The 576,716-nt window shown below is 44.3% G+C and overlaps 1 protein-coding gene across 1 annotated transcript; it reads right to left on the reverse strand.

Moving 5' to 3' along the window:
• Nucleotides 1-71,439: 71,439 nt before the first annotated feature.
• CDH26 (cadherin 26) lies at nt 71,440-451,401 on the reverse strand. Its single transcript, XM_085619786.1, has 18 exons — nt 450,854-451,401; nt 237,921-238,043; nt 229,150-229,308; nt 226,402-226,549; nt 224,089-224,255; nt 222,863-222,991; nt 204,808-204,993; nt 185,592-185,863; nt 171,518-171,660; nt 168,065-168,298; nt 153,256-153,477; nt 151,540-151,667; nt 147,581-147,649; nt 146,806-146,874; nt 111,794-111,859; nt 107,388-107,447; nt 105,421-105,504; nt 71,440-72,533 (listed from the first exon to the last, which is right to left on the reverse strand). The coding sequence occupies exons 1-18, from the start codon at nt 450,890-450,892 to the stop codon at nt 72,345-72,347; spliced, it is 2,487 nt and encodes an 828-aa protein (XP_085475912.1). The 5' UTR covers nt 450,893-451,401; the 3' UTR covers nt 71,440-72,344.
• Between the last annotated feature and the right edge of the window lie 125,315 nt (nt 451,402-576,716).

The following is a 576,716-nucleotide window of genomic DNA, read 5'->3' on the forward strand; positions in this document are numbered from 1 at the left end:
CAGGCCACAAAACAACCACATAAGTCACACACCACACATGGCCTGGACATACCTGACTCCCATGCCCTGGTCACCACGAGGGGGTGGGGGCGTGTCCTGATAAGCCAGCGACCGCCACAACGGAAGTCCATCACCACGCGAACCGGCAACACAACCAGACAGGTACGTCCCGTACCCACGCCTGAAGAGCGTGGGTACGAGTCGTACCACGCCCACACACACGTCACCCCAACAATGGCGGGACGGATCGCACCCACGTAGCAAAGGCCTGGGTACGGGCCGCACAAGCATCACATAGCGTGGGGACGTATATGTACGGACCCTACCCCCACCCCGTATGCAAGGAGCGTACCCCCCACCCCAACAGTGAAAGTACGACCCGTACCCCCACCCGCGTATGCATGGAGCGTACCCCCACCCCAACAGTGTAAGTACGACCCGTACCCTCACCCGCATATGCAAGGAGCGTACCCCCCACCCCAACAGTGTAAGTACGACCCGTACCCCCACCCGCGTATGCATGGAGCGTACCCCCCACCCCAACAGTGTAAGTACGACCCGTACCCCCACCCGCGTATGCATGGAGCGTACCCCCCATGCCAACAGTGTAAGTACGACCCGTACCCCCACCCGCGTATGCATGGAGCGTACCCCCCATGCCAACAGTGTAAGTACGACTCGAACCCTCACCCGCGGACGTACGGACCGTACCCCCACCCCCACCAGTGTAAGTACGACTCCTACCCCCACCCGCGGACTCACGGACCGTACCCCCACCCCAACAGTGTAAGTACGACCCGTACCCTCACCCGCGTATGCAAGGAGCGTACCCCACACCCCAACAGTGTAAGTACGACCCGTACCCTCACCCGCGTATGCAAGGAGCGTACCCCCCACCCCAACAGTGTAAGTACGACCCGTACCCCCACCCGCGTATGCATGGAGCGTACCCCCCACCCCAACAGTGTAAGTACGACCCGTACCCCCACCCGCGTATGCATGGAGCGTACCCCCCATGCCAACAGTGTAAGTACGACCCGTACCCTCACCCGCGTATGCATGGAGCGTACCCCCACCACACCAGTGTAAGTACGACCCGTACCCTCACCCACGTATGCAAGGAGCGTACCCCCCACCCCAACAGTGTAAGTACGACCCGTACCCTCACCCGCGTATGCAAGGAGCGTACCCCCCACCCCAACAGTGTAAGTACGACCCGTACCCTCACCCGCGTATGCAAGGAGCGTACCCCACACCCCAACAGTGTAAGTACGACCCGTACCCTCACCCGCGTATGCATGGAGCGTACCCCCACCACACCAGTGTAAGTAGACTTGTACCCTCACCTCGAATGCATGGAGCGTACCCCCACCGTGTATGTTCCAAGCGTACATATCCTGAAATAGGAGGTATGTGTGCAGAGTCCACCCAGCAGTGCCCTGAGACAGGAGGGGTGGGTGTGGAGTCCTCCCAGCAGTGCCCTGAGACAGGAGGGGTGTGTGCCTATCACTCCCAGCAGTGCCCAGAGACAGGAGGGGTGTGTGCAGAGTCCTCCCAGCAGTGCCCAGAGACAGGAGGGGTGGGTGCCTATGACTCCCAGCAGTGCCCTGAGCCAGGAGGGGTGTGTGCAGAGTCCTCCCAGCAGTGCCCTGAGACAGGAGGGGTGGGTGTGGAGTCCTCCCAGCAGTGCCCTGAGACAGGAGGGGTGTGTGCCTATCACTCCCAGCAGTGCCCAGAGACAGGAGGGGTGTGTGCAGAGTCCTCCCAGCAGTGCCCAGAGACAGGAGGGGTGGGTGTGGAGTTCTCCCAGCAGTGCCCTGAGACAGGAGGGGTGTAACACATGTGTGTGAGGCCAGAATTATCCACATGCATACTGCCTACAAGGGAACATGTCCCCATGAACTCATGTCAACAGACTCCACACACAAGTACAGTGATCACCAAGGATGCCACGATTGTTGCAGGTGGAGACATGGCCCTGCATGCATGGCCAAAGTAGAAGGGCTCCGTCACACACACAGCTCATGTAGACACAGCTCTGCGCTAAACATTGGGAACACCCTGCAGGGAAGAAAGCTGGGTACACAGAGGAAGGAATACACCCTGGGACAAGTGCACCATGCAGTAACTGCTTACATGAACAAAGAAAGTTAGCCAACACCTTGTGATGGCACACAGATCCCAGGGTCCCACCAATGAGCAGCACACTACTACATATCCCACACACCCAAACCCTTAAACACCACCCAAAACCATGTAGCAGCCCCACCAACACCAATACCAGCATAGCAGTAGTGTGATAATGAAAACAAAATTAAGCTTTATTCAGCATGAGCACAATGTCCGTGGATCGCAGGCAGTTCAATATTCACAAAGCCCATAGGGCAGTCAATGATTCCCAGCTGGATGGGGACACAGTGGGATGCGTGTCCCCTACCTTGCCTGCACAGTCAAATGGCATCGTCTTCCACACTGGTGAGGGCATCAGGGGGGGGGGGAGCAACAGGCACCGCAGGGACATCAGGGCAAAGGGGCGGCGTTGTGGGTGCAGGGATGGAGGACTCCACCACAGGGGGTGGGTCAGTGCCAAAGGCGGAGGCCAGGATGGCACTACACACCTTTGCAAGGTCCTCCAGGGAGTCCCCTGCACCCGAAGGGACCTCAGGCCCCAAGGAGGGGGGGGGGGTCAGAGGGATGGGTCGCAGCGCCACCGGGGGAGGGTGGAGACAGGGGGGGAGACTCAACCACCCTGACCGAGGACTTCCTTGACCGCTTGCGTGGTGGTGTAACTGTGGGGCTCAGGGACAGAGCGGCCATGAAGGAGTCCTTGGGGGAGATGTGGCCAGGAGAGCTGAGGGGAGGGGATTTGGAGGGAGTGGACTGGGTGGAATGCGGACTCCCACTATGGCTGCGTGTCACACGTTTGCCCCCCGACCCAGTGGGTGTGCCTACCTCACCCTGTGTGTGCGTGTCAGGAGGAGTGCGGTGGACCTTCCCTGCTGGTGTGGTGCCCGTGTCTGTTGATGTGGGTGCATGCCGACGTCTGGGTGTACGTGGAACAGGCATGGGAGTGGGAAGTGTGGATGGGGCAGGGGTAGGTGGGGGGAGGTCGCGCTGCAGGAGACCCACTGCTGCAGTCAGTGTGGAGTCTATGGACCTCAGCAAGTTGCGTTGGTCAGCCTGCGATGAATGAATGCCCTCCAAGAATGCCTCGATGTTGGTGAGGGTTTTGCCGTGGGCATGGAGGACATTAAGGATCGCAGCCTGACCAACCTGCAGTTGCCGCTGGATGTCCACAGACTCTGCATTGGCGGCAGCAGTGGAGACAGGGGCAGGGGGTGTGGTGCCTGGCAGGAAGGAGACATGCTGTGACCGGGCACGCTGGGAAGGGACACGAGCAAGTGGGAGGCGGCTGATGGGAACTGAGGGGGCGGTGCGAGGTGTTGTTCCGCTGTCAGCTGCTGGTGCAGCCACCGCCCACTCGGAGACCTCCTCCTCGGACCTGTCAGCTTCGTATTCTGACGTGCCAGTCGACAGGTCCTCGGCCGCACTATCCTCCACCTCTGTCCCACTCGATGTGCCAGCCCCGATGTCACGGCTGGCACTGGTGCTCAGTCCCTCCGCCTTGCCTGTGTCCATGTCTCCCTCTGTGTCCCCCGACGATGCTGTGGGCAGGGTGGAGAGACAGAAATTAATCAGACAGCTGTACACATCAGTCACATGAGTCCAATCTACATAGGTAACATTGCATAGCCTGAAAAGGAAGATCCCTGACATCTACTAAACAAGGTACCGATGTAGGGCATGAAACACACAGTTGGTTGAGCCACCATGCCACTGAAACACCATGGAGAGCATGAGACAATAGCTCAAGACAGGAAACGTAGTCTGACATAGCACCCAGGCCCTGGGGACAATCCAGCACTGCATCTGCACCACACAGCGTCGGTGAAAATACCGATGACCAGGGACCATATCCACGAACTTGAGACACATGCTGCATAGGTAATGCTGGAAACATGCCCAACATGACTCGGTCACTGCACCTTGCGTGTGTGTCCAGACAAACATCACACACTGCCCAGACCCAGCAAGTAGAATTCAGGATTTTACATATAGGCATTGCCCGCCCCAACCAACCCCTACACGAGGCAAATTGTTGAGACACAGGTGGCACCAACATCTCATAGTCTGGGTGATAAACACAGGGGCAGGCAAAATGCAAGATTGGACGCCAAACAGCCAAGGTGCACCTGTACAAATAATGAGGTACCAGTGCCCATCCTCAGATGAGTATAACAAGACACACAGGCACTGCCAACTGTGAGTATGAAGAAGGACAATCAGGTCAGGCTGCACAGTGGACACCTGTACAAAATAGCACGTCTATATACATGGTGCCAGGGGACAATGGCACAGAGCACAACCTACGCTGTAGACACTGAGAGTGTCCACGTTTATGATGACACACACCACTGAGGAAAAGGTGCTCCAGGGGACAGTAGTGGGCACGCAACCACATGCTACTGAATGGTAATGACTGCAACACACGCCACCATCCCTGCACTATGCGTATCGCACACTCATGCACATCATGTCACAGGCCACTACATAGGACGTGCGCGCTGTAAGGCATGACACATGAGAGACCAACTCCCATGTCTGGAGTCAGCATCAGTGCCAACTGACATGGAACCCACATGCAGTGCACTTGACAGTGCACAGCCAAGGTCCAAAAAGCTGTTACACACCACCCCCACACATGATGCTACAGGCATTGTTCTCGTGGACAAAGCACCAGCCTACATTACCTTGTGAAGGAGTGACCACACACAGACCAGGGAACACATTGCAAGGAGGGGAAGGGTGGCAGGGGCGCAGCGCTATACTGGGGCAAACAGGATCTGCACAGCACCTTTAAACCCTGCCAGTGAATTAATGCTACCGTGCCCTTACAAATGCCGGTGACACACAACAAACGCACATGTACCTACCCCCTTCCGGCTGCTGCATCGCCTGTAAGCGCCTCTCCAGGTCTGGAAAGACCACCGGCAGCACACGCCTGTGGAGGTGGCTCAGACGGCGGCGGCCGCGGTTCTTGTGGCTCTCAGGTGAGTCCCCCAGCAGGAGCCGTGCAATCCTCCGCGTCCAGCACCGGATATCCTGCCAGCGTTTCCTCACCTGGGGCAGGCTCCGCCTCCGACCATCCACACCCCTCACGGCACTGACGGCGGTCAGCCAGATCTGCTCCTTGGCAGTGGCGCCTACCTGTGAGGAAGAACAAGTGACACCACATCAATACACCATCCACATGTCACAGAGAGACATATGAGAACAAATTAGCTGTTTACAACAAGGCATGTCATGCAGCCAACGCATTGCACCTTTGTCATAGGGACATCATCCCCTGGTGAGGGAAAAAGCTGTACGTGCCATAGTGGGTACACAGGTGGAATGATGGCAATGTCACAATCAGTGATCAAGGCTCACACTGTGCATCACACCCACCCCTCCTGTCTCAGGGCACTGCTGGGAGTGATAGGCACCCACCCCTCCTGTCTCAGGGCACTGCTGGGAGTGATAGGCACACACCCCTCCTGTCTCAGGGCACTGCTGGGAGGACTCCACACCCACCCCTCCTGTCTCAGGGCACTGCTGGGAGGACTCCACACCCACCCCTCCTGTCTCAGGGCACTGCTGGGAGTGATAGGCACCCACCCCTCCTGTCTCAGGGCACTGCTGGGAGTGATAGGCACACACCCCTCCTGTCTCAGGGCACTGCTGGGAGGACTCCACACCCACCCCTCCTGTCTCAGGGCACTGCTGGGAGACATCAGGCTTCCCCCCCCTGGGACCCCCCCTACAGTACATGGCATGTGTGTCACACCAGGACACAATGCCAGAAGTCACAGTCACAACATAGGGACAGTCTGTGCCAGTGGCCTATGCACTCACCTGATACCCTGGTCGCCCATACAGCATGGAGTACTGTGGGAGGATCACATCCAGCAGAGCCATGTTCTCCTCCAGGGTGAATGGCTGTGTCCTCTCCACAGCCCTTGACATGGTTCCAGGGAATCAGTAGCAGCAGCTGGGTCGACGAATGCAAAGATGTGCAGGCAAGTACTCCCTCATGGGACCTGGCTGCCTTATATCTGCCTTTCTGCCCTGTCTCATGCACAGGAGTACAGAGTGATTGGTCACTCACATTTGCATCCTATGTTTCCACCAATCCCTTCAAACCTAGAAGTCTGTGGGTTCTCTATCGGTTTCATTCTCCTGCATGATGTCAGACCCACAAACACATTGCAACAATGTAGAAGAATTCCAACTGACTTCTGCTGTGCACCTTCCAGAACAATTTCGGAATTTGAACTTGGTCTCCATGACAACCAGCATGCATGTAGGCCTCAATACTTGTCCCCTATGTAATTTGGAGCATCACACACAGGTACGGTGCGTTTTGGGGCCCTAGGGCACCCCAAATGCGTGGCAACGGCCCGTACACGCATGCCTACGTTCACTATCAGTATGGGTGTCCTCGCGTATGCGTATTCGTAGTGGTACGGCCCGTACACACGCATGTACGCTCACTATCACTACGAGTACGCATACGCGTGCAGACCCATAGTGATAGTGAGCGTAGATGCGTGTGTACGGTCCGTACCACTACGAGTACGCATACGCGTGCAGACCCATAGTGATAGTGAGCGTAGATGCGTGTGTACGGTCCGTACCACTACGAGTACGCATACGCGTGCAGACCCATAGTGATAGTGAGCGTAGATGCGTGTGTACGGTCCGTACCACTACGAGTACGCATTCGCGTGCAGACCCATAGTGATAGTGAGCGTAGATGCGTGTGTACGGTCCGTACCACTACGAGTACGCATACGCGTGCAGACCCATAGTGATAGTGAGCGTAGATGCGTGTGTACGGTCCGTACCACTACGAGTACGCATACGCGTGCAGACCCATAGTGATAGTGAGCGCAGATGCGTGTGTACGGTCCGTACCACTACGAGTACGCATACGCGTGCAGACCCATAGTGATAGTGAGCGCAGATGCGTGTGTATGGCCCGTACCACTACGAGTACGCATACGCGTGCAGACCCATAGTGATAGTGAGCGTAGATGCGTGTGTACGGCCCGTACCACTACGAGTACGCATACGCGAGGACACACATTGTGACAGGGCCGTACACACGCATCTACGCTCACTATCACTATGGGTCTGCTCGCGTATGCGTACTCGTAGTGGTACGGACCGTACAAATGCCTGTACGCTCGCCATCACGATGGGTACACATACGGCAGCACTCCCACAGTGATTTGGGAACGTACACAGGCCCTCTTAGCAGCAGTACGGCGGTTTTTACACATCACAGTGGTGATAGGCGACACACAGGTAGGAATAGGGCGGACATACTTGTCCATGGATGGACATACTTGTCCATGGATGGACATACTTGTCCAGGAATGGACATCAAGGCATCGTCTGTGCATTACTACATGTGTGGGGCACAGGTGTGACAGGCTGTGATGTGGAACATGACTCCTGAGTGGAGAAGGCACCAGATGTATGATGAGATGTGTATAGGTGTACTGTGTGACGGTGCAATGTGTGCCAGCCATGCCCTTGACTCCTTTGACATGTGTGCATGTCGGACTGCACACTTGGGGTAAGCGTCACTGGCATGGCACGTACACCAACACACGGAAGTGTCCCATGATGCCCGGTACAGGGGTTATGACACCTGACTTGTCACTACCCACAGTGCACAATGTATCTATGTCATTTATGTGTGGGGGATTTACATCAGGTTGATGTTGTAGCACCCTCATAAGCTGCAGCCGTAGCAGCAACCAACATGTGTCTGTGTGTAGATTGTCATTGCACACTGTTCCGCACACCATGCCACATGTGGTATCGGATGTGAGGTGCACATGTATGCATGGGACACGAAGTAGCGTGACAAGGCCATGTCTGCATCCTCACAAGGAATGTGTGGTGAGTCATGACATGTGCACCTTCATGGCAAGGTGTGTGGGCTGTCCTAGTGTAATGTCATGTGACCTGTGGCTCCAGTGTTCCGCGACCAGTCTCTGCTATCGGCATCCTACTTCTGCTGATGTGTGGGTGTATGTCACTCCTGTCTTGCGTCTGGCTGTTCACTTGCACTGGGACACAGCTATTCCCATGGCGTGGCATGGGGAGGTTCTCAATCTCCGTGTGTAGCTGGGTCTTGGAAGGAGTGCCACCTTGCATCCATACGTGTGCTGGCCATGTAGCACATACCTGACTCCCTATGTAGCATGTGTGTATTGCCAGATTAACATGTGCTCAGTAGACATGAGTTGTTGTCGTGGTGCACTCACTCTTCCTTGTCACTTCCAAATTACTGCAGAGCGCCGCCTCTTGCTCGAATAATTCCAGACTTGGCTGCCATGCAGGAGAATGACAGCATCCGGCTCTACCGCTTCACCCAACCGTTGATTCTGGAGTTGACGGCGAGACTGGCACCACACCTGCAACCGCTGCACAGGTATCCTACGGCACTGACACCCCAGCTGAAGGTAATGGCTGCCCTACATTTTCTTGCCACGGGTACCTTTCAAAATACCATAGCTCATGTTGGTGGCATGTCCCAGAGCATGTTCAGCGGTGTGCTGCATGATTTCTTGGAGGCCATGTTGATTCACCTGGATGACTTCATCAAGTTCCCAACCCCTGAACAGATGACTGAGGTCAAGCGTCGATTCTATGCCCTGGGAGGGATGCCCCATGTCATTGGGTCCATAGATGGGACACATGTAGCTTTGGTACCACCACACGCACGGGAGGTGGCGTACCGCAATCGGAAGCACTACCACTCCATCAATGCCCTTGTGGTGTGTCTCTCCAACATGGTGATTTCACATGTCTGTGCTCGTTTTCCAGGATCAGCACACGATGCCTACATCATGAGGCGTAGCGGGATGCCTGATATGATGATGCAGCTGCGCAACGAACGGGCATGTGTTGCAGGTGGGTACAGTCTGTCTGTCTTCTATTCTGTATCGCCTACCAGCACGACCGCTTCACCACTTCTAACGATGACCATGTGCTTCCCATGTAGGGGACGCTGGCTATCCCAACATGCCATGGCTGATCACACCTCTCCGCAACCCCATCACGCCGGCACAGCTCCGCTACAACACCGCCCATGGCCGGACAAGGCGAGTGATAGAGAGGACGTTTGGCATGCTGAAGAGCCGATTCCGGTGCCTCCACAAGACCGGCGGCGCACTCCCTTATGCCCCGGCAAAGGTCTGCAAGATCTTCATGGTCTGCTGCATGCTGCACAACATGGCAGTTGAAAGAGCTGTGCCACTCATCCTGAATCAACATGACGAGGACCATCCACCCGTGGAGGACGAAGGGCTTGGCAATGGGGCTAGTGATGTGGAGGATGTGGAGCCGCAAGAGGACATCCGGACTCGGCTCATACGCGACTTCTTTGCTTAGTGGTGAGTACCAGTGTCTGAGTGTGCACGCATTGGTCCCCCTGTGGCATGCGTTGTGATGTGTGTCTCCACCTGCATGTATGGCACGTGACTCAGAGGTGTGTGTGGGTGTGTCACTGGAGTGATGGTGCCAGTGATGGTAGTATTTCCCCAGTCATTATAAAGACCTAGCATGTTGTCATCCATACATGTGTCGAGTAAATGCACATGCAAGTGGCTGTGCATTTTTGTGGCTGACTTCTTGTGTGTCTCTCTTCCCCAGGTACCTGCACATGCCGTCTGCTGGTTGCATTGTTGTGGCACTGCTATTCATCATGGACATGACATCGTGGGCTGACTCAGCGTTACAGGCACGGACACGTTTGGAAGTCTCCATGGGGTAAGGGATGCATCTGGGGTGTATTGGGTGTGGCAGTTGTTCACGATGTATGCACACTGCCCCTGTCGATGTGTTGTTCCTCTGCAGCCATGTCGCATCCCCATGGGACACGACATGCAGCTGTGTACACCTGAATAGATGGTCTGCCTGGATGACAGGCATCAGTGATGGGATAGGGGATTGTGATGATGGCATCAATGTGTGTGACACTGCCCTCGGCCACATACGGTTAGCATTGGCTGGACATGGTGTGGGACTTCGACATCAGCGGATCTATGGTGTATGGCAGGCTCTCCGTGTGCAGCTGTGGGTATTTAGCTGTTAGCCGACGCTTGTGTGCCACTTCCATGGCAAACACGCATGTGTGCTGCAGAAGGGGGGTGCCAGTGTTGGACCCACATGTTACTCCACATGATGTGTTCATGTGTACTTCGAGTGGCCTCTGCAATCCCGAATACATGTCTAATAAAGGTGTCCCTATGCCTCCAAGGTGCCTCTTCTCAGTCAATGCTGGTGTGTTGCCACGGTGCATCCTGCATGTCTGGCATGGTATTCCCTGATTGTGGCTATGTGTCAATGTGTCGAGTTGCAAGATGCAAGCTGTGTGTGTGGGCTGAGACTGTGTATTGGGCATGATGTCCATGACTGTGTTGGTATTGTGACATGTGCCATCCCCATGCATCCAACGTTGGCCAGGCCCCCATTCTCGGCATCCACCGGACTCCGGCTTGCAGGACATGGTTCTGCCACCTGTGTACACATGCCTGGGTGCCCCCCAGGACACTGGACTGGATCCCTGACCACTGCGCATGACAGTTGCTGTACTCAATGTGTGTGTCAGCACGGTTGTTCGGCAACCCCCTCAGCTGGTTGGGCCCATCACGGGTGTGTATGGTGCTCCATGTCTGTCTTGCCTAATACACTGTGACCCATGTGTCCTGTGCCAGACTCAGGCCCCAGGGTGTGGATGGTTGAAGACAAAAGATGACTCAGGCATGTTTTGACTTTACAAGACACATGTTAGTTAATAATGGTACCAGCAGGCATCTACTCATCATAGTGTGATTTATTAGTGGGGGGGGGGGGGGCAAAGTAAGGGTCTTTCCGGGATGTTTGAATCCAAAGTTCAGTAGGGGAGTTGGGGTCCTTGCCATTTGAAATCCTCAGAGTCCATGCCACAGTCTTTGTCAACATTGGTCAGCCAGTGACCAGCAGGGCCATGTGGCAGAGAATGTCTCTTGATGCTGTGATGCTGTTGCTCCAGTGGGCCAGGTGCCAGGCCAGGTGTCCTGGGAGATGGTGATGTAGCAGCCACCCTCACGGTCCTTTCCGTGGACGACCCGGCCTCCTGCGGGGAACCTCACCAGCAGGCCGTGACGACGTCTGGGATGCTCCGTCGGATGTTTCCTCCTCCTCCTTCTGATCCCTCCCTGTGGGTGGTGATGTTCTCCGCCTTCTGGCACAGGGAGGGTCGGCCATGGTGTCGGCCATCCGACGGAGTGTAGCGTGAATCCCCTGGAATGCCGTCACTTGCTCAGCCTGTCTGTCCTCCATCCTCCGTTGGTGTACCAGTAGACAGGCAATTAGCTCCGCATGTTGCTGGGCCTGCTGGGCCTTGATCCCCTCGAGGACGGACACAACCTGGGCCATGCCCGTGGTGTCCTGCCGGTATGAGTCCAGGATGTTACGGACATGGGAAAATACCGGATCCCCAGCCAACTGGTCAGGCTCGCGCCTCCGCCGTCCTCCACTCCCACCACCCCTGCCCACTTGCACCTGGCCTGCACTTGTGGGCACATGGGGTCTCCGGGACCCCTGAGGGGTGGCATTGGCGTTGTCGCCTGCCTCCTCCTGGGTGCCCGGGACACCGTGTCCCTCCTGGCGAGCCTGGCTGCATTGTGGTGTTGGGGCAGGGATCCTGGGTGTCTCCTGGGATGTGGCAGGAGTGGGGGTGGTGGTTGGCACAGTTGTACCTGACGCAGGTGCTGCAGGTGGTTGGACACCAGAGGGGCCAGGTTGGTCGGGGTCGTCCGCAGAGTGGTGAGAGTGGTCGCTGCCGGTGGGATCGGGCTCCTGCAGATCCAGGTCCTGTGAGTGTTCCCCCCCAGTGTTGGGGGGTGCACCACGACGTTGACCTGTGTGTGAGAGAGACAATGTTAATTTTTGTCCATGCAACATCCATGTTTCATCATTTTCAAAGTTGGCACATTTCCTCTTGGAATTAGGATTGGTCTTGCATTCCACTCACAGTGCACTTGTGCATGGGTGTGTCCCTTGGGCACCACTTTGGCCCCTTTAACTATGTGTGGCACAGTCTTACTTGCTGCGTCAAGTGTGACTGCAGTCAGCAGTGGAGTGGGCAGGTGTGGCGAGCCATGCACTGTACATGTGCACATGGAGTGGATCCACACACTTATATGATCCAGGTAGCTGTCCTTGTGCTCGTGAACAGGTTGTGACATGGCCATGTGTTTTGCCATGGTGAAGAGGGGGGCTTGTGGCACTGGCCACCCTTGTCTACATGCACGCAGTCTACCTGCTGACGAGCAGACATTCACACACGCAACACGGCTGATTGGCTCTCCCTGTGTCTCGCTCCCTCTGTGTCCCCCTCTCCCTCCCTCTCTGTCCCCCTCTCCCTCCATCTCTGTCCCCCTCTCCCTCCATCTCTGTCCCCCTATCCCTCCCTCTCAGTCATCCTCTCCCTCCCTCCGTGTGTCAGCCTCCTCCCTCTGTCCGTCTCCCTCCCTCTCTGTCCCCCTCTCCCTCCATCTCTGTCCCCCTCTCCCTCCATCTCTGTCCCCCTCTCCCTCCCTCTCTGTCCCCCTCTCCCTCCCTCCGTGTGTCAGCCTCCTACCTCTGTCCGTCTCCCTCCCTCTCTGTCCCCCTCTCCCTCCATCTCTGTCCCCCTCTCCCTCCATCTCTGTCCCCCTCTCCCTCCCTCTCTGTCCCCCTCTCCCTCCCTCTCAGTCCCCCTCTCCCTCCCTCCGTGTGTCAGCCTCCTCCCTCTGTCCGTCTCCCTCCCTCTCTGTCCCCCTCTCCCTCCCTCCGTGTGTCACCCTCTGTCACCTCGGCCCAGCTTCCTGGGCACACACTGTTAGCAGATCTTTGAGTGGCCCTTGGATTGTTGATGTGAGTTTGTTTCTGATCTCCAGGCACCCATTGGGTGTAGTGTCTGTGTCTGTGCGCTGCTGCTGTGGTGGTGTGTGCTGCCACTCTTTCACAATGTTGGCTGTTCATTAGCTGCTGTCATGTGCAAAACAGTGCCTTCACCCCCATGTGTTGATGCAAGGCGTCCGCCATTTGCTGGCAAGCCATTCCTGTGTTGGGACACACTGTTTGTCTGGCTGTGACCTAGGCCATATGGGTAGAGTGAATTGTTGTCTGCTTCTGAGTTGCACTATGTGCTTTTTTGGGCCCAGCCTCCCGCCATCCGGGTCACCGTGTCATGTGTTGTTGTCTTCTGTGGCCTGTGACTTGACATTGTCCAGCTGGGTGCATGGGGCATGGTGGCAGCAGTGGCATGTGCGTCCTCATGGAGTGTGGTTGAGTCATGCGATGGCTTGTGGTGGTTGCGTGCCTGTTGGTGATTTTGGTTGTGGGTGCCGTTCCCCCCTTGTGAGGTGCGTTGTTTGTGTACTCACCCGGGTCTCGGAGTCCTTCTAATCCTTCGACTGCCTCCACCGGCAGTATGGCCATCACCCTCTCCTCCCAGGGATGGTACTGTACGGGTCTGCGGGAGGGCCCTCCTCCGGTGGCGTTGGCCTGGTCGTGTTCATCCTGCCTCTTGGCTCGGACCCTCCTCCGCAGATCGTACCACCTGTTCTGGCATTCCTGCTTGGTCCGTCTGGTGTCCGCAACAGTATTCACAGCATCGACGATGGTCTGCCACATGGCAGTTTTTGCTGCCAGGCTGGTGCTTCTGACCAATGTTCCAAAGATCTGTGGCTCGACTCTGAGGATTTGATCAACAAGGACCTCCAATTCTCGGTTACTGAACTTTGGATTCTTGGTGGTGGGCATGGTGAGGGGTGTGGGTGGGGATGGTGGGGGGGGGTGTGTGGATGTTGGGGGGTGTGTGGATGGTTGTGTGTGTGTGTGTGTGTGAATGTGATGAGGGGGTGTTTGTGAGGGTGGTTGTGTGAAGGTGTGCAAGTGTAAGATGTGGTGTAGCTTGTAGTGTGGTTCTGTGGTGTCTGGCAGCAGTGAGTCTGTTGCAAAGGCTCATGGTTTGTGTGTGTGGGCCCTTTTTATTGGTCCATTGGTGGGTGTGGCTGTGTTTGAATCTTGGGTGGGTTGGTTATAAGGAGTGGTGGTGTATTTGGCCTCTGTTTGTTTTTGGCAGTTGCAGGTCAGTGAATGTGTTGTTTTAGTGGTTGTTGGACATGTTTAGTGGCTTTGTGCCATTCAAATGGTGTATTCTTGTGTTTTTTTGTTTTGTCCTGGTTGTGTACGTGCGTTTTGAGCGTGTGTACGGTGTGTACATGGGCCATTTGGTTGTACGGTGCTGTCCTTGTGTGTGGGTTGGTACGACTCGTACATGCGGTGGTGATGTTGGGGCCTGGGGTGCGCTCCGTACTTAGGAGGTTGTGTTGGGGGTAGGACCGGAACGTACTGGGGTGGGGGTACGACTGGAACGTACTGGGGTGTACATTGACGGTGGTACGACACGTACTGGGGTGGATGTACGACTGGAACGTACTGGGGTGTAAATTGACGGTGGTACGACACGTACTGGGGTGGGGGTAGGACTGGAACGTACTGGGGTGTACATTGACGATGGTACGACACGTACTGGGGTGGGGGTAGGACTGGAACGTACTGGGGTGTACATTGACGGTGGTGCGACACGTACTGGGGTGGGGGTACGACTGGAACGTACTGGTGTGTACATTGACGGTGGTACGACACGTACTGGGGTGGGGGTACACGGGGGTACGACACGTACTGGGGTGGGGGTACGACTGGAACGTACTGGGGTGTACATAGACGGTGGGACGACACGTACTGGGGTGGGGGTAGGACTGGAATGTACTGGGGTGTACATTGACGATGGTACGACACGTACTGGGGTGGGGGTAGGACTGGAACGTACTGGGGTGTACATAGACGGTGGTACGACACGTACTGGGGTGGGGGTAGGACTGGAACGTACTGGGGTGTACATTGACGATGGTACGACACGTACTGGGGTGGGGGTAGGACTGGAAAGTACTGGGGTGTACATAGACGGTGGTACGACACGTACTGGGGTGGGGGTAGGTCTGGAACGTACTGGGGTGTACATTGACGGTGGTACGACACGTACTGGGGTGGGGGTACGACTGGAACGTACTGGGGTGTACATTGACGGTGGTACGACACGTACTGGGGTGGGGGTACACGGGGGTACGACACGTACTGGGGTGGGGGTACGACTGGAACGTACTGGGGTGTACATAGACGGTGGTACGACACGTACTGGGGTGGGGGTAGGACTGGAACGTACTGGGGTGTACATTGACGGTGGTACGACACGTACTGGGGTGGGGGTAGGACTGGAACGTACTGGGGTGTACATAGACGGTGGTACGACACGTACTGGGGTGGGGGTAGGACTGGAACGTACTGGGGTGTACATTGACGATGGTACGACACGTACTGGGGTGGGGGTAGGTCTGGAACGTACTGGGGTGTACATTGACGGTGGTACGACACGTACTGGGGTGGGGGTACGACTGGAACGTACTGGGGTGTACATTGACGGTGGTACGACACGTACTGGGGTGGGGGTACACGGGGGTACGACACGTACTGGGGTGGGGGTACGACTGGAACGTACTGGGGTGTACATAGACGGTGGGTCGACACGTACTGGGGTGGGGGTAGGACTGGAACGTACTGGGGTGTACATTGACGATGGTACGACACGTACTGGGGTGGGGGTAGGACTGGAACGTACTGGGGTGTACATAGATGGTGGTACGACACGTACTGGGGTGGGGGTAGGACTGGAACGTACTGGGGTGTACATTGACGGTGGTACGACACGTACTGGGGTGGGGGTAGGACTGGAACGTACTGGGGTGTACATAGACGGTGGTACGACACGTACTGGGGTGGGGGTAGGACTGGAACGTACTGGGGTGTACATTGACGATGGTACGACACGTACTGGGGTGGGGGTAGGTCTGGAACGTACTGGGGTGTACATTGACGGTGGTACGACACGTACTGGGGTTGGGGTACGACTGGAACGTACTGGGGTGTACATTGACGGTGGTACGACACGTACTGGGGTGGGGGTACACGGGGGTACGACACGTACTGGGGTGGGGGTACGACTGGAACATACTGGGGTGTACATAGACGGTGGGATGACACGTACTGGGGTGTGGGTACACGGGGGTATGACACATACAGGTGTGGGGGTAGGACTCGGACGTACTGGGGTGTACCTAGACGGGTGGGGGTGTACATACACGGGGGGTACGTGTCGGACGTACGGGGGCTGGGGGGAGTGTTGGGCGCGTATGCGGGCACATGTCTCCATGGTTGCTGTAGGAGTTCGGTGCGGACGGTGTTCTTTCCATACGGTTGTGAGTTCGGACGCACGGGATGGATCGTGATTCCTCGGTCGGACTTGACTTTTCACGTTTGTACGGTAAATCGTCCGAGGACGTATCGGACACATTTTCTGACCCGAGGACGTGTGGGGAAATATTCCCAATGCGGTTCGTATGGACTTTTTACCATGCGAATCGTGATTGCCAGTTCGTACGGCACTTGTACAATTCGTAGGGTAAAAAGACCAGATACGACTCGCACGGGGGAATTTTTTACCGGATCGTGATCGGCACCAGTCTTTTAAATAATCACTTATAGAAACACATACTTATTCATACAGGCACTCTTCCAATCTCTCACTCGCACATATACTTACTTATATACACCAATAGTCATATATACTAGTTTAAAAAATATGTAGTTACTCATAAAGACACTATTGAGACAGTCATTCACTCACTAACACACCCATACACACACTCATCCACCCATACGGTCCTACACACATGCTGTCTTCAACACATACAAACAGTGAGTCACTCATTCATGCACCTATGCACTACATAATAACCCCCACCGAACCATGAAGACACTCAGACACTCATACTGATACTCAAAAAACCAACTAATAACCTATATAGACACTCATGTAGCTACTCACCAACCCATGCAGCCACTTATATACAAAGTGAGAGACTGATACAGGTATTTACACATTTAAACATTACTCACTTAGCCATGTATTCATAAAGATACACTTAATCAGTCAGTTACACAATCAATTTTTAAAAAACAAATCATCAATTTAGACACTTATATACTCATTTATTCTTCCATCGACCTTGAGATATACATATATTAAACATATTTAATTTTCAGAAAAACACACATTCACTGGATGATGTCATCAGTGATGTCATTTGAGATGTCATGAGTGATGTCACTGACCATGTCATGAGTGATGTAATATGTGACGTCATCAGTAGTGCATTGCGGGCGCGCGAGTTATAGTTAGCTGAACTAACTATAACGGGGGAATTTCAATGGTTTTTTACGAGTGAAATGTCCAGCTAACTATAACATGTGTGAAACCTTTGGTTTTTTCATTGAATTTCTAAGGTTTTTTAAATGCTAATTCCTAACTATAACGTGTGTGAAACCCATGGTTTTTTCAGTGAATATATATATATATATATCACCAAAACAACTCAATTTACCGGGGACCCCCGATCCTGCAGGGCGGGCTCTGACGCCAGGAATGGAGATCCTGGTAACTTGAAACTGCCACCTCACACAAATGGCCCAACACCGACTTCTTGACAGGCAGACTTTATTCGTCAAAATGCGGAGGAAAAGCAAACACACTGATATACCTTACGCGTTTCAGCCAACAGCCTTGATCACAGGTGAGTGTGTTTAAAATTGTAGTCCAAGTGGTCATGTGGCTTGCTGAATTAACCACAAGCCCCAGAATGCAGTGTTCTTTCTGAGTTCATTGCGACATGGCACATTCATTAATTTTGCTGAATAGCGTTTTCTAGCAATGTCCCAATGTTCAAAATTCATTATATATATATATATAAAAATCATATATGTATATATATTAAACTCCAACTCCAGTTTCTAAGGTTCAGAAACAGACACCGACACAGGGGCTGGATGAGAGATAAGTTTCCTCGTTTATTACAATGTACGGCTGCTACGCGTTTCGGCACTTCCTGCCTTGCTCACACAAAAATCTATTTATATATATTTGTATATATGTGTATAAGCAGGGAACTGTGGTAGTTCCCAAGTCTTGGTGGAAAGCAACTCCTGTATAGAGCACCCTATGACACCAGTGACACTCTGAATCTGATCACCTCAAATGTCTGTTTGTGGCCAACCCCCGTAAAGGCAGCCAATCCCACACTGCACAGGGCAGGTGGTTCATCATAGGGCCTGCCCTGAGGTCAGGCCCTGCGGCCAATCCCCCCACCCCCCTTGCATGCAGCCAACTCCATGCTGCATACGGCTTTTGGCTGAATCGATTTACACAAAATTTAGTAGAAAGCTAGATCATGGTCCAAAAAAAGTTCTTTTTGTGATTTGGGGTTAATCCGTACAGTCATTGTTGAGCAATTAATGCTGAAAAAAATTGTATATCTAGGGGGGGGGGAGCCTCCGTGGATCCAGCAGATCTCCTGCTGAGATCTGATTGGCTGACACAACATCAACCAGTAAGTGATGGCAGCCATTTTAGGAAACACAAAAAATCATATCGGGGGCTGGGTAGAGGTACCCTGCCCTCCCAGGGCTGGTAGTGTGGTCTAAGAGGAACTACCCCTGCCGCCAGCTAGGATAACAAAGCATTTCCCAAACCACGCCCGTGGGCAGGGAAATGCATTGAATAGTTCCCACCCCACAGGAGCAAAACAAAACTGCCCCTGAGAGGCTGGAGCAATGCCAGCCCCTGCTGCACACACAATAGTTGCAAGCAGGGGAGTCAGTGGGGGTGCGGGATGCCCAGGGCCTCCCCTTGCAACCTCCAATGAGGAACACGCTGTGGGGTGCCACAGGTGAGTAATAAATAAGCAGCCACAGATGCTCATTTATTATTCACTCCTCCTTCCAGGAACGCCCCATATTACCCCAGGAGGGCAATATACATATATTTTGTTTTTAGTGATGGCCCTAAAAGGGGCAGGGACAGCACTAATTTATGCTGTGGGAAGGCTGCAGGGAGTTTTGCAGCCCCCCAGCAACACTTGAAAGAAAACTGTACGTGTCAAGGGTCATTAAAACCATGTACACAGGAGAGCTTACTATATTTTCTGATAAAGCAATCTGGAGCTTTTGCTCAACAGCTGGTACTGCAGTGCTGCCTAGGGATAGGTACATGTATGCATTTTACATGACCAGTAGCTGTGTAATATAAAATACAAGATCCCTATGTGGTTATATCTATGATTAAATTTCTGGGATATAAAATGTTAAATGATAAGCATTTAAACATGTATGTTTTAATTAGTTTTTTTAAAAGAAAAAATGATATATCTCTGACTATTTTCTCCCCACATTTTCACCCCCAAAATATAATAATAAAAACTATGTAAAAAGAAAGAGTCACAGACAGGTAGTTTAATAAAGCATTATTAAATAATTTGTTAAGTAATCAATAATAATGGACATTGCATTGTGTGCATTATTGATATGTACATTTTATTAACATTATTGGTAATTTTTGAAGAAAGATGATAGATCTGCTTTATATATAGGGTGTTGGGGGTATTGGCAGGAGTCAAACCCCTGGCTGTGCACACGGGGGTAGACTTTACGGATGGTAATAAAATATTACCTTACGTTAAAAACAAAAAAAATAAATTCACTAAAAAAACAAAGGTTAATGTGACATTACAGTTAGGTAAGACAATAGTATCTTACTTTGTATTTAAAAAAATAAACCTCAGAAATTCACTGAAAAAAACAAAGGAAAAGTAAAGTTATAGTTATGTGAAATGTTTAGTAACAACATAACATTTTAAACTATAAAACGACACAAGATCACCAATGAACTACCAATTACCCCACACATTACATCCTCTAACAACTTCTATCACATAATTGATAATATCACTGCAATAATTGCAATTATATTATTGATGAGAAAACTGTGGCAGGGGCGTGAGTTGTATTTACCTTGGGGCATGAGGTATTGTTACTTGAGATAACTTTAACTAAAATTAGTGAATTTCTGTTGCTTTTAGAGTTAAAGGGGGAAAGTTCAGTGCCAAAGTAATGTTTTAAACTAAAAAAAAACACTGAAATTCACCAGTTATAGTTATCTCTGGAAACTAAAACTCATGCCCTAATGTAACTATAACTCATGCACCCCCATTTTTGTCACAGTTTCTGTTCTACTTGGGTACAAAGTCTAATGTTTTCTGGTTCAAAGTTACTAGTTCAGAGAGTCACTCTGCCCTTGTTTCTCCTGTCCCTTTGTTTATGTTGTCCCACTGGTATTCCCTGAGTTTCTGTTTCCTGACCAATGTAATTTCATCTGTGACCCCTGGCTTACGCTTCTGACCCCTGGCCAAAGAAGTGGCAAAATGAGTGCCAAAAACACTGGGGTAGCTGCGCATTTCTTATTTTAGCCCATTTTTTCTTTATACCAATGGTGAATGATATTCTGTTATTCACTGTTAGTGAAATTTAAAAAAAAGCAAACTTAACAGGAACTTTTGTGGCAGCTGTGGTAAGCATAAATGCTTTTAAATGTATGTTGTGTTTGTGCTTGCGGGTGAGACTGTATTTATGCGAGAGACAGTGTGTGTATGTGTGAACATGTATCTGTATCTGTAAACATGTGTGTGAGTGAAAGTGCCAACTTATGAGTGGGATTGTGTTAGGCCGAGGCCCAGATTTACTATTCTTTTACGCAAGGCAATGCTGCACTAAACATGATGTGCTGCCTTGCATCAAAGGGAAAGATAAACAATGCACCATATGTCCTAAGATATGGTGCATTGTTTCTCTTCCTGTGCACTGGTGCACTTTTGTCAGCCACACACCAACGCACACACCATTGCACCATAGTGCACGGCTATGTGCATTCTCTGAAAATTTAGGTTTAGTAATTGAAAGAATCCCTTCCAGTGCTAAATCTATGATTTAAGGCTTTTCCCACTATGTATGTGTGCTGTACAATGCAGCAAACGTGCAAATTTGAGATACCGGGAATAACGAAAACATTTCTTCTCATAATGCCGGCCTCGAGGAGTCGTAAGATTTTGCCACAAAATCCTCTCGAACAATGTTTGCAGATAGGGATTTGCTTCAAATCCCATGGGTGGCTGCATGAGGGTGCCCATGCACTTTCCATGCACTAACCATGGAACGCCCACTTGATGCAAAATAACGCAAAACTGTGTATTGCACAATCTCGCGTTCCTTTGGAATACTATCCAACAGAAATTATGATTTGTGTTGGATAGTAAGTCCTAACACAACAGTGACACAAACATGGTGCAAGGCATTATTCCTGGGCATGAGTGTCAATAATTATGAGTAAGATTAACAGCGAAGGCAAGTAAGTGAGTGAGAATGAATGCAAATGAGTGTAAAGGGGTGTAAGAGAGCATGAGTGTGGTGTCAGGGTCCTGTGATATGTCTTCCTGGAAAAAATCATGGTCAAGAGGCATATGATGTCACTTCCTGTGGTGTCATTAAGGACAAAGGGTATGTGATATCACTTTTGCTACCGATGGCATTTTAATGAATCGACACCCATGCTTTAGGCAGGCAGGCGAATAGATCAGACAGATGGACTGATAATCTGGCAGACAGGTATGCACCTATCTAAGGGTTCATCAGTTAAGAACGGTGGAGCACTGCAGTCTGTAACTACTGAAGGATAGCTGTTGTGTCTACAGCAGGTCAGAGAAGGTCTGATCTTCTAGACTAGGAAGGGATAGCTTTGCTATTTGTACTGAGAGAAATATTAGCTACCTAGGCAAAGACCAGAGATGTTTTATGGCCCGGGAAAAGAGGACAATTGCCCACGGCCCCCACTTACCCCGGCCCGCTTGGAAAACTGAGGTTTCTCAAAGGGAGAACTCACTTGTGTATAATTTGGTAACTTCAACTTTAAAGTATTATTCAGCATTGGTGGCCATCATAAGGCTTGAGTTAGCAAAAAATAAGTAATAAAATGCAAAGTTGTCAAAACTGAGGCCCCCAAAATATTTCTTGTCCGGGCCCCCAAAATCCTTAAGTTGCCATTGGCAAAGACATTGAGCTGACTGTCTGAGACAAGTGTGTAGAAACTCTGCTCTCTGAGACAAGAGAGAGGTGGTAGTTGCAGGAAAGCATAGTTCTTTTGAATAATGAGTGTTGATCGCATGAGTGTTCCTGCAGGAAGTGCTGGTCGCAAAAACACGAGTGTGTATTTAAGATCTGTTCTTTTCTTCAGGATTGCGGTAGGATGTCAAACCTCGCGTTGCCATTCAATGAGCGCACTCACGTCACTGGGGTTTGCAGGTTAAATTAGAGCCTCGCTCCGAGGTATGCACAAAGCAATGTGGCTCGACCGGTGGAGAAAGTGGCTGAATGGTCGCTCTTTGTCCCACATGAGCCACCGTACTACGAAACACGTGTAACAGGTGAACTTGAGGAACACGTAATTTGATCATTAGGTATGCGGCTCAACATGCCACAAATACCTTGGCCCTGGTGCAATTACATTTAATGGACCTGTCAATTACTTTATGTAATTTTTTTAAGCTATGATGATGAAATAAGGTATGTTCTTTATGTTGCGAATAAACGTCCTTTGCGGAGCAGGTGCCCGGAAACAAATATTTTTGTAGGATGTTCATTTTTAGGTCTCGCCTAGCAGCGCTCATGCGTTGCTCTGCGAGACGTATTGTAAGGATGCTTCAAAAAGCTCACCACATGCTCGTGCTTGTGTGGCCTATTGCTTGCGTTTACCCGCACGGGCGCCATATGTTTTGAATTATCGTGCCCAGACACGGGCGCGATAATTCAAAACATAACGCCTGGTGCTCGCGCACGGGCTTGTTTTAATTAGCAGCTGGTAGCACGGAGGATGCCATGTGTTCCGGATCAGGTTTCAGCTTTCACTTTCACGTCTTACGCGCGCACCACTCGTTTAGTTACAGTACTTGTTTCCATTTTGTGGGTGCTAACCTCGCAGCCTGTTTTTTGTGAAAGGGTATGTACATCTGCAACATCTAGGGCACCTGGAAGCCTTACAAATGGGTTCAAATGCAAGTCATGCCCTGAGGTGGCTTTGCAAATATGGCGCCAGATTTCACAGCATCCTTTTTTTTTGTTTGAATATCTTTTATTGGTACATTTTCCTCTATAATTTCCTGTTACAGCATGTCTATTGTCAGGCATCGGCAAGCTTCACTTTCCATATAACATTACTTGGTCTCTAACTCTGTAAAGAGCCGTCAGCGTATATATCTTTCACATAGACTTGTCGCCACCTTTAACCATTGTTTATGGATACTTGTCCAACTGCCAATTATCCTGGGCGTTAACTGCCCGCACATTCTATTATCTCCAATCGAATACAGGGTTGGGAATGTTCAGTTTGTCCATTACCAGCGATATTCTTGGGTGCATCAAAATTCCGGTCATCTGAACAATTTTTTTTTCTCCCCAATACTTAACAATAAAACAAAAACAAAAAAGAGATGTCAGTGTGCTAAGGGAGTACGCCTTCAGCGCCTATTACGTTCGCCATCTGTGAGCGGCCATGTCTTTATTGGTGTGTCGTTAATGAACATGTGGAGCCCCTACTATTGCTGTGGCGGGTGTGTAGCCGTCTGCTAACACTTACCATGTCTAAGGAATGCAAGGTTTCAATTGCTCCTGTCAGTCTGGGCGGGATAACCCGCAGCCGTGACTCCTATTCTACTATCTGGCGCCGGATCATGTGTTAGGCACTGTCTGTTGTGCGGGCAGCGGCTGCTGTTAGGTATCGGGGCATACTAGCTGCTTAAGCATATCATCCCAAATCTGTGCAATGGGATGCTTTCTCAACCCTGCCGTCTCCTCTCTGTGTAGGGGGGTGCTCTCCGCCTGTGCCCACACTTCTAAGGACTTCTTCCAGTGTGAGATCTCTGGCGGGTCCTTGTGTTTCCATCGCTTGGTTATTAGGCGCTTCGCCGTTATGAGTCCCAGATCTCTAAATCGGAAGCTTGCTCTGTGCTTTTTGTTTCTTGTATAGAACCCCAGGATGCAGACCTCCCAGTTATCCTGCACTTCAGTGTTTGTGCACGTATTGAGCGTTGCCAATACCATTCGCCAGTAAGTGTGAAGCTTGGGGCAGGACCATAGCATGTGTAACAAATTAGCTCCTAGTAGGCGGCATCGCGGGCATTCGGAAGTATTTATATTAAAATATTTATTGATTTTATCTGGTGAGAGGCATGCCCTGTGTAAGATATACGTCTGTATTAGCTTGAATCTAGAGTTATGTGGAACATGTGTGGCGCTAGCTAATACCCGCTCCCAGTCTTTGTCCGCCCATGGGCGACCTCTGTCTTCCGTCCAGGCGGCTTGGAGTCTTTGTAGCGGTCTCCGCACATGACTGAGAAGAGCCTGCACCAGCCAGTGTATTATATGCGACCCCTCACCCATCACATGTAGATACTGTAGCAATTGATGCGTTGGTGGTTCGCACGTGATATCACCCCACGCTGGAGTAAACGTCCGTGTGATAGCCGTGTATGTGAGGAATTGGCCTCTTGATAGTCCAGTGTCCGCTACTAGCGCCTCAAATGTCAGCATGGCACCTTCCTCATATAGATCACCAAGCGTCTCCACTTCCACCTCCAGCCAAGGCATTAATGTGATGTCAGTGACGTAATCCCTGCCTCTGGGCGTTCCTATAAGTGGTAATGCTGGTGCATATGGGAGTGCGCCCTTTGTGAGGTGGAGGCTCCTCTTGTAGCATCTATGTGCCAGCTCGATATGTATTTGTGGTGGCCGGGAAAGTTTTGCCAGTGGGTGAAACAGTCCACAGATCTGACTCTGTGTCCAGATCGCCGTCCCCGTATCCGCTAGGTTTTTTCCACTTAGCCATTTCGCAACCCATTGTAATTGTGCAGCCACATAGTAGAGTTCTAGATTTGGCACAGCCAACCCTCCATTCTCCAGAGGTGCATATAGTTTCTGTAACGCAATTCGGGGGCGCCCTGTGTTCCAGATCAGGCCCCGGATTAACCCTTCCAATTCTCTAAATATCTTTACCGGGACATAGACGGGTAGATTCGCAAAATGGTACAGGAGCCTAGGCAGTACAATCATTTTTGTCAGGGTGACGCGGCTCATCACATTGAGTGGCAGCGTCCTCCAGAATTGCATCTGTGCTCCTATAGTGGAAATGGCTCTAACTAGATTGCCCTCCAGCACGTCCCTTGGGATTCGGTATATATTTATACCCAGGTATCTGAACGTAGTTGGATACCATTTCAGTACAGCCCCGTTAATTAATATATCTGCCTCTGCCACATTTTCACTGAAAGAATAAGCACCCGACTTGGCCCAGTTTACCCGGAGACCCGATACTGCCTCAAACTTGCAGAACAGTGCTGAAAGTGCCGGCGGCACAACATGCAGGTCTCTTATATATAATAATAAATCATCAGCATATAGGGACACCGTGTGCAAGCCGTCGCTCAAAGGGATGCCCCTGCCATCACCACCCTCTCGAAGGAGAGCCGCCAAAGGCTCCATAGCCAGGGAGAAGAGCAGCGGAGACAAGGGACACCCCTGCCTAGTGCCTCGTCTCACCCTTATCTCATCCGACAGTAACTTGCCCGTGCGAACTCTCACTGTGGGGCGTTGGTACAATAACTGTACCAACTGCAGATATTCATCACCCAGTTCAAACTTGCGCAGGACCGCCGCCAGATAAGGCCACTCCAGCGAGTCAAATGCCTTTTCCAGGTCTAATACCAGGCATCCGCCAGATTTCACAGCATCCTTGTATGGAAAAAGATACATTTCCAAGTGCAGGCAGCTCGAAAAAATTCATCCTCCTGGCACGGTTAGTTGTCTGTTTTTCCTTTCAGCTAAATACGCTTATTTTAACATATCATATTTGGCTGTCATATTTTGAAATGTGTTCAGTAGCCATTGACATAATATACGCACATGTACGGTTTTATTCAGCTGTGTGCTTTGAAAGCCTGGTTACAATAGTTTTTCCTTTGGAAGGAAACGCAGCTGAGCAGAAAGACACAATTTTTCAAGCAAGGAACATCTGGCCAGAAGGAAACTTTGACCTGCCTACTCTGCTGCTCAGAGTTCGCGTCCCCCTTCATTTGAATGAGCCCTGAATTGTATTTTTCAGAAGCAAATGCGTCCTTTATATATTTTTGACAGCAAATGAATGTACATAAGAAGGTTGAATTATGTAGAATTCTGTCCCCCAGTCACTTGAAAATAGCCTTTTAGAATGACCTTAAATGTAGCTAAACTGATCGGCGCTGGCCTAGCCAAAACTGAGCCCGGGCAGATTAGTTGAGGGTGGACTGACGTGTTTTACCTGAGGCTGGGCCGGCGCAAGCCTCCTGCCAGAAAGCTCTGGGGATATATCAGGTAAAAGGAATTCTGTAATTTAAGCAGTGCTTTAAATGGGGAAAAAAGTGCAGGTACGCATTAAAATGAGCTAGAGGTGGGGTGAGTGGGCGGGGCTAGGGGCGGGGATAAGAGCAAGACATGATGATACTTAACGACTTCTATTATAGTTGCAGCACACACCAAAACACATGATAAAATGTGTTTATATAAACAAAGCAGGTTAACTCATTACACAAAATGAAAGAGAAATGCGATAATATGTTAACATTTCCTTTTTTTTGCAATAGTTGCACCTTGTTAATGCCATACTGTTAGTTGCTGTTGTCTGGCACAATACTATATATTTTTGAGCACATGAGTAGGAAGAAACTGAAAATACCCCCACTTCGAACCAAAGCTCTTATGGCACAAAGCAAATGAAGCAAATCATCATGACCCTCCCCAGAAGATATCTCTTGTCTCTTCCATCGATCTATCCATTCATCCTTTCATCCTACCATTTACCTGCTGATGTCCCCCATTTAACCTTTACATTCTATTGTCTCTTCAGTCTTTCATCCATCATTCAGTTTAACCCTTTCACCCCTTTATACCATCCACCCTTTCATCCATCCTCCCTTTCATTCATCCATCCAATCTTTTACTTATCCACCCATCATCCGCCCTTTTATACAATTATCCACCCTCTTTCACCCATCCATCTATTCATTCACTCATCCATCCAGACATCCACTCATCCATCTATACATCCATCCTTGCTCACTCACTCACCCACCGACCCTCCCTACTACATTATTTTTGAACCTTTGTCGCCGAGCAGTTATGTACACACAAAGTGCCACCCATTTTCTTTAAAATATCTCCTGAGAGTGTCTTGATTCTCTCTCTCTCTCACTTTTTTCTCACAAAAACCAGGCATACAAATGCAGGCAAACACACAAACATAAGCAGACACACAAAAGACTCTGGTATGTTAAAAGCCATGTTATAGTCTTCACCATGGCTTTTTTAATTGCCACTGCCTGGGGACTGCAATGATTCCTGTGTTTGCGCAAATGCAGAGGATAGTCTGAATGTGGTTGACAGCACAGAGCCTGAATGGACCCCATAGCTGCCAAGTTTTCAGATTGCTATGTGTGACATTTTCATATTTTCATTGCATTTATGAGTGACATTTCAACGACTATGAGTGACACTTTCTCGCTAGCAAAATTAAGCAATGAAGACGAAGGAATCATATAAATATCAGAAATGACACCCATTTGAGTATAGCTGCTAATGTTTCAGATTACTTATGTGTGACATGTTCATAGATTCAGTGGATTTACGAGAGTCAGGCAACAACTAGATGTGTAACACTTGGAGTGGCACTTTCTTGCGACCAGAATCATGGAATGAAGTCAATGGAAATAGACAAATATCAGAAATCACACTCATTTGAGCAACAAGGAAGTCAAACTCTGCAGCAGGTGCTTTTGAAGCTATTACTTAATTTCTAAAAAAATCAGCACCCTCCACCCCAACCTCAGCTTCAGGTGCGGCCAAACCACATGAAACAAAGAGATCTCTGTGACAAAAATAGCAACTCACTGAGCTATCCACATACAATACGATACAATACAATATGCTTTTTTGAAGGAGGCATATTAACCCTCTACGCTACTTAATGGTGAGAGTGAAATCTGTCAGTACAGAAAACTCTGACCTCTCTCCAGCGGGAACAATAATCACAAGACTTATCTCTGACTTAGTAAGTCTAACTGTGCTGGGAAAAGAAAGGCTGCTGCTTCGTAGTGTCACTGTCAAGCAGGGATGTTAAACACTTTGAACTACTAATAAATCATCAAAACTGCTAGTTTAGACCAAACGTAGCGCATTTTCAGCTCAGACAGACAACTCTAGTGTGCCCATTTGCAAGGCCCTATGCCGTGCTGGAGCCCCCTAATCATTTTCGTAACACACATTTTAAATGTCAGCAGCAGGAGATTATTAAATTAATATCTGATTGACCCGAATCTCTTTATAGCTGTCAGAACGATCCACCGAGAAGAGCTGCTGGCGCGCTAGCCTGTCTCTTCTTCAAAGAGTCAGGAAGGGAGGTGCCTCAGTGCAGGAAGCAGTTAGATAAGCATTCCAGGGGCCTCTTCGATCACATTGTCTGGGCATTAACCCTCTGATCGAGAGAAAGTATGGAAAGTGTGAGAATCCGCTGCCCTTGCCCCTGATAACATTTCTGTGTTTAAAATATTACCCTGCAATGACTTTTCACTACCTGAAGTGCTGCGCCTTGAAAATCACACGCGCACACAAGCAGGTAAAATGAATCTCGGCCATGCTCTGTCAAGCACAGCGTGATAGTGAGCACCGGAGATTATTCAAACGAGCCCTGCTGAATAGCTCAGCTGGAGCTCAGATCGGGGCTACAGAAGCGGCCCCTTGCCTGCCGGAGACACGTCCCACTCCTGCTCACCAGCACAGCTAATGAGCCTACCTTTTCATGAGTACCAGTACTCTCTAGGGCAGTAGAGAAGTGCCGGTACTCAGAGCGATACATTTAAGAAGTGCCGGTACTCAGTACCGGTGAGTACAGGCCCATTTAAAGCACTGAATTTAAGGGATGAACTGCGAGGAAATTACTTATGCCAGATCGGACAGATGAATTAGGATTGATGTGAGGCGTTAGGACAATTACAAAGATAAGTCCTTTGGACTGCGGTTCAGTAGCAGAGGGCTTTTTAAAGTGATGCTGCTGAGCGGCGAGCATTATGGAACGTGACAAGCGCGACATTAATGTTTGACCCGCCCTCGTAGCTGCCTGCCAATCAGCTTCCAGCAGACGTGAAACCTGCTAGCCGCAGAATCTCGCGCCCGCTGGCCAGCAGTAGGCACATGCAACAAAGACATTGATGTGCACGGTACATCATGGGTTCTAAAAGGTCTTTAGGGGAGGTGATTTGGTTTTAGCTACTCATCCATTGTTGCAAACCGCCCAACATTCTCCAGCCAAAAAGAGTTAAGAGTCTTTCTAGTTTTAAAAACACTAATGAGCATAATGATGACATCACGGAAGTCATGCTGTGCAACCTTTTGCTCAGTGATGACATTCCAGGAAGGCGCATACATTGATGTGACCTGGGACAGACAAAAGGCCCAGGATGCTTCTGACCCAGAAGGCAAAGGACATGAATAAAATATCATGAAATAACAGAGTGACCTTTCTGGACTGTGGGCAGTTCCATCCTCGCAGACGCATCTCTTGTACACCATACAGAGAACCACCCTCCCCTGTATTTGAGGTTAGTCATAGCACTGGTCAGCTAGTACTGCACTTGCTACAGGCTCAACGTAGGGTTGACCTGCGATTTTGAGTCTCATAATCACAATGTAACTCATTCTATTGCTTTGGTCTTACCCACATCTCTCTTGCACTTCCATATTTCAGTATATATTTTGCTGGTGTATATCAATTAATGATAGGTTTGTTTGTTTCTCTAACATTGCTTTGTGTATTGAAATGCACCATTATATATTAAACCCCATTGTTTATGTAGCACCCGACACAAGCTGAATTGCATCTAGGCATTGGGATAACAGGTCTTATTATTTGGAAATATCCTCCGCTCCAATCTCACAAGATTTATGCAGTACATGCATCACGCAGAGATAGAAACTGCAACATTCTGCAGCAACAACTCTCGCAAAGTAAATATACCACCACCAGCCTAGATAACAAGCATTGGCATAGCCAATAGGTCTCGCCTTTGGGACCTTATAAGTGTTTAGCCATGCAACACTTGATGTTGTTGCACCAAGGATATTGTGCTGAATAACTAAACACTTATAAGGTCCCAAAGGTGAGACCTATTGGCTATGCCAAAGCTTGTTACAAAGAGTTTCGCGTTTAGTTAAACAGGATCAGCGAAGATTGAGAGCAAAAATATTTCCTCTGAGTAACGACAGTATTGTTCGTTGTGTCTATTCAGATAAAGTTGATGAGAAGATATACTCTACTTATTTTTATGTTGACAAACATTAACCTCGTCTGAGTTTGACTCTGTGTTTTGATGTACAAAGTGCTATCGGGTTTTGAACAGCAAGTGCAGGAGAGCTTGCACTTGCAATAATAGAAACCCCACCAAACAACTGACATGAGAGGCACAAGGTTATTTAGAGGTCATACTTGCCAGACCAGCAGTACAGCCAAGGCAGGACCTGGTTACCAGGGCTCAGACACTTTGGGACAGTAATACAGCACCAGGTAAATACTGTACCACAGGGTGCTGTAATTATAAGTTGTGGTCCAGTGCTTAATTTGAGCTGGTTGTTTCTGGTGCTCGGCACTGGCACATAATTGTCAACACCCGCACTTATGACAGTCTGCCACATTTGCCTAATTTAGAAATGAGCACAACAACAGTTGTTTATTCATTCAATGTACATTTTAGAATGACTACTAACTGTCGCCCAAGCCATTCTTACAGCTTTTGGGACTTGGAATAGTCTGAACTGTCACACTTCTAGCAGTGTGTTGGTAAGTAATTGTATTGGTATTGTTGCTGCCAGTGCTGCCAGGGGCAATGGGTGTTGCAAGCTGCAATGGCCTCCTGACTATGGGCTCGGCACTTAGTTTTCTACAAATAATTAAGGGTCAGATTGGCAGGGCGGGCAATCAGCCGGTGCCTGAGGGGCCTTTGGCAGAGGCCAGCTTGTGGGCCGATTTTTTATTCTGTGGATCAAGCAACTCTATATAACTGGGCTGATTTTTACAAGCTTTTTCCAACTACAGGTGAGAGGCAGTCTGAGCAGGCCACACATTAGGGCCATTAATTATTGTTTGCAGAATGACAATAGGGTGTCAGGCGGATGCACATAATGTGGTGAACCTCCTTCCACCCCGGCCTGAGAAGTTGTCAGTGAGCCTTTGAGAGAGGTGTGTCTTTTGACCAGTGCAATTAACAAGTCGTGGGTGTGAAGAGGAAGCTTTGTTCCCCACAGCAGGTCACAATGACCAGACAGACAAGCCTCAGGTGCCTGCTGCCAATTTCTCGGATTGAGGTTAGGAGTTTAATTTAAATACTGTGCAATGGTACGAGAGAAAAAAACAAGAAACACAAACGTTTTAAACAACTGCGGCATGATTACTATTAAACATTTCTAAACGTCACCCCACTTCTGCTAGTATTAGGTCACTACATTGGCTCCCGATTCAGCAGCCAGTGCAATTTAAGGCCATTTGTCTGGCTCATAAGGCACTATATAGAGGTGGGGCTGTGGATATGCAGAAATTGGTGGTATGGTCTGCACCTACGAGAAATCTTAGATCCTCAGATGTGGGTCTTGTACAAGTTCCCAAAGTCCACAGAGCAAGATGGGGAGGTAGGGCCTTAATCCGCTGTGCAGCCAAACTATGGAATAAGATACCAGTGGCTATGAGGTTGCAGTCAAACAGGCAGTTTTTTTAGGAAAGTCTTCAAAACCTGGCTGTTTCCCACTAACTAGGTGCAAGATCAAGCAGAGCAGCTCCCTATCACACATTCACTAGGGCCAAGATGCAGTGGCAATCGAACGCTTTACAAATATATTTTAGCTTATCTTTATCTTATCTTGTAGCAGGGAATCAAGGAGAAAGGATACCAATCTGCCCATTCGTTGGGGCATATTTGCAAGATACTGATGCAGCGCAGCACTGCAAGCCATCTTGCTCTACCGAGCTGCGTCATTAGGAAGTTGCAGGGATGCGTCATATCTGCAACAATACAACTCATCCCTGTTGTCTCCTCTGCGGTGGTGCCCAATAGGCTGACTAGTTTTCCGGGGCGGGTGATTGGAGGCGCGAGGGAGATGCACGAGACCCCATCGCCAGTCACACAGCACGCTGCACTTCCTGGTTAGGAGGCAGTCACGCGCCACTGAGTTGAGCACGTGAGCAGCAGAGGAGGCGGCGGAGCGGAGCAGCGGGGAACCAAAAAACACCGAGAAACGCTGAAACGCTGGCAGGTGGACATACGAATGGCACTCTTGATACTTATTTCGTCAAAGCCGGGGCACTCCTGATTGACGAAATCACTGTCCTGGAAAGGCGTATATCCCAGGAAATAGAATGGGTAAGAAGATCTTCAATGGGCGCTATATCGCAAGCTAGAACCCCAGAAAAAAGACTTCAACGACTTCAGCGACTAGAGTCTGACCAAGGGGAAGACGGGGACAATGGGGACAATGGGTCGGACACTTTGCAGGACACAGTTAACCTCATGCTAAACAATATGGATACGGAAGCCAGAAGCCCTGTTCTGCCTTATCAGACATCCCTAAACCAGATTATGATACAGCCCACCACAGCCTCAATCATTATTGATACTGATACTGATACAACAAATGCTAGAGGCATTTCTTTAAAGCATGATAATAGGACTGGTGCTATACCCAAAAGGAAAAGAGGCACTCAAAATTTAGGGTGCCGCAAGGCAAAGGTCGCAAAAGTTGCAAAATCTAATGCCACTGTGAGAGGTAGCACCCTGGGTAAAGGTAAATCTGTACAGATACCATCCGACTTAACCACTCCCATATCTGCAGTGAACCAACCAACAAGAAAACCAGAGCAGTTGAACCCTAGTCCCAGGCTAATTACAAATGCTGACTGTACCATAGACAATACTGGCACTCTTCTCAAGTCACTCCTTAGTCCCCTAGAAGTACGCTTGACTAAGATAGAAGCCAGGCTCCTGTCCATAGAAAAATCTATATCAGGACTAGCTGATAGCTTTAAAGCTGCCAATAGGGCAGATAGGGGCAGGGTCGAGCCCAAGATTAAGATGGGCATTCCAGCCCTCCTGACGAAGGATCCCAATCCAGCCCCTAGCATCTCACAAACACAGCCACCTTTCATCACTTCTGTAACTCCCCAGTCCCCTGCAGGCGCAGGTACCACCACTCTGACTTACCCCGTGACCGAGACTACATTCACCCAAAGAGTTCCCGCCAACTTAAAGAAACCTAGCCCAATGAATCTCCCCCCGGAGGCGAGCCCATTTATAGTCATCTTAGTGGGTGTCCCGGAGTTAAAACAAGGTACTAAGGAATCTGCAGCTTCCCTTAAGAATAAGGTGGTGAATTGGCTCACCCTACATAGACCTCTCCCTGGGGGCATAGGGAGTGAGGTACTCATGGTAAGAAGAGTCCCATGGGTCGGTCACACAAGCAAATTAGTTAAAGGGGATTGTATCCTGGTCAACTTTAGGGAACCTAGAAATGTTTCCCACATATGTGGATGGCCACATCATGACCAGGAGACATCTATCCAATCCTTACCACTATCCTTTTTTTACCCACCCATGACCTATGTACGAGAAGAGGTGGGCTGGGATTCAATTCCCATGAGAAGGGGAGGTTGGGGGGGAAGGGAGAAAGGGGACTCCTTCTATTATAGAGACCCGCACCCTACTTATCTTACAACTTTTAATAGGTTTAGTTGCCTAGACATGGTTGACTGACGCCGTCTCACCAGGCGGGCTCCACAAACGACTAGGGGCTGCTCAGGTGGGAAAGATCATGCCCCCTAGAAATTGCACCAACCAACCCCCAAGGACTGAGCCCTGTGTCGACCAAAACCTCAATAAGGAACATCAATTCAACAAAGGCGGCTCATGTGGTAAAATACACCAAAATATAATCACAGCGGTTAGTGTACTTACTAATGAGATCTCTTCAATGTACACTCGCATCCCTCAGCCAATCTAGGGAAAACAGATCAAAACGAACCAACATTGGTCACTGCAGCCGATACTGAAACCACTCCAACTCCCATTGCCCATCCTAGATCACCCCCACTAAAGAGATTATCCTAGAACTTGGCGGGCTTGGGAAATAAGATGGACTGCGAGCACTAGAGTTCATTTGTAGACTCCAAAGATGTTTGGTTGTTCCAAGAAACCTGGGCGAGAGAGGAGTACTCTCGCCCGAGTTTCGCGGTGTTTTCCATTCCTGCTAGATGGGGGGGAATGGGTCGTCCATCTGGAGGGTTAGCAACCTGGGTGGCTACCCATCTGGGCTGTGAGGCCACTCCCCTGCCAACAGCTTCAGGGGATATCCAGTGTGTCGTGCTGGAGTGGCCGAATGCCAAAAAACTGGCTGTGGTAAATGTCTATTCCAGGCCGGTAAACATTACCCGGGAATCAACTACCATCGACGACCTTTACACCTTTCTCAGCGAAATTGCCCAGGGTATACCCTATGTTGTAGGAGGTGACCTGAATTCCCACTTTGAGCCTCTCACGGGACTACTGGAGGGGCCAGTATTGGAGGAGGAAGGTCTATGGCTAGTACCGCCTACGATGGCCCCTGCGCCCAGAGCCTGGACACCTTTGGCTGTACAGATTACTGCATTGACCCTCAAACACGGTCTCAGGGCATGCAATGGACATACGAAGTCCGATATCCCTGCTATCTGTACATTCAACAAAGCGGGACGGGAGTCTAGATTGGATTATATCTTGGTTCAATTGTCTTTGTGGTCCCGTGTCATAGACTTTAGGGTGATTCCCAGAGAGGAGAGTGACCACAATGCACTTGAACTAGAATATCTCCTCCCGGGTATAGTTGTAAATGGGACCGGAGAAGAGGGGTCTGCCACAGGGATGGTTCTTGCAAACAATAGACGGAGAGTAAGGTGGGAAAAACTAGCTGCCAATCCAGAAAAACTCGCAGAGTTGTACGCCCGGGTTATTCCCTCACTAGAGAAGGTGAGCACACTACTGGACCAATCCAGCGCCCATGGAACTCATGAACAACTGGGATCAGTACATGAGGACCTTATTAAGTCCACGACCGACGTTCTCTTTTCTATTGAAAAGATAGGAGCCAGTAGGGCGAAATGCCCTAGCTGGTATAACGCTGCATGCCGAAAGGCTAAATCAGACTTGCTGACTTCGATAAAGGAGGGTAAAAACAGATTGGTGATTCAGGCTTGTAGAAGGGAACATAAGAGGCTGATTATCCATGCTAAGATTGACTGGGACTATGAAAAATGGGAGAATCTCACCACCAGCTTAGCTGCCAGGGACTCTCGTAAATTCTGGAGAGTAGTAAATACAGGGTCCGAGGAGCTCGCTTCGGCTATTGAGCCCAATATTTCAGCCAAAATCTGGCAGGATCACTTTCAGTCCCTCTATTAGGATTTAGATAGAGTCCCATCACAAGCATCGCCTAAAATCCATAGGCAACACGAGGGGGACCCCTTCACGGAGGGGGAGGTACGTGCCGCCATTCACGGGCTGGCAGCAGGTAAAGCGCCTGGCTTGGATGGGCTCCCAGGAGACCTATTTAAACAAGAGCCAGATGTGTGGGCCCCATATTTGCTGGTGATTTTTAACGCAGTCTTGAGGGGCATGGAGGTGCCCTGTACTTGGCTGGGCGCAGAGATTGTCCCTATATATAAGAAGGGATCGCCTCTGCTCCCAGCCAACTACAGGCCCATCAGCCTCATTGATGTTTCACAGAAACTATTTGGGAGGCTGATATTAGACCGTCTTCAAACTTGGATGGAAGAATCTTCCATCTGAGCCCCTTCCAGGCGGGATTCAGGAGGAGAGTTTCAACAACGGACCAGATCTTCCGTTTGAACCTCTTGTTCTGGAAAACTGCAATAATCGAGGGTGGAAGCTTATACACGGTCTTTGTAGACTTATGTGCCGCCTTCGATCTGGTACCAAGAGCCAGATTATGGTCAGTGTTGGCGGACTTGGGCATCCCTGCAGACATTTTGAATATCCTGATAAGGTTACATCAAAATAACTTTGCGCTGGTTAGGTGTGGCAGGAATGGGACCCTTTCAGAAAGATTCCCCGTTGACAGGGGGGTGAGGCAGGGCTGTGTGCTTGCACCTACCCTCTTCTGCCTCTTTGTCAACGGGGTAATCGCCCACTTGGTTAAAATGGGGGACATTGACACTCCAAAGCTTGGCGGCAGTAGGGTGCCTGCCATTATGTTTGCGGACGACACCCTGCTGCTGTCAAAATCCCCAATGGGAATACAACGCGTTCTGGATGGTTTCTCGTTATTCTGTGCAGAGCGGGGGTTGGAGATCAATGCCCTGAAAACAAAATACATGATTCCTAACCCCCCGCCATCAACACGTCCCAGCCGCACTATAGGCACAATGAGACTAGAGAGGGTTTTCCCATTTGAGTATCTAGGGGTGACTATCAACCAAAATATGACCTGGGATACACATCGGACAAAGGCCAATATTAAACTGGTACAGCTAACGGGTGGTATTTGCAGGTTGCCAAACAGGTCGACCTACAAACCCATTGGCCCAGCCCTCCAAATTTACAGCATGCAGGCCAGGGGTGCAGTTACCTATGGGGGGGAAATGTGGGGACATTTACCGGCCCAAAATCTCAACACCACTGAAAACAAATTCATCAGACAGCTGGTGGCTTTACCTCCAACTACCCCGCTTCTCCCTTTGAGACTAGACATCGGTCTCAGATCAATTGAAGAAGAACTAGGTTTAAAGCCACTAAATTTCTGGCTACGAATTTGGAGCACACCGGACCTCTCGAGCTACAGGATGGAGTTACAGGAGATCTTACTCTTACCAAAGATAACAAACATTCCCTGGTTAAAATATATCAAACGAATGTGCGAGAGCTTAGGAAGGCCGGAATTATGGTTAGATCCTGTAAATTCTTGCAGAAATGTACCAGGTAAAGTTTTATCAAAAGAATATTATGATTTTAAACTAACCTCCCTATTAGGAAGCACAAAGTTGGGTTCCTTAACCAATTCTTTTATCCAATTTAAAGATTCATATCACCTGGAACTTGTGCTGGACCGAATCAGCCCTGTTATGACTAGAAAACTATTCTTACAGTGGAGATATGGCACTCTCCCCCTCAGGTCATTCACCAGTACGTGGTCCCAGCCCTCGTCTACCGAGCAATGCCCTGTATGTTTAGATCGCCTGGAAAGCGAAATCCATGTGATATTCTTTTGTACTGCTTATAGAAAATCTAGAAAATATTGGCTTGTTCCCCTGCTTAAAAACCTAGGGTTCAGACAGTGTTACACAGCCTATAGAGTACTAAAGACCGATGTATCACCTCCAACTGTGTTTGCGGTAGCCACATTTTTAACAGCGATGTGACACACTCGTTCCCGTTACATGAACTAGGTCGCAGTTTTGCCTTAAAGTTTTACTATTTATCGTACTGGTGATTTTTAACTGAATTGTACTTTTACTTGATTTTAATAGACAAACTGCCAATGTAATGCATCGCAATTCATGTTCTACGGCTTTTAATAATCTTACTGTTATGCATATCTTTTATGATCTTATTGATCGAAATAAAGATTTTTGAATGATAAAATAGGCTGACTAGTGCCAATGTAGGCACCCTTGCACCATGGTGCAAGGGTGCCTACATTGCAGAGGTGATTGTTTTTGTGCAGGAAGGTACACCTTCCTGCACAAGCAAAAAATAATTGGTTAAGTTTTCCTCATTCTATGTGTGCTGCAGAATGAGGAAAGAACGATGAGAAATAAAGGTATTTCTCCATGGTGAGCCACTTTTACGCATCCCCTAGGGAGGCGTTAGAATCTAACGCAGTCCCAGGTTTACGAAACTTTGTAAATCTAGAAATGCGTCAGAATCAATGGGCGTTGTTTGGGAACACCCACAGCAACACCTATGGAATGCCCCTTTCACACAGAGTGAAAGGGGGCCATATTTACAAGGCTATGAAAAGCCACGCAGGGTGACTTTGCATGGCCTTTTAAATATGGGCCAGCACACTGCACAACCGGAGCGTCTTAGCATAGGGAAAACTAAAGAAGGTCATATTGTTCACTTTCAGGTAATTTCAATAGGATTGCATGCCAGTAGCATTATTGTTATAAGCAACAGGAGAAAGATTTTCATAAAAAACATCTCCATCAAGCGCCCCTAAGCATAGGAACCCATTGGATTACCTGAACCTTTGCTAACGGGGATCAAACCTGATGATAAAGCATGCCACATAGTAGGTGAGGGTTTTGCATCCCTAAAAATAGGAATAATTTTATAACCTCAAAGGAGAAACATGTAATTTTTGGGAACATCATACTTTTGTTTTTGAGTATTCACAAACATTTCCAGAAGTATGCCTGGAGAACTGTCACAGGTGCAGGTTTCCAGGTGTACACAGGCGTAGGAGTGAGACTGGAGTAAGATGGGAGTGAGACGATCGAAGGATCGAAGGAGCAGACGTTGCCTCTGCACCACCTGTGCCGCCCTCCTGCCCCTGTTGCATGGGATCCTAGTGGGGTCCTAGTGCTTTTGTGCCGCTTGTTGCCGCTCTTGTTGCAGACTCTGCTGCAGCCATTATTGCAGCGCTTCACTCCCGAGATAGGGCAAGGTGAAGTGAGGCGACGCAGCCTCCTTTTTTAGGTCTCGCCTGAGCTAGCGCATGCGCTCCCTGCGAGACATTTAGTATCGGGGTTTTCAAAGTGCTTCCAGACGCTTTTGCTGGCCTTAAGCTTGCGGTAACCGCACGTTCATGCACGCAGCCGCCATCTGCCTCCCTTCCAACGTGATCACTTTCACTTTGAAACTTTTTTTAAATCTTCGGCGCGCCATGCACGCTTTCAGTTTCCGAGCTTGTGCTTGTTTTTATCTTTTTGGGACCGGTTGGGGTTTCGCCTCTCATCAGCCATGCTAGCTTGAATCCAGTGACACTGTGAGCAAGGGAACCACGTCTCGCCTTTTGAACCTTATAAGTGTTTAGCCATGCAACAGTTGATGTTGTTGCACCAAGGATATTGTGCTGCATAACTAAATACTTATAGGGTCCCAAAAGTGAGACCTATTGGCTATGCCAATGCTTGTTCACTTCAAGCCTCCCGCCCGCAGTTTCAGTACCAGTTCTCGCTGCTCTGACATCAGTCAGAAGGCCATGAATGTGAACATGGGGCAGAGCAAACGAGTGAGGTGAGTGCGGCCGCCGATAGCTGGCGGCCGTGGAGTGAGTGCCCCAGGCGAACCTCAGAGGCAGCCCGACTAGGCTCGGGTGCAGCCTGCGGTTCCTGCCGGGTGGGCCCCTTCGCCTTCGGTTCAGCATTAGGATCAGCACCAGGCACAACACCAGGCTCGGTTCAGCACCCAGACAAGGACATCAAGGAAAACTGATGCAGCAGGGACCACAACTTTTCCCACAGGAACTCCCAGGATTCCTAGGACTGGGAAACCAACAACCAGCTTACCCTGCAAAGGAACCTAGGAGCCAGGAGGTAAGAGGATTCTCTGCTTATCAATATTGCTCATCAAGTACTGTTTTCTCCTGCCCCAGGGCCCTCCCCCGCCCTCCCCAAGTTGCTTGCCATTCATCGGGGTTTTAGCCTTATCACACACACTGTGCCATATACAGTGGAGCATAGTGGAGCAACACTCATCTAGCCCCAAGATCAGCCCCAGATCGGCTACAAGTAGCAGGAACAGAGATCCTGTAGTAGCTATAGTGGAGTGGCCGGCTGGGGGAATGGAGAAACTGAATGAGAATTCTGTGGGGGATATTTGTGCTCATTGGAGGATACCATGGCCACAAGAAGGTCTAACCAAGGGGTACCACTGCCAGCGGGAAGAGCCCGTAAAAAGTGCTCACTGAGCCCACAAACTTAGGTCACGAGTCACACCATTTAGGTCTATATTTCCATTGTTTGCCTATCTCCAACAGTCTGATAACCACAGGAACAGCAGGATCATTACTTAAATACAATAGACATGCGTTCTTGTAAAGAAAGACCACCTTTTCCCCCTGTAAGGAGAAAAAGGAAACTTCAAGCGTCATCAACATAAAAAAAAGTTACAACAAAAAGTATAAGGGGGAAACCAACCTATAATCTCAGCAATTACTCATATGTTTGAAAAATCAATTAAAATACTTCACAAATTTGACTCCATTAAAGAACAAATCGGAGCTATGTTAACGCTACAAACTGAAATTGAAACCCATAGCCTACAAACTCCGATCAAATCAGAAAATAAAATGCAAGAGACGTGTCAGTGACAACTCATGGGAGTCTCAGACTACCATGTTATGGAGGAAGACCAGGAAATCAAATGGGGGCATATAACTGACTTTGAGACGTTAATATTAGATTTAACACCCCTACTGCTACAAGAATATCCAGACTCACCTGAAAGACCTAAAAGTCAACCGCAAATATTACTGTCATTTGGGGCGCCACTCCCTCTGGAAATAACGGTAGGAATAAAAAGTGTAAAATTGTAATGGATTCTGTGCCCTGTTCCACTCAAATAAATCAGACAAACCAAGATCCACCAGTGTCAGGCGGCCAGAAAGCCCAATGTAATACATTAAGTGGAACCATACATTTTCCCAAATTAAAATCTGAGACTAGGCTGAATATGGAAAACAGTTTACGGCACTACAAGATCTTTAAAGAGGTAAACGATCATCAAGAACTCAAGATCAAAACCCTAATAACATCTGAAAACATGCAGCTTTGGAGCACACGGTCGAAGATGAGAAATGAAGAATATTTAAATTCCTCATTTGTGACCAAAAATACATCACAGTGTAACTCTGAGTGCTATCAAAGACAAAACTCGCTGAACATTGGATTACCAGATACAGGAGCCATATTGGACATATTCTACAGAACCTCTCATTTAACATTAGAAGCCCTAACATATCAATCTAATAAAACGGATGTACAAATTGATCTTCTCAATATCATGGCAAATTCTGTGGCAGGTATAGACCAGAAATTGGCCACCTTAAACAACCTGGTACCACGAGCACAAACCCATGCAACAGCTCCATACTTACATTGCTTGTGTGCTCCACTAAATAATAAATTGGCCACAATGCCGGATGTTCTAAGTACTATAATTGATGATTTAAAAATTAGTTTACAAACCTTAGGGACTGACAAAATACACAGGAAGGAACAAACAGGGGAAATAGGAACAAGTAAAATAAACCTACTAAATAGCTCTGAACCATTGGACTTACAGGCGGAAAAACTGGAAAAGAAAATCGTAATAACAGACAAACGGCTTGACCAGCAAGAAAAGGAGGACTTTGAACCAGAAACACATGTGTCTAGAGATTAACAGCACTAACCTGCACCAACTTTGGTGAAACACTCTGCAAAATTTCAAGTAAGCATTTAAATTGAACTGCATGTACCAGGGTGCAAAGGGGCGAGCTGTGCTGGGAGGTAGCAGTGTGCTCCCATCCCCCTTCTGTTTCAAAAAGGCTCCCTTGAGCCACTGGGCTGATGAGCTCATGGGAGGCACCTGTGCGCCAGGGAGAGGTACAGAGACCTGAGAGTATTGTGGCAGCTTTCTCAGCAAACCCCAGAAGAATTTCGTTTTATCTCTACTGAAGAAGGATGAAATCCAGAAACACGTGTCTAGAGATTAACAGCACTAACCTGCACCAACTTTGGTGAGACACTCTGCAAAATTTCAAGTAAGCATTTAAATTGAACTGCATGTACCAGGGTGCAAAGGGGCGAGCTGTGCTGGGAGGTAGCAGTGTGCTCCCATCCCCCTTCTGACTTTGAAACAGTGGAAGCAGGTTTGAGGCTCGGTGACAGCTCAACATCTTGTGAATTTGCCAAAATCTCTGGTGACTAAAAAATGGATGTCCTTGGATAATGTAACTGGTGCTCATGTAAAGTGCTCCAATACCTTTGAGATGAGTTCACGCTATATAAAACAGCAGAAAAAGGACATAGGATCTCTCATAACCAAAATGACACAGGGTCACACATAAAGGACGCAGAATATACCCACCATATCATGTCAAAGGATAAATGAGCAAAGAAAGAAGATGCAACCAAAATAACTGCATTAAAATTTGCACTTCGGCTTCCCTTTACTATGAAAAGGCATCACTTAATTGCCTTCTACGCAATGCAGATAAGCAGCAAAATACAAGATTTAAATATGGGCCCTCATCACAATCGAGAACCTCTTATTCCTTACAGAAGCCTGGCTTAACAAAACCTAACAAGCAGTAGTAATAGACATGCTGGTTCACCATCGCTACTGTATCATTTGCCTGGACAAGATTGAGAAAATTGGAGGTGAAATAGAAATCATTCAGATAAATTCGATCAAATGTATTCAACCAAAAGTAACAATTTTCATACTTCATTAAAGCCTCTCAATAGAAACTCAAACACAACTCTGACACAATCCATCTAACTCTTTCGTAGAACAATTAACCAAACTGATACCAAGAGACTCTTAGCCTCAACAGACCGCAACGTCCTCTGACACTTTAATTTGCACTGCTGTGCATTCAATGACTTAAACATCTCCCAGCTGTAACTTTCTTACTCAATAACAACAACTCCCAACTCTCCGTCTTGTGCAACACTAGACCTTGTGGTTACAAACAAAGATCAAATCAAATTTGAAGCACTAGTTTCAGTAGACTGGTCCTACCACTCCCTAATTCTGTTCTCTCTCTCTTCCTCCAAAATAGGTCAAATATTTCTGAAATGTCACCCAAGTAGACCTACACTCAAAAATATCTAAATCCTGGTCTACCATTTCCTCCTATTTAAGGATAGAAATTGAACTTACCTCATTAGCTCTCCACCTTGGTTAACGACTTCTGAGCTCACCCAAAAATCCAGTGCCACCTGGTCTGAATTTAAAGAAATTTCACAAGCTGATCCTTGGAAAACCATGTCCAAGTGGAACAAACTGAATAGTTCTTCTCGCTTCCCTGACCTCATCACCCCATCATAGAAAACTTGAGCTCAACATTTTAACCTTTCTCGACAAAACTATTAATGAATCTCTATCTTACAATATTGTACCAGATGTTCTAAAAATTGGTCAGAAAACCCCATTCTGAAAACAACAAGGATCTGACCCAGAAAAACTAAACAACAGCAACCCAGTTTGAAACTCCCCTATCTGTCTAAAGTACTAGAAAGCTGTGTGGAATCCCACATAAAACAACATTCACAACAGCGATCTACTGACAAATCTCAATCGGGATTCAGATTTGATTGCAGTACTGAAACTGCTATGTTACACATTATCGATGATGCTTTCCTCATGTTAGACAAAGGGGAATCATGGCTGCTCATTCTCATTGACCTCCCTGCAACTTTTGATAGGCCAAACGCCCCACTCCTCTCAAAATCGTAGAAACCAGAATTGTGCTGAAAGGGACTGTGCTCAATGCATAAAAATTCTCAACTCCTCGTCTAGCAACATGCCACTCCATCAAGGGGTCTGGCAAGGGTTTATCCTCTCTCTCACCTTTTACAACCTTTACCTAGAGCCCCAGACTGCCCTGCTTAAGTACTCCAACATCTCATACCGCTTCTATGCAGACAACACCCAACAATACCTAAAAGTCTCTTCACTCATGGACATAGGCTCCTTGCTCTGAAAACCAGTGAAAATATATTATTTGATCACCTCAGACTGAATACACTTAAGACGGAATTCCTTCTGATATTATCCCCAGCAGTTCTAAGCCAGTACAGCCGTGGCTAAAAGCCATCAACATCCTCAGCTGCCAACCCTCTATAGTGACCTGCACAAAGTTACTTGGGTTTTACCTTGACAAAAACCTGTACCTCCAAACTCACATAAGCAACTTAGCCAAAGAAGCGCAACTTTAATTCAAACTACTATGATTTCCTTCCACCTGAGAACTTCAAATTGATGGTTCTATCTCTTGTCCTCTCAAGATAAGACTATGGAAATACACTACAAACAATAATACCTTAACATCATCTTGCTTCCCATACACTCCGCTACTAGACTAGTTTAAGGATCAAGAAAATACAATCACATCACTAAACTGGCTACTGATCGAAGCTAGAAGTGATACTGGCTTGTTTATTCCTAACGCTCTCCACATAAAGTCCTCGATCTATCTGGCTGAGAACCTAATCTGCTCAGGAGGTCAAGTCCTGCTCAGGAGCTCTGATAACCTAGTACTTGAAATTCCTCACTGCCAAAGAAAAAGAACCCTCAAGCAAGCCTTCTTGGGCTGTGCTCCAAGGCTGTGAAACAACATCCACCATCAATCGGATCCAATTTTCCTCTTGAAGTCTTGAAAAGGGAGATGAAACTCTACACTACCAATAATATTCTCCTCCATGGCCCAGTTATCTTCTCCTAATAGCGCATACTCATGGATGCTCCATATTAAGAGGCAATGGAACACTCTCTTTATTAATTATTACCCAACACATGAGCAGGTCTAAGTAGGACTGTGCTCCTACTCTACTTTCCAATGATCAAGTGGGACTCTACTGGCCTGTTTCTATGGACATTAAGTCAACGTGCCTCTGCAATGACTGAGGCTTACCAATCTCATTGTCACACACTGAACCCAGTGCGACTCACACCTGACACTATTGCTCCATATCCTGAACTAAATCGTACATCAGTGTTCCTATTTGCCTACACTATAATTTATAGAAGTAGTTTGCCTGTTATGTGTATTCTAGACTATAATCATATATGACTTGCAGACTCAGCCAAACTAATGCACATTGTACATTGGTTGGTGCTGAGTATGCTTTTATGTATCTAACAAAATTATGTTGTGTAAAGTGTACTTCAGAAAGTGCTGTGGCACCCCTTGGAGGGGCGGAGGGGGGGGGGGTGGGGTGAGTCAGCTTTATATAAAACTCTGAATTAATAACTAAAGTAAATAACTAAACAAAAGTGTTGGTCTCTAGAAGGGCCAGATTTACTATTCCCACTTCAACATAAACAACAGAAGGTAAAGTGTTGGACTTTGAATGATTCAGATTCACTGGTCTCACTCCAATGTCAGTAAAAGGAGGGAAAGTATTCAACTTTGGAGGGGTCAGATTTTCTATTCCCACGCCAACCCGACCAACATTACGGAAAGTGTTGGACTTTGGAGCGGTCCTATTTACTATTCTTACTCCAATGGAAGCAACAGAGGGGAATGTGTTGGATATTGGAAAGCTTAAATTTACAATTCCCACTCTAATTAAAAACAGATATATGTATACCTAAAAATTAACATAAAATACATGTTACCAAATTTATAAAAGTATGTTTTACATTACAGAAGTTGTTTTTAAAAAAATTACAAACTAGAATTAATATGTTAACTTTTAAAAATACAAGAAATTACAAATAAGTCAAAACACAAAATATATATATTTAAAATACTTCCCAACCTACAACCACAAAAACAAAATTAAATAATACCTGGGAAAAAGATAACAACACATACATTTGACAAATACAAATACAAAATAATTCATTTATGTAAAACATATTACAAAAAATAATATACAAAATATTAAAACCAATTTAATGATTTACAAAATCATTAATCTAAATACCCAATGAAAAATTACCATTAAATACCATTTTATTTAAAATCATTTTCAAATAACTGACAAAAATTAAATAATGTACATTTTATTAATCAAATCAACATATTGACAATAAAACATGTTTATAGGAATTTAGCAAAATTCCCCAACTTATTCCCATGCAAATCCAACTCTCTGCCAATAAATAAATTATAAGAAAATAAGAAAAATATTTATATACAACTATATTAACTTAATGATGTAAAGTACCTAAAAAACAATATTCATATGGTACACAATATTTTTGATATCACAATGTCATTTATATTCCACGATATACTTGATTCAATATTATGGTGGAACACATCCCTAAGATTACAGGTAGTATTTTTTTTAGCATTATTGCTGCGCTGCTGACACCGATGTAGGGGTACAGAGTTGCAGCATAGTGCAGCTTGCAGCTTGCTTCAATGTGCCAATCAACTTTACATTGTGTCACTGGTAAACCAGATGGGGAAAGTATTTTGTCGGGTGCATGGAGTAAAGGCGCAATATTGTGGCTACTTTTGTGTATTGCAACCAATTATGCAGCAGACATGTTGGTTTTACCAATGTTTCTTTCATTTTTAGGCCTCGTCTAGACAGCCCATGCGCTGTCCCTTTGAGACATGTTGTTTACAATTAGTTGGCTTTCAGCCCGCCGATAGCTTACCATTTGTTTGTTTCAACATCGCTCTCGTATCCTTTGTCCCTGTTTGTCATGACATGGTGGTATCATTCCTCTTCTTGTGACTGGCCCTCCTCCAGAGCATGGACCAAGTACTTGTGTTCATCCAGTGCCCATTTTAGGAGCTATTTTTTTATTTGTCTTTAAGCACTCCATATTAGTGCTTGTGTTTCCAATCACTTCTTTTCCCTCCCACCCATCCCCATCCCTGTTGCTTCTTTTCTCTTTAGAGCCCGGTAGCAATCAGTTTACTGCAGAGAGGATGTGGTGTAACAGGCAGAGGTGCCGACTTTGAAGCTGGGGAACTATTGAGTCTTGGCGTCGGCTTGACATCCTGTGATCCTGGGCAAACCACTTAATCTCTTGCCTACAAAAAAAATGAATGTGTCCTTGTGTATTATAACTGTATTTTTAACTTGTGCTTGTGTAAGCGGGCCAATAACTTAAAGTTGAGTTTGTGATATTCTAATAAAATGTAAGTCGAAGGGTTCAAATCCTGTGGAACACATACTGCTACTCATCCTTCCAGAGTTAACAAAATGAACACTGCATCTTCCTGAGGATGGTAAAATAAGTGCCACATCTGTGTTTAAAAGCAATGAATGTAGGCTTTCTTTGTTACTAATGGGTAGCACAATGTCAACAGTGCATTATTGGGCTAGGGACGTGAATAATCGGATCAGAGACAATCTAGCCTGGAAAGGAGACCATGCAGCAGATATATCTGCCTAGATGAAAAACTGCTGCAGAGACCGTTGGAATCTGGAATGCACTGCTGGGACATTTGTGTATTTAGGCTGCAAATGTTTCTGTGTCCCAATGCCTGCCCTCTGTCCCGGAAACAGCAATAGACACGCCATGTGGAGGTGGGGAGAGGTGACTGCAGCTGAACAGCGACCATATGGCTTCTGCCATGGTCCCCAGGGCAAGACAGAAATGGACCACCTGGTTGATGTTCGAATCATGAAATGCAGCAAAAAAGCTGTTCAACGGGCCCCTTAATCCTCAGTGGCCCAGTACCATTGCATCTGCTGTATCAATGGAAGTTGTGCCCCAGTGTGGCAACTCTAATTTTTCTGGATACTTGGTTATGAATTAGATTACAGAGGTCTAGTGGAATAAAAAATGAACTTGATGCTGGTTAGTTAAAATGTAATTAAAAAAAGACATTACACAAACCATTTTCAATGCCAGACCTCAGTCTATAGGGATTTCTAGCACAGTGTACGTGACTGAACTGTGAAGCTGACCTTAAATGCAGGATATATGGCATAACGGCCAGAGCTGCTGACTTTGGAGCTGGAGAACGAGGTTTGAGTCTTGGCAACAAAGCAACATCATATGATTCTGGCCAAATCACTTTTTCTCCCCATGAATGTCTCCTTGTGTGATGTAATTGATGCTCAGGTAAGTTCCTGCTATGTAAAACTGCAAAACAAACAGTTACATTATACAAGGACATATTTATTTTTAGGTCTCAGCTAGACGGTGCATACACTGACTTGTTTGCTGTGCTGGGATGAGAGGCAGTGTGCTCCCCCGCCCTTGTGTTTAAAAGGCTCCCTTGAGCCAACGAGCTTATGAGCTCAACTGGGATGCACCTGTGTGCCTGTGGAGTGGTACTGTGACCTGTGAAGACTTGGGCAGTATTTCAGCAACCACAGATGACTTTCCTGTGCTCTCTACTACTTTTGCTTTCTACTGATTTAGGGCTAAACTAAGAAACACATTTCTAGAGATAACAGCACTACCTCCACCAACTTTGGTGAAAAACGACAGCAACTTTGATGTAAGTGTATTGCATTTACCAGAATGCAATGGGGTGAACTGAGCTGGGATGACAGGCAGTGTGTTCCCTCCGCCCTTGTGTTAAAAGGCTTCCTAAAAATGGGTACCTGGACTCCCCACCTCCCCCCACTGGCTCAAATTAAGCATTGCATACTGCACTTTTCGTAGAGAGGCCACAATTCTTTACTAAATACAATTCCAAACTTGGAATATGGATTAAACTGTTACATATTAGACTACGCATACACATGTAGGACTGAGCATATGTTCCGGTGACGTCTTGTAATCTTGTTACATTTCATGACCCCAATTGCTTAAGGCATTCAGCATTTGCTATGGAATCCTTCTTTCCTAAACTACTACTTTTTTTTAGAATATGTTGCATACCAAGGTGTGCCATCTGTGTGCCTGGTTAATGTGTTAACACAACAATTGATGGACAGAATGCAGAACAATGTCATACGTTCACCCCAGTACAGAGATCTGGGCCTAAATCCATCGTTTTTTTGCTCACCATGCCATTCCTGTGCCCCATGGGAAGAGTCCAGCCCGAACTGCCAAGCCAGGTCCTCCCTGGACTGGAAACAAGCATCCTAGGACCGGTTTCGGGCTTTCAGCCCTCGTCAGCCAGGATAGCTTGATTCCAGTGGCAGGGAGAGCAAGGGACTCACGTCTGAGCATACCCTTCCCACTCGGGGTGACAAATGCAAAAACAACAATTGATGGACAGAATGCAGAACAATGTCATACATTCACCCCAGTACAGAGATCTGGGCCTAAATCCATCGTTTTTTTGCTCACCATGCCATTCCAGTTTGAACCCAGCCATATGCAAATCAGTCTTGACCCTGTGCCCCATGGGAACAGTCCAGCCCGAACTGCCAAGCCAGGTCCTCCCTGGATTGGAAACAAGCATCCTAGGACCGGTTTCGGGCTTTCAGCCCTCGTCAGCCAGGATAGCTTGATTCCAGTGGCATGGAGAGCAAGGGACTCACGTCTGAGCATACCCTTCCCACTCGGGGTGACAAATGCAAAAACAACAATTGATGGACAGAATGCAGAACAATGTCATACATTCACCCCAGTACAGAGATCTGGGCCTAAATCCATCGTTTTTTTGCTCACCATGCCATTCCAGTTTGAACCCAGCCATATGCAAATCAGTCTTGACCCTGTGCCCCATGGGAACAGTCCAGCCCGAACTGCCAAGCCAGGTCCTCCCTGGACTGGAAACAAGCATCCTAGGACCGGTTTCGGGCTTTCAGCCCTCGTCAGCCAGGATAGCTTGATTCCAGTGGCATGGAGAGCAAGGGACTCACGTCTGAGCATACCCTTCCCACTCGGGGTGACAAATGCAAAAACAACAATTGATGGACAGAATGCAGAACAATGTCATACATTCACCCCAGTACAGAGATCTGGGCCTAAATCCATCGTTTTTTTGCTCACCATGCCATTCCAGTTTTGAACCCAGCCATATGCAAATCAGTCTTGACCCTGTGCCCCATGGGAACAGTCCAGCCCAAACTGCCAAGCCAGGTCCTCCCTGGACTGGAAACAAGCATCCTAGGACCGGTTTCGGGCTTTCAGCCCTCGTCAGCCAGGATAGCTTGATTCCAGTGGCATGGAGAGCAAGGGACTCACGTCTGAGCATACCCTTCCCACTCGGGGTGACAAATGCAAAAACAACAATTGATGGACAGAATGCAGAACAATGTCATACATTCACCCCAGTACAGAGATCTGGGCCTAAATCCATCGTTTTTTTGCTCACCATGCCATTCCAGTTTGAACCCAGCCATATGCAAATCAGTCTTGACCCTGTGCCCCATGGGAACAGTCCAGCCCGAACTGCCAAGCCAGGTCCTCCCTGGACTGGAAACAAGCATCTAGGACCGGTTTCGGGCTTTCAGCCCTCGTCAGCCAGGATAGCTTGATTCCAGTGGCATGGAGAGCAAGGGACTCACGTCTGAGCATACCCTTCCCACTCAGGGTGACAAATGCAAAAACAACAATTGATGGACAGAATGCAGAACAATGTCATACATTCACCCCAGTACAGAGATCTGAGCCTAAATCCATCGTTTTTTTGCTCACCATGCCATTCCAGTTTGAACCCAGCCATATGCAAATCAGTCTTGACCCTGTGCCCCATGGGAACAGTCCAGCCCGAACTGCCAAGCCAGGTCCTCCCTGGACTGGAAACAAGCATCCTAGGACCGGTTTCGGGCTTTCAGCCCTCGTCAGCCAGGATAGCTTGATTCCAGTGGCATGGAGAGCAAGGGACTGACGTCTGAGCATACCCTTCCCACTCGGGGTGACAAATGCAAAAACAACAATTGATGGACAGAATGCAGAACAATGTCATACATTCACCCCAGTACAGAGATCTGGGCCTAAATCCATCGTTTTTTTACTCACCATGCCATTCCAGTTTGAACCCTGCCATATGCAAATCAGCCTTGACCCTGTGCCCCATGGGAACAGTCCAGCCCGAACTGCCAAGCCAGGTCCAGACGTGGGACCCGTGCTCACTACGCCACTGGAGTCAAGCTATCCTGACTGATGACGGCTGATAGCCAGAAACCGGTCCTAGGATGCTTGATTCCGGTCCAGGGAAGACATCGCTTGGCAGTTCGGGCTGGACTGTTCCCATGAGGCACAGGGTCAAGACTGATTTGCATATGGCCATGTCTGAACTGGGGTGGTGTAGTGGGCAAAAGAACGATGGATTTAACCCAGATCTCTTGACTGGGGGAGAATGTATGCATTGTCAGCATTCCGTCCATCATTTGTTTGTTATAACACTTTTCGCCCTAAGTGGGATGGGTATTCCCAGACGTGGGACCCGTGCTCACTACGCCACTGGAGTCAAGCTATCCTGGCTGATGACGGCTGATAGCCAGAAACCGGTCCTAGGATGCTTGATTCCGGTCCAGGGAAGACATGGCTTGGCAGTTCGGGCTGGACTGTTCCCATGAGGCACAGGGTCAAGACTGATTTGCATATGGCCATGTCTGAACTGGGGTGGTGTAGTGGTCAAAAGAACGATGGATTTAACCCAGATCTCTTGACTGGGGGAGAATGTATGCATTGTCAGCATTCCGTCCATCATTTGTTTGTTGTAATGGTTAATGTGTTGGCAAATTCCTGCACAGTATGGCTGATAGAAGGTTTGCAATATAGCCTAGTAGCCCGCTGTACCAGGCATTAAAGGCTCACTCCAGCGTTAAAGGCCCGAGCCGAAGGTCATCAGAAAATCAGAGCACTCCATTGTTTTCACTGGAGCTCCCAACCTTCCAGTGTTCTAATAACATGTAGAAGCCTGAACACTAACAACGTCCAACCTATGGAGGGCTGCTGTGAGGTGTACTGGAGGTGATGTAGCCTCACTCCTGTAATTACGGGTAATGCCGGAATCTTCCCTGACCGGAACATCAAAGATAATCTCTGTTAGGAACTTGTAAAAGGTGCACCCAAGCTCATGGACCACAGCAATGATGTAAACCCTCACTCTCTGTGACCAGTGGTTTTACTCGAAAGTGAAAGGCTGGTGGCATTGCGTTTATCATCCGTAATACTTGTTAATGCTGTCTTAATGTGTCAGCAATCAGGCCAGATATTTATTGTCTTTAGCATTCTCTTTCGTAATTCCTTTACAGTACCAACGGGTGGGGCAGGCAGTGCTTAATTTGTGCTGGTGTTTTCCATTGCTCGGCACCAGCGCTTATTTCTCGACACTGACACTTATTTCTGACATTCCATCCCATGGTGGCGCTATGTGCCCAAATGTGAGCAGAGCACATCCACAGATTGTTTAGAAATTCAATATACAGATAAATAAAAACTACAATATCTCATCCAGGCCTTTCCTACAGTTTTAGTAAAATTGAATAATCCAAATCGTCACATTTAAATGAGTATTTTGATTATTAGGTAATGGGTAATGGTGGCACTTGCATTTTGTCAGCACTAGCAGATTGCACAAGCTACAATGGTGTTGCGTGAAATACCTTGGGCGCAGGCACTTATATTTACAAATTAAGCACTTAGGGCAGGGTAATTATGGTTCCTGAATCCAGACGAAATATACGAGCCTTTGTACATTGGAGTATGTGTGTTCAGCAGAAAAAGAAGAGAGCTTCTGTCTGTTTAAATCATTAGACACCTAGAACCAGTTGCAAAATGTACCTGGGAAATGGTCTTCTTTGCAGCTAACGTGCTCCAAAAATGCTAATGGAACAAAAGGGATCCAGTAGATTCTATTTGCAACTGGTGCAATGGAATTTGTAGGAGAAAATTAAACAGTCCTCTGGGATTACCACTGAGTCCAGTTCTGTTTATCTGTATGACTCTACAGTATGTGTCTATTGACTCGTAGAATAATGCGCATTATGTAGCAACTCGTCATTGACTATTACAACAATGAAAATAAAGTGCAGACCAGACACAAAATGATCTAAAATTGAATTTACCCCTCAAAATGATAGCTAGGTGTTGAATCTTGTTCATTGTCTCGGAGACCCATATTTACAAAACCCTTGCATTGCCATGGCGTCATGCATGGCAGCACAAGGCAAACAAGGGCTTCAGTGAGATTTACTAAGCCACCAAAGCCACCTTGCGTGCCTTTGTAAATGTGGGGCAATGCAAAATAGTGTAAATTGCTGCCTTGCATTGCTCAGCGCTGGGAAGGCATTCCATGGGTGGAGCGTGGGTGTTCCCATCCACCCATCCATGGATTTTGAAGCATTCCCAGATTGACTGAATGCAACAATATTGTATGCTATCCCAGGTAAGGCGTAAGGAGGAGAAATATCTTTACTTCTTCGCGTTGCTTCCTCTTTCTATGTGTGCTACACTTTGCAGTACACATAGAAAGAGAAACAAGCATTTGCAATGCAATAGGTCTCGCATTAGGAAAGTTTGAGCTATTGGTATTGTAAATGCCAAATTTTGTATTTATGTGTTGGTTTTGAAAGTAGCTAAATTAATAGCTTTGTCATTTACAATTCCAATAGTTGTAACTTTCGCAAATGTGACACTTATAGCATTTGTAAGGCAATATGTGTTGTATTTACGTGACTTAGATGTATTGATATTACAAATAACAATGGCTTTTATTTTTTTAAAATAATTAATACTTAAATAAAAGTTATTGTAATTTATAATGGCAATGGCTTAAACTTTTGTAAATAACTTTTGTGAAGATTATGTTTAGTGTATTTTATTGTGACGAAAATCCAAGAACAGAAGTGAAATATTAACATCTTTTTGTGACATTTGTAATAAAGTTTGAAACATTGAGAGAACATATTTGAACCAGTTGTTGTTGAATGGTTGCACAGATTGATGCTGTGGTGGCGCTGAGTGATGTTGTGGTGGCGACGAGTGATGCTGTTGTAGCGCATAGTGATGTTGTTGTGCCCTGAGTGATGCTGTGGTGGTGCTGAGTGATGCTGTGGTGATGCGAGGGAGGGTGATAGATAGATAGAGGGAGGGCGATAGATAGATAGAGGGAGGGCGATAGAGGGAGGGCGATAGATAGATAGAGGGAGGGTGATAGATAGATAGAGGGAGGGCGATAGAGGGAGGGCGATAGATAGATAGAGGGAGGGTGATAGATAGAGGGAGGGTGATAGAGCGAGGGAGGGCGATAGAGTGAGGGCGATAGATCGATAGAGGGAGGGCGATAGATAGAGGGAGGGCGATAGATAGATAGAGGGAGGGTGATAGAGTGAGGGAGGGCGATAGACAGAGTGAGGGAGGGCGATAGACAGAGTGAGGGAGGGCGATAGATAGATAGAGTGAGGGAGGGCGATAGATAGATAGATAGATAGATAGATAGATAGATAGATAGATAGATAGATAGATAGATAGATAGATAGATAGATAGATAGATAGATAGATAGATAGATAGATAGATAGATAGAGTGAGGGCGATAGATAGAGGGCGATAGATAGCTAGAGGGCGATAGATAGATAGAGTGAGGGTGATAGATAGATAGATCGATAGATATATAGATAGATAGAGTGAGGTTGATATCTAGATAGAGAGATAGAGTGAGTGCGATAGATAGATAGATAGAGTGAGTGTGATAGATAGATAGATAGATAGATAGATAGATAGATAGATAGATAGATAGATAGATAGATAGATAGATAGATAGATAGATAGATAGATAGATAGATAGATAGATAGATAGATAGATAGAGTGAGGGCGATAGATAGAGGGCGATAGATAGCTAGAGGGCGATAGATAGATAGAGTGAGGGTGATAGATAGATAGATCGATAGATATATAGATAGATAGAGTGAGGTTGATATCTAGATAGAGAGATAGAGTGAGTGCGATAGATAGATAGATAGAGTGAGTGTGATAGATAGATAGATAGATAGATAGATAGATAGATAGATAGATAGATAGATAGATAGATAGATAGATAGATAGATAGATAGATAGATAGATAGATAGATAGATAGATAGATTAGATAGATAGATAAGATAGATAAGATAGATAGATAAGATAGATAGAGTGAGTCTGATAGCTAGATAGATAGATGGAGTGATAGATAGATAGATAGAGAGTGAGGGCGATAGATAGATCGAGTGAGGGCAATAGATAGATAGATAGAGTGAGGGCAATAGATAGATAGATCGAGTGAGTACGATAGATAGATAGTGTGAGGGCGATAGATAGATAGATAGATTTTGTGTGATAGATAGATAAGTATTTAGAGTGAAGGTGATAGATAGATAGCTAGAGGGCGATCGATAGATAGATAGAGTGCGATAGATAGATAGCTAGAGGGCGATAGATAGATAGAGTGTTGGAGATAGATAGATGGATAGATAGATAGATAGATAGATAGATAGATAGATAGATAGATAGATAGATAGATAGATAGATAGATAGATAGATAGATAGATAGATAGATAGATAGATAGATTGTGGGAGATAGATAGATAGATAGATAGATAGATAGATAGATAGATAGATAGATAGATAGATAGATAGATAGATAGATAGATAGATAGATAGATAGATAGGTAGATAGATAGATAGATAGATAGATGTGTGGTCTGTGTGAGAGGGGGCAGTGTTTGTGGTCTGTGTGAGAGGGGGGCAGTGTGAACTTTGTTCATTTGTTAACTAAAGTTATACAATAATTCTAATTTAAGCACAAAACACCTAGCACCAATAGACATTAACCAACGAAAAAAACCTAAAATCTACTGATGCGTTTTAGAAAGTGTGTGTGGTCTGTGTGCGAGGGGCCAGTCTATGTGAGGGACCAGTTGCAGGTGACTTGCGAGGGCAGACCTCAAGACACAGAGAGGCGCAACAGAACAAAAGTGCTGTTAGTCGAGAGAGTGATCTTCATCAGAATGTAAGCAGGAAAGCAAAGAATGAAAGTCATACAAAAGCATACGCGTTTGGGTGCGTAAAGTAAAATAATGAAACACACATTCAAAAGTAAATAAATATAAGAGATGAATGCAAAGCACAGAGGCAGGAAGTCAAGTAGTAATTCACACAGAGCCGAGATTCCGGAAAAGTTGCGAGAAAGAGAAGGTGGGGCGGAACTACACGGAAGGGGAGAGATGCGTGGGTGGAGATAGGCCTGTGAGAACGCGCTGCGGAGACCAAAGAAAAGGTTTGCGACCATATGGAGAGTGAGGGAGTTTGCAGCCTGGTGATTTGAATGCGTGTGGCAACAGAGGGAGAGCGCGGCGCTCGCGCGCCACAACATTTTCAGACCACAACGTCCACTTGAACTTTGTTCATTTGTTAAATAAAGTTAAACAATAATTCTAATTTAAGCACAAAACACCTAGCACCGATAGACATTAACCGACGAAAAAACCCAAAAATCTACTGATGTGGTTTAGAAACGTTTTTGTTTTTGTTAAAATTTAGAAAAGGCACCTACTGACATCGTACGAACTAGGGGGCAGTGTGTAAGAGGGCAGTGTGTGAGGGGGAATTGTATGAGGGCACAGTGCGAGTGTGTAAGGGTGCAGGCTGTGTGTGTGTGGGGTGTAAGGGTGCAGTGTGTGTGACCTAAAGTACTGTGAGTGGGTAATGTGTGAGAGCAGTGTATGTGGGGGCAGTGTGTCAAGGGGTCAGTGTGTGAGGAGGAGTCAGTGTGTGTGGTTTGTGTGAGAGGGGGCAGTGTGTGTAGTCTGTGTGAGAGGGGGCAGTGTGTGTAGTCAGTGTGAGGGGGTAGTGTGTGTAGTCTGTGTGAGGGGGGTAGTGTGTGTAGTCTGTGTGAGGGGGGTAAGTGTGTGTGGTCTGTGTGGGGGGTAAGTGTGAGTGGTCTGTGTGGAGGGGTAAGTGTGAGTGGTATGTGTGAGGGGGGCAGTGTTTGTGGTCTGTGTGAGAGGGGGGTAGTGTGTGTGGTCTGTGTGAGGGGGCATTGTGTGTGGTCTGTGTGAGAGGGGGCAGTGTTGGTTAGTGACTTGTCAGTAAACAGTATTTCTATTTTCTTTAAAGGCTGTATTAGTATTGAAAAGAAATACACAATCTGACAGTGGCTCACGTATATGACTGCAATGCCTTGGAAGTAAACTGTATTCTTATTTATTTGAGGGTGAGGGGGTGCAGAGTGTGAGGGGGCTAATGTGTGTAGGGCAGTGTGTGAGTTGGCATTTTGTGGGGTCTAATGTGTGTAGGGTAGTGTGTGAGGTGGCAGTTTGGAGGGGTCTAATGTGTGTAGGGCAGTGTGTGAGGTAGCATTTTGTGTGGTCTAATGTGTGTAGGGCAGTGTGTGAGGTAGCATTTTGTGTGGTCTAATGTGTGTAGGGCATTGTGTGAGGCAGAACAGAATAAAAGGATAAAAGTGCTGTTTTTAGAGAGAGTGACTTTTTGTTTGTTTTGCATGAGAATGTAAGCAGGAAACTCAGACAAAAGCATACGTGTTTGGATGCGTAAAGCAGAACACAAAGGCTGGAAACTATTGAAGACAAGGGCAGACAGCAAAACACAGAGAGGCGAGACAGGATAAAAGTGCTGTTTGTGGAGAGAGTGGGTTTTTTTTCCGCATAAGAATGTAAGAAGGAAAGGAAACAATGAACATGTTTGGGTGCGTAAAGTGAAATAAAAAAAAAACATGCAAAGTAAAAAAATATAATAGACGCATACAAAACTCACAGGCACGAGGTCAAGTAGTTAGTCGCACAAAGCCGAAAATCTGAAAAAGATGCGAGAAAGAAAAGGCGGAGGGGAACTACATGGAAGAGGAGAGACGCGTGGGCGGTTAAAACAAAAAAAAACATTCAAAGTAAATAAATATAATAGACGCATGCAAAACTCATAGGCACGAGGTCAAGTAGTCAGTCACACAAAGCCCCAAAAAAAAAAATGCGAGAAAGAGAAGGCGGGACAGAACTACACAGAAGGGGAGAGACGCGTGGGCGGAGAGGAGCCTGTGAGAACGCGCGGCGGAGATCAAAGAAAAGGAGTGCGACCATATGGAGAGTGAGGGGGTGTGCAGCCTGGTGAGCTGAATGCGTGTGGCAACAGAGGGAGAGCGCGGCGCGCGCGCACGAAGTGTCTGGTAGAAAATGGAAGCTGTAAAGAATGCGCGTGGTTGTGGCAGTTGTTGACAATGCGCGTGATTGTGTTCACATGAACTGTACGCGATCCGCAGGTAGGTAGACTTTTCGGACTGCTTACTATAATCTCGCCTATCCTTCCCTGCGGGATAGAATAGGCGAGACCTAAAAATGTAAGGGGCACATGCAGAGGTATTTATATAGCGCAAATCCAGCTGCACAGTGAATGATGGAGCACTGTACATGAATTGGGGCTTTACACATTTGCATTTCTCAATGTGTTTAACCACAGAAAGCGGTGCCAATTTTGTCAGAGCAAGTTTTGGTTTGGGGATCTTCACTGGGGAGTAAAAAATCAGAGCACGGCTGGAACTAGTGGTGATAAATAGCATGGTAAAACCCACATCACAGCTGACTTTTCTGAAATTTTCTGGCTAATGTTTGAGCCAAAATGTCACTTGGCCTCTGCGTAGGATGACCATATATCCAGAACAGCCTTGTTTTTTCATAATCGGCCCTGAAAAATGTCAATAAATTTAGCAAACCTCCCCGGTTATTACAGAAGGTTGATTGAACACAAAGGGAGGCACCTTTTCATGTGCTCCAGTTCTCGATTTAAACCACCTTATCAGAAAGCAACGTCATTAACTCACATGATACTGTGTGCAAAAGTGAAATTTATTTATGGTTAGTGCCTCATTGTCTACGTTTCTATGCGGGTGAGCATGGCCAATTAAAATCATTATGAACCCCTGGGCCGATACAAACTTGTAGCCTATGTTCATGAATTAACTCATTTTTTTGTTTTCGAAATCTGGTCACCAGTGCTTTAAACTGACAGGTACTGGCCAGTACTTGTTTAATCTGAAAGGACTTCGCACAGCTACTTAGAAACCTTTACTGGGAGAGTAACAGCACTTCTCAGGAGTAAACAGGCATTGTAAATAGGAGTACCTGCACGTTTATATTTCCGTTTAACGCACTGATGGTCACCCAACCTCTGCCTAATTGACTAACCCAGCGGAAGTGGCGAAAGACAGCCCGGCTGGAAGCCTCGTGAGGGTTTAGCTGGTACATTATTTATGTGGCGTGCCTTATGCCCTCAGTGTTGTGCAGTCTGTAAAAATAGTCCACGATGCAGACCGCAGGATATCCAGCTAAAACGCTCTGAAATCACAGCAATCGAAAACAAACGTGCCGCCTGCTGTGGCACGTGGCCAGAAATACTATTTGACTTACCATGCAGCAGAGAAGGAAATAACAAGCGGACGCGAAAGTGAAAGTGATCGCAATCGCGATCAAACTTCAAAGCGGCCGCGAAAGTGAAAGAAAACGAATGCTTTCAGGCTGCCAAATGGTGCGCGCGCCCGGAGCACATGCACTGTAGTTGGCGGCCTGAAATGCACTCGTTTCCACTTCCAAAAGCGCTTACTATAAGTCTCGCCAGAGCAGCGCTAAAGCGCTGTCTCAGGCGAGACCTAAAAAGCCTCACAGGATTGTAACGCAGGACCCCTTGCACTCTGGTGTACGGGTGCCTGCTTTGGAACTAGGCTTCATTGGGTGCACCAGCGCAGAGGGAGTGGAGGGATGTGTTATATCTTAGTAGATATGGCACATTCCTGCCCTCTCCTTTGAGGTAGCTCTGCAAGTTGTATTGCTGCGTTGCATCGAATCTGTGTAAATCTGTCCCTTGGAGGTTTGAGAGGTACGGCTGCAAAAGAGAAAATGTGATTCACCTCAGTCTTTGAGGAAGAATACCGACGGGGCAGCAGTGACACCTAGTGGTCGATCATGGTGTGTTGTAGATCAAGGTTCTGATGAAGGAGGCTGTTTGCCTTATGGTACCATTTTCTGCAAACCTCAAGGGAGGTGAAAGGAAACGCAACACAATGGACAGGAGGGGGTCACTGCCAGCAAAAAGGCCCAATTGCTCCCTGACAGGGGAACACACCACCCTTACAAATGTGTGTATCAGAGAAATATAGAAGCATTTAACTAATCATGAGCCTGGAAGAACTGATACAGAAACTGAACGACAGGAATAGCAGGAAGGCAAGTTCAGTATCGGACTGGGACATAAAATAGGCCTGGGCACACAAAACACAGTGGTCCCATACACAAATGTGGACAAATTAAAAAAAAAAAGTAGTCATCATCATCTGGTAAATTGTGGCAGCTCTTTTAGATGCTCTTCGAGGGAGGCAGAACCACAGGTTCGTAGTTGCTGCTGGCATAGCTTGGAATACTTGAAAATTACATCAGGGAAATTCATTTTATGCCGCCTTGATCAAAAACATAACAACACATCCCTGCTCTTCCCCTCACACATTATGCTATTGGTCTGTTGACTGTGCTTTCAAAGAGGCGCTGTCATGAAGATAGAGCTTGAAATATTAGACACAAGACAATAGAAGCAAAACGCAGAAATCTGTACTTGTCAAGTTCATATCAGCTAAATGAAGAAAACCACAGTACAAACCTGCTATGCCTCAGCAACAGGCATTTCCATGCCAGCCCAGCAAAATAGAAACGAGTTGTTAACAAACTAGGGGGCATGTGTACAAAGGGATATTGTCACCAGAACGTCACTTTTAGCGAGGTTCTGGTGGCGATATCCCCTTCGCCTTATTTACAAAGTGACATGAAGCCACTTAAGGTGGCTTAACACCGCCTGGTAATAAGGCCCCTTTTCACCGTTCACTTAGCGTGTAAGGGGCGTGCAATGAGTGTTGCTGTGAGCGTTTCGCTGCAACACCCATTGCTTATTGACGCTGCTGTATATTTACAAGGATGGGGCAGCGCCAAAAACTAAGATGAGGGAATACCGTGTCTTAGACTGGCAACACGAGGAGAAATTATTAATTTCTACTTGTTTTTGCTCTTTCCATGTGAAAGACATAGAAAGAGCAAATCGCCTGTAAAGATTGTTTATGTGCAGTAAGGTGTCCCTTCATGCACATGAACATTTGGCCCTGCAGCGCATGCACTCTTGTAAAATGGCGCAAGGGTGTCTGCGCTGGCGCTAGGCAGCTTTATTAGCGCCAGCGCTAGGGGAAACAGAGGGGCGCGCCGTATTTTTGTCAAAGCACAGCGTTAGCAATTTTGGCATAACACTGCGCTCCGACATTTTGTGGTAAAGATCGTCCATTTTCCAAAGTGACCTGTGCATAGCGATGCGTCTGCTAGAGCATAGCCTGTGTCAGACTGGTGGCAGGCCCCTTTGGGAGATGATGGAAAAACTGCATTGTTTATTATCATAATATCACACACCCATCTCCGGCCAGCAATCAGCACCAGCTGGTGGAGAAAGAGCACGCTGACAACAGCCGCTTTGGCGGGCCAGCTCATGGACCAAAGGAACCAATCAGCAGCTGCAGCCTGGCATTCTGGTGGCGCTGGAGCAGCTGAATGGATGAGCCTGCTGTCCACTAAGAAAACCCAAAGCGAGCACAAGCGTTCTGCAGAGATAGCCACACCGTGAAGGAAGGGGCGGGAGGCTGTCATGCACGACAGAGTGTTTTGGTGGAAGTGGGGATTTTTAAATGTAAGTGCTCCTCCTCACTCGGCACCCATAGTTCTTTATCATTGATAACCCTGTGTCTTTGTCCCTGTACAAAGGAGCTTTGTGTCACCCCCCAAGGAGGTGGACACATCTGCGACCACCGGTGTGCCTATGCTTGGAAAATAAACCTCCCCTCTGCCCAAACCCTTTGTTAGATAGACAAAAAATGACAGATGAGGAGAAACTTGAGACTCTCCTATAATGGGACCCCCATGGCACAACTTGTCAATGAACCCCATATACCTGGAATCATGTCTCTGACTGTAAGATGGAAGAACGCAAAAATGAAATCTGGGCAGATGTGTTATATCACGAAAAACAAATCCACATATAAACACAGTACTTGCAGGCAAGTGAATATAGCTAGCTTTTGACATGGCAATAGGTCTGAAGTTCATCTGCTACACCATGCACTCTCCAGAGCACACAACTCATCCTTCTCTCCAAGGGCAGAGCTTTTAAGCAGGGGCAGCTCCTCCGCCATGGCAGAAGAGAGTCGCCCCACTGCTGGAACCAGCAGATGCATATTAAATAAAATGTCAATAAAGCAGTTAATAAAACTGCTTTATTATCATTTTATTTTACTCTGCAGCCAAACCGCAGCTGAATCTTGAGGGCGGGGCCAGCAGGAGGAGTGATGGGCTCAAGGCACTGCCAGTGCGCTTATCGGTTTGGCAGGCTATCCACAGCCGGCCAAACCGGCATGCGCAGTAGGATATCTCCAGGCTGTTGCTTGGAGATATGAGCAGGGCTCAGGAGCACAGGTTCCCACTCCCTGCTGGAGCGTGGAACCAGACAGCTCCGTCCAATCCCTATGCTTCTCTCATGCTGGGTAATTCCAGCATGAGAGTAGCATCTTGATTGGTGCAGGGGACTCTGGGAGCCTGTGTGAACATTGTCGGAGCAGAAGAGATGGAGAGGCAGCAGATGTCAGACTGCAGGTAAGTTTTGTTTTCTTTATATTTTCTCCTACGCTGCCCTACTGATTTCCCCTCCTAGCTGCCGCCACTGCCTTTCACAGGTGGTGTACTGGGAATATGAGAGAGACAGCCAAGGAAGCGCATCTGCCAGTTCTGGTGACTGGATCTTCAGCTCAACCAAGAGTGCACGAAAAGAACAAAACGTGTGAGAGGACATGTAGATCTGAAGGTGAGACTGAGCTACTCAGGACAAGTGCAAGTAAGTGCCTTGTGCAGCATGAAACCTGCCTTTAAAAAAGGTCTGTTTTTCACTGGTAAGCAGGGGAGGAATTCTAATTGGGTTTAATCAGAAGCATGCTGAGCTAAATTGAGTAACAGATGTGACGGATGCATTTAACATAATCTGAAAACAACAGATAAGATATTTACATAGGCTGAGCAAGAGTGCATTTCCAAAATTTCTAAAACACAAACATGATGAGATAGCTGCCTGGATCACCAACCTTCTCCCTTTAACTGAGAGGTAAGGAGGAATTTTCCTTAAACTCTTCAAACGGGATTAACACGAACCCGAGATCTTGTTGACCTGCTGGCAGACAGGGCCGGACTGGCCGTAGCGGGCACCGGGCAATCCCCCGGTGCGCCGCATGGGTGGGGGCCGGTTTTGGGACCCTGGGGGCCGTTTTTGTTACAGGGCCGTTTTTGCAGCACACGGCCCTGGCAAAGAGCTCGGCAGCCTCCCGGCTGAGCACTTAGCCAGGGCCGATTTTGGTTCCCGGTCCGGCCCTGCTGGCAGAAGGTACGATTAGCTTTTTTTTTATCATAGTGCCAGGGGCTGGGAGTGGCCAAGAGCCAGTGACTACCAAATTAGGGTGATTCTGTAACCAAGCTCCTCAATTTTATCAGTATTTAAATTCAAAAGGATATTAGGAATCAAAATTGCCACTAAAGCATGATTTTCTCAAAGTTGAAGGGGAAAGTTACTATCACTTTTCTGTGTCAGGAATTAAATATCAGTAGCAAAAAATTTTTCAAAAAAATTAAAGCAAGCAAAGAGGTTATATAAATTTAAATACCTCCACAATGTGAAGACTTAGATAATAAGATTAAAAAATATCTAGAAAGAACACCGATAACTAAACTGAACGCTGATACACACGACACACTGGAAACCCCTCCAGGCTGGGAGGAGATCGCAGCTGCACTGGCCAGCCTCCCCGATGGCAAAGCTTCAGGGACAGACAATCTACCAGTTGAATTCTATAAAATCTTCTCAGAACAAATAAAAGATCTTTTTACGAAAGTAGTTAGTTCTATTTTCGACGGGATTCCTTCGCCGAATTCCTGGTCATCAGCTAAAATTGTGATATTCCCTAAGAAGGATAAATCACCCCTGGAGATGACGTCATATCGACCCATAACATTAATTAATTCTGATTCTAAGAAAATTTCTAAAGTTATTGCCACTAGAATATCTTTAAACATCGAATCATTAGTATCCAGGTGGAAGCATGGATTTATTCCAAAAAAGGGCATCACCGAGCATGTCCGACGGACTATCACCTTATTTGATGCCGCAGAGGTGACAGGGGACCCGATCTCGCTAATTCTCTTAGATGCAGAAAAAGCGTTCGAACGGGTCTACTGGCAATTTCTCTGGGTTATCATGCGGCGGTCCGGTTTTGGAGTAAGAATGATTCAAGCCCTGCAACAGAACCCAACAGCTAAAATATTAATTAATGGTCAGCTGACAGAACAAATTAAGATAACGAGGAACGAGGCAGGGGTGCCCCTGTTCGCCCCTACTCTTCGCCCTCTATATAGACCCTCTGATAAGAAGAATAGAAGCTAATCCCTCGATTCCGCCCGTGATTAGGTTTGGTGTTGACACAAAGATCATGGCCTACGCCGATGATATAGCCATAGTAACCCCTGAACCTGATCTGGTCATCAGGGCTTTAGAGCAAGAAACTCAGGAATTTGGACTGATCTCTGGCTATGCTTTAAATAGAACAAAAACGCAGATTGTCGTTAATAAAAAAGTAGCCTGGGTTGATAACAGAATTACTGATAAAGCAAAATACTTAGGAGTTAACATTGTCTCAGATTTAGATACTCTGGTCACAGAAAATCTGACACCACTGGCTACCGACATGAGGAAATCACTTAGGAAAATTGATAACTTACATCTAACTATCGTGGGAAGATGTAATATCTTAAAAATGACGTATTTTCCCAAACTGCTCTACTTTTTTCATACAATTCCGCTGGCTTTTAATAGTCGTATGCTCTTAGTCTTTCAACACATTTTTACTCAGTTTATTTGGGCATATACACAGCCAAGAAGGGCTTTTAGCTTTCTTACTCCACCTAGGGAGAGGGGAGGCTGGGCTCTTCCTAATCTAAAACTTTATTATTGGGCTGCTTCTTTACAACATTGTAGCAAATTGATGTATGAGAATCACACTTTAAGCCCGTCAGGCCTGCCCTCTCCTTGTTTCTGACTTATAGGGGATAACGTAAGGGGATGTCTGTGGCACATTTGGAATTCAGCTACTATAAGGGAGTTAGATTTAAGACGATGATCAATGCTTACCAGGTCTTTAGTAATATTCGTAAAACATTTGGAATTGCCAAACTTAATTTCTATACTCCCATTAGAAACAATTATAATCTGCCACTTATATTTAAAAATATATATTTACGACAATGGCATCTGGCTGGCATTTGTAAATTAGGAGACTTCTATGGCGCTGGTCATATTCGGTCATTTGAAGACTTGAAAATTAGCTATAATCTGAATAACAACCAGATATTTCAGTATAATGCCATCATGAAATATTTAGTCAATAAAACTGGAGGATCTGCGGGGCTTGTAGCCATTGGCCTTATAGATAAATTGCTCGGCTCTAATCTACCAAGGATAGGAGATGTTTGCTGTATAATGAACAAATTACGACCAGACGATTTAAGTAAAATAGATGCTAAATGGCAGACAAAATTAAATACTCCACCTAATGCCTTTTGTACCGCCTTGGGCCTAGCACAAACATATTTGTTATCTCCTAAATTGCAAGCGCAATTCTATAAGACAGGATATTTTATGTATATAACCCCTAGTAGAGTTGCCAAATGGACAACCGGCCCCGGAACTACCTGCCCTCGTTGCTCAGAATATAGTGTAGATTCTGTTCACATGTTCGCTATATGCCCAAAATTGGAGATGCTACTGAAAGACGTACAATTGTTTCTAAGTAGAGTTTTCTTGTTAGATATTCAGCTTGTACCAGCTACTATTATGTTAGGGCTGTATAATCAACTTGATCTCAAAGAAGGGGGCGCACTACTGTTTGTTGCAATGACCATCTTACGAATTTGTATTGCTATGCCCTGGAAAGATCTGAACCCTCCATCTTTCGGCCAATGGCAAGCCAGATTGTTTGCTACTTATAGGCTTGAGACAGCAATCTATGCTAAGAAGGGAAGAAGGGCAAGAAAAAAAGGCCTGATGGTATGGGGCCCTCTGACCAGACGGTTCGACACCCAGAATATTTAATTTATATAAGGATTGTTCTTCTTCTTTGACTTTTCACTCCTTTCTCTCTCTCCCCTCTGCCCCCTGTTTTCTCCCTTGTTTTCCCCCTTTAACTCTCCGCACCTCTCTTTTAGATAAGATAACTAATTTTTTTCTTCTCTTTCCTTTTTCCCTTCTCTGTGGCCTATGCATAGATAATGTTGAATCTCGCATTCACACTGTATGATTATGCTTCAAGTGTGTAAACATTATGTGTCCTCTTTATTTAATGTTTTTTTCTTCTTCTCTTTCTGGACCCGGGGTGGGGGGAGGGGGGGTTGCTGTTAAAAGATGAATTAATTGATTTGTGATGTGTTGGAAATGTAAAAAATAAAAAAAATCAAACAAAAGGTATCTAAATTGCCATTAAAGCAAGATTTTCTCAAAGTTGAAGGGGAAAGTTACTATCACTTTTCTGTGTCAGGAATTAAATATCACTAGCAAAAACAAATAAAAAAAATTCAAAGCAAGCAAAGAGGTTATATAAATTTAAATACCTCCACAATGTGCACCATAATTCTTAATTAATTAATGCTCATTGCTTTTATTTTCAAAAATTAAAAGCATTTTAATTCACGCATAACAAAATACTAAACATAAAATTACAAATATACAAATTGAAATACAGACGTTTCTAGCACCGTCTGAGTTAGAAATCTATTTAAGAAAGTCGTTATTGTAAGTAATGTAAAGCCCCACCCTCAAATCTTTCACAATGCAAAATTAGAGGTCTACTGCCATTGTCACCACATATAATAATCAATAAAGCAGGCCTGTTGGCTTTAACTGAAAATACATAAGTATGGCCATGTGGTCTCTGCCTAGAAAGACCCATTCAGCGTTCTCGCAAGATATAAAGCATGCGTTGTTGTGGGCCTTAAATCTCTATCTTCAGATACCAAACATGTTCTGGTTCCACACCAAGAAAACGAGCATATGCATTAAACCTTATTGCATTTGTCAGACAGATCACCCTGTATTTGTCAGATAGTTAAAAATATAAAGCCCCAGAGGTTACTGTTTGACAAGGAGTTTACAATGGAAACATCCCTTTCAGTTGTTTTTTGTCAGAGAGTTCACAATGCAAACCCCTTCCAATTGGATTTGAAAAATCCATTTTGCACACAGTAATTACTATGTACCAATTGCATCAGTGTGAGTCTTTCTCCTTTGGTGTCCTTGAGCCTCTGTACCTCGATCTCTCAAACTGGGGATCAAGTATCCTGTTTAGGACCTTAATCTCAAGTTAATGAGGCAAAGCGGCGAGAGAGGTGTGGTGCAGCGGCCAGATCGGCTGACTCCTGAGCGCGGGGCTCACGGTTTGATCCCCGGCAGAAGCTCAGCTCAGCATCATTTAACTCTGGCCAATAGTTCACTTAATCTCCCCAACGGCCCCTAGCGCCTGGATACCCTTAGGGGTGATAAGTCGCCCTTAAAAAAAAATCCTTTTGGAGTTGCAAATGGAAATTCCTCCTAAATGGGCAAGGTGCAAATCACATACTTCAAACAAATATCACAAGTGGCAACTAACCTGCTACATCTATCTAGTCTGCTCCCATTATCTGTGTGGTACAAGTGACAATGTACCCACAAACAGACTCTACCCCTATCAACTATCAATGCACCTACAAGGGTCTATTGCAAGAAGTAAAGCGTTTCACAATCAGCAAAGTTAGGCCTCCAGGCTTTGTCAGGTCACTAATAATGAAAAATTAGAGTCTTACAGACTTTGACATTACATTTAAAAATAAACAAATTAGCTTGAAGGGCCTTAACATGAATGTAAACATAGCCATGTAGTTTCTGCCTCGAGAGATCCATCAAATGTTTGAGGTAGCTTCAAAGTATACATTGACACGAACATAAATTCTCCTTCCCAAACCACCTGGCATATATTTCTGCCAGACCTAAACATGGACCATTGTAGTAAACACTTTACTATTGTGTTTGTCGCATAGATCTAAATGTGAACCTCATCCTGTGGTGTTTATCATGGCATTTACAATGTAAAATACCTTCCTATTATATTTAACACAGGGGTGTAATGTAAAGCCCATGCCATTGGTTTTGTCATTGGCATTACAATATATATCCCCTTCCTATTGCATTGTCATAGACTGTATAATGTAAACCCCTTTTCTATTTATTTAAGGAATCTGATTCAGGAGGTCCCAGGCAGTAAGAAGTTGCTCGTCCTAGTTAGGTTAAATGGGGTCGTTCACCTCTAGTACTCTGGGGTAGAGCAGCCAAATTCTGAGTCAGAGAGGTGCTCTTGGCTAGAAACTCAGAGCATAGCAATGTACAACATTAGAACTCAGTAGTACCTCAACGAACAGTGCATAAGGACCAGTGCCAGGTGTATAAGTGGAAAAAAGCAATATCATGATTCTGTCCAACCCACAATTAGAAGAGAAAGATACATGACTTCTCCTAATGGGGTTGTCTTGTTTTCTCCCTTAAAGATCCACAGATTACATCAGATTTAAATCAGAAATTCTGGACATTTTCCGCAAATTCATATTCAAAATATATTTCTATAATTCAGATTCATAAGTATAAAAGATGAAACCCCCATATCGGCTGACATTCCCTGCTTGTGAGGTTCTGTTTTTTGGCAGGTCTTCTGGCTAGCGAATGTACTATGGCTAAGACCCTCCCATCTGTCAATCCATGGTACATCATTTGCGTCTACAGAATTGTAATGGATCCACACCGGATCCAACATGGTGGATACATCAATGGCTGAGACTGTCACACTTTTTGATACTGCCTCTAATTGTTGTCAATCAAGCAACCCAGATCAAAGCCTGTGATTCGAAGGACCTGTTTGTGGTCTACTCAAAGCTACCTGTTTCTTGGTGTGAGCCACGCTGGGATCCCTCTCCTCAGGATAACAAGTTTCCAAATGTAATAAACCCATTTGAGGAATGCATTTGCCATAAAATATAATTCTTCTTCTTTATACACATCTCCTGTAAGGGGATAACATGGTGTAACATTTCTGAAAAATGTCCTGGCCAATTTGGAATATCTTTAGATTACAGAGAAATATACAAAAATAAGTTGTGCGCAGGTCATACATTCTAAATGTTTTGAGAACCCTCCTGTAGGCGTGTATTATATTTGTTCATATTAGGCAATGTGTACATGGATTAACGAAGAATGTTTGAGAGACAAAATAAACTGTGAGTCACACAGGATGTAGTGATAAATAGTGCAGCAGATACAGTAGCACCAGTGCCCAGTGGAGTGAAAGACCCATTGCACCCCAACTATGGCAAACTTTCATTGCCCAGCAGTGGGGAAAGATCTAATTTCTTGTTTGCAATGGCACCCATGGCATTCTTACCAGCCACTGAAATGTGTATAGAATCATTGCACACCTGAGAGGACAATGAGTGACAGATTACGCGTAAAAGAATGATGTATTACAAGTATAATTAATGTGGTTTATATTATATCATGCCCCCCAGAATATTAAACACACAGGCAAACATTATTAAAAGAAATGTAATAAAAAGAAATCAGAAATCTACCTACGCAAACTTACTCCTACAATTTGGAGTGAACATCAGCATTTATGATGGGTGTCTAATATAAGACCAGGGATTTGTTGCACATTTTCAGCATAATGACTAAGGGGCATATTTACAAGGGCTTTTTATCTCCGCTTTTTTGTCTTTTAAAGCCAAAAAAGCGGAGATAAAACTATCGCCCCATTAACAAGAGGGTGCTAACATGCATTAGCGCATGTTAGCACCCTTTTACTCAACGCCTCCCTTTGCATCTCTAATGAGATGCAAAGTGGGCGTCACTGGGCAGGACAACCTTGTAAATATCGCTGATGTTCACATCGCGATATTTACAAGGCTGCCCCAGCATTATAGCACACGTTAGTTTTTGGAGAAAAACGCTGTTTTCTCCAAAAACTAACGTCTGCTAAAAAGCAGACTTGCCTATGCCTAACATTGGGGTGGATTATGCTGACACGACCCTGTGGGTTGTATCAGCAAGGTTATCGCAGTTTTGCAGGGAACATCGCTGGAAAACCAGCGATTTCCCCACTATCTCTGGAATTTGTAGCGCCCTGGAGTAAAGCGTTGTCAATAATGCATTACCAGGGCGAGAAATTCCAGAGATAGACGGTGATAAATAACAAAGCGCTAAGCGCGCTTTGCTTTTATTTATCGCCGTCATTGTAGATATGCACCTAAGTATGTAAATTGGTTCAGTTGGATTGATTGCATTTAAATTTGTGCTATTCAAGAAAGTCTGATATTGACTTTGCCCTCATATGCATACATTGGAACTACCTAAATTAGGTCATATTTTACCACATTAAGGGCATGTTAAATCCATGGACTAATTTATCTGAAGTATGATTTTTTTTAATTCCAAGGTAACCATCTTTGTGGTGTTAATTAGGGGATTGAATTGAGTAAGAATTCTAGTTGGTTTCTGCAAATGTATCTTTCACAGTCTGTAGAAGGAGACATGTGTAACACATTCAGCCAGGCATCTTTTAAAGCAATAACCACTGATCCCTTCTCCCTAATGGAAACCCCTGAACTACTGGTCACCAGGGAAGGGCCAGCTCAATGGGGCAGCTCTGGCCTTACACCCTTAAAACAATTTTGGGGAAGTATTGTTTGTGGAGTATAGGACCAAGAATCCCATATGCACTTGTCCTAATACCCTTGTGAATTGTGAGGCAGAGATGTGGGGAATTTGGGCTATCACAACAAAATGACCAATGTGATTTCAGCTGTAATTCTCTGGAAATACTAATGCTGAATGGTTGGATTGTAGTGGAATGGATGAGCAACCTTTAAAGTGTCGCAACATCACTGCGGGCTGAGTATGTTCCACTGATCAAAATTGTCATTCTCAACACACCATGTCCAAAAGAGTAATTTTGTCATGAAGTGTTTGAAATCCCTGACATAGGCATTGTTAGGATGGGTTGACATATTCCCTCGATTGGATTTAGGTATAATTTGCTAAAGAGTTCCCCAAAATGTTGACATCAGAAACAAGTGCAGTCCCCACTTCTAAGAAAATAGCAGCCTCAGAGAAGGAATTCAATCACTAAGATGGCAGCAACAATTGGTGCAGGGCGTAGAGCAGACAGGATGTGGCTGAAGAAGGCAGCAGCAGCTCCAGAAGAGACAGTCTGTGTCTTTTCAACTTTCCCCAGGGTATGGTTTGGACGTGAAAAAACAGCATATTCAAAGGTTTTCAGAAGACTCATGTCATCTATTTTTAATGGCAAAGGCTGGTCACAACTGAACATTGAATTTCTTATACAAAATAATGTAAAAAGGTGCAAAATATATTCACATTGTATAGTAGGTTTCTGACAGTGAAATCATGTGCATGAAAGCACCATAAACGCAAAAAGTGCAATACATCAATGCTGAACATTTCCAAGTTCCAGAAAAATGTGTTTATTACAAAATGTCATTGCGCAGAGAGAAAAACAATACAAAGCATAATGTACGTGCTTCCAATGTATAAACATACCTTTTATGTGAAGCATTTTTTAACATTTTATAAACAAGACCTGTACCAAAAAGTCATAATTCTGTTCACAGAGCGGTGGCCCAAATGGTGCGTGCAAAAAAAATCACAGTTGGCGTCAAGTCCAGAAATGTCCAGGTAGAAGATGTAACATGAGTGTCCTTCCCGGTACCTAAGCTTCAAACTTCTTTGAAAAAGAATCCCATTGCCTTCAAAGGAAGATGTCCTTTATAGAATTACACCTCATGCCAATACATGGAATAGAAACAATAGGCCACAAAATTGAGGCAATATTGATGTTGCTTTTCTTGATAACAGGAGAGAACCACCTTAATTCAAAGTGCAAAGAATAAAATGCAATTCAGGGGGTTTCCTAAACCTTAAAAGTATGCAGTGTGATTAAAATAAATAAGCCCTTCTTCCCAGAGAGACAGAAAGGACTTGGCATATAGCACCATTAGTCATCACAGAACCACATGATTATTCCCATGTATGGAATGAATGCTCAGCTAAATTGCTGGACTACCCTAGTACTTGACAGCCATTCATACCATCAATAAACAACCAATCTGCATAATGTATCACCTGAGAGTGCCATCCCTGCAAAACATATTTACACAAGAGCTTGCTTGGCTCGATACCAGGAACCGGCTTTTTGCATAGTGTTACATACAACAGTCTAAACACGTAAGCATGCTTGACAGCACATGTTTAAGTTGACTCGCTAAATAGCTCTTGTTCTGTTTTTCTGTTATGTGCACATTGAATGTACAAACTAGAGCACAGCTGTCCCATGGGTGATGCAGGAGACTGTGCTCACTTCCAACAGATATCCCCAAGAGCAGCAAACTTGGGCCCTAAGTGATCCAAGAAGTTACTGTCCATGTCATCCGGAAATGTGAATGAGTCGACAGATTCAATTCTTTCCAGTTCTCCTTCATAGGCATAAATGCGAGGCTTGTAGGCGATCAGATCGTCTTCGTAGTCTCGTAGTCCATATAGCCTCTGGTGAGAGAAAGCAAAATGGAGGTCACATAAATGCAATCAATGAAAGTCAGACCAAACCTCGCAGTATCAGGACTGGAGCTCAAGCCGAATGATGCACAATTAGATACCTTCACCAATATTTGATGGTCCTCAGGGAAAAGAAAGGGCTCAAAACATTTATATATTACTCTAGAAGCTTCAAATATTTGCTTATCTGAAAGAAGTTCCATGAAAAAACACTAACTGTATTCACTTTCAAGTAAAAAGAAATATGTAAGTATGTATGGCTTCCTTCAAATACCTTTGTCAGTGTAGCCAATAGGCACAGAGTGAGTGAAGCCCAAAGTTAGATACAATTAGGTGATAGATGCTGCATTTTGTATTATGTATTGTATTATGTGTGTAATAATGTATGGAAACGTCTCAAAATAAATTATTTTGATGATCATGATGTTAAAAGGATGACTCTAGCAACAGGGGCAGAAGAAATCACTTGCGATCTTTCTGTGATTAAAAACAATATCATATGAAATGGAGGAGACTGGCCATGAGCCTGTATTACTATACATTCAACTGGTACCTTAGAATCTGTGGGAAGCTGAAGGGCGCAGTTTTCACATTACCTTGTGTGCATAGAAGCCTGCAGTGCGGAGAAGCAATCAGCATTTGCTCCGGTTAACTAACCTTAGGATGCTGATGGGGTTCTCAGTGGTTATGAATGCAATTACACCATGTGTGCTGGAACTCAGCAAATGTTCTTTCATTGAACAAGCACAAACAAAAGGACACTTTATGAAATGTAACCCACTAGTCTAAGTCTACTGGAGTATATAGCATTGCTTCTCAAGATACCATAATTTACCTAATTGTTTTGCTATTCTAGAACCTATTATTATTTTAGCTCAAATATTCCAAGGAGCCAGACTGAAGTTCAAACATATTCTCCTGCAGCTCAGTATTCTTGAAATACTCCATGTTTGTCCATCAATAATAACTACGTTGTCTGTTTCCTAAACCTAAAACACTTTTTGCCAATCCATTGGATAAGTAGAAGGTAGAATTCAGTTACAAATGTGTTAATTATTCAAATTAGTCATGTGATATCATATGTCACATAACACCATTGTAATAATTTGTTTTTTGTGATTTAAGACAGCCAATAATTTTAGATAAGGGTGGCTGCACCCTAATGTTGGTGATACTGTTTTTATACAGGAAAACAGCCCAAAAAAGTCTTAAGAATACATCTTTTGCAGTATAGGTGTTCCACTAACAAAATATGTCATTAATGATTACCAATATGTACCCTTATTCCTCAATGGATCCTTTCTAAAGGCCCTGGTATATCAAGCACACAATAAGGACACTAATCTAGAGATAGGCATCAACAAGGTTGATCTCAAGTAGTTTGCCATAGGAAGCTGGCAGATGATCACATTAAGCCAACCAAGAAGAATTTATTGTTCAGTAAATAAAAAATTACAATGTAACACCTTTTGCACATTTCATACATAATATCACACATTAAAAACTTTATAAAAGCACAACTTCAAAAATAAAGGGTTATTCCCATATTTAAAACAATTAATTTGTCATTTATAACCACCTAAAAACATTCTGCCAAAGTGCATTTGAGAGAGACTTATTCCACCTACTATATCCGCTATACTTAGAGTACCCTATTCCCTCTATTAATTATTAATCACACTACACACTTTGAGTAATCCCTTCCAGAGTGGGGGACCAAAACAATTACTATGGTATGGCCTGCTGGGTGTCTCTTTTTTTGTGGGGGGGGGGGGCGGAATTAGATAAAGTGGGTTTCCATCGTATAAGGCTTTAAAGTGCAGTGTGCCTTTTGTAAAATCATCTAAAACATTTACGGATACTAAGCCCTTATTTTTTCACATTGTTCAAGGTGCTCACATAATAATGAGCCAGCACAGCTCTTGCTATGATTATCTCTCCTTACTGGGGGTTTCTTCCTAAATTGATAAAGTAGTCTGAAACAAAAACCCTTTACTGTGCACATTTAGCAGTATTAACCCACTACAATATCAACAACCTTTAAGAATCTTCTAGTAAATCATAAATCTTCTCCCCGAAGACCAGCTATCACTGCTTGACGGCGTGTACGAATAGCATGTCGATTGAAATCATGTCTTCTACGTTCAACTGTTAAAGCTGGGCAGCTACAAACTATGTGACAAATGTCTTCTCTGTTATAATTGCAGAGGCAACATGACATTGTATTGCTCAATCTTTTCCATGCTGGAAGGTTATTGAAAGTTGCAAAGCAGGAGTCTTAAGAGCTTTAACTTTGCATTTTGACCGGTCAGACCCCCCCAGATAATTCTGGGGTTTTAGTTGGCTATATGTAGCAATTACCATCCACACGTGGGATCTTTATGCTAGCACCGCTCTATCCAACAGTAATGACACATTAAGCCTATCAAACAATGTTGCAAATGCCGAGGTACCACTTACAATGATATGTCACCACTATTAGAAGCCATAGGCACAGGTACCTCCTAAAATGTAAGACTGCAAAACTGTTGAAATGCACAGACTAAAGGCTATGTCACCTTAAAATACAATGAGCTCATCATCCCTGTCTCCAAACAAATAGAGTGTTCTACATTTAGGGGTATTTCAGGAGTCAGAACCAAGGCACTGTTTTAGCTCCGTTCATTATACAGTGAGTGGCAAAAAAGCACCCAATAATTCACAAAGGGGCACATGCATCAACCATTTTTGCGAGCGCAAACGGTGCGATTCGCAAAAATCGGCCATTTGCACCCGCAAAAAGAGCATTTGCGTTGCATGAAGGGTCAAGGCACTCGCAATTTGAGAATTCGCAATTAATTGCGAGTTCACAAATTGCGATTGCATTTAAGGAATCGCGAATTGAGATTCCTTAAATGCAATGCATTAAAGTAAAATAATTAGCGATTTCGCTGATAGGGGGCGCAAATTACCATGAAGTTGAACTTCATGGTAATTTGCAAAAACTTTAAAAAATGCACAAAACTGCATTTTTCAAAGTGGTAGGTTACACACACACATGTCCTTTGGACATGTGTGTGCGCAACATTTGTACACAGATCGATTTCAGGGGTGCAGCAGGTTGTCGTTTTGCACCCTTGAAATTGCATTCTCAATTTGTGATTCTCTAATTGAGAATCGCAAATTGAGAACTTCCTCAGGCCCATAGGAATGAGTGGGGAGGTATTCCTTAATTGCGACTCGCAATTTGCGACTCGCAATTAAGAAATATTTAGAAATCGCTATTTTGTAAGCGATTTCTACATGCATAGGCTTTTGCAATTCCTTATTAGCGAATCCTTATTTTTTGCTAATAAGGAATCGCAAATGGCATTTTTGATGCATGTGCTAGTAAATGATTCCAACCGATCCATCAACCCAGAATACCAATGGCTACCCCATAAATTTGAAACACACTTTACAAGATTGGCTGGCATGCACACCCCCCCCCCCCCCCAAAGACAACACCAATTGATGTCCCCAGATTTGTGCTTTCTTCATCTGTAATATGGCTACTCACTGTGCTAACAGCAGGAGATCAATATATTCTATGCTCATGTGGGAGAAGCAGATTTTGCACAGTAAGCATAGAAAGGGAGAAGTCTATGTGAGTGCTCATTCACTAGGCACATGTTCATGTCTACAATTTGCTCATAGAAAGATGGGCTATCTTTGCTTACATTTCGCATAATTATGCCAAAGAAAATTACATGAACTTTGCACAGCACTAAAGTTAACACAATCCTGGGTGACAATTCAAGCACGAAGTGTATTCCCTCAACAGTCCTGTGTAAGAAAGCGGGCAGATACTGTGGCCTCTGAATCACATAAAAATTGTAGAGTTGGGACAGCGCAAGATGGCAAATGCTATTCACTAGCTTTTCTCACACCCTTGGAAGCCTAATGATAATAATGATCCTAAATCCCTAATACAACACTGCACTTTAGAGTGAGTGTTGCCATCACGTTAGAGTGGGTGTTGCCGTGATATCGGCATAGCAGGCCTCCGGAAGAACAAGTACTTGGATAGACAATGATGGATGCTCTGCCATGAGGAGCATCTTGAAATGACAGCCTTGATAGAACTCTCCATATCTCCAACTTGTGGGAACCTGCAGGCACTCAGGTGCAGAGCACACTTTGTTCCTGCGGCGGTCTTACCTTTTCTTGTTTGGTGAAACTGCGTTTTGAGAAGGCTACACGTATAGATTAGCTGGCCCTCCTAGGGTCCCCCTCCTTCCCCTCCTTGTTGGCGGACCTTGGTCCTGCCTGAGTGGACCCTGTAAAGAAGACAGCCCCCATGGCCTGATGAGGCAACGTCAAATCCAGCTGGTGTCAGATTACTAGTGTCGCTCTAAATTGGGAGGTAAGGTGGGTCTAGTTAATAGATTTTGCCACTCATAGCTGCACCCACCCCATAGGGAGGGAGAAACATGGGGTGCACCTGGGCTCTACAATGGAGAAATACAAGACTCTTCCCAAGTAGTCCACGGTCAACAAGTTTGCCTAGCTCCTCTCGCAGGATGGAGGCACGCAACCGAATCAGGATCTAAACCCGACAATCACTATCAGCTCAGCAACTGCTCTAGCACCAAGGTCATACTGCAGGTGATCCATTCCTCCAGATGAACCTTAGAAACAAAAATTAGGGAAGTGGGGGCTGATGTAGTACTTCTATTTCAAGGCATTCCCAACACAATTGACCATGTTGCTGAGGCGGGAAATCGCAGAATGACCCTGGGAGACACTGTGGGTGAGCTCCAACAGACAGTCCAGAAGTTCCAGACTTCCACTGTGAAGTGGCGGCCAGGATTGAAGATGCGGAGGGCCACTCTTACTGGAATGGCCTGCGCTTTTGAGGATTCCCATATGGGTGTTGATGGACCCAATCCAGAGAAGATTCTGGTGTCCTGAATTCATGATTTCCTAATTGAGCAAGGACACCATTCACTCATGCAGCGGCTGCTGCCTGGGGCTCTCCTCTGATCCACTATAGTCCGTTTTTCAAACTATCAAGGTAGAGTTATCATCGTTTGGACAGTGGGAGGACTGGGCAAAGTCAAGTATGAAAAATGCAAGATCTTTGTCTTCCCAGACTATGCGTGGTTAGTGCATACCCTGAGGAAATCCTTTGAACAGGTGAAGCAAAAAATGAGGGCAATGGACTCCAAATACATGCAGCTCTGCTCTGGCAAATTGAAAGTTCTGTTTCAAGGGAAGGCCATGATTTCTGAACATCCTAATCAAGCTTGGGCTTGGGTGTAGGAACGCTTCCTACTTGGACAAGAGGAGACTTGGACGGACGCTACAGAGCAGATCACAGAATGCAAATGGATGAGTGGTAGCCCTATAAAATGCCAGCGCTCCTGCCGGGGCCCTCGAAGTCAAGTATTTGAACCAAGCCCAGAGCCATGTAGCATCACCTGTGAAGCGATGAAGTTAATTCATCTGAAACAAGTGATGCGGGGCGATTCTCTTCTGTCTCAGATTCGAGAGCAGTTCCCTTTAAAGACCCATAGGAATGGGTGGAGTTACAATGCTTATGAAGCAGGCCACTTACCGCCTCAGAGTTGTTTTATAGTAGTTAGTTTATTCCGTGGGGTATTTGTTGAAGGTTGGGTGACGGATACTTTCAGGTGGAAAGTGTAAGGTAGAGGGTTGCTGAGTGGGCTACAGTTTTCCATGAGCATGAGCAGAATCCCTGCAACATGGCACACCTAACGTTTGGTCTTATGATTGAGACGCCTTAGTAGTGCTTATATTAGTCCACAATACCCTCACTCTTGTTTCCGGTTGACAGGAGTGACGGTTTAAACCTACCTAAATAGTTAATATATAGGTTCTCTCAAGCTTGACAATTAAAAAGGTTTAATTTTATATTATACCCTTTTTGTGCTACAGTTTATATATATTGTTTTTCTTCTGTGTGTCCTTATGGCTGAAGTGGCGATTGCAGCGCATAGTCGCGCACCTCTCCGGCGTCATTTGACGCAGTTCGGGGTGCCTGACGATGGTATGTCTATTATCTTTGTAGTGAGTGGCGATGTATCGCATCCCTATGAGCTATTTTGCTCTTCGGTTACTTTGCCGGAGGTGAATGCGGATGATAATACGTTTCACTCATACACTCCTATGGCAGTCCCGGCTAATTACACGCCATATAGGACGCAGGTAATTCCAATTTCTGCTTGGCAGCATCGTATTTGGTTCAATGGCGCCCTCCCCCACATGCTTACACCGGTTCGTTTGGGCCCCTTGTCCATTCCAGGGGCCACTTGGCCAGTCTTGGCAAGGTTTACACCACGTCCACGTTATTTGCAAGCCCTGGTGGATGAGTTACGTCAACTCCATACTGCCCTAATTACATTGCATAGGGCTTTAGTGCAATACGTTTCACGCAATGCCCAGGTGGGGGCACCTGGGGTTGCGGCGCAACCAGCTGGCCCAGCCGGGATTACTATTAGTCTCGTAACGGTTAATTCGATAATGGGCTAGCGCCCCCCAAATAAGGACAACATTCCTTATTGGCTTGCTGAGAAATTTGACCAGCTGGAAGCATTTTTTTCCGAATTCTACTCCTGTGGAAGAACACAGGATTCTCACCATTAGTTTGCAGAAAGACTTTGTCCCAGAGGTAGCTGATTGTGATTAATGGGGTAAAGTGTTTGCAGCAGTCTACTCGAAGTGCTTTGGCACCCCGTCTATGGCTGTACTGCCCTCCGTGATCAAACTTGTTCAGGATCAACACGGTCCGGATGCGGCGGTCAAGTTAGGAATGAGGCTTGTCGGCAGTTACCAAGGATTATTGTGGAGGCTTATAAGACCATTGGCCGCAATAGTTTAGGGGTTAAGCCTTTTGTTCAGACAACAACTACGCAACCGCAAACTAAGACAGGGACATCTTCTAAAGACGACCGTCCAGCTTTTCCTAAACAAAATTGGAACGCTAAAAAACAGGGGAAGCAGCAACAGAAACAGGGGTCTCATCCTGACTACTGAACGCACATATGATTTGCACGATCGCACTAGTATTAGGTCTCCTGATAGATTTCAGGTTCCTGAACAACGTTCTCCTCGTTCTTCACAGGAAACATCGGTCTCACAGTCCGGTGGAGGAGAAAGTGGCAAGGGTCGGGGTGCCCAACAAGGACGTGAGCAGCCCCGCCAGACTGATGGTAAAGGCAAGCAGGACGATTTTGCATGCCAACGACCCCCGTTTCAAAAGAAGAAAGTTGCTGCACTAACAGCGAGGTATGCCACAGATAGTGAGAACACAGCTTCGGAAAACCTGACATGGGCACTAACGCTGCTAGACAGCGCAGCGGAGTTTACAGTAGTGCGACAAGCACTGCGTCCATATCTGAAGGCGACAGCAACTGACACATTCATTACTGTAGAAACTGCTGATACTAGAGTGGCTCCTTCTGACAGACTATATGACATAGTCCTTTTAATTGAAGGTGACATACAACGTACCATAAAAGGGATTTTTGGGAAAATCTGACCTCTACAAAAGACATTCTGTTAGCAGAGGCAGAATGGCCCCCGGCTTTCGTTTTGGCCGCTCCTAGAGGGGAGGAGGTAATCCTCCCATCTTTTGTACACACTGTGCTGAAGGATCAGGCTCAGAACTTTACAGAATTTTGGACGTACTTACATTCCTGATTATGCCCAGCATATCAAGCTGCTATATGCCTTGGTACAACCTACTTTTTCCAAATCGAGCTGGCTGCCAGAACATTCAGCTATCCTGCAATCTTTGCAGGCTGATCTTCTTGCTTCGAAATACTTACTGACGTGTGATAACCACACTAACCTGGTAATAAGAATTGTGCCTGGCGCAGTGGGTTTCACGTACTTAACGTTCAATGAGGGCGACACAGTCCCCATTGCTTACAAATCTCACTTGTACACATCAGCTGAAATACGTTTTTCCACTGTCGAAAAAGTTTTGACTGCAGTGCAGATGGCGATTCTGAAGGAGAGAGCGCTGTCGCAAGGGAAACACATTTTGGTTGTCACACCATATCCTGCCCTAGAGGCAGTAATGAAAGCCAGTGTACCTAATTCTAAAGCTTTGCATCCACGTTGGATACAATGGGCCACTTCTTTGACATCGCCGGATGTCACTTACATCTTTGATGCCTCATTGCAGACTCAGGAGTACTTGCAGTATGAATTTGTTCATCCAGCTCCTCTGTCCTTGCGCCCGCTTGAGGATTACCATTGTGTCATTTACACTGATGGCTCAGCGCAACCGGCGACAGAATCTAAGCATGCTTATTCAGCGGCCTGCGCAATAGTGGCTGGTACTTTTGTTAATGGTGAATTCAAATCTAATGTTGTGCGCACGCAGACATTGGGTGATTCTACCGCCCAGTTGGCAGAGCTACGTGCTCTGGTGCTTACCCTGGAGTTTGCTGATCCTCGAGTTACTACTCTTATAGTGAGTGACTCTTTTTACTGGGTTCAGTCTTTCAACGACAATTTATTCTTTTGGTCTCAAAATTAATATCGTGATTCCAAAGGTAGCACAATCAAGCATAAAATGCTTTGGGTTCGAGTCGCAGACCTTAAACAACGTCTGCCGCTCGTGAATGTAATTCATACTCTTGGGCCCCAGCGAGTGGGTGTCCACGCTGTCGGGAACACCTTAGCTGACGAAGCAGCGAAAACAGCACTGGCAACATATCTAGTAGCAGCAGTTACAAGATCCAAAAGTAAGATTGATGATGACATCTTGGCAGCTATTGCTGCAACAGAGAACGGAAGTGATTACCCTAGAGGTTTCCCTTCTAAATACTCTTATCATTTAAGTCCTGATAAAGTTCCCTATGTGAGAATTAACAACGTTGGTGACAGATTGATTCCCAACGTGGATTGCAGACTTTCCTTGATAACAGCAGCTCACGAAGGTATGGCTTCTGCCCATGCCGGCGTTTCGGCAACTGTTTCTCTCTTACAACAACGTTACTGGTGGCACGGATTGTATAAACAGACTCGAGCTTATGTTCTTAATTGTGACATCTGCCAGCAGATAAAACTTTCATCTGCTGCGCGCCCACCTCAAACTCAGTTGTACATATCTAATAAACCACTTGGGTGTGTTTATTTGGATCACTGCAGTCCTTTCTCCTCTGATACTGCGTATAAGTACATCTTAGTTGCAGTGGATTCGTGCACACGTTTTCTTTGGGTCTGGCAACAACAGAGTGCTGATGCTCGAACTGTCATCAGGGATTTGCATGTCTTTGTGGGAATTTTTGCATGTGGTACCCTTCATTCTGACCAAGGTCCTGCGTTCACCTCTAAGGTGTACAAAGAAGCCATGAGATCTTTGGGGGTCCAAGTCAAATTTTCGTCTCCATACCGGCCTGAGGACAATAGTGTTGTGGAGCGAATTAACCGTGACTTAAAGCAATCCCCGACAGCTAGGGTTTTAGGTACTGGCAGGAACTGGTTGGCCATCTGTATAGCGTTCAACGTGCACTTAATAATCTCCCTAGAAGGTCTCTGGGTGGACGGACCCCATACGAAATGCTCTTTGGCATAATGATGTTTGTCCCGGACCTTGATGGTCTAGACATGGCAGCGTCAGCCGCACCCTTTGAGGTAGATGATCACTGTGCTGTATTACAGAATCTACAAGAGACCAGAGACAGTCTTGCAAAGGAACACTTGCCCTCCACAACAGATGCTGCGCTTCAGATTCCGGTAGTTGGCTGGCTACCTCAAGTTGGTGACCTGGTCTGTGAGAAGGTGGAGAACAAGGAGTTCGGCCCCTCTTATCGTGCTCCAGTACCACTGCTTGGCGTGCAGGGTACAAGAACAGTTATTTTACCTCCACTTCCTGGTCGCAAGTATAACAGGTACATCTCCATTGACAATGTCAAACTACAACGAGTGGCCGATTCTTCTTAGTATGACTCCAGCAGTCTCTTGTCCAGCAATGCTGAGAAATTCTGTTTTGGCTCCAGCAACTACCAACAGGCCTGATATTGCCATCGAGATGCATACAGTTACTAATCCTTTATTGCATACACCGGCTGGTGGTCCGTCTGAAGATACTGAGTATACTTATCCCACAGATGTGTCGTTACCTGGTTTACATTCAAGTGCAGTTGATCAGTCTCGTTTTTCATTTGACACTAACTCTATAACTTCCAATGCCCCATCGAAAATTTCTATTTTTGCTGCTTGGTTTAAAATACATTTTTTAATTCCCCCTTGGACTTACATTTGGCTGGAGCTCATAACTATTTTTTTGTTTATCTCCATTGGAATTGTGGTTGTATTTTTTCGTCTAGTAAATAGACACTATCTCACTGAAAGATCTACAATTAGATTAATTGATGGAACTTTGGCCCCCCACTCCTCATCGCACATCATGAAAAGGGACCAGACTTTTGTGAATATTACTGCCTGGCCTGTGTTGGATGGGGTTGTATGGGATGCTGTCAAATTCATGGTCCCACAGAGGTGATTAATGTCCCCAATGTACTTTGTGTTTCTATGGGGGATGTTGTTAAACAAAACATCCGCTCTCATGATTGGGATGTCCAGGCCGTAGAGGCTCTTTTTTCTGATTTGAAATATTATGCTGCTTTTGATGCTGAAGATTTGTATTTAGACACAGCTAATTATGGGGAGTTGTTTTGCTACCAACACTATGGCAATCATTTCCTGCATAAAGCGAATACATTCAGAAACTTTGTCAATTATACGCAATGGAAACATTGGCCAGCCGACATTGAAGGCAGCTCCAAAACTCTAGTGAACAAATTCACTTATTTTACTGGTTTCAGTGTATCTGAACCTGAAGCCTTTTATTTTAAAGTGGCTGCTGAGTCAGCTTCCAAAGCTAGACTGACCCACACTAAATTATTGTATTCCAAGTCCTTTATGGATGAATTGGCTATAGGGGGCTATGAGCTGTGGAAAGATACCATTGATCTTAAATCTGTTTGGGGTTCGAAAGCGAGGCAGGTACAAGGTACAGAAGCTCTGCATCGTGCTTGCCTTATCCCAAACCACATTTTGTTTTTGAATTCTACCATTTTTCAAACCACCTGTTTTGGATTGGCTACTTCTAAAAAGATGAATTCCCCCTCTATTCCTTATCTGGGTGCTTATCCAAAATGGAATAATCACACAGATCTGTCCCTTGATGCGTTGCAGTCATTCATGACTAATACATCCTACAACATTTCCAACCTAGACCCTGAAGGGTGGTTAATATGGCAGAAGAGCTCAGACTCCTGTCAACATTGTTTTCTGGGTCTATACCCTGGCTATACACAGGTTAGAGAGGATCCCCGATTTGAATCTTCCCATTCTGTTACTACCTATTATGTCAGGAGGTTATGTCAGAACTGGCTGCAACATTCCACCTTGGCATCTGTTAAACTTCATTTATCAAAATTAAATGACAAAGTAGATTTGAATGATTTTGTTAAAGGTCCTGTGGGTGGCAGGTCCAAAAGATGGGTGTATGCTGTTTATAACGAAGTTTGGAAATTATCTCAAATTGAAGCTGCTTCCAGATTAAGAGCTATTGATCAAGCAAATTTGGAAAAAGTGCTAGCTGTCATCGATAATAGCATTAACACCCTTTCTTCCAGAATTTACACATTAGATAATATTGTTTCATCTGTTGTGTATATTGTACAGGATGATATGTCTGTTTTATACCATGGTCAAAATCAATTGCGTTCTATAATGCAGTTTGCATGGACTTTGCAAACATTGAAGGCTGGGAAAGTTCCCTGGGACTACATGAATACATCATCTTTATTCCTGCCGTTTAATCTGACTGCAAAACAACAGTTCATGTCCATGAAAGATGCAACATACTTATTATTGCATATTGAAAAGTTGGAACCTTTACCTTTCTCTGTGGCCGAATCAAACTCAGCTGTGTGGCTTATCCACGGTTTAATCCCCTTGCCGTTTCCATTGTTTGAGTTCAGTTCATGTATGAAACATTATGCCCTAGGCAGATATGAACCACTGGGTACCGCTTTACTGCATGAAGTTTGGTCACTCCCATTTACATACAGGTGCATGAGAGAGGGTAACAAAGTTTATTTGAAAGGAGAGGAATGCACTTCCACACCTGATCCCTCAGTAGTCTGTAGGAACATCCAATTGCATGGCGCCTGCAACGTTCAGGCACCAAATTTAGCTTGCATTCTGTAGGGAAATCCTGTGCCAGCAATTACACCGACTTTTACATTATTGGCTAACGGTAGCTATTTACTTTTAAATAATTAGGCATGCTGCGGGATGCTAGTGGGGATTTCTTACATTGAAACTGTCTCACAATGCGTAGTCTGCTGTAAAAATGTCCTTTTCCCACCCCCGCATGGGAGACTAGATGTATCCATCTGGCCTTCCATCCCAACCTTGAAAGCAAAGTTCAACAAGATGAGCAGAATAAGGGCTCTATTGTCTCAGAAAGAAGTCGCTCTGACTTACTCCCGTGAAACATCCGTCCTTCACGTGGCAAACACCCACACCGAGGTGCATGCGCTTTTAAATACTGATCTTCCCCTTCATTTCAGTGCTCTGATTCATACTATATTCAATGCCTCGTCAACAGCTGGCTTGGTGCATTTTTTCAAAGTTGTGGGCTCTGGCCTCGTGACCTCCTTACAAACAATATTTGGTGTGATACCGGCATTTTTTCATTCTATTTTTTCCAGCGTCTTCGGCGGGCTACCATTGATTCTCGCCCTCACTGCTGGTGTGTTCCTGTTGGTCTGCTTGCTGCGCAATGGCAGCACGATATGTATCACATGACAGCCTGCCCCGGCTGCTTCAACTGCGTAACCGGATGCTTCAATTCTATGGAACATTACCACTGGCCACTTTAAGCGTAACCTATGGATTATCCTTCCGGTTATCTTACTTTACTTGCATGCAACCTGTTTTCCATTGCCTAGATTGTCCATTCGAATGGGCTCTGGATTTGTGCCTGTCGAACACGGCATCTCCTGCCACGGATTATGATCGACTAATGGGTCCCTTAGTGGTTCATGAGTTGGACTGTTCTGGCATCGGGATTATGGCCTGTGGAGCGGCACATGGAGTCCTAGGGAATTGGGATATATATGCGGCAGCATTTGACTTCTTGGCGAGAAGTTATCTTGAAGAACACACAAGTTGTCCTCTGATTGTGCTAAAGGCTCCAGTTATCGAAGACCATGTATGTTCATTTACTTTACTTGACTGGATGGCGGAATCTTTTACAGAACATTATAATGACTTCCTCTTGGAGGCAGTTGCTACTTATTGTGCCTACACGTTGATGGATTAACTTGAAGTTGTCCTTCTTCTGCAGGTCCAAACCCAGATTTTTTAATTTTTTCTTTTTACTCCACATTCGGCTCTGTCACGCCTCAGCGAGATGTTTTACTATTTTGCTTTTTCGAACACGTTTTCAAACTATCACTACCAATTATATGGACTGGCAATACGTGAACTTGGTTCTGTCTCAATCGAACTTGATCTCTGCGTTCCTACTTTGCTTACCTATTTTGTTCGTGGTCTGATCAAGGGAGGGTGTAGTGGAGACGGATTTGCATGTACACACATTGCTATGTTAGCATACGCGCCTTAGATGTAAAACGCCATCTTGCCACTTTACTGCTTTTGCACACGACACTGCAGGTAGCTGTTATTACAAGAGAAACTGCTTGCTTGCTTTTTCTTCACATGAGAACGGTCTGTTGTTCACATCCCTAGACGTGCACCGCGACCTTAGTCTGAACACTGTGTGCAGAAGCCGTCAAGGTCAAATAACAATGTATGCTTTTGAATTCAGGTTGATCGGCCCACGCTCTAGCCATAACACGCACACAGCTGCAAACTTCTGAAACTCGGGTGCCTTTAATATTGCATTTGCATGCATGATTCAGACACTTGGATAAAAACCTTTTCCAGACACAGAGCAGAGCTGAGCCTGTGATGTGATTCACCTAAGCTGATATTTACGGTATGGGGTTCCCCATTCAAGCCTAGAGACCTTCTATTAGTTTGCTAAAACTAGTTTACTAGTGAAGGGAGGGTGGTTGTTTTCCACTATCATTTGTAATATGATTTCTTCCTTCATTTTCTATGGTATTGTAACAATGCTGATAGTGTTGTTTGTCTACTTATGTTAGCCACCTTTGGGCACGTAGTTAAAAGTAAACATTTTGAACTTTACCGTGTCTCTGATTACTCTTGTTGTGGACTGATATGAGAATAATTACGAAAAGGTGTTTCTGATTCACACCATTCCTGAGAGTACTCTAAGTCGCTTGTTCTGGGTTGTCTAATCATCGGTAGCTTCGTGATGATACGGAGAACGAATGAGACACTGATGCTAGTCGGATAGGGGTTCTGGGTACTGAGGTGAGTTTTTGGTACACCGAAATTCACTGAGGTCCTGATTTCCGGCGCATAGTTCTGTGCATGAGCAGAATCCCTGCAACATTACATGCTTTCTTATGGCACACAGAAGCACTACGCTATTAACACACTTACACCAAGCTCAGCGCAATTAGGACGAATATCATCACAGATACCCAAATTAAGGTGCTGACATGGAATGTCAATGGTCTCCTAGATAGGAGTTAGAGGGGGCAATGGTATGTTAAAAGACTCGTGTCTAAAATCTTTTTTCTTTACAGGAAACTCACTGCTGGGCACCAAGTACAGATTCTAGAGGATACGGGGTTACACCAGAGTTTCAATAGAGAGTTGAGAAGGGTTAGCAACAGTTATTCATAGGTCCCTCCTACTGGTAATTACAGAGTCTTACACTGACAGGGCCCGCTTTGTGCTGTTGGCAGCTTTGTAGAAGGGGGGCCAATGGGTTTTGGGCAAAGTCTACTCACCACCTACATTAAAAAGCAGCACGTTGTAGGAGCTATCTACTGAGCTGCTCCAGGTTCCATGGGGTATGCTGATTTTACAAGCCGACTTTGAACCTTTACTTGACAGATCCTTGGACATCGCATTGGCAGCTCTGACTGTGGAACTCAGGTGCTGGATAGATGTGTCACCTCTTTGGGCTTTAGACAATGGGTAGTGCATTTGGCACCCTGACAAACTGAGTTTTACACATTTCTCACCTCTCACAAATGTAGCTCCACAATTGACTATTTAATCATGCCATGAAGCTGCTTACCACTGGTGCTTGCATCCTTCCAATAGGCCTCTCCCACAATGCACTGCTTGAGAAGTTCCTTAAAGGCTCAAATCGAGGCATTGGGGCCATGTGTCATTTAAACGCAAGGTGGCTTAAAGAGGAATCCCTAGGGGGGCGTGGCTACGGCGCCGAGGGAAATGGCCGCCGCATTCGGGAGCTCCGCCGAGATGTAGTGCGACGGAAAGGCTCCAGGCATCATTTCGCGCCACATGAACTTCGGAGCTGCGATTTCCTTTGTTGGAATGCTTGTTGCCTACTATGTATTGTTTTGACTGCTTGGGGTGAGCGTTTTTCCTCATTTTTTCCGCTTCTTTCTTCAAACGCAGTCCGCGAGTTAAATGCGGCCGCCATTTTGAATACTAACGTCCTCCGTGCCTCACGCTGACTGAGCCCTGGCTGCTGACAGAGTTTCTCTCACTGTATCCCCCAATTTTACAAGTATGTTTTGCCGGAATACCAAGTTTGAACCTGAATACAGCTATATTTAACAGCGGTATTTTTCTCTTTTCACTATACAGACGTTTGGACTGCTGTTTTTAGTATATGTCTAACATGTCTTACTAGACAAGGAATTTCTTTTCATTCTCACTATGCAATCGCACCTTGGACTATTTCCTTTATGTTTTGGAGGAGATAAATAATTCCATTTTCTGAGGAGGCGAAACTAGGATACTTTGAGGAGGTGAACAATAATATAATTTTTGAAGAGCCGAATAATACTACTTTCCCTGACTGCCCTTTTTTGAGCTGTGAGTTTTGTTTCTACATACTTTATTTCGCCTTTTATTCTCCTCAAAATGGCAATGTCTCGCAATCCTCATAATGGTATTCCCCAAAATAACACTAATGCTGGGTCACTGGAAGACATTAATCCATTCAGTGTTTTGCAAGATAATGGAGAAGAAGCAACAATGGATACTACCAAAATGAAAGGTTCTTCCTCTCACAATTCGCAGTCAAATAAAGCAAACTCCAAAATTCCTTCCATGCCTGCCTTAGTTCTGGGTAAAAGAGTGAAAGCAAACCCACCTTCGCCCACTAATTCCTCTTCATCTATTTCTATGGAATTATTGCTTGATGAAATTCGTTCTCTTCAGAGCTTGGCTTCACACCGAACAAAAAGTGGATGACTTAGAAAGAAGAGTTACTTCAGTTCAGGTAGTCACTGACCAAGTTCCCAGCCTTCATAAAGTAATACAGAATCTGAAACTACAAGTTGAGAATTTGGAAAATCGCAACAGGCGTAATAATCTACGCATTTACGGATTGGCGGAGGGCCTCGAAGGATCTAATACTATAACCTTTTTTCAATCTTTTTTGCCCACGCTCCTTGGTCTTTCAACTTCTCCAACCTTGAACATTCAGCGAGCCCACCGTCTTGGCCAAATTTCCCGCCAGGCTACCACCTCTTCCTCTTCAATAAAACCCAGAGGAGTAATCTTGTACTTTTTAGAATATACAGATCTGCTCAAAGTTCTCCAAGCGGCTAAGCAGAAAGGAAAGATAGTATGGAATGGCTCAAACCTCTTTTTCGCGCAGGACTATGCCAAGTCTACTGCAGATCGTCGTAAGAAGTTCCTGGAGATGAGACCTGCGCTTCGATCCCTGAACGCCCGTTATGGTTTATTCCATCCATGCCGCTTCAAGGTGACTTATAATAATAAAACAACAACTTACGAGGATCCTTCACTTCTTCAACAATTTCTATCCTCTTGCAGAGTTGATTCTTTGGACATTCCTCAATCTTAATTAACGATTTTGTGGCATAAATTTTGTTGGTTATTGTTTTATGTTTTCTCCACATCCCAGCTGTTTGTTGTCTTTCGTTACGATTTGTGACATGTTAACCTTTTTCCTTCTCGGTTTGCTTTTTTCAGATGCATCTTTGTGGTTCTTTGATTATATCCTCTTCATTTGTGCCTGCGGATTGCCTCCCCCGCCTGCGTCTTTGTGGAGTCTCCTGTCCGGTGTGCTATCTCCCTCATGTGGTTCCACCCGTCCCACTCTCAATGTTTTTGTGTGGTATGTCTTTTTGACTTTGTACTTCAATGTCAATGTTTTGTTTTATATTATTTATCTGTACTGTACTTTGTTTTTTCCTCCTTTTATCTTTTCCTATCCCTTTCTACTATTTTTCCTTTCTTTCCTCTATTTTTAATAGCATCTTCCTCAGATTTGTTTCTCTTTCTTTCTTAATCTCACTTCTCTTTTTCATTTCCTCTTCAAGTCTTTTTTCTCTTTTGAACAACAAATCTAATATTTCAATAGTTATTACAATAATTGTGCATCTTCATTTTAATGAGATACTTTTAGAGTTGTAACTTGGAATGCTAAAGGAGTTAACAATCCCATAAAAAGACAGCGTGTGTTAACCCACTTAGCTAGATTGAATGTTGATATTGCTTTCATTCAAGAAACTCACCTATCGGATGTTGAAGCAGCTAAATTGAAAAGATGTTGGGTAGGAAAGGTTTTTTCTTCCCCAGCCCTAGGGAAGAAGAATGGAGTTTCTATTTTATGTCATAAAAAATATCAGTAATCAGTAGTTCATCAGGAAAGTGATTTAGAGGGGCGCTGGATAATTGTTAAATTGCTTATTGATCAAGTACCCTTGGTTCTCTTTAATGTTTATGGACCTGTTAATATAGATAATATGTTCTGGATTCAGTTATCCGATAAACTTCTCCTGTTTGATGAAGATTATGTTATTTTTGGAGGTGACTGTAACCAAGTACTTGACCCGATATTGGATAGGCATTCTTCTGTAAAATTTACACACACTAGGATGCATTGACAATTTACTTCTGCCATTCGCCGTAAAGCTCTAGTTGACATTTGGAGACTTTGCAATCCAGATACCCGGGAATACAGTTTCTACTCTCCCCCTCACCACTCCCAATAACGAATAGACTATCTTTTCTTAAGCAAACCCCTGTCTCAGCTTGTCTTCCATGCCGAGATTGGTTCCATTTTGATATCAGACCATGCTCCTGTTTTTGTAGATTTTGAGCTAATACCCTTTTCTGCTCATGCTGGTAGGAGGCGTTTTAATAACACATTATTAATGGACCCCAATTTTACAAGCCAATTCACCTCCTTTGCAGTCGAATTTTTCACTCTTAACTCCACCCCAACTTCTTCTCCAGTAATGATTTGAGATTCTTTTAAAGCTGCAGCCAGAGGTTTTATTATAAGTTTTGTATACTCAGTTACTCACCAAGATTAAACACCTTGAATATTGTTACTACAATTCCAATTCTGAAGCTTCATTAAAGAATCTTATAGATGCTAAATTCTCTTTTAATAAATTATCTACTGAAGCTGCCTCTTCTTATCTTTTAAAAAGCAGTGCTCGTCATTATGGAGGCCAAAATAAAATGGGGAAACTGTTGGCAAATTATTAAAAAATTTGTCGCGGCCAGACTAAAATAGAATTTATACGTAACAATGTAGGTGTCTCCCTATTTAAAGATAATGATATTCTGAATGAGTTTGTTTCTTTTTACAAAAATCTTTATACGCCGGAGCAGCAACCCACTTCAACAGCACTTTCCTCCTTCTTTCAATCGATAAAATCTCCCCATCTAACGACACTGACTTTACCTCATTAGAATCTGACATCTCTTTGTCGGAAATCACACATGCAGTCTCGTTACTGAAAAGGGGGAAAGCACCTGGTCCTGACGACTTTACTATTGAATTTTATGCCCATTTTGCATCTCTGCTACTCCCTCAACTCTTGTTACTTTATAAATCTTTTATTAATGACAATTGCTCCTCAGGAACTTTCTAGGAAGCCATGATCTGTTTAATTCCTAAAGAAAACAAAGACCCTTCATCTTGCAAATATTACCGTCCAATTTCCCTAGTTAATTAGGATTACAAGATTTTCGCTAAAATTCTTGCTCTTCGTATTGATCCCATTTTACCTACTCTTATAGGCCCAGAACAGTCAGGTTTTGTTAAAGGCTGTTTGTCCTCAGATAACTCCAGAGTCATTTTTAACATCTTAAGTAAGGCCTCCTCCCTTGATTATCCCATGGCCGCGATAGCGCTAGATGCTGAGAAGGCATTTGATAGGATCGGTTGGGATTTTATGTTTCAAGCACTAAAATGGATTGGTCTCCCTACAAAACTATTTTCTCTTATTTCTTTACTTTATTCTGGTCCTAAGGCCTCTATTTTTGTTAATGGGAAAACTTCTGAGTATTTTTCTCTTTTTAGAGGAGTTCGTCAAGGTTGCCCTTTGTCCCCGCTTTTGTTTATAATTGCATTGAAACCCTTTTTAACATAAATTAGGCTTGATGATAAAATTGCTGGTTTTAAACTTGACAATACTCAGGTTAAAATGTCTGTTTATGCGGATGACATTCTTTTATACTGTTTAAATCCCTCTACTTCCCTTCCAGCCTTTTTATCCCAAGTTGACACTTTTTCTCAAGTGTCCGGATACCGACTTAATTCAGACAAATGTGACGTTCTCCCCTTGAATATTTTCTGTTTGAAACAGGATTTTATCTCTACTGGTTTTTCATGGCAGACTTCTAACATAAAGTATTTAGGTTTGCATTTCACTCCTAATATCCCAGACACCTTGAAGGTAAATTTCGATAATATTATCAAAACTTTATCTGAATCTATAGATCGATGGCACCCACTTTTCCTTTCCTGGTGGGGACGCCTAGACTCTATCAAAATGATGCTTTCTCTGTTAATTCTTTACCTTTTGTCTATGATCCCAGTGCATATTCCAGGGTTCTACTTAAAAAAAAATTGACTCTCTATTAAACAAATTCCTCTGGAAGAACAAATCTCCTCGAATAGCGCTCAGTGCTCTCAAAGCTGACAAAAATTCTGGCGGTCTCAAATTTCCCGATTTTAGATCCTACCACTATGCTTTTTCTCTGCGACAATCCTCTCGCTGGATTTCTCTGGATCAAGGTGTTCATTCTCCTCTATGGTTGACCATAGAAAAACATTTTATAGCTCCTTTCCAATTTAATGAATCTCTTACTTTTCCTAATAATATTCCCTCTTTTCATTCTCAAGTTATCTCCCACACTCGTAAAATACTAACCCCCCTTCTTCCGTCCTCTTATCCCTCTTTTTCCTCGTTAGCCCAACAACCCATTTGGCATAATCACTTATTACGAATCAAAGGCCGTACCTTTTACTGGAAAACTTGGAGACTCAAAAGCCTACTTTGGATTTCACAATTAGTACTTAATAATATCCCATTATCCTTTTTCGACATTCAATCAAAATTTTCTTTACCCTCTTCCTGTAAATCTCAATATGACCTACTTCTTCCTTCCCTCTCACAGTATCTTCTATCCTTACCCCCAAATCCTGCTATTCCCACTAGATGCTCCACTATCTTCCCTTTGTTATCTATTAATACATCTGACTCTTCTCTATATAAAAATTTATTTTTCTCTTCTGATAGAGCCAAGGGAAAGGCTGAATTGGCTTGGGAAAAAGATCTTGCAGAGTGTTGGACTATACCCCTTTGGGATAAATTATGGTTAAAAATTCATAAGACATCAAGAGCAGCCAATACTTCTGAAACTCTCTATTTTCTTAACAAACACTTCTTATTCACACCAGCGAAGTTAGCCTCTGTTTCTGCTGACTCTTCCCCAATCTGCTGGTCATGCACATGTACCTCAGCAGACTTAAAACATATGATTTATGATTGCCCCTCCCTCTCCCGTTTTTGGATTCTAGTTGGGTCTCAAATTAATAAAATGTGTAAGTCCCAGGTTTCTTTTTCTCCTTCTAATAGCTTTTTAGGCTCCCTTTCACCATCCTGGCCTCTCCCCTCCTCCGGCCCCTCATTAATTGACTTATTATTAGCAATAGCCCATCATTTAATCACCTCCAATTGAAAGCAAGCCAACAAAGTTACCTTTATTGCATGGTGGAATGCTGTTTGTTTTCACCATAGACTTGATACGAGCAATGTTACTCCCATATCACTATCTATTCAAAGAGATCTTTTATGGCTCCCTTTATCAGCTTATTTAACCGATATTGCTTCCTCCTCCGCTACTATTATTAACACTCCGGATGATGTCAGAAAACCTCCCTAAGTACTTGTTGTCTTTACTAGCTAATTTTTACATACTAAGTTGGTATTACTCCTTTTTTCATTATCTGTATTTTTTGCAGTTTAGGATTGTATTGTACTTATTAACATTTTTGTGTATAAATTGAGATTAAGGATTTTTGATATCACTTTTTATTCTTATTGTTTTCAAATAATATTATACTGTTCCCCCCCGTCCCTTTCTCCCTTTATTCCCTTTCCCAATTATTAGTAATAGGTCTTCGTGTGTTTCTACATTAATAGTTTCATTGATTGTGATTCTCTCGTTAATATTATCTTTTCCATTGTTTGTTTCAATTTTTTCGTTCATAAACTTTAAACAAAAAAAAAAAAAGAGGAATCCCTACTGGATGTTGTAATCAGAGACTACTTTGAGGAAAATTCACCTTCAGTGATGTCCCCAGTGAGCCTTTAGAAAGCCATTTAGATGTGGTCTGTGGTGGGACATTTTCCATGGTGAACAGGAAAGAAAAAGACATGCAACAGGAAATTGTTGCTTTCCAGGTGTACATTTGTTTTTTAATTTGATGATCTTCAATGTGCCACTATCTCTACTATCCCTACACTCCACAAACATCCAGAGTTTTGTGCCTCTTACAGGTCAAACTCTCTCTTCTGAATATGGAAATCAAGCTCTTAGCTAAAGTTTTAGCCACAAGGCTGGCCAGGGTCATTAAAACATTGATCCATGAGGACCTTTATACTTTATTTTCATTTGTTGCTGATGCATATTTTTGTTTTTTTAGGTGTTCCATGTGAGTGCACGTGTGTATGTACATACATATTTGTGTATATTTATCCACGTATCCACATATTAAAAACTGAGAAAACTAAGCTTAAAGCTCTGGAAAGACATTGGAGGAGGAACTACTCACCTGACTCTAAACTCAAATATAAAAAAGCTTTAAAAGAGTATCAAGCCCACTGTAAATCTGCTCGGGCCGATGATATATCTTCCACTATTTCTAACAGACAGAATTGTTCACATACCTTATTTTCGACGGTCAAAAAATTAGCTGGTTCTGACACACAGCCCACACCTCCTGAACCACAATGTGACAATCTTGGCAACTTTTTTGTTAATAAAGTGGAACAAATACATTTGTCACTTTGCAAAACCCAATTAACGGTCCCTGCTCCACTGACCTCTGTCAGTGAACTTACTTGCATGGTCGAACTGATCATTAAGTTAGAATCCCGGAAAGATCTTAGGCAGTATTAAATCAGGTTGTCCTTGTGATCTCTTTCCTGTCTCAATACTACAGCAGCTTGAATTAACTTCAATGCTATTAATCATAGAGCTACTCAATGCCTCCTTACAAGAGGCGATGATTCCATCTGCCTGGAAGCACGCCATGGTCCTCCCCCTCTTGAAGAAGGTTAATGCCGATTCTGCCCGGCTATCAAATTTTAGGCCGATTTCTTTGCTCCCTATTTACTCTAAAATTCTGGAAAAGCACATAAACTTACAACTAACTCAGCGTTTTGAATCTTCCAACTACTTGCATCCCTCTCAGTCCGGCTTTAGAGCCAGTTATTCAACCGAGACAACTCTTCTTGGAGTTACAGAAATGGTACGACAACGTCTGGACTCTAGGGACACGGTGGCTTTTATATTGCTCGATTTGAGCGCCACGTTTGACACGGTATCTCATACCGTGTTAATCAAATCCCTGCAGTCCCTTGGCATTTCTGGCCCGGCACTTGGTTGGCTTTCATCCTTGCTCACCAGGCGGACATTTCAAGTTTTTTCATCTAAGGCTACATCTAAAACCTGTTTTTCTCTGCATGGGGTACCCCAGGGCTCCATTCTAAGCCCCCTTCTGTTTAATGCATACATTAAACCTCTGGCTGTGATTGCAGAAGAGGCTGGGCTGGCCCTCTTCCCTTATGCAGGCGATACCCAAATTATCTTCTCCCTTTCAACTGAAAAGTTGCCCGGACCATGTGCTCTTCAGGCCGGTTTGTGTAATATTACATCTTGGATGCAAGCTAATCCACTCAAACTTAACGACGAAAAGACCGAGGTCCTGATTTAGGGTAAAAATAAACATCTCTGGGGCCCCCAGCTCTGGCCTACCGAAATGGGCACCCTACCACAGCCCACCCATCAAGTCCGCAATTTGGGATTTATTATCGATGACAAATTATCGATGAAACAGCAGGTGGTGAAGGTGGCAGCCACTTGCTTTACGATCTTGAAATGGTTAATAAAAATCATCTGGAGGCTCCCCAGTCATACCCAAAAAAACCGTAGTCCAGGCACTTGTGACCTCTAGACTGGACTACGGGAAAATCCTCTATCTGGGGGCTAATAAGGATGTAATACAGAATCTTCAGGTGGTTCAAAATTCAGCCGCAAGATTGCTTTGCCAGATCCCTAAAACATCTTCCACCTCTAATGCTGTGAGAGATCTGCATTGGCTTAGGGTTGAAAACCGTACCAATTTAAAAGCCTTGGTATATATGTTTAAGATCAAGGTCGGTACTGCTCCTCAATAGCTGCATAATCTGGTTCATCCCTATCTACCCCCTTGCTTGTTACGCTCTACAACCCAGGGAAAATTCTCGGTTCCCAGAGTTAGACTCACGAGGATGGGAGGCTGCTCGTTTGCTTACTTGGGTCGTTCCGTATGGAACTCTCTTCCCATAGAGCTTCGCAGTGAAACAATATATGCAAACTTTCGTAAACTTTTAAAAACTTGGTTGTTTAATAAATAATTTTCACTTTCTGTTCCTTTCTGTTCCTTCAGGCCAGCGCTGGAAAACCCTTGTTGGGTAGCTGTGCACCTTATAAAACCAATATAACATAACATAGCAAAATGGTTTTATGTCTGGTAAGCGTACTTGTCATTTTAATGTAGGTTGCATGTGGCACTATCCAGGGTCGTTGATCTACAAAGCACAGAAGCACTATTATTAATAGATTATGAGTAGGATTTCAATACTGTCCACTGACCCTTCCTGTTCCAAGTACTGCGCAGGATGAACATTGGTCTGAAATTCATAGCTTTTGTGCAGGCCCTGTTGGATGGTCCTAGAGCACGTGCAAGGGTTAATGTGGTACATTCCTCCCTCTTAACTATCGAACACAGAACATATCAGGCTTTCTCTCTCTCCTCTCCTCTTTTCCTTGCTGGTGGAACAGCTGGCAGAGTGGATTAGGAGAGATGTGAATACATGTGGGTTCCTACGGGCAGATGATCAAGAAGACAGAGTGGGGCATTAGGCTGATGACATGCTTTGGTTTCAGTATCCCCATGCTTCAGTTCTCTGCCATGCCTGACACAATTGTTAGAGATCTATAGTGACATATCTGGCTTAATGGTTAACTGGGGAAAATCAATGTATGTACATCTGGCCAGCAAGCCAGCCACACCAACTCTGAGGGCCCAGTTCCGGATAGCAAAAGTACAGTTCTTATATCTGGGCATACATATAACCTGTGACCAACAAGCAGCTTGGGACATAAATATTGTTCTCACAACAACTAGAAGTCGGGGCTCCACTACCGCTTAGGCAATTTATGAAATCGTCTTCCCATATACCTCTGCCACTAGAACATTACCATTATTACTCCCTCCAACTTTCCTTCAATACCTGGTTTCAAAGTTCCTCTCAGCAGGTAAAGTTCCCATGGTGTCATACCCTAAATGTGCCAGCCCGGTGGATGAAGGGGCCTTGGGGGCCCTGGACCCCCACCTTTGGTGACAAGCATGATTCCTCTTGGAGGCTTGAATTGGTTTCCTTTGAGAAACAAGGGGCTCTAAACCTACTATATGGAGGGAAGCCTCTGGCCTCGCTCCCACAGTACACAAAACTACCCTTTCTTGTGCTGACGGGCAGATCTAGCCCATGTTAAAAGACTTGACAAGCTCATGGCACAAACCCCTCTATGGGCAGGTATGAGATTAAAGCCTGTGACACAACTGGAGAGCGTCTGTGCATGGGAATCATCTGATAGATACAGCTCATTCCTGCCCTTTTCTTTTGCCGTAGGACAGGGCAGCAGCAAGGCCTGCTGAGCTACCCTACGGCAAAACCTCATAAATGAGGCCCATAGAGTATAAACCAGGGTATGGACCACAGCAGTTATGCTGAGAGGTAAATCTACAAGTGCAGGGGATGCGCCAGGTAATACTAGAAAATATGAGGCCCAGGGTCTTTCTGAATTTTAGGCACCGGTAACTGATGTATTTGTGCTACTCTTGTGCAGATTATGTCGATTTTAATTTGAGTGCATTCATATGTATCTAAGGAGTATCGCTCATTTGCTGTAACTGGTGTGTGATTGTTCAGGTTAGGACTTGCTTTGTATTAATTAATACAAACACAGATGTGTACATAAAGAAATTGTTGAGTTGCTGCCAGATTATTTCAACTCTGCCCTTACCTTGTTACTGTATGCCTTTGTCTGCCTTTCAGAGATTGGATCGGAACACGTTCAAGACCATAAATCTCTGTATCCATTAGTAGCTTTGATGTGTATGTACATCTATTAAACAACAGACCTTTGCATGCAGCACCAGCCAGCAGAGCAAGAGAAAACAATAGCTCTGTTGTTACTGATTATATCAGATCCATCTATATGCCTCTGCGTGTTTAAAATATGTACTTCATGTATCTGCTTAGAATTAAAGTGACAGAGTTGGAAGAAACAAAAGAGGTGCTGGATACAAAATTTGTGACATACTCAGTGACATGAAAGGCTAGCAGAAGGCCATAATGTTGTGGGCAGCTGTGCTGCACAAGATAGTGGTCTTCTAATGCCTTCAGAAAGGGTGGAAAGAGGCAGGCATAATTTGAATGAATTCCTACAGATATTTAGAGGCAGTTGATACCGCAGGGGCTAGGCCTGGAGGAGGGTGGAACCGGAGAACACCAAAGGATCATTGCCACTAAGGACGAGTTTTTGTAGGGGATGCACTGAGATGCCTCATCAGGGGACTGAGGTCTGTAGTCTGTGGGGCGTGACCCCCCAGGGAAGCCGTGGAGTCCTGGGAAGGGGGGGCACATTCCCAGCCTCTCTTCTTCTTGAAATCAAAAACGTTTCCTTTTGTTTTGGGAAAAGACGACCGTCCTGGGATGACGGCTTCATTAATTGCTTCTCCTGTGCTGTGAAAAGCCTTCGTGCCAGGGTGCCTGCTTGCATGAATAAAATCAAAATGTGCTCTATCAGTTAATCTGCAAGTTTAAAGGGTGCTAAGGAGCTTGTTGTGGCTTAAATTGATGGAATCACTCCAAAGTTTGTGATGACAAAGACTTCTTTTTTTGTGGCAGTGCAAAGAGTTAACAACTGGGCTGTTAAGTTTGTGCTTTTAATCACAATTGCATTTACACAGCCCTTAGTACCCCTAAGTAGCTGTTGAAGGGATTGTAAAAAGAAATTGCAATACATATGGTCTGGTATTACTAAAATCTACATTTTGGAAGCACTACTTTGTCATAAAACTATGTGCACATTTTGTATCTGTATTCACAGTGTTTTCTGTCACATGCTGTGTCCTCGTAGCACTAAAACTACACGGTCACTATTTTTCACTGCACCAAACAAGATTTAATTCGGTGGCTCTCTGGTTACACATAGACCTCTGCAGTGCATTAACTAATAGAGGTTTCATAATGTACTACAGTGCATTTCCCACTGAGTATCAACTTTTTATTTATTTATTATTTAAGCTGCCCATTAATTTCTATGTAGCTACCTAATGGTGAAAAACCTAAACAAAGTGAAGAATATTTAGGGGCTTATTTATGAGAGGCTTGCACCGCCAGAGCATCACTTTTTTAACGCTCGTGCGGTGCAAGTGTCTCAATCATACCTACGAGGCGGCGCAAAGTCACCCTGCATGGCTTTTCATGGGCTCATCGATATGGAGTAAGACAAAGCAGCGCAAGGTGCTACCCCACTTTACTCTGCTTCAAGGAGGCGTTCAATGGGTGTTGCGAGCAGGTTCCCATGCATCACCCATGGAGCATCACCCATGGATCCTGATGCTGCCCTAGATTTACCAAATCATATAAAGCTGGGGCAGCGCCAAAACCTTACACCTCCCCAGCGGAACGAGGATGTTTTCATTTCTCCTCATTTTTCCCTCTTTCAATATGTGTTGCATTCTGCAGCTCACACAGAAAGAGGAAAACGCTTCTCTGAATTGTTTTAGAGAAGGAAGTTGCCCATTGCTCTACAAAAACAATCCTGCCTAAGCTAGTGCTAGGCAGCAATCTGTGCACCATCGCAAAAGGATAGGACAGGAATGCACCGTATCCCATAAATACGGTGCATTCCTGCCCTTTCACATTTCCGGAGGCCGGCACAGCAAGAAGACTTGTGGCGCTGCCCTACGCCAATTCCTCATAAAGGAGGCCCTTTGTTTTTAACTACACCTATGACCACTCCCCCACACTCACTGACCTTTGGTTTACTAAACACTGTTTAATATTATTTCCCCAACGTAAAAATGGTTTTCTGTGGGAATTGGCGGTGTTATGGTTGTTGATATTTGTCGATGAAGAGGAGTACCAGGTTCTAGAAATGTTTCTCAAGAGGGGGTCCTTGCGCCTAAAAATGTTTGACAAGGGGTCCTGACATCAAAAAGTTTGAAGAACTCTGCTCTACCAGCTGCACATTGCAGACAGTGGCATAACAAAACTTGAGGGAGACCCCCTTCAAAGTACATGGAGGGCCCCCCATCCCCCCATGCTTCGGATTCAGTCAGGCGCTCTCTTCATCTTTTTTAAAACATTCAAGAAGTTACAGGTCTATTAACAAAGCTCTTTTGCAATTTTGCACCCCCCACCACAAAACTGCATGAGGCATAGAATGTTTTGTGGATATCTATGCATAGGAAACATATTGGGGGGGAAAAGATGCATTTCCCGCTGTTAAATGCATGAGCAGGAAACTTGCAAGTTTTGCCAATTACATTTGAATTTTCATGGACTATAATTGTTCTTAAATTATTTTACCCTCCATATTGCCATAGTGAGTTTTTAAAAATTTGCGAGTTTCACATAATCAAAACTAAAATTCACAAAGAAAGGGGGAGACTCAATGAGCAGTGCCATTCAACAAAGGTGGGTAGACAAGGCCCTAGAATAATGGAAAAGCTGAATGGAAAACTGAACAGTGAAATGTATGAAAAAAACATTTAGTGGAAAATATTCTCACAAATTCTCAGAAATTTGAGAGCACAAAGCTGCCGTTTTGTAAATAATAATGGACACCATTTTCCAAAGATTGCAAGTTTCGATGACACAGCGAGTTTAAAAAAGACAAAAAATATAAGGAATCATTTTAACCAAAACTGAAGGACAAAGAGAGAGAGGGTGGATGAAGAATGGTATAGGAATATCATTGTGGGATGGGGACGGAAAAATAAATAAACACTTGCATGCAGTACCCGCTTCAAATAAATAGGAATTGGTGAGCTCAAGAGTTTCAAGAAATGTGAGAAATTAAAAAAATAAAAATATTAATAAATCATCAGGCCTGTGGCTGCTTGCAGGGCTTTTTGGCAAGCACATATGGTGAGGCACAGTACCAGTCCAAAGGCTGTTCTTCCAATCTCTTACATGCATGACCAAAGTAAATTTCACCAGGAGCTGATACACAAGGGTTAGTCCTGTGTCCAACCATTAGTGTGTCATTTAAAAAAAAAGAAAGATATTGACTGAAAAAAACACCTTTTAGATAATGTAAACAACTATGAAAGTCATATAAAACTCCACAGTTAAATTGAAGTTATGGTTCCACATCCGAACCTAAAAATCCCTAAAATCCACAAGTTCTGGTCCTCTACACAAACCATGTCTCTGGTCCACCACAAGTCCCATTTCAGTCCTGGATGGTGGGTAAGAACTACAGCATTTCTACACTGTCTCTTAGAGATACGTTCTGCCCTGAGTGCAAGTGGGGAAATTAGGGACCATTTCCTGCAGTCTGATGTTCTACCCCTTTTTGTGGAATACCCAGCTAAAGGGAGCATGTATCAGAGAAGATAAACCTGCCTCATCTAATTTGGGCAAACTCAGGAAACTTTGCATGACTGCACTGAATACAAAATTCCCTGATTTGTCTTAGATTTCACTCACCTGTTTTTTTTTTTTTTTTTTATCTTTTTCAGTGTTTTATATAGTGCGAACTTGACCCGAAGGTATCTGGTATCAGAGCGCTTTACATAGCACCAGTTGCGTTACATGAGGACACATTAATTTTTGATAGGCACGGGGAGATTAAGTGATTTGCCCAGAATCACAGGATGTTCAGCGCCAATGCCGAGACTCGAACCTGGTTCCCCAGATTCGAGGTCGACCGCCCTAGCCATTAGGCCAACTCCTCTCCCCTCTGTTGAAATAGTATGCTGTTCTGTAAGTCTTCGCTATGTACACCATTAGCATAAGCTTATTGGGTTTCCATGGATATTCGTAGCCTGTAAGCACGTCTGTACTAGCTTGTGCCAGGCACCGATAAGGACACAACAAAATAATTATTCTAAATCTGGATTTTAACCAAGATATTGGAGCAGCGAACCGCACCTGTTTATGTCAAATATGAAACTTTACCCCGCACGCTTTTACAACGCGTGCCATTACCCTGCATTTTTTACTCTGCAAAATCTTTTACAACGCAGGGCTTTACAATGCAATCCATTACAAGGCATTGTCCATTGCAACGCAATTTACAATTCTAACTCCACCGGGGCTTTGTAATAGGGAATGCATTGTAATTATTTGTAGTGTGAAGCCCTGCACTGTAAAAGATTTTGCGGAGTTAAAAATGGGGTGTAACGGCATGCATTGTAACGCAGTCGTTGTAAAGGATGTTTACCGTTTTTGTCATCCCATGCAGTCATCTTTTTTCACATTATGCAATGAATCCGAATTGATGAAGAGATTACCACAGGGTGCTGCATTTCAAGCTTTATTTGCAGTGCTTAATTTGTGGAAAAAAAAAAAAAGATAAGTGCCAGGGCACTCATCATCTCAACTGAATAATTAGATAGAAGGCGATTTTATGCAAAGTCTAGCACTGATCCACCTTTGTTGACTAATGTTGGATCCTCTTGACCTAATCAAAAATGGTGGTAGTGCGCCTCGTTATCTCCCATCTTGTGCATCTATTGTGAGGAGAGCAGCAGTTCGGTAACCTGCAAGAGGTATATGCTTGTCAAAGGAAACAGACGTATTTGGAGAAATTGCCACCTATTGACCACACTGTGCCCAGCAGCCTTTCTTTGATCATATTAATCATACAGCACCTCTATGATTTGGCTGAATCAACCGTTCCTATGAAAACAACATGAAAACGTAATGCTCATGTACTGACTATAGTAGCTTAACACCTACTAACAAACTTATTTCTGATGTTTGCCACAATTATAAATCTAAACAGTATATTTGATAAGGTCAATCCTAGAATCTTAGGTGCTAAATTGACCACGTGGTAGGCCGTGCTCACTTTGAAAACAGTCATTGGTCGCTTTAGGTCATCCATTGAGCTACGGTCCATCTGGATTTTTCTTCTGGGATGGTGAGTTGCAGACATCACGTTGAGCAAGGATGCGCCATATTGCCGTTGTTATTTAATCTCTACTCCTCTGATGTTTCCAAACAAGTGGAATCTAAACTAGCATGCACTTGCTAGTTGGTGTGGGTGTGTAGTTCCACTGTTGTCTTCCACTGGTGACACACTGCTATCTGACCACACTCTAGTTGGTCCTCAGCATGCTTTCGGAGATTGTTGCATTAATGTACAGCAAACCATCTCGTTTTGACGCACAGTAAAACTATATGCAATCCCAAGAGGTACTGGACTCTCAATAAAAAGCACATTGAAGAGGCCTTTGTGTGGATCTAAGAATCTGGATTGTTTCTACGTGGTGCTGACGTCTGACAAAAATGTTGAAACTAATATGGAAAAAATATTTCCAGCGGCTACCAAAAGAGCTCCAGTATGGATGATCGATGTGGGATAGTTGGAAGCAGATGCTCTGGTTTGATAAAGTCTGCCGCAATTGAAGTTTTCTGTCAATTCCTCTGTTCCTTTGACAGTCATTTCTGTATTGTTGTTGAATGAAAGCTTAGAAGAAGAGTAGGGTTTTGCAAGTATAATTGGAGAAATTAATTTCCTTTTGCATGTCTACATGATGAAATGTTATGAATGGTACATGGTGCATGCTTTTCCTTCATTAAAACTGAATTAAAATATTTGAATGTGAGAAAAAAGGAAAAGACAGGTAAGGTGTCTATCACATTGTGGAAATATCGGCCAAATGCTGATAGGGGTGTTGAGGCAAAACACAACGTGCGTTTCAAGATCATTGTGGAAAGTTTGCCAACCAAGGCATTGTGTAAATATTGAAAGTCCTGACAAGAACACTTTTGTTTTGCTAAATCTAACATAACCATGAACAACTTGGTTGTTTCAAGGCCTACAACCTTTACATGGAATTTGTTGAAATTGGCACACAAATCTAAATTGTACTCCCATGAAAGAAGCTAGAAATGTTTGCAGACCTAGTGCCATTGCGGCCAGAAGGACCGTGTCATCAGCATAGATTTAATGCAGGAGTCAGGCACCTTCCCACAAGAGGCATGTCCTATCCTCTCGCGGATGCAGTGCTTTCCAGATGGTTATCTACAAGAATGCACCATTATCGTACTTCTGATCTACTTTAAAGGACTCTGAACAGTCGCCCCCAGGGTCGTACCTGACAGAAGCGGAAGATCCAAATGGAGGGCACCTAAAAAGTTAAGAATACTAGACTCAGCACGCACAGAGACCACAATGCTTCACGGTTTATCTCTATTGACCCTTTCAAAGGCTGAGCTGAGGTCTATGAATGTTATATGGAGGGACTCACGCTTGGCCACTCTATACTTATTGATGATCAAATAAAGCTTTAAACATTGATCAATTATTCCTAGACCTGGTTTAAAACTGTACTGAAGATCAGAGATTATCCAGTTCACTGTCCCTGTTTAAGACTGTTGGCCCAATAATGGTAGTGGCTGAATCAATTAAAGTAATTGGCCTGCATCAGCATTGGTCATCTTTGTTACCTTCCTTGACAACAGGCACAATTATGGCCTGAGACCAAGACTTAGGGATACCAGGCTTAGCTGCGGCCTTGATGGTGAAGGTGAGTAGAGGAGCCCAAAGCGCTACATCAGATTTATACAAATCCACTGGGACCCCACCAGGGCCTGGGGCTTTCTTTATGGGGGTCGCAGTAATCGTGTTTCTGACTTTCCCCAACATTACCTGAAGAACATTTGCTCCTGATAGCTTAGAGCGATTCATATGAAGTACACCTTTAATTTGGGAACAAGGCACTCCGGTATGCCACTGAGTTTATTTTGTAAACAATGTGCAAGCGTAAGTTGTTCATTTGTCTAATAGTGTACAGTGGAATGATCTACGATATAAAACAGCAATAATAGCTAGGTAGCCAAACATTTGCAGCCTTATAGCACAACTACTTTGGCCACATGTATGAAGTTCCACATATTTGTACTTGAACAACGGCCACAACGCCGCCAAGAAAACTTACGTTAGTCACCATTTCTCCCACTTGTTCAACGAAAGCGTCCTTGGGTGCAATTTGGTTCTGGAGTCTAGTCCCATATCTTCCATTCTACATATGAAAAACATGTCATAGAACATGTGTTAGATAATGATGCAGCAGCAATATATAAAACATGCATGTACCAGAGATAATAACAGATGTTTTCAGAAACCCTACTCAAGTGTGTGTGTAGGTAAAGAGCAATGGACACATCATGTCTCCCCAGTAGAATCTGCTCAGTATCTAGGACTATGGCTGGGTGTTATGTCTTGTCCATTGTACATCCTTGTGTAATAGTAAGAAAGAGTGGGTATAGGTTTGAGGAGGTGCCTGGCTGCTATCACATGGGGAGGATGATATATGGATGTGCTTCCTATCATCTGCTCACACTATCTGCCCTGAGACTGCCTATGTGACATTTATTTTTTACAGTAGAAAGTTAACAGAAGAAAAAATAGCTCCAACGAGAGCAGCACAGCTCAAACTGACGTGCATGCTGCAGTGCACCACTATCACAACAGAGCACCCCCTAGCACATCATGCTCTGCATGCATGTATTTATGCATGACACCATGTGTTTTTCTTAGCAGAGTCAAAAACGGATCAGAATGAGTGAGTGTCCATATGTTGCACACGTTACTTGAGGGTGTAATCTAGACAATGATCTTGGCATGAAGCACCTTCCAAAGCATCATTTACAAGATGTTTATGGGGTGGCAGAGAGAGGAAGATGCACAGAATTAAGGTAGGATGCCCCACTCTTTTTCGTTACACAACGATGGAGGAATCTAGTAAACCGTAGGACCTGGTATAAGTGATTACAAAACAAAATGCTCCCAACTGGAATTTCCTCGAGCCTTGAAAGCAAACCACATAACCCTTTTACTGGACTGGAGAGCTCAGTGACCGGATGTATGACGTTACAACGCGTGCTGTTACAACGCATGCTGTTACAACGAAACTGTTACAACGCAAGTGGATTTACAACGCATGCCATTACAACACAAGTCTTTACATCGACTTGCGCTAGATGGCGTGCTAACATTAGAAAAGTGTAATTTACTATTCCAACTCCAGTCCACTTAACAGTAGGGAAGGTGTTGGGATAGTAACACTATTTGTAATGTTAGCACGCCATCTAGCGCAAGTCGATGTAAAGACTTGCGTTGTAATGGCATGCGTTGTAAATTCACTTGCGTTGTAACAGTTTCGTTGTAATGGTAGTGCGTTGTAAAAGTTGCGTTGTAAAGGTTGTTCCCCTCAGTGACCATGAGGAGATGGGGACCTATGATGCAAAGTGGACAGGTTAGCTCATATTTGGTGACTATAGATATGGAGGGGTCTTGGGCAGCAGCAATGCAGACTGTAATACTTTGCATGGTGTAGGGTACCAGTGAGTGATACATAGGATTGAGAGATAGGGTCTCTTTTCTTGTGGCCACAAGCCAGCCTTACTTCAGCTTTTTGAGTCAGATGGAGGTGCTGATTGAGGAAGACCCACAATAAGTGTTCCTGCAGTTTGACCCTATGTGGTGCATACATTACTTAACCCACGTAACTGAAGCAAGTTTCTATTAGTCAAGGATTGCATTTACTTCCATTGTCCACCCCGTATACTTAAACTGATGTCATATGTAGTCATGCTATCATTTGTTCTCTAATAGCAGAGCTTACATGAATGGAGTGCTATCTGGAGCTTCCATAACACAAGGTGACACAGAAGCCTTATGGCCACAGCACTAGGTGGTGCCAACCAATTGGAAAAGGCCTGCACATGTGTCCCTTTTGCTAGAAGGGCTTGGAGCTGTCCTATGTTAGGATGCTTTTTTGCAGGGGCCACTGAACATGTTTGCCTTTTTGTGCCCAATGCAAACATACAGTGTTAATCTTCCTACAGGGGTGCTCAATTTTGGTCCATGTAGTTCACATAACCCTGAGGGAAAACAACTTACACTTATTTCATACCAGTTCTCCTTTTGTGGTTGTCTTGGTGATGGCATTCCTGTTGAACTCTGTAAAAAACGTTTTTAGTTATTGGTTTTGTGAAATAAGAACAGGAAACTACAGGTGATCTCTTTACAGTCTAGGCAACCCCAATCCAGCAATTACATTGGTATCCTCAGACAAAACATTCACTGGTCACACTTTGAGGATTTGTAAGAGCTTCCCATAGGAACTAGAACTGGTACCTGCCCTCTTCTCCTTCAAGGTGACTTAAAGGCCCAACTACGTCTCAACGATCCATATGAACATAAATCACATATCATATCCTTACTGAGGGGTGTCACTGCACACAGAAGAACCCACTCAACTTCTGCCCCTCAATCCTTCCAAGTAAAAACCCTCGACCCTTTTGCATCACTCTCATCTACCGATGTACTCGGTCCCTCCCCACGCCGATCAACATCTCATACTGAACACCCGTATATTTCACAAAATGATCTGTTTACTAGTAGTATGGACTGATGTTGGGGTTTACACGAATGCACACGCTTTCTTCAAGTCGTTGTATCAAAATTGTGATAGAAAACGACAAAACTCATCTGACATGAATGCTGCAATATAAAAAGTGTACACATGGTGGCAGCAGAGTACAATGAGTGTGATGTGAGAAAGCAGGAAATTCCGGCGCCCTTTCACTGCAGATGTAATCGAAAATGAATGGCAATCTGTCCCTCCGCGATGTGCCAGCCCTGGACTGCACGGACTCGCGTGGCAATAGACAGCTAAAAACACTAACAATAGAAAAATAAATAGCATACTTTTAACTCAGCAGGAGTCTTAAGTAAAGTCTTAGTAAAGATGATAAATGCTGGTCTTGCAATGATTTTCAAACACTTTCTTGTTCTCATTGGGCAACCACACAGACAAGGTCAGAATCTTTTTTTTTATGAAAATACCTGTGGGGGTTCACCAAAATATAACCATGGGCGTGGCTGAGTCAGTGAGAATCGGGGGTGTGGATCTCAAATGTCCCAACTAAAAGAACAGCGGGCTGCACAGTGGCGGCTGGTGAAATTTGAAAGTGGTAAGGCATAAAACAATTGTGGTAGTTCACTGTGGCGAGCGAGCAAGCCTGAACCACCAACAGGGGGTTTGGGAGGGGAGGGGAGGGGGGGTTATTTTCCCTCCGAAACAATTTTGAAAAATGAGTGGGCAAATGGTGCATTTTCAAACGAATTTTTGAAAGCAGGAAGGTGTCAACCACTCTGAGGTCTGATGACAAGGCACCAGAGCCAGACAGCAGGCAAAGCACTGCAGACAGTACGTGTCCTTTACCAAACCAACTTAAACAGGCAGCTCGTGCATGATGTCACCCACTCTGCGGCACAATACTGCATCACTGCTAGAGAGAGTCGGCAATTTGGTTTTCAGCGGGGGTCTATGGCATATCCCAGCTATTACATGTATCCCTATTTACACACATTGATTGATTCATACCGCCCTACTGTATCCCATTACCTCTGTGCCTAACTACACCTCACAACTGATCCTTTTTTCCATACCTGTGCCTGGTGCCATTTTCTTCTCTTTTTTCAATCACAAAAGCAATCAATTTCTCTACATTCCCACAATAATCCGTATTAAAACTAAATTATCAGTTACAAAATGACACGCTTTCATAATTATTACATAATCACAATTCATATAAGCACAAACTTGTTACAGTTCATCACATTTTTGTATAAACCACTTTAACTCTCTTATTACAAGGAAAGAAGGATAATTATAAGATTGCTTCTTGTCAAGCACTGGTCTGTACACCATTGTTGAGTTACGTGTGGGAACTTGAATAATAATTTGTTATCATGCAATACATTTACGCTTTTTTTGTCATTTAATGGTATTATGTGCAAAAAGCAACAAAAAGTACCGAAAAAATGTTGTTCATAAAAAACGCAATAAATAAGAAATATATATTTTTCTATCTATAAACCTTGTTTGGTGCCTCTATTTTACTGTGCTGTCCTTTCAGCTCCACTTTAGTGTTGTTTTGATCCAGGGACCTACAGGCACATGCATCAAGAAAAGCTTTTGCGAGTCCTTAATTGTGAATTTTAAGGAATCGCAATTAAGGACTCGCAAAAGCCTATGCATGTAGGAATCGCTATTAAAATAGCGATTCCTTAACATTCATTAATTGCGACTCACAAATTGCGAGTCGCAATTAATGAATGGCTTCCCATTCATTCCTACGGGCCTCCAGGCCCATAGGAATGCATTGGAGGTTGCGGGAGCAATGTGCGAGTACCAGTAGGTACTCGCAAATTGCTCCCGCAATTTCTAGGGTGTAAGGGTGTCTAAATGACACCCAATTGCACCCATGTATTTGAACTCTGCACACATGTTGCATACACACATGCTCTAAGGGCATGTGTGTGCGCAACATGAAACTTAGAAGAATGCAAATAAGTGCATTTTTCTAAGTTTTAGCAAATTACCATGAAGTCTAGCTTCATGGTAATTTGCTCCCGCTAATAGCGAAATCGCTATTTTTTAAACTGTAATGCATTGCATTTAAGGAATCTCAATTAGGGATTCCTTAAATGCAATCGCTATTTAAGGAATCGCTATTTTGAGATTCCTTAAATAGCGATTTTTGCATTTGGGATGATGCATCCCAAATGCAAAAATACCGGTCGCAAAGGGGCAGATTCTGAGAATCTGCCCGTTTGCGACTGGTTTTTAGGTTGATGCATATGCCCCCTAGACTCTAGGCCCACTTACATATCTATTGGGCGGTTGTTTCTCTTGATTCTTATTGTCTGTACACCATTGTTTTCATGAATATTAAGCGTCCTTACTGATAGAGAAAAGACAGGCCGATCTCAGCTGTTTTTTTTTTTTACTACAAGTCAGGTTTGTTTTGGCAACAGCACAGGCATTACCAAGATATTCAACATCAAAAGTACAGCGCTTAGAAAGAGAAGCCCCTAATAATTATGGCACTGTCAAGCTGTAATCTTTTAGGTACGAGCGACATGTACAGGATTTTTCCTAATCTCGACATCAAGAAATTCTCACTTTTTGAAAAGGCGGAGGTGGTAGCAAATTACTTAGGAAAAAGGTAAACGTAACTCAAATGTATGGGGAAAACAAAGGAAATTCACTTCTCTTTCCATCCACATTTCAACTGCGAGGCGAAAATCAATTTGGAAAGAAACGCACATCCCGCTTACATGCAGAATACCCTAAACGGCGGGACACTGAACTACCAGACAGACCTGACAGAGTTGGACTGAACACAAAAAATGTCTCTCAGGTTATTGTCTTCCTCGCCCTTGTGCGCGCTCGAGGCAGCTGCATAACTCGAAGTATGCAGCGTTAGTACACGTTTCTCTCAACTCAGAGCACAACGGGAAAGATTTTCTGTTGGGACTTGCGAGAGCCTTTCTAGCAAAACAAGAAGCTCTATCGTGTGAGTGTGTGTGCAATATAATGGAGAGCACGGGGGCGATACAGGGTTAAATAAAATCACGGATGTAAAATCGAGCAACATACTCTTCCGTGCCATTATAACCACGCTGATCCCTGATCCCTGATGACACCACTCCTCTTTAGACCACACTCCCACCCTAGGCTACACTTTCTCCTGGGTCCACATATATTCTGCCTTGACTACATCATTGGGAGAAAGTCATCCTTTTTGTCCTGATCACACCCATTTCTTGACTGATATCAATGGTAACTGACTCTGATTGCGCCAGTGGCCATGTTAACCAGGTCCAGGGCCATTACTCAGGGCGAAGCTGTGGTCTGTAGTGGTCAAGAGTAAAGTTGTGGTCTGCATTAGGGTGCACGTGGGGTCTAAGGTGGGGGCGTGGTCTACAAGGGAAGAACTTTACCAGTGCTGATAAGTAATCTAGTGAAATAGACTGGCTTGGCTGTTAAGGCATCAATTGCCCAAGGATTTAATTTCTCGAATATTGACACACTCTAAGATTGTGAAGAATTCACTATATCCACAAACCGGATATGCTGCAAATTCATCATTCAGAGTGTGCTATATTATTCAGACTTTCAAGAAGAGGCCACTTAAAGCTGATCTTAGAGGCTGGAAATGGTGATACAGGGTACTCTTCCTCTCAAATAGTTCAGGGCTGGAATGGACATATAGGATAGTTGAAACAAACCTTTGTAGGCTGGTGGACAGAGACATTCTTTTATAATTGCATAGACCTATAGCACTTAGCCGATTCTGCCCACAGATTTCCTTATAGGCACCCGCATGCTATCCATTGCTAAACGTTGGGAGAACTCTGCATGCTGAAGTTTCCTTGTTGTGTTGGACAATGCCTTCTAGGTTGCACATCCCCAAAGCATAGCCTGGTGATGACAGAAGCAATGCAATACGTACCCTTGCTGTCCATTTATCTGACTTTGATTGACGTGATGTCCCAAGTGATGACATTCCAACAGCAGCCTTAAAAACACAAGAAAACACTTTGTTATCTTCATGAATGTTTACAAATGTGCAAGTATAGACACACAGGCAGGGAAGTTATATGCATAAATAGCCATATGTCAATATATAAAAGTGTTTAATTTATAATGAAATTAGTAAAGGAGGCTCCTAGTTTTTTTCTTAGGAGCCCACTGGTGGCACTACTGATTGCAGGGGTTGCTAAATACCAAGGCTGCCTAGTCTTGATTCCACCACTTGCTTCTTTCTTCTACAAGCCTACACTTCCTCTGTTCTTTATCGCCATTTTAGTTGTTAATGTTTAACCTATTTTCTCCCTATAACTGAATTTCCCGTCCTATCTGTCTTATTTCTCCAGTTTCAGCCTTTCTGTCTCTGGCTTTGTGTCCTGATGACAAATAAGTCCAGGGCCTAAAAAACATAAGTGCCGGAGCCCACCACCGGCAACAAAACTAGTTACTTACCTTTAAGTTAGTTTTGCAGTCTAGACTCCTCTGGATTCACATACTGTGCATATTCTGCCATCTAGTGGTTAGAGTCAGAAAGTGCTTTTGCTTTTTTCTCTTCTGGTGGGTGGTTGTGAAACCCGATCCTCCTGGTCAGGCTACAACCCCCTTTGTGTGTACGCAAGCTGATAGATAGATAGATAGATAGATAGATAGATAGATAGATAGATAGATAGATAGATAGATAGATAGATAGATAGATAGATAGATAGATAGATAGATAGATAGATAGATAGATAGATAGATAGATAGATAGATAGATAGATAGATAGATAGATAGATAGATAGATAGATAGATAGATAGATAGATAGATAGATATAATCACCTTTTAAAAGTCAACAACTGTCCCTGCACTCTCAGCTTGATAGACACATAAAACAATAATATTCAACAAGCAGACACGATCACAAGGCAAGAACGGGAAAACATAATCTCTCTCTCTCTCTCTCTCTCTCTCTCTCTCTCTATCTATATATATATATATATATATTCACTGAAAAAACCATAGGTTTCACACACGTTATAGTTAGGAATTAGCATTTAAAAAACCTTGCAAATTCACTGAAAAAGCCATAGGTTTCACACATGTTATAGTTAGCTGGAGATTTCACTCGTAAAAAACCATTGAAATTCCCCTGTTATAGTTAGTTCAGCTAACTATAACTCGCGCGACCGCAATCCACTGCTGATGACGTCACATATTACATCACTCATGACATGGTCAGTGACATCACTCATGACATCACTGATGACATCTCAAATGACAAGTCATGTGATTACGAAACAACACTTTTCATTGGTTCATAGTAGTTTCAGTTCCAGAATCTTCCAACACCACACCCACTCCCCTCATTATTTCTTCTGATTCCCTGGGAGAAGGAGCTGAGCAGCTTTTCCAGTGCTCCAGTACTTGAAAATGGCAGAGCAGCATTCATCTTCTGGGAGTGAGGAGGAGAGCTTCGTGCCACCAAGACAGAGGAAACAAAAAGATTCATTTATTTGGAAATATTTTACTTTTCCAGAGGGCCGGAAGAATGTGAATGCTCCTAAAGTCACCTGCACTATTTGTGGAGTGGTCTTATCAAGAGGAGATCCTAAAAAAAAATACTCTTTTAGTATCTACTCTATGTTAAGGCACTTTAGTGGAGTACATCCTGTGGCTTATGCTCGGGAGTGTACTCGAGCTGCAAGAGACAACCCTCCAGCAGCTCAGCCAGCAGCTCAGCCGAGCACTTCATCTGCGGCCGCAGCTTCACCTTCTTCTCAACCTCTGGATATCCACCCTCTGTTCCAGAGGGTTCATATACGGTGCAATATGTGCAATGCTGTTCTCTCTTATGGTGACACCAGCATTAACCTGATAGAGACCAAGATACAGCAGCACACATGCCCCACCCCATAATTTTTTTTTTTTTGTTCCTCTGTTCCTCAATTAACACAACGGCTCATTTTAGAGCCAACCAACATCTAAACACTTTCCCTTTTTTTTTAAATTCTATTTTTTTTAATGATTTTTTTCTGCCGTGCGCGCACCGTGCGCGCACCGTGCGCTCACCCCGCGATTTTTTGAAGTCAGGAACTCTCTATCCTGCCCCCTTTTCACGTTCTCCACCTTTCTTTTTCCCTGTCACACACACAACACACAAAATGGCGGCCGACACTTCCTGATTTCGACCGATTCGAATGTTGACATGTAACCACAAATCAGAATGACGCTCGCGCACGTTATGGTGCGCGCACCGTGCGCGCACGGTGCGTGGCTATAGATATTTATGTACTTTTAACTGCAATTTTCTCAGGAACTACTGAACAGATTGACACCATATATGCAAAAGGCACATGCCTGACCTGAAGACTACCTCTTTGCCAAATTTCAACTAATTCTGTTCAGCCATTCGGGCTGTACCTTCGACTAAAGGTCCTATGAGAAAATGCATAGGGAAAACGCGTTTTGGGACCCCCCTTTTTTCTCAGCCCCCGCTTGACGAATCACCCCGAGACTTTCAGGGTAGGAGCTGAGCGGAGCGCCCCATTAGTTTTGAAAATTTCACGAGGATTCGTCAACCGGCGCCAAAGTTATTCAAAATAGAATTTTGAGATTTCCTATGGAAACTCGGTCCTAACTATAACTATCTACTGGCGACGGCCAGTAGATAATATATATATATATATATATATATATATATATATATATATATATATATATATATATATATATATATATATATATATATATATATTATCTACTGGCGGTCGCCAGTAGATAGTTATAGTTAGGACCCTGTTTCCATAGGAAATCCGCAACATTCTATTTTGAATAACTTTGGCGCCGGTCGACGAATCCTCGCGAAATTTTCAAAATAGGTGGGGCGTTGAGCTTCGCTCCTACCCTGAACGTCTCGGGGGGATTCGTCAAGCGGGGGCTGAGATAAAAGGGGGGTCCCAAAACGCGTTTTTCCCATGCATTTTTCCATAGGACCTTTAGACAGAGCTACAGCCCGAACGGCTGAACAGAATTTAATGAAATTTGGCAGAGAGGTAGTCCTCAGGTCAAGGAAGTGCCTTTTGTAGGTTTGGTGTAAATCTGTTAAGTAGATTCTGAGAAAATAGCCTTTAAATCAATATATATATCTGAGCCAGCTTACGGTGCGCTCACGGTGCGCTTACCGTACGCGTACGGTGACGTGCTCGAGCGCGATTCTGATTGGCCGTTAGATCTTAGTAAACATTCGAATCGGTCGAAACCAGGAAGCGGCGGCCGCCATTTTCTCTCTCGCACTCTGACAGGGGGTTGAAAAACAAAGTGCAAAAACATGTAAAGGGGCTGTTTAGACAGCTCCCAAGCACCTAGCCATGTCGAGGGAGTCCCCAACGATCCCCCAAGTGAAAAAAGGCCATTTTAATTTTTTCGAAAATTTCACCGATTACGCTTACCATACGCGTACGGTAATAAATAATAATAAAAAAAATTATATATCCACATTCTCCCCACCCCGTGTGCAAATGGTGGCAGAAGGGCACCATTTGAGCATGGCTTATTACAGCAAAACAAAACATATATTTTACCTGTCACAACGATGCTCATCATATGTCCTCCATGTGCGCACGGTGCGCGAAGCGCATCGTGCGTTCATGGCCCATCTAGCGTAACGTGGTGCGCGCACGGAACGAACTGCGTTAAGTGGGCGCGCACGCCACAAATGGCGTAAAGTAACTTAGCATTTAAAAAAACGTACAAATTCACTGAAAAAACCATAGGTTTCACACACGTTATAGTTAGGAATTAGCATTTAAAAAACCTTGCAAATTCACTGAAAAAACCATAGGTTTCACACATGTTATAGTTAGCTGGACATTTTACTGATAAAAAACCAATGAAATTCCCCCGTTATAGTTACTGTAGGCAACTATAACTCACGCGACCGTAATCCTCTGCTGATGACATATGTGTCTTTATGAAAAAAAAATATTTGTAATATATGTATAGCTAAAATTTAATGGAAGAAGACATGGGCAAATAAGTGTCTAAATACAGTATTAGCATCAGCAGAGGATTACGGTCGCGTGAGTTATAGTTGCCTACAGTAACTCTTTGGGCCAAGAGTTTGTAAAAATAAAATAATAGAAATATATTCGAAGATCACAAGCTATCAGTGATTATCCTCTTCGTGACGTCACACCCATGACTGCGTCCCTTTATGATCCCACTCTCTTTATATGAGGGACATTAAAAAAACAACGTTCTGCCCCAGATGGGTGAGACCATGTGAACTATATTTGACCCTTCCTGGGGTTCACGTCCAATACCATAGGTACCACTACTTATTCACCACATTGTCAATGTGCCACCCCGTCCATAAAGAGGCCCCTCAACACACCCATCTCCTGAATTAAGTTTAATTTATTGTGTTTGTGCTCAGTAAATGCCTCCAGGGCAGCTGCCTTAACCAGCAGAGATGTGCCTCACAAATGGTGACTCCGGGGCACCACAAAGATGGAAGATTTCAGCAGCGGTGGAACATAAGCATCATGTGACGAAAAACAGGAAGGAAAATTGTTCCCTAGCTATTTTCGGACAATAAAATAGTTCCCTAATTGGGGTGTTACAGGACATTTAGGGCACACAGGCTCGGCTGTCACTGCACCCTGCATTCTGGGAGATTAACATATATATATCGTGATCAAGGTCTTGAGGCAAGACCGAAACGCGTTGATTTTCTTTGGATTTGTTGCAATTACCTATGGGCTAAATTGAAATAAAAGGACATTATTCAATTTTTGCGTAGTGCGACCCTATTTTCTCCCTTCTGAGAGAGTTGGATATATATATATATATATATATATATATATATATATATATATATATATATATATATATATATTATCTACTGGCGGTCGCCAGTAGATAGTTATAGTTAGGACCCTGTTTCCATAGGAAATCCGCAACATTCTATTTTGAATAACTTTGGCGCCAGTCGACGAATCCTCGCGAACTTTTCAAAATAGGTGGGGCGTTGAGCTCCGCTCCTACCCTGAAAGTGTCGGGGGGATTCGTCAAGCGGGGGCTGAGATAAAAGGGGGGTCCCAAAACGCGTTTTTCCCATGCATTTTTCCATAGGACCTTTAGACAGAGCTACAGCCCGAACGGCTGAACAGAATTTAATGAAATTAGGCAGAGAGGTAGTCCTCATGTCAAGGAAGTGCCTTTTGTAGGTTTGGTGTAAATCTGTTCAGTAGATTCTGAGAAAATAGCCTTTAAATCAATATATATATCTGAGCCAGCTCACGGTGCGCATACGGTGCGCTTACCGTACGCGTACGGTGACGTGCGAGAGCGCGATTCTGATTGGCCGTTAGATCTTAGTAAACATTCGAATTGGTCGAAACCAGGAAGCGGCGGCCGCCATTTTCTCTCTCGCACTCTGACAGGGGGTTGAAAAACAAAGTGCAAAAACATGTAAAGGGGCTGTTTAGACAGCTCCCAAGCACCTAGCCATGTCGAGGGAGTCCCCAACGATCCCCCAAGTGAAAAAAGGCCATTTTAATTTTTTCGAAAATTTCACCGATTACGCTTACCGTACGCGTACGGTAATAAATAATAATAATAAAAAAAAAAAATCCACATTCTCCCCACCCCGTGTGCAAATGGTGCCAGAAGGGCACCATTTGTGCATGTCTTATTACAGCAAAACAAAACATATATTTTACCTGTCACAACGATGCTCATCATATGTCCTCCATGTGCGCACGGTGCGCGAAGCGCATCGTGCGTTCATGGCCCATCTAGCGTAACGTGGGCACGCGGTGCGCGAAGCGCACCGTGCGCGCACGGAACGAACTGCGTTAAGTGGGCGCGCACGCCACAAATGGCGTAAAGTAACTTAGCATTTAAAAAACCGTACAAATTCACTGAAAAAACCATAGGTTTCACACACGTTATAGTTAGGAATTAGCATTTAAAAAACCTTGCAAATTCACTGAAAAAACCATAGGTTTCACACATGTTATAGTTAGCTGGACATTTTACTGATAAAAAACCAATGAAATTCCCCCGTTATAGTTACTGTAGGCAACTATAACTCACGCGACCGTAATCCTCTGCTGATGACATATGTGTCTTTATGAAAAAAAAATATTTGTAATATATGTATAGCTAAAATTTAATGGAAGAAGACATGGGCAAATAAGTGTCTAAATACAGTATTAGCATCAGCAGAGGATTACGGTCGCGTGAGTTATAGTTGCCTACAGTAACTATAACGGGGGAATTTCATTGGTTTTTTATCAGTAAAATGTCCAGCTAACTATAACATGTGTGAAACCTATGGTTTTTTCAGTGAATATATATATATATATATATATATATATATATTCAGTGAAAAAACCATAGGTTTCACACATGTTATAGTTAGCTGGACATTTTACTCGTAAAAAACCAATGAAATTGCCCCGTTATAGTTAGTTCAGCTAACTATAACTCGCGCGCCCGCAATGCACTGCTGATGACGTCACATATTACATCACTCATGACATGGTCAGTGACATCACTCATGACATCACTGATGACATCTCAAATGACATCACTGATGACATCACTGATGACATCATCCTTGTGATAGATTGGCAGACCTCCTCTTCCCCTAATAATCTTTGATACAAACTTTCAAAAATACAGACTGGAATTTTCACAAAAATGGACATACCAATACCAGTTACAACAGCCTCTTCAGTAATTCTAAGATCCACATACACATCCACTCATTCACCAACAGTCCAATACAGTCACTCATACATGTACTCACTTATCATATGTACTCATACACCTATACATCCTGTTACACAATGCCACTCATCCATAGAGCTACTCACACACATAGTCACTCATGCTGATAAAGAATCAAACATCCATTTACTTGCATATACAGTTATACACACACCACCACACTTACTTCTACAGAAACTTACACATACTTAGTCTTTTAAACAATCACTTATAGAAATACATACTTATTCATACAGGAACTCTTTCAATCTCTCACTCTCACATATACTCACATATATAAACCAATAGTCACATATACTAGTTTTAAACATATGTAGTTACTCATAAAGACACTATTGAGACAGTCATTCACTCACTAACACACCCATACACACACTCATCCACCCATACAGTCCTGCACACATGCTGTCTTCAACACATACTAACAGTGAGTCACTCATTCATGCACCTATGCACTACGTAATACCCCCCACCGAACCATGCAGACACTCAGACTGATACTCAAAAAACCAACTAATAACCTATATAGACACCCATGTAGCTACTCACCAACCCATGCAGCCACTTATACACAAAGTGAGAGACTGATACAGATATTTACATATTTAAACATTACTCACTAAGCCATGTATTCACTATGATACACTTAATCAGTCAGTTACACAATCAATTTTTCAAAAACAAATCATCCATTTAGACACTTATATACCCATTTATTCTTCCATCGACCTTGAGATATACATGTATAAAACATATTTAATTTTCAGAAAAACACACATTCACTGGATGATGTCATCAGTGATGTCATCAGTGATGTCATTTGAGATGTCATCAGTGATGTCATGAGTGATGTCACTGACCATGTCATGAGTGATGTAATATGTGACGTCATCAGCAGTGCATTGCGGGCGCACGAGTTATAGTTAGCTGAACTAACTATAACGGGGCAATTTCATTGGTTTTTTACGAGTAAAATGTCCAGCTAACTATAACATGTGTGAAACCTATAGTTTTTTCACTGAATTTCTAAGGTTTTTTAAATGCTAATTCCTAACTATAACGTGTGTGAAACCCATGGTTTTTTCAGTGAATTTGCAAGGTTTTTTAAATGCTAATTTTTTTTTTATTCTTCTATTTTTTCTAACATATTTTTAATTTAATTATCTTACCTTTTATAAAGACTATGATTACATTTTTAAAATTCTTTAATATGTTTTTTTAATATATTTTTTAAAATAAACATGTAAAATTTATTTGCAGTACTTTTTTTTAAAAAATAAAAAATTTTTAGTACGCGTACCGTAAGCTCACGGTAAGCGTACGGTTTACGCAACGTCCGTAATCTATCTACGCTGCTTAGTTACGCACTTTGCGCAGCCGCACGTACTGCGTGTGGGACGCGTGCGCGCTTACGCCACACGCGCACGTTACGCGGAAGTGTCGGGTAGTGACTGTTATGCGCATGCGCGCAAGCGCGTGTCTTTTTTACGCGCATGCGTACTTTTTGCCGTAAGCGTACCGTAAGCGTACCGTAAGCGTACGGTAGGTCATGTGATCATGAAACACAACTTTTGATTGGTTGAAACTACTTTCAGTTCTAGAACTCTCCTACACCACACCCATTCGCCTCATTTCTGCTTGTGATCCCTTGGGAGAAGGAGCTGGTTTGTCTTTGGGATACGATGGCAGAACAGCAGAGCCCTTCTGAGAGTGAGGCTAGCACCAGCAGCACTGTCTTGAGGCAGAGAGCGAGGAAACAAAAGCCCTCTTATGTTTGGGATTATTTTACTTTTCCTGAAGGCCAGCAAAAGGTGAATGCACCCTTAGTTACTTGCAGGCTGTGTAAGCGTGTACTTTCTAGAGGTAATCCTGACAGGAAGTATTCCTTTGGGAATCACACCATGAAGAGACACCTCCTGGATGTACACGGAAGGACACATGGTCATCTTTTTGGAGGTAACTCTTCAGAAAGACGAGCCAGTACATCCACAGCAGCTCAGCCTGGACCATCATCTGCAGGGCTGACTCCTTCCTCTGCAGGTCAGGTGAGCCCTTCATCTGTGGGGGGAGAATCTCCTTTTGCTGGCCCTCTGGAAATGAACCCTCGATTTCGGAAGGTTGATATTCGATGCACATTTTGTAAAGATCTAATTTGCCATAGGGAAACCAGTGTTTCCCTAGTGAACAACAAAATAGATCAGCACATTTGTCGCTTTGAATAATTTTCCCATGCTTCCTTTCCTCTGTCCCTGCATGAACACAACGGTTCTTTTAAGAGCCAACCTTATCTTTCATCTTTTTTTTACATATATTTTTAAAAACTTTTTTTTATTTTTTTTTACCGTACGCGTACGGTGCGCGTACTTTTATTTTTATTTTTTTTAAAAAACACTAAAAATCATTTATCACATTACAAGGTCCTTGAGAGACTACTGTCACATTATGAAACCACTTTTCAGATTTTGTAAAAAGCCCATGTCCAGACTGCTACACTACAGCAAGGGCAACCAGCCTTAGTGATGCTGAATGTATTTGCATTACAGACTGAAACCTGAAAACCCCACTCGCTTGTAAATACTGTGCATGATTATACATGGCAAGCACATGGGTGTGTGCTAAGAGTCTGCTTCTTCCCCCAAAAATTCGCTCCCCCTTTCCATCTAATGCAACTGTGAAATCACCAGAGCAATATGCAATAAATCTCTGCCTATAATTCCTCTCTGCACACAGAGTCATGTTTTCACATTAGTCCCAAAACGAAATTTCTTTGCCAATTTGAAAGCACACTTACTGCTCTTTTTTTTTCGGGGCAAGTGAAAATCACTTTTACAGACTGACACAGTGCTTCCCCCTTTTTTTCAAATGTAATCACACATTTCTATTGGTTGAAAACCAACCCTTTCCCAAAAGTACCCTTCCCCCTTCTTGACTTCTGCCTAGTACCCTTCCCCCAACTTGACTTCTGCCTGCTACCATAGCAACAGCTCATGGAACACTGCTGTGTGCAGTTAGGTCAGAAGTTTGCCAAACAATGTTTCAATTCCACAGAGCAAGAGTGCTTGACTTTTCAAACCTAACAGCAAATCCATAGTACTGTTCTTTGGTTACACATTTTTCTGTACCAATACAAAACATGCTTCTATCAATTGACACATACAGCCTAGTTTTTATTCTAGAATGGTATGAAACAGCCAATCAGTTCTTTTTGTTTTGAAAAAAATATGTATGCCTCCATTTCCAAACTGTCTTTCTTTTCATATTGCCATTCTACTGAAAGACACCTCCTGAGTGCATCCAGTTCTCCTTTGAAGATGTTCACAGTGTGGATTGTAGGGCACAGCTATGTCTTCTGGAGTGAAAAGTTTGCAGAGAAAACAGGTATGGTGAGAGACCTTGCTTTGCCAAATGTAGACATTAAATGGATTGGTCAGAGAGGGTTAAAGTGGCACCAATTGATGCCATTGGTGAAATCCTTCATTCAAATCCAACACCCTGACCTCATAATAGTGCACTGTGGTGGCAATGACCTAGGCACTTTGACTGGGGTAGGTCTGGAAATGCTTATGAAGGACACCTTTGCACAACTGTTTACACTTTTCCCTAAAACTGCCTTTGTGTTTTCCAACATATGCCAAAGGCAAAAATGGAACTGGTCCAATCATTTCTGTCCGCAGATTGACAAAGCAAGAAAGCACGTCAACAAATCTGTTTCTGCTTTCCTCCGTGACTATGGTATGGGTGCCATTTACCACAACAACTTGCGTTATGACATGCAAGACATTTATAGAGGAGATGGTGTGCACTTCAATGATGAAGGGAACAGAGTCTTCCTCTTGAACCTTAGACTCTGCATCGGTACTTACTTGTAGGTACCACTAAAAAAATGACTTCATAAACACAACAGCTCTTTTTAGAGCTCCCTAATTTCTAAACTCTTAAATCTGCTTTTCATTTATTTATTTTTATTTTTTTTACCGTACGCTTACCGTAAGCTTACCGTACGCGTACCCCGTGATTTTTTTTTAAATCAATTAATGTTTTTTTTGTACTTTTCTGTCCTTCTTTGACCCCCTTACAAATGTTAGGGGGTCTGTAACTCTCCTCATTGCCCCCTTTCCTTGTTTTCACTCTTTTTTTTCAGAGTGAAATACAGAAAATGGCAGCCGCCGCTTCCTGGTTTCGGCCGATTCGAATGTTTACTAAGATCTAAGAGCCAATCAGAATCGCGCTCGCGCACGCCACCGTACGCTTACCGTAAGCGTACGGTAAGCGTACCGTAAGCGGGCTCAGATATATATATTGATTTAAAGGCTATTTTCTCAGAATCTACTGAACAGATTTACACCAAACCTACAAAAGGCACTTCCTTGACATAGGGACTACCTCTCTGCCAAATTTTGAGTAATTCTGTTCAGCCGTTCGGGCTGTAGCTCGTTCTAAAGGTCCTATGGAAAAATGCATGGGAAAAACGCGTTTTGGGACCCCCCTTTTATCTCAGCCCCCGCTTTACGGATCCCCCCGAGACTTTCAGGGTAGGAGCGGAGCGTAGCGCCACACCTATTTTGAGAAATTCACGAGGATTCATCGACCGGCGCCAAAGTTATTCAAAATAGAATGTTGAGGTTTTCCTATGGAAACGTGGTCCTAACTATAACTACCTACTGGCAACTGCCAGTAGGTAATATATATATATATATATATATATATATATATATATATATATATATATATATATATATATATATATATATATATATATATATATATATATATATATATATATATATATATTTTTTTTTTTTTTTATCAAGCCATACTTGTTGTGCGTTTTATATACATTGCCATATATTTTTTTTGGATCAGTATGAAAAGCATAGTAACGTATGTGTTATGCCTTTTTACAAATTTGTTATTTATTCATTTGTTTATGAGCTATGTAGGTAGCTCGATGTGACATTTTTCAAAAAAGTCACCTGCTTTTTTAGTAGGACAGATGTAGCACATTTGCTATTGTTTAGTTCTTATATATTACGTATGTACGATTGTAAGAGGAGACATATAGCCTTTTTGATATTTTTTAGTCCTTATAAAGTACTTATGTAATGTAGGGCAGATTAACAAGAAACTGACGCATCTGGATAGATGCGTCAGTTTGCCTGCGCCTGAGTTAAAAACCCTTGCGTCACCATAGATGCGCCATATCTACAATAAAGCACACTATGGCGCAAGGATTGACAGATGCGTCAGAAATTCTGATGCATCTGTTGACGGAAAAGTCATGCATTGCTGGAGTCGTGTCGCAAGCACGACGCAACTCCAGCAATGCGTGTTGCGGCCTATTCCCAATACAATGCGCCACTCCTTATGCCTGCTTCAAGCAGACGTAAGGTTTTGACGCAGTGGCGTCCTAAAAGTCACGCAGTGAAATCTTGTAGATTTCACTGAATCACTTTTATGAGGCTATCCTGCGTGGGAACGCCCACCCTGCATACTTTATACCTGACGCAGGTATAATGTCACGCAGGGCTTTACAACGTGACGCATCTCCCTAGATGCGTCACGTTGTAAATATGCGGCATTTCTTACACAGCCATTGCATCGCAAAAGTGACGCAACGGCAGCACAAAAGTGTCGCAAGGGGCTTGTAAATCTGACCCTATGTCTATTTAAGGACTACGTCCTGAGTCTCTTCTCTTTTTTCTTTTTTTCTTTATTGTAAATATGTTAATCATTGTTAATTTTTACTCCTTCACAGGGGAGAGTTGGGAGGGTCGTATGTGAATCTTTAAGAGTCTAGGCTGCAAAACTATTCTTACAGGTAAATATATAGTTTCGTATTGCAGCATACACGCCTTTTAGATTCACATACTGTGCATCGATTGTGTAGCGGAAATTTAGCAAATGTGGAGGAGGGAGTGAAGTGTAATTCATCTCCACAGGATAATAAAAAACAAAAATTGTGTTGTGTACCAATTGTTCTTTTTGAGAGAATATATGTTCTCCATTAGTCTGTACATAGTAGGTATCTATATAGCTCTACTTTCAGGAAAGTATACACATATATTCACACCCACATACATATTTGCATTTGCGAGTGTGCTAAATATTTATAGACGTGATATGGAAAACATTTTCTTTTACGGTTGTCGGCTAGCGGTTACTCGGATGTATATTGAAATAGTTATATTTTGTAGGCCATTCATCTTTATGCAGACTAAAGTGTGATTTGGTTCTTTTATTTTGTGAGCGCTATTTTAATTTGGTCTTTACCAACCACTAGCTCTTTCTTGTATATGCTACAAATTGTTTGTATGTTTTGTGATGCAATGGGCTTTTATGCCTTGAGTACATATGGCGTAAGGGATTTTGGGGTGCGTGGTTGCTTTATGTGTGTATGTATCCCTTGTTTGATTCCTGCTTTTGGTAGCGACACAAAACGCTATGCGAATGCTGCTGACGTGTTGAAGTCAGCTCTTACCTTTCCCTGTTTATGGTATTGCCAGAAAGTGGACGGTAGCATATGATTATGTGATTTGTCCATGTCTTTATGGGCAAATTGAGACTTTACTTTGTTATATGTACAGTGCATTTGTCTAGTAAGGCAGTGTTGACTGATTTTATGGAACTTTAGTACATATAAACATACATATAACTATACAAAAAAAATAATATATATATTATATATATATATACATACATACATACATATATACATATATACATATACAGGTATAGACATACATGTGTAAATTTTCTTATCGAAAGTACTCAACCCACTTTGTATACCGTATATGTTGACATGTATAGGCATGTACATATGTATGTGTGCTATGGGTGTTTACATTAGTGTATGCTTGCATTGGGGGTTACCTCCGTTTTATTCCTTCTGTGGGTTTGGAGGTATTTTAGTGGTAGGAGGATTGACTTGGGCTGTGGTTGATGGATGTGCTCTTTCTGTATCCCTAGGACATCACAGTCCCCTGGGTTTTTGGATCTGGGTTACGGCCTTTAATCTGTACTGTGCACAGTAGCCTTTTGCCAAACTGTTTGCGAATGGGCTCCCATTTTTCAGTAGGCTAATTCTTGCTTTTAGTGGTAGTGAGCACCCCTGTGATAAAGTGCAAAAGAGGGATACAGTAGCATTTGAGCATGATCTGTGTAGACTTTATGCTCCCTTTATTACTTAGTAAGGAGGCTTGCAAGGTGCACCCTGTAATGTTTTCATTCTGTCTTTATGCAGGTTAATAGCTGGTGTTACAGAAAAACAACCTGGTAAAGAGCTGTATTTTTCTTGCATTGTCAGGAATACATTCTGTTGAGTAGGAGGCCCTGCCTGGTGGACCAGATGTGGGGTGTGGGCCTTATATCTTTGTTCCAGTTCACTTTGCCTTGCTATATAGTATGTATGTGCATGTTTTAAGGTGTTGCTTATCATTATTATTTTTTCCGTGTATACATGCTTTATGTGATGGATGGGTATTATCCTTTCACTTTATGTGGCAAATTTAAAAGTCACGGTCAACCAAGCTGCCGGCCATATAAGATACCTTTGGAAGTCACGGTCAACTCCCCTTGAAGAAATGCCGGCTCCCTTATGGTGTACAGAAAGGTCACGGTCAACCGCAGTTGCCGGCCTTATGTGATAGATTTGGAAGTTGCGATCAACTCCCCTTGAAGAGTTGCCGGCTCCGTTATGGTATCAAGATCTCTGTGGTAGGAGCTGACTCTCACCTTTTGAGGTCGCCACACCCCATAATGTGTATGAGATCAGTTTTTTCGGTGAAGCTGTCTCAAAGATTTTTTTTTGGGGGGTGGGTTATTACTGGTTGGGGGAGCTATGCTCAACTATGTGGTCGAGATTAGTCCCTTGTGACTGAAGCTGACTTGCCCTTTGTTGTTGTGGCAAACACCTTATTGTATTATAAGTACAAGCTGTTTTGGTGAAAAAGATGCTGTGTAGCGTCTGAAGATATGTATGTCAGGGATTGTAAGTCTTCCTGTGTGAGATTTATTTCCTTATCAGAAGTTGACCGGGTATGTGTAAAATCGTGAATAGTGTTTTTCAAGTGAAGGCCCCTTTTGTTTGAAAAAAGGGTGCAAAATGTCGCCTGGTGCAAACAGGGTTGTGAAACATATTAGTGGTGAATGGGGGAAGGAGTTGGTATGCGTTCTACATCTTGTGTGACTGCTTTATAAAGAGACAATCTATGTGCTCTTTTGAAAAAACACGGTGATTGGCTCCTGCATTTAAAACAGGCGTAATGCGGTGTATGTAACTGGTATATGTGTGTATATATATAAGGACCATGAGTATTTCAACAGGGATCTCGTTAGATTCCTAAGATTAAGCATGGAAGAAGAGAGAGAAAGGAGAGAGGCAGCGCAGACTCTCTTCGCAAGGGTGCCTGGCATAGGACGTTCCTTACCAATGGTGACACCGACTGAAAAAACAGTCATGGACACGTTGAGAAGATTTGAAAAATTACACAAACAGGAGATATCTAAATGGTGGGAAGCCACGTCGCTTCAAGATTACATTGACAAGGGAATGGTACCTTATATAACTCCATCCTATGAGTCACCGGACCCACAGATGTTAAAAGACTGGTCAGCCAATTCCGCAAGCAGTTCCTGAAACATGCTGGAAATTTTGGTGAAATATGCCTGGTCTGATAGGGAGAACATTAAGAAAGAAATTGACCAGATCAGAGACAGTCTCAATACACATGTAGAACAAGAGTTAATCATGAAATGTCTAGAGGAAATGAAAAAAACGTCTAAAATCAATGGAAGATATCATCAAAAGAAGAAAACAACGAAAACTACACAGACTGTGGTGACTACAAGTCAGGTAGGATCCTGACTCACAGTAAAAAATACGATCACTTGTATGATACTAATAGCAAACAGACAAAGACGAACTTGGGAGAATTACGAGAACAACAGGATGATGAAGCAGCCAGTACAAGTGATACAAACACTGATGTATCAGAAATTACAAGATCATCAGAGAGCTCACAGTCAGGAGGGGATAATACCACACGTCCCAAAACGACTTTTTTAGACGAATATCGGCTCATGAAAAATAGCCGACAGACAACGAGGTCAACATCCTGAACAAATCTGAGAGAGGATTCCCCTATACCGAGGGAAAGAGGGAGAGAAAGAGGAAGGGGTACCAGAGGAAGCGGCAGAAGAGGAATAGACAAAGGAAACAAGAAAGAGAACGCTGCGGAGTATATGCGAAAAAGACAGACACGCTCCAAGAAGAACTATTGATGGAAGATGAAATGGTAAATCAAACAATTGTCAATTTGAAAACTTTAACTTTGAGCAATACAGATAAACAATCTTTATGCCTGGGACTCTCTTTCTGTCTAGCAGTTCCAATGAACTACGTGGACAGTAAGATTGATGTCTTCAAGTTCTGTAGAAAATTAATACTGAAGAAGTGGCATAAATTGAAACCAGTGAAAAGTAGAGAATATCAACATTTGGAATGTCCTACCTATGAAGAAGATCTAACAATTGGTGATATTGATGCCATAGTCACTCTCCATGAACTCAGAATAATCCAGATGGAACATTAATGAGCGTAGATTCCCTTCTCATTCTAGATGAGATGGAGATAAGACATGATAGAGCAGCATGTAGTAAATTTAAGGCTAAATCTACTTTCCTGCCAAAAATGAACCATGACAACATTGACACTTTTCAAGAACTTGTTGGCAATGATTTACTAAAGTTTAGACAAAAAAAAAAAGTTGGTTCAAAACAATTAGAAAGTTTAAACATAACCACACAAATGCCCACAGAATAGCTATGAATGAATTAGCTGCAGATGAGAATATAGTGGTGAGACTCGCTGATAAAGGGGGAAATATTGTTATTTTAACAAAAGAAATGTATATAGCTGAGGCTATATGCCAACTAAATGACAACACCACCTATACACATTCAACTCAAATAAAATATAGCAACAGCATTACAAACATTTGGGAAAAATTGAATGAATGGAAAGACAAAGGGCTGATAGAATGGGAAGAGTTTTGTTTCCTTAAAAAAGATTACCCAATTCTTCCTGTTATGTACCTACTTCCCAAAATACATCGGGAAGACCCATAATCTCTTCAAGAGGTGGTGTTCTTGAAAATATCTCACAATACGTTGATCATTTCTTGAGAGATTTTGTTTCCACCTTACCTTCATATGTAAGAGATACTAAGGACTTCCTTAGCAAAATTGACAGTTTTGAATGGAAGGATGACTATATACTATTGACCCTAGACGTCAATTCACTATACATGGTGATAGACCATGAACAGGGAATACAGGCATGTGCACGTTTTTTAAAACGTAGGAACATCAGATTTCTGGGAAACACAAACATGATTCTGGACATGATCAGGTTTTGCCTTTGCAATAATTTTTTCATGTTCAATGACGACATGTACAAACAAACACATGGGACCGCGATGAGTACATGCTTGGCGCCCAGTTTTGCCAATTTGTTCCTGGGAGCGTGGGAAGAGGACAGCAGAATCGATATTCACTTTCACAATGCCTTTACCAAGGTCAAGTTTACCAAGGTCAAGTTGTGTCTAAGGTATATTGATGAAACTTTTGTCATTTGGCAGGGAGAAGAAGGTGATCTACGTAACTTCATCGACGCCTTAAACAAAAATGAGAGAAACCTCACATTAACTAGCACAATCAGCAGAAGGGAGGTAGAATACTTGGACACAAGGGTACAAGTAGTGGATAACAAAATCCAGACTATTTTGTATCGTAAAAGTACAGCAGGCAATACTTTGCTACATGCTCTGAGCAGCCACCCAGATAACTTGAAATGGAGTATACCATAGAGGGAGCTGCTCAGAGCTAAAAGGAATTGCAGCACTACAAATGATTATCAGAATGAAGAGAAAGTGATGATCAAAAGATTTGAAAAAAGAGGGTACCCATCCTGGGTCCTAAAAAGAGCAATCAAAAAAGTTATAAACACTGACAGAGGCAAGATGTTGGGAGATACTTCAAAGATGCCCACTGCTAATGATGAAGAATTAAATGAAACACGGATGATTCTCACATATAATGGTAACTCCAATCAAATATGGAAGGCCATCACACAAAATTGGAATATATTGAAAAGTGATCCTGTAATAGGAGAGGGTTTGCCAGATAGACCAAGCATAACCTACAGGACAGGACGCAATCTAAGAGACCTCCTTATACACAGTGATGTGACAGCAAATGTTAACAACAGGGGCATTGACCTTCAGGGTTTCTTCCCATGCGGCCATTGTAAGGCCTGTGGCAATAGCTGGATGGTCAAAGAATTTTGGAATACCAGCACTAACACCATGGTTAGCTTAAAGCAGTTTTTAACATGTAACAGCACATTCGTCATCTATGTGCTGGAATGCCCATGTAAGTTAAGATACGTGGGCAGCACAATACATATGTCGAAAAAACGTATTATGGAATATATGAGGGCAATTACGAATTTAGACAAACAATATCCCATTGCCCGTCATTTTGAAAGATACCATTTTTCAGATTGTACCAAACTCTCCTACTATGTTATAGAACAGGTTTTACCAACAAAAGAGGGGGAAATCGTGTTTTGAGACTTAGACAACGAGAATCTAGATATATTATTGGTATGTGCACTAGATTCCCCAACGGACATAATCTTGATGAGGAAACGGCAATCCACCTGCAATTACATTAATTGCTATATTCTGTTTCTTAACTGCATGATTGTAGAATACCTTTTGTAACATCTGGTTTCTTTTTATTGTTAAGTTACATCCAACAACTTATACTTTTTATATTTCTCTCTCATAGGAGGAAAGGAAGGGATCATGTCTCAAGACAGTGGCAACGGGATCCCTACCCTTTTCTTCGTACATCTTCCAGCTATATTCCAAGATGCAGATAAGATTTTTTCCCTTTGATTTCATCATTTTTTTCATTTTTTTCACTTTGGTTGTTGTATATGTAGGAGCATTTAGGATGATACACAGGGGGTGAGCAACACATTAAAGCTAGTTAAGAGGTCTCTTCCACAATTTGAAGATTATGTCCCAAGTTTTAAAGTTACAGTAACTTTTATTTCATGGAGCCATACTGTGTCTTACCAGGTACTATGTATCAGGCACCTCAGATAGATATCCCACTATCAGGGAATTCTATTTACATTCACATATACTTTGATTGGTATCTCCAGGTTGGGTACATGAAAAACCTTCCCATTATTTGTGTTTGAGTGAAACCAAATCACGCACACGATAGCAGTGTTATTGGTAGGATTAACTACCCATACCAGGATACTTTGCGGGCAAAAACGAAATACACAATAACCATTGGGGTTAGATTTGATACATTTTGTTTACGCTCGCATTTATCTTTTATTAACAAATACATACATTAATGTAAGTCTGTTTTGATGCAGTTTCCCACAAGGGGTTACAAAGTTATGCACAGTTCCGCAAATACAACGCGATGATACAGACTGTTAACTGATGTGAATTTATTTATGTGTTAACATGTAATGGACCAACGCCAGGAGCCGCATGTGATGAACTATGATCAATATTATGTGATTATCAGACGCAGTACCATACTACAAAATGGCGCCCAAGAAAATGAACATTCAATTATAATACGATGTGTTAGTCCTTCTACACTGTTTATGGCAAAAACACAGAAGAGTATGTAATGCTTTATTGTTTGCAGTATCGCTGTGTGAACAAGCCCATTTCTGGGTGAAACGCGTCACGGCGGGTTTATGATGTGAATAAACCCCCTTTTGTTGTTATACTCCTGTGGCATCCTGGTGTGTGTTCGGTCCGAGTGCGCGACTGGAACTCCGTTTCTGTTGGATATATATATATATATATAGGTGCTGGTTTTAGCGAGACGCCCTCTCGTTCTGGAGTATCGTGGAACACCTGCAACCCTTGGTTGAAGTATTGTCTACACCGCGATACCCCCCCCGACGCTGCATATTTCCACACGGAGGTTATTGGCACAAGGGGAGAGAGGAGGCAAATCATTTGCCTGATAAGGAAGACTGTAACTGACTTGCACCCCCCAAGGAACTGCGAAGGAGTGGGGGCCACCATCCAAACTGGTTTGGGGCATCACTTGTTGCCTGAGAGGCCCTATCACTGTATGGGCACTCATGGAGGACTTCAATTCCCAGTCTGCAGTGGCCTGGTGGGTGGAGCACGAGATGTCCTGCAGCCTCGGAGGTGGAGGAGGGGCAAGTAAGCACCTGACTGGGAGTGGCCGCAATAACCGCTAAAATACCAGCAGACCCCCAGGACATTGTTTAAACTTTTGAAACGGGCACTGAGGAAGCTATTACAAGCTAAACGCGTCTGCCTAGCGTTTCATGGGTTGTTGTACACAGAGCGCTGGTAATTATTAAAGTCAGTTGCAGTTTATTCCGGAGCTGTCTCGCGCTTTTGTCCTTACCTGGGGAAAGACTGGTTGATATATATCTTACTTAATTATGTTTTTCCGCCCTAAATATATGTATACATATACGTATATCTCTACATAAATCATTATACCTACCTATATGTAATATGCACATATCTGTATATAAATATATCAAATTACCCCTTGATATTTTTGCTTTATTGTTCGTTCCTGTTTGGAGAAGCATCCAAATATTTGATCTGTGATAGCGACATATTTCTTTGTTGGGTGTAGAATTAATATAAACTCATATGTTTTATTACCCCATCTTTTCAGGGGTAGTTTTGAAAGGGATATGCACATGGCCATATGTACTTGTGTACACATAAGCCTAGCTCATGTATTTATGGGTGTGAGATAAAACCGCATTTGTCTTTGACCCAGTGTACCTGGGTGTTAGGTGTTTTCTCGGTATGTAAAGGTTAATATACCAAAGTAACATACCATTGCAACTTTAGAATTTGTAGTGGCTCACTAGGTAATGCTGCAATTGTGCACATATGTGTACTTTCTAGTATGAGGTTCTATTACCACACTGCATGTTGCAAATTCTATGCAGCAAAATATATATATATTTTTTGAGAAGTAGCCATAGTAACTGGTAAATGTTGGAATAGTACCTGTATTAGTGTGTTGTTTAGGGTCATACGTTCTTTCACTGTGCGTGCTATATGTTAATTAGCACAAGTTGATTATAAAGTTTTCTGGTCCATTTAAAAACAAGTCGATTGTGTGCATATATTATTAGTTGTTTTATGAAACTTTTATTGCATATGCAAAAAAATTGTCAGGCAATAATTTTACTTTGTGGCTGCTGTAAATGTTGCACTCACACCTGTGTTAGTGCGTGTTTGAGGCACAAGCATTGGCTAGTTGTGAACTGTTGCTCTCTAAAAGTTAAATGCTTTGCCGTGAATTGTGTTATTGAGCGGCTGTAGAAAATGCGAAATGTTGCAATTTTCACCCTTGTTAGTGTGATTTTTAGGCAAATGGTTTATGTTATTGTGGGTGCTATATGTTATCTATCATAGCCTTTGGAATTAGGAACGAACAACATATGTTTGTTGCTGGAACATTACTCCTGTGTTCCTGCCTGTGTTTAGAGGGTAGCTAAGCAATGCGCTTCCTGGAGATAAGCACAAGATTGATAGGGTCTTTGAGTTTGACATGTAAGTCATTTTATGATCATTAGAGTCCCTTGTGTCTGCTCTGAATTGGAGTGGGCGCGGGTTTTATGAACTTTACATCCGTTTTGCTCAGAAAAACTTTGAGCTGCATCTTGTGCTGCGTTAGAAGTGTTGTGCCCAGACATTTAGGGCCATATGTAGGTAAGTTTTATTTACCGATTCATAAATACTGAATTTTACCGATTCGGTATTTATGAATCGGTAAGTTATATGTAGGTAAACATTCGGTTATTATTACCGAATCGGTAATAATCGGTATTCGTGAATCGGATTTTACCGATTCTGTAAATACCGAAGTGGTATTTACCGAATCGGTAAATACCGAAGTGGTTTTTACCGATTCGGTAAATACCGAATCGGTATTTACCGAATCGGAAATTCAAATACACATGACTTGATGAATCAGCCAATCCTGTGCAAGCCAAAGCCCACCCAACCAGGAAGTGGCCACACCCAGGCAGGTGCACACAATCAACAGACTCTGGAGAGGCTGGGAGTGCAGAGCAGAGCAAGGGAGCCAGTGCCTGATTGTGAGCCTCCAACTGACAATGTCCAGCCAGGAGACAGAGAGAGATGGAGGGGAAAGGAGGAGGAAACAAAAATTTAGCCCTAAGGAACTGCAGGTACTAGTGGAGGAGGTGGTCAAGCTGCACCAGAAGCTGTTTGGAAAGCAGTCCCTGCAAGTGCCTGAGTCGGAGAAGAGGAATATCTGGCTGGGAATCCAGGCGCAGGAGAATGCAATCGGAGTGACCCCCAGGGACATAGACGTGCTGAAAAAGCGGTGGTATGACCTACGCATCGTCACCAAGAGGAAGATGGGGGAACTGCAGAAGAGGCCAGCCGGACAGGAGGGGGAAGGAACAGGGCACCTGCCCTTACAGAACTGGAGGAGCTGGTGGAGTCCACAATAGAGCCCGAGAGTGCCGTGGGGATTGGGGATGCCGACAGCTCTGCCAGAGCCGCCACCAAACAAGGTAAGACGCATGCACAGCAATGTGGCCCCCCCTACCCCTATCCCAACTCCCCAAGTGGGCAATGAGTATCCCACTCCAGTCCATGGGTTAGTGCATACTAGCAATGCATTATGGGAGATGTAGTCCGGGAAATCCCAACCATGAACTGAATAGCACAGAACAACAAGGCATGTTACACACATTAGCAAAAAGCAGGCAGAGGACAATGTGAGAGTGTTTCAGAAATGTATTGTGATGCTAGCAATGCAGGGCTTCAGGTACACAGAGCTTATGTTGCATTTCTGTCCACAGACGATACATTGCGCAGGACTGCACATGAGACGGGAGAGAGGGCACACCGGAAAGACAGCTCAGGGAAGGCCACCACCAGTTCTGGCCAGAGATCAGCACCACATGCAGCATCACCACCACAGCCAGCATCACCACCACAGCCAGCATCACCACCACAGCCAGCATCGCCACTCATGCTGGAGTCACTGGCATCATCACCGCCTGCATTGCTCAGGTCGAGGAGGCGTGCTGCTTCCAGGTTGCAAGTGTCGGAGTCCTCATCCGAAGACTGCAGGGGGCTGGAACCATCCACTGTGCCCCTGGATGGCAGCCATGCCAGTGTGCCCTCCGCCTCTGAGGGAGCACACACAGGTGCCAGACATTGCCGCAGGGCTCGGGTGCAGAGTCCACCACCACAGGGTGAGAGCCATGGAGTGTTCTCGGGCTGGAGGACACCATGGTAAAGATACAGCGCCTACAGGCAAGGGCAATGATGTCAGTGCAGCGGCAAATGCGGGGACTCCAAGATACATTTGTAAATATGGACAGGGGCATCAGCGCTATGGCTGAGGGGATGAGTGAGATGGCTGCGGGCATGCAGGACATGTCCCAGTCCGTCATGCTGCTGTGCAGTAAGTTTGATGCAGACAGAGCTGCACGGCGCCGGGAACGGCAGAGAAGAGACAATCATACACGGGCAGTCAACCGGCTGGCAACTGCCACCTCGCTGCTCTGCAGGCGCTCTGTGGCAATGCAGGAGGGCCTGACGCACTGCAGCAATGACGTCTCAAGGAGGATGGTGAGGGTCACCAGTTCACTGGAAGTGCTACTGACAAGCCAGTCGGCCACAACTGGTGCTGGGGATGCTGTGGACAGCGTAGAAACCAGCAGCAGGAGCAGCAATCCCCCCCTGTCCCAGATACACGGAGGAGCAGCAGGCGGCATGGGGCTGCCACTAGCGAGGAAGCACAATCAATGGCATCCCGCACTGTAGTGCGTGGGCGCAGACACTAATGCTGCCCAGTATAGCATGAGACATTTGGGTGAAGTAACCCTTGATTTGCAACTGGTAATTGCACTATATTGAGAGCACAGGTTTTTCTTTGTGTTGTGGCGTAGTGCCGCATAATTAAACTACGTCATGCCATCCAACTACTGGCTGTGTCCCCTTATTACTCAGAAATAGTTGCATGTGATCTCTGCCCGTCTCTCTCTCCCATCTGTTGCTGTTGCCACTCCAGCTGCGTTGGCCTCTGGCTGTGCAGACTCATCATCATTGTCCTCATAATCAGTTAGCTCCACCTCTGTACCTCTCTTCGTGGCAAGGTTGTGCAGCATTGCACAAGTGGCAATGATTTTGCAGCAGGTGATGGGTGAGTACTGGCGTGCGCCTCCGCTTTTGTGGAGGCAGCGGAACCTGCTTTTCAATAGTCCAAACGTGCGCTCCACCACATTGCGTGTTGATTTGTGTGCCACATTATATCGTCTTTCACTCAGGGTTGATGGGTGTAGGTAGGGAGTGAGGATGAATGACCGCACGGCATATGCACTATCGCCTAGGTGAGTAAGAGAGTAGCATTAGTCACATGCCTCAATACACAATCATTTGCAATCAGTATTAGGGAGCGTCACAGTGTATTACCTAGCAGGTATCCTTCTCCGAATTCTTCGGCAACCAGGCGTGTGTAGATCCCACTGTTCTGGAAGATGTAGGAGTCGTGAGTGCTCCCAGGAAACTTAGCCACGATATCAGTGATTATGTTGCCTGCATCGCAGATTACCTGCACATTTATGGAGTGGGTGGACTTTCTGTTCCTGTAGATGTGCTCAGTGGCTGCTGGTGGGCAGATTGGAATGTGTGTGCCATCAATACAGCCTATGACATGCGGGAACTGTGCCATCTGGTAAAAGTCTGTCTTGGTTTTCTGCAGTTCAGCCTGTGTGTTTGGGAAGCTGATGTAGTGTTGCATTCTCTGCATCATGGCATCCAGGAACTTCCTGAAGAAACGGGACAGGCAACTCTGGGATACCCCGCCTACCGCAGCTATCACCCCCTGGTAACTGCCAGATGCAAGTAGATGTAGGCTACAGAGAACCTGCACATGTGGTGGTATGGCATGCGCCCTTCTTGTTGGCTGGTCCAGGAGTGGGTGCAGGTCCCTTATCAGGTCCATGATGGTTTGTGGGTGTAGCCTGTCCCTTTCATGTATCTCAGCCTCAGTCTGTTGGAAGAGTGTGATGCGCTGTCTGTAGATTTGTTCCTCCCGTCTCCAAATCCTCAGACCTGCTGCCTGTAGACGTAGGCGCCTTGCAATCACTTACAGAGCAGCCATGGTGTCCACGCTGTTGCATTTTGGGATTGCTTATATGCACTGTTGCTGATTACCACCTGCTTTCAATCTGTGTTAATTACCGACTCTTAAATACCGAATTTCATGGATTTCTTAAATACCGAATTTACCTACATCTCTTTTCTCGTTTTACCACTTCATATTTACCGATTCGGAAAATATGTATTCGGTTAATATGAATCGGTAATTTAGAATTCGGTAAATATGAATCGGTATTTACCGATTCATATTTACCGAAACCTTCTTTTTGGCCTCATACATCTCAATTGACTAAATACCGGTCGGTAACGGGATATTTACCGAATTTCGGCCGTTACCGACCGGTATTTAGCTACCTACATATGGCCCTTAATGTCTGCGAAGAACAAAGGGGCTTTTTCTGCAGCCAGCCATAACATTATTTGATGGCTTAGTGAATGTTTTGTATGTTGATATGGGAAACATTTGGGAAGTAACCCTACCGTGTAGGTCTGAATATTGTTTAAAAGATCTGTAAAACCCCCTCTTAAGTAAAGAAAAAAAAAAGGTTTTCTTTGTTTAGCTTAAACCCTTGTAAGCATAGCGCGCATATCTGAGCCCTCAGCAGTGTTAGAAATGAAAAAGAAGTCTTGGGAATAACTTGTTCCTTAGAAGCGTGGTGTGCCGTGCTGCATGGAAGAGGCACTGTTGTGCATTTCCACTTTAGTACTAAAAACTATGGGGCATATCAACAACAACCGGCGATAATTATCGCTGAGCGCACTTAGCGCTCGGATAATTATCGCCGGCTAGCACCGATTTTTATCGCTGAGATAGCGTGCTATTAGCAACGCTTATCTCATCAGCGATAAAAATCCTAGCGCAAACTGGCTAACGCGAGATTATCGCTGGAAACCCAGCGATAATCTCACGTTAGCTAGTTGATAGGGACTCACAAACTTAGCCATGATATCCACCTTCCATAGGATATCATGGCTAAGTCAGTCCTGAAGCAGGCGTAAGGAAAGTAGCGATAACAGAGGTTATCGCTACTTTTCCTGACGCTATGCTTCATAGCGTTAGGCTTGCTGATAGGATAAATGTCGCTTAGCGACATTTCTCCTTTCATGCCAGGTCAGGAACGCCCACTTTGCATCTCATTAGAGATGCAAAGCTGGGCGTTAGGAATCCTGACGCTAAAGCAAGGTTTCACGCGTTAGCGTGACCTTGCTGATTAGGCGATACAATTATCGCCGCTTTTCGGCCGAAAACGGTCGCAAAAGTGGCGATAAGTTTTTTATCGCCTGCTTGTTGATATGCCCCTTAGAAAGTAGGTTTCAAACAATTTAAAAGACACATACGAAGTGTGTATACAGCACATTGACACATTGCCGTAAGTGCAGCATGGTAGACGTGTTAGAATTTTCCAATTTGTAATTAAAGTACGGGTGTGCTGCATTATTTAAAGTTTTTTTGCAAGTACGTGGAGCAATTCACCCGTTCTTTTGCACATATATTATATATGAAAGAACAAATGATTACCTTGTTTCCGGATGAACCATCAGCTCCCTGCAGAAACACCCCCCAAATACCTGGAGACTGTATTCTGCCAGCGATATATGTATCATGAGGAAGAAAGTGAGCAGCGCCATACACGCTGCTTTGCTCAAAGATTTCCCACTCACGCAACCCTCCCTGGTACAACCTCTCTTCGGATTTTCTTGTGGGCTTATTTTCTTGAATTCGTCTGCTGCTGTAGTTTCTCAGATGTCGTCAGACAATTGGGGTTGTAGCTTGACCAGGAGGATCAGGTTTCACAACCACCCACCAGAAGAAAACCAAGCATTTACAATGCAATGGTCTCGGCAATATTATAGGTAGAGCTATTGGTATTGCTCATTATTTTTTTATTATTTTTGTATCCCTAAATAAATGGCATTGTCATTTCTATTGGCATTAGCTTTTTTTTTGCATATGTGATACCTATTGCATTAGCAGAGAGAGAGTGAGGTAGTGAGATAGAGAGAGAGTGAGGTATTGAAATAGAGAGTGAGGTAGTGAGAGAGAGTGAGGTAGTGAGATAGAGAGTGAGGTAGATAGAGAGTGAGGTAGTGAGGGAGAGGGATGTTGTGAGGTAGTGATATATAAGCATAGAGTGATGTTGTGATGTAGTGAGATAGAGAGAGAGGTAGTGAAAGAGAGAGTGAAAGTGAGTTAGTGAGATAGAAAGAGTGAGGTAGTGAGATAGAGAGTGATCGAGGTAGTGAGTGAGAGAGAGTGAAGTTGTGAGGTTGTGAGCTAGAGAGTGAGGTAGTGATGTTTTGAGAGAGAGAAGTTGTGAGATAGTGAGGTAGTGAGATAGATAGTTACTGAGGGGCATTAGTACCACCGGGTAGAATCATTTGCTTCTGGAACACTATGTACAGTATTTCATTGTGCCCGAATCATGTAAAATAAAGTTACTATTTTAAAAAGAATACGCATTGGCTAGATATTGAATTATTAACCGGTATTGGTTGTTTATGGTGACCTTGTTCTCCAACCTCACACCACCTCCCAGACTAAGCTTGCAACTGCTCGGCTTCACTAACCTGAGGGCCAAGTGCTAAAGGGCTCAGTTTGGGATCCCGCAGTAAGAAGCCGCCCCAGGACACTAGTACTAAAAGGCTCTCAAACTCTCATTGAAACAACCCTAGCTCACTAACCTTGACGACGTTGGGACTCCAGAACCAGGCCCATAGAAGACAAGTGTTTAACAGGGCAGAGAGAGACGACTGGGATGGGCTCATTTAATGGCTTCTGCTCAAGGTCTACGGACATCCCGGGGCAGGTACCTGCCCGTGCACTGCACACAGGGCAGTTTACTAACTACAGATCAACAACTAAAAGACACCCCGGTGCAAGTACCTGCCCGTGCACCGCACACAGGGCAAACTGGGGTGACAGTGGTCAACATCTGGGGACACCCCGGTGCAGGTACCTGCCCGTGCACTGCACACAAGTGGGGTGTCAGGGGGGGATCATTCACTGGTGGCAGGGATCATTCACTGGCGGCAGGGATCATTCACTGGCGGCAGGTCAACACCTACAGACACCCCAGTACAGGTACCTGCCCGTGCACTGCACACAGGGTAGTTAAGGAGTAGTTTACTGGCTACAGGTCAACACCTGCGAACACCCCGGTTCAGGTACCCGCCCGTGCACTGCACACAGTTCTCCGCCGCCCTGTCTCCCTCATCCTCCATCTCTCTGCAGGCCCCTCATGCTCTCTCGACTTTCATGGTTGGCTAAAAACAAAACCGATCGTGACGTTTGTACCTCTGGAATGCAAACAGTTCATCATTCTACACAATGGCGTGCAGTGGACAGGAGAGGGCTGGGGATTCCACGTGGTGTCTAGGCGGTTCCGAGCAGCAGGACGCCTGCCCACAGCCCTGCTCCTGCGTCGCCCGCTACACCGTGACGGCTCTCTGAAATCTGAGCCCTTGCGAGACATACGGACCCCAAATGTATCCTGCACGGGGCGGTGGATAGCACGGACTTTGGTTACCACCGCCCCGTCATTTGTATTGGTGAGCCCGTATCTGGATCATCTCCTGAACACGGTGAGCCCACCTGCTATAATTCCCATTACGCAGATATAGACCGGTCCCGGGGGCCTACCGCTGGTCAGTTCAGCACCCTCTAGGCATCACTCTGTCGCGGCAACACTCAGCTTAGCGAGGCACTTCCCATTGGGCACCCCAGCACCACCATCTCTGCAGCGCCTGGTCCGGAGCGTGGCGCCTGGCTTCTGTGATACTGGCTCGCCGTTACCATGAACTCTGCTGCCCCACGACAGACTGCTACCTGAGGATTGCTATTAGACGGGATTGGGGAATATCTTCAAGGCATTAGAGTAGGCGCCGCTGCTGGTTCTCGCGCCCTCCCACACTAGCGGCGTGGTCTGCGGCATACCTACAACATTGCCCTCGCCCTGCTCGGCCCCGTGCCAAACCGCCGCCTTTCTCCGAGGCGAAGCAGAAATGCCTCGGAGAAACGCAGCGGCGGTTTCAGATTCGGGGGCGTGTTTCTTTTTCTCTCCTCTTGCCATTGGCAGGAGGAGAGAAAAACACACCTAAAAAAGGGCGTGGCTAAAAAGTGGAAAGAAGAGCACGAAACACGCCCCCGAATCTGAAAAAGACGGAGCCTATTTGGAGGGACGGCTCTCTCCTCCAATGGCTGGCCTCCGTTCAGGAAGCCAGCCAATGGAGGAGAGGCAAAAAGAGAGGCGGGCTAAGGAGCCGCTCTCAGAAACATTAAATCTCCGACTTCCGGTTCTGCCTTCGGCAGACCGGATAGTCCTCGACCTAAAAAGCAAAAGCACTTTCTGACTCCAACCACAAGATGGCGGAATATGCACAGTATGTGAATCGAGAAGACATCTATGATGCAAAACCACAGATACAAATTAAGCACAGGATGGATAAAGAAAGATCGACTTCTGAAGACAAGAGAGTCTTAATTTGTTAAACAAAAAGTCCACAATCATCATACTGGTGGCCAATAATAAGACCTGTTAAACAATATACAATACGCCATGAGCAGTACCCATAATGATAAAACATTAGTGAGAGAAGAGGAGTGGTGACATGATGGAGGAGGGCGAGAACCGATGCCTCCTGAACCTCATGGTGAACTGCACATTGGACCATAACAAGTCACCACTGATGCATCACTGTCTGGCATATGTGTAACTTGTGTACTCGTATGTTTAGTTTAGCATAAATCATTTAAATATACTAATTATAATTAAAAAACAATTTAAATAACATCAATGGTAAGATATTCATGGCTAATATATCTTTTTCTAATAATCCCTAAAAACTGCACTCACTGCACACAGACCTACATACAATCACACCACTGCATGTAAGGTTAACAAACAATTTGACCTCAAGACGCTCTTTCAAAGCACATGGTGAATGTAGATGTGTAACTATGCCAGGCGTGCATCAAATGTTAGCATCATTGTAGTTATTAATGTTTATGGTATTCACATATATTTCCCAGCTACACATGCGTGGAATATGGTTGCCAGCGAACAAGTGCATATTAATTTGCTATTCTTTTACCTTATTGTCTTCTATTTTCCAATCCCTGCTGAAATTGTCTGCAGATGTTTTAATTTTGGCTGAAAAACTGCATGGTAGCACCCCTCAAAACATCTTGTCTAAAAAAGTTATAATGATTGCTGGATTTTCTCAAATCTGTACAATTTACAGCAGGATCATTTGGAGATAGGTGACAGTAAGTGCTCAGATTAACTCCAGGCAGTGCATAGCGTGATCTTTGTGATAACACTCAAAGCCACTACTTTACGAGTGCCTTTGAAATTTTGATTCAGGGGATGCAAATCTTTTCCCTCAAACTGAAATTATAATTTGTTTGCGAACATGAACTTTCATAAACGTCCCCATGCTTGTTTGTCTAGGGAGAACTTTCTGGAAGGGAGGAAAAACACAGGTGAAAACCATGCAGAAATCAGTTCACTAACACTGATTCACAAAGTTGTTTCTAAGTGAAAAATCGTGATGGCCGAGTAATCCTGCAGATCACACTTACTGTACCCGAAGGTCTTGGTGGTTCCAGATGCGGAATTAACACTGCAGTGTTCCTGCACCTCTGGCAATGATTGAATGTGTGGACAGTAACCACATTCAATTTGTATTATTCCCACTAAACACCTGACATTCACCTGGTGAAATCTACTCTGGGAACCCCAGTGGCATGTGTGAAGTGCACATTTGTAATTATTATTATTATACATTTTATAAGGTGCCCAGCTACCCAGAGGTTTCCCAGCGCCATCGGACACAAGCAGAGAAGAAAAGGAGACTATTGATTGAATAACCATGTTTTTAGGCCTTTGCGAAATTTCGTGTAGATGGTTTCATTCCGAAGTGACGTAGGGAGTGAATTCCACAAAGACGGACCGAGACAGGAGAAAGACCGGCCTCCCATGCGCAACAGTCTGGTCCTAGGAACTGAAAATTTGGACTGAGTAGAAGAGCGGAGGAGGCGAGGAGGGAGGTAGGGAGGAACTAATGCGATAAGGTACTGTGGTGCCATGCCAGATTTGATTTTAATCATATAGCTCAGGGCCTTGAATTTAACGCAGTTCTCCACCCTAAGCCGTGAAGGTCGTGGAGCGAGCTTGAAATGGAGATCCTTCTGGGAACCTGGCAGAGTAACCTGGCCGCCGAATTCTGCACTACCTGCAGTTTGTGAATCACCTCTTTATTGGCACCTAAATACAGGACGTTGCCATAGTCTAGTCTGGAAGTAATAAGAGCCTGGACTACTGTTTTTTGCGTGGGACCAGGTAACATCCAAAGGATTTTCTTGAGCCATTTTAGGATGGTGAAGCAGGTTGAGGTGACCTTGACTGTTTGCTGTCTCATTGAAAGCTGCTCGTCAATGATTACGCCTAAATTACGGACCTGTTGCACAGGTTGGGGAAGAGCACCCATTTGAGGAGGCCAATGCTGGGGGCCCCAGAGATCTTTATTTTTCCCAAAAATGTGTACTTCCGTTTTACCACTGTTAAGTTTTAGCAGGTTGACATGCATCAAACCTGCTATGTTTTGAAGTCCTACCTGGAGAGAGAATGGTTTGGATGCCTCTTTGGAGGAAAGGGAGAATATTAGCTGGGTGTCATCGGCGTAAGAGAAAATAGACAGCCCAGCATCTTCGGCAATTGTAGCCAAAGGTCTGACATAGATATTGAACAATAATGGCCTGAGAATAGAGCCCTGTGGTACTCCATGAGGAGAGGCATGGGACTTAAAGCTGGCTGACGGGGAAAAGACCTGGAAGGTACGGTCAGTCAGAAAGTCAGTGAGCCATTTGAGTGCTGCCTGACAACGCCCAGAGATTGTAGAGCTTTTAGTAGGGTGGTATGTGACACAGTGTCGAAGGCGGTACTCAAATCAAGCAGTAGGAGTGCCACCTTTTCACCCATATCAAGGCGATGTCGCAAAGTTTCTGTAACTCCCGAAAGAGTGGTTTCCGTAGAGAGCCCAGCTCTAAAGCCAGACTGCGATGCATGTAAAACTTTTTGGGAGTCAACAAAATGCGTCAATTGCTGATTAATATGTTTTTCGAGTATTTTAGAAAAGGCTGTAAGTAAAGAGATCGGGCGGAAATTAGAAAGTTCCGTCGGATCAGCATTAGCTTTTTTCAGAAGTGGTAGGACCATGGCATGTTTCCATTAAGATGGAACAGCTGCTTCCTGCAAAGATGCATTGAGCAACTCCATGATAAGCTTTAGTTTACAGTTCACAGTCTGGGTATGCTTTAGACTTTGGCAGATGCGTTACTCCATCTCAAATGTGACAGCTATCTTGTCTGCCGTATTACAAGTCCCACAGGATATAATGAAATTGTAATACGGCGGATGGGGGTAACCCATCCACCAAAATCTAAATCAGGCCCGATTTCTCTATGCCTTTTGTGAATTGCATGTGATGTTTGCATGCAGGAATTAAGGCTTTTTCCTAGGCAGTTGCTTTACATGTGCCTGCAAATGGTTTCTGAGTCTGTCTTTTATATCAATGTGAGAAATTCCACTAGCGCTATCTGAGGGGCTTCCAACAGCACTTGTCCCCTTGCTTCCCACTGCATGAATGGTTTATGAAATGGTCTTCATGATGTGCTTAGGATTCTACTATTTCCTGTTCACAAGGGCCCTGAGAGGGTAGGAATAATAATGCTAGACTGTCCAACCGGAAACCAAACAGACCACCGTGGGGATGGGGGAAGAGTACGGCTGGTATGCCTCTAGCTCACCCCCAATCAGGATACGACTGGCTTATATGCAAACAGGTAGTGCCCGAGGGGCTGGTCTGCCCGAGGGGCTGGTCTGATAAGTCAGGGTGTGGGCCGTTTTGTTGGCTGTTTGTGTGCCTTTTTTATGGTCAGGTGGGCCAATTTTTACTGTTGATTTCCTTGATATTGTCACAAACACTGCCTGTAGCAAACACCACACATGTATGCAGCCTCCCATACCTTCCAAAACAGCTATACAATGTGTCATTGCAAGTTCAAAACTGCCCTATTTGCAAATGTGGGACATTTTTTAGCTCTCTGATTTGCTACTAGGGGCCACTTTTATTATGGTACCTGGGTCTATATTCTGTCGTAGTCCGACTCTTCCCCAATCCATTAGTTAACGCCTTCCTCTCTTCAGTGTATGCAGTGAAGCCTTTGCTGCATAACTATTATATCCCAATACACTAGTAAAATGGTGCAACATTAGTTGTTGTGGTGAGGAGGACAGCACAAGCACGTGCACATCCTGCTGCTCAATTTAAAATGTTGGTTGTGGTTAAATGGGGCAGCTTAGCTGCTTCTACCCAGTATGGCTGCCCATGAGAAGAAGAAGCAGACGTAGGGCTTGATTACAAATGGTCCATACATTTTAAATCCCTCTGCAAAGCACATGGTTCACAATTGTAATTGGTGGGATGCTTATCTCACCTTGTAATTAATTGTGGAATAACGTGTACACCATCTATCAACTTTCGGCAGGTTAAACCTAACAGAAGTTAGGAGAGGAAAAGGTACGATATTTGCCGGGACATGTAGCTTTTGATGTGGTAAGCACAGCAATCCCCTTCCTGGTGACCAAAAAGTCAGAATATATGCAATTTATTACACTTGTTAAATTCCAAAACCAGCACAACCACACCGCAGACCCTCTGGTCTTCAGCAGCAGCTTCTGGCAATGGACAGCCTTAGCAAAGTGGTTGGCTTGAAGCGGAACAAACCACCTTTACAATCCTGCACCTTCCAATGTAGCACACTAAAACCATTCTTCATGCTCTTACAGTTTAGTTGAATAAACCCACCCAGTAAAGGTATTGTTTGTCAGCATGGCCATAGGTTCCCAGTTTGGTCCTGGGCTCAACTGTCATACCACATACCAGTGGTGACAGAGCTTCACAATGATGCTTTACATTTAAGGTAAACATGGCAATTCCAATATTCTGAACAGGAACTCCACCTGTCCTCACAGTAGTCTCAGTATACTTGAAGTCACCCAAAAAGAGATTCAGATTGTAATACTTGGAAGTTGAGGTTTGGGCCACTAAGAATTCACTATGTCTTTCACTGACCCCTTAATGGTCCCACACAACCTGGACAGAGTGTCTTTCCACAGTGGTGAGGGTGGTGGGACATTGTTTCTTCTCATCTCTAAAATTATTTCTTGAAGCTCTCATCCTCCACTACTCTCTACTACCCAGGTTCCTTTGCGGCTTCAAGGTTATGCTTATAAGACCAGTGGCAGGGCGAGGGTTCCATGGTCCCTAGTGCAAGCAAGGAAAAAGGCCTCTTTGACTGCTGTTTTGGTAGTGAATTACTACAATAATCAGGGTTCAATGGCCCTTCAGGCCTCTGTAGCCTGGTACACCTGCACCATCAATAGCTGCGCTACTGTACAACACTTATTTAGGAATCTTTGGTGTTTCCATCCTTTGTATCTGACTACTCCTTCTATGTTCATTCTCACGATACTGACTCTGCCCACCAAGTCAAACAATCTACTCAAAGCAAAGACCATAATAACATAACATGTTTGATTGACTGTTTCACTCTCTGGGTGCCTATCCCCTCTTATAGTCCTACTAAGACAACACTAAAGTATTGCACGTTGGAAATTCATTAATATATTTTGGAACAAAAAAAAATAAGGCTTCTACAAAACTTTGGGGAGACTATGAATATGTCCTGACTATAAGATCTGAATAAAATGTACAAGGAGTAAGTAAAAAGTAAAACTCAACAAGATAAGGGCCATTACAACAGCCTCTTTCTACCCTCCAAGAAGTGTGACGAGGAACAAACATGTTATTGAATATCTCACGATCTACCGGAAACATACCTGTGCCGTCCACATCTCCTTCTTCTCTAGACCCTTTATACCAGACATGGGTGAGGCTCCAACAGCATTCTTCAATACAAAAAAGAGTAAAGAGGCTCAGAGTCCTTCAAGCAGCAAAGAGAATAGATACACTGACCATGGAATGGAAGTCCCAAGGAGACGAGTACAGAAACAAGAACAAGGCAAGTTTTCAATACAATGACTCAAAGAGAGACAAGTGTGTGGGACCATGCATGTGTATGTGTGAAATATAAAGAGGATTGTCTCTCCTATAGTAGGGCATGGAGAGTTAACAGCACGTAGAATGTTCTTGCAGGTATGCAACTATCTGGATAAGTGCATTAGGAAGGCTAAACCATCTATAATTATGAGTAAGGAATAATAAGGAAGGGTATGGCTCTTCAGATGATGCCTAAATGCATGGGAGTTTCTAAACAGTATACATTTGAATGAACTGAAAGTTTCCATATTAGAGTGCATAATAGTGAGAAGCTGAAAGAAGAGATCTGTGGGGAAGTGTCACATTCTTGGGGGAAGGGAACAAAGATGTTCCTTCAGGAGGAACCTAGCCATTGATGGACCCTTCCTGGAGAGTGGGCCAGATGTTTGGCGAGCCAAGGGTGAGGCAGCCTGGCATAGGATCATGCTTCAATGTCAAATACAAATATTAAAAGTCAGAGAACTGAACACTACTCCTCAGTCAAAAAAATGGAGTTGCCCAGGTTGAATTTCATTACATTGATAAAAAGTAACGGATAGCGACAAAGTAACATACCCTATTTTTGATATATATATCTGGATCACTTCCCACTTTGGCAGCAGAAGAGAGCACACTTGGACTTGCCTGAATCAAAAGAAAATGTATAATTCCAAAATTACAAATTAACAATCATGATAAATAGGAATGTAGCGATCTAGCAAACATCCCATCAGGAACTGACCACACTAGATAACTCTATGAATATTATAGAATATCAGTATTGCATTACATTTTACCATCCAACCCGCCAATGCTAAGTGCTGTTTAGAGGAGCATCTCTGTTCAACAGATGGAATGCATGGTCACTTCAGCTAAAACAGCAAGCTAAGCATTCTAGTGTAGGGCAGCAGTTGTTCCACAACCCATGTTTGATCACAACTGCAAACTAGAAGCTCAGTTCACAAAGGAAAGACCACATGCAGAGTTCTGCGTACATGTAAATTTCTGCCAATGCCAAAATCTCCTCCCGGGAGGCATTGGCCAATCCTTGTCTCAAGTTTCTATCTAGTATTAAGATTTTTGAGTTTCCACCCATTCATATGGGAGGATAGAGACTCTTATGGCAGAAATTAGGACAGTAAAACTACAACTAGTAACTTGATGGATTTCTGTCATATGGATGTTTGGGAGGTGTCCTGCCCTGACAGCTAAGATTGCAGATCTCTGCCACTGTGGTAAAGATTTCCAAATGCAAGGGAATAGGGAAACACCTTACACACAAATCTCACAGTTCCTGCAAACATTTACCAATCAATCATTTAAATAAAGCCCACATCATAGATACTGTCTTCTTCCCTTTAGACCATTTAACACCAAATGCAAATTCAACTTTGCAACCATCACCACTCAAGAGGAAGGGGAACTTCTTTGAAGAGCAGACGTACCCGGTGTTCCCTTTGTGGTTGCTCAGTACAAAGAACTACACAGTCTGCTTCCACCGACTCTCAGTGAAGTGGAGAAGGCAGTCTTGTGGCAGAAGTTGACAGACTCAATGCATTAGGGGTGAAACAACTCTTAGTAAAATTTAAATTAAGCCGGCATAATTTGCATAATTTTCTTTAGAAACTCCTGCACTACGCTTGTTATGTGAAATTCCCCAAATTATTGTCATTTGCATTACAAAGTGGCTGGTGTTTTGCAGTGCTTTTGTGTTTTGCATTATTTTGTTAGTGTGAATGCTTTCTCAAATCAAAATTGATGCGAGGACCTATTTTGTACTAAAATATAGCGTAAAATTACAGATTTGCATATGATATAATCACTCTTAATTTTGCCAAACTTTTGCATAGTTTGGTGAACGCAAATTATGCAAACTTCACCAAACTGAAGGGTGAAGGCATGCACCATGAAGAATCCCAAGAAAAATGAAGATAGGAGGAGGGTCAACTAGAAGTTCTGCAGGACACAGGTGGCAAATGCTATTTCTGAACCTGGAATCCATCTCTATCTCACCCCTTTCAAGGAGCCTGTCTGCTTCACCATATATCCTGACTTGCTATATGGATTGCCTATTTCAGGGAACCCCCAGCATAAGGCCAGGTAATAACTCAACACCCCTCTCTCACAACCATTTCTTCTAACAATTCATTCCTCTATGTCCTTCAACCACCCTTCACAGATAGGCAGACATCACACGTATGTTCCTCGCATACAGCCTGTAACCCTCCCCCTTTCTAGAAAGTAAAGTGCTAAAATTGTTCCCGATGCACTCTACCTTTCTGGCATACAGTACTCATACCAAGTAGCTTCTTAGCAACAGCTGGAGAAGGAGCCATTCCCACTGCAGCCGGGTGAAAAGCCTCTGCGCTCAGCTGGTGACATATCTCAATACCTGTCTTAAGCATCATGATTAACTTGCCTTAGAGATGGCGAAGGTGTCTCCAAAAACCCTCTGGAATGATCCAGGGATCAGACTGGAGCTTTATTTCAACATTTGTAGGTGTGGCCTACAGTGTGGTGTAAGGGGTTTGAGCGTCTTCTCCTCCTCTACAATCACATCAAGGATCACATCAGATGAGAAGCGGTATCTAGCAACAACTGCTTCCCTGGACATGCCAAAGATGTTGATCCTCTGCCTCTAAATCCTTCTCTCCTCATAAAATAATTGTTCTTCAGAATGAAGGGAAAGGCAAGAAAGGTATTCACCAGCAGGGTGAAATGTATTTTGTCTGTGTTGCTTCCTTATCTGAGCACGCTCTGTGTGATTAGGTGATGCTGTAGTGAGATTCACAAGTTGATGGGTGTGGTGGCATCCTCACTGCTCATGCCCTCCCCCGTTTACAGTGGCAGGTGTGTTGCATTTGTTTGAAGCCTTATTTGAATATGTCTTTTATATTGTTTATGACTAAGTTTAATGTTGTTTTTCATTTTCCAAATGTTCATTCAACATAAGAATAATAATAATACATTACGTTTGTTCCATTTATTTTTCCCCATGTGGTGATGGTGGTATTCCTTGCCTCTGTTGATTTCTATGACAGCGTGTTACAGTACCAGAGATTTTGATTATGTGGTGTGATTGACAACTCAAAGGTTTGGCTGAAGTAGTTTTGAGCCTATTGTGTCAGAGTTACTAGTATTGTAGAATTAGGTGCAATTTTGTGAATAGCAATTATTTTACTCTTTCCTGGGTGTTTTAGAATTTGCATGTGCCATCTAAAATTGTCCTTAAATTCTCCTTAACCCTAACCATTTGAGTTTTCCAACCACTCCCCCTTGGTCTTTCCACATGTACTAAAAAAATATATCTTTCTGTGTGGAGATTTCTACACTTGTGGTAGAGAACTCCACACATAACAGATATGATAGGCAAGGGTAGAGATCTCAATCTGGATATTTGCAAATAGGATTTGTGAGTACCACAGGAGTACTTCTCCATGTACTCAAAAAACTTTCCAAAGTAGGCTCCTAGATATTAGCCACGGTCCAAAATTAGTTACAAAAAAGATATTGCATAATACTAGACATAATTGGTTCTTTAATCAGTGAATGTAGGCCCTAGCATTCTTTCTATTTTCGTAGTGCTTTTTTAGAAATGTTATAAAAACATTTAAAATAAATCACCAAGAATGCTTGAGTTAAAACAATATCAATATTTACCATATCATTGCTTTTATATGGCTATTGAAGTTGAGTTACTCTCTGCCTTTTATTCAAATATGCAGAGAATTAAGTGTGCCACTCTTTTTATAAACAAAGACAAAAAAGGGTTTTATGCTTTTATGCACAAAATAATTGACGAGTCTCCTTGTTGCAATATTCAGTAAATCAACCTTGGAAGGGAACTGACTTTACAGGGTATTTTCTAAAACCCAAGACCCAGAGACAGTAAGGTTCTTGCTTGCCATGTTGCTGCTCGGTGATTTTGAATACAGGCCTATCATCCATCGTTGTCTTAACAGAATTTCAAGAATTCTTTCACAAGCTCTCATGGTGTAGATGGGCATCCTTCAGGGCCTGCAACACTGCATGGCTACCTTATCACTAGATCGTTGGTGATGGAGGATAAGGTTTCAGTGATTCGGGAAGGAAATTTACTGTATGTGCAAACAGTAGCAGACAGCTGATACCACTGACAATCATTTGCACTTTGTATTAGGGTTTCTAAGGTAGACATTTAACAAGCATATACTCTCTGTTTATGCAAGCTATGATTTAAATACCAATTAGTGTTGCCCTGTATTCAACTCCCTGGTCATAGATTTGTCATTAACTCAAATGTGATATCCAAGATTGACCATGAGACTAGAATTACAGCAAGTCACAAAATACAACTTGGTGGAATGGGACCAAGCATTTTTCATTCTCACATTACAATGAAGAGACCACACTTGTTCAAAACAAATCAGTGTAAAAAAATGAACTGCACCTAGGAGTCAAAATCTGAAAGCAGCTGAAACCTGGGCTATTATCATCACTTCGTCCAACCTAGTCCCTGATCCAATCCTTGACCCATCGCTTGCACGCCCCAGTACCTGTGTCAAGGAGCTGCCACCTTCCTCGTTGTATTTGATTAACGTCTGGTTCCCGTCATCGAAAGGTGGCAATCCACCACTCTTCTTGGAGGAGCCACAGAGAAGGCATGTCAGAAGAAGGAAGGCCACTACAGTGAGAGAGAAGAGGGCCAGATATATGAGAAGATGATGACCTGTCCAACCACTGCATTCTCCTGCGCCAAGAGACGCTTTCTTGATATAATTTCATGGAGCGGAATGAGGTATTGTGATGGAAGCAATCGATCTTTCATGAATTTAGCCAACTAACAGAATCTCTAGCTACTAAATGCTAATGTAGGGCACATTTAAAGTTAATCAAGTTTTTCTACTGTAGGATCAAGGTTTCAAATCGTTGGGTGTCATACATTTTCTACATAGCAACACCATGTATAAACATATCAATATTTGGGTTGTGCATACACAATCTATCAAATATTGCAGAAAGTTATTGACCGATAATAAAACATTACCATCTTTTACATTATCTCTGGGATACGCAGACATTTGAGGGGGCAATTTATAGCTATCTTTTTCAACAATGATTTCAGGGCTTTAACTGAGTTCCATAAACTTTTTTTTTATGTATTTTGGTGTTTATTATTATTTTTGTTCCTCTTTAAGTTTTGAATATAGGTTATTTAACTTAATGATTGACTTAAATCTCAAAATGACCTGACCTGTTTCTGTAAAATTCATGCGCAATAATTCTGGTCATCTCATTAGTTATCATTCAAATAAATCTCTTTTTCAAGATGTGTAAATGAACTAAATGTTTTTTTCTTTATAAAAAGTACTTTGTTGCCTTAATATTCTTACTCAGCTTTTTAGCACTCTTTATATGATTACCAGGTAGGACTTCTTTTATGCTAAGTTCAGGGATCACCCCTTAGACTGTGAAATTTCAGGGTGATCTCACGCCAACAATGTTTGATAAAAGTGCTAATAAATGAAGAATTATGCCCTTTGACCATGAGCATCTTTCACAGGCAGGTAGGAGTAGCAATTACTACCTAAATGTTGATGCCTCTGGGCAGTAAGGAACTCTTTGCAACCCCTCTGATATTTAAAAAAAAAGAATTGTTTCCTTAGTTCTTGTTAGATTTAGTAGATAGATATTTTGCATATTCTCTTGTTATTAATAAGCAGCTGTGTTGAGTATTAGCAAAGATAGTTTTAAAAAATCACGCAGGGCCATCACGGAAAAAATATTTAAAGTATTTTAATTTTGAAGGTGTATACTATTAAATAATAATGTAATGGCAATATATTTTTATACATTACCAGATATTATCAGCTACACAACATATGTACTTTTTAGGTAGAAACCCCACTGCACTAGACTAAACCTTTTATGTTGTTAAGCCGAGATGGGGTGTCAACCAAAGACAAGCTTGGGATAAAGATGGGTGTTAGTTTGTTTGCTTTACCTTAAATAGCAGGTCTTAGCCCAGAGGTTGTAATAAACAGCATCCCAACCTGAATGGAACACTGCAAAATGTGTGTACCTCCACATATAAATTCATGATCTAATCCTCAATCTGTATGAAACTTGTCAGGTGGACATCCTACTTTGAAGAACACTGACTTGACTCTGCTGCTATACTGATGTTTAATAAATCAAGCCCTCAACTAGAATGAGCTATGCTATGCCACGTGCTAAATAGGAAGAACTTACACATCTCAATCACCACTTACATAGAAAGAGCATCAGAGCAGCCAGCATTACAGCAATGCTGCCACCACCCAGGAAGTGAGCTGCAGGTTCCATCTTCTCACATATGCGACCATCCGGGCAGGAGCATATTCGAATAACCAGATTCTGTGTCGCCGAATGTCCTTGGCGGTCATAAATGTTCAGGCCAACTGTGTGATTTCCCTTGGGCAAATTTTTCAGAATTCGAAGTTCAGCTGAACCATCTGCGGGGCAGATAGAATGCTTTAGTTATAGTCCCAAGAACTCTCGAATGGAAGGCGTGCATTGCTCTGAAATTATCCCTTCACACTATTTCATACAACTATGAGAACCCAATATGTATAGCAGTTTAACGAGGGCCTTATGGCATGTGTTAGATGAGCTGCCATTCTCTGGATGGCCTAATCAACTATTCATCATAGAAGATACCCCCCTTGCACCCAAACATAAGTGCGTGATAATCATAACGATGCAACAAGGTGTATACAACACAAATCACATGCAATAAAAGATATCAGAAAGTGCAGTCATAGTATAAACTAATATGTACATATCCAAAAGTAATACGACTCACACAGGAGTCCCACTGCATTAGATATCACTATTTTGTGAATCTCATTTTCTCATAACCAGCTGAACAGATTTACCCCAAATGACAAAAAGCACACTTTTTGAGTAAAGATCTTGGTGTAATTCTGTTCAATTTTTTTTCTGTATCATTGTATGTTTTGGGACCCCCTTCTTCTCAGCCCCACTTAATGGCTTACCTTGAAACTTTCCAGGAAACACCTGAAATGGATGAACTTTTTTTTCTTTCGTCTTTTGACATTTTGTCAAATGGCGCTAAGGTTATTAACAAAACCAAAAAATGCTCTTCCAAAGAAAAATCTGATCTACTTATATCGACAAAGTGAAGACCGCAGTTGCGCAATATATACATATCTTCTGCCAGAACTGCTGCATTTCTGATGGAAGCACTACCCAGCTAACCAAGTCGGTTGTCAATGATATATTGAGGGGGAAGTCATACCGACTGTAACCTGCTGGGACGTGCCTAAAATGGAATTAGCGGCAGTGGCGAGGGACAGGAACACTGTTTAGCATGCACCTTTCTGATAACCATCCTACAAAGGACAGCATGCAAGAGCAATAACAGACAATTTCGTTTTTCTCGCTATATGAGCAATAATGCAGTAAATGTTAATCTGTGAATCAAAGATCTTTTTAAGTAACTGAGAAACCATTTGTCCACTGTGGGATCCATAACAACTGTATATGTTGCAAGATGGCAGCCAATGACTGTGGGAGTAGGACAATGAATAAATACAGTCCTCGGTCGATGGCTATGTTTCATTCTCCAAACGAACAGTTTAAAATCAACACGCTATCGGTGGTGCAGCCTAGCAGAGCACTGAGGAAGGCAACATGCCGAAATGCATTTGCTCACTATGCTAAATAAAACCAACAGTGTCCCGTGAGTGCTGCTGCATTGAAGCCTTCATATAAATATATATATATATTTATAAATATTCTATATTTTGTGTGATACTGTGGGACAAAAGATACACACTCAAACACATAACAACACAGGCAAGCATTACAAGCACCTAGAAGCATATACACTTCCTCACTTCCTCAAGGGCAATCTTTACTTTACAACCTGGGAACTGCAAACAAACTCACCAACAAACTGCTTTCATTATGCAGGTAAGGAAAATACTGCTGATCCATGGTTCACCGTGGCATTATATAGTTATGTACTGCCACATATAACTGGTATGGCCCACAATAATGCCAACACCATAATACACAGCAGGGAGCAACACATTGTAACTTATACCTATTCATTTTCATATAATACATATCTGATATGAGGGTTCTTCCTCAGCAGCGCCGTACAGTCAAAAAAACAAACATCACCAAATGAACATGTACAGAATAACTAAAGAGATCTGACACACATTACTGGACAACTTAGGAGGATTTTAATATAGTCCATTCACTGCGTGTTGCAAATATCTATAAAAACTGACCATTTATTTACATCTGACAAAGACACTCAGACATGGGGTGATAATAAAAATACCCATCTTTACAGATTTTTACACTTCTCTCTCCCTCCAACCATGCCAGCTCAGGATCACAACTATACATACAATTTCAGATTTAACAATATAGTGAGGTAAACAGCTAAGCAGACTATATCATATGAAAGACCACAAATGGACCTGCAGAGCTGTTCAAAGCTGACAGAAAACTGAGAACCATAAAACTCTCCATCTGTCCCTTACCCTTCATCATCCAACACACTGATACGTGCTGCATTCCATAACATAATAACCGCATCTCGGAGGTCATCATGCCCTACACGAAAACGCTAGCTGCTTAGCAGCAAAACATAAATAACATCCTTCCAACCACATACCCTAAAAGGTGTAGCATGTTAATCATCTAGTCAAGCGCTTCAGAGCCCTAAATAGGTGTAGTAAGCATTTTATGAATGCTACAATACAATATAATAGAGTCTGCAAGGGGTCACGTCATTTTGTGTTACACCACTGCAGGAGGCCACTCACAGTGGTTTCAGATGTCTATATATAAATTCAGATCTAGTTAAATGGCACCTGGTGGATTTTTTGCATTGTAGGGCTCCCACTTGAGTTTGTCACCGGCTTTGTGCCCCCCATATCAGTTGTTATGGATTCCTTTCCTCGATTTGTGTACCTAAATTCCTTCAGCGACTCACCCTTTCTACCTATTTCCTCTGTTATGAAGATTGCGAATGCTTGGACCACATGGTCTGGCAGCATCTACAATGCCGGTCCCTCAAGGTTTCTAGGGTGTTTCCAGACACATAGAGGGCACAGCATATTTCAGCCTTTTGAAGGAATTGACAAGTCAAATTGCAAACCTGTATAGCATTTATGTTGCTTTCATGGTTTAGTCAGGTTATTAGTTTATGATAATGATGTCATGCAACTTGTTATTTTAAGTAATACCAGATACCCGTACATTAACCACGTCCACATCCATTACATATAGAACTGTTGTGAAGTTCTACCTGTGAACGAAGACTGCAGATCTGCTGGGTCTTACCTACCTTCTGTACCACATACACTACTTTCCCCACACAGGACTTAGAGTTGCACATTATGTTTCAAATTCTTGGAATGTATGTTCAAGCAGACGGTGGGATTCAATTTCAAATTCATTCTGCCTCATTCTTTAGTGGGTTGGGCATTCTGAATAGGATCCTGAGTTATTACCATTGTAGCAGTAGAGTGATATGCAACTTCTCGTCCAAGTGTAATTCACACATTCACCTACACACTTTTTCTCCTATTGTATAGCCAAATTTATCACTGAAAATTGACCCCTTGGTAATAAATTCTGATGCTGCTTTTAGTGTATGGAAAAGCAAAAAATACCATATATGGCCATGAAGCCCTCAAATTCAGAGTAGAAAAGCAGAAGTCTGTGTGGGACCAATGGGCTGTTATTATGGAGCAGCCATCATGTAAATTTAAAGGAAGAGGTAGAGCAATGTATTTTTTTAGGATCCCAAAGGGGCTGCCCTCATCATTGTTTCTAATCCAAAACAGACATGATCAAGATAGACTAAAGGGAGATGTAGCAGAAATTGAAGTTTATTTGTAGGGGTGCATCATAATCACACATGTAGAGCACACCCACATATAATCCTTTGATGTATTAACAGGAAATTTAGAATTTCAAAATGTAATAACATGAATTGTGATGTGTTTAGGCCATTGAATAGTAACATGGAGAATTATTGTAGAAAGTAAATGTGACTAGCAGCAACATCAACATGAAGAGTTCTTGTTGTGTAACTGACAATCATTCATTTATTGAATGTGTTTATTAATTTGTTGTCTACATGTAGGTAAATGCATTAATCGAATGTGCCTTATTTTCCTATGCAATTTCATAAAGCTCACATGCCATTTTCTTATGTTAGCTGAATTTTGTAGGCCTGAAACGCTTTTTTCCTGGAAGCTTACGGTTTTAAATTAATAGTTGAATTTCATGTGTGGTGTGCAACCTGTTCTTTGTCACGTATTGTGTTACAGGCGAAAGAAGTGTTCCTGTTAGCTAGAATACTGTCTTTGTTTTATCAGTCAGGCAAGGTGAGAAAAAGTTACATGGTATGGTCTGAATCGATAAACGAAGGCCATTGTCCTCCGCACTGGAGAAGGCTTCGGAACCAAGGACAAACGTGGTGAGAAGAAGAATACTGATGTCCCATGGAAACCTACCTTTATAACAGTACCCAGAGCGGATGGCGTGACCTGCAAAGGATCTTGGGAAAGTGCTCTTCAGTATTTTGTTGTTGGGAGTAGGAGAAGCGCCCACTTCTGTGTCTGCCTTTGGAGAGAGAGCACTCTAGAACATGCTCTGTCTCAATAGCGTTATGCTATCTGACCCATCGATGGTGGAGAGACTTTTTAGGAAGACTCTACATGCTGACACCTTTCATTTCTTTACCCTGAAGATGCTTAAGTAGGGAGGTCAATTCAGGGTTGGTCTAGAGATAGATTTATGCTTTATATTCATCAACCCTTGATGCAGGGAAACTTGGACTCATGTTTCCTGATCCTCTGTACTCAGCTTCTTGAATTCATTTTTTGTGTATGTTGCACCATTTAAACTGGATGCGCAGGTTTGGCTTTATGCTGATTCCAATATATTTCTACACTCTCATCTTGAGGTGTCTTTATGTCCAGTTATTTTTGGTTTGTAATAAATTAACTAACCTTACATAGTTATCTGTGGTTATTATGTGTTGAGAGAAGCTCCTGTAGAATTCATTGGCAATAATTAATGACTTTCTCCCCTCTACGCTTACATGCTGCTAAAAAGAACCATCGGATTGTGATTCAAGATTAGGTCCAGAACTTATGGGCCCGGCTCTTTCAGTTGGTAGCAGAGTAGGATGGTTTGCACATGAAGTGAGAGGAGTATCCAGAACTAGTCTAGAAAGGTGAGACTGAGAACCCGAAAGTCCCAAAATAGATTCCAGTGACCGAGAACAGAAGGCGACGGAATCCGGCAGAGCCTGACGGAGTTTGATGGTGCAGCGAGATCAGCGGCGAATGGAGGAGTGAGTATAAATAGAGTGTATTTTGTGTGTTAGATTGCGGGAATTAATTGATTGTGTGATGTCTTGCACGGTTTGTGTGAGAGTCGAGTGAATGAGTTGGCCTAACAGCTAGGGCGGTCGACCTCAAAGCTGGGGAACTGGGTTAGAGTCTCAGCAGGGATGCGTAACATCCTGTAATTCTGGACAAATCACTTAATCTCTCTGTGCCTAACAAAAATGAATGTGTTCTCATGTAACGCAAGCGGTGCTCGTGTAAAGTACTCTGATACCCGATACTTTTAGGTCAGGTTTGCGCTATATAAAACTCTGTTTAAATATAAAAAAAATTGTAAAGTTGTTTTGGGCCAGACGTGGTCCAAGGGTTGAGATTTAAGTTTCAGGTTCTAAAGTGACCTAAGATCCCAGGACATTTATGGGTGCAGAAGACACCGAGATTGATTGTGATTGTCTGACCAAACAATTGAGGGATTGTCGTGAGACGTCATTAACAGTTCCACCTAAGACAGGGAACTTTGTGTGAATGGGACACATGGGAATAGTTTAGTGGACCTTGTGTACAGAGTTGAGCTATACCGATTCAGGTGGCCAGCGCAGGGTGAGGGTCACAGTGCGTGAATGTCCTTGAATGATTGAATTCTATCGATCTTTAGATGGCAGACAATTACAGTGTTTAAAATGATTGTGTGAGTTGATGCATACAGAGAAAGTGTGAAGTAGTGTGAGCTGCTGTGAGGAGCAAAGGTGACGTCAGAGTCTGCCATGCTGCGACAGGTCGGTTGGTGTAACACTGCGCTGGGATTGGTTGGTAGTTATTGGGAAATCGTGGTTGGAAAAAATGTGTTCCATCGTCAAACTTTGAACAACTTGCAATTGAATCATGCAATGTTTCAGGGTGTTGTAGGATCTTTTTAGGGGTGGCCAAGGGGTTGCTACTCGACTGGGAAAAGAGGTGCCACCCAAGGATACTCCAGTTCATTACATGGCGACAAAGGTTAGGGTCCACGCTATAATTTGGCTTCAAAATTGGCATAAAATCACTGAAAAGAGAGTGAATTATCTATTCAGCGTTTTAATTTCGGTTGGATATGTTGCACCAATTGAGAGGAGTGATGTTTGTGCTGTGACCTTTGCCTGGACCAACACAGTTTGAGGCATTAGATGCATGGATACATGCAGCAGATGTTAAGAAGAGGGAGATATATCAAGGAAAGATGAGGAAAGCTTTGAGGAAATGTCAAGAAGAGCAATGGACAAATTAAGAGCTGGAGAGTGGATACCATTGTGGGAGAAAGGTTGTACCCAATGCTGGTAGGAGAGGGAGATTCTCAGAATCAGAATAGAAGGGAAAATGGAAACAATGGTAGTGACAGAGATGACTGCTTGTTGGATGGGTTGTTATCTGAGTGCCCTCCACCTTATAATCCAAAGTCAGGTGGCGGGGCAGGATTCAGGAAGTGCAGAAGTCATAGGAAGTGCCCCAACTCAAGTGGGTCCTAGTACCAGAGTTGTGGGAAGGATATCAGCAGGAGTAGGGGGGACAGGAGTGTCTACCTTGGGAGGTATTGAACAGAACAGAGTCACTGCTGCTTCATGGTTGCTGGAAGCTCTTACAGTGCTGGTCCTTATTGGTCCTTTTGTTCCTGTGTATGACGCAAGCTCAGTTGGAAATCTTAGTCAATAGTCTGTACAGGTCGAAAGAACTGGACTGGAGAGAACAAGGAGAACAAATGGGAATGGTCCATCCTTATTGCCTTTGGAATCTAATACTCTTTACCGGCTACCACCGATCCTTCATGAGTACGTATTTGCTCCAGTACTATACGGTCTATACACATGGCAACCACTAGTTCAAGCTCACGGATGTGGGAAACTCAAGTGAAACTCCAGTGAGAGGACCAGTTGGCACAGTCTCGGAAGCAAGTGCAAGTCAGGGAGCCGTTGGAAATCAATATGTTCTAGATGTTGCTGACTTAGAGACTTGGTTGAGAGATCACAATACCAGCAAGGAAGATCAGAGTGGTACATCGAGTCAGGAAACCATCAAGGCTGCATTAAAGGCAAAATTATTGGATGTGGTGAAGTTGAAGGCTGAGGTAGACAAGATCATCAGTGGGAATTTACTTTTGAAAAGAATCAAGACCTATGAGCCAGATGACCTGTTTGTAGCGAAGGATGTCACCTGAAAGGTGAGAAGGGCGCATGAGAAGTTGTCAGATTTAGCTCAGAGGTAACGGAGTAGACTTGTCTCGAACGGAAATGTTACAGGGAAATCATAGGCTTAACTACAGTGACCAGGAGCTAGAGGAAAAGAGAGTGACAGGATCGAAAACACATATCCGAGAGCTGGTGGTAGGAATATAGGCTTGGAGCATGCTGGATAAGTGGGAGGAAAGGTGGTCAAAGAAGAGAGCAAAAAAGGTGACACCTCCTCCAATAGGGGGAACACAGGAAGTGGAGGCATATCCACTATGGGAGGTGCCTAGTGGAGTGTATGTGCATGTTTCGTGGAGTAGGGGTGACCTTGCTGCATTTACGAATGACTTCCCTAGATTGAGGGAGAAACCTGCTGAATGGTACAAGCAAAAATCGAAAATGTTGTGGATTGATTTGAACACCTTGTTTGAAATTGTGGTTCCTAGTGATCCATGGGCGGTAAAGTCTGTTCCGCTCGAGGAATTTGGGTAATTTTGCGTTCCGCGGAGAACGCGGAATTGCCAAAAATTCCACGATCCGCGGCTTCGTTGAATTTTTTGCTTGTTCGCGCTTTCAAAATGCTTGTTTGCAAGATATTTCCCCCTGAGCACGCAAACAGTGTTTGCGAACAGGAAAAAAGCATCGCGAACGGGCAAAACAAGCATTTCCGCGTGTTCGCGGAACTCTGTATGCTCACGGAGATTTTTTACCGTTTCGCTGAGTTTTTCGTAGCGCGACTACGCAAATTCCGCCCACCCCTAGTCTGCATGCAAAATAAATTGCTATTGAGTGGCCTGCTGCTGAATCATAGAGGGATCCTGTAACTCATGGTCCTTTACGCTTGGTTATTAAGAAGTATGAACAGGTGATCACATGGTTGCAGTCCAAAATAGCCCTTCCAGACATCGAATTGGTTAAGATAGATCGAAAGACCCAGGAGTCTAAAGAGTCAGTAAATGCTTATTAAGAGAGAGGCTCTTGCAAGCCTTTAAGAAGTAGTGCAGGTTAAACACTCCATCCCAAAGACATGGGCAAAATTGACTAAAAATTTGTGACAGGACTGAGGCTGGAAATCAGCCCCATGATCCAGCAACATTTGATCTGCTGGTAAAATTAGTTAGTGGACGAAATCCTAAGGCATGCCAGGTATTGCAGTGATGAGGTGGATTCCAAACATAAGAGGCTAAAAGAAAAGTTGATATTGGTCCAAATGCGAAATGCACAGAAGGGAGAGCAAGCACAGACAACCAGAGGAACAGTAGTTCGCAACCAAGTGAATGTCTCAGGAGGTGTCCAAGTTACATCAGTTGCAGGACAGATGGGATAGGAAAGAGGAAGAGGTGTCCCTATAGACCCGAAAACAGGAATCAATGTTACTACGCTGAAAAACAATGCTGCCTGTAATTTTTGTCACAAAAAGATCAGGCATTGGAAGAAAGAGTGCCACTTACATCTGGTGAATCAGTTGCAGGAGGGAGAACTTGTGCAAGTGACAGATGTGGTAAATCATTTACCAACAGTGACTAGGTCAAGATATTTTAATGCGGGGGGAATCAGAACCAGTTAGTGCAAGTGCCACAACCTCCACGAATCTCACAGGGCAATCCAGCGCACCATCAGATGCCCTTCATGGAAGCACTGGATGAATTTGATCAGGACCCATCCTTATGACGGTGCCTGAGGGGGGAGGAAGACTGTACACTTGGTCTTAGAGGTAGACCAGAATTGACCCTATGTGGAGGAAGATGTAGATGGTCATCCCATTACGTTCCTGATTGATACTGGTGCTACCCATTCTACTATGAGATCTACAGTAGTCCCAAACCTAAGCCTCTTGGAATAATCAATCCAAGTTGTAGAAATTGCTAACAAAAGAATGACAAACCCTTTGACAGAAGAGGTACAAGTGAAAATCGGAACCTTTCAGTATCACCACCAGTTTGTGGTGTGTGATTCGAGTCCAGTCTGTTTACGAAGGCGTGACCTCTTGCGCAAATTGAATTGTACCATCTATTGCACACCAAAGGGAATTGAATTGCAGACTAATGATGAGGACCTTTCCTTCAAATTGGCAAATCAGAATTGCTACATCACCATGTTTACTTAACTGACAGTGGAAAACATGCTGCTGGACTTAAGAGACACTGTCTCTCTGGTGGTATGGGACTTCACAGGAGAAGAAATAGGACATATTAGAGTGGTCTAGCCAGTCCGCATACAGATTAAGCCTAATGCAGAATTCCCGAGAACACCTCAGTACAACCTGACCTCTGAATCGGCGGCAAAGATTATACCCACAATTGAGTCCATGATTGCGCAGGGCATTCTGACGAAGATCATAGGAAGTCTGTACAATTTGCCTATCATGGGATTGCAAAAACCGAGCAAAAAATATTGCATTGTTAATGACCTTAGAAAGCTGAGTAACATTGTGAATCCATGTTGTGCTGTGGTTCCGAATCCCTCCATGATCCTATTCCAGATTCCTTGTGAAGCTGTTTGGTTCACAGTGATTGACCTCTGTCAGGAATTTTTCTCCATTCCATTGCACGAGGAAAGCTAATTTTTATTTGCTTTCCTTCTCGAGAATTGTGTTTTTTATCATGGTGTTGATTCCCTCAAGGGTAGAATGAAAGTGCATCCATCTTCAATCACGTCTTGAAGAAGAACCTTGAGAGCTTGATTTTGTCCGGAAACTCAGTGCTAGTTCAGTACATCGATGACCTCCTCATTGCATCTGAAACACAGGAGGCTTGTAGGGATGATACTATCGTCTTAAGATGTCACCATAGCGAGTGAAGGCGATCATTAAAATGAATCCTCCTACTACCCAAAAAGAAGTCAAGATGTTTTTGGGAATGGTTGACTACTACCAACAATGGATCCAGAATTTCTCCTTGATGGCAAAGCCTTTGCAGATGTTGACCTACAAGGATGTGAGCGATCCTGTACCTTGGGATAACAACTGTTTGCTTGCCTTCTTGGAGCTGAGAGAATGTCTTTGTTGTGCTCCAGCTTCAGGAATGCCTGATTACAATAATGCGTTTTTGCTGCTCTGCCATGAAAGGGAAGGTTGTGATCTTTTTGTACTCACCCAGACACATGGAGTTGCCCGTAGACCAGTGACCAAATTCTCAGCTACATTATATCCTGTAGCTTCAGCGTTGCCAGGATATCTCACGTCCGTTCCTGCAAAAGGTGTCAGTATTGAACGATGCGAGAGCATTGTGATGGGTAAACCACTTACTGTGTACATACCACACTCAGTTGGGCTCCTATTGACGCGGACCAAAGACAAGATATAAACAGGTGCTGCACGCTGCAGAGAATGTGACTGAAGTGCTGTTCTGTGTTAAATCCTGCTTCCTTGTTACCTGTTGCAAATGCTGATGGGGAAGATTGTGAAGACCATGACTGTCTGGATGTTACTGATCTTTGCACCAAGTCGAGACCTGACATTGTCGATGAACCATTGCCAGATCCAGAGCAAGTCCTTTTTGTAGATGCTTCATGTCTAAGAGAAAATGAAGGTCATTTGAGAGCAGCTTTTGCTGTTTGTACCATCTCTGGAGTCGTAGCAGCTGCTTGTATACAGGGTGTACACTCAGCGCAAGTAGCCGAGATCATTGCTTTGACCCATGCATACCTTGTCTCTGAGCGGATCAGAGTCACCATCTATACCAATAGCCAGTACGATTTTGGTGTAGTTCATGTCTTCGGACAGCTATGGCTGCAGAGAGGGTTCCTAATGTCATCAGGCTCTCCCATTAAGAATGAGGAATATGTGAGACAATTGTTGGAAGCATTCCAGTTAGCAAAGGAAGTGGAGGTCGTTAAATGCGCTGCTCATGGAAAGGGAGATGACTTTGTCACGTCGGGAAACTGATATGCGGATGAAGTTGCTCGCTTTTGTGCTACTCATGCATGCATTTTCAATGGGGAATATGTTGGCAAGAGTGCAGAGAAGACTGAACTCAACATGATGTTAGCTGCCGCAGAAACATTGGATGAAGTTAAACGTTTGCAAATGAAAGCAACAGCTCAGGAACAAGTGGGTTGGATCAGAGAAGGTTGTGAGAAGGGAGAAAGTGGCATATGGGTTTCAAATGATAGTAGGGCAGTGTTACGGGAATGTCTGTGGAATATAATGGCAAGGCAGCTCACAGAGGAAGGGATGCAATGGTGAGATTGTTCAGACAGACTTGGTTCAATCTGAGGTTCTAGCGGAAGCAGTGTGTCATTGGTGTGTTACGTGCTAACAGATGAATGCTGGAAAGAAAACTGTTGTTGCTCAGAGCCACATTGGATGTTCAGGGGGTCTTTTTAATTGGATCTAATTGGATTTTGTTGATATGCCTGTGTGTAATGGGTTGAGAGCCATCTTGACTGCATCTTGGTCATTGTGTGAATCTTTTCTCAGTGGGTGGAAGCCCATCCAACTAGAAGGTGTGACAGTCTCACAGTAGACAAGTTATTGTTGAGGGATTCTTATACATCATTTCGGATTTCCAACTACATTGGAATCGGATAGAGGAACTCACATCCACAGTGAGATCATGAAGCTGTTGTGTACCGCCTTGTGTGCGGATCAGAGACTGCATTGTAGTTACAGGCCAGAGGCATCAAGCATTGAGGAGTAAATTATTGGGACTTTAAAGGCGAGGCTGGCAAAAGCGTGTGCTTCGATGTCTCTGAAATGGCCCAATGTGTTGCCCTTGGTTCTAATGAGCTTGCACAGCATTCCAGACAGGAGAACTGGGTTGATGCCACATGAAATTCTGATGGGCAGGGCGATGCGATTACCTGCAGTGCCAGCGACCGCTTTGATAAACATCACAGATGACTTGATCCTTGACTACTGTAAAGGACTGGCTGATGTGGTTCGTTCTGTGTCTCATCAGGTTGAAGCGATGACTGCACTAACATCTATAGACCTTTGTCACGATCTGAGCCCTGGAGACTGAGTGCTTGTACGAAAGCATGTAAGGAAGAACTGTCTTGACTCTCGGTGGCGTGAACCATATTAGGTGGTTCTGGTGACCAAAACTGCTGTGTCTGGAAGAGTGCCGAACTGGGTCAACGCTTCCCATACCAAAGAGTCACAGGTCCCTTCGATGAAACAACTCCTCTCTCAGACGTAATTCCTGCCCTGAATGAGAGGTCACAGGAGAGGCCAAGCCAAGCTGTTGGGGTTCCTGAGGAGGCTGGTTACCCACCAGATCAAGTTGAAAGTGGTCAAGCTGCCCAAGTCCCAGGTATAAACTCTGAGGGAAACTGTAACATTGTAAGTGGTATAGAGTCTGACTCAGCAGAAGAGACTGGTGTGGAGATTAGTCGTGTGCAGTCAAGAAAGAAAAATGCCACAGATGAAACGTGGCCTGTGAGACAGAAGAGAAGGAACCCAAGACTTGCATCTGAAAGAGATCTTGCACCAATAAGTGAATCTTCTGGATCTTACCTGAGTGAGTCTGAGCAAGCCACTAGAAGTGTAAGGAGGTCCAGGAGATCAAGAGTGCTGGGCCAGAGATATTACTCTCCCAAGTGGACTTATCTAATTACCAATGCCGGGGAGAGCGAGGTCCGAGATTTTGATAATGACTGTCGAGATCCTGCTGAGAGTTTCTGGAGTAGAGGCTAAAGCAATTCTGTCATTGTCTGTGCATTATCCATCGAGTTTGAGTGGTTTAATTACTCTAATTCTAGAAGAGGTCGAATTTCTGAGCTTCGGAGCTCAACCGCCTCCTCAGGGGATTGCAGCATTCAGAGCAGAACTGTTACAGTGAGTCATTGAGGAGATTGGCTCTGACCTCATAAGGAATGTTAATTGAACTTTTAAACTGTAAATAAAAAAATTGCTTTAAAAAAGATAACCTAGGCCCGAGTGGAGGTAAAATTAAAAAGGAACTTTTCATTTGGAAGAAGAAAGAGGGCTAAGGAAGTCTTCCAAGCTGTGGAAATATTGTGTTAAAGACTGTTATAAGAATTTCTAGGATCCAAAAAGAAGTTCGTCAAAAACTTTGTCGCCAGTGCATAAGAGGTGGATATGTTGGTATGATATTTGTTATGTGGCAGTGGTGTTTCAAAATATAGATCATGTGGAGGATTTAGAGAGTTTGGTAGGAAAATCGGACCATAGAGAAAAACGTGGATTGAGCACTGGTGAAATTGTGGGAGACATTTTTGGAGCGATTATACCTAGTTTGGGAGAAGTGTTAAATGACATCAAGATTAGAAGGTTGTCTACCATTGTGGATAAGTTGTCGGTTAACACAGCTCAGTCATTGTTGCTCGTAGCTGGAGAAATGGTTCCGATAAGGGGGATGGTGATGCAAAACCGTATTGATTTAGATGTGTTACTGGCAAAAGAGGGTGGAGTATTGTATTGTATTGTAATTTATATTTATAGAGCGCGAGTCTGTCGGATGCTGAAGGTCCAACAGTGTTTTTTTTACATTCCTGATAAAAGTAAAGATCTGAGGGGGGATATGCAATTTTCCTATGTTTTTGTAGGCCTGAAACGCATTTTTCCTGGAAGCTCTCGCTTTAGAATTGACAGTTGAATTTCACGTGTGCTGTGGAATTTGTTCTTTCTCATGTATTGTGTTGCAGGTGAAAGAAGTGTTCCTTTTATCTAGAAACCTGTCTTTGTTTTATTAGTCAGGCAAGGAGAGAAAAAGTTTCATTGTACGGTCTGAATCGATAAACGAAGGATGGTGTCCTTCGCACAGGAGAAGGATTGGGAATCAAGGACAAATGTTGTCCAATGCAAACCTACCTTTAGGACAGTACCCCAAGAGGATGGCAGGACCTACAAAGGATCTTGGGAAAGTGCTCTTCAATATAGTGTTGTTGGGAGTAGGGAAAGCGCCCACTTCTGTGTCTGCCTTTGGAGAGAGAGCACTCTAGAACAAGGTCTGTCTCAATAGCGTTATACTATCTGATGCATCGATGGTGGAGAGACTTCTCAGGAAGACTCCACATGCTGACACCTTTTAGTTCTTTTTCCTGAAGATGCTAAAGTAGGGATGTCGTTTTAGCATTAGTGTAGGGATAGATTATCATCAACCCTCAATGCAGGGAAACTTGGACTCATGCTTACTGGTCTTCTGTACTCTGCTTCTTGACTTGCTTGTTTTGTATATCTTGCACCATTTAAACTGGATGCACAGGTTTGGCTTCATGCTGATTCCGATGTATTTCTACACTCTCATCTTGAGGTGTCTTTATGTCCAGTTATTTTTGGCTTTGTAATAAAGTAACTAACCTTATGTAGTTGTCTGTGGTTATTATCTGTTGAGAGAAGCTCCTGTAGAATTATTTGGCAATAATTAACAACTTTCTCCCCTCTACGCTTACATGCTACTAAAAAGAACCATCAGATTGTGATTCAAGATGAGGTCCAGAATTTATAGGCCCGGCGCATTCAAGAGTAACATGAGTATGGGTAACACCTGCTCAGTGATCTTGGAATGAATGATGCTCATTCTGTAACTTACCATTTGTGTTTCCTAATCTCCACGTATCCTTTGCATTTCTGGTCTCATCCGACATTTCAAAAGTAAAGGGACCTGCGAAAGGATCCTCGTCATTGTCAGCGGCGTGGATCATCAGTTCAGGGTTCTTCAACTGATCACATACTTCCATGTAAGGGGATAGCAGGTAAGGGGTGTTATCATTGATGTCAGCCACGTGGAGCAGAATTGTTCCAGTCCCCGTCTGAGGGGGCTCTCCTAATCCCAAAATAAAGTTTTTTATTAAGTTTTATTCGCAGCATCAAGAAGTCAGTAGAGGATACCAATGATAAGCAAGAAACATCCATTCAAGTTAAAATACCAACCAGTTGCTCTACCAGAGAGTAAATATATCATAACATGAACTGTATTCAAACAACCTCAAATTATTATAATTAGCATACAGCAAACTACTCAATATCACACGTCACCTACACCTGAGGAAATCTCTGTGTTTTGTGTGTCCTGTAGAGCCCTTTCCCAAATCACTGCAATGCACACCTTACTATTAAGATGTTTAGCATTTCACCACGGGTGTACAATCTGCAGAGGTGCAATCAAAATGGCATGCAACAGAAATACAAAATGATTATTCTGTTTGCAGTTTAAAAGAAACTTTGTCATGTGTTTGTCAATATTAATTCTTTTTTCTAGGGTGCCGTATATTTCTTGAAAAAAACATAGGCCCTAATTATGATGGAGGTCAGTCGAATCGCCGACTGCCATTGTAACAGGCAGGTGACCGTTTGGCAATGAGTTGGCAGTCCTTCCCAGACTATTATGATCAGACCGCCGTGCAGGTGGTCGGAAAGTGCTTTTTTCTACTGCATCTTGTGCTGCGGCCCAGGAGAAGGGCCACAGCACAAGCCGCAGTTGAAAAAAGCACTTTGTGCACATCTATCCACCACATGGTGCCCGGCACACAGTGCATGGATGTACCGGGGCACCACATGTGTCTCCAGGGCCACTTAGCAGTGGCCCACAGGAGCTCTGCTTGGGGCCCCCAAAATCTGTTTTCATCTGCCTTTACATGGCATTGGGACTGCCCTGAAAAGGCAGTCAGAAAGGGACATTCTAATCCCTATGGTGGTTCTTGCGCAGGCAATGCCTCCTTTGTAGGGATAGATCCGACCACCGTCCAACGGGATCTTGGATCCTGTCAGAAGTGGTGGCCTTTCCACCTAACCTATGTGGTTTGACTAGCTGCATCAAAATGCGGAAGTCAGAGTGATGCCCAGGATGTCGGGTGCACCGCCATGGACAGTCTATCAGAGGCAGTCTGCCTGACATCATAATTAGGGCCTTAGTCTCAAAATAGCCAAAGTATTGGGCAAGATGCAAGCATATGATGTTGCTTGGCCTCATCCCGTTTTTTTGAATGCCTCTCCATTATAAAAGTTTTGTTGGAGTTACATAGAAATCAAAGGGAAGATGATGATGTTGAAGAAAATATTAGCCAAAGCACTGGTGTCCAAGGATCCAATGACTGAATCAACAAGCATAGACATATCAAAAACACGAGATAGCCATCTTGACCATTTTGAACCCATTGGTGTAGCTCATCCTTTTCCCATCCATCCTCTATTATACTCCAGGTTTCTGGAAAAGGTATCATAACCATCTGTTATGTTTGGGTAGGCCGTCCTCCTTACAACTAAGAAAATGTCCAGACCTCTGCCCCATCTTTATGAAAATAATCTTGTCATTGCAAATATGTAAATAATATTGTTGTAATATACAAACATTTTTTTGCAGATCAAGAACAGATATACAATCCCTATGCTTATACAGCAGTCTATAAACTGTAGTTTGAATTTAGACCACTGTGAATCCTTATTAACATGGTAGATTTCTGTGAGTGACTTATTATTCCATGGTAATAGCTTCATGTAACCTTGGTAGTCTGAGGTGCACATATCACACCACATTCAGCACAGGTCAAGCAATTCCTTTAATTCCGCAATCTTTGCACAGGAAAAAGGGATGGGTTGATTTCCGTTCTAAAGCTTCGATTGTTGGCACAGTGGTAATGTCTCGAAGCAGACTAGCATAACACTGGAGCTTTTGGAGCACCCGTCACCCCTGTTCTAGTTAGTAGAACAGAGGGACTTTCCTGAGTTTCTTATACCTCCATGTTAAAAAAAAAAAAAGAATTGTGTTGACCTATTAAAAGACGGCTGCTGGACATTACTTGGAAGGGAGCAGAACAAATATATATTAATATACTTGACAGCACCAGCTTGACTAGATTGGTTCACCTTAGGGAGGATTCAGATACTACTATTTAACAAAATAAAGATGCATTCTTGTAGAACCACCTAATAACTCTGCACTTTAACTTGGAGAATCCCTTGATTTTTAAGCAGATTGACAAAGTTTGCAGAATAACGTCTGGGATTACAGTACTACACTACCAAACTATATATTAATGGAATTGTCTAATAGAAATCCGAAGGACTCAACAAGAAGGTCAAATCAAGAGAGGGGTAAAGTTCTGCATGGTTAACAAAGGTTTTTGACCAGTGGTTTGTGGCTGTGCTTTATAATTGTTTAGGCCATTTAAGGGGCATTCTGTCTGAACTGGATACTTCCATTTTATATATCAGTTCATGTATAGCTTTTTTTTCTTTACATTTTTAAATATTTTTATAGTGAAACAAATGGAACACTAATACAATCTTTGTTATTATATGACATAGCATAGCAGGAAGCAGTAATAATAATACATTCTAAATCATTACGAGTCCTTACATAAAATAGATTAAAATATGTGTCCTTTCTGCGAATGGACGGCGACAGCATAGTCTGTGTTATAGCGTGGCATCGCTAGAAACAGTAATTGTGATGCATTCCAAATTGTTCCAGGCCCTAACGTGGAATAAACATTGAGTCTCTGCGCATGCATAGCTTCTATGCAAATATTTAAAAATACAAATTATCTTGGACAGTAAAAACTTTTAATATGAGGACACAAAAGCTAGTTATCAGTGATAAATCGAATTAACCACAATTCAAATTAAAAGAAAGCTTTTTTAAAGATCTTGTTATGATGTCATTAAATCCTTGATTGCATTTGGAATCTGCATCATACAGACTAGACTAATGTGGTCAGGCATTTATAACATCTTTTATAGTTAAATTGCTGCTTTACATATATCTTTAAAAAACTTCAGTTAGAACTATTGATCACAGTTCAAAGCTTTAAAGAACGTTCTGGGCTATTGGCAAGTCATATGATTAATGATCAATAATGCATATTGCTTTTCAAAGTCCATTGTGTATATTAATTGGATATAAAAGTTCTCAGAAGTGACTGATAGGTGTCCCACTAGCTTACCAGAACTCACACATGATAGTGAAACAGCCTCACATACTTAAAAATTTGTGTTTCTGTCCTTTGTGAAGAAAGCCCTGATCTGTATCCATTTTGTTACTCACCGTCATCAACAGCATGAATAAGGATAGAGTAGACAGAGTTGTTTAAAAATGGTGATTCTCGATCAAGTTCCTTTACAGATGTGACAACACCGGTGTTTTCATCCACAGTGACCCAGCCCTCAGGATCATAGGCCACTTTGTACCTTGTAAAATGAGAGAAAAACATTATGTTTTGCTTCTATACAACGATCAGATAACCAAAAATCAAACTTTTCCAAAAATTGGTGCTCAAAATATCAGGTGATGGTTCAAGAGGGGACAACACCGTATGAAGGTAGTTGCTAGTGCGTGTTGTTCCTTCAAATCAACGCAGTAATTATTGTTACGCTGCAGATTAAGTTGCTGTCTTTTCAGATACACTGTTATGGTTACAAGTTCGGGCACTCAAGCCTGCATTCACCACTCCCCACAAGGATCATAGAGTCACTCAAAAAACAAACTAAACTTCCACAGGAGTCCTGAGCCAGGCCACTATTTCTAAAACCAAAATGACCACACTGCTTTAGGCGTATAACCACTTTCAATGGCAAAACATTCTCAGTACCCTGATCAGGGCTGGACTGGGAACGCAAATCGGCCCTGGAGTCGGGCTGGCCACGCGCGGGGGAAGGGGGGTTAGGTGGTGGACGGGGCATGGAAAACAAAAAAGGCCCCCCAGCGGTCCAAAACCGCCCCCGTCCTGGCGACCCACCAGGGAAACGTCCAGTCCAGCCCTGACCCTGATCCAGAGTCAGCCTGATTGTCATAAAAATATAGAAACCTGCACCCACGGATTAATAGCCTGGAATGAGTAATTGTACAAAGTGTACAATCGCACACTGAGAAATAGCTCCTATAACTGCGTATGTGCATATTTTCACTGTCTTTTTTCTCCAGAGAATAAATAGCTTTTCTACCTTCAGATACTGTTTCCCTTGTTAGCTTCGAGAATAGAAGTGGGTCTAAAAAAAGTAAGTGCTAACCTACACATATATATATCTGTGAGGTTTTTTCAAGTGTTCTGCGTATTCCCACTCTCTCTCTCCTAGCCCATGGCTTTAAATTTACAGATACGAAAATCCTTGTGTTGTAAACGTTTGTGAATTGAAAAAGTGATTTTCAACTCATAAAGAAGGCTATTTGCGTGTAAGCTAAATGTAAATGTGCAAATAACATTGTGAATCAAGTCCACTGAATTAGCCACACGATGATCCCGAAATCCAAAATGACAAGACCACCAATTTAAGGAAACTAGATCTTTTAAAAATATTACCCTCGAAACCTTAGCGGAAATTTTAATTCATCACCCTATTCTGGCGGAAAGCCTCCTTGAGGATGCAGTATCCACTTTAGAGAATTGGCTCCACACATGGACACTCCACCTTGCTCCTCCCAAAGTGCACAGGGACACGCGGAATAGTCCCTCGGCCCCCTGGTTCTCGGAGGAACTAAGGCAGAGTAAAAAAGCCTGTAAATGCCTTGAGCGCTCTTGGAGGAAAAATTATCACCCCCAGAGTAAGCTCATTTATAAGCAGGCTCTTAAAACCCACTTCTTGAAGGCCCGTAATGAGAAGAAAAGGTTTTTAGGAAATAAAATTGAGTCCGCAAAAAACTGCAGCAAGGCTCTTTTTAAAGTAGTGAAAGATTTTGTTTCCCCCATTGTTACTCAGAGCCCCTTCACTCCTACTGCTGAATGGACTGTAAATATTGCCACATTCTTTTACAACAAGATTAAGTCCATTCAGGATTCCTTTGCTGTATCGCCACAGTCAAATTTAGAGAATGTTTCGGTCTTCTCAGGCGGTTCCCTGACGGATATATTAGAAGAATTTCCTCCGATATCCCTGGATGCTTCCCTAACCATTATGAGAGCATTAAAATCTGGTTTGCCTTCTGACCCATGCCCCGCCAAAATATTAGCATCTGTTGCCGAAGTTGTGAACCCGGCTGCTAATCACGTGCTGAATTTGGCACTGAGCACCGGCACTGTCCCTGCGAGATGGAAAATGGGCAAGATACTCCCTCTTCTAAAAAAGCCCACGGCCGATCCAGCAGTCACTAATAATTACAGGCCTATCACACTGCTTCCTTTCTTTGCTAAAACTTTGGAAAAATATGTGAATGCAGTAATTACTAACCATCTAGAAACCACTAATGCTCTTCATGCAAGCCAATCCGGCTTTAGAGCAAACCATAGTACTGAGACAGCTTTGCTTGAAATTTCTGAAAGCATTAAGAACACTCTCGATAGAGGAGGCAAAGCAGTTCTTATACTGCTTGATCTCTCGGCCGCTTTCGATACCGTGCCCCACGACCGCCTCCTTCAGAGATTGAGGGAGTGTGGCCTACGGGGCAAGGTTTTCAACTGGTTCTCCTCTTTTCCTCAATGAGCGTCAACAATCTGTTTGGTCTCCTCCTTTTTCGGCTGATATTCCACAATTAAATGTGGGAGTACCCCAGGGCTCTGTGTTGAACCCAACTCTTTTTAATGTATATATGGTCCCATTGGCCTCTCACGCTGAAAAATTTGGAGCCAAGATTATAACATATGCTGACGACTCTCAAATTCTGTTTACTTATGGGAAGGATGAACCTTTCAATGAACTCTTAATTAGTGAATGTCTGTCCAACATTTTTGGATGGTTTCATTTGAACCAGCTGTCCTGTAAGACCGAAATTATCTTTTTTGGACACACTCCAGGGGACGAGTGGAAAAATTGGTGGCCACTGGACCAGCCTTCTCCACCCAGCCCCGTGACTACAGTGAAAAATCTTGGAGTCTTATTGGACTCAGATCTTTCTATGAAGTCACAGGTGAAATCTGTGACGGGCACAGGTTTTAGGCTTCTAAAAATGATGAGGAACTTTCTTTCCCTCCTGCCTCTGTCACATAGACAGACTGTAGTTCAGGCTCTTATTATTTCTAGATTGGACTACGCTAATGTTCTCTATCTGGGCATCCCGAAATTTCTCGTGAACCGTCTGCAATTGGTTCAGAATGCTGCGGCCAGGGCTGTTGTGAGGGTCGGTCCTAGGACCCATTTGGCCAGCCTCTTCAAAACACTACATTGGCTCAAAATACAAAACAGAATCGATTTCAAGGCACTGGTCCTTGCTTTTAAAGTGCTTCACGATATAGGGGCCTCTTATTTTAAAGAGAGAATTACCCCCTACTGCCCGGGGAGGACGTTAAGATCTTCTACTCTTCATCTGCTTGTGGTGCCAAAATTCTTTCTAACCAGGAAGGGAGGTCGCTTCTTCCAGGTGATCGTTAGCAAGTTATGGAACTCCCTCCCTCTGGCCCTCAGAAGCGATTCAGAACTCCTTAGCTTTAGACAGCATCTTAAGACCTGGCTGTTCCCCCTATAGACTTCAATTTGTCGCTACGATAGGACAGAGAGACGTGTGTGAGCTCCTGGTGTCTGGCAGGTACTTTTAGCGCCGGGACACTCTTTTTGAGTAGCCGAGCGCTCTATAAATCCCCTTTAACATGACATAACAAGCCACACTGCTAAGGCTACAACTAAAATGTATATGGCAGCAATACCAGTCACACAGTGACTTCTAATACTACAACTATCAAATCTCCCAAAACTGGATAGTCGCTTCTAAACCCAACCTGCCACTTGTAGTAACCTCTAGAGCCCAAAGCCAACACACTTACATCACACAGGATTTGGAAAACTTCAAACTGTCAATACAATCTGAACCACAAAGTGAACTCTACATTTAAAACAACAATACCCTGAGCCATTTAGTTACTTAGCTACCTAGGCCTACTACAGCACCAACTACCAAAACTACTAAAGCATCATAAACCAGAGTTACTCCTAAACCCAAAACTTCCAAATCTCCCTGAGCCAGACAGTGACTTCTAAATCAAAATTACTAAATCATTCTTAGACATACAATGACTTCTAAATGCAAAACCAGAAAGACCACAGTAAACTTGGTGCACAGTGAGCAAGGAACCCGAACGTAGCACAGTACCTTCAAACATACATCCTCTTATTATCCCAAAAATACAACACCTACCAAAACAGAGAATACTTAAACCCAAATCCAACACAGCACTTTGACCAATGAAGTGACCTGTAATTCCAAACATACCAAAACACCCATAGGTAAACAGTGGTATACAATGCAGTACTAGTACATCACCCTAAGAATCAAAGGTAAATCCATTTAAAAAATGGTTAGAGAACCATGAACCATGCAGTCACTTTTAAAACCAAACTACAGATACCTCTAACAAAACCCCTTCCAAAGTCAACGCTACCACACCTGCCCACAGACATCGACTCCTAATGACATAACAATAACCTCACCCTACAACAAGCAGCCATTTCAGAATACAAAGTTATGCTGCACTCTGAAATCCCCATTTTATTTGTGTTTTCCCTCCTAAAGTCCATGATTTCAAGAACCTCATACGACTTCCTCACTAAGGCCCTCATTATAATGTTGGGTGGAACACCCGACATCCAGGTCATCGGTCCGACCGCCGCATTACAATGCAGGCGGTCAGAGAGATCATGTCGGGGGAAAGACCGCTGCCTCCAACAGGATCAAAGATCCCGCCAGATTCCTAACCCTACTATGGAGGCAGTGCCTGAGTAGGCACTGCCGTAGGAATTAGGGTATCCCTTACCGACTGCCTGTTCATGATGGTCAGACAGAAAGGGACTTTGGGGGCCCCAAGCAGGGTCCCTGTCCCCCATGGGTCATTGCTAAGTGGCCTTGGAGGGCACCTGTGGTATCCCTCCACACATCCATGCACCGTGTGCCAGGCAACACATGGTGCCTGGCACACGGTGCATGATGTGCACAAAGTGCCTTTTTCTAGCACGGCTTGTGCTGCAGCCTTTTTCTTGGGTTTCAGCACAAGCTGCACTAGAAAAATGCATCTTACAACCGCCTGCATGGCAGTCATATCCTAATATAATGGGAGGGACTGCCGACTCACTCTCGGATGGTTCCTGCCCGAAACAATAGTTATCGGCTGTCTGACCGAGTGTCATTATAATGAGGCCCTATGTTTTAATTGAACCATTTTCAGTTGTTTTAGTGTAGGTCGTTTTTTTTCCTGACTGTCTAAACTTGCATAGTTTAAAACAATCCACTTCACCCTTGTTTTCCTTAAATATTTTGTATTGCCACCCAATGTTCTACCTTTATTCTGTTTTCTTTACAACTGTATTTTTTGTCAGAATAAGATTGAATATTATGCCACTATTCCTTAATCCTGTGAGTTATTTCTTGTGGCATAGGTTTTTCGCTTCTATACTTTTTGTTACGTTCATTCCACATTTGTATTCAAATTGGGGATACAGTGGGAGATGTGTGTCATCCTCTCAGCAACTTAAATGTTGTTACACTATATTTTGCAGTAAGGTGCTCCCATGTCAAGGCTCTTAAAACAACTTCTAGATCAGTCCTACTAGCAAATGTCCACTGATTAAATATTTTTATTGTGAGATTAATTCTCTCTGAAAGGCCACTGGCTTGTTAGTGGTTCAAGGATGTGTAAATACACTATATGCCTGATGCCCTCATAAACTCACTTGTCTCAGCTCATGTCATTTAAGGTCAAGCAAATGGCTTATACATTTTGTTTTCACTCTAGGTACTGTGTGTCATACTGATGTTCATTTATTGAACAGTTCATATTGCAACTCCTTGACAAAATGTGTTTAAATGGTATGTTACTAGTACGTAGAATAAAGGAAATTCCCCAAATTAACTGCCTACATTTATCTACTGCAAAACTGCGTCACCTTTTCTATAAGTCTGTAACTGTGCTCCATTGATCATAGTATACAAGAGGTAAAGGAAATAGTGTTTTATTTGAGCCTTCTACCATTTTGAAAATGGCACCAAAGAGATAAGTATAGGCATTCACAGTTATGAAGCATTTCAGTTCTGCATTAAAATTCTCTAGTTCTTAACGTTTTGAAAACACGTTTTGCATTTCCTTGTTCCATGCATACTTACAAAATGTTAAATCTGTTTTCGCATGTATGTTAAGTTGGTGAAATTGGGAATGCACTTTGTGTAATATCCACATGAACCCAGGAATCAATACAGTTGTTCATTGTTTCCTGGGCTTGGTGCTGTATTGATAGCTTCCACTAGGCTGGGTCTGGGCAACAGTCCTTAATTTGTAATGATGTGTACCAAATACTACTTTACATGGTTTTTACCTAAAGACAACTTTTTCCTTTTGTAATCTCACTTCTTTGTTTTTTACTATGTCACTGCCCTTATCTTGAGTTTAACATCTTATTTTTATACAGAAAAATGGTTTCCTTTTGCCTTTCATGAAAATAATTTAATTAGGAGATCAAATCTTATCATGAAAAGGAAACCCTTTTCCTGCCTAAAAAGAAGATGTGATAGTCATGATAAAACCAATGCTGTAGAAAAAAAAATAACAGCAATGCTTATGAAGTCAAAGCCCCTTTAGCAGTGATTAATGCCTTGAGATCTCATGGTTGTTTTTGTAATACAATTTCGTGACCTGCGCTTTTTTGAAACATGTAGTGTGTCGATGGGTTCATTAATCTTGAATAAGGAATGACAGTCCACCAAATGATTTGTTCAAGGACCAGAGATCAGTACACAAATGTACCTGCCCCTCTCCTTTCTGGCCACTACTTATGACCTACACATTCATGTATGCTATCCTCAATCGCCATTACAATAAGTCACATTGATAATATTTCCACCATCAACAAACTTACTAATGTCTCTCTAACCACAGGCGTAATCCCCCATAAATTCAAACAAGCCACCCAGGAACACTATCCTGAAAACAACAAATGCTGATAGAGAAACTTTATCCAATTACTGTCCCATTTGGCCCTATCATGCATCAGAGTTTAAAGATCAGTTGTCTTTCAGCACATCTGGAGACTATCAACCTATAAAGTGTACGCCAAGTGGGTTTTAATCCTAAGTGAAAAGCAGAAACAACACTACAAAATGTTCGAGAAAATCATCTGGCGGCGGCCTCTCGTGACAAATTTCATACAGAAGCTCTGATTTTTTGGAAACCTTTGATATCATTGATCCCAGGGTGATGTTTTGGTAACCTTTGATACCATTGATCACAATGTGTTTGGTTAATCATCCAGTCACACATGCTAGAATTAGTGGGAAAGCAGCTTCTTGGTTCACTTCCTTTATGAACCATTAAATTTAGCAAGTCACATTAGACACCTAACTATCCAAAATCTTAGCTATTGACTGTGAGGACTGGCAGGGATCGTTTCTCTTAGATATCTTTTTTAACATCTTTATGGCTACACTAGTCTGCTTCTTGGAAACAAATATTTTCTTACCTGTCGGTGTAGTTTTGCAGCTTGAAGAACTTTTCTGGATTCACTATGCTGTGCATTATTCTGCCATCTAGTGGTTGGGTCCGGCATTGTTGTCTTTTTTTTGTTTTGTTTTTTGCTGTTGGTGGGCGTCAATGACGTAGTACCATTTGGTGTCTCTCTGTGATGTTGACGGACTTCCTCCGGAAGCCACACCTTTGGTAGCCATCTTCAGATTCTTTTTTCTCTGCGTTTTGTCTCTACATGTCCTCCTAATGCTTCTCTTTCTTGGCGGTGGAGGGTGGATTCTCTAGTGAATCCAGAAAAGTTCTTCAAGCTGCAAAACTACACCGACAGGTAAGAAACTATTCGTTTTGCAGCGTGAATCTTTTCTGGATTCACTAAGCTGTGCATAGACTTTGTAGCGGTTTGCTAGTCTCGTGGTGGCTGGGTGGAAGATGAACCTTGGTTTGTAAATAGATGCTGTAAGACTTTTTGTCCTACTTGTGCTTCCTTATTCATTTGGATGTCCACACAGTAATGTTTTGTGAAAATGTGTACTGAAGACCATGTTGCAGCCATGCAAATGTCTTGGACTGGAGTGTTAGCCAGTAAAGCAATTGTTGCTCCTTTCTTTCTTGTCGAATGCACCGAGGCGCTTCTTGTAACGTTTGTCCTGCCTGCCTGTGGCACAGTTGTATGGTTTGTGCTATCCATCTTGCGATTGTGTTTTTGGTTACTGGTCTCCCCAGAAAACTGTTTGCGAGGGATACAAATAGCTGCTTTGTTCTCCTGTTTTCTTTAGTTCTTTCCACATAATACCTGACTGCTCTTCTTGCGTCAAGTGTGTGTAAAGCCCTTTCTGCTTTGTCTTTTGAAAGAAACTTGGTATTTGTATACTTTGATTTATGTGGAGTTTTGATACCACCGTTGGCATAAATTGTGGGTCTGTTCTCATGACAATCCTTTTACTATGTATTTGAAAACAGGGCTCTTACAGAGTTAGTGCCGGCAGTTCGCTAACTCTACATAGCGATGATATTGCCACTAGAAATGCTGTCTTTATTGTAAGTATTTGCAGCGTTGCTTTGTGCAGTGGTTCGAAAGGTGGTTTCATTAATTGCGCTAGAACAATGTTTAGATTCCATGTTGGTGGTGGTACCCTTTTTGGTGGTGCAATTCTCTTTGCCCCTTCCAGGAAGCGTTTGACCACATGTGAGGTGAAGAAACTCTTTCCAGTTTCCCCTTTTGTGTCCGCGACAATTGCTGCTAAATGTACCTTTATTAATGTAAAGCATAAATTACTTTGTAGTAAATGAGTGAGATATTTGAGCACCGTTCTTTCTCTTGTGATATTTTTTGACAGTCTTTCTTTAAGACACCATTGTGTGTATCGTTTCCAGTTAGCTGTATAACATTTTCTTGTTGTTGGTTTTCTTGCTTCTCTTAGAACAGCCAGTGTGCTTTCTGGTAGTTTTAGGTGTGTGAATTCTAAGTATTCAAGAGCCATGCTGCTAGGCCTAAGCTCTCTGGCTCTGGTGTGAAGTACTCTCCCATTTTGCATTGTTAGCAAATCTTTTCTTTTTGGAAATTTGTGCATTGTCCCTCGTGAAATTTCCATTAGTTCCGAGAACGTTGTCTGTCTGGCCCATTGTGGTGCTATGAGAATCATTGTCATCTTGCTGATTCTGCACTTGCTGATCACCTTGTTGAGCAGTGGTATTGGGGGAAAAGCGTATGCAAATGTCCCTGACCAGTCTATCCATAGTGCATTCCATAGGGACCAGCTGCAGGGTCGTCTGGATGCGAAAGTTTAGCATTTTGCATTGTGAGGTGTTGCAAATAGGTGTACCTGTGGGGTTCCCCACTTGTTGAAAATCTTCTGGACTTCTGTTTGGTTCAGTTCCCACTCGTGGGATGCTGCTGTTTGTCTGCTCCGTCTGTCCGCTTCCAAATTGTCCTTCCCTGGTAGGTGTATTGCTAACAGATCTATCTTGTTTGGGATCACCCATCTCCACATCTGCTGTGCTAGATTCGAGAGTGCGACAGAGTGTGTCCCTCCTTGTTTGTTTATGTAGTACATAGTTGTGGTGTTGTCTGTTTGTATCAACACCTTGTCCCCGTATAGCTCCTTCTGAAAGGCTTTTAAGGCTAAGAGCACTGTTTTCAGTTCCAAGATGTTGATGTGTTTCACCGCATTCAGTGGTGTCCACAATCCCCGTATCTTTAGATTGCCCATGTGTGCTCCTCATCCTATTAGGGACGCATCTGTTGTTATGGTCACTGTTGGTGTTGGAGGTGTGAAAGGTCTCTCCTGTGCTATGTTTTTTTTGTTCCACCATGCCATCTCCTGATGAACTTTGTTTGTGACAACCACTAGATCCTCCCAACTCCCTGTTGCTTGTGACCATTGTGTTTGGAGCCATTCCTGAAATGGTCTCATGTGTAGACGGATGTTGGGAACTAAGCGAATGCAGGACGCCATCATTCCTAGTAGTCTGCCCACTGTCCTCGCTGTCAGACGATGCCCCTTCTGGTATAGGTGAGTCTCCTTCATCAGAGTTGTTATTCTCTTGTCATTGGGGAATGCTTTCCCTAACACAGTGTTAATTTCCGCACCCAAGAACAACTTCTTTTGTCTTGGCTCTATTGATGATTTTTCCTTGTGCATGGAGAACCCGAGTTGAACTAGAGTCTCCATCACTTGTTGTATATGTTGTTTGCATAGGCTGCATGAGCTCGCTCTTACCAGCCAGTCGTCTAAGTAAGGGTAAATATGAATCCCTTTTCTTCTCAGATGTGCTGCGACTGCTGCTAGGCACTTTGTGAAGACCCTTGGTACTGATTTCAGACCGAAAGCTAGCACCTTGAATTGGAAGTGTTGGTTGTTTACGACAAAGCTTAGGAAACATTTGTGTTTTCTGTTTATTGGGATGTGTAAGTAAGCATCTTGTAAGTCTATTGTTGCCAGGTAATCTCCCCTTTGCAACTGAGGTAACACTTCTTGTAGTGTAGTCATTTTGAATCTTTGCATTTTGACAAATTTGTTTAGAAACCTTAGGTCTAATATTTGCCGTAATGATCCATCCACTTTTTGAACTAGGGAGTAGGTTGAGTACACTCTGTTGTTCCTTTCTTTGTGTGGTACGCGCTCTATTGTGTGTTTTCTCTGAAGCTCTTTCACCTCTTTGAGTAGGTGAGATAGTTCTTCTTTTGAATGTGTCCTTTGTGTTGGTCGTTTGTGCAGGGGTTGTTTTGTTAGCTCTATACAGTACCCATACTGTATTATGTTTAGGATCCATTTGTCTGTGGTTATTTCTTTCCATTTTTGTTGAAAAAATGCTAGTCTGCCTCCTACTGGAGTGGTATGTTGGAGGAACTGTATGTTTGTCTTTTTGTTCGTTTGTACTGTCACTGCTGGTTTTTGTGAGAGTACCTCTTTGTGGGTGCAGTCACTTATTAGATGTTTGTTGTCCACCCCTTTGTGGCTGACCTCTGCCATGGGGACGCCCTCGAAAGGATCCTCTCCCTTGAAATTTCCAGCCTTGTTGCTGTCCCTGTTCTGTGCCCTGCTTCCCTGCCTGGTATGTTTGCTGATAACCTTGGTGTGAGGTAGTAGGTTGTTGTGTACCTCTCCCCGCTGGCCTTCTCATCGATGTGCCTCTGCTCATGCCTCTGAATTGCAGGGCTCCCATGAACCTTGCTGTTTCATTGTTCTTTTTCAGTTGATTTAGTTTGTCATCAACCACCGCACCAAACAATTGTTCGCCATTTAATGGAGAATGTATTATGTTGCTCGGTACTTCTGGCTTGAAGCCTGATATTCTGAGCCATGCGTTTCTTTTCTCTGTGATGCCAATAGCCATCTGTCTGCTAGATGTTTCGGCCGCATCAAGGGCTGACTTTAAACAAGTATTAGCAATGTTTTTGCCCTCTTCCACCAGGTGGCTTGACCTTTTCTGGAATTGTTTCGGTAGGGTTTGTAACAGTTCCCCTACCTCCTCCCAGTGTTGAGCAAGGCATTTGAGTTTGCAATGCGCCAGTGATTTGCCGCAGCTCTCTCCATTTTTCTTCCCACAAAGTCCATCCTCTTACTCTCTTTGTCTGGGGTACATTGACTCTTTTTCTTGCTGTTGAGGCAATGATAGAGTCCGCTGGCACTGATCCCCTAATGTATAAAGGTTCCTTTGAGGAATGTTTATACTTTTTTTCAGCTCTTAGTGTTATGGCCTTGCAAACAGCAGGCTCCTTGAATGCCTCTTTTCCCTGGTCTAGAACACTAGGCAGCATTGGTAGAAATTGGTTCCTAGCTTGTGTAGGCATTAGTGTTTCCAATAAAAAACAGGATTGAGGTTTTTCTTCCTCTAGCTGTACTCCGTAAGTCTCTGCAGCCTTTTAATGACCTGATACTACATGCCAATGTCATCACGGTGTGATGGTCTCGAAGGAACGACTCTACAGACTCTTCGGGCGACTCTGCGTCGAGGTCTTGCCATTGGAGCTCTTGAGTCTCCGAGTTTGACGATTCTGCGTATGCCTGTTCATCTTGATCTATGTCTTCCCCGAAGAAGTAGGAACTTTCCTCTTCGTCGTCGATTATTTTGTGTGTTCTAGGTAGTATAGGATCTTCGGCAACCCCTTGGGTTTCGGGTTCTGTTGATCTCGGTGCTATCTTGTATTGCCTCAAACTTTCGTTGAAGTCTTTTAAGCGTTAGAGAATATTTGCCATTTCGGCTTTGAGCCTTCTCCTTTTCTTTTCAATCTGGGCTTCGTGTGTTTCAGCGCCGAGATTGTCCGCTTTTCGACTGCCGACGCCGAGGCGATTGTCGAGGTTTGCTTCGGTCTCTCTTTCTTCTATGCCGAGGCATCCTTTTCCAGACCGTCTTTCAACGTCTTGGATTTCTCGAGAGCCTTTGCCGCTCCGGAGTCCTTTTCGAAGGATCCTACGGTCTGCTTTTGCCTGGATGCAACTACGGTCGCCGAATGCTTCGACGCCGAGTGTCCCTTTTGTGATCTAGAGTCTGATTTTCGAGACTTCTGGTTTTTTCGAGGTCGACGACCCTCTTACCTCCTTCGAATTTTTCTTCTCAACTTCTACGACCAAAACTTCGGTGTCACCTTCGCATTCTGGTCCTTCGGCGACATTGTCTTCTTCCTCGCTGGAGAGGCCCAGGTCTCACAGTGATGGTGGTGGTCCTTGGCCTTGCATATTGTAGTTTACGTGTTGCTGTCTTTCCTTTATCCTCAACATCTTCGGGGTGAAGGCGGAGCAGGCGTTACAGTTGTCGCTTTGATGATCCAGCGGCAGGCACAGGTTACAGACTGGGTGCTGATCCTTCTGTGCGTATTTGTGGGGGCAGTTCTTGCAGAACTTGAATGGCGTCTTGTCCATTACCACGCCCAGGGAGACCCCTGCATGCACATTCTCCGGTCGACAAAGTTGTAGTTTTTCCTGCTTTTGTCGAACTGCGGTCGCTGTCGAGTTACCGGTGACAATGTAAGGCCCCGGTGTTCAGTTTCCTGATGATTTCTCTTCGTTTTTTCCACGATTTTTGTCTCCAACTCGGGAGCTTTTCCGTATCGATCCAGACCCAACGGCGGAAAAAAGAATCTGAAGATGGCTACCACAAGTGGGGCTTCGGGAGGAAGTCGGACGACATCACAGAGAGACACCAAATGGTACTACGTCATCGACGCCCACCAACAGCAACAAAAAAAAAAAAGAGAAAAAAGACTACAATTCCGGACCCATCCACTTGATGGCGGAATAATGCACAGCATAGTGAATCCAGAAAAGATTCACGCTGTAAAACCTGCCTTTTGATCACACACGTGTGAATGACGCACTAATCAATGTCAAAAGACATTTCTTGGCCAGAATGATGAATATCAAGCTTAGATCTTCCAGCAAAACCCACCTTCTTGAAGCTCTGGTGTATCCTTTGAAAATGTTCTCACAATCTAACTAGTGAGATATAAACAATTTGAGAAAAAAACACCCCACCAGCAAGGATCTCTGCTGTGGAACAGTCTCATTCCACACTTGATGCTAGAACATTTATTTCTGAGAGACTGCTTCCATTCGGCCGCATGATCACCTCCTCTGAAGCGGCAAGTACTTTTGCCAGCCATATGCCTAAGATTATCCATATTCCTTGCAGTTTTACAGCACATGGCATGCTTCAATCATGAGTAATAGTCAAAGTGCTTTCAATTGTGTATATTTGAGGATGGTTGAAATTGCCCTTGAGCATTGCATCCTTCTTACTTTCATCAAGACAATCTCCAGCCCCACAAGAGGCCTCTGTTAGCATTGGTTTTCCCAGGCTGGGTGCTCAGTGATCTGCCTGAGATCTAATTTGACGATGAGGTGAGAGTTGTAAGGCAGTCAATCATTCAGTGCCTAGAACTGGGGTGGAGCAAAGACTATATTGTGGCACTTGGAGAAAAGGTAATTCTAATTTCCTTTCAGGTTTACAGCTAGATAATGTTTATTCATCTCAGTTTCATTTGGTTGTTTCCTAGATCTGTCGAGAAAAACCAATACATTTGTTCTCAAGTGCCCCATCACTTTTAGAGACTCTGATTGGTTGATATCAATTATGTGGAACACTTCTGTTGTCTTCATGTACTATTGGGATCCCAAATAAGGTGGCCATCTAAGGATAAAAAATTATGCACAAAAATACAGGCTACCTGTAAATGTCGCAGACAGCAGCTGCTCTGCATTCCCCCATCACTGCTCCTGCTGTGAAGCCAAAAGCAGCAGCACTTACCTTATCTTATTGGGCACCACATCAGGATCGGTGGCGTTGCATCGCGCCAGGACAGTACCAGGCTTAAGGCCCTCTTTTTCTCTGATGATATGTTTGCCTGGGTTGAAGTGGGGTGCATCATTAGCATCCAGAATGTTGACATTCATTGATATGGTGCTCGCTGGGCTTGAGTCTGGTCGTCCCGTTGTGCCTTTTTCACATGATGTAAAAGGTTCTTCATTTTCCACAGAAATTTGAAGTTTCTTCTGTGCGATTCCCTCAAAATCCAAAGGCTGCAAAGAAAAAACATCAATCAGTAGTGGGGTCATTGGTCTACCTTAGTGGCAACAAAACTTGCAACATCACATTCAAAATATAGAGAGGCAGGGGTCTAATCACAAACTGCATTTTGTAGAACATTTGGTAATAGTACAAAAGTACTACTCATATACTACAAAATGCTATTCACAAAGCTATATGCAGAGGTCTCGACTCTGCCTCTAAAATCATTTATGTGCAGAAATCTACGGCCCGTCTGCAGAGCTCTCCGCTCACATACATATACGTTTTTGTAATAAATATAGCAGGAAAATGGGGAATACTTGTGGCTAAACAAGTGGGGTTTGGAGAGGAGAAAGGACAGGTTTAGGGAGGTTGAAAGAGGGCTTTATAAAGAGGTGTGTACCCACCCAAAACAGAATAAGTCCATTCACATTCACAACTGCACTTCAAAAACTACTTCATCCAAAAAGGTCCTAAAACAGTCATGAATGTACGCCAACTCAGACCTGGAGTAAGACTGCCACCGCACATGGCCAACCATGCTACTGCATACTTCCACAGAAAATAACACTCCATAGGAAATACATTAAAAAATGTATTTATTTCGAATTTTTAAAAATATGTATGAATTTTATATGATCTTAAAAAAATATATATAAATGAAAAATAAATGTTTATTTAAAATATGTTACTATCCTTTTTATAATTATAAAAATAAATGATACTATTCTTTAGATCATTAAATATATTCACAATAATTGTATACATACATTTCTTTTAATTTAATAAATATAAACAGTATATATTAGGTCAAATTTTAAAAACAACTCCTTCAAAAATAATTCATTTGATTTAATATATTTTATTCATTAAATATTTCATTCAAAATTAAGTTAATACTGCTGCTGCATATTTTGTTTTGTTCCACATTTAAAATAAATATATTCAATTAATTCACATTTACATTTAACATAAACATTTTTCACAATTGTAGTTGTTACTTTACACTTGTAAATGTTGTCATACCCCTTGTTTCAGGGGGTGAAGAAATGTAAATCCACACGTTGTAGCAAATTTATAATAGGAAATGGTGAATAGCGAAAAGGAGTAAATTCACTACAAAAAGTTAAAGCAAATTTACATGTTTCGTTTTATTCATGTGTAAATTTACCTTTGTGAATAGATGCTGCAATAATTAACAAGAGAGTGGAGGCTCAGCAGCCGTTTAGAGGCATGTTTGCCTGAAGGGTACATTCATCTTGTGAGAGCGCAAATTTGCGTCACATGTGCTGTGCTGTGTATGTCTGTATTCTTGTTACAGAATGCACTGTTCTCAATCGCTATGGCACATTGTATGAAAGCCAGCCTTGCCACACATGTTCAGTGCAGAGCCTCCTCTTGTGCAAACTGCAGTCAGTCAAGCATCTATTCCTTGAAAATGTCTGACCTATTGCTAAAGGAATTGTGTGGAAGTCTGCAAAGAACTTACAGGCCCAATACCTTCTACCAAGGTACCATAAGGATGAGCACAACAGTGCCCATCCACACGCCGTCTTTGCCCAGCAATTAATTTAGAAGATGAAAGTTTACAACCATGTCTGCCAGATAATTCCACAATAGGACCACACAATCTCCTACAAGGAGGGAGAGGGCTGAACGAGGTACAATGCCAAAAGCTCTAGAATTTTGCACCACGACACAGATACGTTTTGCATCACTGATTGTTCCACACAGCATGACATGACATATACCTTTGAAGTTTGACAGCATTTGAAATCAAAGCATGAAACACCATATACTGTGGAAATTATTTTGATATAGAAATTATTTTGAATATATACTGCCCAATCAAAGAAGCATATGCAAAACTAAGAAAAACTCTGCAATCAACCTCAGCATAACAGTCACCCATCCGCCCCTTCCATTACCCCTCCATTACAGTTGATACTGATGATCATAACATACTCTTGATAGCCATGTCATTCATAGACATTATCTATGCTCTTGTTGTACCTGGTAGAATGGGCCATCTACTTGTATGGGTTCATGCCATCCTCGCAGGCTCTTTACATAGCTTTCCTCTAGTCTCCCCATGCACAACCTTTTCTGTAGTATCACTCAAGTCAGCCAGCTAGTTTCTGCAACTACTCTGACAATGACTTTAAAATGTTGATCTTCTCCCTCAAACATTCACAGTAACTTATATTTGACCATCTGCATCACCAGATACTTCTTGACACTATACTGCCTATGATTAACTCATCCACGACCAAAATGATTTACTTCCATTGCACCTAAAAAGATTTAGGGCCCGATTACGAGTTTGATGGTCCGATGGACTGTCAAACCCATGGTGGGGGTGTTCAACTGGCATTTCAACCGCCATATTATGACTTTGGAGGTCGTACTATCACAGTCGTCAGGGATCCGTGATCTCTCAGAGGTGATGTGGCAGTCTGAGGCCGCAATATGCAGGGTGTACTGCTGCAGCACCGCCAAGCATATTACGAGTTGCCAGACCTCCACACTTTCCATGGCGGTGAGTCTGCCATGTAAAGTGGGGTGGTGAGGAAACTAAGGGGGCCCTACAGGACCCCTTTGCCTCAGGGCCATGGGGATGCCCCCCTGTATGCATACACCCACAGTTCGTGCACAGCATGGACTTAACAGTCCATGCCATGCAGGAATGTGCTTTGGCGTTCCCATTGAGGTGCCTTTATAACCCTCACTGCCTGGGACAGCCAAAGCACCACCCACCAGACCAGGAGAAATCTCCTTCTCTGGGGTCGGTCGGTGGATGAGTTTGGTAGTGTGGGAGCGGGGTGTGGGCATGGCAGACTGCTCCCACACCACTAAACTTGTACTCAGGCCCTTAATCTTCTTTCTGATTGGGTCCATTCTTCCTTTCCAGTCCGCACACAAACTAAGCATTTATTTGCCAACTAAAATTAGGATATTCAGCTTCGTCACCTCAGTCCCCAACTCTGAATGCTATCATCTGCTCAACATCTGAAAAACTAGCAAAAACCTCATCTGACTCTCAATCATCCACCCTTATCGCCAACCAGGCTTCCTCCACTGCTCCTTTCAATCCCTCCCAAAAATTCTGTGATTCAACATTCTTACGTTCTTCATCTATCCTAAACTAACCTCAGGCAAGCAGGTTCAGTAAAAACAACACGTCGCGCAGCAAGTCCTCATGCATGTATTAAACCCATCCAAGAACACACTTAGTATACTCAGACCTTTCCTTCTAGGCCATTTGCCACAGCTCTAAAACCCCAAACCACCTGTGCAGAGAATCATTGAAATGTAGGAACTCTCTAACTCTCAATTTAGGATATGCCCCAAAGATAAAAGCATGTTCAATATGGATCTCAAATACCACTACCTGAGCCATGACTCCTTGCCTTGACTATCACATACATTATGAAAATTATTCGACCTACTCTATTGTATCGTGTAGTGCAAATGTTGTTTAGCTTTGTTATCCACACTCATGATCCCCTTCAACACAGCGTTTGTGTCGCCATCGTCTGATAAACTGAAGTTCACCGTTTGATGACACCTCTCCATAGCACTTCCATTCCAAACACACGGAAGAAAAATATAAAGCAATGAAAATTCAATGTATTTTCAAAACCCAGTTTGCAAAAGTCATCAATCCTGCTGATATATCCCTCATTTTTAAACCTGGTTAGGAAATGAAGTCAGCTATGGCTGAAACTGGCAAGTTGTGGGAAATAAAATTGCATTTAGGGTTAACTGAAAAGGCTGCTTTAGAAATGGTTGCATTGCACAGTTATGAAAAAAACAAATGCTGGCCTCATGCTACTATGGTGCAGATGACTATAAGGCCATGTCTGGAAACGGAGAGCTCAAAATTGCCCAAATGTTTAGTGCTAGCGCGGGTGCTATTTTAAAATAATTAATTTAGTTCCAAGCTTTTCTTTCTGGTTCAAGATTTTAATATTTTTATTCAAAGTAAGTCTGGGAGTTTTTATGAACAGAGGAGTGGGAATAAATGAGTGAAAGTGAAGAAATTGACAAAATCATTTTAGAAAGTATCCAAAGTATCCAAGTTACAGCCTCGGTCTAGGATGTGATTGTCTCAAAGACCCACAGAATCAGTAGAGGTATCGCACTAAAAAGCAACATAAATAGATACAATAATAATTTCTTCCAATCTTCACTCCATGCTTAGGGGGAGAAAGTCAATGTATGTGGAAAGCAGTCAATTAAACAAACATATGTTATGTTATCTTGCAACCTTTTATAAGGCACAAACAGCGGCAGAATCGGGCTTCCCAGCGCTGACAGGAGGTTCAATGACAGACGTGTCTAAAGAATGGGACTGAAGATTCATCTAAAAAAGATGCATTTTTAGGTGTGTCCTAAAACTTGACCGAATGATGTTAGACCTGAGCTGTAGGGGAAGAGAATTCCGTAATTTGGTAGTGAGGTAAGAATACTAGCAACCTTCTCCCTTCGCTCTCTTAATTCTGGGGGCTGCAAGGAGGGAAAGATCGCTAGATCTTCGTGCTCTTTAGGCAGTATAAAGAGGGATAAGATGTTGTACTACATGAGGACCGGATGAATATTTTAACTGGTGCGCAATGCATAGAACCTTAAATTCTATCTGTCGCCTGACAGGCAGTTGCTGAATTCATCCTGGGCAGGCCAAGCAGTACTCTTGCTGTCCCATTTCGTATGACCTGGAATTTAGGTGTAACAAGGCTAGGCTGCCCAAGTATAGGGAGTTGCCGTAGTCGAGGCGAGAAAGGATCAAACCTTGAACTACCGTCCTACAAGACTCCATAGGAAGCCACCTAAGGGCCCGATTCACAGAACTAACTTATGACAAAATCCTAAACTTATTACTATTTTGGTATTCACAGAAGGCACTTACTCATTTTGGTATTCACAGAAGGCACTTACTATGAGTAAGTGCCTTCTGTGAATACCAAAATGAGTAAGTGCCTTCTGTGAATAGCAAAATGAGTTAGTGCCTTCTGTGAATACCAAAGTGAGTAAGTGCCTTCTGTGAATACCAAAATGAGTAAGTGCCTTCTGTGAATACCAAAATGAGTAAGTGCCTTCTGTGAATACCAAAATGAGTAAATGGTAGTAAGTTTAGGATTTTGTCTTAAGTTAGTTCTGTGAATTAGGCCCTATGTGTCTTCTTAAGGTATCTAAGCAAACCAAATCAAGTACCCGCTATCTTCTTAGCTTGGGAGTTCCTGGGCAGATCTTTGTCTAAGATGACACCAAGGTTCATCACCTCCTATTTGGGGAAAGCGGACTTCCCCAGACAAGGTCATGTAAGTTGTTTCCAGAGTGATGGTTTGTTGTCCATCACCATCACCTCCGATGTGTCCCTATTAATCATCAAACAGCTTGCCACCAACCAACTGGCCACCTGTTCTAAACATGTGTTGAGTCTCTTAGAGGTGGATTTGGAGTCTGGTGTCATAGAGACGACAGTTTGTGTGTCGTCAGCGTAGGATACCATAGTAAAATCATGGGCAGTAATAATGTCTGAGAGAGGTTTAACATAAATGTTAAAAATCATGTGGCTTAATGCCGAACCCTGAGGCACTCCACATTCCCACGTATAGGTTTCTGATAGAATGGAACCTTCACTAATTTGAAAGCTTTTATTGGTTAGAAATTCAGTTATCCAATTTAATGTTCTTCCTGTAATCCCTATTGTCTTCATCCTGTCCCTCAGAACTGCATGAGAGATACTGTTGAATGCTGCTCTGAAGTCCAGAAGAATAACCGCAGCTGACCCTTCGTGATCCAGGGTCATTCTCATGTCTTTGGTAGCTAGCAAAATAGCTGTCTCTGTGCTACAGCCAAGGTGGAATCCAGTCTGTGTTTGATGCAGCAAAGTATTGGAATCCAAGAGCTTCCAAAGAGAGCCATTGAGCAATTTCCCTACGATTTTACTTACCCCATGCAGTAATGAGAAAGGCCTGTAATTTTCCAGTTTATCCGAGTCCAAGGAAGCCTTTTTTAACAGTGGCCTCACAATGGCATGCTACCAAGAGTCCGGAATGCAGTCATCCCTCAGAGAGGTGTTATATAAGGCCATGAAGGATGATAGTATAACTTCTCCTCCATTCAGTAGAATGTTAATTCGGGCTGGATCTAACGGTGATTATGATTTTATTGTGCTGGCTACTATATGAATGCCGTTGATGATTGGCCATGGAAACTTTTAAACTTCTGCTGAAAGCTGACTATCCGAGCTTCTGGCACTTGGATTGTCCAAGGAGTCAGGCAGCACCCCAGGGAGTCATAAGTCTTACTGACATTTTCAAGAAAGAAGTGAGCAAATTTCTCATATCACTCCCCAGAGGGATGGGGCCCCATCTCTTCAACATTAGGTTTTAAGAAAGAGTTGACAATGTTATATATTTCTCTAGAGGGATGCGCAGCCTGCTTAATCTTGTTCGCAAAGTCATTAATTTTGGACCTCTGGATAGCCTGGTGGTATTTTTTTAAGGTTGATTTATAAACTTTTTAACTTTCCACATCATATTGGCACCTCCTTTGTTGTTCATGTATCTTACCCTCTTTCTTTAAGTCTTTTAGTTTGGGTGAAAACCAACACATATTTGCTCGGGCTCCCGGGGATTGACTGGTGCTTCTAGGGAGCATCTTGCTCAAAGCTGTTTGCCAACCCGGGATATCTAGTTCTGACCACTGCCTTGATTGATAGGCAGGGACTCTATTAGGTATAAGCATTTCTGCTTTCAGAATCGTGAACTGAATTAACAAATGACCAGAAAATTGGTAGTGGGGCATATATCTTCATGAAGGAGACATTAGAGAAAATAGTATCCAAAATATTGCCCACCAATTATGTCTGCTGTTTTGCGCTAAATAATGTTTACAATTATTTGCCTGTGTGCAATTCAGATATTAAAATTTGAAATCAGCGCAGCTCAGTGTTATCACCTTACTCGCTCCTGTCTACCTGTGCCGCATGTCTGGTCTCATTAAATAGATCTTGCCAGAAGTGCAAAAAGAGCTGGACCACCAACCAATATGGCGTCTACTCACATGCTTTGAGGAGGCATATTGTCTCTGAACACGGCCAGCGAGCACTTGTCTCCAAAACGCCTTTGCGCACCAGAGTTTCAACTATTAGCGCCTGGTAAATTCCCCACTGTAGGAAGCTGGCTCTGTATTTGGTATGCCACGAGGTGGTTATAATATGCACAGAGTTCAAGAATTCTCCAAAAGTGTACAGGGCTCAATGTAAAACCCAAAGTGCTCTATTAGTGGTAGTGTGGGCGAGCATCCTTAGGCCTAACACAGAGGAGTGTATGACATTTAGTGCCAATACGGGACCCACAATTGAAAAAAATGATCCACACCAATTTTGGAGAAATATACTTTGTTTGTATTTTATTTTAAGACCAATTGATTCACAATAAGGTAAGTATGTTTTTAAATAAAAATACTTTTCACTTTAAAAAGTCGACATTTAGAATATTTTTTAACAAATTCAATGTTATCATATGGATGAAACAATAACGCCTTTTAACATGTAAGTACCACTCTTACATATCCAGTGGTTTAATAGGTAAGAACCACACTTGCAAATCCAGTCTTCAGGCCCAAAGGCCACCAAGGAGCAAGGGTCAGGTGAGTACCAAAGCAGCACCACCAGCGGCAAAGGGGCAGACATGTGCAGAGGTCAAAGTAGGATTTTGTTCCAATGCTTCTCAATGGAGACTGTGGGTGCCTGGAATCACACTGCTTACAGGTAAGTGTATTGGTTGCTGGGGCCAAGCTTTTGGGGTCTACACAAGCATCTCCAAAGTAGCTCCAAACATACACCACCTGCGGCACAGGGACGGCCAGGGGCAGGGTGCAAAATCAGCGTCGGGCACCCAATGCTTTTCAATTGAGTTTCTTCTTTTGACAAACAGGCTGCAGACGTCGCACTGGAGGTTGCAAGACGGATACCAATGACAGCAGAGGTAAGTAAAGGTTATGAGGTCACAGAAGTACTGTCGGTTCAGCTCACCAAGGCCCAAGGGCTTCGGGTGCAGGGGTACCTTTTGACGTCAGAGTCTTCATACCAGAGCCAGTCGAAGTGAGGGGAAGCCTCTGGATTCCGGCTGTAGTCGTTGTCGTGGAGGTCAGGAGCAGTCAGCCCACGCTGGACCCGAGGTCTAGATCGTTGGAGAGACTTCACTGGGCAGGTGGGCCACTCAGACTTGGGCTGTGGACGTCAGGTGCAGGGTGGGCAGGGATTATGGTTCCAGTTGGATCTGGTGCATTTGGTGCCGTTTTCTTCTGGACAGGTCCACTGTCCACGGGAGATTGGAATCTTTTTTCTAAGGCAGCAGTCTTCCCAGGGCTTCGGAGGTCGCTGGCTGCAAGTCAGGTCGCAGGTTCACAGAAGCTGGAGACAGGCCTGTAGGGCTGGGGCTAAGGCAGTCGTCGTCTTCACTCTTCTTGTAGGGGTGTCTTCTCTCTTCTTAGGTCATCGCAGATCTAGTTTTCAGGTCTAGGGGAGCCACCTAAATACTACATTTAGGGACGTTTTAGGGGAGTAGCAGGTAAAGCCAATGGACACCTTACCTCGGGTGACTACACCCTAAATTGTGCCACCTGCCTGTGGGAGGGGGCATAGACCTAGCCCTGATTGGATGGGTCTCCCCACCTTCAAGATTGCAGGGACTTAAACATGTGCCTCAACTCGCCTTCACCACCTGAGGGATAGAGTTGGTAGAGGTGGGCACACGTCCTATTCTCCCAAGTTTTCCTGCATGTTATCCTACCCAAAGTGGGGGTGTAGACTGGGGCCTACCATCTACTGCTGCTGGCAGAGGCTGGGAGGTTCGCATTACAAAGGCAGCAAGTCTTTGAAGCTTCCCCTTTGAGCATCCTGGGTGAGGAGGTGTGACACCTCTTTCCAGGAAGTGCATTGTTTCTGGTTCCGGAGAGCAGAGGCTCTCTATTCAGGTGTCCAGAAACATATTTTGTGGTGGCTGGCTGCCTACAGGTCAGAGGCCACACCAGGCTTCGTAGGTTTTCAGGGGACACCACTGAGGTGCCCTCTGAGTACATGGTACAATAAATCTCTCATAGGCATCAGTGTGGATTTATTGAGAGGAGTAGTGTGGTACCAAACACTCCTTTGTTCAGAGAAGCCATCATGATGCAATGGAACTCCAGTTGACGAGTTTCCAGCCCATGTTCTATATATGGCGTTACTGGCACTTACAATATTAAGGAATCGGCCCTAATATTGTAGGGCATATCTGTTCATGCAGATTTGCCCTCACCTGGAGTATAGTGCACCCTTAGAGCTGTGGGGCCTGCTAGAGGGGTGACTTACCTATACCTTCAGGCAGAGCTAGCTGGCATGGCACCCAGGCAGACTGCCTTGTAGACTTTGTCGTTTTTTTACCTCACATGGGCATGCAAGCTACAAGTGCAGTGGTATGGGCCAGTGAGGGAGATCCCAGGGGACCCTCTTCAGCTCCCAGGAACAAGGTACCCAGGGTACCGTTTACTAGGGACTTACAGGGGGTAGAAATACAAATTGTGGATATGTTTCGGGGGAGAAGCACTGGCACATGGTACCTCATTGGCATGGACCCTGTGCACTGCAATTGAAACCGTATCAAAACCTGGCAAAAAGTGAAGGCTATCAATGTAAAAAGAGGCCCTTTCTCACACCCACTAATGATTTTGATCTCTTGTTAGTGTCCTGTGATGCAAAGGTTGTGCCTCCTCTCAATACCTCCATCATGCTACCATGCTCTCTCCTCAGCCAGTAAAAACAATTAATAAACAATACAGATATTAAAATTTGAAATCAGCGCAGCTCAGTTTTATCACATTACTTGCTCCTGTGTCATTACATAAGCCTGTGACCATGTATGAAGATGAGTGCCTGGCTTGTTCTTGGCCCTGAGCCTGAAACCTGTTTACAGAAGTTCTCGTCTGGGTGTGGCTCAATACTTTCTCTGTTGAAAGGCAACCATGAATCATGGTTGAATGGTATCATTATCTCAGATACAGATGTTCTAATTGAGCCATCACTCAACGTAAAGGGTTTAACTAGGAAGGAAGAGGGGAGATGTGCAGAAGGTGGAAAAAATCATGAACTAAAGCATCTATCCTCACCGTTTAGACGCTATAAAGGCACCTTGACATAAATGTGTTTATTTGAAGCAAATTATGTCATTAGTTGTGTCAATAAAGTTGAAAATCGCAAACCTCAAATCGAAGACAGGATTGTAAAACAGTGCCATTGTTTTGTTCTATTTTGAGACTGAACTATTCAACTTTTTCTTTAACCACTTGTTTTGTTGCAAAATTCTTCCTTGTAATGTTCTGGGAACACTCCCTAAATCTCTCTTCAGATCTGTTATTAACCAGTTGTTCAACAGACTAACACTTATTTTCAATCTTACAGTTATTGTTTGCTGATTTTGCTGGTCATGCTAAGCTTTTGCTAGTGGATTCTCCCTCTTTGTACCACTTTTGAGATATTGTAGCCATGTTATCTACTTCATCACTATATTAAATAACCCTCATAGTGCTTTTAACTGCATCCCACCTCTCTCTATGTGTATGTGAATTGGAGAAAATGATGGCTTTTTTGGCGTGTTTAGTCTCTTCTGCGAAAACGCGGTTTTAAACATTTCTTCTTTTCAAATAGCAATAAACCAGAAAATTATTCTACCAGAAAGTATTACTGTAAAAGCATCCCACACTATTGACAAATCAGTAATTTTGATTAATAATTAACAAATAAATTACATAGATTCTGCAACCCACTTTCATCATCCAACAGTTATTTTTTCATGTGCCACCTAGTTGTTGGCATTACTGCATTAAATCTAGATGGAAGAGTCATAATCTGAAAAACTATTCAGAAGAATATGACCCGGTTTATCATTCAATGTGAAGAGGATAAAAATAGTCAATCTGAGCTGCAGACTTTAATTTCAAAGTTGGGCAGATAAATTCCTTGTTTGAGTAAATGCACGCCACCAGGGATCAATGAACTTCATGTAGATGCTGCTTATCAAACTAAAACATTTACACTTATTTTGTTTTCTACTGTGGATTGATGTATCTACAAGTATTGATCGCATGAACTTAGAAGTCTCCTCTGATGATTAATTCTTTTTTTCCAGCAATATTGGTACATCATTTAATGGTTGAGGTTGGTCTTCAATTGGGCCATAATAATTAACTAAGCTTTAGAGTTTTGAGTTTACCATGCAGATCACTCAAGCCCATCACCCTTTAGTAACTGATTTAGAAGATAGGATCTTAATTTCCTAAGTTCTAGACTAGAGAAATATATAAATACTTGCTAAGTGCGGTTTCCATTAATGCAAACATCTTGCGACCTGAACATCTTGAAAAGACATTATTCGTTTTCAGTTTATGTTCGATAATATGGTACTTCTGCAGAACATTAGATGGATTAAGACTTAAAATCCAAGCCTTGGTTGTTTTACCCTAATTATTGAAATAGCAAGCTTTATATGAAATTACTTTAAGGTTGTTAATTTGCCAAAAGGTAAGAGAAACAGAGCAACATTAAGAGGAAATATTTAATCGATATCAGTAGTTTCATATACAAATGAGGTATTCTCTTATTGTTTAAACTTTTTGTTGAAACCTGTGAGTTCTCAGATTCCCACAAACATACCTATGCCCTCCTAGTAATGCCCTCATTTAATCTCTGGCCCAAGCCATCCTTCATTGAACCTTCCTGCCTTGACCTTGGTCCTAGCCCACGATTGCCTTGTTACTCTTCTCCCTTATGCCCCTCAGTGCCATTGGCATGAACTGCGTGCCTGTGACTTGGACTCCCGAAGGTATTTAAGAGAACACATAACATCAACTTGTTGCCTCTATTGAAAGACTCCATTTTAACTTTTGATACATACTGAGCAGGATTAACGGTTTCCATCGAAACGTGTTCTCTGAAATGCTGCTCTACCATTTTTGTTTCCAAAACTGATGTGATTCTACAATTGATGATAATACTTACCTACACCTGTTGAAAAAGACAGACTTCAACCCAGATTGCACGAAAACTGGGAATCATCTGTATACGTTCCCACCTGCTCACAGTCTCACAGGTCTGGATGAGTTTGTCTGGATTGAATGGTGAAGTACTTTCTTTTTTATCATAGAGTCTGCAAAATTCACTAAAGTTTTTTGAGTGGATGAGGACTTTTTGGATATTGACAATGTCAACGGATGAGCTCTTGTAATTGTCATCTACTTGGAAGTCAGGAAATACTTACTAATAAAAATGAATGACCAACACTATCGAACTATCCTAGCCTGGTTTTCCACGTCTTCTTGGTTGCTTTCGATCTAGGAAACACTGCTGGGGAGAGTTGATACCAAACCATGAGCATTTTGTTGCAGACAAACTCTCAAAGTGCTCTGAATTTCCATTACTGATCCAGTCTATTTGTGCATTCAAAAAGGACCTTGTTTCTGTTTCTACTGACTTAATGTTATTCACGTCTTACAGTGTTGTCTTCACTATCTGGACCAGTGAGTCATTTCCATCCTGACTATGCAGGGTAGTAGGGTTCCCCTCCAACCGCACTGCTCTCATGATGGGACTTTGGTGATGGTTTCAAAGATTGCTGGAAGACCAAATTTAGAATCATGTCCATTTTCAACTTTATTATGCCGTTTATTATTATTTATTGTTATTTTATAAGATCCAGCCCAAGTGCATCTGACTGGAGTTCCTCTAGTTCTGGAATGCTAATAAGCAGTCATGTAGAACCTACAGAATTCTTGGTTCATCGGAGATCTCAACATAGACTTGGGTATCAATTGTTTATTATCACAAATCAGGTGGGCAAAATAAATATTAAGGAAGCCAGTGATCCACTGTAGACAATTGATAGCTCCTTTTGGTTCATATCAATATCAGTTGTACATATGACTTTGAAACTCCTGTGTAATTCCCACATGTGATCAACCACAAATGTTAATCATTTTAGCAGTAATATTGTAATAAATTACTCTACAGTTAGCTATTTTATGTGGGGGTAAGAAATAACCTTAGGGTAAAACAGTCTTATTTAATGTAAGATGGCAATTATTTTACAAGGTACTGAAATTCCAAGTAACGAGTAGCCAGTGTCTAAAAAAGAAAAAAAGAGACCCACTCTAATGAATGAACACGATTCCAGTTCAAAAATAGCTATCGCAATGTTGTTTCAGAGAGGAACTGTTTGGTGCTGCTCATACCTCTCTGATTGAAAAGAATTAACAAAAATAGAAAAATGTACAACGATGACATTTATAACCAAATGACACATAGTGTAATTACACAGTGATATTTTATTGTCTTACTGCACTAATGATCCAACTAACTAGTTTTGTTCAAGCTTTATACAGGGTAAGTTAACCCCTCCCCTGCTCATGACGGAACCACTCCGTCATGAGCCACGGTCGCCGTGTGCTCATGACGGAATGGTTCCGTCATGCCGCGGCCGTTGGCGGCCGCTCCTCCCACGCTGCGCTGATTCCCCGCCTGTGCGGGTGATTAGCGCAGTGGGCGGAGTCATGACGGAACCACTCCATCATGAGCACAGCTCAACCGTGGCTCATGACGGAGTGGCTCCGTCATGAGCACAGCGCCACCGCGCTGCCCCCAAACCCCCCCCAGCGCTGCAGCGGAATTCCCGCCGCAGCGAAAGGGTTAAGACTGTGCCTGCTTGTTTGATTGACCATCTTTGCTTTAACTGCTTTTCCCCTCTATTTTTTCGGTAACATAGTTTGAAGACACCGTCAAACCTATTTGGCTGGATGGAAAAATATTACTTACCTGCCGGAGCAGTGTTGCAACCATACAGAGTCTCTGTGAAACTTCAAAAGAGTATGCATTATTAAGAAATTCTTGTTGGTTAGGTTGATATAATATGTCAAAACCTGGAATATATTTTAAGTATAAGGCTAAGGTTAATGTCTATTATTTATTTTTCTGTGCTGCACTAATACTCTTACTGGAAACAAACAAATGGCAGTCTAGTGGATTTTGAAAAGGCTTGATTTTGATAAGAAGGAAATCTGAAGTGAGGTCAATTAGGAAACTCTTTTTTTTATTAGATGACTCGTAGAAGGCTTCTGCCAGAATAGATAGTAAACCAGGGGCAGATTTACGAGAAAGTGTTGCAGCGTGGCATCGCAAGCCCTTTGGCTGCGCCACGCTGCGGCCCTTTCAAAGCACAAGAATGCGACATATTTAAAATAATATGTCGCATTCCTGTGCTCTCCCCTGTGCTAGCGCACAAACAGCTGCCATGCGCCGGCGCAGGCACCCTTGCACCATGGTTGAAGGGGTCGTATTTACAAGGACAGATAAAGTCACGTAGGGTGGCTTTTCCTGTCCTTGTAAATATGGAGCAGTAAGATGCACCACCAGTATGTCACAAAAAGTGACGTACCGGTGGCGCGGGGGGCTTGTAAATCTGCCCCCCAGAATTTATTATTATGTTTACTTCAATCTTATTCAGTTGTATGGTAACTCATGATAACGATTTTTGATTGAATGTTTGCTAGCTCCTTTTTTTAATTTTCTGTTCTGTGTGCCCCTTCTACTCCCTGTCTTCATTCACATATTCTAGTCTTTTCTCTTCCTTTTTAATTCTAATATTACTTTTTGAATTAGAAATGATAAATATCTCGATGGGATGGGACAAATAATTTCTAAAATAGTGATGATCATCTAAATGCTAATACCATAGAATAAATATTTCACAAAAAGCACCAATGATAATCGGTTCTTATATACTACTTTTTTACAACATAGTTAAATTGAACAGATTTTCTTGTATCAAGTCACTGACTACATTTCTAGGTTTGAGCCTGTGAGAACATGCGCATGTGTGTCGCTTGCAAGACCCTATTGTATACAACAAAAACTGTTTGTTGGCTTCATGTCACTCTTCTTTGCAGCCTCCTTAATTGGCCACTACATGCAAAACGAAATTTCCGATCATTTATGTGGAGCAGAGACCAAGCACAGATTGATTCAATTTCCGCAGCTTCCGACATGATTGAGGTTCTATTTCTTCCCCGCTTCCCCTGCCTGCTGCTCTCTTCGTAGCACTTGCACTTTTATTCTTGTTTTTGGCTGGCGTTACTTTGACTTACTTTAAATGAATATGCATTACTCTGCATGGCAGCATTAGGACTGTCTGGAATGTCGTTGGCCTTTGCTTTACATGGAGAATATTGTGTATGGGGAGGGCTCAGGTTTCAGTGGGAAGCACAATGTTCATTTGTCAAGTTGATTGACCTCGGTGACCTTGGTGATGCTGCATTACCCTTGAACAGAAGTGAAATGTGCATAGCTCCCTTCACTATCATCTATGCTTCCACTCCTTCCCTCACAAGGCAGCTTTCAAGAAAAACAAAGCCATTACACAATGCAGTCAGTCTTTCAAGCTGTCTGTCACCTGTTTTCCAAAGGACAAACTCGAAAATTGTGGAAAATTAGCAAAACAGTTTGCATGTACCTTTCATACGCATTGAAATCCAAGCCAGTGCATGGGCAGATTTTCTATGTGCTTCTATGGTAACAAAAGATGTCCCCCTGTTACTAATCTGAAAAATATTACCTTTTGCAGTTATATCGCATTGATCTTCTTGTCCGGTATTTCAAGGCCTGAAACTATTGCAGTGTTTTTTTAAGATCCAGCATGAGCCATGGCAATTTGATAAATAAATATCTCTCTCTCTCTCTCTCTCTCTCTCTCTCTCTCTCTCTCTCTCTCTATATATATATATATATATATATATATATATATATATATATATATATATCATGTGATCAAGGCCCTCCGGGGCTGAAACGCGTACTGGTTGTGATGTTCCTTGCGGAATAAAGAAAACTATATAGAACTTACTTGGTGGTCCGTGCTCCATTTTCTTCAATCAGACAGAAGCGCCGCAGGTGGGTGGAGTATTCTGGATATATATATATAAATGTATTGATAGGGGCTTTCAGCCAACTCTCTTCATCCATTGGTATGCCAGTATGTCATTCACAATTTTATTCCAAACACCACAGCATAAAGCAGTGGCATACCACCTTGTGAGTGACAGCGTTATGCTCTTACACAATCTGCACTTACACAGAATCCCATTTTTAGTTTTAAAGAAGCGTTCACAAACATTGGCAAAGCCAAAAGTTGGCAAACATTGCTCTACCTATTGACTGTGCCAAAGCTTGTTTATTTACTCATTTGTATGCAATGTTATATAAAACCCTAAAGGTATTCAACATTGTACCAGGCATAAAAGCAAGAACATTTGGCATCATCTAGAGTTAAATATACACACTAAGGAGGTGACAAGACATTGAAGAGTTCCATAACCATGTTTAAGCATATGGGCCTTGGCTGGGTGCCTTTTTGCGTACCTTCAAGGCCATATGCAACATTCTTTTACATGTACAGTAACAAGCAAGTAGTGAGGTACTTATAACATACAGGTGCACCATGACACAAACACTTTCCTGTAATATGAAAACTTTCCGATAATACGAAAATAAAATGCTGTGCTCATAATGCGCTAATGCTTTTGCATTTATTATAATGCATGCATGAACGCAGGAGTCCATCAACATGACAAAATGGGATTGGCTTCTTAAGCTTAGAATAGGCTTAATTCCTTATAAATTTAAAATAAGTATACATTCGAATAATTTCAAACTTCGCACAAAGTAGAGGAGTTTTGGACTTTGTTGTGACGTGATTGTTCCTTCTTTTCTAATAAATGATAATTTGCTTATTACTTATTGAACGCCTCATAATATAAGCACTTGGAAAAAACAGTAGGCTTTAGTACTGGCTGTCTGCCTTTAGCCTTTTTCGGTGCTTGTTTGGTTTTGTCATTCTTAGTGATAAACTTTATCGCTGGGAAAGCTCTCATAAGTCTTAAAATAAAAACATTGGGTACAAGCAAAATTAATTTTAGGTCTCAAAAAGCACACATTTCTGTAGTAGCCCCTGGCACTGAAGGAAGCTGTGTGTGTGTGTGCTTTTTTGTGAAAGGGAAGAATGCAGTCACTTACAGTGGAGTTAGCCAGTGGCTGCAGTGGTCTGACCGATTGCCTGTGCAGAATGCTGTAGTGAGCAGATGAAAAATGGCTCGCTCTAGTTATCCCTTTTTCTACTTTTTTCTTGAGTCTTTTTTTTGGTGTTTATACATGAGATCTTAAATCATTTTTTATGCATACTGGTTCAGATGCAGGTACGAAATAAGGTTTGTTAAATTTCACCTGCCTCTGGACCAATGGTGTTTTTCACTTTGTCTACATTGGCAACTGTTTTTAGTTGATATTGTCTGTACAGTACCTGATGTGAATATGTTGTATTTGGAGCCCTGATGAAGCCCTGTTTAGGGAGAAACGTGTTGGCTGCACGTGTACTTGGTTGAAGCAAATAAAGAAGAACTTTATATATCATCTGAAGACTCAAGAACATTTATTTGGACATTTGACTGCCTATATCTGTTGCCTCTCTGTTTTTGTGTGTTTTGTGCAACCATATTACATGGTCTAGAAGCTGCGGACCTTAGAAGTGGGCAATAGTGTTTGTTAGGCAAATCTTATTGACATACACTGCAATAACTATCTGGGCTGTGCGGCTTTAATCATCCTTAACTGCTCTTGCTTTGAGAAGTGCCTACAAGTAAGTATGTAATACATATAATTTTACTAAAATCAAAAGGTGTTAGCTACCACCAGACCAAAAACTGTGTACAATTGTAGGCTGTTGCTTTTTCCCATCTGAAACTCCCCATGACTCAGCCCCTGCTGTCCGTATTGCTTTATCCCTCCCACTCACACCTTCCAGTTGTCTATGCTGCTCCCCCCCAGCCACATAATTAAAAAGTGTTATGATGTGGCCATGTTATAGGACTTATTGTTTACTCTCCCATCCCCTATCTTACACCCTTTTTCCTGTTCACCATCTTACCCTTCCCCTCCCTCCCTTTGTCTGCTTTGCCCAACCCTACCCGCCAGAAGAATAAAAGCACTATGATGTGGGCAGCATTGGCTGCGTCATAGCACTTTTTTCTAACTTTAATTTTAACCATCCTGCTTTACAACATGGATAAAAGACATTGGCAAAGCCAATAGCTCTTGCATAGGCGAGACCTATTGGCTTTGCCAATACTTACTAATTATCTGGTTAGGTACCCAGTTTCTCAGATAAACAACAGTTTTTTACTTGGTCAATCTAAGCAATTCTATGAATCTTACAAATGGCAGATGTGATCTGCAGGATTTTAATACTTGCCATCCCTGAAAAACCCTGTAAAACTGGTCGGTTTTTGCAAAGGAGTCCTACTCATGTAGCAGATCTGTCCTTTGCATTACATCATGGTTGTGCACAAAGCAGTAAATAAAAAATCTATTTGCCTGCACTTATTTTAAAATTTAGTTGGAAACCCAGTTGTTTAATGTTAATATTTTATGTATCTATTACACTTCACAATTCTTGTAGTGTCTACATTCTGGTAACACTTGTTAGCTACTACCTAATTTAACCATACTCAGTTAGCTACCTTGTAGGTATAAAAGGCCAGGTGTACTAGCTATGATTAAATCCTGACCTTCATATTACATAGAGATCTCTACAATTGTCAAATTAGTACAGTAAGCTAAACTACCTGCTTCAAATTTTATAGCAGATCTGATTATGACCTAAAAAAGAGAGTCCAGTGGCAATTTGATATGTGAATACAGAATCCGGCATCATGCTCGTACATATTTGTGACCAATAATTCTCAAATAAATGTTCATATTTCATTTTTAGAAACAAATGTTTTATGTGCACCATTGTCTATGAATCATGAGTTCATCGGGTTAGATATGAAGGTAACACATCTGATTTTTATGGAACAAACAAATTACCTTTATGACAGCTAAAATGCCTTCGTTGGTTTCAGGATCCGTGGTGATGTTAAAGTTGCCTTTCTCATTGCCTGACAATATTTTGAACTTTGCGCGCCAGGCTGGTGTTTTAGGAGTATCCTTATCTTCCACGCGTATCCTGGTTATACTTGGGTTAGTTTTTCCTTCGAGGATTGCACCTTCATACTGAAAAACAAGAGGATTCTGTCATCACCAAATACACTTCACTCTAACTAGACTTTCAGGGAAAAGAGACATACTTATTCAAGAGTTAAAGCTGACTTTAGCTAAACAATCTGCGCTGTGTGATTGGAAACCACATGAGATTCTACCTAAGCATGGGCATGGGTTTACTACATACAAAGAAGTGACAAAATCAGTACAGGCAACCTAGATTGGTAAGAACTTGGATAAAGCTTGAACTTCATGAATTATCTCTTAACTCACTTCTCATGCAATCTCTATTCCTAAAAGAAAAACATATCATTTTCTTACTGGTCCATGAAATTGTTTTGATTAACAGGTTTATACCTTCAAAATCTATTAAAATGTACTTGTGGATATATCCAAAAAGGATAACGCTTTATCTCATTTTGTATTTGATAGTGACATATCAATTTTACTTTGCTTTAATTTTCCATATTCATGTATATTGTCTTGCCTCTGACTTGTTATGGTCAATGCTAGTTCATAAACTGTGTCACAATTTGTATCTGATACAAGAAAGAGCTTTTAAGGTTCTACATAGAGACTGCCAAGTGAAAGCCACTAGCCTATCACTTTCTTTTTCTGTCTTTTTGTCTATTGATGTGACAACAGTTCCTTGATAATGTTTGAAGCTCTGTTATAACATTCATTTCATACAGTAGAATGGGATCTGACTTTCTCCTAGGATACAAATCAATTACACAAATGTATTTTCCCAGTAAAAATGTCTTGAATTAGCATCTGGCATCTGTTACTCTAGTCAAGAAACAGACAGCAAAGAGGGGCATGAGAAAAATACAGCCTAAAAGTATCAACGCTTACAAATGTGGATTAGATGATTAAAGACTACGGTAGCACCTTCATGGAGAACTATATAGAACCCATCATCACATTCACATCATGGAAAATATTCCAGAGCTGGAGTTAGAATAACAATTTAACTCAGAACTAAAACAGGTGTGAAATTGGTTCAGCTGGATTCTAAAATGGTTTACAAGTAGACATTTTGGCAGAAAGTTATCCTTTGATGTTCTTTTTTGTTGTTGGGCCATTTACATATTTCCCTTGTAGTTTTGTCTTTGAAGATCATGCACCAATTGTATATTACTTATATCCATGAATACCTGTAACTAGCTTATGGAAATTCAGGAGAGAATAATACATGTTTCATAAGTAAGTCACACATACTCACAAAAAAGCTTTCAAAAGGAAACTAAGAGAATAGCACACACATTTAGAACAATTAAGCAAATTTATATGTCTTCAAATAACACCATGAAATATTAAATTAGTGGTTTTGGTCATTATTAAAATCCTGTAATCTCTACATCCAGAAAACTAGTATGGGTGCATTCTCAGGAAATTAGCATATCGTGGTTACCTCTTGTGTCACTCCACATCAAACTCATTATGTGTTATTGAGAACATCAGTGGAAGCTTTACTGGTGTATTTAGAAGTAACTTTTTGACTATAAAAGCACATCTCAAGCTCGCGCCAAATATAAATGTGAAATCCTGACTCCTCCACAACAAACCTTTATGTCGGGTTTGGTGGCTTAATGTACTAATAGTCAACTGTAGGGTCCTGTGTTTGAACTCATGGTCACATCATCAAATCCTGTTGAGTCCACTCAGCCTTTCATCCTTCTGAGTACCATTGAGTTGGATAATAATGAACATCGGTTAATTAGCGCCAAGATACCCTTCCGGGTAAACGTGCACTTTACAAATACACATTATGTCATGTTAAACAGTGCCTCTGTCACCATGTGGCTAGGTCCATGCTATTTAAATACTATAACCCCCCCCCCACCCAAAATAAAGGCAATACGCTGTATGGTTTTCTTTCCTACTCATCGGTGTGCACCCTGAATATCGATACCAGAACATTGATGGAACACAATATTGAGAACAAAATGTTGAAAATAAAATATTGACAGGTAAGTAAACTAGATTTTCTATACCTAACTCTACACATACATCTGTTGGTTTATATATTAAATATATATACAATCTGCAGATACGTAAACATGAAGTTAGGAATGGTAAATCCATACTTCCCTATATGCACCTAGCCTTTGATATTTTTTCCCTCAACATTCTGTCATCGATACTCTTGTACCACAATATTCTGGGGGTTGATATTCAGTAGTACAACCCTTTGTCACCAACTACTACATAAAACAGATTGTTTTTCCTCTTTGGCTTAGTTCTCTTTGCCAGATGGTTTACTTCAAAATATCGGCTCGTTGCATTGCTCCATCATTTCATGAGCAATCATGCCATAAGGTGAAGTTTTGACACTGGAAAGTATAATTAAGGAGAAGAGGACAGGGGCTCCACCTCAGTCACTTTTTTTGTCATTTTTAAAGAGTCACTTACTGCCAATCAGGCCTTTTCTTGGAATTAGATGGAGTCTTACAACAACTAAAAATAGCAATATGTCCTTCGGAATACACCAAGATAAACAAAAACTATGAATTGGGTCAAGCATAAAGACAAGAGCTACTTGTCTTAGAATTTGAAGAGATTGCCCAGTATATATTCTATTCCTCACCTGATAATGCAATCCGTCTTGAACATGCATAGTTGATAAACAATCATTTTCATGAAGGAGTACCACGTACAACTTCTTTCTGTTGGGTGGGTCAGACAACAAAGGGTTTTTTTGCAAAGGGGGCTATCGTGGTTCAGGGATTGTCACTTTAGGTACATTTGTAACAAATATGTTCCACTGGTCATGGAATTAGGTTTATCCCTCTCACCTTCAAAGAGCAGAGCTGACTTTCTGAATTTCACAATATTCCCATGATCACTAAAGAAGTATTCCAATTGGGCTGAAAGCTACTGCCGTCTCTCTAAGGGGCCTCTTGTTTACTGCCTTCTTGTAGCCAGTAGGAGGAAAATTGAGACTTTTCTACCTAGCACTTTGATTCTGGAATTTGATTGGCTAGCAGCAAATTTAGATGGCAATATCTTTATCATCTCCTTAGACGCTTGCATTAGGGTTGTCAGGACAATGAGTATGGATTGATGAGGAGCTTACGTCTTTTTTGGGGATTGTGACTGGGTTAGAGCTATCTGCGTCATACGACTTATCAACACCAGCTACATGTCCAGGTGATTTGACCGTAGATAACTCCTTTCCTACTTCCATCTCCCAAACCTCCCGCCCATCACATTTTCATTTCTTCAGATGATGGTAATAAGTATAGGCCCCATGCAAGGGACTCTTTCTTGGCCTGACAGGCAAACTACTACTAACAAAGACCCACACCTGAGCGATAAATGGGACACCAAGTTAGCTTCACTGCTTAGTCATATAGCAAGGCCTTCAGTATTACTGGTGACAATAACAGAGGAGAAGGTCACTTTAACTGTCAAGAGGGTGGAGACTACAGGTAGGTGGCTGAGACCTGCGGCCTATTTGCAGATCCTGATTTGTGAATGTTGCGATGGATGGTCCTAAGGTTTTTCAAAGGTCAGCCTCCTTCGTCTTCTTACGTTTCTTTCAAGGATGAACTGGACACAAATGGTGTGAGGAGTAAGGGTCCAAGGGATACTGCCTTCATTGTGTCCATCTGGTGTCCTTATCATCTACATGCTCTAATTGGAGTCTCTGTGTACATCTTCTAACAGGCTTTAGGGTGCAGTTAAAGTATGACTAGGAAGGCCAAGAGTTTTAAAGTTATTTTTCTTACACCTGTGAGATCTCTCAAGAACAACTCCGGGATCTCTTTCTGTTCCTAAGTAACGGGTCTCTGGGTGGTTTTGGACTTTGATTTTTTAGGAAATCCGAAGTTTAAGTGACCCAAATTATTCTTTGGGAGCGACCCTTGACCCTATGCTCAGGCAGGTCGCTCCCCACGCCGCGCAGCACCACCTTACTGTGCCGTGTCTCCCACCCCGCTGCTGTTCTCATTTCCTTCTCTGCCCTTCCTCCCCAGCGTATTCCCTCCCTCTTGCCTTTCCTGCCTCTTCCTCCCGCTCCTCTTCCCGCCGCTGCAGCCCCTGCGGCCCCACAAACCTCACTCGCCCATTCGCCACATACCCGCCTCCCAGCTGCTCCGCCCTCCCACCTCCCCTTCTCAATGCCGGCTGCTGCACGGTAAAGAGAGCGACTGTGCCAACACTCTCGCCCCGACCGAAAAACCCTTAAACAGACGCACCGACAGAAGGGCCATCTGGTTCACCGCCGACCTTCAGGCATCCAAGCAGACCTGCCGAAGACTCGAGAAGAAATGGCGCCACAAGCAAACACCGGACAACCACGCCGCCCTCAAGATCGCCAGCCGCTGGCACCACCAACTCATTTGAACTGCCAAAAGGTCCTCCTTCCAGGAACGCATCGACAACAACGCACACAATAGCAAAGAGCTCTTCAACATCGTGAAGTAACTCGCCAACTCCAGCTCTAGCTCCAACGACATCCCACCATCACAAGACCTCTGTGACTCTCAAGCCACCTTCTTCCACCGCAAGATCATAGACATCCACGACAGCTTCAACACCCAGACCCCCCCCGACACCTTAGACTCATCACCCCCCAGTCACACCGGCCTCCTGATCTCCTGGAACCACGTCAACGACGAAGACACCATCACAACCATGAACACCATCCACTCTGGCTCACCGTCAGACCCCTGCCCCACCACATCTTCAACAAAGCGAGCTCCATCATCGCACCCCAACTCTGAAAGATCTTCAACAACTCATTCCAGACCGCCACCTTCCTGGAAAGCTGGAAAGACGCAGAGATCCCTACTCAAGAAACCCAAGGCAGACCCAAAAGACCTTAAGAACTTCCGGCCCATCTCCCTGCTCCCGTTCCCGGCAAAAGTCATCGAGAAGATCGTCAACAGACAACTGACCCGCTTCCTCGAAGAGAACAACACCCTAGACTCACCCCAGTCTGGATTCCGCAGCAACCACAGCACCGAAAGTGCCCTCATCGCCGCCACCGACGACATCAGGACCCTGCTGGACAACGGCAAAACCATGGCCCTCATCCTTCTAGACCTCCCTGCCTTCGACACTGTCTGCAAAACACACCCTACGCACACGCCTCCACAACGCAGGGATTCGCAACAAAGCCCTGGACTGGATGACCTCCTTCCTCACCGACAGAACCCAGAGAGTCCGCCTCCCTCCATTCTGATCCGAAGCCACCAAGATCACCTGCGGCATACCCCAAGGATCATCCCTCAGCCCGACCCTCTTCAACGTCTACGTGAAACCGCTCGCCAACATCGTCCGATCGCACAACCTCAACATCATCTCATACGCCTACGACACCCAGCTGATCCTCTCCCTCACCAAAGACCCTGCCACTGCCAAAACCAACTTCCACGAAGGAATGAAGGCTGTCGCAGAATGGATGAAGAACAGTCGCCTGAAACTGAACTCGGACAAGACGGAGGTCCTCATCCTCGGCTCCACCCCCTCCGCCTGGGACGACTCCTGGTGGCCGACCTCGCTGGGAGCTGTGCCGACACCCACCGACCATGCACGCAACCTGGGGTTCATCCTGGACTCATCTCTGTCAATGAACCAGCAAGTCAACGCCGTTTCCTCCTACTGCTTCAACACTCTCCGCATGCTTCACAAGATCTACAGATGATCCCCACTGGAACCAGAAGGAGGGTCACCCAGGCCCTCGTCACCAGCAGAAATTTTTCTAATTCCCCAGCACACGTAAATGTAAACTTTAAAGTATATGTTTTTCAACAACAATCATAGTAAGCAACAAATGCAGCCAACACATGTTTTGTCGTATAAGGAAAGTAGTCCCACGACTTTCTCAAGGCTGTACAAGTGAAAAACATATGTAAAAGGCCAATACACTGTATCAAGATTTCACAAAACGTAGTTACTCTCGTGAATAATTAAAATGATAGAATGGAGAGAAATTCCATAAATCAAAAAGCAACTCAATTTGCATATCTCACAAGTCTATGAGTGGATAGGTGGAGAAACTGGGTATGTGATCAATTACATATGTTTTTCACTTGTACAGCCTTGAGAAAGTCGTGGGACTACTTTCCTTATACGACGAAACACGTGTTGGCTGTGGAGTTTTTTATGAAGGCTTCTTGAATAAAAAAGAAAAGAAGAAGACGTGACTCATGACTCTGCGATGCATTTGTTGCTTACTATGATTGTTGTTGAAAAACATATACTTTAAAGTTTACATTTACGTGTGCTGGGGAATTAGAAAAATTTGTGCTAAGCCTTGCTTCCCTTTGTAGAGTTTGTGGTTCTCTACACCCTACAGCACCGTCATAGAAGTAGAGAATAGAAAAATAGTGTGTGATTCTTTTAGTGGCGCCTATACACCTATGAATGATACCACGTTGCATTTTGAAAACCTCGTCACCAACAGGCTGGACTACGGCAACGCCCTCTATGCAGGAACCACAGCCAAACTCTAGAAGAGATTTCAACACATACAGAACACCTCCGCATGCCTCATCCTCGACACCCCCTGCCACAGCCACATCACTGCCCACCTGAGGGACCTGCACTGGCTCCCCATCAACAAGAGGATCACCTTCAAGCTCCTCACCCACGCTCACAAAGCACTCCACGACGCCGGACCAGCATATCTCAACAAACGACTCACCTTCTATACTCCCACCCACCAGCTTCGCTCCGCTGACCTCGCCCTCGCCACTGTTCCACGCATCCACCGAATGACCACCGGCGACCGATCCTTCTCCCACCTCGCTGCCAAGACATGGAACACCCTCCCCATCGATCTGTGACAGACCCAGGACCTGCTGACCTTCAGGAGACTTCTCAAGACCTGGTTGTTCGAACAGTAGGCGCTTCCCCCCCCTGCGCCTTGAGACCCTCACCGGTGAGTAGTGCGCTCTACAAATGATTGATTGATTGATGGATTGGGTAATTAGCAAATTAGCTGCTTTAAGTCTCATTAGTCCACAAATGTCTGGGGGTCCCTGCAGGCTTGTGCAGTCTAATTATGTGGCACAAACACTGCTGGAAGTATGCTGAGTGCCCCAAGCTCATCGCTGATGAGTGTGATGCCCCTCAATGAGGCTGATGCTCGTGCAGTACAGAGATCATGTGTGCATGCTTCTTGACTTCTGTAGTGATGGGAGAACTAGACAGTACATTTCCACTTGTGGCACCAAGGTACCAAGTTCGGTCGGAGTCAAGCTGCTCCTCCGGTGTCCCTCAAGGTCTCCACAGAGATCTTCAGGAATCTCAACACAGTACACAGATTGTCAAGCATTCAAGGCATTTTAGGTGTCGTATGGAAGGGGATGAAGGGCAAGCGAGATGGGATGAACCACTTTTCATAAACAGAAAGGTCACACTGTGTGCTCGTGCTTGGCAGAAGACTAGCCTACTTCCATGCACAGCCACCTCCTCTGTGTCTGATCCCCTCAATCATATTTCAGGATGCTCTTTCTCAAATATTTGAGAAGTAAATAGCCTGATAGTACAACAAAACCTCTTGAACAGAATTAACACTCATTGCCTTATTTAACTCGGTGGTTGAAAGTGGGGCTCAATTGCACTCATTTTTTTGTGGACCAAGACTTCAACTACCACTTTGACCCAGAGAGAGGAGGGGAGGAAAGGGATTAAAGAGGAAGAGAAACATACAAATCAGTGCCAAAGGTAGAGAGCAGGGTTGAAAAAGAACCTACAAGAGTGATATAAAGGAGAGCAAATGTAAGGTGGTGGCTGAAAGAGGCATGAGGTGGATCAAGACTAGACAGCACTGGCATTCAGCACCCTGGACAACTGGAAGAGCTGACTGCAGGCTTCTGAGCAAAACATTGGGCCACTGCACTTATTCTTTTAAGAATTAAGTGCTTGTTACACCCACCGTTACTAACATTACCTACAGTTAATGCACTCTAGTAACAACATGGCAGGCAACGGACAAACCAAATAGGCCTAAATTTGTGCGTTGGTAAGAACCATAAAGCTTTATAACCCAAACACCTATCAATTATTAAATCACACTGCTGTAAACATCAACAAAGTCTTAAAAACATTACTCATAAACCAAATCAAACTCAAAAGCGAAACCAAACCGGAATACAGTCTGTGACTGAATCCTCAAAAATAAGGGAATAAGGTCCCCTGTCCAGTAGTGCTTCAAAGCCATACCAATAGCACAATGTGAGCTATATAACATGGATAACATGAAATATAGTTGCAGTTATCGTGTCTTTAGAATGTTTCTTGTTTAGTGGATAGATTTCTTCTTCTGTCCATGGTTGACCATGGTCCTGATGCTTATGTTTTAGATGGGTATATACAGGGCTTTGAGTGGGCCAGGTCTTGCCAGTGCTGAGTACTGGCACTTTTAAAAAGTTGGTATCAAAAGGGGTCCCTATCAGGTTCGATGCCCTGGCATTTTAGGCCCAGTCCTGGCATTACAAACTGTTAGGCAGGCAAAACTGCTGGACAGGCCTGACAAACATGGCTTACTCAGTGCACACGAGTCACAGTAACACTTCCCCTCCATCACAAAAGAAAACCGGAAATGAACTGGAAGAGGAGAGCCCGAATGGTGTTTAAAGGTATCCAGGGCAACCATTGCCCATTTCCCTGATCAGTGCAGTGTAGCTAGACTCACTTCAGAGCCAACTGCAGCTGTTCCTCGTGATTTCCTGTGGACTTGGCCTTTCCTGGTGGATGTTGTATGGTTTGCAACTGGGCTGGAATCATCCATGGACAGAAAGCACATTGGAAGAAGGTTAGCTATGGATGGCACTTGGTGGGGATATACCTAAATTCTGTTTTCAATCTGGGAGCACTATTTTGGAGATCTCAGTACATTTTAATACCACTCTCCTGACTTTTACGAAAAGTGCTGCTGCTATTCCAGGGATCTGCCCCCTTAAGGCGCAAAAAGGCAAATACCAAGGGGCAGATTTACAAACCCCTTCGCCACTTTTGAGTCACTTTTAACATGGGAAAAGTGACATACGGGTGGCGCAATGGGCTTGTAAATAAGCCCCCAAGTGAGTTCTCCTTATATTTAGATTATAATTAGCACTGCAAAACCCATCAGAGTGGGGCTGTGAAAACCATGACCCTCGAAATCCAGTAAGAACATGAATAAGTGGAAGTCACACATATTTGTGTGTAATGCTTTGCCCAAAGTCTCCACCTTGCAGAGGCCACAACAAATACTTTTGTGAAGAGATTTAGTTTGGTAATGGCTTCCATAAATCATCACTCGAGGTGCATTCGTCAGGTGGAGCATTCTTGTATATGATGCTGCTAAATTCGTTGTCTGAGCCTGGTGCATAGTAACGAAAATGAAAATGATTATTTTCTGTTTCTTTTTTTTTTTTTTACAATTTACTGTATTTTACTGTTATGTTTATAATGACACTTTGTTTATCTAATTAACCATACAGTCAGGTAAGTTTAAAAAAAAGCAGATGCACTAGGACAAAGGATATGGTGGAGAAGCGTCGCCCCACTGCTCTGAGAGCAGACATTTTTTTAAATAAAACAATAATAACTTTGTTATTATCATTTTCTATTTCTTTGGTACGGAGCTGGGTTAGGCCGGGGCGAAGCTGAGCTAGGGTCGGAGCCTGGGAGGAGTGTGCATGACTGCTTGGCCGGCCGTCTTGGCCCGGCAAAGCATTATTCACACTTAGCATGTTCCCACCAGGCTGCCTTGCACTGCCTGGTGGGGAACATGCCCAGGCCCCAAGTCCCCATCTGAGTGCAGAACCATGGCGCTCACACCAATCATAATGCTGCACTGCAGAGTTTTGATTGGCTTAGGGGAGCCAGGTGCTTCCTGCTTCTGGACTTGCCAGGAAGAGAAGGAACACGGAGAACCGGCAGACACGGAAAGGCAAGGGTTTTGGTTTTTTTACTTTTCTTTTTTTTGATTACCTCTCAGTGTGTAATTCCAGTTTCTTCAAAGCGGTACCAAACAGTTGAACAAGGAAACTAAATCTAGATTCTAATCTGTCCCAAGTTTTCTCCAAATTCAGTGCTTAGAAGATGACTTTATTTGCTCCGTGGAGCCTGTTACTAGTGGATAGCTACGGACCCAAAACAACAACAGATTGGTCTTGAAGATACAACTATAAATGAGTGTGCCAGACCTGGTGACTTACTGAATTATTGTGCCCAATGTGGGGGCCTGTGTTTAACCTCATGGTCATAGGTTCAAATCCCAGTGGGTCCACTCATCCTTCTGAGGTTGATAAAATGAGTACTGCTGAATTGGGTAACAATAAACGTCTATTATTCAGTGCCAGGTGAATGTGTGCTTTACAAATACTTATGTTAGGCCTGCCTGGCAATCATACTAGCAAGGCTGCAGAAAGCATAGGACACTGCGCCAAATACTAGTTTACTGGGAGAGGCGGCACAGACTTAGAAAGGGCGACCATCAGTTTAGCTCTGATCAAAAAGCTGCCAATTTAGCATAAGGCATTTTAAGGCATCATTTAGATTCCTAGATTTGTATATGCGTTCTAAAGTGTTTGTTGTTTTTATTGCTTTTGGTAAAATAAATATACCTTTTGCTATTTTATTATCCTTTGCTGAATGCAAATTTAAGATTTTCTTAAGCAGACGCGTCTAGCTCTCATGATCTAGGTCATGCCCCGAATTGTGTTGGCCAAGCCTCTTTAAAAGATTTGCCACGCCCCTTTTAGAGACACCACCCCCCCCCACCCATTTTTTCATCCAACTTAAAGCTCTGGATATCAAAAACAAGAACATCAGAGGGGAGAGTGGGGCTTTCATCACTTGACACTGATATGCCATTAGAAACTTGAATTGTTGTTACCATATATTCCTGTGATTTCGCCACAAATCATTTCAGATTTTTGCCACAAAATGTTTTTTGTCAGTAGTAACATTTCCTGTGCCATAAACTGTTTATGCAGCAAATAGAATGTTTTTGGGGAACCATCCGATAAAACCGGGGCTATCCACTAATGGGGCAAATTATGAACTTCGGTAAAATATATGCATTCACAACTACAGGCGAAAACAATTAGATCTGTTTTCTTTTCCATAACAAACGCAACCTTTGAGGTGTGGGCAGTCAAGCAACAAGCATTTTGCCTGCACTGTGTTCTGTTTGTGAGCCACCTCTCACTCTCCACCTTTGTACCGCGGGCAATATGTTTTTTTGCAGATTTACATAGTGCTAACTCGACCCAAATGCATTGGAGCGCATTACATGAGCACCGGTTACGGCACACCAGGACACATTCACATTTTTGGTAGGCACAGGTAGATTAAGTGATTTGCCCAGAATCACAAGATGTGGAGTCGACCCTGAGGCTCGAACCTTGGTTTCCCAGCTCCATTGTCGGCAGTCTAGCCGTGAGACCACATCCTTTCCCCAAATGGTGTCTTTAGCTGGACTGGGAACAGGTGACGCACGTTCCTTACGTCAGTGATACGTCAACAGAAAGGACTCGGCAGGGTGTAGTTACGGTTCCGAGCTGCTGACAGTCATGAATGTTTTTGTAAGACTGTCTCGTTTTCTCAACATTGCTATAACATTTCATCACGAACTGCATGACTTTTAAGTATTGCTAATTTCTCATGTTAAGCACTGCGGCGACACGTTTATTTAGTGTCTTCCTCTGCATGATGATTTGTCATTTTAAAGTTCTTGTATCACTTTATTTTAAACATTAACTTTCCATTTGCTGCAGCAGGGAAGATTTCCAAAATTACAATTAAATCCACACAAAAAAATAAAATACCAAAGCTGCCCACGAGGTGGCAAAATTGTTTCTTCACAAATGGGAGGGCCAACAGAAGCTCATGGCCAATCCTAGGGCCTGATTACAAGTTAAGATGCTATTTATCCAGTGGCGGCAGTCACAGGTAAGAGTGGTAAGGCAGTGAGGTGGGGTGGGGTGGGGGGGCGAGTCAACAGACGACAGGCTAGGGAAAATTAAATAAAGATATAAATAAACCAATTACCTTGCCCGCTGTGTCGCTGACTAGGCGATGTGGCCAGAGAACGGTAAGTGGTTTTATTTTTTTTTAAATGTAATTTTACCTATCCCGTCATCTGTTGACTTCACCCCCCCCCCGCTCAGTCCCCCACCGCACCGTTGATAACTGTGCCAGCTGCCACTTTATTTATCTCCCCTGATACCACAGGATACGTTATTTATCGGATGCGATAAATAACACCTATTACGAGTTAATGTGGAATAACATGCTGATTTTGGTGTTTAACCCACCAAAATGATACAGTAAGTATTGTATGTTTGGCCTGCCAAAATGTAACTAATGATGAGCTATTTAACATATCTGATAATTATCAGATGTGCTAAATACCTTCCAACTCGTAATTTCGAACCATGCAAAAATAGGAGTTTGCCCATGGGTTGGAATACTACAAGCAACTCATAATCAGGCCCCTAGACATTTGGAGGCCAATGTCCGGAATAAGGAAATGCTGAGGTACGTTTAATTTTTATTGAGAATCCAGGGAGATGGGCAGCACAGTGGGTCACACGTAAATGTCATACGGTAAAAAACAACAACCTAGGTTAAACTATTGAACGGTTACAGGGGACAAGGGGCAACACTCAAGGGCCTCAGTTAAAATTTGCCAGTGTGGGAGGTCCACCATATATTGGAACTAGCGGTTCCAACGCTCCATTTACAAGTAGGGGAACTCCTGACTGAGTGCCACCAGAGCCGCTGCCATTTCTGCCACTCTACAATCGTTGGCAGCCGCCCAATCACCAGTTAACTAAACTGGCAAGGAGAAATAGCTAATGTTTTGGGGGGGGTTTTCAGCAGTGGCCCGTGCAGGTATGAGTGGTGGGGCCTGGTTGGGGGATTTGACAGACGACCATGAGGGGGAAATTAAATAAATAATTAATTTTCCCTCGTCGTCGTCTGTTGAAATCCCCCCCCCCCCACACGCCTCACCACCGCACTGCTCTTACCTGCATGGGCCGCTGCTGTTTTTTTTTTCCTCACAAAAAGCAGGGTTTGTTTCTAAGAAAGAAGAAAGAAGTTTACTGCCAAAACATGGCATCACTCCCATCACTGGGTGTTTTCAAAAGTGCGTCAGCCCATCCAGCATATGAACGATTGAAATTGGGCATGTGTAGGTGAGGGTGCCCTGAACGGCTGCCCGCCCATGTCAAAATGAGGCACTTATGGCCTGATTAAGGGATTTCTAAGCATCCTGTTGGTCTCCAGTGGAGCAGCGGTAATCACCTCAGCTGCCCTGGCGGACTACCACCCGCCATATTTAGAGATCTTTGCTGGCGGGGTGGAGATCTCTATGCCTTTAATGGAGGCCCACCACATTTGTGATGGAGCACCCTGTCTGCCAAACTCTACACCGGGCCCTGAGTTCTTCAAATAGAATCTCCAGTTAGAATTCAATGATCCCATTTCCTGATATTAGGAAAGGTGGATAATTCCATGTGGAAATTTCAATTACAACTATGGAAACCTGCAAGATAAGCTCATTTTTATACAGTTGTTAAACGTAAATATCAGTGGCAGTGAGCAATGCATCTGTGGGGAACAATCACATACTTGTAACTTTTGGGCATTCACAAACATTTTCAATGGTCTTTCCACTCAACCTGCACTTCTAAATGTGCACCTAAAGTATGTCAGTTGTGTAGTAAGTCTAAGAAATTGCCCCAGACTGCCTTATGTTTAAGCTTTTCTTCAAGTGTGAAATTGTTTTCTATGTGAAGAAAAAAGGAAATAATAAAGATGTTCAAATTCAGATTTCTCCTAGAATTATATTTTATTTTATTGAAAGTGTTGACATACTTAACCCTCAAACAAAGGTGTGATTTTGTGATCCACTAAATAATCATAATGTCTGTTAAGGAGTGCGAAGGCCATGATATTTAATATACTGGCCAGTAAAATAGCCTCCCAGCTGTGAAAGCAAAATGTTTCATGCTATCAGAGACCTTTGTTTCCTTGAGTTGCTTAACCCCTTCGCTGCAGCGCGAATTCTGCCACGGCGCTGGGGGGGTTTGGGGTGAGCGCGGCGCTGCTATGCTCATGACGGAACCACTCCGTCATGAGTCACGGGCGAGCTGTGCTCATGACGGAGTGGTTCCGTCACGACCCCGCCCAATTGCGTTGACCGCCCGCACAGGCGGGGAAACAGCGCCTCGTGGGCGGAGCGGCCGCCAACGGCCGCAGCATGACGGAACCACTCCGTCATGAGCACACGGCGCCCGTGGCTCATGACGGAGTGGTTCCGTCATGAGCATGCAAGGGGTTAATGGCTGGTAATAGAATTACCTGCCGCTTTACAGCTGTGAATAGTGGCTGCTTCTTTTATCATAGCAGTTGACCCCAGCAGAAAGCAAGGAGCATGACACGAGACCTAATAACAGGCAGAGAATGTAAGAGGCGACCCTAAGGATGTAAAAAAAAAATGACTGTCTTGAGGTCGAGTGGGTCAGCTCAGGCCTGAGGCGGAGACTGCATGTAATGTTACCATATGGACGCTTTGACATTAAACTATAGCCGTATAACGTGAGGGCCTATAATGAGGGAGAGGGCCTTTAGCAACCGGTAATGCCTGAGGCAGAAGGGCTATAAGGCTAATAGAACATTCAACCCACTAAGTGTAGAATGTTCTAAAATAAAAGGGGAGAAACGTAAAGGCAAACATTGGTATGTTAGAGCAGAGGTTTTACACCAATTGGTATAAGTTCGGAGCTACTCCCTTGTCTTCAATGGAGCGCTCAACATTCCAATGTTCTAATTCACATTATAACACTGAGAATATTTATTGAAAACGATAGTTTTTGAAGATGAACGTAGAACTATTCCTGCCACCGCCCCTACCCTGGCAACAGCGCCATTAGTGAACGAAGATTCAAGATAGTTGTAAAGTGAACCCTGTATGTGGCCAAACTTCTTGTAGAAATATAAACATTACAGTCTATTAAAAAAAGCACAAAAGGTTTTTGTACAGTGGGTATTCTGAAGTCATGCATTTGATGGTTCTTTGATATGTGAAAGTGAAAAATAATGAGGATCAGTAAAATAATATTTGCCTAGGATTACGCAATTTGGTTAAGCAGGGAAGCTGTGCTTAGTCAAGGTTTTTTGGTTGCAGCTTGTACAAATTTGCTCCTAAATGTCTCTTCTTTTTAACACACATGTTAATGTTCTGTTTTTACCCCTTGGTGCATAAGGCTAGACGTGGGTGGCAGGCAGAAGACATATGAAAGTTTGGCTTGTCATGGGTTCGAGGTTCGAACAAGACTTTGAGTTAAGCCAGAGCCAGGCTTTCAGTGTCTTACCCTCCTCTACATGTAGGTATCAGTCTGTTGTGGGAGACAATGGTAGCTGAGGCAGGGAATGAGTGACCAAGACATGGGTTGCTGCACCCACACCCTTTCCTCCTGCAAAGAGGGTTGTGAGAGGTTTTGAGGGGGTTGCAGGGAGTCTGGGAATGCCGCTTTCCTTCTTCTCATGCATGGACGAATGCAAGGAATGCAATGGGCTCCTGCAGGGAGGGAAGCAGGCGGTGCTGAGAGTGCAGGGACTTGAGTGAGGGTTGTAGGCTGCTCCTGCAGGGAGTGTTGTGAAGTTGCATTGAATTAATGAGGAGAGTGAGGGGCATAGGGAACTCATGTAGTGAGTGCTGTGAGGGGTGAAGGGAGCTCCTGCTGGAAGACAGGGAGAGGTGCAGAGTGTTCCCTCTGAGGGGGTAATGAGAGGTGCAAATATCTCCAGTATTGAGCATTGTGAGGGTGCAGACAGCTTCAGCAAGGAGGAAAGGGAGGGGTGTATAGCTCTCCTGCAGTGAGAGCCCTGAAGGTCACAGGCAGCACCTGCATGATGGAGAAGGAGAGGTACAGAGAGCTCCAGGAGGTCGGTAAGTGGTGCACGGAGCTCCTGTAATGAGAGCTGTGATGGGTGCAGAGAACTCTTGCCCTGATAGAGTGTTGTGAGCATTCATTGAGTTTGTGCAGGGAGAAGAGTGAGGAGTGCTGTGGTCTGTTGTTGAGTGGAGAGAGTGTGGGGGCTGCTGTGAGCTCTTGCAGGGAACATTTTGAGCATGCAGCAAGGTGTGTTTTTGGTCTTTGCATGGGGTCTGCGCTAAAAAAGTAACACAAGCCTGATGCAAAACTTTTGTAGATCTAGGCCCAGGTGTTTTAGCAGCAAGTATCTTAAGGAGTTAAGCCCTTGTTGCTTACTTTTTAGGGTCACTAGCAGGTTATGAGTCTGAATCCTGGAAGAATCAGTTCAGGCTTTCATCCTTCTGGTGTTGATATAATAAATGGCAATAGCAAACAAACACCCTCAGATACCGTAAACATGCCTCTATCAAGATGGAATACTCTGATGGAGTAGTGTCCATTAACTTACCTCTGAAAACGAATGATTCCAAGAAAAAAAAAAGTTCAGCAATAATGCCGCAAAAAAGTCCAACAGTGTACTGGCAAAGTTACATTTCTGTGCCGCACAAATTTGCTAATCTGTGCCTCAACATCCTGGGGCTCTGTTTGTGGAGGAAGGAATACTGGAGAGAATCACATTCAGTATAAAAACGTATTCCTTAGGAAGCAATGAACAGTATCAGACTCTGAAGGCAGCCAATGCCAGAGGAAAGGGACAAAGAACAAGAGAAACACAGCATTTTGCACAGTATGCTTCCTCAGTGACCTGGTCACTCATGATCAAAGAGGGTCTAACCAACCAGCCTGCTCCTAGGGCAGTCTTCTGCAATGGACCCCATCATAAGAGGGTCCTTTCGGGTAAATTATGTCACAATATATCTAAAACCCTGAACAGAGGTCATCAAACAAAGCAACATTCTCTAGAATGCCTACAGTTGGTGATTGCTGGAGATTTTGGAGGGGTTAAAGACAACTGTTCAATCTCTACACTGGATGGTCCCTTTGAGGCTGACGCTTGGTCATGCCTTCCTCTGACCCTCTTAAGGAACGCCTTTGCGGATCCCAATTGTGCGAGGATTATCCTTTCAATTGATAATCCAGCTTCAGCCTCCCCTACTCCTAACCTCAAAACTGCAAATGTTCTGCTCTGCAAGTGATTGTGGGAAGATGGCAAGAATTTGTAGGCTGAAGTGTTATGCAAAGGAGCATTTATGAGCCTTCTAGATTTTTCAAGCATACACCCGGACATTAGTGAATGGGGAAAACGTCTGATGATTCTGCAATCTGTCTACCCATACAGCGCTGACAATATTTTACTGTAGAATTTCATGTATTAATTTCATACAACTCAATAGTACCAGACGTTTTTGTCCAACTGAATTGCCAATTTGCAAGAAAAAGGCTTGTGGCATGACGTGTATGGCCAAAATGCTATTGGAAGTTTTTGAAAAGTCTCTCTGCGGACATTCTGTTTTTGTGTTGGTTATTTTTTTACTTCAAATTAAAATGAAGTGCTGTGTTTTATGAAAAAGGCGGGCTTGCAAATTGCGATTTTAATTTTTAGAGATATTCACTCAGCCCTGGTTCTTCACAACTGTATTGTAACAGAATATATATAGCATCAGTTTAGTTCATCAATTATTTGTGGTTAGACAAGAAGGGTGGTGGCACTTTACGTACAAGACAGACAATGGTAAAAAGAACAATTTGCACAAGGGAAGTGGTAAACCACTGAAGAACATAATCCAAAATCTTGCATCCTCAGAGGGAACAAGGGCAAAGACCCATGCATAATCAAAGTAAGATCATAGAGTAGCTGTGAGCAGCAATGTGTCAAACAAATTATTCCACAATCATCAGCAGAATCCAGAGCTTCACATGTAGTCATACACAGTTTGAGTATGGTTTGCATCCCTGGCTAGCCTCAATGTGTAACTAGAATAACTTACTTTTTGATTGATAATGACTGGCATATGGTTGTTCCCATCTTCAACAAATATATTAACAGTTGCTGATGATGACAAGACTGGGGAACCATTGTCACTTGCTTTTACAACAATCTGGAGTTTTTTTGCAGCCTACAATAGAAAAAAACCAAACATATATTAAATGCAAAGAAAGTTTTTGGGCAGTCAGATATGCCTTTAATAATGTGCTCCTCAATGTTATTTATTTACTTTTATTTTTATTTGTAATACATGGGAGGCTGCACTCTCTGTAAAAAAAAGCCCATCTCTAATGTCATTATCACAGGTGACTTCTCTAGTCACCTGTAATACATAAATGACACAGCTGCTCAATGGTAATACATTGTTGCAGTTGAGTTCTAATGTCTGGTGTTTGTGTATTTGCAGAATTGCAACCATTTGCCAATTTGAAAGTGACACACCAGGTTCCTGTTACCGCTCTTGTCCCATAAAGTTTCTGGACACACTGCTGTGCTCAATTTGTGTACAAAAATAAGTGCAGGTTCCCACAATGTTTCTAAAACCCCTGGTCTACTTTCACCATGGCGCAATCTACTTCCACTACTGGCATTACCCCCTGTCTCTAATGTACCCCTGCTTTCCTTTCTACCCCCTACTTTTTGTCAACTGTCTATCCCCACGCCCCTTTCGCCTTCTCTCTCTTTCTTTTATCATCCCAGGCCTGTTACCTCTCTCCCTCTATTTCTGATTTGCCCTTTCTTTATTCTACAACTACTACATTGCCTCTCCCCTTCAATTCATGCTCTGCTCTCTCACCACTCTATGTAGACCCTTTACTTTTTCTCCTTCAACTGTCTCTGCAGTGTACCCCTGCTCTTTGAAAAGGTAGAAATAAGCACCGCGGGTGGGCCCACAAGCAACTACCGGCACAAATTTAGCACTGTACTCACCTCACATACACATCTAACACCAGAGTAGGAACCCCTACACAAACTCCCCTGAAACCAAATATTGGGAAACCTACTCCAACCCCGTGCTTAATTTGAGCTGGTGGTTTACGGTGCTCTGCACCCGCACTTAATTGTCAAGTGCCAGACATGTGTTTCTCATCTCTTTTCCTTTTTCAGAGCCTGAAGCCCCTTTACAAAATAATTGAAGCTATCATCTGCAACAAACCACCTTTCCTCACAAAGTGACCCCAATTTCCCAATGTATGCACCCCTTCTTTCAATCCAGTAGGCACTGACCTCATAATTCAGGCACCCCTTCCCGCGTATTAATCCATTCTTCGGATCAACAGTGAATGTCATGTCCGAGGTGGAAGGACTCTGCGAAACGAGAGAATAGATGACTTCTGAATTTGGTGTGTCTTCTTTATCGTTATCGTAGGCATGCAGCTGGAAAACTGGATTCTCTGTGGAGAAGAAAACAGCCTTTACCATTGATACACTGCAGGTGGCGAGTGGTGTGGACTGCTGCTCCACTGCTAAGACAAAAATAAATGTTCATTGTGGCTAGGCGTAGGTAACCCAGCAAAACATCAGCCGCAAGTTTGGAAGGTAAGTAAAATCAGTGTTTGCAGCACCTTCTCCAGACCTATAAGTCAAGTGACTGAATGACAGCAATTTCCATCCAGTTTAGAGTAGAGCTCATTAAAAGACAGGAGTAAATAGTAATTTCACCTGTCTTCTGTGTGTTATCATTATCATTAGAGTAAACCTGGTGGCAGTTGCAAAGGTACCACTTTGGGATAGTGGTGCTGACCCACTCAAAGAGGGTAGGAATCCAGTTTGTGCATGCTATTCTCCAATGAATACTGTGCAGATATTAATAGGAAGTAAAACTACATCCAGGTACAGGAGCTATGCATTTATTTCAGTGTGTCATTGTGGCTACTAATACACTTTGGTTCTAAATTGTAACAGTCCCCACTAACGTTTAACCTCTTCTGTGCCCATGACGAGATAGTCTCGTCATGGAGCACGGTTGCACTGTGCCCATGACGAGACTATCTCGTCATGAACCCCACCCACTAATACAACGCCCGGCACAGGAGGGGGAAAGGGCGTGGCACTGAAGGGGTTAAGCACCTAAACAAAAATGTCTGTGGGGTGCAGTGTCTATAGACAGACTCCATACTTTATGTTTGTATTGTGTTGACCTCTGTAAATCAGCGATGATTGTGCATAAAGCCCAGCCCTGGGGTGCCATTAGCAATGTTAGTGTCTGTTCCCACGCAAAGTGAACTTCTGCATGGCCCACCAACCTTTTCATACATTTCTAACTTTCTGTATAGGTGACATTTTATAATCAACCCACATTCACATGCACACTTCATCACTACAGGTGTGGCTACAGACACACGCAAAGGCGTGACATCCGCCTGGCGCCCTACTGTCTAGCTTTGCCTGCGCCCCCTCATCAGACCCGGACTCTTGGAGTAGTGGGAAGGTCGAGGAGGGAAGTTGGCCAGCATATGTGGACACAGATGAAGCACCTCATTATCTTCTCCTGCCCTTGTTCCGTGTCAAGAAAATGCAAGAAACAATTAGCAATAAAGCAAGTCCTATTTAGGTCAGGATTACATCCTTGGCGGTCTGGTAGCGGGCTGCCACGCCAGCAGCCGCTACCAGACTGCCAAAGTCAACCTTCTCCCACGCTCAAGATTATGAGTTTTCTTGTTGTCTGGCGGGTGGGCGCGCAAGGCGGTCCCATTGCGGTGCCTATTGAAAAGGAACTGCAATGGGAGTGCCTAAGGCCGTTCCTACACGGCATGGACTGTGCAGTCCATGCTGTGCAGGAAAGGGGGTTGCATGCAGACAGAGGGGCACAACATGTGCCCCCTTTATGCATCCCCATGCACAGGGGCAGCCATTTGTTTCCCCTCCTCCAGTCTTTTTCATGGTGGGCTCACCGCCATGAAAAGTCTGGTGGTGGTAAAACTCATAATATTCTTCACCGCCAAGCATATTGCTGCCCTCGACCACAGCAAGACCAGCAGGGATTGTGGATCCCTGGCGGGTGTGGTGGTCCCCTGGAGGTACGACTGCCGTAGTCGTAATACAGCGGTCGAACTGCTGAGGGGGCGGTCCACGTCTACCACCGCACCTCCACCGCGAGTTTGGAGGTCTTATGGACGGCCAAACTCATAATTAGGACTTTAGGCAAAGTGATAATGGGTGTAAAAGTGGTTGAACTTCGCTTTGCTGATTGGTGCGGCTCGTTCGCCTTAGCTTAATTAACCCATTCCATTATAGGAGTTCATGGCCTGATCCCAGCTGAGACTATCTCCCAAAATGTTTCTAGATTTCTTTAACACCTTGAGTACCATAAATGGCATTTCCAGGTCCTAGAAATGAGGGTGGAAATCTCATGTTACTTAAGTGGGCTCGCAGCTTGACTCATACAATGCATTATATCAGAGATAGCACTTTTATTAATTCCCGGTTTATATTACAACCATGAAGGAATCAACCGTGCAACATGACCAGGACATGTGGATCACAGACTGTACGATATTTACAAAGCTCACCATTTTCAGAGACACCCCTTAAACTTACCAAAATTGAAGGTCTCTTTCAGAGTGATATTCACGACATCATGCTCAAATTTGGGCACGTTGTCATTTTTATCCTTCACCTCAACATTGAAGATCAAGGACTTATCGACTATCCTCCCCGAAGCCCTGTCAGCAACATCGAAGCGCACCTGTAAAAAGTAGACACATTTCTCAATAGGACGTCGCGGTTGTAAGGCAGGCTTCTGTTCTACATTTAACATTTCGAGAGATTTTGGGTCTGCTAACATTTTTGAGCATTGTTTATGGTCTCAAACCCACCGGCAATACCCCATGGTGTGACAAGCTTAGCTTGATTGAGAGCAAGTTTGTGCAGCTTTGATGTCGTACCTATTGGCTTCCAAGCACTGTCTTTCGATTTCCGGCCTGTCAGAGCACATCCTAACTGGGTTTGCCCAGCACAGACTGGCACTTTGCACTCAATTACAGAAAAACTGTGCTCTCTTCAGTGCATATGGTGACTCCTTGCACTAGGGCATGCATTGAAGATAGTGCAGCAGTGATGGTCGTAACAAGGGTTTGAAATGCATTTCCTACCTTCACTGCAGCCAGGCCTGATCTTACCTTGAAGGAGGGCTGGGACCCCAGATTAGGGGTGCCATCTAGGACTTCACTTCACCACTTTGACAGTCCCTTGGGGTGTTCCCGGAACATTCCACACCCATTTTCAAAGAGAATTCTTAGGGACTCACTAAATACACTCCACTTCCTAGGTGGGGCAGAGTTAGGATACCCCCTGATAGTCTCTTTGGCCATGACCCATATGTTAAATGTTAAATGGCGCAGCTGCATGGATGAAGACATCTGTGGCGCCTTCTGGATTGCGAAAGTGCCCCAGTAGGCAGAAAGGAAGGCTGAAATGCTCACTGCTTTTTTAGTGGTTTTCCAGAAACAAGCTCTTGGATTTACTGCGACTTAAGGGCCGATTACGTGTTTGGCGGTCTGATAGACCGGTGGTGCAGCTACCGCCGCACTGAGGGTCCAACTGCCGTATTACGAGCTTGGACCACCATAGGTCCATTGCTAATGCCAGAGATCTACATTCCCTGGCGGTCTTGCAGTGGTCGGAGGCCCACAATAAACTGGCGGTGCTGCCGCGGCACCGCCAAGCATATTGCAAGTTTCCTCACCTCTACAGTTTTCACGGCGGTGAGCCGGCCAAGAAAAGTGTGGTGGTAAGGAAACTAAGGGGCCCTACAGGGTTCTCTTTTGCCTCTGGTCCAGGGGGTGAATACAGGGGGGCAGAGTATGTGCCCCCCTGGCTGTATGCACTACTGCGAAATGGCTGATAAATAAAGGTAGTTATCTTACAGGATTTAATTCTACACACTATTTTCATGATTTTTGTTTCTATGATTTTCTCATATCTTTACTTTTTGAAGATCTTTAAGGGCTCTCATACCACTGCAAAATGGTTATTAGCAATTCACAAACACCCAAAGCAAATACCATAGTTGCTGTTCAGTCATTTCCTAAGACCAGATTGTGTTCCTTGCATCCAGACCTTTACAATGGGAATGCAGGGTTGCACTGCCTCGTCAGGAGGCCACTGCAGTTTGCACAACACAGTGCCAGTGTACTTAAACAACTACTAACCATCGCACTGAAGTGTGACAATTCAGACTGTTCGAGTCCACCAACGCTTTAAAAATGGCATGGGTGGCAAGTATTAGTTGTTGTTAATGTATATTGAATTAACAAACAACTGCTTTTTTGATCATCTTTAAATTACACAAACAGCTGTAAGAAGTGCAGGCAATTGGGTGCCACTACCGAGCACCGGAAATTACTGGCTCAAATTAAGCACTGCAGGGTTGTGAGGTGATATTTAATAATAAAGATATGTCATTTGCTGTATGAGCTCCATTTTTATTTAAAAAATATTCTAATTTAACAACATTGAAAATCTTATAAAAGGAATAAATGTGATTTGCTCCGAGACTACAGGAGCAGCGACGAAAGGCAAAAACCCACCGGTTGTACGTTTTTGTGTAGGCAATACACTACAGTGATGGATGTACATACAAACCATTCTGCAAAAGTCCAACCTAAGACCTCTGACGAATAGATAATTTTAATTGCAACAACTTCTTAGAACATAGCCTTAACCCTACTCCAGATGGATCTCGTCACTGGAACAAAATTAGTTACCCAAGTCTATGACTTGATTTAACGTTTGGGCGACAGGTTACTCCGTCACAAAAGAGATGGATATCCCATCCGCCTTATTACTAGACCCTTAAAAACAATGGCATTTATAATATGGTGAACTCTTCTGCCATACTCTAAATCCCTATGCATATATGTATTCTCAATCAATCAATCAGCAGATTTGTAGAGCACTTCTTGTCACCCGTGAAGGTATCCAGGCATTGAGGTACATAGTGATGGTGGCACCTGTGGCTTAGATTTGTGACTATCATATTGATCTATTAATGCTCTTATGAAGGAGCAGGGCCAAGACAGCTAATTTGATTTCAATTTCCTAATGAATAATTGTACGTCACAGCCCATCCAGTCATGAATGAGCTACTGTCCTCAGGGCACAGCCCCACCTCACCACTGCCATGTCAAATGCATGACCAAAAACACCAGCAACCTCTGGCCATCCCAGGAAGCTCCTGAGAAAACCATGGAGACAAATTTTGACAGTAACCCAATTGTGGTATTCATACTCTCCATGAATCCCACATTCAAAGCAGTCTAACATTTTCTTGGCAGCGATATTTACCACAAATATAGGAGTCTTCTCCCGGTCAATGGTGCGATGGACGAAGACTTTTCCATCAGCGTCATCCACGGAAAACAACCCAGGCTCGGGAAACTCATCCACGCCCGGTCCACTGATGAGGTACTTGATGGTCATGTTAACTGCGCGATCGTTGAACAACTGCGAGGGAGAGAGGAGCTCTGTATGGTTTACTTTTCACAATGACAGTGACATGATTGCTGTTTGTGCTGATAATAGTTTAAATTAAAAAGAAATAGACATGCACAAAAAAATGACAAAGGAGAAAGAAAATTGTTTGCCCTGTTCATCTATTTGGAACATAACTCCTTCCTTCTAAAGGAGAAAGAGTCCCTTAGAATAGAGCTTGCTCTTTTGTGATTGACCAGTGGGGTGTCCCAGCATCAAGGTTTATAAACACTATTCAGAGATGGAAAAAAGACTCAAGTCTCTAGGGCCTCGTTAGTTGGGACATAGTCTTTGAGACCCTGGCTGGATTGGTTTCACTGGTAGTACTAGAGCCAGATCTGGATGGACTGGTTAGTGCCTTCAGACATATTCCTGGGTAGAAGGTGCCACTGTGTCTGAGGCTGCAGGAAAGTTAAGGAGGGCAAGGAAGCTGATTAAGTACTATCTAGCAGGTTGAGCTTAATGCATAAGAGGACTTTTTCTATCTTTTCTTGGACCTAAGCCCAAAAGGCACTCTTTCAGTAACGAGGTCTTGCACAACTTGAACACAGACAGTGGTGGTTGAATTACAAAGCAACCTGCAATAAATGCATAGGTGATGGCATGCCTAATTCACATACGGTTCACATAAATGGAGAATGCATTTCTATAGAATCATTGTTGCGGGTGTTAGTATGTTAACAGCCTTTTTTACAAACTTTCAAAGTTTATGAGGGAATTGCCTAAGCTGTTCATAGTTACTACCAGTTGCTCTAGTTGAGAAAAACATTCCCATAAAACAAATTTACAACTTCATACTTTTTTTTACGTTTCGGCTAGACAGCGCATGCACTCTCTCTGCGAGACATGTTGTTTACATAGCGTGAGCTGCCAGCCTGTCTACACTCCAATTGGGGATTGCTCGCATTGGAATTGGCACTCTGTTAACCCTCCACACTTTACTTTAAATAAAGTGGCATGGCCCAGGGAATCGCGATCCTAAGTTGATCTCCTGTGCCTTGATTAATGCTCGGTCCATGGCCAAGCACAGCATTGAACTCCATGAGCTGATTTTGTCCCAGGACTAAGACTGCCTGTTTATTACTGAGACCTGGGCGAGAGAGGACTCCGGTCCTGATCTTGTAGCAGCCCTACCCCCAGATTATGCTATTGCTAGATTAGATGGACTCCGGTGCAGAAGAGGAGGGCTGGCCATGATTTTTAAAGATTCTTTTGATTGCACTTTAGAGCCTACATGCTCTGATCCATCTGATATTTATGAGATTGCATGCTTCACAATTAAAGCTAACAATAATTCCATGTTTTTTGGGGCGCTTGCTTTATCGACCCCCGAGTTTTTTGCGGCATGGAGCCTAGCACTGGAACGCTATATATCACCAGCCCTAATTTTACCATTCTGGGGGACTTTAATTTTCACCTGGAGTACATTGATTGCATTGACTCTACAAGTTTTCTTGAACTCATGAAAGATTTTATCTTCAGGCAATTGGTGAACTCACGAACTCCGCAGCAGGCCATTCCTTAGTGGTATTTATGTCAAACATGAGGCTTTGGGAATGGGAGATCTTATCCCTCTCTGCTGAACTGACCATCATGCGGCTCTTTTTAAAAGGACAATACAGAAGGGCAGAGATCAGTTGCAGATTAATATCACCACGTTCAGGATGTGGAATAAAATTTCCCCTGAAAACTTAGAGGTGGCATTGTGTATATCCTCACGGAGGAACAACAGTCAAATAGAATATACCACAGATGACTTTCACTTGTGGTTGGAGACCCCCGTCGATCAAATTGCTCCTCCTGGTTCTAAGACAGGGACTAGAACCAGAGCATCTGCTCCCTGGTTCTCAGAGGCTCTAAAAGAGCTTAAATGTTTATGCAGGAGGCAAGAACAGAGATGGAGGCTTACACTCTTTATTGAAGAAAAAGATAGGCACTGAGAATTGATGTATAGCTACAAATGTGTTATCATGTTAACTAAGTCCTCCTACTTCACTATAAAAATAATGTTGGGTACTAATACTCTAGAGAACTCTAAAGTGATCAAAATCTTTCCATCCTGCCTGTTCAGCAAGCCTTCAGAAATTTGTCCTTAGAGAAAGCTGCAACGTTATTACAGAAGCCTTGGGAACTTTCAAAGATCATTTCCTGTTTTAATTTGACTCAGGATTGCCCCCTCCTCAAAGATAGAATCGGGGATGATTAACCTCACCCCACTGCTACTCTATCCGTCTTTTCCCCTATTGTGCTCAAGAAAGTTAAGCAGCTCCTTCTAAATTTGAGATCCGGTTCTCCAGATGATCCGTTTCCTCCCAGAATCTTGCAATTAGTACCAGACCAGATTGCATTTTTCTCAAAAGAGTCTACTAATCAAATCTTGTTAAAAGGTATTTTTCCTCAATCATGGTTGGAGGCTATGGTTTTCCCACTTTAAAAAAAAAAAAACCCTAACGGCGACCCCAAAGCATTTATGGCCTCCTAGGATCTTCTGAAAGCATGGAATCTGCTCTGCTGGCAGCAACTGATGCCATTCGCTGTCAGGTTGATCAGGGTGGATCTGCCATCTTGGTGCTACTGGGCCTTTCAGCAGCATTTGATATTGCGTCCCCCTCCTGACTGGTTCATACTCTGTGCCAGGCATGGTTGAGGGACACCACCTTTGCCTTGATGGAGTCCTTTCTTACCAACCGATCTCACACTGTAAGTTGGGGTCACTTTAGGGCGGGCTCTTTCCAGTTACCCTGTGGTGTGCCACAGGGCTCTTGTCTCAGCCCCATACTCTTAAATCTATATGTTCCCCTTGGCCAAGCTGATTAGGACTTTTGGCTTCCAAGTACTTTCCTATGCGGATGATACACAATTTATTGTATCAATATCCGACAACATTCTGGCGATGGCTGAAAGGTTCAAATACTCTTTGATTGATGTAAACAATTGGAGTAACAGAGAATTGTCTGAAACTGAATGAGACAGAGATCCTGATTTCTGGAGAGCAAATGTCAGTATGGTCTGAACTGTGGTGGCCAGAGTTTTGCAGCCCCCTACTTCTTCCAGTCATTGAACCTAGAAATTCAGGGATGTTTTTCAACACCTCCCTATCCTTTTCTACTCAGGCGAAGAGGATTGTGAGCTTCTGCTTCTGCATTATAAAAACTCTAAGAAAGGGTTTTCCTCTTATTCCAGCTGCATTCAGAGTTGCAGTGGTCATCGCGCTCATTACATTGCACCTTGACTACTGCAATGCTCTGTACTTAAATAGTAAGAAAACCACCTTAGTAGACTTCACACTATTCAGAATGTAGCTGCCCATCTTATCCTGGACGTCCTTAAACATCTGTCAGTCAGAGAAGGCATTCTCTCCCTGCACTGGCTGCCAGTCAGGAAGTGTGTGACTTTTAAAGCCCTCTGTCTAGTTCAAACTGCTCTACATTGTCAGGGGCCGATGCACTTGAGAATGTCCTTCCACTAGTATATCCCCAAGAGACAGCTGAGATCAGCCTCTCTTAGGAAGGTGGAGATACCAAGATTTTGAAAAGCCAGGTGGGGGGCAGTCCTTTTGGGTCACTGCTGCTAAGCTATGGAACACTCTACCCCCTCAAATTGCAGTCTGTCTTCCAATGCGGCTTTCCACAAGCATTTGAAAACCTGCCATTTCTACCGTCCGTGATGGATAGCTCTGCTCACCTTCCTATAGTTGCTCTTATTCTTTGCTAGCCTTATGACACCCTTGGGCACAACGCGCTCAACAAAAGTTCAAAAATACAAATACAGCCTACCCCAATCTTACTAATATTTGTTAGCTTTAGCATCGCTCTCATTTCCTTTGTCCCCAGTTGTCACGGCATGCGGGTGTCATGTTTGACCTTCCCTGGATCATGGACCAAGTACTTGTGTCTATCAACTGCTCCCTTTTTTTAGATACTTTTTTTTGTGTTTAATCTCTCCATATCAATGCTTGTGTTTTCAGTCTGTTCCCCATATCCCCATCCATGTAACATTTATTCCCACCTACCCATTCCCGTCCATGTTACTTCTTTTCCATCCACCCCCTACCCTGTACTCTAGGCCACTGCAGCATACGCCACTGCTCTTTACTCAACACCACTGCACTTATGCCACTACATTGTACTCTACTATGCAACACTCTACTCTACATCACCACACTCTATGTCACTCTACTCTGCGCCACTCTGGTCTATGCCACTGCACTCTATGCCATTCTGTTCTTCCCTGCACCGCTCAACTCTATGCCACTGCAGTCTACTCCACTGCACTCTGCACCACTGCACTCTGCTCTGCACCACACTACACCACTGTGCGTATGCCACTGCACTCTATGACACTCTACTCTGCACCACTCTAGTCTGCACCTTTCTACTCTGCCACTGCACTCTTCTCTGCACCATCCTAAGCCACTGAACTCTTCACCACTCTACTCTGCATGCAACTGCACTTTATGTCACTGCACTCTGTGCCATTGCACTCTATGTGACTACTCTGCACCACTCTAAGCCACTGAACTCTACACCACTCTACTCTGCACCACTCTACTCTATGCCACTGCACTCTACTCCACTGCACTCTGCACCACTGCACTCTGCCCAGCGCAACACTACGCCACTGTGCTTATGCCACTGCACTCGTTGCCACTCTACTCTGCACCACTCAAGTCTGCACCTTTCTACTCTATGTTACTGCACTCTTCTCTGCACCACTCTAAGCCACTGAACTCTTCACCACTCTGCATCACTCCATACCACTGCACTTTATGTCACTGCACTATATGTCACTCTATGCCATTGCACTCTATGTGACTACTCTGCACCACTCTATGGCAGTGCACTTTACGTCACTCTACTCTGCACCACTCTACTCTATGCAACTGCACTCTACTCCATTGCACTCTGCACCACTGCACTCTGGTCTGCACCACACTACGCCACTGCGCTCTATGCCACTGCACTCTATGACACTCTACTCTGCAATACTCTAGTCTGCCCCTTTCTACTCTATGCCACTGCACTCTTCTCTGCACAACTCTAAGCCACTGAACTCGACATCACTCCATGGCACTGCACGTTATGCCACTGCACTCTATGGCACTCTGCTCTGAACCACTCTACTCTACGCCACTGCAATCTAGGCCACTGCACATTATGCCACACCACACTACTCTAGGCCACTGCACTCTCCACCACTACAATCTCCACACTTTGCGGCGCTACACTGTGCACCACTGCACTCAGTGCAACTGTACTCTGCACAACTGCTCTCTACTCTGCGCCCCTGCACTCTACGCCACTCTACTCTATTCTGCAACACTGCACTCTACACCACTACATTCTACTCTGCACCCCTCTACTCTATGCCACTTCACTCTATGCCACTCTACTCTGTGCCACTGCACTCTATGCAACGCTATTCTGCACCATTCTACACCACTGCACTTTCTGCCACTGCATTCTACTCTGCACCACACTACACAACTGTACTCTACTCTGCGCCACTCTACTCTGACACTGCACTCTACGCTACTGCACTCTACCCACTCTACTCTACCCTACTCCACCTCACTCTTTCAAACTCTACTCTACTTTGCACCACTCACGCTACTCATGCCATTGCACTGTACACCACTCTATGCCACTGAACTCTATGCCACTCCATTCTGCACCAGTGACAGCTAACTCAGGGACAGAGACCTCTCCCGTTTTTTGTCAGCCAACGATTACTGGGAATTGCACTTGCACCACTTTATGTTTGAAGAGAGAGACGCTCAACGAACATTTGTCTTTGATTTCCTGGGAAGTGCATGCTTCGTTCAGACTCCTCTTCCTCTCCCCAAATTCACGGAGCCACTCCCGTTTTATTACTCAACGGACTGTCAAAGAATAAGGTATTCCTTGCCTTATCACAAAGACATCAGGGCAGGATTGTTATGTAAATCCGCTATGTAAGTTTGAGAGAGCACACAACCAGCTTTGTTGATACAGGGTGGCGTACGTACTCACATTTTCCCACCCTCAGGTAATTAACCTTGTCATTCTCTTTTTCTCCTGTTTATTATTTTTTTGTTGCTACAGTCCCGCCTTCTTCTGATCCATCCACCCCCTGTTGATGTCATACCTAGCGTGGTCCTGTTGACGTCTCCTTTTCTTCTTCTGGGTATTCCTCTTTGGTCTATTACTTCTAAGGTACAGATCTGAGGATATACGTTGAGGGAGAATTGAGACACTATCCTCGCTCCTGTGGACACTGGGTATTCTGCGGTACTGAGTTCCAGCCCCGACAGCCAGACTCCTCCCTGAATTCCCCAAATGGACCCACATCACCCCTTACCTCAGGAAACTCTACTGGCTTCCCATACAGAAGATATGTCTATTCAAGATGCTGATCCAAACCTACAAATCCCTGCACAACCAAGGACCAGCCTACATCAACCACCGCCTGAACTTCTACCAACCCTCCAGATACCTGCCCTCCGCCTCCCTCTCTATCTTTCCACACCCACAGCATCCAGCAAAGCAACAATGGAGGACACTCCTTCTCCTACCTCATTGTTAAATCCTGGAATGACCTTCCCTGACCCTCCGGACCTCTACTTCTTTCCTAGTATTCCGAAAGTCACTCAAGTCCTGGCTGTTCAACTGAGCACACCTGGAGCAACAAGACACTCACCCCCTAGATACCCTCCCAGGTGATTAGCCGCGCTTTATAAATCCTGCTTGATTGAGTCAAAGAAGGTCTCTAGCAGTCATAATGTTTATTTTCCTTGAATATTTTGTAATCTCCTAAATTAATACATTGTTTTATGCCAAGTAGTTTGTGGGAAAAGATTCAGGGGTTTGATCCTAGGAATAAAAAGTGTTATGCATTTTAGACCAATATGTAAGAAAACACTTTTATTACAAATCAAGATGCTTTATAGCAAGAGATATTGATCATGCTCCTACTGCGCACAACATAAATGTAGCAAGTATGTTTTTCCCATGCTGGGTAGCTCAGTAAAAAATGGTCGCTGGCCGTTCGTATTCAGAAGATCAAGCCAACAATTGTAGACCTTGGATCTCCTAATTCTTTACTGGTTGTGGCTTCATTTTAAAATTATTTAGAGCTGCAAAAATAACTTGTTATTGTATCTACATTTTGACAAACACCAATATTTTAGATACCATCTGTATTTTCACATATAATAACACTTTTGGATTAAATTATATTTTAAAACCAACATTAAGTTTACTGTATCTGTACTCTATTTTTTCTTTACTTCATGACATACATAATTTGTGCGCATGTAACCCCAATTTTGAAAACTACCTATACAATTTATTTCCAAACCTTGACCTATTTTAGTCTAAATTAACCTATTTTAAAGTACTTAGTGTTTTAATTATATTTTTTAATTTGTACAATCAAAGGGGTGATTTATATATAGGTGGACAGCTCACCGTTCCACCTGGGGACAGAGTAAATTATCTCATATCTATACATAGAGATCTTCACGTATGGTCACATATGTCTTAGTAGTAAATTTGGGAGGGATGGAGGAGTGTCTGGAAAATGGGGTTAGAGAGGGCGTTAGGAGGTGCAAGCACCCACCCACAAAATTGCAAGCTGACTCCTCTTCATAAACTGTAATCCTAAAGTTACTACAACAAAAACAACCCAAGGCAGTTGTAAATGTACTCCAGTTCAGACCTGGAGTAAGAACCACAGATGACCAGCCACTAGAACTGCAACACCTTCTCATTGTCATTAATGGAGGCAAGGACTTAAAATATCACCCTTAATGGTCTGATGATGACATTTAGGAATCGTAAAAATGAGTACTGAGGTAAAAAGGACCGTATTTGGCGACATTGCAGCCCATAAGAACAAGTTAATGATGGAGACAATGTAGGGTCTCCAGGCAGCATTTTTCTCCCCTCATATTCTGGAGTAAAGCTTACATTTCAATGCCCATTTAAGACAGTATAGGGTGGTGAAGGAAAGGTGAAATCAAGAAAAGACAACTTTGATATCCAGTGGGCTCCCAAGAAGAACACGTTGGGCCCAAGAACTTATTTTCTTTTTACTAAATATTTGACCCATGTTCAAGGCAGTAACACAAACTGCAATCAAAGGCCTCCAATCTTGGGTGGATAGCGGACTTATCTTTTATCTAAGCATACTAGGATACCCTTCCATAGTTTGCATTAATGGCCAATTTCTTTCTAATTCCAGAAACCCTTTCAGTCACGCCATTAACAGCCCTCCTCTGGAGAGGGTGTGCAGCCACTATGTATGGATACAGCATCTCTGCTATCCAGATGGTGCCTTAAGCTACAATAATGCTGCCACCCAACCACATCTTTGGATCGTCAAAAAGGATATACATGTAAATTCCTCAATCTTAATTTTGCAACCTCCAGCATTTCTTTTGATTAGTAGTGCAATCCAGTTTTTGTATTTTCTGTGTCATTACAGACTGTGAGATAACCTATCCTGATCCCCACCTCAAAAGAATCAGTTGAGCCCAAAAAAAAAATTAGCAGTGCTGTAAGACATTTGACCAAACAATTCATTTAGGCAAACCCTTCCCCTACCTCGCCAGCAAACTTTGGGAATGGTCCCGGGTCTCCTTCTTCCAGTACAATTGTTGTTAAGACCCATCTTCTTTTTGAGCGTCGTAATGTCTTCAAGCTTTCTGATAGAAAGAGAGATGCACCCTGTAAAGACAAACCAGATGTTTCATCTCAGCACTTTAACCAATCAATTGCTTTATTTACACATCTCACAATATTTTTTACTACAGACAGTGCTTTTCAGCTAAGAAACCATTATCAATTTGCAATCATTTCACATACCATGAGGGCAGCCCACAATGAGATGCAAAGATGACTTAAGTATCTAAATTTGGGCAGATACATTGTACTGGAGGTTTGAAAAATGATCATTCTGTCTCCAAAGTTGAGCAAAATATATATATATAATAATTTAGTTCTTGAAAAAGGGTCAAACTGACAACCATGTATAGTTATAAATATATAGAATAATTAAAATTAACGTAATTTCTTTTAATTAAATCACATTTGTTTTCAAATTGAAAAACAGCTACTAAAATATTTTACGATATAATATTATACATATGTATATATAGTCACACAAGTTAAAGCATGGTCAGTTATCTTAGAATGTTTTTTTATGAAGTATAACAAACACCAAGCGAGAGCATGAATGTGCCTGCATGGGCAGCCATCTTGGAATAGGCTTGGATATTATTTGCTACTAACAAATAATGTCCAAGCCCAAGGTGGCCTTCACTATTAGTGCCAGGGAGGGATACGTTACACTGCAATAGCAGTGCCAAAGGAGATACAAGGCGCTCCAAAAAGTTAAAATAAATAAGCAAACAGATAAACAAATTAAAAAAGTACATTAACACATAAATAAAGGTTAAAACAGAAAAAAAAGAAATGGCACACATTATGCACCCCTAGCACTGAAGATGGCTATCTTACAAGCAGACGTGCATGTTATGGTATCACAGGGAAAACAGCATAAAATTGAAGATGGCTGATCAAGTGCCCTAGGTGGTATGGTGTGGTGGGCAGAAGAAAAGTGAGAATCAAAATTTACAAGACCAAGGGATGAAGGCCACTGTTTAAAATCTGCTATATGTACATATTATATATATTTTTTTAAGCAATAGTCTGTTGAGGAATAAGCATTAGGATAGCCATCAACCATGTAAATTGTTTCTTTTTCAAGCAAATGATATAGATATTTTAGTTAATAAGGATACTCAAATATGCAACACACATAATAGACTCATAGTATAATGGGGGACACTTCTGCACAATCCTCACTATCCATAGTAGAGATTGAGAGTGAAGAAACAAAATTACAAAATCAGCAATTTACTTCTCCACTCCATCAGGAAAAAAAACAAACATTTGCAATGCAATAGGTCTCGCATTTACGCAAGTTTAAGCTATTGGCATTGTAAATGACAATGCTTTAATTTATGTTTTAAAAACCAAAACATAAATGAAAGTAATTGTGATTTACAATGCCAATAGCTCAAACTCGGGAAATGCGAGATCTGTTGCATTGCAAATGCTTGTTTAGTTTTTAAGCGACTTTGCTATATTTAATGTGATATTTGTTGTGTGATTTTTAGCAGACATTTTCAGGACCCGGCTCGTGCACATGCTGTACGCTCGGCCCTGGCTCTGCTCTTCCTGCAAATATGTTGGCTCGCCCACCTCTGCTTAGAGCTGTGTGCCTTGTTTAGGTCCGACCCGTTTGAGTGTGTATTAACCCCTTCCGGCCCCATACATAAACATCTGTTGAAGATTATGTTTCCATTAAACATTGCGACGACGTAATAGGCTTTTTAATAGTTAAATGGTCTATCTTAGTAAATTAAGTTTTACAATAAATGTTCTTGCACAATCTCGGTTTATGTTATTTTTGAAACAGCGCTTCGAGGCCACACTTATATAAAAATGTGCGTTATATCAATACGTTTAGCAAAACACAGACGTAAGCGGGGCTTCGCAAAAAACGTCGCAGCGAGCATTGTTTAAGTTAATAATACCTTAAAACCAGCAATTACCAGGTTCCAGAGCCACAGCAATTACAGGAGTTACACGTGCAAACAAAATACTGTAAATCCCTTCAGTGAAAATGGTATGCCATTGAGGAGAAATGGTTGTCTGTCCCTTGCTGTCCATGTTTTACACTTGATAGATCAAGTTTAAACCCATCATGATGGCATACAATGCTACCTGTCTGCAGACTTACTTGCTCTTCGAGTCTGCTCTGCTTCTTTAAGGCTTGGAATTCAAACAAGGTCAGTGGTAAAGTTCTCTGACCAATCAAACAGAGTAGAAATGAATAACTTCGGACTGTATGACAAGGCATGATATTCACTACCCAGGCTTAGGATCAGAGCAACCCAAACTCTTTGAATCGCTAATGAAAAGCTCAAAGTAAAAACAAGGAAAGATTTTGAAAAGACGCCTACAAGTCTAGACCCCCGTGTCCCCATCAGAAACGAGAGGTGCGTGCGCACCACAGCGAGACATGTGGTTTCAATTATCGTGCCCTTGTCTGGGCATGATAATTGAAACCACATGGCGGCGGTGCGGGTAACTGACACCAATAGGCCATGGGCGGAGCAATGCACCCGCCTTTGACCAATTGCGTGCTGTCTTTGTTAAAAAGACGCACGCAAAGGCCAATAGCGTGTCCCAAAAGGAAAAGCAAACACACAAGCGTGTGCGATTCCTAGGTCAGTTTTGAAACCCCCTACAAGAGATCTCTCGCTGCGGGAGCAGTGTTTCGCACTGCAACGCTAGGCGCGAGACCTAAAAAAACAAGCAGTGACACTGCCAGTAGGTCTACCTTATGGATACAAGTGCCTTTTATGTCATTGATCGGTTAAAACACTCAATAAGTCTTCATAAATTGTCATGTCATTCATCTTTGCACTCATTCATAAATCTATTCATCCATGGATGTAAGGAAAATATGGACTCCAGCAAGTGTACAGGCAATATGTGATGCTCCATCATTTTCTACTTCACTGTAGTTTGTATTTCTAGTTCGTAGCGTGTATCAGCAAAATCACATGATATACCTCTGCCCAGCATGAACTCGACCAAGTGTATTCTTGGTTTTCCTCGAACACGACAAAGGTCACCAGGTCAGATGTCAGCTGCACAGGTCAAAACCTAGACAGTTCCTAAATAGCTCACCTTACTAACCTGAGGCCATAAATCTGACAAGAGCACAGAGTCGGCTGAAACACATAATCCTTGCAGCCTGCATCATATCTGGGACAGGCAAAGACACAAATAAACAGACTCTGAGAATGAACTTCTACAATTTTTGGTGATTTGTTGGATTTCCTAAAAAACGCACTTCAAAGTAGTCTGGAACTACAATGTAGAGACAGTCTATTAAAGAGGTTGCGGACGGCCAAGGAGTTGTCACGGACATGAATATAAACCTATTTTTTGTGCACAGTGGGAGACCTTTGGCCTTCGTTAAACCGGATTTGGATACTTTTTCAACCTCTGAGCGTGTTTGTCTTCATTCTGGGAGCTGTGTCTACTGTGTTTCACATCATCACAAGGTGCTGACTTACAGTGAGACTTCGAGAGACAGCTGAACTAATTTCCTGAATAAGCCTGCTGGTTTTAGAATTTGAGCAGAGACCAGGATTGATTTTGTCCAGCCACTGCCACATTCCTGCATTCTCCTTGTGACACAACCTCAAGAAAGCGCACACAAATTCAACAACATTTGCAAGATAAATTAAAAGAAAACATGCTGTCATCTAAAAATGGTTGTAATATGCTGGCAATAATGAAACTAAACAGAACAGCAGGACAAGAAAGTCAATGACTTATGTGGACTCAATCATTACCCCCAATAATTATATTATCCTGGTTAGGAAGCAGCCTCCAAATGACAATCTGAAAGACAATTGGCAGGAGAAGGATGACCCAACAGTCCTCTGTTTATCTCTATGTATCTATATGTATGCATTTATTATTTAATGATTTTTTTACTACAAGATTCTAGCAGTTAGTGAAGCCTGTCAGTCCTTCCCAAGAAATACTAGCAAGAATTATTACAGTGCAAATCTTTCACCCCTCTTGTTTCACAAAGAGGGTAACCAACACCAAAAGTGTCCGTACAAAGGCAATGTGTGAGTCTTCATGTAACGAAATACTTGACTGCAGGCTTTAACACGGTGCAAAACAATTCACTCATGAAGGCCTATTAGCCTAAACGTATGTGTTACATAGGAAAGAAGCTTTTGTAAAGCTAGTAGATCTCGCCTCTGGGACCACTTGGCTTTGCCATTGACTGTTGAAGATGCTGCAGAGCATTGGCAAAAGATGCTGTGTAGAATGGCCAAATGTGGAAAAAAAAGAGCGATGCAATGAAGCTACTGTGTAGGCACATACATGCAATATGCATGAGTCATCCACTCTTGCATGTGCCTTTGAAATGACACTGGCACCAAGATTTATTTAAATCAGTGATCCAAGATGGATCTGTAAATTAAAAACAAAAAAATTAAAGTGTAAAAGCAGTTAGTTTTAGGCGGAGGGGCTGCAGCAATTTACTGTCTGGACCTCCAAAAGTAACAAGCATTGGCATAGCCAATAAGTCTCGCCTTTGGGATCTTATAAGTGTTTAGTTATCCAGCGCAATATCCTTGGTGCAACAACATCAAGTGTTGCATGGCTAAACACTTATAAGGTCCCAAAGGCGAGACCCATTGGCTATGCCATTGCTTGTTTTGAGTGAGTGGCTCGTAAAGGTATGCCACTGTGAGGTAGAGATGCTGCGAGTGCTTTTACAGGAGCCCCTGTGACATTGTGCCTCTTCAAAATGTATCTTGTGTCTGGTGTAATACTTCTAGCCCCTATTCCTGTTTTTTCAAACCCAATGCATCCTTAAATGTCCCATGTACAGCCGGGGTTGACACTCCTATTACCCCTGCCCTCCAGTGACACTTTACCTGTCACGGGTGGTGGTGGTGGAGGTGGTGGGCGTGGTGGTGGATGTGGTGGTGGTGGACATGGTGGAGCTGGACATGGTGGTGGTGGTAGATGTGGTGGTGGACGTGGTGGTGGTGGTGGTGGACGTGGTGGTGAACGTGGTGGTGGAGGTGGACATGGTGGTGGATGTGGACGTGGTGGTGGATGTGGACATGGTGGTGGACGTGGTGGTGGTGGTGGTGGATGTGGTGGTGGATGTGGTGGTGGACGTGGTGGTGGACGTGGTGGTGCCCTGTCCATCCAATTGTGTTCTGTCTGCTTTCACTCTCTCTGCTCATCTGTGCTTGTTTTCTGTCCATCTGATTGCGTTGTGTCCCTGTCTACCTCGCTTTCTTTCCGTTTTTCGTGATCCCCCGTTGTGCTGCCTCTGCTCCCCTCTGCTTCCCCCCCCGAGTGAATAAAGTTACCTCCTTGTCTTTTTTGGAACACCACCAGCTCATCCGCATCGCCAAGAGAACGGCCTTCAGAGAGCGCATAGACAACAATGCACACAACAGCAAGGAGCTCTTCAGCATCGTGAAGGAACTCTCCAACCCAAACTCCAACTCCAATGACATCCCCCCCTCACAGGACCTCTGCGACTCCCTCGCGGCCTTCATCCACCGCAAGATCACCGACATACACGACAGATTCGCAAACCAGATGCCTCCACCAGCCGCAGAACCAATGCCCCCCACCGCCCTCCTTAGTCGCTGGACCCCCATCAACACCGAAGACGTCAGCCAGATCATGAACACCATCCACTCCGGCTCTCCATCCGACCCCTGCCCTCACCACATTTTCAACAAAGCAGACATCATCATCGCACCCCACGTCCGAGACATCATCAACCACAACTCCTTCAAATCTGCCACCTTCCCTAAGAGTTGGAAACATGCTGAAATCAATTCCCTCCTTAAGAAGCCGACAGCAGACCCCAAGGACCTCAAGAATTTCCGGCCCATCTCCCTGCTCCCCTTCCCAGCGAAGGTCACCGAGAAAACAGTCAACAAGCAACTGACCAACTTCCTCGAAACTAACGGATCCCTCGACCCGTCCCAGTCTGGCTTCCGCAGCAACCACAGCACCGAGACCGCCCTCATCGCCGCCACCGACGACATCAGAACCCTGCTCGACAACGGAGAAACCGCAGCCCTCATCCTCCTAGACCTCTCAGCTGCCTTCGACGCGGTCTGCCACCGCACCCTAAAAACACGTCTCCACAACACAGGGATCCAGGGAAAGGCCCTGGACTGGATCTCCTCCTTCCTCACTGACAGAACCCAGAGAATCTGCCTACCCCCGTTCCACTCAGAGGCCACCAAGATCATCTGCGGCGTACCCCAAGGCTCATCACTCAGCCCGACGCTCTTCAACATCTACATGAGCCCCCTCGCCGACATCGTCCACGTACACGACCTCAACATCATCTCCTACGCCGACGACACCCAGCTGATCCTCTCCCTGACCAGAGACCCAGTCACCGCCAAATCCAACTTCCAAGAAGAAAGGAGGGCCGTCGCCGAATGGATGAAGATCAGCCGCCTGAAACTGAACACAGACTAGATGGAGGTCCTCATCCTTGGACCATCCCCCTCCGCCTGGAACGACTCCTGGTGGCCCGCCGCCCTGGGCACAGCACCGACACCCACCGACCACGCATGCAACCTAGGGTTCGTCCTGGACTCATCGCTCACTATGACCAAGCAAGTCAACACCATCTCCTCCTCCTGCTTCAACACCCTCTGCATGCTACAAAAGATCTTCAAATGGATCCCAAAGGAAACAAGAAGGACTGTCACCCAAGCCCTCATCACAAGCCGGCTCGACTATGGAGATGCACTCTATGCAGGGACAACGGCCAAGCTACAGAAAAGACTGCAACGCATACAGAATGCCTCCGCACGCTTCATCCTGGACATCCCCCGCCACAGCCACATCACCGCCCACCTGAGAGACCTGCACTGACTCCCAGTCAACAAGAGGATCACGTTCAAGCTCCTCACCCACGTACACAAAGCGCTCCACAACGCCGGACCCGAATACCTCAACAAACGCCTCTCGTTCTACGCCCCGACTCGCCAACTCCGCTCAGCCAGCCTCGCCCTCGCCAACGTACCACGCACCAGAAGAACAACAACAGGTGGCAGATCGTTCTCCTACCTCGCCGCCAAGACCTGGAACTCCATCCCCACCCACCTCTGACTGACCCAAGACCTTCTCACCTTCAGGAGACACCTCAAGACCTGGCTGTTCGAGCAATAGCAACCCCCCCCCACCCTCAGCACCTTGAAACCCTCGCGGGTGAGTAGTGCGCTCTATAAATGTACTGATTGATTGATTGACATGGTGGTGGTGGATATGGTGGTGGTGGTGGGTATGGTGGTGGTGGTGGAAATGGTGGTGGTGGATATGGTGGATGTGGTGATGGATATGGTGGTGGTGGATGTGGTGGTTGTGGACATAGTGGATGTGGTATTGGTGGATGTGGTGGTGGTGGGCGTGGAGATGGGTGTGGTGGTGGTGGGCGTGGCGGTGGAATGGTGGTGGACATGATGGTGGTGGTGGTGGGTGTGGTGGGCGTGGTGGACGTGGTGGTGGACATGGTGGTGGTTGTGGATGTGGTGGTGGATGTGGTAGTGGACGTGGTGGTGGATGTGGTGGTGGTCATGGTGGTGGATGTGGTGGTGGACATGGTGGTGGTGGTGGACATGGTGGTGGTGGACAGGGTGGTGGTGGATATGGTGGTGGTGGTAGTGGACGTGGTGGTGATGGATATGGTAGCCTTGTTGGTGGTGGACGTGGTGGTAGATGTGGTGGTGGTGAATGTGGTGGTGGTGGTGGATATGGTGGTGGTGGTGGATGTGGTGGTGGACATGGTGGTGATGGGCATGGTGGTGGTGGTGGACGTGGTGGTGGTTGACATAGTGGTGGTGGTGGACATAGTGGTGGTGGTGGACGTGGTGGTGATTGATGTGGTGGACATGGTGGTGGGCATGATGGTTGTGGGTGTGGTGGTGGATGTGGTGGTGGTGGACGTGGTGGTGGTGGACATAGTGGATGTGGTGGACGTGGTGGTGGTAAACATGGTGGTGGACATGGTGATGGTGAACGGGGTGGTGGTGGATGTGGTGGAAGATGTGGTGGTGGTGGAAATGGTGGTGGTGGATGTGGTGGTGGTAGACATTGTGGTGAACGAGGTGGTGGTGGATGTGGTGGAGGTGGATGTTGCAGGTGGATGTGGTGGTGGATGTGGTGGTGGATGTGGTGGTTGTGGTGGATGTGGTGGTGGTAGAAGTTGTGGACATGGTGGTGGTGGATGTGGTGGACATGGTGGTGGACGTGGTGGTGGATGTGGTGGTGGACGTGGTGGTGGTGGTGGATGTGGTGATGGACATGGTGGGGGTGGTGGATGTGGTGGTGGATGTGGTGGTGGACATGGTGGTGGATGTGGTGGTGGTGGTGGATGTGGTAGTGGTGGACCTGGTGGTGGACCTGGTGGTGGTGGTGGACATGGTGGTGGACATGGTGGTGGTAGACGTGGTGGTGAACATGGTGGTGGTGGATGTGGTGGTGGTGGATGTGGTGGTTGTGGACATAGTGGATGTGGTTTTGGTGGACGTGGTGGTGGTGGACATGCTGGTGGTGGGCATGGAGGTGGGTGTGGTGGTGGTGGGTATGGCGGTGGAATGGTAGTGGCGGACGTGGGGGTGGCTGTGGTGGTGGTGGGCGTGGTGGATGTGGTGGTGGACATGGTGGTGGTTGTGGATGTGGTGGTGGATGTGGTAGTGGACGTGGTGGTGGATGTGGTGGTGGTCATGGTGGTGGATATGGTGGTGGACATGGTGGTGGTGGTGGACATGGTGGTGGTGGACAGGGTGGTGGTGGATATGGTGGTGGTGGTGATGGTGGTGGACGCGGCGGTGATGGATATGGTAGCCTTGTTGGTGGTGGACGTGGTGGTAGATGTGGTGGTGGTGAACGTGGTGGTGGTGGTGGACATAGTGGATGTGGTGGATGTGGTGGTGGTGAACGTGGTGGTGGACACGGTGGTGGTGGACGGGGTGGTGGTGGATGTGGTGGTGGTGGAAGATGTGGTGGTGGTGGAAATGGTGGTGGTGGATGTGGTGGTGGTAGAAATTGTGGTGGACGAGGTGGTGGTGATTGTGGTGGAGGTGGATGTTGCAGGTGGATGTGGTGGTGGATGCGGTGGTGGATGTGGTGGTGGTGGTGGATGTGGTGGTGGTGGAAGTTGTGGACATGGTGGTGGTGGATGTGGTGGTGGACATGGTGGTGGTGAATGTGGTGGTGGATGGTGGTGAACAGGGTGGTGGATGTGGTGGTGGTGGTGGGGGTGGTGGATGTGGTAGTGGTGGACCTGGTGGTAGACCTGGTGGGGGTGGATGTGGTGGTGGTGGACATGGTGGTGGACATGGTGGTGGTGGACGTGGTGGTAAACATGGTGGTGGTGGATGTGGTGGTAGTGGATGTGGTGGTGGTGGTGGACGTGGTGGACATGCTGTTGGTGGTGGATGTGGTGGTGGACATAGTGGTAGTGGACATGGTGGTGGGGGTGGATGTGGTGGTGGTGGACGTGGTGGTGGAGGACATGGTGGTGGTGGACATGGTGGTGGTGGTGGATATGGTGGTGGTGGACATGGTGGTGGACGTGGTGGTGGACGTGGTGGTGTACATGGTGGTGGACAGTGCAGTGGTGGACATGGTGATAGTGGTGGACGTGGTGGTGGTGGATGTGGTGGACGTAGTGATGGACATGGTGGTGGTGGTGATGGATGTGGTGGTGGATGTGGTGGTGGACGTGGTGGTGGATGTGGTGGTGGATGTGGTGGTGGACAGTGTGGTGGTGGATGTGGTGGTGGTGGTGGTGGATGTGGGGGTGGTGGACATGGTGGTGGATGTGGTGGTGGACGTGGTGGTGGTGGACATGGTGGTGGATGTGGTGGTGGTGGATGTGGTGGTGGTGGACATGGTGGTGGTAGTGGGTATGATGGTGGTGGACGTGGTGGTGGTTTTGGACATTGTGGTGGACCTGGTGGTGGTGGTAGACGTGGTGGTGGTTGACATGGTGGTGGACGTGGTGGTGGACATGGTGGTGGACGTGGTGGTGGACATGGTGGTGGTGGACATGGTGGTGCTGGATGTGGTGGTGGTGGTGGACATGGGGGAGGACATGGTGGTGGTTGATGTGGTCGTGGTGATGGATGTGGTGGTGGAGGACATGGTGGTGGGTGTGGTGGTGGTGGTGGACCTGGTGGTGGTGGCCGTGGTGGTGGTGGATGTGGTGGTAGACGTGGTGGTGGTGGTGGTGGACATGGTGGTGGTGGTGGACGACGTGGTGGTGATGGTGGATGTGAAGGTGGTGGATGTGGTGGTGGTGGATGTGGTGGTGGTGGTGGACATGGTGGTAGTGGTGGTGGACGTGGTGGAGGATGTGGTGGTGACATGTTGGTGGTGGTGGTGGACGTGGTGGACATGGTGGTGGTGGAGTATGTAGTGGTGGTGGAGGAAGTGGTGGTGGTGGACGTGGTGGTGGTGAATGTGGTGGTGGTAGATGTGGTGGAAGTGGTGGTGGTGGACATGGTGGTGGTGGACGTGGTGGTGGTGAATGTGGTGGTGGTGAATGTGGTGGTGGTAGATGTGGTGATGGTGGAAGTGGTGGTGGTGGGCATGATGGTGGTGGACGTGGTGGTGGTTGTGGACATGGTGGTGGACCTGGTGGTGGTGGTAGATATGGTGGTGGTGGACATGGTGGTGGATGTGGTGGTGGACATGGACATGGTGGTGGTGGACATGGTGGTGCTGGATGTGGTGGTGGACATGGGGGAGGACATGGTGGTGGTGGATGTGGTGGTGGTGATGGACGTGGTGGTGGATGTGGTGGTAGTGGTGGATGTGGTGGTGGTGGTGGACATGGGGGAGGACATGGTGGTGGGCAAGGTGGTGGATGTGGTGGTGCATGTGGTGGTGGACATGGAGGTGGTGATGGATGTGGTGGTGGATGTGGTGGTGGTGGATGTGGTGGTGGTGGTGGTGGTGGTGGTGGTGGTGGTGGACCTGGTGGTGGTGGCCGTGGTGGTGGTGGATGTGGTGGTGGTGGATGTGGTGGTGGTGGTGGACGTGGTGGTGGTGGTGGACATGGTGGTGGACGACGTGGTGGTGATGGTGGATGTGAAGGTGGTGGACATGGTGGTGGTGGACGTGGTGGACGTGGTGGTGGTGGATGTGGTGGTGGTGGTGGACATGGTGGTGGACGTGGTGGACATGGTGGTGGTGGAGTATGTGGTGGAGGACGTGGTGGTGATGGAGAATGTGGTGGTGGTAGATGTGGTGGTGGTGGAAGTGGTGGTGGTGGACGTGGTGGTGGAGGTGGTGGTAGACGTGGTGGTGGAGGTGGTGGTAGATGTGGTGTTGGGCATGGTGGATGTGGTGGTGGACATGGTGGATGTAGTGGTGGACGTTGTGGTGGTGGTGGGGGACGTGGTGGTGGTAGTGGTGGTGGTGGACGTGGTGGATGTGGTGGTGTTGGATGTGGTGGTGGTGGATGTGCTGGTGGTGGATTTGCTGGTAGACGTGTTATGTTAAATGTTATGTTAAAAGAAATTTGTAACGCGCACTATCACCATAGGTTTCTTGGCGCTCAGTGGTAGTGGGGGATGTGGTGGCGGTGAACGTGATGGTAGTGGACGTGGTGGTGGTGGATGTGGTGGTGGTGGTGGACGTGGTGGATGTGGTGGTGGTAGAGGTGGACGTGATGGTGGTGGACATGGTGTTGGTGGTGGACGTGGTGGAGGTGGACGTGGTGATGGTGGATGTGGTGGTGGTGGATGTGGTGGTGGTGGTGGACGTGGGGGTGGATATTGTGGTGGTGGTGGACATGGTGGTGGTAGATGTGGTTGTGGGGGTGGACGTGGTGGTGGTGGATGTGGTGGTGGTGCAAGTGGTGGAGGAAGTGGTGGTGGTGGTGGTGGACGTTGTGGTGGATGTGGTGGTGGACGTGGTGGTGGTGGATGTGGTGGTGGTGGTGGACATGATGGTGGTGGTGGATGTGGTGGTGGTGGACGTAGTGGTGGTGGATGTGGTGGTGGACATGGTGGTGGACATGGTGGTGGTGGACGTGGTGGTGGACATGGTGGTGGTGGATGTGGTGGTAGATGTGGTGGAGGGTATGGTGGTGGTAGACATGGTGGTGGACATGGTGGTGGTGTATGTGGAGTTGGTGGACATTGTGGTGGTGGACATGGTGGTGGATGTGGTGGTGGACATGGTGGTGGTGGATGTGGTGGTGCTGGTGGATGTGGTGATGGTGGATGTGGTGGTGGCGGAGAATGTGGGGGTGGTGGAGGAGGACATGGTGGTGGTGGAGGACATGGTGGTGGACATGGTGGTGGTGGACATGGTGGTGGTGGTGGTGGATGTGGTGGTGGTGGATGTGGTGGTGGTTGTGGACATGGTGGTGGTGGTGGACGCGGTGGTGGTGGTAGACATGGTGGTGGTGGACATGGTGGTGGTGGATGTGGTGGTGGTGGACATGGTGGTGGTGGACATGGACGTGGTGGTGGACGTGGTGGTGGACATGGTGGTGGTGGAGGATGTGGTGGTAGTGGAGGACGTGGTGGTGGAGGTGGTGGACATGGACTTGGTGGACATGGTGGTGGTGGTAGACATGGTGGTGGTTGACATGGTGGTGCTGGACGTAATGGTGGTTGTGGGCATGGTGGTGGACCTGGTGTTGGTGGTAGATGTGGTGGTGGTGGACGTGGTAGTGGTGGATGTGGTGGTGGTGGACGTGGTGAATGTAGTGGATGTGGTGGTGGTGGATGTGGACGTGTGGGTGGACGTGGTGGTGGTGGTGGACGTGGAGGTGGTGGACATGGTGGACATGGTGGTGGTGGTGGACATGGTGGTGCTGGACATGGTGGTGGTGGTAGATGTAGTGGTGGACGTGGTGGTGGACGTGGTGGTGAATGTGGTGGTGGAGGTGGACATGGTGTTGGATGTGTACGTAGTGGTGGACGTGGACATGGTGGTGGACGTGGTGGTGGTGGTGGATGTGGTGGTGGACATGGTGGTGTACGTGGTGGTGCCCTGTCCATCCGATTGTGTTCTGTCTGCTTTCACTCTCTCTGCTCATCTGTGCTTGTTTTCTGTCCATCTGATTCCGTTGTGTCCCTGTCTACCTCGCTTTCTTTCCGTTTTTCGTGATCCCCCGTTGTGCTGCCTCTGCTCGCCTCTGCTCCCCCCCCCCCCCCGAGTGAATAAAGTTGCCTCCTGGTCTTTTTTGCTTTTTTCGCCGTCCTTTCCTCCTTTCCCCGCCGCCCGCTTCCTGCTCTTTCCCGCCGCTGCGGCCCCGCCCCCCTCCCTCCCATTGGCTCCCGCTACCCGCCTCCCAGCTGCTCCTCCCTCCCGCCACCCATTCTTAATGCAGGCCACTGCACGGCGAGGGAGCAGCCCTTGACCCTGTTTCAGGCCAGGCCGCTCCCCCGCCGCATCAGCACACCCTGCTGGTGCCGTGTCCCTGCCCCTCGCTACTGCTGCTACTGCTGGAAGTTCGAGGACCTCCTCCACCCACAGGCTCCCGCCTGCGCCTCATCCCTGGTGGCCCAGTGGTGGGCTGTAAGTATTGTAAGTATTGCTCTGCCTGTTTCTGTCTGCTTTCTCTCTTTTTTTGCTCATTTGTGCTTGCTCTGTCCATCCGATTGTGTTCTGTCTGCTTTCACTCTCTCTGCTCCTCTGTGGTGGTTTTCTGTCCATCTGATTCCGTTGTGTCCCTGTCTACCTCGCTTTCTTTCCGTTTTTCGTGATCCCCCGTTGTGCTGCCTCTGCTCGCCTCTGCTCCCCCCCCCCCCGAGTGAATAAAGTTGCCTCCTGGTCTTTTTTGCTTTTTTCGCCATCCTTTCCTCCTTTCCCCGCCGCCCGCTTCCTGCTCTTTCCCGCCGCTGCGGCCCCGCCCCCCTCCCTCCCATTGGCTCCCGCTACCCGCCTCCCAGCTGCTCCTCCCTCCCGCCACCCATTCTTAATGCAGGCCACTGCACGGCGAGGGAGCAGCCCTTGACCCTGTTTCAGGCCAGGCCGCTCCCCCGCCGCATCAGCACACCCTGCTGGTGCCGTGTCCCTGCCCCTCGCTACTGCTGCTACTGCTGGAAGTTCGAGGACCTCCTCCACCCACAGGCTCCCGCCTGCGCCTCATCCCTGGTGGCCCAGTGGTGGGCTGTAAGTATTGTAAGTATTGCTCTGCCTGTTTCTGTCTGCTTTCTCTCTTTTTTTGCTCATTTGTGCTTGCTCTGTCCATCCGATTGTGTTCTGTCTGCTTTCACTCTCTCTGCTCCTCTGTGGTGGTTTTCTGTCCCTCTGATTGCGTTGTGTCCCTGTCTACATCGCTTTCTTTCCGTTTTTCGTGATCCCCCGTTGTGCTGTCTCTGCTCCCCTTTGCTCCCCCCCTGAGTGAATAAAGTTGCCTCCTTGTCCTTTTTGCTTTTTCGCCATCCTCCCTCCCATTGGCTCCCGCTACCCATCTCCCAGCTGCTCCTCCCTCCCTCCACCCCTTCTTAATGCAGGCCCGTCTGCGCCCGGACCGCGCCCAGCGCCAGAACCCCTGGCCCCCGACAGGCCCACCACGCACGACAGACCTTCAACGCCGCTACCCTCCTCACACTCAACACCGGCCGCTCGACTGCCTGCTACCAAGCCACCCCGAAGCGCACTCACGGACCATTCTCCTGCCGAAACTGCTGCTACACCAGGACCCGAACCACCGCCTCCCACACCAGCCCAGGAAACAAGACCGACCTCAAGTGCATCCTACTCAACACCCGCTCCGTACACAAGCACGCCATCGAACTGTGGGACCTCCTCGACTCAACAGCCCCGGACGTTGCGTTCCTGACGGAAACCTGGATAAACGCCTCCTCGGCCCCTGACATCGCCATTGCCATCCCGGATGGCTACAAAATCATCCGGAGGGACCGTACCAACAAGCCCAGAGGAGGAATCGCCATCGTCCACAGGAACACCCTCAGAGTCATGTCCAGCACCGAAGAAACTCACAGCACTGCCGAGCACCTACACATACAGATCCACACCGACCCCAAGACCACCCTCAGAGGAACACTCATCTACAGACCACCGGGTCCACGCCCACAATTCAACGAATCCATCGCCGACGTTGTCAGCACGCACGCCCTCGCCACCACAGACTACATCATCCTGGGGGACCTGAACTTCCACCTGGAGAACAACAACGACATCAACACCACCACCCTGCTCGACAACCTCTCCAACTTCGGACTGAAGCAACTAGTGAACACCCCGACCCACCACGCAGGCCACACGCTGGACCCCATCTTCTCCGCCAGCACCAACGTCACGGTCAGCCACACCACCACTCTCCACTGGACCGACCACCGATGCACCCACTTCTCCTATAAGAAACTCACCGCACACATCCAACCGCCGCAGATCCCCCGAAGATGCTGGAGCAAAGTCACCAGTGACCAGCTGACCGGCGCCCTCGCCCAGGGCCCCCCGGGCCAACGCCTCGGACACCAACACCGCCGCCCGAAACCTCACACAGTGGATCAGCAACTGCGCCGACACCCTCGCCTCTATCAAGAACCCTCCGAACAAGCACAACAGCAGGAGAACCACCTGGTTCACCACAGACCTCAAGGACTCCAACAAACCCCCCCCGAGCTCTAGAGAAAGCCACCACCACGTCCACCACCTCCACCACCACCACCCGTGACAGGTAAAGTGTCACTGGAGGGCAGGGGTAATAGGAGTGTCAACCCCAGCTGTACATGGGACATTTAAGGATGCATTGGGTTCGAAAAAAGAGGAATAGGGGCTCGAAGTATTACACCAGACACAAGATACATTTTGAAGAGGCACAATGTCACAGGGGCTCCTGTAAAAGCACTCGCAGCATCTATACCTCACAGTGGCATACCTTTACGAGCCACTCACTCAAAACAAGCATTGGCATAGCCAATGGGTCTCGCCTTTGGGACCTTAGAAGTGTTTAGCCATGCAACACTTGATGTTGTTGCACCAAGGATATTGTGCTGGATAACTAAACACTTTTAAGATCCCAAAGGCGAGACTTATTGGCTATGCCAATGCTTGTTACTTTTGGAGGTCCAGGCAGTAAATTGCTGCAGCCCCTCCCCCTAAAAATAAGTGTTTTTACACTTTAAATTTTTGTTTTTAATTTACAGATCCATCTTGGATCACTGATTTAAATAAATCTTGGTGCCAGTGTCATTTCAAAGGCACATGCAAGAGTGGATGACTCATGCATATTGCATGCATGTGCCTACACAGTAGCTTCATTGCATCGCTCTTTTTTTTCCACATTTGGCCATTCTACACAGCATCTTTTGCCAATGCTCTGCAGCATCTTCAACAGTCAATGGCAAAGCCAAGTGGTCCCAGAGGCGAGATCTACTAGCTTTACAAAAGCTTCTTTCCTATGTAACACATACGTTTAGGCTAATAGGCCTTCATGAGTGAATTATTTTGCACCGTGTTAAAGCCTGCAGTCAAGTATTTCGTTACATGAAGACTCACACATTGCCTTTGTACGGACACTTTTGGTGTTGGTTACCCTCTTTGTGAAACAAGAGGGGTGAAAGATTTGCACTGTAATAATTCTTGCTAGTATTTCTTGGGAAGGACTGACAGGCTTCACTAACTGCTAGAATCTTGTAGTAAAAAAATCATTAAATAATAAATACGTACATATAGATACATAGAGATAAACAGAGGACTGTTGGGTCATCCTTCTCCTGCCAATTGTCTTTCAGATTGTCATTTGGAGGCTGCTTCCTAACCAGGATAATATAATTAATGGGGGTAATGATTGAGTCCACAAATATGTCATTGACTTTCTTGTCCTGCTGTTCTGTTTAGTTTCATTATTGCCAGCATACTACAACCATTTTTAGATGACAGCATGTTTTCTTTTAATTTATCTTGCAAATGTTGTTGAATTTGTGTGTGATTTCTTGAGGTTGTGTCACAAGGAAAATGCAGGAATGTGGCAGTGGCTGGACAAAATCAATCCTGGTCTCTGCTCAAATTCTAAAACCAGCAGGCTTATTCAGGAAATTAGTTCAGCTGTCTCTCGAAGTCTCACTGTAAGTCAGCACCTTGTGATGATGTGAAACACAGTAGACACAGCTCCCAGAATGAAGACAAACACGCTCAGAGGTTGAAAAAGTATCCAAATCCGGTTTAACGAAGGCCAAAGGTCTCCCACTGTGCATACAAAATAGGTTTATATTCATGTCCGTGACAACTCCTTGGCCCTCCGGAACCTCTTTAATAGACTGTCTCTACATTGTAGTTCCAGACTACTTTGAAGTGCGTTTTTTAGGAAATCCAACAAATCACCAAAAATTGTAGAAGTTCATTCTCAGAGTCTGTTTATTTGTGTCTTTGCCTGTCCCAGATATGATGCAGGCTGCAAGGATTATGTGTTTCAGCCGACTCTGTGCTCTTGTCAGATGTATGGCCTCAGGTTAGTAAGGTGAGCTATTTAGGAACTTTCTAGGTTTTGACCTGTACAGCTAACATCTGACCTGGTGACCTTTGTCGTGTTCGAGGAAAACCAAGAATACACTTTGTCGAGCTAATGCTGGGCAGAGGTACATCATGGGATTTTGCTGTTATACGCTACGAACTAGAAATACAAACTACAGTTAAATAGAAAATGATGGAGCATCACATATTGCCTGTACACTTGCTGGAGTCCATATTTTCCTTACATCCATACATGGATAGATAGATGAATGAGTGCAAAGATGAATGACATGACAATGTATGATGACTTATTGAGTGTTTTAACCGATAAATGACATAAAAGCCACTTGTATCCATAAGGTAGACCTACTGGCAGTGTCACTGCTTGTTTTTTTAGGTCTCGCGCCTAGCGTTGCAGTGCGAAACACTGCTCCCGCAGCGAGCGATCTTGTTGGAGGTTTCAAAACTGACCTAGGAATCGCACACGCTTGTGTGTTTACTTTTCCTTTTGGGACACGCTGTTGGCCTTTGCGTGCGTCTTTTTAACAAAGACAGCACGCAATTGGCCAAAGGCGGGCGCATTGCTCCGCCCATGGCCTATTGGTGTCTGTTACCCGCACCGCCGCCATGTGGTTTCAATTATCGTGCCAAGACAAGGGCGCGATAATTGAAACCACATGTCTCGCTGTGGCGCGCGTGCACCTCTCGTTTCTGAAGGGGACGCGGGGGTCTAGACTTGAAGGCGTCTTTTCAAAATCTTTCCTTGTTTTTACTTTGAGCTTTTGATTACTGATTCAAAGAGTTTAGGTTGCTCTGATCCTAAGCCTGGGTAGTGAATATCATGCCTTGTCATACAGTCCGAAGTTACTCATTTCTACTCTGTTTGATTGGTCAGAGAACTTTACCACTGACCTTGTTTAAATTCCAAGCCTTAAAGAAGCAGAGCAGACTCGAAGAGCAAGTAAGTCTGCAGACAGGAAGCATTGTATGCCATCATGAGGGGTTTAAACTTGATCTATCAAGTGTAAAACATGGACAGCAAGGTACAGACAACCATTTCTCCTCAATGGCATACCATTTTCACTGAAGGTATTTACAGTATTTTGTTTGCACGTGTAACTCCTGTAATTGCTGTGGCTCTGGAACCTGGTAATTGCTGGTTTTAAGTTATTATTAACTCAAACAATGCTCGCTGAGACGTTTTTTGCGAAGCCCCGCTTACGTCTGTGTTTTGCTAAACGTATTGATATAACGCACATTTTTATATAAGTGTGGCCTCGAAGCGCTGTTTCAAAAATAACATAAACCGAGATTGTGCAAGAACATTTATTGTAAAACTTAATTTACTAAGATAGACCATTTAACTATCAAAAAGCCTATTACGTTGTCGCAATGTTTAATGGAAACATAATCTTCAACTGATGTTTATGTATGGGGCCGGAGGGGGTTAATACACACTCAAACGGGTCGGACCTAAACGAGGCACACAGCTCTAAGCAGAGGTGGGCGAGCCAACATATTTGCAGTGAGAGCAGAGCCAGGGCCGATCTTACAGCATGTGCACGAGCCGGGTCCAGAAAATGTCTGCTAAAAATCACACAAGAAATAGCACATAAAATATAGCAAAGTCACTTCAAAACTAAACAAGCATTTGCAATGCAACAGCTCTCGCATTTCGCGAGTTTGAGCTATTGGCATTGTAAATCACAATTACTTTCATTTATGTTTTGGTTTTTAAAACATAAATAAAAGCATTGTCATTTACAATGCCAATAGCTTAAACTCGCGTAAATGCGAGACCTATTGCATTGCAAATGCTTGTTTTTTTCCCCTGATGAAGTGGAGAAGTAAATTGCTGATTTGGGAATTTTGTTTCTTCACTCTCAATCTCTACTATGGATAGTGAGGATTGTGCAGAAGTGTCCACCATTATACTATGAGGCTATTATGTGTATTGCATATTTGAGTATCCTTTTAACTAAAATATCTATATCATTTGCTTGAAAAAGAAACAATTTACATGGTTGATGGCTATCCTAATGCTTATTCCTCAACAGACTAGAGTGAGGAGCTTGAACGTGATCCTCTTGTTGACGGGGAGCCAGTGCAGGTCTCTCAGGTGGGCGGTGATGTGGCTGTGGCAGGGGATGTCCAGGATGAGGCGTGCGGAGGCATTCTGTATGCGTTGCAGTCTTTACTGTAGCTTGGCCGCAGTCCCTGCATAGAGTGCGTTGCCATAGTAGAGCCGGCTTGTGACGAGGGCTTGGGTGACAGTCCTTCTTGTTTCCGTTGGGATCCATTTGAAGATCTTTGGTAGCATGCAGAGGGTGTTGAAGCAGGAGGAGGAGATGGCGTTGACTTGCTTGGTCATAGTAAGCGATGAGTCCAGGACGAACCCTAGGTTGCGTGCGTGGTCGGTGGGTGTCGATGCTGTGCCCAGGGCAGCAGGCCACCAGGAGTCGTTCCAGGCAGAGGGGGATGGTCCAAGGATGAGGACCTCCATCTTGTCTGTGTTCAGTTTCAGGTGGCTGATCTTCATCCATTCGGTGACGGCCCTCATTCCTTCTTGGAAGTTGGATTTGGCGGTGACTGGGTCTCTGGTCAGGGAGAGGATCAGCTGGGTGTCGTCGGCATAGGAGATGATGTTGAGGCCGTGTGCGCGGATGATGTTGGCGAGGGGGCTCATGTAGATGTTGAAGAGCGTCGGGCTGAGTGGTGGTGGTGGACGTGGACGTGGTGGTGGTGGAGGATGTGGTGGTGGTGGTGGTTATGGTGGTGGTTATGGTGGTGGTGGATGTGGTGGTGGCAGATGTGGTGGTGGTGGATGTGGTGGTGGACGTAGTGGGAGATGTGGTGGACGTGGTGGTGAACGTGGTAGTGGTGTTGGACATGGTGGTGGATGTGGTCATAGTGGACGTGGTGGTGGATGTGGTGGTGGTGATGGACCTGGTGGGGGTGGATGTGGTGGTGGTGGACATGGTGGTGGTGGTGGACCTAGTGGTGGTGGACCTGGTGGTGATGGACGTGGTGGTGGTGGACATGGTGGTGGTGGTGGTGGATGTGGTGGTGGTGGACGTGCTTGTGGTGGACGTGGTGGTGGTGGATGTGGTGGTGGATGTAGTGGATGTGGTGGTGGTAGAGGTGAATGTGGTGGTGGTGGACATGGTGGTGGAGGACATGGTGTTGGTGGTAGACGTGGTCGTGGTGGACGTGGTGATGGTGGATGTGGTGGTGGTGGACGTGGTGGTGGTGGTGGATGTGGGGGTGGATATTGTGGTGATGGTGGAGATGGTGGTGGTGGATGTGGTTGTGGGGGTGATTGTGGTGGTGGTGGTGGACGTGGTGGTGGTGCAAGTGGTGGTGGAAGTGGTGGTGGTGGATGTGGTGGTGGACATGGTGGTGGTAGACGTGGTGGTGGTGGACGTGGTGGTGGTGGACGTGGTGGTGGTGGTGGATGTGGTGGACATGGTGGTGGTGGACCTAGTGGTGGGCATGGTGATGGTGGTGGATGTGGTGGTGGTGGACGTGGTGGTGGTGGATGTGGGGGTGGACATGGTGCATGTGGATGTGGTGGTGGTGGACATGGTGGTGGTGGTGGACATGGTGGTGGTGGATGTGGTGGTGGTGGACATAGTGGTGGTGGATGTGGTGGTGGACATGGTGGTGGAAGTGGTGGTGGTGGACGTGGTTGTGGACATGGTGTTGGTGGACGTGGTGGTAGATGTGGTGGAGATCATGGTGGTGGTGGACGTGGTGGTGGTGGACGTGGTGGTGGTGGATGTGGTGTTGGTGGTGGTGGACATGGTGGTGGTGGACATGGTGGTGGATGTGGTAGTGGTGGACATGGTGGTGGACGTGGTGGTGGTGGATGTGGTGGTGCTGGTGGATGTGGTGATGGTGGATGTGGTGGTGGTGGAGGATGTGGGGGTGGTGGAGGACGTGGTGGTGGTGGACATGGTGGTGGTGGATATGGTGGTGGTGGTGTATGCGGTGGTGGGGGATGTGGTGGTGGTGGTGGTTGTGGACATGGTGGTGGTGGTGGACCAGGTGGTGGTGGTAGACATGGTGGTGGTCAACATGGTGGTGGTGGACATGGTGGTGGTGGATGTGGAGGTGGTGGACGTGTTGGTGGTGGACGTGGTAGTGGTGGTGGACATGGTGTTAATGGTGGACATGGATGTGGTGGTGGACATGGTGGTGGTGGAGGATGTGGTGGTGGTGGAGGACATGGTGGTGGTGGTGGAGGTGGTGGATGTGGATGTGGTGGACATGGTGGTGGACGTGGTGATGGTGGACATGGTGGTGCTGGACTTAATGGTGGTTGTGGGCATGGTGGTGGTTCTAGTGGTGGTGGTAGATGTGGTGGTGGTGGACGTGGTAGTGGTGGACATGGTGGTGGTGGACGTGGTGGATGTAGTGGATGTGGTCGTGGTGGATGTGGTGGTGGTGGATATGGTGGTGGTGCTGGACGTGGACGTGGACATGGTGGTGGTGGAGGATGTGGTGGTGGTGGTTATGGTGGTGGTGGACATGGTGGTGGCAGATGTGGTGGTGGTGGATGTGGTGGTGGACATAGTGGTGGATGTGGTGGTGAACATGGTAGTGGACGTGGTGGTGGTGGACATGGTGGTGGATGTGGTGATGGACCTGGTGGGGGTGGATGTGGTGGTGGTGGACATGGTGGTGGTGGTGGACCTGGTGGTGGTGGACCTGGTGGTGGTGGATATGGTGGTGGTGGATATGGTGGTGGTGGATGTGGTGGTGGTGGACGTGGTGGTGGTGGTGGACATGGTGGTGGACATGGTGGTGGTGGATGTGGTGGTGGTGGATGTAGTGGTGGTGGATGTGGTGGTGGACATGGTGGTGGACGTGGTGGTGGACATGGTGGTGGTGGAGGTGGTGGTAGATGTGGTGGAGGGTGTGGTGCTGGTGGACGTGGTGGTGGTGGACGTGGTGGTGGATGTGGTGTTGGTGGACATGGTGGTGGTGGACATGGTGGATGTGGTGGTGGACGTAGTGGTGGATGTGGTGGATGTGGTGGTGGACGTGGTTGTGGACATAGTGGTGGATGTATTGGTGGTGGACATGGTGGTGGTGGTGGTGAACGTGGTGGTGGTGGTGGACGTGGTGGTGGTGGTGGACATGGTGGTGGTGGTGGTGGACATGGTGGTGGATGGTGTGGTGGAGATGAATGTGGTGGTGGTGAATGTGGTGGTGGTGGATGTGGTGGTGGTGGTGGTGGACCTGGTGGTGGATGTGGTGGTGGATGTGGTGGTGGTGGACGTGGTGGTGGACATGGTGGTGATGGACATGGTGTTGGTGGATATGGTGGTGGACATGGTGGTGGTGGAGGTGGTGGCGGAGGATGTGGTGGTGGTGGTGGACATGGTGGTGGACATGGTGGACATGGTGGTGGTGGAGTACATGGTGGTGGAGGATGTGGTGGTGGTGGACGTGGTGGATATGGTGGTGGTGGATGTGGTGGTGATGTATGTGGCAGTGGTGGATGTGGTGGTAGTGGCTGTAGTGGTGGACATGGTGGTGGTGGACGTGGTGGTGGACATGGTGGTGGTGGACGTGGTGGTGGACATGGTGGTGGTGGACATGGTGGTGGTGGATGTGGTGGTGGTGGATGTGGTGGTGGACGTGGTAGTGGTGGACCTGGTGGTGGTGGTGGTGGACATGGTGGGGTTGGACATGGTGGTGGATGTGGTGGTGGTGGATATGGTGGTGGTGGATGCGGTGGTGGTGGTGGATGTGGTGGACATGGTGGTGGACGTGGTGGTGGACGTTGTGGTGGATGAGGTGGACGTTGTGTTGGTGGTGGACATGGTGGTGGACATGGTGGTGGACGGTGTGGTGGTGGACATGATGGTGGTGGACTTGGTGGTGGATGTGGTGATGGTGGACGTGTTGGATGTGGTGGTGGTGGACGTGGTGGTGGATGTGGTGCTGGTGTTGGATGTGGTGGTGGATGTGGTGGATGTGGTGGTGGTGGTGGATGTGGTGGTGGTAGTGGTGGTGGATGTGGTGGTGGTGGTGGACGTGGTGGTGGTGGACTTGGTGGTGATGGACGTGGTGGTGGTGGAAGTGGTGGTGGTGGTGGATGTGATGGTGGTGGACTTGGTGGGTATGGACGTGGTGGTGGTGGTGTACGTGGTTGTGGCGGACGTGGTGGTGGTGGATGTGATGGCCGTGGTGGTGGTGGTGGTGGACGTGGTGGTGGTGGATGTGGTGGTGGTGGTGTATGTGGTGGTGGACATGGTGGTGGTGGTGTTGGACATGGTGGTGGTGGTGGATGTGGTGGTGGACGTGGTGGTGGTGGACGTGGTGGTGGTGGACCTGGTGGTGGTGGACTTGGTGGTGGTGGACGTGGTGTTCAAATAGCTGGCACATTTGCCCTTAGGATCCATACAGCACGGTGATACAGGACATTTGCTGCAACAAAACTTCCACCATGAAAGATCTGATGCTATTTAAAAAGACACATACAAATGAAACGCATTTCAAATATTTTAACTGTTTGAAAAATTAAGGGCTTTCACTTTTAATTTCCCCAAAGGGAATTGATTAAAAAGTGCTGTAAGTAATAAAGTTAAATCGGGAAATCGGGGAGATGAGTCATCCGCAAGATGACAAAACAAGGAATGTGCGTGAGAGAGCGGGGGAGCAGGAGGTGAGCCTGGGAGTGGTGCGTGCGTGCGCGTAGTCTGCTCATTTTCAAGCACTGCACTCATGCTAGTGGTGCGGCACTGCACGCTCCCGCAAGCTGGATGCCGCCACAAGCACGAGTGTGTGCTTGAAAATGACCAGAGCGACTGGTAAAGGTCCTCCTATGCAGCGCATGCGCGTTGTGTTGGCGAGACCTAAAAAAGGATAATTTTACTGATGGGAAGCCAAACCATTTTAAAAAATAAAAATAAGGTTTCTGTTTGGAAATGTAAAAACATGGATTGTTATGTCATGTCATGTTATGTAATGTCATGTTATGTTATGCCATGTTATGTTAGATTTTTAACATAATGCACCAAAGTTATTATCAATACAAAAAATACATTTTCTATGGACACTCGATCCAAATTATAACACCACAGTTGTGATAGGAAAATCAGACACAGTTACTGCTGAACGGCATTACACCAAATTTGTCAGAAAGCTAGATCTTGATCCAAAAAACGAGTTTATTGTGGTTTGTTGTAAATCCGTTCAGTGTTTTTTGAGAAATTAAGGTTAAAAGTGTATGAGTGTATCACACCATGAAGGAACTGCGGACCTGACAGATCTAAAGATAAGATCTGATTGTAAAGAGATGTTGCAGAAGCCAATTTAGGAATCTGGGTCTCAGTCCCCTGTCCTCAACAAGCATTTGCAATGCAAATAGGTCTCGCATTTGCGAGAGTTTAAGCTATTGGCATTGCAAATGACAATGCCTTTGATTTATCAGTTTTAAAAACAAAACATAAATAAAAGGCATTGTCATTTAAAATGTCAATAACAAACTCTCAAAAATATGAGACCTATTGTATTGCAAATTCTTGTCTGGTTTGCCTGCAGAGTGGATGTAGGAGTATTTTTTTTTTAAATCAATTTCACTGCTCTGTTCAACTTTTTTAAAAAAAACATATTTCACACAGTTTGCTTTTTGGCAAATCATTCTGGTTAACGCTGACAAAAAAGCTGCGTTTACAACAAATGACGTGCACTTAACTAAATACCACACAGTATACACTCAGACACCTCACGCACAGAAACATAACCATGTACCACGCAGTATGCACTCGCACACACAAAAACACACTTTACACAGTGTCAATACACAGCACGTCTAGAGCTTACACTCAAACACACATATGTTGCACAAACACACACACAGCTCACACTATTATCTATACCACAAAATTAAATATTGGAGACCAGCATCACACCATTGTTGCAGCATTGTTTTAAGTCAGTTTCAGTGGAGGAAGTGTTAACACATGCCACACTGTGATCAGGTGTCCTGAGGCAGTACTTGCAAATCTTTCCCACAGAATGTACGAAAACTATGCAGGTACAAGTAATAGAAGCTAACCATAAGATGTTAAAAAGAAATTATTTTATGCATGAGAAATGTAGTTTGAAAAGCACATTTGATCCTCCAAGATGTCTTCAGGTGTGGGCATGAAGTGGAATTTAAAGTTGGCTTCTGCATCAGGAAGCCATTTACAAACTGCATGGTTGGCTTTTGATTCAAAAGCAAGTGAAATCTTGCACTTCATCTAAAAGATTTCCCGTTTTCGTTCCATCTACTATTTGCTGTTGCAGCTGCAGGGCATTAAAAATGAGAGCGGACCCCTCATTCATGAATTCATTAATTAACCATATTCCCAGCCACTAATTCATTCATCCATCAATGCAAACACACATCCATCCACCTGTTGACTCATTTTCACATTACCCCACTCATCAATCTAAACTACCAGACACTTGCCTGCTTACTGAAGGTGAAATACATGGGTGAAATACGCTGGAGAACATGCAGTGGACATGACGTGTTCCCACTAAATATGAAATTCTAACGGGGCTGATCACTTGCGTAAACAGCACCATGGCAATTATCAGGTCATTTGTAATAAGGGAGGAAAGGAAGCTGCTGTGGCGTTTTTTTAATCACAATAAATCGTTCAACAGAGGGGCTCTCCTGTGCTGCCCATATAAAAAGGGCCCTTGTTTAGAAATTAGGGGGAGTTTAGAGCTTGTTAAGACATGCTATATAAGTGTTTCGCAAGATATGGAAGACTGCATGGATTTTAGCTTGCAACATCTTTCTAACTAATTGGAATCAGGCTTTGCCTAAGAGTAACTAAACAAAAATGACTGCATGGCATTCTTAGTGTATTACTCAAGTGCACATAATGATAATGTAACATTTGAAAGGCGCACAGCAGAAGAAAAGGAAGGGGAAACAGTGGCGGTCGGTGAGAGACACTGCTTCCTGACTCGGAGAGTCAGGCGCAACAGAAGTAACCCTGACTGAGCAAGCAGCCTCACAGACAAGTTAGTGGAAGGAAAGAAGGGATCTTTTCACCTCCAAGGTGAGGTTAAATAGCACTGTGCATTTCACCTGTAATAAATGGACAAAGCTTTCACTCAGGCATGTGGGAGCCAAGGCGGGTGTGCGGTGTGGAAGATAGCACGCTCCTTGATTAGAGCATGAAGTGCTGTATGTATGTTATACAAAACAGGAACTGTAGCTGCCGTTGAGGGATAGGAGCAAAGGGGCAGTATGTAAAATATTGACGCCAGGATCCTATACATTTCATTAAAGGAAACATGGTTGGTAATCAGCACAGAAGCACACGCACACACAAAGAGAACCTGCGCCATCAGGTCGAAGTGCAGCGTCACTGAGAAGCTCAGGTCACAGAGAACTCTGAAGAGTCTCCAGGGGAAGGATTTCATGACGATGAGGAGGACACGCTTCTTCCTCTGCAGAATTCCTGCAGATATGCTGGCTAAGAGGGGGGAAGGAGGCTGGCTATCCGTGCTCCCAGCAGTGAGGTACTGTGCTATCGTTTGCCTAACTGCAATTTCCTAGCTGGTATTGTGAGCCATAAAAAAACAAGTATTTGCATTACAAAAAGAATAAACAAGCTTTGGCTCACGAAGAACATCAAAGCGGCCATGCGGCCGCGAAAGTGAAAGTGAGTACGATAAAGTGCAGTATGCGCCCGCGCACATGCACACAAGCTCTAGGCCATCAATGGTAGCATTTCTTTAAGCCCTCACTAAAAGTCTCGCCAGATCAGTGCATGCGCTGGGTCAGGCGAGACCTAAAAATGATTAAAAAGACATATGGGGGACAGGGTAGGGACTCCCTGACCCTCAAATCCTGGTGGGAACAGGTCCCAGAGGGCCAAAAAGGGTATTTTTTGTGCAGACTGAAGATTGGCAAAGGATCCACAGAACTGCAGCTATTCTTTATTTAAAAAGCCAGGTTCCCGCCATTTTGATTTTGAATTTGCGATTCCTTATATGCATTAGCAAAATAGGGAATCGCACATTTTGCGATTCCCTATTTTGAGATGGCCTTTTGGGATGATACATCCCAAAAGGCTTTTTCCCATTCGCAAACGGGCCGATTCTGAGAATCGGCCAGTTTGCGAATGGGAAAAAGGCTTGATACATATGCCCCTATCTCCTTGCCCATTTTCTGGTGCACAGGGAACAGACGATTGCTGCCATTCAGCAGGAGCACATAGAAACACTGTACCTACCATGGGAGCAGAGAATACAAGTCAGCCCCTGCCAGCACCCAGGATGGGTGCTCGCAGGGGACCTTGCCAAATGCAGCCCCCAACAATTACCATAGTTGTGGATGGCACTGGGGCTCTTACAGAAAAACAATGCCTGACTCCCACTGACACTCCCCCTGCTGCCCCAAAGTGAACATAAAGAGTGGATGTCCCGGGTGGGACCAAGACACTCAAAAAATTTATATAAAGGAATAATAACTGAGATGCAGGAGACTGCTCAAGTCAACGAGTGCCCCATAGTGCCCAAGGTGGTCTTTTCATGATATTGTTTTATCCTTATGGTGCACTCAGAGGGAGCAGGGGCACCACCAAACATTTTTTTATTGTTGTGGAGGGCTACAGGGAGTGCACCAGCCCTCCAGCAATATTAAAAAAACACACTTGAAGCCTCATGGGTCATTGAATCCATGAACCCAGGAGAGCTTATCATAATTACTAAAGCACTTCAAGTTGGATTTGCATACGGTTGAGCTGGATTATAGAGACCCTTTTCGGTTAGTTCTATAACTGGATTTTATAGCCTGAAAAGTGTGAAAAAAAGACTCAAGATATTATAATTCTTTTATATATGTATATTTAAACATTGCAATGTGTGTGTTATAAAATATACATTTGATTGTAATTATTGTTGTCATTTTGACAGATCCAATAAGGCTGCTTTTATGTATGTTGATGTGCTGATCCCCTCATAAAGAAAAAAGACCTGCCATTTTAATGTATATATATTTTTTTTAAAGCGGACTGTCTTCCTTTCCTAGGGGTGTTGGGTACCTTTGGGGTTGTGGGTTGTGCATAGGGCCTGCATAGGGCCTGGGCACAGGGTATGCCCTGCATCCAGGCTGAGCGCCGTATGTGGCAAAGGGTTGGGCACCCATGGGGAGTTGGACACCCTGTGGAGTGTACACAGTGATGGACATCTTAGTTTACAATAAACAACTGAAATTCACTAAAAAACAACAAATTTTAAAGTAACATATTTACGAATTGAAATAATTTCTTACTTTACATTGAAAAACCTTAGGAATTCCCTAAAAAACAAAGGTTATACTTATATTAAGAAACTATAACTCATGGCCTAAAGTTACTTAACGGCACGAGTTACAGTTTCCTTTGGATAATGATAACAATAAGTATATCTATTACTACTGAATTTCTATGGTTTTGTGTCAGAAAATGTGAGCCTAACTATAACATCCCAGTAACCATTGTTTTTTATAGTAAATTTCAGTTTTTTTAACGTAAAGTAATGTATAATTACCATACATTAATGCAACCACCTTTGCACATGGTGGCCAGGTCCTGCGGCCAACATTCCAGCATGCACTCAACCTCACATTGCGCACAACTTTTAGCCATTACGGTGAGGGTAGGTGAGGTTTTTTTTTTCCATTGGGCTTCAGATCCGCGGGTACCCACAGGATTCTCGATTCGGGCAAAAAAAACAATTTTGGGCAATTTCCTGCAAATGTGTCCTATGGGGCCAAATTACTTGTACCCTGACCCCTTATGTATTTTGACACTTTATTTTTACTTCGCCCGGCCCAACCTACAAAAAAAATGTCAGCTGCAACTTTCCTTTCAGGTTGCTGGCAGCCAATCAGTGCCTTGTTTTCCTCTGGATCCGCAGATTCCCCCGTGGGTACCCCCTAATAGCCCGCAGGTAGTTCCGCAAAGGATCCGTGTCCCTAGATATCTATACATTTCTTTCTTTAATAACTCCCAAAATACTGATCAGGTTTACACCAAATTACAAAAAGAGATCTTTCTGGACCAAGATCTAGCTTGCTGCAAAATGTGGGTTAATTCCGTTTAGCGGTTCGGACTGTAGCCATGTCTAAAACTGCTAAATCCCTTTAGACATTGCACGGGGAAAAAAGTGTTTTGTAACCCAGCCTTTTCTCTGCCCCACTTGACAGAGCACCCTGAAACTTTCCATGCAGAACTAGGCAAAGTAGGGCACTTTTTTAGGAAAATGTTGTAAAGATTCGTCAAACGACATATATATATAACAAGGAGGTGTTCTCCGAAACGCGTAGAGTGACGAGACCGTTGAAATAAAAGCACGCTGAGATGAAGTTTTGTGGCCATGGCATCGTTCTTGTGAAAACGCTGTAACAATTGTTTTTTGGATATATATATATATATATATATATATATATATATATATATATATATATATATATATATATACATATACATATACATATACATACATATATATACATGTGATCAAGACTGCAGCAACGCAGTCGAAACGCGTAATGCTGGGCACTCGCCATATGATTGAGATTTAATTTGATTTTTGCCATTTGAAGATGGAATAAAGCACTCATCACTTTATCAACTGCTCATTTGAGGCCCGTACCTGTACTTTCGCCGAAGATGTGGTGCTACAGAATAGTGGTGTCTATATATACTACAAAAAGATGATTCTCTTATTATAAGGAACTCAGATAAAGGGGGCAATGTGGTGCCGTGGCCTAAAAAGTTATACTTGGAAGAGACGTTGTTGCAATTGAATGACAGGTCATGCTACAAATTAAGTAATAAGCTAACATTAGTAGCAGCACAAAATGAGCTTTTTTAACGCCTACTAGCATGGACAAGCGCAGGTTTGTTTAACACGGACGAATATAAATTCCTGAAAAGGACTATCCTGTCACGCCCATGATATATTTCAGTCCAAAGATCCACAAAGACATTAACAACCCTCCGGGGAGACCTATCATTTCGGCCAAACAAAGTCTGTTGGAGAACATTTCCATTTACTTCGACTCTTTTTTACAGGAGCATGTCAGAGCCCTACCATCTTATATAAAAGACACTACAGATTTTTTAACAAAAATCCATGATTGTCAATGGTGCAATGAGTATCTATTGATTACTATAGATGTGTCAAGTTTATATACGAGTATACACCACAAAGACGGCATGCAAGCTCTGAAATACTTTTTGGATAGGCGACCAATTCAGTTTCTTAATCATAACAAAATGCTACTTGCTTTGACTGAATTTTGCCTAAATAATAACTATTTCCTATTCCAGAATCAAATCTACCAACAAACCCGAGGTGTTGCTATGGGGGCAAGTTTTTCACCAAGCTATGCTTGCCTCCACATGGGTTGGTGGGAGGAGGAAATAGTACGTACCCTGTATAAAGACTTAATCAACAGACATATAATCAAATGGGTCAGGTATATAGACGACCTGTTTTTGGTTTGGCATGGCAACAAAGAAAGTGCAGCTGCATTCATTACTAAGCTCAATGCTAATTATATTAATTTGCATCTCACTTATAATATCAGTGAACATTCGGTTTGCTTCTTGGATGTAGAAGTTTTTACACATAACGATAAATTGGAGACCAGATTGTATCGTAAGCCGACAGCTGGTAACACCATCTTACATGCTTCCAGTTTCCATCCAAAGCATACCATTCATAGCATTCCGTATGGAGAAATGCTGCGGCTACGCAGAATATGTAGTAGGGATGAGGATCTGGTCCAAGCACAGGAAGAGTGCAGAAATCGTTTTTTAGCGAGGGGTTATTCTACACATACAATCTCTGTGGCTATAAATAAAACTAACCAACTACGCAGAGATGATTTGTTGTTCACTAATTTCAACATAGAACCTCCCATGATTTCTAGCCAAAACCCCAATGAACTTTCTAATCCTAGATTAATTTTGACTTATAACAAACAAAGAGATGTAATCAGCCGTGTGATAAGAAAAAACTGGCACATCGTGCGTAATGACCCAATAATTGGTGAACATCTCTCAGCTAACCCAGTCATAACATATAGAAAGGCTCCCTCATCCAGTGATTTCTTAGTCAAAAGCAGTCCAGAAATCTCTGTGAATAAAAATTGGCTAACTAGCTCTGGAGGTTTCAAAAAATGTTCCTCGTGCAAAGCTTGCAAACTGGGTGTAAATACAAATACATTCATAGCCCCTTTTAAATCAGTCCCTACTACAATCTCCAAATCACTGACATGCAAATCAGAGTATGCAATTTATGTGTTGGAATGTGCTTGTGGATTGAAATACATTGGTAGCACAAAGCTACAAGTCCACAAACGAATCCTTCAACATACTAGAGCTATTACTAATGCAGATCCAAGCTATCCTGTGGCCCGTCACATAAAGGAAGTCCATAACAGTCTTGTACAAGACCTCAAGTATTATGTTGTAGACTCAATACCACCACTGAGGAGAGGGGGTAACAGAGAGGCCCAATTGAGGAAACTGGAAACAAAAAACATTTTGGAGTTCGATAGTAAGCATCCGAATGGGTTAAATACAACGGAAGACTTATATACCTGGCTCTAGGGGGAGAAAAAGAGAGAAAAAAACATATGGTACAAGTGTCATCTAAATTTATTTTCCAACTAGACATTTGGCATTAAATAATAATCTAATGAGCCATTACATTCCACTCCAGTTCCCAATTGGGTATTTTCTAGCATCCCAGTGGACTCATCAAATCTCAATTTTAAACCTTATTTTTCCTTTATTGTTAAAGGAATATGTCTTTCTAAAGCACCGAAACGTAATTGTTTTTAAAATTCTAAAAACAGATTCAAAGCACTTTCTGCACTTTAACTATTTAGGTGTTGCACATATTTCTAGCACTGTATAATATATAACCTAGTCCAACATACCGCTGACTATCTATTAGGGGACAGGGAATTATAAGAAATGTGTCTACAATAAGTATACAATTGTTCTAACCTTGAGTGTTTTATGTAAAGATATATTTTTAACACTCGTAATTGTATATGTTCTTATTTATTTCCTGCCCCACTTTTTAGCTATTTTTACACAATCTAATGTATCATATGTCCATGTTTTTACCAATATATTGGAAGTCTTTATATACTTTTTTTTATATTGTTCTTAAAGTTCTTACCAGCAATTCTTAAGTTACATGGTTTTGGTACTAGCCAAACAATAACGTTGTTCATTTTTTTATTGTATTTATACAATGAGTGGAATTGTTTAATATTGTATAGTAACGTAAAAGAAATTGTCCTTTGGCATTTTGTCTTTTATCGACTAATACAAAGACAGACATATATAGTCTGTCTTCATTGTCGTTCGCTGCACTTGCAGAAAATCAACGTTGCACATTGTTATGGTATTTAAACCGTGAGTGTAATTGTTTACAAACAGCAATATGATGTAAAAATAGCGTTTTAAATATTTGGCATTATGCCACGAACCGATATGTTGGAAGACAGACGCATAGTCTGTCTTCATGGTCATTCTTTGCACTAGCACTTTAAAATGGGAAAAAAAGCGAATGGCATGTCATGTGATCAAGGGCTTGCGGGCCCGAAACGTGTCTTGCAAATAAATAATCAGCAACAGCACAAACTGGTGTCCGTTTCCTGCTTAAGAAGCTTCAGCGCAATTTGAGACTTTTTGATAAGTTAGAGTTTGTTTCATATATATATATATATATATATAAAAGACGAGACACCAGACTTGGAGGCCGCACACGCTGTGTAGTACTTTATTCCTGCAGGCAGCCCTGCTTGACATCGGCAGATGAACAGAAATTTGTTTGCCAGAGTTAAAATCCTGACGCGTTTCGGGCATCCTTGCCCTTGGTCACAGGAGATCTGGCTGAAGTGCAACCCAAAGCATACCGCAACTCGAAGTCACAAGTTTGTAGTCTCGCCCACTGGGCGTGTCTGCGCATTGCCTCTTGGGACTTGGAGTTCTTTTGTAAGGTAAGTTTTCCAATAATAGCGGTAGTCAGTTACACATTGCGATACTTAACCACAGTGGGTTTCTGTGAAGCTGCGGGGTATAGCAGGACTGTTCTTACCCTGTTGCAGAAACCACAACGCTCCTTATTGCGCTGTACAGTGACGACGCTGGACACCACTTCTTTCGTGGGGGGGCCTGCCGCGACCTTGGGTTGGCCGCAATTAATACAAAAGACGAGACACCAGACTTGGAGGCCGCACACGCTGTGTAGTACTTTATTCCTGCAGGCAGCCCTGCTTGACATCGGCAGATGAACAGAAATTTGTTTGCCAGAGTTAAAATCCTGACGCGTTTCGGGCGTCCTTGCCCTTGGTCACAGGAGATCTGGCTGAAGTGCAACCCAAAGCATACCGCAACTCGAAGTCACAAGTTTGTAGTCTCGCCCACTGGGCGTGTCTGCGCATTGCCTCTTGGGACTTGGAGTTCTTTTGTAAGGTAAGTTTTCCAATAATAGCGGTAGTCAGTTACACATTGCGATACTTAACCACAGTGGGTTTCTGTGAAGCTGCGGGGTATAGCAGGACTGTTCTTACCCTGTTGCAGAAACCACAACGCTCCTTATTGCGCTGTACAGTGACGACGCTGGACACCACTTCTTTCGTGGGGGGGCCTGCCGCGACCTTGGGTTGGCCGCAATTAATACAAAAGACGAGACACCAGACTTGGAGGCCGCACACGCTGTGTAGTACTTTATTCCTGCAGGCAGCCCTGCTTGACATCGGCAGATGAACAGAAATTTGTTTGCCAGAGTTAAAATCCTGACGCGTTTCGGGCGTCCTTACACAGCGTGAGTGGCCTCCAAGTCTGGTGTCTCGTCTTTTGTATTAATTGCGGCCAACCCAAGGTCGCGGCAGGCCCCCCCACGAAAGAAGTGGTGTCCAGCGTCGTCACTGTACAGCGCAATAAGGAGCGTTGTGGTTTCTGCAACAGGGTAAGAACAGTCCTGCTATACCCCGCAGCTTCACAGAAACCCACTGTGGTTAAGTATCGCAATGTGTAACTGACAACCGCTATTATTTGAAAACTTACCTTACAAAAGAACTCCAAGTCCCAAGAGGCAATGCACAGACACGCCCAGTGGGCGAGACTAAAAACTTGTGACTTTGAGTTGCGGTATGCTTTGGGTTGCACTTCAGCCAGATCTCCTGTGACCAAGGGCAAGGACGCCCGAAACGCGTCAGGATTTTAAACTCTGGCAAACAAATTTCTGTTCATCTGCCGATGTCAAGCAGGGCTGCCTGCAGGAATAAAGTACTACACAGCGTGTGCGGCCTCCAAGTCTGGTGTCTCGTCTTTTGTATTAATTGCGGCCAACCCAAGGTCGCGGCAGGCCCCCCCACGAAAGAAGTGGTGTCCAGCGTCGTCACTGTACAGCGCAATAAGGAGCGTTGTGGTTTCTGCAACAGGGTAAGAACAGTCCTGCTATACCCCGCAGCTTCACAGAAACCCACTGTGGTTAAGTATCGCAATGTGTAACTGACAACCGCTATTATTTGAAAACTTACCTTACAAAAGAACTCCAAGTCCCAAGAGGCAATGCACAGACACGCCCAGTGGGCGAGACTACAAACTTGTGACTTTGAGTTGCGGTATGCTTTGGGTTGCACTTCAGCCAGATCATCTGTGACCAAGGGCAAGGACGCCCGAAACACGTCAGGATTTTAAACTCTGGCAAAAAATTTCTGTTCATCTGCCGATGTCAAGCAGGGCTGCCTGCAGGAATAAAGTACTACACAGCGTGTGCGGCCTCCAAGTCTGGTGTCTCGTCTTTTATATATATATATATATATATATATATATATATATATATATATATATTATCTACTGGCAGTCGCCAGTAGATAGTTATAGTTAGGATCGTGTTTCCATAGGATATCCGCAACATTCTATTTGGAATAACTTTGGCGCCGGTTGACGAATCCTCGCGAAATTTTCAAAATAGGTGGGGCGCTCCGCTCCTACCCTGAAAGTCTCGGGGAGATTCGTCAAGCGGAGGTGAGCACCGTGCGAGCACCCTAACGTGCGCGAACGTAATTCTGATTGGTGGTTTCATGTCAGTCAACGTTCGAACCGGTCGAAATCAGGAAGTGTCGGCCGCCATTTTGTTTGTTTTCAGTGCGAGAGTGAAAAAGGAAGGTGGCAAATGTGAAAAGGGGGCAGGGTAGAGAGATCCTGACCCCTAGCCTTTGTTAGGGGGTCCCTGAAGGACCCCGAAGGGCGAAAAAAACATTTTTTTTTTTCAAAAAATAGCGGGGTGCGCGCACCGTGCGAGCACCGTGCGAGCACGGTGAAAACCCTTTAAAAAAAAATATATATATATAAAAATATAATAAAACATACATAACTTAGCATTTAAAAAGCCATACAAATTCACTTAAAAAACCATAGGTTTCACACACGTTATAGTTAGGAAATAGCATTTAAAAAACCTTGCAAATTCACTTAAAAAACCATAGGTTTCACACATGTTATAGTTAGCTGGACATTTCACTCGTAAAAAACCATTGAAATTCCCCCGTTATAGTTAGTTCAGATAACTATAACTCGCGCGGCCGCCACTCTATCACAAGGATGATGTCATCAGTGATGTCATGAGTGATGCAACTGACCATGTCATGAGTGATGTAATATGTGACGTCATCAGCAGTGGATTGCGGTCGCGCGAGTTATAGTTATCTGAACTAACTATAACGGGGGAATTTCAATGGTTTTTTACGAGTGAAATGTCCAGCTAACTATAACATGTCTGAAACCTATGGTTTTTTAAGTGAATTTGCAAGGTTTTTTAAATGCTAATTCCTAACTATAACGTGTGTGAAACATATGTTTTTTTAAGTGAATATATATATATATATATATATATATATATAGATATATATTACCTACTGGCGGTCGCCAGTAGGTAGTTATAGTTAGGACCCCTTTTCCATAGGAAAACCTCAACATTCTATTTTGAATAACTTTGGCGCCGGTCGACGAATCCTCGCGAATTTCTCAAAATAGGTGGGGCGCTATGCTCCGCTCCTACCCTGAAAGTCTCGGGGGGATTCGTCAAGCGGGGGCTGAGATAAAAGGGGGGTCCCAAAACGCGTTTTTCCCATGCATTTTTCCATAGGACCTTTAGACAGGGCTACAGCCCGAACGGCTGAACAGAATTACTAGAAATTTGGCAGAGAGGTAGTCCTCAGGTCAAGGAAGTGCCTTTTGTAGGTTTGGTGTAAATCTGTTCAGTAGATCCTGAGAAAATAGCCTTTAAATCAATATATATATCTGTGGCAGCTTACGGTGTGCTTACCGTGCGCTTACGGTAAGCTTACGGTAAGCTTACGGTACGCGTACGGTGCCGTGCGCGAGCGCGATTCTGATTGGCTGTTAGATCATAGTAAACATTCGAATCGGTCGAAACCAGGAAGCGGCGGCCGCCATTTTCTCTCTCGAACTGTCAGGGGGGTGAATAAAAAAACACTATCCACATTGACCCCACCCCCTGTGCTTTTGGTGGCCGAAGGCCACCAAATGTACAGGGCTTATTATAGTTGATAAAAACCGTGCACGGAACGAACTGCGTTAAGTGGGCGTGCACGCCACGAATGGCGTAAAGTAACTTAGCATTTAAAAAACCGTACAAATTCACTGAAAAAACCATAGGTTTCACACACGTTATAGTTAGGAATTAGCATTTAAAAAACCTTGCAAATTCACTGAAAAAACCATAGGTTTCAGACATGTTATAGTTAGCGGAAATTTTACTGATAAAAAACCAATGAAATTCCCCCGTTATAGTTAGTGCAGGCAACTATAACTCACGCGACCGCAATCTTCTGCTGATGACATATGTGTCTTTATGAAAAAAAAATATTTCTAATATATGTATAGCTAAAAATTTATGGAAGAAGACATGGGCAAATAAGTGTCTAAATACAGTATTAGCATCAGCAGAGGATTGCGGTCGCGTGAGTTATAGTTGCCTGCACTAACTATAACGGGGGAATTTCATTGGTTTTTTATCAGTAAAATTTCCGCTAACTATAACATGTCTGAAACCTATGGTTTTTTCAGTGAATATATATATATATATATATATATATATATATTATCTACTGGCGGTCGCCAGTAGATAGTTATAGTTAGGACCGTGTTTCCATAGGAAATCCGCAACATTCTATTTAGAATAACTTTGGCGCCGGTTGACGAATCCTCGCGAAATTTTCAAAATAGGTGGGGCGCTCCGCTCCTACCCTGAAAGTCTCGGGGGGATTCGTCAAGCGGGGGCTGAGAAAAAAGGGGGGTCCCAAAACACGTTTTCCCCATGCAATTTTCCATAGGGACCTTTAGTCCAAGGTACAGCCCGAACGGCTGAACAGAATTACTTGAAATTTGGCAGAGAGGTAGTCCTCAGCTCAGGGATGTGCCTTTTGCATATATGGTGTCAATCTGTTCAGTAGTTCCTGAGAAAATCAAAAGTAAAATCACACACATATCTGGGCGGAGCCTAACCACACATCTCATCCTGAGATCTGATTGGCTGTCAGCACTTCATCCAAGAAGTGTTGGCAGCCATATTGGGACCAATATACATGATAGCACCTCATTAAAAAGCATTGCAGTTAATAGAAGGTTGTAAGACTTTAGTTACATTATAAATCATTTGTTCATGGTACCATACTCATTTTAGGAATTGTGGTATGTTCTAAGGTGATTTCACCATGTGAAAAAGCCTTCTGCTGGGATATCATGATTGAGAGAAAAATACTTTCTCATGCTTTTCCCACAGAGGTTTGGAAGGTGATCTATAAGCTAAACTGAGAGCTTATTTTCTGTAAATTCACATTATCTTTCTCAGTCATGTGAGAATGAAGTCTGACATTCTCAGTAAAACATGTACATCCAACAAGGGCAGAGACTGTCAGTTGATTCCTTTGTGTTCCACTGCAGCTTCCCAGAGTGTTCCAAAGAACAACTAGAGCGCTAACAGTCCTACTTATGATAATCGTATGGCACACCTGAAGCCATCTTGATTGGATTAAAGTGGTAACTCTTAAAACATTTAATTTAAAAAGGAACAAAATGAGGGGGTTCATTTTTCCATAGAAAGTATGATTAGTGCTGCAGAAAGAAAAATTAGGGCACATTTTGAGTGACCTCTCAAATCCTCTTCTATTTCATTAAAAAATTCTGACATGCAGACTGAAACATGCACTTTCAATACCAGCAGCAGACTTCCCTGGTGAGCAGTAGCTTTACTACAGTGATCTAATGAGCAAAAAGAGTGCTAACATTCTGAATTTATGGCAAATGTGTGACACATCTGAATGCCTTCTTGATGGAATCAAAGTAAAAAACTGAAAGTATTTCCTACTGAGGAGACTGCAGTAAATGAGGAAATTAGGAAACTTCATAACAAATAAATCTCCCAAGATGGCCACCAGAGACAAAAGAGCCCAAATGTAGCCCAAATATCACCCAGGTGTAGCCCAAGTATAGCCCAATGACAGAATGTCCCAGAGTGTTCTTAAAAACAACTAGAGCGCTTACTGTCTTCATTATGACAAAAGTATGGCACACCTGAAGCCATCTTGATTGGAATAAACTGGTAACACAAAACATTTAATTTAAAAAGGAACACAATGAGGGGGTTCATTTTTCCATAGAAATTATGATTAATGCTGAAGAAAGAAAAATGAGGGCACATTTTGAGTGACTTCTCAAATCCTCTTCTATTTCATTAAAAAATTCTGACATGCAGACTGAAACATTCACTTTTAATACCAGGAGCAGACTTCCATGGTGAACAGTAGTTTTACTACAGTGATGTAATGAGCAACTAGAGTGCTAACATTCAGAATTTATGGCAAATGTGTGACATATCTGAATACCTTCATGATGGAATCAAAGTAAAAAACTGAAAGCATTTCCTACTGAGGAGACTGCAGTACATGAGGAAATTAGGAAACTTCATAACAAATAAATCTCCCAAGATGGCCACCGGAGACAAAAGAGCCCAAATGTAGCCCAAAATCACCCAGATGTAGCCCAAATATAGCCCAATGACAGAAGTGTGCAAAACACTTATTATTTTGTGTTTTTGCAGTTTTATGTAGTGCAGACTTGTCAGGTATTGGAGTGCTTTACATGAGCATTGGTTACATCACACAAGAACAAATTCATTTTGGTTGTAGACATGGGGAGATTAAGTGATTTGACCAGAAAAACAGAATGTCGAGCTGAAGCAGAAACTCCAACCTGGTTCCCCAGTTGCAAAGTCTGCAGTTCTGGAAGTAACACCACATCCTCTCCCCTAAGTGCAACAATTTAATCAAGTGGTCAACTGGATAAAAAAACATAAAGATAACAAATAATTTAAAAGTGCTTTGTCGCTATTTGAAAACTCAGAAAATACGTCCTTATTTTAGTCTTTTAGAGCACTAACCATAATTTTGATGCAAATAAGACCCTCTCATATATGTAATTTCTAAAGTAAATGCTCTAGGTATTACAGTTTTGATTACATCAAGATGACGTCAGGCGTTCCACACTTTTGTAATAAATACAGAATGTTAGCAATCTAGTTGTTCATTAGGATACGGTTGAGAGGCAGAGGCCAGGGGCACGGACTCTGAAAATTGAAGGCAGGTAGGAGGGTGCAAAGGCAACAATTTAACCACACTGAGCAGGCAGGAAGGGCCGTGGCAGCACAACAGACTATGGAGGGCAGTGGAAAGGGGGGCAGGGGCAACAAACCAACAATACAGGACTTGCAAGAGAGGCTGTGGCAATGTAATAGACCATTGTGGGCAGAAGGAAGAGGCAATGGTAGTACAACCATACATGCCAACAGACCCGATTCAGCCAGGAAACGTCCAATGTTTTTAAGCTCAAATGGGCTTTATTTGATCTGTCTCCTGTCTACAATCTCCTCTTTTTCAATGTAACTCAAAGGGGAAAATCAATACCCCAGTTTTTTTTCAAAATCTCCCTCTTACCAAGTTCAAAATGTTCGCAAGTATGGTACATTGGATCATGGAAGGAAATGGGGTAGGGACATGGACTTGGATAACAGAGGACAGGAGGGACATGGAGAGGTGCACCAAACTGACCCTGCAGGGCAGGCATCAGGGTTTACAGCAGCACAATACACCACACAGGGCATGCGGGACGGGAGTGCAGCACAACAATCCATAGAAAGCAAGAGGGAGGGGACAGGACCATGCACATGGACAACAGAGAACAGAGGGGCAAGAGGCAATGGTAGCTAGCTGACCATAATGGACAGACAGGAGAGAATTCTGCAGCATAACAGACCATAAAGGGCAGGAGGGACGGATCAGGGGCATTACAATGGAACAGACAAGCCAGGAGGGAGGGAGTAGGGGTCTGCACATGTAAACAGAGGGCTGGGGGTAAGGGGGCAGGGCAGGAGCAGCAAGATAACCATGGAGGTCAGGCAGGATGGGCACTAGAAGCAAGACACACCATGAAGAGCAAGAGTGAGACTGTGATGGCATACACACAGACCATGGAAGGAAGGTGGGAGGGGGTCAGGGGCAGCTAACTGACCACACAGGGAAGGTGGGAGGGGCCATGGCAGCACAGAAGACCATGCATGGCAAGTGGGAGGGTTAGTGGCAGCACAATGGCTATGATGGGCAAGAAGGAGGGTGCAGGGGCATGCACAAAGGACGATGGAGGATAGAAGGGAGGGTCAGGACCTGTGCAAAGACAAGAAAGTTCAGGGGAACGGACCTCACAACAGACCACACGGGGCAGGCAGGAGGAGCAGTTGCAGCACAACAGACCAGGGAGGGCAGAAAGGTGTGGCAGTACAATGGACCATGTAGGACAGGAGGAAGAGGATAGGGGCATGGCATGTGGACAGGCAGGGTGGAGATGGCAGGGACAGGTTACAGTCATCTGACAATGCTAGGCAGGTGGGAGGGGAGTGGCAGCTCAACAGAACACTCAGAGTAGATAGGAGTGGCAGGTCCATAGAACATGGTGGGCAAAAAGGATGAAGCAGGGACATGCACAAAGACATCGGAGGGCAGGGGGAAGGAGAATAGGGGCAGCAAGCTAAGCACAGAGTTTAAGCAGGAGGTCAATGATGGGGCATAGAATTGGGCAATGGAGGGCAGGAGGAGTGGACTGGTACATCATACTAAATTGAGGGCAGTGGCAGCACATCAGACCATGCATGGCAGGAGGGAGGAGGCTAGTCCATGGATTCCCACAACAGAGGATAGGGAGGAGGGGGATGGGGCAGCAAGTTAACTGTTCAGAGAAGGCGGGTATTAGGAACTTTATTGTTTTTAAAACGCGTGTCTGTGCGAACTACTTAAAATATGAACAAGTATGCAGCATAATCTCACTTTTATTCAGAAAGAAGAGGACGTTTGTGACTGTGACTCCGGGCTCACTTGGCAGAAACACCCCCTGACCCTCCACCCCCTATCGCAAAATGTAATGCCCGTGAAAAGGGTAGGTGCACACAGTGTTATATAGAACATAGTCCTGAGAGCACGACTGAAAATGAAAACTAGATATAGTGTATGGTATAAACTATGCACCAAAAAGTGTGATATAAGATGAACCGGGCGTGATATAATATGCAATACATTGTGCGCAGTGACAGATTCATTGGAGAGCGCGAGATAGCACAGGCACTAGCGCGTGCTATGCGATATGCGCCTTGGAGTGTAATATGCACAGGGCAGTGTTGTGTAACCTAACTAGTCTCTAAAGTTGTAATATAAAATATGTGCTGGGGAGTGTAACGTTGCATATGCACTGTGACAAAGATATGAATCCCAGATTGTAATATGTATGGCATAGCGCTGTGCGTTATAACATAGGCATCGAGGAAGGCACGTTAGATGGGGCAATATAACCCGTGCGAAGACAAGTATGGCATGACATATTCACGGGGTGGTGTTACAGTGCACATGGGCTAGAGAGTGTCATAGCATATGCACTAGCTAGTGGAATACAACACAGAGGTGTGTGGCACTCGGCAGGCATTGGTGGGTGTAACAAAGCATTGGGCTCTGCCAGGAGCGCGCTGTAACTCTCAAGTGATGTTCGTCCCCTTTCCAGAGAGTAAAATAAAAAGTATTACACACCCGGCAGTGGATGTGTGTTTTATTAACCGTGAGGGGGGTTTCTTGCATAGTTTTGGTCGAATTTTTGTCGAATCCCCTTTGAATGGCTTGGTGTGCGTGTGTATTAAATGTGCCCGTCAATAGCTACCCATGTTTGTATAAAAAAACGACAAGGGTGTCTACCGGGATTAGGCACGGTAGGGCATCAGACATGTCAGAGCTTCACTAGTGGTGTAAATAAATTCCACGTGGATTCATTGTATGCATAATCGCCTTTTAATGAATATCACGCAAATCGTCATGGTGATAGGTATGTACGGTTTGTCCAGCATGTCCTAGGTGTGTCTATAAATATATATTTTTTTAAAATAATAAAAAACAGTGGCCGGCCCTGGGGATTGGGGTCCCTGGGGTCGATTAAGGCCTTGGGAGGGGGGCCACGCGGCGCCCTTCCAAATTGTTTTTCGCAAAATAAATAATTAGGAGACAGGCCCTGGGGGATGGGGTCATCAGGGCCAATAAATTAGAATAAGAAGGGGAACCACACAGACCCCCTTCTTAAAAAAATAAAATAAATAAAAGACTGACATCGTGCCGGAGGCCACACCCCCTCCTTGCAGCACTCTGCAAACGCGCCCCCTGGCGAGTTGTAAGTTGGGGAATTAATTCCTCTTCAATACTGAGGGTCCCTGAGGGCCAACTAGCCCAACAGGCATCTCCAGTATGCGCCGGGGAGCTGTGCTGCAGACAGGTGTTCTGAGGCCAAGCCCCTTTTTACAACTCTCTGCAACGCAGCTCTGTGGCGCTTACTGGAGGTACCTAGTGGTCTAGTTTCACCCTATGGACCCTTAGGATTCAAGGGGACTTAATCTCTCAACTTAGAACAGCCACAGGGCGCGTTTACACAGTGGTGAAGGGAGGGGAAGGGGCCTGAGGTGACGTGTGCAAACACGCACTATGGCACGTTTTAAATTGGGGATATAATTTCCCTTCAATCCTGAGGGCCCCTGGGGGCTAACTAGCCCACCAAGTGCTTCCATTAAGCGCCACTGAGCTGCATTGCAGAGAGGTGGTCCAGGCCGTGCCACTTTTTACACCTCTCTGCAACGCAGCTCTGTGGCACTTACTGGAGGTACCTAGTGGGCTAGTTGGACCCTAGGGACCCTCAGGATTCAAATGAACTTAATCTCCCAACTAAAAACGGACACAGGGCGTGTTTACACAGTGGTGAAGGGAGGGGACGGGGCCTGAGTTAACGTGTGCAAAAACGCCCTGTGGCCCGTTTTAAGAGGTAGTTTTAATCCCCCTGCCCTATTATATACTAGGGGCTTACAGAGGAGGTCATGCTAATCACAGGGGGACCCCAACGCATAATGTTCTCTAGTGTATGTAGGTGTTTTCACTGTATTCTAAGTGTCTTTTAACATAGCACTGGCTCTAGGACTGGTTAGTCAGACTCAGTTACCACCAGTATCCGTCTGAAAAAGTTGAGGGTACAGGATGATTTTGCAACAAGGCTTCTTTCTGCTCTTCTTTTTGTTCTTTCTGCACGTTATCCTTCTTCCTGCACTTTTCTTCGTCTTTGAGGACTTCTGTTGCTTCTTTCTGCACTTCTTTTTTTTCTTTCTGTGCATTTTTTCTTCTTTCTTTACATGTCCTATCTCTGTAGGCATAGTTAGAAATTAGCATTTAAAAAACCTTTGAAATTCCCAGAAAAAAACATAGGTTTCAGGCACGTTATAGTTAGGAATTAGCATTTAAAAAACCTCAGAAATTCACTGAAAAAACCATAGGTTTCAGGGGCGTTATAGTTAGCTGGACTTTTCACTTGTACAAAACCATTGAAATTCCCACGTTATAGTTAGTTCAGCTAACTATAACTCGCGCGCCCGCAATGCACTGCTGATGACGTCACATATTACATCACTCATGACATGGTCAGGGACATCACTCATGACATCACTGATGACATCTCAAATGACATCACTGATGACATCACTGATGACATCATCCTTGTGACAGAGTGGCAGACCTCCTCTCACCCTAATATAACCTTTGATACACACATTCAAAAATAGAGACTAAAATTTTCAAAACAATGGACATACCAATACCAGTTACAACAACCTCTTCAGTAATTCTAAGATCCACATACACATCCACTCATTCACCAACAGTCCTATACAGTCACTCATACATGTACTCACTCATCATATGTACTCATACACCTATACATACTGTTACACAATGCCACTCATCCATAGAGTTACTCACACACATAGTCACTCATGCTAATAAAGAATCAAACATACATTTACTTGCATATACAGTTATACACACACCACCACACTTACTTCTACGGAAACTTACACATACTTAGTCTTTTAAACAATCGCTTATAGAAACACATACTTATTCATACAGGAACTCTTTCAAACTCTCACTCTCACATATAATCACTTATATACACCAATAGTCACATATACTAGTTTAAAACATATGTAGTTACACATAAAGACACTATTGAGACAGTCATTCACTCACTAACACACCCATACACACACTCATCCACCCATACAGTCCTGCACACATGCTGTCTTCAACACATACAAACAGTGAGTCACTCATTCATGCACCTATGCACTACGTAATACCCCCCACCGAACCATGCAGACACTCAGACTAACTAATAACCTATATAGACACCCATGTAGCTACTCACCAACCCATGCAGCCACTTATACACAAAGTGAGAGACTGATACAGATATTTACATATTTAAACATTACTCACTAAGCCATGTATTCACTATGATACACTTAATCAGTCAGTTACACAATCAATTTTTCAAAAACAAATCATCCATTTAGACACTTATATACCCATTTATTCTTCCATCGACCTTGAGATATACATATATAAAACATATTTAATTTTCAGAAAAACACACATTCACTGGATGATGTCATCAGTGATGTCATTTGAGATGTCATCAGTGATGTCATGAGTGATGTCACTAACCATGTCATGAGTGATGTAATATGTGACATCATCAGCAGTGCATTGCGGGCGCGCGAGTTATAGTTAGCTGAACTAACTATAACGGGGGAATTTCAATGGTTTTGTACAAGTGAAAAGTCCAGCTAACTATAACACCCCTGAAACCTATGTTTTTTTCAGTGAATATATATAGATATAGTTAGTTCAGCTAAATATAACTCGCGCGACCGCAATCCACTACTGATGACGTCACATATTACATCACTCATGACATGGTCAGTGACATCACTCATGACATCACTGATGACATCTCAAATGACATCACTGATGACATCATCTAGTGAATATGTGTCTTTCTGAAAAATAAATATTTTTTATATATGTATATCTAAAGGTTAATGGAAGAATAAATGGGTAAATAAGTGTCTAAATGGATGTTTTTTTTTGTAAAATTAATTGTATAACTGACTTATTAACATTATCTTAGTGAATACAGTGATGTAATATGTGACATCATCAGCAGTGGATTGCGGTCGCGCGAGTTATATTTAGCTGAACTAACTATAACAGGGGAATTTCAATGGTTTTTTACGAGTGAAATGTCCAGCTAACTATAACGTGTGAAACCTATGTTTTTTTCAGTGAATATATATATATATATAACTTTGTTCCGTCACCAACAGGATTCCTCCAAACACGGACACGGACCCAGAGTATAATTGCTTGCAGTATTATTTTATTGCTCCGTCGCCATTACGCGCTTCGGCTCATCCGAGCCTTGTTCAAATGACATGGCAGGTTCAATTTAATTCTATTTTTAAAGTGACAGGTGCATAGAAAAGTGTATCACGTGACAGTAAAAACCATAGACATAAAAGAGCATAAAAGAATAAAATACTTGAATAAAATAACTCATGTCAGTATTCTATTTAGGTAACTCCATCCATTTAAAATAAATAACAATCCTCAATGACTCGGTGACTTGTGCAGCATGTCAAATCAGCATCACACATTGCATTTTTTGAAAATGGGGTTACCATAAAATATGCCCAAATTACGTCCCTGTCATATCATATAGTTAAAAGTAGTGTAACCATAATGACTGATATATATATATATATGTATATATATATATATATATATATATATATATATATATATATATTTGAAATAGTCGATTCCTGGTCAAAGAAAGAATCCACACGAGCCCACTTAATCAGCAAAGCAGTTTATTCCTCACAGGGCAGAAGAGGACGACGCGTTTCGACCACGTCCGTGGTCTTGGTCACATGACCATAATCTCCATTTGCACCAGTTAAGAAGAGTAAGTGCACTTTTTTTTTTTTAAACATAGACATAGAAGAAATAAACAAATCATGTTTCGTTTATGTAAATAAATCTTATAAATGCAACTTGCAAAATAATTATTTAGAAATGTACAGAAAAATAATCTAGCAATACAATTCATTTCATTGTTAGTTCGTATTATTAACCAGTTGGTGCAAGAGTGTGGTGTTGAATTCATTTACAGACGATGAAGGACTAGTGCCTATCGGTAAACTATGTGACAATTTCAGTATGCTTTGTTAGAGGAAGTTTTTCTCACAAGTTGAAACGAATATACATATATATATATATATATATGTATGTATGTGTATATATATATATATATATATATATATATATATATATATATGTATATATATATATATATTCAGGGTAGGAGCGGAGCGGAGCGCCCCACCTATTTTGAAAATTTCGCGAGGATTTGTCAACCAGCGCCAAAGTTATTCCAAATAGAATGTTGCGGATTTCCTATGGAAACACGGTCCTAACTATAACTATCTACTGGCTACCGCCTATATATATATATATATATATATATTACCTACTGGCGGTCGCCAGTAGGTAGTTATAGTTAGGACCCTGTTTCCATAGGAAATCCGCAACATTCTATTTGGAATAACTTTGGCGCCGGTCGACGAATCCTCGCGAAATTTTCAAAACTAATGGGGCGCTACGCTCAGCTCCTACCCTGAAAGTCTCGGGGGGATTCATCAAGCGGGGGCTGAGAAAAAAGGGGGGTCCCAAAACGCGTTTTCCCCATGCATTTTTCCATAGGACCTTTAGACACAGCTACAGCCCGAACGGCTGAACAGAATTACTTGTAATTTGGCAGAGAGGTAGTCCTCAGGTCAAGGAAGTGCCTTTTGTAGGTCTGGTGTAAATCTGTTCAGTAGTTCCTGAGAAAATTGCATTTAAATCAATATATATATCTGTAAGCGCGCTCCGAGCGCGCACCGTAAGCTTACCGTACGCGTACAGTGCCGTGCGCGAGCGCGATTCTGATTGGCTGTTAGATCTTAGTAAACATTCGAATCGGTCGAAACCAGGAAGTGTCGGCCGCCATTTTCTCTCTCGCACTCTGAGGGGGGGAGAAAAAACAAAGTTGGATATCATAAAAAGGGGGCAGGCTAGACGGCTCCTAACCACCTAGCCTTGGTTATGGTGTGCCAGAAGGCCATCCAAGGCCAAAAAATAAATGGGTTTTTTTTTGGAAAAACACCGAATACGCTTACCGTACGCGTACGGTAAAAAATAAATTAAAAAAAACCAAAATCCATATTTTCCCCCTCCCGTGTGCAAAAGGTGCCCGCAGAGCACCTTTTTTGCATGGCATATCACATTACTGGACATTTAATAGAAAACCTTTCTCAACGAAGAGCATAATATGTCCTCCGTGTGCGGACGGTGCGCGAAGGGCATCGTGCGTACAAGGCCCACCCTGCGTGCACGGCACTAACTGCGTTAAGTGGGCGCGCGGTGCGCGAAGCGCACCGTGTGCTCACTGTGCGCGCACGGTGCGCGAAGCGCACCGTGCGCGCACGGAACGAACTGCGTGAAGTGGGCGCGCACGGCACGAACGGCGTAAAGTAACTTAGCATTTAAAAAACCGTACAAATTCACTGAAAAAACCATAGGTTTCACACACGTTATAGTTAGGAATTAGCATTTAAAAAACCTTGCAAATTCACTGAAAAAAACATAGGTTTCACACAAGTTATAGTTAGCTGTACATTTCACTCATAAAAAACCAATGAAATTCCACGTTATAGTTAGTGCAGGCAACTATAACTCACGCGACCGCAATCCTCTGCTGATGCTAATACTGTATTTAGACACTTATTTGCCCATGTCTTCTTCCATTAAATTTTAGCTATACATATATTACAAATATTTTTTTTTCATAAAGACACATATGTCATTAGCAGAGGATTGCGGTCGCGTGAGTTATAGTTGCCTGCACTAACTATAACGTGGAATTTCATTGGTTTTTTACGAGTGAAATGTACAGCTAACTATAACTTGTGTGAAACCTATGGTTTTTTCAGTGAATATATATATATCTACGCACATTTAGATGATGAATGTTTTCTTATATACAAAGCACCCAATTCTAGGCCTATTGGAATTGCAAATTTTTTTTAAATCATTTTTTACTAAACAACTCCATATTATCTTTAACACAAATTTGCAGTCCTGGAGTTTGCTTTAACAATCAACTCATGTCATGTTAGATTTTTTTTCTATACTACGTTTTACAAAGGAAGGAGATAAAGAAAGGAGCAATGAAGTGAAAATGAAAGTGGGAAAGGAGTCATAGAAAAGAAGGCAGGAGAGATACTTTTTACTTTATGTTCTGTGAAAGTAGAAATTACGCACTGCAAACATTTTGGGGCACTGAATGGCTCACACTACAAAAACCCCATGAGGGTCATACTTGACTAGCCAGTGGCGTTTGCCACTGTTGAACACAAATCCGTCCTTTCTACACTTACATAACTAAGTTGTTTCGACCATAATTTTCTCGAATCATCCACAAACCTCTTGTCAACAGACAGTAGCTATTCACACAGAACTAAGGGCCATATGCATCAACACATTTTCCCATAGACACAGAATGGGCAAAACCCGTTGATGCATCTGGCCCTAATCGCCTCATTTATAAGGCCCCTTGCGCCGCCGGAACTTCACTTTTTATGACGTTCCGTGGCGCAGGAGCCAGCTCCACATTTACGTGGCAGCATTAAGCCACTTTTTTTGGCTTAATGCTGCCTCATAAATATCGTTCCCTTTAGCACAGTTTTCTGTGTTAAAGGGGAGTGCAATGGGTGTTGCTGGGGGCGCTCCCAGCAACAACAATTAGCAAAAAACAAAACTTGATGCGGCGGAATTAATCAAACAACAAAAGTGGTTTGTAACACCTGAAGGAAACCTTAATTAATCCCTCAATGAAGAAATATTCTCTTCAAAACCATTTATCTTGTTAGGAAGGCACTCACACTGGTCTGAGATCCAGATGTTTATCTCTATGCATAAATTTGCTGAAAAGCATATCAAATATCGACATTTACATACGAAAAAATGGTACACAAAATTATGATACAAAAAAGATTAATACAAAAAATTAATACAAAAAATTGTATACAAATAAATGTAACATACATAAACAATCATATAATGTCTTTTATCTCACAAACAGAATCCTTGTTGCCCTAATTTTTATGGGGCTGCGATAAACAATTTCTTTTCCAAACAACTATAATTCGCAATCCTTGTCGTCAAGATAACCCTTATGCCAACACCAATCAGGGTAGTAATGAGTCTTAACCCCTTTTCTATATTAGATGGTGTTGTCAATTTCCTTTTTATAGGAGTCAAAATAGTAAGGGCTTCTTAGATCTATCAAGTTGACACGTTTCAGCCCGTTTCCTCTGGGCCTCATTGGGACTGGGGGATTTAAGGAAACCTCTGTGACTCGCCGATAGTGCTACATCTATCTGGACACAGTCAACTGTAAACTATACCGGGGGATGAAATGTCACTCTGTAGGAAGTAAATTTGTGGATGGCCAGTATTGTAATGAGCACTCTTTCGCTGGTCCGGGGATGAAATTACTAAATGCAGCTCACCCGGTTTCGTATTATTACCTCGTTGAAATCAGAGAAATAAATTCTGCACTTGCGGGTCCTTTCTGTCTGAATACTTTTGGCGCCGAACAGCAACAACCATGGCTATTTAACACTGCCCCAGATTTACAAGAAATCGTAACTCTGATACAGCACCAAAAACGTACATGTCCCCATGGTAGGCGTAAGGGAGGCACAGTGAGGAGAAATATCTGTGTGTGTGTAGGGACTGAAGGGGAGAGACAGCGGCCGGCAAAAGGTAACTGTTCTTTTTAATTTTATTTTTTGTCTCCAGCCTCCCTCACCCCCGCCCCGCCACCTCATTTCCTGGCAACTGCCACTGGTGGGGTATATTGAATTTTTTTAAACTGGCCACACAGCATGCTTTATACTGGTCTCAAACATTGTACTAGAAAAACAATTAGATCATTGCAGTCAGCTTTGAGATATTTTATATCACGAAAGCTCTGAGCAGTTTCTATTCTTTTGTTCTTTTTAAATTACCCACGGGACAAGAAATGTAATACCAATTCCTTCTCAGAACTGAAACTATGGCAGCGCACAAGCAAGCACATTCATCGTTGGCTACGACCTAGTTTACTGCTCTTGTGAGCGACATCCATTGAAAAAAATATACTGAGCAAAGGGTTTTATGTCAAAGTATCAAATTTTTTACATCAACCTGCAGTAATATTCTACCCATGACATCGACTACCAACATACCGTAAAGGAAACTATATATAGGTAAGTATACATTTACTACTCTTACCTTCACTTATAATCAGTGCTTTACATGGGCAGGGACTGTCAAGTACTAAGGGCCAGATGTATCAAACAGTTTATTCCCATTCTGTGTCTATGGGAGAATGTGTTCGTACATCGGGCCCTAAGTGGTTTAACACCTAAGTGGCATACACTGTTTGTGCTCTCAGGTTTTATTACATTTTTTAAATTTGACCATTTCAGGTGACAATGTTATCTTTATCTTGTCCATTTACTTTGCATTCAAATGTCAGGCTATGTCTTATGCCAAATTGCTGCTTATTCCGTTAACATGTAGATTGGTGTTTACTTTTTATTCTTTGACTTCAAAGTGAGAGGATTTTGTAAAGTGAACTATGTGACTGCCTTGCTGGAGTACAGGGAACTTGAAAGGAAAGGCTGTGACATTTAAATGCCTGTGAATGGACTGTACAAATATTTCAAAATATAGCAACAGATATGAAAGAACGAATTAAGTTATTTTTTGTAATTCTGAAGTAAGATGGAAACCAAAAATGTTATAGGATCAAAACAAATCAAGATTTTTTAATTAGTGATGTGCAAAAGTGCATAAGTATTCCCTGAAACCCAATTTCCACACGTTGTTTGTGCACTATATAGTTGTATTGGTATAACTGCATGTCTATGTAAATTTAGCAGCCATTATAATGAAAAACTTGCTGTCTGTAAATGACAGTGCAATACCACACCATACTTTATTAATACATTTGTGACAGAGTGCTCCAAAATGCACCACCGGCCATGTACCACATCCTTACCACTCTCCTGCTGAATCAGCGTGGCTCATAAGTTTTTTGTGTGACACTTGGATTTTTCACAATCCCTATAATTTGAGTGATGTAACACTGAAGGCAGACTCCACCCTCACTCTGAATATTGTTCCAGCACCACTGATTCTGGATGCCTGGACATTTATCCTCATTGAGTCTTATTTCCTATGCCACACAGAATCCAAGTAGCAAACACTAATTCAACTTGTAGGCAATCCTTCTTTTCTTATACCACCTTTTTGAGAGTCAAAACTTCAAGAAGATTACTGCACTCTCAATAAACAGGACAGTTGCACACAAACCCTTGGGATCACCAGTGATACATGGAAGTTCCCACATAGAAGTGATTGGTTTGCCCCAGGAGCAGGAGTAAGGTCTGGACACTAAGGGAACCCTCTTCTGAGGCCGAATGATGGACGCGGAGGTCCATGCCTTTGGACATTGTCATCAACTAAACCATGACCTGACAAGAGGGCCAGGGTCATCAGAATGAACATGTGGCTATTTCTTATCCACACTGAAATTCTTTCTCTGTAATTGGCCTCATACACGTTCCTTGTAGGTGTCATGCATTTAAAATCTGACCTGAATTTTTAATTTGGTGGCTCAAAAAACACTAAAGTAAGTGAGAAAAACTTGACTAAAAATTATATCCCAACACAGCTCTTCCAGTTCTTTCACCAAATCAGTTACATGACTGATGGAAATCTTCCAAGATCTGAGGATGGGAATAAATTCTATTTATATATGTGTTCATTTTTATTTAGGTGTTCTCCATAGCACACCGATAGTCATCTTAATTTCTACTGGCACTAATTTGGTTACACGAAATGCAAAATGCACTGTTTCTTAGGACAGTGGGCAGGTTAGGTGCCTGCAGATCTAATATGGTGATAATGAAGCAGGGCTCTGAGTGTGCTTCTAGGGGAAGGTAATAAAGCATAATAATGTCATGAACGTAAATAAAGGCCGAATGCCAACTGAGATGCACCCAGCGGCTCTCATAGCGTGAAGTCTTTACAATGTAAGCATCAATCCCCTTTTCATTTTACAAGTCATTGCTCGCTCCGGGTGATGCGCTGCAAGTGCCAGAATGTAGCAAGAGGGCAAGTTTCAACCTGGCACTTGCAGAGACTGGTAGCCAAACACCTGTTTTAAGAAAGTTCACACAGTACACTATAAAAGAACAGATTGTTAAACAGCTGGATATAATTACTGTAAGTAAAGTAAAAAAAGAATGCAATTGTGAAACAAGTGTAAAAATATGTTCATCTAATAACCTGGTGTGGCTCAATGGTTAGAGCGGCAGATCTCGATGCAGAGCACTGATCCGGGACCAGGGTTCGATTCCCGCCGCGGCAGGGTCTCGGGCTATAAATTCCTCGGACCGGATATTCTCACCTCAGTGCCTATTCTAATCATGGGTCCCACGCTGCAACTCTGGGCAATAGCTTGCTTAATCTCCACAACGGCCCCAACAGCGCTGGGATGCCTGGCTTCACCATGGGGGTGCCCAGGAGTGGACACTTCACACGGAAAGCCAGGAAGGGTTCCTTCAGCGGTATGAGTACAGCGCTGAGATACCCCTAGGGGTGATTCGGCGCTATATAAATACATATACATTTACAGATGTGGTGGTAATGACCTTTGTCCAGTGCTGTGGGAAGTCACCACCACGTAATAGGGTATTGAGGCAACACGAGGTACTTAAACTTGCCCATAACCCCCTATCACCACAGAGTCCCCCAGAGTGCAGCATTTCTCTGCAATGCACCCGCCTGCAAAGGGATGTCTGGGGGTTCCATATCACACCATTGACCTCCTCCAGAGGGTTGCCATCAGGGGGCGCACTGATGCTACCTTTTTGTGGCGCCTTCTGACAGCTTCTTTACCTGTGTGCCTGCGTCCATAATGTGGCATGGCACAGAGGCAAAGATAGTCCCTCCTTTGGGAATACCCTATGGAGATAGCGCTGATGCAACATGTGCACCAGCGCTATGTGAATTACAGAAGGGGCCGAACAAGAGTTCGCAGCCCCTTCTGTAATACCGTAGAGGTCAGGGGGCACACAAAGCAGGCGCACATGTCCGTTGTGCCCCCGGGGCACTTCTATAAATATGGGCCTGGTCCCTTTGGTACCCGATCACTGGAGATCGAGGAGTCCTAAGCTCCTGGGATTCAACTCTAATCCTAGTCCACGGTGCACTTGTTGGACCTCCCAGAGATCCCAGGAAAGTTTTGACAGGTCAATAAATATATTGTGCGAACAGGGGTGTGCCCTCCTTTTGCATAAAAAAACAAGTATTTCTTGTTCATTTTCTTCTGTGTGCAATTTTGAGTGGCAAAAACAAGGACCTGTTTATATCAATGGACCAATGAAGACTCTGTGATACATGGACACACTCCTGTACTGTGTGATTTATGGGCACTCACAGAAAAGCAAGACAGTGAAAGTGACCAGCTCAAGTCACTTCTTCCTGGATTCCCTAAAGTCTTTGAAAGAATGCATGCCATTCCTAAAGGTTGGTGTGCACAGGATCTCCTCATACTGGAAGCCACAGCATGTTCCAGCATTCCTTTTACGCACATTCATCTGTCTTCTGGTACTCTTGGAAACTGTTGCTTTCAGTTATCGTTGGCACAATCGCACACACGGCTGGCATTAGTTTACATTGGCAGATACATGTATATATTAGATGGCATGTTTTTCACTTTCTGGAGGTTTCCTGATGTGATGTAAAATGTGTGGTTTGGATGTGACACCATCCAAATAAATCTTTGGCTTGGTAGTTGGGTCTAGTGGCTCTGTGCCACGTCTGCTATCTCTGTGTCCTTTTTTCATGCCATGAGCCAAGGACGAAAAACAAAACAGTGAACTTTGATGTAAAAGAGGGAGAGAGAGAGACCTCCCTCTGGAGACTGAATTTCAAAATGTGAAACCAGATAACCTGCAATACAGGCTTCCCTGCATGTGTAAATTGTGTGATCCTAGGCATACATGTTATTTTACAGAGCCTTCTGTCTTCTTTACTATCACAAATGAGTGCACTTTTAAAAACTTGAGTTCAAGATGTGTGCTCTACAAGCTTCTCTATTATTTGATGTAATAGACCGGGGGTGGGGGCAAGCCATGAAGGTTTCGATGAACTAGTGCTTTTAATAAATTTCTGCTATGCAGTCATATGTTCTGATGTACTAGGGTGAAACACTTCCAGATGTTAAAGAAATACACTTTTTTGAATTCTGAAGACATTGTTTCATAATTTTACATTATGCTTGTTGCCAAACGTTTCCATGCCTCGGCTGGTATACAAACTCTTGGAGCTAAACCAAACTCATTAACTTGCCTGCTCGCCCTCCTCTACTTGCGACTTGGGCTTATTACATGGAGCTGTCAGTCACTTGATAAAATGATTTGTAAAAGTTGAGTATTAAAAACATCGAGCTCTGCCTATGTGCACTTATCTGACAACTCTTCCATCAAAGCTTCTTGTAGCAGAGCGGAAGAAGAGTGCAGGTAGTGAGAATATATTTAAAATAGGTGATGCCAGGTCAGGGACTCGAGGCTGTTGTTTTGTACGTGACTGTAGTCATGAGTTTCAAGGGAGAACTATCACACCTAGGTGGGACAAGCAGGGGTGTAGCTTAAGCACAGGGCTGGACTGGGAACCAAAACCGGCCCTGGCAAAGTGCTAGGCCGGCCCCCAGGGATTGGGGGGTGCGGCCGAGCTGATTGCCAGAACCGGTTTCAGCCGATTTTGTTACAGGGGCCGATTTTGCAGCTATGCTGCAAAAACGGCCCTGTAACAAAAATGGCCTCCCAGGGGCCCAAAACCGGCCCCCACCCTTGCGGCCCACCAGGGGAATGCCCAGTGCCCGCTACGGCCAGTTCGGCCCTGCTTAAGCAGGGTTGGCAAATGACACCCATCAAATGCATTTTTGGTTTGGCAGGTAGGCCTGGGGGCTCAAAGTCAGGTTTGATACGTCTGTGTCGCTTTTTCTTGTCATTCTCATTTCACTAAGAGGATTTAACTTGTTCATTTTTTAGAATGGGATCTTAAATACTTATAGTGACCTGTTTCACAAAAAAGTAGTAACTCTGCACCCATAGAAGTACTCCTTGAATGGATGCAAATGTACTACTTTTTGGAATTCACAAACATTGGCAGTAGTAGGCTTGGAAAGCTGCATCAGTCTCAGGTTTCCAGGGATACTACAGGCAATAAAAATCCAAAGGGCGATGGGATGGATGCTTGCAAAGAGTCTAACCAAGTGACAATCGTTTGGAGTAGCATTCTAACCAATAATTTTTCGCACATTGTGCCACTCTAGACATAGCCCCACTTAGTGCAAATCAGTACTGACCTTATTCCTCATGGAAACAGTCTATCCTGAACCTTGGTCATCTGTTATGTTATGTTAATTTAATTTAATTTGTTTCGCGCACAGATACTCGAAAGTGTCCCGGCTCACCAGTCCACCCTCCAGCCTGCTCCTGTTTAGTCGGGACATTTGAGATTTACACACCGAGTGTCACTGACTAAGCTACACCCTTGTATAAAATGTGGTTTTATTGTAACTTTCTATGTAATAAATTCAACGTCAGTAATAATATATTTTTTCAGAAAAACTCTGCAGCTCCAAGGGCTACATGGGAGAGAGAATGTGGCAGAACGGCTTGGGCGGTTGATCTCAAATCTGGGGAACCGGGTTTGAGTCTCGGCAATGACGCTCAACATCCTTTGATTCTGGGCAAATAACTTAGGGGCGGAATACGATGACGGGCAGACTTGAGTATGCCCGCCATCACAGTGGGATCTGGACCACCCGCCTGTAGTGCAGCGGTCCCGCAACCCTGATCACGATGCGACCGCCATCGCAGCGGTCGCATCCAGCAATTTAACATTGTGCCGGGTGCTGCCTGCTGCAGCACCCACCGCAATGTTAAATGGCCATGTTGTGCATTTCCATGCACAAGGTGGCAGGCACCACGCGGTGCCTGCCACCTTGTGCATGGAAATGCCCCCCCCAGTGCACAACTGGCCCCCCCAACACTGAGGGGACCCGCAACGGGACCCCAGAATCCAGCCTCTGCCAGCCTTTCCATCCACCGCCATGGAAAGGCTGGCTGACGCCAGCTTTGTGATCGAGCGGGCGGTGCCTTCAAGGCACCGCCCCCATATTCCTAGCCTTATCCACTTTGCAAGGCAATCGTTACGATTGCCTGTGGCGGAAGCATGGCGGTTGGGCTTTGCGCCCATCACGCTTGCAGAACGATTCTCCCCGCCATCCTGTTGTGGCGGGGGGAAATGGGCATGCAGATGGTGGTCCCTCTGCCATCGTAATAAGCCCCTTAATCTCCCCATGCCCAACAAAAATGAATGTGTCCTTGTGTAACACAACTGGTGCTCATGTACAGTGCTCTGATACCTTCGGGTCAAGATGGTGCTTTATAAAACTCAGGGGAAAAGAAGATAAACTTGCTTATCTGGTACAGGCAACTCCAAACTAGAATTCCCTGAACTCCATCTTTTTTAAATGTACAATATTGCTATTTTTAAGGGCTTTGTGTATGAATGAAATGCTGAAATCTCAAGGGAGCCTCACCACATTTTGCAGAGGTCTGAATCATTTTGCATTACAACAAAGTTCAAAGACAAGCTATGCAAATCAAGTACTGAAGGAAATTCACATTTCTAGACTTTAGCAATCTATGTTCCTTTGCAAAGTTTACAATTTCTGCAATTTTTATACAATATATCTATTTTCAATAAGAAATATTTGGAAACAAGAGACAATTAGCCTTTTTTTGTATTTTCGATTAAGTTTAAATTTCAGAGATCTAAATCTTTCAGAGTTCTAGTAATGGTAATTTGTAATCAATTTAACAAATGAGTGAGAACTAGAGGGTCCAAGATGGCTTGTCTTGCATATGGCAAGCTTATGCTAAACAATAAACATCTGGTATTCAGCTGTAAACTACCCTTCGTGGTGAAGATGCACTTTACACATACATGTTATGTTATGTTATGTTATGTTATGTTGTGTTATGTTATGCTATCTCCTGCGAGCACCAATTTTCCTTGTTTCTGCTGCTTTCTGTAGCCACACTTACTGTACAGTTTGGGAGATCCTGTGACTAGCATCGTGGTGGTGCTAGAGCCATAGCGCCACTCAGGATTTCTATTTCCAGGTTGCAACCCACGAACAGAGAGTTTTCCACTGCTATTGCCGATCACTGTCACATTTGCCTGCTATTGGTTTCTCTTTTTTTCCTTTTGTTATTGAAGACAATCCCTGTCCCTTCACTTACACCATAGACACCAGGTTCTAAATATTTATTCTGCCCCCCTCTCCCCTGCCTCTTCCATCTGTTCCTGTCACCCTAGCCCCCCTACATAGTATGTCCCAGCCTTTTGTGGCACACCAAGCCAACCATGTTGTGTCCTATTGATCCACTAGCCACTACTTCTCCTCATCTATCTCTCACCACCCACATTATCAGTATAGGCTGTTTCTTCCCTGTAAAATTTGTGAATAAAACATTGATGCATTGTTATGTGAGCAACCTTAGGTTACCCACTCATCCTCCTGCCTCTTTACCCCCACCAAGCTGCACCCTATTTGACAGCCTCATCAATTGTCCTTTTGAATCATATCCATGGCTGCTTTACAGTTTTACTGTTAAGATCCCGACTTTGGTCCATATATATATATATATATACATATATATTCACTGAAAAAACCATAGGTTTCAGGCCTGATATAGTTAGGAATTAGCATTTAAAAAACCTTAGAAATTAAATGAAAAAAACATAGGTTTTAGGGGTGTTATAGTTAGCTGGACATTTCACTCGAACAAAACCATTGAAATTCCTCCGATATAGTTAGTTGTACTAACTACATCTCGCGCGCCCGCAATCCACTGCTGATGATGTCAGATATTACATCATTCATGACATGGTCAGTGACATCACTGAAGACATCTCAAATTACATCACTGATGACATCACTGATGATATCATCCAGTGAATGTGGTTTGGTTCGTTATTTAAATATGTATTATATATATAAAGCAATTTGCATTGAAGAATGAGTGGATATATAAATATAAATATCTGAATGGAGGATTTAGTAGCAGTGTGATTGACTGTTTACTTGACTAATTTATAGTATCTCACTAACTATATTGGATAGTGACTAAACTGTGTGAATATCTGTATCACTTTGCCAGTTGTTGTGTAAACTGCTGCACCAGTTGGTTACTAGCTACGTGAAATTCTATATTATTTATTGATTACTTCACTGAGTATTTGTATGGGAGAGTGAATGTGTGTGTGGTTCGGTGGGGGGTGTGTGACTGCCCAAAGATGTGCGAATTGTTGATTCAGTAGGTATCTGAAGTTAAAACTACGTTATAATAGTTGTTTGGGTGAGTGAATATCTTTATGGTTGTGGTGATGAGCCAATATATGTCTCAATGGTACATGTCCAACAAACTAGAAAAATAAAAGCCAGTGTATGTGTCAGTTGTTGTATATAAATAAGTATACATAAGACTCAGTGATTGCATGAGTGACTGTATGAATAAATGTATACTTGTAATAGTGTTTTTATAACACACTAAGTATGAGTTCTTATCTATATGAATAGATGAAGTGGTGTTTTTATAAGTGTATAGCTAAGTAAAAGTAAGTATGATCCATTGTTTGCATAAGTGAGTAGGATGACTTCATAAGTGATTAGGATGTGTGCTGGTGTGTAATGTCGATATAGGTGTATAAGTATATTTGATAGTGTTCTATTGATCATTGACAGCATGTATGAGTGAATCTATAGGTAAGTGATTAGATGTGTGTATAGATCTAGGAATCACTGAGTGGGTGTTTAGAAACTTGTATTGGTGTGTCAATGGTTTTAAATCTGGCACTCTGTATTTTACAGTGAGTAATGAAAGGTTATACCAGTGTATGATGGTTTTTTAAATGCTAATTCCTAACTATATCAGGCCTGAAACCTATGGTTTTTTCAGTCAATTTTAAAGGTTTTTTAAATGCTAATTCCTAACTATATCAGGCCTGAAACCTATGTTTTTTTCAGTGAATTTCAAAGGTTTTGTAAATGACAATATATAATGTATTAATTGTTATACTGATGTTTTGATACTGATTTTCTGCATTTTTTAAACTATTTATTTTTAGATTATTTTTTTAAATTACATTAATTACATTATACATTGAAAATATAACATAAACTTTCTCAGAATGAATTACTTTAGTTTAAATACTTTGCAAATAGGCAATAGACTTAAGTACAGTAGTTACAGTTGTTGCAATGGGCAACACAATTTCAAACACAATGCAACATTGAGCTCAATGTGAATTTCTAGTCAAATGCAATTAGTTACTTTATGGATTACTTTTCTAACCACAGGACTGGATCCTAGATTCAGTCCTTGGACATCTCCTGTAAACAGTTGCTTTATTAAAGCGAGAGCAGGTTTCCCCTGCCGTTGCAAACAGCAGTGTCCCGGGGGTGGGCACTCCGGGACACTGCAGGAGCCGGCCCTGGGGGGTGGTGGTCCCCAGGGCCTGTACAAGGCTCCAGGAGGTGGGCCACGCAGCCCCCTCCCACATTTTAAAGTTGCCCCGGGGAGTGGAGGTCCCCGGGGCTGTGGGGGCTTGAGAGCCCCCCCACCCATTTTAAAGAAGCCCCGGGGGTGGCGGTCCCCGGGGCTGGGGGGGCCTGAGAGCCCCCCACCTATTTTAAATAAGCCCCGGGGAGTGGCGGTCCCCGGGGATGGGGGGGCCTGAGAGCCCCCCACCCATTTTAAAGAAGCCCCGGGGGGGTGGCGGTCCCCGGGGCTGCGGGGGGGCCATGAGCCCCCCGCCTATTTTATGTTAGTGCCCGGGGGTGGCGGTCCCTGGGGCAGTGTGGGGGGATTGGGACCCCCCCACACCTACTTTTTCAATATGCCCCTGGGATTTGGGCTCCCCGGGGGCAAATTAGCATATGTAGCAAATATGCTAAAAAACAAATTCTATCGGCAGGATGCGCGCATCCAGCGCACAGCCTCCCATTTAAAAAAAAGAATAATAATAATTTGGGGGCCTTGGGGGTCCTTGTGGGACCCCCCTGAGCAGGCCTAGGGGGTCAGGGTGTTTCTACCCTGCCCCCTTTTCGCGTTTTTGCACCTTTTTTGGGGGGGTTTCTCCACCGAGGCACAAGATGGCTGCCAACACTTCCTGATTCAGAGTGTTGGCAGCCAATTAAAATTCAGCTCGTGATCGGGAGGGTGCGCGGATCCTCCGAGGCCATAGATATATATGTACTTTTTACTCTAATTTTTCTCAGGAACTACTGAACGGATTTACACCATTTAAGCAAAAGACGTGAGTCTGAACTGAGGACTACCTCTTTGCCAAATTTGGTGTAATTCCGTTCAGCAGTTCGGGCTGTAGCTGCGGCTAAAGGTCCTATGGGAAAATGCATGGGGAAAACGTGTTTTGGGACCCCCCTTTTTTCTCGGCCCCCGCTTGACGAATCACCGTGAAACTTTCAGGATAGGAGCGGACCGGATCTGGCCAAAAGTTTAGAAAATTTCACAAAGATTCGTCAATCGGCGCCAAAGTTATTTCAAATAGAATGTTGTGGATTTCCTATGGAAAATAGGTCCTAACTATATCTGCCTAGGTTATATATCTATATCAGATATATATGTATCTATATATATATATATATATATATATATATGTATATGTATATGTATATATATATATATACATATACAAACAACAACAAAGGCAAGCCCTAATGGAGAAAACCAACAGGCACGTGAACAATCTTCAGTTTATTTTCAGGCAGCTTACAGGCAGTCAAAGGCACCATGAAATTCATCAAATGTAAAGCCACGCAAGATGCGTTTCAGGAGTCAGAGCTCCCTTCTTCAGTGGCAATGTCCATATGAGCACTCAACAGCTTTTCTGCATTACTTTATTTAAGAGAACCTGCCTCAGTGGGCGGGACCGTTGCTACGGACTTCTGGTCCTCATTGTGCAGGATATTGAACTACAGTGAGTCTGTTCAAGTGTTCAAAATTAAACAAATAATCACCCCAGTGGATTGATGGCATTCAAGTGTCCAATTCTGCCCGACTTGCAAAGCTGCCTGCCGAACAGCACCTCCCTTCGTACTGACAAAGCCAACCGACTCCGTCTCGGGACCGCTGCATTGGGGTGGGTTTTTCTTCGCGGCTGGGCTCCAACCGCTCAATATCCAACAACAAAAGCAAGCCCTAATGAAGAAAACTAACAGGTACGTGAACATTCTTCGGTTTATTTTCAGGCAGCTTACAGGCAGTCAAATGCACCCTGAAATTCATCAAATGTAAAGCCACGCCAGACGCGTTTCAGGAGTCAAAGCTCCCTTCTTCAGTGGCAATGTCCATATGAGTACTCAACATCTTTTCTGCATTACTTTATTTAAGAGAACCTGCCTTAGTGGGTGGGACCGTTGCTACAGACTTCTTGTCCTTGTAGTGCAGGATATTGAACTACAGTGAGTCTGTTCAAGTGCTCAAAATTAAACAAATAATCACCCCAGTGGATTGATGGCATTCAAGTGTCCAATTCTGCCCGACTTGCAAAGCTGCCTGCCAATCACCACATCCCGTCGAACTGATGAAGCCAAAAATCTCTGTCCCGGGCCCGCTGCTTCGCGGTGGGTTTTTCTTCGCGGCTGGGCTCCAACCGCTGAATATCCAACAACAAAGGCAGGCCCTAATGAATTCAATCAACAGGTACGTGACAATCTTCAGTTTATTTTCAGGCAGCTTACAGGCAGTCATAGGCACCCTGAAATTCATCAAATGTAAAGCCACGCCAGACGCGTTTCAGGAGTCAGAGCTCCCTTCTTCAGTGGTAATGTCCGTATGAGCACTCAACAGCTTTTCTGCATTACTTTATTTAAGAGAACCTGCCTCAGTGGGCGGGACCGTTGCTATGGACTTCTGGACCTCGTAGCGCAGGATATTGAACTACAGTGAGTCTGTTCAAGTGCTCAAAATTAAACAAATGATCACCCCAGTGGATTGATGGCATTCAAGTGTCCAATTCTGTCCGACTTGCAAAGCTGCCTGCCGATCACCACCTCCCGTCGTACTGACGAAGCCAACTGACTCCATCTCGGGCCCGCTGCATCGCGGTGGGTTTTTCTTCGCGGCTGAGCTCCAGCCGCTCAATATCCGACAACAAAGGCAAGCCCTAATGAAAAAAACTAACAGGTACGTGAACAATCTTCGGTTTAGTTTCAGGCAGCTTACAGGCAGTCAAAGGCACCCTGAAATTCATCAAATGTAAAGGCACACCAGACGCGTTTCAGGAGTCAAAGCTCCCTTCTTCAGTGGCAATGTCCATATGAGCACTTTCGAGCTTTTCTGCATTACTTTATTTAAGAGAACCTGCCTCAGTGGGCGGGACCGTTGCTACGGACTTCTGGTCCTCGTAGTGCAGGATATTGAACTACAGTGACTCTGTTCAAGTGTTCAAAATTAAACAAATAATCACCCCAGGGGATTGATGGCATTCAAGTGTCCAATTCTGCCCGACTTGCAAAGCTGCCTGCCGATCACCACCTCCCGTCGTACTGACAAAGTCAACCGACTCCGTCTCGGGCCCGCTGCATCGCGGTGGGTTTTTCTTTGCAGCTGGGCTCAAAATGCTCAATATCCAACAACAAAACTAATTTAGTGGATCCTTATAAACTAATCCTCTGTGTTGTATCCCCTTTAAATCAACTTTTTAATGGTAACATTGCTCATGGCATTAAATGGGATGAAAAAACTGGGGAGTCTCTCAATGGGGTATGGCTGATGTAATTAAGGGTGTGACTTAAAAACACATAAGCTAAAAATCAGTGCTTAGCATAGTGTGCCACCCGACTGATATTTTGCTATTTCTCTCATTGCAACCAGATATATGATACAAGTAACGTTACACCTACAAAAAGCCAGGACTATTGGCTTTGTCAGTGGTTGTTAGTTGCATAAAATAAATAAACAACAACTAAGGCTTAGTTGCATATAATAGCGAAGATGTGGTCCGCACCAGTATAGTAAAAAGTGAGCCTTGTTACACCATATTTACAAGGTGACGCATCTACCTAGATGCGTCACTTTGTAAACCCCTGCATCACATTATACCTGCACCAGGTATAATGTATTCAGGGGGGCATTCCCACGTAAGTAAGCCTCGTAGAAGTGACGCAGTGAAACCTACGAGATTTCACTGCGTCAGTTCTAGGACGCAAGTGCGTCAACATCTTACGCCTGCCTCATGGTAGGCGTACGACGGACGCAGGCCCTTTCACATGGGGCTTGCCCCCTTGTGAAAGGACACATGGCTGGAGTTGCGTCACTTTTCTGACACACTTCAGCAATGCGTCACTTTGGTGCCTACAGATACGGCAGAAATACTGACGCATCTGTAACTCCTTGCGACATGATGAGTCACACTGTAAATATGACGCATCCATCATGTTGCAAAGAGGGCGCACTGAGAAGTGACGCATCGATGCTTTCACGCAGCGATGCGTCACTTCTCATAAATGAGGCCCATAGTATTTACATTTTAGCAACTGTATGGTGTTTGACATACTATGCATAATAAAATACAATAAATGTAAAATAAAAAACTAATAACAGCAGAATAATAAAGTAAAAATGTAGATAGATAGGTAGCTAGGTAGGTAGAGAGATAGATAGATAGATAGATAGATAGATAGATAGATAGATAGATAGATAGATAGATAGATAGATAGATAGATAGATAGATAGATAGATAGATAGATAGATAGATAGACAGATAGATAGACAGATAGATAGACAGATAGATAGACAGATAGATAGATAGATAGATAGATAGATAGATAGATAGATAGATAGATAGATAGATAGATAGATAGATAGATAGATAGATAGATAGATAGATAGATAGATAGATAGATAGATATCTGTGTGTGTGTGTGTTTGTGTGTGTGTGCGTGCGTGTGCGTGCGTGTGTGCAACATTGAAAATGTAAAAAATTTGAATGCTCTATAAATGAATAATAATTTTTAATTGGGAGCTAAACATTGGTGCCCTTAGATTGACTTTGACCTATGCCAGCGGCACAAGTACAGCAAATAAAATGAAGTGTGGATCATCAGTGACCTCAATTGAAGCACTTGTATTTGCTGACAAAATGAGGGCATGCATTAGGGCCAAAAAACGCACAAATGAATGTGTTAAAGTGTAATATATTGCTACATCTTTTAGAAATAAAACCACATTTTGAAAAGCTCTAAGCTTCTCAGTAAGATGTCAGTTTTGTAAAGAAATAAATGAATTCATTAGTTGAACATTTGTTTGATGTATGCCTGTTTCTTTGTGTAGTGTTTTGAGGTTCAGATCATTAAAAGTGCTTAGGTCGGCCCTCATTTTCCAGCAATGACTCAGTGGGGGTCCACTACTGCTGACGTAGAGCACAAGGCTGGGAGAATGGCCTTTGTCAGAGAGCCACGGTGTGCGTGCTGAAGGCTCCCACCTGCTTCTGTTCCTTTTGAGCCACAGGTAGGCAGGATGGGTGTGGTGCCTGTATCTTCCTCCAGATAATTTGTTTTTAGGTGTCCCTGTCTCCACTTTTATGACACAGACATCCTTCACAAAACAGCAGAGCAAGATTTACTACTTCACAGAAATATCTCACGGGTGCACGGTAATGATGCTCTCAGATGCGTCCCACGGTCCACATCAGAGGCACGCCTCGAGGCGAAACAGCCAAGAAGAATGTATTTATTTGTTTATAAAGTTTTGTATAGCACAAACAAGACCCAGAAGGGTATAAGAGCGCTACACATTTGACATAGGCAGGATACCAAAGTGGGACAAACATAATTGTTACAAGTAGGTTCAAGACGAGAGCATTACAACAACATGATTCAGAGCATTTGAGAGTGAAAAGAAAATGTTAACTCTGCAGCAGTACCACTGCTCAATGCCTTTGATGTAACTTCAGAGACTTGTTTCAGAAATGAAGCATTTTCAGTATTATATGCAACTAAGCCATAGTGGTTGTTTATTTATTGTATGCAACTAACAACCACTGACAAAGCCAATAGTCCTGGCTTTTTGTAGGTGTAACGTTACTTGTATCATATATCTGGTTGCAATGAGAGAAATAGCAAAATATCAGTCGGGTGGCACACTAGCCTAAGCACCGATTTTTAGCTTATGTGCTTTTAAGTCACACCCTTAATTACATCAGCCATACCCCATTGAGAGACTCCCCAGTTTTTTCATCCCACTTAATGCCCTGAGCGATGTTGCCATTAAAAAGTTGGTTTAAAGGGGATACAACACAGAGGATTAGTTTAAGCTTCTGGGCTCCGGTTTCACCCTGCCATATTTTATAAAAATATCACTCCGGGTGCTCCTGTGAGCGCTTAAAAGTGGCATTTTACCGACAAGAAATGCTGCTGTAAAGTCAAAGAAAACAATCAATCAATCCAGGATTTATAAAGAGTGGCAAGTCACTCTGTCAGTCAATTAACTTTATTGACTCCTAGAAAATAAGATCATAAAAGTACAGTACAGTATAAAAAGCATATTCAATAATACATCAACTTTCCAATTATTTCAATACAAATGACAATTTTTATAAAAATATAAAAAGCTAAAGCTAAAAATAGAAGCAAAAAACACTCTATTAAATGATTACTAGAAAACCGTCCAATTCATAGAGTAATGTTCAAAGTTTCATGGGATTAAAGTAATGTTACAGGGCAATTCATCTCCTAGTTGCTAAGGCCATACATAAATAAGATGCAAGGAAAAAACACTCGTAAGAATCAGGGAGCATTTGGAGGAAAAAAGAGCTGGACAGCATTGCACAAATTTATAATTCTGCAGAAGAGGTAAAAATAAACTTTTTACGGACTGACATATAAAATTTACAAAAGAAGATAAGGTGAAGATTAGATTGGGAGGAGGTACCATCGCAGGGGCAAACTGGTAGTTCATTAAGTGAGTAAACTCCAGCAGGAAAACCTAGCATGCAACGCATACGGTTTAATCTAAATCGCACCAATACATATCGATGTCAGATATTTGTAACAAAAAACAGGTACGTATTTAAATCAAAAGGAATGGAGGGGAGCCCCAAATATGATAATAATACATTTTTCTCACAATTTTGCGCATGTCTTTTGTTTCCCCTGTGCATACTCGAGTTTTAATTTCAGCTTTAGAGATTAGATGACAATTGAGTGGATCCTTATAAAGGGATTCGAGACCGAATACTATCAATGTTTTTTTTACATATTGAACCCATGGTACCTTATGAACCTGATCAAGAGTTAAACAATCCTTAACCCCTTCAGTGCCCGCCCCTTTCCCCGCCCTGTGCCTGCCGTTTCATTAGCGGGCGGGTTTTATGACGAGCTGGTCTCGTCATGGGCACAGCGCAACCGCGGCCCATGACGAGAACAGCTCGTCATGGGCATTGAAGAGGTTAATGATGTTTTGTGTTAATACCACCGTATCTCTCCACCAAATTGAATACCAAAGTAAAACCGGAGCAAGGGACATTAAATTTGAGATATAGGGAACGTTCAGATCTTTATGCAAAATAAAATTTGAGCAGCTTTTAGGAAGGGCTAATAATTTCTTGAAAACACCATCTTCTATCTATTGTAGTGCATCTGTTTTCGTTGTTCCCCAAATCACTGCCCCATATTTGGCTGAGGAAATAGCTTTTGCGGAATAACTCTTTTTAATTGGCGCCAATGGCTTTCACAAAGGAAAATATGGCCATAATGCTCTTTTATAGCACATTACATCTATTCATTAACATATTTGACCATGTGCCCGAGCTAATAAATAAAACAACCTAATTTAAAAAAGTCTGGGTAATTTCAACTTTATGGGCAGAAATATAAAAAGAAGGAAGTCTCCATGGTCGTTTCCCCATGATTAAAATATTAGTTTTCGCTTCGTTAAGCTGGAGGTCCAGGGAAGCCATATAGGACACATAATTAGTAATAATCCTTTGCAGTGCTAAACCAGTCCTGGCTATCAATACGGCATCATCTGCATATAGCAGTATGGGAATACGTATTTTATTAGCCATGGGGACATCAATTGTGGAGTGAACCACTGCTGTTTCCACCCCATTAGTGTAGAAGGAAAACAGAAAGGGAGCCAGGACACACCCCTGCCTGACTCCCCTAAGAATAGGGAATGATCTTGTGCGTTCCCCCTGGCTACCATATCTAACACATGCTGAAGATTGGGAGTGTAATTGACGTATAAAAGATACTATGGCTTTGTCAACACCCATTTCTTTCATAATACTCCATAACCTCCTATGTGATACACAATCGAACGCTGCCAAGAGGTCCATGAATGCCATAACAACATTTCCTCCTCTAGCTTGGGTGTACTTGGCTATGATTAAGTTCAAATATAAACATTGAACCCCACCCCTTTTTTAAAACCATATTGTGCCGGTAATAAAATGTTTTTGCCAGTGGCCCAATCCTATAATAGGTTTAATAATAGATGGCCCATTAACTTAACTGTGTTGTCCAAAAGCAAGATGGGCCTGTAGTCTCTAGGCATTGACTTGTCCCCTTTCTTATGTATTGGTAAAATATTTGTCTTCTTCCATGAAACTGGAGGACCCGCTACTGCGTTTGCGTTAAAAACATTTGTTAGAAGTGGAATTCAAAGGTCTGGGTTTTCAAAACAGAAGTCTATAGGGGCCCCATCTGGGCCAGGGGCTTTAGCACTACTGCTTTGCAGCAAACCACATTTTACCTCTGCCATAGACAAAATATTAGGATTTGCAAATCATTAATCACAGCATTAGGGGTTAAATATTCCCTTTCAAGAACAGACCCAAATATATTTGTGTAATGGTCAACCCAAGCATCCTCTCCCACATGTACATCTAATGTTGGGCCAATATCTTGTTTCAAGAATGGTGAATTAATTATAGCCCAGAACTCTTTTGAGTTTTTTGAGAAGGCATGTAGTAAATTTTCCCAGGCATCCTCCTTCAGGGATCTAAGTTCAGACCTCCTTCTTTCCTTATATTGGAAGCGGAGATGTGTGACCAAATTCCTTATCTCTTGGATTTATTCTTAGTTCCATATGTAACTTACTGACTGCCTTGGTGCAAGCAGCGCCGAACCAATGCTGGGTCGGTGATTTCAAAATCCTCTTCTGGGACAATAGATTGCTTTCCACTGCATTCAGTATTGATACAAATGCCTGCACTATGCACAAAGGTTAGCTATAAAAATCTAGACAAATCAATATTTCCTCCTGAGAACTCCCAACTATGATGGGTATTAGTTCAGCTTTATTTATCTTAGCCCATTTACGGACTATACCATTCCTTCTTATTATAGTTGGTGCAGGGATTCTCTTATCAGACGGTTTACAACGATCTTCCAATAACATTTGGAAGGTAATAGCAGCATGATCACTAAATACTGTAATGAGGGTTCGTACCTGGCTAAAAAATATTTGAATGGCATCACAACCAACAGGTAATCTATAGTAGTGCCAGGGATAGTATTTCCAATTTTCTTTCCCAAAGAACATGTGGATTTGTCAATCGGGTTGAGGATTACCATATTTCTTATGGTCAGGAGCCTATTCAATTCATTACCATATAAGTGTGTGAAAAATGCAACGGTACAACACCCTCTTCATCAATCAGACCACATAATGGTGTTGATATCCTGGTACAATTATGAGCGTTAAAGTCGCCCATCCACACTATATTCAGAGGGTTATGATGGTTAGTTGTAGCCCTATCAATTGCACTCTCTAGTGAATCAATCACCTGGGACATATTACCCTCAAAATTGTTATTATAAAAATTAATTACCAACATATCCTCTGCACCAGGCCTGTTACACACTATAAGATGGAAGTAAGGGGACTCCATAATAGTCTCAAATATTTTTACATATAGTGTGTTTCTAATCAGAGTCAAAAGGTCTCCTCTTGCTCTACCAGACCTAGAAGGGGCTGCTGGAGTTTGAAATATACGGAATCTATCAATATGGACAGCATCAACTTCCCACGATTTTTGTAGGCATACTAGATCATATTGATGTATAAACCTAGTCCATTCTGGGTTGCCCAACTTAGATCTAAGTCCCGCAATGTTCCAAATTAATGATTTTCTCATACTTTTTAAGGGTTCTGATAGATGACAAACCTTTATAGAGTTCTCCAGCTTCTGAGCCTTAATGTGCTAAATATGCTGAGCCTCCCTAACTACCTCCTGTCAATCACATGCTTCCAGCCCCTCCAGGAGGGCAAATTTGTTGTCCAGTGCTATAGCCGCTATGGGATTAGAATTTACCGGGGCACTTGAGCGAGGGGGTAACAAATTACTACCGTGCCATGTACCAAAAAATGTAAGACCCTGTGGTCTGTAGGAGAACCCTAGTGGCTGTGCCTGAATCTTTGTAGTTATCGTAGGGCAATTAGGTAGTATATCCAAGAGATATTTCACAAGATGTTGGTTATTGAAATTAATTACTATATAGTCCCCTCTGGTGAGTTACCCACCCATTGGACTCTCCTAGCCATAATAATAAGGTTTGATATATTGGGACTTTCATAAGCATCAACATACTTGGATAACCAGTGTAATGCTTTGTTCATCAGTTTGGTGTGGATTCTGACTGCGTGCATTGCAATTGCGGGTTGTTTGCTAAGATGATCAAAAATGGACAGGCAACCTGGGGGAGGTGCAAATTAAATTGTTTTAGTGATAAAGGACCATCACACCCCTCCCCTGGTCGATCCTGCCTTGCTCTTGTTGTGACTGTAGGTCTGGGTAAGAATGTGACCTGCCGATTATAAGGTTCTGGACGGGTAGCCTGATAACTAGTGGTAATATTTCCAGAACCAATACGGGTATAATCAGGTGCTTGGGTTAGCAAGTGAGTTGAAGGGGCAGGTTGTGCCTATGATGGCGTATGGGTTCTACAATCACACCCCCACACACATATGTCTCCACGCTGCCCTGTGTTTGAAGAGACTCCACCAAGCGTTTGCTCCCAACAGTAGGTTGGAGGGTACCAAATAAGGGGATCTTTGCCTTTATTGGCCAACAAGGCTTCTGACGCCTTAGGTGCCCTTTTGTGTATACTACCCCCTCGAGTTGATTAAGGCTAGACTAACTTCAATTAGTTTCAAATTGTCCATTAATGGTTGTAAAAGGCGGGAAATAATTTGTTCCAGCTCTCACGGTCTTGGATGGGGTCATTAATAGGGGATCTCTCCCAACACTAGTGTTCGGTTCTGGGAGTCTATGCAGCCTCCCACCCCTCTTTTATTCCACAGGAGGCTCTTCAGGTGACTCTTGACCACCAGTACCATTGGTCAGAGATTGTGGGTCCGGTAGCATATCAACAGATAAAGGAGAAGGGTTAACATCTGTTCGGGGAAACATGTCATCATTTAAAGGAATCAATTGTTGAGTCGGTAGACTCACCTCACCTCCGGACACCCTTCTTTCAGCCATCTCTATCTCCTTTGATGGCACGTTCGCAGCCCTTGAGAGAAAGGGATCCAACATATTTACGGCCTCTGACCCTTTATCACATGGCTTAGCCTTTCGTTTCCCCACAGTAGGCTGTTGTACCTCCAGGGCTTTAAGTGGGCCAGGTCTCACCGGGTCTGAGCACCGGTGAGTTTTTTTAAGGGGGCCTCGAAACGGGTCTCTATCAGGCTCTGTTTTGTGCCCTGGCACAGGCGGTCCAGTGACAGCAGGCACATCATGTGGAGAAGTGTGGCTCAATGATTAGAGCGGCAGACCCTGATGCAGAGGTCAAGCCCGGGACCAGGGTTCAATTCCCCGCCTCGGCGGGTCTTGGGCTCAAAAATTCCACGGACCTGATAATTCTCGCCTCGGTGCCTATTCCAATCATGGAGTCCCACTCTGCAACTCTGGGCAATAGCTTGCTTAAACTCCACAACGGCCTTCACAACGCTAAGGATGCCTGGCCTCCACCTTGGGGGTGCCCAGGAGTGGACGCCTCACAGGGAAAGCCAGGATGGGTTCCACAGCGGTATTCGTACAAGCGCCTTGAGACCCTTGTGGGTGAGTAGTGCGCTATACAAGTATCAAATTTACAATTTACATTTACATGTGCGTGTGGTGAGCATTACAGGGGAAGGGAAATCCTTTAAAGAGAGTCATTTTCTCTCCGGAGTTCCCTTTTCTTTTAGAAAGTCAGGAGCAGCAACATTGTCGTGGTGTCACCAGGGCTTTAAGTGGACGTTTTTTCAATATTATATACAAGCCATAGCTGCTGCTTATTTATCTTATGCAACCATTGACAAAGCCATAGTCCTGACTTGTAGGTATGATGTGACTTGTTGTATCATATATCTGGACGCAATGACCAGAACAGCATAATACAAGTCGGGCGGCACACTGCTAAACACAGATTTTTAGCTTACGTGTTTTTAAGCCACGCCGTTAATTACATTGACCACAAGCCTTTGAGAGACCCCCAGTTTTTTCATCCCACTTAAAGCCCTGTGTACCTCTAAGGTTTAGTGCAAAAGGTCAGGAAACCCATGTTAGAGGGGAGCCCAGCCCAGCCTCCTCTGTGCTCCACCGGATGTGGACGGGCCCGCCCGGGTGCGTCCCCACACACGTTCCACGCTTCAGGACTGCTGGCGCTTTTTAGGTCTCGCCTGAGCCAGCACTTTAGCGCTGCTCTGGCGAGAACTGTAGTAAACGGGGGATTTGGAAGTGCATACTTGCTTTTCAGGCCTCCAAATACAGTGCATGTGCGCCGGGCGTGCGCACCATTTGTCAGCCTGCCTGATCACTTTCACAGCCGCTTTGATGTTCTCAGTGAGCCGCGCGGCCACTGAGAACATCAAAGTGGCCGCGAAAGTCATCACCATTTGCCACCCCCTCCCTTGGCGGCTCGGATTTGTAGCTCAGCACGCTTGTAATAAAGCGGTGGAGTTTTTCGGCTCTTTATGGCCCAGCGTCACGGGTGGCTTGGCTTGTTTTAGAGTTAATGAACAGGCTGTGCAGGTCACGTTCGAAACGAATAGAGGGACGCCACACGCCATCCGCATCTTTCCCGCCAGCCCGGCTGAATGCTTTTTTGTTTTTGTTTTGGCAAATCATGTTTCTCCAGTGGCTGCAAATCAAATCCCACAATAAGCTTTAGATGTGCCTACCTGTATCCCTTTGTGAGCCCGATTGCTTGCAGCTTGACGTATACTACTTATTATGCCTGGGCGTAGTTCGCGAAGTAGCACTTCGCAAAGCTACGCAAAGTGAAGTTCGCACTACGCGAGCTACGCGTAGCACTTCGCGAACTGCATAGTACCTTGTTCGCACTGTGCCAGATGTCGTTTTCAATGATTGCACAGTGCGGACAAGCAACCGGCACTGTGCAATCATTGAAAATGGCATCTTGCACAGTGCGAGCTGTAGTTTTCTGCTGCTCGAGTAGATTTTTACTCGAGCTTCAGCTTTCTCAACACGAACTGGTAGTTTCTCATCGCGAGCGGTCGCGAGCATACGCGACCACTCGCAATGAGAAACCTGACCTCCTCGCGTTGGGAATCTCACCGGGAGGTTTATTTTCCATGCTCGCAATCGCCAACTTGAAGTTGCGGATCGCGAACAAGGAAAAAGTCTCGCCGGGATGTCATTTTGCTTGCTCGCGGTTGCCAACTTGACGTTGAGGACCGCGAGCAAGCAAAAAATGACCGCAGCACTTCGCAACACTACGCTACGCGTGTTTGCACTGTGCTACGTGCAGTTCGCGTAGTGCGAAGTAACGCGAACTTCGCAAACTACGCGAGCGTAGCGTAGCGTAGTGCTTTGCCCAGGCTTACTACTTATATATCTACTTCAGTTTTTCTACAGGATGAATTACATATTTGATGAAGTGTTCATTTCTCTAATAACATTACACGTGGGATGTGGTGCACCGTAAGCCCCTCCCTTCTACTACCCCCTTCCTCCACGTCCGTTACTGGGCTACAGCTTGTTTAAACTTTCAGCGCAAGGCTAAAAAATGTATGGACACGTCGTATACCTCGGATCCCGACCACTATCAGAGACGTACTATACTTTGCAGGTTTCTTCTATGGCGATGCGCTTTTGACGTGTTTCTATTAAAAAAGGCTTCTTATTTTAGGGAATAATTTATGAAGGCTTGCTTAATATCTTTGTACGTGTTTTAACATATGCACTGGGTTCAATAGCTCTCTCTAGACCTTGCCCCTCGAGTCGACACCTTTCTTACCAGTCTACATTTAAAACTGCATGCCAGGCTTCTAAAAACAAGCATTGGCATAGCCAATAGGTCTCGCTTTTGGGACCTTATAAGTTTTGAGCCATGCAACAGTTGATGTTGTTGCACCAAGGATATTGTGCTGCTTAACTAAATACTTATAAGGTCCCAAAAGCGAGACCTATTGGCTATGCCAATGCTTGTTGAGCGTGTGGTGGAAAGCAGGGCCTCATGGGACACCAAACCCCCACCAGTGCGGAAATGGAAGGGAATCCGGCATGGCTCGCTCCCTCCTCGGGTGAGGAAAATGCTGCCGGTCGTTGGCGGTTTACATGGCAAATCACCCATGAGGGTCTTAAGGCGCTGAAACATTATAACAATGGTTGACAATAATTTAAAGCACTGTTGGTTAAAAAAAAAGAGTGATTTGAAGATCATCACAAGTCCTCATTTCCGGTAGCCCCCTTGCGGGTGGAGTAATTATCTAAGCTTTTAAATTCTGATTCCCAGGGAATAGGAACTTAAAAGTTCCTATAATGATCGCCTGTTGCAAGCTGGGCTTTTAAAAATGAGACATAGCATGAGGACTTCGGTGCTTTGTCAACCAGATAGCCGCACTTCCGGGTATTTACCAGGCAGTCCCCTCCCTTATCCCCCCCCCCCCCTTCCATAGTGAGGCACATTTATTTACTTGACGAAATTGACCTGTGGACAATTTCAGTGAAGCTGTAACTACGCAAAACGTGCGATTCCGAAACGTGTATTTGCGCAAGGAACGCTGAAAAGCTTCAGGGCAGCGCGCGCACCTGTCTTTCCTCGCTAATGTCTCACCTACGTCTTCATTCAGGGCATCAGTTGTCAAATCAGAAGCGCTCCCAGAAGAAAGGCCTCTGGGCGCACGCTACCGCTCCACCCTCATACCTTCCAGCTGACTCACCAAGCACGAGATCTTAAGCTTTTACTACAATGACCCCGAGGGATAAAACTGCCATCACTCCACCCCAGCCCAAAATGTGTAGACTAGCTTTTCTGTCCATCTAATCCCATACCACCTCCGGCTCATATCAGCTGAGTCATTACACACCTGAAGCACCAGGGCAGGTGCCAGGGTTTATGCTGACCTCTGCAAGCATAGCTGAAGTGGCATTATGGGTAATGAGGCCACATTTGGGCTGCAGTGTCACTTTGGCACCAAAACTGCTGAGGACGCCCTCTGCAAACACTGAGTTCTGCTTAGCCCTAAAACCACCCTGCCAATGCACTGAGTGATGTGGTCTGGCATCCACCTGACTCAGTCAACGTAACCCTTTCTCCAACTCTGCAACCAAGCTAAGGAACTCTTCATAGCTCCATTTTCTTGCCCTTTTATTTTTGTAGCAGGCAATGACTAGGTTTGTACTAAGAATATTCTCATAAGACAATCTTTGATGTTGTTAGGACCTACATAAGGGTTGTCTGATATTGCATGCAGCTATTTTGGCACACAACAAAACAGAAACCAAGGTGTTTTCTATTTATCCAGTGTGAATCAATGTGTAACATACCAAAATTCGAATATTAAGATATTAACCTTCTATATTCCCCCTGGTAAATATTGGCAGATTTGACCGCCCAGAATTTACCCAAGGCCGTTTTCCAACCAGTAAAAAGCCATGTCTGAGGCATCAAACCTAATTGCATTCACAAAATAGGTAATCACAATTTTTGCGATTACCTATTTTGCGAATGCATTTAGGGAATCTTAATTTGTATTAAGCATTTTAAAAAATGTGACTTTGCATTAAGGATTTGCAAATTACCATCAACTTCAAGTTGCATTTTTCAAAGTGCCATGTGGTGCGTACTGTGTGCGCCACATATGCACACTTACCTTTTTTTGCTGTGCATCAGGGTGGCCTTAGGCCCCCTAGCACCCTTGCAATTGCATTCGCAATTTGCGATTACCCATTTGGTAATCGCAAATTGCAAATGCTTTCCCATTCATTCCTACAGGCCTCTAGGCCCATAGGAAAGAATGGGAATGCATTCCCTATCGCGATTCGCTATTAGGGAATGTGTAGGAATCGCTATTTCTTTTGCGATTCCTACATGCATAAGGAATTGCGACACCTAAATAGCGATTCCTTAAAAATCGCTATTAAGGAATCACAATTCATTATCTTGATGCATGTGCCCCATAAAGAGCTAATAAGAAATTCGTCGGAACAAGACATACTTCTTGTTACCCATCCTGCATTTTTCAGGACAACCCGTTAACCAGGAAACATTTTAGGATAGTAAATTTCTTGTTGAATCCCACTACTTCTCCATGTCAGTTTGACTTCCTTCAAATTTCTTCTATGACAAAATTGAAAAAAATCGTGTACTTTTCCTTTCTTTGTACTTTGAATGATTGGGTATAGTTTTTTTTACCATTACTCTTCAGGGTCCTCCCCTCTTAGCCAAATGTACCCCTTTTTCTCTTGATAAGGGTAAGTACTTTAATTACTTTATTAAGTCTTGTTCTCCACTTAACTTTTGTCCTTCCTGTTGTTTTCATCTTGAGGTACATGCAGTTTGTGCTGTGATCAACATAATTTGCATTATTTTTCTTGAGGACAGTTTTAGTTCATTCTTTCTTATAACATTTGTTTGTCTCCATGTTAAACAAGCCACAGGTTGAGCCTATGGTTTTATGTAATTCAGAACCTTTCCTTAACTCCCTCTTCCAATCAAGATCCTGAAGAAAGAGATTCTTCCTAACTTTTCGGAATATAATAACATTCTTGATCCAGTTTAGTCGGGATCCAGTCCTCTACATAGTACAAAATCTTCTCTTCTCCCATCTTAGATGAGTTGAGCATCTCGTAGACCATGGTGGCTGCATTGCTTTTGTGTGACATGACATCTGCCATGACTTTCTACCTACCGACTCCATCAGGGGGGGCTCCAGAATAAGGCCCTTTACTTGATTGCTTCCTCTTTAATAACCACACCCATCTTCTTCCATTTAAATCGAAATTTGAACGGCTACCCCATGGAATACCACAAGTTTACTCATTAATAGGCCTGGGCTAAAATTCCGTGGCGCTCGCGGAAATTGCGATAATTTGACATTTTTGCGTTCCGCAGAAAGCGCGAAAATGTCGAAATTTCCGCAATCCGCATCTTACCGGTAATTTTTTTCTTGCTCATGTTGTAAAAAATACATTTTCACGTGCGCGCGATCGCCTTACCTGAATCCCCGTGTTCGCCGACAAGTTTTCCCGATCCGGTCGCGTTCTCCACGAGATGTTGGATTGTTGGTAGCCATTTGCGCTGTCTCGCGACAGTTCGCGCCCGCATTAACGTCATTTGTCGCGCGATCACGTCATTTGTCGCGCGATCACCTCTTTCTTCTCGCGATCATGCACCGTGAGAGTATGAGATGATTGAGATCTCGAACACGTCATTCTTCACCGCGAGCGAGAGCGTGAGGACGCGGGCACGTCATATCGAACGCGAGCGGGCGGGACAAGTGAAAACAAGATAGCCGCGCCCGTGAGCAACCGCATGGGTAAGTTGGCGAGCCGCGATCACGCAAAAAATACCGTGAACAGGGGGGAAAAAAACTTCTGCATCTTCGCGATATTTCCAACGTGTTTGCGGAGATTTCAACATTTTCGCGATAGTTTGCGAAAATGAATTTCGCAAATTCCGCCCACCCCTACTCATTAAGCCCTACCCTTTTCAACTTCTATGTTTGCCACTGGCATATCATATCTATTCTTTTGATTACACTGATACGTGTTTTGCAGATGACATGAACATTATTGTTTGGCTTGAGAATCATCTTCCACAGCTCACCATGACTTCCAATGCTGCCTTCCAATGCTGCCTTCCATTAGAAATGTCACAGATGAATCAAACAGCTTGACACATAAGATGAATACACCTGAAATATTAGTGGTCAGGTAAAACGTACTTCTTGGTCCACCGATTGGTGACCCTCTGATGTAGGCTTTGCCCTATTTCTAGTGTCCTTTGTTTGTAATATAGGCTCTCGCTTTGATCAGCCTCTTTCTCATTCTGATCAAATCAATACAGTTTTCGCTTCATGTTTTCTATATATTCTTTTGTCACACAAAATCGTTACATTCGTTCAGGAGCGGCCGTGTAGGTAATAGCTGTGGGGCGGGGTTGGGGGAAGGTTCAACAGACGACCATGAGAGAAAATGAAATAAATAATTAATTTGCTCTTGTCATCGTCTGTCGAAATCCCCTCCCCCCCCACCCAGCTCCACCACCTCACCGCTATTACCTGCACTGGCCGCTTCTGCATTGATTTCTCTTGGTTCTTGCTGTGCAGTCATTTAGACCATTATCTAAATCTCCTTAAATACTGCAACTCTCATCCTTTGGTCGCTTTCTTATCTCTTGTCTCATCTGAAGAATGTTCAACATGCAGCGACTCAGCTAATTTTTCAGTTTTCGTGTCTACTATTCATTGGCTTTTTGTCCCTGAGGCGGTCATTTTTGGGTGTGTGTGAAATTTACCTCATCCGGTTTCACATAATTACATGAAATTTCAGGAAAATTACATGAAATTACTCGTAATTACACGAAATACAAATCCATCATGTATTGCTATATTTTAGCACAAGATGTGTCCCTGCATCATTTTATTTATGCAATTACACCTTTTGAGCTAAAAAATAAAATAGCACGAAAAACACAATTGCCGTGAACAACAGTTGCTCACATTCTGCTTTTTCGTGCTATTTTTACACGAAGCCGCATAATGGCATAATATCGGGAACTATGTATAACAAGCGTAGCACAAAATTCCCAAAATTACCCAAATTATTAGCATAATTTAGATTTCAACCAGAACTAGTCATTTTTAAATCTCTTTTCTTTGCTCACATGATTTTCACAGGTCTAATCCTAAATACATACATTCCAAATTCTGTCGCTGTAATCCTGAGCCTGTTCTTCATTCTTCTCCGGACAGACATTTGTCCTTTCCTTAGGTCCACCTCTCTTGTATTAGTGGGTGCTAATCGTAATTGGCAGCTTTAACTCAAAACCTGGATGCTATACTTCTTCCTATATTTTAGCCTGGTCAATTGATACTGTGTAATCCCTCTGGCAATTCTCAGGGCCATTATACCTGTCTGAGTGATCATGTGGTTATATTAAAAACTCTTTCATCATCATCATCCACAATATCCGGCTGAAAACGTGAGGTCTCTTTACCTATCCAACAAATTCTAAATGTCCTGAGATTGGAGGTGCAAAGATTTTGACTCCAGAAAAGATAGGAGAAGTCTTTTTCCAGTGTGGTAACCTCTGTTTAATAAATATCCATCAGTACATGCATACTTAGAAACATGTGCTAGCAATGCCCACAAGTGTGTCCCTTAGCTCACTATACCACCAGAATCATGCTGCACAACAGCGATAGGTCCCCAGAAGCCCAAAACATGTCTTGTTTTGCTTATGTTCCCTGAAGAGGAAAAATGGCCTAGTATTTTAGCATGAATTTAGGAACTTTCTCCTGGGGATCTCATTTCAACAATGCTTATCAGAGTGTTGCTGAATATTTACCTGAACATGAGGAGAACAAAAAGCAAAGGACGGAGCGGTTGGATATAACCTCAGAAGCAGGTAAGCAACTATTGGCCGCATTTCACTCCATCCTTTTTTTGCTCACTGTACCACACCTGACAAGATTATTCACTGCTTATGACCTTGCACATTGGATCACTCTTGACATGTTAAATGATATTATTGATTGCATCAATAATTATTTTTAAATACCAATATTCTTGAAATTATTAATGGGATCAACAAATGACTGACAGTGTGCTGTAGGCTTTGTATATGAAGAGCAATAAATGAGCCTACGTTTATGGTTGGACTCTTATAAACTTGTCTGTAGGCTTTCAAAAGATGGAAACTTCAAAAGTGAAGAACTTTTGATGGATGTCATTGTCTTTTTACTAGTGTTCACTCAACGGATGTATGTAGTGGGGATAGGTGATTTGCGGAGCGCGAACTGCTGAACACCACTGACCAAATAGTCTCTTTGGTCAACCTTTGATGTGAGGGTCCGAAGGTTATGTTATGTTATGTTATGTTAGTGCTATTTGTATTGCGCACGGCTGCTCCAGCGAAGGAGCGTCCCGGCGCACCGACAAGGTGGCGAACACAACACAACTGGGGAACAGAAATAATTATTAAGAAATTGGGGAGTGAAGGATTTAACAAAGCTCAGAAAATAAATGAGTTTTAGCGGCCTTGCGGAAGGAGAGCAGGTCACCAAAGGTCCGGAGTTTCAAAGGGAGAGCGTTCCAGAGTGCGGCTGCCCGCACCTTAAAAGAGCGACCCCCCACCCGACTGAGTTTGAACCGAGGGGCTACCGCTAATTCTTGGTCTAGCGAGCGCAGAGTGCGGCCCGGGATGTAAGGGCACAAGAGTTGGTGCAGTAAGGGAGGTGATAGGCCCTTCAGAATTTTGAAGGAGAGGCACAAAACTTTAAAGTGGATCCGCTGCCTAACGGGTAACCAATGCAAGGCTCGCAAAGATTGACCGGCCGAGCAAAACCTAGGAAGACCTATGATCGCTCTGGCCGCAGCGTTCTGCACTCTTTGAAGTCGGGTTAACTCAGCCTGGTTTAATCCTATAAAAAGGGAGCTGGCATAGTCCAACCGTGCCAAAACCGTTGCTTGCACCACCAATTGACGAGTTGCGGCATCGAAGTATTTAAGGGCAGGGCGCAGATTGCGCAGGATGCCGAAGCAGCAAGCCGCCGTCCTTTTGGTGTGGCCAACAAAGTTGAGGGAAGGGTCCAGCCAAACACCAAGATTTTTGATCTCCGCAACCGGAGTGGGGGTCGGCCCCAGCTCAGAGGGCCACCAAGTATCTCCCCATAGGTCCGTCCGCTTCCCAAAGATCATCACCTCCGTTTTTTTGGCGTTTAGTTGGAGACAGTTGGACGTCATCCAACCAGCCACCGCCCTGAGTCCTTCTCTGAATCTTGGGGCATCCACCCCAGAGTCCCCGCTGATCGTGACCGCTAGCTGGGTGTCATCTGCGTACGACACCATGGTCATACCACAGAGCTTCACAACCTCAGCCAGCGGCCTCACGTAGATGTTAAACAACGTGGGGCTCAGTGAGGAACCCTGTGGGACCCCAAGAGACAGAGGATGGCATTTGGACTGGTAGGGCGGGGACGCCACACAGAAGGAACGATCCCTGAGAAACGAACGGAACCACTGGTGTGCAGTGCCGATAACCCCTATCTCCTCAAGACGTTGCAGGAGAATGTCATGGGAGACCGTGTCAAAGGCGGCGCTTAGGTCTAACAAAACAAGCGCCGCCGTTTGACCTGCATCCAGAACTACCCGAAGGTGCTCGACCATAGATAACAGTGCTGTCTCCGTACTGTGGCCAGCCCGAAAACCATTCTGGGTGTCGTCCAGAATGTTGGCACGCAACAGATGACCAGAGAGGGCGGTGTTGACATGCGCCTCCGCGAGTTTGGCTGGCCACGGGAGAAGTGAAATCGGGCGGTAGTTCTCCGATTTTGTAGGGTCGAGAGATGGTTTTTTCAAAATGGGCATTACTACCGCATGCTTCCATTTCAAAGGCACTTGGCCTGATGATAGCGACGTGTTGATTAAGTCGCAAACCGGGCGAGCAAAAACCTGGTCTCTGAACATAGGTGGCTTGAGCGGGTCGTCCGGCGACCCCGACTTAACTCGGAGAGCCAAGGCCGTGTAAGACTCCAGAGAGAGAGAGGGGAGAGAGTCTAGCACCACCTGATCCAACCGGGTGGGAGGCCCCATACTGGTTTGTGCAGTGGAGGAGGGGAAGGCCCTATATATGGTCTGGACCTTCTCCAGGAAGAAAGCCGCCAGCGCTTCACAATGAGTATTGGAGCTGATGGAGTTACCGGCCGGCTTCCTTGCCACTAGGTCTTTAAGGGCCTTAAAGATGGTTTTAACAGGATTCCCACTATTGCGAAACTCCAGAGCGTAGTATTCAGCCCGGGTTCTACAAACCGCGCGGTGATAAGACTTGACCGCAGCCATATACAGGGTTTTTTTGCTGCTGTCATACCTCTTCCTCCAGTCTCTCTCTGCACGTCTGCAGACACTTTTCAGAGCCCTCAGATTGCCATCATACCAGGGACTGGGGGCGCGGGAGCCACACTTACTGAAAACCATCGGGATAAGGGAGTCGAGGGCCCTGGTTACCCATCTGCAGAAATGGTCTGAGCAAGTAGAGTATTGCGTGGTTATGGAGGGGATGACAGGGCCGTACCACAGGTGAAGGACATGCACAGCAGGGATTGGCCACATGTAGAGGGTTGGGTGCAGCCCATAGAGCAAGCTCCACCTTTATTTTATGTTGGATGCAGGGTATGGTGTGACACCAGGCTTAGCAGACAACCTCCATTGTGTATGTCCAAATTCTGTGCATGGTGGGGGTTTGCCAGTTGTGAAGGGATGTTTTCATCCACAGGCTAAACCCTCTGACAAACATATCCTACATATGACTGAAGTTTGTATTCAGTGGAGGTTTGTGTACTGAGCCTTGCTGGAGCCCAGGCACTGAGTCCAAGCCCTGATGCAGATTGGATGCAGGTTCTGACCGAAGCCTATGACAGAGATGTCATGAGTGATGTCATCAATGTTGTCGTTTAACCTGTCATGATTGATTTAATATGTGAGGTCATAAGTAGTGCATGATGGGGTGCAAGTTATAGTTAATTTACTAAACTATAACTGGTTTATATCACATTGTTTTGGGGTTTGTAATTAAAGTTAATGTTTTAGCACTTAACCTAATTATGGCATCACTTAAACTTTGTTTTTTTGTCAGTGTATAGTTATGTATATTTGTCTTCCAAATGTTACTATATTCAAATTAGGAAGCTGTAAACTGACTGAGAAGATTGGTACACTGAGTAAACAGATGTGGAAAGGGGATGCTGTACTTATGCAGACTTCTCTCTTTTAACTATTTGTATCCACTTTAGGCAAGCATTGGCATAGCCAATAGGTCTCGCCTTTGGGACCTTATAAGTGTTTAGCCATGCAACAGTTGATGTTGTTGCACCAAGAATATTGTGCTGCATAACTAAACACTTATAAGGTCCCAAAAGCGAGACCTACTGGCTATGCGAATGACTGTTTAAGTATATCCATTGTCATGAGGTACCAGGCCCTTGCATCTTCTTCTAGTAATTCTAAAGCGTGTGGCGTGCAGCATGCTGACCACGAGAGGCGGGCAAGTCAGCAAATAAACAGGGAGTGCCAGGCTGGCCCGACGAGCCGGGACATAGAAAGAAGTCTTTTACAAATAACACAACTATCTTTTGTTGACATTTTGAGGCGTTTCCATGTAGTGCAATCGATTCCATTACTGCACTGAGTGACGTACTGAAAACTCTTCATTTATCAATTTAAACTTACAAAGAGTCTGTAAAAAACACCACTCTTTCACGATGCCCTGATGATGTTGCCATGAGTGAGCCAAAGACTTTTCAGTGGGTGAATAATGTAGGCAATTGTATTCATAAATATGGAGCGACATTATGATCCTCTAAGCCATGTAGGGGCAGTGCTGTGCTTTTGTAGAGTTCATTCTCTGCACCGTAGTACTTCTAGATGCTCTCGAAATTGTTAAGAAATATGACGCACAACGAAGAAAAACTGATTTGCTCAGAGTGCTGCAATTTAGGGTTCTGTTGCGAGTTGCAGATGCATGGGTTCTGAATTCAACAAGTCCAGGCGGTAATTCCACCCCTGTACAAGTTTAGGAGCCCCGTTTGGGGAATAACCCCGCAGCTCCAGGAATGCATGTTAATTTTTCCGTGCACCTTTCTGCACAAGGTAGATGGGAGTGGGGGAGCAAAGCACGCTGGGAGGGTGCGTGAGGGCGGGCAGCTGAGAGCGTGTCATGTCCACGCGTGATGGGGGAAGGGGTCGTGTGAAAGGTGCCCTTACCAGGTGCGGAAATGCATCTGGCAAAATTGTAGCAGGAATTATAGCAACAAGAAGTCCGTGCCGGATGGAATCGGCGCCTCCGACAGATGGAGGAGGGTCTGAGCCCAGATGTCCCTGGAACACAGCAGTTCATTCACTGTACCGTCCCTCCCTTTCTCTAGTGTTATATAACAGAAGCTAGTCCTTGTGGTTAGCTGACATACATTATCAAACGGTATTCAATAAAACAGATTTAAATAAACGCACCACAAGCCAAATCAATCTGACACCACATACAAAGCATTACTCCTTAGGCAAACCAGCTCACCTTATCTCAGCTCCCAAAATAGGTTGTGTATGTGAATATGCACCGAGCAATCCAGTAAATGGCATGTCTGGTGTTACTTTCCATAATACACTGCTTTCTCCAGGCGAGACCTAATGAATGTGTCCGTCTGTCATGCAACTGGTGTTCATGTAAAGCGCTCGGATAGTTTGCGCTATATAAAACTCCAAATACATAAATAAATAAATGAAGTAGGAGGATGTGAATTTATTAGTATGAATCTGGAGGGAAAGAACAGAATCAAACACAATACCAAGTTTTTTTTAACTGTTTTTGCATGTACCGGAGGTTGACCAATATTCTGTTGTTATTAAAAGCCACACTTATAAAAGCAAGCTGGAGCTATGCAGTAGGTGACATATTTTCAAATAAAGCATTCTATAAAAAGATAGTTTGATGATATGTGGTGTGTATGGATTCTTCCCTTTATATGTGTGTTCTCAGCTTCGCTGTGGTCAAAGATATTGAGAAGGAACGGTGCTTGCTGCTGGCGGTTTAGTACTATTCAAACGGAGGGAGGCGGGCTTACTGCGGATTGCTCAGATGATTCCCTTCTCCATGAGGATGAGGAAGAATACAGTAACAATGCTGGGAGGAGATCCTATGCGGCTGCCAGTGGATCCATCAAGAGAGTCTAAAGTCTCTGCATCAAAGGCAAGAGCGCCTCATAAACAGTGTAAAGGGTACCCGTATAAATAAATTAAAAAAACACGCTAGTGATGCGCGCACGTATAAATAAAAAAAAACACGCTAGTGATGCGCACGCGTATAAATAAAAAAACACGCTAGTGATGCGCGTTCGCAGCAGCACGAAAAAGTTAATGTGATCGCGCTGGAAGGGAGGCAGATGGTGGCTGCGCGCGTGCACGCGCGCAGGAACTCAAGCGCTAGGCCACCAGGCAGCACTTTGAAAACCTGCTTACTAAAGGTCTCGCCTGAGTTAGAGCATGCGCTAGCGCTCAGTCGAGACCTAAAAAAGCATTATGGCTAAAATTACTGTAAATCCATACCTCGTTGCACCCTTTTAACCTGCTGTTTAAATAGCTGCTTTAACATCTCAGTGGTCATTTACTTCAGAGTGCTCCACAGGAAAGGCTTTAAATTTGACAGCTCCAATTTTATCAAAATGGAATTCATGAGTGCCTCACTTTTTTCTTGATTGCAAAATGTTACTTTGTGGTTAAACTACAGCTGATCAATGTGGAGTTGGCTGACAGACTGCTGCTGGTATTGGAAGTTCATGTTTCGCTCTGCATTTCAGAATGTTTTACTGACATGATGATTGAACAATATGTCCGTAAAATGGGGAGAAACTGGGCTGTAGGTTTTCATCATCTTCCTTCCCCAATGTCAATCTAGCCACCCTTGTCAAAGCTTTGTGTGCTATGAATTGCCCAACTCCCATCCCATTGTCATCTCTTACTTCATCAAAAGTACTTAGATTTGCTTTTAAATTTAAATTGCCCAATCTTACTTTATCAGGCCCGTGATGTGTTGTTATGCTGTTCGGAGGCCACATCCTGAAAAGATTCAAGACACCACAGGGGATCTTCAGGTGACCAGAGCGCCTCCACATTAAGTTGTTTCAAGTATTGTTGTCTGGAATGCAGCACTGTTATCAGTGCCTTGGAATGTATTTTCAGTTTCGCCCTATTAAACAACTTTCTATGTATGATATGTATCCCTAAGCAGGCTTGTAAATTTGTACCCTCTAAGTGCACCCCAGGCTCACCATCTCATCAGCCACCACAGTTGCGAAGAGGTGAGGTGAAGAGCCCGTGAGGGTCTGCTTTTTATATATGATGAAGACCGCATCAAGTAAAGCTTAATTATTGAAAAAGATGAGCACGACTTTGTGCTACGATATAAGATATAAGAGAGGTTCTAAGCATAAAGCGGAGTCTCTTTTCCTATAGAATAGATTTAAAATATACAGAAAGAAAGAGGCTTGCTATTATCTGATTTCAATTTCCCTCTTCCAGATGGTTGCACTATCAAAACACTCCCCATGTTACAACATTGAAAAAAATTATTAAAGAAGAGAACATGTGAGCCCCTGATTAACTGATAGGTACCAGATTCTTTCCAGCACTATATCTCTTTGAGGTGAGTACGTGGTTTCGAGTGGGTGGATGCACAGGAGTGAATGGAGTTACTTGTGGGTAATGAAGTGATGTGCTTTGGAATAGGCCAAACTGGATATAAGCATCCACTGTGGGGTGATGTGGGGCTCCATGGTCCTTGTTTATATATCATAGGTAAATGCCTAGCTATGAGAGATGATTGGAGAGTTTTGTCTTTGTTGTCTTTGGGGTACTACTTTAATGTCTGTAAAAACAATGTTTTTTAATATAACACGCTGGTATGCATATATCTCTATGTATAAAGCCACAGTATAATGTTTTATTTATAATTTAGGAGATACATCAATGTATTGTTATTTTTACAGTTTTCATGATTATGTATTGTGGGAGAATCGTTTGGAAAGTCCTGAGGAAGGAGGCGGCAAAAGAGTCTTTTCCACTGAAACACGTCGAAGCAACTTGGAATACTGAATCTGTGCTGACAGTGGATTGGGAAATTGATACTCAGGATATCTCATGAAAGTCTTTCCACCACAGATCTAATGGATCAGTTTGTAGATACAGACAAACCAGCTTGTGTTCTGTCTCTCCCAAATTTTGTGTTTGTTTTGGAATTTTCATTTAATGCATTGAAAGGTTTTGCATTGTGTTGTGAAGACTATTTCTTCTTTTTAACTGTGTGGCATTTTTATAATTGTTTTAATTTGTATGGATCAGATGCTCCTTATGCTTAATATTATATTCATGTGTATTCATGTGTATATATATACTGTAAATGCTTTTTATTAAAATGTTAAATTTTTACACCTGTATAACATTGTTCTGGTACTGGACTAAAAGTGACCACTGGATGATTGTGGTATGAATGGAGAGTGGATATTGATTGAATATACCTCTGAGGGGAGATAAACCTTTTGCGAAGAAGCATGTAGAAGACCTTTCCTATGTTGATAGAGGCAACTGAGGAGGAACAATCATTCAGCTCCAAATTATCTATAATGTAAATAAACATCTCAGATTCATAAGTGTGTTTCCGCCGGGTATGAACCCACACTGATCGCGGTGGATTATGTCTTTTAATAATGGCATTAGTCTGGCTGCCATAATTTCCCCCAAAATTTTATATTTAGGGGCCAATTCCGATCTCGCTCGGAAGGGCTCTGAACGCAATCCGGACGGAAAAAGATCGAGCCGTACGCGTGATTTCCGAACGACACGTATAGCTGTAAGGGCGAGCAAGTAGGATGCGATAATCGCGTAATCGTCGACAGAATCGAATCCGTGCAATGGAGCCGATTTCCAAACGAGCAAGTACGATGCACGATTCGGACCGCCGGATCGAGTAGAAGCCTCCGACATGTAAGACCTCCAGGAAGCAGACTACGGAGGGCCGTAGAGGGTCCCCCTTCACCCGAAGCCTCACGAGTCGGTCACAGGGAGGGACCCAATGGTCCCCCCTACACATGCATGTATGGTGCGGATGGCACCCACGACAGGGGTGCCCTTTTCCACAACGTACCTTTTTCGTCAATGGCAGCCTGTGTACTCGAGGTACAACAGGCTCCCATTGACTTTTATGGAGCTCCGAGCGACCGAGTCCGTCAGCGCATACTCGCATCGTACTCCGGCGCTCAGAGCCCCAGAGCATGAGTCGGTCGGAAAGCCCTCCGGATCCGAGCCGTACAGAGGGGTTACCGAGCGGGATCAGAATCGGCTCCTTAGTGTTGAGGAGGAACTCAGTAAGATTTGACATGTAGAGGATCTTTTACCTTATTTTGGCAACACCACTACCTGCCTCTCTCTAGTGGTTTGCAGAAGGATCCCAATACATTTCCAGGAGGGTGGGGCCAGTTTAGACTTATAGGAAGAATTCAATTCAGGAGGCAATTCATCAGTGCAAGGTGTCTAACCTCTGCACATATAATCAATGGCATTATTTATCCCTGCCAGCATTAGGGGCGAATCAAACTCCTCTCTTTGCTTTTGGGCTAATCCTGTTATTGGGTTTGCATCCAAGTAGTTTCTTATTTGTACTAACAGCTCTGGGAGGTAGTAGTCATACCAACAGTCGGACAATTTTTGCTCCTTCACTATGATGTTGTGCAACAGACTCCTTATAATTAATGCCTATCAATCACTCCACTACAGTATTGTATTCTTCCTGTAGTCTATAGCACATGTGCCTATACTGGATCAGTTATAACTTTAATTTCCAGCTGGAGGATATAATGCTCTGCTGCCCTAATATCCCCATCTAATGTCAATTTTATATCATGGGTAGTTTTGAAACATATGTGCCTAATCACAACCTTAAAAGTATCTCTTTCTTTAGCTCCACTGGATGCTGTGCCTTCATTCTCCTGAAAGTTATCAGTCACCCCCCCTTTTGCCCTCCATTGTGAATCTACAATGTCTCAGCCTGGAGCTTCGATGTTGATATCACAGGGCTAATGCCTTCTCAATTAAATGACATCAACAAGGGAATAAGGTCTGAGTTAGTGCAACCCAAAAATTCAACATTACTCACCTTAGTTTCTATCCCCAGTCCCATCAAAAATGTATCAAGCATGGTATGAGCTCTGTGCACCAGAAATATAGGAATGTTCTCGAACATTAGGCGGCAGCTCCCAACATGGATATACCAGCTACCATTGTGATATCCCAATATTTAAGCTTCAGCAACATAACAATGATTTGCGTCCCTGTAAGGTGGGAGTGCCCTTTCCTTATCACAATCCAAGACTGCACTATAATCCTCGGTGCATATGCTAGGTCTGCTGTGGTAATCTGAACACATATGAGGCTAAAGAATCAAAGAAAGTCATTTGAATATTGTGAGGGGTCTATATGTTAGCAAAAGCGAGAGGCACCCCATGTAGACTGGCATCTACTACTATGTATTATCCTTCAATGTCAATATGTTGTTCCCTTTTGATCATGTATAGGAGGGTTCTATGCAAAAAAGCGTACCTCTAGCATGTGCTGAGTGCAGAGTGTTTATTAATTGCCCCACCATCTCTCTTGTATCTTCTGTAGTTTTGAGGGAGTAAGATGTGTTTCTTGTAGATAAGCTATGTGCAATTTCCTTTAGTTGCACCACTAACAATGGGGACTAGCCCCTGTAAATGAAATATGCTGCCTTTGCTATCATTTTGGACCCTCTCTTCGACTGACATGTTTTGGTGTTCGTCTGGTAAACATTGCCCTCCCCTCCCTGCCATAACAACTCTTAGAATATCCATTTGGAATGTAAGCATTTAGAGCTCATAGATATCCTGGTTTGCCACTCAATCTACACATGCAAAACCTTTCGGATGCTATAGTCCTCCTCCACCTCCCACAATATGCTCCTCCCAATGTATCTGTCTACATCACAGGGTCACACCCATTGTCACTGCATCACAGCTCAAAGCACCTCATCTGCAGGTAAGTGCTTGACCGATGGACCAGCCCCCAATGCCTCAAGTTCCTCCTTTTTATAGATTTTTCCACACTTCCAGAGGTCTCACGTTCAGGGTCAGAGTTCACTCCGTGAGTGCTCCTGTGGTGCATCACATCTCTTTTGAATCAGGCCCTTTATGGTTCAGCTTGCTCCCTGGTTAGCCTCCCTGGTAGGTCTTGCTTGTGATTTTATGTATTCCTATTTGATCTGTGGCTGGTGTATGTCTTCACTTTTAATTTCTCCTATCACATTTTGTGTCTGTTGAAGCCAGGCATTCACGTCTGCTGAAGTGCCAAAAAAAAAACAAGTGTTAGTATACTTAACTATGCAGGGTTTAGCCATGAATATCAGGGAATATTGAATGGCATGTTGTCTCAATATCTTTTTAACCTTTAGGACTGATGCCATCTGTTCTTGTACATTAGTGGTATAATCCTCGAAGAGATGGCCCTTCCCCTCTCTCTCTGTGCACGGGCCAACTCAGTGAGAGGACTACAGTATACAGTCTCTGTAATTTAGAAATAAAGCTAGCATTGGTCCAGGTGGTGCCTCTGGTGAAGATGGTTGACCTGGGGCCCTATGTACTCTTTCAACTGAGACAAGGGTAGGAGAATTTCTAGCATATATGTTTTTCGTCAGCCATTGCTCCAAAAACAGCTTGGTGCTATTTCCTTCGGTCTTCCCCAGTATCCCGACAAGCAGTATATTGTTTCTTCTGGAATGCCCCTCTGCATCCTCAACTTTCTCTTGTAGGTCTCTCACCATCTTCTTAATAGGTCATCTGTTGCTGTAGGTTGGTCACAGACAGTCACATAACTGCCAGTGTAGATTTCCTCTCGGTGCCCCACTTGGTCGGTTATCTGTGATCCACTCTCAGGAAACTAATACCTACTGCCACTGAATCTATTTCAGTATCAAGGATGGTCTTAGTATCTGAAATTGCTTGAAAAATCCTGTCATTTTTGTATGTAGCCTCTAATGTATTATCCATATTTTTAATGGATCTTTATCAATTTCATTCTTGGATCCTGCATTAGGAGCTTGCATTCTCATGATTTTGTATGAGTATTTTGTAGAATGTCTTTCCTTTCCTATATCTACATCAATATATGATTGGCAAGTATATGTCCTCTCCTAAAACATATTTTCATTCTTGGAATAGATTTGACCATTAATATAGAAACTACATTTTGTATGAAGTTGCAATATAGAATGGTATCCATCTAGACTGCTTTGTTCGAAGCGTTATCACATATCATGTTTTCTGGGATCAGGAGCTTTATTAGGATTGCTATGTCAGTAATGCAATTTGGAGCAAATAAGTGATAATAGGGACATTCTCGCAATTAACACATGTTTTTCAACTTAATATAGTGATTAGATACACTGACATTTTGAATTGAGGACATTTTTATGAAATGATGTAATGCTATCTATAAACTCTTTTAGTGATAATTGATGGTTAAAGATATTTAGGTGATGTAAATAATAATGCACATATACATAGCTTAATTGAAGCAATGATAAATCAATGATAAATAAATGTTAGTAATTAAAAAAAAGCAGTACTCACCTCGGGATAGCTCCAAATGATGTTGCAGCACTTACTGTATCTTAATATTCATCCTGCACTGGGATGGCTCTTTGCTTGGCTACTCTGACATCTTTCGCTCACATTTGATGCTTGAAGATGTACTTACTAAGGCTATTTCAGGGACTCCTAATTAGTACTCTTCATTTAAGAACAACTTTAAGAATTTATACTAATTAAGCAGACACTTATTTCCTTCTTATCTCAAATGGAATCTATGGAATACATCCAGGTATTGAATAGTGATAATTCATGAAAATAGATATCTAAGAAACTTCCATCTTGGCTGCTTGACAAACTCAATGTTTTTTTGTAATTTTGTGAAACCAAAGCATGAGAGAAGGGCAATCAAACTTGAATATCTTACTAACCTCTGCCTTGAAAAAGTCATATCTAAGCGGCGAAACACGTGTCGGCTATTATGCTGTGCCACAATAATAAACTGTTCACAGGGCCAAAGAACTTTAACATGCAACAAAAGAAAAATACATTAATTAGATGGACATATGACTTTGCATATCATTGTACATTTTCAATATTGGTATGTGCCAATAATCTGTGTAAAATGGTGTAATTAACTCATCCTTATGATCAGTTCTATTTGAATCGTAGGAAGTGTAGTGTCTATGAGTTGAGCACACTGCTTTACCTCAATACAATAATCCTATAATATCATATCACAGGTTATTGATGTGCGGCTGGAATCTCTCATTGTTACCACTGTGACAGCTGTACTCAGACATGGAAGAATGAGATTTAATGGTTGTCATGAACTAATCCCTTCACTGTAGTTGTAAACAAATCAATACACACAAATTAGGAACTGGGTTCACCACATTTAACCTGGAAATACAGGATTAGACTGTTTTGGAAAATGAAGTTGCCTTTATCTTTCGGAACAGTGTGTTTCTGTTACTTTAGTTTTGCATTTTTTTGAAAACTAGTCTGACTCACCCAGTTCAGAAACTGATAATTATGGTGTCAGAATTTCTGCTATTATCACAACAAAGCCTTAACTTTCCAAGCGGTAATATTTCCTGCCTAAGGGCCACTAACTCAAGATCTTGACTCAAGATAAAAGTACTTTGCAGTTTATGTGACATTTTAGGTGTAAAGAAAGATCCCACCCCCGGCAGGGTCTAAAGTGAGTCACTGCCTAGTATCTTGTCCTATTCCGTCACGTGTTCTTTAAACTTTTGCGTAGTTTCTTATTTTTTTCCATTCTCTCCTGCTCCCTATTCACATGTCATGTGACCATTTTGTCTAGAATATATTGGTTGGGTATCAGGAATGAGGGAGTTATTATCGATATCACAGGCAAAAATGCATTTTTGTCAGTAACTTCCCATATCCCAAGGGGGCATAGTTCCCAGCTGTAGTACAACACTCTTTGAAGTTCCCCCCCTCCCCCACTGATGAAGCAGGCGTGCAAGGTGTACCTTCAGAGGGGGGGGTTTGAGGTGTTATACCCCCCTAATAAATGTATTTTCTGATGAATTGTTGGGTACAGGTGCTTTCAGTCGGTACGGAGAGGTGTCTGTCGGAATTCACCTTGGGTTTATGCATGCACCCAGTGACAAAAACACAGACACACTCTCTCCTCACTGTTTTGAAAGTCCAAAAAATATTGATTATTTTGCTGAATATTGTGTTTCTCTCACTTAGTAATCCTGCCAATCTGCATTCTTTTCCCTTTCCCTTTCCAATGCCCCTTAAGCCCCTCTCATCCGCCCTGCTTGGCCCATAATGTATTTTTACATTAAATGCCAGAATGTTTGTGCGGAAATCTGAAGCTCACCCCCCATTCATACTGACCTAGCTACGCACCTGCAGGCGGGGACCTTCTTTGCATGATGTCATGTCATATTACGGTATTAGGAAATGTAAGGTCTCTGGATAGTTTTGTGTGCTTATGCTTTGCTAACCATGACCTATTTATATAATCTAAGGGCCTCATTTACAAAAAAATGGCTTAGTAGTGCGGCGCAAGTCTTTTTGCTGCGCTGCCCTTCATCAATTTGAAAGGGCAGAAATGCATCGTATTTACGAGATATGACGCATTCCTGTTCTTTCAGCCAGCGCCAGCACACAATTTGACGCCTAGTGCCAACGCAGGCACCCTTGCATCATGGTGCAAAGGTGTCTGTGTTGTTGGCAGGATTGTTTTTGTGCTGGAATGGGCAATTTCCTGCACAAAACAAATCCATGGAAGGTGTTTTCCTCGTTCCATGTGAGCTGCAGAATGCAGTACACATGAATAGACAAAAAAACGAGGAGAAATAAAAAAACATTTCTCCTTGTTACGCCTGCTCTGGGGAGGCATAAGGTTTTGGCACCACCCCAGGTTTACATGATTTTGTAATTCCGGGGCAGCATCAAAATCCATGGTGTTGTGTGGAACGCTCACCACAAGACCCATCGAACACCTCCTTGACACAAAGTAAGGCAAAGCATATCTATGAGGCCATGCAAAGCTATGCAGGATGGCTTGGCATCGCCTCGTAGATATGAATGCGATGACTGCGCCACCGGAGCGTCAAAAAACATGACGCTCCGGCAGCAAAGGCCTTTTGTAAATAAGCTTCTAAATTTGTATGTTTTTTACATTTGTGGTTATAACCTCGAATTTTTCCGAGCTCTTTTCAGATGCATTGCAACCATCAACAACAATCATGTTGTGTATTGCTCTAAACCTGGTCGGACTGAGACAGAAAATAGTCCCGGGCACCCAAATAAAAGTGGCCCCCATTAGTGAATGGGATAGCTAAAACAGTGACCCATGTTAGCAAATTGGGGCAGTTATGAACTTGCAAAGACACGCTGTATAAGTGTTTTGCAAGGAATGCAAGACTGAATGCATGTGAGCTTGGTGCACGCAATGTTTGTTTTTGAATCCACTGTAAAAAAGAGCCCAGGAGACCACAAAACAGGCCCACATACTGACTCACTTCACAGGGGGACTTATTCACAAATATGAATATACATATGTCTAGGTACTCCTATATGTTATATATTGTTACTTTCACTTGCTTGTGGAGATCTCTGACACTGGGGTGGAGCTCCTCCTATAGCAATGTATAGGGAAAATGATTAAAGTTGAATATTTAAATATATTTACCTATTTTACTATATATTATATAAATGTAAATCATTTATTATTAACTTGGATATAATAAAATAACATTTTACAATACATTAACTCATCAAATTCTATGGGCATTAAATAATTAAAAAATTAAATATAATAATTTAATCTATGAATATTGATCAAAGCAAGTGATAGAAAATCTTGCCTAGGCCTTATCTTTCACTCTTTTTCTTCCTCTTGTCTATTTGATGTTCATCAGAATTTGTGTTTTTACTTTTTTGTGTATGTTCTTTTAAAATATGAATTGTTGTTTTAACTTGCACGCTGCACTTAAACATGACTTACCTGATTTGTTCGTTTTTCCACGCTTTCCGGTTTGCATTTTAGGTACCAGAGGGAGGGTTTAACCTTCTGTGACATCCTGAAGCACCATTTTTGTTGATGTTCTAGCGTCCCGGAATGCAGCTAACACCTTATTTAAACAGGGCCTTTGTCCAAACATTCTTTAGGCCCAAAACGTGCATTTTGAGAGTGATACCAACTCACGAATTGTGTGACAATCTGTCAACTTTTTTGAAGAGAAGATTTACTCTATTCAGAGTAGCTGTACTCCAGGGGGAGCTAAGATCACCTCAGATAGCACTCTTTTAGTGAGTGGAAATGTTCCAGTAAAAGTTTTCTGGTTGCTGATTTGCGTCTATGGATATCTCTTTGGGAGAATCTAGGCCGGCCATCTTATAATATCAGTCAGGCTCTCCAATGGATCCGTGTTCACCCAGTGTTTTGTCTTCGGCTGTTGAGATTATTAACCCTATTTAAAAAAAAACATTTTTGGGACTCACTGTCCTCTGGTGTGGTTCCTAAGGAGTGGAAACAGGCATCGGTTATTCCATTGCTAAAACACTTATGGCCGACACCACCAAGCTGGATCATTTTAGACCAATTTCACTGCTACCAGAGGCCTCTAAAATGTTGGAGAAGCTGGTAAATCAACAATTGAATACTTTTCTGTAGCAGCATGAGTTATTACATCCTTCCCAGTCTGGTTGTCAACCTAGATATAGTACGGAAAGAGCACTGCTGGAGGTCTCTGAATCAAGTAAGAATGACCTTGATCAGGGGCGAGCGCCTCCCTTATCCTCTTAGATCTGTCGGCGGCTTTCGATAATTTCTCCTATCAAGTCTTGCTGGCCAGTTTATCTGACATTGGGATAGGTCGTACTGCCTTGCAATGGATCCAGTCCTTTTGTCAGGTAGGGGGCAAGCAGTCACGTTAGAGCCTTATTCCGCCTCTTCTAAAGCACTTAAATGTGGGGTCCCCCAAGGGTCTTCTCTGAGCCCTATATTATGCTGTGTGTGCATGGTACGTTTGGCAGCCATCATTGAGGCCTTTTGCCATTCGAGTTTTCTCCTATGCAAATGAAAATCAACTTATCTTGTTTCTGGGTATGAACTCTACAGGGCACTGCTGCCGTTTAAGCGCTACCTTCTAGAGGTGGTCGACTGGACGGATATGAACTGCCTGAACTGTAACTCTGCTAAAACAGAGCTCCTTCTCTTTGCCCATAAGGAGCCCAGTTGGTCCAATGACTGGTGGCCGACTGAACTAGGCCTGGTTCCATCTACCTCATCAAGGGCAAAAAGACTTGAAGGCAAAATTTAACGATGGGTTCTCATTTTGTCCCCATATTACATCATTGGTAGGGATGTGTTTTTTCTGATATATTCACTAAAGAAGATATTAGAGTTCGTCCCACTTGAATGGCGGAAAACTATAGTACAAAGGGATAATCACTTCCATACTTGATTATGCTAATGCTGTTTTTGGCCATTCCTGGCTATCTGATTAAACATTTGCAAGTTGTTCTAAACGCAGCTGCCAGATTAATATTGGATGATCCCAGACGCCACTCGGTAAAGGCACGTCTTAACTACATCGTCTCTTGATTGAGAAACACATTACTTCAAAAGCCCTGGTTATTGCTTTCGTTCCTTTCACGGATGACCCGACTAATTATGTAGAAGGCCTTGTCAATAAGGGTTGTCTCATGATCTTCAGTCTAGGGATGACCTTTTGATCCTTATCCCTAGGTTGGCCTCAAAACCAGGGAAGCCCTCACCCTTACATATTTAGCCTCTAAGGCTTGGAATGAGGCTCCTCTTTTCCTTCGGCAGATACCCAATGAATATCAGTTTAGGAAACAATTAAAGACAGAGGGGCATATTATCAAGACAGGCGATACAATTATCGCTGCTTTAGCGGCAGAAAACTGCCGCTAAAACGGCGATAATGGGCTTGATAATATGCTCTATGGAATTCCAATTGATGCTCAGGTTATATGTCCTTCACATCTAACATGGGCTTCAATTGGAATTCCATAGAGCATATTATCAAGCCATTATCGCCGTTTTAGCGGCAGTTTTCGGCCGCTAAAGCGGCGATAATTTTATCGCCTGTCTTGATAATATGCCCCCTTTTTATTTTATAAGTGAGGGTTTCCGGTGGGGTCTCTTTTGCTTCTAGCGCCGGGGCATCCTTTTTGGCAGCTGTGCACCTTATAAGTCCTATTGTATCTTTAAACAATAATTACAAAATTCTCACCCTCTCCAACATTTCAGTTTATTTAACATTTAGTAAACTTGGTTAAAAAGATATACATCTCATTGATCTATTAATAATTTTAATATTTTAAGAAGACTAATATATTTTTAATTACATTTATTATACTTTTTGATCAATAATTATATATTTTAAGCGCTTTCAACTGTATACCTAATTTTATATGTAAAATGCATGTCATTATTTTAATATTAGTACCTATGGGTGATATTTTAATTATGTGTGCCAACCCTGACACCCTGTCCGATACATATACCCTGGATCCCATGAACGTTATCCCAGTTTTGCATCCCAGTTCTACATAGGAATTGTTTATTGTAAGAATTGAATAAAGACAGGATGCATGTCCACTTAATGCGAGGATAGCAATGTCCAATTATGCAAAATGCATGAAATGAAGTCAAATTGCATGTATCATAACGCAATCTGTCTTTGTAATATGAAAATGCCAATAAAAAACATTTTTTTTTAAAAAGGGTGATATTTTAATTTTCTGCTTCAATTGTTTTCTATGAGAGTGTGTTTCAGTACCAGTGGTTGGCTGTATGTGGTGATCAAATCATTCTAAAGCTGAGCCAGAGTACATTTGAGCCTCTTTTAACACCTTTAGAGCTTTTATAACTTCATAGGTGTATTTTGTAAAGTATTCCCCATGTTTTAGATTACGCCTTCTTGTCCCCCCCACATTTACTACTACTATGTATACCGATATGTGCAGAGATCTCTGCGACAGTGGTGAAGATTTCTGCACAGGAAAGATAGGATAGGCGATGTCTGAAGACTCTGGCTGTAAGTTTGTGATTTTTAGGAGCCCCCTACACAAAAGAAATGTCATCTTTACACACAACATTCAAAATACCCTCCTGCACCTCATTCCAATAATTAGAAAATACACTATACCTGCCACTCTCCCACATTATCCTTCAAATACTCCCCACAACCAATCCTAATTTTGTTTATATAAAAAAGTACTGTCGTACCACCATCCAAACTGCTCTTGAATACGCCCATTCCAGTATTTTAGAAAAGTACCTAATCTTCCATCCACCACCTAGGAAACACACTCACTCACCCCATTACAATATCTTTAAAGTACAGGTACTAGTGGATGAAAGAGGGGAGGCCATGTTATGTGTAACTTACCTTTGACTTTGCTTCCCCCACACAGTAGATATTTAGGATCCAATGCACAAGGGTAGAGAATTGAGATTGAAGCTGTCAATATTATAGAGTTTTCCACCTTGAGGTTCCAAGTGACATCAAAGAGAACTCAAGCTTCATTTTTGTTGACTATTTGAAGTCTCTCATAACACCTCAGTTAAAAGCAACCTGGCTATTGACAGCTACCCATCTCTAATTTTATATATTTAGTTGAAAACATGTTTTCCAGAGAGGCAGCTGAAAACAGGGAGTTGATAACAAGTGATTTTTGATTCATCACTGCCTTGCGGAGTGCTACAGCACCTTAATAGTAGCCATTAATGGTGGTGTAGTGAAAAGGCAATTACTATGTTCCTTTGAAAGTGTGTAGAGTGAGGTGGTCTGCAGTGTTGACATGGTTAACCTGTTGAAATTGGTGAGATCACGTCATACCCTTTTGCTCAGAGTACAAGTCAGGAGGGACTGTTACAAAATGTTCCTAAAGAGATTCAAGGGACAAGAAATACATGGTTTCTAGGTCGGAAAGGAGAAAATGTCTCCAGCACCATGTAGGCATAAACATGTCTGGATCTAGCTCTGCAGCGCTGTGTTTCTTTGTTGTGTCGAATATTAGGCAAGATTTAAATTGCTTCAGCAAATAGCATTGTCTTTAATGATTTTCAGAAGCTCCACTGATTTGGGAAATTGTGATTGTGAAATGGGGTGTCACCGTTTAACCACCAGCTAGATGAATTTGTGAACTCTCTTGGTGGTGAGATGAGAGGCAGGGGAAACTTAAAATATTTATTGAAGAGTAACAAAGGTTGCAAGAAAGGTTGTAACCCCTGAAACAACTTCTAAAGCATGAGCAAACTATGTTTGCAGAAGTGTGATGCTGTTATAGAAAGCAGAAAAACTAATGTTCTAATTGCAGTATCCCCACTTGATCACATTGTGTATTTCTAAATGTATCACATACCAGAACCCACCTTCCTCAGTTATTTTACTTGTTAAATTTGCTGTGGCCAGACATATTACACATATGTTTTTCTTGTTGGGATGAAAAGAGTAATGGATGAGGGGAGTCACATCCGCAAAAACGTGCAATGCATTCATCCGGGATACCTAGTTTGGTGAAATGGGAATAATAAAAGGATTCCCATGCTCATAAGAAGCAGGTCCTACCAGGTTACCACAATGGTGTGTCTCATTTCAGCTCATTTTATTGACCGAGTCTCTCTTCGGTCACATGAGATGACCTGGGGCTTACCACATGACCTAATCTGTGCCTCCATGTTCTTTCCCCATAACCACCAAATTGATCAAAGTCTCGCTTTCCATTTAATGAATCCCTAATAATCTTAAGCAAGTTATCACCTCACTTCTGAAACAAATTTATTCTGATATTGAAGTTCTACCTAACTCACACTGTGTTTAGGGCCGGTAATGAATTGCAAAAGCATTGGAAACTATGGTAACATCACAGCTGTGCTTGCACCTTGAGACCTTCAATCTGCTATTCTGTCTGCTATGTTGTCAGGGTTTTATCAGAGAAGTACATATGTGACATATACTCTAAAGCTCTTGGATCTCTCAAAAGGTTTCAACACGAGTGACCACACACATTGCTGCATGACCTTGAGATGTCAGCAGAATCACTGCATCCTGGTCCACTTCAATTAACCACATCCAGTAAATCAAAATTGACTTATTGTCTGACATCAGGTTCACTGACTGCAACGTTAAAGTTACATGTTGTTTCATAAGCTTGTTTAAGTGCACTGCTATCTTACAGGTTTCCTAGCACTGGGAGAAAAGGGTCTAGATAAGACAGAGCATAAATGCTATTGATCATAGAGCCAGGGCTTCCAGGCTTTCCTAAAGAGCAACAAGTTCTTCATTCTGGGTAGGAGTAGCAGAAGAGTGTTCCACAGTTTTGCTGCCAAGAGCTAAAAGGTCCTGATGCCAGACCAAAGCCTGTTAAATCTAGAAATCAAAAGAAGGTAAGCAACAGTGGACTGAATAGGACATCCATGAACATAGTGTCTGAAATGATTCTTGAGGTATATTGTACCTGTATTATTAAAGGCTCTGTGAACGTAGCAGGAAGACTTGAAAACGAACAATCCTCTTCGCCACTGGGAGCCAATGAAATGAGTCCAGTGCTGTGGATGTTGAGGCAAGCCAATGAAGACCCAGAGTGGGTTTGGCTGCCACTTTTTGAACAGGTGCAAAGATACTCCAAAAAAAGAGGAAATTGTGGAGGTCCAGGAGGCTCAAAATGATTGCCCGGACCACCACCCAACATGTGAATGGCAGATGACTAGCTTGTCTTAACAGCGAGAGATCCGATTCTAAAAAGAAGCCTAGATATTTCCCTGATTTCACTGGATCAGGTGGTCGAGACCAAGATGGTATCCAGGAGTCAGAAGGAAAAGGTTGCAAAAGCAGGCTTTGTTGAATCCAAAGCATCTGTGCCTTGTCAGAATTAGAATTTAATGTGTTGGAGCTCAACTAGAATATATATCTATATTGTTAACACGCACCTTTGAAACCCATCACATTGACTATCACATGTACACAGACAACACCAACATTTACCATAAATGTATGGCAAGGTTAAGGGGACCTGCACACAGTGGCTAATAGTCTGAAAAGTGCTGAACATTAGTTGAAGCTCAACTGACTCTGCCACAACAGAAAATTGAGATCTACTTCTGGGTCTCCTTACTTTTCATCTGGGCAGACTTCACTGGTGTTACCCAAATCTTTGCAAAAGATACCGTAACTTAGGAGTCCAGTTTGCTCTAGGACCCACAACAATGCATTATTCAACTGATGGCAACTGCATGAAATCCTCCCTCCTCTGATACTTCCTCACAATACTGCTTTGGTTCTCTCAGTGATATTTTGTTCTGATTAGACTTCTGCAACCCCATGTACACCAGACTGTCCAAAAAGGATCTCATCAATTTCAAAGAGTCCATCGTCATGCTGCAGAACAACTTCGGGTGCAGTGTGATCATAACATGTCAAGGCTCAACACTGGTTTCCTATAAAAAGAAGTCTCAATTCAAAAAATCTTATCTACAACCCATTGCACTGTCACACACTAGGACATATTTGCATTATATTCCAGCTCATCCTGCCTTTATGTAGCCGTCAGCCACCTACCCATAACCTTCTCACATACAACCGTGCAAACAATTTTAAGGCAGATGTGTTCCTAGACAAGCTGCTCGTTGTGGATCTTCATGTCTGTACACAGAAGACTCAAAAGAGATTTCTTGAAGTTTCAGGGAAGTCTGAAAACTCTTCTTTGCAGCCCTGAAGCCTTCAAGATTTCTCTTTGCACCTTATACTGGTCAGAAGCTTAAGACCAGATCCCCTGTGTAGCCAAACTATGTCTGTTGCACATCTTCCTTCTTCCTTTGCAAGGCTTTATACTTGTAGACACACTGGTTGTTGGAACATCATGTTGATTTGGGAGTCAGGCAGTTACCATTCACAGTATGAAGACATGTTCTTGTGCCTGCAAATCATGTCTTCCCCCTACAAAACACTCTCTGGTGGCCCCTGTGCTTTACAAATACAATAGAAATGTAAGGAGGTAATGTTAGTACCCTGAGATCGGCTTTGTACCTCTCCCTGCTCTACACGATGGCGTTCCCGCAAGTCAATTGATGCATTTTTCTGACAAGAACTACCAAAAGGCTCTTCTCCTTGAACAACGAGACTTGATTGGGCAACGGATTTCCCATAATGCTTGTCATCAGCTGCACAATTCTTCAGCTTGTATCCCCTTAATGCAAACCTGCCACTGCAGAGTTATGAGAAGACTTGTGCTCAAAGAGAATATTTCATTAATCGGCTTGATTTCCGAGCTAGAGAAAAGGCAGCCTGTGATGATTCAGATTTTTGATACAAGTCAAGCGTGCGAACTTCATGCCAAAAATGATACAGATAAGAATTTGAAAGATTTATTCATGGATTTTGAGAAAAGATATTGCTTGGGAGGATTTATCTTTATTTTTTATCAAGTCGCAGCAAGACAGCCCACCTGCTCCATACAGTTGAATCATCTGTATTCCACGCACCTCAGCCAATTTGTTTTCTTTAACATGAACCCCTGAAGCTGTTTGGCGACACCTCCCATGATAGTGTTTGGAAAGTGTTCTCAGGTGCAGAAAAGAAACACATATTGTCCTCTATGAAACTTTTAAGCAGGCATGTGGACTGTGGGGCAGAATACTAAGGTTTGACGCAGTGATCCGTTGCATCAACAGGAGAGAGCAGAACAGTGTCATATCAACCAAGATAAGTCTTCCCTGCATTGGTGCACTACTGGCTGCCTTGATACCCGCACGATAGTGCAAGGGTGTATGCCTGATGACCAGAATAGGATTGAACTGGAGAGTTACCCTTCCAGTGCACAGCATTATGCTTGGATTTTGAGGGAATGGAGATGCTCTTCTGCTGACCTTTGAAGCAGATCCTCTATTTTAGAAGTAGCAACTTTCATGAAGTACCAGAATGGACAACTTGGGATCAAGCCTGTGTAGTGAAAGGATAAACTGTGGTATTTAAGGGCACTGTAATGAAGGAAGTAATGTATCTTAATTCATGTTTAGACAAACATCCTTTCTTGGATCATGTATAAATAGGCCCTCATAAGCTGGTAATCTCTGTTTCCCCTAGAACCATACCCTCTTCAAAGGATCCTCTTCAATCAAATATTGTAATCACTAATTTTGAAACTACTTTCCTTTAAATGTGGTTTCTGGATGAAGGATGTGAGGAGACAATTGAATCTATTCCTGGCTACTGCAATTGACCCCTTTATTTTCTACTCTTAGTTGAATGGGGTTAACCCAAAAGATCCCTAAAAGGTTTCCAGTCGAGCATATGTGAAACTTCAGCAGGAGCTGTGTGCACAGAGAGACTCCCACAAACACGTCAGGGCTGCAGTAAAGACTTTCATAGCAGCGGCAAGACACTGATCATGGGTAGCAGTGAAAAAGGAGAGAAGAAGGGCTTGCTGACACTCAGATGTCCACTAACCTTATATTCTTAAGAGAGAGATCTCAAGCTTAAAATAGCACAGCAAAATATATTATATGTGCTCATTGACATATATTTCTGCACCAGGGGCTCATTAATCTTAGAAAGGCACAGAAATGTGCAACCACAGAATTATTTGTTCTCTCAGTGAAAGTTCTCAGGGACTTATTCTTAGCATTTGAATCCACAAGAGAGAAAGGTGAAACTTGAAAAAATGAATACCCCGTAGTGTTACCGAATAATTACTAATCCTCAATGACACACATTTTCCTAATGAAGGAGTATTGTTTGTCTTCTAGATTTCAAGATATCAACTCAACATCCTGTTATATGTTCTAGATTAACTTGTATGTGTATTTATGTTTTTTCATGAATATTTTCTAAAGTCCCTCTGCACTCGGATATCAGCATTCTAGGATTGATTACTCTCTTTCAGTGGTTACATGGAGTATTGCATGTGTGTTCACTCTGCCATGGCATACTGTCACTTCTATCACACCTGCCAGTGGTAACAGATGGTGGCTTCTATAGGCATATATTTTTTACTTTGATGGTACCAGGGTGGGTCAGGGCTTGAGCTATATATTAGCCCACATTCATAACATTCACATATGCCTCTGTGGCTACGAGATCTTTGACTGGTGTATCTGTGACTGCCACCTCACATACTGGTTGAGGCCTTGCCCTTTCTTCCTCAGTGATGCAAATGTGATGACGGACACGTCTTCATCTTTTGTTTGGTCATCAGGTCTGGGATCTCTTGACTGTGGCAGTTCTACCTCATCTAGGAGAAGCTTCCAGACCACTGACACCCCTTGATCCGTGTCCTTTATTTTTACCCCGGCACATCCAGTCAAAGAGATTAGCTTTGCTGCAGGAATTGCAGAGCTTGCCTTGAGCTGGCCATTTGTCCAACGTGTGAGGCTCTAGCCCACAATTCTAGGAGTACCCTCCTGCTCACGTGATGTTGCTCCTGATGGCTTCAGGCTGGGTCAGCGTCATAGGGTATCTACTGATTCCACCTTGTGGGCTTGGTATTTCCATTTCTTCAGCGCTGGCGAGGGCATAGGACCTTGTGAGGTTCAGCATGTCCTCCAGTGTTATGCCTGGTTGGTGTATGATTCGGCATCTCTGCGTGGACAAATGACACCCTTGTATCAGTGGTGCCCAGAGTTCTTTCAGCTTATCTTCATCCATACATGTGCTCACCAGTGCTCTCAGGTGAGCAGTGGAGTAGTCAATGGTTTCCTCTTCCTGTTGCCAGGCCTGCCGCAGTCTGAATCATTTAAAGTCTGGGTTTAGTTGAAGGTCAAAATGTGCATGCAGCGCCGCGATTGCTGTGTCGTAGTCGTCGTCATTTCCTGTGACTGGAAGGTGCTCAGTTTCTAGATTTCTTTGGTTGCAAAATGCAGCAGTAGCAATCTCATTACAGTCCCATCAGTTTGTCTTATTGCCCTGAAGTAATTATTAAGTGACCGACCCACGTTTTCCATCTGTGGGCTGCTGTTGCAGGGTCGACCAGCTCGTTGAAAGGTGTCTCATCAGCTATGGATCTCCTCTTCCTGATCAGCGCAGAGTATGTGCCAATAGCACCCGTCCCCTGAACGGAATGGCAGTGGAAATGGTGGCACGAGGTTGAGCTGCTGCCTCACTCTATACTGCTGGACTGGTGCTTTAGGTGAATGCTAACCCTCTCCATTGTCTCCCGCCACCTCACCTCCTTAGACCTAGAGTAGGCTGGTGGATGCCTGTGGACGAGTCATCATCCTGCCCAGTTACTTGAACTTCGCGAGAGCTGGGAGCTGAAACAAGATGCACACAAGCTCGGTACACCTTAGGTGCCCCTAGGCGGTATGCCATTTCTCGCTCCCCCGGCTGGTTCCACTGGCATTTTGAAGCGCCTCACTTGCCGACCTCTGCTGCTCCATTGGAAGTAGAGTTCTAATGCTGGGGATGCTGAGCACGTGGGCCTCTCTGCTCACTTGCTGTTGGGGCAGTCTTCAGAGCTACAACCCTCCTCCTCCCACCCGGGAAGCCACAGAATCAGGGAGAAAGATGCAGGGTGGGTGGCAAAGCAGGCCAGCGTTGCACCAGGCGTGGAGCAGTCCGTCTCTAAGGAGAACCACCCTCGTTGCCTATTTGATCGAAGGAAATCGCAAGGCCTAACATGGATCTTGTTTTGGTGACACAAAGTTGTATGCATTCATGGGATTAGAAGAGGGACTAGCCACAAGCGACTCATCTACCATTTATCTATCCCATCGCCACGCTCGCCCGGTAGAGTCCGTGCTGCCCTCACTCCTTAGAGCCAGGGTGGCTCAATAGAGTTTTGGATGTTTCCTTTCTTTTCATCGATTTGCTTGTGGTATAGCAAAATAAATACAAACTGTTAACCAGAAAAAAAGCAAGATGTTTGTCTTGTTTGCAGTTGATTGAAATATGTGGGATGCCTCGGCTGGATATTTTGGGGTGAAGACTGAAACCTTCTTGATCACAGCAGTGTATTAAGTTGTGTCCTGTTGCATGTTCCTTACCCACGAGATTGACATCTGAATTTGCATGTGTTTTATGCATTTACAAATTTGCTATAATTGAATTTGACAATGAGAAATGATAAAAAAGAACAATTTAAGCATGTTTATCTTGAACTTAGCAGCATCTTATACGGCTCGACTATCATGACTTGGGAAAGGACTGACACAGATTCTCCAGTAAACATTAAATGCAATAAGCATGAGCTGCAATAAAAAAGGAAGTGGGCAGCCAAGCGCTGCCTGACTCTAAAATGGCACTTATGGTGCGAATCCAAAGGACCTCTTGGCGATACTGATATGATGGCGGTGTTTCTTTGCCCAGAGTAACTCTTGTAATGGAAAGCGAAAATGAGCTATTGCAAATAGCAACTTTTAAACAGAATTTAAGTTGTGAAAGCACAATTAATTAACAGAAATCTCTGTAACATTTCAAATAATATTTGGAAAACCTGAACCCAAAAAGTACTGCCTAACATAGTATTCAAACCGACACCTACAGAGGGCGCTGTTTCCTTAATGCAGGGTCTTAGACTAGTCAGCCACCTCGAGACATGAATGAAGAGCCCAGATAGATTCCCTTTTAGTATATATATAGTAATGTTGATGAAATGAAAGCAGCGGGGGCAGCCATGTTGGGAGCTTTCATACATAGTGAGCGGTCAAGTGGAATGAAGAGGAGGAGTGGGATAGCATAGCCACTGCTTAATTTGTAAAAATATTAAGTGCCAAGTGCTCTAGTCAAGAGGCCACTGCAGCCTGCACCACGCCATTGCCCCAGCTGCTAATAACAGCACCACCACAGCTACTAACCATCACATCTGCAACTGTGACTGTACAGACTATTCCACGCCCCTAAAGATATAAGAATGGCGTCGGTGGCTGGTATTAGTAATTTTTAATGTTTACTTAATTAATAAATACCTGTTGTTGTGCTCATCTCTAAATTTGATAAAGATCGCCACCATAAGGTACTGCCATATTCGCCGTTGTTGATAATTAAGTGCCGGTGCCGAGCACCAGAAACCACTAGCTCAAATTAAACGTTATAGCACATCAGCTCTTTGCCAGGCTCTTGTGTAGGACATATGTGTGGCCCAGCAAAAAGAAGCAGATAGGGTAGCAGAGAATTAGGGACTCTCCTCTAAAAAATGAATTTAAAAAGCCAGGAATGAAAATGAATTAACATCAATGAGTAACTTACCTACTTATTAACTACTTTTCTAAGTACTAATCGAAAACGGTAGCCAGGCACGCGAGATCTCGCCTCAATGAGTCGTGGTCATCTGGTGAAGCATCTAAACCACAGTCCGGTGCTCTCTGGCAAGAGTTGGCCACCACCCAACCCTAATATAACCCATGGGGGTTGAAATTATACAAAAATTGTCCTGAGTACTCAAAGTCACGTAGATGAGACGTATTACAAGAAATTTCCACCTCCTTTGCTCAGATGAAAATAAAATCTCCTTGGGTCCACGCCAAGAAACACGAGTCAGGAGTACTCTCCAGCGCTTCGGTTAATTGAGATACATTGCGATTACACAACCTGTTATTACGGAGGAGTTTTTCTTTTCATCTGAACAAAGGAAGCGGAGATTTCGTCTAAGAGGTCTAAGCCCTGAGGAAGCCTGAGGTGATTGTGCCCCTATGACGAAACACATGTTGGCTGTTTTGAGTGTTTAGCCGTCTGTGGCGACTAAGAATTTTTACCGCTGTGCATGAACTGATGTAAAGAAATATAGGCTCATGGAAGTACTTATGGATCGAATAAAAGACAACGGACACAAATTATATTTGGGCATTTAATTTATGTTACTTTGAGTGCTCAGGACAATTTTTGTATACTATTAATTTAGATCCTAAATACTCGAGCCAATGGCTCAAAGGGGCTGTCCAAAAGCCCCTTTCTCTATCGTTATATATAAGTATCAGTATGTGTAAGTTGTGTGAAGTGTGATCTGTGTTGTGGTGGCATGAGCTCCTACGAACAGATGACGCCAGACCAAAAAAATGGTTGTTTTCCTCTCCCTCTTACTTTCATGAAATCTGAAGCAGCTAAATGTCAGCTCAGCATTTTGTTGATTTTTTTTATGCCAACAAACCTGTTTACGACATTTTCAATAAAACCACGTTGTCTTATAAATTATATTGTGTGGGGGATAGTTCCAGGAAAAGCCATAGAAACGTATTTGAATTTCTGTTCTGCGGACACTTGTATTCGCCTGCTAGAAACCTACCATTCTAATGACACTCCTGTTTACCTGTTTCTACTCTCTGAATTAAGTCTCTGAATAGAAAATACCAAAGGTTGTATAGTTGGACTTTCCTTAAAATGCATTACAAAAATAAGTTGTGTTAAATTAGGTGTGACTTGGCGGCAAGGTATGAGGACGACCTTGAATTACAGAGACCCGAAAATCTGATGAAACAGGAATAGGTTTTTACTTCACTCACTGAGTTCCACCTCCAGTTGAATCTGCTGTGACTTTACGATGAATAAATAATACAAGGGGGAACAGTGGTGCCAATTACATCAAGGAATTACTAGAATGACAACACTGGTTCAGTCCTTCTCCCAACATGGCGAAGTATTGATCTGAATATCACAGGATGATTGTGCCATCCATACCATGAAGTCAGGGCCGGACTGGCTGTAGCGGACACCGGGGGGGTTTCCCCGGTGGGCTGCCAGGGTGAGGGCTGGTTTTGTACCCCTGGGGACCGTTTCTGTTAACGGGGGTCGGTTTTGGAGTACAGCTGCAATATCGGGCCCCTGAAACAAAAGCGGCAGCGGTGAGACGGGAGTGGTGCTTACAACTAGCACCCACGACCAACCCCCCCCCCCCCCGCTCCCCACCCCTGGGTGCCGCGCAAGCCTGTGCCGATTTCGGTACCCCGTTCAGCCGTGCGTGAAGTGCACAATGACATCATGCATTGAAATGGAAGCACTCTTTCTGAAGAGCAACAAACAGTTGAATGATATTGTAACCTTTTTGCAACATGCTGCACTCTCTTTCTACCGACGTTTTAGCTGCACCTGTGGCCAAAAGTAAACTTGCTCACTGTAAAGTGTGTTACTGCTAATTGTAGCTAGGTCCTCGTTGCATGAAGGAGGGGTGGACTAGTGACTTAGCTTCTGGCTTTTAAACCTGTGAGCATGAGTTCTAAAACCTATACTTGAGGGAAAATTGTGTTATTCTGGACAGAGCTCTTTGGATCTCATTACAAGTAATGCAGGAATACAACAGAGATGCGCCTCCGCTCGAAAGTACTGATACTGTGGGTATTAATACTTGTGCATGGTGGATGAAATGGAAATAACATGTGAATAGTACCCACTGCCCATTTAGAGGTGTTTTTTCACCTGCACATTTCACCGGCTTTCAGCAGTCCCACATCAGTTCTGATTCCAATGCGACTAATTTATCCTGGCCATCTGTGATTGGACCCTTAGTGGTCTATTTACTGTTTGACATAGAGGGAGCCCCGTCTTGCCAAACCCACTGGTGCCCCATCAGTTTAAAAGTGGGCAGACCCACTGATGATCGCTGGTGGAACCTGTGCATGTGGCCAATCATTGGACGCTGCTGATCTACCACATGGCCACCCACAGCTGTGTCAAAAGGATTGCATGTTCAATGACCTGTCTGTTAAGACAGACGCTAGGCATGGTGGATCTGGGCAGGGAATGTCATGTATGGCCCCTATGTCCAAGAAGAATACTCCCTGTGCTTAAAGCCCTGCACAACATTGGACCTGCATACCTCAACCACCGCCTCTCCTTCTACACTCCCACCAGACAGTTCCGCTCCGCCAACATGGCCCTGGCCACTATTCCACAAAACCGCAAGACCACGGCCGGAGGAAGATCCTTCTCCTACCTTGCCCCAAAGACCTGGCACTCTCTTCCTCTACATCTCAGGCAATCACCGTCACTGCCTCAATTCAGGAAGGACCCCCAGACCTGGCTCTTGAGACCCTAACGGGTGATTAGCCGCGCTCTATAAGAACCCTGATTAATTGATTGAAACACTTTTATGTTTCTGTTTTTAAAAACAAACCCAAGCTTTGTTGTGTTTGTTCATGAAAAAAAATAATGCCAGCCAGACACCAAGACATGGAGACTAGTCGATTTTGAGTTTTTCCATTGTGCCTCTGTTAGCCAACATGTTCGGGATGTCTATGTTTGGCAGGGGGGCAAATCAGCCCCTAATGTCCCTGTTTATTAAACTGCAAATGTGTGGGAAGTGTAACACAACTGTAAATATGAGAAATGTTATATAATTGCGCAATTTAAATGTGTATATCCCCAAAGCATGTACCGGATTGCACGGCCTTCCGGTACTCATATCACAGTCCAGTACTCCATTGCTACCCGGCTAGGTTTGCGCTATATAAATACCAGTACATAATTACATAAATATAACATTCCTGAAACCTGTCTGTTCTCCACAACATGTTAGATCATGCTCTGGGGAAAGCCTTCAATTAATCTGGTATTCCCCGCACATTGTGGGAGCGGAGCCAAAAGGCTTCGAGGAGTGAAACCATGTGATCCACAGACATGGCTTTGCTATAGTTCCTTCTATTTATTTGACATTTTTATCACCCTCCGGTGTGCAGGGTGCGTGATACTAACATTTATGCAGCTCCCTCAAGTTTCGTTGTCATTTTTAAATCTTCTCCCAGGGCAAAAAGGTTTTATGGATTGCATTTTTTCAGTAAATACTAATAAAGCAAACGAGTCTTCTTGGCCATAAACTCGAGATAAGAAATTCAGAGCTTGACAGTACCTTTAGTTTTAGGTAACATATGACTAAAGGGTAAAAAGGCGCATTTCATATAGTCATATTAAACCCTTGGGAGCTTAGTTATGAGCCCTTGCGTCACTTTTTGCGACGCACCAGCGACGTAAAAAATTTGCCTCGTTGCACCATATTTACAAAATGACGCACCTAGGAAGATATGTCACTTTGTAAACCCCTGGGCCACATTATACCTGCGCCAGGTATAATGTATGCAGGGGGGGCGTTCCGATGCAAGAAAGGATCGTAGAAGTGACGCAGTGAGATCTATAAGATTTCACTCTGCCACTTCTAAGACGCAAATGCGTCAATATCGGACGCCTGCCTCATGGCAGGTGTAAGACTGATGCAGGTACATTTCACGTGGGACTTGCCCCTGTGTAGTGACCCATTGCTGGAGTTGCGTCACTTTTGTGACACACTCCAGCAATGCGTCATTTTTGCGCTTACAGATACGTCAGAAATACTGACTTATCTGTAACTCCTTGCGACATGATGCGTCATACTGTAAATATGACACACCATTGGTGTCGAAAGGAGGGCGCAAGGAAAAGTGACGCCTCAGTGTTTTCTCGCAGCGATGCATCACTTTTCATAAATGAGGCCCTCAATGTGTCACTATCAAGGTTACCCCAAATTCAAGGTACAAGAAATGATGTTTTCTGCAAACTCTCTGCAAGAAACACAAAAAAAATGATAACACCAAGTATTATACCACAGAATAATAGTGGTATCGAAAACTGGTGTCATTTTAAATGTGACTCTGTCAACAAAAGACAGACATCTCTCAAAGATGCTCAACAATCCGAGACTCATTACTTTCCAAATGGTGCTGATCAAGATGATGCAGGTGAGAAACTAGATGTGGTCCAGATTTTGCATCAGCTCTAAGCGAGGCATTCAGTTATGATTTTTATACAGTTTACTTTTCAACTATATACGTATCTGTAGCAATTACTATAAAGACAATCTTGCAATGAAAACATATATACTCATTGTACGTAAAATATCTACTCATTAAAATCAACAAACAACTAAGAAAGAAAATGCACCAGATCAAACTAGATCATATGAGAAAAGAGGAGGACAAACTGAGGGGGTAGAAAAGACGGGGCAAGGGGGGCAGATGAATAAACTCGCCCCATCAACAAGGAAATTAATACAGAATTCAGCAGTAAGGCAGAGGAATTGTAAAAAAGGTCTTTAATTACCAAACATTTCCATTAAAGAAGGAAATCACAAAAAGGGAGTATATTTTTTATCTTCAAACGCTTTCTGAACTGAAATCAAGTATCCAAATATTTATATTCTAAAGATTGATTGTTTTATTCTTAATTTATAGGGCCAGGAAAAAAAGCATTGGCAAAGTCAATTGGTCTCACCTACTATGCAGCATTGATGAAAGTTGTTGTTGTTGCTGTTATTACTATTACTCTGTACCTGACGGACTGAACCTAAATCCATTATAAAGTTGGTGGTAACTCGTCACAAATGCTGTAATCTAAATTTTCTGAAAAATGCTAAATTTGAGTGGGGCATAGGGAGTTCTACTCCTTTTGTTAGTTCTCATCTAACGCGAGAACAAACCATTGATAAACTGAGAGTGTTATGCTTTTGGAGGTATGGTATACCCTGGCACATTGATATTCGGAGATGGTTTTAAACGGATTATGCATCCCTGGCTTGGACAGATATGCAGATTTCTGCACAGCGTTATGAAATCTGAAAGCAGTAAAGCAACCCTTGACCCTGATTTTAGGTAGATCGCGCCCCCAAGCCGCACAGCACCACCTGTGTGCCGGTGTCCCTTTGTGCTCTGCCACCGCCGTAGGTTCGAGACCCCTGTGCCTCGGTTGTGTTTTGTTTCACTGTTTTGCTTTCCGTGATATATTGTTGTTGTTGTCTCCCTTTTAGCCTCTGTGCCCCTGTATTTTCTATCCTGTTTTTGATGTCCGTGATATTTGTTGCTATTGTCTCCCCCTTACTTCTGTGCCCCTGATTTTTGCCCGTTTTTTCCCGCCTCTGCGTCCACTGCGGCCCGCCCCCCTGCTCGCCCATTAGTCATCCCGCTCCCGCCTCCCAGCTGCTCCTCCCTCCCACCTCCCCTTATAATGGCGGCTGCTGCACGTTGAGGAGAGCGACCCTTGACCCTGATTTCAGGTAGGTCACTACCCACGCCGCACAGCACCACCTGTGTGCCCGTGTCCCTCTGCGCTCTGCCACCGCCGTAGGTTCGAGGCCCCTGTGCCTCGGTTGTATTTTGTTTCACTGTATTGCTTTCCGTGATATATTGTTTTTGTTGTCTCCCTTTTAGCCTCTGTGCCCCTGGTTTGTATTTTGTATCCTGTTTTTGCTGTCCGTGATATTTGTTGCTATTGTTTCCCCTTTTCTTCTGTGCCCCTGATTTTCTCCAGTTTTTCCCGCCGCTGTGTCCTCTGCGGCCCCGCCCCCCTGCTCGCCCATTCGTCATCCCGCTCCCACCTCCCAGCTGCACCTCCCTCCCACCATCCCTTATAATGGTGCACCAAAGGCAAGCCCGTCTGCGCCCGTCCGCGCCTGGACCGCGCCCAGCGCCAGTCCCCCTGGCCTCTGCGAACACCACGACACCCTACGCCGCTTCGATGCAAGCACCCTCCACGCACTCAATGCCGGCCGATCCCACATCTGCGTCCAGGAAACCCCGAAGCGGACCCACGGACCCTTCTCCTGCACGAACTGCTGCTACACCAGCCTCCAAACTACCACCACACCCTCCAAGGTAGGTCAAAACAGCCTTCGATACCTCCTTCTCAACACCCGCTCCGTCCGCAAACATGCCATCGAACTCTGGGACCTACTCGACTCCACCTCCCTGACGGAGACCTGGCTGAACCCCTCCTCGGCGCCCGACGTCACCATAGCCATCCCTGATGACTACAAGATCACCCGCAGGGACCGCACCAACAGAACAGGAGGAAGAATCGCCATCATCCATAGAAAGACCCTCAGAATCTCGACCAGCACCGACGACACCCTCAGCACCGCCGAACACCTGCACTTCCAGATCCACACTGACCCCAACACCACGCTCAGAGGAACCCTCATTTACAGACCACCCGTCCCCCGGCCGCAGTTCAGCGACTCCATCGCCGACTTCGTCAGCACGCACGCCCTTACATCCACGGACTACATCCTCCTCGGAGACCTGAACTTCCACCTCAAGAACACCAATGACAGCAACTCCACCACCCTGCTCAACAACCTCGCCACCCTCGGACTCAAACAACTGGTCACGACTCCCACCCACTCAGCCGGACAAACCCTCGACCCCATCTTCTCAGCCAGCAACCAAGTCACCTTCAGCCACACCACCGAACTTCTCTGTACTGACCACTGCTGCATCCACTTCACCTTCGAGAAACCCACCACCACACACATCGTGTCCCCCGCTGCAGCTGGAGCAAAATCACCGAAGACCAGCTAGCCACTGCTACCGCCCTCACACGAAACCCACCAATGGACACCACTGACACCAACTCTGCCGCTCTCAACCTCAGGCAATGGATCGACAACTGAGCCAACACTCTCGCCCCGATCAAGAAACCCCCGAACAGACGCACTGACAGAAAAGCCATCTGGTTCACCGCCGGCCTCCAGGCATCCAAGCAAGCCTGCCGTAGGCTCGAGAAGAAGTGGCACCACGAACAAACACCGAAGAGCAACACAGCCTACAAGAACGCCATCCGCAGACACCACCAACTCATCTGAACCACCAAAAGGACCTCCTTCAAAGAGCGCATTGACAACAACGCACACAACAGCAAATAGCTCTTAAACATCGTGAAGGAACTCTCCAATCCCAGCTCCAGCTCCAACGACATCCCGCCATCACAAGACCTCTGCGACTCCCTGGCCACCTTCTTCCACCGCAAGATCGCAGACATCCACGACAGCTTCAGCAACCAGGCCCCACCGACAGACACAGATACCTCAGACTCACCACCTCCCAGCCTCATCGACATCAATCTCCTGATGTCCTGGAGCCACATCAATGACGAAGACACCATTAAAAATTATGAACACCATCCACTCCGGCTCACCAACCGACCCCTGCCTGCAACACATCTTCAACAAAGCAAGCTCCACCATCGCACCCCATCTCTACAAGGTCATCAACAGCTCCTCCGAGACAGCCACCTTCCCGGAGGGTTGGAAGCACGCCGAGATCAATGCCCTACTCCAGAAACCCAAAGCTGACCTTGAGAATTTCCGGCCCATCTCCCTCCTCCCATTCCCGGCGAAGGTAATCGAGAAGATCGTCAACAAGCAATTGACCTCCTTCCTCGAGAAGAAAAACATCCTGGACCCGTCCCGAACCGGATTCCGCAGCAACCATAGCACCGAAACAGCCCTCATCGACACAACCGACGACATCAGGGCTATGATGGACAATGGAGAAACCGCGGCCCTCATCCTCCTGGATCTCTCGGCCTCAACACTGTCTTCCACCACACCCTCCGCACACACCTCCACAATGCAGGGATCCATGACAGAGCACTGGACTGGACCACCTCCTTCCTCACCGGCAGAACCCAGAGTGTCCGCTTCCCCTCTTTCCACTCTAAAGACACCAAGATCATCTGCGGCGTACCCCAAGGATCGTCCCTCAGCCCGACACTCTTCAACATCTACATGGCACCGCTCGCCAACATCGCCAGATCACACGGCCTCAACATCATCTCATACGCCGACGACACCCAGCTGATCCTCTCCCTCACCAAGGCCCCCACCACCGCCAAATCCATCCTCCACGAAGGAATGAAGGCCATTGCCGAATGGATGACGATCAGCCGCCTAAAACTGAACTTTGACAAAACGGAGGTCCTCATCATCGGATCCACCCCCTCTGCCTGGGACAACTCATGGTGGCCGGCCGCACTGAGAGCTGCACCTACGCCCACCAACCACGCACGCAACCTGGGAGTCATCCTGGACTCCGCATTATCAAAGACCCTGCAGGTGAACGCCGTCTCCTCCTCCTGCTTCAACACCCTCCGCATGCTCTGCAAGATCTACAAATGGATCCCCACCGGTACCAGAAGAACAGTCACCCAGGCCCCGTCAGCAGCAGACTGGACTACGGCAACGCTCTCTACACAGGAACATCAGCCAAACTCCAGTAACGACTACAACGCATACAGAACACCTCAGCTCGCCTCATCCTTGACATCCCCCACCACAGCCACATCACAGCCCACTTGAAAGACTTGCACTGGCTCTCCATCAACAAGAGGATCACCTTCAAACTCCTCACCCACGCTCACAAAGCTCTCCACAACACCGGACCAGCGTACCTCAACAAACGACTCACCTTCTACACCCCAAACCATCAGCTCCGCTCCGCTGACCTCACCCTCGCCACCGTCCCCCGCATCCATCATGCGACCGCCGGCGGCAGATCATTCTCTCAACTTGCCGCAAAAACCTGGAACATCCTCCCCATCCGCCTACGACAGACCCAGGACCTGCTGGCTTTCAGGAGACTCCTCAAGACCTAATAGCACCACACCCCCAGCGCCATGAGACCTGCACAGGTGAGTTGTGCGCTCTACAAATGTATTGATTGATTGATTACAGTGTGAGATCACTAAACCAAGGCACTTAGCAGCTGTGAGCTTGTGCTTCTTGTACATCGCATGCAGGGCAGAGGGGGAGGACTATACTTTTGGGGAAACATTTTCCATCTTCTGTTTTAAATGCAAAAACAAGCAAAAAAGGAGAGTAGGTGTGGGAGTTAATTTTAGCACAGCTCTTCAACCTGCCCAGCAGACTTGCCCCTGTAGAGTAATGCAAACTGGTCCTGGTGCCGCATGAGCACTGTGCAGCCCGAGGATGTACACACCATGGTGGATACAATCAGTGGTGCAGTCACTTGCAAGGTATCCAACAAGGTAGACAATCTTTCTCAGAGGCTCAGAGCAACATGTTCTCGACTGGTAGCACAGTTGGCTGAGTGCTTACCTCTGAACGGCTTTCCAGGAGAACAAAGGCCTGTCTCTTCCTGACCATCATGGAGACATAACAAGGCCAGCGCATTCTGCCCACTACCGAGCGTGGCACCAGGCTTCCAGCCCTCCACGATGAAGGCACATATTGCCCTGACTCTGCACGTGTCCTTGCAGTGCTGATGACCAGCCGTGGGGGTAGTTGTACTTGGTTGCAGCTTTTACTTATTGCTTATTGCGTATGTAAAGTTGTTCTGTGCTTTACCTTTGTATGTAGATTGTGATAAATATATAAAGAACTATTGGGCAGTTTGGTGCAACAGTTTGACAAAATTATTAGGAGATATATTACAACTAGCGGGCGCTGTGCTAATAAAATAAAAGGCGCGCGGCCTCCTGAAGCAGTCACCATGCTGAAACATAAAAGTGGGCTCCATGCTAATAAAAGAAAGGTGAAGCGGCCAGCATGCTAAAACATGAAGCACGGTAGCCATGAATTGGGCACAAGCATGCGCAGTGTAGGTAAACGTTCGGCACATGTCCCCCCAAAGCAGCCGCATTCAAAAACATTAAGTGTGGAAGCCGCAAAGTGGGTGCAAGCCAGCACCGTGCTGGTAACATAAAAGGTACTGCCTCCTGATGTGGCCGGGATGGTGAAACATGAAAGCGGGCGCGGAGCTGACAAAAAAAAGCGCACAAGATTTACAGGGCTGTCGGAGCTCTGAGCAACTAAAAACACAAGCACTCATGCGAAGATCTCAAAACAAACAAAAAAGTGGTTAAAAAACAAATGGTAAAACGGTGACCAGTGGATTGCTATAGTAATTGGTCCCAGCTCTAGGGGAAGGCTAAAGACAGGAAGATGCATGACGCATGCATGCCATGGACAAATGGGGAGAAAGATTAGGAGAGCGACGATCGAGCCAGCCAATAGGAAGTTTATGGGTGGGCTGAAGCCCACAAAATATGTACAACATGTCTCGAAGAGACATCACAGGCGCAGTCTAACCGATACCTAAAAAGGTCTTCATTACAAGATGTGATATTTCACCGGGAATGAAAAATCTGGGTGAAATACTGCACCTCACAATACCAAGGGGCATATGTACAATGAAGTGGCAGAATGCAGCGTTAGCCTCCTTGGCTTAACGCTGTGCCCCTCCACTTCTGAAATGAAGGGCTGCACCATATGTACAACAATATGGTGCAGCCCTGCGTTTCTCCTTGCGCTGGCACTAGACCTAGCAGCCTAGTGCCAATGCAGGCACCCTTGCACCATAGCGCAATGGTGTCTGCAATGAGGAGAAGACTGTTTATGTGCAGGAAGGTCTCCCTTCCTGCACATAAACAATCTTTAAATGGCATTTTGTAACTTTTATGTGTGCTGCTTAATGCAGCACACATAGAAGTTGCTAACTTTTTTAAAATTGTTTATGTGCAGGAAGAGTCACATTCCTAAACAATAAACAATCAATGGCAACTTGCTGTATCTATGTGTGCTGCACAACGCAGCACACACGGAAACAACAAAAACTAGGAAAAATAAAGCACTTCTTGTTTCGCCAGGGTAAGACCAGGTTTTCCCTGGCCTTAATATTGGTGGTGCCTCCTATTTACGCAGCCTTGTAAAAAGGGGGCAGTGTCAAAATGAATGGGTGTTGCAGGGGAATGCCCCTACAAGTCCCATTGCCCACCCCTTTCAAGCTAAGTACAGCATGAAAGGGGGCTTTATTCACAAGGCAGTGTTAAGCCATGTTAAGTGGCTTAAGTCTGCCTTGCAAATAAGGTGAAGCTCCTATCTCCGCCACAACGTCACTAAAAGTGATGTTGTGTTGGCGATGGGTGCTTTTAAATATGGCACAAAGTGTCTCTGGGGCCTGAATTATGGAGTAGACAAACTACAGTCCTAAACATCCTGGGCCTGGAGAAGCCGGATGGGTCTTCATTGCTGCAGGAGCTTCGGACACCAGCATTGTCTGACCCCTGACAGTCCCCCTGCAGCTGTGGGAGTGGGTGGAAATAGGATTGGGAGGGTAGCAGACAATGCACTCCTGGGACAGACCCACACTGGCCTGCAGAGATGAGTCTGGGCCCCATAATGAGGTTTCACATGTCAATATCCTAAAGCCTGAAAAAGGGGAAAAAAATTAAAATAGATCACATTCAGGGTTAAAACCTTCATGCTTCAATTCACTTCAGTTTCCCCAACAATATACCTTGTTTTCATTTTATAACCTTTATTCCTTTCCAGAGCCTCTGGGTCTTGCCATGATGGGTTGCTGGATAACAGATTTAAGTGTCTTTCCTTGCTATTCGTTTCCATGAAAATCTAGCTTAGATGGACAAACAGAAGAGTACATTCAGACCATGCTAGGGCCTGGAACTTCCATAAGTGGGTTGTTTGAAATAACTAGGTTTACTCCTCCACTGAAATTCCACAGGAAAATGCCAATTTCATGGAATTCCCATCCACTGGCCCTGCAATATCCAACATGCACTTAATTTAAATTAATTTATGTATTCTGCACCAGGTGCAGCTGTTTGGGTCACAACAGTAGTAATTATGCCACTCTACATTGCATGTTTATGCCTGGGCATGTTTTATGGTAGGGAAAGGTCTAAATAAACAATATTTTAATTTCATTTCACAGAAACGGAATTTTGGTCTTAGGTCAGGCCATAATGGATTGAGGCTAGGTATCTATTCTTTTGAAAAAACACCCCCCTCAATGAAATTACCTCTGCTCTGCTTAAAACCAGTCCTCATCCTGGCCATATTTAAAGTGTCATTAAAACACAAACCTTCTTCAACGCATAGTGTCCTCTTAGCCTGGCATGAATACCATCTCTTAAGATGAGTACAGAATTAACACACTCCAATCTCTAAATTAAATTAGAACAATGCAATATTGAGAGCCAATAATGGCAGGCATAGGACTTCTGGGGTAACATTCCAAAGTTTGCATTCATGATTCTGCCACTTTCATTTCAAACTCCCTACCCTCAACAGGTCGAATAATCTAATAGCATTATAGCCGATCTACCCCAAACTATTCTAAGAGTCTTCTGTCGCGTTATAGGTCCTCACCTGAAGCGGAGTCCTACAACTCAGTTAGAGGACCTTTAATGACTGGCATAGGCCTTGCCAGGGGGCTATAATACAATAATTGTCTTATTATCATCCTTGCTATGCACTGTTGATGTAGCCTCTCTGTCAGTGCTTAGTTTGAACTGGTGGTTTCCGGTGCTCGGCACCAGCACATAATTGTCAACACCAACACTTATGACAGTCTGTCACATGGTGGCGTTGTATGTCTAATTTAGAAATGAGCACAACAGCAGTTGTATATGAATTCAATATACATTACAAAGGACTAATACCTGTCGCTCAAGCTTTTCTTATAGTGTTGAGCGCCTGGAATAATGTAAATTTTCGCACTTGTAGTAGTGTGATGTTTAGTGGCTGTATAGGTTCTGTCATCAGCAGCACGCTGGCAGGGGCAAAAGGTGGTGCAAGCTGTAGTGGTCTCCTGATGAGGGATGACACTTATTTTTTTTGTGTTTTACAAATTAAGCACAGCTCTCTGTACAACATTTCTATTTCAGAAGTTCAGCAAATCTGCAATACAAATGCTGCTGGTATTGGAAACTGCTCAGAACACTTTTTGTTATTTTCTCAAAGTTACTGTCGGAACTTGTCCAATATACACTGATGTGTGGCCAGATTTAAATAGAGCAGTGAACTTATGTTTGTTCTGTGCTGCCTTTCACTCTGTGATGCACAAGACGACACAGGGTTTGAGGTTGGCACCAGGTTGTGTTGCTTTTGAAACCATGTAGATACATGGAGATAGTCGGGTGGTGGGGGAGGGAGGGGGGAGTGTTCAGGCATCTTTCTGGTTGGCAAATGTAATCCGGGCACAGCTCCAAAGTGGAGCCTATGGAAAGGAATCATGCAGAATCTTAGGCAACACCGAAAGCATTGGCCACTGGTAGCATGCTCTTACACAAGCCTGACCACAAGCTCTCCCACCCAAGTCTATATCTCACTGCAGCCACTCAGTGAGTGCCGAAGAGTTCATTGTTGTAATAGATGTGTTAGTAATGTGCAGACATGGGTCATTTTTAGGAGGTTTATTCCAAGTAAGATAAACACATGGAAACTCTGCATCAGAAACTGGATAACTTGCAAATACTTTGCCAAGATTGCTAACATCCAGAACTTTGCTGAATTTCACCAGCGGGAAAAAAACTTAGTGCATATTAAAAATGTCCTTCCTGAGGTTTCATTAAGGAAAACAGGACAAACAGGTCCCTGCAAGGGATTGAGAGGGTCTTATCAGTTGTGGTGACCCTGGAAGGTAAATCATTGAAAAGGTGGTGGGAGGAATGCTTGCAAAAAGTCTAACCACTGGCAATGCCCTGGGGGGGTGGGGTGGACTGTTCCCTAGAGGAGCAGGGATAGTACTAATATGCATAAGGTGGGCCTTTCTCTAGAATTGTGCAGTCAGTTAAACACGATGGGTTGGAATGCTTCCCAAAGTGACAGCCAGATGTTGCAGAATTTGCGGGAATTCCTCCCTTCACCTTTATTTTCTGTCCTTGGGTTGGTTTAGGAATTGCTGCAAGCAGCCTAGGTTGTCTGTGTGACTTTATGTTATCAATTCCTAAAAAAAGTATCACCCAGCTGTTTGCTTTCGTGTGTTTTTCATGGTTTGCCATGGATTGGATGGGCAGTCTATCCAGGTCATGTCATTGTGAGCATTGGTATATTGTCCATCTAGTAGTCCTGATGTTCGACTACAGACAAGGCACCTTGAGTACCAGTGTTTGTTCTTTAATACATTTACTTTGCTGATTTTAGATGCTGATTCATGTTTTTTTGCTGCAAGTGCTTGCAGTTTAATTAAGGCACAATGCTATTTACTAATCACCCTTTGCGTTCAATTGTTTCACTTTGCCGCAGTGATGGCTCGCAGACGGAATGCTGTGGGGTGGTGGGCCGGGTGAGGGGCAGGGTGGGGGGCAGGGTGGGGGGGGGAGTGAAGTCAGACATCCGACGGCCAGGAGTAAAGTAAGTAAATAAATAAAGAAAACTATTTACCTTGTGCTGCCTACATCGCCAACTTGGCGATGCAGCGAGCGCAAGGCAAATAGTTTTATTTACTGTGAGCCACCACTGCTTTCCTGTCATGATAAGCTGCAGGCGTTGCAGATCTTTTTATATTCCATAAGTAAAAACGTGCACATAGACATGTTTTCTTAAAGACATAACAAAAATGCTGGTCCTTTATCAAAATTATCAACTGTGTAATATTTTACAGTGTACGCCTTTTATGTTCACCACTTGCAATGAAAACTTCCTCTTCTAACTCCTTTTCATAATACTATTGTTTGAGGGTGCAACTTAACTCAGTTAATGCAGTTTGCTCATCAAGAGGGTGCTTCTTGCTTCCATACTGCTGTAGAACAATATCTTGCATCATTATTGGGTTTTCTGTCAAGAACAGCTGGGGGCAATACACAAAAAGACCCCTGTAATCAAATAGTTCTCCTAATAAAAGGCAAGACCCATTGGCTTGGTCAATGCTTGTTGTTCTCTTCTAGACCCTCAACCGTCAAAGATCTAGTTTCTACAGCAAAATGGTATCCATGTTTGGGGATTATAAATACCCAGCAACATTTCAGACATGCTGCTCAGTAGGAAAACACTCATTTGAGGAACAAATTGATATCCTGATCTCAAATACCCAAGTTTCCTCACATCTTGGTTTCTATAATCCAACCTCATACAAACATCACACCCAGGAATGATCTATCACAAATGTGAAATGCACCACCAACGAAATTTGATGTTTCGTCTTGGTAGTGTCAGGAATGATCTATGTTCAGTGCCTTATTTTTCAAATTGTTCTTCTACAAGAATAACTATTGGCAAATGCAAAATCTCCGCCCTTTCCAAGCTGGTGCAATTGCTATTTTTTGTTTTATTACTAGCAAATGACAAAAAAACTAAAAGAAGAAAACAAATGCCACTGCCTAAACGTAGTGACCATTTACTTTTAAAAAAAACATCTTACATTAAACAAAGGTTGTAATTGCATATCATTTTAAAAGAACAGTCAAGGTGCTTCCTAGTCTAGCAGAAAGGTGTACTTATAACAGGTCAATAAACAAATTTCAGTTTCAATGCACTTCACAGACAAATATAATTCTTCAGACAAGAAAATGAATAATTGAATTGAATTACTATATCAGGAGGACATACCATAGGGGCAGATGTACAAAACTTTTTAGTGATTGCAAACTCTGGGATTCATCAAATTTATGAGTCTCCAACCACTACAACAATTTTCCTGTGCACAAAACCCATTTTAGGAGTCTGTAAATTTGCACAACTCCTAAAATGGGTCTGAGACTGGATACCGAGTTAAATCAAAAAGAAAACTTTTTAAAGCCATCCCAGTTTCCTTTAGAAGAAATGTGCTGCTTTTTTTAAAAAAAAGTGTGTTTTATTTAAACACAATCACAGCCAGCTGGTGTGCTGACCCTTGCTGGTCCATGTTTTTGAGGCCAATCAGGCCGAGTTGCAATTTAAGAACTATCTCATGAATATTAATGTGGAAGGTCAGGTTGCGACCCATTCTGAATCAGAATTTTGGGAAGTGACCTATTAGTACGTAGGTCAGTTTGCAAAATCCACACTGGTCACAAAAATACTAATGACAATTTTTGTAAGCAGTGCAATGATGCATATGGCTCAAGATTTTAAAACACAAGGATAAATAATTAAAAAAAAAATAATAATAAAGAATGGATAGAAAAGGCATTGGCAAGCTATAGTATTGGCCTACAAGCCCTAGCACTGAAGTGTGCATCTTTTTGAGCAAATGGGCATATGTGATCAGTCAAAATCTGGTCACTCAAAGTGTAAGAGAGACAATGGCTAATGGGGACTGAGCCATTGCCCCATAGAGACTGTGGTTAGTCAAACCAAAATGTGAATGACAGCTGAACACAACATTGAATAGGAAAGCTGACCAAAAGTCCTCTAAGCATGTGCATATATTTGCATTTTTTATTTATGTTTTTTTTTATTTCCTGAGGATGCTGTAACAGCTAAAGCTTTCTTATCACCACTGGTCTGGTCTGCTCTCCCCTGGTACAATGTCAGGCCAAATAAAAAAAACATTGTCTAAATGTCTGTCGCCCACAACACCAGTGTCCGTGCAGATGGCTTGTACTGCTCAATGCCAGTCATTTCCTAATATTTGCAAACTTCAATAAAGCATTATTACTGCACAACGTTCAATTGTGTTGTTATGTTTTTTGTAGTGGAACCATATTTTTAGGTCTCGCCTGAGACAATGCATGCTCTGTCACTTGGAAGACATTTTGTTATCTTAAAGCGGGTTTACAGCCCTCCTATTCCTTACCATTGGTTGGCTTCATCATCACTCTTATTCTGTTATTTTTTTCAATTCTAGCATGCTGGTTTTCATTTCACTTTGTGTGTTTGTGCCTCTCGTGGTGCATGGCCAAAGTACTGCTCTTATTTCCTTATTTCCACTGCTCACGCTTTGATGGCTGCCCTGTTCTTTTCTTTTGGAGGAAGCACTCACTCTATAATAATGCATCTGTCAATAAGCAAACCATAACACTGCATCTGTTTGCAGGCCATCTATTTCAGTTCCACTCCCTCTCCTGCTTCAAACATGCTTCACACTGGAAGAGAATGTTTATTTTCAGATTGCGCATTTTCACTACGTTGTTCTAAAGTTTGTTGTTACCTTTAATCCATCCCTCCAAGGCTCCATTCCTGTGGCTTTTGGCCCCTCTCTCTATATTTCTATCTTTGTTACTGATTCAAAGTTGTTATACCATAGTTGAGAAAGTCCAGCATGCTGATGCATTTACCATGCAGATGCTTTTGCAATGCATTTCTTTACAATACATGGTAAATATATTGGTTGTTTAGCTGGAATGCATCCCTCCTTGGCACCCTCACTATGCAGGAATAAAATGTATTTGCACCATACGCCGTATGCCGCTCTTTACTTTAAGATTAAAGCTTTGCGGAGATTGATACTCATTGATGGCGGTCGCGCCAGCACAGTGGCAGGCACCATCAGCATTCAGGAAGAGTGCCGGCAACAGATATATATATATATATATATATATATATATATATATATATATATATATATATAATTTTGTGGTGTAACGCCCCCATGCACCCCATTTTTGTAAGTTACTCCTAAACTTCCTTTACTAATGTCCACCCCAAAAACTAAAATTACCCATACCTTCCTTTACCATTCCCACCCCCAAACCCTAGAATTAATATTTTATTTAACTATTTTCTTTTTGGGAAGATCTTCCAATATTCTTTTTTTAAAATTGACTCCTAATCTTCCTTTACAACTATCCACCTCTAAACACAAAACCTACCCACACCTCCCTTTACCACCATCCATCCCAAAACCCTAAAATAAATGTTACCTCCCTTTACCACTACCCATCTCTAAACCCTACATTTACCCTTACCTACCACCACCCACCCTTAAACTCTAAATTAGCTATATTTCCATTTACCACTACCCACTCCAACCTCTAAAGTTAACTTTACCTACCTTAACCAATATTAACCCCTAAATATACCCTTACCCACCTTTACCACTAGCCAACCCTAAACCCTGAATTACCCATACCTTCCTTTACCCCTTCCCACCCTTAAACCTTAAAACTGCCCTTATCTCTCTTTACCACTGCCTACTCTTACACCCTAAAATTTCCCTTACCACCACCCATCCCTAAACCCCAAAATTATCCTAACCTACCTTTAACACGACCCACCACTAAAGCCTAATTTCAACCTTACGTTAAAAATACTTATCATGCGTGGTAAAGGCATGCATAGAAAATTCTGAGTGGTAAAGGCATCGCTTGGTAAAGACATTGTTATAAAGGCTATTTCTACATACCATACCGTACCATACAATGAGAGACCATAGCATAGCATTCCATATTATATGACAGGCCAATTAACAGTATGTTAGTGTTACCTTTAAAACATATATATTACGGATTAAGGATCATTCCACCAGGAAGAAATTCGGCATTACATTATTCATTACTTGTTACTCATGTGCACGTCAACTCGTTCAAAAACACTAAGGGGCTTATTTACAAGCCCCTTGGGCCACCCGTACGTCACTTTTCCCATGTTAAAAATGGTGCAAAAGTGGCGCAAGGGGCTTGTAAATCTGCCCCTAAATACTTTCAGATTACTTTTGAATAGATTCTCCATGCAGAGGGAGTCACGAGTTATCAGGTTCTGACCTTAGAGTTAGAAAAGGCCACATTGAAGGATTTCCAGGGTGAATAACTAAAGGTGAAAATCCTCTTTTGTCCATCGACAATAAGGGAAAAAAGGTGAGGTAATAAAAAACTAAAACACAAAAAAGGGAAAGCGCTGTGAGTAGCACTGTATGGCGCCTACAGGGTTTTATTCCAAAACACGGTAAAATGAGGCAGGTAACACGTGTGATTGGTACAGATTGAGAAAGTCACAAAGTATACATATTTAGTTAAAGGCACGTGGGAATGAGTTTATGTAAATTACCCGGTTTTTGGCCACGGCCGGCGGCACAAAAAGAACCCAGGTGATCTGATGGGAAAGTCAACAATACAACCACTAGACCACCCCCCTTGGGCTATGGAATAACTCTAAAGTAACAGGTACCTAGCCAGAATATAATCAACCCTGAGAGTAAGTAAAAGGTTTTGTTTATTCACCCACCACCAAGAGTCCCTTAAGCTCTTTCCGAGGAGCATTCAGAAGACACAAAGCTGCAGATCTGTTCCTGCAGATCCCCACTCAGGAATGCCAGGAATTCCTTTCCAGCCCCCATCTTACGTCTGGTTGAACCAGAGCAGCCCAGGTGTCCTGTGTCAGAGAATGAGTTGGTCACGGGCTGGTACACACGCTATTACCGCATGCAGGTACGCTATGCGCAGTCTAGTCTACTTCCAGGGTAATAAATCACGTGGCAAGGCGTCACCTTCTTTTAAACCAGTGACACTCAAAGTACGGCCCGGGGGCCGCTTGCGGCCCTCTTGACCTTTACATGCTGCCCCCTGGTGAACAGCAGCACGAGCTGCTGTTTAGTTGCTGAGTACAAATATTCAGAACAAAATTTTAAATATACAAGCAAGCATGTATTAGCCTGCAAATAAATGCTTGCCCATTTATTTAACATTTGTTTACACCTCTTTACACAATCCGTGACCCACCCAGACCCCCTACCACCACTCTCCTGGCATCAGTCCCACCCTCGGTCACACCTGAGGCTGTTCTGTGTGGCCCCAAATGTTTGCGAGCACTCATGTTTTAGACACTGCTGTAGACATGGTAACCAAAATGGCGGCTGTCGTGCCTGAAGGGACGCCTCCGGCCCTTGACGACAACTAACCACAGCTCTGCACTGAACCACAGAGCAGCGCTTCTGTTTACCTTCTCATGACAAGTCCTTTGTACAATGGAGGGATAAACCATGCTGAAGACTGAACCACCCCTCTTTAACCACAGAGCGCAGGCTTGTTGTTGCTTGTTTTTAATTCGGTCAAAGACGTCCACTGAAACGATTTTATAATCCTTGTGAGTGAGAGCGAGTGAGTGAGTGACTGTGGAATCATATACAGCGTTCACTATCAATAGGACGGTCTCTTGTCGATGGTGAAAGTTCCAGTTTGAACCATATGTGGGAACCTCGTCAGGACCCAGCCCAGGATGCACAGCGTTGCAGTGTATTCACCAACAGATGAGTTCCAATACTTTTCTCTTTGTTTTCACCATGTTTTATTGCCTTCAATTGATACGTAGTTCATTTTCTCAAGTCCTTCTTCGGGGGTAACTACAATAAAATGAAAGGAAACACGCTTCAGTTCCCAATGCCCTTCCCCAGCTCACATGAACTGTTGTTATGTAATGCGCACCTCTGCCGATGTAATTTTCATGCATCCATAATAGAGTGCCCGAAATGCATTTGGTCACAAAAGTTTTCATTGCGCCATCAGGGCCGGACTGGCCTTGTGGGCACCGAGCAATTCCCCGGTGGGCCGCCAGGGTGGGGGGCTGTTTTTTTTTACCGGGTGCCAGCAATATCGGCCCCTCTGTAACAAAATCGTCCAAAACCGGCTCTTGAAAACAGGTCGGCCGCACCCCCTCAGCCCCCCCCCCCCCAGGGGGGCCGGCCAAGCAGTTTTTCCAGGGCCGGTTTCAGTTCCCAGTCCGGCCCTGTGCACCATGAAGGAAAGTGAATCCCCCTGTGGTTTGAAGAAAAGCCGTCATAGGCATATGTTGAACTTGTGGTTAAAATTTGGAATAATCTATTTGTTTGGATAAAATGAACTACGTATCAATTGAAGGCAATAAAACATGGTGAAAACAAAGAGAAAAGTATTGGAACTCATCTGTTGGTGAATACACTGAAACGCTGTGCATCTGGGCTGGGTGCTGACAAGGTTCCCACATATGGTTCAGTTCAAGTCACGCGCACGGACGGAGCACGTTCGAGGGTAGCACGCGAATATTCTACACCTTTGAGCAGCATTAAAAGTTGATTGACATGAGTAACTAGGTGTGCACCCTACAACATTTGAATGATGAACGTTCCAGTTTACCAGTTCTGTTTGTTTTTGACTGTATCCTGGAACACTGGACTAACCTCATTGGTTGTACATAGACCTGATTCAGTCGGAGACTCCCCATATATGAAGCCAAAAATGGCTTCTTTTTTTGGGGCTGCCTATGGCCTGAGATTGTTTGTGCCTTAATTGAAGTCAATGGGAAAATCCATTCCCCCCACTTCCTTTTTCACAATCTACCTCTTTTCTGTTCCAAAATGTTGCCATGTATGGCAGTAATAAGCACTATATAAAAGCAAGTGCAACAAAATCCAATATAAGTCCAAAGAAAAACAAAAGAGAAGTTTTCCAGGTACAAAATAAAAACTGAATCCAACAGACACTATTCAACAGCAAAGACCAGGCAAAGTTGCAAGTGGAGTCTACTGGAATTTGGTTCCATCGTTGCCGGGTATTTACTCATGTGACAGATTTAATCTACAAGCCCTTTCAATAGCGGTGTTAGAATGAAGTACTCATGTGGACATGATACAAAGATTCTGAGGGATTCAGTACTATCACTAATATGTTGAATTACATAGTAATGTGCGTGGTAGGTGTATTTTGCGCATTCAATACCACAATAAAAATATTTTTATTAATAAAGTAGGTTAAGGGCTAGTTTGTTTAGGGAAGACACCCCAATGCATCCCTAGGCCATAAAATGAGTGAATCAATAGAATTATTTTCTAATTGCACAGGTGATAAAATCTCCATGTATTTAAGATGACAATTAAAACATTTATATCAATAAAGTGGTTTTAGGAGTAGTTACATCTTGTTCTGCGCCCCAAATAAGGGACCATGCACTCACCGACCATTGAAAGGTTCCCAGAGGAGCTTTAGCGTGTCGGTGGGAGTCACATCACTGGAGAGAGGGGTACAGGGTAAATCCTTGCTAAGGAGCCCCTGCTCCCACACCTGCTACTTTGGTGGCAAACAGAGAACTCGTGTAACGAATTCACCCAAGCTAATGATGTCCACCTGAGGGGAAGGGAACCTATGAGTATCTACTAAATCAGACAACATTCATCACTGTGAATTTTGTATTTTTTATTAATTTATGTATGTACACAATTATTTATTAAATCGTCTTGGTCATAGCTCAAAGCATAGCTACGTAAAAATTGATGAATAGGATTGGTACCATGATGTTGGGTAAACAATATTTTGGAAAATGTTCAGATCATGTTCATGTGTTTGATGGGTGATATTCCTCTGAGCGTGTGTAGCCTGGTGCTTAGCACCCATGTAATAGTAAAATCCAAATGCATCATTTGGGCTCCATAATTTCGAGGTTCTGTAAGAATCCTGTGTAGTGATAAAGGTTTCCAATAGCCTAGCATGAAAATTAGAAACATAGTGAAAAAAAGGCAATAACTCATTGTGGCAGAGCATTTGGTGTAGCAGCTTCACGACTCTGGAACGATCTCCCCTTAAATATCAGACAAATCCAAACTCTGCTCCCATTCAGGAAGAGTTTAAAGACATGGCTCTTCCCGAGGGAAGAGAAACACTAGCTACTTAATACTTGCCAGCAGGTCATGTATATGTACACTGACAACAGGGTAAGTCTCAGCGCCAGGATACCTGTGGGGTGACAGTTTGCGCTATATAAGTTCAAGTTACATTACATTACTTTACATACATTACATTGTCAGATACTGCTAAGAGAACAAGAATTAAACCTGACAACAAACAAACTCCCAACCAATGCCTCTGTCACTGAAGGAAGAGAACAATCCTAGGTGGCCTGATAGAGAATCACTTAACTCTGCCCTTCCTTCTACTTGTTGTGATTTGTCCCCGGTGCACCTGCCCGTTGCCGGTCCCACTTCGCGGGATTATGTACAAAGCGTGCACGCACTCTGAACTACTTACAGTAAAAACAACAATTATTGAACACAAGTGAAGCTCAGGTTTGGGCTTGTCCTGCCCTAGGTTGGAGGAGCACATTGACTGTATTACATATTTATACCTATAAGTGGCTTCCACCACTTGTGTGGTCTCACGTCACTTTTCATTACCTTCGGTTTAATGGTTCCAGGGTGGGCATGTGGTCATGATTTGGGGAGGATGTAGGTTATGGGCATTTGATCTCTTTTTGGCTGTAGGAGTGTTTGGAGACATAAACATGGGCACTGTGAAGAAGTGAGCTTGTGTTAAGAAGAGTGTGAGGCAGGCAGAGTTCTTATATACTTGTCAGATGAAGGCAGTGAACCAGCACATGCATACCTTTTGAGGGTGTACCATTTTTAAAGGGTATACCTGCTTCAAGACCACCCAAGGATACGTGAAGGGCTTACAAAGAGGGCATGTCCTGTGCTCAGAAAGGATGGTTAAGGACTCAGATCTGATTGCAGAGCTGAGTCCTTAGAAGTTTAAGTGGTTTTGAGAAACCTCAGTCTTTATAGATGCACATTGGGTTCACACTGAATATTGAGATAATTAAGGGATCCTATGTCTCCCATAGGATCAGATTTTACGTGTCCTTTGGAAGATGATTGTCCATAATACATGATTCCTGTTTTCATATGGTTGTGTTTTGTTGCTACATCATGTTTACTAGTGAATGCCATACCCCAAGTCCTGCTGATGTGTTAAGACAAGTTTTGTAAGTTGCCCCCATATTTCTTGACAGCCATTATTAATGTGTGTGTTTCTTCTTGAATCTGATAATATAGAATTTGAAGCTAGATAAACACCACTCATCTAATCAGTGCATTTTTTAGGTCTGCAGAGCTGTAAAACAGACCTATATAATAACAATGTTCGTAGAGGGGGCTTTGGATCCACCCCTTTCTGCTACTGGCTTTCTTAAACTAGCCTCTTTCAGCAATTGCTTTGAGACGTTGCCAATCTACGTCTTGGCTCAGCCTATTGGAGTATTCATCTTTCACTTAATGCTATTGGCTATTTGGGTGTATTCTTCCACATGAGAGTTTGCATTGAACGAGGTGAGGGGCTACTATGCAACTGTATCCCTCTCTGGTCTCTCTTCTGAATCCATCCTGCCTCACTGTCTCTCTGTTGTGCTAATGCTGCATGCGTTAGAACATTATATGCAGACCGTGCTTTTCCCCCTTGCTGTTGACACGATCCAACATTGTATCAAGCTTTATCCTTGCTGCTTTATTACTACTGCTCTCCTGCAAGGCTGAAGCCTTTTTAGGTCGAGCTTGGGCAGCGCAAGCGCTGCGAGGCATGCTGTATTGAGATAAGGACTTTAAACTCCGCCCACTCTCTGCCCACATTTTTCATTGACTTGTGTCACTGTCCACTGTCAACTGTGGATGTTCATAGGTCAAAAGGCTTAGTAGTCCCTCCTTAGTACCGCCTTATCTCATTTTGTAACCTCCCATGGCAACACCCTCTGTTACGTGCATTGTTGCTCGGTGGGCTTTAATTACAGCCTCCGAGCACTATTTTCTCAAATAACTTTGGACACGCTCTCTCCTAACACTTAAGCCTCGGTGAAATGTCTGTTCTGCTGGTGTAAACTTGTGTGGATTCAGCAATTTTGCATTGACTTGTTATGTGAGAGTCTCTAAATTACATGATTTCACAGCAGCAAACATTTAGCACAAGTGCACAGGAACAATGCAACCGACCAGAACTCAAGTGACTGTTATCAATGGCATTTGTGTGTTTTTTGCACTACTTTTTAGCACAAAATGTGTCCTCGTGCCCAGAATGTACATGAGAACGCATTTCAATCTAAAATGCAGCACCAAATACCAATTTTGCATTTGACATAATAATACATAATTTTTCAAACATTTCGCATTATTACCCAAAAGCAAATTCCGTGTATTTCACATACCCCTACTCTTAATGGCTGAACCAGATCTCTTCCCTCCTTTCTTCTGCTATGTACATGTTTTGATATTTGAGTCTCGCTTCATAGCACATGGGACCTACGTCTGGCTGTATTTTGATATCTCGGTCATTGCACTGTCAAAGTCTTCCATTTGAGGAGGGTCCACCTAGGCTCATGAATGCCACATCAGTAACAGACAACACCAATTACATAAATGAATCTCATTTCAATACACTGTAATTCAAGTTATCCTGAAAATGTGGCTTGTCTCTCGGTCTGGTGGCCCAGCTTTGGACACCCGTTGTCTCTATCATTCTGGAGATGCAGCATCCAGATCTGAACACACTGCAGAGGAGACCAGGTTGGTCTCTGCCTCTCTTTGAATGCTAGACGTGCTCCTCCTTCGGTGTCATACATTTATCATGTGCTCTGTTATGCCTTGTCACATAATGTAGTCAAGGTCAGGTCATGAATGGTCCTACCTCCCGGGTTTCACACCTGTTTGGTCACTTTCAAAACATCCCTTCCTGACATGAATTCCTCCCTACAGGCATGACTTTCCACTTGGTTGCAATTAACCTTAGATGTCACCTCTGGTCCCTTGTCAACATGGTTTAGGTTGTTTCTCGTGTCCTCCTCAGGGGTATGAGCTTCATAGATGATCATAAACGTATCCGGAAATACGTTTATGAAATTTCACTATCAATTGTCTCTGCAGCTTCACTCATGGATGCATTGGCAAATCACAAACCAAAACCAGTCCCTTTGGTTCCCCACAAATCCTCGCTTCATCAGAATTTAATCCATTTTCCCAGGTCCAGTTACTGCTTCCTCACTTCTCTCTCGCTCAGTACAGCATCCTGGCCCATTGCAAAGCTTCAGCCAGCAGGCTTTCTTTAGAATGAAATCTGAACAATTTAAACCTGTTTTGAAAATTTTAAATAGATCTGACCAGCTTAATCATGTCACCTATTTTCTACTTACCAGACCAATTTGCGATGGACCCACAAACTTTAAAACTGGAAATCATCCAGTCAGTATTTACGGAGACAGAGAAGTGTGACTCCTTATGTGATCAAAAGGATAAATTGATGAATGAATGAGCAGAAAAAAGAATGAATGAATATAAGCTCAGAAGTGGCGGCTGATGAACTTTGAGAGTGGTGAGGCATAAGCCCAAATAACAAACCCTCCTGTGTGAGCAAGCACAGCAAGTGAGATTTGAGGTCCTTATAGGGGTCTTTTTAAAAAAAACAAAAAGGGGGTAAAATGGTGCATTTTACAGTACAACTTCCCTCTCTCCACATATCCCGTTACCGAGTGAAGTTACAGTCAAAGGCAGCACTCACTGCTCTGTCGCTGCCGCGCATATACACAATTGACTTGAAACACAGGTGTGATTTGTCACTGGACTGAAAAGTCAGACTGACATGTATTTCAATCAAACTCCTGTCAGCTGACACAGAGTTCATAGGTATGGCAGACATCAGCTTAAGCGGGATAGGCCAGGAGATCTCAAGTTTCATGCATCCCTGTGAGAATAGCGCAAAGCGCTTTAAGAATCAGCTGTCAAGTTTTGAAGCTCACTGACCCCACCCCGCCCTGAGACGAATTGAGAAGGAGTGGGCTTTAAAGCTGATTGAAGTGTAGCCCCAGGCACTTTAGGGCTTAAGCTTAAAGTGCTGGGGCTAACATTCTGTGTGTCATCGGCGAGGAGGCGGCGTGGCGGGCCTCTCAAGCAAGGGCGGTGCCTTCACCAGCCCAGAACAATCTCTGTGCTGGTCAGTACCGGCGCATTCATACATATGCGTCAGTCATCACACAGATTGACTGATTCAGACTACTTAACTCCCAGAAAGTTTGGGGATATTTTTGTTCAATAGTAGACACCATTATAGAGACAAGCATTGGAAATGCAATCGGTCTCGCATTTGTTTGAGTTAGAGCTATTAGCATTGTCTATGGCAATGTCTTTTACCTATGTGTTATGGAGTGTATGTTTGTGGTGTAAAATGGAATATGTGGATTAGTTAGTTGTGTAACTGTGTGGCGTGGGATTGTTTGGTGTTTGGAGTGGATTTGTGTAGTGGAATTATGTGGCATGGTATGCTGTGAAATTATGTGGCTAGTAATGATGTGGTATTGTGTATTCTGAAATTATGTGGAGTGGGATTGTGTGTTATAGGGTGTAACTATGTTTAATGGTATTTTGTGTTGTGGAGTGGTATGTAGTGGAGTTTAATTATGTAGTATGCTGTTGAATTTTGTGGCATGATGTAGAATTATGTGTATTGGATGTATGTAGTGTGTTGTGTAATTGTGTTGTTGAGTTGTATTATGTGGTTTGGTATTGAATTATGTGGTTTGGATTGGAAATGTGTGGAGTTGAATTGTGTGGTGTGTAACTGTGTGGATAGCGTTGCCTTTTTAGTGACGAAAATAACAAATAGGTCGGAGCTAAGCTCCAGACCCCAGACCTGTGTGTTTGGGTGTTAAAAAAAAAGAAAGAGAGTTAGAGCTATTGGCGTTGTAAATGTCTCTTACCTATGTGTTAGGGATTGGAGTGGATGTATGCAGTGTGTAGTGAAATTATGTGGGTTGTTATTGGAATTGTTAGTTGTGGAATTGTGACATGCAAATAACATGTCAGTAGGATCTTCCACTTGCATTAGCAGAAGCCGCCTGAGAAAATCCTGCAAGCGTTTTGTTGCTATTGGCCACTATGGCAGTGAGGTTGCTATAGAAAAGTCAGTTTAGACCGACTGTGAGATGCACAGCAGTACGTTACCAATCTGCTAAGGAAACAGGTGCCCGAGACATTAATGTCATCTCCACCATACACAAAGCAGCCTCCACTGAAGACATCACAAATAAAATGCAAAAGACTACCATTTGGGCATCATTGCATATTTCCACCAAGCACTATAGAGTGGCTATTAACATGAGGACTGAAGCAATCATAGAAAAGCCATCCCACAGCATGTTTTCTGCTTATCCCTTCTCAACTCCATAATGGCAGATATTTTATGCTGTTTTAAGTTAGGATTCAATGATGGGCAACCTAAACACACATTATATGGTGAAAAGATACTTAGCCGTGGATGTTGAGCCCAATCCCTCGATATTCACATATGACCACTTGACCATGGAGGACTAATATGCAGTCCTAGACAGACTCTTCGTGCTGACAGATAATCTTAAACTATAGGAACGGACCTTTAATTTACAATCGCTTCAAACAGCCTAAATCTTCAACGAGTCAAACTACATATTCCAGTGGGGTTTGAACATGCAGCTGTGAGCGAGAAACCTAGGTTGGATCAGAGTTCAGTCTCATCTCCCCTACTATTTACTGCAGAGCCTTATAAAGGTATACCAGCCTTTGGCAATGGGACGACCGAGATGAGGAAAGCTGCAAGAAAGAAAGTGAATTGCACACAAGCTGATAAGCAATTGTTCCAGTGCAGCACAAAGTGTTTTTGTTATATTACCCTGGTACAGCTGGCAAAAGACCACCATCTGGGGTGCATGTGTCTCAAGGCCTGTGAATATGTTGCCAGTACCATTGTGGAACTGAGTAAACCAGGAGTTATCTTCATCCATGAATTTCTCCAAGAGGTAGAGGATTCCAGCCCCTCTAAAGAACCCTCGCAGTGGATTGAGCCTGACCCCTTTCACCACATCTTCACGGCATGAAACTTGGTACAGAATAAGGAAACATACACTTTTCAGTTTAGTGACAGGGAAGAAAATCAATTCCTCACACTTGCTGCAAAATAGAGGGTTGTTTGGATCATCAGTGTCCCAACACAAGCTGCACTGAACACCAAGCAGGGTGGGTGGCGATGCTCTCATAAACAAACACAGATAATACAAAACCACCAGTCAAGTGCAAAGTGTCAGGAGTTAGGTTCAAAAAACACTTTTGGAAATGAAACAATGTTCAACAGTATTTTAAAGCTTGTGAGTCAGTCAACAAGGGGCTTTCTGCCCAGTAAAAAAGAAAATAAGTTTAGTCAACGCTGGGAACGAGACAAGCAAACCACAATGGAAGACAAACAAGCATCCTGTGATTATGCGCAAATAATTGAATCTCCTGCCTGATATTCGAATGTGTCTGTAATGCAGCTGGTGGTCAAGTAAAGCGTTCTGATCCCTTCTGGTCCAGTTTACGCTTTATAATTTTGCACAAGAAAAATATATATAAAAAAGCAGTGTTGTAGGAGCGGTGGGGGCGAAACGAGGAGAGTAAGTGGCGGCAAAGGTGCAAAAAACAACAAGCATTGGCATAGACAATAGGTCTCGCTTTTGGCAGGCATCAACTTCTTTTTGGGTCAGAGCCAGTGAATTTTCAGCATCAGAAGTTGTACATGTCTGAGCCATCAGAGTAACCAAGCCGCAAGAATGTGCTCCAATCCTGAGGGGCAGCGGAGAGATTGCCGGAACAACCCTGATCAAGTCCAAAGTAGCTAGCCGAAACACCTCAATCTGTACGGCGTCACAGGACTGACCCAGAAAATATGATGCCACCTTTTAAAAAGTTGGGTTCATGTTTGGCAAAGATAAGGAGTGCAGCGTTCAAAGCGGAGCTGAAAATCAACAGTCCAGGGCGGAACAGTTTCCTTATGGAAGAGGTGATCTTTCTGCCTTTCATTGTGGGAAGATCTTTTAGGAGATAGTTCCCTGGCAGGTGACGTACTTGGAAGTGAGAGAGAGTATTTTGGTAGCTCCCTAAGTGCCTTAGGAGGAGATATTGGTCCTTGTAGCTGTGGAAGTGCTGAGGAATTTTATTGGTGAACACGGAGCAGTCTCCTGAGCAGGCCGATAAAGTGCAGAAAAACAGGAACTAATTCCATTGCACTGACTTATACCTACTCTGGGGTTGCCATATACGGAGGCACAGTCACGACTAAAGCAGCAAGGTGCCACCTGGTAGCACTGGAGAGATGTTATGTTATGTTATGTTATCTAGGATTTGTAGAGCGCGTGGCTACTCCAAAGAGTGTTCCAGTGCTACGAAAAGACCACCAACAACTGACAAACAAACGCCCCCAGCCACAGTACAAGAAAAACCTATAGCTGGAAAAGCCACGTCTTCAGATTCCGCCTAAAAGTCAGAAGGTCCGGGCTCCGTCGCAGCAAAGGAGAGAGGTTATTCAAGAGTCGGGACGCTTTTACCTGAAAAGATCTTCCTCCTACCCGTGAGAGCCTGACCCTAGGGGGCAGGGTCAGGCACTGGGTAGAAGATCTTAAAGAGCGCTGAGGCAAGTAAGGCTGAAATCTTTCCCTTAAATACGGGGCCCATGGAAAGCCTTAAAAACCAGGACTAGAGCTTTGAAATAAATTCTTTTTTGCACTGGAAGTCAGTGAAGTGAGGACAAGAGATGAGAGGTATGTGTTCTAGGCTTTGTTAGGAAAATAGCCCTGGCTGCCATTTTCAGGATGATCTGCAGATGACCCAGTAAATACTCGGGGAGTCCCAGATACGAGTTAACATAATCCAGTCTCGCTATCACCAAGGCCTTGACCACTGTTTTACGGTGTGATACTGGTAGAAGTGGGAGGAAATTTTTCAGCATTTTCAATGTCCCAAAACATGTACCTGCCACAGATTGGACTTGCATCTTCATAGAGAGTGCAGAATCCAATTTGACCCCCAGATTTTTCACAATAGTGACCTCCGACAGTGGGGGAGACATGTCCTGTGGCCACCAAGAGTGCCAGGCTTCATGTGGGTGAGAGCCAAAAAAATGATCTCTGATTTATCAGAGTTACATTTTAATTGATTACAGTTAAACCATGAAAAAATCTCCAGGAGGCAGTTCTTTATACAGGTCCCATCAAACTCCGAGCCCTTCTCGCACGTGAACAACAATTGAGTGTTGTCCGCGTGTGACACTATTATAGCGCCATGCTTCTCGGCGAGAAGGGCAAGAGGGGCCATGTACAAATTAAACAGCGTGGGAATGAGAATCGATCCTTGCAGGACCCCCACATTCAAGGACGGGATTTCTGCCGAAAAAGGAGGTGTCCAGACTGTTTGAGAGCGGTTACTGAGAAAAGATCTCATCCATTTCAATACCGAGCCTCCAAGCCCACCCTCCTCAAGTCTTTGCAAGAGTCACTTGTGAGGGATGGTATCGAAGGCCGTGGAGAGGTCGAGTAGCACCAGAACTGCGCTCCCACCCCTATCCAGCGTGGCTTTTAGCCGTCTCAGCAACCTCCAGCAGGGCAGTTTCAGTGCTGAAGTTAGCTCTGAAGCCCGACTGACTGGGGTGAAGAAGATTATTGGCCTCTACAAAGTTTGTGATAGCTTCATTCACAAATGTCTCCAATACTTTGGAGAAAAAGGGCAGAAGGGAGATAGGCCTATAATTACTGATCTCGTCAGGGTCAGCCGTAGGTTTTTTTAAAAGAGGGAGGATATTGGTGGGAAACATTTTTTGGAACAGTCAAAATTTTGAAAGGTTAATTAATAAGGTGAGGGATCTGCAGGAAGATGTATACATCCAAATAGACATCACCAAGAAAAACATTAGAAGATACAGTTACTTTAAACAACTTCCTCTGTCACATGTGGGAACCCCCAAAATAAGGTAAAGCGGTTATGAAAAATTGCATGATCCCACCCACTATTATTTTAAGGTACTTTAGATTACATAATCTGACAGCTAATCTGTGCTCACATGATGATGGTTTACATGAGACATGACGTATTTACACTAAAAAATAAAAACAATTAAAAAGTAGAAAGTTCATGGCAGACATATTTGCATGGTAGGCATGTAAATTCTGCCTTTATCCATAGGTAAAACAATCTAGTGGGATTCAAAAGACAAGGGATGGCCCCTGTATGCCAACTCAACGGGCTTCTCTGAATCGTGTGAGAGTGCTTTGTTGTCAAGAATTTGTTATATTAGCACTATATGGGAACTAGATGATGATGTAGTTTATGCAAAAGACATGCAGCTGATTTTTCGAGTTCTTGGTCACAGTAACAGCCGCTACTGGTAAAGCATTTTAAATACCATATTTCCTTGAAATAATGTCACTCACTGTCTTTGGGCAACACTTCATTTATCAGAGACAAACCGAAAAGAATGCATGCTATAAATAGAGGCATTCAGAGGAGGAAGCAGAAAGCACACATCACACGCACACATGAACGGACCGCCAAATACCTTTGCTGCCAGGTTCTTGGAGTTGACTGGAGAATTCCGTAAGGCGGCGTGAATGGCTCGCAGCACGTCCTCCGTACACCAAAGCAAGTCAAGGACAACAACAAGAACACACACTGAATAGTTTGAGGTTGTTGCAAAGCCCCCTTCCCTTCTTAATGCAATAGTTACTTATTTTCCATCCAGTATGAGAGCTGTAAAAACAATGCTCTGCTTTCAGAGCCATGAAGTAAATCCCTGCGTATGTGCATGAAAATACTGGCTCACTGAGAACAGCAAAGCGGCCGTGAAAGTAAAAGTGATCGCGATCAAGCGCGGCGAGCGATGCGCTTAATGAGCATGACGAGGAAAGCCATATGGCGCCTCTGCTCGTAAGCGCGCGCCCACGCACATGAACGCAAGCTGTTGGCCGGCCATGGTAGCATTTTTTGAAGCCCTTACTAAAAGTCTCGCCAGACCAGCGCATGCGCTGGGTCAGGCGAGACCTACCCCCACCCCTACCACAACACTGCTTGCGCACTGCGTAGGCGAGACCTAAAAAAAGGGCAAAAGTTGGGTGGGGCCAAACCCCGTACCCAGGTTTGCCATTGAAGATTAGGGGAGCTTTAGGAAAAACTGGGGTAAATCTCAAAGATGAAAGCCACCATGAGTTGCTTTGTGGTATCTTATGCTTTTCAACAATAGATTGTGGGATACTTGGTCATCTCTAGGATTACACTAATAGTACTGGAAACCCTATAATAGACACCAACAATACCCAAGTCCCCTTCCACAAGAATGTGTCTTTTCCAGAGTAATTCTACAGGAAACCTGTGCCTATCTGCCTTACGGTAAGTTATTAAGGTCTCAAATCACAGTGAGGATTTGTAGGATGTTATCACAACTACGGTACTACATGAAGACATCCATGCATGCAATCTTCGGCACTTTAGAAAAGTATTTAACTAAACCGTTAATAGTCTCAATAAACTCAAGGTACCTTCTTCCAAAGTTGGATCTTTTGATTCCAGGAAGGTTCCTGGAAGCCTTATCTGACAAAAATACTAGTTTGTTATGTCAGATTGATTGTTTAACAAAGTTCTGATTTTACCTTGATGGATTTACATTAAACTACTGAGTCCTGTACTGGATAATTTTAGACCTAAAAGCTTATCTGGTATTATTAAAACCACTTTTATCTTATGACATCAACAATTTGCAGCTTAATTTAGGACTTTTTTCCATTTCACTTAGAAGGATAGCACACATAAACAGAGATTTTCCATTGTACACTTATTAGTAGCAGTCTCATGGGAAAAGAGGATATATTTTAGGATCTTGTTAAAAAATGGTAGGTGAAAGAATGTGCTTTCAACACAAAGTTAATTTGAAAGACAAGTGTAAAAGAAGCTCTAGCTACTGCTCAAAGCATTTTAATCACTTCCACTGCTTCCTCCCTGTCATTCAAAGTCATTGCTTCTGCTCCATTCCCAAAACCAACATGCTAGTTTATGGAACTTTCACCATACTGAAGGGCAACTAGACATGCAGATGGAGACTGAAGACTTAGGGCGTGATTTAGAGTTTATCACAATGGCGACAGAGTACCCTCTCTGCCAAACTGAAGGTCTGTCCGCCTTAGTTACATGTTGTGGTCCTTCATTATGTCAACAGTGAAGACTAGTCCATCTCCACTGCAGACATAAACCTCTGATGGCCCACCAGAGTAAGGGCCATCGGATGTTTGGCCATGTGAAGGCCCATCTGATTTTGAGTGGTCGAACACATTGCCAGTTTTCACTGTCCGGTCACCGCCAGTCAAAACCTGGTGGTAAGGGGCAGTGAAAATTGCAAAATGCCCCTCTTGCCGTGGGAGAAAACTCCCAAGGCTAGAAGGGAATTGTTCTTTTTATTTTCCAAAACAAAATCCCACTTTGGGTTTTTGTTTTGGAAAGTAAAAAGAAACATTGTAAGTGTGCTGGGCAACTCCATCATGTTTACGGAGCCGTCCGTCAAATCTGCAATGCATTCACAGGAAACGCGTGAAGGAGGTTCCTGCCAATGCTAGTTGGGCTGGCAGACTTCTCAAAATGTAGCCGGCAGGAACTCCAAGAGGGTGAAAGAGTACTTTACTCCATCTCTCTGACAGAGTAAAATCCCATCTGCCAACATCTTAATCAGGCTCTAAACATTATTCTGTTGTAATCTGGATAATCATGTAGAGAATATCTTTAGACGTTAATATCGTAAGTAAAGTGACAAGGACAAAAATGCAGAAAGCTATGTGCACATAGAAAAGTACCTTAAAGACATACATTGTCAAGGTAAATAGATATGTATTTAGGTAGAGAAAACCTATGCATACTTACCAATCAATATTTTGACCTCAATATTATGGCTATGATATTAACGTATAATGATATTCCCTTCTCGTTATTCAGAGCCCAGGCCATCTTTTCCTAGGGATGAAACAACTATGTTGTGTTTGTGTGAGAAAATTTCCTCTCACAGTGTCAAGAGGCCATTTATGGAGAACGTACATGGGACACACATTAAAGGTAAAAATACATAGAATCTATTTTTGTTATACATGGTATAGAATATGTGGATCCATGTGCCTTTTAACAGATATGTTACAACGGCGTAGTGTAGTGCAATGAGACCACTCTCTGTTAATGTTATAGTGATGATGCTGAGAGATATTGTTTCAATTTTCATTTGCTTCTAATGGAAGCCCTAACTCTTTTACTGTTAGGGCTTGTTTGTTGACTTGCATAACACTCATAATAAAATTTAACATACTAATCAAATGCCTATCAAAAACCACAAAAATCACTAAAGTGTACTCTGCCTTGGCTACTTTAAGCCCAGCAAATTTCTTGATTCAAGACATCAACCCTCACAATGGCTTCTTAAGAGGGATGCATGCATGGGTGCTGGAAGCTTTTTCCGGGGGAGGGATAATAAGGAACGGTATCAAACCGAACACCTAGCTGTGAAATGCAGTAACTGCACTACAACTGCAGGTTGCAGTACCCATTCTGCACCACTTCCCAGCCAAAAATAAAAATTGTGGAGGAATGTTGCAATGAGGAAAGGGGCATTGTCTTTCTGCTTCTCACATCATCCTTGGTTCTACACAGAGCTGGTTAAAAACATAGTCTCTATTGTACCTATACTAATTCAAATCATCCAGCTCCGCAAAGAGCTGAAGCCACTGTGTTGCGTATGATGAGATGATTGTAATACATTTAGACCCTCTTTACCAGTAGAGTGAAGCATTACCTGTTATTTTCCCCACCCCTGGATTATTAGGGTGGGACATAACAGATTACATGATTTTCAGGAATAACATATGGGAATGAGTGCATTCACGCTGATTCCGGCATGACTTTTCGAGGTATTTCACATGGGGATTTTCGCTGCTTTTACCAGTTGCATCATTTACAAAGCCATCACTCCCATCATCCACACTCATTTTGCCTGCAAGTTCATAAACTCTGGGGGTTCTCGGCTCACCCTCAGCCAGGACACCATCAGACTGCAGACTAAGAGGTGTAAAAAAAAAGCAATCCTTTTCCATCTATGCATCCAGGATATGGAACAACATCTCCGTATCCATCAGGACTTCCCCAGCAGTCTTCCAATTTATAAAAAAGTTGAAGACGCACCTCTTTAAAGAACACTACATCACAATGTATTAACAGTTCACAAACCAGCTACCTCTACTTTCACTCATTGATGTAATGGTGTCTCTGACCCTGTACAGCACTCATCTGCCATTTGGCTAGATTTGTGCTACAGAAATACCACATACATAAATACATACCAGCTGAAATCTCCATGTGAAAGGCAAAGAAATCTTGATGGACATAAGAGAGAACCTACTAATAGGCCTAGATGAAGGCTATATCCTCATCATCTTGAGACGGGTGGCGTCCTACAACATTCTACACCCCACCATCGTTGTATTAAGAGAAGACACTCGATAATGGGTTCGGCCACCTCTATCAAATGTATTAAATTAATTAGGGTAATTTTATTCTTTAAAATGGTGCAATAACCTGTGGAGTCCCCTAAGCAATCCTAGTTTAATCGCTTCTACAATGCATATATCAGAACAAGTGTTATGGTGGTGGAAAACATTAGTCAGGACTATCTCGATTAGACTGCTAATAAAACAAGCTTTGCCAAAGACAAATCAATAGGTCTGGTTTTACTCTAAAGCATGCAAAGAGCATTTGCATTTGTACTTACTTGCAGGTACCTTTTTTTCTGCTGCACATAACACAATGGCTGAGAATGGGACTGAGAATGGGACTGAAATGGAAGCACAGCAGTAACTTGTCTTCTTCTGGTGAGGAATGATCACATTCAATTTGAGGCTCAGCCAGAAGGGCCTACTTAATTAAGAAGGTTGATCATATTGGTGTGGTCAGCAGGATGAAGGCCTACAACAGGTTCCAGTAGTGTCGGTTAGGCCCAGCTTTAGTGCTGGTGGTACAAGGTGCGGCAATCTTTTTTGGCACCCCTTCATGACCTCCTTTTTTACTAATTCCCTCACTGCCACTCTCTAACAATGGCCCTTAGCTTTCCATTCCCCCTCTCTCCAATACATTTCATTTTTTTACAGAGCCACTCATAGTTCACTCAAGCTCAATTCTGCGATCTGCATGATACACGTTCTTTGCAGCAGGTACATTAGCCTTCTGCTCTACTTTCGGGCCGAGGAGGATAGCGCTAGGTGCCTTGCGGGAGTATGTGAGCATAGAAATCCTATCAACATACCGATCCCCCCTCCCGGACCCATGACGCAAAACAAGTCCAATTCCTATAGTCTAGTGGCCTAGGAAATCCCAGGAGGCCCAACAGGTAGAACCGTGAGTTTTACCGTTCACACAGTTCCATAGGTTAGGGTGCGCCTTAGCGAGCGCATACCGCCATGGAACTTTCTCGGTCCTGATGAATGCTTAGCGACTATTCATAGATAAGCTGTAATGTGTTGACCATTTTCTATCACTCATTTTACCAAATCGGACGGTCCTGGTTAACCTGACCAGCCAGTCAACGTCCGTCACACCCTTTTTAATGGTCGCCGGTTTTCCACCATTAAAATTAGTTTTGGTCAAAACCTGCCACCTTTTAAAATTCACACTACTCACAACACTCACATCCTTGCACAAAAAAACCTGCTCCGCTGTAACTCAGGCGTTGTAGCACACCAGGGAGGCATTCGGCCTCTCTGGTGGGAACCCAATGATGAAGTATGTCACCAACCAGGTTGGTGAGTGAGGGTTCTTTTAAAGAAATACGTTTTTCCTTGTGCTGTCCTATTTTTTAGATATAATAGTTACTCTTTTGTTGTTTTTGAGTAACTACTTTATGATGCGTCAAAACTGCCATTAGACAAAACTCTGAACTCTCCCTAGCAGGAACATTATTCACCAGAGTTATCTTTACGTTTTTAGGTCTCACCTGGTATTAGCAGCACGCATGCGGTGCTCTCACCAAGCGAGGTCTTTTTGGAATCGATACGATTTCAGAAGGGGGCTTTAAGCCACGCCCTTCTTTTCGATTGGTTTGTGTCATCGTTTATGTTAAACGACAGCATGTGATTGGCAACCGGGGTTTTTGGTTTCCGCCTTGTACACTTTTAGGACGGCCCATTTCGACTGGCCGACGCCATCTTTGTTCCCGTGACGCTCTGAGTGACACTTCAGCTCCGTGCCAATTATGCTGGTCTCTATTGCCTCCCCTCGCGTTCTCCATAGCGTTTGGGTGCTGGGAAGGGCTGACATGGTGGCATGGTCCGCAGCAGAGGCAGCTGGCGGTAATTCTAATAGTAATGCTCATGTGCGCATCTTGATTTTCATTTGAACACTCCACGCTTCTGCTTATCGTTTTATGTCTGTCAGCCCTGCGGTTGTACACACGGGCGGCTCTGTGCCGAATGGGTAGCACTGGGCAGTTTATTATGCTTGTATAATTTTGCATTTTGTGTTGGGGGTGGAGATTTCACAAGGGTGGTCAGTTATATGTCTTTCTTTAAAGTCGAATATTGTTACACAGCCTCCCTTGCACAGTTTGCGCTGCTTGGTCAGCGACTACCGCCTATCCGTTTTGTATCGTAAAATGCACCTCCGCACTTATTCAATTGTAAACTTGTTCTATTTGTTATTAACTCTTGTTAAGCACAGGTGTGGAGTGTCTATGCACTATTATCGTCTTGCAGACTTGACTCGGCTATCATTGGACTAAGAAAGTTAAGTCCGTCGTACTGGTAAACGAGTTTGTGTCCCGTGAGAGCTTAAGCCTCTAAGCTGTGTTAAGTCGCTGCAAAGTTTTGTGTAACTTTTCTACCTATCTCAGACAGTTGTCTAAGACAGTTTTCACTTGCTGTGGCTTATGCTCTGCCAGTTTGTTGTGACAGAAGCGCTTGCATGGTTGCTGCCTGTGAAGGGCCTCTTTCTATAGTTAGGATTGATGATGTTAAACATGCTTTATAGGTGCCTTAGCGCTTAGTTAGGGGAGAGTAGTGCTACATGAATGGATGAGGAAACTTGCATTGCAGCTGCCCATGTTGTACCCCTTCTGTGTATGAGAAGGAATATTTCACGGCTGCTGACCTTGCTGTACATCGTGTGTGCTACGGAAGAGCGAACTGCTGCTGTGTGCCATTTCAGCATCAAGACGTCATGCACTGCTGCTGGCTGTGCTTCTGCAGTTATGTATGTGATGGGAGTTTATACTGCTGCTGGTTATGCTACCGCTGTTCTCTGTGTGCTTCAAGCTTGCACTGTTGCAGTCTGTGCTTCTGCAGTTTATGTAATGGGAGCTTGTTCTGCTGATGGCTGTTCTTCTGTAGTTCTCTATATGATTAAAGCTTGCACTGCTGCTGCCTGCACCCATTCGATCAATATTTTTTTTTAATATATGCACGGGTGCTGTGCATGAGCACAGCGCCCGCTTAATTTGACATGCACGGGCGCCACACATGATGTTATTGCACGGCGCACATTTGATCATTATTTGTTTTGAAATATAACATCAAAGCAAAGGTGCACCACACGAGAAACTTGACAATCACAAAGTTCATCTCCAATAATAGAATTTCTTCAAAAATTGTTTCTTTTATTCATTCCGTTTTCATTATATGAGGAACATGCAATTCAGTTCCTGTGAATCTACAGATAGACCAGTCGACGCGTTTCGTCCTAATACAGGACTTCTTCAGGGCACTTTACTCCATCTCTCTGACAGAGTAAAATCCCATCTGCCAACATCTTAATCAGGCTCTAAACATTATTCTGTTGTAATCTGGATAATCATGTAGAGAATATCTTTAGACGTTAATATCGTAAGTAAAGTGACAAGGACAAAAATGCAGAAAGCTATGTGCACATAGAAAAGTACCTTAAAGACATACATTGTCAAGGTAAATAGATATGTATTTAGGTAGAGAAAACCTATGCATACTTACCAATCAATATTTTGACCTCAATATTATGGCTATGATATTAACGTATAATGATATTCCCTTCTCGTTATTCAGAGCCCAGGCCATCTTTTCCTAGGGATGAAACAACTATGTTGTGTTTGTGTGAGAAAATTTCCTCTCACAGTGTCAAGAGGCCATTTATGGAGAACGTACATGGGACACACATTAAAGGTAAAAATACATAGAATCTATTTTTGTTATACATGGTATAGAATATGTGGATCCATGTGCCTTTTAACAGATATGTTACAACGGCGTAGTGTAGTGCAATGAGACCACTCTCTGTTAATGTTATAGTGATGATGCTGAGAGATATTGTTTCAATTTTCGTTTGCTTCTAATGGAAGCCCTAACTCTTTTACTGATGTTAGGGCTTGTTTGTTGACTTGCATAACACTCATAATAAAATTTAACATACTAATCAAATGCCTATCAAAAACCACAAAAATCACTAAAGTGTACTCTGCCTTGGCTACTTTAAGCCCAGCAAATTTCTTGATTCAAGACATCAACCCTCACAATGGCTTCTTAAGAGGGATGCATGCATGGGTGCTGGAAGCTTTTTCCGGGGGAGGGATAATAAGGAACGGTATCAAACCGAACACCTAGCTGTGAAATGCAGTAACTGCACTACAACTGCAGGTTGCAGTACCCATTCTGCACCACTTCCCAGCCAAAAATAAAAATTGTGGAGGAATGTTGCAATGAGGAAAGGGGCATTGTCTTTCTGCTTCTCACATCATCCTTGGTTCTACACAGAGCTGGTTAAAAACATAGTCTCTATTGTACCTATACTAATTCAAATCATCCAGCTCCGCAAAGAGCTGAAGCCACTGTGTTGCGTATGATGAGATGATTGTAATACATTTAGACCCTCTTTACCAGTAGAGTGAAGCATTACCTGTTATTTTCCCCACCCCTGGATTATTAGGGTGGGACATAACAGATTACATGATTTTCAGGAATAACATATGGGAATGAGTGCATTCACGCTGATTCCGGCATGACTTTTCGAGGTATTTCACATGGGGATTTTCGCTGCTTTTACCAGTTGCATCATTTACAAAGCCATCACTCCCATCATCCACACTCATTTTGCCTGCAAGTTCATAAACTCTGGGGGTTCTCGGCTCACCTTCAGCCAGGACACCATCAGACTGCAGACTAAGAGGTGTAAAAAAAAAGCAATCCTTTTCCATCTATGCATCCAGGATATGGAACAACATCTCCGTATCCATCAGGACTTCCCCAGCAGTCTTCCAATTTATAAAAAAGTTGAAGACGCACCTCTTTAAAGAACACTACATCACAATGTATTAACAGTTCACAAACCAGCTACCTCTACTTTCACTCATTGATGTAATGGTGTCTCTGACCCTGTACAGCACTCATCTGCCATTTGGCTAGATTTGTGCTACAGAAATACCACATACATAAATACATACCAGCTGAAATCTCCATGTGAAAGGCAAAGAAATCTTGATGGACATAAGAGAGAACCTACTAATAGGCCTAGATGAAGGCTATATCCTCATCATCTTGAGACGGGTGGCGTCCTACAACATTCTACACCCCACCATCGTTGTATTAAGAGAAGACACTCGATAATGGGTTCGGCCACCTCTATCAAATGTATTAAATTAATTAGGGTAATTTTATTCTTTAAAATGGTGCAATAACCTGTGGAGTCCCCTAAGCAATCCTAGTTTAATCGCTTCTACAATGCATATATCAGAACAAGTGTTATGGTGGTGGAAAACATTAGTCAGGACTATCTCGATTAGACTGCTAATAAAACAAGCTTTGCCAAAGACAAATCAATAGGTCTGGTTTTACTCTAAAGCATGCAAAGAGCATTTGCATTTGTACTTACTTGCAGGTACCTTTTTTTCTGCTGCACATAACACAATGGCTGAGAATGGGACTGAGAATGGGACTGAAATGGAAGCACAGCAGTAACTTGTCTTCTTCTGGTGAGGAATGATCACATTCAATTTGAGGCTCAGCCAGAAGGGCCTACTTAATTAAGAAGGTTGATCATATTGGTGTGGTCAGCAGGATGAAGGCCTACAACAGGTTCCAGTAGTGTCGGTTAGGCCCAGCTTTAGTGCTGGTGGTACAAGGTGCGGCAATCTTTTTTGGCACCCCTTCATGACCTCCTTTTTTACTAATTCCCTCACTGCCACTCTCTAACAATGGCCCTTAGCTTTCCATTCCCCCTCTCTCCAATACATTTCATTTTTTTACAGAGCCACTCATAGTTCACTCAAGCTCAATTCTGCGATCTGCATGATACACGTTCTTTGCAGCAGGTACATTAGCCTTCTGCTCTACTTTCGGGCCGAGGAGGATAGCGCTAGGTGCCTTGCGGGAGTATGTGAGCATAGAAATCCTATCAACATACCGATCCCCCCTCCCGGACCCATGACGCAAAACAAGTCCAATTCCTATAGTCTAGTGGCCTAGGAAATCCCAGGAGGCCCAACAGGTAGAACCGTGAGTTTTACCGTTCACACAGTTCCATAGGTTAGGGTGCGCCTTAGCGAGCGCATACCGCCATGGAACTTTCTCGGTCCTGATGAATGCTTAGCGACTATTCATAGATAAGCTGTAATGTGTTGACCATTTTCTATCACTCATTTTACCAAATCGGACGGTCCTGGTTAACCTGACCAGCCAGTCAACGTCCGTCACACCCTTTTTAATGGTCGCCGGTTTTCCACCATTAAAATTAGTTTTGGTCAAAACCTGCCACCTTTTAAAATTCACACTACTCACAACACTCACATCCTTGCACAAAAAAACCTGCTCCGCTGTAACTCAGGCGTTGTAGCACACCAGGGAGGCATTCGGCCTCTCTGGTGGGAACCCAATGATGAAGTATGTCACCAACCAGGTTGGTGAGTGAGGGTTCTTTTAAAGAAATACGTTTTTCCTTGTGCTGTCCTATTTTTTAGATATAATAGTTACTCTTTTGTTGTTTTTGAGTAACTACTTTATGATGCGTCAAAACTGCCATTAGACAAAACTCTGAACTCTCCCTAGCAGGAACATTATTCACCAGAGTTATCTTTACGTTTTTAGGTCTCACCTGGTATTAGCAGCACGCATGCGGTGCTCTCACCAAGCGAGGTCTTTTTGGAATCGATACGATTTCAGAAGGGGGCTTTAAGCCACGCCCTTCTTTTCGATTGGTTTGTGTCATCGTTTATGTTAAACGACAGCATGTGATTGGCAACCGGGGTTTTTGGTTTCCGCCTTGTACACTTTTAGGACGGCCCATTTCGACTGGCCGACGCCATCTTTGTTCCCGTGACGCTCTGAGTGACACTTCAGCTCCGTGCCAATTATGCTGGTCTCTATTGCCTCCCCTTGCGTTCTCCATAGCGTTTGGGTGCTGGGAAGGGCTGACATGGTGGCATGGTCCGCAGCAGAGGCAGCTGGCGGTAATTCTAATAGTAATGCTCATGTGCGCATCTTGATTTTCATTTGAACACTCCACGCTTCTGCTTATCGTTTTATGTCTGTCAGCCCTGCGGTTGTACACACGGGCGGCTCTGTGCCGAATGGGTAGCACTGGGCAGTTTATTATGCTTGTATAATTTTGCATTTTGTGTTGGGGGTGGAGATTTCACAAGGGTGGTCAGTTATATGTCTTTCTTTAAAGTCGAATATTGTTACACAGCCTCCCTTGCACAGTTTGCGCTGCTTGGTCAGCGACTACCGCCTATCCGTTTTGTATCGTAAAATGCACCTCCGCACTTATTCAATTGTAAACTTGTTCTATTTGTTATTAACTCTTGTTAAGCACAGGTGTGGAGTGTCTATGCGCTATTATCGTCTTGCAGACTTGACTCGGCTATCATTGGACTAAGAAAGTTAAGTCCGTCGTACTGGTAAACGAGTTTGTGTCCCGTGAGAGCTTAAGCCTCTAAGCTGTGTTAAGTCGCTGCAAAGTTTTGTGTAACTTTTCTACCTATCTCAGACAGTTGTCTAAGACAGTTTTCACTTGCTGTGGCTTATGCTCTGCCAGTTTGTTGTGACAGAAGCGCTTGCATGGTTGCTGCCTGTGAAGGGCCTCTTTCTATAGTTAGGATTGATGATGTTAAACATGCTTTATAGGTGCCTTAGCGCTTAGTTAGGGGAGAGTAGTGCTACATGAATGGATGAGGAAACTTGCATTGCAGCTGCCCATGTTGTACCCCTTCTGTGTATGAGAAGGAATATTTCACGGCTGCTGACCTTGCTGTACATCGTGTGTGCTACGGAAGAGCGAACTGCTGCTGTGTGCCATTTCAGCATCAAGACGTCATGCACTGCTGCTGGCTGTGCTTCTGCAGTTATGTATGTGATGGGAGTTTATACTGCTGCTGGTTATGCTACCGCTGTTCTCTGTGTGCTTCAAGCTTGCACTGTTGCAGTCTGTGCTTCTGCAGTTTATGTAATGGGAGCTTGTTCTGCTGATGGCTGTTCTTCTGTAGTTCTCTATATGATTAAAGCTTGCACTGCTGCTGCCTGCACCCATTCGATCAATATTTTTTTTTAATATATGCACGGGTGCTGTGCATGAGCACAGCGCCCGCTTAATTTGACATGCACGGGCGCCACACATGATGTTATTGCACGGCGCACATTTGATCATTATTTGTTTTGAAATATAACATCAAAGCAAAGGTGCACCACACGAGAAACTTGACAATCACAAAGTTCATCTCCAATAATAGAATTTCTTCAAAAATTGTTTCTTTTATTCATTCCGTTTTCATTATATGAGGAACATGCAATTCAGTTCCTGTGAATCTACAGATAGACCAGTCGACGCGTTTCGTCCTAATACAGGACTTCTTCAGGGCACTAATTAATGATGAAAAACAAAGTAGTGCCTTCCTGAATGTTCACCAATGTCTTGTAATGGGGAACAAAATTCCATCCAACAAGATATTATCTCAACGACACTGAACTAATATTAGTCCAATTATTATCCAATAGATCCTTGTCGCGTATGTTCCACAGTCAAAGATGCCATACACACAGCAATAATGGGAGTGCTTCGATTTATAATAACTGTCCCAACTTCCTAACTGTTAGTAGATAACCTTCATCTGCATGAGGCATCTATAAGAGAATACACAATACGACCGAAACCACAATCTGATAGTTGCGATCCAATACCCTATCCAGGAAGCGGCGTAGCGGTCCAACGCCAAGGCTTTTGCATTTTTAAATTTGTTTTGAAATATATGCACATGCGCTGAGCAAGCATTTACAATGCAATAGGTCTGGCATTTGCGAGAATTTTAGCTATTGCCATTATAATTGACAGTGCCTTTTATTTAAGTGTTGGTTTAAAAACATAAATAAAAAGCTTTGCCATTTACAATGACAATAGCTTAAACTCTTGCAAATGCTAGACCTATTGCATTGCAAATGCTTGTTAATTGTTGCCATAAAACTGCTGGACACCCAAGGAACTCTGCAGCTGGTGCTTTTAAGTTATCTTTAATACAGCGTCCCTTCCGCAACTCAACCCCAGCCCAGGTTAATACCAGAGGTGGCTGGCCCAGTCTCACCACCCTAAAACCGGCCCTGAATGGTTACTGGTTAAGAAGACTATGGCTGCATCGGTCTCTAAATCCAGCCTGCAAATGACAGTGTGTGTGTGTGTGCGTGCGTGCGTGCGTGCGTGTGTGTTTGTGTGTGTTTGTGGTGTCCCCGATGTTTATGTAACATTGACTCAGAAAAGCTTCAGCTGACAGATTTAAGGACTTTGTTGTTTTACAGTCAGGCGACTTAAGGTATCAGCGATATGCACTCCCTCCCAATTACCCAAATTAAATTAAAGGGCATTCCTGTTCAATCAATATATCATGAAAGTTTGGAGGCAAACAGTATTGTTCTCTGTTACTAGATCATCCTTTCTCTCAATTTGTCCATCCATCGCACCTTTCTTACTACCCAGCAATAAACCTTTTAATAATGTTCGGCAATGTGGCCAGCGCATGGTAAGTGGTTTTATTTATTAATTTTACCTAGCCCATCCCACCGCTCTTACCTGTGCCAGCCGCCCAGAACATACATGACAATGCATTTCTAATCATTATTGCAATTGGACTGTCTCATGTTTGCTCTGGTTGTCTTAAAAAAGATCTGGAAAAGGTTTGACAAATAACGGGGGCTGGAAACAATGTTTAATACTGGCCGATCTTTGGAATCCATGCTTGACCTATAGGTGATCATGCATCAGTTGGAGCTCCATATATTCATTGACTTTTCCCACTCTTTCCTCAACCGTTCTTATTTTACTGACGGTTTCCATGAGAGACTCCGCTCCGCTATTGAAGAATACTTTGAAAAACATGTTGGCTCTCTGGAGGGTGGGTGTCCACTATGGGAAGCATTTAAGGTCACAATCAGGGGTGTGTGTATCAGTACGCATGCCAGAGTGCTGTGGGTGTTACGCACCCAATTGCAAAACGCTGAGAACACATTGAGAGCCCTTGAACGTGATTACCAAATTAATCCTCGCCCTACCAGCCTGGCTGCCAATCAGGAACACATCACCACCTTTAAAGAGCTGGATTCACAAGAACTGCAATTCTCATTCAAGCCTCATAGGGGTAGGATGTACGTAGAGGGTGTGTGCCCGGGACGTAGCTTGCCTACAAAGCTGAGATTACTGAAAGGGCATGCACACATTGTACAGATCACCACCCCGGAGCGTGTAGACCACTATGATGCCCCCTCCATACTAACCGACTTTAGGCATTTCTATACCTTCCTCTATGTAACTCGCCAGTCTGACGTGGGACCTGAACTGGGGAGTTACCTTGAAGATATAGCGTTGGTGTGGCTATTCCTAGGACAGCAGGAATAGCTGACGAAACCTGTTACGCCAGAGGAGATTAAAGATGCCATTCGCTCACGCCCTAATGGTAAGGCTCCAGACCTGGACAGCCTAACAGGAGAGTTCTATAAAGAATTCATTGATTTGCTGGCGCAACATCTACAAGCCCTCTATGAAGAGGCATACACTAGGCAGACATTACCCCCTTCCTCGCGGGAAGCTCTCATTGTTGCGTTGTAGAAACCTGGCAAAGCATTAGAGTGCTGTGAATCGTACAGACCACTGTCTCTAATTAATACTGATGCAAAGATACTAACCAAGATATTGGCGACTGGCCTGCAACCACTGCTCCCGAGCCTGGTGTTGCTGGATCAATCAGCCTTCATACCAGCCTGATCCACCACACATAACTTGTGCACCCTGTTCGCACTATTACACCAACTGAATCCCTCGTTCAGTGGTTAATTTGCAAAGAAATAAGTGCTGGGGCTCTCGTCAGGAGGCAGCTTGCACCATTCACATTTCTCCTGTTGGCACCGCCTAAAACTGAACCATGAAAGTGGGGAGAGATGTGGGGTAATGCTGCTGACTTCAGAATTGGGGAATCAGGTTCATGTCTCTGCGCCGGCTCAACATCTTATGATTCTGGGCAAATCACTTAATCTCCACATGTCCTTAACTGATACTCATGAAAAGCCCCAGTGTTGATGATTAAGTGCTGGTGCTGAGCACCGGAAACCACCGGCTCAAATTAAGCACAGTCCTCATTGCAGGCAGCAGCAGTCCTACTGGACGCTGCCAAAACTTTCAATTCCATCAAATGGGACTACATGTTCATGATTATGGACCGTATGTGTATACCTGCGGCATTCGTGTAGTGTATTCGCTTGGTCTACATAGACCCACTGGCTCGAGTGTGTATAAATGGGAGCACGTCCGAGGAGTTCCCAGTCCACAGGGACACACGACAGGGATGTCCCCTGTCACTTTTATTATTTGCTTTTGCAGTGGAGCCCCTGGCTTGTGTAATCTAACAGCTCCATGCCGCTTGCTTGCTCCACTTTTGATTGCTCCCTATGGGTAGCTCCTTATATGAGGCCGATATCGTACTATGCATTAGAAACCCTGTTACACATCTGGCGCCAGTAATCCGGGAATATATTCAATTTGAATGAGACAAAGGCCTGAGCATTAACTGGTAGAAATCAGTGGTATTCCCCTAACTGCAAGCACCCAAGCATACCCACCAGACTTCCCTTGCTGTGGAGTATGACCCCTGTTAAATACTTGGTAATCTGTATCCATAGCGATCCCGAACTTGTAATGCCCTACAACTGTGGCACGGCCATATTACACTTGGAAGATTAAGTTGAAAGGTGGTCCAGGACTACCGCTATCCTTAGCGGACAGAATAGCTATAATGACAATGGTAATACTGGCCAAATTTCAATACCTTTCTTATAAACATTCCCATAGTGCCACTCTAACACATTTTTAAAACACTTGGAGCGCACATGATTACATTGGCAGAGCAGGGAAACAACCAGGGATAGGTTTGGGTACACTCACCTGCCGTACACTCTAGGAGGCTTTAATGCGCTGGATTAGCAGCTATACTATTTATGTGCACAGGCCCATTTCACCCACTTCTGATTGCTCCCCATGATTATGTTCTGCATTTAGCGGTAGAGCATGATGATGTGTTTCCTATCCCACTACAAGCTGTACTGCTACATAAGCAAGAGGGTGTGACACAGACAGAAATCAACACGATCCACTCCACCATATGCGCTTGACGGATTTTAGGGATATGAGCGAACAAGGTCCCTTTATATGCTACAGCGTTCCCACCAGGGCCGGACTGGGAAGCAAAACCGGCCCTGGCAAACTGCTCGGCCGGCCCCCTGGAGGTGGGGAGAGGGTTGCGGCCGAGCTATTTGTTAGGGCCGGTTTCGTACGATTTTGTTACAGGGGGCTGATATTGCTGGCCACCGGTAACAAAAACGGCCCCCAGGGGTCCTAAACCGGCTCCCACCCTGGCAGCCCACTGGGGAAACACTCGGTGCCTGCTATGGCCAGTCCGGCCCTGGTTCCCACTGAACTTCCATCCTGCCCTATCAGTCATGCAAAAGAGTAAGGCATTGGGATTGCGTGTTCGGGCTCGGCTAAAGACAGTGGGGGATAACTGCCCCAACTGCACTTTCATAGCCTTGCACGACATTTCATAGACACAGTCAACACCCCGCTGCTGAACTTCACATACTGTCGCCTCAGAGCTGCACTTCACTCAGTTTCCGAGCGACCCCCCAACACTCTATGCTTTACAAACTCTGCAGACTAGTGACACATGCAGGAACTTGATCAATAAATCATATACTGCAGCGCAGGCAGACAAACCGGTGGCACCGGATCCGGAGATGGAGAGTTGGGATGCGGTACTGGACCATCCACTGGAGCCAGCGGACTGGGCCTTCTGCAGCACACAGCCAAGTGTACTTACACCTAACTGTAATTTGCACATTATACACTTTAAGTATTTACACCAACTGTACTATACACCTGTCAGATTATGCAGTTATGGTTTGAGAGGGGATGCAAATTGTGTGCGCTGTAGGGCACCAGATCCAGACTTCCTGTATTTAGCCTGGCTGTACACCTCGATCCGGCCATTCTGGGCTCAAATCATGGAGGCCCTGTCCACTATGGTATTGGAGAGGGTGGACTGTAACCCTAGAATGTGCTTGCTGGGGCTGGTTAAAGACTTGCAATCGGCAAATCAGCGATTTGTAGCTTTTGCTATACTGTTGCGAACAGTGGCGTAACGAAACTTGAGAGGGGCCCCCTGTAGGTTACGTGGAGGGATCCCCTCCGGACTCAATCTGGAGCTCTCCAGCCGAAGTGCGGTGGTGAGGGGGCCCCCTGGAGGTTGTGGGCTGCCCCGCACCTTGGGGGCTGCGGGGGCCTGTGTTACGCCCTTGGTTGGCAATGTAGAGTGTTGTAGGAAAACGAGCTGCACCCGCCAAAGAAGCAGGGCTTCTTGGCCCTAGCATACTGCAGAGAACAGTTGGAACTGTATGTGGAGGAGTTACAATGGACATTGAGGCCAAAAGATATTGGGGCCCCCTCACCGCTTATCTGCTCTTTGCCCAGGAGGAAACGTAGATGATAACGGCTGTGGGGCGGTAGATTCACTAAATGTATGTTTTTTTATATTTTACATGTTTGGAGGGGATGACGTACAGATCAGACTGCTCTATCTTATTGTCAATAACACTGATGGCCGGTTTGTTGCTGTAAGTCTTGTTTTATTTGGAAAAGGCAAAAAAAAAAAAAAACCTTTCTTATTTTAATAAATTGAATAAGCTTTTTTTTACACTGTATGTCTTCTATTTGTTGTCTGCTTTTACCTGCTTAGCTATGTTCATTTCTAGCAATAGCAGATTGTTTATTGGTACTCATTTATTTGTCAATTCTGGTACTTTTATCCAATGGTTTCTCATTTGCATATTATCCTGTATTCAGATAAAACCTTTAAGAAGTATGATTTTTTTCTTTTCTAATAATAGCTAAACTTTCTTATACAAATGTTATGCTGTGAATTGCCCAGTCACTTATTATTACTTTTGGACACAAGCGAAGGAGTATGATGGGAGGAAAAGCAATTAGACCACCCTTATTTCAGGAGCTACAGTCCATAACACTGTTAGCAACCTCCACACCTCTATGCAATACCTATTCGATTTGTTTTGTCCATAGTGGTTAATTTGTAAGAAATTAAGTGCTGGGGCTCTCATCAGGAGGCAGCTTGCACAAGCCCATTTATCCTGTTAGTGTCGCCTAATACAGAACCAACTACTAACCATGAAGTGGGGAGAGGATGTGGCGTAATGGCCAGAGCTGCAGACTTCGGAGCTGGGGAACCAGGTTCGAGTCTTGGCGTCAGCTCAACATCATGTGATTCTGGGCAAAAAGCACTTAATTTTCCTGTAAATGAATGTGTCCTTAACAGGTGCGCATTAAAAGCACTGGTGTTAATGTTTAAGTGCCTGTGCTGAGCACCCGAAACTACAGGCTCAAATGAAGCACTGATAGGGCCACACTTAGACTGCCCTTCATCTTTACCCCACTGTCCCATCAGTAAATTTCAGATGGGCACCAACAACATCGCAGTGCCATGACTTCAACTGCCCTAATTTCTAATCCTGCTGCCAAATACGAAATATATATCAGAAAACAAACTAAAGTTATTTCCATGTAAAGTAATCAGTTGTAATTATTTATTCACGTGTACATGAGGGCCAGATGGTGAATAGAAGGCAAGCAACTTTTGCTTTTAATTAAAAAAAGGATTTAGGGGGGTGTATGTGTTCTTGGGGTTCCCTCACCCGTGAAACGAGTTCTTTATTTGAGCTGGTGGTTGCAGGTGGGACCTACCAGAACTCATTTTTGTGGGCTGGCACTTATTTTTCCTCAACAGAATTTGTTCCCAAGAAACAAAAAAAACATTATACGGGGAACGAAGGAGATCAACAGGGAAAAACAATGGCAAAGGGAGAAAGGAGGGATAAAAAAGAACCTGCATGAAGAGGCTTGGTGTGTCATGTGGGGGATTAAAGAGGCATGAGGTGGAATTAAGACTACTATCCTTGGTATTTGACACCCGCCTCCCTACCCCAACCCTCCCGAGCTTCTAAGCAAACCTTTGGCCTCTGGCACTTATTGATTTAACTGCCTGTCAGGGAGCAGAAGAATAGGCCAGGAGAATGATGGAGGGTGGGTGGGTGAGGGGATAGTGTGAGAGAAAGAGAGAGAGAGAGAGAGAGAGAGGGGAGGGGGAGGGGGGAGAAGGGGAGGGGGAGAGGGAGAGGTGAGAGGAAGAGATTCTCAGCTGACCCACAAACCAGAAAGCAACATCAGTTATGACAAGTAGAAACCAGACAGTTGATCGTCATCAAGTTGATCCTACAAAGGATCTTCTATGCCTTTATCAAGTGCCAGTGAAGAAGATGGGTGTGCGATGATGGTGTCGCCCATAGAATTGCATGCACATGTAGGTCTGGCTGCTTGGAAAGAGAAACAAAACACAAAGACAGACCAGCCAATGAAAGCACAAAAGTCATTTGGACGCTGCCCTAAGATTACTATAAAGGTCAATGGTTGCCCCATTACCTTTCTCATAGAGAGTGGTGTGTCTTTTAACATCATGCCAGTCAAACAGTTAATCAGCCTTTCTCCCGTGCCATGCCTCAGTCCATCAGACACAAAGGTATACAAGTGGGCTGCTTCTAGAGCGTTGCAGGGTCAAGGGCGATTCATAGAGACCATGCAACATAAAGCAGTGTCAGTGCAAGCGCCAATTCATGGTCTTAGAGGAACTTCGTCCAGTGCATGTCTACTCAGTCTTGCCACTGCGGCTGGCAAATGACTAGTATCACTCAACTACAACCTGCATACTAAGTCTGAAATTGTGATTCAGTTTCTGTCATTGTTTCCTGGCCTAGGATGGCTCAAGACAATGAAAGTGCAACCTCATATTAATGAGGACATTCGCACTGTTGCCCAGCGGCACTGCATAGGCCATCGTTCAGGTATCTTTTCTACGCAGTATTTGCACTTCCACGTCCCTGACCATTGCCTTGATTGTTTGATGAATGGCGAGGCAACGGAGCATTTTTGCCCGACTCCACGGTTTAATATGACAGTCTTCGAAAGGCAAAGTAACGGAGCATTTTCTTGCGATTCTCTTGTTTGAAAATCCTTACATGAGAAGTGACTTCTTCGGCATACTTGGGAGTTTGGTAGATGCCAGCCAGTACAGTGAGTGTCTGCTCGATATTAACGAAGGAGCACCACCCTGATTGTAATTAAAGAGTGCCCAACAAACAGTGTGGTGCCCCAGGAACCGTTTTACTCCTTCGCTTTGTTTGACATCTCTAGTGATCTGTGAGGTCCCTTTGTGCCCCTGAGTCCTGAGGATGCCCGGGTGAGAAGGGCTGAAACGCGTCGACCTGATACAAAAGAGAAGCTCTCATGAAATAAGACATTGCAGTAAAGAAAAAACTCAGCACCTAATAAGAGTGTTTAGGGCGTCAGATTAATTTAGCGCCGCTTGGTGCTGGATTAAGGGCTATTTGTTTACTATGGGTTGCAAACCATAATTGATGAAGAAAGTGTTTCTTTGCAATCCATTGAAGACATTAGGGCATCAAGGAATCTTTCCATTTATTTATATGTGTTTTATGTATGTCACATGTATATATGTATAACTAAAAACATTTTGTGTGTAGTATGTTATTGTTTGTATATTCAAATATTTGGTGCTTGAAATACAGATATGATCATAACCTAGAGTATCGACTGGCGTGTATTCGTATATATTAATAGTACAAATGTGTTTTCCTTTGAGAAATTGTCTCCTGAGAGGGATTAATTAAGGTTTCCTTCTTTGTTTAAAACGATTTTCCTTGATCTATTCCGCAGCATCAAAAATGTCCTTGTCGTGTAGAGTGTCCAGGTGCTTGTGGAATATTAGGATAACCCCCCTTTCTTTTTGGCAGGGGCACTGCATGGTCGCTTTTCGCTTGCAAGACGCAGTTGAGAAAGAACTAGAAATGCTGTTGAAGCATGACATCATTGAGCTCTCCACCAGTCCCATTCCATAGGTTTCGCTCATAGTGGTGGTGCCTGAAAAGGACAGTGGAGGTGCAGTGCGCATCTGTGGCAATATGCGGCAGGTCTCCAAGGCAATCGAGACAGAAAGACATTCTGGTCCACACATAGAAGACATGATCATGCAGCTGAATGAAGCCAAAGTCTTCTCCTGTCTTGGCCTGAACAAAGGATACCATCAACTCTAGCTGGATGTGAACTGTAGGTGAACTGTAGGTACATTACTATATTTTTCAACTCATGTTGGTCTGTTCAGATTTTGGAGTGTCATAGGCTGCAGAAATGTTTCAGGATGTTATACAGTGGATATTTCAACCTGTTACACGTGCTTTTAACTACAGTGGTGACATACTGGTATTTGGGGTTGCATTTCAGTGCAGGTTTACAGTGGAGGTCTTTTTCATGCTCGTACAGGGAGCACTGAAATGCTGATTAGGCGTAGTGAAGTAAGGACCGGTGGAAATTCGTGGCCCTTCTACTTATAAAATGAAGACTGTGGTTTTTCCAACATGACAAATTGAAAGTGGAAAACAGGAATATACTAATCGACTACGGTGGAGAGCACCTGATTTAAATCGCTCATTTGGACGATACATGTTTTCAATATGTGGTCAATTGGATCATGTTGTGTTGAGCATTGGAAAGTAGTTGAACCCTGGAGTGAATGACTTATTGTTTTGCTTTGAGGTTTGGATCATATATGCCTGATAAGTTTGCCCTGAAGAAGTCCTGTGAAACAGGGATGAAACGCGTAGGCTGTGTTCTAGTTGTGTCAAGTCTTTTGTATGACGTTTTTGTGACGCAGGAATAAAAAGAAAAAAAAAAAAGAACAAGGAGAGCTCTTACTCCTTTCTTTGAGAAAATAATGTTTGCATTGACTCACATGCAATATTGACTTTGACTATAAGTGTATAACATACACTATGGCAGTGGGTACTCTTTGCTAATGGATTTCTGTTATAGCTAAAAAACATAGCTCTAATACTCTAAGTCAATGTGCTCCTCTAATTGTGCATCAGCAGTGCATTACTGTGAGAAAGTGCCATCTTTCTTGCATGGTATGCCCCCACTTTTTGCTGAATTGCTGAATGTACTTTGACTGAGTGTACTCTGGACTCCTGCCAATCAGGTGCCCAGGGCCTATGTTCCTTCCCTAAAACAAACCAAACCCAAATTGGCAAACCCTGACCACATGTCAGCCCCTGGTAAATGGTACCCTAGATACCCAGGGCCTTGTGACCAGGGAAGGCCTCTAAGAGCTGCAGCACTCCTTGTGTCACCCTTAGAGGCCCTGTACCCTTACACACACACACTTCCTTTGCAGGATGAGTGTTTGGGTGCAAGACAAAAACAAAGTCGACATGGCACACATCCCTGTGTGCCATGTCCATCACCTACACTGCCATGGCATACATCAGTCACCCCTCTAGCTGGGTGCCTTATGCCAATGGTGTGGGCACAGGAGCAGGAGCCCTGTGCCCCTACAGTGCCCAGGTCCATTCCTGGGCACTGTAAGTGCAGTGCTGCCATTTAAGAGCACATGGTGCTGAGAGCTCGTCAAACACGAGCTCCACAGCACCATAATGGCAACACTAAAGACTGAGAAGTTTGGTATCAAACTTCTCAGCACATTAAACCCACACTGATGCCAGTGTGGGATTTAATGTACACAGCACCCCAGAGTGCATCTTAGAGGTGCCCCCTTAAACCTAACCTACAATCCACGTCTGCTCTGAGGCTGCCTAGGCTGCCACCCAGCAGACATGTTTCTGGACCCCCGGTAGGAGAGCCCCTGCTCTCCTGGGCCTGCAACAATGCACATCCTGGGCGAGGTGCTAAATCTCCTCCCCCAGGATGGGCAGGAGGAAGCTTCAAAGGCATGCCGCCTCTGTGAGCTTCCCCAGGCCCCTACAACCCCCCACTCTGGCGGGAAGCTTTGGCCGGAAACCCCAAATAAGGACAGGGGATGTGTCAGCCTGCCAACCCCACCCCTCAGGTGGGGCAGGCGAGGTGAAGCACATCTCCGGGCTCTCGCCATCTTGAAGATGGGGAGCCCTACCCTATCAGGACTAGGCTACTGCCCCCCTCCCACAGGAGAGAGGCAGGATAGGGGGTGTACCCACCCCAGGACAGGGACCCATTGGTCCCTGCCCTTTGCCTACCTGTAACGCCCCTAAATATAGTATTTAGGGGCACCCTGAACCTTCCTTCCCCAGATTCCAGATTCAAAACTACGAAGAGCAAGAAAAAAGAAGACCTGCCCTGCAGCTGCTGAAAAGAGGAAGACACCAACTGCTTTGGCCCCAGCCCTACCGGCCTGTCGACCCTCGAACCTGCTCCTGCTCCAACCCGGCATCTCTTGTGGCTAGCAACCTCACCAACCGTGAAGGACCTGGCTACCTTTTGGCTCTAAGCCCCTGGGACTCCCATGAGTAGAGGCTCTACTCAAAACCTATCTCTAACCCCTGGCAGCAGCCCGGAACCGCGAACCCAGCACACTCTGCACCAGCCAAGCCTGGCCAGTGCCGGAGTGAACAAAGACCCTGAGGACGACCCCACGGCGACTGTGACCCCGAGTCCGGCACCCAAGGACCTCCCTCGACCCTCCTGAAGAAGCCTGCAGCCTCAGAACAAGGTGCCCCCCCAACCGCAATCAACAGAGGGTAAGATTTCCCGACACCAAAAGGCACCCCTGCACGTGGCACCCCACGACCCCCTGTGCCCAATCCCGGGGTACCTACCTATCCTCCAACTACCCAACTTACCTCTCGAAGTGGTGGTGGCACCTGAAGAGTCCTCGTCCCCGAGCTTGCAGTCTTTTTCTAAACCGGAGATTTCCCATTGAATTTAATTGAGCGCCCGAAGGCTCAAAAGCCCTCTGCACCCAGCCGCCCGAGTGGCCCTGGCAGTGAAAACTCTACACCTACCTACTTCCCCACTTGCCCTGAGTAAGTGACCAGGAGCCCAGCTCCCACAGCCGCGTGGCTTGCTAGTCAGCAGCCACCAACCAAGGCCCCCCTATCCCTCATAGGATAACATTGGGCCTAACTCTCTCTGCACCCGGCCGCCCTAGAGCCGCTGAGGGTGAACCAACTGTACCTACCTGACCCTGGGAGACCCCTGAGTCTGTGCCCAGAACCTCAACTCTGCCAGTCGAGTACTTACCCTTAAACCGCGAACTCTATTTTCCTCATAGGGTAACATTGACTGGCTTTTTCCTGAAATTTTTTTCTAAGTGTGGACTTTTCAAATCTTAAAATATTCACCAAAAATCAGCCGAGTTACAAAAACGAAATTACTCACCTGCTCTTAGGTGAGCTCCCAGTGCTGGATCTTGGTGCCCAGCACTGACTCTGAAAAATACCTACAACTGTACTTACCCTTAACTCAATTTTCTTCCATAGGAAACCATTGACTGTTTTTCTGTGAAATTTCTTCCAAGTGTCGATTTCTGCAATCTTTAAATATTCTTCAAAAATCGTATAACATCTGAAAACGTAATTACTTACCTGTTTTGGATAAAGGTCCCAGTACTGAGTCTAGGCACCCAGTACTGGATTACAAAAGTAACGAGAACATACTGTACCTGTAACCTGAATTTTCTTCCATAGGAAATCATTGACTGTTTTCTCTGAAATATTTTCTGTCAACTTTTAAAATAGCTAAATATTGTTTAAAAATCATTACAGTAATTAAGTCGACTTTCATCACTTGATTCTGAAAACTGACCCAGGACTGAATCTAGGATCCAGTCCTGGAATTCCAAAAGTAATCTGTTGCAAATAACTTGAATTTACCATTGAGCTCAATGTATTGTTGTGTTTAAAAATAGAGTTGCCTACTGCAACAACTTGTAACTGTTTACAAAGGTCTATTGCATAAGTATTTATATGAAACATCTCCTGCTGAGAAAGTATATTTTAAATCCAAGTGTTGGTTCTAAAATAAAACAAGCATATGTTTTTTATATATAAACCTTTGGCCTAGAGTTCAGTTATTGAGTGTGTGAGACCATTTGCTGACTGAGTGTGTACAACAAATGCTTTGCACTGTCCTCTGATACTGCCTTACTGCTCGACCAAGCTACCACTTTAGAGAGTAAGGTTATATCTAACTTTAACCTCTGTCAAACCCTGGGGGACTGTTGACTCTGTACACCCTGTACCTATTAAGGAACAGTATATACAGAGCCACTTTCTCACAATTACGAACTTGAAAGCTTTGAGAAGCCGGTGGACACTTGTGTTATCTGCAGTAGCCTGCAGCTAGACATGAAAGTACCCTGACAGGCGACAAAGAGGGAGGGGCGAATAATGGAAGCAAGGAGCTTTAAAAATATAAACCCATAAGCCCAACATGTTGAACTGAATATTATTCAGAAACCAATCGTTTTTAAGTACAATGCCCTTGACACAGAATGTTAATTAAGTTTAAACCACGAAAGTGTTCTCCTTTATTTATGCAAAACAAACTTTCTCACACATAGGGCCCTCTGTGGCCTAATCACTGAAGTATTGTTAAATGTCTTCATTTTGTCCCTCCTCTTCCTCGAAAAGAGAAAAAATTACTTATTCAGCAAAAGACAATAATGCAGCTGCATGGGCACTGTGGTCCGGACTGGGGTCAAATTACATCAGAAACAAGCATTGTTAAAGCCAACAGCTCTAGCTTTAATGTGTTAGCACATGCAAAGAGCATTTCTGTATGCCTGTCTTTGTGTGTCTATTGTTACATGCCTTAGAAATTTAAATCCAGACTTATTTGCTTTGCCAGTGCTTGTTTCTCAATAATGCCAAGCGCCCACAACGAGAATAATGCTTCGACTCTTATTTATGAGAGGATTGCGCCACATTTTTTTGATGTTCTGGTGGAGTAAGCCTTTCCATCATAGCTATGAAGCAATGCAAAGCCACCCTGCATGGCTTTGCATAACCTCATAGATACGGAGTAAGAAAAAGCATCGCAAGTTGTCAAGGAGGCATTCCATGGCCGTTGCAGTGGATTTTCTTATGCAGCACCCATGAATTTTGACACTGCCCCAGATTTACTTAATCACATAAACCTGGGGCAGCGCCACAAACTTATGCCTCCCCAGAGCAGGTGTAACGAGGAGAAATATTATTAATTCTCCTTGTTTTTCCTCTTTTCTATGTGTGCTGCACAGCACACACACAGAAAGAGGAAAATGCCTCTCAGGATTGTTTTTGTGCAGGAAGTTTGCGCAGGAAGGGGCCGTTTCCTGCACAAAAACAATCCTGCCTGCAACGGCGGAGGCACCCTTGCACCATAGTGCAAGGGTGCCTATGTTTGCACTAGGCAGCAAACTGTGTGCCAAAACAGGGGTAAAGAACAGGAATGCACCGTATTTCATAAATACGGTGCATTCCTGCCCTTTCACATTGGTGTAGGGCAGTGTAGCAAGAAGACTTCCGGCGCTGCCATAGGCCAATTCCTCATAAACGAGGCCTCTAGTTAATAGAGCACAGATTTTCAAGTCTGATCACTCATCATACAGCAATACTTCAGTAACCGAAAAACAGCCCCAATCGTGGTGTGGACTAACATCCTGATTAGTCATTAGCAAATGTCGTAAAATGCAGTTCCATTTATGTTTTAAAGACAAACAATAAACCACACCTTTTACAAAAGGAAAAGCTAAAAATGGAAACCAGTACAAGAAAACATGTAAAAAGGAAAAACGAAAAAGGACTGAATAGATACATTTTCTGAAAGTGCGCAAGCGATAAAGACAAGGTAAAGTCTACAAAGGAAAGTAAAAAAACAGGACTGAAAAATAGACAAATAAAGAACTCAAAGGGTTCTGGTGACTAGAAGTAATTAGTGGGAAAAGCAAAGAAATGTTTAAGGTGTAAATTGCCAGTGTGAGAAAGTAGATTTACAATTACCTAATTATTTGTCTGATATGATATCAATTAAATGTCTACCCCATGGACATAAGAAAATGCCTCCTGAATATTGAATCAACAATATCGATGGGACAGACTATAAAGAGCAGAATCTAGATTTTCTATACTAACTCCACAGATATGTACCTATGTGATACATATATCTTTAAGGTACAAAGATGTGGATTATTAAACCTATACTCCTCTATATGCACTTATCTTTAAACATTTTTTCCCGCAATACTCCATCCTCGATATTGATTTACCAAGATTTTATTTATTTGTTTATTTTATTTGATGAGTTTTATATAGCCCTGGCTAGACCCGGAGGTATCAGAGCGCTTTACATGAGGTTCCACATTGTGGTGTTGATATTCAGTCGTACAATCATACAAAAGGAAAGCCCTGTAGCACAGGCATGATAGGATCAGGCTTGCACTTGAGCCTTGACAAATGACTTAAAAACATGCTGAGGTGACAAAAAAGAACAATTGTAAAGGATTTCTTTCTGCTTAGAGCCCAGTGTAACACAAAACACTGGAAGTGAAAAAATGTGGGCTAGTTGTGCTCTTCAGACCGTAGTGTATTACAATGGAATCACTTCCTGAGAGGTGGAATGAAAACCAAACATCAAATAGTGAGGGAGGTTTACTCCTCTGAAGCCCACTGTTTGCATGTTTCAGAAGAGAGCCCTGGTTGTCCTCTGATTTCCACTAAGTTCCTTTTACATCCCAGCCGAGGCTTGCTAAGAAGATCAAGCATCAGAAATGCTCAATGTATGTCCCAGAAGGCTGAATCTAAGACAACATTTTAGGATTACCATAATCCATGGAAAGGATTTCCATTTGGAAACATTGCATGAATGAAGATTGTAGACCTGGCATGGATCTGGCCCATCTGCACCTACAATGAAAACTCTTGTGCTAGAACACATTCTTGGAAAGGGACTGACATTCAGAAGGTACGGTTTGAGAAGCACACGTCTGTTTACATCTGTTTATATTTTTGTTTATATTTCATAAGGTTTTCCAGACAAGAGGCCCTTCTGTGGTTGAATGTCTGGTGCCTTCACCGCACGCACATTTACCACAAGTCCATTTGGTCTTTTGCTTGGCCTGGCACCAACCAGCCCTAATTAAATCACATCATTGGAATAAATATGAACAGTGTCTGTACTGCTTTCCTGCAGTTATGGTTGGCGCTTTTCCTGATAACACAGTCAATGTATTTCTAAACAATGCATCCTCTATTGTGTCCTTAACACGTGGACATTGGCTCTTCCATATGATAGACAGACTACATTTTATCATTCTAGTACCAGGGGATCCTGTACTATATGAAGGACAGTTGAGAGTGGAAAATGCAGAGGCAGATATAGCATCTTTGTGCATTGAGAAGAAAGAAAGAAAGAAAGAAAGAAAGAAAGAAAGAAAGAAAGAAAGAAAGAAAGAAAGAAAGAACGAGAATGAAAGGGCAAAGAGTGAGACCAGGGAGTGATACAAATTCTTCCTGTACCTTATCAGGATGGCAGTGAAGCTTTATCGAAACATAGATGAAAGCCAGATTTACCTTCTCGACATGCACTTTGCATCATGATTTAACTCCTAAATTGAATATGGGCTATTTCCTGAAGGGAAGGAAATGGAAATGGGACTTTTCAGCACAAACGACGACAGACAACGGAATAGGTATAATTAAATAAATAAATAATACCTATTGCATCGTCTGCCGGCTCCCCCCTGACGAAGCCCTGCCCCACCTCACCACCTCACCGCGCTTACCTGAGGGAGCCGCCGCTGGTTAGGCATCTCTCAGTTCATTGGAACTGTCTTTGAAGAGTAGAAACATGTAGGTTTCCTGAAGGTTACTGTTTTCTTTTTCTTTTTTTTAATAGAGTGAGTATAATTGTGCAATATACTCTTATCAAATTACTCTTATATTACATATGATGGATGATAATTCATCACTAAGCCTTTTAGGGACCTGGAGTAGCGTACTACTCGCAGAACGAGCATTCCGATACCTCGTCAGGGATGGTAAGCTCTATATAAATGCAATTACAATTACAATCTTTGTATGTTGCACTCCAAACCGCAACCCTCCCAAAGGCCTGTGTTAAATTTTAATCACATAAGAATAACTCCCTGCAGATCACCTTATTGGCCTACTCCTAGATTGCATAATTCTCCATTTTGCTTGCGCTTATGCCAACCGCATAATTTTCTCCGTGGGCAGCTTGGCTCAAGCAGAAATGTCTCACAGGGACTGTGAAACCGGAAGTGCCCTTGCTGCATGCGGTGAATAGGCAATATTCAAGGCGGAAGTTCAGAAAGTCAATGCTCTTTCTTTGGCATTAGTCCACCTCACTAGGTGACAGTATTCAGTAACGTGCGTGGGCAGGAGGCGTTTGATGACATTGGGATTATCGTGTTGAACGAATGAAAGCCAGGCGTTGCTCAGAAGAAAAAAAAATAGTACGTGTGTATAAAAAACTAAAACTACACCAGGGCCTCCAAGCCAAGCACTGAAGTCTGCCGCCCCTGCAGTGAGCGCCTACCTTGGTTCTGTGAATTGACCCAAACCCAACAGAAGTTTAGAGAACTCACCTGCGAGTCCTACAAAAGGTGCCTCCCACCTACAAGGGAAAAAATATCCTGGGTCTCATTTACAATATTTGATTCACGACAGCGCATCAATCATGGCCAGACTGGGAACTGAAGCCGGCCCTGTCAAACAGCTCGGCTGGCTCGGGGGGCTAGTTAGAAGCACCACTCCTGTCTCACTGCTGCCTCTTTTGTTACAGGGGGCCGATATTTTAGCTATGCTGCCAAACCGACCCCAGTAACAACCCCCCCCCCCCCACCTTGGCGGCCCACCAGCCTTCCTGCTGCATCCATTTACCCAGCGCTGATGCACAATTAGCTGCCGTGCGCCAATGCATGCACCCTTGGGCCATGGTGCAAGGGCTTCTGCGTTGTAGGGGTGATTCGTTTTGTGCAGGATGGGACATCTTCATGAACAATCACGAGAGGTGTTTTCCTCTTTCTATGTGTGCCGCAGAATGCACCACATATAGAAAAAAGACAAACGAGGAGAAATAAAGGTATTTTTCCTTGTTGCACCTCCCTTACGCCTCATCTAACGCATTCCCAGGCTTACAAAACCTTATAATTTTGGGAATGCACCAGGTTCCATGGATGGTGCGTGAGAACATCCACAGCAACGCCCATGGAATGCCCCTGTCACGCAGAGTTATGCGTTAAAGGGACCATGTTTACAAGGCAGTAAACACGCAGGGTGGCTTTGTGTGGCCTTGTAAATATGGACAAGCACACTGCGCCATTGGTGCGTCACAAACAGTGAAGCTCCTGTGGCACAAAGAGCGTGTAAATAAACCCCCTATGCCAGGCACATGGATGTCTGTAGTAAAACATCTCTGATAAACACTGTGTGTCTGCAGGCTCTGGAATGTTGTTCATCCATCCATCATATGCTTATCTGTTAGGACACCATGGAATGGGAGTGTTGAGACCTTTGACCCCACACCGTTGCTCGTTTAAAATGCATGGATGACAATGATCGGGTTAAAGGAATACGCACATGTAAATTTGGTATGTGCAAAGTGTGCCATTTTATCATGCATGTCGTGCTCATGTTAAAGAACATTGACATTTTCATACATGTTCAACAATACATTCATGTTGTGGAGCTTGCAGCGACTTGCAAAAAGCTGTTCAGCCTCGCGTTTCTTTTCCCTTCCTTGAGCATTGACTGCCACCAGGATCCGCGTGAGGCTTTCTGGAGAAAGTCTTGTATATAACAGCGCATGCTAAACAGGGCCGGGCAGGGGGACGCAACTCACGCCAGTTTCTCTCTCTCTCCTAAGCAGGTTTGGCAAAAAACACACAAACCAGTCTCTCTCTCTCTCTCTCTATCACACACACACAGTTTCTCTCTCTCTCACTTTCTCTCTCTCTCACTTTCTCTCTCTCTCTCTCTCCTCTCCTCCTTCTCCCTCTCTCCCTCCTCTCTCTCTCTCCATCCTCTCCTCCCTCTCCCTCTTCTCCCCCCTCTCTCTGCTCGCTCACTTTCTGCCTTCTCTGCCCGCTCTTTCTTTCTCTCTTGAAGTGCACCCCCCCCCTTCTCCCCTCCCCTGCTGCCACTGACTTTGGGGAGTTGGGGAAAGTCACGGAGGCATTGGATTGACATGAAAAGACCCAGACATAGGCAGGGACATCTTAAGGATTTGGGGGGCCCTGGGCCAAACATATTTTGGGGGCCCCTTTCAGGACACCTTTGAATTTATGATCTAATTTGAGCCCCTGTTTCCCACGCAGTTTCCGCTTCCTCAGCTGCGCTAGCGATCCAGTTTGCATCATAGGCATTAGCCTATATATTCCCGATATAAATGGACATGTGCAGCTTACAGGTGTAGGATTCAGGGTTTCCTGCCCTGCTACTACGTTTTTAATACGTTTTAAATTGTATATGTGTGGCTGAATTACTCTGTGCTTTTTAACAATTTCCCCTACCTATGCGCCTTTGCACTTTACTTGATTCTGCTTGCCAACACCTCCTTAGCTGCTCCGATTCGCATTTCGGTTTTCCTCCAGTCCTGGTCCGCTGCTGCTGATACGCCGATTGTGTGGAGGACTGGGGCTACTATCGGGCTACTCACTTCCGCCCACGCAGTTTCCACTTCCTCAGCTGTGCTAGCGATCCAGTTTGTATCATAGGCATCAGCCTATATATTCCCGATGCAAACGGATGCGCGCAGCTGATAGCTGTAGGATTTAGTGTTTCCTGCCCTGCTACTAGGTTTTTATTACTTTTTAAATTGTATATGTCTGGCTGAATTTCTCTGTGCTTTTTAATAATGTCTCCTACCTATGCGCACTTGCACTTTACTTGACTCTGCTTGCCTACACCTCCTTAGCTGCTTCGATTCGCATCTCGCTTTTCCTCCAGTCCTGGTCCGCCGCGGCTGATACGCCGATTGTGCGGAGGGCTGGGGCTACTATCGGGCTCCTCACTTATGCCTATGCAGTTTCTGCTTCCTCAGCTGCGTTGGCGATCCAGTTTGCATCATAGGCATTAGCCTATATATTCCCGATGCAAACGGACGTGCTAAGTGGACGTGCCCAGCGGGCGCGCCGCTGGCACCGAAGGTAAGCCTGTCTGCGCCCGGATGCGTTCGGCGCCGGCCATGCTGCCCAGTTCCCCTCCGGTGAGTTTCTTCCACTATATTGCAATAGGGAAAAACTGCTTAGCCTTAGGCGGCTACCATTATGTCACTGTACAGCCGCTGATCCAAGGTTGGAGGTAGACTTTCGATGCAATAAGTGCAACTGGACTCTCCTCCAGCCCAGGAAACTCACACCCAATATCCTCCCACGCAACAATAAGTGTAAAAACAATAAGAAAACAGAGGACTTAAAGGCCACCCTTTTAAATTGTCGCTCTATACAAAAGCATGAACCATACATTTATGGCCTACTTTTAGACTAACAGTCTGATCTTTTATTTCTCACTGAGACCTGGCTGTCTGAAGCCTCCAACCCTACTATCACCTCGGCCATCCCTACGGGTTATAACATTCTTAGGAGGGACCGATCGAATGGGAAGGAGGGAGGTGTTGCCATAATTTACAATAAAAAACTAGACTGCTTAGGTTTCTGCTGTACCTTATCCCCCCATCATAGCATAGCTGGATTTCTGATTTACAGACCTCCCAGTGCTATTGGAAATGTTATTACTACGCTTAATATAGCCACCACCTCCCTGGCCTTAAAATACAACAACTGCCTCATTCTGGGATATTTCAATATACATATGGACACTGGAAAAGACCCTCAAACAATTTCCTTGTTGAAGGCGCTGCAGGCCTGCAACATGTTTCCATCTGTTTCTTTGGCCACCCATGAGAAGGGCCATACCCTAGACTAAATCATTCACAACTTTGACATATCAGTAAGCCTACCTCTTCCCATTACCTGGTCTGACCACCTCCTATTAAAATTCGTCATTCCCAACTCTGCCACAGCCCCTTGAGCTAACACAGGGCAGAGGGTCTCTAATTACAGGACGTTCCATAAAATATCCATCTCGATGTTAGCAGACGCCCTCGGTCGTTCCTCACCAGAGCTGTCTGGCTGCCCCGACTCGGACGCCCTCTCAATAGATTCATGGCTCCGAACCAACATTGATGCAGTGGTACTGGTTGTTTGCTGCTCCTCAAAGAGGTCAACCCCACCAGCTCCATGGTTTAACGATTCCCTTAGATCTCGCAACAGAAATTGTGGAACAATTGAACGGAAATGGCGTAAATCATATCTACCTGAGGACAGGAAGGTGTATAAAGACACCTTAAAAGCTCATTACATTCTCGTGAAGGCAGCCAAGAAAAACCTCTTTCAAACCAAGATAGAAAATTCCCAAAATAAGAGTAAGAAAATCTTTAGCATAGTTAAATCCTTTACTGCCTTGAGAGCCGGCACAAAGGAAGGGCCATGCACTGAAGAATGGTCTAAGTAAATAGTTGAATTCTTCCACAAAAAGATCTCCATGATCCAACAAGCCTTCACTAACATCTCAAAGGAAGAACTGACCTTCTACCTTAGTTCTAATAGCAAATTTCACCTCTTGGATCCTCCATCTTTACTAGCTTTCCCTGAGTTTTAGCTTGAAGAGTCACTGACCCCTCTCCAAAGCATTAAGTCTGGCTCCCCTACTGACCCATGTCCAGGGAATATCTTGAACCTATTAGCTCCCACCATAAGCCCCACAGTAAACTAGCTCTTTAATGCTTCTCTCTCCTCAGGCAACATGCAGAAATTATGGAAGATTGCCAAGATTCTTCAACTGATAAAAAAGGCTAACGCCAAACCGACGGACCCTGCCAACTACAGGCCAATCTCCCTTCTTCCGACGCTCTCCAGAGTACTAGAGAAGCATGTAAACAAGGCCCTCCAAAAACACATTGAAGATGGGAAGCTCCTTCATGAGTCGCAATCCGGTTTTAGGGCTAACTACAGTATGGAGTCCGCTCTGCTGGAAGTGACTGAATTTCTCAAGGGTAAGCTGGACCAGGGAGGCAAGACTGTTCTGATAGTGCTCGATATGTCGGCGGCCTTCGATATGGTCCCACATGAGAGGCTCCTGGAGAGACTTGCTAACATCGGTCTGGGGGGTGACCGCCTTTACAATGGATGTCATCCTTCTTGGCAAATAGATCTCAGAACATCTGGCTCCCCCTTTTCTCATCCCCAGTTCCGGCCATGAATGTAGGTGTCCCTCAGGGCTCCATTCTCAGTCCTACCCTTTTTAATATATATCTATCCCCCTTGCATTTCTGGTAGAGGAAGAGGGCGCCAAAATTGTTTCCTATGCTGATGACACTCAGCTGATTTTTACGTGTGAAAAAGGAACCGACTTTGACGGGGCAATGATTAGGTCTTGCCTCACAAAGGTTTTTAACTGGCTTAAGATCAATCAGCTGAAGTGCCATCCTGACAAAACTGAAGTTGTTTTCTTTGGTAATCCATAAACGCCTGACTGGAGCACTTGGTGGCCAAAAGATCTGCCGCCCCCGCCCGATGAAAAGGAGAAAGTCAAAAACTTAGGAATTGTTATAGACAAGACACTCTCCATGTGCTTTCAAATTCAAAATCTAAATGGCACTTGCTTTGGCATACTCTGGATGCTAAAAAAAACTCCTGCCACTGTTACCGCTTGAGAGCAGAAAGATCGTGGTGCAGACTCTGGTGACATCAAAGCTTGACTATGTCAACAGCTTGTACCTCTGTCTTCCCAAATCCCTTATCCAGCGCCTACAAGTGGTACAGAGCCATCCTGAGACCTAAACCCAGATCTAGTATGACCCCTATTCTTAAGTCTCTCCGCATAAAAGAACGGATCGGCTTCAAAGCGATGACCATCTTCTTTAAAGCTTTCCATGGCTTAGAAGCCGACTACATAAATAAGCGTGTTAATCGCTACACAACAGCTAGACCCCTAAATTCTTCCAATGCCAATCTGGCCATCATTCCTAAAATATGCAGTGCCCGCATTGGAGGCAGATCCCACGGCTTTCTAGGCCCAAAATTGTGGAATAGCCTCGCTGTGTCTCTGAGACTAACCACAGACCTACTCTCTTTCATGAAAGAACTTAAAAACCTGGCTTTTTGATAACTGATGGGTCTTTTACGCATGTTTTCCTCCCACTGTCATGCGCCAGGACTCTCTAGTCTGAGTAGCTACGCGCTTTATTAAATACACAATTTCATTTCATTAGGTCCCTGACAGTGCAAAGGAACACTCATCCAAATTCTAAGCGCCTTATTTATGAGGCTTTACTTCACTTTTATGCCGCTGGTGCGTCACTTTTTGTGACGCACCGGCAGCATAAAATATGTGCAATGTTACGCCCTATTTACAAAGTGACGCATCTAGGCAGATGCTTCACTTTGTAAACCCCTGCACCGCATTATACCTGCGCCAGGCATAATGTATGAAGGGTGGGTGTTGCCCCGCAAAATGCCTCGTAGAAGTGGCGCATTGAAATCTATGAGAACTCAGTGCGCCACTTCTAGGACGCCATTGCGTCAATATCTTACACCTGCCACACAGCAGGCACAAGACTGATGCAGGCCCTTTCACATGGGGCTTGCCCCATGTGAAAGGACACATTGCTGGAGTTGCGTCTATTTTCAGACACACCCCAGCAATGCATCACTTTTGCGCATACAGATTTGTCAGAAATACTGACATATCTGTAACTCCTTGCGACATGATGCGTCATACAGTAAATATGACACATCCATCATGTCGCAACGAGGGCGCACTAAGAAGTGATGCATCCCTGTTTTCACACAGCGATGCATCACTTCTCATAAATAAGGCCCTGAATGTGTTTACATCTAATATTCAGGGATAGTTATGTGTGATTTCAATATTGTAACACAGCAGCAGCTCACCAATATTACTGCAAATAATCTCTGTGACGCCCTCCCACTTCTTATATGTTAGGCCTTGTTTTGATCTAAAATAAAAGTTTTTTATGTATATTGCATGAAACATAAACACAAAATTTCTCTGCAAAATGGCTGTACTAGCCTCTCACACATCAGGTACATAAGAAATAAAAGAAAGGAAAACAGAATTTAAAACAAACTGTTTAGGAAATATTCAAGGTCATTAGGGCAAAACTCTGGAGAATGGAGCTGACTGTCAGGGGGCCCCCTGAAAGGCTGGGTCCCTGGGCCAGAGCCCACTTTGCCCATGCATTAAAACGTCTCTGGACATAGGACGTTGCAGTTGTCGTGTTAGGGCAAGAATCACAGCATACGAGGCTGCGCCTGAAAATAGATACTGGGCCGCCTCTAGGTAAGCAGGCATGTGAGCCTGTACTCTAAACAGGCATGTGTGCCTATACCTACCATGTGACAGTTGTATCTGTGCTCTACAGGAATTGTAAGATTATCATACCTGCCTCTGTGCATATCAGGCTTACATGGGATATGGTGGTGGTGCTTTAGCACTAGAGGTAGTACATGTGAAGATGGAAATTACCTTAGCATGATGCCGTATCTGTATGTGAGATGTAAGGCTGCCCTTGGTATATGTTGCAGCATGTGAGGCTGGAACTGGCCATACACGTTTGCACATGTGCATGGAAAGTCATGCGATGGAAGGGCATAGCGATATGAGATTTCACTTAACATATGATGGCAACGCCTCTACATGTGAAGCTACTCTTGGTCATGTTAGTTTGTACCTTGAAATATGAGGGTTTTATTGGGGAGAATGGCTTTGCCTGGGCATGGGAAGATGTATCTGGGCATGAGACATGGTTTAGTACTTCATATTGAATGACAAGGGGGGACATCTGAGCCAGCATCTGGAGCATCTGGAGTTGTGGGGTGTATACCTTACACATGGGATACAACAGTATTCCAGCATATTAGCCTACGACTCCTCTCCTGGGCATGTGAGGGATACAACTGGGAATATGATGCCGAACATGGTGTATGATGGGTGTACTTCTATCCCTCCACTATCCTTCTTCATCCAAATAGCAGACTAACATGGCCACTGCTCAAATTGATTTCATATTTCATTACACTAATTCACCATTAATCCTTTTTGGGTTCCCGAGTAGTGTGCTACTCACTGAAAAAGCATTTTAACGCCACGTCAGAGGTAATTAGTGCTATATAAATACAATTACAATTATAATTATTTGGGCATGTGAAACTGTACTTGAGTTAATGAGGCTCTGTTTGGAATGTGCTGCAAGTCCCTTGCCATGGGAGGCAGAAACTGGGCTTAAGAACCTAGGTCTTGGCATGTTGCGTGTAACACAGAAGTGAAGGGGTAAAGCAATAATGGATGTCTCTTGCTATAATGCCCTCCAGAGTTTAGAGGGTTCATGATGTCACTTCCATTATCCATATGGTTTTAATGGATATGGTTTTAATGGATCATATGTGAAAGATGCAGCTAATATTATACATCTTGGGTGCTACACACACCGCTAGGCAATGCATTAGAAATACAAGAGAAATGTGATAATGAAAAATGACTATACTGTGTAGTTATCATGGGCTTGATAAAATGATTACCTGATCACAGAGAGTGTTAAAGTAGTGTTGGCTAATAATGTTGCTGACAACTACAATGGTGTCTCATCTGTGCTACTCTCATGCCCGCCTCTATGGCTCCTGTCCTCAGGCTGTGGTCCTCTTGCATGCCTTGCCCCAACTCTGGTTACATTAATCACTGCGGGGCCCACATTACAAGCACACCATTGTCACATCTCAAAGCCACACTAGCACCTTTGAATATGCCACCTTGCTCCTTCCAACCCTTTCTATCAGACCACAGTCCCTTGTCATGTGATGTGAAAATGGTCAATCACATCAATTAACTCTAATTACTAAAGTGTACAGCAAATTGGAAGAACTGTTGTCAAAATACAGAGGGCCTTATTTCGAGTTTAATGGACGGGACACATCGTCACCAATGTAGCAGAAGACATCTCTTCTGTGTTACAAGTGTACTATATCCTATATCACTTTTACTAAGGTGGACAGTGTTGGGTAATAAATCTTCCAACCCTCCTCAGAGCGACGCAAAGCAAACAACTCAGGAAATGTATTTGCACCCTTCTTCTTTTATGGGCATGCCATGCCAAGGCAGAAGGCAGACGCAGTGTCACCTTTTGATAGAGTCTCCTCTTTGCCATAGTCCTAATAGGGCCATTAGGCCGGTGTGTGACTCCAGCCGACTGCATTATGTTTTGTTCTGTACGGCATTGGCATCTGCTATCATATACCTGCCAGGAACAAACCATAGTAAACATCTGTGTATTCAGAGAAGAGCTGTGTGCGGGCTTTAATTGGAGGCCCCCCTCATTAGAAGTAATATTCCTAGACTTACAGTTCAGCTGGTGTCTGTACAATGAAATCAAGTTCCTCTGTAATCTGGAAACTACAGCACAGTCTTCCACTATGTGTGCAGAATGCAGCACACATAAAAACAGCAAAAACGAGGACAAATTAATAATTTCTCATCATTGTGCCAGTTTAAGACCAGGTTTTTCCTGGTCTTATTTTTGGCGCTGCCCCATATTACGCCAGCCTTGTAAATAGGGGGCAGTGTCAAAAAGCAATGGGTGTTGTGGTGGAACGCCCAGTGCAACACCCATTGCCACCCCTATCACGCTAAGTGCTGCGGGAATAGGGGCATTATTTACAAGGCAGCATTAAACCACGTTAAGTGACTTAACACCACCTTGTAAATAAGGTGAAGGGGTTATCACCACCAGAACATCAAAAAGGTGATGTTCTGGTGGTGATGACCCCTTGTTAATATGCCCCCTAGTGTGGAGTAAAGTTTGCCGTACCTTGGAATGCTTGGTGGCAGTCCTACAGTTGGTAAGATAAAAGATCGGGGCTAGCAGCGAAGCAGACACAGCACTCGCAGTTGGGTCACAGCCAAGATGACCTTGATCGGACAGACAAACGCCACCAAGGGAACACCCGACTCTGCAATGATCATCCATTGATTTATTAATATTCAATGTGCAGCATAATTCTTTAAACGTGCCAGTGGTTTTCTTCCACATGCGAGCAGTGACAGTGACTCATATATTCTATTCATGAAGATTTCTAAAGCGCATGGCTACCCAAAGGTCCTCCCAGCGCTAAGCCAACAGAGGAGATATCTGAATGAGCTGAATTAATTGAACAGGATGGCTTTTAGCAGTTTCCTAAACTTGGGTTCAGACTCTGTTTTCCTGATATGTTGCGGAAGCGAGTTATAGATTATGTTAATAAATTGCAGCTGCCTATCTCTAACAAAAGGACTTCACGTTTTTTTAGGAGTGGGGTCTGTTGGAGCCTGAATCTTGGTAGGGTAATTGTCACAATTTCACGAGTTTTAAGAAACTGCCATAGTTTTCTTTACTTTCAACAGGAAAATGGATAATGATCATTCTATTACATCGACTCAGCCCCCGGCATTTGACGTCATCCAGGGCCCCCACCCACGGATACAGTTGCATGTCTTCTGGGCATTGGTGGATGGAGACACTCGAGACCACCGGCAGACCCTCTAGTGATGGCACGTACATAGTGAATAGGATATCAGAGGAGACAGGAGCGACACCAGGTGCAAGAATTGAATGTATGGATCCATGCCAACCATGCAGGTAGAGACACACACTTTGGCTTTGAAGATCGCATGTCAACGTGTCACAAAGGTTTACCTTTTCTGCTGACATCATCCTTTATCTGATATCCGTAGAGCGGCAGCAGAAAATTGATATCAGATATATGCAAATGATGCACTGGAGATACTATAGACACAGGAAGGAATAGGCTTGTCTCATTATCCAAAAGAACATTTGGGAAATTCTTAATGTCAGTTAAAATATCTGGGTTCTAACTTACCTACTCTTGGGTTGAGGGCCTCCAACTAACTTGAGTAACATATTCAGATAGCTTTCCTTCAAAGGTCCTGGTTCCAGAATGGTATGTAAATACTGTAATTGTATCTGGGTGCTAAAAAGACATAAAACATCCCTCCCAGGATTACACTCTACCTTCATTCAGCCCAGGTAGAGGACAGTAAATTATTTCTCAAAGCTATCAGTGAAAAGTTAACCAGTGCAGTGTCAGCAACCAAACCCTAATGTCCTTGGACACCATTGTGAGTCTGAATACATGTGTGAGTGTGCAGGCTTTTTTTGTGGCTAGTGGAGTGTGTGTGGGTAGGGACAAACAGCAATGGGTGATAGATGGGAAGGGGTAAGAAACAATGGGGGAGGTGTGGACGCGGGAAGTAACAAGAATGGTTGGGCATGCAATGAAGGGGCATGCAATGAGACTCAATCATTGAGGGGGCACAGGGCAAGGAAAGAAATGGGCAAGCAACTCCTTGGCAGGAAGAATAGGGAAGCAATTATGACGGGCAAGCAATGATTGAGGAAATGGAGGGCAAGGGATGGCATGGGACAGAGGATAGAAGAACAAGCAAACAGCAATGACAATGGAAAGAACAAGAAAACGTTTACCCCATCACAGTATGAGCAGCAGAAGTACACTAATGAAAAAGTACTTGGTCCATGCGCCACAGAAGAAAGAAATAAACAAAGAGAAAGTGAAACCGATATACACTGGCTAATCAGGAGCCAGCAGATAAGAGTGACAATAAAGCTGTCGGATGGTAAGCAATAGTTGGGCTCCAAACCTCTTTTAGGCAACAAAATGTCTCACAAGCGACAGCACATGCACTGTCTCAGGCAAGACCTAAAAACAGAGCAGCCCAGCAGCAAAAGACAGCTACTTTGCCCTCAAAAAGGACTGTGTTGGGAGAGGTGGGGAGCAAAAGAGGATCAATTGAGGAAAGCAACTAAGAGTGGGTGGGGGAACAATGGAGGAACTTAAGGCATGGGAGGAATTAAAACGATGATTAAAAAGTCAAAAAAGATGGTGGCAGGGAAGCGGTAGATGAGATGGGAGCGAGGGAGCAACACAGAGCACATATGGGGCACTATTTTAGGTAGGAAGCAACAGGGAGGAAAAATAAGTTCCCTGAAAGTGTGAAGCGAAAGGATATATATCATAAAATGAACAGTGGCGGTTCCTCCATTGGGGCGCTGTGGCGTTGCCCCACTAATGCCACATGGCCCCAACATTGTTTACAACTTCGTTCCACTTTTAAGTTACAATAACTCACGCTAATTGAATTTCTGTCCGGCCGGTCACCAGACCACGCCTGAGGCAATCAGTACGTTGAAGGAGGTGGGGCTGCAGCAGCACTCAGGTTTTGACTGACAGTGAATCAGTGGTGACAACAAGCAAGGGTGGTGATGTGACAGTCTAGCGCACTAAGCGCAGCAGCAATAGAGCACATGTTTGGTTTTGGGCTGGTCATTTTTCTGACCAGCCCGAACATGCGCACTAGCCTGCACATTAGGAGAGCGAGGGTTGCTTCATGCTGCAGCCCCCGGTCTCCTAAGGCACAAAGCAGCGCACCAGACAACGCAGCTCTGCCATGGTTGAGCTCACAGCACTCTGACTCACAGACTGCTGCGCCACTATTTTTGGTTCCCAGTGCGGCTGGTTATGCAGTGTTTAGTGTTCACTGTGCAGTAGGGTAGGGTCTACCTATGCTGTAGTACCAGGGCCCAGTGACTAACAAAGGTGCAAGGGTAATGAGTTTGTGTCCACTGCAGGTACACAGTTGTTAGTTGTGCTGTAATCCGGAGGATCCTGTCAAGTTGTACTGTAGAGTGGGGCTTTTGGATATAGCTGTCCTGTAGTGCAGCCTTTCGGGGTTAGTTCTTTAGGGAATGGAGTCTAGATGTTGTGTAGTGCGAGTGCTGTAGAAGACCACCTGAAACCTACCTTTCTGGTATGGGGGTCGAGTGTTAGTTGTTCTGCGGTGTGGCCTGCAGGGGTCTGGTTGAGCTGCATGAGTGTGTCTGTGCATGCCCTGTGCTCTGCTGTGCTTTAGCATGCCGTTCTGCTGTGTTCTGTGCTGTCCTGTGTATGCATGGTGTGCGCAGTGCTGCACGGCGCTGTGCTCTAATAAGCACTGCTGTTTTGCATTGCATTGCACTGTGTACAGTGCTGTACTTTAATGTGCTGTGTATTGTTGTGTTATGTTATATTCTGCTTTGATGTTCACTGCTCTAATCGGGTTCCAAAGGGTTTCCCGTATTGAATCGGATTTGTGCTTTTTTGTGCTATGTTGCACTGTATTGCACTGTTGTATGCTATAGTTTTCTGTACTGTATTGTGCGGTAACGTTGTGCAATGTTCTATTTATACCAGTCTTATGTTTGCTGCACAGTTCTGAGGCTTGCTGGACTATGCTGTGCTTTGCTACACTATACTTGGTGGTGTTTTACTTGCTTTGCTGCGCTGCACTATACTGCACACTAGTGATGTATACAGCAATGGCCAGTAGTCTCTGCTTTGCTGTACAGTGTTACACCAATCAGCAGCAGCTCTACCACTGTTGAACTCACAGCACTCTGACTCTCAGACTGCTGTGCCAGTGCTTGCAAACCCGATCCAAGCATACTTTGCTGTCACTGTAATTAATTAGTCTTGCATGAAGCACTGACTATGCAGTGCTAAACCTTACAGACAGGTCTGTCTGCCTGTGTTCCATTGCTCTGATCAGCCAACTCCACTTTCTAATCTCTTCCCAGCAACACTTCGACACAGATGCCTGTGCCTTTGTTCGTCGGTTCCGTCCTACATCACGCTGTGGTCTCATAGCATGTGGACTCACGAAACACTCCGCCAGTGTTTCTCAGTTTGGGTCAACACCAAACTCTCCAAGACAGTAGTCCACAGGCAGCCCTGATATGCAAGGGCTGATTGAGCTGGCATTGACATACATTTATTTTGTTCCTGCTTGCACCAGCTATTGGGCACAGTTCTGCACATGGCAGCTGCAAGAGCCTGGCTTAAACTTACTTGCCCTGTTTGCATTTTTTACCACTTTTGGCTACATGGTCTTTTGTGTATAGAACTATGGAACATTTGCAAAGTTATCTTGCTTTCTGAAATATCCTTGAAAATGCACCATTTGGCCGCTCTTTTTTAAAAATTTTCTCGGGAGGAGAACCTCCCGAACCCCCATTGATATGTCCAGGCTCGCTCGCTGCGCTCACTCACCACAGTGCACCGCACCCAAATTTTACGCCGCACCACTTTACAAATGTCACCAGCCGCCACTGAAAATGAAACGGATGGTAAACCAGCTATGATCAACGGGAGGGACAAACAGAAGAAGGGGAAGAAAAGACATTGAGTGAGAAGCAAGCAAATGAGAGTGACAAGAAACCCAATCCATGGTAAGAAATGGACGGCCTCTAAGCCCACTGTGAGTCTTGGTATTGTCTACAAGAGGTCTTTTGACAACAAACAGATAAACGCTGCTTGTTTAGGAGACCTAAAATGTTCATGCTGAGCCCTAAATGCTCTCTGCCACTGTTCCTCCCTTGTTATTTCTTAAATGACTCTCTACTTTATCTACTGTTTTGTTATTTTTGTGGATCTTTTGTTTGCTTTTCTACATGATTCACTGTTTTCTTTTGTCCTTAAGTTTTTGGTGAACGGCTTCTCATTGTTCAGTGCTCTACCTGCCTTGAGCCATGTTCACACTCTGTAAAACTGCATAGATAATTAAAATGCAAACATTTCTGGTGATCAGGTTAGGCAAGTATAGGCCACAATTTGTTTAAAATTGTTAATCTTAGATCTGTACAATTGTAAAAAGGATATGGGTTTTCTTGCGCAGAGATCCCATTATTTACTGATTTAAAGAATAGTTTTGAGGTTTTTCACATTTGAAAAGTATAGAGTTATTTAAGTAAAGTGTAGTTTAGAAGTGCAGTTAATAATTGAAGATATAAGAGGTATACTTTGTGCAGAAACATAACGCTACCTAATGCCATACACCCAGAGTATATTGAATACATTGTCGTAATAAGGACCAATATACTTCTTAAGAAGTCAAAGGTGTAATTGTGTCATGAAAACACAATGGTCTGCCTTTGGGACATCAGTTCAGTGTAATAGTTTTCATTTCCAGAAATAAGATGTTATGCAGAGCACAAAGGTGGGACCCCGCTGGTGATTAAGGATTTATGGAGAAGAGGGAGTGATTCATTTTGAAGGAAAACAGAACACCTTAATGGATAGCAAAAATTAGGGCCTGATTATGATGGCGATTGGACGGGCATCCTACTGCCATCCTGTCGGGACCGGCTGACAGGGAGTCAGCAGCCCCATCAGCAGATTAGGATCCGACCACCGAGGAGGCAGTCGGAAACATGCCTCTTAGCATTGGGGCTTGTGCTGCGGCCCAAATAAGGGCCGCAGCACAAGCCTCAATGCTAAGAGGGATGTTGTGAACATCCCTACTCTGTGTGGCAGACACCATGTGGTGCCTGCCACATGGTGCACCCCCAGACCCCACACCAGAGGGCCAGGAGGGAAGGGGGGCCTGCTAGGGGCCCCCAATGTCACTTTCCGCCTGCCTTTTCATGGCGGGTTAACCACCGTGAAATGGCAGGTGGAAAGAGACATTGTAATCCCTACGCCTGTGCCTGAGCAGGAACCGCCACTATTGTAGGGATTGCACCCCCCCCCCAACGGTCCGAAAGTCTCTACACCCGCCCACCATCCGCCTGCCATTGTAATGCGGCAGGCGGGCCTGCAGGGCCCAATGGCAGTGGGACCACCACCGATGGCCCGACGGTGGCGGTCCCACTGCCATCGTAATGAGGCCCTTAGTATTCTGGATCCCTGTGCACAACCATGGCCTTTAGAGACCCCACTGGGAATCAGGCTATAAGGTGGCACATGCCCCAGAAATGTTAATCTCACTGTATTTGACACCTTATCAACTATTGCCTATTACCTGCTCTCCAGTGAAAGCCAATCCAAGGAAATTAACTTGTTAGGGGCTTCTAACAAGCTCAAGCGTGAGAGTGCCAATTGCAAGAAGAGAACGCCCCCGAGTTCTGAAAATGCCACGATTGTCTTCCCATCCACTATTATCCATATGAAAGTAAAGGCAGATTACGTGCAAAGCTTCCATTTTGAAGGTCAAAGTAATGAGGGGTTCATGGTGAAAATTCCAATCAACCAGTTACTAGTGGTGTCAATGGGATCCAATTGGTAGCATTAGGGTGTTTGAACATGCTATGAGAGCTGCTAACAGGAGATCACAAGTTGTTCTATTTGCATTTTCGAACTAGTTATTAAAGTTTAATGGAGTGTTTTTGTTGCTATTTACCTAGTTAGTGAGCACCCTTATAGCCCAGTGTAGAAAAATTGTACACGAATACTATTGCAATTAATAAACTTACATCTGTACCAGAAATACCGGGATAGTTACAGATCATCAAGGTATAATTGCTACAATAGGTGAAGAAGAGAAAGAAGAGTGGCTATGCTAGTCAAGGTTGCAGATTTGTTGATCCACTACTTGTGGTTCTCAGGTTCCCTGCATCTGTGCCCACCACGGTGGGCTTTGGAAGCAGGAAGAAGAGATCTCCATTGGCCGTGCCCCCAGGGCATCATCCATGGCTACTGACATCCTACTCCTCCAGTGTGACCTCTCGACACAGTCACCACTTTAGGGAATTGGGCCCTGAGGCATATCTCTGGCTCTGGTGCAGATGACACCAGGCAGTCAGGAAACATTTTCAAAGTTAGCTTCAGTGAATCAGAAGGCAAACGTTTTTGACCAATCATGGTCCTGCATTCCCATTTAAAACAGTCCGAAGACTGTAACGGCAATCAGTGGGGCTAATAGAAAAAATAAACATGTGTGCCCCGTGCATACCATTGGAGAATTTCCCCAAAACACCTGGTCCAAAATTCAATGTTTCTGAGAAATTATGTTTTCAGCTTAACACTGCCTGCCAAAGCCTGCCCCTCTTGTCCAGTAGGGTTGAGCTGTTTGTGCAATCATTCTGGGAAATAAATATAATATTGGGTATCAAATTTGAAATAATTTTCCAGGCTAGCCTTTCTAATACTCTCTTAGATCCACTCCCCTCCCACCACATTATTGCATTTCCATGTTGTGTGCTTCCTTAATAGCTGACAAAGGTCATAATGGTCATTTAAATAACACCTGAGATTGGATTTGTGTAGTCTTAATCACAAAGTTGCTGTTGCCTCCACTGATGTGATATGTGTGTGTAGATGCCAGCTAGAGGACTATATGTAATGGTGGCATGTAAGGTGTAAAATTATTAGTATTGCCTGTTGCCCTGTGTTTGTTCAGGTGTGTCCATCCCCTGTTTGTGTTCAGTTCCCCTGCATACACCCAGGTAATGTTTACAGACAGGAGGGCGCACTGCTTAAACTCTGCAGGTGGTGGGTCCCACGGCACTCATTTTTGAGGACCGGTTCTTATTTTACATGGTTAGTCTGTGACCCAGAGCAGGAGAGAGAAAGGCAGAAAGAAGGGGGAAGGTAGGGAAAATAGTGATAAAGGGAGACAGCAGGAATTAAAAGAACTTGTAAAATCACGAGCAGGTGATAGGTGGTAAAGGAAAGAGGTATGAGGTGGAATCAAGCCTTGTTATTTGGAAACCCCAGCATTCAGAAGTGCTGACGGAGGGAATCTTTGGGCACCTGCGATTATGTCTTTTTTCCACACACGAAGCATAAATTATCAAACAGCACATGTTGTGGTCACGTTCCAACAAGCCAGTGTCAGTGTAAGTGGCCCCATTTAGAACAATTTCGTGTGGATATCTGCAGATTTTTGCATGGCTAAAAGGCCAAGGGCCCGATGCAAACCCTGAATTGGGGGAAACGCACTTTGTGTAATCGTTCACTTGTGCCAGTGAGTAGGTTTCTCATTTAAGTTTACACAGGTGAGTGGTCCCACTTTCAAGGTCGGGGACTGACCTTATATGGTCTAGAGGAGTGAGTTTCAGTACTAACCCTTTTCAAGCCTCACTCTGGAGTGACCTAGCATCACCATTTTTTTTGTGAGTGAATGCCCAGAGTTGCATGATTTCTTCATAATAGTGGAACACACAGAAGTTTCTCTCTCAGCTCATGTTTTCAGTGGCACGCCAATGGGTCTATGCACTCTAACGTAAGAAGGAACAAAACGGAATGGGTCTATGCACCCTAACATAAGAAGGAACAAAAAGCAATGGGTCTATGCACCCTAACGTAGGAAGGAACAAACAGCAATGGGTCTATGCACCCTATCGTAAGAAGGAACAAACAGCAATGGGTCTATGCACCCTATCGTAAGAAGGAACAAACAGCAATGGGGCTATGCACCCTAAGGTAAGAAGGGAAAAAAAGCAATGGGGCTATGCACCCTAACGTAAGAAGGAGCAAAAAGGAAATGGGTCTATGCACCCTAACGTAAGAAGGAACAAAAAGTAATGTGGCTATGCACCCTAACGTAAGAAGGAACAAAAAGCAATGGGTCTATGCACCCTATCGTAAGAAGGAACAAAACGGAATGGGTCTATGCACTCTAACATAAGAAGGAACAAAAAGCAATGGGTCTATGCACCCTAACGTAGGAAGGAACAAACAGCAATGGGTCTATGCACCCTATCGTAAGAAGGAACAAACAGCAATGGGTCTATGCACCCTATCGTAAGAAGGAACAAACAGCAATGGGGCTATGCACCCTAAGGTAAGAAGGGAAAAAAAGCAATGGGGCTATGCACCCTAACGTAAGAAGGAGCAAAAAGGAAATGGGTCTATGCACCCTAACGTAAGAAGGAACAAAAAGTAATGTGGCTATGCACCCTAACGTAAGAAGGAACAAAAAGCAATGGGTCTATGCACCCTATCGTAAGAAGGAACAAACAGCAATGGGTCTATGCACCCTATCGTAAGAAGGAACAAACAGCAATGGGGCTATGCACCCTAAGGTAAGAAGGGAAAAAAAGCAATGGGGCTTTGCACCGTAACGTAAGAAGCAACAAAAAGGTAATCGGGCTATGAACCCTAACGTAAGAAGGAGCAAAAAGGAAATGGGTCTATGCACCCTAACGTAAGAAGGAACAAAAAGCAATGGGGCTATGCACCCTAATGTAAGAAGGAACAAAAAGCAATGGGTCTATGCACCCTATCGTAAGAAGGAACAAACAGCAATGGGGCTATGCACCCTAACGTAAGAAGGAACAAAAAGCAATGGGTCTATGCACCCTAATGTAAGAAGGAACAAACAGCAATGGGTCTATGCACTCTAACGTAAGAAGGAACAAAAAGCAATGGGTCTATGCACCCTAACGTAAGAAGGGAAAAAAAGCAATGGGGCTTTGCACCCTAATGTAAGAAGCAACAAAAAGCAATGGGGCTATGCACCCTAACGTAAGTAGGAACAAAAAGCAATGGGTCTATGCACCCTATCGTAAGAAGGAACAAACAGCAATGGGGCTATGCACCCTAACGTAAGAAGGAACAAAAAAGCAATGGGCCTATGCACCCTAATGTAAGAAGGAACAAACAGCAATGGGTCTATGCACTCTAACGTAAGAAGGAACAAAAAGCAACGGGTCTATGCACCCTAACGTAAGAAGGGGAAAAAAGCAATGGGGCTTTGCACCCTAACGTAAGAAGGAACAAAAAGCAATAGGTCTATGCACCCTAACGTATGAAGGAACAAATAGCAATGGGTCTATGCACTCTCATGTAAGAAGGAACAAAAAGTAATGGGTCTATGCACCCTAACGTAAGAAGGAAGAAAAGCAATGGGTCTATGCACCCTAACGTAAGAAGGAACAAACAGCAATGGGTCTATGCACTCTCACATAAGAAGGAACAAAAAGCAATGGGTCTATGCACCCTAACGTAAGAAGGGAAAAAAAGCAATGGGGCTATGCACCCTAAAGTAAGAAGGAACAAAAAGCATAGGTCTATGCACCCTAACGTATGAAGCAACAAATAGCAAAGGGGTCTATGCACTCTCATGTAAGAAGGAACAAAAAGTAATCGGTCTATGCACCCTAAGGTAAGAAGGAACAAAAAGCAATGGGTCTATGCACCCTAACGTAAGAAGGAACAAAAAGCAATGGGACTATGCACCCTAACGTAAGAAGGAACAAAAGCAATGGGTCTATGCACCCTAATGTAAGAAGGAACAAATAGCAATGGGTCTATGCACTCTAACGTAAGAAGGAACAAAAAAGCAATGAGGCTACGAACCCTAATGTAAGAAGGAACAAAAAGCAATGGGTCTATGCACCCAAACTCAAGAAGTAACAAAAAACAATGGGTCTATGCACTCTAACGTAAGAAGGAACAAGAAAGCAATAGGACTATGAACCCTAACTTAAGAAGAAACAAAAAGAAATAGGTCTATTCACCCTAACGTAAGAACCAACAAAAAAACAATGGCAAACCAAATAGGTCCACCCTTTTCTACCGTACTTCACCCTTAAGTGGCTAGGGCTGCTATTTTACCCTTGAATTAAAACAGTTTTTGTCAATTATGGGCTCATGAGCAGCTCTTTGTATCTGGCCGTAATTCTGACAAAGTAGCAGTAGCAGCGGAAACAACCATTGGCAAAGCCAGTAGGTCTTGCTTTTGGGACCTATTGGCATTTACCAGTGGTTTTACCCATGGGGCACAGCATCCCGGATGCTGTGTTGCATGGCTTAAGAAAAGCTTTTGACATAGACAGGCATGTAATTTTGTAAGGTCTGTGCACCACGCACACTTGCCTACACCTACAAAGGTGTGCGTGCCTATAAAAGGATGCAGCCATTTTTTCTTTTTATTTACCGATATGAGTTGAATCTGTAATTAAAACTGAAAATGGATGAGCGAATGCATTCTTTTTTTCAAGCAGGTGGTTGGGGCAAGAAAGGGGGACAACACATGTGGCGCAGGAGGGCACTGCAGCAACATGGAAAGCGGATGGGGCAGAAGCAACAGGGGCGCCTTGGGTGGTGGGCCACAGCAAAACAGGGGGAGAGCAGCAGAAGCAACACAGATGAGTGGGTAGTGGAGAACCAAAACTTGGGCATGGGTGGAGATTAAAATGGGCGACAGAGAGCAATATGGAGCTGGCAGGGAGAAAGCAAACTGGCAAGAAAGGCAGCTCAAGGGAGTGGGGGAGAAGTGCATAATCAAGAAAGAGGAACACGGAGTGCAGTGGTGGGGGAAGAGAAGCAGGCAGCAGAAATAGACATGCATTCTAATAAAGTGCTCAAACAAAAAGAAAAAAGTAGCTCATGAAATTGCAAGCGGTGCAAGGACACAGTAATGGGTCTATGTTCCAAGAACAGGACCAACACAAGAAGAGGAAGGAAAGCTCACATAGCGAACAAATAGGAAGCAAGCATATGAGAATGACAATGAAGCCAACCAATGGTAAGCAATGGGCAGGCTCTAAATCCACTGTAAAATAACAATATGTTCTTGCAACAGACAATGCATGCACAGGCTTAGGCAAGACCTAAAAGGTAGCCACACGGCAAGTGTGCACCTCCTGTTTGTGATTAACGGCTGATTTTGCCTGGAAAAAGGTGGACCACCAGTTTTATCCCATTTTCTCAAGAAAATGTATTAAAACACCCTAAGAATATGCCGCTCCAAACCCCCGTGCAGTATGCTTGCAGGACTGTGGCTCTCCTTTACAGGCCCCACCTCATCTCAGAACAAGCTGTAACTTACTATAGCCCCTTTGTGTAACCTTCTGAAGCGCTTCATCGACTCGTCAGGAGTAGTAAACGCTAAGTAAATGGTAGCACAATACAATACAACGGCTCACAGAGGGCATGGGTTAAGGGAATTGCAAACATGTGTCGACATGTGTGCATTGAGTGCAAAGTGGCGTTTAACAAACAGCAATGGGCTCTCTGAACAAGACAATCCTTCCGTATCCCATAGGTAAATAGGCATTTCAATGGAGTCGTTTAGTGAGCGTGTGGTTCTTTTTCGTCACATGTCTTGCGTGCACTTGTGAGCCAGTGACTTAAAGAAACTTGAGGGGGGCCCCCTGCAGAGTTCACAGTGGGGGGCCTCCACGCTCCGGACCAAGTCAGGTGCTTTAAATCCTGCACGAGAAATTTCGACAAACAGCTGGTGCAAAAATACAAATACACTTGCGCTCCCTGACAAGAATAAGAGATGCCTTCCACGGATCATTTGGTGCAAATTGTGATTCTAAGTAGCAAAATAAAACCACAGTGATCTACCTAAAAAAAGAGGGTCACATTTTGTAGAGTGGATTGTGTATCTATAGTTCCAGAAGCCTGGAAAAGGTGCCAAGGGCTCTTACGCAATTAGGGTAACTGTCCCCACCCCAATTTTGGCAGTAAAACAACTATATTGGGTTTGAGTTGGTCCTGGGCCCAGGTATCACTGCACCTGTTGCACTATTGATAGCTACACCCATATACTTTGCATCATACAACAGTGGCTGATGCCTCGAATAATAGGCTTACCACATCAAATGGTGGCACTTTCGACCTCAGAGCGTACGGTTCGAGCTGGCACAAACAGAACATGAAAAGCAAAGCAGAAGAAAGACTTAAATGTGAATTGAATTGTTTTTAAAGCACCGCAAACCACCGTAAAACCACTTCAAAGCGCTTTATTAAAGTGCAGTCACTGAAATGTTGATATTGCGACACAAAGGTGTTAGACCCTGATGTTCTTGAAATCAAAGGCGCATCATTTCAGGATGGGCGGAGCTTCTTGGCATTTGAAAGCATAGCGAGGAGCTGGAACAATGCTCGGGTTCCCAGCCTATCAGACAAAGGAGAAGTTTGCTGCTAGGTTGCCCCCCGTGCACACAAAAACACATTGTTGGGCCTTTAGCCAGAAAATTATTCCAAAGAGTGTGCTGCATAATTAGTCTGTATATGAATGATATACCCATATACATTGAGTGTCCTTGCCACCGATGTTGCCTCCCCTTGATACATCCTTTTATCAATCCTGCTGTATAATTTGGTTTGTCGCAAAGAGGAGCAGATATCTAGGTCGGACTGGGACATAAAATAGGCCCAGGCACCGAAATTAAAGCAGTCCCCACTAGCAATTCAGATAGATAAAAAGTGGCCCACAATTGCAAATCAGGCCAGCTGTGAACTTCTAAAGACACGTTGTATGGGTATTTTGCAAGGTATGGGAGACTACATGCCTTTTTCTTTGCTGCAGGCAAAGTTTATGGCAACATCAGGGAAATTAGCATTAAAACTGGCTGGCCCGGCCATACAACAGGCCCGGAAACTGCTAAAAAACCAGCCTAAACACTGACTTGTGAGACCAGCCCATCGGAACTGCCTGATTGCTCCATAGGCTAGTCCAGCCCTGGAAACTACCATTGGTTCAGCAGGTGCAGTGTTACCGGAGCCCAGAACCCTGAGGAGCCCATTGAACCCTGATAATTGCTATATATTTCTACACCAACAGTAGTGAAAGGGGATGATTTATTTGCCTGCACCAGGGTCCAATGCATCCTCGCCATGCAACCGATTTCTCAGCAGCATAACTCTCAGAGTGCTCTGTATAAAACCTCTGCATCGTACTCGACTCATCCCTCACCATGAACCTACAGGTCAACGCCGTCACCTCCAGCTGCTTCAACACCCTCCGCAAAACCTTCAAGTGGATCCCCCCCCCCCCCCGAGTCAAGAAAAACAGTCACCTCTGCACTTATCACCAGCAGACTGGACTATGGAAATGTGCTCTATGCCAGCATAAACAAGTCCCTACTCCGCAAGCTCCAGACAATACAGAACACCGCCACCAGACTCGTCCTCGGCATCCCCAGGCACAAACACATCAGCCAACACCTACGAAAGCTCCACTGGCTCCCCGTGGAGAAAAAAGTCACCTTCGAGATCCTCACCCACGCCTGCAAATGCCTACACAACAGCGGACCCAAATACCTCAATGACAGAATCAACTTCATCGTACCCAAAAGAAACTTCCGATCCTCCAACCTCGCTCTGGCTGAAACCCCGCGCATCCACAGAGCCAGAACAGGCAGAAGATCCTTCTCCCACATTGTGGCCAAGGCCTGAAATGGGCTCCCGGAAGACATCAGACGCGCCCCCTCCCTGAACACCTTCAGGAAGGATCTCAAGACCTGGCTCTTCGGCTAATCAGAGCTGCTGACCCTTCCCCACCCCTCAGCGCCTTGAGTCCCTGACGGGTGAGTAGCGCGCTTACAATTCCCTGATTGATTGATTGATTGATTATATATTCAAATGGGTCTGTGTAGTCTGGCACGCTATTGTGTCACAAATCTTTGCGTGCCTCCTTTGCATTGTCACTTGGCCCAAAGATCACTTTTGCACTCAGCCAACAGCTAAGCACAGTGCAGAGCGCCACACGTAGACCAAGGGCAGGACCATCTATTAAAAGGAAGTGAAACCAGAAAAGGGTCATACTCATGGGTGCCAGTTAGGGGTATTCAGGGACAGAAGCTGATGCTCCTGACATGCTGTTTGGTACCCCTGGCACCATCCTTGTCATCCTTTGCCTCAGCAGGCCAATCACAAGTTTGTGTGGCCCAGGTCCATAGTGTTAAGTGAGCCATTTTAGGACTGCATTGTGGTGCATTAGGACCGCGATCAAACGAACGACAATTCTATTGGACATATTTTGACAGCGGTGGCTCCTCCACTATGGTTGAGGACCGTTGTGCCCCCCCCCCCCCACCCCCCAAAAAGGCAATAAAGGAGAGAAAAAAAACTCGCTTTATTTCTCCTGTCCTGAAGAATTTGGGACGGGACCTGGGGGTGACGGCACTGAGGGGAGTGGTAGTGCACTCCCTTCACTGCGCATCATGGTTTGGCCGGTCGTCTCCCATCGGCCAAACCATCAGGCGCAGTGAACCTCTCTCCAACCCTGGTTGCATTGCTGGGATTGGAGGGCGCAGGCACAGACTCACAGTCTGACCTGGAGTGCTATTGGAGGGCACTCAAGCCAATCCTGAAGCTGCTCTCATGAGAGAGCAACTTCAGGATTTGCCACAGGGCATTCTGGGAGCCTCTGCCTGAAGCAGAGCAGCATGGCGGAGGACACTGTAAGTTTTTCTTTTTTATCGTTTTTTTTATTTTGTCCCCTCCCTTTGCGACCCCTAAGCCCCCCTCGACCCCTCCCACTCATCCCAAACACAGCTGCTACTGTATTTTTTAAAAAAAAGTTTAAATAGCTTTATTGAAGCAAATAACAACAAAGGTACAGTATTATACCAACAATTATGAAGGAATTGCATAATATATGAAATGGAGTATACAAGCAAGGTAAAATGAAAAACTGCCTTTATCAAAAACTAAAACCAAAGGCGGAGGTCACTACTGAAAATGTATGTGCCAGAGCTAAGTAAATGGCAGCACCATACAACAGCTCACAGAGGGCATGGGTGGAGGGGACTGCACATGTAGAGTGGTTTGGTGTGTCGACGTGTGTGCATTGAGTGCAAAGTGGTGTTAAACAAACAGCAATGAACGAGACACTCCTTCGGCATCGCGTAGGTAACCCGGGCATTTCATGGAGTCGTTTAGTGAGCTGCAGTCTGCTACTGTATTTTGAGGCAGCTCCGGTGAGTGGTGGCATCTAGCAGTGGCAGGTGCTACCTGCCTCGTCATGAATAGATCACACAGGCAGGTTAGACCTGCTTTCCTCGCTTTTGTGATACATAAATACATCTAGGAGTGGCAGCGCGGGGCACGGAGAAGAGTGGAGCATGGTGCACACAGTTCTGGCAGCCCCCCGCCCCCCTTGTGGCTGCCCAGGGTCACAGGGGTCATGAAGGTTGCAAAAGGAACAGAAAGTAAATACAGCTTAGATTCCCTGTGTACTCTGTGTAGTTTGCCCTCCTTCCCAAGGGGCACTCAGCAGCAAATATGAGACTGGGAGGGCAAGGTCTTGACAAAGGGCTCACTTTGCGTTTTTAAAGAGCATGTGATTTCTCTCCCACTAACCCAGGCACTTTTGTTATCTATTTTCAAGCATATGCTTTGAGTCTCCCTAATGCATGTGCTGGTACTCATTTTGCTGGTGGGTACTTTTGAATGTTCTTAGCATGTCCTAAAGAACATGCAGTGCACACAACTCTGAGCTCTTTCTGGTTCTTTTGTAAATTATTTGTGTTAGGTGATTTGTATGGGGCACACCCTTCCTCTAACACGATTTTGTGACCCTTTTGAAAGTCTTGGTAACTTTTCATAACTTATCATATCAGACTGGAGTCTTGTTTATGTGGTGAAGCTGTATTTCGTGGGCTGGCTATGACCGCGTGTAGCCGCTAGTGGCCATTGCTCCTCCCCAACCCTCAGGCCGATCACGCAGTCGGATGGACGCCGCGGCAGCAGAAACAGCGGCAGTGGTAGCGCTCTTTGCAGTTTTCACTGGTCGGCACCTATGAGGCGTGCTGCTGTCGGAGACCGGACTCCGTTTCTCCTTTTCTTCACCCTCATGATTCTTGGAGCCGACTGGGGCTGATGGCGGTGGGGAATTGAAGCAGGACTCTCGGCGGTGGCTGGCTTGCACGAAGGTGAGCCCGGTAAAACCCATATGCTGGAGTGGGAGTGTCACTGAATAGTTGCTGGTTAGTAGTGAAAGTACAGCAGTTCTTGGCAGCTTCTGGACTGGACTGTGTGGATTTTGGAGCTCTGGGCCAGCTGGAAGACCAGGCGATTTCTCCCTTTTTGCTCTCAGTTTGCTCTCTTTGTCCCAGGAATTTTTTCAGGCAATTTATTTTTCTTTTTTATTCTCTCTTTCACTTATCTCCCTGGCTTTTTTGGGGTCTTTATTGGTATAGTAAAATTTCAAAAAAGCCACTGAGAAAAGGGGAGAGAAAGGGACAGACATCCGGCTGGGAATTCGACGAGAGACTCCCTGCAGTTATAACTAATCGTCCTCCTCTTGCAACATAAGGGTCAGAGCTGTGTTGAACGGAGGTAGATCTGCAAGAAAGAGGGGAAAGGGCAAGGCAAAGGTCAGCTGGAAAAGACTTTAAAGGCGAAATGGGGAAACATTTAAAACAGTCTAATCTAATGGCTAAAGTCAGTGGCGGCTTGCCATGGAAGTGCTGCGGGACGGTAGGGCAGGACGGTGGAGGGGCAGAGTGGGGGGTAGTAAACTCTGACACACGGCAGAATGGAGGTAAGTAAATAAATAAATAAATAAAACAATTTATAAGGCGCGCACTGCATCGCCAATTCGCCAGAACCCCACTGAGATTTGGGTGCGGGAGACCTTGCTGAAGATAAGGAATCACTAAGAGCTCTAGAGGAAGAAACGAGACTACAGGGCGAACAGGCTTCTGCTGCAATTGCTGAGGCGAGTAAGGAGGGCTAGAGCAACTTTAAAGACTGCCCGTTATTTTCAAAGGGCAAAGTATCTCTGATTACTCAGTCTATATCGGCAAAACTGAAAAGTCCTCTGGAGGGGCCTGATGAAGATACATTAATTAGCTATTTTCACGATCTGCAACTGCCCTCACGACATGTAGGTATCTCAGAAGAAAAAAACTGAGAAGGTTCCCTTCATAAGGACAATAATACTTTGAAGGGCGTCCAGCTCAAGGGACAGGTATCACCATCAGCATCACAGGCTCAGTCTCAGACGCCCCCACAGGAATCATTGCTCCTCCAACTGTCATCTTAACATCTGCCTCATCCCCAGTCATCAAGTCAACTAAGATTGGAACCTCTACAACAGCAAGCGGCAAATCAAAAAGAAAACGGAAAATTCCTACACAGCCCGTCAAGACAAATTCAAGAGAAAAGCACCATCCTGCAATGTGATAGAAAGACTATGTTGAATCTCATTCTAGACGAGATAAGAGATTTAAAGACATCACAAGCGAGCGAAATAGCCTCCTTACGTCAGCGTCTTGCAAAACTCGAGGAGGCAGTAGCTAGGTTTCCTAATAGGATAAAAGAAGTGGAATCAAGGATCGTGCATTTGGAAGATCAAATGAACACTATGCAACCGAAAGTGAATTAAGCACCAAAGGAAAAAACTTAATTAGAAAGCAAACTCGAGGAACTCGAAAATCATTCACGGCGAGCAAATTTGCATATAGTTGGGGTTCCTGAGGAGAGTGAGGGATCTCAAACACTTCAATGGGTCAAGACTTTTATCAAGAAAAACATCTTTCCAGAATTCACTGGAGACCTCACAATAACGAGAACACATCGCGTCCCCCCATCCGCTGCCAAATTCAAAATTTGCACACACAATCCTGAATAACTTTGCTGACTATCGTATTAAAGAAAAAGATTCTATCTCAGTCAATTCGGCAGAGGCAATTTACAATCAATGAGGTTTCTAGCTTTCGAATTTTTGCCTAAGTCAGCAGCTGCCGCACGTCGACGAAAAGAGTTATTTAAAATGCTATATCTTTTCAAGGCCCAAGGCGCACAGGCATCAATAGCTCAGCAGTCGAAGCTACGAGTGCTTGTGAAAGGGAAATTTCATATGTTTACTAACTTGGAGGAGGCGCAGGATTTGTTAAGATAAATTTTCTCTGGAAAATAGAATAGAATTAGAGATTGTCATGAAGGTCCACTTGGGATGGCGGGGAAGGAGGGGTCACCTACGGTGCAGTTCATGGGCACCCCAAAAGAGTTAGTTGGGGAGGGCTGAGATGTGGCACGCGGGTTCAAACACATCTCCGGGGGAGTTCAGGGATTGAGAGAGGGGAGGGAGGCAGTGGGTGGGTGCAGGGGTAAAAAAACGAGTGGATGCACAGCGGAAAACAGTAAATTGTGCTAAATGGATCAATGCAATATCTGATGCAATCCTTAAGCATGAATTTTGGAAATTAAATTTAAATGTCGGATAATTTCGGTCAACGTAAACGGTGTGTTAAACAAACAGAAGTATGGAGGGATAATAAGGTGGCTAGCTTCATTTACACCACAAGTCCTTTTCCTTCAGGAAACTCACTTGGAAACACTCCAAAGCTTTTTATAACAAAAACTTTTTCTGAGGCTTTCTTTGCATCAGCAGGGATGGCAGCTAGGGGGGTTCACAACAGAAGCTGGAGCGAGGTTACACTCCACCGCCGGATGCACAGCTTATTTCATTGTCAGTAACCACAACTACAAATTTTTCCACGTTTCAGCAATTTTATTTTCCATGTAATCGAAAATGTCATATCTCTTATCACTTTTCTTCCAGTCACATGTAAGGCCCTTATGCATTCAACAGTTTCTAATGCGAACAGATATGCCGATCCGGGCCTTTTTCTGGTGCATGACGAATGCATAAATATCCTCAGTGGTTCATTTCTTTACCCAATGCATTTCTGGCTATTTATAGCCCTTCTTCAGGGGTTCCCTACAAATTTAAAATATTAACATTAGTTTACGTATTTAGAACTCTATACATCAATAACTGCATTACATCATACCATTCCTGTCATGTTTTTTTAAAATAATTGATGTTTTCCCTCTACATGTGCAACATCGCACAAAAAGATGTGCCCGAAGCAGCCTCTCCCAACCCCCATTCCTCTCCTGTGCTTAACCTCCATTCCTAATTCTAAACCCTCAATGAGTTTTCCCCATCTCCTAGTGTGGAACCCTACTTGAAATTCACCTGTACCCATCAACAAAACTTCAAGAACATCCCCATACCTTCATCGTGTCAAAGAATGATACCCTCCTTAACATTTTCTTTTTATACAATACAATGTTCCGCTCTTTACTACTGTTTCCCTTTCAACTTATATAGCGTGACTCCACCCCTCCAAGTAGGCCAATCATGTCAAACAGGCTGTTCATCACCCGACCTTCACTACTACAAATCCCATAAGACACTACAACGAATGCCTAATTGACCCTGATGTACTAATAACCAATGACTGACAATTTTACTGACCCACTCCCCGTTACCAAAACCTCCCCCAGGCTCCTACCTAGGGGGATTGACATATTTTATTTGGGGTTGGATTGGGAATTTTTTCAAGTACAGAGGGATCCGCACGGTCAATAGCTCTGGATCACAACAAGTCTAAATTGAAATATTTTAAATTTCATCAATTATTATGGTCCAATCGTTGATGACCCGGTAGCAATGGTGAAGATAAATGAGATACTTAGAGCGGCTACAGGGCAAATTATCTTTGGCAGGGATTTTAATTACATTCAGGACTTGACTAAGGATACTTCAAATAAAAATAAAAAATAGCTGAAGTCGAAAACCAAAAAAGTAATTAATGTTATTGCACAAGACTATCGGTTAATTGATCCGTGGCGTAGAGCCCATCCCGAGACACGAGATTAATTCCTGTTATTCCCGACACTTCCAGTCAGCTTCCCGCATTGACTTCTTTATGATATCTCGCTCCTTGAAATAATCCGGAGCAGAAATGGGGGCTAATTCTTTCTCAGACCACTCGTTGGTCAAAATCGAAATAGAAATAGATGAGATTAGGAGGACGAGGTCCAGGTGGTAGGTGGATCGACTCCTTCTATCGAATCTGCAATGGTTAGCTGATATGAGAGAATGGATATTGGAATTTGTTTTAATTAATAAGGGCACAGCAGACCTTTTTTCAGTTTGGGGGGCTTTTAAGGCCACAATTCGTGGGGAGATGGTTGCCCTTATGGCTGCACAGTCCAAAACACATAGGACCCATATAGATCAACTTCAATCAGCGGTTGATTCTGTCTTGCTCCAGAAAAATGCTGCTTTAGGAAGAAATGAGCCAGTGGGAGGGCAGCTTCAAAAAGCTAAACAGGAGCTAAAGGAGTTTTTTACTCTTGAAGAAAATAACAGCTTTCGCACATTCCAGCAGCGAGCTTATGAAGAGAGCCAAATGGTAGGCGAGCTGCTGGCTTGTTCTACTAAGACTAAACAAGAACCGGCCCTAATTACTGAAGTTCTAGAACCTAACACAGGGACCCTGGTGACTGACAAAGAAAGAATTTCTAAAGTCTTCCTGCAGCATTACGAACAGCTCCACCAAATATATGGTGTGGCAGGAGGCTATTCAACAATATTTTGAGGACATTAATCTCCCACAGCTATCAGATAGCCAGGTAGAGGAGGTTCAAGCTGATATCTCTGCAGCTGAAGTTCAGCACGCCCTTGCCTCTATGTCAGGAGGAAAAGCGTATGTTAACAATGGGCTACCAATAAAATTCTATAAAGGTTTTGCAAAAGAATTAACACCTTTTTTGGTAGAGCTCTTCAATTATGTAAAAGTGGGGGGCTGGTTCCAACAGTTTTTAAAGGACCAATAAGCATATTTAACTCCGACTATACAATATTAATGAAAATCTGGGCACAGCGCTTCTCTCCTCTTGCACAAAAAGTGATTCATAGAGACCAGACAGGGTTCATTGCAGGAAGGTTGATGTCTAAAAATACAGGGTTTTTAGTACAAGCACTTGACTTTTTGAATTGTAATCAAACTCCAGCTCTCATTATGATGGGCGCGCCGAAAAAATGTTTGACCTAGTGAATTAGGATGCTCTATTTTATGGTCTAGGTAGGTATGAAATCCCCACACAGGTTACAAAAATGCTCCGCAATATTTATCAAGGGGCGCAGGCAGGGGTGATTATCAATTCAAACCTAGCTGGGATGGGTAATGTCAATCGGGGGACCCGACAAGGGTGCCAACTTTCCCCTGTATTGTTTACCTTTTTTATTGAATCCTTAGCCACTAAAATCCATAATAACATGGAGATTAAACCTCCAATACCAGGTATGGCTAAATTGAAGCTGTTTGCTGATGACATCATTCTTTATCTCAGCCTGGGAAGACAGAATATCAATTTAATTTTAGCAGAGTTTACACAACTTGAATTAATTGGAGGCTACAAAATCAATCGTAACAAGACTGAGGTTTTAATAATGAATACATCGTACGGTTTTCTTCCAGATAATCTTATTCAGCAAGCCCTTAGTCCCAATCCAATCCGATATCTAGGGATCTATGTCACCAGGCAATACATGGAAATGTATAAATTAAATTACGAAGCCACGAGGAAAAAAATTATAAAGCTGTTAGAAGAGTGGTCGTTATTACCGCTTACATTGATAGGTTGGGTGGCTCTAATTAAAATGTCAATCTTACCCTTACTGATCTTCTTGTTTATAAATCTTTCTATAAAAATTAATACGATTTATTTTAAGGAGCTAGAAATGTTGTTTAGAAGATTTGTCTGGAATAAGAAGGCTTTGAGAATAAAACTTCCAGTGCTCCAACTTGACATCAGTCAGTGGGGGCTTGCACTTCCTCAAGTCTGTACCTATTACAAAGCAGCCTTCTTAGATTTAGCAGCCCATTTACTCGACCGCAAGGATTCTATTGGCGATTTCTTTTTAGGCAAGATGGTGCAAGAGGCGGGTTTGCATGTCCCGGTTTTCTTGAAAACAGCAAAACTCCCTAAAAAAATGAGATACAAGACTTTGCAAGAGTACACCTACCAAATATTTTATTCAAAACAGGCCTGCTCCACAGGATTTTATTTTTTAAAATTACCCTAATGCAAGAGCTTGGGTCTTCAAATACAGGCCAGCCATCTAAGACTCTGGTCTAATTGGGGATTCAAAGAGCTAGGGTACTTTTTAGTGGCTGACAGAGGTTTTACCTGGCAAGAAGTCCAAGCGAGGTGTGGCACTTCGAATAAGCCTCCTTTTTAAAAAAATATATTCAGATCTCACAACTGCTAAAAAAGTACAGTCTTTTACCTGGCTCTAGCCCAACTCCACTTATGATTGCTCTATTTAGAGCAAAACTGAGTCGGTGGGCAACTGGTATTGTTGTATATGGTCTCAAGGGGAACCTACTATGGTTAATAAGCATTTAGAAAAAGTGGCACTGGAGACCCAATGTAGGTTCTCAAATCGGGATTGGCAAGCCATCGCACTGCTAAGCAGTAAGGCCCTAGGTGTGGCTAATTTCAAAAGAATGGCGTTTCTTTCACGCTGGATGGCGTATTATACTCCCTATGCTCTCCATAAGATATATCCTGATATTGAGAACAAATGCTTTTGTTGCTATGCGAGGGAGACTGGCTCCATACTTTTTTTACCTGCCCTAAGCAAGGACAATTCTGGGGAAAGATCCTTCTGGCTATAAGCCGGGAAGTCCAGAAGAATTTCGATCCGGACGCCGAGATTGCACTTTTCGGTTGGGCAAGCCAGAGATGAAATCTAGGAATGTCAAGAGGGGAAAAGACATTTGTAGCAATTGCCTCCCTCCTGGCACGTTCACTGATATTTTAGAATTGGAGGTCCCAAAAAATACCCACTTATTTGGAATGGCTTAATAAATTAATTTGCACTAGGAAATTTGAAGAAGCATACGCTAAGAGAGTAGCGCCAATAAAAGATTTAATAATGTATGGCAATTTATGGAGATGTTGGAGCTCTGTTTAGAGATGTAGGGTCGGATCGAACGAAAAAAAGGGAAATTGTTCTTTTTTTGTTTGGCACTTTAGCACTTCTGCACTTTATGTACAGCATTTGTTGTTAATTCTAGCTTGGAAAATACTGTGGCACACGGTACTATTGAGTTAGGTTTGGATGATGAATGTTTTTCTTTTTCTCTTTCTCTGTCCCTATTAAAGCTTGCTTAGATGGCAAATTATCATATAGCATTTTAGATGGAGTTATGCCCGGAAGAAGAAATTTATTAATATCTCGTTTTTGTGGTAATTAGCACATTGCATTTTAGTCGAAAAATTACCTATAGGGAATCAGTCCGAATTTGTAGGAGTAGAACATATTTGTGAAATACCGCATCTTGCACTTTATATATGTCTGTTAGTTTTGTATTACATTTGCACTTGGCGCAGTATATATCTGTTAGTATTATATTGCATTTGCTGTTTTGGGCAGTTTTTGAACTGTAATTGGTAAGAAGCTGCTAATGTTAATTTATCAAGAACGACATATCCGAGATCAGTATGACATATTGCACTTTATACTTGTTTATATTCTTTATTGTCGGAAATTTATATGTATACTAAGATGCTTACTGTCTAATTCGTTTTGCAGTTTCCTCCTCTTTATATATCTTCTATGTTTCTGCTCAATAAAAAAAAAGAAGCTGTATTTCGGGTATTGTGTTCTGGTTTGTCTCTCGGTTGGTGGCAATGTCTTGTGCTTTGAATTGTAGGTGGAGGATTTTGTGTCAGACAGGAGTGGCTGAAGGGTTTCACTGCTCGTATAGGCATTTTGTAGATAGATCAGTGTACATGCCTGTTGCTTGAATGAGGAAAAGCACCAAGGAATGTGTGCAAGATATGCCTATATCTAACTTTGGAAAAAGTCAAAAATAAAGAACTCTAGTCTGACTTCTACCAGACTGGTGAACAATAGTCAAACGAGAATAGCATTTTCTCAAAAAAAACTAAAGAAATTCAGAAAACCAACATCAGAAAAAAAGAAACTACAAGTTGAACACACAATAACGAATGGCAACTAAGCGGCAGGATATTGGAAAGGGGAAAATATATTGAAAGAGTCAATAGGACTGATTTAGAATTTAACAGTGAGGGTACTCCGTCGCCACTGCGAATGAGTTCCCTCTCACTGCTCGACCACCGGATTTAGAGGTGGGCAGACCAATAGCGTATCTACGACAGAGTCTACTCCAACCCAGTCGCCAACACATTCCTGGCATTGCTGTCCATGACCACCAGGTAAAAAATTTCAAAAATTACCCCGCACTAGGGTAGAAAACTTCTGCTTTCTAAGTTTGTTTTTGAAAAAAAGTAACATTTTGTAAAAGTGTGACAGCTGGCTGTTCTGTTTTATGGAGGGAGCAGTCAGTCAAACTTTTACAACATTGTCAGTCACCACAGTGATGACGGGATCCTAACCAAGTTAAGAGATGTCTGATGGGCTGGCAGACATCTCTGAATTTGGAGCATGGTATGTGTGTCAGGGTGACAGAGTAATTTACTCTGCCCGGCCTCTAAGTCTAAACCAGGCCCTATGTGTTCTGGACTAGGTGGGCTCAAGGTATCAGGGTAACAGTAATTCTAGGGCAATTAGGGTGTAGTCAGTGGGTAGCAATATTAGATCATGAGTAGGGTGGTGATAACGGACATAGGGAGGGTTAAGTATATTACAGTATTGGCAGGGAAAGAGTATGGTTTAGGGACAGTTAGAGGTAAACTGCATAAGAAGGGTACAAATACAAGGGTTGGGGTAGGGCTAGAGTTACTAGGAAATGGGCAGGATGTAGAGATGCTAGGGTGCAGGCAGGGACACTGAAATTCTGCAGCAATGGAGGACTAAATAAAGTGGCAGGGTTGACTAAATTGCAAGAAATAGCACATAATGCAGCATAATGCAGGGCATTCTGTGCAGGTATTACTTTGCTATTTTGTAGTTTAACACATTAATACTGCCTGGGAAAATTCAATTCTTCACTTCACTTGTTTCAGTTTAACACCTAAATACAGCACTACCCAACAAAAATGGTGCCTAGATAACCTTCGCAAATGGTAGGCCCCCGTACAGCAACAAGAGGCGATACGTTCGATCCAGTTCAGCTAAATACAGAGGGGCAGATTTACAAGGACTGGCGCATCCCTGCATATCAGCAGGGATGCACCAGGTAAGATGCGTCATGCAAGTTTACCCTTGCGCCACCACAGATGCGCCGCATTTACAATGCGCGCATCGTGGCGCAAGGATAAACAGATGCGTGACGCATCTGATGGCGTAAGGGTGGCACATTGCTAGAGTCGTGTCGCAAGCGCGACGCAACTCCAGCAATACTCAGGGACTGCCCATACCTAACATGCTGCGTCACGCCTTACGCCTGCTTCAGGCAGGTGCAGGGTTTTGACGCAGCAGCGTCGGAAAAGTGACTAAGTGAAATCTTGTAGATTTCACTGCATCACTTTTCCAAGGCTTTTTCCAATGGCACACCCGCCCGGCATACATTAAACCTGACGCAGGTTTAATGTGGCGCAGGGCTTTACAACGTGACGCATCTCCCTAGATGCGTCACGTTGTAAATAAGGCGCAACATGGCGCATGGTTTACGCCGCCGCTGCGTCACAGAAGTGACGCAATGGCAGTGTAAATGTGTCGCAAGGGGCTTGTAAATCTGCCCCAAAGTTTTTGCTGTAATATGCAACGTGTGCAGGAAGAGCAATGAAGAGAGGAGGGAAGCCGGGAGTAGATGGGGGTGGGGGTGGGGTGGTGAATGAGGATCAACTGGGAGGTAAGACAAACAAGGGATCTTTGAGATCAAGAATAAAACAGACTGGAAAGGGTTTAAGGGCTTTCATCAGGATGAGACTGAAATTTTGGAAATACCATTAATTTTGGGGGGGGAAATAGGAAACAGATTTCCTTAAAAGCATTTTTCTCAAAAATCGCATCCAATCCTTGAAAGAGCTGAGTATGGGCTTTGTACATCGGCCCCACTGCTCCCTGAATAGTGAAATGACCCAGAGCACACACACGTGCTGTCTTTGTTGAGGTATGTAACATAGCAGAGGCCTAACTACAAGGCGAAGGAGAGCACATGCTTCCTGGAGCTGGTGCACCTTGGACATGATGTGCTACATTAGGACACATGGCACCTGATTGAGAATGGGTTACAGAGACCGGGGTGGGACAGAGGAGGGGGCGGCATGGGTTAAGACCACCAGATAAGCAGTGTTTTAATGCTTATAGTGTTTTAATGCCTGTATCGAAGCCAAACCTCCCTAATCAAAATGATTGGGCAAGGTATGCATCTACCCAGTATTTTCCCTGCACTGCAAAATATCTTGGACTTCAGGTCTAAGTTTACCTTTGTGAATAAAGTCCGTCCTTTCAACCACTTGATTTTCCAGCTACAAAAAAAACATTTGGTACGTAAAACATTCATAAATTAAATATTAAGAATCATTTTTTAGTACTCTACGAAGAGTAGGCTCAGAAAGAAGCATTAGTTTTACTTCCAGCTTCCAATAGAGGGAGCTTTGAAAGGCCGCTTGGAAGCCTCACCTGCAGCCGGGGGTGGTTCATGGTAATGGGCCAGTTCCTGGATGCACGGTGCACAGGTGTTTTCAGGTGTACTGGCAGGAAGCCTGGGCTGCCACCGAGGCAGGAGGCATTCCAGGTGGTTACACAGAGCATCGGCCATGGCTGCCTTCTACCAGCGCGTGCCGCGGGCTGTCAATCTCGGGTGAATTCTATAGACCGCATCTATGATTTAGAACAGTCACATTCATGTAGAGTGTTTGCGTTCTGTTCCTCACTCCTGTCCCCAGGAGATGAGAGCATCCCTCTGGCCCCTCGTGCACAATATAATAAATGTCTACTATACTTGTTATCCATGTTGTGAACATTGACAGCTGTAGAGCGCTCTGACTCAGATGCTCTGTATAGACTTGTTATCTTTGATGTGAACATTTGCTGTTGTAAAGCGCTCTGATTCCTTCGGGTCTAGCTAGCGCTATATAAAACTCTCAAATAAATAAATAAATAAACAGCAAAACACTTCCTCGTAGACAGCACTGCAATTCAACATTTGTTCAACCACGGAGTTGCATGCTACCCATCCGCTAGTGCACGTCTGCACCTCGTGCAGGGTATGATGTGTAAATAATACATACAATACGGGTTCATTTTCAGAATAAGATACTGTGTTGAAATAAATTATTTACAATGCACATTCCTCTCTCTGGTGTGGCTGCAAAGCTCTGAACTGATGAAGTTTCAGTTTTAGTTGTATTAGTATCTTTATGAAGGGTGTGTGTGTGTGTAAATGTGTGCGCATGTGTGTGTGCATGCGTGTGGTTGTGTGTGTATGTGGTTGTGTGTGTGCATGTGTGGCCACGTGTGTGTGAGTGTGTGGGGGGTTGTGTGTGTGTGTGTGGTTGTGTGTGTGTGTCTGTGCAAGTGTGTGAGTATGGTTGGTTGTGTGTGTGTGGTTGTGTGTGTGTGAATGTGTGCGGTTGGGTGTGTGTGAGGTTGTGTGTGTGTGTGGTTGTGTGTGCGTGCGTGCATGTGGTTGTGTGTGTATGTGGTTGTGTGTGTGCATGTGTGGCCATGTGTGTGTGTGGGGGAGGTTGTGTGTGTGTGAGGTTGTGTATGTGTGTGGTTGTGTGTGCATGCGTGCGTGCGTTTGTTGGGTGGGTGGTTTTGAGGCGCCATCTTTCAACACTGCTCACTTCTCCAGTCTGCAGATGAACTGTGGAGCCAGTAATTGGATTGTAAATATGTACTTATGTCAAATGTGTGTCTGTCTTCGCCATTTATCTTCCCACATGACGGAGTCCTTAAACCTCACCGCGGTCTCGCAGCTTTTGGTCTATGTTGACCATCTTCACAGACTATTAACCTATGTACTGAAATTGTCTTCTTACACACTTTTCTGTTTGACATACTGTGGTTCGTAGGTAAATTAAAATATATGTAGCATTGCACCGCTCCTTGCTGAGCGCAGCTGTTACCATTCCATATGAGGCCTGGGCTCTAGCCTGACACTCAATTCCCCAATATGCTTCCACCAAAAAAGTCTTCCTACCTCTTTCCCCATGTTAGCCTCAACAGCAGTTCTAGTCAATGACTCTACATTACAGAACAGTTGTATGACAACCTCGATACAGGAGGCAGTGGGGCATGGGCAGTGCTTAATTTGAGACAGTGGTTCCCGGGCCTCAGCACTGGCACTTAATTGCAGGCTCTGGAACTTGGTGGCGTTCTTTGTGTAATTTCAACATGAGCAGAAAAACAGCTGTCTGTTAATTCAATATATATTAAAAACAACTAATACCTCTCACCCAAGCCATTTTTAAAGATTTGGCAGCCTTAAAAAGTATGAATTGTCACGCTTGCAGCAGTGTGATGGTTAGTAGTTGTGTTAGTACAGCGGCAATGTGTGGTGCAAACTGCGATGGCGTCCTGTCAAATTAACTACTGGGTATGGGGGGCCTTTTCGCGGGTGGATGATGGAAAGATTGATTATCGAAGGCTGGTCTCATTTAACAGCTTCTTACTGTTCATTATTTACCCAAACAATGCATGACTTTGGAAACCGTGATCTCACTATCACACACAGGGCTTTAAATGGAAATATAGGGGGTAGGAGTACTGGTACACCTGTTTGCTCCTGAGGAGTGACGCAACTCTCCCACTAAATGTACATCAGCACTACTAAGAAGTGCCAGAACTCTATCACTAAATGTATTGCAGCACTGCTATGATGTGTACGTACTCTCCCAGTAAATGTATTGCAGTGTTACAGAGAAGTGCTGGAACTCTCATACTAAATGTATTGCAGCAATGCTGAGAAGTGCCAGAACTCTCCCACTAAATGTACTGAAGCACTGCTGAGAAGTGCACGTACTTTCCTATTAAATTTATTGCGGCAGTGCATAGAAGTGCTGGTACTCTCCCATTAAATATTGTGCAGAAGGGCTGAGAAGTGCAGGTACGCTCCCATTAAATGCATTTCAGCAGTGCTGAGAAGTGTAGGTACTCTCCCATTAAATGTATTGCAGCAGTGCAGAGAAGTGCAGTATCTCTCCCGTTAAATGTATTGCAGCAGGGCTGAGAAGTGCAGGTACTCTCCCATTAAATGTATTACAGAAGTGCAGAGAAGTGCAGGTACTCTCCCAGTAAATGAATTGCAGCAGTGCTAAGAAGTGCACGTACTCTCCCATTAAATGTATTGCAGAAGTGCTGAGAAGAGTAGGTACTCTCTCATTAAATGTACTGCAGCAGTTCTGAGAAGTGCTGGTGCTCCACTATTAAATGTATTGCCGCAGTGCTGAGAAGTGCAGCTAAGCTCCCATTAAATGCATTGCAGGAGTGCTGGGAAGTGCAGGTGCTCTCCTATTAAATGTATTGCAGCAGTGCTGAGAAGTGCAGGTGCTCTTCTATCAAATGTATAGCAGTAGTGCTGAGAAGTGCAGGTACTATTCAAATTAGAGTAGAGCAGGTACTTAGTACTGGAAAGCACCTGCCCATTTAAAGCACTAATCACATATATAAGTTTGGTGTTCATCTGATGGGAGGGTCTTTTTAAAATAATCAAGGACTATATTACAGTAATTTTACACGAGGCCAAAGACAACAGGGAACATCCATTTGCACCATTTGTGTTGTTTATGATGTAACGAATCTGCAAAAAGAATGTGCACCAATGTAAACACAAAACACAATAACTTTACACTATTGCTGCTTTAAAAAATAATAGGTAAAGAAACACAATGTATCCATTTTATCGTGGTCCAAATATTTTTTCCCCAAGCCCTATTACAAAAAAAGCAAAGATTTACAAATGGGTTTGCCTAGTTTTTATTTAGTTGTTTATTTATTACTTTTTACACCAGTGCAAAGTTTCTGAAATACTGATAAGGGTATTTTCAATTTTGGCATAGAAATGGTAACAATATGTCACTTTTACTTTAACTCTTAGGCCCTCGTTACTAGTCGTCCAGAGTGTACAGCTTTTTGTGGATCAACATATGGAACGTAATCCTCAATGCACCAAAACCCACATGATCCAATGATTAGGAGGCATCTGTGATCCTATAAATTCTCAAAACACAAATAAGGAAGGGTCCAAGGGAATGTTTAAAGACCTGGACAGACTCAATCCCCTGTTCAATAGTCAATAATACAAAAAAGGGTCTGTCAGTCTAAGTGTTGAGCAAGGTCAACAAAGAAATAGATGAAGATATAAAGCATGAGAGAGAAAAACCTTAGAGTGCTGATTGGTTGTAAAGGATTTCCATCAATAACCAGTGATTGGTAAGTGTCATCATCTGGATATCCGACCTTCCCACCACTATAAACCACTCCAACCTGGAGTATTATGTGTGGTATCGGTGTTAACCAGAGCACTTGGATAAAGCCCGGGAAGGGGGAAGAAAAAAAGACAGCCAAGTCACTGGCTTAGGCAGGATGTGCAGGTATATACCGAAAAATGATATATGAAATATGAACAGTGCAGTGCAGTAAAGTGAAAATGTTGAAAAAGGATTTAGAGGAAGAAGGTAGTTTAATACAAGATATTCCTACTAATCCTTAGTTAAAAAATAGTGCAGAAACAGCTTTTAACAAATAGGCTGTATAACAATGTGGTCAACATGTTTCAACCTGCTTGACCCCATGGTCAAATGGCTTTCGTAAATTCTAGCAGTTTCTATCTACCACAAAGTTAGGTTTTACCACCTCCTATAATACACATTTGTAAAGCGCGAACAATCACCCGTAAGGGTCTCTAGGCACTGGGGGCCGTCAGGAAGATTAAGCAAGCTATTGCCCAGAGTCACATGGTGCTGGGCTAATCTGCCGCCGGCGCCGGGGATCGAACCGTGATCCCCAGATTCCGGAGTCAGTCGCCCTGGCCGCGGCGCAATACCTCTACCTCTGGAATCTTTTCCTCACGATCTTCTGCCACCTTGGGCGCTCTAACCACCTTCCAACAAGTGTGGTTTATGTGGTGTGTATCAGGAGACGCGTCACAGCTTCTTTACATATGCCCTCATTTAATAAACGAAAAAAGAAATCTTCTTCGAAGCCCGTGATTAAACAAGGATTACGGCCGGTCCAGACGGCCGCTGTCGTATTTCTCCTGAGAGGAGCGCATCCCCAAGTAATAGTAAGCCTCATAAAATACCTGAATGCAGTGGACAAAGCAATGAGGAACACAGCTAGATCAATTGTATCCTCTAGGAACGTACCCCCCTTTGAGCAAAAGCCATCCGCAGAACAAAGATCCACACGTGGAGATAGCGGTCAGGCTGCTAGAGGAAAGTTGTCATCTTTAGCCGGATTTTACCTGCAAACAACATTGGGTGATCGTTTGAGTGGGACAACCTTAACTATCCTGCCGCCATCAGGAACATAACAACCCGTAGCGGCATGTTCAACTTCCGCCCCCTGAGTGCGCTTGTTTTCGAGCAGTAAAGTTCCACGGCCTCTGTGCTTGTTGTACATCGACAACAGCCCTCCTAGCTCTGTTATCATCAATGAACAGGGTCGGACTGGCCTATCGGGCGATCAGGCACTACCAGATGGGCTGGTCGGGTACCATTTTAACAATTTGCTGTTATTTGTAATTTTTGTTCTGTTAATATTTATGAACATGGTTTCAACTGGATGAAATGTTTATTTTTTTATGTATGTTACTTTTATGGATGAAAATTCTTCCGATTTAAGTGTCTAAACTGAACCTGAAAAAGTGAGCGGGACAGTTTTTGGGCAGTTTTGGGCCGGTTTTGTAGCCAGTCGGGCCAATTTTTACTTTTTATTCCCCATGTATTATCACTTTATTAACTCTATGCTTTGCTAATGTGGGTCACTTTTATTTTTGTGCTCAGGACTATTTTTTTTGTCCCAGTCTGACCCTGTCAAAGGATGTTTTAAGTGCAAAGTATTCAGTAATCTAATTCATATTGTATCATCACTGATCGACAAGACACGGATGTGTATCTCGCCGCGGAGATATTTTGATATCATCTACCAAATTCTCCTGCCTTTATTTATGCACAACAGTCATTTGTACACCAACATGAATATCCTTGCCATCAGTCCTGCACCAGACTTGTACTTTATTCTTTTAGAGCATAGCACTTTATATACCATCGCAGTAGTTCCAATACCTAGCTCTCATTTGCATAGGTTTTTTTACCTTTAGGTCAAAACTGTGCAACTGTTTACATTTTTTTGCTGATTAGTGATTCACAACAATCGTGATTCTGTAAATAGTCATTTGCACTTTTTACTAGTGATCGTATTGAGTTTTATCCGTTTTTAGCATCCCTTAATCAAGAAACATTTATGATTGCATAAACAGACAACTGCACTTTATACTGGCGATGACATTGAGAGCTATCAGTTTTAGCATATTTGAATTAAGAAACATGTCGAATATGTGACGTTACAATGCATGCCATTCCATCGCATGCCGTTGATACGCCAACTTTTACATCGACTTTCAGTCAGGGGAGCGCTGGAAGTTGGAATAGATTAATTTTCTATTCCAACCCCAGTGAGTGCAACAGTAGGGAAGGTGTTGGAGTTAAATCCAACGCCTCTACCCACTGCTGCACACCTTTTGCATTGCAACGGAATGTGGGGTAATGGCATGCGTTGTAACGGTTGCGTAGTAAAGGCTGTTTCCTATATCTATCTATCTATCTATCCATCCATCCATCCATCCATCCATCCATCCATCCATCCATCCATCCATCCATCCATTCTATCTATTTTCCTTCCTGCCTGCCTTTCTATCTATTTATGTTCCTGCCTGTCGATCTATCTGCCTGGCCTGCCTGTCTGCCTGCCTATCTATCTCTCTAATCTATCTATAAATTCTAGCAAGTTTAACAGTTTAACCTGCCAAGTTTTAACCGGACAAAATTGCGAGATGTTAGCTGCAACTCAAATGATTCCAGTATGCGCCGATATGGCAGGGACACACATATCGGAATATACGGACCACACACATCGGAATATGCAGACCACACATATTGGAATATATGGGCCACACATATTGGAATATACGGACCACTCGTAATGAGGGGCCCAGAAATGCATGGTCATTTGTGATTTCGTGAGTTTATTTATTTATTTTTTAATTTATTTTAGAAGTTTTATATAGCGCTGGCTAGACCCAGAGGTATCAGAGCGCTTTACATGAGTATGAAGATAGTAACAGAAGGGGCCAATATTTAAACAGCATAGAATACCAACAAGTTAACAAAAGCGAAACGGCTTGAAAGTCTACTTTCTAGGAGTTCTGCTGAGGTAGCTGATCTCTCTCCACAGCACAGAGAGTTTGCACTGATGCACCAGAAAAGAGTGCAAACCCATGTTCACTAGTTATGCTCTCAGTGTGATAGCGAAAGTAGCAAATTGTAATTGCACCAGGGAGCATGCAGGGAAGTAATTTCACACTATTTGAAGAGAAATTGATAAAATACATTACTTTGTACAATCTTTGCCCGAGTGCAAAATGTCCTCTCGGATTTAGACAGAAGCACAATGTTTTTCTCCATCCCTTGTAACACACAAGTACTAAATTTGCACTGCTGTTTTGCACGGATTGTTCTTTTTCAGACCGGTGTTAACTGTCTGGGATATCTCGGCTTACTTTTAAAAGAGAAATGAATGAACACATTTGTCAGCTCTGGTTATCAGTGCTAAAACTGACTGGAATTTCACAATGCGTAAAAGATAAAGTGAATACTTACCGCCAGGAGCAGGATGAATAGCCGGGTCAGCCCGCCCATCTCAGGGCTGGAGGAGTAGGAACCGGCCGGCGTGGGAGAGTTTTTTTTAAATCCGGCAGCGGGCACCACGGTAACCTGCCTGGGAGGGTTGGTGGGTGCCCTGGAAAGGACGGCAGAGCTGGTGGCTGGTTACAGTTCCATCGCACCTGGGGGTAGTCCTGGGGTACGCTTGGCACAACTGAGAAATGTACTAAGGTCCAGGTCTGACTGTCAGAGCTCGTGCCCGCTCCGTCCGCTGGAAGAGCTCGCGCCTCCTTGGGGATTCCTGGATGAAATGATGTATTCCCTCCTGGAGCTGTTTGTCAGAGATGTGTCCCTCTTAAGCGTATGCCTGGCAGCGCCGTTGTATGCCTCACGGAGAGCTGCTGTCTCTCCCAGGACTCCCTGGCACAGTCGATGCCTCCCCAGAGAATGCCCGGCAGGGCCCGCGTCGAGTTGCCTGGCAGGGGTGAATTCCCTTTCCGCCCAAGAGCTGTCTGCTCAAAGCTGCAGCCTTAGAGGCCGAGGAGACTTTGTTCAGGTTAAAGGCGGACTGATTGAGGCAGACCCAGACAGAGACTGAGCCCCGGGCGCTTTGAGAAACCGGTCAAACCAGATCACACACCCTCCCAGAGCCCCACCCCCTGCACTCCTCCCACGTCGATAATCCCCCCTGCCCCGTCCCAAAACAGCCCTCAGCCCCGAGGAAACAAGACATAAAACAAGAAGCAACTATTTCTCTCACTGAAGCACACACCTATTCCCACTGCTAATCACCAGCTATCAGCAGTCTGCATTGTTCTCCAGACAGCTCTCCCACCGGTGATAACCCTCAAAAACAAGCGTTTGCAATGCAATCGGTCTCGCCTTTGGGACCTTATATGTATTTAGCTATGCAGCACATTAGCCTGGGTGCTGAAACATCTAATGTTCTTTAACATGGAGGGGAAGTAAGCACCAAACTGCGTGACACACCAGGTATGGGAACACATGGAGAGAAATATTGCCTTTCAGCGGGAAATGGTATAATCCAAAGCTCTATTTTTAATATAAAAGCAGGGCTTTTGGTGGTTATATCAATGAAAATAGAAGATTTGAAAAAAATATTATTGTCTAAGGGTGCTCGTGAAAGACAATTTCTATGGACTGGAATCTAGAGAATGCTAAAGGTATTCTGGTATTTTACTGACCTCTGCTGGTTGTTCTCTCTCAAGAAAGTTAAATAGAGGCAGTTGCCAGAAAAATAAAAAAAGAAAGTCCCTCAGCAGAAAGCAATTCTGGTATTTTACTGACCTCTGCTGGTCGTGTTCTATCAAGACAGTTAAATGGAGGCAGATGAACAGAAAAAAGTCCCTAAGTGGAAGCAGACAAGTCCTAGGGCTGATCTCCAGATCCCAAAAAGTACATACACATATAAGTACATACTAAAGTATATACTAAAGTATATACAAGCGGTCTCGAATGCTCAACCTAAAAAAGGGGGCTTTCAATAAAGCATTTACAAGTCCAAGCAGCAGTAGTACAAGAGTACTCATTTACATAATCTTACATGCCTCTGTGAATTGGCCCTGAAATGTGCAACTTCCTATTAGTTAAAGTGCAAAAATGGCACAGTCATTTCTATATCTGCTAAATGTATATGAATATTTCCTGAATATTCACATTTTATTCCACTTGTAAATATTTTGAAAGCAATTCACAAAGGCATATAAATGCATAAAATAGAGCACTAAAGGAGCACCACCGAATATACTCCAAAATGCCTTTGTGAATAGGCCCCAAAGTTTTGCTGCCACTACACAAGCTGTATAGGTAGTTTTCCATTTGAGAAGGGGGTGATGGCACCGTGTTAGGAATAATATTTGACCAGTGCCGGGCTTCTTTTATGAGCCACACTGATGTTAACCTCAATATTAATGTCTATATTAGGCCTATTAAAGCATACAGACATCAGAACAATAAGGTTTCATGACAAAAACTGCAAAGGGCCACATGTTCTCTAAGCCCACTGCTTTTAAGTCAGTTTTTATAGCTTCCAGGGCAGCACTGCACGTACTCTGAAATGCAAAATATTATGGTCCTGTTCGTCTTCAAAGTTGGACCACTAGTATTAATTTCAAAACAATTGTTTAGTTATAGACATGTCTGTATACCTCTTCTGGGCGTGAAATATCAAGTTCGCTATGACGCGCAAAGGCTGCACTGGCCAGCATGTCCTTAGAATATCTTCAGCCAGACTCATTGCTACTTAAACTGTTAAAGAAGAATGACCCCCCTCATCTAAGCATCTTGCTCACCTGACTCTGAACCATTGACATTGAAGGGCAGGCTGCAGTAAAAATTTTACACTTTGCACACATTCTGCTTTGAACGTTTACTACTGTAGGTAGATAATCCTTCTACAAACCCTGGGAGGGGATTTATTAAACTCTTTACAAGTAAACCACTCCTTGAGCCAATTGCCTGCACAAATGTGTGGGATTTTAACTGCTCACATCTTTCTTAAGTAGTGAGTATTAAACGTAAGCGTCCTGTGAGAACCTAGAGGTATGGCAGAGTTACCGCACATGTATTTTAGTCAATGTCGAGCCATCTCCACCCCAGGACTCACTGGTATCTCTAGAAGCCTGCATAGGAAACACCTTTGGAGCGGGCCCAGCTTCACCACTGATGCACGTGAATTCTTCCCTGTACCTGTGCTCCCTTCTTGAACACCTTTGTAGAAAACAGGACTTTCATTAACTTTCCTTACAAACCCTGCATACATTTCTACCACCCTAAGACAACAGGAAATAGCTGGCTTTGGCAATTTTTCAACTATTCTTTCGAAATGTTTCTTGGGAATATACACCTACCATTGTGATTTTATGCGGTTAGTGTTCTGTGAAATTTCGGCTGAACTTACAATTTTTCTTCCTTGTTAGTCAGCAATGCTTTTTTTCGGGGCACAAGTCCTAAAAAAACCATTTGCAATGCAAGTGGTCTCGCATTTGGGCCTAATACGCATTTAGCCATGCAGCATATTGTCTGCAGCTGGGGGCCAGCCGCAGTGCCACCTTAACTAATTAAGAAATTAAATTAAAAAAAGTAAATTTTGTTGTGCCTGTGTCTTCCAGGACAGGCAATGTAAAATTTAGAACTCACTGTATACTTGGTATGGTAAGCTAGCTCGAATCACGAAACCATGTGCTCTAACTGATAGCGCCTTAAAGCCATTTAAGTGGCATGAATGAATCCGTTGGAGATGGCTTTGCATATCTGCTTAAAAGTTTTAGTACTGTCAGGTGGCGGTGTCGAGGGACGGAGCAAGGATGGTCACACATGGCACAGGGCAGAGTTACAGAAGGGCATCCAGTGAATGCAGTCACATCATGTACCAGGCAGACATCCCAGAGGCTCATTGGAGACACAGACTGCCTCAATAGGAATGACAGCAGTCTCCCCAGTGCCTTAAATGGACAGGTACAGTACTGTGTGGCACTCAGGTTCAGTACTGCTGCAATGCCTATAATGGGAGAGTACAAGCACTGCACAAGTACTCTAAATAGTGAGTGCCTGCACTTCTATGTTTCCGTTTAAAGCACAGCCTCTCTCCTGCCCGCTGGCAGGTCGCAAGAAGAAAATGATGGAAGGATGCTCACATTAATATCTGCCACCGGTGACCACTAGGGACAAGTCACAAGAAGCACCGTGTGCCAGCATAGGGCAAGTTCACATGACAAGCTTTGTACAACAGACAATCTGCCCCCACAGACCCCCCCCCCCCCCCCCAACCACCAGGTGCCATGGTCAGGACCGAGAAGGGAAGCAGCCTGGCGAACCCCTGCAAAGGGTAAAGGGCATGGCAGGGCGAAGTGTGAAGGCAGGAGGAGGGAATAGGTGGGTAGGAAGGGGTGGGGTGCCAATATGCAACCCCCATGACATGCTTCCGGGACTGTGGGAGTTACCCCGGTGATCAAAAAGGTGTCCAGAGGTCCTGCTGGCATTGCTATTTGCCATGTGTAAAGCATTTCACACATCATGTTAGTGTAGGGGCAGGAAATGGGGACAGGTAGACTGTGTGTATAAATATATTTGTAAAAAAAACACAACCCCCTCACACACACACCACTTGTCACGAATCAGAATGAGAAAAAAAAGAAACAAACTTAGGACACTGAAACATAACTACTACTAATAATAATAGATGCGCACTCACCTGCCGCCAAATAATTTTAGTTTGTGATCCAGAAGGGGTACACTTTTTGGGGTTGGATCGCGCATAATGAGACAGTTTTGTCAATAGTGAATGCGATTTGTTAACATTGAGCCCCCCCAAATATAATGTACTTTGTTACATAAAAAGGCGCACATGTTTTGTTAGAAAGCATCCATTGCAAGCAAACATTTTTAGCAATCAAAAAGGGCACACATTTGATCATTATCCTCTGTAGGACTCCCTCAACGCCCACTAATCAAGCGCCAAGAGGCATTCCCGTCTGCTGTGCACAAAGACATAGTAAACTAACAACGAATAAATGTACAGTTGCATTTAGAACCTTAAAAAAGTTAGCAAAGTATGTGGAAAGTGTGCCACATACATTTTTGTGTCTAAAATTCCCGATAAAAACTTCTCTGGATGTGCACGAGAGTTCTCAATGGAGAGGCAGTGAACATCTTCGCTGGATACTTAGAATGCGCCGTTAAGACAACCACGTGATTGTGCGCAGCGCCTCATGTCCACTGAGTGGCTCAAGCGCTACATCAGTTGGCGTTGCAGCTTCACGACTCCCAGGCCTCCGACCCAACCACCCACCCTCAAAGCCGTAAAAAGGTGGGGCGGGGTACAGGAAGAGCCCTCACACCACCAAGCACCTCTCAGCTGCCGACCCTCACTCACCCACTCTGACATCACTTTGGCCTACCCGCTGGACCCAGCGCTGACGTCACTGTCCGCTCCCCTCCGAACTCCTGGAGTAAATGCCATATTCACGTTTTACATACAGTTTGTTACTGCTCACCTCAAACTCCAACTGTAGGAAACAATGGGGAATGGAAGGGGCTGCAATGGCTCATGCGTACGCAGCATTCCACTCTATCTATAACAAGCTGAAAACACACAGCAAGCAAACCCCGGGAACGAGCTGCCATGTTACAAGTTGAAGTGCGGCGGGCGCCATGTTGATGAAAGAAAACATGCTGCGTTCCTCCTGAAGTGGCCGGCATACTGGGCTTGCCGAATATAGAAGCAGAGAAGCTGAATGGTGGATGGGCAAGAGTCAGACCGTACTGCATGCGGCTGCCATTGCTCAAGGGCAGGGTCCCGCGAGTGGTGTGTGCGGTGGCCGCCATTGCGAAACAACAATAAAAGTGAAAGCGCGCACGGTGCGCAGAAAATAACAAGCATTGGCAAAGGTGCAACTTAGCGCAAACTTGAAAGAGGCATCTACGGCTCTGGGCACCTCTGTGTATTTCCGAAAGCCAGCCTGTTTCCAGATGCGAGCTGCCCGATTATTTTTTCTTGGCCACAGGCGGGTTGCTCCAGGTGTATCCGGGAGGCCTGCCCGGTTTTGCTTTCCTTGTTGCACTTCGAGTGGCAGCCGCAAGTTTTTTCTGCCGCTGCTCCTGGGCGCCTCTCTCCCCAGAGTACCAGAGGTGAGCGAGCGAGAAGGCAGGAAGGGGCGGGGGGTCTGAGAAGTTACGGACAGCGGCAGGGGGCAGACAGGGAAGAAAACAGTGCAGGAGTAAAGGGGCCAATAGCTGTGGAAGGATACAAATGACGACATGCTCGTCATGAGGAGGGACTAACAATGCCCAAAACCAATCGGAAGGCAGCATTTAGGACCTAAGCGAATGAAAAAGATGGTCAGGAGAGTGGACCTATAGTGTATACTGCATGCCTCGCAAAGCGATGGCAGCGCATTAGCGCTGCAACGCTAGGCGAGACCTAAAGCGGGTGGGGGAGCCAGTCTGTGTGTCTGGTGTGTTAGTGTGGGAGTATGTGTTAACCCTTAATAAAAAGAACCAAGGCGGGCACAAACTGTGTGTCTGTGGGTGTTTGATGTGTTTGTGTTGGAGTATGTGTTAACACTCAATAAACGCAATATAAAGAGCCCAGGCGAGCACTTCTGTGTGTATGTGGGTGTCTGGTGTGTTTGTATGTCTGTGAGTGTCCTGTGTATTTGTGTGTGGGCCCTCTACAAAGAGAGCCTGGGCGAGCACAACCTAGGTGCCTGTGGATGTCCTGTGCTTTTTTCCTGTTCGCGAATGCTGTTTGCGTGCTCGGGGGAAATATCTTGCTAACACGCATTTTGAGAGCGCGGACAAGCAAAAAATTCTGCGAAGCCGCGGAACGCAGAATTTTGGGCAATTCCGCGTTGCCTGCGGAACGCAAAATTACCGAAATTTCGCAAATTCCGCGAGCAGAACGGAATTTACCGCCCAGGCCTAGAATTAATGTGATCTGATATTTTTTGATCTGATATATATATAATTTTTTTTCTTACGTTACGAGGACATCTTGTGGCCATCTAGTGGGTGTACACAAATGGAGGCTTGGCACCAGGTTGGCGATGCTGCTCCAGGTAAAACGGCCCTATTTAGGACAAACAAGAATGTAGTCAGCCCCTAAATAGGCGTAGGTTTGATTACACTTTTGCCCTCAAGTATGTTCTGCCTGGTGGAATTTCCGCAACAGATAATAGAATAATGAAACATTCCAGAAAGAAACAGGTCAGAAAATATCAACTCCAGTCAGGCCTTATTCAGCAGGGAAACTGCTGTCAGCTACCGAGCATGTCGAGTGAGCGACAGTAGCGGCTCGTGGAGGGAGTTTACGGGGCAGGGGAGGGGCCGGGTGGAGGGTAGTAAACTCCGGCTCACGGTCTACCGGATTAATGTAAATAAATAAATAAATAAATAAATAAAACGAAAGTCATTGCGCGCGCTGCAACGCATTTGGCGTTTCCGTGCGCGCAATGGAATTCATTTTTATTTGTTTATTTATTTACATTACTCTGGTCGGCCATGAGCCGGAGTTTACTACCCCCCACCTTGCCCCTCCCCGGGCCCGCCCGCCCCGCCTCACCACCCCACGGCACTCCCTCCACGAGCCGCTACTGGTGTGCGACCTTCAAATACCAACACACATGATAATGTGTTTTACATCTATTACAAGAAGATGGGGAGTGCAGTGAAGAGAATTATGGGGCTGTACCTGCAGACCGAATATGTCACTTGTGTGACTTCGCTTGCCTGGCTGCTAAATGCAGGCCTCTTGAAAGAAATCTTGTCACCGTCTCACTGCCAGTAGAGCAAAAGGCAAGCATTGTGAAAGCACTTAGTCTCAGCACCTGCCAGGTTCATGTTCAGGTTGACTCCCCCCTCCACCTCTCCCCGCAAAATCAAAAAAATAAAATTTTATAATGCACTTCAAAAGGCTGAAAGGTTACAAGAAGGGAAGGGAACATTATCCTTAGTATGAGATGTGCAGACAGTCAGACGCTATGTGCATACCATTACATGATGTACAATTGCATGTCCATACCTGCCAACTTGAAGAGCAATCTCACAGAGTGAGGAGGGGGCGGGGCCTTGAAGGGGCGGGGCATAGTGCCGAGATGTACCTACGAGGCACTTTTGAACCCCACCCTGCACCAAAGCCCCCTCCTCCCACCCCAAAAAAATCTTGCTGAGGATGGGGCGTAACACAGGCCCCCGCAGCGCACGCGGTGTGGGGGCCCCCAAGCTCCAGGGGGCTGGTGCTGTCTTGGCAGCCTAGCGCCAACACAGGTACCCTTGCCCCATGGGACAAAGGTGCTTGTGATGTAGGCAGGATTGTTTTTGTTCAGTAAGGGACACCTTCCTGCACAAACACAATTTTGAGAGGCTGTTTCCTCTTTCTACGTGTGGATAACGAGGAGAAATAAACATATTTCTCCTTGTAATGCCTCCCCTGGGGAGGTGTATCTTTTTGGTGCATTCCCAGGTTTACAAGGTCTTGTAAATCTGTGAATGCATCAGACACCATGGGAGTTGGGTGGAACACCCAAGCAACACCAATGGAACACCTACCTAGGGCAGAGTAGTGCAACACAGCAGTTTGCGCTGTGTTGCATTACTCCATAGTTTTGTAGCCACTCAAAGCCACGCAAAGTGGCTTAAAATATATGACTTAAGGTATGCGTCGCAGAGCGATGCAAACCTGGTCATAAATATGGCTCTAGGGGGTAGACTTTTAAACATTTTGCGCTGGGTTGGGGACACAAAAGTAACTCGAAGTAGCACAAAATGTTTTTGGGGGTAATTCACTTGCCAACGCAAAACTGAAAAGTACAGGAAGGGTGCCTTTTTGGGTGCTGTGCTGCATTGCATTAAAAAAAAAAAATCTGCCCCTAAGTAGTTTGCATACTTATTTGTGTGCACAGAATTAGGTGCAGATTTGTTTTTTAAATACATGCAACGCAGCGCAGCACCCATAGAGGCTGTGCTGCGTTGCATGACAGAAAGGAGCAGGAAAGCGTCATATCTTTATTGATATGGCTCTCTCCTCCCCTCTCCATAGCTCCGGCGCTGTTTCACCTGCCGAGCGCCACACATACACCTTAGCGCCCTAGCGCTAGGGTGTGTGCGTGAGTCTAGTATAGGTTTTGTACAGGAAGGGTATCTTTCCTGTAAAAAATACCATGCCTAGTCAAGTTTGAAAACTTTTTCCACTTATGTGTGCTCCACAGTGCAGCACGCATGCAAAGTTGGAAAAGAAAAGAGAAATAAAAGCATTTCTCCTGTTAGTGCCACCTTTGAAGTGGCATCAACTCTTGATGCTAAACCCTGTCTACAATTGTTTGTAGATTGGGGTTTGCTTCAAGAGGCATTGGTGGTTGCATGGGAACACCCATGTACCACCCATGTAACGCTCCCTTGGTGCTAAGTAACTCAAAGCAGTGCTTTGCACTACTTTTAGGGTGCTTTCCAGCGCAAAACAACTTTTGCCCTGGAAAGTAAGGGGCATATATACAAGGGCTTTATCTCCACTTTTTTGGCTTACAAAGCCAAAAAAGCTGAGATAAAACCAGCGCCCTATTTACAAGAGGGTGCTAACATGCATAATCGCATGTTAGTACCTTTTTTCCCAACGTCTTCCTTTGCATGTCCAATGAGATGCAAAGTGGGCGTCACTGGGCGTACCCCGGATGGACTTGCAAATATCGCAGATGTTTACATCGCTATATTTACAAGGCAGCCCACATGAATTTAGCAGACGTTAGATTTTGGCGAAAACAATCTAATGTCTGCTAAAATCCTGACTTAGCCATCCCTAACATAGGGGGTGAATTATGCTGATACGATCAGCAAGGTTATCGCCCTTTTGCAGGAAACATCGCTGGAAAACCAGCAATGTTCCCTGCAAAAGGGCGATAACCTCGCTATCTCTGGAATTTTTATCGCCCTGGAGATACCAGGGTGATAAATTCCAGAGATAGCCGGCGATAATATTATTATCGCTAAGCACGGCCAGCGATAATCATCGCTGGCCATTGATAATATGCCCCTAAATTCCCCAAAACATAGTGGGGCAGATTTACAAGAAACTGACACATCTCTGCATCATAGCAGAGATGCATCAGTTTACTTGCGTCATGCTAAAAAACCCTTACGCCACCGTGGATGCGTCGCATTTAGAATGCGGCGCACCATGCCACAAGGATTGACAGATGCGTCACGCATCTGTTGGCGCAAAGGTCTCACATTGCTGGAGGCATGTCGCAAGCACGACGCAACTCCAGCAATGCTCAGGAAGGCCTATACCTATTGTGCTGCATCACTCCTTACGCCTGCTTCAAGGAGGCGTACAGCTTTGACGCAGTGGCGTCATAGAAGTGGCACAGTGAAATCTTGTAGATTTCACTGCGTCACTTTTATGAGGCTTTCTTGCTTCAGAACGCCCACCTTGCATGCATTATACCTGATGCAGGTATAATGTGGCACAGGGCTTTACAACGTGATGCATCTCTCTAGGTGCTTCACTTTGTACATGTGTCGCAACGTGGCGCATTGTTTACACCGCCACTGTGTCACAAACGTGTTGGAAGGGGCTTGTAAATCTGCCCCATTGTTTGCTGGCCAGCGTCACTTTTGTAATTCTAACCCACCGTAAAACGTTTGAAAATCTACCCCTTAGTATCTTAGCTTTTTGCCCTGAAAATGCCAAAGTTCTGGGAGAAACCCTGGACATGGTTGGAGCAACTACTAGGAAAATCCTATCGAATTACAGTATTATAAAGACCCAAGTAGTGGGGTTCCAAATTGATGACCTCTAATAGCAGTGACCTTGGTGTAACCCTCCCTCCAAAATTAGCTGGAAGTGAAAGCACTGTCTGAACAAGAGACAAACCTTGATTTAGTCAAACACAAGATACGTCAATCCGTGAATCTGAAATTCGGACTCGGAATTTTGCCTATTGGATCATTTATTTTAAAATGGCCAAGATCCAAACTCTGGGTCATGCACTTGAAAAAAGAGTCTGAAAAAGATTTACTTATTTCAGGCTTTTCCACACACTGACCACGGCTCCACTCCTCGAATACGAATTTCAATTCTATTATTCAGACATCATACCTGCCAACTTGAAGAAACATCTAACTGTGTGAGGAGTGGGTGGGGCCTTGTAAGGCGCAGGCCTCCTGCTGAGAAGTACCTACTAGGCACTTTTGAGCCCCACCCCACCTTCAAGCCCCCTCCTCCCCCCAAAAAAAATGAACAAATAAAAAACAAAGCTTGCTGAGGCTGGTGCCAAAGTCCTGGGGTGTTTTCACAACCCTTAATGGATGTCGGCAGTTCAAAGCCTTGGAAAACGAGCTGAAAACCAGTATTTACATTGAGTGCGCTAATAAATATAGCGCATTCCTGCCGCTTCCCTGTGATGCAGAGCGGCACAGCAAGGTGACGTGCTGCACTGCTCTGCACCACTAAAGTCTTAAATATGGCCCTTAGTTCCAATTTTAGCAATTGTAGGGGGTTCCGAGACATATTAAAAATAATTCTTATATTTTCAGAAATTGTGCAGTCCATGGAAACCCTAAAGGCTTGCATTATAAGTTTATCTTGAGTACCTCAAAAATGCTTGAATAGAGTCTCCAGCTAGTTTATGTTTGCAGCGTAGAACCTCTCTTGTGTTATATACCACGGTCCAACATGCTGTGTCTCTTTGTTGGGTCTACGTTAGTTTGCTACCAAGACTGTTCCCATAATAATGAAACAATGGGACTTTCTTGAGGGATATGCCATCGGTCGCAAGCTTTCTTGTAAGTGGGCCCTCTGATTCATGATCATAAATTTTGTTTTGGTTGGACTGATTAGTAACTTTTTGGCAATATCAAAGACTAGTTTCAAGTTGATGGAGGTCAGGTACGGGGGATTTTTTTGCATTCCATGTACTTTCGGACATGTGAAATATATCATCATAGGTCTTGTCAATGGTCATCAGGCTTTGCCTGAAGCCTGCTTGAGAGACAGATAGTAGGTTATTAGGCTCCATCGAGGCATTGAGAGGATTCAATAATTTTCAGGTAGATTTCACGTGCACCATCAAGAAGCAAGTTTGGATGATAATTTGTTGGATCAATGTGGTTGCCTCTCTTGTGTATTGGAGCCACAATTGTGGATTTCCAGGCGGATGGTCCGAGCGGCTATTATAAACTGTGCTAAAAAGCATGCACAAAGTGGGAACCCATATTTGCTGCCATGTTTTGTAGACACCAGCACAGGAGCGGCTCTTCCGTTTGAGCGGCGGAGCGTTCACCCACTGAAATGCCCCCAGAGACAAAAAACGAAATGGTCATTACCATTTTATTTTTCGTCACCCCATCCCTAATGGAGCATCAGGATAGGGGTGGAGCTGCTAGTGACTGGAAGCAGCATATGTCTTTTTGGCTGGCCATCTTGCAACGGCCAACCACACATGTGCACTTAAATGGGAAGCGGCCACTACAACGCGGCCGTTTCCACGCATAACCATAACCAAGCATGCATTACAAAGCATGCGTGGTTACCACGAACAGCCTTTACCACGCACACCTTTACTACGAGATACGTAGTAAAGGCATGTGTGATAAAGGTAAAAAAAAAGGGGGGTTTGGAGGGGTCCCCCCCAAAAACAATTAAAAAAAGCATAGGTTTAAAAAAGGGGACTTGGAGGGTCTCACCCCCCCAAAAAAGAAAAAAACCGCACCAGTTTCCGTCATTTTCAGTTAATTAAGAAAAAAGATGTGGAGGCAATCGGCGTCGTTAGAGGAAACGGAAAGACACTTCCACTTCCTCTTAACGACGTAAAACGCAAATCGGAAGTGCTTGGAATGGAGAGGTAAGGGGGAATGAGGGGGTGGTGTCTCGCAGGGGTACATTTTAAGGGTTAATTTGTAGGGATCGGAGATATCCTTTAACATGAAAATGCCATTAACATGCATAGTTTAACAACGAAAAACGTTGTAAAAGTATGCGTGTTAAAGGCATTTTCGTGGTAAAGGATATGCTTGGTGATGGCATTCGCGTTGTAATGCATGCGTGGTAAAGGCATGCGTTGCAACAGAATGCGTTGTAACGTCATGCAACCCACTTAAACCTCTCTAACCCAGCTGCGTGGGTTAGAGAAAGCAAAAGCCTCCAGCGACTTCTGAGCACTGATGGAGGCTGCTCCCACCAATCCTGGTGCTGCTGTCATGCTGGTGAGAGCAGCGCCAGGATTGGCTTGGGAGTTTGAAGCTTGCCTGGCTCAAGGAGAGAAGACCATCGAGGAGGATGTTGCGCTTGCAGGTAAGTACTTTTTTTAATTATTTTTTTTATGTCCCACCCGCCCCACCACCCTCGGGACATGCCAGTCACTACTGCACCAACAGGAATTCTGTCTTGACCTGGGGCCTTGTTTGATCTCTGCCTTCAAATGGTTTCACACAGCTCAGAAATTGCAAACTCTGCTTCAACAGGAACCAAGCATGGCTTCTGTCTGATTTATTGTACGTAGTTATCTGCTTCTTTTACAGCTCCCTTCCTGGATTACGTATAGGATAACATAGCGCTTTTGCCACTCACTGGCTCCCTCACCGGACCCTATGATGACTTAAATGCTGTGTAGCAAAAAACAAAAGGGGGGAGTGAAGAGGTAGTGCTACAAGAGCATAAGAGGTAACCAGATGTTATCCCACAAGAGTGGTAGGCCTTGCAGTAGCGAAAAATGAATGTAAGAGTTTTCCACTACCAGGACATTTAAAAGTTAAAAGTACATATCCAACTTTTTCAATACACTGAACCCTGCCCTACCGTCTGTTTAGGGCCTACCGTAAGGGTACTTCCTATGTATAAAAAGAAAGGCTTATGCTTGGCAAAAGGTTCTCACACAGGCTGCAATGGCAGGTCTGAGCCATGTTTAAAAGGCTACTTAAGTGGGTGGCACAATCAGTGCTGCAGGCCAACTAGTAGCATTTAATTTACAGGCCCTGGAGTCAGGTAGTACCTCTTTACTAGGGACTTACAAGTAAATTAAATGTTCCAATTGGGTGTAATCCAGTTTCACTATATTTAAGGGAGACAGCACAAGCACTTTAGCACTGATTAGCAGTGGTAAAGTAACCAGACTCTCAAACGCCAACAGAAATGGGTTCAGAAAACAGGAGGGTGAAGGCAAAAAGTTTGGAGATGACCCTGCAAAAAGGGTTAGGTCCAACAATGTATTTTAGGAAATCAGAGTAATCTGTGCAGATCGCATTATGTATTAGAACTAACCCATTTTCTATGTTAGCAAGATCCTCACCAGTGACACAGTTTTCTGGAGAAGTTTTGAATATAACTTGCAACATCTAACAAAGGCTATTCATGAATGTGTGTAATGAACTCTGCCACAGAAATACTATGGAAGAAACCTTGAAAGTTACAACTTTCCTAGTACACTAGACGTTGCATTCAATAGGCCTTTTGTTTTAATGTTGATCAAGAAAACACATTACGTCATTTGTCTTTGCTTTCGCGGAGCCTGTGGGGTTAGAAGATACGCAGAGAGACCTGATGGGAGGGGTGAATGCAGGAGTGAAGACACACTGAGACAGAAACAGCATCAATTTTAACTAATATGGTGATTTCACCAAAATGTGGCATAACTAGACCATATTGATAAACACTCTTCTAAACCATATATTAAACTTGTTTTAACTGTATGCATACTAATTCAACATTTGAGTATTAAATCCAACACAAAAAGCATCATTACTCAATGTTATTTGCATTCGCGGCCGGTGCAGGTAATAGCGGTGGGGCAGCGGAGCAGGGGCGGGGCAGGGCGGTTGAAGTCGACAGATGACGTCGAGGGAAAATACTATTTAAAAAAAAGAAAACCACTTACCTTGCACTTGCTTGGTAAGTGATTTTCTTTTTCCCTCGTCGGCATCTGTTGACTTCACCTCCCCATCCCTGCCCTGCCCCACCCCACCGCTCTTATCTGCACTGGCCGTGACTGGTTATTTGCCGCGCAAAAATATAAACTTAAAAGATACATGTCACAAATTGATGCCCAAGCTAGAGGCTTCTATCACTGACTTCAAAGAAATAGAAACAAGGGAAAATATGTCATCCTTGTTTGTGTTGACCTTAACACTAAACCTGACTCAAGAATGGCTAACCATGAATTATTAGAGGAAGGAAAAGCATGAGGCATGCTAAAACTGGATATCCCCTGCCAGAAACGGTCGAAAGATGTGGTGATCCTTGTAATCAAATGGCAGGTCAGGCACTGAGTTCCTTAAATGGTTGTGCAAGATCTGAACAACCAGCAGCATATAGGTACAGGCTACAGCAGAGGAACCTGTAGTAACTCAAGATGCTCTTCTTGGGATGTAGGTAGTTTATTTAGCAAGAGAGAAAACCCCACACCACAGTTGTGCCAGGCGTAGCTAGCCACCAACTGTCGACTCGAGAACGCAGAGCTCCGATGATCTCACATAACACCTGAGCGTCATAAGGGATTCCGCAGCTCCAGCCTAACTAATGCAGCTTAAGCTCACTACAACACATCTCCCTCTCTTATAAAAGACAACTAGGAACACTTCCCCCCAAGAAACTGCCCACAGTAACTGAGCATTTCCTCAAAGCAGACTGACGACTCGCTGTGAGTGACCGTTGAGGGAAACCATACCACGCAGTAGTCGGTGAGTCACCATGCATATAGGTAATATGCACCGTGAACATCGCGTCGCTCTGACATCGGAGACGGAATGTCATAAAATGTCAGCTCACCTTATGGTTCAGTACATGTCACGCCCTTTCAATCCTTTGTTTTCTGACCTGACGTTGTCTGACAGTTTCCTTGACTGGAACTGAGCCATAACTCTATCTCACACTCAGCTCTCCTCTCAGCACAACATGGGTATGTCTCTCGCTGCACTTCTGATGACTGGCACATTCAACTCCAATCATCGCCAAAATTGTAGTAACTCAAGATACTCTTCTTAGGATGTAGGTAGTTTATTTAGGAGAAAACCCCACACCACAGTCATGCCATGTGCAGCTAGCCACCAACTGTCGACTCAAGAACGCGGAGCCCAGATGACCTCACAGAAGACCTCAGCGTCACAAGGGATTCCGCAGCTCCAGCCTAACTAATGTAGCTTAAGCTCACTACAACAGAACTACAAATAGCTGAAGTACTTGTTAACCTTGAAGCGTGGCATATAGTGAAAGATACAAAGGTCCTCCACAGGGCCATTAATGATCACTTTCCACTATCCATCTTCATCTAACACCTCCATGACTTTATGAGCAAGTATCATCACCTGAACCCCTCTTAGCTGCCAAGAACTTAGCTATTCAAACAAAGCAGCAAACAATAAGATGGCGTCTTGAGAGCCACACCACACTAGCACCACTCGTTGATCACCTACAAGCAAACCAACTAAAGGAAATCAAATACCTAGGCTACATGCTTGGCAAAAGTCTCAATCCTTTAGGAAAACCTGGCATCCATTTCAATCCACCTAGTATGGAAAATTTAATTTATAACAACTAAGACACCTGCATAAGGTCAACTCAGTTCGACAAGGAATAAGAGCTGAAAAGACGAGAACTCACAAAGAGGCAACATTAATGAAGTTGTGGTGGAAGCCATCAATAATTGCAGGAAAGATGACAAATCCATCATTAACTTCACACAAAAAAGCCCAGGTGAATGTGAGGGAAAATCTGAAACAAACTCTTATAGAAAAGGCTCCAGAAGATTCTGGGACCTGGTTCCCTGAGACTACAAAGCATTTAACATGTATTAAACATAAGGATCCACCCTTATAAGCATAAGAAAAAGTGTCCTTTCAGTAATTGTGTGTCTCCTACGTTCTGGGAAAGCACACAGCTTTGTTAAAATACCCCTCACCCACCAAAAGGGCCATTGGTGGCATGCTTCATCATCGGGGGCTTCCCGCTCCGCTGCGGGACGGGGCGTGCTGCGACCTACGACTACGGGGGAGCACTGATTTCAAACAATAAAATGTGTGGTGTAAGAGTGCGAGTGGAAGGGTCAGAAGTGGTTACGTGAACGTGATGAATGATTAAATAATATCTGGCTATGCGGAAGAAAAAACTTTAATGTTCCTATAAGCTGGGTTTATTAAAAAATGGGGAATAAGCGGAGGTATTATGCTTTAATGGGCAGTACTTCCTTTGTCGACATGTTTCAAAGCCCTCCCCTGCCTTCTCATCAGGACCTAGACAGATCCTTTCAACACTCTAAATGTTGGTGGTAGATAACTATATTAATACAAAATCACTAGTTTGTGCGTATCTCAATTAACATGCACTTTTAGATACTGTACCCTAATAGGTATTTTCTTTTGTTATGGGTCTGGAAGAACAAGGACACGGTTAAAATATTCCATAACACAGTTACCCACTCCCTCTGTGATGGCAATCTGTAAAAAACGTGATATATTTAACCAAGTTGTGATATATTTCTCTATACATGCTAAGTTGATGCAGCGGTGTAGACAATACATGACGCACAACATATAACATAAACCACACACTCTATAACTGGAAGCTGAGGCTCCGATGTGAACAGTAGTGGATGCATCTATGTAGCCATAACATCGTGCATTTTTTTTAATGAAATCAAGAATATTCATCTTGTCATATTCGGCTCCTTTTACGTACATTTTTAATGCCCATCCAATGCCCCATGAGCCTGCAGAATGGGAGGAGAGGGGCACCTGCCTCATGCTTTTTCTTCATATAATAATTCATTGTTAGCCATTCTTGGGTCAGGTTTGGTGTTAAGGTCAACCCAAACAAGGATGACATATTTTCCCTTGTTTCTATTTCTTTGAAGTTAGTGATAGAAGCCTCTATCTTAGGCATCAATTTGTGACTGGTATTTTTTAAGTTTATATTTTTGCGCGGCAAATAACCAGTCGCGGCCAGTGCGGGGCGGGGCGGGGGACGGGAGGGTGAAGTCAACAGATGACGACGAGGGCGAAAAAAATCCCTTACCAAGCAAGTGCAAGGTAAGTGGTTTTCTTTATTTTAAATTGTATTTTCCCTTGTCGTCATCTGTCGACTTCAACCCCCCTGCCCCGCCCCTGCTCCGCCGCTCCACCGCTATTACCTGCACCGGCCGCGAATGCAAATAACACTGAGTAATAATGCTTTTTGTATTGGATTTAATACTTAAATGTTGATTTAGTATGCATACAGTTGAAACAAGTTTAATATATGGTTTAGAAGTGTGTTTATCAATATGGTCTAGTTATGCCACATTTTAGTGAAGCCACCATATTAGTTAAAATGGATGATGTTTCTGTCTCAGTATGTCTTCACTCCTGCATGCACCCCTCCCATCAGGTCTCCCTGCGTATCTTCTAACCCCACAGGCTCCGCTAAAGCAAAAACAAATGACGTAATGTGTTTTCTTGATCAACATTAAAACAAAAGGCCTATTGAATGCAATGTCTAGTGTACTAGGAAAGTTGTAACTTTCAAGGTTTCCTCCATAGTCTTTCTGTGGCAGAGTTCATTACACACATTCATGAATAGCCTTTGTTATATGTTGCAAGTTATGTTCAAAACTTCTCCAGAAAACCGTATCACTGGTGAGGATCTTGCTAACATAAAAAATGGGTTAGTGCTAATACATAATGCGATTTGCATGGATTACTCTGATTTCCTTAATAAATTGTTAGACCTAACCCTTTTTGCACGGTCATCTCCAAACTTTTTGTCTTCACCCTCCTGTTTTCTGAACCCATTTCTGTTGGTGTTTGAGAGTATGGTTACTTTACCACTGCTAATCAGTGCTAAAGTGCTTGTGCTCTCTCCCTTAAATATAGTGAAACTGGATTACACCCAATTGGAACATTTAATTTACTTGTAAGTCCCTAGTAAAGTGGTACTACCTGTCTCCAGGGCCTGTAAATTAAATGCTACTAGTTGGCCTGCAGCACTGATTGTGCCATCCACTTAAGTAACCTTTTTAACATGGCTCAGACCTGCCATTGCAGCCTGTGTGTGAACCTTTTGCCAAGCATAAGCCTTTCTTTTTATACATATGAAGTACCCTTACGGTAGGATCTAAACAGACGATAGGGCAGGGTTCAGTGTATTTAAAAAGTTGGATATGTACTTTTAACTTTTAAATGTCCTGGTAGTGAAAACTCTTACATTCATTTTCACTACTGCAAGGCCTACCACTTTCATGGGATAACATTTGGCTACCTTATTACATTTAATAAATAATACCTTTCAATTGAGAGTAAGTAGGAATGTCAAGTTTGGTGTCCTAAGAATCGCAATTTAAAACCCTCTCTAATCGTAAAGTCGGATTATCAATCACAGTGCTGAAAATGTCGCTGGCATTTTCTTGTCCCAACATTTAGTTACCTGCAGCCTGTATGGGTCAGTTTGTCTTTGTGTATTGCTCCCAGACAGTGAAACTAGGGGAAATAGATGTTGGCAGGAAGTACCATCTCTGACTGGATAGGGGGGGCAGAGTTGTCACCTACCAAACTTGCACATCACAAAGACTCTGTCGTTGCACACTCACAAAGGTTTAGACGTCAATCTATTGTTCCCCAGACCAGCTGGGGCCAGGGCAGGAAAGCAAGAAATTCCAAGCACCTCTGGGGGTGGAAAGCTCCAGAGCCTTCTCCTAATTCAAAGCTGGTAACCGCCACTGTATGACACATCCTCGAAACGGGATCTTGCAATGCTCCACAACCAGGATTTAAGGTACTTTGCTCAAGGGCTTAACTGGGTCCCTGTATCCAGCCTGCGCTCCATTGTGATTGGCCTGAACTTGTGACTTTGTTCCAGTCCAGCACGACCAGAGGACCTCAGTTGGAGCTTTGTGCTTTTAGGCACCATTTTCACCTCAATGTTTACAATTGCATAGCTCTGGTTCTACTGATTGGGTTTTTGTCGTTTTCATCTCAAATAAACTTTCAAATGTAACTATATTTTTCTAAATAAGTGTTGGATTTTTCTTGTGTATCTTTTTCATTTTATGTCGGTTTAAGTGCTGCATAAATACTTTACACATTGTCTATAAGTTAACCCTGACTGCTTTTGTGACAAGCTACCAGATGGTTAAGCGCAGGTTAATTTGGGCTGCTTGTGGCTTCACCAACCCAGGAATTGTGGTTGTTGCTTGATTAGCATTTCACCCTCATGAACCAGTAACTCACTACCTACAGAAATGTTACATTGGATAATGCCATGCTGAATCTGTGCTTTGCCTAATTTTCTATGCAAGAATTGTGTATAATAACCGCTTGATATTGGAATTGAGCCAGATTCTACTAGAGGCTCTGTCAGATTTTTCCTTTTTTGTTTATTAGGATGCGGTCCGACTTTGCTATGATTTTACTGCTCATTTGAGGTTTAGAATGATTTTTTATTTTGACTACTCCATATAAATTTGCAGTTTGAGACTTCATGGTATGTATTTCTGTACCACTCGATTTTTGAGAATTCTGTAACAAAGCCCTTTCATTTTTCACTGATATAATACTCAGTTACGGAGTGGACCCAGTTACTTGTTTTTATTTACTCAGCTAAACTGATGTTGGGTGGGGTGTTGGGCAAGATCAACCCAGAGTGGGACCTCCTGAGGTAAATGGTGATGCTTTAAAGATTTTGGAGTGTCATGATTACTTGGGCACATTTTTAAATATTAGGGTACGGGAGTCCTCTTCAACAAAGTGATAGCAGAGGATGGTTGGGAAAATATGGCAATAGGCTAGAATCCGGGCGGAGGATGCACAGGGCATTCATCCATTAAATCACCTGCTTTGAGGAACACCAAGCATAGCAGATAGTTTGGATTTTAGGTCCAATATGCTAACCTGATGGTGCAGGGTGAATAGGAGTGGTAAATGCTGCCGGGCGGTTCGGTGCTACCCCTGACAGATTTGCATTGTTGCCGCACGCGGTTCCATCTAAGTTGGAGAGAATCGGCGGCTACTAAGATTTCATACTGGGGGAAAGGAGGCAGAGTCAGTAAGTGCCTCTTGCATCCTGGAAGCAACTAAAGCAAGTCGGTGAGTGCAGTGTTACTGTGGACTGCAGGCAAGAAAGAGGGAGCAGGGCAGAGCAAGGTACAAATGCTGGACGGGAAAAAACGGCAAGCAGTGGCGGCTCGCCGAGGGAGTGCTGCAGGGCGGTGGGCGGGGGGAGGGGCAGGGTGGGGGGGTAGTAGAGTCTGACACGATGGACAGAAGTAAGGTAAGTAATTAAATAAATAAAATAATTTACCTTGCACACGCTGCATCGCCAATTCGGCGATGCAGCGTGCGTAAGGTAAATTGTTTTATTTATTTAATTACTTACCTTACTCCTGTCCGTCATATGTCGGACTCTACTACTCCCCCACCCTGCCCACCGCCCCGCAGCACTCTCTCGTCGAACCACCACTGCCGGCAAGGATCAGCTAGACTGCAGATGTTCAAAGATGTGTGCTCTATGTGGGAGGCCAGGGAGAATTCCCATACTGGCCATAGCTTGCACCTGGCATTTCTCCGTGGGACGGAGTGGTGGGTGCCAGTTTTGTCACTGGGTGCTGGTTTTGCAGCAGTGGTGCAATATCGCCCCCCGGCAACAAAAGAGGGAGCAGTGCTTCTCACTAGCACCCCCCGCTCCTAGGGCCAGTCGGCCACCAATCTTCCAGGGCTGGTTGCTGTTCCCAGTCCGGCCCTGCCGGGAAGGATGTGCTCTGCATAGTTCTGAGCTAGTTGTGCATGTTGCAGATTGTACGAAAGAATGTCAAGGAAGCGGGTGTTTGCATAATCAAGGTTGGAATATACTAGGGCTTGAATTATGGAGTAATGTGCCTCCTGTGGAATGTATGGAAGGATCTTCTTCAAGAACTAGAGGTAGGGAAAACAGCAAGCAGCAACCTTTTAATATGGGGGGAGTTGGGGAGACAATTTCTCATTATGTAAGACCCAGAGATTGTGAGCTGACATTACAGGTTTGGGACACTGGTCAAGCTCATCCTCCACCAGAGGAAGGACCACAAAAAGTGAAACCCCCTATAACAAAACTTCAATCTTGTCAGAGTTGAGTTTTAGAAAAGTAGATGCAATCCAGCTCGACATAGTTTTCAGAAGCTAATTTGCTTGAGCCATGTCATTCTGGCCATCCAGTCTAAGAATGATTATTAGAGCTAAGTGAAGATCCTTCTGGGACACCACATCTTAGATATTTAGAGGAATATCTGATTGGAGACATGATGACTCTTTTTTCTGTTCAAATAGAAATTAATTGAAGCAAACCAGTGCTGCCACTCCCAGTCCAGCTGTTACCAGACTCTTTTAGAATGGAAATACAGTTCTTAGCAAAGATTGAAGATAGAATTAGGAGAATCAAGCCGCAACCTCTCCCTTGTCCAGGATCATCCCGCTCATTTTGGACCACAATAAGGGTGACCTCCGTACCATGAAAGGACCGGCAACCAGATTGAACATGATTCCGCAGGACTTGCCGGTAGTAAATTTTGAGAAATGTGAGTTAACAATCTTTTCAGCAATTTTTACACAGCCGGGTAATAGTGAAATCAGACACAAATTGCTAGAAATAGAAGGGTCTAAGGTAGACATTTTTAGCAGAGGGACCACACAGTCCTGCTTCATTCCATTGGGAGAGTACCAGACTTGAAAGTAGTATCAACTAAATTACAAGTAGGGGTGCAAATCACAGAAAATATACCGTGAAGTACACGAGCTGGGCTCAGGTCATTAGGAGAACCATATATGACCAATTGCATAATTTGATGTATCATCTCCAGTGATGTTCTCACCCAGTACCTGAGAAGAGAATTACTTCTCTCCTGGGCAATCACAGTAGAGTTGGCAAATAATTGATCAAAATTCTCACTATGAAAGAATTTTGGTAAAGATTCAGAGTTTAATCAATGGAACCCCACCAGATTGGGAGCAACTTTAATGAGCAAATTCCTTCACTATTTTAAATAACTCTTGAGGATCACTGTTTGTCTACAAAATACAGTCAGAGTATTGTCCAAATCCTTAAAATATGAAATTGGCATTTTCAGAAGGAGGTTTCGAAACAAGAATACAAACAAGGGGAGCATTGATATTTTAACTAGTGAGACTCGACACACTAGTGACAGGGGTCCATCTCTCTAAAAGACTTTCTGCCTTTCTAAGAGTATTTCCATAAACCAACTGAAATAATTGAGAAAAATCAGCTGTTACTTATAACCCTAGGTATCTTATGGGACGTTGTGGCAAAATTTGGAGCCCTGCTGGCAATTGGGCCCCTGTAGAGTTGAACAGGTGCAGCTCAGTATTGGACTGGTTAACTTTATACCCACCCAGGGCTGTAAATGCCTGGATTCCTCCAGCGCAGCCAGAATATTTGCCTTTTCCACTGTCAAATATAAAAGCATATCATCTGCAAAAAGTTTAACTTTTGCCATCCCCAATATGGGGGCTAGAATTGATGTATTAGAGCTACTTTTTTCTGCAAGTGGCTCAATTAAAAGAGAAAATAGAAGAGGAGATAATGGGCATCCCTGCCGGTTACCATCCATAATCGCCACCTCTCTCACCTGTCCCGCATTAATGATAATCTTTGCTACGGCCCCCTTGTATATTTTCGTTAACATCGCTATCAAGCGAGGTGGAAAACCAAACTTCCCTCAGATAAAAATACAGAGCCTGCCAGTCAACAAGATCAAACGCTTTCTGTGCGTCCATCATTAAAATTGCAGCTTCATCCTTATTAACTGAAAAATAATCAATTGCCTGAATCATATTTCATATTTTAAGAAATCGGACAAAATTATCAGGGAGTTTGTATGGGCAAAGAAACAAGGGTGCATAAAATTCTTCAATTAGACACTGAGCACCGCTTTAGTTAGTCAGACTATACAAATAGAAGCACATTCATCGAAATATGATAATTTTATCTTAAATCACATGTTAAAAGAAAGTGTAACCAAGCTACCAGTTTTCTTCAATCAAAAAACTACCTAAGAAAACAAGATATAAGGTCATAACGACAATAGCAATGCATAGCCAGCATCTCTATAAAGCATATAATGTTCCGGCATGCCATGCATATAAGTAGTATACCGGGATACCTTTGCTCATCACTTCCCCGTCCTTAAAAGTGACAGCCCGGTTACCTGAAGAATGCGTGTCCTTAAAGTTTAAATGAAGCTTTAGGACCCGTGGAATGTGCGTCCTTAAAGTTTGAATGAAGTTTTAGGACCTGAGGAATGTGTTTCAGTTCCTGCCCTGAAGAATGTGTGTCCTTAAAATTTGAATGAAGTTTTAGGACCTGTGGAATGTGTGTCCTTAAAGTTTAAAAAAAAAAAGTTTGGGGGACCTGAGGAATGTGTGTCAGTTCCTGCCCTGGAGAATGTGTATCCTTAAAGTTTAAATGTGGTTTTAGGACCTGTGGAATGTGTCTTTAAAGAACTGATGGCCGCAAACTACCCCCAGCAGTCTTGAGCAGAGCAGGATAATCTGATAACACAGGGCGGAGAAAACACAGGGCCTGCTATAATTTTATCAGTCACACAGCATGGTTTACAAACATTTCCGGGGCCTAGCTCCTTACGCCAATGTGCAAACAGGATTAGCAGATGTCAAAATGCTATCAGGGATCCCAAACCGTCACTGCAGATGTCTGAAAATGTTTTCGCCCAAGACCCCTTTACCTGTGTGTAAGCCCTCCCAGCCATTCATAATGTGTTACACTCTTCTAATTAGCATGCAAGGACAAGTATAAAAGCAGACTTTAGAGTACAGGAGATACAGACATTTAAAAGACCCTTTTGGAACAGAGCCCTGGGCTTGTTTTGCTGCTGCACCTGTCTAACACAAGGATTTAAAGGACAGAATGGCATTTTCTCAGATTGATGCGGCATGCTCTACTCTTAATGAGGTAAAATAGGAGTACATGTACAGTGTTGATGTCTTAAGGATTTATTTAATGTAATATGTTGAAATGTATTAAAGGGGGATTAGGATTGTACTTTAAAAAAAAAAAAAAGGGGGTGTCTAGCGCCGTGTCGAAAATGTGTTCGGGTTGTTTTAAATAATGCTTAATGCAGGGGTTGTCATTTTAAACGGCGCAATGCGCAAGGGGAATGCCCTTAAATTAAATACTGTTGTACTTTTAAAAGGGTCTAGCACAGTGTAGGAAATGCATTCACGCTGCTTTAATTAATCCTTAATGTAGTGATGGTATGCGTCTTAAGTTGTATAATGTGGAGGTGAAATATGGCTGGCATGTTATTTTTTTAAAGTTGCAAGGCTTCATATATGTAATGTGAATGGCCGTAACAGTTTTTTGATGGGCTGCTCATGACTTTAAATACAGTGTAGAGCAGGGTAGGGGGGCATTTAAAAGTGAATACAGAACATGTAAAACATATTAAACAATTTACAAAGCAAAATAAAAATAAAATAATACTGTTTTGTACTCACCATATGCTTATGCTGGCTGTGAACTCCTGCTTTAGGCCCAGGGATGGCTCAGGCCGGCTGTGTGTGGGCTTTGTCCAAAGCCGGCATGTACACTCAGGGTCCTGGGTCCACATACGGGAAGTGCCATGCTTGGAGTCCCAAGCATATCTAGTTGTAAACCCAGAGAGCTCCAAGGGCCGTGAAGGTTACGTTGTTTATGGTCGTAGGATCTGTCTTTGGCGCAAGTCCCAGGGGTGAGCGCTGCTCTTTGGGGCCTGTGCAGGGTCTTGGGGCTTGTTCTGTATTGGTGTGGAATCGCTGGGGCCCCGGTAATTATAAATTAAGAGTCCCAGAACCTGTTGTGCACCACCGGAGCTCTGGGACTCGTGTGGGGGCATTCAATAAAAAATCAAATAAAAAGCCACCGGAGCCCCGCTGTGTTCAGCGCGAGGCTCCGGTGTGTGTGTGGCTGCCCCCTGTTATTTATTAAAATACGAGCCCCAGGAGTCCGTGGTGGCCTCGAGGGGCTCGGGCCTCGGGCGTGATGGTGGGGGCTGGGAGCCCACGTTATTTATAAAAATATGGGCCCCGGAGTCCATGGTGGCCTCGAGGGGCTCCGGGGCTCTGGCTGTGGAAATTTAGCTTGCGAACTGAACATCATCTGCGCCATCTTGTCTCTCCCCAGCGCGACACACAGGAAAGCGCACGGCAGCCATTTTAGGCACCCTGGTCTCTCCCTGCTCATTGCCGATCGCCAGCGCGTCCCCCTGGCGCTGCGAGCATTCCCCCGCGCGCCGGCCACCCCCGCTCTCTCATACACGGGCCATAAACCCTCTCCTTCTGCGCGACCCTGCCATGGAACCACATCCCACGCCTGACCGACATCCCATACATGGTCATGCATCTCTTTGATAACCCCCTTCCTCTGCGCTCAATTGTCCGAACCGATCCCAGGCCATCACCTAGCCCTGCGGATGCAGTTTATTGCCCCTACTGTAAGGGAAACACCCCACATCAAAGGGATTACAGTAGATCAAGGCCCCCCACCCCCTGAGACCCGACCGGTCACACACACCCCCGGGAATTGGCGGAATGTCCAGCTGTGTGATAGCCATCTCCTACTGTGGGTGGGGACTTCCACTGTAGATATGTGTGGGAATGAGCTTGAAGTGGGGATTCTGAGGATGTTCTTTCATGTATCAAAGCGATCTCAAGAATGTGCCATGTATGATAAACCTGCAATAAAGTCATAAACCTGTGTATAAGAGGCCAGGCCTCAGAGATGTGGTTAGAGCACCTCGTGACGATACCTCGTTGTCTGATCTGATGTGTTCCACTCCGACGGAATAAAACTTTGTTTCCTGCCTTCCAGTCTCCGGCGCCTGCCTCTTTGTTGGTTTAGCATCGAATGGTATAAGAGGCGATTACCGCCGGGCAATACTTGAAAGGTTATCGACTACGACTGCCGCTACCATTTAACAATTGGCGTCCCAAGCGTGGGGCCCATTAGCGACACGTGGATCCAGTGGGAGAGGTCCCAACGACAGAGTGAACGACTGCAACGATCGGGAGAGCTCCTGCCCGATAGACCCTCGTCTGGCAGCCGATCATCCGAACTTCACTGGTTCCGAGCAGACCTCTCTCGAGCGATCTACGGTCCTGACTGGGAACCATCAGGAGTGCCGCGGCAATAACGGAGAGTAGAGAACGATCGGGCGCTGGAGGCGGAAGACGAGAAACTGTCCACGCGGTCCGGGTAAGGTCGTGAAACACGACAAATTGCGAAACGATTGATTGATTGATTGAAATACTAGTATTTGCTTATTGATTGTTCTCTTTGAGATATTCGCTGTCTACAAACGGGGAGGAGTAGAAATACTCTCTCTTCCTTTGCAGATAGTGAAGGGTAGGTAACGCAGACTTTGTCCCCATTGTAACCCGTCGTGCCTATTTTTATCTCCCCACTGATTGATTGTCCGAATATTGATTGTTTTGAAGGATAGTGCTCTTTGAGATATTCTCTGTTTGCAAATAACGTAGAATAGAAATATTCTGTCTAGTCTTTGCAAATAGTGAAGGGTAGGTAACGCAGACTTTTGTCCCCATTGTAACCCGTCGTGCCTATCTCTTTCTCACCATTGATTGATTGATTGTCCGAACACTAGTTGTTCGATATTGGTTCTTTGGAGGTATTCTCTGCTTACAAATAACGAGGAATAGAGATATTCTGTCTAGTCTTTGCAAGCAGTGAAAAGATAGGTAGTGCTGACTTTTGTCCCCGTTGTAACCCGTCATGCCTATCTTCTCCCCACTGATTGGTAGTTGGTTCTGCCCGGACCGCTTATTAGAGGTGGACCACCCGGCTCCACTGGAGGGCACCCCTAATAAGGACATGTTCACTAAATATGGACTAGTCGCCGTAGCTTATAGCAAGCTATGGCATAAATATACAAAGAAGGACCCCGAGAGTCAGTGGCCACTGATGGGATCCTTCGACGACCATAAAATAGAAATGCTAGAAATAGCTCTGCGTAGTAATAAAACAACGCCTACTATGCTTGACAGTATCGGCATGTGGCGCAAAGAAGCAACACAACGGAAAAAGAGGGAAGAAGTAAAAGCAGAAAAGGAATTACGAAAGGCAGCTCACCTTGCCGCTAGAAAGTTAGAGGAAGAAATAAAGGAGAGAAGGGAAGCTAAACTAAGACAAGAGCCTGAAACATCAGGCCAGTACCCTGTTAGGACCCCCTCTATGCTCTACCCTGAGTTGTCTTCTAAGCAACGAACGAATGACGAATTGCTATTAGGTCCCCCGATCATTTACATGCCCCCTCCATACGCACCCTCCCAACCGGTAGTGCAACACCCACAACCCCCAAACACAAGCGAAAGCAGTACCGGGGCCTCGGTCCTCACGGCCTCCGCGCCGGCCGAGCCTCTTGTACTGAACACAACGTTGGCGATAACGTTGGATGACCCTGAGATGAGAAAGAAAGATTCCACCAGAATGAATCGACTAACAAAGGATGAACGAGCAGGAATCGACAAGATAGTAAGGACACTGGTGGAGCGAAAGGAAAGTGAGGAGTATATAACAGACGTGTATAACTCGTATGCCGACAACCGCAGACGACACTTTGTCATACGACTTTGTTATCACGCCCTGAATACATATGAGGATAGGTACCACGATAAAGGTCCCGAAGGCTTAGCGGCCCTATATAGGAAGGTAGACATTGGGGAAGAAGGAGAGGGCGATGTGACGGACCTCTTCACTCGTACGCTCGAGGTCTACCGGCACCTTAAAGAGCACAGACAGACAACCAAAGCAGAAACCCCCATAGCGACTAAGCCCCAGGCAGGAAGGGCTGATACCATGATGCCCATCAAAGAGGCCGCCCCCTACTGGGTCCCCCCACGAGGTCAGGGAACACATGACGACATCAACCACCAAGATGCGAAGGGAAGGGTTGTATATAATTGGGTCTACCAGCCATGGGACCGACAAGACATTTTGACCTTTAGAAAAACCCTACCCGACTTAAGAAAGAACCCGACTGCCTTCTACACCGAACTAGGTACAGCCTTAGGTTCAACAATAATGACCTTAGCAGATATCGACTTGTTCTTCGGGTTATGTCTGCCGGCTGATGTGTGGAAGCAAATCCGGAAAGTTGACCACGCTGAGCCGTTCGGATATACTTGGGTACAACTTGATACCATAGACAAACAGCGAGAACCGGGACAGAAACCCCCGAAAGCCATATTGGAGCTCCCAGACAAGATTGTACAGAAGTTGAAGACTCTAATCCCAGAAAGAAAGGTAGACTGGTCGATAGTGACGGCTTGTCGCCAGAAACCCCAGGAGGATGTGTCTGAATACTTCTCTCGATTCGAGACCGTGTTTTCCGATTATAGTGGCCAAGACATGACCACTGCAACCGGACATCACCTCTTTGTCCAGAATTATGTGAAGGGTCTGTCACAAGAAGTCTCCCAGAAGCTACAGACCAGCGAGAGTAGTTGGGCAGCCTCCAAACCCGCAGCAATCCTACAGATGGCCCAATACTACGAAAACCAAAAGAATGAGAACGATAGGGCGTCCGAGAGGAAGAAAAAGGAACTGAAGGAGAGGGTAATGATAGCACAGTTGCAAGGGGTGACCATAGGAAGGGAGCCCCCAAAAGGGAATTACCAACCAACCGCCTCTAGAAAGCTACCCCCTAGAGACCATACACCTGCACCCTACAACGGACGGAGAGATTTAGATGGGAACCAATGTGCGTTCTGTAGAGGGTTCGGACACTGGAAATCCCAGTGCCCGGTCCTTCTGGAAATGAACAAAAATAGGGACCCCAGAGACATAGCATATGACCCCAGAAATAGAGGACAGGGACGAGGGTACACGAACGATGCCATCAACGACAGGCCAGGCAGACCAAACACCTTTGATCGCCCCCGACAAAACCAGTGTCAGCAGTCCGACTACGAAAGCACCCATTACTTCGCATAGGACCGCCAGGGGCAAGGGAGGGATCTAGTCGAACTCCGTGTTGACCAACAAGGTCCTTACGTCACTGCTAAGGTCTTGGGCACAAAGTCTCCATTCCTGGTAGATACTGGGGCGACACGTAGTGCGTTATCTAAACGACTGATTCCTAGGGCACCCTTGTCTGGCTCATACGTAACCTCAATAGGCTTCGATGGAACGCCCTCCACTAACCCCTTATCAGCACCAATCTCCTTTGACTTAGAAGATAACGCCACTGACACGACCTTTCTGCTCTCCTCCAACACCCCCGATGCTATTATGGGACTCGATTTGCTAAAACATTTCCGAGCTACCATCAGATGTTCCCCAGACGGAGTTCGAGTCATCCTGCACGATAACCCAGATCTGTTCAGACCTTGTCACACACGACGTATGCTCTCTATAACTGATGCTGACCTGTCCCTACTCGACACGTTACCCTCACATCTATGGGCTAAAACCGACTCAGATGTAGGGCGCATGGTGATCGACCCAGTACACATAACCGTCCGACCGGACGCAGTGCTGCCAAAGCTTCCACAGTATCGAATATCGCCCGAAGGTGAGAAGGCATTGGTGGAAATCATCCAGTCCCTAGTCAATGCAGGAGTAGTAGAAGAAGTAGTCAGTAATGTTTGCAACAGCCCTATCCTACCCATTGTAAAGAAGCAAGGCGAGGGAGATGAGAAAGCATACCGCTTCATTGTTGACTTACGAGAAGTTAACAAAGTAGTCATACCTCAGTACCCCGTGGTCTCAGACATCACCACCATCCTCACCCTAATTCCGTCCACTGCCACCACCTTTACTGTTATTGATCTCAAGAACGCATTCTTCTCTATCCCCATCCACCCAGACAGCCGCTACCTGTTCGGCTTCACTTTAAAAGCCCGGTCTTACAGATTCTGTAGGGCACCCCAAGGCTACACTGAGAGTCTCAGCATTTATAGCCAAGCCCTCAAGAGACAACTAGATGCAGTCCAATTACCCGATGGAGTGGTGTTAATACAGTACGTCGACGACATCCTTTTGGCGGCCGACACCACCCCACTTGCTGTCACAGCCACCATTCACCTCCTCCACTTCCTCGCGGAGAACGGTCACAAGGTCTCCAGGAAGAAGTTACAGTTCTGCCAACCCCAAGTGACATACCTAGGCCACCTCCTATCCAAGGACGGGAGGAAACTTACCCCTGACCGAATTCAGACCATCCTAGAAACCCCTGTTCCCAAAACTCAGAAGCAAGTGCGGTCTCTAGTAGGCCTCACCTCCTTTTGTCGACAGTGGTTGCCAAACTTCAGTCTTATTGTAAAACCTCTGCTTTCCCTGTTGGCTAAAGATGTCCCCTTCCCCCTCCCCTGGACACCCGAATGCCAATCCTCCTTCAAAGAATTACAAGACGCCCTCTGCTCGGCCCCAGTCCTAGGAACCCCAGACTACACTAAACCTTTCTCCCTCTACACCCACGAAAGGGAGGGATGCGCGTTGTCTGTCCTAACTCAGTCCATAGGTCCTAAACAACGCCCTTGTGCCTACTTCTCTGCCACTCTTGACCCTGTAGCCAGAGCTTTGCCCACCTGCCTTCGAGCAGTAGCCGCCGCTGCTGTCTCTATCCGGCAAAGCGAGGGGATCGTGCTCTCGAACCCCCTCACTGTATTGGTACCCCATGCGGTTGACACCCTCCTGAACCAGACCAAGACTTAACACCTGACTAGCGCACGACTGACTGGCTATGAACTGACCCTGCTTGCACCCCACATCACATTGAAACGATGCACCACTCTGAATCCAGCCACTCTACTACCTCTCCCTGACACTGACCCCAATGCGCCCGCTATACATGACTGCGTGACTCTCACCGACGAACAGACCAAGAGTAGGGTTGACCTTCGAGATACTGCCTTCCCGGACCCTGACGGAGAACTATGGGTGGATGGCTCATGCATCAAGCTCCCCGATGGCACCACTTCAGCTGCCTATGCAGTCACCACAGCCCGAACAGTTGTTGAGACAGCCCGCATCACACAGCGATCCGCACAGGCGGCTGAACTGATTGCTCTCACACGAGCATGCATCCTGGCAGCAGGGACAACCGCAAACATTTACACAGACAGCCAATACGCCTTCGAGGTAGTTCACCACTTTGGGCTCCTTTGGAAGGAGAGGGGATTCTTGACTTCCCATGGCACACCCATCCTGCATGGAGATCTAGTCTCTGCCCTGACCGAAGCAGTCCTCCTCCCCACCCGGCTGGCTGTGATCAAATGCCAGGCACACAAGAAAGTGACAGACATTATAGGACAGGGAAATGCACTAGCTGACATTACTGCCCGAACCACAGCCGAGAATAGGTCCACGACCCGTATGTACGTAACCAGGTCACAAACTGAGAAATGGAAGGATGCTAGGGAAACGATTAGGGACATCCGATTAGCCAGCTCACCACACGAATTAACTGAATGGGCACGGGTGGGATTGAAGGACGATGACGGTTGCTGGCGAACTAAAGACTCGAACAAATGGTTGCTACCAGACTCATACTTGATCCCCATGCTGACCATGGCACACTCCCCCGCACACATAGGGTCTGCTCCCATGATCGAACTCATCTCCAAAGTCTGGCACAACGACAAAATCTCAGACTCAGCCAAACGTCTGGTCCAGCAATGCCTGGTCTGCCTCCAACACAACCCTGGGAAAGGAACTGCTGTACCCCGGGGAGGGTTTGGGGTTCCCAATCATCCCTTTGAAGTCCTACAAATGGACTACGTCCAGTTAGAAAGGTGCCAAGGTTTGAAGTACGTACTTGTCGTTGTGTGCGCCTTCAGCAAGTGGGTGGAAGCCTACCCAACCCGCGACAACACCGCTATGACTACCGCAAAAGTACTACTGAAAGAATTCTTCCCCCGGTACGGCCTTTGTCGAATTTTGTGGAGCGACAACGGCCCCCATTTTGTAGCCGAGGTTATCCAACTCATCTTAAAGGGGCTGGGTGTAAAACAGAAGTTCCATGCGGTCTTCCATCCCCAATCTGCAGGCTTGGTTGAGCGACATAATGCCACATTGAAGCTTAAGATAGCAAAATTAGTTGCCACCACAGGACTGAAATGGCCAGACGCTCTCCCGCTAGCATTGCTATCAATGCGTTCCACCCCCACCAAACACCACTTAACCCCCTACGAGGTCGTCTTCGGGCGGCCCATGAACCTTTGGACTGCACCGAAACAAACATCCATCCACGACGTCCCGGACGTCCTCATGTCTGACTATTTGTACAACCTAACTAAAACGTTATCTGTTATCCATCAGCAGGTGCTGCAAGCCATTCCCGACGTTTCCAGGGGCCCCGGGCACGACATCCAACCGGGTGACTTTGTCTTAGTGCGTAACTTCCAGCGCACCAAGAGTCTGGAGCCCCGGTGGACGGGCCCTCTGCAAGTCCTGATCACCACCCGAACAGCTCTTCGAGTGGAGGGGAAGCGCAATTGGCTGCATGCACACCACTGCAAGAAGGTATCATCGACCCTGACGACCACGGACAACACCACCGCCCAAGAGGAACTTCTGGACAAAGACCGACCATCCCTGAGCCACTGCCCGGATACAGAGACACTTGAATTAACGAAATATCCCGATCCCACTGTGCCATCCAAAGAAGGGTATAACCTACGACGAAAGGAGGGAACTTCGGCTAAGCAGGCCACAAACTAAGTTGAAATCTCAGAGCGGTTGCCTAGCCATCTCAAAGGCCACCAGGAGAGAAACTAAACAAAGTCTGTGGTTCTGCCCGCTACCGAGTCCCTTGAAGGTGATGGAAGCATCCGACATGAAGATGATGGAAGCAACCGGACGCCCAAAGATCCACTACAAAATCCCAAAGACTGACAAAATGCACAGCTCAAAGACTATTGCACTTTTCATTACCCTTCTCTTTTGCCTTCTCCTCATGGTCACCTTCTGGATCATGGAGGAGAGCGCACCCGCCCATAAGACATTGCTGACCACCGTTCCACCTACCACCATGAAAGAACACCATCTGATCTCACTTTCACCCCAACTCCGAGAAAGGCGTAAGGAGTTCTGGAATAACTCTTTTGTGCAGTTGCTCCACCAACACAATCTTGCCTCCAATGCCACTAATTGCTGGATCTGTGGATTGCTACCACATGCCACTAGACACTCTATCCCTTTCATCCCTTCACCTTTTTCGATCCATGGTTCCTGCCTCACCTGGCTAATCCTCCTGCAGGAAAGCTACAAGGACAATGCCACTTCCGGCAAAACTGTGTCACACTTCTACCATGGGTTCTGGCTGAACAAAACTGGAAAAACTTCTGCCCCCTTCTGTCCTCTGAGATCAAACACTTCCTTTCACATGAACATCCCTGCCAAAGAACGAGTTGAAATGCAGGTGTTTAACAACCCAGCCAGACCCACCTTCTCTTACCTCCGGAAACGAACGGCCGCCACCCTAACAGTGGCCCTATCCGTCATCAACATCACTGGACTTGTGTGCCTCGAAGGCCTGGGGGCGCAGCTGGTGGGCCACAGCTCCTGCCTCATCACCCGAACATTGGACTCAGTTGATCCACCCTCCTTTGTTGCCTCCCCAAATATGTACTTCGTCTGTGGTACTAAGGCCTACACCTGGCTTCCGAGAGGTTGGGGAGGCACCTGTTACATCGCTTTTGTCCTTCCTCCGACATATGTGGCCCCAGCAAACCATCACCGACAGAAACGTGCCAAAGACATTGTGCAAGCCGACTCCACCGGAGCACAGTTCATGGACGCAGTAAAAGGACTTGTTCCACTCTGGGGTCCAATGGCAAACAGCCGTGCCATCCGCCACTTAACTCAGGCAGTCGAAACGGCGATGAACATTACGGCTGGCATCCTCGCCAACAACACCGCTGAGCTTCAGGCCGTCCGCCTGGTGGCTCTTCAGAACCGCCTCATTCTAGATGTGGTTCTGGCTGATCGTGGAGGAGCATGCCGCATCATTGGGTCCAGCTGTTGTACCTACGTACCGGATAACTCACCCTCAGTCTACAAAGCAATTGAACACCTCCACAGACTTTCCGCAGAGGTTCATCAGGAGCAAGAAGAATGGTCACTGGGAAGTTGGGTTTGGGACACTATTAGAAGTTGGGGATGGAAGCTGTTTTCATTTATCCTAATACCAATTGTGATACTATGTGGATGTTGCTTGGGGATTCAGTGTCTGCCACCTTTATGTTCGCTTTTTATGAACTGCATCTGCCCTAAGACTTTGAACTTTGAAGTGGAGCGAATGAAAGCTTTGTATGAGGTGGAAGTTCGTAGTATTATGGGGATAGATCCGAACTAAACAAGCTGGCGAGATATGTTAAAAGGGAGGACTGTGGAAATTTAGCTTGCGAACTGAACATCATCTGCGCCATCTTGTCTCTCCCCAGCGCGACACACAGGAAAGCGCACGGCAGCCATTTTAGGCACCCTGGTCTCTCCCTGCTCATTGCCGATCGCCAGCGCGTCCCCCTGGCGCTGCAAGCATTCCCCCGCGCGCCGGCCACCCCCGCTCTCTCATACACGGGCCATAAACCCTCTCCTTCTGCGCGACCCTGCCATGGAACGACATCCCACGCCTGACCGACATCCCATACATGGTCATGCATCTCTTTGATAACCCCCTTCCTCTGCGCTCAATTGTCCGAACCGATCCCAGGCCATCACCTAGCCCTGCGGATGCAGTTTATTGCCCCTACTGTAAGGGAAACACCCCACATCAAAGGGATTACAGTAGATCAAGGCCCCCCACCCCCTGAGACCCGACCGGTCACACACACCCCCGGGAATTGGCGGAATGTCCAGCTGTGTGATAGCCATCTCCTACTGTGGGTGGGGTGGGGACTTCCACTGTAGATATGTGTGGGAACGAGCTTGAAGTGGGGATTCTGAGGATGTTCTTTCATGTATCAAAGCGATCTCAAGAATGTGCCATGTATGATAAACCTGCAATAAAGTCATAAACCTGTGTATAAGAGGCCAGGCCTCAGAGATGTGGTTAGAGCACCTCGTGACGATACCTCGTTGTCTGATCTGATGTGTTCCACTCCGACGGAATAAAACTTTGTTTCCTGCCTTCCAGTCTCCGGCGCCTGCCTCTTTGTTGGTTTAGCATCGAATGGTATAAGAGGCGATTACCGCCGGGCAATACTTGAAAGGTTATCGACTACGACTGCCGCTACCATTTAACATGGCGGTAATGGTGGGGGCTCGGTGCCCACGTTATTTTATAAAAATACGGGCCCCCGAGTCCGTGGTGGCACGGTGCCCACGTTATTTTATAAAAATATGGGCCCCAGGAGTCCGTGGTGGCCTCGAGGGGCTCAGGTGCTCTGGCGTGATGGTGGGGGCTGGGTGCCCACGTTATTTTATAAAAATATGGGCCCCGGAGTCCGTGGTGGCCTCGAGGGGCTCCGGGGCTCGGGCGTGATGGTGGGGGCTCGGTGCCCACGTTATTTATAAAAATATGGGCCCCGGAGTCCGTGGTGGCCTTGAGGGGCTCCGGTGCTCTGGCGGTAACGGTGGGGGGCTTGCTGCCCCGGTTATTTATAAAAAATACAGGTCCTCGGAGTCCGTGGTGTTCCGTTGTCAACTCCGGAGCGTGGCTGCCTTTTTAAAATAAAAGGCGTCCACGAGGGTCCCAGTGGCAGCGTCAGGGAAGCATGGAGCTTCTTCCTCGTGGCTGGTAGGACCCTCCCATTCCGTGATGTCATCGCGGACACCCCTGACTGAATGGGATGGTTACATTACACAAGAGCTGTGATTATAGGCTTTAGAAACAGGAGTGGGGAGGTCGGATTACCAGTGTACACGTTGTGCACTCAGTCCAGGAGGAGTAGTTGGGGGTTGGGGCAGCCAAGGGGTCCCACAATAAATATTAAAAAAACACGTATTTTTAGCTGCAGGGACAGGAATACAAGCGTCCTTGCGGCTTTCTTTTGTTAAATGTATTTATAAATTTTTATATAGCGCTGACTTTACCCCAGCAGTGTCAGAGCGCTCCACAATAGGAACAGTTACGTTTCAGGAGGTGAATGTTACAAATGTACATGTTACAGAAGCAAATGACCTACAGAGGGGCATATAAAACAACAAAAGATGCTGGTCACACATAATCTCAAAGGCACCATGCTAATATAGCGCCAACTATGTCCTAATGTTTTGGAGCACGGCCAGGGACCGTTGTTTATTTTAATGTAATTTTATATAGCGCGAACATTACCAGGGAGCGTTTTAGAGCATTTTTACAAAAGAATCATTTGCGTTACACATGAACCCTTTCATTTCAGGGGTTGTTGGGGGTTTAAGGGAGCGGGGCTTTTCTAACATTTAACCATGCCCCTCTAAAGCGACTGCTGCCCCTGGTATTGGGGTGTTATTTATTTATAAAACCATGTCGTTTAGGATCAATGTTTCTAGGGGGAAAAATAAATAAAATGTCTGCAGATAACAATCTGTACAAGTGGTGGGCCTGTGGTTACGCATGTCCTGTGTAAGGATGGTGTGTCACTGTGTTATATATATTTATTTTTTTATTTTTTTATTTAACCCAGTTACAAGACTGGGTTAAATAAAATGGGTTTGTATAACAAAGACCTCCCTGTATTATCATTCAACATCGATGACCTACTTACCACAATGAAGGGTAGGTGCATTTTAGAGTTGTATAGCTCTTTGTAATTTTTTCACAATCGTGTCTCAAACTATTTTTATCTAATGGTATTCCCATATGTGTATGAATCTATAGTTGATGATGACGTATTATACCAACATGTGACGGATCTGGAGTTGTACCTGGATGGTCAAGACCCGACGGTCGATTTACAGGATAACGCAGTTCCTACCGGTAAATAAATAAAAAAATAAAAAATAAAAAAATGCCATGGTTCTTTAAACTGCCTAAGACATGGTGGGACTAGGCCCCACAAAAAAAACAAAAAAAAAACACAGCGTGGGAACTGTAGGAGGGCGCCTCAGAAGGAATTGTTAAGATCTAGTTTATACTTCAAAGGTAAATATTTTTTTCTTTACAGGTCCATCGACGTCGCGCCAGGGCAGCAGGACTGTGCAAGAGCCAACAGATTCAGGGTCAAAAGAAAGGCCTCTGAAGAGGAAAGCTTCACCGTCTAAAGAGGGCCCAGCGACAAAGAAAACAGCGGGAAAAAGGCCTCTACCAGGTGTGTTTTCTCACAAAAAGAAAAAAAAAAGGGAAGAACTCACAAGCAGAAAGAGTCATCGACATGTAGTACTTGGTGTATAAAGGGTGTGTAGAAACTAGGTGTTGGGGTGTTGTGTCTGTGGGACCCTATTTTTTCTAATATATATTTTTATGTTTATATTCTAGAAGCGGCACACAAGAGGTCTGGAGAAGAAACATGTACGGTTAAGAGGACTACAGCACCTTTAAGGGACATCACAAAGACCGTCCAGAATACGGGGCAAGCATCTAAAGGTGTGAGTAGGAGTGCACGCCAAGACACTTTATGCTCTTATTACGACCCCATCCAGCAGCGAACAGGTGTAGCCGTGACATGTCAAATCAATACCCCAGTTAACAGGATGAACACTCTCAAGGTCTCAAAAGGGATTCTCAGCACAAGCAAACCCCCCCTTAAGAAGAAGAAACAGTTGAACACGGGTTCCCAAACAGCATCTTTTCCCCTCAAGGTGAAGAAACCGGCGGGCCCTGTTTGCCAAGCAACACCTTTAGAACTCAACAAGAAACAGATTGGCCCAGAGTCACAGGTAGACCCTTTAGATCTCAACAAGAAACAGATTGGCCCTGAGGCCCCGGCAGACCCTTTAGATCTCAACAAGAAACAGATTGGTCCCCAGTCCCAGGCAGCCCCTATAGATCTCAACAAGAAACAAGGGCACCCTGAACCACAAACAAATCCGTTAGACCTATCATTAAAAAAATGTGTCAAGCCGTGGAATGAGCCCTCGGCCCCCATAATCTCTAAGGGCCCCGCGGATGTGGCACCTGCTGCAGGAGTACCCGTGCCACCACCAGCCCCTAAAGTAAATCGCCTCTCTAGAAAATATCTCAAGAAGCAGCAAGGGGACCCCTGGCCGCAAGTAGAAACAGGGGTAGGGCCTTCTATAATCATTCCTGCAGGACATAGGGCCTCCATCAGTGAAAATATTCAACCCCTAGAAGACCCGTATACCAGTGGCAGCGACTGCCACAAGACTCTGACAGGGGCTGTAGACGTAGCACACGAGGGGCCGTCTAACACCCATGATAAGGATATGCACACGTCTGTTGCACCTTCAACCGCTCACACACCCAACAAGTCCTTCACCGATAGGACCCTCAATTCTAGCGACAGTCAATTACACTCGCCATGCATTATGTCCCCGAGCAACGTCCCTGGGGCGTACGATCCAACCAGCCCTGTATCCAATGTAACCACCTCATCACCCTCACAAATATACGCTGATAACAGTATGGACTTGGACGCTGGGGCTGATCAGGATTGGGTCGTTTACGATAGTGAGAACCCAGCACCAAGCGTTTCTGGGTGTTCGCACTGGGACCCCGCTTCTATCATCCCCCAGCACCCTCCTTTACAGAATGGTGTTGCGCCGGCTGTTGTGTCAGAGAGCGTTATACAAACAGGAGGGGTGTTCATCCCCAATGAGCCGCAATATGCTTCTGTAAAGGATGAAATAGGAGCTTATTGAAAGACATACAGTTGGCTGTCAGAAGGTTAAAGCGACAATCGAGCGCAGCAGCCTTAAAAAATGGGGTGTGGGGGTGTAGTGGTGCAAGGATTAGGACGGAAGCGGAGCAGAACATACTGCAAAGTTTTGCCGTGTTTAAAAGTGGTTTCCTCCATACTTGTCAGACAATTACGTCAAACCTATTGGGTGTAAATGCGTGACTATGCAGGCGACGGTCCCTAAAGACACCTCCGGCCGTTACTAAAAGTTCAAAATACAGCAGAAGTGTACAGACAATACTGACAAAGTCAGTGAGCTTCTTACGACTGCTCCTGTGTAAAAAGTACATAGCCCCTCGCAAACAAGGCCATACATTTTCACAAGCGACCCCTGCAGCACATACACCCGTACACTTCACCCTACAGCACCCTTGTCCCGGAGCGAACAGCCAGAGAGGCGGGCATTTGAAGGGCTCAGAGGTTAGAGAGGCAGTACTTCTGAACCCAGAACACATAGATGGTTCTAGGCCTGGGCCTGTAGCAGCAGGCTCCACCAGTACGGCGACCCCAGATGCAGAGCACACTGTCCTGAACGGAGGGGGGCGGATGCCTAGAAAAGCAGGGGACTGTAAAAAGCAAAAGTGGGCTAGTAGCGCTAGGCAGCGAAGGCTTTTAATAAGTAAGCTAAAGAAAGCCAGAATATGCGCTACAAGAGTTCTTAAAAGACACACAGAGCCCACGCTAAGGCAGAACCCCCAAAATGATACACCAACAAACTCCCCACCAGGTCAAATTCCTCAGAGTGAAGACGCCGAGGACGTCTTGTTAGAGAGTGTCAGAAGGTACAGGCGTACTGTAGAGAGATTTAACGCTATAGAACACTATGAGGAGTTTAGGTTTTTGAACATACATCGGATAAGGTCCTCAGATGAAGGTATTTTAGCCATACACAGGGCTGTGCAAGTGCTCATAGAAAGGTTGTTACACGATGTGGGTCCTAATGATTTTTTCCAGATACGCTTCCAGGGGCAGGGCTTTGACAGTCCGCTGTTCACCAAACGACGGTCTCTCGACATGTTTGACGCCGTGGAGTTTTTAGAAAACCTCTCGAAGCTTTTACAGAGTTAGGCTGAACTAGTCGCCTATGGTACTTTCAGAGTCATAGCCCTCATTGTACGCGGACGTGAGGGGGGTGTTTACAGACCTTTAAAGAGTGTGCTATACAGTCAGATAATTGGCAAGAAACAGCGTTGGCTGCTCAACTTTACGAACGACGCATCCAACACCTGTCTGGCAGCCAGCATCGTGGGGTTGTTGATGGACCGCAGCACCCCCGACGCTGTCATAGTGTCTAGAGCTGCTGAAGCCCATGAGGTTCTTGAAATACCTCCAGACCGCTTGGTCGGCTTTGGCGACATTGGTCTTTTTGAGAACTATTTCGCCGTTACGGTGAAAGTTCTTTATCACAATGGTTCTTGGAAGTACTTTACGACCGGGGACCGTGTGAAAAACAAGACCATAGATATCCTTCACCATGAAAATCACTTTTACGGTATCTTGAACCTTAAAGGTTTTCTGGGTGTCAAGTACGTGTGCACACACTGTGACCATATATACAACATGAAGGACCACCACCAGTGTGAAATACACTGTAAGATTTGTCAGAGGGACGGTTGCGTCGCAGACGCGTCCCTGAAGGTGAGGTGTCAAACATGTAAGGCATTTTGTCGCTCGCAAGAATGCTTGAGCATACACCGTAAATCTGTTAAATGCTTCCCTAAAATGGATCGTGTTGAGTGTGGTAAGGAGGGTGCTGGGGGATGATAGAAGCAGGGTCCCAGCGGGGTCCCAGTGCGAACACCCAGGAACGCTCGGTGCTGGGTTCTCACTATCGTAAACGACCCAATCCTGATCAGCCCCAGCGTCCAAGTCAATACTGTTATCAGCGTATATTGGTGGGGGTGATGAGGTGGTTACATTGGATACGGGGCTGGTTGGATCGTACGCCCCAGGGACGTTGCTCGGGGACATAATGCATGGCGAGTGTAATTGACTGTCGCTAGAATTGAGGGTCCTATCGGTGAAGGACTTGTTGGGTGTGTGAGCTGTTGAAGGTGCAACAGACGTGTGCATATCCTTATCATGGGTGTTAGACGGCCCCTCGTGTGCTACGTCTACAGCCCCTGTCAGAGTCTTGTGGCAGTCGCTGCCAATGGTATACGGGTCTTCTAGGGGTTGAATATTTTCACTGATGGAGGCCCTATGTCCTGCAGGAATGATTATAGAAGGCCCTACCCCTGTTTCTACTTGCGGCCAGGGGTCCCCTTGCTGCTTCTTGAGATATTTTCTAGAGAGGCGATTTACTTTAGGGGCTGGTGGTGGCACGGGTACTCCTGCAACAGGTGCCACATCCGCGGGGCCCTTAGAGATTATGGGGGCCGAGGGCTCATTCCACGGCTTGACACATTTTTTTAATGATAGGTCTAACGGATTTGTTTGTGGTTCAGGGTGCCCTTGTTTCTTGTTGAGATCTATAGGGGCTGCCTGGGACTGGGGACCAATCTGTTTCTTGTTGAGATCTAAAGGGTCTGCCGGGGCCTCAGGGCCAATCTGTTTCTTGTTGAGATCTAAAGGGTCTACCTGTGACTCTGGGCCAATCTGTTTCTTGTTGAGTTCTAAAGGTGTTGCTTGGCAAACAGGGCCCGCCGGTTTCTTCACCTTGAGGGGAAAAGATGCTGTTTGGGAACCCGTGTTCAACTGTTTCTTCTTCTTAAGGGGGGGTTTGCTTGTGCTGAGAATCCCTTTTGAGACCTTGAGAGTGTTCATCCTGTTAACTGGGGTATTGATTTGACATGTCACGGCTACACCTGTTCGCTGCTGGATGGGGTCGTAATAAGAGCATAAAGTGTCTTGGCGTGCACTCCTACTCACACCTTTAGATGCTTGCCCCGTATTCTGGACGGTCTTTGTGATGTCCCTTAAAGGTGCTGTAGTCCTCTTAACCGTACACGTTTCTTCTCCAGACCTCTTGTGTGCCGCTTCTAGAATATAAACATAAAAATATATATTAGAAAAAATAGGGTCCCACAGACACAACACCCCAACACCTAGTTTCTACACACCCTTTATACACCAAGTACTACATGTCGATGACTCTTTCTGCTTGTGAGTTCTTCCCTTTTTTTTTTTTTTTCTGAAAAAACACACCTGGTAGAGGCCTTTTCCCCGCTGTTTTCTTTGTCGCCGGGCCCTTTTTAGACGGTGAAGCTTTCCTCTTCAGAGGCCTTTCTTTTGACCCTGAATCTGTTGGCTCTTGCACAGTTCTGCTGCCCTGGCGCGACGTCGATGGACCTGTAAAGAAAAAAATAATTACCTTTGAAGTATAAACTAGATCTTAACAATTCCTTCTGAGGCGCCCTCCTACAGCTCCCACACTGTGGTTTTTTTTTTTGGTTTTTTTTGTGGGGCCTAGTCCCATCATGTCTTAGGCAGTTTAAAGAACCATGGCATTTTTTTTATTTTTTATTTTTTATTTATTTACCGGTAGGAACTGCTTTATCCTGTAAATCGACCGCCGGGTCTTGACCATCCAGGTACAACTCCAGATCCGTCACATGTTGGTATAATACGTCATCATCAACTATAGATTCATACACATATGGGAATACCATTAGATAAAAATAGTTTGAGACACGATTGTGAAAAAATTACAAAGAGCTATACAACTCTAAAATGCACCTACCCTTCATTGTGGTAAGTAGGTCATCGATGTTGAATGATAATACAGGGAGGTCTTGAGTCTGGGTTAAATACAAAAAAATAATAAAAAAAATATATTACACAGTGACACACCATCCTTACACAGGACATGCGTAACCACAGGCCCACCACTTGTAAAGGTTGTTATCTGCAGACATTTTATTTATTTTTCCCCCTAGAAACATTGATCCTAAACGACATGGTTTTATAAATAAATAAAACCCCAATACCAGGGGCAGCAGTCGCTTTAGAGGGGCATGGTTAAATGTTAGAAAAGCCCCGCTCCCTTAAACCCCCAACAACCCCTGAAATGAAAAGGTTCATGTGTAACGCAAATGATTCTTTTGTAAAATGCTCTAAAACGCTCCCTGGTAATGTTCGCGCTATATAAAATTACATTAAAATAAACAACGGTCCCTGGCCGTGCTCCAAAACATTAGGACATTGTTGGCGCTATATTAGCATGGTGTCTTTGAGATTATGTGTGACCAGCATCTTTTGTTGTTTTATATGCCCCTCTGTAGGTCATTTGCTTCTGTAACATGTACATTTGTAACATTCACCTCCTGTAATGTAACTGTTCCTATTGTGGAGCGCTCTGACACTGCTGGGGTAAAGTCAGCGCTATATAAAAATTTATAAATACATTTAACAAAAGAAAGCCGCAAGGACGCTTGTAATCCTGTCCCTGCAGCTGAAAATACGTGTTTTTTTTATATTTATTGTGGGACCCCTTGGCTGCCCCAACCCCCAACTACTCCTCCTGGACTGAGTGCACAACGTGTACACTGGTAATCCGACCTCCCCACTCCTGTTTCTAAAGCCTATAATCACAGCTCTTGTGTAATGTAACTGACCCTTTTGTAAAGCGTTCTGACATCTTGGGGTAATGTTCGCGCTATATAAAATTGCCCCATTTTTAAAATAAAAAGAAACCCACAGGGACTCTGCTAAAACGGTCCCTATGGGCTTTGAATAAGTTTTTTAATCTTTATTGCTGCCTACTGGTTGCCCCAGCCCCGCAACAAAACGCGGAAATCCTGCTGCCAGGAGCTTCTTCCTCGTGGCTGGTAGGACCATCCCATTCAGTGATGTCAGGGGTGTCCGCGATGACATCACGGAATGGGAGGGTCCTACCAGCCACGAGGAAGAAGCTCCATGCTTCCCTGACGCCGCCACTGGGACCCTCGTGGACGCCTTTTATTTTAAAAAGGCAGCCACGCTCCGGAGTTGACAACGGGACACCACGGACTCCGGGGACCTGTATTTTTTATAAATAACCGGGGCAGCAAGCCCCCCACCATTACCGCCAGAGCCCCGGAGCCCCTCAAGGCCACCACGGACTCCGGGGCCCATATTTTTATAAATAACGTGGTCACCCAGTCCCCACCATCACGCCAGAGCACCGGAGCCCCTCGAGGCCACCACGGACTCCTGGGGCCCATATTTTTATAAAATAACGTGGGCACTGTGCCACCACGGACTCGGGGGCCCGTATTTTTATAAAATAACGTGGGCACATAGCCCCCACCATTACCGCCAGAGCCCCGGAGCCCCTCGAGGCCACCATGGACTCCGGGGCCCATATTTTTAGAAATAACGTGGGCACCCAGCCCCCACCATCACGCCCGAGGCCCGAGCCCCTCGAGGCCACCACGGACTCCTGGGGCTCGTATTTTAATAAATAACAGGGGGCAGCCACACGCACACCGGAGCCTCGCGCTGAACACAGCGGGGCTCCGGTGGCTTTTTATTTGATTTTTTATTGAATGCCCCCACACGAGTCCCAGAGCTCCGGTGGTGCACAACAGGTTCTGGGACTCTTAATTTATAATTACCGGGGCCCCAGCGATTCCGCACCAATACAGAACAAGCCCCAAGACCCTGCAAAGGCCCCAAAGAGTAGCGCTCACCCCTGGGACTTTCGCCAAAGACAGATCCTACGACCATAAACAACGTAACCTTCACGGCCCTTGGAGCTCTCTGGGTTTACAACTAGATATGCTTGGGACTCCAACCATGGCACTTCCCGTATGTGGACCCAGGACCCTGAGTGTACATGCCGGCTTTGGACAAAGCCCACACACAGCCGGCCTGAGGCATCCCTGGGCCTAAAGCAGGAGTTCACAGCCAGCATAAGCATATGGTGAGTACAAAACAGTATTATTTTATTTTTATTTTCCTTTGTAAATTGTTTAATATGTTTTACATGTTCTGTATTCACTTTTAAATGCCCCCCTACCCTGCTCTACACTGTATTTAAAGTCATGAGCAGCCCATCAAAAAACTGTCACGGCCATTCACATTACATATATGAAGCCTTGCAACTTTAAAAAAATAACATGCCAGCCATATTTCACCTCCACATTATACAACTTAAGACGCATACCATCACTACATTAAGGATTAATTAAAGCAGCGTGAATGCATTTCCTACACTGCGCTAGACCCTTTTAAAAGTACAACAGTATTTAATTTAAGGGCATTCCCCTTGCGCATTGCGCCGCTTAAAATGACAACCCCTGCATTAAGCATTATTTAAAACAACGTGAACACATTTTCTACACGGCGCAAGACACCCTTTTTTTTTTTTTTTTTTTAAACGTACAATCCTAATCCCCCTTTAATACATTTCAACATATTACATTAAATAAATCCTTAAGACATCAACACTGTACATGTACTCCTATTTTACCTCATTAAGAGTAGAGCATGCCGCATCAATCTGAGAAAATGCAATTCTGTCCTTTAAATCCATGTGTTAGACAGGTGCAGCAGCAAAACAAGCCCAGGGCTCTGTTCCAAAAGGGTCTTTTAAATGTCTGTATCTCCTGTACTCTAAAGTCTGCTTTTATACTTGTCCTTGCATGCTAATTAGAAGAGTGTAACACATTATGAATGGCTGGGAGGGCTTACACACAGGTAAAGGGGTCTTGGGCGAAAACATTTTCTGACATCTGCAGTGACGGTTTGGGATCCCTGATAGCATTTTGACATCTGCTAATCCTGTTTGAACATTGGCGTAAGGAGCTAGGCCCCGGAAATGTTTGTAAACCATGCTGTGTGACTGATAAAATTATAGCAGGCCCTGTGTTTTCTCCGCCCTGTGTTATCAGATTATCCTGCTCTGCTCAAGACTGCTGGGGGTAGTTTGCGGCCATCAGTTCTTTAAAGACACATTCCACAGGTCCTAAAACCACATTTAAACTAAGGACACACATTCTCCAGGGCAGGAACTGACACACATTCCTCAGGTCCCCAAAACCTTTTTTTTTTAAACTTTAAGGACACACATTCCACAGGTCCTAAAACTTCATTCAAATTTTAAGGACACACATTCTTCAGGGCAGGAACTGACACACATTCCTCAGGTCCTAAAACTTCATTCAAACTTTAAGGACGCACATTCCACAGGTCCTAAAGCTTCATTTAAACTTTAAGGACGCACATTCTTCAGGTAACCGGGCTGTCACTTTTAAGGACAGGGAAGTGATGAGCAAAGGTATCCCGGTATACTACTCATATACCTCTCTTTAAGACTGTGGGATGTGAAGCATATAGGTTACACAAGGGGCGTTGCTGTCCTGGAATAATTTAGGGTTCTCAAAGTTAGGCAATTTTTATCATTTTAATATCTTGATATCGTGGGAATCGTGGGAATCCTTTTCCAAGCAATCTGGTAGCCAAAACCTGGTTAAGCTTCACGCACATATCAGGCTTCCTGAAAAATAATGATACAATTATTAACGATGCAGTAAAAGCAATAGTAAGAGGGTGACACAAGGCAAAATTGAGTGGTATAGGAAACTGGTTGTGGTTGCTACGCCAGGGCACAAATAATAAGCTTATTGAGGAGAGGCTCCCAAAACATTAGCAGGAAATGGGCAGTCATTTTAATAGTTAAGAATGGCAACTATTCAGTGAAATTGGTCACAAAGCTTTGAGAGCGGCAAATTTCAAGAGAATTACCTTTCTAGCTAGATGGTTGACATATTAAACGCCTCTTAGATTGCATAAAATTTTCCCATCTACTCTGAATCAATGTTTCAGATGTAAGATGGATGGGGCGGGGGGGGGGGTGGATACATATATTTTTTAAATGCCCTTGCCTACAGCACTTTTGGGAGGAGGTTTTTAAATGTATCAGTCATTGCATGTCAATGGTCATCCTTCCATCAAGGCCGTTGGCCCTATTTGGGTTCTCCCATGTAGGGTTTCAGCTGTCAAAATATCGGCAATATTTTATTTTCATCGCTATAGCCCCATTTTTAAAATAAAAAGAAACCCACAGGGACTCTGCTAAAACGGTCCCTATGGGCTTTGAATACGTTTTTTAATCTTTATTGCTGCCCACTGGTTGCCCCAGCCCCGCAACAAAACGCGGAAATCCTGCAGCCAGGAGCTTCTTCCTCGTGGCTGGTAGGACCATCCCATTCAGTGATGTCAGGGGTGTCCGCGATGACATCACGGAATGGGAGGGTCCTACCAGCCACGAGGAAGAAGCTCCATGCTTCCCTGACGCCGCCACTGGGACCCTCGTGGACGCCTTTTATTTTAAAAAGGCAGCCACGCTCCGGAGTTGACAACGGGACACCACGGACTCCGGGGACCTGTATTTTTTATAAATAACCGGGGCAGCAAGCCCCCCACCATTACCGCCAGAGCACCGGAGCCCCTCAAGGCCACCACGGACTCCGGGGCCCATATTTTTATAAATAACGTGGTCACCCAGCCCCCACCATCACGCCAGAGCACCGGAGCCCCTCGAGGCCACCACGGACTCCTGGGGCCCATATTTTTATAAAATAACGTGGGCACCGTGCCACCACGGACTCGGGGGCCCGTATTTTTATAAAATAACGTGGGCACATAGCCCCCACCATTACCGCCAGAGCCCCGGAGCCCCTCGAGGCCACCAAGGACTCCGGGGCCCATATTTTTAGAAATAACGTGGGCACCCAGCCCCCACCATAACGCCCGAGGCCCGAGCCCCTCGAGGCCACCACGGACTCCTGGGGCTCGTATTTTAATAAATAACAGGGGGCAGCCACACGCACACCGGAGCCTCGCGCTGAACACAGCGGGGCTCCGGTGGCTTTTTATTTGATTTTTTATTGAATGCCCCCACACGAGTCCCAGAGCTCCGGTGGTGCACAACAGGTTCTGGGACTCTTAATTTATAATTACCGGGGCCCCAGCGATTCCGCACCAATACAGAACAAGCCCCAAGACCCTGCAAAGGCCCCAAAGAGTAGCGCTCACCCCTGGGACTTTCGCCAAAGACAGATCCTACGACCATAAACAACGTAACCTTCACGGCCCTTGGAGCTCTCTGGGTTTACAACTAGATATGCTTGGGACTCCAACCATGGCACTTCCCGTATGTGGACCCAGGACCCTGAGTGTACATGCCGGCTTTGGACAAAGCCCACACACAGCCGGCCTGAGGCATCCCTGGGCCTAAAGCAGGAGTTCACAGCCAGCATAAGCATATGGTGAGTACAAAACAGTATTATTTTATTTTTATTTTGCTTTGTAAATTGTTTAATATGTTTTACATGTTCTGTATTCACTTTTAAATGCCCCCCAACCCTGCACTACACTGTATTTAAAGTCATGAGCAGCCCATCAAAAAACTGTCACGGCCATTCACATTACATATATGAAGCCTTGCAACTTTTAAAAAATAACATGCCAGCCATATTTCACCTCCACATTATACAACTTAAAACGCATACCATCACTACATTAAGGATTAATTAAAGCAGCGTGAATGCATTTCCTACACTGCGCTAGACCCTTTTAAAAGTACAACAGTATTTAATTTAAGGGCATTCCCCTTGCGCATTGCGCCGTTTAAAATGACAACCCCTGCATTAAGCATTATTGAAAACAACGTGAACACATTTTCTACACGGCGCAAGACACCCTTTTTTTTTTTTTTTTTTTAAACGTACAATCCTAATCCCCCTTTAATACATTTCAACATATTACATTAAATAAATCCTTAAGACATCAACACTGTACATGTACTCCTATTTTACCTCATTAAGAGTAGAGCATGCCGCATCAATCTGAGAAAATGCAATTCTGTCCTTTAAATCCATGTGTTAGACAGGTGCAGCAGCAAAACAAGCCCAGGGCTCTGTTCCAAAAGGGTCTTTTAAATGTCTGTATCTCTTGTACTCTAAAGTCTGCTTTTATACTTGTCCTTGCATGCTAATTAGAAGAGTGTAACACATTATGAATGGCTGGGAGGGCTTACACACAGGTAAAGGGGTCTTGGGCGAAAACATTTTCAGACATCTGCAGTGACGGTTTGGGATCCCTGATAGCATTTTGACATCTGCTAATCCTGTTTGAACATTGGCGTAAGGAGCTAGGCCCCGGAAATGTTTGTAAACCATGCTATGTGACTGATAAAATTATAGCAGGCCCTGTGTTTTCTCCGCCCTGTGTTATCAGATTATCCTGCTCTGCTCAAGACTGCTGGGGGTAGTTTGCGGCCATCAGTTCTTTAAAGACACATTCCACAGGTCCTAAAACCACATTTAAACTAAGGACACACATTCTCCAGGGCAGGAACTGACACACATTCCTCAGGTCCCCAAAACCTTTTTTTTTTAAACTTTAAGGACACACATTCCACAGGTCCTAAAACTTCATTCAAATTTTAAGGACACACATTCTTCAGGGCAGGAACTGACACACATTCCTCAGGTCCTAAAACTTCATTCAAACTTTAAGGACGCACATTCCACAGGTCCTAAAGCTTCATTTAAACTTTAAGGACGCACATTCTTCAGGTAACCGGGCTGTCACTTTTAAGGACAGGGAAGTGATGAGCAAAGGTATCCCGGTATACTACTCATATACCTCTCTTTAAGACTGTGGGATGTGAAGCATATAGGTTACACAAGGGGCGTTGCTGTCCTGGAATAATTTAGGGTTCTCAAAGTTAGGCAATTTTTATCATTTTAATATCTTGATATCGTGGGAATCGTGGGAATCCTTTTCCAAGCAATCTGGTAGCCAAAACCTGGTTAAGCTTCACGCACATATCAGGCTTCCTGAAAAATAACGATACAATTATTAACGATGCAGTAAAAGCAATAGTAAGAGGGTGACACAAGGCAAAATTGAGTGGTATAGGAAACTGGTTGTGGTTGCTACGCCAGGGCACAAATAATAAGCTTATTGAGGAGAGGCTCCCAAAACATTAGCAGGAAATGGGCAGTCATTTTAATAGTTAAGAATGGCAACTATTCAGTGAAATTGGTCACAAAGCTTTGAGAGCGGCAAATTTCAAGAGAATTACCTTTCTATCTAGATGGTTGACATATTAAACGCCTCTTAGATTGCATAAAATTTTCCCATCTACTCTGAATCAATGTTTCAGATGTAAGATGGATGGGGTGGATACATATATTTTTTAAATGCCCTTGCCTACAGCACTTTTGGGAGGAGGTTTTTAAATGTATCAGTCATTGCATGTCAATGGTCATCCTTCCATCAAGGCCGTTGGCCCTATTTGGGTTCTCCCATGTAGGGTTTCAGCTGTCAAAATATCGGCAATATTTTATTTTCATCGCTATAGCGGTAGCTATATCTCTGTTGTTGCAGAACTGAGTTCATCGAAGGTACCGCCAATAGGACAATGGCTCTCTCAGCTGGATCGGACCTATCAGTTTGAGGAGGCATATGCAGGGAGGGTAGGGGCACTCCGTAGACTTAGGGCTACGTGGGTGGACTACTCTTTGGCTGCTTTCTCAAGCTGAGTATGGGTAATCTCCTCTTATGGTGAAAAAGGGTAATGCTGCTTTATAGATTATAGTCATGGCTATGAGCATATTTATAGTTAGTGTATAAAATTCCTTTTTTTGTTACGGATGTTGTGATTATATGAAATATGAGACTATAGTATTTAATGCTAAATTAATTTTAGGACTATTTTTTATGGAATGTTTCTATCTGCCTTGTATCTATAGTCTGATTAGCTATATATGATTTATTTTTTGTATGGACTGTCTGCTTTTCCATCTCAATAAAAAAAAAAATCCAGTCAGAGTAAGACTTGTTGCAAGCGGTGTTAAGGAGTGCCCTGCATTTCCTAAGCCCTTCACTGTACTTGATTTTGTGCTCAAGAGAGTATTTCTTGTACTGTATTCTTTGAAGGTGCTCGTTCACGGGTTTAACGTTGGCATGCTCAGGTGTAAACAAAGGGCCCGAAGGAGTTCAATGATAAGATATTTTTAAACCAATAGGGTCACCTATTCAGGAGCAGAAATCAACCAACAATAGTAATGCTCATTTTCTTCTTAGATATTATTGTGGAGAACACGGGACACAAATGTCAACTACCACACAAGGCCTGGCATCTGTCAGAAAACACTTGCACTGTACTCTGGATCCCATGGGAGTGATCCACTCTTCCATCTCTCACTGTCCTCCAGGGACCACATACAATGTGTATATCTAGATTAGTAGTAGAAACAGGGTAGGAGAATTGAGTCAAAGAGACATCAGAGAACACAACTTAACTCGTCACTTTTGTTGAGCACTGATGACTGCAGGTAGAAGTGGGTATCTAAAGGCAATATGAGATATTCTAGAAGCTTGCCATGAAAGTCCTTCATTTATCTGTACGAGTGAAAAAAATATACCTTACTCTATGACTGTGTAACCAACACTTTGTGGTCTGATATGAAACCATCTGTTCCTGAAACAGAAGCCTAGCAAGAGATGAGTGCCTCTATATAGGTTCATCAATATGGTGAGATAACTACCTCAAGCTTCGCAACAATGCTTAGTTGAACTTTGGGGCATATTATCAAGACACAGCGTTAAACTTATTGCTGCTTTAGCGGCAGAAAACTGTCGCTAAAGCGGCGATAATGGGCTTGATAATATGCCCTTGAGAATTCCCATAGAAGCCCAGGTTCTGGTGTCAACATGGGCTTCTGTTGGAATTCTCTGCGGCATATTATCAAGCCCATTATCGCCGCTTTAGCAGCAGTTTTCTGCCGCTACAGCGGCGATAATTTTAACGCCGTGCTTGATAATATGCCCCAAAGTTTCTGCTTGACTCTTATGTCGATGAATAAGTAATTCGGAGCCAGTAATATTCTATTGTTTCTTTCTTTTGCAGTTCATCTATCACTTGCTAAGAACACTTAGTGGCTTACTATTAAACATATGTACTTATCATATGTAACATAAACTTGACATGAGAACTATTCTAGTTTCATCACAGGATCAAACCCCAAGTTTAATACGACAGCCCCTACATTTTTTAGAAATGTTCAAAGTCAGTTTTCAAAATAGTTCAAAGTTCATTGACTCAACACAACTTGATTTTCAGAATACTTCTCTATGTTCACAACTGTTCTCCAGAAAACGATCAAGGAAGCAACTGTTATTTTCCAATAGGAAATCCTGAATCCAACTAGTAAGGACCTGGCTGCAGCAGCATTGTAGCATGGTTGTCTACTAAAGATGGTGTGAAACATGAGTAGAGTATATTCAATAATTTAAGATGGTCACCGTCATCTCCAAACAGTGGGAGAGTTCAAGGATTGATGGGAAATGTAGTTCGTTGCCAGGGCATCATCACACCAACACCAACATTTTCTGAAGACCGCCATCTTTTCTTTCTCTGCATTAGGCTTGGGGCAAGCAAGTTTGGAGTATTGCGCTCCTGCTGACTCATAAGCAGTAGGTTTTGCCTTCAAACATGCCTACTGACATTAATTCCATGGGGTCTGCTACCTCTGTGGGATGCACCCTGCTGGTTTCAGTGTTTTCAGTCCCGGATATGTGGAATTCAAGTCTGCTTGTCACAAACTGAAGCAAAATGCCCAACTCTACTCACCCCGAAAGGAAAAATCAGGGGAAAAAGGCAACACTCACTGTAGGAAATATTGACAGATCATAATGCCACGTACTGATAAGTAGAACTGGATCAAATTGCTCATTAAAGACTTCTCTTGATATTTCTTCAAAGGCACACTACCGCACTCCATTCTAACACATATTCTCTCTGTGGCAGTAAAAAGGCTTAGGTCTTCCAACCATATCATAAGTTCAAGTTTATTTTTGCTTTCTAGTTTGTCATTATTATATTTTCCTTTTTTAATAAGGCAGTTTTTTTGATATGTTTAACTATTTGCTGTGTTACCTCATTAAGAAGGATTATTCTTTTATCAGAAAATAAATATTTATTCAGCATCATGTTGATGATTACACCCCCAAGGACATAGCAACATTGACAAAGCCAGTCGTTTTGCTTTTGTATAGTGAAAGATACATTTTGGTGAATAGGTTGAGGGAAGGGCATTCGGTGAGAGGCGAGGGTACAGAAGGAGCAGGACACTGTGGCATTCATAGTGCCTTATTTTACTTTTCTGTCTGTCTGTCTGTCTGTTTCAAAGGCATGACAATTCGACAGATTAGTGAACCTGAAATTAAATGATTTACCTAAGATGAATAAAAGCAAGGTGTCCTATTATGGTTCTGTGCAATCTCATCACAGAGACACAGAAAGCGAGAGAGAGAGAGGGGAGAGGGAGCGAGAGAGAGAGAGAGGGGAGAGTCACAGAGATAGAAAGAGAGACAGAAAGATATAGAGAGAGACCGAGAGAGAGAGACAGACAGACTTAGAGAGAGAGAGATGGAGAAAGTCAGTGAGTGAGTGTGTGACTAAGAGAGAATGAAAAAGAGTAGGAGAGAGAGATAGAGAGAGATAGAGAGAAAGAGAAAGAGAGAGAGAGAGAAAGTATGAGTGAGTGTGTGTGTGACTGAAAAGGAGAAAGAGTGGGAGAGAGGGAGAGAAAGAGAGACAGAGAGAGAGAGAAAGTGAGTGAGTGTGTGGTGTGTGTGTGACTGAGTAAGAGAGAATGTGAAAGAGTAGGAGAGAGAGATAGAAAGAGAGAGAGTGAGTGAGTGAATGTGGCAGAGAGAGAGAGAGAGAGAGCATTATGTTCTAGCAGATGTAAAAGCATCATGTTTGTTTGCGTTGGTAGTGTTATTCCTTGCCTCCATTTGATTTCAGTGTGATTCCATTAAAAGAATTGAGTTGCATGTGCGGTGCGTGACTTACTCTAAGGTTTGCATGGAAGCAATTTGCCTCAATTGGGCTGTAATACTTCTGGTTAGATGTGTTTGTAACTTCTGTAGATTAGAAATGATTTCCCTTTGGTTGGTGTGTTTTTACATATGTCTGTCTGAGCCCTACCTCTTACTGGTGTAATTATTCTACATACTCTCTGCTAGAGAGCAATGACAGGTGTAGGCCTACATCTATTCTTTTATCTTTCTGAATTGTACTTATGACACATAGTCATGAATGTCTGTGTCAACAAAGCCTCCAAAGTACAGACTGCAAATCTAGATCAGGAAGAAATGCCTCCATACGAAATGTTAGACCTGTATTAAATCCTGAACACAGCTAAACATTCATCCACATATTGTACTCATTGTTTTTCCACAAGTAGGGTAGACAGTTCTCGTGAGAAGTGTGTGTTCTGAATGCATTACTCTTGGGAGGTAGTCTGTGTGAAAACTGGGGGCAAGGTATGCTCTTGTATATAAAGACACACGAAATACCAGCTCAAAATAGCTTTCATGCTTTTCTCGGTGACCTAGTGGTATTTGCACTTCACTGAGGTTTGCACAGTATGTATTTACAATATTCAATGCAGTTCTGGGAGACTGCCTACCAACCTTTATTCTCAGCAACCTCCGCACTCAACCACATTCCAGAGATTGAGGTAATCAGACAAGTTACAAAATTCAGTGCATCTTTATTTGATGTCCTATTTAAAAGTAAGGCCAGCATTTGCTTCTTGGAAAATGTTTCTTACCATATCTGCCACCATACCTTTTAAGGTTTTAAAGATTCCCACTGCCTACCAATTTCACAATACATTCCTAAGTGGGACGGGAATGCCCAGACATATGTTCCGTGCGCACTGTGTCATTGGAATCAAGCTATACCTGTCTGATGAGCCCTAGATAGGGTTGCTTGTATTCCATTTTATGAAGGACCTGGCTTGGACGTTTGGCCTGGTTGGACCCTGTTGGAGCAGGGTCAAGATTGATTTGCATATGTCTGGGTCCAAACTGAGGGGCATATTTACAATGGGATTGTGCCACCAGAACCTCACTTTTACGAACATTCCGGTAGTGCAATGCCCTGCTCCATATTTACAAAGTGGCGATAAGCCACTTTTTCTGGATTAACACCTCTTTCTAAATATGGTACCCGGGGAACAGCCATTACATCGCGGTTTTTACCACGCAGTGCAGTTACATCGCATGCGTTACAACGCATGCGATGTTACAACGCTATGCCATTACAACGCAAGTCTTTACATCGACTTGCGCTATATGGCGTGCTAACATTACAAATAGTGTAGTTTACTATCCCAACACCTTCCCTACTGTTAAGTGGACTGGAGTTGGAATAGTAAATTACACTTTTTTAATGTTAGCACGCCATCTAGCGCAAGTCGATGTAAAGACTTGCGTTGTAATGGCATAGCATTGTAACATCGCATGCGTTGTAACGCATGCGATGTAACTGCATGCGTTGTAAAAACCCGCGTTGTAATGTCATACATCTCACATGGCTTTTTAACACTGCCCCAGATTTACAAGGATGTGTAAATCTGAGGGAGTGCCAAAAACAAATGCCATGAAAAAACTGGAGCTAGATTGGCGCTACGAGGAGAAATACATTTTTTTTTCCTTGTTTTTGCTTTTTCTATGTGTACTGCATTCTGCAGCAAACATAGAAAGAATAAAACACAATTAATGATTGTTTATGTGCAGGAAAATGTCCTTTCCTGCACATAAACAGTCATTAAATAATACTTTTATTTCTCCTTGCTTTGTCTATGTGTAATGTATTCTGCAGCACACATAGAAATAGCAAATCTCCATTATTGATTGTTTATGTGCAGGAAGGGACACCTTCCTGCAGATTATCAATCACCCCTGCAATGCATACACCCTTGCACTATAGTGCAAGGATGTCTGTGTTGGTGCTAGGCAGCTATTTTTAGCGCTAGGGAAAACACAGGGGTGTGATATATTCTTGTAAATACGGCGCATACTTGCACTTTGGAAATGGTGCAGCACCACACTGCACCATTGCCTTGTACATAGGCCCCGGAGGGTGCAAAGTAACATTGGCCAGGGCTACAGCCCAAGTATTTACAGTGGATAAGAGTAATTCAAGCATTCGGTCCATCTCGTTTCTGTATGCGTAAGTGGCTCTCTCTGGCAGTCATGCTTAACCAAGTGTTAAACAGGTATTCATCCTTGATCTCTTGAGTCTCTTGCAGCCTTTGAAACCTGCTGTCAAGTGCTCAAAAACCTAATGAGGACCCAAAACAACCCATCTAACTATCACTTGCATACCCCAGCCCATCACCTCACACCCTGCCACATCAGAGCTATGCCGCCCCTCCTCTGACTGCTTATGCTGGCTATCTGCTTATCACACAATGAGAAACCTTCCATGCTAATACACAAGTCCCACCCATTTTATTCCCCATCTCCTCCTCCCAGCCTTTCTCTGTGATTAGGTCTGGTATGTTTAGGTTTCTTGAGAGCTTCAGGTCATTAAAAATCCTAAATAAATCCTACGTACTCAAATAGAGAGGATTGTTGACAGTTCTCTGTCCATTGGTCTGTTCAACTGTCATGCACACTTTGCTTCCACCCACTCCCGCGTGCAGCAATTAACCCACTCCTGCCAGTGGTTCTCCAGCACTGTGAGAGATGGCATTTTTCCTGATTTCCTGGCAGGTGTTGTCTTTTAATTTAGGATTTTATTGCATATTTATTATTGTGGCATACGCTTGCAATAAAAAAATGAAGAAATAACAGGCACACCAGCTTTCCAAGCCAGATCTATTGATTTAGCAATAAATGTTATTATTATTGGGTGGGGTCTGCTCTTCTCTACAGACAGTGGAGCAGGAAGATGTATACATTGGCACATAGAGGCACATAGGACGGCACCTGAAGACACAGACACTGGGGCAGAGAAATAAAAGGGAATAAGGAGACACAACTAGAGAAACAGGAAGACACAGACACAAGGCTATGGAAATAAAGCAAATAGGATGGGGAGACACAACTAGGCAAACACAGGCACTTGGACAGAGCGAAACACAGAGAGAGACACACACAAACAAAAGGACAAAGTTGCACAAACAGCGTGACAAGAAACATGAGCGAGCCTGACATTTACCTTGAAATGGAAGTACACACAATATAAGGAGATAAGACAAAGAGACGCTGAGATCATATGTACGGTTCGATCAGGGGTTCGATCCGTGCCACCACCTCCATCCGGATCTTCAAAGCTGACCTCAAATCTCTTCTATCCCAAAGACACTTTCAGAACTAATTCCTTCATTCTCAGACCCCGCCAGGAAGTTCATTAGTCATTGTAAATTGCTGTGTTTGATATTGTGTTCTTGCCTTGTATGTTTTTCCCTACCTCCCCTTGCCTGCTGTGTTTGATACTATGTCCTGCTATTTTTGTAACGTTCTATTTTGTAACATTTCTCTCGGGTAAAGTCCGCGCTTTATAAAAATGCATAAAATAAAATAAAATAAAAATGCTTTTGAGCTAAAATAATCCCCAACACAGGATCTAAAGCTGTGGTACACTGAACAATATTTTCTTATATTAACGTTAATAAAGTTTACTGACTACAGATGAATGGAAGGCTGAGTAGACCCCGCTGGACTTAAGTTCTTAACATGCAAATCAGAATACATGTTAGTGTCAAGTGTTTAGCTCACTGAGTCATTTTGCCAGCTCAGGTCCCTAAGGGTATAGGTATAATTCGTCACTCCACTCTGAATGCATGCATAATAGCCTCGATTTCTGTGTGGAGTTTTTCAGACCTAGCTTCTCAGACATAGCTTGAAAACCTCTGACAAATTTCCTTGTAGTACCTTTCACTTGTGTCTAAAAAGTGTAGACACCAGGGCCACAAACAATAGTGACACATGCAAAGTGCTTCCTCTACTACATAGATTTCGACTATTGCGCTAAGTTGTGTTTATATAGCATTGAAGTCTACCCATTACAAGTGCTTTAAATAAATGTTGTCACAGATGATTAATTTGATGGCACTCAAGTAATCGACCTCAGAAAGATGAAAGAATGAACTGGCCCTCCCAGCATTTGAATACTAGGCCTGCAGGTCACACCAGACATCAGCTAGGGGCACCTTACCTGTCAAACCATCTTGCCAGCCTCCATTGTCATCATAACCCACGCACCTGTGACTGTGATGTCTTGGAGGCTCTTTCCTATTTTTCAACCTAACAAAAGTGAAAAACTGCGCACAAAAGAACAAATAACGAGGAAAAAACAGGGATCGAAAAACATAAAAAGAAATGTTCCATCAAGGCAAGACATGCATATCCCATGGAGACGGCACAGAAAAGTCACAGAATCTCTGGATCCATATGCGCTGGGTCCCCACGGTGCACTACTGGAGACAGAGAAGAATGAGTGAGGACAGTATCTAATTCAGGACTCGGTGACTCCGAACTCTACACAACCTTTTACTCTCACTACTCTAGCAATTCCTCCTTAAACTTTCAACTTGTACAATTCACTGATACATCCCTGTGTAGTGTTCCGGGAAGTTGCAAAGCTTTCTCCTCCACAATGATGGTTCGCTGTAAAAAAAAAAAGCAAACAGTCGGTGACATTTTCTGTTGAAAATAGTTTGTGGAAGAATGATTCTGGACTAAATTCAATTTTAATGGAAAAACATTCTTGCAAAAAGGTTTTTGGGTCCAGAATTGTCTCACAAAACGTGCATTTTTTATTTATTGTTAAAATTATCTGACGATGTTTAGAAACTCATCAAACTTTGGGAATTGTGCCAGTTTCACCCATTGAGGCTTGCAAACGCTGCTACTTTGTCTATCTCTGCCTACAGAGACAGACTCAATGTCTGGAATTTATGAGACAACATCAAGTACCTTTTCTTTTTTGGTCAAGCCTAGACAGTACTTGCGCTACCTCTTTGAGACATGTTGTATATCCTTTCTGGGCTTATAGCCTGTCCATTGCTTTTCAGTTGTTTATTTGCGTGTCCTTTAACCCTTTGAATGCGGGCGGAATTCCCCCGCGATGCGGCAAAATTGAAAGGGTGCGCAGAACGGTCAGCTCACGGCCGTCGATGCACGCGCCCTACGTGACGCATCCAAAGGGTTAAAAAACCTTTTCTTCGAAGTGGTTAATCTTTCCAATTTGTCCCACCTTTTCATCAGTTATTCACTCCCACTTAGTAGCGCCCCATTACTTTTAGGCTTCCATTTGAGCCATTTTAGTTACAGACTCAGGAACAATTTTTTTAATTCTGAAAGAACGGTTCACACAAGCATTCGTGTTTCGTTTCCCTTAAACAGCATGATGATGGCACCCGCTTCACGGCTACAGCACTTCATCTTTCAGCATGATGGCCATGCAGGAAGCAGAACGCCTTTCTTTTTTCTGCACAGGTCCCGCTTGTTAATTTGTTGGCTCGCCCACCTCTATGAATACGTTAGGTGTCATGTAAAATTGGATAGCTTATATAAAACTGCACATTAGATGATGCTGTAGATGTCAGGTAGAGCCATAATGTTTTGTGTGTCCTCATTTTTTATCCTACCATATCCACATCATTGGTGGGCATCGCTTGTTACGCTTATTTTCTGTTACAGTATTGCGGTTGTTTCCTCAACAAACTGATAGCAGCGTTCTTCTTCTCAGAAGGGTTTAAAACGTCTGGAGTTTGTGACACCTCCAGGTGGACTCTAATCTTATAGCTGCAAAGAGATATGGAGTCCTGGGTTCCCTTCGTGCACATCTAGACCAAAGAGCATCTGTTCATGTACGGATTTAATTGTGCAGGGTTTCGTGAAACTAAAGATGATGCCCCATGATTTTAGTTTCAAGCATCTGTCGGGTTATCTCCTAACGCTCATCTTCTTTTCTGCCCTACCTTTGGTTATGACCCCCACAGCCACCTCAGTATTTGACCCCAAATCAGTGTCAGTAATTTAAAAGTTCAAAAATGTATAAAGCGCATGGCAATCCAACGGGCCTCCCAACGCTGGTATAACCTTTGCTCTGAATAGGAATATTTGTGTGTCCCTAGAATAGATAGGTTTTCAGTACTTTCCTAAAGTAAGTTTTTGAGTCCTCCCATCTATTGTAGGAAGGAAGCTTATTCCAGCGCTTAGGAGCTAGAAATCTGAAAAAGCTTCCACCTGTCCTTGCCATTTGTAGTCATTTTACACCTAAATAGGTCATACTTTATAGTCCCACCGTGATGTTTTTTACACCTAAAAACCCATGTGACAATGTTCCGACTGCTCTCGATTATATAGCAAATCTTCGCTTCAGAGGACTGAAGTTATTCACAATGTATGAGTAGTTTACCCAGTGCTTTTTATGGACAAAGTAAGCCTCTGCCTTCTTTTTTCATAGCTGCCAAGTTTTCAGTATGCGTGTTATGTTATGCTATGTTATATGTGGATTTATAACGCGCTCCGATAGTCAAGACTGTCCTGGCGCGGGGATGAAACTGAATCAGAGTGGTAAAAGGAGTCAGCTATTCATGGATTTGAAAGAGGTGAGTTTTAAGCAGTTTTTTAAAATTGATCAGATTGGGAGAGTGTCTGAGAGCGTCTGGTGACATTCCCATTTTTAAGTGTGTTGATGTGACATTTCATTGCCTCACGTTTGACACATTTAATAACACTTTATTTTGTGTGAAAGAAGCTGTTTTGATCATGTGATCGGGTAGATGTGACCTATTACCTCCTTCTGTGCAATACAATACAATTGCTTGTGCAAATTTACCAACACATTTCCTCAAACCATTTGTGGTTTCATAATAAATATAAGCCCATGTCTATCTTGGAGTGGAATAAGACATATGTGGATGGGATGCCATAAGGACAGTAGTACTTGAATTTCAACAGTGCAGAAATTCATTTATGTAGATGGAAGGGAGGGGCCCTACCAAGTCAGTTGTAACCAGTAGTGCTGGTCGGCAGTAAGCTAAATCCTAAACATGTCCATCATCGATTTAAGGTATTGATATGCAATGTGGGTACCAAAAGATTGGTTTTATATAGGAGTTGCACGTTGCCTCATCGAGCAAAGTACTCTCCCTACGTCATGCACATTTGTTGTAATATTTCTTTTAACATCCAAGTAACATACTTCCAGCCATTTCCTACATTGCGACATTTAGTAGGTGTATGGGCTTCATGTAATAATGACATACTTTAACTGTTAATTTATGCTTTTTTAGCCTTCCTGCATTCACCACCCATCAGGCAGTCTGTCATAAACACAATGCCACTTCACGCAACTGCACTCCACTCCACCCCACACCACACCATACTACATCACTGCTACTGAAACACCAGATTATTGTGGACTGTAAATAAATGCTCAAGATTTGAGCACTGTGTTGTTGGTGACATATAGTCTCATAGTGGCCCTAATTAGGCCATACAATACTCCACGCAACGCCACTTCCCTCCACACAATGCCACTCGCTCTACGCAACACCGCTCCACGGAATTGCATTCCACTCCACGCAACCCCATTCCACTCCATGCAGCGCCGCTCCACTCTACTCAATGCCACTCTACGCCACTCCACGGAACTGCACTCCACACAACTCCACTCCACTCTATGCAACGCCACTCCACTGTACGCAACTGCACTTCACACAACTGTACTCCACGCCACTCCACTCTACGCCACTCCACTCTATGCCACGTCTCTCCATTCTACGCCATACCATTCCACACAAAGGCACTACATGCAACACCACTCCACTCTATGCAGTGCCACTACAGGCAACAACACTCACTCTACGCAATACCACTACACTCTACACAACTCCTGTCTACCATGCGCAACGCCACTCCACTACACGCTACACAATGCCACTCGACCCTACGCAACATCACTCCACTCTACACAATGTCACTCCACTCTATGCTACGCCTCTCCATGCAACTGCACTCCACTCTACGCAACGCCACTCCACTCTACACAATGCCACTTCACGCAACGGCACTCCACTCTACGCCTGGCCACGCCACTCTACAGTACGCAACACCACTCCACTCAACGCCACTCCACTCTATGCAACACCACTCCCTGCAACTCCACTCTACGCCACGCCATTCCACTCTACACCACGCCACTCCACCCCACTCTTACAATCTACTCCACTTATTGCCATTCTACTCTACAACACTCTACTCCAATCTGCACAACACCCTTTGCGCCACTCAGCTCTGCTTTACACCACTCCACAAAACTCTACTCCTCTCTAAAACTCTCCTTCACTCAACTCTATGCCCTTTCACTATACAGCACTATACTCCGTACATTACACTGCACAACACTACACACCACTTCATAACACACCACACCACTTGTCTCAACTTGACACCACTCTACTCCACACCACTCCATAACACTACACTCTACTCAACTTTAGAACACTTCACTCCATGCCCCTTTACACCAATAACTTTTAGGGATACTGAATAGCAGCCATTCTAGAGTACAACATGACTAAAACATATTGGCAAAGCCATAGTTGAGACTTATTGATTATGCCAATGCTTGTTTGTGTCTAGAATCGAATATTAAATGGGCAGGCAGGTGTTCAATTTACAGTACACAACATTCTTAAAGTTTCTTCTTTGGCGTCCTCGTGTGACTAGTTTGAACATTGCTGGCACTTTTTGTAAAGCTAGTGGCTGTGTTTTTATGTGGAGATTTTCAGATGATCTCCCGAGTATTGCACCTTCTCACTGTAAATTTCCTTGCACATCCTGCCATCTCTGGCATATATTTGCTGTATAGTGTAAAGGCTTCCCCATATAATTTCCTATGCATTTTTGTCTCCCAGCCTGCAAAATGGGCATCACCAGCAGAGCAAATCTTAAGTGAAACTTAATTATTATACTCTGCACAGCAAGACATTTATAATATTGATGTAATCATCACCATCAGGCTAGCCAAGCAGTTTGCTTTCTTTCAGCATCTGTAATCATAGGATCACAGATTACGGGTTGGTGAAAGTGCTTGTCAAAATGCGAATAGGGGATATTTAGTTCACTTGCACAGTGGATTTATTTTTTAAATTCCACCATAATATATTCCGCAGGTAGACAAGATTAAATGGTAGATTTAGTGACCAAGCATAGCTTTTGTTTGAGCTGTCTGCCCCCCACTCTTCAACATAGAGCATGGGCCTGAAAGGTGTGGGCTATCAACTGATTGGCAATCCAAAGCACAGTAGGTTTGACTGAAAGCCAATCACAATGTTCGAAACACAGGCACCTATTCATAGTGATTGAAACGTTGGCCAGTAAGATTTGTTTGGACAGGATATTGCTTCAGCAATTCTTATTGTTCCCCCTTTTAACAAATCAGAATGAAACTTTGTGCTGGCACGATTCAGTTTGACTGTCCATCTCTCACATATGTATGTGAATGTGTGTGTATGTATGTGTTACAAATTAGGTCTCTAGTTGGCAGAGGTATGCACCCTGTCCAAGTAGGGAGCACATTCCTAGACATGGCAATCTAGATACACACTAAAAGATAACCTCTGCCCACTTCTAGTAGCTTGGCACAGAGCAGTCAGGTTATCTAAAAAGGCAATGTGTAAAGCATTTGTGCAACAAACATAAACACACAGTAACACAATGAAAACACCACAAAATACTCGCACAGGCTCATAAAAATGGAGAATAACTTTATGAATAAAATAAGAACCAAATGAAAAAAAAACAACGCTTAAGGGTTACTTGAAGTCATGGGAAAAATCCAAAGCTCAGGCCAACCGTGGAGAAGGGCAGGCCAGACACAGGGCCCACACAAGGCCCGCTGAAAAAATACCTTGGCTGGAGCAAGCTTTGCGTCAAAGACTCAATGCTTCGGTTCTGATAGACGCTGTCAGGTGGATGCGTTGAAGTCGAGGCTCGCAATCAGGTCCCATGTCATTGTTGAACCCCTTACAATGTAGGCACTACATCATTGTCGAACTTCTCAGTTGGGTCATGCATCATTGCTGAGCTGCGCAGGAATGTGCTTGGATCTGCACTGCGTCAGTGTTGAAGGCCACTGCATCGGTTCCGATCAGCGCAAGTCATCACTGCATCAATTTTTATGGTTCTGGACAGCAGAAATCACCTTTCAAGGTATCATGACTGAATTGGCACCACTTGGCAGGGCAAGACTCATAGATGGCAGAGTCCAGGTGCCTTGGCATGACAGGACTCACAGATGGCAGAGTACAGGTGCTGTTGCAGAGTTGCAGGAAGTCTTTGATGGCCCAAAGACTTCAGAACATGGGGCAAGGCCTTGGGGTCACTCTGGGTTCAAATGAGATTGGTCCAGTCCTTGTCCTCAGTAGGGCAGAGATCAGCAGGGACACTCAGCAAAGCAAAAGGCAGCTGTTTCAGCGCAGCAGCCAGGCAAAGTGGCAATCTTTGTAGCACAGGTCCTGAAAGAACCAGGGTTAATAGCAGCAGTACTAAGTACTGTTAAGAAACCCTCAATCACGTGTTAGTTCACAGGTGGAATTTTAGCGGTATGTTCGATTATCCGCTACTTGCTTGACAACGTGACAGCATCATCATCGGGTTAATGAATGCTTCCTCCACCTGGAGGTAATTCCTCTGTTTTTTTCAGTTGTGATCAGAGAACCGTGTTAGGTGTGTAGCGAAGTGCTATATAGTGAGTGAAAAGGAATTTAAAAGACTCGAAAGGACCAGTTTGTAATTTTAATGAAACTGGATTCGAGTTAGATTAAAAACTACTTATCGTGCACAGAGTAGACTATTTAGGGTCTAGTGCACTAAAAAATGTGTCCAGAAAATAGGTCGACATGTTTCAGCCTTATCTCATGCCCCGAAGGGTCATATAGGCTTTCATCAGGACCCTAGTGTATGTGTAGGAGACTCTATAATTGGAAGGGATCTCCCTCGTGAAATGGGTGAGTACCGTTGTTTCACCAGTCGGTCTGAGTTCAATTTGAACCTGTTTCTTAATTGTTCGATTGGAGGGTTACATCTGTCACTGCTTCTCTCCACACCGGGTGGAGAGAAGCAGTGACAGAACAAGTCACATATTGCCGCCGAAAAGAGCGGGTACAGCTTACACCATCAGATGTAACCCTCCAATCGAACAAGGGAGATCCCTTCCAATTATAGAGTCTCCTACACATACACTAGGGTCCTGATGAAAGCCTATATGACCCTTCGGGGCATGAGATAAGGCTGAAACATGTCGACCTATTTTCTGGACACATTTTTTAGTGCAATAGACCCTAAATAGTCTACTCTGTGCACGATAAGTAGTTTTTAATCTAACTCGAATCCAGTTTCATTAAAATTACAAACTGGTCCTTTCGAGTCTTTTAAATTCCTTTTCACTCACTATATAGCACTTCACTACACACCTAACACGGTTCTCTGATCACAACTGAAAAAACCAGAGGAATTACCTCCGGGTGGAGGAAGCATTCATTAACCCGATGATGATGCTGTCACGTTGTCAAGCAAGTAGCGGATAATCGAACATACCGCTAAAATTCCACCTGTGAACTAACACGTGATTGAGGGTTTCTTAACAGTACTTAGTACTGCTGCTATTAACCCTGGTTCTTTCAGTACCTGTGATCCACTCTCCATTGATATTTAAACGTCTAAGACAAAGAAGCTGAGTGGGTCATACCCCTTCTTTCTCCCTCCTTTTGATTTATTTAAATCTTTGTAGCACAGCAGTCCTTACTCCTGGCAAAGTTCTTCACAAGTCCAGTAGTGTACCATCTTGGTAGGGTCGGAGCTCCAGTACTTATACACAAATATACCTTTGAAGTGGGGGTGACTTCAAAGAAAGCCCTTGGAGTGCACAGGTCCCCCTTTCATCCCAGCCCTGGTCCAGACTATCAGTGGTGGGTAATAAGCCCCTTGTGTGGGAAAGTGGACATTGCCTACTCAGGTGTAAGCGTCAGATCCCCCTCCCTCTTCCTGCCCACAAAAAGCTATCAGAAAATAGATGAATGCTTATGAGTTCTCTGTCATACCCAATCTTCCTGTGTTTGTGGCTGTCTGGATGTAATGCAGAAAGTGTAGCTGTCACCCATCCCAGACGGGTATTGGAGACAGGCTGCAAGGCACACAGAACGGAATAGAGCAGAGAAATGTCCACTGTCTAAAAATGGCATTTCTGAAATAGTAATGTTAAATCCAACTTTACCAGTAGAGAGGTATAAAAAGGTTTAAAAAACGATGCAGCCACTCCTTTCTAATCAGGAATTACAGGTTAAAAGTGTTTTAAGGAATTCCCAATGCTAACCTATTAGAGGAGTAGACCTCACAGTAGTGTAAAACTGGGCGTTTGGGTGTTTGTCACTACTAAGAACATGCAAAACGTAATAGTACATGTCCTACCTTTTACTTACAGAGCACTCTGCCCTATGGGCCACCTAGGGCCTACCTAAGGGATGACTTATGTGTAATAAAAGGTGAGTTTAAAGTTTGGCAAGTAGTTTTAAATGCACTATCGGTGTGACAGTAGATTGCACACACAGGCCCTAAAATGGCAGGCCTGAAACAGGTTTGACAAGCTACATGTGTGGGTGGCACAATAAGTGCTGCAGGCCCACTAGTAGCATTTAAATTATAGGTCTGGGGTATATGGTATACCACTTTAAAAGGCTACTTACAAGTAAACTGAATATGCTAATTGTATTTACAGCAATATTACCATGTTTAGAGGAGAGAGCACATGCACTCTAGCACTGGTTAGCAGTGGTAAAGGGCTCAGAGTCCTAAAGCCAACAAAACGAAAGCCAGAAAAATAGAAGGAGAAGGGAAAAAGTTTGGGGTGACCCTTCAGAGAGGGCCTTTTTTCCACCGTATGTATATATGTATGTATGTATTTATTTATTGAAAAGTACATCATTACTGTTAGATCTGGCAACTTTTGAAGTGTTTCCCCTGTCTTTTTGCATTCTGGCCTCCTGGTTTTGACTCTGTTTTTGCTGTTTTAGTGTCTCTGCGCACTTTCTTACTGCTGATCAGTGTTAAAGTATTGGTGCTCCCATTATAAATTATGTTATGGTTTGGTTTTTCCATGATTGGCATGTTTTATTTATTGGTAAGTCCCCAGTAAAGTGCACTAAGAGTGCCAGGGCCTGTAAATCAAACGTTATTGGTGGCCCTGCAGCACTGATTATGCCACCCACAGAAGTAGCCCTGTAAAGGTATTTCAGACCTGCCACTGCAGTGTCTGTGCGCAGTTGTGACTGCCATGTCGACCTGGCAAGTGCCCCCCCCCCCACTTGCCAGGACCAAACCTTTCCTTTTCTTACATGTTAGGCACCCCTCATGAGCAGGGTGCAGTGTAAGTGTTCGGTGGGACATGTACTGATGTGTGTGACATGTCCTAATAGTGAAATACAGTGGATTTAATTTTTCACTTTTGAAAGGCTATCTGTCCCCTAGGTTAGAATACTTTGTACCATCTTACAAGTATAACTTCCCATTGGGACAAGAGAGAGAAATGGAGTTTGATATGCCTGAACTCAGAATGTAAAAATGCATCTTTTAGTGAAGATGAATTTTATGTTGTGTGTTTGAAAATACCACTTTTAGAAGGTGATAATGTTCTTGCTTAGCCATCCGATGTGCCTCTGCTGAGTTGTGGATTGACTGTCTGGCTTTGGGGCAACAGGGGTTGGGGATGTGCATTCTCTTCAGACAACCATTTGCGGGGGGAGGGGGGATTGTGTTGTGTCCTGCCTCTCCTGGATGAGTCAGGGCTGAATAGAACTGGGCTGCATTTAAAGTAGTGGGAGGAGACTTCCTTGCACCTGAATAGGCCTGGTCCGCCTTGGACAATGCTTTCTTCACCTCCTGGCAGGAAGCTGGGCCAGAGAGGTCAGAATTGGTTTGGACTGAGCACAGCCACTCTCTGCCACAAGAGAACAAAGGGAAATGTGATATAAATATTAGGGCCAAGACCCCAAAACTTTAGAACTCTTTGGACCAAGAAGACTGCCAAGAAGAAGAGCTGGAGAAGCTGTGGGGAGGAACTACCACTCTGCTGTGTGCGTTGCTGTGTTGGCCTGCAGTGGCTGCTTCTCTCTTGGGCAGTGAAAGGACTGGACTGAATTGTCTGCAACTTCTTTGTGTGAGTTTCTCCAAGGGCTTGAGGTAGAGCTTGCCCCCTGTTCAAGAAGTCTCAGGAACAGCAAAGACGTCAACCATCTGCTACCAGCACTGAGAACAGTGTGTCTTGTGCTGCAACAGAAGAAAGAGCAACCCGATGCCATCAACGACGCAGTTGCCGGCGCTGTGTCCTGAAGGCACCGCAGAGGGCACTGCCACACTTCGCACGGCAACCCTGGTCTCTCCGATGATGCCTTTCGATGCCACCAACAAGCCGGTGGTTGCACTGCGACCTGTGGGCACCGCACTTCACGCTGCCTCGTTTCATGACTCTGCCCTGGTATCCCAGACGATGCCGCTCCATGCCGACATTGACGCCGCTGCTTGCACTGTGGTTCGAGGTCCCCACTCCTAAGTCACACGGCACACCTCCCTCATCCAGCACTGCAGCCTTGGCCTACCCACACTGGCGCCATCGACTCTAGTTCATCAGCCAACGACAGCGCTTCAGTAACGATGATGCTGCTCCTTGCACCGTCACCTGCCAGCACCATGACGAGCCTCGCATCACTTCGCACCGCAGCCCTGGTCTCACTGTTTCCACTGGATGACTGTCACCGAGCCACTGACTGCAAGGTGACCTGAGGGCACCACACTCTGCCCAGCTGCACTTCGCACCGCAGTCCCGACGCCTGCCAACGACCACGTACCCGACTTCAACCTGCATGTAGTTCAATCTGCAACGCGGGCTTGGACTCGCCAAGTTACAGCTTGCGAGCCACACATGAGAAAAAACTCCACCATTCGTCGATTAGCGAAATTTGGCTAGAACTCCTGGCCAAAACCCTGCCAACAGCCCATGCAGAAAATTTATCTCTCACCCTTAATCAAACCCCAAGTTAAATACCACAGTTCCTACAGTCTTCAAAATGTTCAAAGTCAATTTTCAAAATAGTTCAAACTTCATGTTCTGAACACAACTTGGTTTTGAGAATACTTCACCATATTCACAACTGCACTCCAACAAACTCTCAAGGAAGCAACTGTTCTTTTCCTAAACGCATTTCTGAATCCAAATAGCATGGTCCTGGCTGCAACAACATTGTAGCACAGTTGCCTAATAAGGATGAGGTGAAACACGAGGAAAGTTATACCCAATTATGTAAGATGGCCACCACCATATCCAAACAATGTGAGAGTTCAAGGATTAATGGGAAATGTAGTTCATTGTCAGGGCATAATCAGACCAATATTAACACTTCCAGAAGACAGCTATCTTTTCCGTCTCCGCCTTAGACTTGAGACAAGCGGGTTGGAATATTGCGCTCCTTCTGACTCCTAAGCAGTAAGTTATGGCTCCAAACATGCCTCGTTGCAGTAATCTCACAGGGTCTGCTGATCTCTGTGAGACGCTGCCTACTGGTCCCACTTTTTAAAGGCTTGGATACGTGGAATTCAATTCTGTTTGTCACAAACTGAAAAGAAAATGTCCAGTCCTACTCACTCAGAAAGGAATATCCAGGAAAAAGTGAATTCTGAGTGAAGCACATGTTGAGTGACTATAATGCCATGTACTAATAAGTAATGGATCAACTAGCTCTTTCTTCCAAAGCACACTCTCCCACTGCGTTCAGAAAGATATACTTTCCATGGCAGTAAAAAGACTTAGGTCTTCCAACCATGTGCCAATTTCAAATTTAATTTAGCTTTTTAGTTTCTAATTATTATCTTTTTCCTTCTGTTAATTAGATTTTTTTAAATATATATTTTTAACTGTTTACTGCGTTACCTTATTAAGAAGGATTATTTTTTCCTTGGGTGCCTATTCAGCACCATGTTGATACCCAAAAAGGACATAGCAACATTGACCTTGTCAGTCATTTTGGATTATGTATAGTGAAAACCCTCTCTCTGTTAGTACACAAAGACACACTTAGATAGGTGAGTATGTGGAGGAAAGGGCATTCATGGAGAAAAGTGAGGTCGCAGAAGGGGCGAAACATGGGCACTGTGTCATTCATAGTGCCTTATATTAGCATTCTTTCTGGTTCTTAGGGGCCAATTAGGATGGCGGGCGGACCTGAGTCGGCCTGCCATCCCCGCGGTGTTGGGACCAGCTGCCAGACATGCGGCGGTCCCTCTTCGTGAATTAGGATGCGACCGCCACCATGGCGAGCGCATTCCGCAATTTAACATTGCGGCAGGTTCTGCTGACAGCAGCACCCGTCGTGATGTTAAAATCGGATGCTTGGCATTTCACTGCACCACATGGCAGGCACCACACGGTGCCTGCCACTTGGTGCGGTGAAATGTAGGGGGGTACCATAGGTACCTCCCTAGTGCACCCCACCTCCCCCAGACACAAGGAGGGCCCGCAACGGGCCCCCAAAACCAATCTCCGCCAGCCTTTCCATGGCGGCATTGCCGCCATGGAAAGGCCTTCCAGACTTGACATCCTAATATGGCGGACAGTACCTGCTAGGCACCGCTGCCATATTAGTGCCCCTGCCCAGCCCGGCAGGCAATCGTGACGATTGCCACCGGCGGAAAAGCGGCGGACGGACTTTCCATCCACCGCGATACCCACCGCCATCATAATATGGTGGGGGGTATCTCTCATTATGATGGCGTAACAATCGTTACGCCATCGTAATGAGCCCCGAAGTGATCACAACTTGACAGATGTGTGAACATGTAGTGCACTCTATGGGCACTTATAGGTAAATTAAATATGTCAATTGTGGATAAGTCAATCAAACCATGTTTATCATTGGAAAAGTGCACAGAGTCCTAAGGCCAACAAAAACAAGGTCCGAAAAAGTGGAGGAGGAAAGCACAAAGTTTGCGGGTGACCCTTCATAGAGGACCATTTTCCAACAATGAATTTAGAATGAGAGCAGCCGATGTCTACCCAACCATGCCCCAGGTAATATAAAGTTATTTTTTACCACAAACTTACTAACAGCTTTGAGGCTGATTCTTTATACTCCCAATGTTTTTAATGAAAAATATGAGCAGGGGGCGTGGCTTGGCACGTCAAGATGGCGGTCGCACTCTAAAAGTGCTCTGGACCCATCCGTCATCCGCGCCACAATCCACTGCCATCGGTCCTGCTGCAGCCCTTGCTTTATCACCGCAGCATCGGCCCGGTCAGCGCTTCACCTAGAGACGTCCAATACCGTCTCATCTGCACGGGAGGCGTAGTTCCAGCTCCGGACGCCGGTACGCCTGCACCTAAGATGGCGGTGATTGCTCCCTGAGGCTTCCCTTTTCAGCGACGGAGGTGCGGGCTCGCTCGGCCGTGGACGGAGATCCCAGCGCCGCAATCCTGTTTCCTTACTGAGTCCCTGCTGCCATGAAGATCTGGTGCCTGGCGGTCCCGCATCGGGCCTGAGGTGCGTCCTTTCCTCCCTCACCCGGCTGGGCCTCTGGAGCCATGGCTCGCCTGAGACGCGGGAGCCTTGCCGCGGTGCGCGCAGCTGAAGTTTCGGCCGCTACTTCAAGCGGCAGGGCCTTGGATCCTGCAGCCTTCAGACCACAGACGGACCAGCGCTTGTGACCACAGTGACCACCCACCCAGCTCCTACCATGGGTGGGGGCTAGAACTGTTGGCTCTGGGGCGCAGAGTGACTTCCAAGGACCTGACTTTGAGGCAGCTGCAGCTGCGGCCTATTAGCCAGCCCAGGCCTGGCTCCTGTCTTGAACTGAGCTGCAGCCACGGACATACTCTTGAGCCTTTCTCCCTTCTTTCGGCGGGAGTGCGTCCAGCGGCCCTCCACCAGAGGCCTGGTGTGCGGCTGGGTCTTATCGGGCCACCCTGTGGGGGTTGCCAGTGCCTCTCTGTCGGACCTGCCCAGTGCCCTGAGTGGGACCCCCCTGGCCTGGACAATGGACAGTGGGTCCTCGGCCCCTGCTGAGACCATCGCACCTCCCACAATCAATCGCCTGTGGCCCTGCATTGCCGGGCTGAGACCAACCTTCACCGCCCGACCTGGAGGGGGGGCGCCCTGCGGCCGGCCACCCCGCCTGCAGCAGCACTCCGGCCCTCGGGGCATGGCAGGATCTTCGGGCTGAGGTCAGAGGACCAGACTGGAGGTGGGTGCCTGTTTGCCAGCGCATTGGGGTGTGCGGGGGAGACAACCAGCACCGTTCCCTACCCTCCACCCCCCCTGCTCTACAGTACACCTCCCAGGGACTGTAGCCGGGCCTGCAGCCCCACCCTCTTCCTGCACCTGGAAGGGGCCCTTTGTCGCCCACCACTGAGACTCTGCCCTGGGTCTGCAAGATCTGGCTGCCTAGATCCGCACTACCGGCTTTGCGCCCCTGGCTGGGGTGATACGCCGGATCTGGGAGCCGCCAGCTGGGAGGCGGAATCGGCCGCACCAATCCAGCGGCGTGTGGTCCTGGGCGTGGTCCCTCTCCGCAGCTCCCATTCCCCAGCCCTGCAGCGTCCTGCAAACCACTGTTGAACTCTGCCGCTCAGGCCGGGCGGCCTGTTTTGACTCTCCACCTTTAGCAGCGCCCCTATGACCCACGACAAGGAACATACCGCCAGCTGCAATCACTGAGCAGCGTGGAATCTGCGGCGCTGGCCCTCCTGCATATTCTTCATCCTGGCGCCACCCACGGGGTGCCTGGTCAGACCCTGCAGGCCATAGCTCGAGACGATTCCCCGCGCCCTGCCTGCCGTTGAATTGCGGTGCCTGGGTGTGGTTTCGGCTGGCCTGCTGCGGTGGGGGCCCCCCTCCTCCACTGGTGCTTGAGTGGGGCGTGAGGCGTGTTGTGACTGCCGGTTCGGGCAGTGGTGGCCCTATTTGTGTGGGGTGTCCCTCCTGGAAAACCTGATGTTGGACTGTGACAAACAGCTGTGGCCCACCCGGTAGATCTCGGCCGCTACATCGAGTGGCAGTGTTCTTGTGGCCTTGGCTTGCCCCAGTCCCCTCCGAGACTCTGACTTATCCCTCATTTGGCCATCAGGCGGTTGACTTTGGTCCCTCCGCTCCGACGGGCCTGGAGGTCCTGAACTGACACCAACCTTACTCCCTGTAGACCAGTGCGCCTGGAGCTCTCTCCGCTGCCCACGGAGGACATCGGTGGTGGTCGCGGAGTGCGGTAGCCTAGACGTGCCTTGCCCCCCTTCGCCCCTCCTTCGCCATCATCCCCCCACTGGCTTGCCTGACCGCCCGGAGCCCCCGCTCCATTCTCTCCTTGTTCGAGGGTGGCCATGGGTAGAGACAGGGTAACCAAGACTCCCACCACCCAAACCAAGATGGATCGGTTTACCACCACGGACGCCGGGGCCACTGGTGACCCCATGGACAAAGAAACTCCTGCCGCAACGGACCTCTCTACCATCCTCCAGGAGTTTCAAACGTCGCAGTCCTCGGTCGAGGGTAAGATTGCAGAGGTCCGAGTAGACATGACCCTGATCCGGCAGGACCTCCGCAATGCTACTGCCCAGATTAAAGAAGTGGAATCTGGCGTGTATGCCGTGGAGGACGACCTCCATCAGCTTAAGCTCCAGGTGACCCAACTCCAGTCCCACACGCAGGAGCTACATCGGCGGGCCGAGGATGCTGAAAACCGAGCCCGTCGCAACAATCTTCGCCTGATTGTTTTTTCTGAGGGCGTGGAACAGGGTCGGGTGGCAGACTTCGTGGAGTGCTGGATACGCTCCTGGATGCTCGAGGGCTCTCTCTCCCCCTGGTTTACAGTCGAGAGGGCACATCGTTCGCTTGCTCCCCACCCACAGCCGGGTGCCCCTTCCAGACCAATCATCCTGCGGATTCTCAACTTCAAGGACCGAGATGCTATCCTGGCCGAGTCTCGTAAAAAGAAGCCTTTCAAACATGAGAACCTGATGATAATGGTTTTTCCTGACTATACTCGAGAGGTTCAAACCCAAAGTCGTTCTTTCGGTGAGGTCAAGCAAAAGCTACGCTCGCTTAACATCCAGTATAGGCTCCTCTTCCCGGCGCGTTGGCGAGTGGTTTTCCAAGACAAATCTCTCTTCTTTGACACGCCTGAGGAGGCATGGACATGGGCAAAAGAGGAACATGCGTTGAGGCTGAATGCCCAGAACCCCGCACCATCAAGCGGCAATGAGGGCGCCCGGCGAGGCATGCCGATCCTCCAACCACGACGCAGGCACTCCGGTAGGCGCAGGGGCCAGGGTCGTGCACACTCGGACCTTCCGGTGGGCCCCTTTGTGGGGGAACACGCCCAAGCCACCTGGAGAGACCTCTCCTGCTAGGCGGCGCTCCAGCTCCTTAGGCCGCTCTGACCCTAGAACTGCTTCACCTCGCCCATCCTTGCTGGACCCCCCGGACACTGATCTCTCTCGCAGCCCAACGCCAGGGCCGGTTTGAGCTTTTCGCTGAGTTGTTAACTTTTCTTTTGTCTCTTCACGTGTTGGCTGGCATCACCCAATGCTAGCACCTTGCCTAACGATTAACTTGTCACTGATGGCTATAGATATGAACATCCTACTACGAGGAGGGGTCATCCACGACTTTCCCTGTTTCCAAGCGTTTTAGTTTGGTTCTTTTGCTTCCCTGTTTATTGTTTGGGCGACAGATGCTTCCATTCCTGAAGTGTAGGGTGGGGAGTTTGAGGGAGGTTGGGGCTGTGGCCCCTATTTGTTCTGTTTTGTATCTTTGTTGTCTCCTGCACCAACCTTGTTCCTTTACATCTGGGTGAACACATGTCACACACTGCTATGACACCATATCCACTGGCTCTAGACATAGTCTCACTTCTGCAACCACTGCCATGCTAGCTGGCGGCCCAGCCCCTTACACGGCCTCCCCCTGTCCGGCAATTTTAGCGGGGCGTCGTTGCTCCATATAATGTCCTGGAATGTTAATGGCCTGCTAGACAAGATGAAGTGCGCAGCTGTCCTGTGATATGCCCAGCGGTAGGCCGTGGACGTACTCCTGCTTCAGGAGACCCATCTGCTAGGCAACCACTGTCCCTTCCTTGCGCGACATGGCCATGGCGCAGTTTGGCACTCTGGATTTAGTAGGGGGTCAAGAGGGTAGCTATCCTGGTGCGTCGCACCCTTCCTCTGGTGGAGCGTAAAGTGACACACGACCCTCATGGCTGTTTTATTCTTCTGGAAGGGACCCTCGGAGATCGCCCTCTTAATCTGTTAGCTGTTTATTCCCCTCCCACCCTGTTGGCTTCCACACTCCACAGACTTACCTCTGAAGTCGCTGTCCTGCCCCTGGGACTGACCGTTGTTGGGGGTGATTTCAATGCAGTTATGGACCTCGGCCTTGACACAGCATCTCCCCCCTCGGCCTCCAGGACTGCCCAATCCAGCCTCCTCTCGACATGGGCTGCTAGCCTAGGTCTCGGGGATGCCTGGAGGCTTTGGTACCTGACAGCGTGACAATACACCCATACCTCGGCCTCTCACCGCACGCAAGCGCGCATAGACTACGTTTTTCTGCCGGCCCAGGATTGCCGGGCGATTCAAGCAATTTCTATCCTTCCCAGGGGCTTCTCGGACCATTCCCCAGTGATGCTACACATAGGCTCCCTCCCCGCATCCTCTCGTCCAATTTGGCGACTCAACGCCTGGTTTCTCCAGGGCGAGGAGTTTAAGGACCACATAGGTGCTGAGCTTTGCCTTCATTTCACCACTAATCAAGGTTCGCTGTCCTCCTCTCGTATCCTCTGGTAGGCCGGAAAAGCCACCATTCAGGGTTTCACCAAAGGCCAACTTAAAATCACCCGCACGTGACTCCCAGCTCACGCTTCTGGAAGCGCAGGCCACCCAGCTCGAGACACTGCCCCCTGACGACAGAACTGATGCCCAAGACAGGAGACTTGCATTCCTGAGGGATGAGATCAGACAAACCTCCATGGAAGCTGCAAAATTGCTTTGGCAATCATCCGTGGCCCGCGTGTATGGTTGGGGAGATAAAAATGGAAAGCTCCTCCACCACCTTGTTACCCACCCCTATGGCCAACCGCACAATACCGGATGTAGCTGATGCGAGCGGCAAGATCCATCGTGCTCCGATAGCGGTGGCCCAATGCTTTGCCACTTACTATGCTACCCTCTATTCAGCACAGACGCCTGGTCTTTCGCTCCCTGAGCTTCTCCGGCAGGAACGGTTCCCCCTTCCACGCCTTAGTGAACCTGAGGCAGAGGCACTGGACCTTCTGATCACCCCCGAGGAGGTGTCGGATGCCATATCACGCATGGTGGCTGGTAAGACACCGGGCTCGGACGGGCTCCCCCAAGAATTTTATTCGTCTTACCTAGACACCTTGGTCTCACCTCTCATCGTGATGTACAATGAAGCGGTGGAGTGTGGCTCTTTCCTCCCAGATACGGACCTAGCTACCATTGTAGTGATCCCTAAGTCTCAGCCCCCCTTGAGCTGCTGCTCGGACTACCGACCCATCTCACTTATCAATACTGAGCTTAAGATCTTTGCCTCTGTCCTGGCCAACATAATACAAAAAACAATGGTCCTAGACCTACTTTAGAAAAGGATCAGTCAATACTCCTTGTATTTCATAGAATTACCAATCAGTCATGAGCGTTGATCACGTGCAGCCGCACCCGCTCAAAGCAATGAATACAATAATATTTATGAACAGTAAAAATGCAGTACCCAATGTTTTGCTCAACCATGCATTTAATTCTTCATGCCAATGGTATACAATACTAATGTGAACGTTTTCATAAATCGAAGTAGTACAATCATAAAGCACTCAATGTAGAAGGTTGCTCCAGATGGAACGTGCGGGGAGAAAAGTGCTCAAGTGGAAAGGGGATGTGAAAAGACTACAAAGTAGTGACATAGGAGATAGAGGTTGATAAGTTCTAAACAGAAATGGAAACGGTTGTGATTCACCGTTCCTTCGGGACTGGCCACAAGTATAATCAGGATACAAATTTACATTTCATATCATACAGATATAATTTCTTATGATGCACGTTTTTTCAAGGAAACAGCATGTGTGGTCCAGGCCAGGTACTAGGGGCGTCGACGTTTCGATCCGTCTTGTGGCCGCGAGGGTAATTTAAACCTCGGCCGTGCGGATCTTCCTCAGGACGAAAAGGGGCAACCAACTCTTATAGGGATCTAAGTAGTGAATTAAAAGAGGGGGGTAAGTCAGATACTGCATGGGGGATTAAAATAATTAAAACCAGGAACCCAGGGCAGGGCTTACCCGTCAAAGTTAGTTAGACCAGGGTCCTAGTGTGTCAGGGTCCGTCGATTAGTCGGCCCAGCAATCACTCAATGATGTGCGTCAATAAGTTGCCTAGGGTTAAAGGCGATAGTTCACTTAGTTAAACGGCCTCTCATAAGTGTGGGATTGACAAATCATTATTGTCCACTGGCGTGAATATTTACCTAGTAGTAGTTACAAGGGAAACCAATCTCCTGTTCGGTTTGGACCGTGTCCGGGGCATTCAAGGCCAAGTCAATCTGAAAGGAGTCGAAGCGTGAATTAATTAAGGCCGAAACGTGAATAAATTAGATTAATTCAAAAGGGGAGGCGGTAGAGGAGCGCTCCCAGTAGGTGTCATTACCTGTGGTCCGGCCGAGAGCAATTCCCAAAGTGAGTTGGCTCGAAGGGAGGTAGCGGCCGCCACTCCAAGGGATAAACCGTGCGCAACGTCAATCACACCGGGATGACGCCGCCGGTACGGAAAGGACAGGGATGAAAGACTATCCCGACCGGGAGTGTGAAGAAGGGTACAATTGGCGAGGTGGTTACCTAATTGAATAGGGTATGATCGGTCAGGCTGGATGTGTAGGAGGGGGAGTCCCTGGTTGAATTTGCCAAGGCATGGTAAGAACCACGTGTGAATTAATAATTCAGAGAATTAACAGTACATCCATGTGTTCATGATTCAAAACACGTTGCACATTAATAGAAACTCCAACATATAATGATAACTGTATTACTTACAAAAAACTCATTCATCCGAGATTTAATTGAAGGAGATGAATAAACAGTATATGCAGTTTAATTCAAAAAACATTAAAAATTAATCACGTTGTGCATGGATAGAGGCTCCCACCCAAATGGATGTCCCTGTCAACTTCAAGGATATATTCATACTGGGGTCCATTGAGTCACGTTATAGGTGGATACAAAGTAAGGATGTAGTGTACAGTGTGTTTACACGAGATGAAATGAAAAGGCCAAATTGGGCACATAGAGTACAGCAGAGTAGGGGAAGGTTTCTATGCAATACCCAATATTGAGACCTGTCTCCCTATCTCCTCAAATTCGTTAAGCCCATGTGCGATCGTATTAAGAGAATGTATCCATCTACATTCCCTTTTGCTAAGAATGTTAGCAAAGTCACCTCCTCTTGGATTGGGTTTCACTTTTTCAATGACCCACCATTTGAGACTTTCTGGTGTGTGTTCGAACCTCTTGAAGTGTTCTACTAGTGGTGCACCTTGTACCATGCAGCGTATACGGCTACAGTGTTGGAGGATTCGACATTTGACTTTCTGGCTGGTCTGTCCTATATACATAAAGCCACAAGGGCAAATGATAGCATAAATAACCCCACTGGTGTTGCAGTTACTATGCTCCTGTAGTGTATAGTTTTGACCGTTGTGTGAAAATTCAGTGATGTCCACAGTCATGGCACAGGCTTTACAGAGGCCACATTTTCGGTGCCCTGTGACTGGTGGAATACCCCATAGTGTGGTTTGGCCGTGTGGACGTTGTATCGGGAGTAATGATTTGACAACATGGTCCCTAACGTTCTTGCCCTTTCTAAAGGCGTGTAGAGGCGGTGGGATATTACCCAACTCATCCGACACTAAATGCCAGTGTTGGTTGATTGTTTTCTTTATGGCACTACTTTTAGTATTGAAGGTGGTTACACAGACAATCCTATCTTCACTTGCATTGGTTTTAAGTTTAGGGACCAATAGAAATTCCCTGTGGTTGTGCCAAGCACGTTTGCGTGCTTTTTTGAGGAGTCTGATTGGGTAGCCACGTTCTAGTAGTCTTGTAAGAAGACCTGCTGACTCTTCAAAAAAATCCTCTTTCTTGGAGCAGTTCCTACGTAACCTCAGGAATTGGCCAAAGGGCAAATTATCCCTGAGGTTGCGTGGATGGTGACTGGTGTATTTAAGAAGCGTGTTACGCTCACTGCTCTTCCTATATAGGCTTGTGTGTAATTCGCCGGATTCTGCTTTAATTAGAATGTCTAGAAAGTTGATTTGATCTCTACTGGATTCTATTGTGAATTGAATGTCCCCAGAGCATGTGTTCAGCCAGAGATGAAAAGATGTGAGTTGTTCTTCCTCACCCTCCCAGATCATTAAAACGTCGTCTATATAACGACGCCATAGGACTATGTGATTCCTGTAGGGGTTGTGTTCATTCATGATGAATTGATGTTCGTATTCACTCATGTAAATGATTGCCAAGTTTGGGGCAAAGCTGGCTCCCATCGCTACACCTTTGGTTTGCACATAGTATTGACCCTGGAAGTAGAAATAGTTTTTAGTCATTGCCACACCAAGAAGTTCAGTAATGAATTCCGTGGGAACCTTAGATGGTGCAGGTCTTTTATTGAGTACTGACTCAATACAGGATAGGGCAGCCGCTTGGGGGATGTTGGTGTACAGAGAAGTAATGTCCATGGTGGCTAGTATATTACCACTCCGATCATGAGGACGTTCATCCACCAATTGGATGGTTTGCATCGTATCCCTAAGATAAGTAGGGGTGTTCTCTGCAATGGGTCGGAGAAAGACATCTATATATTTGCAAAGCGGTTCTAAAATAGAGCCGCATCCCGATATAATGGGTCTCCCAGGGGGGTCTTGCATACGCTTATGTATTTTTGGCAACGTATATATAGTGGGCATTCTGGGGTGTTTATTATTGAGATACTCATGTTCTGATTTGCTCAAGTATCCAACTGTTAATGCCTTGTCAGTCATACGTGCGATGATTCTACCAATCTCTTTTGTGGGATCCCGGTTCAATTTTTCATAGTTTCCCTCAACCGACAGTTGAGTCAGAATTTCCTTTTTGTAGTCCTCCACGTTCTGTACAACAATGGCCCCGCCTTTATCGGCGGGTTTGATGACTATGTTGGTGTTAGTTTTTAAGGTTTCAAGAGCTAGCCGCTCCTGTTTGGACACGTTGTACTTCACGTACTGCCGTTTGGCCAGGATCTTGTCAATATCCCTCATCACTACCTGCTCATACGCCAGAAGTTTGTGAGGCATAAGATGGGTAGGAGGATTAAATTTAAAAGGGGGTCTCAGTCCACTACCAGAGAAGGTAGGGTTTAAGGGGATTTTTTGGAAGTAGTGTTTCAACCTGATTTTACGGAAGAATTGGTGTAACTCTACTTTAAGGTGGAAGTTGTTGGGCATCGAGGTAGGGACAAAGGACAGACCTTTACTCAATATTGCTTGTTCATTAGGTTCCAGTATGTAGTCAGACAGATTGACTACAGGATTGACAGGTGTATACGTTTCCATCTGTAGTGTTGTCTGCGCGTTTGGATGTCCCCATGAGTTTCCTGCTGGAACTGTGTCTGTCTCCTCATTCTGCCTCTGCCCTGATTCCATGTTGGTGTTCTCGATCCCCTGGGTCTGCCCCAGGGACGGCCCCGCCCTCGTTGTGTCCACCATGGGTCCTCTGCTAAAAAAGACTGTTGGTCTGTATAGGTGTTATTCGAACCAGGAGTGGTAGTGCTTGGGCCGGGGCGTTCAGTATCACTCTCTGTACTACTTCCTAATGAGGATCCAGAGAATGTCGTGTATCTCCTAAAACCCCCCCTGCCTCTGCTGGAGTAGGTGCCTTGTTGCTCCCTCACGTAATAGCCCTCCTGTAAATAAGGGTAAGTTGTTTTTTTGTCGTAAAGTCTGATGTCTCTCGCTACCTTGTCCAGTTTATTAGCCTGGGTGTAAAGGTCAAAATCGCGAATCGTCCTTTCTAGTCTTTCTAAGGCCTCTTTCGCATTATTAAGGGCCCTGTCCTCAATGATCTCTTTTTTCAGGTCAGAGATCTCTTTAGTCAGGCGTTGCACCTCCTCAACTGCAGTCTCAATTCCAAGCACCATCCAGTGCCTGGAACAATTATTAGATACAAAACTGAAGTTTTCTTTAAACTTGGGATTGTCTAAGAAGATAGCTGGTTCATTTCTAACCTGTAAACCTACCGGGATAACATTGGACGATAGATATTTTGCTAATGTGTGCCCATGTAGCCGTGTTCTAATCAATTTCTTTTCTAGTCTTTCAAGTTTGGATATCTTCTCATTCAATGTGAGGTCTATATTGGTGGTGGTCCCACCTAAGAAAGTCCCAGCTCCTTGTTCCAATAGGAGTTTTTCTATATAGTCTTCGCTATATGCCAATGTCTCTCTCTCGGACATAGTTTACTAGGATGTTAGTCAAATTAACAAAGATCACACATATTTATGAACAACAAACAGACATTAATTAATAACATTAACAAACATTTAACATAGAAACCCTCGCAGGTATAACCTGCACAAAGGTGGCCATTATCAAAATGGGGTTACCCTAATATGGTACTGGACCTGGGTATAATATAATACAAAAAACAATGGTCCTAGACCTACTTTAGAAAAGGATCAGTCAATACTCCTTGTATTTCATAGAATTACCAATCAGTCATGAGCGTTGATCACGTGCAGCCGCACCCGCTCAAAGCAATGAATACAATAATATTTATGAACAGTAAAAATGCAGTACCCAATGTTTTGCTCAACCATGCATTTAATTCTTCATGCCAATGGTATACAATACTAATGTGAACGTTTTCATAAATCGAAGTAGTACAATCATAAAGCACTCAATGTAGAAGGTTGCTCCAGATGGAACGTGCGGGGAGAAAAGTGCTCAAGTGGAAAGGGGATGTGAAAAGACTACAAAGTAGTGACATAGGAGATAGAGGTTGATAAGTTCTAAACAGAAATGGAAACGGTTGTGATTCACCGTTCCTTCGGGACTGGCCACAAGTATAATCAGGATACAAATTTACATTTCATATCATACAGATATAATTTCTTATGATGCACGTTTTTTCAAGGAAACAGCATGTGTGGTCCAGGCCAGGTACTAGGGGCGTCGACGTTTCGATCCGTCTTGTGGCCGCGAGGGTAATTTAAACCTCGGCCGTGCGGATCTTCCTCAGGACGAAAAGGGGCAACCAACTCTTATAGGGATCTAAGTAGTGAATTAAAAGAGGGGGGTAAGTCAGATACTGCATGGGGGATTAAAATAATTAAAACCAGGAACCCAGGGCAGGGCTTACCCGTCAAAGTTAGTTAGACCAGGGTCCTAGTGTGTCAGGGTCCGTCGATTAGTCGGCCCAGCAATCACTCAATGATGTGCGTCAATAAGTTGCCTAGGGTTAAAGGCGATAGTTCACTTAGTTAAACGGCCTCTCATAAGTGTGGGATTGACAAATCATTATTGTCCACTGGCGTGAATATTTACCTAGTAGTAGTTACAAGGGAAACCAATCTCCTGTTCGGTTTGGACCGTGTCCGGGGCATTCAAGGCCAAGTCAATCTGAAAGGAGTCGAAGCGTGAATTAATTAAGGCCGAAACGTGAATAAATTAGATTAATTCAAAAGGGGAGGCGGTAGAGGAGCGCTCCCAGTAGGTGTCATTACCTGTGGTCCGGCCGAGAGCAATTCCCAAAGTGAGTTGGCTCGAAGGGAGGTAGCGGCCGCCACTCCAAGGGATAAACCGTGCGCAACGTCAATCACACCGGGATGACGCCGCCGGTACGGAAAGGACAGGGATGAAAGACTATCCCGACCGGGAGTGTGAAGAAGGGTACAATTGGCGAGGTGGTTACCTAATTGAATAGGGTATGATCGGTCAGGCTGGATGTGTAGGAGGGGGAGTCCCTGGTTGAATTTGCCAAGGCATGGTAAGAACCACGTGTGAATTAATAATTCAGAGAATTAACAGTACATCCATGTGTTCATGATTCAAAACACGTTGCACATTAATAGAAACTCCAACATATAATGATAACTGTATTACTTACAAAAAACTCATTCATCCGAGATTTAATTGAAGGAGATGAATAAACAGTATATGCAGTTTAATTCAAAAAACATTAAAAATTAATCACGTTGTGCATGGATAGAGGCTCCCACCCAAATGGATGTCCCTGTCAACTTCAAGGATATATTCATACTGGGGTCCATTGAGTCACGTTATAGGTGGATACAAAGTAAGGATGTAGTGTACAGTGTGTTTACACGAGATGAAATGAAAAGGCCAAATTGGGCACATAGAGTACAGCAGAGTTGGGGAAGGTTTCTATGCAATACCCAATATTGAGACCTGTCTCCCTATCTCCTCAAATTCGTTAAGCCCATGTGCGATCGTATTAAGAGAATGTATCCATCTACATTCCCTTTTGCTAAGAATGTTAGCAAAGTCACCTCCTCTTGGATTGGGTTTCACTTTTTCAATGACCCACCATTTGAGACTTTCTGGTGTGTGTTCGAACCTCTTGAAGTGTTCTACTAGTGGTGCACCTTGTACCATGCAGCGTATACGGCTACAGTGTTGGAGGATTCGACATTTGACTTTCTGGCTGGTCTGTCCTATATACATAAAGCCACAAGGGCAAATGATAGCATAAATAACCCCACTGGTGTTGCAGTTACTATGCTCCTGTAGTGTATAGTTTTGACCGTTGTGTGAAAATTCAGTGATGTCCACAGTCATGGCACAGGCTTTACAGAGGCCACATTTTCGGTGCCCTGTGACTGGTGGAATACCCCATAGTGTGGTTTGGCCGTGTGGACGTTGTATCGGGAGTAATGATTTAACAACATGGTCCCTAACGTTCTTGCCCTTTCTAAAGGCGTGTAGAGGCGGTGGGATATTACCCAACTCATCCGACACTAAATGCCAGTGTTGGTTGATTGTTTTCTTTATGGCACTACTTTTAGTATTGAAGGTGGTTACACAGACAATCCTATCTTCACTTGCATTGGTTTTAAGTTTAGGGACCAATAGAAATTCCCTGTGGTTGTGCCAAGCACGTTTGCGTGCTTTTTTGAGGAGTCTGATTGGGTAGCCACGTTCTAGTAGTCTTGTAAGAAGACCTGCTGACTCTTCAAAAAAATCCTCTTTCTTGGAGCAGTTCCTACGTAACCTCAGGAATTGGCCAAAGGGCAAATTATCCCTGAGGTTGCGTGGATGGTGACTGGTGTATTTAAGAAGCGTGTTACGCTCACTGCTCTTCCTATATAGGCTTGTGTGTAATTCGCCGGATTCTGCTTTAATTAGAATGTCTAGAAAGTTGATTTGATCTCTACTGGATTCTATTGTGAATTGAATGTCCCCAGAGCATGTGTTCAGCCAGAGATGAAAAGATGTGAGTTGTTCTTCCTCACCCTCCCAGATCATTAAAACGTCGTCTATATAACGACGCCATAGGACTATGTGATTCCTGTAGGGGTTGTGTTCATTCATGATGAATTGATGTTCGTATTCACTCATGTAAATGATTGCCAAGTTTGGGGCAAAGCTGGCTCCCATCGCTACACCTTTGGTTTGCACATAGTATTGACCCTGGAAGTAGAAATAGTTTTTAGTCATTGCCACACCAAGAAGTTCAGTAATGAATTCCGTGGGAACCTTAGATGGTGCAGGTCTTTTATTGAGTACTGACTCAATACAGGATAGGGCAGCCGCTTGGGGGATGTTGGTGTACAGAGAAGTAATGTCCATGGTGGCTAGTATATTACCACTCCGATCATGAGGACGTTCATCCACCAATTGGATGGTTTGCATCGTATCCCTAAGATAAGTAGGGGTGTTCTCTGCAATGGGTCGGAGAAAGACATCTATATATTTGCAAAGCGGTTCTAAAATAGAGCCGCATCCCGATATAATGGGTCTCCCAGGGGGGTCTTGCATACGCTTATGTATTTTTGGCAACGTATATATAGTGGGCATTCTGGGGTGTTTATTATTGAGATACTCATGTTCTGATTTGCTCAAGTATCCAACTGTTAATGCCTTGTCAGTCATACGTGCGATGATTCTACCAATCTCTTTTGTGGGATCCCGGTTCAATTTTTCATAGTTTCCCTCAACCGACAGTTGAGTCAGAATTTCCTTTTTGTAGTCCTCCACGTTCTGTACAACAATGGCCCCGCCTTTATCGGCGGGTTTGATGACTATGTTGGTGTTAGTTTTTAAGGTTTCAAGAGCTAGCCGCTCCTGTTTGGACACGTTGTACTTCACGTACTGCCGTTTGGCCAGGATCTTGTCAATATCCCTCATCACTACCTGCTCATACGCCAGAAGTTTGTGAGGCATAAGATGGGTAGGAGGATTAAATTTAGAAGGGGGTCTCAGTCCACTACCAGAGAAGGTAGGGTTTAAGGGGATTTTTTGGAAGTAGTGTTTCAACCTGATTTTACGGAAGAATTGGTGTAACTCTACTTTAAGGTGGAAGTTGTTGGGCATCGAGGTAGGGACAAAGGACAGACCTTTACTCAATATTGCTTGTTCATTAGGTTCCAGTATGTAGTCAGACAGATTGACTACAGGATTGACAGGTGTATACGTTTCCATCTGTAGTGTTGTCTGCGCGTTTGGATGTCCCCATGAGTTTCCTGCTGGAACTGTGTCTGTCTCCTCATTCTGCCTCTGCCCTGATTCCATGTTGGTGTTCTCGATCCCCTGGGTCTGCCCCAGGGACGGCCCCGCCCTCGTTGTGTCCACCATGGGTCCTCTGCTAAAAAAGACTGTTGGTCTGTATAGGTGTTATTCGAACCAGGAGTGGTAGTGCTTGGGCCGGGGCGTTCAGTATCACTCTCTGTACTACTTCCTAATGAGGATCCAGAGAATGTCGTGTATCTCCTAAAACCCCCCCTGCCTCTGCTGGAGTAGGTGCCTTGTTGCTCCCTCACGTAATAGCCCTCCTGTAAATAAGGGTAAGTTGTTTTTTTGTCGTAAAGTCTGATGTCTCTCGCTACCTTGTCCAGTTTATTAGCCTGGGTGTAAAGGTCAAAATCGCGAATCGTCCTTTCTAGTCTTTCTAAGGCCTCTTTCGCATTATTAAGGGCCCTGTCCTCAATGATCTCTTTTTTCAGGTCAGAGATCTCTTTAGTCAGGCGTTGCACCTCCTCAACTGCAGTCTCAATTCCAAGCACCATCCAGTGCCTGGAACAATTATTAGATACAAAACTGAAGTTTTCTTTAAACTTGGGATTGTCTAAGAAGATAGCTGGTTCATTTCTAACCTGTAAACCTACCGGGATAACATTGGACGATAGATATTTTGCTAATGTGTGCCCATGTAGCCGTGTTCTAATCAATTTCTTTTCTAGTCTTTCAAGTTTGGATATCTTCTCATTCAATGTGAGGTCTATATTGGTGGTGGTCCCACCTAAGAAAGTCCCAGCTCCTTGTTCCAATAGGAGTTTTTCTATATAGTCTTCGCTATATGCCAATGTCTCTCTCTCGGACATAGTTTACTAGGATGTTAGTCAAATTAACAAAGATCACACATATTTATGAACAACAAACAGACATTAATTAATAACATTAACAAACATTTAACATAGAAACCCTCGCAGGTATAACCTGCACAAAGGTGGCCATTATCAAAATGGGGTTACCCTAATATGGTACTGGACCTGGGTATAATATAATACAAAAAACAATGGTCCTAGACCTACTTTAGAAAAGGATCAGTCAATACTCCTTGTATTTCATAGAATTACCAATCAGTCATGAGCGTTGATCACGTGCAGCCGCACCCGCTCAAAGCAATGAATACAATAATATTTATGAACAGTAAAAATGCAGTACCCAATGTTTTGCTCAACCATGCATTTAATTCTTCATGCCAATGGTATACAATACTAATGTGAACGTTTTCATAAATCGAAGTAGTACAATCATAAAGCACTCAATGTAGAAGGTTGCTCCAGATGGAACGTGCGGGGAGAAAAGTGCTCAAGTGGAAAGGGGATGTGAAAAGACTACAAAGTAGTGACATAGGAGATAGAGGTTGATAAGTTCTAAACAGAAATGGAAACGGTTGTGATTCACCGTTCCTTCGGGACTGGCCACAAGTATAATCAGGATACAAATTTACATTTCATATCATACAGATATAATTTCTTATGATGCACGTTTTTTCAAGGAAACAGCATGTGTGGTCCAGGCCAGGTACTAGGGGCGTCGACGTTTCGATCCGTCTTGTGGCCGCGAGGGTAATTTAAACCTCGGCCGTGCGGATCTTCCTCAGGACGAAAAGGGGCAACCAACTCTTATAGGGATCTAAGTAGTGAATTAAAAGAGGGGGGTAAGTCAGATACTGCATGGGGGATTAAAATAATTAAAACCAGGAACCCAGGGCAGGGCTTACCCGTCAAAGTTAGTTAGACCAGGGTCCTAGTGTGTCAGGGTCCGTCGATTAGTCGGCCCAGCAATCACTCAATGATGTGCGTCAATAAGTTGCCTAGGGTTAAAGGCGATAGTTCACTTAGTTAAACGGCCTCTCATAAGTGTGGGATTGACAAATCATTATTGTCCACTGGCGTGAATATTTACCTAGTAGTAGTTACAAGGGAAACCAATCTCCTGTTCGGTTTGGACCGTGTCCGGGGCATTCAAGGCCAAGTCAATCTGAAAGGAGTCGAAGCGTGAATTAATTAAGGCCGAAACGTGAATAAATTAGATTAATTCAAAAGGGGAGGCGGTAGAGGAGCGCTCCCAGTAGGTGTCATTACCTGTGGTCCGGCCGAGAGCAATTCCCAAAGTGAGTTGGCTCGAAGGGAGGTAGGAACTGCTCCAAGAAAGAGGATTTTTTTGAAGAGTCAGCAGGTCTTCTTACAAGACTACTAGAACGTGGCTACCCAATCAGACTCCTCAAAAAAGCACGCAAACGTGCTTGGCACAACCACAGGGAATTTCTATTGGTCCCTAAACTTAAAACCAATGCAAGTGAAGATAGGATTGTCTGTGTAACCACCTTCAATACTAAAAGTAGTGCCATAAAGAAAACAATCAACCAACACTGGCATTTAGTGTCGGATGAGTTGGGTAATATCCCACCGCCTCTACACGCCTTTAGAAAGGGCAAGAACGTTAGGGACCATGTTGTCAAATCATTACTCCCGATACAACGTCCACACGGCCAAACCACACTATGGGGTATTCCACCAGTCACAGGGCACCGAAAATGTGGCCTCTGTAAAGCCTGTGCCATGACTGTGGACATCACTGAATTTTCACACAACGGTCAAAACTATACACTACAGGAGCATAGTAACTGCAACACCAGTGGGGTTATTTATGCTATCATTTGCCCTTGTGGCTTTATGTATATAGGACAGACCAGCCAGAAAGTCAAATGTCGAATCCTCCAACACTGTAGCCGTATACGCTGCATGGTACAAGGTGCACCACTAGTAGAACACTTCAAGAGGTTCGAACACACACCAGAAAGTCTGAAATGGTGGGTCATTGAAAAAGTGAAACCCAATCCAAGAGGAGGTGACTTTGCTAACATTCTTAGCAAAAGGGAATGTAGATGGATACATTCTCTTAATACGATCGCACATGGGCTTAACGAATTTGAGGAGATAGGGAGACAGGTCTCAATATTGGGTATTGCATAGAAACCTTCCCCTACTCTGCTGTACTCTATGTGCCCAATTTGGCCTTTTCATTTCATCTCGTGTAAACACACTGTACACTACATCCTTACTTTGTATCCACCTATAACGTGACTCAATGGACCCCAGTATGAATATATCCTTGAAGTTGACAGGGACATCCATTTGGGTGGGAGCCTCTATCCATGCACAACGTGATTAATTTTTAATGTTTTTTGAATTAAACTGCATATACTGTTTATTCATCTCCTTCAATTAAATCTCGGATGAATGAGTTTTTTGTAAGTAATACAGTTATCATTATATGTTGGAGTTTCTATTAATGTGCAACGTGTTTTGAATCATGAACACATGGATGTACTGTTAATTCTCTGAATTATTAATTCACACGTGGTTCTTACCATGCCTTGGCAAATTCAACCAGGGACTCCCCCTCCTACACATCCAGCCTGACCGATCATACCCTATTCAATTAGGTAACCACCTCACCAATTGTACCCTTCTTCACACTCCCGGTCGGGATAGTCTTTCATCCCTGTCCTTTCCGTACCGGCGGCGTCATCCCGGTGTGATTGACGTTGCACACGGTTTATCCCTTGGAGTGGCGGCCGCTACCTCCCTTCGAGCCAACTCACTTTGGGAATTGCTCTCGGCCGGACCACAGGTAATGACACCTACTGGGAGCGCTCCTCTACCGCCTCCCCTTTTGAATTAATCTAATTTATTCACGTTTCGGCCTTAATTAATTCACGCTTCGACTCCTTTCAGATTGACTTGGCCTTGAATGCCCCGGACACGGTCCAAACCGAACAGGAGATTGGTTTCCCTTGTAACTACTACTAGGTAAATATTCACGCCAGTGGACAATAATGATTTGTCAATCCCACACTTATGAGAGGCCGTTTAACTAAGTGAACTATCGCCTTTAACCCTAGGCAACTTATTGACGCACATCATTGAGTGATTGCTGGGCCGACTAATCGACGGACCCTGACACACTAGGACCCTGGTCTAACTAACTTTGACGGGTAAGCCCTGCCCTGGGTTCCTGGTTTTAATTATTTTAATCCCCCATGCAGTATCTGACTTACCCCCCTCTTTTAATTCACTACTTAGATCCCTATAAGAGTTGGTTGCCCCTTTTCGTCCTGAGGAAGATCCGCACGGCCGAGGTTTAAATTACCCTCGCGGCCACAAGACGGATCGAAACGTCGACGCCCCTAGTACCTGGCCTGGACCACACATGCTGTTTCCTTGAAAAAACGTGCATCATAAGAAATTATATCTGTATGATATGAAATGTAAATTTGTATCCTGATTATACTTGTGGCCAGTGCCGAAGGAACGGTGAATCACAACCGTTTCCATTTCTGTTTAGAACTTATCAACCTCTATCTCCTATGTCACTACTTTGTAGTCTTTTCACATCCCCTTTCCACTTGAGCACTTTTCTCCCCGCACGTTCCATCTGGAGCAACCTTCTACATTGAGTGCTTTATGATTGTACTACTTCGATTTATGAAAACGTTCACATTAGTATTGTATACCATTGGCATGAAGAATTAAATGCATGGTTGAGCAAAACATTGGGTACTGCATTTTTACTGTTCATAAATATTATTGTATTCATTGCTTTGAGCGGGTGCGGCTGCACGTGATCAACGCTCATGACTGATTGGTAATTCTATGAAATACAAGGAGTATTGACTGATCCTTTTCTAAAGTAGGTCTAGGACCATTGTTTTTTGTATTATATTATACCCAGGTCCAGTACCATATTAGGGTAACCCCATTTTGATAATGGCCACCTTTGTGCAGGTTATACCTGCGAGGGTTTCTATGTTAAATGTTTGTTAATGTTATTAATTAATGTCTGTTTGTTGTTCATAAATATGTGTGATCTTTGTTAATTTGACTAACATCCTAGTAAACTATGTCCGAGAGAGAGACATTGGCATATAGCGAAGACTATATAGAAAAACTCCTATTGGAACAAGGAGCTGGGACTTTCTTAGGTGGGACCACCACCAATATAGACCTCACATTGAATGAGAAGATATCCAAACTTGAAAGACTAGAAAAGAAATTGATTAGAACACGGCTACATGGGCACACATTAGCAAAATATCTATCGTCCAATGTTATCCCGGTAGGTTTACAGGTTAGAAATGAACCAGCTATCTTCTTAGACAATCCCAAGTTTAAAGAAAACTTCAGTTTTGTATCTAATAATTGTTCCAGGCACTGGATGGTGCTTGGAATTGAGACTGCAGTTGAGGAGGTGCAACGCCTGACTAAAGAGATCTCTGACCTGAAAAAAGAGATCATTGAGGACAGGGCCCTTAATAATGCGAAAGAGGCCTTAGAAAGACTAGAAAGGACGATTCGCGATTTTGACCTTTACACCCAGGCTAATAAACTGGACAAGGTAGCGAGAGACATCAGACTTTACGACAAAAAAATAACTTACCCTTATTTACAGGAGGGCTATTACGTGAGGGAGCAACAAGGCACCTACTCCAGCAGAGGCAGGGGGGGTTTTAGGAGATACACGACATTCTCTGGATCCTCATTAGGAAGTAGTACAGAGAGTGATACTGAACGCCCCGGCCCAAGCACTACCACTCCTGGTTCGAATAACACCTATACAGACCAACAGTCTTTTTTAGCAGAGGACCCATGGTGGACACAACGAGGGCGGGGCCGTCCCTGGGGCAGACCCAGGGGATCGAGAACACCAACATGGAATCAGGGCAGAGGCAGAATGAGGAGACAGACACAGTTCCAGCAGGAAACTCATGGGGACATCCAAACGCGCAGACAACACTACAGATGGAAACGTATACACCTGTCAATCCTGTTGTCAATCTGTCTGACTACATACTGGAACCTAATGAACAAGCAATATTGAGTAAAGGTCTGTCCTTTGTCCCTACCTCGATGCCCAACAACTTCCACCTTAAAGTAGAGTTACACCAATTCTTCCGTAAAATCAGGTTGAAACACTACTTCCAAAAAATCCCCTTAAACCCTACCTTCTCTGGTAGTGGACTGAGACCCCCTTCTAAATTTAATCCTCCTACCCATCTTATGCCTCACAAACTTCTGGCGTATGAGCAGGTAGTGATGAGGGATATTGACAAGATCCTGGCCAAACGGCAGTACGTGAAGTACAACGTGTCCAAACAGGAGCGGCTAGCTCTTGAAACCTTAAAAACTAACACCAACATAGTCATCAAACCCGCCGATAAAGGCGGGGCCATTGTTGTACAGAACGTGGAGGACTACAAAAAGGAAATTCTGACTCAACTGTCGGTTGAGGGAAACTATGAAAAATTGAACCGGGATCCCACAAAAGAGATTGGTAGAATCATCGCACGTATGACTGACAAGGCATTAACAGTTGGATACTTGAGCAAATCAGAACATGAGTATCTCAATAATAAACACCCCAGAATGCCCACTATATATACGTTGCCAAAAATACATAAGCGTATGCAAGACCCCCCTGGGAGACCCATTATATCGGGATGCGGCTCTATTTTAGAACCGCTTTGCAAATATATAGATGTCTTTCTCCGACCCATTGCAGAGAACACCCCTACTTATCTTAGGGATACGATGCAAACCATCCAATTGGTGGATGAACGTCCTCATGATCGGAGTGGTAATATACTAGCCACCATGGACATTACTTCTCTGTACACCAACATCCCCCAAGCGGCTGCCCTATCCTGTATTGAGTCAGTACTCAATAAAAGACCTGCACCATCTAAGGTTCCCACGGAATTCATTACTGAACTTCTTGGTGTGGCAATGACTAAAAACTATTTCTACTTCCAGGGTCAATACTATGTGCAAACCAAAGGTGTAGCGATGGGAGCCAGCTTTGCCCCAAACTTGGCAATCATTTACATGAGTGAATACGAACATCAATTCATCATGAATGAACACAACCCCTACAGGAATCACATAGTCCTATGGCGTCGTTATATAGACGACGTTTTAATGATCTGGGAGGGTGAGGAAGAACAACTCACATCTTTTCATCTCTGGCTGAACACATGCTCTGGGGACATTCAATTCACAATAGAATCCAGTAGAGATCAAATCAACTTTCTAGACATTCTAATTAAAGCAGAATCCGGCGAATTACACACAAGCCTATATAGGAAGAGCAGTGAGCGTAACACGCTTCTTAAATACACCAGTCACCATCCACGCAACCTCAGGGATAATTTGCCCTTTGGCCAATTCCTGAGGTTACGTAGGAACTGCTCCAAGAAAGAGGATTTTTTTGAAGAGTCAGCAGGTCTTCTTACAAGACTACTAGAACGTGGCTACCCAATCAGACTCCTCAAAAAAGCACGCAAACGTGCTTGGCACAACCACAGGGAATTTCTATTGGTCCCTAAACTTAAAACCAATGCAAGTGAAGATAGGATTGTCTGTGTAACCACCTTCAATACTAAAAGTAGTGCCATAAAGAAAACAATCAACCAACACTGGCATTTAGTGTCGGATGAGTTGGGTAATATCCCACCGCCTCTACACGCCTTTAGAAAGGGCAAGAACGTTAGGGACCATGTTGTCAAATCATTACTCCCGATACAACGTCCACACGGCCAAACCACACTATGGGGTATTCCACCAGTCACAGGGCACCGAAAATGTGGCCTCTGTAAAGCCTGTGCCATGACTGTGGACATCACTGAATTTTCACACAACGGTCAAAACTATACACTACAGGAGCATAGTAACTGCAACACCAGTGGGGTTATTTATGCTATCATTTGCCCTTGTGGCTTTATGTATATAGGACAGACCAGCCAGAAAGTCAAATGTCGAATCCTCCAACACTGTAGCCGTATACGCTGCATGGTACAAGGTGCACCACTAGTAGAACACTTCAAGAGGTTCGAACACACACCAGAAAGTCTCAAATGGTGGGTCATTGAAAAAGTGAAACCCAATCCAAGAGGAGGTGACTTTGCTAACATTCTTAGCAAAAGGGAATGTAGATGGATACATTCTCTTAATACGATCGCACATGGGCTTAACGAATTTGAGGAGATAGGGAGACAGGTCTCAATATTGGGTATTGCATAGAAACCTTCCCCTACTCTGCTGTACTCTATGTGCCCAATTTGGCCTTTTCATTTCATCTCGTGTAAACACACTGTACACTACATCCTTACTTTGTATCCACCTATAACGTGACTCAATGGACCCCAGTATGAATATATCCTTGAAGTTGACAGGGACATCCATTTGGGTGGGAGCCTCTATCCATGCACAACGTGATTAATTTTTAATGTTTTTTGAATTAAACTGCATATACTGTTTATTCATCTCCTTCAATTAAATCTCGGATGAATGAGTTTTTTGTAAGTAATACAGTTATCATTATATGTTGGAGTTTCTATTAATGTGCAACGTGTTTTGAATCATGAACACATGGATGTACTGTTAATTCTCTGAATTATTAATTCACACGTGGTTCTTACCATGCCTTGGCAAATTCAACCAGGGACTCCCCCTCCTACACATCCAGCCTGACCGATCATACCCTATTCAATTAGGTAACCACCTCGCCAATTGTACCCTTCTTCACACTCCCGGTCGGGATAGTCTTTCATCCCTGTCCTTTCCGTACCGGCGGCGTCATCCCGGTGTGATTGACGTTGCGCACGGTTTATCCCTTGGAGTGGCGGCCGCTACCTCCCTTCGAGCCAACTCACTTTGGGAATTGCTCTCGGCCGGACCACAGGTAATGACACCTACTGGGAGCGCTCCTCTACCGCCTCCCCTTTTGAATTAATCTAATTTATTCACGTTTCGGCCTTAATTAATTCACGCTTCGACTCCTTTCAGATTGACTTGGCCTTGAATGCCCCGGACACGGTCCAAACCGAACAGGAGATTGGTTTCCCTTGTAACTACTACTAGGTAAATATTCACGCCAGTGGACAATAATGATTTGTCAATCCCACACTTATGAGAGGCCGTTTAACTAAGTGAACTATCGCCTTTAACCCTAGGCAACTTATTGACGCACATCATTGAGTGATTGCTGGGCCGACTAATCGACGGACACTGACACACTAGGACCCTGGTCTAACTAACTTTGACGGGTAAGCCCTGCCCTGGGTTCCTGGTTTTAATTATTTTAATCCCCCATGCAGTATCTGACTTACCCCCCTCTTTTAATTCACTACTTAGATCCCTATAAGAGTTGGTTGCCCCTTTTCGTCCTGAGGAAGATCCGCACGGCCGAGGTTTAAATTACCCTCGCGGCCACAAGACGGATCGAAACGTCGACGCCCCTAGTACCTGGCCTGGACCACACATGCTGTTTCCTTGAAAAAACGTGCATCATAAGAAATTATATCTGTATGATATGAAATGTAAATTTGTATCCTGATTATACTTGTGGCCAGTCCCGAAGGAACGGTGAATCACAACCGTTTCCATTTCTGTTTAGAACTTATCAACCTCTATCTCCTATGTCACTACTTTGTAGTCTTTTCACATCCCCTTTCCACTTGAGCACTTTTCTCCCCGCACGTTCCATCTGGAGCAACCTTCTACATTGAGTGCTTTATGATTGTACTACTTCGATTTATGAAAACGTTCACATTAGTATTGTATACCATTGGCATGAAGAATTAAATGCATGGTTGAGCAAAACATTGGGTACTGCATTTTTACTGTTCATAAATATTATTGTATTCATTGCTTTGAGCGGGTGCGGCTGCACGTGATCAACGCTCATGACTGATTGGTAATTCTATGAAATACAAGGAGTATTGACTGATCCTTTTCTAAAGTAGGTCTAGGACCATTGTTTTTTGTATTATATTATACCCAGGTCCAGTACCATATTAGGGTAACCCCATTTTGATAATGGCCACCTTTGTGCAGGTTATACCTGCGAGGGTTTCTATGTTAAATGTTTGTTAATGTTATTAATTAATGTCTGTTTGTTGTTCATAAATATGTGTGATCTTTGTTAATTTGACTAACATCCTAGTAAACTATGTCCGAGAGAGAGACATTGGCATATAGCGAAGACTATATAGAAAAACTCCTATTGGAACAAGGAGCTGGGACTTTCTTAGGTGGGACCACCACCAATATAGACCTCACATTGAATGAGAAGATATCCAAACTTGAAAGACTAGAAAAGAAATTGATTAGAACACGGCTACATGGGCACACATTAGCAAAATATCTATCGTCCAATGTTATCCCGGTAGGTTTACAGGTTAGAAATGAACCAGCTATCTTCTTAGACAATCCCAAGTTTAAAGAAAACTTCAGTTTTGTATCTAATAATTGTTCCAGGCACTGGATGGTGCTTGGAATTGAGACTGCAGTTGAGGAGGTGCAACGCCTGACTAAAGAGATCTCTGACCTGAAAAAAGAGATCATTGAGGACAGGGCCCTTAATAATGCGAAAGAGGCCTTAGAAAGACTAGAAAGGACGATTCGCGATTTTGACCTTTACACCCAGGCTAATAAACTGGACAAGGTAGCGAGAGACATCAGACTTTACGACAAAAAAACAACTTACCCTTATTTACAGGAGGGCTATTACGTGAGGGAGCAACAAGGCACCTACTCCAGCAGAGGCAGGGGGGGTTTTAGGAGATACACGACATTCTCTGGATCCTCATTAGGAAGTAGTACAGAGAGTGATACTGAACGCCCCGGCCCAAGCACTACCACTCCTGGTTCGAATAACACCTATACAGACCAACAGTCTTTTTTAGCAGAGGACCCATGGTGGACACAACGAGGGCGGGGCCGTCCCTGGGGCAGACCCAGGGGATCGAGAACACCAACATGGAATCAGGGCAGAGGCAGAATGAGGAGACAGACACAGTTCCAGCAGGAAACTCATGGGGACATCCAAACGCGCAGACAACACTACAGATGGAAACGTATACACCTGTCAATCCTGTAGTCAATCTGTCTGACTACATACTGGAACCTAATGAACAAGCAATATTGAGTAAAGGTCTGTCCTTTGTCCCTACCTCGATGCCCAACAACTTCCACCTTAAAGTAGAGTTACACCAATTCTTCCGTAAAATCAGGTTGAAACACTACTTCCAAAAAATCCCCTTAAACCCTACCTTCTCTGGTAGTGGACTGAGACCCCCTTCTAAATTTAATCCTTCTACCCATCTTATGCCTCACAAACTTCTGGCGTATGAGCAGGTAGTGATGAGGGATATTGACAAGATCCTGGCCAAACGGCAGTACGTGAAGTACAACGTGTCCAAACAGGAGCGGCTAGCTCTTGAAACCTTCAAAACTAACACCAACATAGTCATCAAACCCGCCGATAAAGGCGGGGCCATTGTTGTACAGAACGTGGAGGACTACAAAAAGGAAATTCTGACTCAACTGTCGGTTGAGGGAAACTATGAAAAATTGAACCGGGATCCCACAAAAGAGATTGGTAGAATCATCGCACGTATGACTGACAAGGCATTAACAGTTGGATACTTGAGCAAATCAGAACATGAGTATCTCAATAATAAACACCCCAGAATGCCCACTATATATACGTTGCCAAAAATACATAAGCGTATGCAAGACCCCCCTGAGAGACCCATTATATCGGGATGCGGCTCTATTTTAGAACCGCTTTGCAAATATATAGATGTCTTTCTCCGACCCATTGCAGAGAACACCCCTACTTATCTTAGGGATACGATGCAAACCATCCAATTGGTGGATGAACGTCCTCATGATCGGAGTGGTAATATACTAGCCACCATGGACATTACTTCTCTGTACACCAACATCCCCCAAGCGGCTGCCCTATCCTGTATTGAGTCAGTACTCAATAAAAGACCTGCACCATCTAAGGTTCCCACGGAATTCATTACTGAACTTCTTGGTGTGGCAATGACTAAAAACTATTTCTACTTCCAGGGTCAATACTATGTGCAAACCAAAGGTGTAGCGATGGGAGCCAGCTTTGCCCCAAACTTGGCAATCATTTACATGAGTGAATACGAACATCAATTCATCATGAATGAACACAACCCCTACAGGAATCACATAGTCCTATGGCGTCGTTATATAGACGACGTTTTAATGATCTGGGAGGGTGAGGAAGAACAACTCACATCTTTTCATCTCTGGCTGAACACATGCTCTGGGGACATTCAATTCACAATAGAATCCAGTAGAGATCAAATCAACTTTCTAGACATTCTAATTAAAGCAGAATCCGGCGAATTACACACAAGCCTATATAGGAAGAGCAGTGAGCGTAACACGCTTCTTAAATACACCAGTCACCATCCACGCAACCTCAGGGATAATTTGCCCTTTGGCCAATTCCTGAGGTTACGTAGGAACTGCTCCAAGAAAGAGGATTTTTTTGAAGAGTCAGCAGGTCTTCTTACAAGACTACTAGAACGTGGCTACCCAATCAGACTCCTCAAAAAAGCACGCAAACGTGCTTGGCACAACCACAGGGAATTTCTATTGGTCCCTAAACTTAAAACCAATGCAAGTGAAGATAGGCTTGTCTGTGTAACCACCTTCAATACTAAAAGTAGTGCCATAAAGAAAACAATCAACCAACACTGGCATTTAGTGTCGGATGAGTTGGGTAATATCCCACCGCCTCTACACGCCTTTAGAAAGGGCAAGAACGTTAGGGACCATGTTGTCAAATCATTACTCCCGATACAACGTCCACACGGCCAAACCACACTATGGGGTATTCCACCAGTCACAGGGCACCGAAAATGTGGCCTCTGTAAAGCCTGTGCCATGACTGTGGACATCACTGAATTTTCACACAACGGTCAAAACTATACACTACAGGAGCATAGTAACTGCAACACCAGTGGGGTTATTTATGCTATCATTTGCCCTTGTGGCTTTATGTATATAGGACAGACCAGCCAGAAAGTCAAATGTCGAATCCTCCAACACTGTAGCCGTATACGCTGCATGGTACAAGGTGCACCACTAGTAGAACACTTCAAGAGGTTCGAACACACACCAGAAAGTCTCAAATGGTGGGTCATTGAAAAAGTGAAACCCAATCCAAGAGGAGGTGACTTTGCTAACATTCTTAGCAAAAGGGAATGTAGATGGATACATTCTCTTAATACGATCGCACATGGGCTTAACGAATTTGAGGAGATAGGGAGACAGGTCTCAATATTGGGTATTGCATAGAAACCTTCCCCTACTCTGCTGTACTCTATGTGCCCAATTTGGCCTTTTCATTTCATCTCGTGTAAACACACTGTACACTACATCCTTACTTTGTATCCACCTATAACGTGACTCAATGGACCCCAGTATGAATATATCCTTGAAGTTGACAGGGACATCCATTTGGGTGGGAGCCTCTATCCATGCACAACGTGATTAATTTTTAATGTTTTTTGAATTAAACTGCATATACTGTTTATTCATCTCCTTCAATTAAATCTCGGATGAATGAGTTTTTTGTAAGTAATACAGTTATCATTATATGTTGGAGTTTCTATTAATGTGCAACGTGTTTTGAATCATGAACACATGGATGTACTGTTAATTCTCTGAATTATTAATTCACACGTGGTTCTTACCATGCCTTGGCAAATTCAACCAGGGACTCCCCCTCCTACACATCCAGCCTGACCGATCATACCCTATTCAATTAGGTAACCACCTCGCCAATTGTACCCTTCTTCACACTCCCGGTCGGGATAGTCTTTCATCCCTGTCCTTTCCGTACCGGCGGCGTCATCCCGGTGTGATTGACGTTGCGCACGGTTTATCCCTTGGAGTGGCGGCCGCTACCTCCCTTCGAGCCAACTCACTTTGGGAATTGCTCTCGGCCGGACCACAGGTAATGACACCTACTGGGAGCGCTCCTCTACCGCCTCCCCTTTTGAATTAATCTAATTTATTCACGTTTCGGCCTTAATTAATTCACGCTTCGACTCCTTTCAGATTGACTTGGCCTTGAATGCCCCGGACACGGTCCAAACCGAACAGGAGATTGGTTTCCCTTGTAACTACTACTAGGTAAATATTCACGCCAGTGGACAATAATGATTTGTCAATCCCACACTTATGAGAGGCCGTTTAACTAAGTGAACTATCGCCTTTAACCCTAGGCAACTTATTGACGCACATCATTGAGTGATTGCTGGGCCGACTAATGGACGGACCCTGACACACTAGGACCCTGGTCTAACTAACTTTGACGGGTAAGCCCTGCCCTGGGTTCCTGGTTTTAATTATTTTAATCCCCCATGCAGTATCTGACTTACCCCCCTCTTTTAATTCACTACTTAGATCCCTATAAGAGTTGGTTGCCCCTTTTCGTCCTGAGGAAGATCCGCACGGCCGAGGTTTAAATTACCCTCGCGGCCACAAGACGGATCGAAACGTCGACGCCCCTAGTACCTGGCCTGGACCACACATGCTGTTTCCTTGAAAAAACGTGCATCATAAGAAATTATATCTGTATGATATGAAATGTAAATTTGTATCCTGATTATACTTGTGGCCAGTCCCGAAGGAACGGTGAATCACAACCGTTTCCATTTCTGTTTAGAACTTATCAACCTCTATCTCCTATGTCACTACTTTGTAGTCTTTTCACATCCCCTTTCCACTTGAGCACTTTTCTCCCCGCACGTTCCATCTGGAGCAACCTTCTACATTGAGTGCTTTATGATTGTACTACTTCGATTTATGAAAACGTTCACATTAGTATTGTATACCATTGGCATGAAGAATTAAATGCATGGTTGAGCAAAACATTGGGTACTGCATTTTTACTGTTCATAAATATTATTGTATTCATTGCTTTGAGCGGGTGCGGCTGCACGTGATCAACGCTCATGACTGATTGGTAATTCTATGAAATACAAGGAGTATTGACTGATCCTTTTCTAAAGTAGGTCTAGGACCATTGTTTTTTGTATTATATTATACCCAGGTCCAGTACCATATTAGGGTAACCCCATTTTGATAATGGCCACCTTTGTGCAGGTTATACCTGCGAGGGTTTCTATGTTAAATGTTTGTTAATGTTATTAATTAATGTCTGTTTGTTGTTCATAAATATGTGTGATCTTTGTTAATTTGACTAACATCCTAGTAAACTATGTCCGAGAGAGAGACATTGGCATATAGCGAAGACTATATAGAAAAACTCCTATTGGAACAAGGAGCTGGGACTTTCTTAGGTGGGACCACCACCAATATAGACCTCACATTGAATGAGAAGATATCCAAACTTGAAAGACTAGAAAAGAAATTGATTAGAACACGGCTACATGGGCACACATTAGCAAAATATCTATCGTCCAATGTTATCCCGGTAGGTTTACAGGTTAGAAATGAACCAGCTATCTTCTTAGACAATCCCAAGTTTAAAGAAAACTTCAGTTTTGTATCTAATAATTGTTCCAGGCACTGGATGGTGCTTGGAATTGAGACTGCAGTTGAGGAGGTGCAACGCCTGACTAAAGAGATCTCTGACCTGAAAAAAGAGATCATTGAGGACAGGGCCCTTAATAATGCGAAAGAGGCCTTAGAAAGACTAGAAAGGACGATTCGCGATTTTGACCTTTACACCCAGGCTAATAAACTGGACAAGGTAGCGAGAGACATCAGACTTTACGACAAAAAAACAACTTACCCTTATTTACAGGAGGGCTATTACGTGAGGGAGCAACAAGGCACCTACTCCAGCAGAGGCAGGGGGGGTTTTAGGAGATACACGACATTCTCTGGATCCTCATTAGGAAGTAGTACAGAGAGTGATACTGAACGCCCCGGCCCAAGCACTACCACTCCTGGTTCGAATAACACCTATACAGACCAACAGTCTTTTTTAGCAGAGGACCCATGGTGGACACAACGAGGGCGGGGCCGTCCCTGGGGCAGACCCAGGGGATCGAGAACACCAACATGGAATCAGGGCAGAGGCAGAATGAGGAGACAGACACAGTTCCAGCAGGAAACTCATGGGGACATCCAAACGCGCAGACAACACTACAGATGGAAACGTATACACCTGTCAATCCTGTAGTCAATCTGTCTGACTACATACTGGAACCTAATGAACAAGCAATATTGAGTAAAGGTCTGTCCTTTGTCCCTACCTCGATGCCCAACAACTTCCACCTTAAAGTAGAGTTACACCAATTCTTCCGTAAAATCAGGTTGAAACACTACTTCCAAAAAATCCCCTTAAACCCTACCTTCTCTGGTAGTGGACTGAGACCCCCTTCTAAATTTAATCCTCCTACCCATCTTATGCCTCACAAACTTCTGGCGTATGAGCAGGTAGTGATGAGGGATATTGACAAGATCCTGGCCAAACGGCAGTACGTGAAGTACAACGTGTCCAAACAGGAGCGGCTAGCTCTTGAAACCTTAAAAACTAACACCAACATAGTCATCAAACCCGCCGATAAAGGCGGGGCCATTGTTGTACAGAACGTGGAGGACTACAAAAAGGAAATTCTGACTCAACTGTCGGTTGAGGGAAACTATGAAAAATTGAACCGGGATCCCACAAAAGAGATTGGTAGAATCATCGCACGTATGACTGACAAGGCATTAACAGTTGGATACTTGAGCAAATCAGAACATGAGTATCTCAATAATAAACACCCCAGAATGCCCACTATATATACGTTGCCAAAAATACATAAGCGTATGCAAGACCCCCCTGGGAGACCCATTATATCGGGATGCGGCTCTATTTTAGAACCGCTTTGCAAATATATAGATGTCTTTCTCCGACCCATTGCAGAGAACACCCCTACTTATCTTAGGGATACGATGCAAACCATCCAATTGGTGGATGAACGTCCTCATGATCGGAGTGGTAATATACTAGCCACCATGGACATTACTTCTCTGTACACCAACATCCCCCAAGCGGCTGCCCTATCCTGTATTGAGTCAGTACTCAATAAAAGACCTGCACCATCTAAGGTTCCCACGGAATTCATTACTGAACTTCTTGGTGTGGCAATGACTAAAAACTATTTCTACTTCCAGGGTCAATACTATGTGCAAACCAAAGGTGTAGCGATGGGAGCCAGCTTTGCCCCAAACTTGGCAATCATTTACATGAGTGAATACGAACATCAATTCATCATGAATGAACACAACCCCTACAGGAATCACATAGTCCTATGGCGTCGTTATATAGACGACGTTTTAATGATCTGGGAGGGTGAGGAAGAACAACTCACATCTTTTCATCTCTGGCTGAACACATGCTCTGGGGACATTCAATTCACAATAGAATCCAGTAGAGATCAAATCAACTTTCTAGACATTCTAATTAAAGCAGAATCCGGCGAATTACACACAAGCCTATATAGGAAGAGCAGTGAGCGTAACACGCTTCTTAAATACACCAGTCACCATCCACGCAACCTCAGGGATAATTTGCCCTTTGGCCAATTCCTGAGGTTACGTAGGAACTGCTCCAAGAAAGAGGATTTTTTTGAAGAGTCAGCAGGTCTTCTTACAAGACTACTAGAACGTGGCTACCCAATCAGACTCCTCAAAAAAGCACGCAAACGTGCTTGGCACAACCACAGGGAATTTCTATTGGTCCCTAAACTTAAAACCAATGCAAGTGAAGATAGGATTGTCTATGTAACCACCTTCAATACTAAAAGTAGTGCCATAAAGAAAACAATCAACCAACACTGGCATTTAGTGTCGGATGAGTTGGGTAATATCCCACCGCCTCTACACGCCTTTAGAAAGGGCAAGAACGTTAGGGACCATGTTGTCAAATCATTACTCCCGATACAACGTCCACACGGCCAAACCACACTATGGGGTATTCCACCAGTCACAGGGCACCGAAAATGTGGCCTCTGTAAAGCCTGTGCCATGACTGTGGACATCACTGAATTTTCACACAACGGTCAAAACTATACACTACAGGAGCATAGTAACTGCAACACCAGTGGGGTTATTTATGCTATCATTTGCCCTTGTGGCTTTATGTATATAGGACAGACCAGCCAGAAAGTCAAATGTCGAATCCTCCAACACTGTAGCCGTATACGCTGCATGGTACAAGGTGCACCACTAGTAGAACACTTCAAGAGGTTCGAACACACACCAGAAAGTCTCAAATGGTGGGTCATTGAAAAAGTGAAACCCAATCCAAGAGGAGGTGACTTTGCTAACATTCTTAGCAAAAGGGAATGTAGATGGATACATTCTCTTAATACGATCGCACATGGGCTTAACGAATTTGAGGAGATAGGGAGACAGGTCTCAATATTGGGTATTGCATAGAAACCTTCCCCTACTCTGCTGTACTCTATGTGCCCAATTTGGCCTTTTCATTTCATCTCGTGTAAACACACTGTACACTACATCCTTACTTTGTATCCACCTATAACGTGACTCAATGGACCCCAGTATGAATATATCCTTGAAGTTGACAGGGACATCCATTTGGGTGGGAGCCTCTATCCATGCACAACGTGATTAATTTTTAATGTTTTTTGAATTAAACTGCATATACTGTTTATTCATCTCCTTCAATTAAATCTCGGATGAATGAGTTTTTTGTAAGTAATACAGTTATCATTATATGTTGGAGTTTCTATTAATGTGCAACGTGTTTTGAATCATGAACACATGGATGTACTGTTAATTCTCTGAATTATTAATTCACACGTGGTTCTTACCATGCCTTGGCAAATTCAACCAGGGACTCCCCCTCCTACACATCCAGCCTGACCGATCATACCCTATTCAATTAGGTAACCACCTCGCCAATTGTACCCTTCTTCACACTCCCGGTCGGGATAGTCTTTCATCCCTGTCCTTTCCGTACCGGCGGCGTCATCCCGGTGTGATTGACGTTGCGCACGGTTTATCCCTTGGAGTGGCGGCCGCTACCTCCCTTCGAGCCAACTCACTTTGGGAATTGCTCTCGGCCGGACCACAGGTAATGACACCTACTGGGAGCGCTCCTCTACCGCCTCCCCTTTTGAATTAATCTAATTTATTCACGTTTCGGCCTTAATTAATTCACGCTTCGACTCCTTTCAGATTGACTTGGCCTTGAATGCCCCGGACACGGTCCAAACCGAACAGGAGATTGGTTTTCCTTGTAACTACTACTAGGTAAATATTCACGCCAGTGGACAATAATGATTTGTCAATCCCACACTTATGAGAGGCCGTTTAACTAAGTGAACTATCGCCTTTAACCCTAGGCAACTTATTGACGCACATCATTGAGTGATTGCTGGGCCGACTAATCGACGGACCCTGACACACTAGGACCCTGGTCTAACTAACTTTGACGGGTAAGCCCTGCCCTGGGTTCCTGGTTTTAATTATTTTAATCCCCCATGCAGTATCTGACTTACCCCCCTCTTTTAATTCACTACTTAGATCCCTATAAGAGTTGGTTGCCCCTTTTCGTCCTGAGGAAGATCCGCACGGCCGAGGTTTAAATTACCCTCGCGGCCACAAGACGGATCGAAACGTCGACGCCCCTAGTACCTGGCCTGGACCACACATGCTGTTTCCTTGAAAAAACGTGCATCATAAGAAATTATATCTGTATGATATGAAATGTAAATTTGTATCCTGATTATACTTGTGGCCAGTCCCGAAGGAACGGTGAATCACAACCGTTTCCATTTCTGTTTAGAACTTATCAACCTCTATCTCCTATGTCACTACTTTGTAGTCTTTTCACATCCCCTTTCCACTTGAGCACTTTTCTCCCCGCACGTTCCATCTGGAGCAACCTTCTACATTGAGTGCTTTATGATTGTACTACTTCGATTTATGAAAACGTTCACATTAGTATTGTATACCATTGGCATGAAGAATTAAATGCATGGTTGAGCAAAACATTGGGTACTGCATTTTTACTGTTCATAAATATTATTGTATTCATTGCTTTGAGCGGGTGCGGCTGCACGTGATCAACGCTCATGACTGATTGGTAATTCTATGAAATACAAGGAGTATTGACTGATCCTTTTCTAAAGTAGGTCTAGGACCATTGTTTTTTGTATTATATTATACCCAGGTCCAGTACCATATTAGGGTAACCCCATTTTGATAATCTGTCCTGGCCAACAGCATACGACCGCACCCAGCTAATCTGGTTCATCCAGACCAATGTGGCTTCATGCCTCTTCGAGGGACTAGACACTGTCTTAGACGCCTTCATATTGCTCTTGCGAACCGGCATTTGTTGTCCCCCTACTTGTCTCTCCTTCTTGTAGATTTCGAGAAGGCTTTCGATTCGGTTGACTAGGGCTATTTGGAGGCAGTATTGGAGCAGATAGGCTTTGGAATCCCTTTCCGCAACTTGGTGAATATGCTATATCATCAGCCTCGGGTGCAGTTCCTTGTCAAGGGAGCTTTATCCCATCCCTTCCCCATTAGAAGGGGTACGCGGCAGGGATGCCCCCTCTCACCGATCCTATTTGCTTTGGCAATGGAGCGACTTGCCTGCCTTATTCGATATGACCACTCTCTCACTGGATGGAGGTGGTCCAGCTTTGTAGAAGATAAGATCGCGCTCTATGCAGACGATGTACTGCTGTTCCTGGCAGACCCAGCCCAATCGGGGCCCAGATGCCTCCGAGCATTGGACCTCTTCGAGTGCACCTCCGGCCTTCGGCTAAACCCGGCCAAGTCCGTTCTGGTCCCCCTTCACCTGTCACGTGAGTGCTTTGATTGGCAGTCGACGATTCCCCTTCGACGTCAGTCCTTCAAGTACTTGGGGATCTGGGGATCCCTTCTCCGCGACCTCGCATGGTCACTAAACGTCACCCCACTGGTTACGCCGGTCCGCGCTGAGCTCCTTAAATGGCGTACGCTGCCCCTAAACCCTCTGGGCAGGATAGCCTTATTTAAAATGATGATTTTACCTCGCTTTCTTTACATGCTTCAGAATACACATCTATCCTTTGCTAGGTCTTGGTTCCGTGAAATGGACGGTCTTGCCGCTAAGTTTTTATGGGAAGGGCGGAGGCCCAGGCTGGCCCTGGCCCAATGCCGAATCCCTCCTTTTATGGAGGTCTTGGGATGACGAGCCTCTATCTCTATTATTTAGCGACTCGGCTCCTTACGGTACACAATTGGTTTAACAACGGCTGGTCCGCCCCGGCATACCACCTGGAATTGCACACCCTGGGCTTCTCCTCTATCCAGGGGATGCTGTGTGGTGCCGTTGTTCCCCAGGCTCTCCCTGAGATCACACGCGGAGTGCTTCTGGCCTGGCAGGCCTCACTACGTCATACACGCTGGTCGGGCAAGCTGACCCAATATACCCACTTGTGGTACGGCACCAGGCTCCGAGAGGTTGCTTTCTTGTCAGGGTTCGGGCCCTGGGACCTCATCGGGATCTCCCTGCTGGGCGATCTCTGGAGCGGTACCCATCTACGCTCCTTGCAGATTTTGCAGGCCAGACACTCCCTCCACTCCTCTCAATTGTTCCGATATTTGCAGCTGCTCAATGCCCTCCACTCCTATATCCCAGATGGCACTTCCTTGCCTGAGTATAGTCCACCTGAAGCTCAGGTCATGACCGGTGATTTGGGAAGAGGAGGGATCTCCCGCATTCATCATTCACTTACCAACAATACCCCCAACTCCCTCTCTCAACTCCGGGACAAATGGGAGGGCTGGCTTGGGGCTCTGGAGGACGCTGACTGGAGAGACGCCCTGATGGCCCCTAGAACAATTGCGGTCTCAGCAAGGCTTTGGCTGGTCCAAATATACTTCCTACACGCTGCCTATCTTACACCGCTGCGTCTCTACCACGCGGAGCTTCGACCTGATGCCCTCTGTCCCCGCTGCCCCCACTCCCATGCAGACTTCTATCACATGGTATGGCTTTGCCCTGCTATACAGGGGTACTGGGAGTCCTTAACAGGAGAACTCACAGAGGTCTTGGGCTGGGAGCTTCCTCTTGATCCTACACATGTTCTCCTGGGCATCACCGAGGGGCTGAATGGCAACAGGGCTGAGAAACTCTTCCTTAATACAGCACTGGTGTTAGCTAAGAGGGACATTGCTGCTCACTGGTTGAATACCACCGCGCCCACATTGGCGTACTGGTGCAGGGGGGTGGACTGGTGTGCGACGCAGGAATGGCCTCTTTATGTGGCCTGGGGGATGTCCTAAGAAATTTCCCCGAATGTGGGGAATATGGGTTGGAGTGCTAGAAGACTAATGTGGATTGATTTGATCTCCAGATTGAAAATGGATATACCAATACTGGATTTATGTGTGTCTATCCTTTTATGCCAATGTGAAGTGTTTTTGCCTTGGTCTTGCCTTTTAAGATGTAGTCCTGAATGGTGCTGTTTTCCTTGTTACATTCAGAACTCAATAAAAATTGATTATCAAAAAAAAAAATGGGAGCAGAGGAGTAAGTTCAAAGAGTGAATGCCCAAGAGCTCTCAAATTGGCCAAATGTGGAGGTTAGGATTAAAGACAGTGTCTCCGAGATCCACAGTTTACATTAAACCTACTAGAGCAGAACCGGGGTGGAAGTGATGCTGATGGAAAGGCTAATGGATGATCCTTCCCAGGCAAATGGTCACTGTATGTGGTCCCTGTCCAGGTTAAATATTAATTATTTCAAATATATTAAGGTAAAATGGAAAGCCGGGTTAGATGTAATGTTTGGTTGTGGTGGTGCATGTCCACCTGGGTGGAATTTCAACCTTATTAAGGGTCCTGGCAAGGTGTTTTTATAGCACTCAATACTTGTATTGTGGTTATTCTGAAGCCCCACACCCAATATTTTCAGATAAAGCAAAAAAGACAGAAGTGAGACGTTTTATTTAGGTTCTGAGGTGGTAGGTGGTTACGAGGCAGTATCCATGGTGGATACTGTATTTTACCATTCGTGTTGCAGGTCTTAAGACTATTTCATTCCTATTGGATGTCAGAGTTGTTTTTTTGTAAACTTTTCTCTCCAAAGGTGCTGATAGTCAAGGTTTACTCCAGGAGGTGGTAAAGAGATTGGAACTCAAATACACTATGACACAGTAATCAGACTCGATAAACGTATTGCCTAGTTGAGTTATACATTTTAAAATGGTCGGATCTAAAGGAGTGGGTTATGGAATTAAACCTCAAAATTGAACTCAGAAATTCACAATTATACTAACATTTTCCACCTGCTCTGGGCTAGTGGAAACTGTCAGCAGGAAGGTCAGTAAGGGATGGGTGGCCGGTTAGTTGGGCCTTTCCAGGGAGAGCACTGTCTGCTCCCATGTACTACTGCACGGGTGGGCAGTAGCCAGGCGATGCTGCTGCACACAGTCCTTGCCTCTGCAGTATCTGAGAGGCTCTGGTGTCTTGAGGCCTGTAATTATTGCATCCAGAGTTTGCAAGCCTGATATTTCCAGGCCGTAAGACACAGGGAATTGAACGGTACATTATTTCACCAGGAATTATCGCTGTGGGTGAAATACTCCAGCTCGTGATGAGGGCCAGTGTCAGCAAACGTTCCCCTCCTTGATGCAAGAAAACGGTAATCCACAAGTGAAATGTAACCATTTAACTTTTTATTGTGCCATATGCTGAATTTCACCATGTAGGCAGCATTTTAGTAACTTTGATCCCACTTGAGCTGGAAATTTTGATGAAATGTATAATATTGTATCATATGGTGGATTATGTGGCAAGTGTGGTAAAGAGAATCAACAACACAAAATTCCCTACACTTATTATAAGAAGGGCAAACAACTTTCGCCCTGGACCAAGTGTCAGTGATTCATAAGAGTATCAAATTGTCAAAAAAGAGGCAATTATTATACATTAATAACTGTTGTCTATTCTTAAAACGTTCTGCACTTTAATCTATCATACAATCTTCACGCATTGTATATGGACCAAATTCTAAATTTCAACAACATTTTTTTTTAGAAAAATAAAGATTTTAAAAACATTTTATTTAACTCATTAATCATTGATCATACTTAAAAACATCTTTTCTAAGACAAAATGCCTCCCAAAAGTGGGTTACAATCTTATTCCTACAGATTTCAGATAAAACTATTTATTTTAATTAAAAAGTCGACGCAGCGTTTCGGTGATTTCTGTAATATTTCCACCTTATTGTGTCAGGTTCCCAAGGAGGAACAAAGATGACACGGTCAGAGAAGGATAGAAAGTAAGAGGGAACTAGAGGGGGACAGAGAAGACAGACTAAGTGAGGAAACCAGCATATTTTATTTATTTATTATTTACTGGAGAGAGACAGAGAAGACAAGAAAGAACTATAAAAAGGTAAAAAGAACTAATGGAACTAATGGAATTTCACCAGGAAGGAGACGCAGGGAGGCCTTCTGCAGATGAATGCAGATAGGGAGAAGGACCCTTTGCTGCAGGAGTCTCCACCTCAGACGCCAAGTCACTGCAGAAAGCTGGACCAACGTCAGCTCAGAAGGCGATGCTGACTTGGACGCGGAGGGCCCAGAAAACATCTGGTGTGAAGAGTGATGGTATCCACACACACACACATGAACATCATCCTACCACAAACCAGGTGGCTGGTGATAGCGCCATATTGGGTGAAGCGTATGAAAGAAAAAGGGGGTGGGGCAAAGAGATATAAAATCACAAGTTAGAAAAGATGGTAAATGGACTTTATGTATGCACAAATGAATTTATTTCGACTTTTAAGAAACAATCGTAAATATTGTCAAATATAGCAATCATATTTTTTACTATGCCTGACTCGCTTATAAAAATGTTAAGAGATCTCCACTGAGTCCAGATTTTGTTCATTTGAACTTAATAGAAAGAGATTTAGAGAAGTAAAAACTGAAAGAAAGAGATATATAGAGCGAGAACAATATGTTCAACAGAAAAGAAGAGAGGAAACAAAACATAGTGCGCTCATTTGTGCAACGGTGCTAGGGTCTACCAGCTTACAAACTGCGTGGTCCTCTCTTCCCCCACAAAGGCAACAGACTCCACGCCTTGGGTTAGGGCATAGTGAATTGACTTCACACGAAACAAGATGGTATAACAACCACTGCAACAAATTACATTACACAATACAAATTATAGCAAAATACACAGTAAACCTGAAACTCAAAATTGACATCCCCATTGACCACTTCCAGCCATGGCCCCGTTCTTCAAGCCCCCACCCCTCCACAGTGGAGCCACTAATGATGGCGAAGGCCTCTTAGCCAAGAATCTAAGGTAGAAGGTAAAGAAAACAGTAAGCCAGGACAACAATAAGAAAAACCAAGAGAAATCGTGAAGGATCAAAGAGTGTAGGTTTGTATTTCCTATTTGTTTTTCTCTAACAGTTACTTGTGCCTTCAACGAGGTATGTCTACTGATGGGCAAGGAAAGATGCTCGGATCCCTACACCTGGGAAGAAAGAAGAGAGAGCCTGTTAGAAACATATTTTCGGTGGACTGAGGAAAATGTGTTATTACAATTAGTTATCTAGAAAATAAACTCTGTAATTTACCATAAAGTGCTGGCTTGTTTGTTGAATTTAATCCCATTCTTACTATGTACTATATCACACAAATGTAGTCCTTACTTTATTCCAACTCTGTAATAGTTCATTAAACTCCATTGCCCACCAATATCTATTTCTGTCTTCTTTCTCTCTTCAGCAAATTCAGATTACCTAAGAATTGTGTCAAATCCGATTATTTCAAATATATCACCATAGCATAAATTATTAATCCATTTGTTTAAAAGATACCTCTGCCAAGAACCCAGTTGTATTCAAAATAACATATCTCATTAAGACATTAGCTAACTTTTCAGTTTACCAGAAGAGGGCGCCAAATGCTTTGGAATATGTCATTTAATTACAATGTGCCCAAAAAGGGCTGCAAATGTCTCACAAATTTAGATAGATGCGAATAAACTCAGTTCTTTAGGATTGAATGTAGACATTCTCCATGGTTTAACCATTTCAGGGTACGGTCCATTTAGACTCTAGCCGACTGAGTAATAATGTTTCCCCCGGCCACATTTTATGTGGGATTTCAAAGACCTCCTAAGGCTGATTCACAAAGGTAAACATACACTTTTATGTAAGTTTACTATTTTTTTTTTTCCTAATCATAAACTCTGAGTTAATAGTAAGTTTACAACTGCGTAGACTCTGCAGTCGGTTCAGAGAACTTCTGCCCATGAAAAAAGATAGGCCTGTCCCATGGAAAACTGACCATAACTTACTTCCGATTGATTCCTGTCCTTTCTTACTTCAGAGCGACCCTTACCTTCCATCCAGGGCCGGACTGGCCGTAGCGGGCACCAAGCTTTTCCCTGGTGGGTCATCAGGGAAGGGGCCGATTTTGGATGCCTGCGGGCCGTTTTTGTTACGGGGCCGGTTTTGCAACATTCTTGCAACATTAGGCCCCTCGAACAAAAGCAGCTGCCGTGTTTTCCACGCGCACCAAATCCCTGCAACCTAACAGTACCTCACCGCCACTAGTCTATTTATCTATCTTACCAAACATTTTTCTAAAACCACAAAGCCCTCACTAATGTCCACACCTAAGTGGAATGTTTCTTTTCTTGAGGCGCATGACTAATCTCAGTTACCACAAATACCTCCAGATAAACCTCTACCTTTGGGTTCCGGAGCAGCGTGTTACCAGCTGAAAAAGCACTCCTACACCTTGTTGTGGGTAGTACCCGCCATATAAATGCAATTACAATTACAATACTGACCCATATATGAACTCCTAGTGCACAGTCATCACCTCTACGGGGATTAATGAATTAAAAAAGTCAGTGGATGATATGGGATTTACCAAGTGGCAGTCTGAGCGCATTTGGTGAATGGGTGAATGCCAGAATATCATATACAGAAATATCATCTGACATAAATATTGTCTTAAATATTCTTTTCAATAATATTGTCCCGTTGGGTGGAGAGTTTCTTAGAACATACTTAGTACATGATGTTCTAGCAAGAGAATGTTTCTGACAATGTTATTCTGAGGCCACGCCTGGTCCAATGAAATACTTGGGTAATAATTTAGGGTTTGGTAAAGCAGGACATCCGACAAAAGTGGCAGATGTCCCATCTGGTGTAGTTAAAGTGCCATTGAGATGTATATACTCTGGGACATCCTCCACTTTAGGACAAATGTCCAACATCTGACATCTCTAAGGCCCATAGTCCCTAATGGTAGATTCTTGACTTGTCAAATTTATAGGCTGGCACCTCCTGGGTACAGCTAATTTAAAGACTAACAAAGGTGGCAAGAGTAAGAAGGGTGTGTTTCCATATGCCCCTGGGAGCCCATTGACGATAGCTGATGTTGGGGATATATAAATTGGAGGGAAGGTTAAGGGCTAGTATAACACACTTTGAAGGATGGGAAGGAAGTAGATGTTTTTGTTTAAAGGTAAAGTTAATTATATATATTTGTGCAACTCATTATTTAAAATGCTCTTATGAGTGAGGAGCAGTTTTCCTGTGGTTTACTCAGTACCCATCAGTTTTTTACATGACTTGGGTTCGTGTGGCATGCAAACAGGGCTGGAAAAATACATACATTAACACAATGAATATGTGCATAATTACATTTTAAGAGTAAGACATTTTATCAGCTATGATTCTGCTTTTGTGGCTTGTGCCTTATGTTCCCCTGCACGGTTTTATACATCATTATGTCATCCAAATAACTACAAATAAGAATTAAGGTACATGTTACAGCTGTAAATATCCGAAAATGCATATTCTGCTGCTGACTATTATCAAAGTGAATCCAGATGTCCAGATGTTTTGCCTGTCACGTAAATGTATCAGATAAGAAAAAGTGTTGACGTGGATTGGATGTCAAATGGATGCTACAGCTTGGAACGAAATTCCCAAACGATTGAATTAGTCGAGATAGTTCATTTATTCCTCAAAGAATAATAATTTGAAAGGTGAATGGTACTTGAACAGCTGAGTGAGGCGGTATGCGTGTGATGTCCAGATATGAAAGATTTTTAAGACATTGTTGCCCTCCTGTGGCCGAGTGAGAGAATGCACTTAACATTTTTTGAATCTTTTTAAATTGGTTGCCATTGATACAATTGTTCTCAGATTGAATAAAATACATGGTTTCCTGGCATTGTTAACTTTTGGGGTGCACAGATTTTAAATAATGCCAAGGTAATTTTGAATAACCAATTATAGTAGGAAGGCAAGAATAAGGGATTTGCTAATGATAATTATATTCCTATTTTACAGCTATAAGTGTGTTTGATCTGTTGGTTAAAATTAAATCTATATATGTTATGGAAGTCATTTGAGACCAAAAAGGTCGTTTTTTGCTTTCAATTTTGTGAATATATTTTGTCTTTTGATTTTGGAATGTGGTGTTAAGAGAGGCGAATCCTGTTGATTAATTTGCACTGATCAAGCGCCTCAACGCTGCTTCAGAAGTAGTAAACACTATATAAATGTAATTTCAGTACAATGCAATCAGATTAAGAAACAATGGAAACCACAAGGAAAATTCCAGAGGGTGAGTTCATAACTCACTGTCATTGAACCTTGACTTGCAAAATAGGGCAGGAGATTGCCCACAGGTGGACTTTTGATCGACCTCTGCTTCTGAATACGGACTGGAGCTCCACTGGTTATCCTGGATTCCATTAAGGTTAATCTGGTAGTGTCTGCTAGCCATCCTCTGGGATATTAACATAACGTGTATTTGTAAGGCGCACCTTCACCCATAGGTCTTTTGGCACTGAGTAACAGATGTTAGATGTAAGAGTGACTCAGTGAAATCTTGTAGATTTCACTGCGCCACTTTCACAGGGCTTCCTTGTGACGGAACGCCCACCCTGCATACATTATACCTGATGCAGGTATAATGTAGAGCAGGGCTTTACAACGTGACACAACTCACTAGATGCTTCACGTCGTAAATATGCCGCATAGTGGCGCATTGTTTACGCCACCGCTGTGTCACAAATGTGATGCAATGGCGGCGTAAAAGTGTCGCAAGGGGCTTATAAATCTGCCCCTAAAAATTGATTTTGATGTCAGCTTACATAAAGGAATTTTTTATTTGAACACAAATCGCTGAGTAGTACTCCACAACAAAACAAAACAAAATCACCTTGCCAGCAATGTAAGAAATTGGGCTATTAGCTGATGGGGTAAGTCCCCACTTTAAGTAATAATCACAATCCTTTTCAAGGTGAACCATTAAAGTCGAAAAATTAACCTGAGTTCAGTCCCCTGGTCGCTTTGTTGTAGAGCAGACAGGCTTAACTTAGAGGTAATGTGTAAAGTATTTATGCAGCACTAAAACAGTAATAAAGTCAAATGCATAACGATAAAAATCCCAAAATTTGAATTAGAAAACAAGAGTAACATTTAATAAATGAATGACACGAAAATGAGTAAAATCCAATAATGGGTACCGGAGACAGGAACTTTCAAAGCTGTAAGTATCACAAGGTTTCAATGATAGTTACTACTCATGGGAGAACAGGACCTCGGTGCAAAATGACTCTGACCATGTTGGAGTGTGGATTCGATAGACTAACCCTGTTCATCCAGGTAAATGATTGTACCTTCTTACTTTAGTCCTTTACATCCCAATTCACCACAGAAGTACACTTCTAATGACCTGCCAGGACCCTAGGGGAGGCTCTTAGAGTCATAGGGTAGCAGACAGAGTCCCGTCTGGGTCCAGTTGTCACTAATGAGTTGAGTAGTGCAGGAAAGGCCTCTTGTAGCTTGTTGGATCCATGTAACTTGAACAAGAGATGAACCTTTTGACCCTTGGGATCCACTTATTTGTCCTGGGTACAAGAGAGAGAGAGAGAGAGAGAGAGAGAGAGAGCAGGTCCAGTCGTCCAGGGGTCTTCTCAGATTGCAGACAGCAGGCTCAGTCCTAGTCTGATCTTCCTCAGGTCCAGGAGTGTTCTGCCTTGGGTGCATGGAGATGCTACATTTATGCTTGCTGTGGGTCTGTGGGTGGGAATTGGGTGATCCCAACCAATAGGGCAAAGGTTTCGGAAGCTAACCTTAGACCTTTAGAGATTTTTAAGATGCCTGAAGTCTCCAGCCATGTTTCTTAACTTGGACTCTCAGAGCTTGAGGTGTGTGTTGGAAGTGTACTATTGTAATCCTAGTGTCCTCCCATATCTAACACTAAAAACCAGTTTTAGGCAGTCCCTGTACCCCCACCAACCTCAGAGACAGAAGTCGGATGGAACAAAGCTGAGCTTTCAGCAACCAGACAGTGGCTACACAAATTGTTTTTATCTTTTGAAGTGTGCTCCAAATATTATATGTAAAACCAGCAGACATGTCAAACAGTAGATGATACTACAATGTCAAAAAAGGCACTCTGTGATTGGGGCCTGTCTGGCTGGGGGTTAAAAAGAAGCACCCTACCCAAGTGGCAGCTAACATTTGCCTGTGACAGGGAAGGACTCTTTGAAGAGCACCTCAAGTGGCATATGATAAAAAAAACAAGCGGACATACCAAGCAGGTATTGACACTTCTGCAGGATCCAACACTGTGTTGTTTACAAGTGCCACACTGTAATAGATGCCAGTCTGGCTGGGGGGGGCAAAAACAGGTTTGGGTCTGGTTGTTAGCTACATCTACTTGTGCCAGAGCAGGCTCTTTAAAGATAATCAAGTCCTTGGGCACAACCCATAAGCCATCCTGTCAAAGGCACAAGACCACCTCCCCATACCCAAGACCTTTTTCCCTGTCTTGGGAGCAACTTCACAGCTCATCTATGTCTACTAAAATGCTAACTATTGGCTGGCTGAAGAGGGACAGCAAAATTAGATTTAGCTTCCATGGACTTTAGGTAGGGCAAAAATAAGTTTCTAAGAGCCATTTTCCTAAAATATTTATTACAAATCTGACTTCACCAGTGAATTGGTCTTGAACTAAATATTTTTTTTAATCCCAACATTAAGGGGCAGATTTACAAGCCCCTTGCGCCTCTTTTACGCTGCCGTTGTGTCACTTTTGTGACGCAGCGGCGGCGAAAATCTAGCGCCATGCTGCGGGGTATTTACAACGTGACGCATCTGGGAGATGCGTCACATTGTACAGCTCTGCACCAGAAGTAGGCGTTCCTGCGCAGGGGAGGCATTCCGTCGCAGGAACACCTCTTAAAAGTGGCTGAGTGAAATCTACAAGATTTCACTCAGTCACTTTTGAGCCCATGCTGCGTCAAAACCCTGCGCCTGCTTGAAGCAGGCGTAAGGATTGACGCAGCATTGTGAAGATAGGGCACCCCAGAGCCTTGCTGGAGCTGCATCGCACTTGCGACGCAACTCCAGCAATGCGCTGCCTTTAGGGCACAGATGCGTCACTCATCTGTCCGTTTTTGTCCCATGGTGCGCCGCATTGTAAATGCGGAGCATCCATGGTGGCTGAGCCGTGACGCACAATAACTGGCGCATTCCTGATGATATGCAGGGATGCGCCAGTTATTGTAAATTTGCCCCTTAATGTGTTACTGTTTCTTAGGTAGACATAACAGTCATTAAACTTAATATTGTATATCAATGCTTTCCCATGGAACAGCCAACTCTGCTTCAGTGAAAATAGCCTTTACATGTCCTACTTTTAAATACTGTGCACCCTGCTGTATGGGCAATAAGGTCTACTTAGGGTTGACTTATTAATATTTAAAAGGAAGGTGTGGACCTGTCAAAAGGGATTATTTTGACAGGTCATATTTGCAGTGTTGAAGCAGCACAATCATGTTGCAATGGTAGGCCTGGACATATGATGTGCAATGCCACTCCAGTGGATGGCACAATGAGTGCTGCAGTCTACTGGTACCATTTGATTCACAGCCTTTGGGTACACTTGGTACCAGATGCTAGTGACCTATGAGTAAATTAAAATGTGCCAATCAGATTTATACCAATTTTACCATGTTGAAAGAAGTAGCACAAGTACTTTTTCACAGTTTGGAACCATTTCTACTTACAATGGTAGACAGGGCGTTGTGCCAAAAAGTACTACCTCCTCCCCGAAGAAGGTGTTAAAAAGGAGAAAAGATTGTATTTATTCTAACCTTTCCAACATTGCAAGTGTGCTGTACTGACAACACACATCTAATATGGGAAATTTTTAAAGATTGTCTCTGAATAGGATTTTGCACTACCTCCTAGTACAAAACCTATGCTAAACATAACGCAACACCGTGCACTATGGCATAAACGTGTCCATGGCGCAAGACAGGCTGAAAAAGTGTCAGGCGAAGGGGGCAAGAGAAACAGCATCATAACTTTGTAGCACAGCAACTTTGGCGTGACATAGTGTTAAGCTGCCAAGCAATGTCCTCTTTGCCTAAAACTGTTAATATGAAATAACTTGATCTGATGGGAGATTGTATGGCACATTAAAGATGGCAGAATAAGTGAAACTAATTACTTGCAACATTAATCACTTTTTTCACTTCTGTTCTACTACGAGTGTTAAACATTTAATAAACACTTATTTGTTCTAGGAGATTACCCAAATACTAAATTGTGCCATGGTTATGTGGCCAGATTGGTTCACATTGCTAATGTGTCTCCAAACTTGCACCTGAAAGTTTCAACGCAGTGAAAGTGGCACAGGCTGTAAAGGCAAACACCTCAGGCATGAGGGCTCTTGGGGACATAAGTTCAATCTTAGGCGCAGCAGTAGTTTTCTCATGTTCACAGTGACACCCCCAAACACCTGTGTTTTCACCAAACACACCAAAACATTTTGATCGCCAGATTGCTTCCAATTTATCCGATTTTACTTAGCAGTTTTTGGAAGAAGGGTAGAATTACTGAATTGTATAAGATGGGTAGAACACTCACATACTAGAACAGTGAGGGCGTAGGGGGCAATAACAAGCATTTGGGGTGAGGATGGCTGAATGCCGCTGACAAAAGAAGCACATTCAATAGAGGACAAAGGACTGGGCAACGCTTTTGCATGCTGGGAGAATAACTTTCATGCATACACCTTAGGGGGTGTAAAGCACATGGTAAGCAGAAAGGCCAAATCATCTATGAACATTTCCCACAAGCTAGTTAGGACCTGATCCTGGATTTGAATTATGCAGGAGTAAAGTTTTAGATTGGGTTGTCCTGGAGACAAATTAAAGGATACCTTCTTGCGTCTCAAAACTTAACTTGTTGAAAGTTTTTCAAGATTTAATCCAACTTTTTTTATCAAAGTAAAACTACTTCCTTCTTCTTTCTCTTCATCATAATAAACATCTTGAACAGGATGTTGGAGTACCTGCTATGCCTGCGATTGAGGAATTGGGACCAAGCTTCACCTTGATCAGTCACTGAGTTTACCCTACATGACACAGTCAGGCTGTATTCACATGTTCATGTTAACCTGGATATTCTAGATCTTTTTTGCACCACCAAACTCTATAGGAGACGCTTCTCCCCTTAATAAACAATAATGTCGCTTTTGCTGTTTGCTATGCACCACTATAGCAGATGCGTTGTGTGTATAGTGTGGATGTCCAATGGTCTTACACTCCCTATGCCTATCTTAGTGAGTATCCATGCATAGGCTTTGCTGTTTAGCAAGTCTTTTGGTTTCTTTCTTGATGGCTTCTAGCATTCAGGATAATGATGAAGCATTCATCCAAGATCAAATCCTGAAGTCAAGGTTTCTGACCAGGGGCATCTGTGATTTATAGTATCAGAGAAATGCCTGTGCTCCTCGAGTCACCCAGCACAAAGGAACAGGGTGGCCTGATTCACAAAGTTAAAATTAGACCAAAAGTCTAACTTTACTACTTTTCAGTATTCACAAAGGGACATATGAGTTGTATCTTTAAGTCTGTGGAGGTTCCACATTTGGGGTAGAGGTACCACACTGAGAGTGGAACTTCTGCATTCGGACGGGGAAAGTGTAATTACGTATACCTGCAGCCAATTAATGTCACCTGCAACCCATGCACTACAAACCAAGTAAAGGCAGCACACATCCATGGCTCTGTTTTTTTGAACCACATTCTTCTACCTTGATGTTCTGTGCACCTTGCTTTGTCTTGCCGTGTCTTGCCCCTCACCCTGTCAGCACTTCCACTGTCAGGAAGAAGAAATATTTCACAGAGGTGGACACTCAAGTGACTGAAATTTGTAATGGAAATCTACAAAAAGCACCATCGTCTACCTCCAAACATCACCAGTGTAACACAGAAGGCAGCCCTATGACAGTAGTTGGCTGATGCAGTCACTGCATTGGGGAAGGATACTCTGACCATCACTGACAATATTAAGAAGAGGCTGGATGAGAGGAGACAGGTGAAGGGACATTCACCAGGATAGAGGTGGCCAGAGGTCTCCCTGGTGGATAAACTGGAACGCATCTCAGTCTCACAGCACTTGAGAAGGACATCCTCTCCACCATACACCCCCACCTGCTGCCCGGGCTGCCTATGACTGACAACCTTATTGTGGTGTCAGGTAAGATGTGATGACTCAACAATAAGTTTATTTGAAAAATTTGATATGAAGTGCAATTGTGACTATGGAAGTCCCTTTAAGTTTGTGCAAATATTCCTGGTGAATTCTACTCTCATGTGTTTCATTTTGTCTGTCACACTACAAATCCCAGACTCCTGAGTTCTGCAAATATTAACTTCCAGATTCTTTTTCAGAAACAGTTGGCCATCTCTGCTGGTGATTTCAATGATGTTTTGTAACTGGCACATGACATTGTGCATGAAGTTGTAAACATCAAATTTGCATTATGAATGTAATTAAGTAACAATGTTAAAAGTTGTACACAATCAACATTGGTTGTATTTGTCTGTTAACATCTCCATTTAATTTCCACACACAGCCAGAGTAGATCAACCCACTGGAGCAAAGGTCCCTGCACTTGCATGAACGCAATGTCTTGGGGCAGATCAACCACTACCACTGGCAGAAGCTGGTACGCAAATAAGCCCACAAGAAGTGGGTTCCATGTACTACTTTATTTTGAGACAACCTATAACTATTTTTCTTAAACACCGTCATTTGTTTCACAGATGTAATCTTAACTAGTATAGGTTGGTTTTAACATGTGTCAAATAAAAGGATAATTAAATTATACTCATATCGTTTAAGGCCCTGTGACGTTGGCCACGACAAAATATACTACAGTGACCTCTGCTCCACATACAGGTGTGACAAATGGTCAGGCACCACACACTGGGTGGATGGTAGACCCTGGTAAGTGAACTTACATATAACTTTAAATAACGTTCATAGTCTAATATATTGGATGACATGTTAACACTGTGTGGCGTGTGTCAAATATCCTTATTGCCACCCATCTAAAAAATGCTCAGAAATGGTTCATAAGAGTATACTACTTCATAACGTGTTGTCTAATGAAAGTATGACTCAATATTTTAATTGAAAAATAAAGTATGTACCTAATTGCTTATATTGTCTCCTCTAAAGAGGCATTGAACTAACTGTGTTGAAAGTGTATTCTAATCACACATACATATACAGTATAACTCATCACCCTTTGTATTGTAATATGGTTTATTTCATTAAAGCTACTGTCAGGAGTACCTTAGTTATTCAAAGTGCCATCAGTACCTCATCCAAGGAATCCGGAGACCTTCTGGCTGCAGCAGTCGCACCCACTGCACTCCGTCCATCAGTTAAGTGGGTCATATAGTGTTGTAAACTATTATTTCGCATAGTATTCACAATTACCGAACCATTGTGAAAGCAATTTTGCAGATATAGCCACTTTTTCTAAGTATCTAAGGTTGGTGTGTGATGTGTTACCAACATAATCAGTGATGTCCGAGTTTATTTTGCATGTTCACTTGTTATTCATGCTGAACATTAATTGAGGTGTCACTATCTTCTGAAGCCGCTAAGCCGAGGATCATGTCTTCCACCACACAATCAAGGAGCCAGGTTCAGCAGCTGCCATCAAGGGGATATCAAAACCACACAGTTATGTGGCCGGAGTTGGTGAGTGTGATTTTGCATTTCACATTTTTACTGAACATCTCAATGCTACAGTCTGAGCTGTCACATGTAGGTTTACACAAACCAGATAACGTGTGGAACTTAGATAAATGCAAATAATAATTTATCAAACTGTTGTGTTGTAGCACATGATATACAATGGAAGATAGTTAATATGTTGCAAACTCTGTCTTTCAGGTGCTGGGCACAATGAGTCACTTGATGAAGCTGAACCATCCACCAGCGGAGGGTGGCGGGCAATCCAAAGAGAGAACCCAATTCTCTTCCCAGCAGCAATGTCAGCAGCTAGCACTGCTCAACAAGACAGGGGTGAGCAGAATGATGAGCATGTGCTGGTCACAGAGGAGGACGTGGATGAGGGGGGAGTGCATTGTTGGCCGGCTGGCCAAAAGACTGAAGGCAACATCAGGTCCAGCGGCATTGTTTATTTATTTATTTATTTATTTGCTCACTTGTATAGCGCAAGCGAATCATCCCAGCAGGGATCTCTCAGCGCTTGTACCTCCCACTTCCCTTCTGAGTATTGCCTGTTCCCAGCAGTCAGCCAACCAGTCACAGAGTTCACCTCCCCAACACCACCATAATCTCCTCAGGGCCCTCACATGCAAGGTCAATGTGTTGCTCCTCCAATTCACTCCTCCCATGACAGTGCATCCCAGGCCTTATCTCAAGCATCTGAAAGGCATACAGCCCCTGGTGAGGAACAGGGATCCCCTAGGCATGAATCTCCTCCTCACAGCCATCCACGTGCCACCCCTCCATGTGATGGTGGACCTGATGGTCATATCAGAAGGTATCCCATGTGGAGGGGGATGGCTAATATTCATGGTCGACAGTGGGAGGAAAAAAGTTTCCAGCAACAGTTTGATGGAAACTCTGCAATTTCCCAGCAACAGTCGGGTGGAAACTCCACAGGACATACAGGAAATTAAATGCAGGATGTGAAAATCACCATTTACATCTAAAAAGGTGCCATTCCATCCCTGACAATTATTTATCATGCTTCCTAGGAGTATACATGAGACAGTTACATATAATAGATGCACATTAGACTGTATTAGTATGTGTGATGCTTTCAGCATCACACACACAAATACAATCAACCTTCTACTTTTGAGTCGGGTGCATGAATGAGTCCCTTTCTGAGCAGAGACAATCTAGGACAATACACAGGTACACTTGTGCCATAATGTATGCATGACAGACATGGAGCTATATGCCACATGAGTAGCAGCACACACAGATACAATATATATTTCCCTACCTGCACATAGATGTGTTTAATGTTTCTATTTCTAAACACAACTCCACAATGATACTTACCATAATGCATTCAGTTTTGTCTGAGTACATCAGATATGCAACCTTTAATGGGTGTGTAGAATGTCACTATAGCATCATGCTATCCATCACAATGCAATGTTGGTTAACAGTAGATCATGCCCACTAACCTTTTAAACATTCCTAGCCTCACTCGGTCTGCACCGTGGGCTACTGTGTTTCCAAAACCGACATTAACTTCAAAATGTAATAACAGTATGTAGTTTATTACAGTTTGATTATGAGTTGTCCCTAAAGTGTACAGTGAGTAGACCAATAAGATGTCACCCCCATGTAGCATAAGTTAGGAAGGACCATTTTGAAAGGTACATATAAACCATGGGGAAGGCATGATTGTTTGTAGTACGTGTGACCCAAAAATCAAAAGATGACACCTCTTATCTATATTTGTAATCTCATCTGTAGTTTCCATCTTGAACACAATGCCAATCCTCACTCACTCTATGCATTGACGTGACTCATTGTGACACTTGGTACAAACAAATGTTCATTGTCCACTGTCTGGGGACATCCCACACATGCAGTGAAATTTACACCCCTAGGTCAATGCAGTCCTTTGAGACTTTGCCCACACTAATTACTATCTTATGCAGGAAATGTGTTGCATGGACTAAATTTTGACTCTTGACAACAGCTGTTGTTTACATACATTATGTATGGCTTACATAGTCGCACTATGGAATTTATGGACAAAGTGTTCAATGTCCATCAATCTTCATTTCCAACAGACTGTGAAACCACATAAAGGCCGTAACACAACTGGTGGCTCAAGAGAAAAAAAGTGTCAGCCAAATGGTCACACACATGCATACCCTGCCCTCTATTTGGAACAACACCCCAGCTTCTTGTGCTCATATCTTGGTGAGGGTTCAGAGGTTCTTGCAAGCCTTGATGTACAGCAATGCTGTGCATGACACAACAGGGTACTATTAACTTGCACACAACTTCATGGGATTACAGCAGCATCCCCACCGTGTAGTCAAGACATCTTTATCACACATTTTGGAGACCAAAATTGCGCTCCTTGATGGCTTGTGCACGAATGTCTGCCCTATTGTACCTATGCTGAGGTACATTGATTGCATGTCTGTATGGAGTGAGGAGATGAGGAGAGAGTGCAAATGCAGCACCACCTGGGGAGGTAAATGTGGAAATATTTGTATATGTCCCTCTTGCATCTGTAAAGTTCAGAAGTATGGACTTGTACATGCAGTGTCTGTTGCGGGCATTTATGTGTCATGAGAATAAGTCATTTGTAATGGTTGTGGATACTTAAACAACATTTATACGTATCAGATTTGTATGGTGCTTGAATACTTACCATGAAACCACATGTTGACAAATTCTCCCGCTGCCAGCCGACAGGCAAGAAGTGGCCTGCCGAATATGAAGCTGTCATGTGTACTGCCTGGGAACACTCCATCACACATCAGTAAAACAGCCACTGGCATCACACACACCCTGCATGTTTATGTAGCGCCAGAAGTGTCTGTTGCAGAAGATGTGTTTATTGTGGCAAGGTGGCTGAAGTGCCACATGAGTGCAATCAATTGCACCAACCACATGTGGGAAATGGGAAATAAGGTAGAAATCCCTAGCAACCCATTTCCTTCTTGCCAGTATATGTGGCATACCTCTGCAGAGATGCACTCTCTTATTTATGCAGCTCAGACCTGATGCAAGCATAGTGACTGTCTTGCCTGAGAAATGCCAACAATGTCACTGGTAACCGTATGAAATGAACCAGTAGCAAAGAAGCTAGAGAGAGGCTAGGACCTTGACATAGGCTAGGGTGGTGTGGAAGTGGCACGTCTCTGAGTCAAGATCCTGCTCCCACTCACAAACCATGTACAAGATGAAATCAGGTGGAAAACAGAATCTGCGAGTAACATTTTGGCTGGACATCCCAAAGATATTGATCCTTTGTCTGAAGATCCTCTCAGCTCTCATCCTCCTCCTCCTCAAATCATTCTCTCTCATTACAAAGGGCAAAACGACAAAGACTTTCAGCGACATGTAAGGTCTGAAAGGGTTTGTTGGTGGCTGCTCATATTTTATGTATGCATGTAGGCTGTGATTGGCTGTTGGGATAATGACATTCTGGTGGAGCTGGGTGAGGGAATGGTAAGCATAAACACAGATGTGTGTAGAGAAACATGAAAATCTGAGGTTTGATTAGAGGTTTTGGCTTGTGTATAACATTCACATTTGAACTGATTGTGGAAGACATTACATGACAGAAGTAATGATTAAATGAGCAACTGAAGAAGAGAGGTTCTAACAAATATACTTGTGATGTTCTTGTTGCCACTTGAAGGGTCACATGAATACGTTTATGGTATTGTATCTCACTTGATATATCTACACTGTTATAGAGGTGTGTGTTGGCCATCACAATTACCCCACCAATACACTTCCTTTATAGCTAACTCGTCCTACTCCCATCACATTTGTACAACAGGTTTTATTTTTTCACCTCCAAGTAGCATGTGTCCCTCACTCATTAGGTAAACCAATTTTTAGTAACATGTTGTCATACTCTAGTGTTACCTACATGCACATGTCCTACACATATGTGACAGTCAGTGCCTTCTTATAGCTGCTTTCATTTTTAAGTGAGGCATTTTGTACTATGTTGGTTGTTCAACTAGAGGTCG

This window comes from Triturus cristatus, chromosome 7 (genome assembly GCF_964204655.1).
Source record: "Triturus cristatus chromosome 7, aTriCri1.1, whole genome shotgun sequence".
NCBI classification, from domain to species: Eukaryota; Metazoa; Chordata; class Amphibia; order Caudata; family Salamandridae; genus Triturus; species Triturus cristatus.

What these genes read in the sequence shown, in the direction of transcription:
- CDH26 (XM_085619786.1), bottom strand. Translation starts at nt 450,892, where the DNA reads ATGGGCGGGCTGACCCGGCTATTCATCCTGCTCCTGGCG. An exon ending in TATTCATCCTGCTCCTGGCG is followed by an intron (nt 238,044 to 450,853) that starts GTAAGTATTCAC and finishes TTGTCTTTACAG; the next exon opens with GGTGCATCTCTCTTTCTATC. An exon ending in GTGGTGCCCAATAAGATAAG is followed by an intron (nt 171,661 to 185,591) that starts GTAAGTGCTGCT and finishes TCATTTTACAAG; the next exon opens with GTACAAAGTGGCCTATGATC.